This window comes from Oryzias latipes, chromosome 20, assembly GCF_053564925.1.
Source record: "Oryzias latipes strain Hd-rR chromosome 20, Olatipes_Hd-rR_3.1".
Classification (NCBI taxonomy): Eukaryota; Metazoa; Chordata; class Actinopteri; order Beloniformes; family Adrianichthyidae; genus Oryzias; species Oryzias latipes.
The window spans coordinates 14513442-15064622 of record NC_136256.1 but is presented as its reverse complement, the minus strand read 5'-3'; the positions used below and the strand labels follow the sequence as shown (position 1 = coordinate 15064622).

At 40.1% G+C, this 551181-nt stretch overlaps 19 protein-coding genes and 1 non-coding gene across 53 annotated transcripts; 6 read left to right on the top strand and 14 right to left on the bottom strand.

The window, feature by feature from the left end:
• Positions 1 to 79870: 79870 nt before the first annotated feature.
• On the top strand, positions 79871 to 103852 carry tecrl2a (trans-2,3-enoyl-CoA reductase-like 2a). Of its 3 annotated transcripts, XM_078938414.1 has the most exons (14): positions 79871 to 80084; positions 83676 to 83726; positions 83819 to 83870; positions 85009 to 85053; positions 94456 to 94559; positions 97441 to 97556; positions 98228 to 98333; positions 98762 to 98834; positions 100305 to 100348; positions 100418 to 100475; positions 100629 to 100717; positions 100799 to 100844; positions 100925 to 101054; positions 103714 to 103852. In XM_078938414.1, the coding sequence occupies exons 1-13, from the start codon at positions 80010 to 80012 to the stop codon at positions 101050 to 101052; spliced, it is 987 nt and encodes a 328-aa protein (XP_078794540.1). In that variant the 5' UTR covers positions 79871 to 80009; the 3' UTR covers positions 101053 to 101054; positions 103714 to 103852. The 3 variants fall into 3 exon arrangements, with proteins under 3 accessions (XP_078794540.1, XP_020568337.1, XP_011487075.1); XM_020712678.2 differs by lacking the exon at positions 103714 to 103852 and having other exon boundaries at positions 100925 to 101193; XM_011488773.4 differs by lacking the exons at positions 79871 to 80084; positions 103714 to 103852 and adding an exon at positions 83470 to 83563 and having other exon boundaries at positions 100925 to 101193.
• abca4a (ATP-binding cassette, sub-family A (ABC1), member 4a) lies at positions 102351 to 147410 on the bottom strand. 4 transcript variants are annotated; one of them, XM_023950290.2, is made up of 51 exons: positions 147298 to 147410; positions 146829 to 146941; positions 145586 to 145679; positions 145302 to 145443; positions 145090 to 145229; positions 144002 to 144129; positions 141222 to 141419; positions 139090 to 139179; positions 136375 to 136609; positions 135581 to 135720; positions 132105 to 132221; positions 131455 to 131652; positions 128370 to 128575; positions 128111 to 128287; positions 127752 to 127974; positions 127177 to 127398; positions 125940 to 126144; positions 125782 to 125859; positions 125521 to 125685; positions 124410 to 124590; positions 124055 to 124186; positions 123794 to 123933; positions 123560 to 123697; positions 123240 to 123418; positions 122845 to 122947; positions 122270 to 122475; positions 122135 to 122183; positions 121889 to 121969; positions 119897 to 120054; positions 119640 to 119764; positions 119199 to 119297; positions 118927 to 119116; positions 118729 to 118823; positions 118560 to 118592; positions 117960 to 118065; positions 117776 to 117850; positions 116549 to 116718; positions 116267 to 116444; positions 116046 to 116161; positions 113359 to 113506; positions 113149 to 113272; positions 109975 to 110104; positions 109739 to 109859; positions 109574 to 109636; positions 109351 to 109457; positions 107489 to 107630; positions 105331 to 105465; positions 105138 to 105241; positions 104970 to 105062; positions 104651 to 104900; positions 102351 to 104501 (listed from the first exon to the last, which is right to left on the bottom strand). In XM_023950290.2, the coding sequence occupies exons 2-51, from the start codon at positions 146892 to 146894 to the stop codon at positions 104382 to 104384; spliced, it is 6915 nt and encodes a 2304-aa protein (XP_023806058.1). In that variant the 5' UTR covers positions 146895 to 146941; positions 147298 to 147410; the 3' UTR covers positions 102351 to 104381. The 4 variants fall into 4 exon arrangements, with proteins under 4 accessions (XP_023806058.1, XP_023806059.1, XP_023806060.1 ...); XM_023950291.2 differs by having other exon boundaries at positions 124410 to 124587; XM_023950292.2 differs by lacking the exon at positions 121889 to 121969.
• A 1680-nt stretch (positions 147411 to 149090) lies between these two features.
• Positions 149091 to 187678, bottom strand: arhgap29a (Rho GTPase activating protein 29a). Of its 6 annotated transcripts, none has more exons than XM_023950014.2 (23): positions 187359 to 187678; positions 186340 to 186700; positions 168297 to 168440; positions 164421 to 164517; positions 163075 to 163147; positions 162680 to 162740; positions 162180 to 162326; positions 161824 to 161888; positions 161606 to 161716; positions 161426 to 161506; positions 161147 to 161326; positions 160905 to 161042; positions 160573 to 160763; positions 157057 to 157220; positions 156479 to 156604; positions 155854 to 155952; positions 155568 to 155725; positions 154651 to 154839; positions 152805 to 152942; positions 152425 to 152660; positions 151146 to 151437; positions 150971 to 151058; positions 149091 to 150873 (listed from the first exon to the last, which is right to left on the bottom strand). In XM_023950014.2, exons 2-23 carry the CDS (start codon positions 186617 to 186619, stop codon positions 149969 to 149971), a joined length of 3963 nt encoding a protein of 1320 aa, XP_023805782.1. In that variant the 5' UTR covers positions 186620 to 186700; positions 187359 to 187678; the 3' UTR covers positions 149091 to 149968. The 6 variants fall into 6 exon arrangements, with proteins under 6 accessions (XP_023805782.1, XP_023805781.1, XP_078794538.1 ...); XM_023950013.2 differs by having other exon boundaries at positions 150956 to 151058; positions 187359 to 187671; XM_078938412.1 differs by lacking the exons at positions 186340 to 186700; positions 187359 to 187678 and having other exon boundaries at positions 150956 to 151058; positions 164421 to 164542; positions 168297 to 168435.
• Positions 187679 to 190319: 2641 nt separating this feature from the next.
• Positions 190320 to 239647, top strand: prkdc (protein kinase, DNA-activated, catalytic subunit). Its single transcript, XM_011488768.4, has 85 exons — positions 190320 to 190660; positions 191705 to 191781; positions 191868 to 191972; positions 192061 to 192135; positions 193370 to 193478; positions 193563 to 193675; positions 194494 to 194593; positions 195732 to 195787; positions 195856 to 195886; positions 195973 to 196130; positions 196218 to 196364; positions 196453 to 196617; positions 196690 to 196858; positions 197402 to 197451; positions 197578 to 197679; positions 197891 to 198037; positions 198585 to 198694; positions 199888 to 200047; positions 200197 to 200283; positions 200375 to 200494; positions 200786 to 200945; positions 201030 to 201139; positions 202860 to 202947; positions 203030 to 203193; positions 203274 to 203426; positions 204386 to 204493; positions 204584 to 204810; positions 204892 to 204986; positions 205665 to 205767; positions 207455 to 207588; positions 207731 to 207961; positions 208551 to 208777; positions 208863 to 209071; positions 209730 to 209862; positions 209969 to 210127; positions 212192 to 212395; positions 212466 to 212654; positions 213672 to 213776; positions 213860 to 214027; positions 214109 to 214236; positions 215114 to 215321; positions 215413 to 215591; positions 215863 to 216031; positions 216619 to 216684; positions 216761 to 216824; positions 216966 to 217114; positions 217246 to 217386; positions 217487 to 217606; positions 217715 to 217858; positions 218817 to 218968; positions 222335 to 222466; positions 223073 to 223184; positions 223289 to 223413; positions 223510 to 223659; positions 223755 to 223928; positions 224038 to 224136; positions 225430 to 225640; positions 225724 to 225901; positions 225993 to 226196; positions 227042 to 227157; positions 227248 to 227379; positions 227461 to 227640; positions 228873 to 229081; positions 229556 to 229694; positions 229769 to 229957; positions 230036 to 230260; positions 230344 to 230452; positions 230538 to 230640; positions 230712 to 230874; positions 230956 to 231130; positions 231211 to 231404; positions 232443 to 232626; positions 233029 to 233189; positions 233970 to 234181; positions 234256 to 234343; positions 234414 to 234557; positions 235378 to 235653; positions 235723 to 235943; positions 236053 to 236145; positions 236980 to 237066; positions 237137 to 237208; positions 237279 to 237480; positions 238587 to 238775; positions 239027 to 239166; positions 239289 to 239647. The coding sequence occupies exons 1-85, from the start codon at positions 190489 to 190491 to the stop codon at positions 239491 to 239493; spliced, it is 12333 nt and encodes a 4110-aa protein (XP_011487070.1). The 5' UTR covers positions 190320 to 190488; the 3' UTR covers positions 239494 to 239647.
• Positions 239648 to 241394: 1747 nt separating this feature from the next.
• garem (GRB2 associated, regulator of MAPK1) lies at positions 241395 to 253148 on the bottom strand. 2 transcript variants are annotated; one of them, XM_004080927.5, is made up of 6 exons: positions 252754 to 253148; positions 251916 to 252056; positions 251594 to 251724; positions 248777 to 249979; positions 244932 to 245092; positions 241395 to 244853 (listed from the first exon to the last, which is right to left on the bottom strand). In XM_004080927.5, exons 1-6 carry the CDS (start codon positions 252872 to 252874, stop codon positions 244025 to 244027), a joined length of 2586 nt encoding a protein of 861 aa, XP_004080975.2. In that variant the 5' UTR covers positions 252875 to 253148; the 3' UTR covers positions 241395 to 244024. The 2 variants fall into 2 exon arrangements, with proteins under 2 accessions (XP_004080975.2, XP_023805717.1); XM_023949949.2 differs by having other exon boundaries at positions 241395 to 244850; positions 252754 to 253146.
• A 1295-nt stretch (positions 253149 to 254443) lies between these two features.
• Positions 254444 to 261552, top strand: ncf2 (neutrophil cytosolic factor 2). The gene is made up of 15 exons (XM_004080939.5): positions 254444 to 254730; positions 254921 to 255003; positions 255147 to 255255; positions 255368 to 255502; positions 255867 to 255974; positions 256075 to 256134; positions 257043 to 257086; positions 257278 to 257419; positions 257536 to 257601; positions 258796 to 258850; positions 258932 to 258975; positions 259056 to 259195; positions 259285 to 259390; positions 260807 to 260915; positions 261004 to 261552. The coding sequence occupies exons 1-15, from the start codon at positions 254557 to 254559 to the stop codon at positions 261072 to 261074; spliced, it is 1446 nt and encodes a 481-aa protein (XP_004080987.1). The 5' UTR covers positions 254444 to 254556; the 3' UTR covers positions 261075 to 261552.
• On the bottom strand, positions 261171 to 264850 carry dph2 (diphthamide biosynthesis 2). Its single transcript, XM_004080926.5, has 7 exons — positions 264620 to 264850; positions 264273 to 264440; positions 264040 to 264152; positions 263662 to 263882; positions 262392 to 263075; positions 261573 to 261755; positions 261171 to 261411 (listed from the first exon to the last, which is right to left on the bottom strand). The coding sequence occupies exons 2-7, from the start codon at positions 264420 to 264422 to the stop codon at positions 261284 to 261286; spliced, it is 1479 nt and encodes a 492-aa protein (XP_004080974.1). The 5' UTR covers positions 264423 to 264440; positions 264620 to 264850; the 3' UTR covers positions 261171 to 261283.
• A 127-nt stretch (positions 264851 to 264977) lies between these two features.
• mcur1 (mitochondrial calcium uniporter regulator 1) lies at positions 264978 to 270517 on the bottom strand. Its single transcript, XM_004080925.5, has 9 exons — positions 270098 to 270517; positions 268749 to 268865; positions 268535 to 268638; positions 268084 to 268185; positions 266898 to 266939; positions 266671 to 266742; positions 265992 to 266045; positions 265707 to 265821; positions 264978 to 265470 (listed from the first exon to the last, which is right to left on the bottom strand). The coding sequence occupies exons 1-9, from the start codon at positions 270366 to 270368 to the stop codon at positions 265415 to 265417; spliced, it is 933 nt and encodes a 310-aa protein (XP_004080973.2). The 5' UTR covers positions 270369 to 270517; the 3' UTR covers positions 264978 to 265414.
• Positions 270518 to 271447: 930 nt separating this feature from the next.
• On the bottom strand, positions 271448 to 275162 carry rgs9bp (regulator of G protein signaling 9 binding protein). The gene is made up of 3 exons (XM_011488765.4): positions 274676 to 275162; positions 273137 to 273443; positions 271448 to 272410 (listed from the first exon to the last, which is right to left on the bottom strand). Exons 1-3 carry the CDS (start codon positions 274769 to 274771, stop codon positions 272028 to 272030), a joined length of 786 nt encoding a protein of 261 aa, XP_011487067.1. The 5' UTR covers positions 274772 to 275162; the 3' UTR covers positions 271448 to 272027.
• A 972-nt stretch (positions 275163 to 276134) lies between these two features.
• On the bottom strand, positions 276135 to 284328 carry zgc:56231 (kinesin-like protein KIF20A). Of its 2 annotated transcripts, none has more exons than XM_011488764.3 (18): positions 284056 to 284328; positions 283878 to 283976; positions 281379 to 281498; positions 281168 to 281306; positions 280913 to 281097; positions 280740 to 280827; positions 280262 to 280423; positions 280076 to 280187; positions 279305 to 279367; positions 279090 to 279236; positions 278246 to 278411; positions 278003 to 278182; positions 277765 to 277904; positions 277291 to 277456; positions 276996 to 277113; positions 276822 to 276889; positions 276635 to 276754; positions 276135 to 276557 (listed from the first exon to the last, which is right to left on the bottom strand). In XM_011488764.3, the coding sequence occupies exons 1-18, from the start codon at positions 284158 to 284160 to the stop codon at positions 276342 to 276344; spliced, it is 2394 nt and encodes a 797-aa protein (XP_011487066.1). In that variant the 5' UTR covers positions 284161 to 284328; the 3' UTR covers positions 276135 to 276341. The 2 variants fall into 2 exon arrangements, with proteins under 2 accessions (XP_011487066.1, XP_004080985.1); XM_004080937.3 differs by having other exon boundaries at positions 277008 to 277113.
• Positions 284329 to 285280: 952 nt separating this feature from the next.
• rps20 (ribosomal protein S20) lies at positions 285281 to 286634 on the bottom strand. The gene is made up of 4 exons (XM_023949936.2): positions 286476 to 286634; positions 285855 to 285954; positions 285596 to 285669; positions 285281 to 285495 (listed from the first exon to the last, which is right to left on the bottom strand). The coding sequence occupies exons 1-4, from the start codon at positions 286476 to 286478 to the stop codon at positions 285313 to 285315; spliced, it is 360 nt and encodes a 119-aa protein (XP_023805704.1). The 5' UTR covers positions 286479 to 286634; the 3' UTR covers positions 285281 to 285312.
• On the bottom strand, positions 285739 to 285805 carry LOC111946704 (small nucleolar RNA U54). The gene has a single exon (XR_002872433.1). It is a non-coding gene; the product is annotated as a small nucleolar RNA U54 (small nucleolar RNA).
• An 801-nt stretch (positions 286635 to 287435) lies between the features above and the next one.
• anks6 (ankyrin repeat and sterile alpha motif domain containing 6) lies at positions 287436 to 298646 on the top strand. Its single transcript, XM_011488763.4, has 18 exons — positions 287436 to 288071; positions 289382 to 289594; positions 289680 to 289875; positions 290512 to 290662; positions 291707 to 291751; positions 291831 to 292035; positions 292156 to 292262; positions 293243 to 293394; positions 294965 to 295202; positions 295302 to 295351; positions 295511 to 295705; positions 295784 to 295946; positions 296047 to 296246; positions 297264 to 297456; positions 297592 to 297659; positions 297769 to 297885; positions 298015 to 298111; positions 298187 to 298646. The coding sequence occupies exons 1-18, from the start codon at positions 287743 to 287745 to the stop codon at positions 298234 to 298236; spliced, it is 2769 nt and encodes a 922-aa protein (XP_011487065.1). The 5' UTR covers positions 287436 to 287742; the 3' UTR covers positions 298237 to 298646.
• A 3266-nt stretch (positions 298647 to 301912) lies between these two features.
• Positions 301913 to 308934, top strand: LOC144988234 (uncharacterized). Its single transcript, XM_078938395.1, has 2 exons — positions 301913 to 302045; positions 302344 to 308934. The coding sequence occupies exon 2, from the start codon at positions 302548 to 302550 to the stop codon at positions 308311 to 308313; it is 5766 nt and encodes a 1921-aa protein (XP_078794521.1). The 5' UTR covers positions 301913 to 302045; positions 302344 to 302547; the 3' UTR covers positions 308314 to 308934.
• Positions 308935 to 315408: 6474 nt separating this feature from the next.
• ahrra (aryl-hydrocarbon receptor repressor a) lies at positions 315409 to 386286 on the top strand. Of its 2 annotated transcripts, none has more exons than XM_020712571.3 (9): positions 315409 to 315751; positions 316094 to 316186; positions 317332 to 317513; positions 369367 to 369485; positions 373797 to 373886; positions 377881 to 378022; positions 379123 to 379256; positions 381193 to 381395; positions 382655 to 386286. In XM_020712571.3, exons 2-9 carry the CDS (start codon positions 316125 to 316127, stop codon positions 383793 to 383795), a joined length of 2073 nt encoding a protein of 690 aa, XP_020568230.1. In that variant the 5' UTR covers positions 315409 to 315751; positions 316094 to 316124; the 3' UTR covers positions 383796 to 386286. The 2 variants fall into 2 exon arrangements, with proteins under 2 accessions (XP_020568230.1, XP_011487064.2); XM_011488762.4 differs by having other exon boundaries at positions 315412 to 315735; positions 382655 to 385878.
• Positions 386287 to 395159: 8873 nt separating this feature from the next.
• Positions 395160 to 401754, bottom strand: pigm (phosphatidylinositol glycan anchor biosynthesis, class M). The gene is made up of 8 exons (XM_004080921.5): positions 400194 to 401754; positions 399781 to 399954; positions 398677 to 398797; positions 398325 to 398574; positions 397867 to 397970; positions 397638 to 397792; positions 396952 to 397053; positions 395160 to 395853 (listed from the first exon to the last, which is right to left on the bottom strand). The coding sequence occupies exons 1-8, from the start codon at positions 400368 to 400370 to the stop codon at positions 395686 to 395688; spliced, it is 1251 nt and encodes a 416-aa protein (XP_004080969.1). The 5' UTR covers positions 400371 to 401754; the 3' UTR covers positions 395160 to 395685.
• Positions 401755 to 401767: 13 nt separating this feature from the next.
• LOC111946616 (leukocyte elastase inhibitor-like) lies at positions 401768 to 435021 on the bottom strand. Of its 4 annotated transcripts, XM_023950111.2 has the most exons (11): positions 434592 to 434731; positions 425565 to 425632; positions 410094 to 410276; positions 407665 to 407796; positions 406611 to 406751; positions 406310 to 406427; positions 406004 to 406146; positions 404821 to 404898; positions 402766 to 402855; positions 402507 to 402687; positions 401768 to 402417 (listed from the first exon to the last, which is right to left on the bottom strand). In XM_023950111.2, exons 3-11 carry the CDS (start codon positions 410268 to 410270, stop codon positions 402185 to 402187), a joined length of 1293 nt encoding a protein of 430 aa, XP_023805879.1. In that variant the 5' UTR covers positions 410271 to 410276; positions 425565 to 425632; positions 434592 to 434731; the 3' UTR covers positions 401768 to 402184. The 4 variants fall into 4 exon arrangements, with proteins under 4 accessions (XP_023805879.1, XP_078794528.1, XP_023805877.1 ...); XM_078938402.1 differs by lacking the exons at positions 425565 to 425632; positions 434592 to 434731 and adding an exon at positions 434946 to 435021; XM_023950109.2 differs by lacking the exon at positions 425565 to 425632 and having other exon boundaries at positions 434592 to 434971.
• Positions 435022 to 437483: 2462 nt separating this feature from the next.
• LOC101155254 (leukocyte elastase inhibitor-like) lies at positions 437484 to 470414 on the bottom strand. Of its 6 annotated transcripts, XM_078938406.1 has the most exons (12): positions 470223 to 470390; positions 470032 to 470103; positions 459897 to 459964; positions 445786 to 445968; positions 443385 to 443516; positions 442336 to 442476; positions 442035 to 442152; positions 441729 to 441871; positions 440563 to 440640; positions 438481 to 438570; positions 438222 to 438402; positions 437484 to 438132 (listed from the first exon to the last, which is right to left on the bottom strand). In XM_078938406.1, exons 4-12 carry the CDS (start codon positions 445960 to 445962, stop codon positions 437903 to 437905), a joined length of 1290 nt encoding a protein of 429 aa, XP_078794532.1. In that variant the 5' UTR covers positions 445963 to 445968; positions 459897 to 459964; positions 470032 to 470103; positions 470223 to 470390; the 3' UTR covers positions 437484 to 437902. The 6 variants fall into 6 exon arrangements, with proteins under 6 accessions (XP_078794532.1, XP_078794529.1, XP_078794530.1 ...); XM_078938403.1 differs by lacking the exon at positions 459897 to 459964 and having other exon boundaries at positions 437484 to 437957; positions 438027 to 438132; positions 470032 to 470400; XM_078938404.1 differs by lacking the exon at positions 459897 to 459964.
• Positions 470415 to 476443: 6029 nt separating this feature from the next.
• Positions 476444 to 512968, bottom strand: LOC111946699 (leukocyte elastase inhibitor-like). Of its 10 annotated transcripts, XM_078938398.1 has the most exons (13): positions 512571 to 512710; positions 503542 to 503609; positions 488069 to 488251; positions 485639 to 485776; positions 484731 to 484913; positions 482792 to 482938; positions 481265 to 481405; positions 480964 to 481081; positions 480658 to 480800; positions 479521 to 479598; positions 477436 to 477525; positions 477177 to 477357; positions 476444 to 477087 (listed from the first exon to the last, which is right to left on the bottom strand). In XM_078938398.1, the coding sequence occupies exons 3-13, from the start codon at positions 488243 to 488245 to the stop codon at positions 476861 to 476863; spliced, it is 1623 nt and encodes a 540-aa protein (XP_078794524.1). In that variant the 5' UTR covers positions 488246 to 488251; positions 503542 to 503609; positions 512571 to 512710; the 3' UTR covers positions 476444 to 476860. The 10 variants fall into 10 exon arrangements, with proteins under 10 accessions (XP_078794524.1, XP_078794522.1, XP_023806205.1 ...); XM_078938396.1 differs by lacking the exon at positions 503542 to 503609 and having other exon boundaries at positions 512571 to 512949; XM_023950437.2 differs by lacking the exon at positions 485639 to 485776 and having other exon boundaries at positions 512571 to 512945.
• Positions 512969 to 515456: 2488 nt separating this feature from the next.
• LOC144988238 (leukocyte elastase inhibitor-like) lies at positions 515457 to 550628 on the bottom strand. 4 transcript variants are annotated; one of them, XM_078938408.1, is made up of 11 exons: positions 550245 to 550613; positions 530451 to 530633; positions 528049 to 528180; positions 520311 to 520451; positions 520010 to 520127; positions 519704 to 519846; positions 518538 to 518615; positions 516454 to 516543; positions 516195 to 516375; positions 516000 to 516105; positions 515457 to 515930 (listed from the first exon to the last, which is right to left on the bottom strand). In XM_078938408.1, exons 1-11 carry the CDS (start codon positions 550410 to 550412, stop codon positions 515876 to 515878), a joined length of 1395 nt encoding a protein of 464 aa, XP_078794534.1. In that variant the 5' UTR covers positions 550413 to 550613; the 3' UTR covers positions 515457 to 515875. The 4 variants fall into 4 exon arrangements, with proteins under 4 accessions (XP_078794534.1, XP_078794536.1, XP_078794533.1 ...); XM_078938410.1 differs by adding an exon at positions 544556 to 544623 and having other exon boundaries at positions 515457 to 516105; positions 550245 to 550384; XM_078938407.1 differs by having other exon boundaries at positions 515457 to 516105.
• Between the last annotated feature and the right edge of the window lie 553 nt (positions 550629 to 551181).

Sequence of the window (551181 nt, the reverse complement as noted above, 5' to 3'; positions counted from 1 at the left end):
AGGTCATTATACTTGGTCCTAAAAACCTCAGAGATACTCTGTCTGCTCAGATAGTCTCCCTGGATGGCACAAGTATAGCCCCCAATTCCACAGTTAGAAACCTTGGGGTTTTACTTGACCAGGATTTATCATTTAAGGCTCACATATCTCAGGCGTGCAGAACTGCCTTTTTTCACCTGCGGAATATTGCTAAGATCAGAAATATACTTTCTAAGAGTGATGCTGAAAAACTCATCCATGCATTTGTTACGTCGAGGCTGGATTACTGTAACTCCTTGTTAGCAGCGTGTCCTAAGAGTTCCTTAAGAAGTCTCCAGCTTGTTCAGAACGCAGCAGCTAGATTGTTAGCTGGAACTAGCAGAAGAGATCACATCACTCCTGTGTTAGTTTCGCTCCATTGACTCCCAGTTGATTCCAAAATCAAGTTCAAGATCATCCTGTTAACCTATAAGGCCTTACATGGAATGGCCCCGTCCTATATTAAGGACCTCATAGTCCCTTACCATCCAATGAGAACACTTCGCTCGCAAAATGCAGGACTGCTTGTGGTTCCTAGAATTAGTAAAAGTACGGTTGGAGGTAAAGCGTTTAGTCACCAAGCCCCTGTCTTATGGAATAAACTCCCAGCTCATGTAAGAGAGGCCGACTCAGTTTCTACATTCAAAGTTAGACTGAAAACATTCCTCTTTGGACAGGCTTATTGTCAGACTAGTTAGTATTCAGAGATTATTTAACTTAATGTTAATTTGTTTAAATTAAACTTAATAATAACTATTTCTTTTAAAAGGCTGCTAGAAGTTGAAGCTGGGGTAACTATGGTGCACTGGGGTTCTGTCCTCTTTCCTGTTTTTACTTCTACCCTTCCTCTCCTCTATTCTTGATCATTATTCATCATTTAGTTCTCCATGCCTCTGTTTGGTGCAGTGCGATTCATGTATTGTCCCTCTTTTCCTCTCCCCTCCTGGGGAGTGGGAGTGCTTCCAGACTCCAGTTGGCTCATCCGTGCTCCAGTTCCTGACCGTTTACCTCGCCTTTGCTCCTGCTCCTACACCTGGCTGTGGATCCTGCCTCTGGCTCATCTCTGGCTCGTCTCTGCTCTGTACCTGACCGAGTACCTCGCCTCTGCTCCTGCTCCTACACCTGGCTGTGGTTCCTGTCTCCGGCTCGACTCGCGCCTTTGACTGTCCCCACAACCACGGCTGGATGAAGCTCGTCTGCTGGACTTTTATATATGTAGTTGTAGATTTAGATAAGTTAATTCTTCTCTAAGATTTCTGGTAAATCGCCTGTCCGTCCTGGGGGAGGATCCCTCCTTCATGTGGGCACCCCTGAGGTTTCTTCGTTTTTTCCGGAATCCGGTTTTTTGGGAGTTTTTCCTTACCGCGAAGGGGGGTCTAAGTGCAGGGATGCCAGTATAGCTTAGTCAGTTTGTTAGTTCATTTTAGTATTTTTCTATTGAACTCTTTGTATTCGTGATCCTTTTGATTTCATGTTTTACTTCGAAGCCCATCGAGACGACTGTTGTTGTGATTTTGGGCTATACAAATAAAATTGAATTGAATTGAATTGAATTCTACAACTTACAACACCAAATCCCCTTAATCTTCCTTTTATTTTAATTTTTTCCCCAAGGGCTTCTCTTAGGAGGCTTTCAGTCTCCTGATTACAGCATTTTCTACATATTTTTTTTAATGTGATTATTTACAATACAGTAAAGCATACTAAAGTCCTTAGAAACTTTGTTAGTTAAACTGAGTGAGGATGCAGTTGTTTAATAACCCCTTTTTTTAAGCCAATAAAAAAAGGGCAGGGAACACCTGCCACGTCTCGTTTAAGTTCCTGCAGTGAAATGGGACCTCCATCTTGGCTGACATTTCAATGGCAAAAGCCTTCTTTGGTAAATTCTAATTGTATTGTGAAATCCCACCCCCTATCTCCCTCAAGCCCTGATCCAATATCCATGTTATGAGAGATATCCATAGTTGCCGGAGCAAAGTGAGAGGCTTGGTGCCGTGGAGGGGCTGAAATCAAATGCAATTTTTTTATCGTGTGAATTGCTTTCTGCTTTCCCTTTGCTCACAACTGTAGGGTTACACTGCTTCGAAGATGGCTGCAAAATGACCCACCATGGCAGTGATGACCCCACAACAATGTTGGTTGCCCTGCATATTTATCTCCACCTCTGTGTAACATTACAGAACTTGCCATAACTTGTGACAGAGCAGAATTATTACCATATTTTTTGCACTATGGGGCACACCAGATTATACCGCGACCGTATTTTCGAAATGATGACAAAGGTGGGTAGCTCGGTTGAAAGGTGATGGGTTACCATCCAGGAATCCAGGGTTCGATTCCCGGAGGGGGATAAACAATGGTAACAATGGTAATGGGGCAATTACCATATCAATAGCGAGCAATGAACATCACTAAGTGAGGGCCCCATTGCGTCACATTAACGCTGAATGTGATGGTCCGAGGGGCCGTAGGTGTGAACTGTTAGCCACACCTCTGTTCAGTCTACCCCAGGGCAGCTGTGGCTACAACCGTAGCTTACTGTCACCAAGTATGAATGAGGAGTGAATGCACACAATGGTAGCGCTATGAGCGTCTTGAAAAGCGCAGATAAATCCAATGCATTATTGTTCTATAAGACGCACAGGACCATAAGACACATTAGGCAAGACAAAAGAGTCAGAGTCATAAGTTCATCTGTCAGTCAGAATTTATTGACTGGGTCACAATCCCTGACATACATAGCTTTGTGTTGATCTGCTTTTGTGTCAATAGGTCTTTTATTCTGTTTGATACAAATTTAACGCAGTCAACAGTCCAGACCTCAGTCCGCAGTTTTTTCCTTGCTTGCATACTCGTCAGTGCATGAACGTTGTCAATTTGGTGAAATGGAACCACTCAAAACCAAATATATATGTACACAGTAACTTTAGAAGTTGTTTTTAACACTACACATTAGCCACGTTAGCGCAAAAAAAATAGGTCTACCACCGCTACACGTTAGCCGTGCTAGCGTAATAATATAAACAACCAACCTTGTTTGCAAACTGTGTTTATTAGCCATGCCAGGATCTCTTTTCACAAAAGTCTAACTCAAACATCTAACACTTTTAAGGTTTTTAAAAAAATTCAAATACGTGAGTTCCTAAGTGGTACAAATTTCGCTAAGCTTTTTCTTTCACAGCTCTATTTCGATTTATGAAAGACTTGGTGTCATAAAATTCCGTCCACAAACAAAACACAATTTCTAATTACTCTCTCATAATCAATTTTCAAATGCTTAGCTTTTCTGTAAATTAAAAAGCACGCCATCCATACATCACTACTAACTCCGTGTCCCTGATTGGTCAAAGTTCCACTTGGTTTAACTTTCATTATGCGTTCAATGGACACACATTTTGTACGTAAAGCTCGAAAATGTTTGTAGACACTTGGACAGTGAGGCGTGAACGCAAGAGTTTTGAAGGTGGAAGCATGAAACACAAATTTAACCTCGTTTACAACGTAACACAAGGAATCCATGTCCTCGCGAATGGCATAGGGTTTTTCAATCAAGTACATTTGCTACACAGAAGCAAATGACCTCATATCCAATATGTGGCATCCATTAGGGAACAGAAGATTATGAAGCCCATTGAGACGATATTGTTGTAAAATCGGGTTATATAAATATAATTGAATTGAAATTATGTTTTTTAACTTACTGCCAAAGATATTTTTAAACAAAGCGATTGCTTACTTGTCTGGTACCTTTATTCTCCTTGAGAATAAACAAGTGACAATTAATTCTGTGACAATGTCATTAGTCACAGAATTAATTCTTTTTGCTATGCTCCAATGAGAAAGAAAAAAGATGCATTTTCCGTCTTTTCTTCTTTTAGGGAAGAACATCCTTTGAATCCCTTTAAAAGGGAGAAATATAAGCAGGAACATCACTTTAAGCATGGCACACTGTGTTCTGTTTGCTGCTGCACAGCTGAACAAACAAAGCAACACGATGGAACACGTTTCTGCCTTTCATCATTTCTCGTCTCCCTGCTAAAGTCAAAGCACGGCAGAAGCAATCGCAGCCTCCGATCATCACCGAGGTTTATTTGTCAGTTGATGTTACAAGTTAAAGCTCTCGTGCTGATGAGTCGAACAAGAGTTGTTCACACTCCTAACATTGTTTTATCGTGTACATCCCGTGTTCTTTGGAGATTAGACTTGAATACATGATGCCGTGCTCTCTGGTGGCACGGGAATGCTTTACGTCAAACAGATTGTGATAAGACTGAGAAGTAACACTTTCTGATGATTTCTTTGGTATAAATGATAGAGGAAAACAAATTGACAGCTTTATGTTAACTAAGAAAGCTGCAAATCCAAAGTAAATGTGGACAAACATTTAGTGTTATGCCTTAAGCTACATTCACACTGCCTTTCAAGCAGCCATTTCCAGTAAAAAAAAAAAAAAAGTAAATGTAATTAATCGTTTCAGGCTTCCGCATTTAAAAATCTTGCGTTCATGCGCAAGGGCACCATACGACAGAATCACGTCATGCTTGCACATGTAACTACCATAATCCTTACAAATACTTCACGATTCACTTCACATGCAGAACAATTATACTTTCCATTTTTACAAGCCAAAAGAGACCAAAAAACAAACCTAAGGCCCCCTATAGATGCAGCTGCCCCTGTTTACCACCCTTCACGGGCCCGGGCAACCCAAAAACCTGTAGCTCTCCAGCGGGTCAACCCCCGTACATGTGCATGTGACTAAGGCATTGAATAGTAACAATGTACAAAAGAAAAATGAAATGCACCATTTAAAATTCATGAATGTCAAGGTACAGTAGGGGCTGTTCATGAACGCTGGGATATCAATCAGATGACAAAGATTGCACCTGAGGTGCAGTCAGGACAGTAGAGTAAGTAAAAAATGCAGGAAAAAAAAATAAGGAGTGGGGTCACAGAAATTGCAGAAAAGATGCTAGATTTGTCCTGTAGGGATGAGAATGATAGGAAAAAAATGTGTGCCACCGACTGCACTTTAAGTTGGACAGTTTTTTTTCTTTATTTGTTTTAGTAAACATACTACACTGATGTGATGCTGCTGTTCTGAGATGTGGAGACAGCACAGATTTAAGATCTATTTTTAAGGAATTTTTATGGTTTTGCCCTATGATCAGCTTTGTCTTTATTGCTATTTTGAAACGTTTAAAGCAGGTCTGACACTAAGGTCCTAAGGTACAGCAAAGCTGCTTTGGTTACAAAAAAATCCCTGAAAACGCTAAGCATCATGCTAGAATTGTTTTCTATCTCACACCTGTCACCCGGTATTAAGGAATTTGTGCGTCTTCAAAACTGATTTGTAACTGGAGAAAAAAAGGTGTCCGTCCACAAAAATACTAACAAGTTCAATGATCTACGATGACAAAACCAAAGGAACAAGTGCAAATTATTTGTCTCTCAATAAATCAACCAATCAGCAGCAGTTCACTGTTCACAAATGATGGACTGCTTAAAGCAGCCCATTGGATACATGATATTCATGTTTGGAAAAAAAATAAAATATACTCTTTAATCTACACAAAGGAGACTGACGAAAAATGGTGGAAAATATCAGAATTTCCTGAAAAACAATAATGGTTGACCCATTATTTTAGTTGCAATATCGTAATGAGATACATCAATTACCATATTTCATGTATCTTCTGACATTTTTTGTCTTAGATATCAAGCATATAATTGGCTGGTCCAAGCAGCTGAGTACCGAATGATAGTTAAAGCCTCCTAATTGGTTAATTTATTGAGAAGCAAGAGAATCGTACTTGGGTTTTGTCATTGTAGATCAATATCTACAATGTGATAAATATCTGGCTCTTTTCAAGGCCACATCTGGCTCGCAGACAAATCTTTAATTTAAAAAAAAACAAAAGTTTCATAAGACCAGTCCTTCTCGGGCGTGATGCAATGCCAGTTTGTAATGTATGGTGTCAATTCAGCGCCTAATGTATTGCACAGTAAAACCGTAAAACCGCGCATCACAACCCCAAATCTGTAACGGCTTGAAACCTTTGAATTGCCATCCCAGCAGATGTGCGCTCCCTTCTTTGAAAAGGGGAGGGGTAGTGGGCGCAGGCAGCAAGGTGAAAGGCGCACTGATTAGAACATGCTGCCCGTCACATACCACACTGCAGCGTGTGAGTATTGCTGTACTGACGATGTTTGGCTCCACGTCTGCATGTGAGCAGTCTTTCTCACATCTAAAGAACATTAAGACCAACCTGCGATCACATTTAACGGATGGAAGTCTCAACGCCTGCATGAAGCTTAAACTCATCACGTATCAACCAGACTACACCATCAGTAAAACAACCATGCAGCACCAGAAGTCACATTAATGCTAAGAAAAACTCATCATTTATTAACAACAGCATAATGTAGCGTCCCTTTCCCACACTAAGGCACAGAGACTTAACCTCTTTTAAGGTTCTTTATTCTGGTTACTGCAGGCCATAACCAACCCCGTACAACTTATTCAGCAACTTCTGAATCTGTCCCGCCGAGAGTGCTCCCCCCACTTTATATTCCCCCGCTGCACCAGCCTTCCTATTTACCTTATTCGGCCCACAGCTGAACCCCATTGGTCGAAACACCCCAACGACAGGCTGAGCGACAGAACTGAGGGCCAATCAGCATCTCTGCTTGATGCGTTCAATGAACTCCGGATCTTAGAACGCGACCCAACAGCCACCCAATTCAAGTGCTCTACAATCACAATGATTAAAAAAGAATCCACAGACTTATTGTTCTTTAAAAGTGTTAAAATTATATAAAATACACACATTCACTTGTATTTTAGTTTTAAACATATTGTATGGCGCTCACAAAATTACATTTAAAAATATGTGGTGTTTATGGCTCTCTCGGCCAAAAAGGTTCCCGACTCCTGTCGTACATCATTGCGCTCATATGTGCATGTGACGTTTCACACACGGATAAAGCATTTTTATGGACAGGCAATTTTTTCCACAGATACAGAACAAATTTTGCAAACTAATATTTTTTTTTCTTCAAGTACAAAATCTTTTTACAAGCTTCTGGAATCCTCCGTGTAGGACTGGACCATGGGAAATCAGGGTTTAGTCTAGGTCCCCCTGTACTGGCTCCCAGCTCAAATAAAATACAGGGTTGTGTCAGGAATCCAGCGTAAAAAACCTCTGCCAAACAACCTGTGCAAATCAGTGAAAGCTGATTCACTGTGCCGACCCCTGAAGGAAAATGCCGAATGGTTAAGAAGTACAAAGCCTTTTGGCCATATGGACTGTACAATCAATCCATTCATACCACTGTCTCCACAACATGGCTGCAAAACATGGCAACGACATAACGATGCAAGACTTTAGCTGCCTGAAATTTTGTTCTAATGCCAAGCATAGACAGACTTTGAAATGCAGGTCATGTTTAGAAAAACTTCCAGTCTTGCAAAAATTCTCTGTATTTTTTTCTGTATTTTTTTACTTTTATTCAACACATTAAACAAATATTAACCAGTTTGAGAAAAGGATTATAATCACTCTGTCCTTCTGTCTTTATAGCCGGCTCAGCGATGCTGATGCATGCTTTCATTTCTGGTTGTACTAATTATTGTAAAGCTCTGCTATTTGGTCTTCTACCAAAAAAAGAGAAGAGAAATTCCAAACCAACAGTCAATTCATCTCCATGTGTGCTCACCAGTAACAAATAACAGGTTCTAATCTAATCTCATCATCATTTTTTCGAGTCCTCATAGGTTTAATGGTTGATTTTCAATGTTGGTTTTGTACTTTACTGGTTTCATCCCTTTAAATTGACTTAACTTTCCAATAACAGCATGTCCAGATCATCATTCTGATACCCAGAACTGGTCTGCTGGTTCTTTTCAGACCCGCTTCCTGCAATCAACAGTATTTTCCCAGGGCTTGTTTCCAAAATAATTCAAGATCAGGCCAAATTTGGGAAAGTGACCCAAAACATTTAATGAACATGTGCAATTTGCATTTATAATCAATTTTAGAAATGTGGTTTGGTCAGAAACTAAAGAATGGCGAATGTCGTATGCTAATATATTCATATACATATGTTAATGATGACCAAACGACTTGTACTGGCTGCACAGGGGGTGCAGTGGTTAGCACTCTTAGCTTACAGTGAGAAGGCTTCAAAAACATGCTTCATAGGTTGATTGGTGACCCTTAATTGCCCTAGGTATGAATTTGAGTGTATGTGGGTGTGATTTTGTGGCCCTGCGACTGGCTAGAGACCTGTCCAGGTTGCAACCGGTAGCTGGGAACGGTTCTGGCAATTCTGTGACCACAGAAGGGACCAACCAGCTAAGGTAGAGTGTTCACCCGGAGACGGAAAGGATAAAAAATTCAAATCCAAGGCCGAGATATCAAAGACTCTAAAAATGTCTTAGTGTCAAGCCTCCCTGCACTCAGTATTAAGGGGTTGGATTTGGGGGGTTAAACCACCACATAGTCCTTAAGCGCGGCTGTATCAGCTGCTCCCCCAGGGGAGAACAAATTTCACACTCCTAGTTGACAGCTAAAGGTACTTGAAGGATTAAGGGGTTAAGAAAATGAATGGATGAAAGGCACCAACCTATAACCACCATGAGTAATGGAGATCAGTGTCTTGTCCAAAGACACTTCAACACATCGGTGGGCAAGGTGGGAACCAAACCCATAAACTTCCAACCAGAGGTTGATCGCCATACCTCTCCACCACGGCAGAATGCCACACTAAATGCCCAATTATAAATAGAATATTTCGATTTGAAAGCTTTATCTGTGTTGTTACAACAAAGAAATGATCTCCTGTGTGTTTTACATTAATTATGGATTAGTTATTGTGTCCTAAACAAAGAATTCCCTTCAGTGTTCCAAAGGCAAGAACATTGCTCATGTTCTCATAAATTTTGGAAACCGTCTGCATTTTCCCTCTCACACAACTTTTAAATATGTATCTTTAAAATTAGAAAGGAATAATGCTTATTCAAATCTACTTATTTGCATTCAAAAGAATGCATCCTCAAAGAAGTTCCAATAAGGAAAGATGATTCTGTCTGATTAGCCTCATTAATTTACACGGTCCCTTGACTCTGATGGAAAAAAGTCTCCAAAGAATGTTAAATACATTTCTCAGCGCTCTCTTTTTGAAAATGAGATGTGAACTTCGTAAAAAAAAGTGACACTAATTTTTGGTGCTGTCACATTCCACACAAAGTAACCTTGAATGTGCAGAGCAAATGTTATTTTGGAGTGTTTGAACATGATTCTGTGCACTTAGAGGTGGGTGGAGGTGAACTGGAGAAAGCCACAGTGTCTAGAAACGTTTAAAATAATTTCAGTGCCACTTTGTGACGACTATTTTTCCTCTTACTTTCCATTTTCTTAAGTACTTGACATTTTCGCTCTGGGTGATGGGGTCCTAAAGTATGTAGTGAAGTTGAGGGAAAAATATAGCTATAAAACTGCACAATGACTCTAAAACTTTGTTTCCACTTAGCAGTACGGTCCTGTATTTTGAGCATTTCCATTATAAAATGAACCCATTAAGCCGGACTGAACCGTACCAGTTTTGGGCCCCCGTTGGTTGTAGGAGAGAAAAAAAATGAAATGCACCTGTTAGGGCGGAGCTACTATCTACACTTGATAAAATCCAATGTATTCCTTTTCGCTGCCCGCAGTCTCCTCTAAAACATTAAATGACTTGTATATACGAAGTACCAAAAGCAAAGCCAACTTTGACTGGAAAAGCTTACCTGAATCTCCTGGACCATTCTAAACCAGACTGGACCATAGCGCTCGATGTACCAAACAAGGCTTAATTTGCACAACCTCAATTAGTCAAACTAAAAATGGGGTTTGACCTGAATGGGTGCTGCAAGTTTTGGGGTTGTCCGGACCAGCAGGTGCGTCTTGCAGTTCCCTCAAGGCTCGTGCGGTCACCTTAACCCTTGTGCTATCCTAGGCACTTTAACATTGGGAGTGGGGTCATCTTGACCCAACAAGACAGTGAGCTGAACCTATTTTCTTCAATGATTTGTGATCTTCACTGGTGTCCATGGATTACATGAAATCCTCTTCAGCTTTATCCACCTTTGTCATGGGATTGCATGTCAATGGTAGAATCAGGTGGACCCCATAAGATAGCACAAGGGTTATGGGGCGTCATGAAAATGGAACGTACCGTTGTCGTGAGCGTGGTAAGTGTATCGTGAAGTATTTCTAAGGACAATGATGGCATTGCACTTGTGATGTATTGGTGATGCTGTTGTACCACTTGCTCAATCTTCTTTAATGTACATTGTCTTTTATTTCCTCCTAGCATCAATAAAGCATGTCTGAATTGAAAGTGACAGGAAATAGATTTACATTTGTTCAGAATGATGCAGCAAAGCTTTAATTCATTGTATAATTGTTGTACAGTGTTGCTCTCCTGTTCTGCTCACTGTGCTACCAGACTGTGAGCAGACTTTTATATTAACTGCTTTGACCTCACCTGCAGTTGGCCTGATCGAGTGATGAATGGCTTTCATATCTTCTTAGCAGCAGAGGAAGATGAATTGCAGAAAATCCTGTCCATTGTTTTTGGAGTCAAAGGAGAAAAGTGATTAACAAAAGTGACGATGAACACCAATCACAGTGAGCACAGGCTGTGTCATCTTTTTGGCCATTTTCATAGCGTTCTTAGTGGTCCTTTATTCATTATTATCAAAAGTCCTGTGTCGTTTTCTAGGACATAGTTGCTACAGAGCAGAAATTCACCTTTGAGTTGGGGGGCCGGACTGGTCGCCTGGAGCAATCCCACCCACCTTTCCTTCCCTATTAATGAGAGCTCTCTGTTTTCACTCCAGTGTATCCTTTCAACCTAACATCACCGGTGCAACAAAACTGGTGAGTGATATTGGATTTATCCAGCCGTACAGTTTTGAGCCAGATGCCAAAACAAGAAAATCAAAGACGTTCATGGATCTATTTGTCTACAAGTGGATGCATCAGAATAGAGCAGAGCAGGGAGCTTCTGATCCAGCCAGCGTATTTTCCATGTTACAAATGCGATCTTTTTTCAACACATTGATATACATTATTATATATACAGTATATAAACACAGTCCAGATCAAATCAAAATTATGAATTAACACATGTGGAATTATATCCATAACAAAAAAGTGTGAATCTACAATTTTCATAGTCATGAAAATAAAGAAAACTCTATGTATGTATGTATGTATGGATGGATGGATGGATGGATGGATGGATGGATGGATGGATGGATGGATGAGTCATCAGGAAACTGCTTTAGGAACATGTTTTTAAGGGATAAACTTTTTTGTACCTTGTGTGCAGTGTTGGGTCTTTGTTTGTCACAATGCTCCTTGACAATAAATCATATCATTAGAAAACCCTTGTTTTTCGTTGTTTTATTTTTAATTTCTTTTTGACAGTGGCACGTTTCTAAGGTACACGTCTTTTCCCAAATAAAGCACAACTTTTATTTCTGGTAATTCTTGTCTGGAGCTTCTGGCCCCTCTGAAGCTGTGTCTTCAGCTTCCTCTGTTGAGTAACCACCAGCCAAGGATTCAAATTTCAGACTTGACAGTTATTGTGTCTTTGGGGAAAAGCACTCAGCTCCACATTGATCTTAATTTACAAAACAAAACAAAAACAAAAGCACTATGAATAAAAGTGTTTGCTAAAAGACTGAATGTATGTAAATGTGCTCCAAGCTTAGGAGCATGTGTGAGTGAGGGTGCCACTGGAGTTGTCAGTAGTTGTCTGTTCCAAATATTTGCATGGAGTACACCAAAGTGAACCCTGGACCCGGATCAGGAACCACTCTCTGACCCATCTTTGGAGGTGGTCTCGGTTCATTTCCAATCAAACTGAGCTTTGGTTTGATCTGATTCTCCTCGGTCTGAATAGGCTCCATGCAACTGGACCAAAAAGTAGCCGGGCATTATAAGATGTAAACAGAGTAGGAAGGAAGCAATCATGAGCCCCGGGCAAACGTGAAGCAATAACGATATACAGCAACTTATTGAAATGTGGTCGGATGAATGCAGGCTCATTAAAACAACTTTGAACATGATGCACATTGCTATCTATAAACATTTATCAGCGTACCTTCTTAGCCAACCCCTCCTCAGTAACCGCCTTTGCAGCATACCTCTTCCGTACCAAAGCAGCAAAAGTATCAACATCTGACATTGATACAAACGTTCAAAATTGGTCAGTGAAATATAAGGTTTGAATCAGTGAACAATCCCAACAAGTATGGGAACGAGCGGGACTTCTTTCTCTCATTGCTTTGCCCCACCCTCATAATTCATAGCCAATGACAGATAACAGAAATATCCTAACCGTTTGGTCAGAATACACACCAAACGCAAGGTTCAGGACTCGATCCAGACCAAACTAAGTGGACTTGATCGAAATCAACAGACATTTTCAATCTAAATACAACCATAAGGCCATCATTTTTTCAAAGACTGTTCTGGCAGATGAAGCTGTCATCCTCACATATTCCATCGTCCTCACCGCAGCTTTCAAAACCAGGCAGCACAGGGCCCACATCTAATCTTCTTTGGCCTTTTTGTCACTGGTGCCACAGTAGACGGTCTGGCATACCTTGCAGGGTTGTTCTTTGTGTTCCTGTCTTCTAACCTGCCTTTTTATATATTAATACTTTTTAATAAGTCGAGTTATCTAAATATTTAATGAAACTCTATTCATTACATGGCTTATTTTAGCTGAAATGTGTGGCTCAATTTACCTAAACACATTAAGGTGAAGTGGGCATTTTACCAAAAAAGCTTTTTCATAAAAAATATATATATAATTTAGTAAAACATTAACATTAATTTTGATGGTAGCCATCAGCAAAAGTATTTAACATCATTATTTTTACACATATCTGCTTTTTATTGACTTGTTAATCTTATCAGGGACAGGTATGATTATGTCAGGGCACTTAGCGTGAAGTTTTCTGGTGGAGTCTTATTATATGAGGTTTGGCCCCCCTCACCATGGCAACCATAAACCAATCAAATCAATTGTTATATGTCAGGTACTGTCGTGGCAACAGTTTGAATTTATTTGCATTCATTGACTGTAAACTTTTAAGGAGCTGAGATCCTCTAACCTTATGTGGCCCATTTTACCTGATGGCCCAATTTAGCTGATGTCACTATATGTAACATGATTGTTGTATAGGATTTATTTTAATCACTTAGATTTCTATTCAGTATTCTCCTTAAAATTAACAAAAACTGTTTTTTTCCCCTTTCTATCTCTTTGCTTCTTTTGTATTGCAACACGTGTGGCTCCGTTATGCTAGCGAACAGGATTGACTGCCAGAAAATCATTGCAAAAAATAAAAAACCTTTATGTAACATGGTTGTTGTGAACATAATGTGTGACTTTGATGAGCCTTAAATGCATTTCAAAAATGAATACAATCAAGGCAGACTGCCTTCACTTGTGACTAGGTCTTTCATGTGCTGCTCTTTTATTTAGTCAAGTTAAACAATGTGAATAAAAGCAATTGATATGCGAGCCTTTGACAACACAAAGACAACTGGAGGCATTAAGCAGGAGCTGCGAGGCTGCCTGAATCATTACGGGGTTTCGCTTTGAGGCTTTTGCAAAAAATAAAAAAGGGCCTAATGAGACATAGCTGGGGATTCAGCTGTCACTGTATTATATTCCTACAATTCAAATCCATAAAGAATGCAAGACTGTCACTAAACAATGCTGATTTATTCCCGCAGGTGGTGAGACAGAAAGCGGTTCTTTGTGGCAAACTGCCAGAAATTAACTCTAGTACATCAATATGTCCCATATAGAGACATCCGTATTGGATTTCTTCTATCTTTGCTGCCTCAGCTATGGCTCTGCTTCTGTTACATTCATTTCTGTCAACTTTATGGAGGAGGCGGCTTCCCGGCACTATCAATGTCACTTACTTAACTCTGCCAAAGCTGGTTCTTCTTCACTGTACCAACACGCTGAAATGACAGACTGATAAAAACGAGTTTTTAGGGCAAAATAAGAAAAAATAATGATCTTATTGAGGTCCGATTTTTACAGTAAACCCAAAAAGACATGCTGATTGAGATCTAGTTTTCATACTTTGAATTTTTACTAAAGGTAGTATCATCAATTAAAGTATCCAGGTTACTTCTAGGTGTATTTGGGGAACCCCGGTAGTGCAATTTAGTTGCATCAGGTGTCTGTAACAGCCGCCAAATAATATGTTATCCAGGTAAAATTTAGAAATAAGCATGCTATTACAGGGAAACACAAAAAGGGAGACAATGTGTGCTCTTTCCTTTTCTGTGTTTCCAATCCACGTGTGCAAAACTTTATCAAAATTCTGGAAATGTCGCAAAAGCAATTTCGCAATTACACTGTTTCCATCAAATTCTAATTATACGAATAAACACAAACCAACTTACGTGATAAGTTATTTAAAAACATGGATGTGAACAATACTTGGATTTACAGGAGATGCATTCAAAGTACTGCCCTGGCACTAGCGCTCATCACCATCTCTCAAAGAGGACGCGTCTTATTCATACCGTGGAGTGGCGAGCTTTCAACAATTCTGCATGACACGCTCAACTGTTGATGAGCTGTGTGATGCCATGGGACCCCTTGAGGTGTCCAAGGGCTTTCTACTTCCTGTCAGCTAAGCGTGGTGGTATCTGATTGTTGGTCACACGACTAATGTAATTAAAAAAAAAGTGTTTCCATTGCAGTTTTGCGAACCATGTCCATCGTTGTCCTTCTATTAGGAGAATTTATTTTTGCAAATCCAATTAGCAAAATTTTACAGTCAATTGAAGCGCAGCTACTGTTTTTGTCGTGTTTGTTCTCAGAATGTGGGGCAGGTTGTTCTCCTTGTGTATGTTTGGGGTTTTTTCTTCGGACACTCCAGTTTCCTCCCACAATCCAAAAACAGGCTTCATACATGAAATGAAGATTCTACATGTAAATTGTCCATAGGTCTGCATAGTGTGTGTGTATGTCCCTGCGTGACCTGTGAACCCTAAAGGGATTGGGCAGGTTCTGAAGATGGATGGATAGATAGATGGATTGATGGATTGTGGCAGGTTGTTGTTGAAAATAGGTTTACATCTTACAAAAACACAATGACCCATTTGGAACATGATAACTCCCACTCTGATCATCGTTTGATCTTTATTTTTTTTAGTTGTCCCAGTGGTCTATTAATTATAATTATGAGGCTTTTAGCCAAAAATCTGTGTCTTTTCTAGGATATAGTTTCCACAGAGCGGCAGTTCCCCTACAGAAAAGTTATCCCTGAGATGCGAGCGGGATGGTTGTCGTGGAGTAAGCTCAACCTTCCTTCCCATTATCAATCTGTTTACACTCTCCCACAACCCCAACCTAATATTGAGGCTATCCAGCTGAACAGATTTTATCCAGATTCCAGCTGAGATGAGGAAAACAAAGACGTTCATGGATCTAGTCGTTTACAAGTGGATGCATCAGAAGGGAGCTTGTGGGCCGCCTACTGTAGTTTCTACATGGTAGCAACAAGATTTTTTTAAACTGCATTCTAGTCTGCTCCAGTTTCACAACAATTAAAGAAAAGAAATACTCAGAAATGCAATTTCAGGTTATATTTCTTTACATATGTAATTCATCACGAGAGAAAAAGCCATAAAGACATGTTAAAAGCATCATTTTTAATGGGACAATTGTTACCTAAGCACAACAATGTCAATCTTTACTTTATGTGATATTATTAAAATCTGTTTGACATTCTGTTAATAATGTGTTTGTTTATTTCAATGCTAATCTAATATTGAGTTACACTTTAGAGAGGAATGCAGAAGAATTTCCAAAATGACCAAACATGTTTAGCAGAGAGATTTTAAATTATTGATAGCATTTTCTAATCATTCTGGTTTTACGCAGCAAAAAGCTTTCCCTGGTACAGAGCAAATTTTTAAAATTAAACATCTGTAAGGGTCAACATGAAGAGAAAGATCAAAGAAGCCCCAACAGTTACCAAAAACTGAAAATGTTGCTATCGGAAGATACTTTTGTCTCTTCAAACTGGAAATTTGCTGCATATAGAATAGATGGCATTGCACTTACCCATAAGGATGTCTGGTGGAATCTGACATTCCTGAAGGACTCTATTTTCACCTTCACTTTGAGGATTCCCTCGATGCAAGATGATATAGCTGCATATATCATCCCAGGAAATTAGAAACTGAAGGCTCAAAAGCTTTAAAATCGCCGGGTCTAGTTCCCATAGACGAGAAAGCTGTTGTCAGTCATGAAATTCTGCTGCATGATTGACATTTAAATTGTGGGGGGGAATGAAATAAAACCCAGAGGAGCCTCGTGGAGAGGACCGGCGGTAACAGGAACATTTGAAAAGCTTCGACAACTGAGAAATGGGCAAAGGATTCCTAAAAAAAACTACTTTATTTGTATATTTATTCAACTTTGTAAACTTAGAACTTTCTAAACATATTACAATATGTTCTTACTGAACTCATTTTCTAATCCTAAGGAAAAGAGAATTTAGCTTCTTCTTTAAGGATGTGTCACACAGCGACTACTTACATTTTGTGCAATTTCCACATATAAAATTTTGGTCTTTCATGACACATTTGTACTACATTCGTAGTATACGTACTTCATACGTGTTTCTTCATGCGTCAATGTGTGCAGATGTCTGTCTAGGGTTCTGTCTAGGTTTCGGGTCTTTACGTGTATTCGGTTTTGCTCAGTTGATGCATTTATTATCAATTAAGATGAACTTTATTAAGTTAACTTTGTTATTATGTAGTTCTTATGCATACGGCAGTTTATGGCTTTTCATGAGCAATCCATGTATGTCCACGTATGTCTAATGGAATTTTCACGCATGTACCACCGATGTTTAACTTTCATATCACGTATATGGTGCACATGCATGATTAAAATTATGCAATTGACGCATTAATTACTAATGAACTGCATAGAAACAGTGCAATAATCACACACAGTTCACATTCTATGTTGATTTACTTGTTCTCTACATGGTTTATTCGTATTTCTTCTGTGGTTTTTAACGTAGTTCATTTAAGATACATCTGTTAAAATTTCACGTAAAGACCAAAACTTTTTTCACTTGTTCCACGTATATTTCACGTATGACCAATTTTCTTCTAATATGTGTAAAATGTATGTTGTGGCTCTGTGACACTGCCTTTAGCAAATGCAATACTGAGGTGCCTATAAATTCTTTCAGATGGAATATAATTAATGTGAAAGTTAGATTTTCATGCGTCTTTGTGTTCATAGATGAGTCACCTTCATTATGTAGCTCGATGTGATGCTTCTGATTATAGAGTTACTCTTTATGGAGATGTGAGAAACACCGAAAGGATCTGTGATATGTCAGCAAAACGTCTGCATAACCTTGTAAGTCAATAAAGACAGAAACTTTCTTAGGAAAGAAAGTTCAGCCTGTCACATTAGCTTCAGCTGAATTTGAAGGAGCCAAAAGACACAAATCCCTTTGCATTTGTAAAGACAGCACAGAAAGAAAGAGGCATCTGAAAACTGGGACAATGTTTTTCCAGAACTGCAAGTGGGAAATTATACACTTAGACACAAGGTTGACTCAGATGACAGAAATTTTGAATCATGTTAAAAAAAATTTAAAAAAAAAACAGAAAATAACATATGTAAAGCCAGGAACCTGCACTGGAAAAAATGTCCTATTCAAAACAAGTTAGGATATGTAGAATACAAGAATTGTTTTTCTCTTGTTTTCAGGGACAAAATCTGCCAACAGATCTAGTAGAATTTGTTTCAGTACAATTTCTTCATATTTGTTGCAATGGCCTGCTAAATGTCAAAATTACTGCAAACAATCATTTTTATGTCTGTTGGAATTAAAATACATTGCTCAAAAAGCATTTTTATTTTATAAAGACCCCAATCGTATTTTTGGTTAGTAACATGTTATAGTGGCATTTTTCTCAAATATTAAGAAAATGAAGCTTAAAATGACATTTCTAGGTGTTGTCTTACTCAAATCATTATGAATCAGGGGCAGTCGTCAAAAATGTTGTTTTAAGAATATCGTATTTGTGACGTAGAAAATAGGCAGGGCGGGCCACAATCCATTCTGATGTCAACTAATTCATGTACGTCTCTGCAGAAACTATGTCCTAGAAGATGACAAGTTGTTTGATTTTGGCTTAAAATGGCATAACACAATAAAACTAAATAAATGATACCGGTAAGAGAACATTTTTACATTAGATCAAAGGAGGATCAGAGAAGAACTTTAAAGTAATACTTTTCCCCAATATATCTTTTATTAAGCTCTAGAACAGTCTAACTATCCTTTGCTGTCGACATAATCATCTTTAAAAAAAAATGGAACTCACACATGTTAGGGTCTTTTTTTTTTAAATTATGTGTAAATCTTTAGTCAAATTTTAAAATCAAGCATGTTTCCTGAAATATTTACCATCCAAAAATAAAACAGCAGTTTAATAATGTTATAAATAATAATAAAAAAAATGTTTCATCAGAGATTTTGTTTGAAAAAAGTAGTTGTCAACATGAAAAGACTTGATAAAATTCAAGATTTATTCTCTTAATGCAAATCAGTGCATCTTACTAAAAAGTTATATCTAATGCATATATAAATTAGAAACTCTAGAAACACAAAATATCAGTAGTATTTTTGTCCAGTGTAAATTTACAGAGAATTTAATTTTAGACACTAACTACTTTAGCAAAAAGTAACCCAAGTTGGGTTGTTTTTAACCCAACTCTGAGGTTAAACTCTGGGTTTTCTTAACTCGGGAAAACAAAAAACTCAAGAATTGGGTGAAATAAATGACCCAAATAGTCTTATAGTAATATTTTATCATAAATCACAGCACAAAAGACAGCTACAGAATTATTAGACGCAGCAGGAAACTATTTGCTGGGGGTATCAAAGGGCTTTTGTTAGGCAAAATCAACATTTGGAGCTTGTAAGTGTATTATAATGTTCATTTCTCCCAAAAAAAGAACCTTAAAGTGGTGTTTTTGATCCGTTCACGCAATTCTGAGTATTCCTCTGAAAACCTGAGCACCAGCACCCAATCCCAATCCACCAAAACGAGGGGGTTTTCACATTGTGACATCATAAAGTGAGGGACAGCCTTCCAGGAAGAGTCTGCGCTGCCAGCACAACCTCCACAACACACACTTTCTCCACGGAGATAGCGGTGATTGCCTATTCACTACTACCACATCCATCTTCGCAACAGTTCTGATGTAACATGTTTCCATGGAAGAAGCGCAGACATGCTGCAGAGGCCGGCTCTAGGATGACGTCATGAAATAGGCGGTACCCACACGGAAAAAAAGCCGGTGCCTAGGAGATCGAGTCGTTTTACTTCTGGGTAGGAAAAGAACTCAGGAAAATAACAAATTTTCGATATAAATTTCTTCTTTAGTGTGCCAAAGATTAATATATGATCATATACATGGATATAGTTTGCGCTGAATGGCTTAAGAAAAGCAGAATATAGGCACTTTAAAACTTTTTCAGGACAAAAAAAAAAGTAAAAACCATCAGTTTAAGTGTCCGCGCCATCATTTAGCAACAATGGGTTCGAAGGTAAAGCAGGGCTGAGGAGCAGTAGAGAAGTTCAGCAACCTTGTGGCTCATCGTTATCACACTCGTAAAAACAGAGGAGAGAGTAATTCCCTTCATAATGAAATCTGACTCCGTATATTCACCTCCCCGCTTGTCATTCTGCACACAATCTGCTCACAGTGTCCATTTTTTTCCGGTTGTGAATTAATCATTCCAGCTGTTATTTACATCCTGCACGTCCACCATTGTATTGGCCAAATTGTTGCAATAAATCTTACTCATTCCGTTTTCGCCTCAAACAAGTGATGTCCGCTCGTGAACTTGACCTCATCAAAACTTTGAGTCGAAAGATGTTTCCCACTCTTCCTTTCGTTTGCATTGACAAGCAGCCACAGTGAAGTTTTACACGAGTTTAATGAGCCTTTTCTTACCAAGAAATATCCCCGATGATTAAGCGCACTGCACCAAACAAGCTTTTAGAAACACTATAAATGCAAATTTGTGGGGCTGCAATGTAAATGGCATTTCATTTGCATGGAGAAAGCCATATCCTTACTAATTTATATCTTAATTAAAATGGATGCCTGATATTGCTATCTTATAATTGACAAAGGAAAACAAAAGGTAAAAGTCTAAAAACCCAAAGAAACATCCTGCTCTCTCCCCCTGCTTCCACCAACAGCAACGAGCTCCACACAAGCTCAAGGTTTATGGTCCAATGCCAATCCTCAGCTTGCTTGTATTTTCAAAATAATATTACTAGAATACAAAAGCAGCATAGACTTTTATGCAATCAATTGATTCATTTAGTATTCGTTGGAATTGACTACTGCAGCATTTAATGCCTTAATGCACTCATACAGGGGTTGAGCTGTACGGGTAATGCGAGTTTTTGGGATGTCCGGGTCAGTAGAGGGTCATAGTGAGGTGCGGACCGATCTTAAGGGGAGTTCGGGTGAGTATTGCAGTTTCTGTGATGCCACCTTGGGGGATATCATGAAAATACAGTAGAACGTACAATTATTGATCATTTGGTTAATGTTAAGGCTATTGTAAGTTACATGCACTTACAAAGTACTGGTGATGATGTCGAACGGTGCCCTTACGCTAAATTCTAGTCATTAGGCAGATGTACGTCCTGGATCTTGATTGTACACCAATATCTGCTTATGTCACCCTTACTTACCCTCAGGTGTTGTTAAAGTATTCTCTATGACCTGTCGCCCACAGTATAATCATAGTAAAAAATGTGCACATACATTTTCACTCTGCAGGCTCTTTGAGTGGTCGAAGACCTTTAAAATTTCAGGTTTGCCCATTTTTCGCAAACAGACAGCTCGTATTCACCCATAAGGGCAGTTGTGACAATGGCCTAAGCTTAGCATACCAAGAAGAACAATATTTGACCACGTCAGTGCAGTATTTTTTGCACTATAAGGGGCACCTGAGCCTTGATAAAGCCTCATATATGGATTCATTGTGGTTGTGTTTACTGATGTGACAGAGGTACACGACACTCTGTCCAAACATTCGGTTGGGTGTTTTTGTGAATATGCTTATATAGCTAACTTGTAGCGGGCTGTGCTTTTTTTCTATAGTACTAAGAAAGTTGGGAGTCAGCGTTGTCACAGTAATGTCTGCTTTAGCAGTATCAGTCTGTTTTTTGTGTGTCTAAACAAGGTTTGAAGTCACAGGTTTAGTAAGGCTTGGCGAATTTGTAGCGTGTTACAAACAAGTAACAGAGTTACTGTGAACGCTGCTGCTGAGTTCTGACTGACTGATGGACTTATCCCTGACCTTTGTCTCGCTTAATGGGCCTTATATATGACATAAGTTCAAGAATAGAGCATTCATTGACAGTGTGCCCTTAAGTGTGGAAAATAACCTATAAAGAATGAAAAAGTAGGGTGATGATGAATGGGTTTTGTAACGATAAAGAGGTTTAATTTTTATTGATTTGCAGTTTGTTTTTTAACTTAAAAACTACAATGTCATGGCTTTCAATGCAATGAAGTGCTGATCCTTGAAACAGCTCCTGGTGGAGGATACCATTAGTATGGAAGGAAAAACACTGAAAGTTGGGAATTACAATAATGTAATGCATAATAACAAGACACACCGCAGCGACAGCAATGCACATACTCCGGGCAGAGAGCTGTGCCTGAGAGCTGAATGTTAACACTAGCATGAAAAAGCCACCGTCACAAACAGACCCTGATGGGAATTCCATAAAGTGTCGATTATTAAATGGTATTCAGTTGTGTTTATTTTCACCAGCACTAGTTTCCTGAAAGGGTTATCTTCAGGATCATGAAAATAAAAATTGAAAAAATGCAAATTACAGGAAAATTATTTCTTTGCAGATAAAAAAAAAACAAGATTCAACAAATAATTGATTTGACTATTTAAAAATAAAAAAATACCTTTTTTTAAACTAATGATCCACTGCATAGGTCAAGAAGAAATGCCCCAGATCAAAGATTAAAAAACTAGACTTCCTTCTTGTTTTGTTTAATGTTTAGTGTTTTACTTTTTTATAACATGTGTAATGGGTCAGAGAGGGTCAAAATGCAGGGGATCTTAAAGCAGATTGATGAAAACAAATACGGTAATCATTTGTCAAATAAATAAAATAATAATAAAACAGTTTGAAAACAATGCTTTCATTCAAGCTTTACGCTAAATTTTTGCAGCTGCACAGCTGAGTTCGGTGCAGGAAGTCACGTAACTGATAATGTCAGAACCAATTACTGCTTAGGTCGACTGGGTAAATCACTTGAAAACAGATTATATGCGGCTTTGTTGAATCTTCATTCCATTTACATGAACACATTCTGACATACTGGCACCTTAATCCCCAGTTTTTCCCCATCATATCTTTCAATTTTAAAGAATTAACTCAGTAATATTTTAAATAAAATGCGTTGCTGCATTTGTAATGTAGTGGAGAATTCTTAAAACAGTTGGTTGTGGGTCTGATTCTAGGTTGCGTTACACTTTATGCCAAGTCCTCTAAGCAGTGAGAATTCTCTGCTCAGTTTTAAATAAAGATCCTGTCATTCATGAGTAAAAAAACACATTTTTGGAGCACTAGACATGGACATTTGTGTATATTTAAAGTACTGTACTTAAGAATTATTCATATCAAAGTTGATACACACATTTCTGAGACTCCAATCTCATTAGCATGATCCAAACTTCCTTTTAAAGCCCATTGAATGTAACTTGGTCCAAGTTTTCTGCCTTGTAGTTCATCTTCCTCCCACTAGGGGCAGTAGAAGGGCTTTTCCTGCACATTTCAAAATTTCTGCCAACATGAAATTTAAACACATTTTAAAAACTTTTTGGTAAGTATAATGTAACTACTGTTGTTCATTTTTTAAATGACGACTTTTAGGGAGTTGTTCAGGGCTTGTCCCACTGGGCGGACGCCCTGGGGAAAACCCAAGACACGCTGGAGTGATTATGTCTCTTGGCTGGGCTGGTAACGTCTTGGGTCCCCCTAGAGGAGCTAAAGGAAGTGGCCGGAGCGAGGGAAGTCTGGGCATATTTGCCAAGGCTGCAGTCCCTGCGACCCGGCCGCGGAAGAGCATTGATGGATGGATGGATGGATGGATGGATGGATGGATGGATGGATGGATTTCTGTATTGAAAGCATAAAAAATTAGTTGATCATGAGTTCATATTACAGTTAAAACCATGTTAAAAATGCGAGGATCAAATTTGAGGTTCTTTTTATTCCCTAAACACTCGTGTCAATATTTTAAACTAACATTGTTGTGAGAATACTTACTAAATCGGCCAACATATTTTAGTATATTATAGTATACATAGTTTAGCTGTCTTTATTTCACTACTTGAAGTCATAAAAAACAAGTGTTTAAAAGACGCACAAAGTACAAAGTAGTTTGACACGTTTTTTGTTTTTTTTTTCACATCAAACCTGAAACACGATGAAGAAAATCCTACAAATTTTGCAAGCTTAAGAAGGAAATAAATAAAGATGCTCAAAGATGACGTGCAGATGATCGGACCTGAGGCACCTTGAACTATGGACTAGCATATACTGAAGAAGTAATAACCAAAACAATATCAACTAGTGAGATTGCTAACATGACAAGAGGCCTGGAGCAGGAGCAGAAAGATGAACAACTTGAAAAAAGAAATCATACAAGACAAGTGAGAATAAATGAAAATTATGAAAGAAGAAATTAAGGTTTCAGTGCAAAGTCATCTTCACTCAAAAGATTGTTTATATAAATTATCATTTATAAATCATTAGATATGTAACACTCACACCAGCAGGGTGTTCCCTCTAGGCAGCCAGGGAGGGGCTTCTTCATCTTCCTATTTTTCTAATGTTTACTAGCGCAAGTCTACCACTTACAGTTGGAAGAGGCCTGGATTGAAATGTCAAAGCGGTTCAAATCTCATGAATCTTGCTCCAGGTTTTTTCTTTCACAGCTCTATTCCGATACATGATGGACTTGGTGTCATAGAATTCCAGCAGGGCACAAACCACAAATATTAATTTCTCCCTCTGAGAATGAAAGGGGACGTCATCCATGGGTCTCTACCAAATCAGAGTCCCTGATTGGTCAAAGTTCGACCTGGTTTAACTTTCAACATGTGTTGAATGTCTGCATTTTGGATGTAGAGCCTGAAAATTGACTTGAAAATGTGCGTAGCTACTCATGACCACAACAGTTTTGAACGTGAAAACCCGAAAGGCGCATAACCGCGCATGTTTATAGACTTTGTATGTGGAGATTTTAACATTGACCTCTTAAATCCTCATAAGATTAAAGCAGTTGAAGAATTTATTAATACCGTGTACAGCATTTGCTTATTTCCAAGAATTACAAAACCAAGTAGGATTACTGCAAGTTGTGCAACATTAATTGATAACATTTTCTCCAATGACACTGAAAATAAAACAGTTAATGGGTTGCTAATTAATGAAATCAGTGACCATCTTCCAGTCTTCACAGTATATGATAGTAGTTATGTCAACCACAGGTTGCATTTCTCAATGGGGTACAGAAGAATTAAAACAGAAACCTCCATCAAGGCATTTAAAGCTGAGCTACTTGAGCATAATTGGGATGTGATTTATCAAAAAGAAACTGTCGATGAGGCTTATGAATATTTTTTGCGGATATTTGGTTCGATGATAAACATTGTCCAGTTAAAAAGTTCAAGGAAAAATTAAGTATTTCCATTGTCCATGGATTACAAAAGGATTGCAGAATGCATGTAAGAAAAAGAATACTCTTTACAAAAACTGCTTAAAAAAGAGAACAAAAGAGGCAGAAATTAAATATAAAAAATACAAAAGTAAGCTAAAGCAGATCATAAGAACATGCAAGAAGGAATATTATGGAAAACTTTTAGAGGAAAACAAAAGTAATATCAAAAAACATGGGGCATACTTAATACTATTCTAAGAAGGGGTAACAAGGAAGACTCCTATCCAAAGTACTTCATTAGTAAGGGTAAAGAAATAGATCAAAGGGAAGATATTGCTAAAAGATTTAATGATTTTTTTGTAAACGTGGGACCTGAATTAGAAAAGCAAATCCCGGATTCAGGAACATTTAGAAAGCATGTGCAAATATTAATTGACAGAAATTCCAGTTCAATGGTTCTTAACCCAGTAACTGAAAATGAAATATTAAAGACCGTGAGAGGAATGAAGGGTAAACTCTCTACTGATGTTAATGGCATTGATATGGCATTGGGGAAAACAGTAATCAGTGGAATTCTGAAACCATTAGAATATATTTTTAATTTATCATTCCAAACAGGTTCATTTCCTAATCAAATGAAAATTGCAAAAGTTATACCATTGTACAAAACCGGGAACAAGCATCACTTCACAAACTATAGGCCAGTTTCTATGTTACCGCAGTTATCAAAGATATTGGAAAAAATGTTCATAACCAGATTAAACTCTTTCATCGAAAAGCACAAGATACTGGACGAAGGACAGTATGGGTTCAGGTCAAATCGATCAACATCACTGGCCCTGATGAATGTAATAGAAAATATAACAAATGCTATTGATAATAAAAAACATGTAATCGGGGTATTTATTGATTTAAAAAAAGCTTTTGACACAATTAACCACGGTATGTTAATTAATAAATTGGAACGTATGGCATTAGGGGGTTAGTGCTAGACTGGATCAGAAGCTATTTGAGCAACAGAAAGCAGTTTGTAAAGGTTGAAGGTGCTTGTTCCCAATGTTTGGACATTGTTTGTGGTATCCCTCAGGGGTCGGTTCTGGGACCAATATTGTTTATTTTATATATAAATGATTTATTTCAGGTTTCTAACAAATTACGGCTAGTTCTATTTGCTGATGATACAAATGTGTTTTGTGATGGGGATGATCTGCAGCAACTCATTGAAATTGTTAAGAAGGAGATGAAAAAACTGAAGCTGTGGTTTGATGTAAATAGGCTTTCACTAAATTTAAGTAAAACAAAAATGATGTTATTTGGTCACCATAAGGGTAAAAATAGTAACATTGACATGCACATAAATGGGGTGAAGCTTGAAAGAATTTATGAAAATAAATTTCTTGGGGTCATAATTGATGACAAACTTACCTGGAAAGCACATATTAGCTACATACAAGCTAAACTATCCAGAAGTATTTATGTCTTAAAAAAAGCTAAACTGGTTCTGGACCACAAATCACTCCGCATGTTATACTGTACATTAGTTTTACCATATTTTTCTTATTGTGTAGAGGTTTGGGGGAACAACTATAAAACAACGTTACATTCACTTTCAATACTTCAGAAGAGAGCAATACGAATCATACACAAAGTCAGTTACCTTGAGCACACAAATAAATTATTCATAGAATCAAAATTACTCAAATTTTACGATATAGTAGAGTATTGTACCACTCAAATAATATTCAAGGCCAAAAACAATTTATTACCGACGAATATCCAAAGGTTATTTATCACAAGAGAGGAAAAATACAATTTATGGAATAAATTTGTCATACATAAAGCACGTACAAATAAAAAGAGATTCTGTGTTTCAATTTGTGGAGTTAAGTTGTGGAACAGAACCAGTAAATGCTTGAAACAATGTCCAAACATAAAAGAATTTAAATATAGATACAGAAAGATGATCATGGATAAATATGAGCAAATACAAAAAAATACAGAATGTCAGCATTTATAAATCTGCATACTTTGACAATACGTTTTGTTATTCATTTGCATGTTGTTTGGAAATGAAAATTACATGTATATATGTACATATACACTTGGGTAGGGCACTGGACTTTGATGGTGGGAAAGTAAGGGCTTAAGGTAAAGGGGGGTGAGAGTTTATAAGATTTTTCTTCTTCTCACTCCCTTTTGGACTGGTGTTTATACAATTTTGTTTTGTTTTGTTTTATATAATTTACTTGTCTTTTTCTTGTTTTTTTTTGCAAGTTTAGTCTTGTTTTTGTCTTATTTTGTTATTTTACACTTGTTTCACTAGTCCAAAATAAAAAAAGACGAAACGAAACGAAACTTTTGATTGAAAATGTTGCTTGAACGTTTTTTTCCAAGGGCAGTTTGAACGTAGCTTAAGAAATCAGTTGGTAAAATCATTGCTTTTAGTAAATCCACATGCTGTGATAGCGTCCTTTCTTTTACATAAGTGGTGAAGGATTTAAGTTGTTCTGCAGTTTTGAAGCACTTATGCACATTTTATGAAGGTAGCACTGTGACCTTTTCATACTTTCAGAGGAGAATTGTTAGGGGATTTTTTTTTTCTCCACATTAATGTGGATTTCAAGGACACCTTCACAGACACTCATCTGCCCAATTGTAATCTTCCTCCCACATGTGATTTGGACGTTCTTTAGCAGGAGGGTTCCAGCAATCCAGATATTAGTCCGAACACTGGACGATGGAGTTGTCAAAATATTCCCTGTTTATAAAAAATATATGCATCAGAATGTAATTTCCCTTTAATTACCCATCTTGACATCAAAACATTTTAACCTATCTTACTCATTGTAAAATTATGCTTTTTTTCCTTAATACTGGTCTAGTCATTAAGTTATTTTATTTATTTATTTATTTATTTTTCATTTTTAGTCAGCGTGTTGGTTTGTTTACTGCCAAACAAAAAGTAGCCCAAAAAGACTCTTATTTTTGATTAAAAACAAGTTTCTCACTTAATTTTAACTAGGCATTTCCAATGTCTCTAGTCTTTACAATTTTTTCTTCAAATAAAAAACAATTAACTGTAATATTCATTCATTTTTAGTACTCTGAACTTAGTTTTTTTATTTTGTCCTAACAGCTACCCAATTTTAAAAGTTGTACTTTTTTTCTTCATTTATTTTGATTGTCTTTTTTTAGATATGGGGGAAAATTCATTAAGAAAAAAAACTTTATTAGCATGGCAGAAAAGGCACAAATCAAAAAAAAAAAATTTTTTTGAAAAGTATGTGTATAAATACTTTTTAGTCTGTTTATTTGCGGTGCTTTTTATATCTTTACTCTGCTACACATTTTTGACATTTATTTACATTTCACACAAATGATAAAGAGTCACACAAAACCTCACTGTCTTGCTGTAAAGATAGGATAATACTGTGTCCACTGCTTCAATTCTGCTTGTGTGCTTCTCATGCAGATTAAAGCTAAATGGTGCAGAAACAGACAACCAGGGGCTCAAACCTCTGGCTCAGTGTTGGATTAGGAGGAGTAGCCTGATGGTAACATTTTATTTTATTTTTATTCACTGAGCTACTTATAGCTCAACTCAACACAGGATTATTAAAATACATGATAATATACAAGTCATGATAAAATACATGACTTGCTGCCAAAATCGGCCAACTTCTTGCTGAGGTTGTTGACACCACTGTTCTGCAGGAGCTCTGCAGGCTGTCAGGAGAGTGTAAAAAAATAAAATAATAATCTACACCTTCCTGTGTCTTTTGTCTCTCACTGAGAACTCCTGTTCACACTGTTAATCCTCACTTTTAGTGTTTAGTGCAATCTTTTTTAATATTTCGTCATTCAGTACCACGAGAATAGAAATAAGTCATTGAGTCCTTAGCAGCATTGTGATATTCATTTATGTTTTTGTTTTGTAGCTCAAAACCGAAAGAAAAGTGCAAAGTAGACTCGGGAAGGTCTATTGTACGGTCTAAAATGTCTTCAAGGTGTAAAAATGTTAGTGGGCAGAGCTAAATGTTGTGGTTTAGTATTTACATAAACAAATTCGTCCCTAACTTGTCATGATCAGCAGAGCAGCAACGTTAGCATCACTTCCGATTTATCATAACATGTTGCACAAAGTCATTTGTATGTTAGCTCTGCATCAGTGGTAGATTTAGCGATTTGGGGAGCCCGAGGTGAAAAAAGGCACAAAGCCCTCTGCAGCTGTTGTTTTAAATCTTTTTCAGTGCTGCCTATTACTTCTTTCTGGTCCAGTTGTCAGAGTGCAATGATGTCCAGAAATCAGATGCCTGGAAAAACACATTTCCCAGTTTTAAATTCATTTTCCAAACCATCTTGTTATTTAAACACAAACATATTTTTCATACATCAATGATTTTTTTTTTTTAATTTGAGGTCTTTGTCTTTTGTCTCAGTCTGTCTTTTTTTACTACATGATGCAATAGATAAGAAATGCAACAGAGACAGAATTCATAGCAAAAGAACAACTTCCTGTCCTTTTATGTAGTTTCTTCCTAGCATTCTGTAATTCCGCTGTTAAGCTTTTTGTCCTTAAACAGCTCTGTTTATTTATTTTTTACTTACAGTTCAAATTTGTTTTACTGTCAAAAGCAAATGGGAAAAAATCAATAATCTATGAGCAGAAGCTGGGTAAAAAAAAGAACTCATACAAAGAGCCACAAAGAAAACCCAAACAACACTCTGACTCTCCAGCTGAAGAACAAACTAGAACACAAAAGGAAGTGTCATTTATGAAATATAGCATAAGTCTTGTAGGAAAACTACCATCAGAGAAGCAGGATGTAAAGGAGCACAAAAATGAATCTGCGAAGGACACAACAGATATCAAGTCACTGCAAAATGAACCATGCCATGATGAACTGGGACAAAACTTGGATCCAAGAAGCCCATAGAAATGAAGATGAGTATAAAACAATCCCATAAATTGAGATGAGGGGGCGTACCCACTGTCACCCACTTGGGATGCTCTTCGTCAAGGACCAAAACCAGACAGAAGGGGCCATGGTCTCTTGGATACACCTGACAGGTTTGTCTGGTGGGCCACGTCCATCACAAGCAGCTGATAGGGACACATCATGAGGGGAGCTAAAACTAACGAAAAATGAGATGCTGACCAGATTTACTATCAATTTGCCTAAGAAAAACAATACGCTCTACATATCTAATGTCTTAGTCACAACTACCCTTACTGCGAGTAAAAAATGGGCAAACCTGTATGGGGCATGCAGGTGGCCCGCATGAAATCTTAAGATCGTAGACGACTCTGTGAACAAGTGAAGTGAAAATGTTTATGCGCATTTTCTTCTATGGGTGACAGGTCGTAGTGAACAGTTAACACTAGTGATGGGTCCGGCAACACCGACGCATCGGCTCACATGTCAAGCTCATAAAGTAAAACCCGTGTCGGTGCGCGTATCACTTCAGGAGAAGTCGATACAGCCTCTGTGTCGGTGTGTCACAGAGGAGTCAAACAAGGAAGTGTGTCTATTAGCAGTGTTGTCATGTTATGCGGTTTTCCACCCAATAGGGTGGATTCGATTTTGATTTTTTCGAAGAAAATTTGATTTGGGCGGTTTTCGCATCAATTTTGCGGGATTTAGTTAGTTTTGTTTACGTTTTATTTTACTGAATCTTAACTTAATGTGTTGAATGTGGTGGTTTAATGATGTTTCTGGAATTATTTAGTAGTTTTAATAGTGTTTTTAGCTTTCTGTTTCTCCTGTTCCTCTCAGTTTCCGCATGATCTAGCACAGGGGTCGGCAACCCATGGCTCCGGAGCCACATGTGGCTCTTTTCATCCTTCTGTTGTGGCTCCCTGTTATAATGAGTATTTTATAATAATTAAATTTTATTTTAGTTTTTTCATATTTCATGGCATTTCAAAGGCACTGCTGGTACGAAGCGCGTGCCACGTACGAATCAGCTTCCTTGATGAGCTCGTATTTATCGGGCGAGACCTGGAGAGCTGGTAGCAGGAGGAGACACGCAGGGCGGCGAGATGTGAGATGAAAGCGAATCTGCAGCAAGAGTGAAGGAGAACAGGAAATTGGAGTTGTCCTTAACATTCAATTTAGTTTTAATATTCCTCTCTCCCTCAGTATGATCTGTGTTATTATATATTTTATGATTATTTTAATGTTTTGTGATGTATGTAGCCTTTTTTAATGAATTGGTATTTTAAAGTATTTTAATTAATCACTCCACTACAAAAACCATCAGGACACATGTCCCATAATGCATTGTTTTGTAGTCTGTAGGGCAGCTTTCAGTCAGTTCAGTTTCCAGCTGTGTCCGGGTAGGTTTGCCCCTTGCTCCCACCCCTTTCTCGCGATATTTTTGTGATGATTGACAGGTGATGTTGGAGCAAAAACAAAAATATATGTCACACACCAGGTGATCTGCGCAGCGTTGAGTTCACCTGGGTGATCTCAAACACGCTTATTGTGCATCTTGGCTGCACCTATTTGGTGTCACAAAGATAAATTTCCATCCGTTTTCTTTACTTATTTGTACTGTCATGACAGCGATGCTGCTGTCAGTTTACCTTGTTGCATCTTCAAAAGTGCAGAATAAAATGTGACACTGAATTTGAAACAGCACATTGTAATTCCTGCATCTATTATTAAAGTATTTATTAGTAATACAGTGGAAATGAGTAGATTTGGTTAGAATGTTGATTTACGGTATGCGCCCCTAAATTTTCTGGTTGTGCCCCTAAAATTTTCAGTTAGGGGCCACTGTGCCCCTACTGAAAAAAGTTAGTCTGGAGCCCTGTCATATGTTTGTAAATCTGACTGATGACGTCAGTGCCTCACCAGCCATTAACTACGGTGGCCGAGAGGTGCAAGACAGGCTTACATTTAAGATACAGCAACAGCAAATCCCAGTACAAATGAACAAATCACGAAACACAACAGCAAATCACGAAACACAACAGCAAATCACGAAACACAACAGCAAATCACGAAACACAAAAGCAAATACTGAAACACAACAGCAAATACTGAAACACAACAGCAAATCACGAAACACAACGTCAAATACGGAAACACAACAGCAAATCATGAAACACAACAGCAAATCATGAAACACAACAGCAAATCACGAAACACAACAGCAAATCACGAAACACAACAGTAAATACTGAAACACAACAGCAAATCACGAAACACAACAGCAAATACTGAAACACAACAGCAAATCATGAAACACAACAGCAAATACTGAAACACAACAGCAAATCATGAAACACAACAGCAAATACTGAAACACAACAGCAAATCATGAAACACAACAACAAATCATGAAACACAACTGCAAATCACGAAACACAACAGCAAATCACAAAACACAACAGCAAATACTGAAACACAACTGCAAATCACGAAACACAACAGCAAATCACGCAACACCACAGCAAATACTGAAACACAACTGCAAATCACGAAACACAACAGCAAAAACTGAAACACAACAGCAAATCATGAAACACTATAGCAAATACTGAAACACAACAGCAAATCATGAAACAAAATAGCAAATACTGAAACACAACAGTAAATCATGAAATCTATGGTGGCCGGGAGGTGCAAGACACATTTATATTTAGGACACAACCAACAATAAATCCCAAACTAATAAATCACAAAGCACTAATAACAATCTCGGAACAAATGAACAAATACTGAAACACAACAGCAAACCACGGAACAAATGACAGAATCCTGGAACATAAAAGCAATTTTGGGTGAAAACTAACAAATACCGAATTACAAAAACAATCTCGATACAAATGAACAAATCCAGAAACACAACATGGAAAGCGGAGAAACGCTGTCTAACTGAAACGGAACGTACTGAATCCCGGAAGTGACATAATATAAAACTAATTGTGTATTATTTTTTACATTTCCTTATTACTGTCTTTTTTATGTGGACATTTTCAATACATGAGACAGTCCAAAAGCATTTCTTCAATTGTATTACTACAATAAAAATTACAACAATGTTTATCAAGGTAAAGTTTTTGCTTTTCCGGTATTAAGGGTATTCCCTCTCCGTTAAGACCACTCTAGCAAGAATGCTTCAGGACTGTTTCATGTATTTAAAATGTCCACATAAAGAAAACTGTAATTAATAACATTTAAAAAATCATACACAATTAGTTTTATATAACGTCCATTTCTGTTAGAAGCCATGTCTCCGCTTTCATTGTTGTGTTTCTGGTTTTGGTCATTTGTAACAGGGTTATTTTTTTGTAATTCGGTATTTGTTTCAGCACTGTAATTTTCATGATTTGCTGTTGTGTTTCGTGATTTGCTGTTGTGTTTCGTGATTTGCTGTTGTGTTTCATGATTTGATGTTGTCTTTCCGTATTTGCTGTTGTGTTTCATGATTTGCTGTTGTGTTTCATGATTTGCTGTTGTGTTTCAGTATTTGCAGTTGTGTTTCGTGATTTGCTGTTGTGTTTCGTGATTTGCTGTTGTGTTTCATGATTTGCTGTTGTGCTTCATGATTTGCTGTTGTGTTTCCGTATTTGACGTTGTGTTTCGTGATTTGCTGTTGTGTTTCAGTATTTGCAGTTGTGTTTCGTGATTTGCTGTTGTGTTTCGTGATTTGCTGTTGTGTTTCGTGATTTGCTGTTGTGTTTCATGATTTGCTGTTGTGTTTCCGTATTTGACGTTGTGTTTCGTGATTTGCTGTTGTGTTTCATTATTTGCTGTTGTGTTTCAGTATTTGCTTTTGTGTTTCGTGATTTGCTGTTGTGTTTCGTGATTTGCTGTTGTGTTTCGTGATTTGCTGTTGTGTTTCGTGATTTGCTGTTGTGTTTCGTGATTTGCTGTTGTGTTTCGTGATTTGCTGTTGTGTTTCATGATTTGCTGTTGTGTTTCCATATTTGCTGTTGTGTTTCATGATTTGCTGTTGTGTTTCCGTATTTGCTGTTGTGTTTCGTGATTTGCTGTTGTGTTTCAGTATTTGCTGTTGTGTTTTAGTATTTACTGTTGTGTTTCGTGATTTGTTCATTTGTACTGGGATTTGCTGTTGCTGTATCTTAAATGTAAGCGTGTCTTGCACCTCTCGGCCACCATAATTAACCTCACCGCACGTCACTGCTCTACACATGCCTTTCACAGCAGAGTGTGGATCAACCTCAGTTAGTCCAAAATGCTGCGGCCAGACTCCTAACCAAAACCAGAATGAGATATCATATCACTCCAGTTTTAGCGTCTCGGCACTAGCTCCCAGTCCGTTTTACAATAAATTTTAAGATTTCAATGATTGCTTTTAAAGCCCTCTGTGGTCACGCCCCTAAATATATAGCTGATCTCTATGGAGGGATATTTCCACCACTATGTTGCACACAAAACTTTCTAAGTTGCAAATGAAAATATTATTTATTTGCTTTTAAATTATCTTTCATTTTGCTTTCAAATTTTTTTTTTTTTGCTTTCAATTCTTTTTTTTTGCATTCAAAAACTTTTTTTTGCTTACAAAAATGGTTTTTGCGTTTACAAAACACGTTTTCCCATGCGTTTTGTGTCATCTCATTTTTTCATATCTTTGATTTTGCTGCGTTAAGTTTCAGTTTGACGGGACAAAGCTGCCATCAAACAGCCTGTGTAAGGGGAACCGTACAATAGCATTACCTGTACGTCATGAGTAACTTACATAAGCATTACAAATACTTTACGATACACTTACCACACGCACAACAATGGTTCATTCCATTTTAATGACGTCACTCATGGTGGCTACAAGAGCTTTAAGGGTACTTCAAGGCACACCTGTACTCCCTATAAGACGGCGCCGCACCTCTCTACAACCCTCCATGGGCCCGGACAACCCAAAAACCAGCAGAACCTTCAGATACAGGTGCATGTGACTAAGTCACATCAACTTTGCCTTTTCTAGATTTTATCTATCCTCCCTCATTTACTAAGTAAAGACATCCAGAAATATCATTGAAGATTTTATCTCATTGAATCTGTACAGACAAATCTGTATGGTTTTTCGGCCAATATGCTTAACCATCCTCAAGCATAACCTAATATGGTACTCAGTGAATATTGTCATTATCCTTTTGTTGATTATTTTTAAAATCAGCAACTAGTACCACCCACACTTTAAACCACAAACAGTCATGTCAGTAATGTCATCTTCTGGATTTTTAATGTTGTCCTGATTGCTTTCTAAATTCAATTCAAAGCAAATAAAATCACTTAACAAATCCTGCAGACCTTTTCTGAACTCCAAACTGTGTTTTTCCAAATGTATTTCCTCTGCAGGATAAACAGAGCTTGAATTGAGTCGTCTCAGTGCTGTAGATTTCTCAAAGGACCTCGACTAAGACAGCATCTCTATGAAAAAAGCAACAACAGCTAAATGTCTATTTAATGAGTTTTTACAAACCAGAGACATCTCACTCAGCTCAGAAACTGGGTTTTTTACACCACATCCTCTGAAGAATAAACTCAGCTTGAACTGAGTTGCTACAGTGTTGTCGTTTTCTCACAGGACTCAGTCAATTATTTTATCACTGTGAAAAAAATGATAAAAAATGTTTCTGTACTGAGTTTTTACAAATCAGAAACAACTTCCACAAATCAACAACTTTGTGTTATTGAATATTCAGCCTCTGGAAACAGTCTAAAGACAGTTTCAACCTGATTTTATGCTGGAGATTTTGTGTTGGACCTATTTTGATGTGATAAATAGATTTCTCCTTAATTTTTCCCTTAAGTGCCAAATTGGATGTTCAAGAAAATTGGACGCCGACTTCAGCTTTGTACTTTATAAAATGATGCCAAAGGCTTCTACAATTCTATATATTATTTTTGAGATCCCCTAGTCTTTCTGCTAGAATGACTTCGCTTTGCAAATATGTTATTTCTTTCATGACGGTAATAACATTTTCTGTGTCTCGGCATATCAATTCATTAAAATGAACATACTTTTACCTTTAACGACCTACATTCTTTTTTTTCTTTCTTTTTTGCCCATTTTTTATGATAACAAGAGACCATCACGAGATAACAAAAAATATATTTTTTTCCAGCAAAACAAAGTAGTTTGTCAGAGAAAATGTTGAACGCCAGAAAAAATGATCAATCTGCAATTGATTACTTTAATCTGAGTAGCATTGTGCTGATGTTGTTGGTCATAAAGAAAGCATCCAAATCAGCCATCGTCATTTGAGGAGAAGGTTGGCTGCGGCTCTGGCTCCGGCTGCAGCTGCACAGGCAACTTCAAAACCAACTAAACCACAGAATCGTCACAAAAGGGCAGATCCCATATGCCCAAACACAAAGCAACACTTGGGAGGAACAAAACAGAAGCTTGATTTCAATGACCAAATGGGGGGCACAAGGCCGTCTACATGGTTACACAACGACGCATTTTATTTATTTATATATATTTTTTTGTGTGTGTCTACAAGCAGATGTGCCAAAAACTGAATTACTCTTTCTTAGTCACGTTATCACGAGACAAAAACTTGTTTTCCTGTGATATTAGATATCGTTATCACAAGAAAATGGGACAAAAACAAGGTGGGCTTCCGAAGTTTTTATATTCAAAATTTGATCTTTAAAGTTAGTTTATTCTAGTTTAAAATCAAACTTTAAAAATTTCATTTTATGGGCTTATAATTAATATTAAATATACAATATATAATTGATAGTTGATAATTGTGTTCAGTTTGTGACATTTGTTCTGTCATACGAGATACCTTTTCCAGTTCTTTTATAAATGTTTCCCCTGTAACAAGGAAATGTGAAAACCACTTATTTTGTTCCAGTTCCAAATTACATCTTGCAGTTCGTTTTTTTTTTTCTTCTTTTTTTTTGTCAAAATGTGGTTGTTAGTGGCAACTGGCATGATAGCTTTGACCTCAATTATTGTTGTGCCAACCAGGGTCAACGGTGTGGCTCAAACTATACTACACTGCTACAACAAGCTGAAAATAAAGAAAGCTGTGGAATATTAGACATTAAACAGAGATTTCATTGTTTCATTTGAACACCTTTCTGTTTGTAAAATTGGGTTGTTGTTGCTCTTTCAACCAAAAGGGGAAATATTAGCCTAAGCAGAATTCTTTTACTTATTTCTTTTGTATTAAGCTCTTAACAGGACAATGAATAACAACTGAAAACTCTATTGATACTAATTTGCATGAAAACAATGACAAGTTTTGAAATATTTCTGGAATAACCTTTAGTACTTGTGCAAAGTTAAATATTTAAATGTCTAGTTTAAATAATTGCACTGAAAAGGGACAGAGCATCTACTAAAAATTTCCAAAATAATGCAAATGCTAACTAGGGCATAGTTATTTGTAGTATTGGAGAAAAAAATTCCTTTTCTAATTTCAGGTTGTTGTTTTTTTTTTTTTTTGCGCTTTGTGTACTCATGCCTCATAGCAGCTTTGGTTTACTAAAGAGCTTAGGCAGCAGACACAAAGAACAAACATAATAATAAAGAGGGGAAAGACATTTGTTTTTTTTCTATTGGAGATCAGTTTGATTATTGCTGAAAACTTGTATTTAAAGGATATACTAAAAAAAAAAAAAGTAGTATTTGAGGTTTGGCTGGTCATGTGAAAGATCTATCAAAGGATGGTTCAGTCATTCTTTTGCCTTTTAGAATCTCCTGTTTTACTCTCATATAAATTTAGCTTGTTAAAGTAGTTCATAAAAACATGCATGTTTTGCTACATTGAACACTGTTGTGCGTTTGTGTTGCTGCTAAATGAAAAATGTATATTGATTAATAACATAAAATTTACAACATGGAATATGGATGACATTTATTGTTATATAAACCTCAGAAAATCCAACTGACTCCAGGCTCCAAAAGCCGCATTTCCTTTCAACTTCAAAGTTTTTTATTCAACTCTTTGCTTCAAATATTCCTCAATTCATGTTTTATCATCTATTTATTCAATCAATAACTCACCAAGTAATGAGAAATGAAGTGTGTGCTGAAGGCTAACAGGGTGCAACAACTCACCTGGAAAATCTACTGGCCGAGGGTAATAATGTGGATTCAGCATGGTGGAGCTGTGTGCTGAATGAAGATGGATCCTTGTTGTTATATCAGCGGCATTTGTAGACCGTGAGTAATCAAGGCAGGAGTTTCCACCTCCCCATAAAACCACTGATGGTGCTATTGTATTTTGGATGTTTTAGCAACTGAATCATATTACAAAATCGTATATTTATGTCTTTTTTTTATTAAGTAAGTACAAGTGGGTAATTTCATCCATTAAAGCCCCACTCTGATTATCTTTTGATTTATTTTCAAAGTGTTCCCAGAGGTCTTTTAAATATGATTATGCTATTTTTAGCCAAAATCTAAAAATGTGTTGTTTTCTAGGACATAGATTCTGCAGAGCGGCAGGAGATCATTTGAAATTCAACTCTGAGGTATGGGTGGGACTGTGGGCATGGAGTAAGCCCGCCCCTATTTCCCATCATCTATCTATTTACATGCTCTCTCCCGCTTGCTCACAGCCCCTCACAACCCCAATCTTACTTTAGCGGTACAACAAAATGGCGAGCAATATCAGAGCTATCCAGCCGTACAGTTTTGAACCAGATGCCAACTCGGACGAGGAAAACAAAGACGAACAAGGATCTGTTTGTCTACAAGAATCAGAATAAGGCCTGCACAATAAATCGCAAATTTACCGTTATCGCATTATCAAGCTGTGCAATATGCATATCGCAAAAGACGGCGAAAATCACAATAAATGGTTACCTTAAATATGCTTGAAGTATTCAACGAAACAAACGAATCCCTTTATGCATTTGACCAATCGAATGGACTCCTTTACATTGTAGACCAATCGGATGCAGCCCTTTTATGTTAGATGTTCGTCACCTTTGTAGATGTGGGTCATTTGGAATGTAATTTTTAAACTGTTGCAGTGAAATGGAAATTATGTTTTTGGTTGTTTTGCCATATATTCATGTACCGCAAGTTATATCGTCATCGCAAAATTAATTACTAATATAGCATATTGCAAGTTTTCCTCATATCCTGCTGCCCTAATCAGAATGGAGCAGAGCAGGGAGCTTGTGACTCACCTTTTGTATTCACACCATAAAAACAATCTTTTTCCAAAGGCATTGTCTGCTCCTGATTCACATAAATGTAAAAAAAGGAAAGACACTATTTATGGGGGTAAAGACATCCATCCATCCATTTGACACATACTAAGGTGCCACTTTGATTTGAAATGATATAAAGAGCTTAGTTGACTTATTAGGATGTTCTTTATGCTATGGTTATCTGAATAATTGTGCATATGTTGCGGTGACATACAAGATTCCTCCTATGTTTTATGAAGCTAAATAAGCATCACTGTGTTATGGTAGTGAAGTGTGCATGTAGTCAGTCTATTATGGTTGTCTACACCGTTTTTATGATTTGCCTGTCAAGATGAAATATCTGTTCTTGGTATTTTGTGGAATTAATTTCTTCCAAAAGTGCGACTTATACTACAGATTTTTTCCTCTTTATTATGCACCTTTTACTGCTGCGACTTATACTCCAGTGCGACTTATAATCCAGATATTTTTCTTTTTTATTATGCATTTTTTGCTGCTGCGACTTGTACTCCAAAAAATATGACATTCAGAAATGCAATCTTAAGGTTAATTTTCTTCATTTACATCTGCCATCATCAGAAAATGCCACAAAAACATGTTAAAAACACCAAAAACATGATTTTTATCAGTGGGTCTTTAAAGATTAGCAATCAAGTGGCCCAACTTGCAGATCATATCACACATCACATTTGCATGATGCCCTAATTTAGAAGCAAAATTAAATCAGCTGCATGTTATGTTTGCTGGATTATCCCTTTAATACAGTACATTTTAGAGTCTCATTAAAGTTTGAGCAGCCGGAACTTTTTTAGGGCGGCGGTTTACTCTTTCAAAGTCACAAAAGAATAAGAGGAGCACCAGTGGGTTGCATGGAAAAGACCATCCCCATCTACTTTGACAGAAAAAAATAAAAGCAAAAACATTTCGGTGTACAAATGCCAGCAGACCTTTGTGGGGGACAACAGCGAAAGCCCCTCTTGCTGTCACATTTCTCATCCAATATTACCACGAAACCACCCAGGCATGATGATCCCGGGTCAGTGGAAAGCAGGGAGGGCTTATTGGGGATTCAGGCAGCACTACACAGGTGCTGTGCTATACAAGGTTAGTTTCAACATTCAAAAGAATTGTTTGACCCACTCCTGTCAACAGGAAAAAAATCCCCGTCTGGTTTGGGGCATCCACCTCCATATCCTTTCATCAGTGTAACCAGATCATAGGGTTTCTCCTAGGCAGAGAATATCAGAGTGAGGTGGTTAAAAGAGAATCCAGCCAACACTATCAGAGTCTGCTATATACATTCCTAAACTTAATTTCCAATAAGGCTATTTTATATTTTTTTCCTGCATTTTTTTCCTGCATTTCTGTGGAAAACAGTTACATATATATATATATATATATATATATATATATATATATATATATATATATATATATATATATATATATATATATATATATATATATATATATATATATATATATATATATATATATATAACTATATAACTATATAACTATATAACTATATATATATATATATATATATAACTATATAACTATATATATATATATATATATATATATATATATATATAAGCCAGAAGTTTAGCTCGATTAGTCAAATTAAAAGACAGTTGTTGTCTTTGACATTTTACATTCTTCAAGGAGACTTGTGTAATATTTGTAGCAGTGCAAGTCAAGGGCAATACAATCTCATTTAATCCAAGTAAATGGGAAAAGACACTTATTTATATTTTATGTTGCAGTTTTCTGTTAAGTTTCTTCATTTTACCTGCCATTAATCTTAGTTTGTGGTCGGAGATCAGAAAAGACTTTGTGGGAAAAGGCACTTGGATTTAAAAAAATGTTTCTCAGAAACTATTTAGAAAATACATGAGAAAGTTGAAATAAAACTCTATAAGAGTTATGTAATCTGCATACAAACTAGTTAGTATCATAGAATTAGGAATATCATGTTTAAAATGCTCTCAGTGGTGTGCTTGAAAACAAGCAGTCTGACTTAATGCTAAGTTTGCAAACTCTCACTCTGTGTTTGTAGCAATGCAGAACTTAGGAGCAGAACTTTAAGGTAGTATGGGGGCATGTAAAGGACAAAGGTAACCTTAACAAATAAAAGCTCAGTGCAGTGCCCCTGCAGATGTAGGAATTTACATCTGCCGGAGCAGAGGTAATCCTAATAATAATAATAAAAAAGGCTGTGAGTAAAAAAAAAAAAGAAGACTGATAGGTCTGGTGGGATCATCCAAGACGTGGTTTAAGGTAAAAAAAAAAAAAAAAAAACAGAAAAGATGAGATATATGAATCTTTTGTTATTCATTTTCTTAAATGACTACTTCTATCGAAAGAATGCAACATTTGTTGATAGTTAATTCTTTATAATACAGTTTATAATACAGTAATGCTGTCATTTCTACAATTTGAGACATTGGGTAAATAAGTTGCTTTTTTCCTGAACACGCATGTTAATATTTTTGCATCCTAAACTAACATTGCTGTGAGGAGAAATGTATTATTCCCCAACATATAGTAATTGATATTATGTGCATTTCATTTAAAAAATTATATTTCCCAATGTACTTTTTGTCTGTGGATTTCATCAAAGCGTTTAAAAAATATCCTAATTTTCAGTTATCTTTCTGTTTTTTATATCTTTTTGCAAGGTACAAACAAGTTTGGATGGTGTTGTAAATACACTAATGCGGCTTATGTGAAGAGATGTTAGACTGTTTTTGATTTTTTCCTTTTTTCTAACTTGTCCTGTCCAACAGCTGAGCAAACAGGTGAGAGCTGAAGGTGTCTTGTGTTGGACATATTTTACTTTAACAACAGGGTCATGAATCTTCTGACAAACCAGAGGTATGTCTGAATAAACCCCTTTTGTAATCGAGGCCAAACTTGATTTATTTTAATCACATTTGAAAAATATTTTGTGTTGGACCGGACGGAAAAGGAAAGGAGGGAGGAAGAGAGAGGGATGTTAGAGTTGGGGGGGATAGGAGGGTGATTATAGAAGGGGGAGGGGGTTAAAACCATGAAGAAGCATAAAGCAACGAGTTGCTGGATGGTTATAATCATTACTGTCAGGTTCAGATGTAATACAAGTCTGTAAAGGCCCGTACACACCGGGACGAATATTCGCCAGGCGTTATTCGCCAGCGTTTTTCGCCACGTTTTTTGTGTTCACACCCAGGCGATTTTCGCTGACGGTGAGCCGAGCGAACATGCAATTTCATTCCCTGACATTAGATGGCGCTTAATGTAAACAGAAATACTCCTGTACACAAGGTGGCGCTGCGCAACTTTACGCTTCTTAAAGTTGCTTTTCACTCAGAAGAAGATAGCAAGTATTTACGTGCTTGTCAGAATAATACAAAGAAAACATGAATATTTCAAGCATCAGTAGCTCCAACTGGTACTTGGTAAGGGGATATTTAAGAATGTCCGTCATTATTTCTTTGCGGCAGTGTAGACGCTACTTGGCGTCTAACTTCTTCGCTGGTATGTGTGCTCAGCAAGGCAGTTTTGTGTTTGAGCGCCCCCAAGTTGTGTTTTACTGTAACTTCAGAAGCTCCAGACACGTGTGCAAAAGCGCCATTCTCATTGGTCGAATAGATTTCGACGCGACGCGTCGAAAAAAAAAAACGAACCCGAGGCGTTTTTTTTTTTTGACGCTTTGTCGCGTGGCGTTTTTTCGCGTCGGTGTGCACACTCTCATTGGTGCCCTTTGTTTAGTCACGAGACGTTAAACGTCGGCGAAAATCGCCGGCGAAATTCGTCCCGGTGTGAACAGGCCTTAAGGGTGGGGCCTCTCCACACACACACTTAAATGTTATAAACACACCTGTTGGCTCCAAAAATGTTGATTTGTCAACAATTACACAATAATAAAGTAATGTTCACACACCCATACTTATGCATTCAAACCAACTAGTGTGAAATATTTCATTCAATCACGCAAACTATTTGTGCAAAGGTGAGCTAACACCTGTGCTCAAGTGAGCGTTTATGTTTTTCTAAAGTGAATAATGGAATTTAAAAAGGAGGGAGAGTGCCCAACCATCCCGACACCAAGACCCCGCCACAGCAGCAGTGGATCCCCCCCAAAACTGCACGGAAGCAGATAGATAACAACTGCCCTCCGGGCGATTACATCCGCCACCAAGGCCAGGGCCAGCAGGAACCCCACAGGGGCCCCCAAAGCCAGAGAGCAGGGAGGCATCGGGGGACAGAGAGTGCAAGCTCCAGCCCAACCAGAAGAGCAGCCAGCCCGCCGATCAGGAGGGTCCAACGCGGGGCCCCGCCCCAAAAGAGTGCCCACAGTCCCAGACAAGCACCCCACCATCAAAGGAGTTCTGGGCATCCCCCCACCCCAACCCCAGGCACGAGCCAGGGCCTCGCAAGGGAGACCCGCGCCACGTTCCAGGCAGCCACCCACCCGGCCCACGGTTGGTCCAGGAGAGAGCAAGGCAGGGGCTGGCCACCCCCGCCCAGGGTGTCCTTCTCCTGGGCGGGTGGCCCACCCTAGACTGTGTTTTTTATGTGTTGCAAACAATGTTGGTGAATATATACAATGACAAAAAAGATAGTTTTGTGAAAAATGCCAGTGTCGGGTCTCGAACCAGCGAGCTTCTGAATCAAGGATTCCCCATGTATTTCAATGGAGGCAAAACTCCCGGAAATCCTGGAATATTTTGAAAAGTTCAAGGATTTGAAGAACCAAAAGTCATAGCTGGAAAAAAGCTGAAAGAACTGAACATTTTAAAATAGCTGAATGGTTAAAATAGCTGAAAAACTGTAGGAGTTAAGTGCCAAAAAAATTGTGGAAGATACTATGATAAAGAAAGAAATAAAGAGAAACAGGAAAACAATGTGTTGAATGCTTTATAGCATTAAACCAACTATTGTTCATATTAATGACAAAATAAGCGATTGTGAATAAACTGGTGCTATGATGACCAAATCATACATCAACAAGAGCCAGTTTCTTCCTGGGAACCGTTTTTTTAACTGTCCTTCACTCTATTTCTACTTTTTATCTGTAAACAGCTCATAGTTGATCAATACATGTTTGCAAAGTCTTAATGCGTTTTACTCCGCCCACGTTGAGGCGGTCAGCAGACTGCAGCCAGGGGCTTCTCCCCATAACAGACTCTGGTCCGCGTTCCCAGCCGCAGACAAGCCCCCTCCACGCGTTCACGCTGCTCTCTTACTTCTGCCCCCTCGCGCATCCCGAGGGTGTTAAAGGCACTGCGACAATCATAGAACACGATAGTTATTTTACAAAACCTCAGAGAGCTGCAGTACAGGAATGAAAGAGCCACATACGGGTCCAGAGTCGCAGGTTTTCGACCCCCGATCACTAGAAAAGTGGATTTTTTTTATTGTACATTTTTGTACTTTTTGTGAATATTACATTTTTTGGAAATTCCTTTTCTCATGCATGTCTGCACTGAACAGTGATCGGCTCTCATTTCACTGTATGCGCATGTAATGCGAATTGGACATGTGTATAGTGACAATAAAGGTATTCTATTATATTCTATTAGCCTGGGGGTGGTGCTGACAGCACAAAGTCTTCCTGGAAGGGGCAGTTCCTCATTTTGTGACTTCAAAATGTGAGAACCCGGTTGTTTTTGTGGTGCTCAGATGCTCAGAGAGTAGGGTTTTAGAGGAATACTCAGAAATGCGTGAATGAATTAAATATACCCCTTTGCAGTTGTTTTTCATGAGGAATTAACATCATAATGCAGTTAAAAGCTTAAAGTTCAATTTTAAGGATATAGGCCCTTTAATATTGAAGTGTAAGTTTGAGCAATCACTCCATAAAATTATGATTTTTTATTTTACCAATCTCTTCTTACTAATTATGATAACCAATAAAATGATAATAATGGCTTAAAAAACAATGTTCAGAATGAAAGTGACCTTCAACAGGTGGAGTTTATCTGTTTGTAGCACCGACTATCAGACAAAGATCCAAACCAAACTTCGCCTTTGCCAAATCACAGTTCTTTGATGGCTGCTCCATGAAGCTAGCAGCTGGCGTCAGTATGATTACAACTCTTACCATTTTGAAAGCGTCTTCAGGGTTTCAGCTGCTCACATTTTTTAGCCGATCAGAAACTCGGGTGCCTTTTTTGGCTCAACATGACCTAAAGCACACGCTTTGTCCATCTCTCTTTTTAGGCGGCAGCTTTTTCTTGGACATCCTGCTGGCTGCTCATCAAACTCTGGACCCACTTGCTAACTCGTCGGCAGATTTTCTCCACCAGTAACAATAAATAACCTGCATCTACCTACATCTGTGCTGCATCAGATTGTATTTATTTATTTGGTCATCTCCAGGCTGAATTTTTTCCTTTTGTTCTTGTCTGTTCTGCTCATTTTCCATTTTGCTGTTTAATTCTTATTTCATAGTATGTTCTCGGTTATACTTGGTGTTTTCTTCATGGCATTTTCCAAACGGTCTGTCAATGAAATTTTATTATGGTGTTTCAGAGTTTAGGATAGATTCTAAAATCAATCTCTGCTACAATGATTGTATTGATTCAGGATTATTTGCTAATCTCCATAGCATCACTAGAGTTTTACAGAAAGCAGCTGGAGCTCATATTATTTTCACAGAATATGTTTACAGAGCCTAATTTAGGTTTTAGTGCTCAGTTCTGTATTGAAACAGCACTTGTGAAGCTTACCGATAATCTCCTGATGCCCTCAGAACATGTATTGTTATGAATTTACTGACCTTAGACTGGTTCATAAACTATTTTACTAGTTACGTTTTTTTTGTTTTTTTTAAAAAAATGATGACTTATCCTAAAGTATTCTTAGAGTTTCCAAGTATAGGAAGGGATGAAGTTGCGTTTAAACAGAGTGTGATTTGCGCGTCAGGGATGTCCCATTTCATTGTGAAGTTAGTGTTGATTGGAGGTCCTATGGCGCAATTGAGCGTCAGGTCAGATGATCAGGCAGCAGCGCGTTTTGGGGAATTGCCCCTTTTGGGTATCATGCTGCAGTAAGTCCACAGTTGAAATAGCTAAACTTTGGTGAAGAAGACGCCTCACATCAACCAATCAGGAACATCTTTGGCCCGTGACGTGTTGATAATGTCATCAGCAGGTAGAGTCCAAAACCAACATGTAGGAGAATCTGATCGTTCTCCTGAACTTTATGATATTTTTCTTATTTGTATGCAGCCAATGATAAAAAGGAGAGGCGGAATTACCGTCATTCAGATACAGTTCCTGCAGTAGATGGTGAACCTCACCATGCCGGGAGAGTCTCTGCATAATTAAATGAACTCAGACATACAGACATGACTACCATCGTTTTTGTAGAGCTCTTCCATATAAAGAAACCTAATTACTCAACATCATCCTTGTTCCATGGATTGTAAATTATATATACAGCCAATGCCTCCATGTAGTAACGGGGCTAAAAACGTTCAACACCAATTTGACGTGGAAATGGCGTTTGGTGTGAACACAGCAAAAGAGCTTTCATCCATCATTCTTGACACTTCCACTGTTTCAAGATTAGAGATTAAACATCTCCGCTAGTTTATAAATTAGCCTCGGTCACTGCTATGAGAAAAAATAAATGACAGAAAGACCACTGGGAGCTGAACCGAGCAATCACCATAGACTCCTATTTTAAAGAAATTAAATTTTACATCAAAACGTCTGTGCCTGGTGTCAAAACCTTTTTCAATGTTTATGGATTTTGTCTTTTTAATGATAAATGTGAGGAGGTTTCTCTTTTAAATAGTTGTTTTCAAAGCTCAAGTCTATGTAGCATTTAATGTTTTTGGTGTTTGACCTTGACCACTTGATTGAAAGTGATCTTGAGTTGTGAAAGTTTTGTTAAATGTGTAAACACTTGGGTTTTAGTTTTGATGTCTTATCATGCAGCATGACTGATGTGGAGATATGAGGGTATCCATCAGCTCTTTGATCTCAGTCATGGTTATGCTATGCATAGTAATTCAAGTCTTCCCCAACATTTCTCAAAATAACTCAAGTTCCAGAAAGTTGTATTTTTTTCTTTTAATTAGAGCTAAACACAGAAAAGATGAAAAGCTGCAAATGTCACGCTGTGCACTTTAAATCTGTAACTACACCTCGACATATTATGGATGCTTTTATGTAGGGCAGCCATTTCCTTTTACCTGTGGGGCTTTTCAGCTGGTAGTGATTTGCTGATCAGCAGGCAGAATCGGTGGTTGTTGAAACGCACCACTACCTTTGGAGTTAGGCCTTGATTGAAAATCAAAGTTGATGAGGTCTGGGAAAGTGGCGGTACTTTAAAAAACCTGGTCTTCGTTTTATAGCTCTTGAAATATCCCCCCCCCCCCCCCCCCCAAAAAAAAAATCTGAAAATAAATCTTTTGTAGAGCTCCCCTCACGCAAAAGATTTTAAAAAAGTAAAAACTTTGCCTTATCCTGGTATCATACCTTTGCTGGTGGTTTAGAGACTTTTTGTGAAACTGCTATGTTCTTGACAAAAACTTGTTTTAGCAAAGATCAGAGAAAACTCTCTGAAAAATAAAGCTAAACAACCACATTTAGACATGAAGGTAGGACAGCCTAATGTACAACTATATTAGGTATATAGGAACTAAACCAAAAATCTACGAGAATAAGGTTGTAGAATTATTGTCATGACTCTAGCGAGGCTAACAGACCCAGACGCTGGAACCCGGAAGGAGGACAGGAGAAGAGTGAAAGTAGTAAATGGATTTAATGTTTCAGGGAAATGAGCAGTCCTGTTGTGGCAGGGGATGGCGAGATCGACGACCCGTCTGCGATCTTGAAGACGAGTCTAGGAATCCTGTGACGGCTCCGGGCGAACCTTGGACGAGGCGGGTGATTCGGCTGTGGCCTGTGGCGTGGCTGGAGGTTCGGCTGTGGCTTGAGCTGAGGCCTGGAGTTCAGACGGCGTGCTGGAAGGAGGTAGGTTTTCTGGGGGTATCTTCCGCTTGGATGGAAGTAGATTTGGGCGTCCACTCGTGGGTTTAGATGATCCTGAAGACAAGACAAAGGTTCGTGAGGCGAGAGCAATGACATAGAGCGAGAAACTATGATGACCAGACTAAGCACCATCAGGGGCAACGAACTGGCGATGAATGATGATCCTGGAGCTCCTTAAGTAGGTCTGGCAGGGTGATGAGTAGAGTGGACGCAGCTGGGAGCAATCAGAGGCCAAGCAGAGAGGAGAGGGGGAGGAGTCCGCCAGAGGCATCATGACAGTACCCCCCCCCTCAACGACCGCCTCCAGGCGGTCCAGGACGGCGATCAGGATGAGCCCGGAAAAAATCCTCAACGAGGGACGGGTCCAGAATGAGAGAGCGGGATATCCATGACCGCTCCTCAGGACCATAACCCTCCCAATCAACCAGGAACTGGTGCCCGCGACCCCGCTGCCGGATGTCCAGGACGCGGCTGACAGTGTAGGCAGGGGCGCCGTCGATGACCCGGGCGGGTGGTGGGGAAGCGGACGGCGGGCACAGAGGACTGTCCTGAACGGGCTTGATTTGAGAAACGTGAAACGAGGGGTGTACCTTGAGGGCTCGTGGGAGGCGTAGACGGACACAGGTGGGATTGATAATCCTCTCAATCGTGTAAGGACCAATGAAGCGAGGAGCCAGTTTCCGGGAGGTGGCCTGGATGGGGATATTTCGGGCGGAGAGCCATACCTTCTGTCCGGGCTGATAAACGGGTCCCACCACCCTGTGACGATTGGCGATGCGACAGTTGCTCTCCTTGGTGCGGAGGAGAGCCTCTGTGGTCTGGCGCCAGACTCGTTGACAACGCCGGAGGTGTTGTTGGACCGAGGGCACCGCCAAATCTAATTCCTGGGACGGAAACAGAGGTGGTGAGTACCCGAGAGCAGCCTCAAACGGTGACACCCCAGTAGCAGAAGATGCGTGAGTATTGTGGGCGTATTCGATCCATACTATATACTGGGACCAGTCCTCATTGTTTTGTGCCGCCAGGCAGCGCAAGGCTGCCTCCAGTTCCTGGTTGGCCCTCTCTGCCTGACCGTTGGACTGGGGGTGATAGCCGGAAGTGAGACTGACCGTGCCCCCCAGGGCGGAGCAAAAAGCCTTCCAGACTTGGGAGACAAACTGGGGACCACGGTCAGACACAATGTCCAAGGGGATGCCATGGTGACGGAACACCTGGTCTACCAGGACTTGAGTGGTTTCAGTGGCGGAAGGTAACTGGGCTAGAGGGACGAAATGAGCCATCTTGGAGAAACGGTCAATGATGGTGAGTATGACGGTGTTGCCCTGTGAGGGAGGCAACCCGGTGACAAAGTCCAAGGCGATGTGAGACCATGGCCGGCTGGGGGTGAGAAGTGGTTGTAACAGACCAGCAGGAGCAGAATTGGAGGTCTTGGAGCGGGCGCAGGTGGTACACGCCGCCACATATTCGCGGACGTCCTTATCCATAGACGGCCAATAGAACCTCCTATGGAGGAGATGGAGAGTGCGCTGGACGCCGCCATGGCAGGACAGCCGGGAGGAATGACCCCAGGAGATAACGTCCGCCCTGAGGGAGGTGGGAACATAAAGAGTGCCTTGAGGACATGGGGCATGACCAGGTTCCTCACCTTGGGCTTGGAGAACTCGATTTTCGATGTCCCAGGTGAGAGCCCCGATTATGCACGTGGAGGGGACTATGGTGTTGGTGATGGTGTTTTCTGTGGTGCTGTACTTGCGGGATAATGCGTCTGGTTTGACGTTCCGGGTTCCTGGACGGTAGGTGATGGTGAACCGGAACCTGTCAAAAAACAGACACCACCGGGCCTGGCGGGAGTTGAGTCTCTTGGCGGTCCTAAGGTATGCGAGATTTTTATGGTCTGTCCAGACGATAAACGGGTGCTCCGCCCCCTCCAGCCAGTGCCGCCACTCCTCCAGGGCCAATTTTATAGCCAGAAGTTCACGATTTCCCACGTCGTAGTTTTGTTCCGCCGTCGATAGCTTCTTGGAAAAGAAAGCACAGGGTTTGAGTTTTCCAGACGTGAGTTCCTTCTGGGACAGGACGGCGCCGACCCCCGAATCCGAGGCGTCGACTTCCACGATGAATTGTCGTGAGGGATCCGGCTGAATGAGAATGGGAGCGGTGACAAATAGTTTCTTTAGACGGTCAAAGGCCTGTTGGGCTTCTGGGGTCCATTGAAATCTTTGATGGGTGGATGTGAGGCGAGTGAGGGGAGCAGCAATGCTACTATAGTTGCGGATAAAGCGTCTATAGAAATTAGCGAAACCCAGAAATTGTTGGAGTTTCTTGCGGTTGATAGGGGGTTCCCAGGCGGATACGGCCTCGATTTTGGAGGGATCTGGTTTAATACGGCCTGCTTCAATGATATAGCCCAAGAACTGTACAGAATTGACATGAAATTCGCATTTCTCCGCCTTAACAAACAGCTGGTTTTCTAAGAGATGAGTGAGGACTTGACGGACGTGTTGTTCATGCTGGGTGAGATTGTCAGAGTAAACGAGGATATCATCCAGATATACAAAAACGAAGCGATTAAGAAAATCCCTGAGCACGTCGTTGACCAGCCTTTGAAAGACTGCTGGGGCATTAGTCAACCCAAAAGGCATAACCAGATATTCGTAATGCCCTAGGGGTGTATTGAAAGCGGTCTTCCATTCATCCCCCTCCTTGACCCGAACCAGATGGTAGGCATTACGAAGGTCCAGTTTCGAGAAAACATGAGCTCCTTGGACGGAGTCGAAAACAGAGGAGATTAGAGGCAGAGAATATTTATCCTTTATAGTAATTAGGTTGAGTTCCCGGTAGTCAATGCAGGGGCGAAGAGATTTATCTTTCTTTTCAACAAAGAAAAAACCGGCCCCTACAGGGGATGACGAGGGACGAATGTGACCCAAGGCTAACGCTTCCTGAATATAGCTTTCCATCGATATTTTCTCTGGCCCAGATAGATTGTAAAGGTGACCCTTAGGTAGCGTAGAACCTGGTAGCAGCTTGATTTCACAATCATAGGGGCGATGGGAAGGTAGGGCGCTAGCCTTAGATTTGCAAAAAACGTCACGGAGATCATGATAACATGAGGGGATCTTATCCAGATTTATTTTACTGGGAGAGTCAACAGCGTGATGAAGCGTGGAAGGTAAAGCAGACGAGAGACAGTTAGCAGAACAATAAGGACTCCAGTTAATGATGTGTCCCAAACTCCAGTTAAATTGCGGGTTATGCAGTTTTAACCAAGAGTAACCTAGTACTATGGGGGTCTGAGTAGATTGAGTAATGAAGAATTGTATTACTTCCCTGTGGTTGCCAGAGGTGAGCAGTTGTACTGGTTTGGTTCGATGTGTAATCCTGGAGAGGTGCTGTCCTCCTAAGCCTGAGGCCTCGACAGGAGCTTCCAAAAGTTCTATGGGTAAACCAAGTTTAGATACCAGTCCATGATCAATCAGACTCTGTTCTGCTCCTGAGTCAATAAGGGCCCTAGAAGCATGAGTTTGCGTTTTCCAGCATAACCTGACAGGAATGTACAGGAAGCTTTGCTTCTCCTGAGAGTTGACGTTGCCCCCCCGCGACCTGTCCCTTAGCGGGGGGTTCGGAAGTTTAAACGCCGAGCGCACTGTGAAACAAAGTGTCCTTGACCACCACAATAAAAGCACGAACATTCCTCTTTGCGCTTCTGTCGTTCTTCCGCAGAGAGTTTGGAGTGGCCAATCTGCATAGGTTCCTCCGATGGTTTGGGGCTGGTGAGAAAATCCATTCTGTGAGGTGGCAGCGCAGTGATGGTTGAAAGGCCTGGACTGTTGAGGTTTTTCTTTGGGGCCTGTTGGCGATCATGATGCCTTTCTCTGAGGCGAATGTCTGAACGGAGGGCCGCTGTAACGAGATCTTCGAAGGAGTTAGCTTCAGGCTGAGTACAGAGATGATCTTTTATAGTTTCGTTCAATGATTGATAAAATATGCCTTTTAGAGCCAGATCGGGCCAGCCTGCTTCAACCGCCAGGATGCGGAGGTCAATAACGTGTTCGCTAACCGTTCGGTTGCGTTGTTTAAGATTCAGAAGTTTTCGTGTAGCTTCCTCCCGTTTACGGGGCTGATCAAAAATTAGACGGAATTCATTCAGGAAGTGTTCGTAGCGGAGATGCGTGATAGGGTTGGCAGACACTAAAGCCTGAGCCCACTGTAAAGCTTTGTTCCGGAGTGAGTTAATTATAAGGGTGATTTTACTGTGATCGGAGTGATAGTACCTGCCACTAATTTTAAGACTTTGTTTTTTTTAATTACTACTTTTTCCCCGAACTATTACGAATTTGCTCTCGTATCTGTTTAACCTAATTTTAAGATTGTTATCAATCAATCAAACTTTATTTATAAAGCACTTTTCTTATAAAAGCATAACTCAAAGTGCTTTACATTTAAACAAAAGAATATAAAAACAAGCATGAAAATTAAATCAAACAAGCAGAAAAATAAAAAAAATAGGGCCCCCCTCCCCTTTCCCACATCCCACCCCCTAACTGATGGGGAAAGACAATGAGAAATGAGACATAGGTTGAGCACGAAAACAAGATGTTGGAAACGCTAGTAGTTGGAAGTTGGAACCTCCCCTTCTGTGAACAGCCGCATAACCAGCCAAATGCAGCATCACAGGCGGGGGCCGCTCCACCACAGCTAAGTGGTGAGGCAGGTTCCCTTCTAGAGCTGCAGCGGCTGAACAGCAGCCGACCCAGAGGGAGAGGTTCCAACTGAGAAAGCATTGGATACAAAAATGAAAATGTAAACATAAAGATAAATGCAATAAACAATAAAAAATTGAAATAAGGTAAATAAAAATAACACGTCAAAAACCTAGTTTAAGTTAATAAAACAAGATTAAGTGAATAAATAAATAAATAACTAAATAAACAAATACATATAAATGAATAACTAAATAAGTAAATAAAAGTAGTAAAAAAAATCAGCTAAAAGCCAGGTTTAAATGATGGGTCTTGAGCCTTTTCTTAAAAGCATCAATGCTCTCTGCAGCTCTCAGCCTCTGGGAGACTGTTCCATAAACGGGGGCCATAGTGCTGAAACGCAGCCTCTCCATAGGTTTTGGTTTTTACAATCAGTGGCTGGCCATCTGCGATCCCACTTCTGACACCATGATTGTCGTGGGTCCCTCCGGGAAATAATGCAGAGGAGCCAAGGTGAGTTCTTTATTCAAGAACAACGAGCACCACAATTGCTTCACGCAGGGCACAACAGTTCATGACACCTCCGTCTCTCTCTCCATTTTCACTTCCTGTGACACTTCCTTTTAACCCATAAGCCCCTCCTACTGGGCGTTGATCTCCATTAGTCCACAGGTAAGGTCACAGGAAACAGTTACTTATGCAAAAAAAATAAACAAACGATGTGGGCCCCACCACCAGCTGACGGTGCCACACCGTCACCGAATGGTTAGAAGAACAGTGCCAGAGGATCTCAGGGTCTGCGAGGGTTCGTACTGTACTAAAAGATCTGATAAATAAGAAGGCAAAAGATTCTTAAGACATTTAAAATTGGGGAGCCAATGCAGGGGTTTTAAAATTGGAGTGACGTGCGCCCATCTCCTGGTCTTGGTGAGAACTTCTGCAGCAGAGTTCTGGTGAAGCTGAAGGTTCTTAATGATAGTTTTGGAAAATCCAGCAAGCAGGGCATTACAATAATTAATTTTACTCAAGATGAAAGCATGCATTAGCATGTCCACATTAGCAAGAGAGAGTAGTGGGTGGACCTAATCAGATTTCTAAGATGATTAAAAACAGTTATAACCACCTGTTTTATATGGGGGATAAAAGTTAACTTAGAGTTGAAAATAAACGCTCAGGTTTCTGACTGTTGCTTCAGAAACGGTTTCTCTCTCTTGGCTTCAGGACCGATGACTAAAATTTCAATTTTTCTTGGTTGAGCTAAAGAAAATTATTTGGCATCCATAATTTCACATCTAAAATACAGTTAAATTGTGCTTCTATTGGTCTTGTGTCATCAGGAGACATAGCTATGTACAGCTGGGTATCATCAGCGAAGCTATGAAAATCATCAGCATAGCTATGAAAATGTTATGACAATGTTTTTTTCATACTTTTGCATCTTCATTCTTGTAAAATTACTACTTTTTTGTCATTATTTTACGACTTCATTTTGTTTTATTCGTACGACTTAATCCTTGTTAAACTAAGATGTACAATTTTATAACTTTAATATTGCAAAATTTTGAGAAAACAGTCATTCTAGGAAAGTTTATTTGATTTTACGTAAACAAAGTCATAAAAGTTTTATTCTCGTAAAATTACAATGTTTTTCTCATAATTTTACAACTTTATTTTCGTAAAATAAAATCATTTTTTCATTTTTATTTTTCCAGCAACACCATTTAATCCGGTGGTGTAAATGAACATCATCCTCTTTATCCATCATAATGGAATTTTCTTTCTTCAATAAAATTACCTATACAATTATACAAACTTGTTTTGTTGTTTTGGAGGGAGATACATTAGGCTTCACTTTTGATTACCCATGAGAATTTATATTAAGGTTAACAGAGTTCAGGAAAACAAAATAAATAGAAAAAAAATGCAATATTTCTATTAGCAAACTCTGTCAGCTGATAAAAGGAGTCATAAAGTTGTTAAATAAATTGTTTCCGTGCTGCATTCAAAGCAAGTTGTGATTGGAAATTGAATATTTGCAGATTCAATATACCTTATCCCAAATATGTAATATCCAACTATGGTAAGTTAATTAGGAAAGCATGTTTACATGTCTGTTTAAAAAAAAAAGCTTTATAAACACAGGAGTGTGGTTACATCTGAACCTTTTTTAGACTTTGCAATCACACATAAACACATAACTCACCTCAGTAAAGCATCAGTTTCCTCCGCAGCTCTGCAAGTGAGTCCAAGAGTTTATCTGCTTTGTGTTTCTGTTTCAATGTTGAAGTTTTAATTCCAAGTTTTTATCATTTAATACCAAAGTAAAAAAACTCTAGCATCTTAGCGTGGGTAGCACGCCACCAACAAACAACACTCTGGTTGCCTAATTTCTTATAGTAAGGGTGTTGCCTGTGTCTCACCTACGTACTTCACCCTTGCCCTCAGTGTTTATAACATTGTATGGCCACATGAAAATTGTCCCTCTACAGGTTCACCAATCGGTCTACAACCTTGATATTTCATGTAGCCCACCTGCGTCCCCCCACAGGTTTGGCCATTATCCCTATTACCCCTATCTACATGTAAGGGCAGTTGTTACTAAGGCCAAATATTGCAAGGAGAGTAGTCAATACCATGTGCGTGCATCTTGAATAACAGCTTCTAAAGAGTTCTTAAAGTGGACACTGGCGTGAATGTGCTGAACTTTAGAGTCTGCTGCAAGTGATTCAAGTCATTAGCAGCAGCGAACTGAAGAGAGGAGCGACCAAAAGAGGTGCTGGCTGTTGGAATGATTGATGAAATTGCTGGAACAAAGGCTGTGACGAGAGTTGTGGATTTTAGCAGGTATTGCAGCTGTGAAGTGTTTTTTTTTCACTAAGCCTTTTGTAAATGAATAAATGCCAATGAATTTGTCTACAGGAATGGAAAGAGGCCCAGTTTAATAGAGTAGAAATGGCAGTGGAGGGTATTAAAGGAGACCCTAGTCGCAAAGCAGATGGCAGAGTGATGAATGACATGCAATTTATGGAGGAGGTTTTTAGAGGCTGGTCTGTAAATAATATCACCATAATCAAAAATAAGAAGGACTATAAGTTTAACCAGGAGTTGCGTAGCAGAGTGTAAATAAAGATTTGTTGTCATGGAGAAAACCATTTATGTATATGTGTTTTAAAAAAGAGGGAGCTTTCCAGTACGGAGCCCTGGACAAGACATAAAAAATAATAATAAATTGTACTCTTAAATTAATAATCTATTTGCACTAATTAGAATTTTGTAGGCAAAAACGACAAAGATCATTGCTCTCAAATAAATAATTAGGTGCGTTCAAATAAGCATTTTGTTTGCTCAAATGAGCTTTCTGTGGACAAAAAAAAAGCATTTTGTTGGAAGGGATTAGGAGTTTGTGCACACTAATCAGCATTTTGTGGGCAAAAATTATTCACAAATAATAATTTGTCTGCACAAATAAGCATTTTATGGGCAGGAATTAGCATTTTGTGTCATTTTTGCACATAAAATAATAATTTTTTGCACACCAAATCCCAATTACTGGCCACAAAATGCTAACACCTGTGCAGCACATGCGAATTGGTATTAAATTAGCTTTTTTATTTTGCACAAATAATTAATTTGAGTGCAGTAATTTTTGTAATTTTAGCCCACAAAATGCCTTTTTGGCAGGGATTAGCAAACTAGTATTTTGTGGGGGGGGAGATGACAATTGAAATAAAATTAATTCACTCAAATGAATAATTTGTGCACACAAATAAACAGTTTGTTCACTCAACTTAGCATTTTCTGGGCAAAAATGACACAAAATAATCATCACAAATTAAAAATGAGTATTCACAAATGTGCGCAAATTAGAATTTTCGGTTCACAAATTTAGATTTTGTGGCCATGAATTGTCCCTTTGAGTTAGTATTTAGTAGGCACAGACAGGAATTTTCGTGGCAGAAAATTAATATTTTGCAGCCAGAAATTAATAGTACGAATTGATTATTATTGATTAAAATACTCATTTGAGCACACAAAATGCTAACTTGTGGCTACAAAATACTAAATTGATGACAAAAATTTCAATTTAATGTGCACATAATACTTGTTTGTGACCAAATTGAGGCAATGTTTTACTTTTTAATTTCATATTGGTTGTTTTGTAGTCCAGCAAGATGGCTAAGTGTTCTCAATAGTCCACAAAGTGGATCCCAGAATCAGGCAGGGAGAAGCCGTGGGTCAGATCCTGCCAAAAACGTAGACGCAACAAAAATAGTAAACCGCTTTAAATGTGGAAAAAGGAATTAAGCATAAAAAAATACTCTAAAACCAAACAGCGAGAGGAACTAAACCAGACTTTTCATTCATCACATGTAGGGAAGCATGGTCCAAATAAATTGGAGATTAATAAGATTGTGAGGGGAATTATTAATCACTGCATGCCAGGAATTAATTGGCAAACCTTTAAAATTTAAGGTCAGACCATTTATTTTCAGCTTCAGCTAAAGCTTTGTTATCCCAGCCTGTCTTAATGCTCACTTACAAGCAGAGCAACCCATTTTAGGTGTTAATAGATATAAAGAAACACATAAATTGTGATGCATTTATGGTGTCAAATGCCAAGGACTTGCTGTCCCTTATCATCTTGTTGAATGAAATATAAAAACACTGTCAAGTTTGCAAATGACCAAGGCACTCCACTGTAAATAAGGTAACTAGAAATGACATTAGTACCCACCGCACCTTCACTATGTCTCCTCTATGAATGCTCAGTTTGTACATAACCATGTATTGCAAGCAAAGTCCCTGGAGTCAAAAGAGAAAAAAAATGAAGCGGTTGTGCAAATCTGCATGCAACATTTAAAGTACAGAGCTCGTGGTGGAGAATGAGCATAATGGGACAAAGCAGGGAGAGCTAAAAGGCAGGGGGCGGGGTTAAAACTGTTAATCGAGTTGACATGAACGTTATCTGAAAGTGCCACTCACTTCCTTCAATGCGAATCCGCCCCTCCCGGATCGTTATGGAGAACGATAAGGACAAAAGACTTCTCTCAGTAAGAAAATCTATATGGTCAGGAATTAAGGGACTAAGAGATTCTTGGGCTGCAGTGACATTTTTAAGGGTCAACCATAAAAGACATGAAACATTTCAGATGAAGGAAAATCATTTCTCTCCTGGTTTATACCTGCTTATCATGCCAGAGCAGCCCTCTGGCGTGGAAAGAGAAAAACGTTTTGAGACAGGAAGAGAAGACGAAGATTTGTGTGTTTTTATGCATGTCAGGAGTTGAGGCTGCAACTCTGCTCATTTCTTCTGCTTTTGGAGACGAATGAAAACCAAAAACCAGAATACATACAGCGGAAGAAAACAAAAATATGTATACAAACACAAACAACTGGAGGGAATTCTTAACATTAAAGATTGAAAATTGGAATCTGAGCATTTTTGGACACAGACGTGATGTTTGAAATCAAACACGTCTTCGTAATGAAATGTATGAAGCTGCGTTCACACCACCCTCACTAACGCACAACCACTTCCAATGAAGTCTATGTAAACACACATATGTGCGGTTTGACACAAGTTCCACGACTGTTTTCGGTCAGCGAGGAGAAATTATCATTTGGCCTTTTGTCTGGTTGGAGTTCTACGGCATCAAGTCGTTCATATATCGGAATCGAGCTGTGAAAGAAATAGCATGGAGCAAAAATTCAAGAGATTTGCTCTTCAACATTTCACTCTGAGCCTTTTTGAACTGTAGGTGGCGGACACGCGCTTGTAAGCAATAAGAAAAAGAAGAACCCCTCCCTGCTTGTCCAGTGTAAACACCTTGGAAATGCTAAATGTGTCCCACGCCTGGTGTATCCATAGCTAAAAGCCTGATTTACACTGACAGTAAGTCTGTGTTGTGTTGACACAAAAATAGAAGGCTCATTGATAAACCTGAGGGTTTACATCGCCTCTGTCATGTCTGCGTCTGACGGCCGTCCCTCCACAATGCAATGCAAGCCTTGCAAGAGTCGTATTTCTTCTCCCGGGCAGGAAAAACAGTAATTCGGTTTGTGTTTCAAAATAAAAACTTCAATTGCACTTTCAAAATAACAATTGATAAAAATTGTATTTTATATTTAAGGTGACATGCCCACATGATGATGCTCATCAACACGACGGATGATAACATCATACATTTTGGCCATGGATGACAAAAGAAGAAAAACATGACATTTACAAAACAAAACATGCATTTTACAAGGGCTCCGTGAGGTTAAGACGCAGCTACAGCTACAACAAGCAGCTGGACTAGTATTTCCTAAATATTCAACACTTGTGCTATCTTGTGGGGTCCAGATGACCCCACCCTTACATTGACGTGTTCTCCCTACCATGACAAAGGTGGATAAAGGTGAAGAGGATTTCATGTAATCCATGGACACCAGTGAAGATCACAAATCATTGAAGAAAAAATGTTCAGCGCACTGTCTAGTGGGGTCTAGGTGACCCCACTCCCAATTTTAAAGTGCCTAGGATAGCACAAGGGCTAAACTCGTTAGCTTTGTCCAAGATCTAAGTCTTTGGTAAAGCCAACAGCAGGTGAAAATTTTCTGTAAATATGTGTGCTTTTGAGGGTTTTCTTTTTTGACCATTTGACTGCTTTTTTCTGATCGCAAGTCTAAGTTGAATTTCCCTTTTTTTCAGAAGATTTTGGGCCTGATTGCCAAAGTTTTGGATGTTGCCGATAGTAAAATGTTCTGAATTGTCCTAACCACTCCTTTATGAAGCCAGGGGGGAGTCAGATCGGAGATGGACTTTCCATACAACGCAAGGAAAAATGCGGCACAGATGGACAAGTGTATATCAGGTATTCGAGTCCTGATAATACAACTGACGATCTTCAAAAAAGCCATTTCTAATATAGTCAAAATTTCAAAGTTAAAGTATGAACATTTAAAGTAACTTCTGTCCTTTTTTTTCTTTTTTGTCTCCTAACTTTCCACATCTGACAATCCTTAGAAGTTGGAAAGGGGGAAAAAATGTTTCTCACAGAATCAATATCTGTGCAAAAACACAGCAGGTTAGTTATATCGGTGATAAAACATAAAAAGTCATGATTATAATGGCATGCCAAAACCGAGTGTTGCATCATTATGGATTCAGGGTTCTGCAGCTCCCCGTTTGCAGCAAAGCTCCAAGTGGAATTTGAGATTGGCTGCGGCTGTGTTTGCAATCTATTTCTTGCTACACCCCTCTCATTAGCTGCCCATTCCAGTGCAGAGATGGATGGCAAAAGACACTGCAGAAGAGTGTTCATTTGTAAGACTCGTGTTTGCTGCTACTGTGGTTAGTGGCTCAGCTTTGAAAATTCATGTCAAATGATGGTTCATCTGCAGGTTCCTCTCACTGCTGGATAACAATCACTTTTGGGATGCGCACAGATCATTTGGCTCCAGGCTAGGTCACCCCCATTCCACATACATAAAGCTTTAATCCGACTTCAGTGGGAGAACAATAGCCTTCATTTCACCTTTGCTGTCAGACTCGCTTTACTTCTTGGTAGGGGTTTGTTTGATGAAACATCAAAGTATGTTCACTTTTAAATATTTAGGGAGCTCTGAAAACACCATTAAAACTTGTCAAGCGAGTTAAAATCAGTCTAAAAGGCATGCTCTTTAAGGCTTCAAAGAGCCACACAAGGGTGGAAACTTCAAATAAAGTAAAATGCTTCACTATAGCAGTTAAACGTTTTTGTTTTTTTCAGGTTACTACTCTCACAGCACATGAAGATGGTCTTACAAAGGTTAAAGCTCTCACCAAACTGTAGTTTTTTTTACCATGTCGTCCGTTAATTTCAGATGATAGATGACTCTTCTGGCATTGGGGATATCCAAACCAATCATGTAATCGGAAATCCCACAGTTTCTGACTCGATGGGAATCGGCTGTTGCATCCCGATCAGGAATCGAATATTTATTTTATTTTTATTATCCGCTTTATGTTTCGAACCTGTTATATAAATTAGATAAATTATCTACTGGAAGTCTGCATACTGTGAATGAATAACGATATTTTATTATCATTAAGAATATGAGACAAGTCTGAGCAGGAGGAGCATAAAATGTCTGGACTCAATAACTCAATAACAGTTTATTAAACTCAATAAAATTTATTTTATTATTTTTATTTTTAGCTAATTCAACTAACTCTTAACCCTTGTGCTTTCTTAGATGACCCCACCCTTACATTGACGTGTTCTCCCTACCATGACAAAGGTGGATAAAGGTGGAAAGATTTCATGTAGTCCATGGACACCAGTGAAGATCACAAATCATTGAAGAAAAAAGGTTCAGTGCACTGTCTAGTGGGTCTAGATGACCCAACTCCCAATGTTAAAGTTCCTAGGATAGCACAAGGGTTACAGCGAACCCACACTTCCATGAAATGGAATGAGGGGGGCTTCCTGCTCTCTCACACCTGGAGCAACATCCTCCAGCAGCAAACGGACATCAAGGGGCGGAGTCACCTGTCAAAGTTTGAGAGGTGGCCCCGCCTCTTTCACAATCATCTGGTTTGATATATGTCACATCACTACTATTGGACGACTCTGACGAAAACGGTAGACATCCGTTGAAACATGTAAGGTATGTGAAAAAACACAATAGTCTGATAATAGAGGAACCTAAGATGTCAGTTATCGTCACAGACACCATGACCTTTTCGAACTAACTCTTAAAAATGTTTTAAGCTGACAGCAGGTGTCGATAGTGGTTTGTCTCAACGCAAACGACCTACAAAAGTAAAAAGATTGTTGTTTTTTGTTTCTTAGGAAGAATTAAGTGGAGAGATGGCAGTGAGACGGCTACAAAGTGATTAAAAGAAAAAAATCACATTGAAGAGACAAGACAAGACAAAAGCTTGTCAATGTATGATATAAAGTTCATTATAATTTTTAATGGACATATAAATCACATATGATAAGTCAGGTTCAATATTTCTGAGGATACTTAAGCTACTTTTTCACATCACTATATATCACCTATTTTTTCTGGTTAATTATATGTTGTAGCTGATACTTTCTTTCGCCTGATTTTTGAGGCTTCTTTGCTTTGTTGAAGTGCAAATTTATAAAAGAATGGTAATAAAATAGAAACTATGGGAAAAGCTGGATCTGTAAATTAGATTTGTTTATTTTATTTATTTTTTGTTTCTAAAATATCAGATAGTACTCAGTATCAGTGGAGACGCAAATGACTCAGAATAGGATCGTGGCTAAAAACACCTGATCCCTGTCGAGTATTATACCTTACCTCTGGGGAAGTCAATGTATCTCACACCAAGTGTAAGAAGTTAACTGCACAAGAAAATAGGTTTGGTAAGATTTACGAAGTTTACAGTTGATGCTAAATTACTTCATATGGGTGGAAGAAAATACTTGTGTGTGATAATAAAATTACAGGTTTAAAAATGCAATTAACTTGCTGTGGCACTTCATTACACTAAGGTAATTAAGGCCTTGTGGTTGAGTGTCCAGCTTGAAACTGGAAGCTCGGGAGCTCAAATCCACAGTTGAGTCATGCCAGAGACTAAAAATAAGACCCTATGCCTCCCTGGTTCGACATTCAGAAGGAATAGGGTCGATTGGTGGGTTGGGTCAAATGCAGAGGACAGAATTCAAACACTTAAGTGCATGAAAACTAATAGGACTTTTTACACAAATCTCAATTATCTTTGTTCAATTTTTTCTCCCAAAAGCGTTTGAGCATTTATTTCTGCTTTCTGCTTCATAGAACAACTCATGGGTAATTTTTCACTGCCTCAGTGCACTCAGAAAATATTTTAAAATGAGTTGCCATGTTTAAAAAAATATCCTCCCCCTTTTTTAAATCGCATAGACTGATTTTTCCCCAAGATATGAATCAGTGCTTTCCCAACATGTTCATGATAGTCTTTAAAAGGAGTCACTAAGGTAAAATAAGACCCATTTGTTTACTGCGTCCGGGTGGATTCCAAGAAACCACTCGTGCATGAAGCATTTGTTTCCAGCCCATCAGAAGTCTTTTATTATTGTTGCCAGCAATTTTTTGGATTCGACTTCTCTTGTTGGCCTTTATTTACCTACAATTCTGCCAGGATGAATAAAAAAAAAGTCAGATGTTGAACTTGATATAAGCTCCAGAGCCTTAGTTTCCAATCTGACAATGTCCTGTCTGTCTTAAAATATGTTCTGACAGAAAGATCCAAACGTGCTGCGGTACTTGTGACACTGATTAGAAATGTGTTGTGCCAAACAGTCTTCTCTGGCATGGTCTCTTGAAGCGCTGCCCAACACTTCCCACTGCAGCTGCACAAAACTTTAAGCCATCCAACTGTATTCCCCAGCCAGTCCCAGGTGTTATCTGTCAGATGTTTAGCGCTACAGGTGATGTATCTGATATTAAAGATCTTCTCCTGTAATTGAACTGTAGAAGCGTTTTAGGTTAAATAAAAATCGTAATCATCAGAAAAACTAATTTTAAATGTTTTGGCAATTCCCTACTTGAGCAGTTCTTGGATAGCAGCCCTGGCAGTCAGCAGCACAAGCGTTTTTGTAACTAAAATGCGGTTAACAATGATATAATGCTTTCTTTGCTTGTTGTCGTTTTCAAAAAAGGGTGATGAAATGCAGAGAAATCTTCAGAGACGTGCCTACAAAGACTGCTGGATAGTTTTTCTTTCACTTTTATTTATTTTTTATTAATTTTTTAAAAATCAAAAGTACTTTTGAAGTTGCTGATGAGAACACCAGGGAAACAATGTTGATCTACGAACAAGACAGTAGATAATACGTACAAGTATATTGTTCCATTTCATCACAGAAACGATTGGGGTTTTCTGCGGCGAGGGGTGTTAGGGGTGTTTTATGGCTTAAAAAATAATTTCAAGTGTTGCATGTTGTAAAGACTGCGAAATCTATCTGTTCAAGATACTGACTTGTCTATGTCTTAAGTGGGCATGTGATAAATGTTCAAGAATGCGCATTTAGCCCATGGTGTTAACACTGGAAAGCAGGGAGGGGCTTCCTATTTTTCTTTTTCTATTGTTTACTAGCCCTCATTCATAGTTGGAAGAGGCTTGGTGTGAAATGTTGAAGTGGTGCAAATCTCGCTCCAGGCTTTTGTCTTTTACAGGTCTTTTCCGATAAATGAAAGACTTAGGCTGAATCTGAATAATTCCCCTACCCCTCCGGCTTCTCCCTATCCCTCCAGTTGTAGGGGCATTTTGGAGAGATAGGGGTGTCCGAAATAGTTTTGTGAATGGGCTCTGTATCCCTCCGCCTTGAGGGTGAGGAGAAACGCATTTCTTCACGTGGATGTGCTCTGAAGCATAGAGGTTTACATGTAAATGTAAGTAATTAAGTATTGTTTTATCATGACTTCTTAAAGTTATAAAACTGATGTTATGTATTTTCTGAGCGCTGGCAGCTCAACGGTCACGTAGATGACCTGCAACTATTAGTGACATCATCGAGTGGGAGTAACCTTATAATTAAAAGAATTAGAAGACTGCAATTATAAATTTTTCTCCTCCATGATCAATTTTCAAACGTTTGAAACTTCCATGTTTTAAAGGGGACGCCATTCATACGTCACTACCAAAACTGAGTCCCTGATTGGTCAAGGTTTGTCCTTATTTCACTTTCAATGCACATTAGATACGTTTTGTACGTAGCCCCAAAAACTGTTGTAGAAACTTGCACAGCTAGCATGAACACAAGAGTTTATTTACGTAGACTTTGCATTGGAAGTGGCTGCTTGAGCGCATGTTGGCGATGGCCGTGTGATCGCTTATAATATTGTCTCAATAACGTTTTTGAAAAACAGTCTTTACCTTTAAACAAAGACCCAATAATCAAAGCACCATTTGCTGTGTTTTGTCATGAAATTGTGTTTCAATAAAATCAATAAAATTACCGGTGACTACATCAACTTAATTCAAAGATGACAAAGCAACACTAATAGAACTTTGAACAATGAGGGAGAAATTGGTGATTATTTGAAGCATCTTAAAAAGACAAACCAGAATTCTGACTTTTAAAATAGATTTTTAATTGGCTGCCAGTAAGCAGCTCAGTTCAGAACACTTGAGAATGGAAGATAATTTGCCCAAAAGTCAAAAACAAACCAAGAAAACAAAACTGAAACAGGAACCAATCCTCATATTAACAAAAGCAACTTTTGTTAGATAAAACTTTAAATCACAAGAGTCAAGACTGTGAATTAAGATTGACTGTAATCACAGAGATCTCCAGACTGTAGCCTGTTCTGCTTTTTTTATAGTAGATTTTTCTTTTTTATTTGTTTGATGGTGAAACTGTTTTTTTGTGTAGTAATTTAGCAAATCAAGACAAACAAAGAAATGATTAATACTTTAAATCACCACCAATTTCTCTTACAGTCTAAGAAAACCACACATTTTCATCGTATGACTATATTTATAACTTTTTCCAAATACCAAAAATTTTGAAAGTAGAGTAAATTAAACTAACTGTTAAATGTTATGACAGAGAGAAAAGATAAATTAAAGTTGCTTATTTGTCATCAAGGATAAGACACAAAACCAAATGAGCAAATAGATGCTGTAGTGGGACCAAGATATTTACTGGAATAGGAAGTACATTGAGATGTTTTTGGCCATGTCTGAGAGCTGCAAAACAGTGATGTAGGTCTGACAGGACTTCAAGGAGGAGGTGGGACTCCACCAATGTTTAGCTTTGAGCTCCTTCTTGTTTGTTGTGGTGACTGACAGTTGGGGTTACACAACAAGCTCTGTGGATCATGATCTCTGCAGATGACACTGTGATCTATTGTGAGAACAGGATGCAGGTGGAGGAACACCTAGAGAGGTGGAGATTTTTTCTGAAAAGAAGGAATGAAGGTCAGCCGCTGCAAGATAGAGTATCTGTGTGTAAATGAGTAGATGTCAAGTGGAACAATGAGGTTACAGGAATCAGAGGTGAAGAAGGTAGAGGACTTTTAAGCACTTTGGGTAAACAGTCCAAAACAATGGAGATAGAGGTAAAGAGGTGTGTGCACATAGGTTGGACCAGGTGGAAGAAGGTCTCAGGTGTGATGTGTGACAAAAGAGTGTCTGCGGGAATAAAAGGAAAGACGTAGCAGACTGTGATGAGAGTCTATTGTTGGTTTAGATACTCTGAGAAAGAGACAGGCAGAGATGAAGATGTTGAGGTTCTCTTTGGAAGTGACCATGATGGATAAGATGGATGGAAGGATAGGGAAGTTGTTGTTGTGAGTGAGGAAGATGTAGAGAATAGGATTAGATGGTGGAGGAGGATTTGCTGCCCTACATGGAGCACCTGAAAGACAAAGACGAATCTGGAACCTGCCACTCTTCCTACTAGTATGAAGTTTATGTGGTTTGGTCTAATCAGGCTACACTTATATATTAACACTACATTTTCTAATCATGATGAAATTTCCATTTGGCAAGTGCTCAGCATTTATATTCGATTTTATTCTTGGTCTTTAATTATGTAAAAAGGCCATCTGTGTTTGCGGTGAGACACACAAATGCCTTCATTGATCACAAAACATAACAGAAGAATGATTAGTGAAAGAATTTGAAATGGGGCCTAGAATAGATTATCCAGTTTCATCAACTTATATTCTAAGCTTATTAAATCAGACAAGGAATTTCTCACCTTGAATGAAAGCTAATAGTGAAGAGAAGCCTTGCAGAAAGTTAATAGAATGGCAGAAATATATGCTCATCATGGCAACTAATGGAGGAGTCAGACGACGGTCTGGACTTTTATTGTTTTAGTCTGTAAAGCCCATCACATCAGGGAATAGAAAGGAAAATCTTTTTTCTAAAAGGTTTTTTAAACCCATTGATGAAATTCACCAAAAGAAGTCAATATATTGGTATAAAATATGATACTTTGGGTGATTTGGTAAGTTTTTGCTCACAACAATGTTACTTAAAGATGCAAAAATATTGACATGATTGTTCAGGGAACAAAAGCACCTTATTCACCCACTGTCTAAAATTTGATTCACACAATTGTAACATGGTGTAATTTTATTATAGAGAATTATTTATCAACGACATTTTCATTCTTTCAATACAGCAAATAGTAAATTTAAAAAAGGAATGACAATAGATGAGTTATTCTCAAATAGTTTTGAAAACTAGCAAAACTTTTCCCGCCAAAAGTGTCATGGAAGCAGCCATATTAAAATGAGCAAGAAAATCCCTCTACCTGCCCCTAGTGGAATGAATATGAACTGCAGGGCAGAAAACATGAACCAAGTTGTACACAATGGTTTTTTAGGGAAAGTTTTGATTATGTTAATAAGAAAGCGGTCTCAGAAATGTGTGTATCAAATATGATATGAATGGTTATATAGGGTTAAATCATTAAAAACAAATTTTGAAATAAGAAGGCAATGCAGGACAAATATGAAAGAAATATTTTTTTAAAAATTTGCCAACAAACTTATCTTTTTATAAAGATTGTAGTCATGTGCCACATTTTATTTAAATGATAATTTGATTGGAAAAACGGAGGAGACTGGCATTAATGTTGTATGCATCTATGGATGGATGTCTTCATCTTAGAAAAATAACCGAAATTAGACAGAAACAATAAAACATTGCTCGTTATCATCATTAAAACCCAAAGTAAAAATGTATGGTAAAAAACACTTTTTTCTGTGTAATTAGGCCTTGTGAGATTTGAAAACACGAAGCACAAAAGATTAAAGTCACACAATTCCCAGAACAAGCTGTGAAAATGCATGTCCAACAGTTTTTCCAGGGATATATGAGTGAAGAGGGACCACAGAACTCACAGCCCAGTAGCCCAGGGCTCTGACGGAGAACGGTTAGAAACCTAAATACTGTGTGTGCGTGTGTGGGGGGGGTTGTAACTTTGTCTGAGAGAAACACTTTAGCCTGATATGTGAGCTGTGTCAGACTACTTGACTCACATTTATTTTTAAATTACAGCGGGACGGGGGGAGATACCTTAGAGTTGTCTCTGGCAGAAAAAAAAAGATTCATCTTAGCATGGTAAAATTCAACATGAAAGAGTCCGTGTTTATCACTGCAGCAAACGTGGCACTGCTGAAAGCTTTGTGAGGTCACACAGGGAACCATCTGCTCAAACAGCTTCAACTCAAACAAAGACACAAGCAGCTGGCAGGTTTGAACAGTTTTTTTTTTTTGTGTGTAAGTCATCCCTTATTATAGCAAATACAAAAAAATATATATAAAAGTGGAAGCATAATGCTTTTTTGTTTTTCCACACTGCCTGATTATAAGGCATATTAGGGCATATATCAGACAAAAGATTCAGAGATAAGTCTGTCAGTTAGTCAGTCAGTCAGGCTATGTTAACTGCGTTCACAGTAATTGTAGACCTAGTTCAGGGGTCGGTAACCCACGGCTCAGGAGCCGCATGCGGCTCTTTAGCGCCGCCCTAGTGGCTCCCTGGAGCATTTTCAAAAATGTTTGAAAATGTAAAAAGATGGGGGAGAGAAATATAGTGTAGCGACCTGGGGGTTAACCACTAGAGCTCATGGGAAGTGGGAAGTTTTAGGGTGAAACCTTGAGTCAGAGAGATGTGAACTGAAGTGATGTCCATGCTGTTGGGGCTGTTTGTGTGCAAGAATAAACGGTCTTGTTGTTCAAAAGGAGACATTGCCTCTGTTCTTGATTATTCCTTCCTGAAACTGTCTGGGGTCATGCAGTGTATGGGGCACGAACAGCTCTCACATGAAGCCTCTTCATGAGCAGTTTCACTGTGGCTACCCTGTCAAAGTGACGTCCCGGCTGGGTCGTTATAATATTCTAAGGTTTTAACATGGTTTGTGTAAGAGGAAAAACATGACACAAACATTCTTAACGTTTTCCAATGCTGTAAGAATGTGTAGAAAAAAATATTGTAACGCCCAGCAGGTACGTCACTTACATTGCCGTGCATTGCTTGATGAAGTTCAAAGCGAATATTCTGATCTCCTGCTACACAACACAGTCCGATGGCTGTCCAGGGGTGAGGTGTTGCGTCACTTTGTCGTCTGTTTAGAACACGTGAAAACATTCCTGAAAAGCAAAACCTGAACTACCCGCAACTGGAAGTGCCACTCAACTGGAACTGAGTGGCTCGAAAAGCTACACTTTTTGGTGGATGTGACTGTGACAAGCCACCTAAACGAGCTGAATGAAAGTCTCCAGGCGCCGCAAATGCTTGAAGCTGATCTGTCATTCGAGCGTAAGCTGACTGTCATGGGTCAGGCACGTTCCATTTAATTGCTTTTTGTTCAAATCCTCAAAATAAAAATGACATCAAAAATCGGATTTCTTAATTGCATTTCTTTAATTTTATCAAAGCAATGAAACATGATTCATTGATATTGTAATGAAGTTAAGCTTGCACAACAGAGCATTCACGTGACGCGTCGTTCTCCGCAGAATGCACTGCAGGGCAAACAAACATTTAATCGTTAATAATGCTCATTATGTATTTGTAACAACTTAGTCATTTTGATAGTAGGCTAATATAGCTAATATAGATACATACTGCATGTGTTGCCTTCATTATAAGGCTTAAATAGGGCTTTTAATATTTTGCGGCCCCAGACATATTTGTTTTTTGTTTTTTTTGTCCAATTTGGCTCTTTCAACATTTTGGGTTGCCAACCACTGACCTAGTTTGTTACCTACTATATGTTAGCAACTTAAGAAGCTTTAGCTGCGTTAGAGTATTTACAATACCGGTAACTCCCAACCTTGTTTGCAACATGTAAAAAAACAGACTAATACCACTAAAACACACATTACCATGAATCCGGTAACTCCCAAATTTGTTAGTAACATGAAAAACACCACGGTCTGACACCACTACACGTTATCCAAATTAGCCTATTCACAATACCACCCATCTAAGTATTTTGACAGAGTGCCACGTACTTCTCAAACACTTCAACATCAGTAAACACAACCAGAATTAATCCATATATAAAGTGCTTTGGATGATAAGATTACCAGTCGTTTTTGGGGAAAAATTGTACTTTTAATTGGACCTTATGGTGCGGGAAAATAATTTTTTTTTAACCTTTTTTCGTTTTCTTCTTTTTCTTTTTTTACCAAAAAAAAGGTAAAACTACGAGATTTAAAGGCATGAATTTACGAGACTTAAAGTAAAAGATTTACACGTTTTTTTCTTGTAAATTTGCAACGTTTTTCGTGTAATTTAACAGTAGTGACTTTTTTTATAAACTGGCCCTAAAACTCAATTGTACTTTTTGCTGCCTATAAGCAGTGTTAGCACTTTTATCTCTACTTAACTTTTATCGATCTTTATCTTGAAATGGTCTTTTTCAAATTCATTGCCCATGTTCTTTGTCTTGTCTTCCTTTTTTGCCCCTAATAGAATTCCAAACGTATCCAATAAGGTGCTCTTGTTTTCTTACTTCCTATCTGATGTCCGTCTCTCTGACTTCACTTGTTCCTCACTCGTTACAAATTTGTAGCCATAGACAACTTGCCATTTCCTTTCAGCATTCTGCCATCTCTCTGCCTGTGTGACGTAATCCAAGTCATTCAGTTTCCATTCTCTGAGTAGGTCAGAATACTCAGTGCCGGTGGCTTTTACTTTTCCATCCACTTCCTCAGTTGTTCCGCCTTCCTGCACCTCTGTTTTTGACCTTTACCACACATTGTTGGTTATTACCTAGAAGGTCATTTCCATTTCCTCAATTTAACTCAGGGCTTTTCACCTGCAGTTCACCTGCTAGATTTTCTTCCAGCCGGCTCTTAGTTAACAAGGCAGTCAGAGGAGTAAAACATCTCATTGCCCGCTAACATGCACAATAACCCCTGGAGGTCAAGTTCTTGGAATTTATTTTTTTTCCCCAATACCCATTGAGGATTGTGAAGCATTTTACTTGATGCCTAAAACGTTCCTGTCTCTTTGTTATTTTTTCTGATTAATAATTTTATCAACTTGAGGAACCTTAGCAAATGTACACAAGTGGGCCCCGCCCTGATGAGAGTCTGAGAGTTTGAATTTTGGGTCAGAAAGTGTGACATCCTGTAAATACGAATGCATTACTATTTATTTTCTGTGTTGACACAAAAACACCATGACAAATTAAAATGTAAACATTTTTAACAAGAATGAGTTGAAATATAATTTTTGTATGTTGAATTGTTAATTAAAAAATGCATTTTTATTTGAATTATGGTACCAAAAGCCCATGATAATTCAAAATGCAATTGATTTTGCTTTTATTTATAGTTTTATTTTTAAACTTGAGTTTTGTTGTTTGTATTAAATTTTATATTTTTTCATATTAAATTCTAAATTGCAAATTGCATATATAACTTTAAATTACGAGTGGAAAAGAAACTTACGTAGAAACGTCACAGATTTCCCAGTTTTCCTAAATGCCAAATTTCCCATTTTATCCTTAAAAACAACAATTATTTCATTTCATTGAAATAATTAGTAATATTGTGTGACAAATTCCAGTCATCCTGCATTATCAAACCTGGTATGGAAGTATGTGTCTCATATTTCAAAATAAAAGTCTATACCAGAATGCTTTTTCATTTTTACAATAAAGCTGCGTTTGTTGACTCAAAAATAAAATAATGCAGTATATGTTTACATACCAGGTTAACGCCAGACTTATACACTTATACAAATACAATGTTTCCATTTTTCTTTTTCTTTGCCATTTTTTTGGCTTTATGATGTAATGTTTATCAATGCATTATCTATATTTGCTTCATCATAAGTGACGTGGGTCATTGGAGGATAACCTAGCAGTCATATGGTGAAGAGCGGGTACAGCTTCTCCTAGTACATGAGTTATTATCCATAGACAACAACACAGTTAAACCAAAGGCTAATGCAGAGTCACCCATTAACTCCTAGACACGCTTTTGTAAAGGTGCATTAGTGGAAAAACAACACAAGAATAAACCTGGTTGCAAACTCAGTGCAGTCCACCCTGTGACACCTGCAGTCAGACGCTAAGTCAGGGCAAAACAAATCGACAGAGCCAGAGCATCCAAGGATTTTCTGCTTCACTAAGTGTTTTTGGAACAGATTCACTTCAAAAGACTGATAACAGCAATGAGGCCATGCTGATTTATTCACAATCCATTTTTCTGGGGGGGAAAAAAAAATCTTTTTACTAAAGCAAAATGTTTGATCAATCAAGTTTTTAACATTTTTATTAAAGTTATTTTGCTGCAGTGGGATTCTGCTTTGTTTTCATGTACCATATCTATAGGATAATAAGCCACACCATGAATGAGTGACCTTTTTTAAACGTATATGTCATATATAAGACGCGCTGAACTTTAAGGTGCATTAAGCGAGATAGAAGAGTCAAAGATAGGTCAGTCAGACTCTGCTTCACCGTAGTCACGTCAGTCATGTTACCATATTTACAATACCTGTAATTTTCAATCTGGTATGCAATATATTAAAAAAAAATACAGCAAACACCCAACCACACATTATGACGGAGCACCGTGTACCTCCTAAAATTGCTTTGACAACAGTAAACACACTTGGTGACAGACTGGTGACCTGTCCAGGGCGTATCCCCGCCTTCGCCCAATAGTAGGCGGGACAGACTCCGCCAACCCTGTGACCCCGAAAGGGATTTAGCAGGTTAAGAAAATAGATGGATGGATCAGTAAGCAGAGTACTCCAGTTTATAAAGTGCACTGTGATCAGTTGAGGCTGTTTTTAAAATGTGCTATAAACTACCTGATCGATTGATGGATTGTTTCAGAGGGAGTAGATACAATAGAAGGTTTATTCATTTGGTTTATTCATTTGGTGCACCCGCTAAACCCTAAGTGGTTAACCTAAAGCACCAAATGAATAAATGGATGAGGAATTGTGTGATAGACATATTCATTTAAAAAAGATGTTTTATTACATTTCTTGGAATCTTACAGTTAAGCTGCTTGTTCATTCCTTTATACTCTTCAATTATCATGCCTGCTCAGGGTCACATGGGGGAGCTGGAAGCTGTTGTGTTTATCATAAAACGACATGTGGGCGCACCTTGAACATGTTTACATCACTACAAAAAGGCTAGTCCACTACCCAGCAGCCTCCACTCTGTGAAATCACACATTCACAGACCAGGGATTACAAAACAATGAAAAAGAGGAACAATGTAAGCCGAACACTCGTTTCTGTTTGCATTTTGAATGTAAATTAGAAAAAAAAAACATGAATGCAAAGTTGAGGGAAACAACCCTCACACAAATGTGAATATGATTAACTATTGCAGCATCATGAAGGATGAATCACTACAAGCATCTGCAGGTAAGGTTTGTCACCTCTACAGGTACCAGCCTGTTAAGATAATGAAGAGAATGAAAGCCATCCGTCACCTAATGACTTTAGTGCTGCTAGCACAAGGTCCCTTAAAGGTGCAACACAAACAGAAAATGGATTTGTGTTCATTTGGAACGTACTACTACATAAATCATCTACAAGAATGTTCTGAGCAGAAGTATCATAATGTAAAACACTTTTTTTCCTTGCTGCTAAAAGCCTTTTGGTAAAATAAGCCTCATAGGACAATACGATTCTGATCAACTTGGCATTGATTTTGACTTTATTTCATGCAGACTGGACTAAAGGAGGACGAGGCAACTTCATGCATGGTGCTACGGTGTTAAATCCACTTGCTGTTTGAAGAATACAACAAAGGAAAACTCATGTGAAGTACAATGAAGCTACTTCTTTAATTCAGAGAAGTAACACTTGATCAGTTTCAATTCATACCTACCTCCTTTTTCTAAAACAGCTATGCTGCAGAATAGACTTTCAGGTTTAACACTGTTAAAGTGATTATGACTGTATATATTTTCAGTTTTGGTCATAATAGAAGTTCCAGAGCCTCTTCTCTTAACCCTAAAGTACTTTCACCTGTGGATTTTTACCCGGCCAAAACTATTCTATTCATCACTATTCATTTCAATATGTCGCGTGTCAAGGAGTCTGTGCGTTCGCCATGAAGTCTCACCTGTTCCAGGAATGGGTGGACCTATCACAGCTGAAAACAAAAGAAAACCCCTCTAATTTATCATGTGTTGTAATGTTTGGATCTATTTTTTATGACGAGTACTTTTTGTTGGGGAAAAATTACCCCGCAAAAGTGATGGCAGTGTAACTTTTTCCAGTGAAAGTGTTCTAGGGTTAATAAACAAAAATGCATGACAGTTATTGAAGCAACAATTTTGACACACCAGGATGTTGACCTGTCAGACTTTTCCAATTTTGCTTAAACTTCATAATTGAAGAAACATTTGTTCGCAGGACCAGATTGTTTTGTGAGCTTTTGCCCCTGCCACATGCTCAAAACCTCACAAAAAATTACATGCACCTAGTGTCTGGTGAAAATACATTTTTGATTTAGTGAATGCCCCCCACTTCCCCCCACCCCCCCAAAAATTGATGACATCACAGCGTGAGTAACTGTCAAAAAATGAACGGAGAAAAATAATAAATGAATGGAGCCGAGATCTCTTATGAGGCTCAAAAAATATATTTCAAGATCTACTGACAAGATGAAAACACAGATGTCGGGGGTTTCCAAAGGACATTTAGAAATTATTATCGGATGGCCACAGGACTTATAGCTTGGTGGCCATTTTGTGGCAAAGTGTGAACTTTGATGATTTCCACGTTTTCCCACAATATGAGAAAAAGAAAACTTTTCTTTGAGCAATCTTTACAAAATTTCACACACATGCCACCATAAGCCTACAACCACAAGTGTAGTTTAGCCTTTGACCTCAGGAAGATAATCTTGAATTAAAAAAATAAAAAAATAGCGAACGAGTTCGCCTTTCAGGCAGCCAAAACTCTGCAGTCTCTTCCCCCCCCAGGGCGGTTGTTAATTAACTCACCTGTTCAGCGTTCTATTTAAGTCCAGGTGTGCAGCCGTTCATTCTCTTTCTTACCCCAGCGCTGCATTCGTCGCCCCACCCTCCTCCCCGGCTTCCACCTGTGGGCTCCGTTCGGGGTTTATGGAAATTATCTCATGGAATTGTACGGAGCCTTATGCCAATCAAAGTTTGTTAATGCCAACTAAGATGTAAATTAAGTATGTGAAAATAAATGTATTCTACTGCAAGAGTTTTGTCTGACTGAAATCCTGTTTATTACGTACTACAAATTTAAACTCCTCCTAGCGATTTCGATCTATCACCTTGAGCATCATTGGGAAGCTTCCTGAGAAAAAATGTTGGAATTAGAAGTTGTAGATTTTTAGTGTTAGTGTGGCAAGCTTACAAAAGTGGCGTTCCTATCTTGCTTGTACATTTTTTACCAGACTATTGCAAAAATTTTAAACATGAGTCGAATGTGGGTGTGGCTAATAAAAAACCTCAGTTGCCAAGAAAGAAAAAAAAAAAAGTTTATTGTTAATTTTTCTAAAAATTACAAAGACATGAACATCAACCCCAGACAATCAATAAGTAAAACGGTTACTATGGATGACATCACACCCACTAGACCCAGCTCTCTCATACAGTCAATAGTTCAAACAGGATATCATACGTAGCCTTATGGATGGGTGTCAGTCAGATTTAACTCAGATCCAGAGGTGAAATTCAAAATATATACTTAAGCTCAACTAATAAAACAAAACAAAAAAGATTTGGAACGTTTAAAATTGGAGTTCCTAAACACACAAAAACAAAATAATCAACAAAAATGTGCAGGAAAAAAATCTTTCTACCAGAGGTGGAATTCTGGGAATTATTTTTTTTACGCAAGAGAAAACATTGCTGCTGCAATTTTGTTAAATTAATTGCTTCCTTGCAATGCCAACCAATTAAACAAATACATTAGTCAAATAAGAAAAATTATGGAAGAATCCATTTGATGAAGTATTTAGAAGAGAATAGGCATCAGAGGAGCATAAGTAGCCAAACATTCAGTGGGAAATAAGAACATTTGATCACCAGTGTGAAAAAGAGAGATCTACCGTAGAACTCTCTCAATAGGGCTCTTCCTGAGGCAGCACCCATGGGTGTGGGCGTGACAAGAAATGTATTTTCAAAAAAGAGCCAAACAAAATGGTTGAAAAAGAAAATTAGAACATTTTTTATGAACTGAAGAAACTGATTATTGTTCCTTTAAGACAATCATAGGTTAGTATCATAAAACAAACCCTTCTTTATGGCAAAACAGAAGGGAAGTTAGGCTCATTGTGCATTAGTGTCTATGTGTTTCTGTTTCAATACAACACACCTATGAAAATGATTGAAACAATACAGTGCAGCCAAGTCTGAGACACACCTTCCTGGATCACTATCTCCCCCTGCTGGAGAAACTTTATCCATACCTTAAGACTAAATCAAAGAACGAGCAGCCAACCATGTTATGCTAATACATAATCTCTACCCTGTAGATTAGTTTATAGATTGCGATTTACAGCCGGCTGCACTGTGAAAGGGAGTGCAGCTGCCGAACTACAAAATTAATAAACAAATAACTTCAGTGCGCCAGCTTTCATGCAACTGCTTCATCTCAGGAGCTGGCTCCTTTATTTAAATTCCACTCCATGCGTCTATAACCCTTCAAGCACTGACTCAAGAGACTCCCATGGGGTCCGCTTGGAAGAACTGCTGCAGGGCCTCCCGCCTTCCTTTGTCACTAAGAGGCGCACTGTATTTCAGTTTTAGAAAAGGGATCCTGTGTGGAGTGAACATTGCTTCCTGGGAATATGAAGTTATCACAAAACCTGCCCACCCCCTTTTTTTTTGTTCTCACTTCTGGTGGCTGTGTTGTTGGATTCCAGACCACTCGTGTTCTAATTTGGAAAGATGATTAATGGTATGTCTACTAATGAAATTTGGATTTTTTTTTCTTTTTTACAGAAACGGTGGCATACAATTAAATGTTCTTCCTTCCTCCATCTTTTAATTATGAAATTTGAGAAGTGTGAAGCGTTTGAGAGGACATGCGGGGTCATGACCTCAGATCTTTGCAAGGAGGGTGATTTCCTGCCTGCCACCATCCTGCCCCTTTCAACCTGCAGTGAGCCAATTACATTCAGCTGTGTCCTCTTGTCCCTTTACATCAAACCAGTCGAATCAGTGAAAAAAATAAAACTAAAAAATACACCAACCGGCTGTCTCAGAGGTTAGATGGTGGCCCAGCTGGATCGAAAAATCACCAATGACCCTCGGGGTCAACATGCAACGAGGCCTACAACTGCTAATCATTAAGGGAAACTGCTAAGACGGAGTTTGCAACAGATTTTTACAAACAGCGGTTTCTAAATAGAAAAACGATTGTAAAAAAAAAGAGTTACTTAGAGAGAGAAGAGGAAATTCCTTAAAGCTGAAAACGAAAAAAAAACAAAGTCATTTCTTCCAGTGCAGTCATACTTGCTGGTGAAAACACAGGATGTACGGCGTTCCCTCACTGGATTATAGTGGTTCACCTTTATTGGTATCACTATTTGTTTTTTTGAGTGTTATTTTGCATCCTCTTTTTTTTTTTAACAGCTCTCTGCGTCCCCAATTGGCTATTATCTATTATCGCCAATCAATCTCCTCCGTGCTCTGTCTCCTGTCCAGGCTGTGTTCAGTTCACCAAATCTACATCAATCTTTGATTGCGATCATATTTTTCAATTCATTTCTATTCACTCATTCATTCATTCAGATTCATTCTATAACAATGGATTGATTTTTCAATGAAGCTTTTAACTTTGAGAGTTTAAACAACAGAGAAAAGTGTACAAATTCTCAAAAGTGCAGAAAGTGTGTAGTGTAGGGTTTACAGCCTTAGCACATCTGTTATTCTACTTCACAGATTTCCCCAATCACGGGTTACAGACCACTGGATCTTATCCTTAACTATTTCAGTCAATTGTTGCTTACAGACTCTACATCCCTGTAGTTTGCACTGCCTCGTGTGCTGTGAATCAACAACAAATGACTATCTCAGCATAAACTGGAACATACCAACAAAGGCTTATTTCTTTAAAAAACTGTCAGACGGATCTTCTGTTAATAGTTTTCCTTTAACCCTTGTGCTATCTTAGATGACCCCACCCTCACATTGACGTGTTCTCCCTACCATGACAAAGGTGGATAAAGGTGGAAAGATTTCATGTAATCCATGGACACCAGTGAAGATCACAAATCATTGAAGAAAAAAGGTTAAGAGCACTGTCTAGTGGGTCTAGATGACCCAACTCCCAATGTCAAAGTGCCTTGGATAGCACAAGGGTTACACAAAGCCTGATACCATTGAGTGTAGATAAGACCTGGACCAATTGACTGTCACATCATCTCATCCGGCTCCAACGAAATGAAGCTAAGTTAGATGCCATTTTTGGCATGTCAGACATCGCCATGATGGAGCCTGATGGCATCAGTAAGCGGTGATTGGTCCGAGTCCCACTGGACGTGGGACCCAGCAGGAACCACATACCTTTGAGACATCTGATTGGTCAGTTTAAAACTTAAATAACTTACACTACAGAAAAAAATAGCCTGAAAAAATTGTTTCAGCAAGAATATATTTTTAAAAATGTATCAGAGCAAGAGTGGTTACTCTGATCAATAGAATGACAGACTGATTAGCTGATTATTTCTCTAAAGAATTTTGGCTTCTAGGAACCAGCCGGTACTTCCTGTTTGGAACGCAAGGGTGAAAGGGTCACTTAGTCCAGTCCTCAAATACAAATTTAAAAAAAAAAGAAATGACTAAGATAAAAATCCTTAAATTTGATTTAAAAAAAAAACCTTACTTGACACAGCATTTGATCAAATCCAAAAAGGTTACAAACAAACAAGTGTTAAATACAGAATCAGGGCTGATCATTTGTCGGCATCATTAAAATTGTCAATATATTTCCGGACCCCTTTGTGCACAAGATAATAGAGAGATCATCTCATGGCTTGGTAAATGTATTGACAGCTTGCGTAAACAAGATGTCACACGAGGAGAAATTTGATATTTGCATTAGTTTGACAAAACGAAGAGACAGAAAAAATGAGTCAGCGACAGAAACGGTGTGCAAAACAAAAGATGTGAGTTACTTGCTGCTGTTGTTGACCCTGTCAGCAGCGATTGCTGGCTCTCATTAGATCTGACGTTTGTCACAGAAAGGTTGAACAGCCATCCACGATTAATTAGCATGTTCCCATTACTCATAAAGCATAAAGCAATTAGGGAATCACCAGGGAGGCAGCTCTGAGGTAAAAACGGAACTGGGTCTGAAGCTATGTTTACACCAGACGTGAATGCGCTAAATGGACATTCTTGAACGTGAGTTGCCCATTGGATTTAGACTGGGCAAGCAAAGAGAGGTCTCTCTTCTTTATTTTTTTACTGGTTACCAGCGCATGTCCGCCACTTACAGTTGGAAGAGGCTTGGTGTGAAATGTCAGTTTATTTGTCCCTAACAAATCCGAGTCCCTAATTGGTCAAAATTTGATGTGGTTTAACCTTCAACTTGCGTTCATTAGAGCCCGAAACATTGTGAAAACTTGCCTAGCTACACGTGAACGTGAGACTTTAAGAAGGCGGAAGCCCAAACGGCGCATTTAAATAGACTTTTCATTGGAAGTGGCCGCTTGAACACGTGTTGCCGTGGTGAGAGCGCAGCACAAAGCACACCGGGCATGTGTGGCACATTCAAGAACGTGCTAAACGCAGGTTTTTGAATGGACTTTAAACTTCTGGTATTCAAACAGGTCTGTCGCTACCTGATGCTAGCACATCTACTCATAGTTGCAAGAAGCTTGTCAAAATATTTAAGGGGTGCAACTGTACAGGCTTTTTCTTTCACAGCTTTTATTCATATATGAAAGACTTGGTGTCATAAAAGTCCGAGAGGAAACAAAATGATTAATTTCTACTCCATGATCAATCTTCAAACGGTTGTTACTTCCGTGGAATAAAAGCAAAACACTTTACTTTTTCTTCTGTACACGTGTTGTCTATTAAAAAGTGGGTCACATGATCTTCTCCTCTTCTTGTCTTTTCCAAACCACGTTGTCGCCATCGATCAGCAGTCTCCATTTCTGCTTGATGAGCCAGGTCAGGCTCTGAAAGATGACGAATAAGAAAAGGCAACAAAAAAAAAAGAGAAGCAGAAAGGTTTCTGCCTTGACTGAAATGGGAAGGAGAGGGAGCGGGTCAGTCCAGAAATTGTCCTGGAAAGGAGAGGAGCTTCTGTGTGAGAAAGAGCAGGGAGCATATCTGCTCTGTTTGCTTTGGACTGATGGTTACCATCTTCCTTCCCCCTGTTCCACCGAGGAGACAGGCTTCCCCTATGAGCCGCACCATCTTCTTTGAGGTAAGTCACTGAAAAGTGAAACTTGAATTTGATCACATTTAGCTGCCTCTTTAGAAAGTTTATTGACAAAATAGAGTTTCTTTTGGTTTCAGATCTTTTTAGTGCTAGAAAGTCAGATAAACTTCAACCAAAATCTAAATTTGAGAATGCGCTTCTTTCATTTATTTTTATTAAGCCTTAGAAAAGTTTCTACAGTTCCTGAACATCTCAAACTGAAGCCCTGTTGTGAGTTCTCTCTTGACTTCAGCCTCGTCTCACAAGATTTGAGTTGGGCTAATAAAGTAGACAAGTAATTTGCTGTAAGTGCAGCAGGCCTGAGAGCTGGAGCTGATTGCAGCCTGCTCTGGGCTGTGTGCCATGCTTTTTGTGGCTGCAACAGCAAAACTGTGAGATTAATTGGCAAATATTTAAATGATTCATGTAGATGTTTGTTTACTCCCAAGAACATGAACTCATAACAACTACCATGATAGATTTAAATCTAAATGAGCTCCTACACAGAATATTAGCCCATATAAAATAGACACATAGATATTAGGTAAATGTTGTTTTATCAATGTAGTGGTGCAACATTAAACAAATGTTGAAAGTTGCCATGAATCTGTTATCTTGATTTGTTATTTCACTGTTTTCCAACCTTTTGTTGTTAAACCAAGGTATAATTTTTCCTTGCCAAAAATCCTGCTGCACAACAGCAACCAAAAATGAAAAAAAGAGAAACTCTGTAGTCTGTATTGATCTACAGTCCCTCAACAATCTCACAAGGATTTTCTTGTAAGATTTGAGGCACAAAATATTTGAATTTGCAGCTGTTTTTCCTAAATGTTGCAATGGTTTTTAATAATTTTCAACTACATTTGTCCAAGTTTGCCCCATATTACCTTTGGTTTTTGTGATCTCACAAAAACCAAAGACATTCTTTCTAAATGGTAATTCACTTTTCAATATTTTTTTTAATGCTGGTGCAAGAGCAACCGTACTTTTTGAAAAATACCTAAACACAGCGTGTTTGAGACATTTTACACAAAAAAGATTCATGTTCATAGGTAGACAAAAAGTGAACACGCTCAAAGTTTATTAGTTTTTCTTTTGTCTGATTCAAAAATGTAACTAACAAATTTTTTTTTCTTTTTGACTTATTGAATATTTTTAGTTTAGTGTGTCTGTTGGCCACTTCACCTTAATGATTTTTCTTTTACTTTGTTATTAATCATATTTAAACTTAAATTTTTAGTTTTTTAAAAGTGAAAGTATAGCCTGAAATTGAATTTGTCCTTCAAACATACAGTACATTATTAGAAAACCTTTTTTCCTTTTTTAAAGATGACTTTGGACCAAACATCTGGATCTTTGACTTTAATTCCTTTGTTCTCCAACAAAACGCTTAAAGGAAAACTTAAAAGTTTATCTCTGATTTCATGAAGACGATTTGGAGACTGTTAGAACAGATGTTTGCCTTTTTTTGTGCTTCAAAACAGTTAAGAGCAGCACAGTAAGAGACACCATCACATTAACCCAATGCATCATGGCAGTTGTTGTGAAATGCAGTAGTGCTGATGCCACACAGACTTACGTCACTCAGAGCTTCATTATTTTATTCACTTCTTGCACGGTCCGACACTGGATCCCACGGGAAGCTGCTATAGGGGCACGGACGATTTGTGATTCGCACGGATCACTAGCCCCGGTTCTGCACAGACATGTGCCACGGATTGCCTCCCTCACTCCCTTGGTGCACTTCATTTAAATCAATTGTCTGTTTACATTAAACGTTTACATCAAATTTGCGTCCTCCATGCATCAAAGTTGCTGCTCGACGCTTGTCCAGAAGTGTCTTTAGTGTGAACGCAGTTTTACTTACCCGTATACGTTATTGAGGTGTTCTCTTTGACCTGCAGCATGCCTTTGCCCAAATACACTTAAACATTTTTGCTAATGGGCTTACCTTTTACAGGTTTGCCTATTTTACATCAGCAGACACAGTCAGTATCTCCCCTTTACAATAAGAGATAACTTGTAACTGGAAGCATGAAAAGAGCCAATTAAGTGATTAATGGAGTGCTTTATTCGGAGAAAAGTGACTGTGAAAGTAAAGGGATGATAGCTTAGAAAAGTAAGTCTCAATCCCACTTTGTTCTGTGTGCATAGCAATGGTCTTCTGGTTTAACATAAGTCATTATATTTGTTATCTCCCAAATTATGAGCACATTTATGGCTGGGAGACTACTTTGTTCAACAGATAGCTGAGCTCTAAATATTTTATCGAAGCTTCCTCTTTATAAACTACATGGCAACAGCGGGGCTGCTACTTTCCCTAATGTGAGATACTCCCATTAAGTAGAATACGATATGTCAGAGGAAAAAAACGTTTTTACAGCTTTAAGAGAGGATTTTGTTTTCCCTTGTATTTTACTGTTCTGTAGAAGATCTACATCAGCATATATTAGCTGAAATAATGACTAAATGGTTTTATTGTCAAAGCAGATTCACCAATGTATTTCTTCCAAACATGCTGACAACATAGAGCCCATTGGCTTTAAGAGATGACTAGACTGACTAAGTGTGGTGTCATCCAAAGAAAATGAATTATTTCTGGCTCCAACGACATGAAATCATTTCAGTCACCATTTTTCGCGATACAGATGCCATAATGTTGGATCCAGACAACGTCAGTAAGTGTTAATTGGTCCTAGTTGGTATGAGTCGATGTTTCTATGACACCACTCTTGCCAATCCGGAATGCGCTTGTTGTAAGTCCACACCCCTACCACTTAAAAGCAGGTAAAAGAAAATGTTTCAATCAAACGTTTGGAGCGTGGGAACCAGCAGAAACCACAAACTTTCATTAAGGTATCGGATTGATTAGTTCATACCTTTAATAATGTGCAAACAATATCATGAAAAAAGATAGTATGAACAACAGCCTGTTAATAAAAGGTATCAGAGCTAGAATGGTTATTCTGGCAAATAGAATTACTGACTAGCTGTTTATTTCTCTATAGACGTCTGAGGGATTTTGGCTTCTTGGAATGAGAAGGTACTTCCTGTTTAGGCCACCAGAGGGGAGGGGTCATTCAGTCCAGTTCACAATTAAAGTCCATGATAGAGCTAAATGCCAAATCTATCTGGCATTTAGTGTTTGATTTGGTTCACAAAGACTATTTAGTTTTGATGCAAAGCATTTGGTGTGACTGTTCTTCATTTTCAGTCTCTCCTTCATTACTCTACACTCATATCTTTAGGTATCCATTAGCAGGTTATTACGCTGTCCAGTAGGCTGGGACAGCTCTGCTGAGCGCTGCAGTCCAAAGTGCTTTCGGGGCAAATTGTGGCCCCCTCCTTGTAGATGTTGTACATTATCACTGACATGGTCTAATTAAGATGGAAAAGGAAAATGTGTACTGGAAGAGAAGCACACCCTTGCTGTTTATCCAGACACGCTGAAAAGTGCCGACGAATTCATGGATCTCCACTTGAAAGTAAACCTGCGAGACTTTTTGAAGAAAAAAAATGGAAAAATGATGCTCTTATGTGACGTGTTTGCATCATCGCGTCCTTTTCAGAGCTGTTTTAATTTTTATTCTTCTGTAGGTGGAGGTTCTGGACGCCAAAACAAGGGAGCAGCTTTGTTTTTTAGATAAGGTACGATCAAACATCCATTCTGTCATCTCTTATTTGAAAATTATTGACTTTATAGCAAACATCAGGTTCACATGTCCTTGTGTTCTGATCAGGTGGAGCCTCATTCAACAATAGGAGACATAAAGAGCCTTTTTTACAAATTGTGTAAGTGCTACTTAAATCCCTAAATTTTGAATGTTTAGGTAGATTGATTTAACCTTTTCATTGTTTTTACTGCTATCATTTGACTGAAATCTTGTATCGCAGATTGTTGTGCATGTGTGAAATCATTACTTTGCCTCATTTACTAACCTTGTGAAGCCCAGTACCTCAAAAAATTATTGACAGAAAAGTGTAATTTTTTTTAAAATTGAGATGTTTTTAAAACCCTTTGAAATCCACAAAATAACAGAAACATGATTTTTATGAGATGTAGATATAGTATCAATTGAGTTACGTCGGGTGATTTGGTAATTTTTTGCTCTCAACAGTGTTAATATACTAAAACATTGACAGGAAAAGCAACTTATTTATCCACTGTTTTTAATTTGATCCAAACATTTTTAACATGGTGTAATTGTAATATAAAGAAATAATTATCAACACATTTATCATTTTTTTCAATACAATAAGTAGTTATTTAAAATAATGAATAACTATAGATGAGTTATTCTCACCATAAAGGTATTAAAATTAGCAAAATGTTTTCCCGCCAAAAGTGTTGTTGAGATTTTATAGAGGCAGGCATTTTGAAATGAGCAGGAAAAGCCCTTCTACTGCCCCTAGTGGAATGATGATGAACTACAGAGCAGAAGTCATGGACCAAATTGTATACAATAGATTACTAAGGAAAGTTTTTAACATGCTAATGAGACAGGGGTCTCAGAAATGCATGTATGTGTATGGTTACACTATAGAGTTAACAAAATGTTTGTAATGATGTACATTATTTGTAATGTAACTGAAGCTGTTTCATGTAATTCATAGATTTTGGTGATGATGAATATACTTCCGGAGTTGAAGTAACTCCTCCTGCAGCTCCTCATATTGCATCAGTTCTTTATTAAAAAACGTTTCTTATTATCTTGCGTTGGTTTCTGTCGTAAGCTTTTCTGCTTTTAGAGAGGCTCCTGAATGTGGGCCAAGCCTGAGGCTGCCAGTACCCATCAGTGTAGCACAACTCAACTTGATTCCATTACGGTCAATTATTATAAGGCTTGATGCCAAAAACAAAACTTTACAACTGTGAACAGGCAGTTTTTGTATGTCAGTGTAAAGAGTGTGTTTGTTTTGATCTGCTCAGATCCTCGCTGGTATCCAGCAAGACAGTCACTGACACTTGATCCAAGTAAGTGTCAACGCAAAAGTTGCATTATGCACTCTTCCTAAATATTTCAGCTGTTTTTTAACACTTTTTTTAATTGCTTTTTTTTTTACACAGAGTTATTTTGTTTTAAGATTGTTTTACCTTTTTTTGTTGTAATTTGTATTTTAAGTAAAAAATGGTTAAACAGTTAAACTTCTAACAGATTCCTTGGAAAATTCCAAAACTTCTTCTTGCTTTCAGTGGTTGCTAAAATAAAAGCATAATGATCAATAAAAACAATTCTTTCAATGCAAATATTTTTAGCTAAAAAAAATGTTTGACCAACATAGAAGATGAATCAATTGAATATTTCAGAAAGCTTAACGGCAGCTTATCTTTAAAGAAAAAGTTATTTCTATTTAAACAGGGCAGAGAGGGATCGAGATGAGGAAATTTCCCAATCAAATATAAAAAAACAACACAAATCCTGTTAAAGTGGGACACAAAGAATGAGAGAATGGGCAAACAAAAAGAAACAAATGATTTTAAAAAAAGACATAACTATTGAGACATTACAAAATATTTATGAAATCATGGAGAAAATCCAGCAATATTCAAATAAATATTGGGATTTACCTAAATATGACCTATGGGAAAATGAACTTACAAAAAATTAAACTAAAAGTAAAAGTAAAAACATGGTTTAGAGAAAAAATCAAATCACAAAAGATGAATGGGTTGTAGATTCTTTCATTTGATCAAAGTGACTTTTATTCACTTAAAACAGTGGAGGCAAATGCAAAAATACTGGCTTAGTAAAAACAAAGTGTTACTACGCATTAGTTTAGAAAACTTGGACATACTGCTTTAGTCTCGTATAAAATATAATGAAAAAATCCGTTGTCTGACGACTACTTTTTGAAAGTTGTTAAATATTATGCTGTGGCAATGATGAGGAGACACGTCTTGACCATAATACGTAAAGCTTTATTCAATCATATGCCAACAACTGAAATAAGGCGGGCAAATCATCATATACATAAACACAGAATCAGACCACGCCCATAGCAACTGCAAAGCCTGATGGGTGTGAAGCCCCCACCCCACCCCCACCCGAACACCCAGAAAGGAACTCAACCTTCAACACCCATTCTGCGTGGGCGTTTAATGAGTCTGCCAAAACGGCTATGCTGACCTGCAGCCTGGGGAGCCAACCGTGGGACGATGTCTGTAGAACGTGGGAGATCTGGGGGTCTGGAAGGAGGATGCCCACGGCGAGGAACTTGAGCTGGCTGCACAGCATCGTCTGTCAACACAAATGCTGGTTTAAATCAAATTAAATCAAATCAAATCAAATCAACCTTTATTTATATAGCACTTTTTCAACAACATATGTCACTCAAAGTGCTGTGCATAAAAGACAATAAAATTTGAAAACAAGATGACAAGACAAACAATGCGACAACCCCCCCCCCCCCCCCCCGCAAAAACACACACACACACACACACACATCAATCAATAAATAAATAAATGAATAAATAAATAAAAAAGTGATAAAATGATAGAATGTAGAGACCAGGCTTTGTCCTGACGTGGGGAAACGATATTTTGGGGATATGTCCACACCAGCGACCCCCCAACCCAAATTCACGGAGAACACTACCACAGAACCCCCCAGATCCGATCAAAAGAGTCAGACCCAGGAGATCCCACTGCAGCGTCCCCGCTCACTGAGAAGGGTCAGTCACTGATGTGGAGGATCCCTCAGAGGAAAACACTGGAGTGTAATAAAATGTAAAAGGAATAAAATTAAAATATGTATAAAACATGGACAAAAAACAAATAATTACATAAACCTTAATAGGCATATGAAATAGTAAGAGCGACTTAAAAATTAATAGAATAAATAAATAAATAAATGTATTTACATACACATATAAAACTAGTTAAAAGAAAAATAAATAAATAAATAAATAAATAATTAAAATATTTTAAAAATAATAATAAATAAATAAATAAATAATAATAATAAGAAAAAAAATTAAAAATCCTAAAATTCAACTAAAAGCTAAATTAAAAAGGTAGGTCTTAAGCCTTCCTTTAAAAACATGAACAGTCTCTGCGGCCCTGAGGCTCTCTGGGAGGCTGTTCCACAGGCGAGGTCCGTAAAAACTGAATGAGGCCTCGCCGTATGTCTTTGTTCTTACTTTTGGAATAACCAAAAGGCCTGTATCAGAGGACCTCAGGGTCCGCGAGGGCTCATACTTTAAAATCATGTCAGATAAATATGAAGGCCCGAGACCATAAAAACATTTGTAAACCAATAAAAGAACTTTAAACCGATTACTGAATTGCACAGGGAGCCAATGCAGCGATCTTAAAACTGGTGTAATGTGTTCCCGCCCCCTGGTCCTCGTCAGAACGCGTGCTGCTGAATTTTGCAGCAGTTGAAGATTTGCTATTCTTGTTCTGGGAAGACCAGAGAGCAGGGCATTACAATAATCTAATCTGCTGGTAATAAAAGCATGCATTAGCACCTCTGTACTGGCAAGAGAGAGAAACGGGCGGACTCTGGCTATATTTTTTAGATGATTAAAATCCTGTTTTTGTGATATTTTTAATTTGTGGGATAAAATTCATCTCAGAGTCAAAAATGACACCCAGGTTTCTCACACACTGAGAAGTTTTGTAATTCTTTAGTTTAGATAAAACTCTCTCTCTCTTGTCTTCAGAACCGATTACTAAAACCTCTGTTTTGTCCTGGTTTAGCTGTAGGAAGTTCTCTGCCATCCATGACTCAATGTCTAAAATGCATTTTAAGAGTGTGTTGACCGACTCTTCATCATCAGGAGACACAGCGATGTAGAGTTGAGTGTCATCAGCATAGCTGTGGAAACAAACGCCATGCCTCCTGATGACGTCCCCCAGTGGCAACATATATAGATTAAAAAGTAGTGGGCCTAAAATTGAACCTTGGGGGACCCCACAGTTGATGTCGAAGACCCTTGAGGAGCAAGTATCCATACTTACGTAAAAACTTCGATCTGCGAGATAGGAATAAAACCACTTTAGTACGGTACCAGATATGCCCAAACCTCTCAGTCTGTCGAGTAAAATACTGTGATCTACAGTGTCGAAAGCAGCACTGAGATCCAGTAGTACCAGAACTGAGAGTTTCTGACAATCCAGGTTACATCTAATATCATTTACTATTTTAACAAGGGCCGTCTCTGTGCTGTGGTTTGTCCTAAAACCAGATTGATATTTTTCAAATATGTTATTTCTATTTAAAAACTCATTAAATTTGATTAAAACAGTTTTTTCAATCATTTTACTTAAAAATGGCAAGTTGGATACTGGACGATAATTGTTATAGTTGTTTGGATCTAAATTACTCTTCTTCAGAAGAGGCCTCACCACTGCCGTTTTAAAGGCAGCAGGGAAGACACCTGTCTGAAGAGAGTAATTTACTATATTTAAAAGCTCAGACTCAAAGAAGTCATAAAATGTTTTCAACAACGATGTGGGGATTGGGTCTAAAAGGCAGGTGGTTGGCTTTAACTGGGAGAAAACCTGACCAAGTCCCACAGTATCAACCAGGACAAAACTTTCCAGTGTTTCCTCTGATAAATACAATGCTATAGATTCATTAAAAGCAACACCTTTTTGAATTAAAAGAGTAGATCTAATAGCATTGATTTTACTCCTGAAGTGGTCTGCAAAACTCTCACATACAGCATCTGAGGCTGCTATGGAGGACCTTTGAGAGTCTCTTTTAGTTAAACTGTCTATTGTTTTAAAGAGAACTCTAGGATCGTTTTTGTTTTGTAAAATTAAGTTTGAGAAGTGGAGGGTTCTGGCTTTTTTTATTGCAGGACTGTACCTCATTTGCTGTTCTTTAAAAATTTCGCAATGTACAGTTAACTTCGTTTTTCTCCACTTCCTCTCCGCTCTCCTGCATTCAAGTTTCAAGGCTCTGATTGGTTCGTTCTTCCACGGTGCTGTAGCTTTAGTTTTCAACGTTTTAGTTTTAAGTGGAGCTACAGCATCAATGGCTGACTGTAGTTTGTTGTTAAAATGTTCAACCATAAAATCACATGATGCAGGTAAAATATGAGCGGGAGTTTGATGTAGAATATTGATAAAATTTGCAGCCACATCAGGAGTTATGTATCGTTTCCTCACAGCTCTCGCTGGAGCTTCCTGTCGAGTAAAACTGGTGATATTAAAAAATATACAATAGTGATCTGACACAGCCATGTCAACAACAGAGGACACACTGCAGGACAGGCCATAGGTTATCACCAAGTCTAGAGTGTGCCCCCTGCCGTGAGTAGGCTGTGTGACATGCTGTGTGAAATCCATACAATGCAAGAGGTTAAGAAACTCCTTTGCATGAGCATCACTATCTTTATCAACATGTAGGTTAAAATCACCAGTTATTAAAACTCTACTATATTTGGAGTGTATTACTGATAAAAATTCAGAAAATTCTTGAATAAAACAGGAGGGAGGCTTTGGTGGTCTGTAAACAGTAACACATAAGATAGATGGGCTGTTAAAAGAAAATGCATGATGCTCAAATGAGGAGTAGCTATGTAGCGTGATTGTTTTGGTTGCAAATGAGCCACGAGCAATCGATGCAGTGCCACCGCCTTTTTTTATCTCCCCTGGTAGAAAATAAAAAGTTTAAATTTAGTGGGGAAGCTTCAGTGGGAACAACAGGAGCATCAGTACCCAGCCAGGTCTCTGTTAAAAGAAGGCAATCTAAATTGTTGTCTAAAATGAGCTCATTCATGATAAAAGATTTGTTTAAAAGAGAGTGAATGTTTAAAACAGCAAAGTTCAAAACGGTGTGTGTGTGCAACTGGATTGATTTATCTTTTTTGTCCGGTAATGTGTGAATGTGATGGAGATATCTAATTGTGGATCTGGTGGATCTGATCTGGGGATGTTTGTGAGATCTGCTTGTTATGTGAACTGGAATTTGTTGTGTGATAACCGTGGTTTTAACTGAGGATGGATGCCGGTGGTCCAGTCAGTCAGAGAGCAGTTTAGCAGAGCGGAGTGTGAGTTCAATGTTCATGGATAGAAGTTGAGATCCTGTTTGGTTTGGGTGGATGCCGTCTGGTTTAAAGAGATTTGGTCTATTGAAGAAGGTGGTGAAATTATCAACATATGGAATATTATTAGAAAGGCAGTGTCCTTTAAGCCAGATGTGAAGTTGTCGCAGACGGCTGAATTTAATGTCTCCAAAGCGGGGAGATGGAAGCGGACCGGAGATGATGCACTGTTTGTCCAGCTGCTTGATGGAGTGGATGAGAGTGATGAAGTCCTTCTTGAGGGTCTCAGATTGCTGAAGCTTTAGGTCATTCACTCCTGCGTGGACTATTATTGTGTGTGTGGAGGGGTTACGAAGGGAGAGCTGGTGGGCAGAGTTGGTGATGTCTCGTACGAGGGCGCCTGGGTGACAGAAGGTGCGGCTCCCGTTAACGCGAACATGCCTGACCATAGAGGTTCCTACGACGAAGGAACCAGGGGGGTCCCCGCGGCCGCGAGATCTTGCCGCCGAAGTGAGCGGGCCGGTCGCAGCAGGAGGGCAAGCGGGAGTTGGCGTTACACCTGTTGCGCGAGCCGGGGAAGCAGCCGATGAGGGGGGCGAGCCGCCAGGAAGAGGAGAGGTGGCGGCGGTCACCGCGACACCTGCCGCAGGGGGAGACGCAGCAGACTTTGAACCAGACGCCCCGGTCGCGACCGCAGATGGATACCCCGCATTATTTGCTGATCCCACGAGGACGTGGGTTAGGTTCGGGCGGCGGCGGCTGTCAGGGCGTCTACTCACTGCGTCTCTCAGAAGCTGTCGGCGTTTGGCGGACGATGAACCTCCAGAGGCAGATGCCGGGCGGCTTTCGTTCTCGGGCCGAGAAGCAGCGACAGGGCGAGGGTTTTCTCCGCTGAGTGGAGGAGCAGCTTCCAGAACGTCGTCAGATGTTGGACCCGACAGAACATCATAGCGGTTGTAGAGAAGGAGCCCATCATGGTCCAAGGGTCTTTTCCTGCGGCACACCACCTCAGACCAAAGTGGTTTTGGTGTGGAGCTCGAGGAAGGCCGCGGCGAGGTGTCAGGATCCCAGTGAACCGTGTCTTCCACAGCCGCTTTCAGGGAGGCAATGTGCATGGACTGTTGATGCGCCAGGTCCAGCAAAGAGTTCAACAGATCATTCTTGGACTTCAACTCATCAGAGAGTTTCTGGATGTCCTTTTTGAGGTTAGTGATCTGTCTGTCAGGGTTTGTTGGTGCAGACACGGCAGTGGAGGTGGACGCAGACGTAGCGGCGGCAGCCATCTTGTCTCTCCTACCTCGATTAAGCCGGTCCACTGTCACAAAGTCTCTGCGCCCGCCAATGTCTAGAACAAAACATTTGTCCCCCTTCTTCAGGACACAGAACGGACTATCATAGGGTGGATGAAGGGGGCGAGTGGTGGGCGTCATGTCGGACAAAAACAATCTGGGCCAACTGGAGCGATGCAGGCATTCATGACTGTGGGACGCAGTGGTGCACTTGGCCAGGAGCTAACGGTAATCGGCGACCCGGGGCAGACGACTCTAACAAAAACTCCCCTGGAATTTGGAGCGGCTGTCCAAACACTAACTCAGCAGAGGACGCGTTTAGGTCTGTCTTAAGAGCTGAGCGTAGCTCTAGTAGGACCCACGGCAAACGAACCAACCAACAGTCATCTGTGAGTGCTGCGCGGAGGGAAGCCTTTCGAGAACGGTGGAAACTCTCACACAACCCGTTTGCTTGAGGGTGATAAGCCGCAGTATGGTGCACCTGCACCCCTAAAGATCGCGCCATTCCCGACCAAAGTTGTGAAGTGAACTGGGGGCCCCTGCCTGAAGTGATGTCTTAGGGTGGACCAAAAAGGGGCAACCCAGGCAGAGAGAAAAGCACTGACCACGTCAGCAGATGTAGTGGAGGACAGAAGAACTACCTCAGGCCACCTGGTGGTCCGATCCCCCATTGTTAACAAATGTGTGAAACCCTTTGAGGGAGGCAGTGGGCCAACCAAGTCCAAGTGAACGTGGTCAAAACGCTTGGCCGGGATCGGGAAGGGTTCTAGGGGGGCTTTTGCGTGCCGGTGAACTTTGGCATGCTGAAATGCAGCGCAAGCCGCGGCCCATCCCTTCACATCCTTACCCAACCCAGGCCAGACAAAACGGGAACTAACCAGCTTCACTGCCGCACGTACACCTGGGTGCGAGAGGGAATGGACAGATTCAAAAATGCGTTGCCGCCATCTCGCAGGAACTATAGGCCGAGGCCGTCCTGTGGAAACGTCACACAGGAGAGTTAGACCGCCATCTTGCCACACAACCTCCTCAAGCTTGAGGCCTGAACTACCGGAGCGGAGGGCAACAATGTTTGCATCACCAGGCTGCTCGACGGCCATAGCAGAAATATCAGTTCCAACAATCACCGGGGAGACGAGTACACATAAGAGGCAGTCTGCAACGGTGTTGGGGTTTCCGGCTACGTGACGTATGTCAGTCGTAAACTCTGAAATGGCTGTCAGATGGCGCTGTTGGCGCGCAGACCAAGGTTCACTCACCTTAGCCATGGCAAACTTAAGTGGTTTATGATCCACATAGGCAACGAAAGAACGAGCTTCAAGCAAAATACGGAAATGTCGAGTTGCAAAATAGAGAGAAAGCAACTCGCGGTCAAAAACACTATACTTGCGTTCCCGAGTCTGCAACTTGCTGCCAAGCGTCTGCCACTCGCTGCTCTACCACAGCACCAACTGCTATGTCTGAAGCGTTGGTAGTCAGCGCAATCTCAGCATCTGGGTCTAGGTGCGCGAGGAGAGCAGCCTTTGCTATGACTGACTTAGCTCAGTCAAGTGCAGCAATGCGGTTTGGTGTCCAATCCACAGGGTCTGTGGCTTTCTTGGAATGCAAGCCATCATAAAGCGGTTGTTACAGGTGGGCAGCGTGGGGAATGAACCTGTTCACCATTCCCAAGTTCACCATCCCCAAGAACTCCTGTAGGGACTTAACCACTACAGGATGGGGAAAATTTGCCACGGCCTGGACTTTGGTGGGCAGAGGGACCGCACCCTGCGCCGAAATTCAATGACCCAAAAAATCAATGGCTGACAAACCAAACTAGCATTTAGCTGGGTTAACATTCAAGCCATGGGTTTCCAACCGCTGGAAAACTGCCTTTAGGTGCACGAGATGCTCTTCAGGGGAGGGGCTGGCCACCAAAATTTCATCTAGGTAGACGAACACGTACTCGATAACGCAGAGCACCGAGTCCATCAAACTTTGAAAAGTTTGGGCTGCACCTTTAAGACCACAGGGCATGCGCAGGAACTCAAAAATTCCAAAAGGAGTGATCACCGCAGTCTTGGGCACGTCTTCGGCCCGCACTGGAACCTGATGGTAACCGCGCACCAGGTCCACTTTAGGAAAAATTGAGGCGCCGCACAAACGAACCGAGAAATCTTGAATGTGGGGAATGGGATAACAGTCAGGTGTCGTCATTAATCACGTCGCGGTCACCAATGTGGCAATGATGAGGAGACACGTCTTGACTATAATACGTGAAACTGTATTCAATCATATGCCAACAACTGAAATAAGGCAGGCAAATCATCTTATATATAAACACAGAATCAGACCACACCCATAGCAACTGCAAAGCCTGTCGGGTGTGAAGCCCAAAGGCAAGGGTAACACCACAATGCCAAATATTATGCCAAATAGTCGGTGCAGTAAAAACAAAATATTTAAGTCCATTTTCATCAGAAATGTGAAGAAAGAACATTTCTGACTGATTTTTTTAATCATCTATTAGTTGATAATAAAAAAACATTTAGCAAACAAAAGAAATTGTAATTCGTTAAAAAAAGAGGTATAAGGAATTTAGATGCAAACATTCCAAACTGACAGTGTCTTTTAAAAAAAAAAGAGAGAAAAGGAACCAAATTTTAGGCAATTATATATCTGATCACAGACTGTAGAAAATAATAGTTTAGTTTACTATTTAAACAAAATTTGACAAAGTAAGCTATAAATGTAACTTAATGGAAAGAATTTTATTCTGTTTGTTTTTAAGACATATTAGATCAACCAGTTTTTAACCTATGGAAGATTTTGAGCACCCCTTAAATTGGTGTATTTGGGTCAGTTAGTTAATAGGACATTCCAAAAATAATCTATTACTAGTTCAGCCCATTATCTGTGACTCTGGTACCATGAATCTTCAGGCAGAGATAATATGTGAAACATCAGTTTAAACAATAACACCTGATACCAAATGAATATGCCTGAACGATTGCTCTTTTACTGGAATTCCACAAAAGTCTTCATGGTGAGCTAAAAGAAGCTCTGTGACAAATCTGAGGGTGTTAAAGAGGTTTTTTTTCCTTTCTTTCAGAGGGAAAATTCCTCAGGGATGAAGAAATATTGCAGAGTCTACCAGTGGGAACCACTGCCACCATGTACTTTAAAGACCTGGGTCCTCAGTTAGGCTGGACTACAGTAAGAAAAGCACATTTTAGCTTTACATGTGAATTTTATATTTGTTTCAACTGATAGCTTAGCTCTAAATATTTTAACAAAGCCTCCTCTATATAAACTACATGGCAACAGTGGGGCTGCTATTTAACCCTAAGGTGTCATGGAGGCTCAGGTTGCTCTTAACCCTTGTGCTATCTTGTGGGGTCCAGATGACCCCCACCCTTACATTGACGTGTTTTCCCTACTATGACAAAGGTGGATAAAGGTGAAGAGGATTTCATGTAATTCATGGACACCAGTGAAGATCACAAATCATTGCAGAAAAAAGGTTCAGCGCACTGTCTTGTGGGGTCTAGATGACCCCACTCCTAAAGTTAAAGTGCCTTGGATAGCACAAGGGTTAAAGCAGCTTTCAGTATCTGCATTGTTTGGTCTGTCTAAACAACGCATCAACTCACGTGCTCTAAACCACATAATCCTTGAGCAATGTAGACCAAGTGAGTTTAATGTCCAGTGAATCCCACCCAGAATGGGTGTGGGCACGTCCCAAGTCCTATCAAAAACTGAGATCAATGTGTCTGAAATGTAAAAACTGCTTAAGGACGCAGCACTGACACCAGACCAGATGAAACACCAGATATGGACAAACACCAAGATATGATAAGGATGCTCTAACCTCAAGCAGAGTCCACTCCCTCTAGACTCAGAAAGGTGTTTTTCTTTTTATAAGAAGAAATTTACCTCAAAATATACTTTACTTTGGAAAGAGAACATTGGAACATTGGACAAGAAAACAGTTTTTTGTTTTTTTTCTGATGTAGTTGTTTGGGCATCCCTTTGTGTGGTGGCCCTGGAAGCTCCAACTCCTGCAACACTCGCTCTCTAGGATTCTCTGACAAACTTTTGAAAAGATATTTTGAATAAATGCATGTTTTACTTCCTTAAGAATCTTTTTTATCTACCTCATTTTTTTCCCTTCACTGTCAACAATCTAAGCATATGTTTGGATACAGCACTCTGTGAACAGCCACCTTGTTTAGCAAATATATTTCTGGTCTTGATACATGGTGTCAACACGTAACACTTCTGCCAAATCCACACATCTGTGAATTGAATGGCCCACAACCCCACCTATAGACCATTTAAAGGCCAAAAACCGTAGCAGGTGCTCTAAATTAAATATCAAACTGGATTGTAGCATCCTATAGGGATATGATGAGTCTCCAGCATTTTTATATCTACATTTCCAATGAAATGACTATTTAAAGTTTCATGAAAAAAATTTAAAAGAATGAATGTCGTAGTACATTGGGCTAACATAAAACTTTAAAGCTACGTTCACAACGCACTCAGCAACGTTCCTTCACAAAGGGACCAGGCTGCAGACAAGATCGCGCCTGACATCAACAACCGAAAGCAGAAATTACCTTAACCTTAACCTTAATCCTAACCCTAATCCAAACAGTTACCCTATCTGTGACCCTCAAGTGTTCAGAATTGTAGAAAAAACTTTTATTAAAGCTTAAAACAGGAAAACTGTAACTGTTTAGTTCACCAGTTAAAACAAAGTATTTTCTTTGAAGTATGTGGAAGAACTTCTGGTTCAGGACGTTGTTGTCTACAGCCAGGTTGTCTTGCACATTCAAGCGACTACTTCCAATTGATTTCAATGTAATTATGCAGAAAACGTGAAATGCATATAGACACATATTTCAGGCTTTCGTGTTCAAAATTCTCGTGTTCAGCTATGCAAGTTTTTACAACCTTGTACAAACACATGGCCTCTGAACACACAAAAGTTAAAGTTAAACCAGATCAAACTCTGACCAATCAGGGACTCAGATTTAGTAGCAACGAGCGGATGGTCTCCCTTTTGATTTAAGGTTGTACCAACCATTTAAAAAATTGATCATGGGGGAGAAATTAATAATTATGGTTTTTACCTGGCTGGAATTCTATGACACCAAGTCTTGAAATGTATCAGAACAGAGATAGAAGGAAAAAGCCTGGAACAAGATTCCCAAGATTTATTCTGCTTCAACATTTCGCACCAACCTTCTTCAAACTGTAGGTGAGGGGCATGCGCTAGTATCTGGAAGCGACAATACAGCGTGAACATCATATGCTAAACATGCGTTCAAGAACAGTTTTTAGCGTGTTCTTGAATGCGTGTCATATGGATGGTCTGAAATAATTGTTTCTATCCGATACCTATATTTCCCCGGCAACTGTGTCTGATGGCCGATGTTTGCTGATGCCGACACTGAAGTGTCTACACTGTAGACTCTACAGTAACACAAAGTTTAGATTTCCTTTAGTTTCTTTATTAGAAATGCACAACTTGTCTTTTACTGAACAATCACATTGTTCTTGACCTTTTTAACATACAGCAAAGGATCTCATGAGAACAAGTATCACTGTAGTATCACCATAAGCACCCCTTTGCCAAGGATCTATTAGAAACAACATGTATCTCTATCAAAATTAACATTTACCCAAAAGCAGTCAATTACTGACTATGACTGTAAACATAATCTTCCCAATCTAATAGGAACAAGCTTACTTTTAAAAACTAAAGTGTTTCTGAAAGCAGGCAGAAGAATATCAGTAGATTTTTTAATACTGGACCGATACTGATAAACTCAAATTATGCGGATATCGGCTGATACCGACACTGGACCGATATATTGCCCATCCCTAGCTCGTATCGCGAATATAGATGAATGAGTTCAACTTTATAACGATTGATTTAAACAACTAAGTTTAGGATTAAAATAGAAAAAGTTTTGAAAAAAAGTACTTTTTTGTTTATAAAAAAATATTTTAAATACTTTGCATAGATAATGTGTCTATTAGATCTAATTTGACAGGATCTAAGGCCCAACTTATTGTTCTTTCTCAGGTATTTTTTGCAGAGAACATTGGGCCCCTTCTCATCTACCTCCTCTTCTACTTCCGAGTACCCTACATTTACTCTGACAGATGCGCATTTACCTCCAGCCCCCACAAAGTTGTCACGTAAGTTAATGAATATAAAAGCCAGCCGCAGCGCAGATTCCTGACACACAACAAGCCCACGACAGGTTTTTAACTTGTTAAGAGCCTACAAAGCATTTCCTGTCAGGCTATTCAGCATGAGATGGATTTATTGTTGAGATGAATACATTTCTTTTCTTGGTTGGAGTAATGCCACCTCACATATAGAGTGACGCACACTTGGCAAAAAAAAGAGGTTATATTAAATCAGGACAGACAACTGCATTTCTCATGTCTGTGAACCACCCTGAAATTAAATTTTTACATGAAAGATCTTCACCATACCTTGCTTTGACAGCATATTAAGGAGAGTCCTTTTGTTGCATTCATTTTTGGTGCGTCATTTCCCTGTTTTGGCTTTAATGCTGCTGATTCTCCATCAGCTTATGACAAATTCTCCTTCAGCATCTGGAGCTTTTACTCGATTTACTACAGAATACATTTCCCTTTGATGCATATTCGTGAAGTTATCATGCACAGAAAATCGACATGCTTTATGCTCCAATTACAGTTAAAGTTAATATGCACCTTAAGATCACAGAAAGCTGAATTTACAGTTTGCACCTGAGAATCAGTACCAAATCTATGATTTGTAAAGCAACAATTCTAAGAGTGTACACAATGTTCTGACCAGATCCCTGCTTGTCTCTCAGGATGGCCTGTGTCTGTCATACCTTCCACTATTTGAAGAGGCTAATTGAGACTATCTTTGTGCATCGTTTCTCCCACGGCTCCATGCCTCTCAGGACTATAGTCAAGGTGAGGTCATGATCATCTCTGAAATGAATAGTGTGTTGGGTCGAATATGGGGCGCCAAATGTTAAAATTTACCTCATCAAAATTATTTGATGCTTACATGTGGATCTACATTTGGATTTAACGTTTAAGTTTTGGATTTAGACATATTTAGACCAGTGTTTGTTTGTTTTTTTATAAGTTAATGCCATTTTTAGCCAAAAAAAAAAAAAAACGAGTCGTTTTCTAGGACATAGTCTCTGAAGAACTGCTAGAAATTTAACTCTGAGTTGTGGGCGGGACTGTTGCCGCAGTAAGCCTGCGCCATTTCCCATCATTCAGCTGTTTACATGCTTTCCTTCTAGTCTGGGGAGGGTCTCACCAGGGTCTCTAATTGAGGGTAGAACTGCAACTGGTTATAGTAGTTAAAACTTTACTTTGTTTTTTTCCAGAATTGCTTGTATTACTGGGGTTTCTCAGCATGGTTGGCCTACTATATCAACCATCCTCTTTATACGCCTCCATGTAAGTCGTTTTACTTTCATCCATCCTTGGCTTGTAGGTGCATTTAAGTACTACCAAGGGAAAAGAAGATTTTATTTATTAAGGTTTTGTTGTTAAGTAAATATATTTTGGAGGAGTGTTTGAAAATATTTTCTTACTTAATATGTTTTTTAAAAATCTCCTTTTTGTCGCAACAACTTTATGCATCATTTTCATTGGTCCCTAAGGAGGAATCTTGTGTCACAATTTATTTTAATTTTTTTTACCTTATACAGACACTGGTCTTTAAATTTCCACCAGTATTGTGCAAACAGGCTGAGATCCTCAGGGCAATGAGTTAATGGTCTACTCATTCGTTTGAAGATGCCTCAATCCATTACCTAGAAAGAAGACCCAAATCATTATCCTTCCACCTCTGTGCTTGATCAATTTTAAATAAGGCATTGTTTCATGCCTTCATCACAACTGTCTTTACGGTTGGATATGGACTATCTGCAGGAGAAAAATGGGTAAACCGAGATGAGTGGCCTGTAAGAAATTTTGAGACCGCTCCATGGGCCCATAGAGCAAAAATGTTAATGAAATATTTTCTAAGGGCATGCTTTGGGTAAAGTACGGGTAAATAAGGGGGAAATAATGGAGATGCAACCATGTCATATGGACTTTTTTCTTTTTTTAACCCCCTCTGAAACCTTCACACTGTGCAAAAAGACTCGCCTGGTGATGCTAAAGTGAAAAGTGCTCCTTGTGCGCCCATTGTTTGCTTCTTGCGTGTAGAAATTAGGAAATTAGACAATCAAAGCATATTCACATAGGGGTCCTACGGACACTTATGTATCACCTGCAACACCCGGTGCAGGTATCACCTTACAAACGACTGGAGTGTGGCGTCAGGGACCTGTACGACAGCATCAGATAAACATACATCAACCTCACAAATACTTTATAATACACTTACCTCACGCAAGACAATGGTACGTTCCATTTTCATGACGTCCCTTAAGGTGGCCATGAGAGCCTCAAGAGAACTGCAAGACACACCCACAATTCCTTCAAGATGAAGCCGATCCAGTCTATGACCCTCTACAGGCAGGACAACCTGAAAACCACCAGAGCCCGTACGGGTCATGTGACTAAAGCATTAGTGACCTGCAACGTGGTTAGTTTAAAACTGATTTTCATATATTTTTAACAAACCACCTAAAAGAGATTGGGGTAAAGAAAGATTAAAATATGACAATTCAAAACTAAAGAAATCCCATCTGTATAACTCCCCATCCCCCAAATCTAACTGGTACATGGTACGGCCTAACAAGCTGGTTTCAATGTTTATGGCTACGCACAATAACAGATATAAGAATTTAAAGCCCATGTTGATTAATGTGGGTAATTATATAAAACTAAATGAATTTTGATGCATGTGATATAAGGATCCATAATCACAGCTATACTGAGACTCACATCCAGTATTTTGTCATCTTCTCTTCACAGCATATGGAGAGGTTCAGGTCCATTATGCAATGGTTATATTTGCGGTACGTATATAGACGTTCGTCCCGCTCTAATGCAACCTCCTGCCTCTCATCAGCCGGTTTCTGCTTCAGATCTGTGAAATGGGTAACTTTTCCATTCACCTGAGTCTCAGTCACCTCAGAGGAGACAGTGAGTGAGCCTATCTTCCTGCACATGCTTTGATGCAAATGTATGGACACATTTCGTCAGCTTGAAATGGTTGTGTATCTTCTTTTTTTTTGCATCTTCACCTTCTTTATGTTAGAATAATAAAAAGTGTCTGTTTTGGAAATTGAACGTCAGGATCCAGAGGCAGAAGGTTTCCTGCGCCGTCTAAGAATCCGTTCACCTGGCTGTTTTTTTTCGTGTCCTGTCCAAACCACACGTACGAGGTAAAGACTGCCGCAACTTCCTGTGAGAACAGAAAAGGTTGTGTAAAACCTGTTTACTTTAATTCTTGAACCCTACTTTAGGTTGGGACTTGGGTGAGCTTCTCCATCATGACACAGTGCCTGCCAGGTACATTGTGAGTCACGCATATGGTAAATGTCAGTAGATGTGGCTACAGGCATGTGATGGGACACATTTTTTTCTTGCAGTGGCAGTATTCACGGTACTGGGCTTCATTCAGATGACCGTCTGGGCCAAAGGGAAGCACAGAGCCTACGTCAGAGAGTTTAAAGACTATCCTGCTGTTCGAGTAGCCATCATCCCCCTGATTCTCTGATAGTGGGTGGAGCTTTGAACTTGTGCAGCATGCATTGACTGTATATGAGGACTGGACAGAGTGAGTGTGACATCACACATAGAAATTGGCTTACTTCTGGCTCCAACAAAATGAAGACAAGTCAGTTGCCCTTTTTTTCTTTACAATACAGGAATCGCCTTATTGGAGCCAGAAATCATCAGTAGGGAGTGATTGGTTCGAGTTGTGCTAATTCACGTTTCTGTGGCAACCCTACCACAAACCTATCAAACGTTGGACATGGAGGACAGTGGTCGCCATATACTTTTATTGAGACCATTGATTGGTCAGTTTATAACTTGAATAACTTACACTAGAAACCTCAACCCTTGTGCTATCCTAGGCACTTTAACATTGGGAGTTGGGTCATCTAGACCCACTAGACAGTTCGCTGAACCTTTTTTCTTCAATGATTTGTGATCTTCACTGGTGTCCATGGATTACATGAAATCTTTCCACCTTTATCCACCTTTGTCATGGTAGGGAGAACACGTCAATGTAAGGCTAGAGTCATATAAGATAGCACAAGGGTTACGTGTCATGATGGGTGTTTATTCTGACAAATAGACTGAGTAACAGCTGTTTATTTCTCTATAGAAGTCTACGGGATTTTGACCTGTTGGAACCAACGGGTACTTCCTGTTTGCAATGCCAGGTGAAGGAGTCACTCAGTCCAGTTCTCATATACAGTCAATGGCAGCATGTTAAGAGTTTTGCACTTTGCAACTTTAAGTTGAACTTTAAAAAATTTAAAATAAAAAGCTAAATGGATCAGGAATCAGTAAATATGCAAATTACTTTGTCTGTACACGACTGTACTGTACTGGAAATCCTTTCTTTGATATACAAGTTTATAGAACTTTAGTAGAATATATCTTACGTGCTTTTATAAATTCTTGTGTGCTGCTCCTCCAGAATTTAAAAGACGTTCTCAAACCTGCAGTGATTTTCTACAGCGGGCTGGCTTTAAAGCAAACATGTTTTCACTTGCATTGGTCATGATAGCAATAAAAAGAAAAGGGTTCAATCTTTAAGTGCCTAATGAGGAAAAACGCAACAACTCAGCTATGTTTGCTAAAGTAGATGTAAGGTCACTGTCAAGCTCTCAGGAGTCATGGGAATGTGGAAGACAATTTCATGTTATGACATTTGACATCAAAGTGTATGTTAGATTTCTCACCAGGAAGTTGTTAACAGCTGCTTTTGAAACTCGTCGTTTTAAAACTCAGGTTTGCTTTTTCCCAATAAAATGAACAAATTGTTGAATAAAAGCTCAAACATTAATGGAAAATGTTACTTTATTGGAAATTTGACTTCTCTTAGAAACATTTTTTTCATTGTAATCTTCCACTTCTGACACCAGGTGCAGGTGGAATGCAGAAAAGTCACCAAAGTGCAAAGATTGGACAAAATTGAAGACATAGAAACAAAAACATCACACAGTATCAATGTTAACAGCTGCAACAAGATTCTGTAACTGTCAGGTGTATTGCACTAAAAAAACTTGCTGGTGCAAACTGCGTAATAAATAAAGTGCTAAAACTATGGCTCCTTGGCTGCTTTTTGACTTGACCAAAAGGCAACTAAAGACAAACTTGCATGGCATTGGAAGCAATAAGACAGAAGACCTTTGCTTTCTCCAAACTTGATGAAAAACCTTTCTTTTTTTTTGTTTGAATGAAAGTCATTCTATAGTTTTATTTGCAAGGCCTACAAGGTGAGCAGAACATGGAGCATGCAGCAGGCACTTCCTAACTTTAAAGCTCACTAACCTCATGTGCTGAAAACAGTTCAATAAAGCAATTCAAGTGAACTCTCTTGCAGTTGCATGATCAGAAGGTCAAATGCATACAGTATATTTTCTGGATTTAACGCACTATAAGGCGCACTGAAAAACCTCATTTCATTTTAAGAACGACAGTGAGTACCTTTTTTATTGATTAATTCTGGTCGTGTTTAAAGCGATTTTGAGGCGCTGTTTAAATGTCAGTCTGTTTTCTTTTTGAGTGTTGCAAACAAGGTTGGGTTTTTGTAAATACACTAACAGGGCTAACATGTAGCAGTGTCAGAAGGTGTACCTTACGTGTTAATAGCAATGTTGGGTTCTAGTGTAGAAATAGAATTGGATAGACTAGACTTTATTGTCATTATGACGTGTTACACGCACAATGACATTCCAGTCACCGTACTAGTAGTAGTATCAGTCTGTTGTTTTTACCGGTTGGGAGTTAGCGTAGACATAGTAGCATTTGTTTTAGCGGTATTCTGTTTTTTACGTGTTGCAAACAAGCACGGGAGGTTTAGATATTCTTAATCAATGAGTTATATAGGTTAGAGTCACTACGCTGGCTTGCTGCAGACGCAAAGTTGGATGTGGATAGGTCCAGGTGCTGGCTCACCAGTGTGCTACAATTGCACAAACATAGCTGGACAAACAAGGATGTGACTTTTCACAGGTATTACTGTAAGCTAATAAAGGAGAACTTATAGAAAACGTTTGAGAAAGATCTGAGTGACTTTATTCTCAGAGTAGTGAACGTTTAGGCTGATCTTGTAGGCCTTTCAAAGTCAATGGTAGCTGTAGACTTTGTACTATGTACTATGTCTTCTGACAGGACCAACTTTTGTTTTTGTTTTTTGGAGGACAACCCATTGAATTGAAGCATACTATGAAGCGGAGGAAAAAGAACAAACCAGGATTCCATCGGTAGAGGCAAGCAAAGACCAGGGGGTGTATATCCCCTGCAGCGATGTGTCGCGACTGGCTTCGGCTCGACAAGCTGCGGCGGGCGTGTGCTTTACAGCGAACACTGGGCGGACCTCACCGCACCAGGGGTGCCCCCACTGCGACCTCATTCCTGTCTGCGGGGCCCCCCGGACAGGCACAACTCTCGACAAGTTGCACTGTTCTCAGTCCGCTCCGCTGGACCGGTCCATACACAACGGGCGCAAGCAGTCTACAAAAACATGAATACCACGGCCTGGGTCTTATTTTTGTCATGAGTTTTTTTTCTTATAAAAATCTGACCAAAATTATTCAAATCTCCTGTGTTTACTGCCCTATCCAATATGGCGTTGTTCTTTAGGAATCTTGGACAATGGCAACAGGCTAGAGTAGCGTCTCTAGCATTTTAAATCATTGTTCTCAAAACTCTAACGTGGCTAACATTATAACATTTGTATTTTATCACCACGAGCTAATGGATCTTATCATACATTTGAATCTTTTAGGTTCTGTTTTTATGTAAGCAGTTCTTTAAAGTGCAAAAGTAAAAACCAGCTCTTGTTTTATTGAGGTGACTGAGGCGTCTTCACTTCCTGGAGGATTTGATTGGTATGGTTTCAATGTAACGTTGCACTCCTGCTGCTTTTGGATGCAACACAATTGCGTCATCCTCTCTTGACTGCTGCTTGGCAAAATTCACAAACACCTACAAGGGCAAGGAACAAAAGGAATTGTAAATGAAGCAAAGTCAGATAGAAAAAGTACCATTTTTGGAGTGAATCAAAAAGTAACAATTGTATAATATAACAGAAAAAGTGAATAAATTGAACAACTTGAGTGTGTTTTTGAACTGACCTGGTCGAGCGTGGTCTGTGACACAGAGTAGTCCTCTATGTTGAGTTTGTCCTTGTTGACGAGGACCATTTGAAAGATTCTGGCCAGAGAGGAGGAGGAGATCTTGTACTGCAAAGTGTTGTAGTGTTTTTCTGTTTGGATACAACCAGGGAAGGTGCTCTCCATAAAAGCTTCAGCGCGACTCAAGTCTGGGTTGCAGCCAGGGTTTGCTGTCCTGATCTTCATGGTCACAATGTAACCGTCGCCATATCTGGATTAGGATTAAATCTTTAGTGGCGGCCCTTTTATCAAGAATATGACATAAAGTGTGAAAACGAACTTGTATTTGAGGTGTTGAATCGTTCCCAGACACTTGAAGGAACCATTGACCATGATGGCTAAGCGGGTGCATAAAGCCTCACACTCTTCCATACTGTCAATGCAAAAATCATCGAAGTTGAAAGCATCGAAGTTGTACAAACATGCTTGTATCCTTAAAAATGTTTACCTGTGTGAGGTGAGCACCACAGCTCGTCCGTCCTGGATAACGCTCATGATGGAGTTCCAGAGAAAGCGTCTGGAGAGAGGGTCCATTCCTGTGGTAGGTTCATCCTACAAATACAAAAACAGCAAACATGCTTTTGGTTTGTACAACTTGAAAACAGGTGAAAACTCCCCAAAAAAAAAAAATTAGTTTTTACCAGCAGGACCAGAGCAGGACAACCTATCATGGCGATAGCGGTTGAAAGTTTTCTTCTGTTGCCTCCACTGTAAGTTCCTGCAGTTCTGCTGGCATACTCTGAGAGACCAAGCTTCTGGATGGCCCAGTCTGCAACCTGAAGGTAGGAGGAGCAACTGCATTCAGTAATATGTTTCAAACTAACTATTCGAAATTTAAAGCCAACACAGAAATGTTGCAGTTCCCCAAATGACCACTGGGGGTTGGTTTCAGAAAAGAGATGATTGATGACAATCAGTAGAAATGATTGTCATCAATTTTTTTATTTCAATTTTATTTGATCCTAAACTTGTTTAATATTATGTGCAAGTTGCTGTGATTAACAGGTAGGTGGACAAAATAAAATGTTTGTTTTTTTACTTTTTTTTGCTTTTTTTTTAACCAAACTTTGTAACATTATTAATATAATAATAAACACGAAAACAGTTAACCATTATTCTAAATCCTCTAAATCCTGATGGACATTGACAACATAGGGAAAGCAGGTCCATGGTTGTATTTTTTAAGATCATTTGCAATCTCGTTGCCATACAAAAAAATTAAGGGGACCGCATTTCTGAAAAGTTGGGTTTTATAATATTTGAATCTACATTTGTAGTTAATAGAACATTTGTTGATTAAAGCCACTTTGCTGAAGGTTAAATGCCCTGGAGTGGATGAAAAAAAACAAATGTACATGAGGTGTACATGAGTTAAGGATCCGATGGAGACAGGTGGGATGTGTTAGTTGGTGGTTTTGGAGGTGACACATAGATCTCGGCTGACGGTGCTGTAGCAAGATTTGAAAAGCCCTGGATTGCCATGCTATATTTGAGGCTTCCTGCTTCATACCCTTGCATCTTCTAAGAGGCCGAATCCTGACTGCTGATACTGATGTCAGCAGTGGATAGAGGAAAGAGATAAGGAAAACACATAATGGTACCAGCCATTGAGCCCTAATAATATCCACATCTGCCTTAGGGGGATAAAAAAGAAGGTACAGCTCCGGAAATCCGTGTTCCTGCTTTTGAATCCAAGATGGTCTAAACTTGCAGGCTGGGATAATCCACTGTTCTTCTATTTCAAGATGTCCTTTCCTCCCCTACACAGTGTAGTGTTTAAAGCTAATTTTCAAAAACATACTATTCACATCTAGGCTGGTTTAATAAGATTCAAAACGTGCTTTATTCAGCAAACAATCAGCTGACAGGCATCAAACTGTCTAGTATTTCCTTATGTCTTTTGGTTTTTGTTACTATTGCTAAACAGGTATTTACCCAGCATTTCTCACCCTAAGTGCAGGTATGACTATTTTTAAATCTGGTTTTATTCTAGTTAAGGTAATCAAACTAGAATGTGTTGTGTTTTAATCGGAGTACAAGTTTAACGCTATATAATTGTTCATATTACATTTGATACATGCATTTCTGAGACTCTTAATCTCATTAGCATGATCCAAACTTTCCTTAAAAAACGCATTGTGTTTAACTTGGTTCATTTTTTCTGCCCTGTAGTTCATCTTCACTCCGCTAGGGGTAGTAGAGAGCTTTTCCTGCTCATTTTAAAACGGCTGCCTCCCTGAAATCTAAAAAATACTTTTGGCAGGAAAAAGTTTTTTTAGCTAATTTTCAAGACTTTCTGGTGTGAATAACTTGAATATTGTTAATAATTTTTAAATGACTAGTTGCTTTTTTGAAAGAATGAAAGTGTTATTGATAATTGCTTGATGATCAATTCTTTATAACACAGTTACAGCTTGTTAAAAATGTCTGGATCAAACTTGAGCCAGTGGGGAAATTAGGTGCTTTTTTCCTGAACACTCATGTTAATATTTCTTGTCTGTTCACATTGTTGTGAGAAAAGAAAAATTACTAAATCCCCCAACGTATCTTATTGATACTATAAATCTCATTAAAAAATGAAAAAGCAAGCAATTTTTTTTACCTTTCAATAAAAAGCTTAAAAATTGTCAAATACAATTGACTTCTCTTTTCATTCCTTGATGTAGAAGGCTTTACATAGATAATACTGGAAAAATGGTGTGGACATCAATCTAGTGGACAGCTTGGATCTTTATATCTTATTCATTACATCCCAGACTCTAACTTAAAAGGTTGGGGTGATGACAGAAACCTTCTCACCCTGCTGATCTGGGACTCTGGAACTCCACGGAGCCGGGCATAAAGATGCAAATGTTCTCTGCCTGTTAGCAGCTCATCTATGGCATCAAACTGCGGGCAGTAACCCATGTTCTGATGGACATCCAGGATGTTGGTCAAAATGCTGCAATGGAAACAAAAAGCATCAAGAAGGAGATTTGTAAGGCTATGTTCACACCTATGTGTTCTGAGTTCTTCACACTGAACTGTCGCTACCCAATGCTAGTGCATGTACCTACAGCTTGAAGAGTTCGGATGCAAAATGTCAAAACGGCGGAAATCTCGTCATACATGAAAGACTTGGTGTCATAGAATTATGGCCAGTCACAAACCACGACTTTAATAATAATGATAATAATAGTAATAATACATTTTATCTGTATGGCGACTTTCTTGACACTCAAAGTCGCCTCACAGTACATAAGATAAATACAAGCATAAAAACCCAACAATTACACAATGTGTTACACATTTGTAACAGCAGTTTAAATGTCATGTGCTGAATGCACGATGAAAAAGGTACGTTTTAAGATGTTTGAAGGAACTGAGAAAGTGAGTCCATATTTCGTAGATCAGCTCCAGAGTTGCGAATGCTCTGCCCCGCAACTCTGGAACTGCTAGCATGGAAATGAGACGTGATCGTGGAGCATCCAGTCAAAGGGAGGAAGAGATCTGAGGGAACGAGTGGGAGTAGCAACAGTCAGGCGCTCTGAAAGAGACGGAGTGGCGAAGTTGTGGAAAGCTTTGAAGGTTAAAATAAGGATTGTTTAAGTGATCCAGTGAGGTTACTGGTAACTAATGAAGCTGCTGTAAGACAGGTGTAATATGGTGAATGGAAGGGGTTTGGGTTATTATTTGAGCAGCTGAGATTTGACCCAGTTGAAACTTATGGAGTTCCAGAAAGAAGGGAGTTACGGAAGTTGATAAGGGAGGTGATGAGACTGTGGACTAGGACAGCTGTGCAGTGAGGAGTGAGAGAGGGATGGAGACGACAAATGTTGCGAAGATGGCAGTAAGCGGAGCGGGTGATGTTATTGATGTGGGCAGTGAAGGAGGCAGTGAAGGAGAGAGTGCTGTCAAGGTTGACACCCAGACTCTTAGCCTGAGTGGAGGGAAATATGGAGGTGTTGTCGAAGGAAAGAGAGAAATTACAGAGTATAGTAAGGGTGGACTTAGTGCCAACAACGAGAAGTTCAGTTTTATTGCAATTTAATTTAAGAAAGTTTGTGGTGAAGCAGGATTTGACGTCAAGAAGACAATTGGAGAGGGAAAAATATAGAAAAGTGGAGCCAGGTTTGGAGAAAATGTAAAGCTGGGTGTCATCCGCATAGCAGTGAAAATGGTGTTATGTTTCCGAAAAATGTAACCGAGGGAGAGAAGGTAAATGATGAAGAGCAGGGGCCCCAGGACAGAGCCCTGGAATGGAGCCCAAAAATGAACGTAGCTACACCTCAGTGGGAGAGTTTTGAATGCCAAAAGACGCACATGGGTGCGTTTACATAGACTTTTTATACAAAGTGGTCGCTAGAACGTGCGTTGATGTGAATATAGCATTGACATGCCACCCAACGTATGATTTAAATGGTGGCGATTTTTACATTAGACAATAGATCAAGTTTTCATTCGTCTTTCCTGCTTAACTAATGAAGAAAACACAAATTCTGACAAACATCCATCTGAAATTATTTGTAATGTATACCATATATTAACTGGATATCCGGAACTAAATTTAGTATTTACAATTTCAAGGTAAAACCTAATAGAAATTTGGACTACCCATGTGTTTTGAACTTAATATTTTGTCATAATTTAACTCCAACATATTCTAACTTTATGAAACAAACCTGTGACCAGCCACTGAAGCATCTCCTGAAGTCACGTCAATGTCACCTGTTAGCATCTTAAATGTTGTGGTCTTCCCTGCTCCGTTCACCCCCACCAGACCAAAACACTGAATTTGAAACAAACAAAAAGCAAAACAAATTTTAAAAAAAACAACACAAAACTACCAAACTTCCAGCTTGTGCAGGTCAGTATTTAAGGTCTGTAAGGCAAAATTGCACCAACTTCTCCAGGTAACACTCCAACACAGATGCGGTCCACTGCAGGAATGATTGTTCCTGTGTACGTCTGGGAAAATAAGGATAAATAAATGCAAACAAACTTGTTTTTTGAAAAAAAGTTATTACTCTTTCAATTCTCAGAATTCATTATTATGAAGGAAAGTTTCACCTTGGACAGGTCTTTTATGCGTAAAATGTCATTTGTGTTTCCGCTCTGCTGGATCCGCTTTCTCTCCTCAGCAACATCCACGTCTTCCTCCAAAATGTGGGGCTTTGGGCCATCTGGAATCCTGCCAGTGGGGGTGTGGGAGGGGTGGGGTGGGGATGGCTATTTAGCGGATCAGCCTTCACTCTAGAGGGTCTCATCAAATCATAGATTGTGTTATGAAGCTCTGCTGCACTTGCCAGTGATCCATGAAGAAGCGGTACTGGATGAGAATGTTAATGATGAAATACACAAATCCCTCGGCAGCCATGCAAAACAAGTTCCTTCCGATGAAGACCCAGCTAAAGGGATCAGGACTATAGTCCTCACCTGCAAAAAACAGGTTTGTCACAACTGCGCCGATAGGTGGATACGGGCTAGCTTTCATGTTTTTCCAACCTCCCAAACCCAGTGCAAGGAGCCTGTTAGTGCTCTTCTTTTGATAAGTGTGCACTCCTTGCCCACATCCTGGCTGTTAAAAATGAGCAAATTCGACGATCAGAGTGTAGTTTCTGTGGACATTCAATAGGTCACCTATGAGCACTTGGATATCAGCTTCACATGCGTGCAGCATTTCCGCACGGTCAGAAAGGTCCCAAGATGCATATGTTACTAGTGCCTGGAGCAGGGGTGTCAGAATCCAGGCCTCGAGGGCCGGTGTTCAACATGTTTTCCAACCAATCTGCCACTGGCCAAACACACCTGATCCAGGTAACCAACAGCAGGTTAGGCAGGATTTCTGGGAAAACCAGCTGGAGGCCGGCCCTCGAGGTCTGGATTTTGACACCCCTGGCCTAGAGCAAAGGTGGGCACAGAAGGCTGCATTTTCCAGCATACCCTTCTCTGCTGTGTCCTTATTGGTTGAACACACCTGATCCAGGTAATCAGTATTAGTAGGGCACAGATATCTGGAAATCATGCAGACATTAGGGTTTTGAGTTGCCCACGTCGTGGACTAGTCTGTGGCATAAGACAGCATGACTTGTATGTCAACTGACATTATCCCTACAAATACTCCATGATACACTCACCACAATAGTTCCATTTTTATGATGTCTCCTTAAGGTGACTATACGAGCTGTAAGACATACCTGCACTCCCCTTAGGATGCGGCCGCTCCTCTTTAGGACCCTCCACAGGCCTGGACAACCCAAAAACCCACAGCAACCATACGGGTTCATGTGACTAAGTCATTAGAAGTGCACACAGCTTGATCACCTACTGTAATCAAGGGTTTAACAGGCCTGCTGTTTTCCCAAGAAACTCAAAGAACAGTTGCAGTTCTGAGTCGGGGTTCATAACCCTCACTATGAAAAACACGGACTAGACAAGAATGGTTGTAGGACCTCTCAAAATTAATAGGAAAACATTCTCAGAACTGGAGAAATGCTTATCTAAGTTTATCTGGCATGGGAAGAAACCTAGATTGAAAATTAGGACTTTACAACTGCCATATGAGAGGGGGGGTCAGGCTCTTCCTAATTTTTTATTTTATTACTGGGCTTGTCATGCGCGAATAGTGTCGGGGTGGTTGCACGCTTTTTTACATCAGGGTGAGTAAGCTGTGGACAGTTGGTGTTGTGACCTGTTGTCACCTCTCAGTCTCTTATTCACAGATGTAGTTGGACTCCCAGTTGAGGTTAAGAACAATAATGTTATGCTCACTACAATTAAGGTGTGGCATGACATTGTGACTTTTTGTGGACGAAGGAAGTTTTCTAGTGCAATGCAACCTATAATTAAAAATAAAGCTTTCCCACCAGGTATAAGCTTTAGTATATATGACCAATGGTACACTAAGGGCTTAAGATTTGTAAGTAACCTTTTTGAAAAAGGTGTTTTTATGTCTTTTAGACAAATTCAAAGTAAATATAATATCCCACAGAAACACTTTTTTGGCTTTCTCCAAGTGAGACACTTTGTAAAATCATCTCTCACCTTTCCGGCTGATCAACCTATATTGAATTCCCTTGAAAACTTCCTTCTTAAATTTAATGACGATGCCACAACCAAAAGGAACTTTATTTCACTTTTTCACGAACAATTAATGCTGTTAAACCCCCTCTCAACTGGAGGAACTAGGATTCTTTGGAGCCGGGATCTGGGAGTGGAGCTCAGTAGTAAAACGTGGTCTAAAGCTTTTGTATCTGCCAAGACAGTATTCACATGCAACAGACTTAGAGAGAATCAATATAGAATTCTGCACAGACTTCAATACACTCCACAGCTTCTGCATAGATTTAATCCTCAATGTTCCCCTCTTTGTATAAAATGTAAAACTGGTTTAGGAACATACTATCACTGCATCTGGCAATGTCCTTTGATCATTAGATTCTGGAAAAATATTGTAACAGAAGTCAGTTGTATTTTTCACAAAACAATCCCTCTGAACCCAGCGTTATTTCTTCTTGGCGTGTCAGTGGAGAGACCACCTCTATCTGGTCAGGAGATGGTTTTATTACAGAAGCTTTTACACCTGGCGAGACGATGCATACTGCTGCAGTGGATTCAGGAACAACCTCCTTCTGTCACACAGTGGTATAGAGAGGCATTCAAAGTTCTTCCTATGGAACGCCTCAGTGCCCTCTTACAGGGCAACTCTGATGCTTTTTATAAATTATGTAGGCCTCTGCTTGATCATCTTCCTGGTGATCTAGTCAACATTCTTTATAAAGGCAGTCCAAATGTTGTCCTCTGATTGAACCTAATGATGACTAGGTTCCCCATGACATAATCCATGTAATGTACTAGTTGTATGTAACTAGCTGATGTGTTGCCTCCGTGCTGTGACTTTGTTGTGCTGGAAATGTTCTTGTTTTTATGTTTTTTTCTTCTTCTACTGTTTCTGTTTGTTTTTCTCAAAATAACAATAAAAAATGTTAATACTAAAGAATGGTTGTAGGATTTAATGCTGTCAGATGAAAACTTGAGGCAACAAGTCCAAAAGTGACTCGGTAACATTTTAAAGCCTCTAAAGTTAGCCGTGTATTGCAGACGTGCCTTCAAACTTGCAAATATTTCAGGATACACTCACTGCACGCGCAACAATTGTGCCTCAAGGTGGCCACACGAACCTCAAGGAAACTGCAACTGATGCAGCTGCTCAGGACAATGACCCTCCACGGGCCCAGACAACCCAAGAACCTGCAGCACCAACACGGGTCAACCCCCATGTGGCTCAAACCTCTGAACCTCCAATGGGTGCATTGCTACTAGTGTTTCACTGAAGAGTTGCAGCAGGTTTAGACCTGAACAATAAGTTCAGGCTACCGACTATCTGATGCATAGAAAGAGTCAACATTCAGGTGTGGAGATGGTGGATGGAAGCTAAACATGTGTGCATGCTGTGCTGTCAAAAACGGCTTAGTGCTTACCAAAGCGAGCGTAGACATCAGTCACAGCCTGGTTCATGGCCATGTCTATAAGCCCTCGCCCCAGGCAATAATGAGGAAAGATAAGAAGTGCTGTCTTAAGGAGCTGGTTGAATCCATATAAAGCCTAGAAAGACATCCCAAAGAAGAGATTAACAATGGAATGGAGGGCACAAAAATCAAGTCTGGAAAAGCAAGACAAGCAGGACTTACAGAGGTGTTCTCAAAAAGGTCCAGGATGAAGGTGATGGCACTGCTGTTGATGCCAATGAAGAGGTTGATGCATGACAGAGAGACGTAGGCTGTGCTCGGGACACTGAACACGTAGGACATGGGGTACATCATGGGTGTCACAGACCAGCTGGAACAACAACAGTCAGTCAGACAATGTTAGGGACTATGGTTCCAATCATCTGACTTTTGCTTTTAAAACTCAATTTACTGACATTTAAACATCAATTTTTCTATATTATATCAGATCAATAATGCCATCCATCTTGTAATCCTGTTGAATCCCTTTTGGGGTCACTGGGTTGCTGGAGCCTATCTCAACAACTGTTGGGCAAAGGTAAGACACATCCTGAACAGGTTTCCAGTCTGTTGCAGGGCTCACCGAACCACATGCATGACTAGGGGCAATTTAGAGACACCAATTGAACTTTGAAGCAGGTTTTGACCCAGTGGGAGGAAATCGGAGTTCCCAGGCAAAACCTGGACACACACGAAGAGAACAGGCTAACTACACACAGAAAGGACCCAGCTGGGATTGGACCATGGAATTCTTGCTACAATTCTAACCATTGCGCCATCATGGAGCCTAAGACTGTTCAGTAAATATAACCATTGTGCTATCCTAGATGACCCCACCCTTACATTGACGTGTTCTCCCTACCATGACAAAGGTGGATAAAGGTGGAAAGATTTCATGTTATCCATGGACACCAGTCAGGTTCACAAATCATTGCAGAAAAAAGGTTCAGCGCACTGTTTAGTGGGTCTAGATGACCCAAATCCCAATGTTAAACTGCCTAGGATAGCACAAGGGATAAATCAAATGATGATTTAGAATTTTTGGCATTTTTCTGTCTAATAAAGAGGTATATCAGTGGTTATAAACAAGCAGCACTATTTTGAGTTTAAAACTAAACCTTATGTTACACCATTAAAGCGAAACGTGGCGAAAGTAAATTCATTCCTACTAGACTGCAAGGTTTTCTTTCATTGTTTCTCACTTTTTAGCAACCTATAAAAAGGATTTTTCCAAATGTATAGTATTTTTTTTTGCCTCCCTGTTATTTACACACCACACTCGGCATGTTTGTTACAGCATTGGTTTAGAAAACATGTGTTGCTTAACAGTCTGTATAGAGAAGTGGGCTGTTTTTGCTTTTTCTCAACAACAAAAAAAAGTTTGTGGACATAGAATACCAAAATAAGACAGACGAAAAATGTTCTAATTATTACTTATTATAGTTTTATTCTAAAGTATTTATATTTTAAAAAAATGTTACAAGTGGATTTACAATCTCTAACTTTCCAGCTACATGACAGAAAGTAAAAATTAGCAATAAAATAAAATAAATATATACAAAGCTCAGTTTAGACACAGTACAAAGTCTAAAGTTGTACCTTTCAGCTTCAGAATAAACTACTTCAGCCTTTGTTGTTGCTATGGATGGTCCCTTAAATCAGTGGATTAGAGGCCGCTTCATCTCACAGAAATATTTAACAGTCAGCAGAAGACAGAGAATCTTTGTGTATCCAAAGAGCTCCCATAGGGGATTTGCAGCAAAGTGCAACGCCACATAATCAATAAAATATGAGCAGTGTGAGACAGCGGCTGGCTCTTTTTGGAAGTTCCAACGGTATCCTTAATTCCCCTTTGGGGATCAAGGTAGCACCTGTGAGCTTCCGATTACTTTATTAAACATGAGGTTTTTTTGAGCTGGACATGTTTTCTGCAAAGTTTCAAAACACTTCAATAACTTTTTGTTTTAGCAGAGACAAATAAAAAAACTGGAGCCAGTTTCTGCCGACAGCTGAAACAGCTACAGCTCAGCCAACAAATATTACTTCATTCTCTAAAGTTCCAAACTATTTCTTTCAGTCCCAACGACAATGGTCATTGTAGGGCTTAAAATTTGCACAAAAATGAGCATTTTAGTATTTTCAATTCCTACTACCATTTTGATGACACAAAAGAATTAATTTGTGGCCACAAAACCCTCATTTGTGCCAACAGAATGTTAAATTGTGCCTTCCTACTACCAAAAAAATACTAATTTGTGCAAAGAAAATGCTTATTCGTGCACAAAAAGTACCAAATTGTGAGCACCGAATCCCAATTTGTAATCATAAAATACAAATTTGGCCCCACAAAATGTTAATTTGGGACAGAAAATACTATTTTGTGCCCAAAGGAAATGGTATTTTATGCCTACAAAGTACCAATTTGTAACCACAAATCACTATGTGGCCCCAAAACTCTAATATGTACCCATAAAAGGCTAATTTGTGCAAACAAAAAATTAGTTCATATGCACAAAATGTTCATTTGTGGCCCCCAAGTTTGAAATTGTGGCAGCAAAATGCTAGTTTGTGCACAACAAACACTAATTCGTGGTAAGAAATTGTTAATTTGGGTAAACAATTTTTTTGTCATGTCCAGTGCTCCGTAAATGATGCTTGTTAAGCGTAATTAAAATTTAAGTGGAGCTATATAAACCTTAAGAATTTCAGGAAAAATCCTTTAAAAAGTAGTTTAGTTTTAAGATTTTTAGCTGTTGTATTTAGGAAAATCTTCCACACGAATCCTCCTTTCAACAGAAATTCCAGTTGTGGGTAATAATGCATAAAACATGAAGGTTTCCCGTACATTTCAAACTAAAATGACAACTGACCCGTAAAGCATGAGCAAAGCGATCAGTGCTTGCACGTTGGTTGCAGATGTGTAACACTTCTTGTCAAAAAAGAGGAATATTTGCACCACCATTGCTGCACTGATGGAGTAGTTCACCTGCAGAGGGGCAGAGAAAACAGCCATTGATATAATTACATGGCCTAGATTGCACCAACAGCTCACATGCAAGTGTGTCCTGAAAAAGTAAAGGGGTCACTGTACCATGTCCCACAGAAAGTTGGCCATCCAGTACACCAGTGGACTGACGCCACTGACAAACTGCAGGTGTTTGGCTTGAGTGACCCGCTCTTGGATGAGATAAAGGACAAAGCTGGCTGGGACGAAGGACATGGCGAAAATGACACACATGGCCACCACTGCGTCCACGGACGTGCTCAGTCTGGTGAGAGGGCAGAGAAACATAGACTTCGTTAGGTCAGGTCGGTTCTTCTACGGGGGCCTAAAGGCGGTTTAAAAGGCAGAGGGACCGGGCGAATCCCTCACACAGTGATCTCAGACAGCTGCTCTTTGGTGAGGTTCAGAGGATGGTTGATGACGGTGATTCCAAATTCATCCAGGTTGGCTCTTTCGGGCAGGTGTGCGCGAAGGATGGCGTTATTGGCGACATTCATGAAAGACACCATGGCGTGCCAGCCCTTGTTGTTGTACCACACCTGGTAAAAGCAATGAACAGAGATGTTATGCCTTAGTCAAGACTGCTCTTTATGAGTGGATATGGGCAATCTGCAAGCATTTTTAGATCGTAGACTACTTTGTCAGCCCGTAGAGTGCAAATATTTGTGAACCTTTTTTTAACAGGCATGCTGCAGGGAACAAGTGGTAACGGACACTTAACACATATAAGTAAGGGAGAATTAGGTGAGATGCAAGAGTGTTGTACTATTTTTTTCAACTTCACCAAACCTTGCAGACTTAGTGCATTTCAAGTGATAAGTGCAAGCTCCTTGCCTGGTTGTTAAGGTACGTACACAAATTTAATTTGACGCGCATTTAAAAACTTTCACACTGGACAAGCAGAAAGCAGCTTCTTCTTCTTCTTTTTCTATTGAGACTGTTTACTGCACTTGGAAGAGGCCTGTGTAAATCTCATGAAGTAAAGGAGACACGCTGTAGTTCTGTTCATTAGCAAGCGTCCTTGCAATGGCAGATATGGATTACCATCATGTCTAAACTATGGAATCGTCTTCCCCTGTCAGTGAGATCTGCCAGATCCTTAAATGATTTTAAATCTCTGCTAAAAACGCATCTTTTTACATTGGCTTTTAACAACAGAGAGAATGATAATTAGACAGCTTTTTAGTGTTTTCTTTTATTGATGATTTTATTATCATTTTACTGTGCTTCTTTGAACTTTACCTATGGTTTTAGTGTAATTATACGTGTGCAGCACTTTGGATGTCTGGCAGATGTGAAAGTGCTATATAAATAAAGATTTGATTGATTGATGTCAGGAGAGTGGCTTAGCTTCATCTTTATTTGAAAAACAAACAGTATGTCTGGCTTTGAGAGAGTGTTTTTAAATTTCAGTTTTCTAAATTGACACGTTTTGTGTGTGCCCGAAAACTGGCATAAACCTGCGTAGCTACATGTAATCCAGTACAGGTGCATGTGACTAAAGCCTCATATTGACCGGTATACACATTATGGGACCAGTTTGTGAGTTTCATGTACCAAGAACAATGTGTTTCATCCAACCGTTCATGAACTGACCTTGACATTGTTTGGAGTCTCCAGATACCTGAGGAATGTTCCTATGTCTCTGAGAGTTTGTTTGGAGTATTTGCCCTTGGAATGAAAACATAAATGTCCATTATATGACATTTAAAAAGAGACTCAGAGGAGATTTATACACTGTTGTCCATCATATACAGAAAGTTTTAATTTAAAGCCATACTCCTGTCACATTGAGAAGTTGCCCGAGCTGAGATGCCAAATCCTGGATTGCATTAGGTTGAAGAGATAAAACAGGAAGCTGTCCTCCCACTGATATGCCACCATACCTAAACATCACAGAGCAAAACACCTGTTTGACTTCTCTCCTATTTTGCAGTACAGTAAAATGACCACTAGAGGGAGAAGCACACCACTACATAGACTCCTGTAAAAGATACTTAGAATAGAATAGAATAGAATAGAATAGAATAGAATAGAATAGAATAGAATAGAATAGAATAGAATAGAATAATAAACTTTATTTATCCCACAATGGGGAAATTTTCTTGTCATCCACTCTACGTGGATGTAACATCCATACTTTCAAATCAAATCAATCTCTTTATTTATTTTGCACTTTTTAAATGTAATATTACACAAAATATTAGATTTAAAATATAAACAACAAATAGAGAAACAAGGGCAATCATGTAGAAAAAGAACCCCCCATCTCTCCCCCTCTGCAGACACACACGCAACCAACAACCCAATCACTGATGGAGAAAAACATTTAAAAACAGGCTGAGCACGCTCTGCTTTAAATGAACAGAATATGACTTACCTTTGTTCATTCACCCAATATTTGCTTTTCAGGCTGGAAAACAAATCACAAGTGTGGCAAGTTTACAACAAAAGAAAAAAAACCTCATGATTGAAATATGTTGGCCTTAAATCTCTTTTTGTGTGTCTACTTGTGTTTGATGGCCTCAAAAGTTTATCAGAACCATTACCTGGTTCTGATAAGTTTAGGGTAAGTCTTAACCAGGTAGTCAGAGATGTTTCTACCAGTTAGGTCCATCAGAACGTCGCCTGTTGACTGGATCCTCTAATGAATAAAAAAAAAAGCATGCAGTGTACATGTTGAATGAGAAGATCAGAGGTTTATGGTACATACTAGTTCACATCCTGCCATCAGGAAGCGAGCCTACCTGAGGAGGAGGGAGGCCTCCAGCTCCTTCTGGACACACAGGGAGCATGGTGAGTTTCTTGGCTGTGCTGCACTGACATTCTGGAGAAGGTCTGAGGGAATCCCAGCGCGGGCTCTCCAGCATTTCTATAAGGGCAGGGTTAACCAATGGCATCTCCCATTCTGTTGTGATGTTGTTGCATGGGAAATCTCTGGCAACAAAGACGTTATTTTATATTTAAGGAAATACTCCATGGAACAAATTACGAACAAATCAAAGCGATGATGACGTACTCCAACGGTTCATCCACCATGCAGCGAGTCCCAAAGCCTGGCTTATCCAGCAGCACATTGCCAAAGTATCTCATCGCGGCATCCGTGGGGCGCTCATTGCTGCAATGGATAAACAAAAATACAAATTTGTGTTCAGACGTTTCTCAAGTCACAAACAGAATTTGGCTCATCTACTGTGAGCATAGTGTCCTAATTACTTTTAAAATTCAGGACACTATATCGTTTTTTTAGTGGTTAGGGAGCAGATTCAGACAGCTCTTCAAGATGGCGAGCACACCATATAGTGCACTGAGTAGCGAGTAGTGAAGGAATTTGTACACAACTGAATGTGCACTTCAGACCAGTGAGGCAAACTGATGACGTCATCATTAAAGGACACCTAAAAGTCCTGGGAAAACTGCTTTAAAACTGGTTTAAATTAATGACAGAAAAGGTGCGAACCTGAAAAAGGTGTACTGGCGCCCATACATCCACGGACTAAGCGTCAGACTTGGGTATTCTCCAAATGGTGGCACAATCAGATTAAACATCAGTGAGAAGAACACAAAGCTGGCAGGAAGCACAATCTACCAAAGATCAAAGACCAAAGCAAGAAAGATTTTAGAAAAAGTACAAAAAAACATTAACACAAATTTTAAACAAATATGAAAATAAATGATACGGCACATTAGGATTACAATTATCGTTAAAAATGTGACCTGTGCTACGAAGTCTTTGTAGGAGCGAGTGGCATGGTGCAGTCTCTTGATGAGCAGAGCTAAGAACTGCTTGACGGTCAGGCAGACGCCTCTGACCCGGTATGACCCCCGGCCTGCACTGCCCTCCTTGATCTGGCTTGGGTCCTGGCCATTGGACTCTGCGAGAAGAAGCCCGGTTAAGTAGGCAGGGAGTAACATGTGCCACTGCTGTGCCAAACGTTAATCAAGAAAAGCTAACTAGCTGCCCAAGCAAAGCCGATTTTAACCCAAGGGTGGAACCGGTAAACTTTCGGGACGTCATGAAACAATTAGCAGTTCGTGAACTAGCTGGGAAGGCCAAGCTTTTGCTCTTTGTACTGTGCTGTTGTCAGGAAAAGCTGTCGCTGAAGTTGCTTTGATGCAGAGCTACTTTAATATTGCAATAAATATCATAATGTATTTCAGGGGCGATTGCATTTTTCCACTTATCAAACTTAGTAAACCCTTAGCAAAAAGTAGTCCCCTTAAAGATTCTTTTATAAAGTATACTTCAGTATAAGTATACAAGTGTACTATAGACCAAGTATGTTTAGTGTAAGAAGTAAACTAACTAATATTTTAAGTTTACAATATAAAGATAGTATATAAAAGTAAACTTCAAATATACTGCCTAAATATACCTGTAGAACTTTTTTCCTAGAGAAACACAAAAAAATCATGTCTAAAGAAAATATACTAAATTTTATTTGTATAGCGCTTTAAATGGCACACAAAGACGCTTAATACCAAAGACAAAGTTCTGTTCAGGTCACGCACTGGATGTGAAAAAAAATTGCAATAAGAAATCCTTATCAATCGTTAGAAACTGTGATTATAACATATTTTCCTATTCTTTCAGTAAAATAATTTTTCTTTTCCTTTTTAGATTTTCTACTAAATTTCCCAAATACACGATTTTTGGTGCTTTTTTTAAGCTCAATTTCCCATTGACAAAAAAAAAAATACACTCACTGACCACTTTATTAGGCACACCTGTCCGGCTGCTCGTTAACATAAATTTCTAATCAGCCAATCACATGACAGCAACTCAATGAATTCAGTCATGTAGACATGGTAAAGATAATCTGCTGCAGTTCAAATTGAATATCAGAATGGGGGAAAATGGTGATATAGGTGACTTTTAATGTGCCATGGTTGTTGCTACCAGACGGCCTCCTCTAAGTATTTCAGTATCTGCTGTTCTACTGGGATTTTCCCCCACTACCATCTCTAGGGTTTACAGAGAATGGTCAGAAAAAGAAAATATCCAGTGAACTGCAGTTCTGTGGACGGTAATGCCTTGTTGATGCCAGAGGTCAGAGGACAATGGTCAGACTGGTTCCAGCTGATAGAAAGACAACATGAACTGAAGTAACCACTGCTCAACCTTAGGCAGGAGGGCTACAGCAGCAGAGGACCACACCAGGGGCCACTCCTGTCAGCTAAGAACAGGAAACCGATGCTAAAATTCACACAAGTTTACCAAACCTGGACAATAGAAGATTGGAAAAACGTTGCCTGGTCTGATAAGGCTGAATTTCTGCTGCAACGTTCAGATGGTAGGGTCAGAATTTGGCATCAACAACATGAAAGCATGAATCCATCCTGCCTTGTATCAACAGTTCAGGGTGGTGGTAGTGGTGGTGTACTGGTGTGGGGATCTCAACCCAATAGAGAACCTTTGGGATGTGTTGCAATGGGAGATTGGCATCATGGATGTGCAGCTGACAAATCAACTGTGTGATGCTTTCATGTCAATATGGACCAAACTCTCTGAGGAATGTTTCCACAACCTTGTTGAATCTATGCCAACAAGGATTAAGGCAGTTCTGAAGGCAAAAGGGGTCCAACCCGGTAGCAGTTTGAACCTCATAAAGTGGCCGGTGAGTGAAGTTATATAGATGTATAAAATGTTTGCTTGTTCCACAACAACAGCAGGTACACCTGGAGCTGCAAGCTGAAAGCCAACTTCACCTTTTTGTCCTTCCACATCAACAGCCACTCTGTTGAATCCACACACACTAGCTTGAGACATCTGTCGCAATGATATTTTATCTGAGGCAGTTAGACAAACAACTGAGTTAATAGTGGATTTAAAGGACAAACACACAGTACACGTAAGTATGGGTGAAACATGAGATGCAAATACAAATTCACTAAAAATGGGGAGAATAGAAAGCTTACTATGACATCTCTCAGTACTCTAAAGTACTTGCTTACCTGGAATGCACTTCCTGTTGGTTCCATCTGCAGTGACCTTTAGAAAGATCTACAAGAAAACAGAGCTTTTAACTGGCATCACTACTGTTTTGACTTGGTCGACTTGATTTTTGTTGTTGTCTGTTGTTCCCTCACCTCCTCCAGAGATGTGTCTGACACACCAAAGCTACTGAGACCGATGTCCACCAGCGTCTCCTCCAGCTCCCGGAAGAGGCTGGCGTACGCTCTGGGCTGGAAGTTTTGGTTCGGGAGCAGAAACGTTAGCTCTTGACCTATGGTCTCTATGAGTCGAGCCTGCGGTACATGGTGATGAACTAAGGCCATGATGCTTTCAATGTTACCTGTAGATAAGAAAGCAGTTTTTGAGTTTGAAGATACAGCTCTTGCCTTCTTCCATAGGTAACATCTGTGCTTCTGTTATGTTTAGCCGCCTACTATTTCACACTTGTTGGGTGTGAATCTAAGGATTTTTTGCTGCATTTAACCCTACTAAAATACTAACGGGTATTTATGGTAGTATAGGATAGTGAAAAGAGATTATCTGAATTAGTACCTTGACAACAAACAGACTACAGCAGGGGTGTCCAGCATTGATTTTATGAAAGGAGTCTGCGGGCTGCACTTTGGACATGCACTGACTACATCGTAGTTGAGTGATTTGTAAAAATAAAAATGTGTTGTTTTTTGGGCAGAAGTGATAAAAAACCTACCGTCCATCTGTCTGTCAGAGGTTTTGGTCTCTTCATGGTTGGCTTTAAACTTGGAACACTTTGAACATTTGCAGGAACAATCCTGTGTGCAATCACAGCTGGGCTGCAGCATAAAGAGACACCAAACGGTTCATTGAAAAGAAAAGAAAAATCTTTTTGTTCCACTTCATCTTTTAAGCATTTAGCTAAACAAAATGTTGAGCTAAATGCTCAGCATTTTGTCCAAAAACCACATTTTTTAATTTTATTTCAAATCAACACATCACATTTATTATAAGTTGGAGAACTAACATAAAACCACTGGTACCCTAAAATAGCCATTTCACTCAAAGCTTCGGCTTTCTGTGTCATGCAAAGACAAATGCACAAAAACACACTGGTGGCTTCCTCCCCACCTTTGGCGGATCGTTTTTCATCCGACGCACAAGAGTGAGGTAGAAGCCTGCGCCAAAACAGTTCTTGAGGAAGATGGGGGATCCGCAGCAGTAGAGGCGACCCTGAGAGAGGATGGCCACCCGGTCACTGAGAAGGTCGGCCTCATCCATGTGGTGGGTGGACATGATCACCGTACGGCCTGTATGTTGACAGTAAAAAGTGTTTGAAAAATAGTTGGGATGAAGGAAAATACACTTTTATATTAAATTAGAAGACATTACATGTGAACATTGACGTTGGACAAAAGATATTTGTGCATCCTTCAGGCTGACAGAGTTACCTGTGCGATATTTGAGCAGCAGGTCCCAAATGGAGCGTCTGGAGTACGGATCCACCCCAGATGTGGGCTCATCCAGGACCACCACCTTGGCCCCACCCACAAAGGCCAGCGCAACTGACAACTTCCTCTGCATCCCCCCTAGATCAGAGCCACGAGATGTCACTGATGCACACACCAATCACTGTGGTTGAATGATTTGCCTAAACGTTTTCAGATAGTTGATTCCACGCAAACCTGACAGATTCTGGATCAATTCGTCTCGTTTGTGAGGAAGACCCAAATCCTGAAGCATGTTTTCCACCTCCTCCTCAGCCTCTGCTATTGGACAGCCTTTCAGCAATGAAAAGAAGAGGATATGCTCCGCCACCGTCATGCTGAGAAGCAAGAGATGCAGAGAAAGTTGATCATCCACTTACAGCACAGCAGCCTGTTACCACACTACTGGTCATTTTTCACATGAATCACTCATGGATGGAGGATTTAGGAGTTACATACTGCTGAAAGAGGATGTTATGTTGAGGGCACATTCCCAGAGACAGACGAATGCTGTCCATGTCTGTGCGGATGTCTTTGCCATAAATGGTGGCTGTCCCACATGTGGGAGGGAACAAGCCCGTCAAGATTGACCTGATAGAAAAGCGGGAAAAAAGCATTATATATAGAATTTCAGCCTTAACCCATAAGAACCCATAGTGACATCAGTGTAATGGAAAAATATCTGAAATGTGTTCTGTGGGCCACATGGTCGTTGATATTTTCAAAATAACTGTGTTTTAAAGAATAAGTGAGTCTGGATTCTTATGGGTCAAGCAGAATTAGCCATGTTTTGGGTACAGTTTGAATGACCCACATGGTGGTGGTCTTTCCAGCTCCATTGTGGCCCAAAAGAGAAGTAATGTGGCCCTCGTAGAAGCTGATGGTAAGGCCATCGATGGCTGGCCGCACGCAGCTGCTGAACACTTTGACCAGGTTCTCGATGCAAACTCCCTTCACCAGATTATCTGGCTCTGCTTCAAAGAACGACTGATCTGCTGACAAAAAAACAAGAACAGTCCGTTGTGTTGCACATGTGATCATACTTTTGTGAATATGGCAGAAAAAATATTTTTAAGAACAGATGAGGTTTATGAAACCAGTGAACTGGAAAGTCATCCGATTCTAAAAAAAATAACAACCTAAAACAAAAGTTTCTATCACTTATTGATCAAATATCAAACAGATTAGACAGGTGCAAACACAGGCAAGGACACTGAGTTCCCACAGTCTAAACTCAGTCCCATTGACTGTATGTGACAACTTGACTGCGTGACCCCTCCCCCGTCATGTTCCAAACAGGAAGTACCCCCCTGGTTCCAAGAAGCCAAAATCCCATAGACTTCTATAAAGAAATAAACAGCTATTACTCAGTCATTCTATTTGTCAAAATAACCATATCTTGTTCTGACACCTTTTCTAAAATCTTCTTTAAAATCCTCTTTTTCCTATTTTTTTCTGTAGTCAAGTCATTCAAGCTATAAAATGACCAAACAGATGCTTTATTAAAAGTAGGTGATCTTGCGTTGATTGTTTGAAACGTTTATTTGACAAATTCTTCTGGTGCTGTTTTTTTGTTTTTCGCCTTCATGATCCATTTTCAAACGGTTGGCACTTTCGTTCCATTTAAAGGGATGCCATCCGTACGTCACTCCCAAATCTGAGTCCCTGATTTGTCAAAGTTTTACCTGGACGTGAATTTTGTACGTAGAGCACAAAAAATTAGTTTTGAACGCCAAAGCCCTAAATGCGCAAATGCACTCGCCGAAGATAGTGTTAAAGTTGTCTCAGACCAGTTACTAGTTACTGACAATTTCTGGTTCTAACACAGCAGTGTCCGTATCACAAACTCAGTCCTGCTCTCATTTACAGTCAGAGCTCAGACCTAAGATTGAATGTTTGTCTGTGTTGAATAGTTCCAGGGATACCCTCTTTCTCTTGGTTCTCCTCGCGTTGATGCTGGTGTTCACATGAGGGAACATCTTCCTTAGACTTGGCTTGATCGCCGTTTTCCTTCTCTCCTCTCATTGGCAGCTTTCCTTGCTCCTTGACCACAAGGTTATCAAAGCTTTTTCTATTTATTTTGACGTTGTCTTTTGGGGAAAACAGCTTCCATTAGTATCTTTGTATGGCAAATAAAAGTGACTTTCTCTAGTTTTGGAAAACACAAAAATAATAATAATGAGTACCTGTAACTGGAGCCACACTGTTGAGCCAGTAGCAGGGTAGCAAAGGAAAGTAAAAGGGGCGGCCAATTCCATACTGTCCTGTGATGGAAATGAAGTTCAACACAGTATTGTCATTTTTGTTATGTGCTCTTTGCTTATTTTCTGTGTGGTGTACTGACCAGGGAAAACGTTATCCAGGTACCAGGCCAGCACGGAGTACAGAACCGTGTCCAGAACCATCATACAGATGGAGGTGAGGAAGGAGAATTCGTCTCCCTCCAGAGGACTTGTCTGGATGTTATCCCACTGCAAACCCATCCCTTGCTCCTCATAGCGGGACAAATATTCTGTGCCAAAGCCAAATGCTACCTGTGACAGCAGACTCTGCATGAAAAGGTAAAAACACATTTGTTTCACAGACTTTTAAAACACTTGAATGCAAGGTGGCTTACAGATTGGTTTACATTTGAGGGAACACTAGGGGGGGATTTGAACCCCTAAACTACTTAGTGGCAAGCAGAAAAAAGATGCAAGCTTCATGACAGTTTTATCCAACTAAACATTGAAAAAATAAGGTATGAACAGGACAATCAAATGAGCTTTTAGAATAAAATTGGGCCCTCTAATTAGATCATATCCACACAAAATGGCTTTTTCTAACATGTTTTTCAGTCTATAGCAGAAATGTGGCCACCTTGTTACAGGTCAAACAATGAATTTATAAAGTTAAGATTAAACTGTCTAGGTTAAAGTCTTAATCACAACGTGGCCTGGAGATAATATCAAAGTTGTCGTCAACCCCTCGGTGAGTCCGTACATCGATAATCTTCACGCACATTTTTCTATGGACATTCTGAGGGTGACAGGTTGTAGTGAGTAAGGGTAAAGTAGGTGAGACGCAGGCACATCGTACGAATTTTTCATTTTTCAAGCCTGTACAAGGAGCTCATTAGTGCTGTTCACATGATAGGTGCACGCTCCTTTTGCGCAGCTTGACTCTCAAGCTACGTCTACACCACCCTTGGTAATGTGTCTTCAAGAGACCACTTCAAATAAAAAGTCTATGTAAACATGTGTATATGCACATTGCAGGGTTCCATGTTCAAAACTGTCACGTTCCTATGTAGCGACACAGATTTTTAAGCCTATTTTCTGGCTTTACATGCAAAACACGTGACCACTGAAAGCGTGTTGCAACAGATTCACAACATTTGCACCGCGTAAAAATTTCAGTAGCAAAAGAAAAAGAAGAGGAAGCCCCATCCTGCTTGTCCAGTGTGAACACTATGGGCTAAACGCACAAGCATGTGACTAAGGCATTAGACAGGTAATAGGTACTGAGTAAAAGGTAGTTTTGCATGAAATGTGTCCTTTCCTCATTCTGGAATGTAAATGTCTTTAGTTGCAGACACCCACCAGCAGGATCTTCATGTCTTTGGTGATCCGATCTTGCCATGCGATGCAGAAGACATGCGGGAGGTAAAGTGTGAAGTAAATGATGCCGCAACAGGCAGCTGCAAGTTTGGCCTGATTGAAGAAGACACTCAGCAGGAAGCACTGCATGATGGTTGCAGTGGTGAAGGTGAGCAGGAAGAGGAAAAGAATAAAGGGGTTGCTGTAGTTCAAAACTCTCCCTCCCTGGAAAGGAAACACATAACAGAGGAACTTTACGATTCCTATTTAGTTGCTGGGCAAAACTCTGGCAGATTTCACACAGTTGATGTTTTTATGTACAAATGCTTGTACAAAACGTTTCCACTTGAGGTCACCACTGCCCACTCTGTGGTATTGCAGTGTTTTCAGTGCTTTCAGTAGTTAATCAGTAAGGAGCCCAAGAAACTCCTGCTGGATCCTGCTGTTGACATTCTCACGACGTAATAGTTTCAGCTGTTTTTTTTTTTGTAATGATTCACAGGTCAACTCAATGACCTCACAATTCAACATTTCAAAGAAACAAATGGATTCGCTGTTGAAACAGAAAAGTAAGTCACCATAATGATGGCTGTCAGAAGAGCAGTGCTGGTCCCCATCATGATAAAGCTGTCAATGAACCACGTGGACCAAATGACACCATTGGTGACCCCCATGGTCTTCAGTGTCTCCTTCAAGCGGAGCTCCTTCTCCAGGACGATACTCTTCACTACCATGGACACAGAGTAGACCCAAGCCAGAACCATGAAGACGGGGAAACATCGATTTAGTGTCAGCGTGAAGCTGGACAGAAAGAGAAAAGCAGGAATGAGATAAGGAGGCACTTTGGCATTTGGAGACAGATATACGGTTAGCAAAGGAAGAACAGAAATGAAAGAGGTGTAGTCAAAGTGTCCATAAAATCTATGGTTTGACTCACAGATCATCCACATAGCAAGGGTACGGCATCTGCTGTAGGTAAACCCCAAGAGGCCACTCCTTTCCTGTATGAGTCCTGATTATCCCATGCTCTATGATGTCTTGAAAATATGCAAAGCCCCCCCAGACATAACGGAGGTCCTCCATGGGATCAGCTCTGGGACCTGGGTCCCAATACCTGAGAAAATAATACATTTAGCCTTCGAGGTGTGTCGACATGATGCTGAGTAGCTCACTTCCGATGTATAGTGGATTCCTACCTGTCTTTGACTTTATTGGTACGCTCCACAATATCAATATCCATCCGGATCTTGAACTTAATGTGAGGCGGGACGCTGGTGGTCCAGGGGTGCATGTTCACAAAGATGAGACCTGCCCAGAATTTGCCATCCTCCAGCAGGTTCAAAGCCCGATACGTGACGGCATCTTCATCAGGCAGGGCCACGAATTTGTCAAGGACAACACACTGGGGGTAAAAAGAGGAATTTCATCAAATTTCAATCATGTTTTTGTGTGACTGGAAAGCAAATTTCACACACCTAACTTCGCTTCAACTCAGAAGAGTTTAATACTTAATCGAACCAGTCCAAAAACATCAAAAAAGTACTAACTAATCTCAATTTTTTTTCTCGTAATGGATCACAAATATTCGAATTCAATGGTTTATAGTAGGGGTGTAACGATTAATCGACTTAATCAATGAATCTATTTATAATCCTACAATCCAACCAGATCAATCTACTTGAGGCCAGTTGTTATTTGAATTGAACTATACCATTTTATAACATTGTTTAAAGAAAACATATCGTTTATGTTCATACTGGAAAACACCATACCAATGCCATACAAAAAACAGTAGTTGGCTGAATTGAATCGATATTAACTATGAAATGTATCGTCAACAAATTATGATATGAATGAAATTGTTGGTAAAATTAATCATTACACCCCTAATTTGTAGTATTGCAGTTGTTGAGTTGTATTTATAAGAAACAAAAAGCAAGCCAATGTTGCAATCCTTTAGCTTTGTTACCTAGAAAGGGCATGAAAAATCCTCAATGTTGGCCCAGAACTCAATGAGCCTTACGCAATTACAAAAGTGCTTGTCTCTTCTACTAAAACTGTGACTAATATAGCCTATTCACTGGAGGCTAATGCAAATAAGAAGGGAAAACAAACTTCAAACATTTTAAGAACAGGCTAAACTGAACATTAGAGGAAAAAAAATCCAAATTCAGCTGTGCATCCAAAATATTAATCTATGTGTGCTTTAAATACACAACGTGTGGTTCATAACCCCATAAACATTCTTCTATTCCACAAAGCTTTCAGTCATATAAACATGCTGTCCTACTGTGGTGCGATATGCATGCTTGCCACCATCGAGAGGCAGCCAGCCATTAAGTTCACGGTCATTGTTGGCTCTTTATAAAGGACGGTGGACGGACTGACAGCTGTATCTAATCGGCCACAGTCGATCCAACTCTTCCTGTGGCTCTCAAGTGCTGTACGCTTCAACTTGGACAAAAACAAGGAGCACTACCCATCTACTGAGCCTTGCCCCAGGTACGGCCCCATGTCAGCCCTTTCAGTGCCTCTGCACAGAATGGATTAACTTAGTTGTGAATGCACTGGTGCCCACAAGTGGAGGGCCTACACAGGAGATGGTATGCCATGTTTTTTTTTAAGCCAAATTTGTAAATAAAAGAGACTGTTATAGTCTGTTACTGTAGTTTAGGCCCACCTGCGTGGTAAAAGTTGGACAGGAGAACAAAGTTCAGAAACAAAATCTGAGTCTCCTGGCCTTTCAAAGAGTGTTGCTCCACGAGCTCACTGTGGAATGCTAGGTTCACACCTGGCTCTGAAAAGTGGCCCCTTCCAATGAAAAATACTTAAACTGGTGTGGGTACATGTGCGTTTCAGGCTTCTGTGTTCAAAACTCTCAAGCTACCTTCACACCTTGCGTTTTGGTGGCCACTTTCAATGAAATGTCTATCTAAAAGCGTGTTAACCTGAATTTTAGGTTTCTGTGTTCTGAACGTTCGCTTTCACGCATCGCTACACACGCTTTTAAGTCCGGCCCCAGACACTACACACAAAATGGACGTTTATTGATCGCGCGCTGACAGTTCAACCAGTTGAACTTCTTGACTGCTAATCGCAACAACGCTGTACTGTGACCAATGAGGGACTCATATTTGGTAGTGACGTGCAGATAACGCCCTTTTCAAAACATGGAAATGCCAACCATTGTAAACATGATCATAAATGAGAAATGAATAATTGCAGTTTGTGCCCAGCTGGAATTACTGCATATGACATCAAGTCTTTCTTATATCGGAGTGGAGTTGGGAAAGAAAAAGCTTGGAGTAAGTTTTGTGACTTTTGCACCGCTTTAACATTTCACGTCAAGCCTCATCCCACAGTAGGTGCTGGACAGGCACTAGTTAACAGTAAAAAACTGAGGAAGAAGAAGCCCCTCCCTGCCACTACCTGCATGTCTGCTGTATGAACATCACCAGTTGGATGCGCGTTCATGAAACTGCCTATAGTGTGTTCTTGAATGCGCCACCCACAGCCACTGTGTAGGTACCTTCACGTTTACATATTGCTCTGCAGGTTTCTAGGTCAGTTTTTAGGCTCTACGTCCAAAACGCATTGAAAGTTAAACCAGGTCAAACTTTGACCAACCAGGGACTTGAATTTGGTCGTGACACAGTTTGTAAATTGATCATGAAGGAGAAATGAATAACAGCAGTTTGTGTCCGGTCATAATTAAACGGCACCAAGTCTTTTATATATCAGAATAGAGCTGTGAAAGAAAAGGCCTGGAGCAAAATTCATGAGATTTGCACCTCTTTGACATTTCACCGAGCCTCTTCCAACTGAGTACATTCGTTGGTATCGGGTAGCGAAAGTCAAATGTGGACACCTAATGCCGAAGCCGGGTTCAGAAATTCCCATTTAGCATGTTCTTGAACATGCCCAGTATGTAAGTGGCAGAATAGAGATCAGCAAGTGACTGGGCCTGTGCTAAATTGGATTATTTCATTAAGTGAGCTCCACCAAAACTTCACATTCCAAGTGAACTGAGGACGAAACATAGCTCACATTCTAAATGTTCAAGTGAACCTTTTCAATAGTGGACATGACACTTGATACTCATTTGGAAATCTTGTCAAAAGTTGTTTTTCTGTGAATACATGAACAGTTTTATTGTATAAATGTGTAATAAATGTCATAGCCAAACTTTAAAGCTAAAATACACAGAGAAGAGATAAAAAAAAAATGAACTAGAATGCGGGTTGAGTGAGGGACCTTTGGGCCCAGGCATTGTTTACTCACATCCCCATATTGGTTGAGCATCCGAATGACCCTGTCAATCATCTTAAAGACGTCCCGCCAGTCAAAATTAGGCACGTCGTACGGACGATCCTCCAGTGGTTCGTTGCGCAGGAAGTTGAGGATGTGTTTGGAGGAAAATGGTGCATCCTCCAGACTTTTGTCAATGAAATCCATGACAGATGGATTACGAATGATGTCCTGAAACAACCAAGAAGTAGAGTTACACCATTAAAACATTTATGGGTTTTATGTAGAAATCAGCAAAAAACACAAAAAATACACAAGACTATATTCATAAAAAAGAGAGGCGATGAAGAAGACATATAGCTAGTCTGATAGTAAAAACAACAAAGGATCAAAGTTAGCATATGTTACAAACAAGAGCAAGTGGAAAAGGGAAAGACATTGTATATTATGGTTAGATAAGGTTTCACATTCAAGCAGGAAATTCGTGAGACCTCTGCAAAATGATTCAGGAAAATGTTCAGCACAAAATAACAACATCATTTATCAGGTCGATTGTTGGGCCTTGAAAATAGCAACAATGGGAGAGATCACAATCGAGCACAGTCTAGGTATCAAAGATAGGTATACATTTTGAGAACTTGCAACCATTTCTTCGTTATGTAACAAAACCTCGCCTGTCCTACCCGGATCATTTCGACTTGGATTCCATCTTGGAAAAAAGCCCAGATCTGAGGAGCCACCTCCTCCCAGGCTTTCCCCATCGTCCTCAGTCTCTCCAGCTCCTCAAACGTGGTGTTTGCCTGTAATGGACGTCAATACACATCAAAAACCAAATATTTTGTCAAGATCTGCTAAAAAAAAAAAAAACCTAACTAAGTGGGTAACAATCTGCACAAATATTAAGCCCTTAAACACACACAAACAGTGTCACAGACCTCCTAATCTTCTCTACATACCATTCCCACATCCAACTCTGTGAAAGCGGCCCCATTCAAAATCGCATTCTCATACAGAGAATTCCTGCGGGCATTAACAGATAACCACTGACAAATGCACTCAGTGCCAAATCGTCAAATATTTACTGCACGCTTATCGTTCAAACGCTGGATGTGTACAGTGCTTTGTGCAGCACATATTCAAGGCCGGCTACTTCTGCATTCAGTCATGTGCAGTGGGGGGTGAAAGCACTGAAGAGTACACCCAATTAAACGCCTTCCTCTTCTGTGCGTCTGATTTTGGGTGACAATGGGGACAATGGAGATGGGGTGACAATGGGAGCCGTTGGTGACAACTGGCTGAAAGCAGTGAATCCCAGTTCCCACAAGGGAGAGCTTCCTCATTCACTGAGACAGTTCCAAACGGGAGAAGAAGGAGAGGAGGGAAAACTGGGATTCCTTAAAGGTAATTTTTTTTTCTTTTGTCAAAAAGAGGAATCTAAGTGTTAGTGTCCTCTTCTGAGATCCTGAGTTGGCATACTCACACCGGACGATCAACAAACAGAAAGATTTTGTGCCAAACGTATTAAGCCTTAATAGCCAAGACTTAAAAGCTAAAGTGTTTGTCTTTACAGATAACACAGACATACCTCATTATTCCACAAGAGCAGCCCCGTCAACACAGAAACCTTTTAAAAACATGCCTCTGCACTCAAACGCATCACATGAGAGCGCAACAACAAAGAACCTATGTTTTTAGCTTTGCAAAGGCACAGATCACCTCCATGTTCTGCACTTTCTTAAAGCAATTAAGATCCCATGCGAAGGAAAAGGGAAACAAAGAGGTCAAGAAAGGTCGGATGAGAGGAAAAACACTGGGTTTCTGTGTGTGTGTGTGTGTTATCGCACGTCCACGGACAGACTTGAGCGCAGGTACAACAGTGAAAAAGCCACGGCGCCACTGGACTGTGCAGCAGTCACCACATCCGATCAGCTTGTGCTCTTCCATTGCAATCAAGCCATCCATGACTGCTGCCCCCCCCTCCCCATGCAGGCTTTGACCAATGCTTATCTACATCTAGATACAAAGAGCTGAACATGACATGGGGAAACCTCATACCCTCTTTTTTTTGGTACCACATACATTGTTCAGCGCATTAGACTCACTCATTTTTCAGAAAAACAAGCGCGCCTTTGACAGAAAGAAAGGATCTATGAATGATCCGTAGTGATGGATCTATTCTAGTCGTATAAATATCACCCTGTTGATATTTTTTGATGGCAGGTCTCTAAAATTATAGTTAGATGTGTACCCAAACACAAGTTCGCACAAGAGAAAATTTACAGTAAATTAACCATTTGAAGTATGGCCCGCAGGCGACTCCCACCTCTGCCCTGGCAGCTCACCCTTGCCCTTGTCACCCCAACATCAACCCTTTCTACCTCCCCTCAGTGGCTGAGGTGATGCTTAAGGGCCCTTACTCTCTCCCTCTGCAATCCTGGTCAGACCTGCATGTAACAAATTCAATAAAAAAACACTTTCTTCAAAATGGCGGCTTTTCTGTTGATTTTATCTCCATAGCAACCATTCAATGTTTTGGTCACCTGGGAGTGACAAACAGGTCTATGTAATTTTTAGAAGAATTGCCAAAAGTTACCCATTGGATTTCCTTGGCAACTGAGGTTTTTTGCTTACCACGGCCACTTTCCTATTATAGTCATATCGTATGTTATATCATTTTGATCAGCTCAAGCCAGGGATTTGTGTCTTTAATTTGCGGCAGTGGCTCGTCGGCGGTAGAGCGGGTCGTTCAATGATTGAAGGGTTGGCGGTTTGATCCCCGCTCCCCCCCAGCCAGCTGTCGTTGTGTCCTTGGGCAAGAAACTCCACCCTCCCTGCCTCCAGTGCAGCTCCGCTGGTGTGTGAATGTGTATGAATGTCCCGAAGATGGTCAGAGGGGCCAGTTTTTAATTCAAGATGGCTGCCTCTTTCCGAGGTGAAAGGTCAATAAAACTGTGGCGGTGCTTCTAAACATAAGGTGTGTCATGTCTCGTCAGTCTCATGTTATGTCCTGAGTTGTGGACTTTTGGTCAATGTCTGCCACCTGTGTTGTCTTGTGTTGCACATCCTGTTTTATTTTGAAACACTAAGGTTGTGTCTGAATTCCCACCCTAGCCACTAAAAAAACTATATAGTGCAGCACTATGTAGTGTCGTGAATTTTAAAAGCAATTTGGACACCATTCTCACTACCTTTTTTTTTTAACGGCAGAAATTATCAATTATCAATTTCACAAAGTTAAAATCTAATTATTATGAGCGTTTTGCGACGATTATTTATGAGTCCACTGTCTTCTAAAGATAAAAACGTTGATCCTTTAATAAAAATAAAAAAAACACATTTTAATAAATTTTGTGGGCAAACATTGTTCCGGTGCAATGCATTGTGGTCTATATTCGCCGATCTAGTGAGCATCAACGCACACTGGTTTTTTGCAGAGACTACTGGGAAATTTCTAGGGCACTCGATTTGGGAATTGTAGATTCGGACAGCACTACAAAATGGCGAATGCTCTATATCGTGCACTATATAGGGGTTAGGGTGGGAATTCAGACAAACACTATTCTCCTCTCGTTTCAGGCCTTGTTACTTTCTGCCCTGGCGTGTTTCCCTACAGGTGTGACTGTCTAATCCACCCTGATTGTTTCCACCTGTGATTCCCTCCCTCATGTCTTCTCCCTTTGTCATGTGACAGTGTGTTTGGTCTCATCCTGTACCGCAGCCATAGACATTGGCCGAGATTAAAGCTCTAAACTCTTCATCTGAGTCCAGCCATGAGTTCTGTCCTGGCAGGTGACATTGTGGGATGTTTTTGTGGGATGTTTTGTGAAAATCTGTTGAACTATTTTCATTTTCACAGCTGAGTTTTTAAGTATGTGGCAGGGGTCAAATTCTGGCTTAATGTTGCAGTAAGAAAGAAGAAGAAGAAATTAGAAAAAACAAATGCAATATAGACGATTGAGTGTGTCTTTGTGTGTGTTTTTTTGTACCACACACTGGCAATGTCTGTGTGGACATTTTCGTTCTTTCGGGACTTTTGAGGACTTTTTGGACCTTCTGACATTTTCAGCGAAAACAATAACCCATAACGGGGAGGATGAGTTTTGGTAGCCTGATTAACATGACTTTTATGTTTTCATTTCGTGTTTAGGGTGCAGCTTACATTTTTTATGACCCGCCTGACGGCTGGTGAGTCTGGAGCGTAGAGGATGCGCCCCATCAGCATCGGCTTCACAGAGTTCCACATCACCCTGGTGGCTGGGTTTGACTCCAGTTCTCTCATTAAGTCATTGCAGAAAGGAGCTGCAAGCAGAAGATTAAATATTGGAATGAAGGACAATGAAAGAGAAATGATAAGATACCATTGACTGTATAAGAGTACTGGACCGAGTGAGTTTGACATCACCCATGGACTTATTTCCGGTTAAACGAAATGAAATAAATTCAGTCACCTTTTCTTTTCTTTTTTTTGCTACACGGCCGCAGCTATGTTGGAACAGCATTAGTCAGAATCAGTATTTCTATGGCAACCCCTCTTACCAATCAAGAATGAGCTTATTAAAGTCAAAACCTCTACCGCTGAAAGCAGGCTACAGAAAATCTGTTCAAATGTTTTGAACATTTGACATGAGACCACATACTTTTATTGAGGCTTTTTGGAGCCTGCAGGTACTTCTTGTTTGGAATGCAAGGAGGGAGGGGTCACTCAGTCCAGTTATCATATACAGTCAATGGGAGAAACCAACTTGATGACCAATTGCACAACAATTGGGTTGTTGTTGTTTTTTAAATTATGACGTTTATGGTCAATAAGTTGCAAACCAGAATGGACTTTAGCAAAGTTATGATCAGAAGACTTCAGGGATGTAAAGGAACTAAACAAAAGAAAATGCTCTGAAATGCTGACAAAATTGTTGGTTTCAAGAACTCTGCTTTTATGAAGCTGAATTGACTCACTGGTGCTGTTGTCGTACGTGTAGTCATCCTTCGCTCGGCTCCTGCCGATGCCCAAGAAAGCTTTGTAGTTATTGTCCTCATACCAATTGAAGGAGGTGACTCTGGAGAAAGCCCCCTCGGTGTAACCACATACGAGGCTGGAGGCAGCAGCCATTACATCCCTAAAGGACAGATTTTTCTGGAAGAAAGGGGTCACGACGTGGATGAACTCCTGGGAGCTACTCCTGTAGAACAGCTGTGAGGAGACAAGACAACAGAGCAAGTAAGAACACGTGCGTTTAAAAGCGCATCTTCATTTTTGACTAAGAGGAAGATCCCAAACTGGTTTCTTATGTTTCTTGTTGGAGTTCTGTTTCAATTGTTTTCACCAATAAGCCCAAAATCATCATTCCTCCACCACCGTGCCTCATAATTACTTCTAAAAAAATTTTGGTTTTGACTAAACGTCATATAAAAACTTATAGGCAAAAATCTCTTTATTCAAAAACGTTCATCTATTTCCACGACTGTAATTAACCTCTAAGATGTCTACTCTTGGAAGGATTTCCACCTTTGATTAAAAAGAGGTAGAAACTTTTGCAAACAAGCATGATTGACAAATCTTTAGCTTTAGTTTGTGGAGATTCCTGCCTTTCTGAGTCATAGGAAGAAGTTGCACTTAATCTTCCGCATTGGGCATGTGCCGTCTCCAGAGACAAGTGTCTCGCCAACAGGATGTCAGAGTGTCAACTAGAAATAATAACCCATGGATGTATCTGCAGGAAAAACATCAGTGTTTCCACTCAGTCATAAATCCTCATGGGCTGCAATGGAAGTGACTAATACAGAATGTAACCCTAAATTTTCTTGATTACTGATGCTAATCCACCACATTCAGTGTGATTAAGATGTCTTTGCAAAAATATTTCATTGTATTACAAGTAATACTGAGTAAATACTCAGAAAGACAATTTTGAGCTTTCCGCACTAAAAGCCTTTTTTTTTTGTTTTAATAAAAACGGCATCCGTGGCACTTTGTGAATTAATTCTGGCTGTTCTTACTGATGTCGAAGCAATTTTGAGAGCTGCTCTGTCAAAATGTTTGGTTGGGTGTTGTTGTAAATATAGTAACGTGGCAGTGTGACTAACAAGGTTAGGAGTTAGCCTAGTCACAGTAAAAACGTTTATTAGCGGTATTAGTCTGTTTTTTGGGGCGTTGCAAACAAGGTTGGGAGTTACTAGTGAAACCTTAATCTAAGTCTGCAGACATTACATCGAAGAGAACTTGTAAACTCTGTTAAAACCAGAAGGATGGCTATCAATCAGCAGGAGATGGAATACCAACCCTGGACAATGCTCAGAATACGGACCCTTTCATTTCATAGCAACACCTTATAATGATTGTAGTAGGTTTAGGGGATGTCATCTGGACTTGGTTTTAAAACCAAGTCCAGATGACATCCCCTAAACCTACTACAATGGAACCAACCTGGATGAATGAGAGTCTTCATAGACACCTTATAATGATAAAATTGCTTAATTAATTATTGAAGGTGGTTAAAATGATCGATCTCTAATTATAACACTTTGATTTGTGATTTTTTCTAATGAAAAATAATTTGCACATATTTTTAACTTTTGATACTTGATCAATATATACTATGAAGATTTTTGAAACAGTTTTATGTCCATTTTTTCCTGATATAGTGCCATTTGTAATCATAGTCATGATTTTTCTAATGAATATAATCTGCATATATTTTAGATAACTGATCTGCATTTGCAATGTTGATTTCTAAAATAGTTACATATATTTTTACATAATAATTAAGTAGTTCATCTTTTTCATGTGGTTTATTGATACTAAAGGATTCTTAATTATGTCTGATTGACGTTATGAACCGGATAATGATAAATCATGTAATAAGATGGTAGAACAGGGGTAGGATTATATAATTTCACTTCCTTCCACTCCCTTTCAAGCAATCTTTAATTTAGTGTCTAATTATCCTAAGTTTGACATGTCTATGTATGAATGTATAACTGCTGATTATATTGTTTTGTGCATTATACTTGCTTTGATTGCTTGAAATAAACCATTTCAAATAAAAAAATCAAATCAAAAATCTGCTAATGCAGCTAACATGTAGTGTGTTACAAACAAGTTCTAGAGTTCCTGTAAAAGCAGTTAATAAAGTCTGAGTGATACACCTATCTCTGACTCTTGTAAGGCTTGATGGGCCTTATAATTAATTCCACTTTATATATGACATAAGTTTGAAAATAGACCATTTATTGACATTGCACCTTATAATCCAATATACCCTACGGTGAGGAAAATATATGCCCTCCATCACTAGAAGAATGCCGTGAGAACATGTAAAAAGATGATTTTCATCGAAGTGGGTTTCAAAGAGATTTCTATGCACACCTGCACAGAAAACGCCGCTGTGTGGTTTTATACGTCACACTGACACAACATTGACCTGAGGGTTCACTTGCCATTGAAGTCTTTTTGTGCCACAGCCATTGTGATGTGTTATCTATCTCGAGGATAAATGAGCCTGATCTGGATTTAGCCTTCCTAATTCACTGTTGTGAGATTCCTCCCCCCACCTCACACTGTCTGTTTGCGTAAAACTGAGGCAGAAGGAAACAACTGCTTCCTGACAGCTAAAAATAAGAAGCTGTGAACTTTGGAATGGGAGCCATGCTGCAGCTAAACAGGTCCTTTACCTTTCTCAGTGTCTCTGAGACAGACGACACAATCCGGACCCAGAAGTTAATGTTGATTCCATCCGAGTAGTTATCCAGAACTCGAGGAAGCTGAAAAAGAAATAATATTCACATTGTGAACACAGTTAAGATTTAAATTAAAAAAAAAATTATTTTGAAATTTTAAGAACAGTTTTGACGTTTGTATTTCTTTCTTCTGAAAATAAATCTAAGTCTGACAGAGTCGACAATGTGGTGAATTTTATTTTTAATCTGCTTGTTTTCCCAGAGAGCTTCCAGAAACATCTCAACACAATAGACGGAATATCCAGGAAGCAGAAGAAAGCCAAGACATTGCACGGCCATCAAAAACATCCTTCCTTTTCTATCTCCGAGCACGACAAGGAGAAATAACAAGGGGGGGGGGGGGTCTTCTTTTTCTTTTATTTTTTTTGGGCCATGCCTGGTTTTGGCGGGGGAAACATTGCAAAGCACTGAATCACACAAACTATAAAGAAAAATTAGGTCTGAGGACAGAAAGAGCTCTGAGACGCAGCACTGCCGGCTCAGAAACACAAACAGACGGTCAGGAAAAGCCCTCTTGGCACAACATCATGGGATTGTGTCTGGATGAGGGCGACTCAGACAGAAATCTTTGTTGTTGTCCGTCTTAATGCGGTTCGTGTTTACTTTCGACTTGTACTGATTGGCAAACACAACGGTGTATCTCCAGTACAATAAGAATCAGAATGTGTGCCCCATGTGTTTGGCAGTTTTTTGTTTCTTTATGAGCAGCAACAGCTTTAAATGAATCTAGTTTTTTTGCATAATTAAGTCCTTGCAGGTAAAAATTATATTTGTATTGTCTTATCTTGTCTTGCATTAGATTACATTACATTATATTATATAATGTTACATTACATTATATTATGTTAAAATAATATAGCAAGACTATCATAATCTATTTAAATGTATTAAAAAAATAAAACAATTATATATAGTTTTCTATGAAACTGAATCTTAAGAAAGCAAAAAGACTTTTGTTTCAAGATAATTTTCTTTTTCTGTCCTGCATGAAAAATAATGTTAAGCCAAGCACCGGTCTACTTAAAAAACCTTTTGCAGCCGTACAATCCCAGCATGTCCCTGAGGTCATGTGACAAGGTTTCGCTGGTTGTTAAGAGAACTCGGTTAAAAACTAAAGGTGACAGAGTCTTTGCAGCAGTGGCCCCATCCCTCTGGAACTCCCTTCCTCTCAGCCTCAGATCTGCAGACTCAGTGTTTTCTTTTAAAAAGCTGTTTTATTGTGTTTTATTGTGTTTTACTGTGAAGCACTTTGGGATTTTTATCTTGAAAGGTGCTATACAAATAAAGTTTATTATTATTAATATTATTATTAAAGTCTTTCCATAGCAAAATAATCTTAGAATATCAAATTCTAATCAAAGAATTTTTTCTTAAAAGAAAAGGTTTTGGTAAGACCATTTTTTTTTACCTACTGGCAGATTGTTTTTTTTCTTTTTTTTTTTTTTTTCTTATTTAAAGAAAATCTTCCAATGGGGTAATAATGGGGCCTGTTTTTAGAGTTCTGCTGCTTTACTGCATCAAAGGACTTTCAGGTTTGTGGCTTTTAAATTTGGATATAGATGTAGAGAATCAGCTGCAAATTCCTGCGGAAAAGCCTTTGGTATCTACTTAATTATGGTCAGTACTAAAGGAAATGTAAAGCAAAATAACAATGCAGGTTTATATGAGTATTTAAACTACTACTATAGCTCGGCCAGCTGGTACCAACGTGATCTTTCAGTAAATGCAGCTGGATGAGTGATGGCTTAAAGTTGCAATTCTTTTTTGGTTGACTGACTACTGTTAGGCAACTCAGCTAACCGCCAACTCCTCAATAACTCTACCTTCAGGTCATTTGGAGAGCACTCAGCTCAAACATGTTTGGTTTGTTTTTTCACAAGTGATCTCATCAAATTGGAAAGCTTCCAAATTGGAGCTGGCCAAATTCTGGCATTTTTCCCTGGAAACATAACAAGTTTCCTCAGCTGCAATATCTAACCTTAAAATGTCTCTTGGTACAAAGACACTGAGGATATTCTGTTTAATTTAAAATGAAAGGAAAAACTGAGCAAACAGGACCCACTGACCAGGCGGAAGAGTTTAAAGAAGTCGACATTGGCGTAGAATTTGTCCTCGATGATCTGCAGGCGCTGTGGAGTCAGGATGCACATGGCATTCCGAACGGCATGGAGGCCTCTGCGGCTGGGAAATATCAGGAATCGCTCCAGCAGGTTCAGGCTGCAGGCGATGTCCTTTAAATGTAAGTCAGGGACCCCAAAGGCAAACTTGAAGAGAATAGAAGTGAAGCAGGAGGGTTAGATGAGGAAAACAAAGGCAGACGTGTGGTAGTGTGTTTAGTTTTATTGTGCTGAAGTGCCTGAGGTCTGTTAACTGTTTATTGATGGACAAACAAGACCTTAGACAGAGGAAGTTTTCAAAAAAAGAGGAAAGTCTTTTTAGCAAAATGTGTAGGATCCTCTTTGACCCAATCCTAAAAGCAGGATGCTTCAGTGTTTTGAGTGGCCATCCTTTGCCATCTATTAACTGATTATTTTTGCTCCCAAATTATTTCATTTGAAAATATTCATAACTTAAAGAAAAATCTCTGCAAGTCAATGTGTGATGTGAAAGTGATTGCTGTTTACACATGTTTTGGAACAGTAAGGGAAGCTAAACTGGATGCTGCAATCCAGCTACAGTATAATCAAGTCATCACGACCTGTTTGTCTGCATGTCTAAGAGCTTGTTCCTACATGTTTGGGCTGCAAATAGCTGTTTTTAGGTCAAAACATGGGAGGAAAAAATACTTTTGTAAATAATGCGATAAATGTAAAGATATAAAGATGCTGTAAACGTTTTGTTTATGTTTTTCATTGTCATGAAAAAAAAGGGTGTACTCAGACTGGAAAAATCCTTTGTTCCGGATCGAGTCCGCTTAATTTGGTCCGGATTACGGGTTGAGTCCTGAACGTGTTTGGTCTATATTCTGACCAAAGCTAGTAAACAAAACCACGTGAAAAAAAAAAAATCTCTTCATTCATTGGTCAGGAATTACGAGGGCAGAGCAAAGCAACTATAGAGACAGAAATATGGAAGTTCTGCGCTTTGCAGTCTTTGTCAGGATAGTTTACAATTTTAAACGCCTGTCTCAATGTCAGCTACAACACTTTTTACTGTTACTTTGGTACAGCGAAGACATGCTGAGGGGAGGACGGCTATGAACTACACTGGTAAGTGTTTATGACATATAAATTGTCGATGATACAGTGAGAAGCAATCTGGATCATGTTAAAAATTGTTCTGATGAGCCTGCATTCATCCGACCACATTTTAATAAATTTCTGTGTCTCATTGTTGTGGTGTTATGAGATTGTTTTTTCAGAATTACAAGGTAGCTTCTAGGATGACTTCACAGCGGCGCAACAAGACACAGAAAAGCATGTAAGAAGCATTTTCAATTTCAAATTAGCGTATTAACAAATAAACAGTTGAACACTTTTTTCTGTTTGATAAAAACAATCTTTGCTTCATATTTGTCCGCAGCTCATCTGTTGCATTATTCCTACTCTGTTGACATCACGTTAACACGGTTTTGGCTGTTTTGGTTCAGTTGCTCCGCTCCCAGGACAGATTGTATTCAGACTAAGCAATCTCAGAGCCAATTAAAGCGCAGTCCGATCAGAAACCTACAGATACCACCTCCAAAGATGGGTCCGAGAGCGGTTTCTGGTTCCGGAGCAGCGTCTGCTAGGGTGTATTCAGACTGAAAATGTGTCCAGTCTGAATACACCGTAAGAGGGTTCAGAGCTAAGCCTATTGTAACCATGATTGGTCACTTTTACTTCATAACTTCTTTCAAAAAATGGTTTAATTTTCCAAAATCTTTGGACACTTAAAATGGGAGTACTTATTGAAGGAATTTGGAACAGCTAAGCTTCACAACCAGGCTTTGTGATCTATAGATACCTGTTAATAAATTCTTATCAAAACAGATTTTTTAATCTGGTTTTGGCGGAAGACTTTGAAAGGGAGGAAAATGAGAACAGCAGTGAGCTTTTGTTGTTGCTTTTGTTATTTTTATAATGTTTAAATGAGCTTGTGTTGATGATTTCTAAGCTTTTGTCATGAAAAATGCTTATATCGACTCAGAAATTGGGGCAAGTGGGAGGAAAAAAGCTTTTTGCTGGGAGTGCAGTTGCCCCCCTGTAGCTCCGCCCCTGACTCTAAGGTTTTGTTCACTTCGCCTTCTGTAATGTGCATTTAAGCCGCCCCTTCCACGGGCTTCCATGTTTTCAGGTCAAACATACATTGAACTTGTGTCGCAAGTTAAACCAGGTCGAACCTTGACCAATCAAGGACTTGGATTTGGTGGTGACGTATGGATGGCGTCCCGTTTAATTCAGGTAAGTGCCAACTGTTGAAAATTGATCATGAAGGAGAAATTATTAAGCCTCTTCCAACTGTAGGTGGCAGACATGCACTGGTACACAGTAGAAAAAAGGAGAAGAAGCCCCTCCCTGCTTGTCCAGTGTGAACACCAAGTGTTCTAGAACCTGCGTTTAGCCACATGTCCGGTATGTCGTTGACAATAAAGAACAATGTTTTAAAGCAGGATTTAGAAAAATCTTGTTTGAAACTGTACAACAAACTTTCAGAATGTGTGTTTTAATATCTATACAGCGAGTAAAATCAAGAGCGGGAGACCAGCCCAGGGCTCTGTCTGGTGGAACACCCAGTCTACACTGCTGAAACTGATATAGCGAGTTAATTAGATGTTCTTGTAATGATCTGCGACTCCTACAGGGTTGTTATGTGATTTCTATGTGTGCTTTTGTGTTTGCACGTGTGTAAGTCGGGTCCCTGGTACCTGTTCAGGCCTGATTTGGGCATGAACAAGATGATACACCACAGACTCAGTCAGAGGAACGTCTCTTAAAAGGAATGCCGTCAGAGTTTCGTCATCCTTCAGGATAGTCTCCACCATCACTCCTCGACCTGCAGTGAGAAAAACCATGTGGTGGAAAGGCCAAATGTATTGTTTTAAAAGTCTTTTTTTAACGATCCGTTGGCTGGTAACTATGCTGTTTTGCAATGAAAAATAAAATAAAATAAACAAGCTGAATTGGAAAAACCTAGTTTCTCCTGAGCACATTTTATTAGCAAGTTGCAACAAGTGTGGTGTTTTTAATTAGAATGAAAACAGGAAGGTGAGTTTCTGTCTCTTCCACCTTCAAACTGTCACATAACTTCCAGTCCCCTGCTTGCCTGTACTTGAACAGAGTTTGCTTTGCAAGACAAAGTGCAACTTGGCCGTTATACAATTGTAGCCCTAATGAACTGATCTTGTGATGCACCAAGTGGGAAAAACACGCTGTAATAAAACAGCGATAGTAAGAAGAATACATTGATCTCTGACGTGAGGAGAAACACAGAAGAGTATCTTTTTCTTGGCATGTCATCACAAATCACAATTAAATGTGAGCAATTAGGAGCAAAAATTCTGTTATGCAACTTTTCTCTCATAATAAGTCAGTTTTCCTTCTGGATGTTCATGGGAACTTCACAGGAATGTGAATGTGTATCTCTGCTAGTCCGTCCACATGCTTCTCCATGAGAGTGTTGGCATGCACGGCGGCCGATCATTCACCGCCTGGAATGCACGCTGCTCCACCCTCATCCCGATAGTCTGTTTTTTGGGTCTGTTTTTTGAGAATTTACAAAATAGCAACCATGTAAACCTGAGCAAAAACATGAAACCAAGCAAATGTTTTGACCTGCATCATCTGAGCAAACAACACGCTCGTGGCATGTTGTACAAACCATGTAGTAAAATGGTATTACAATATCAGGACAGACAGAGAAATGGGTAAGTACGTGAGGTGTGACACACAGGTAATATTTTGCCTTTTTTTTGTACTGACTGTACTTTTGAATGGGGATATCTGAAGCGCTGACCTGAGACCTCCTCAGGACGAGAGCGCAAGGTGTCCATAAAGTTACTCATGGCATTGAGTTCCCTCCAGAGGCGTCCCACTTCCAGGAAATCAGGATCACTGAAGAGAAGCGCTTCAGCATCCGAGTACAACCGTGCCAGTCTGAAGAGAGAAGAAAAAATGACCTTTTAATTTTAAAATATCATCCACTATAAAGTTGTGGGTGAGACTTACATAGAGTTGTTATAGTTGGACACCAAGCCAGGGGATTCACCACGGGTGGGGTGCTGAAAACACGGGTTGTTGGCATTGCAGAAGATCCCCTGGATCCATGGCAGGACACCAGCTGAAGGCATGGCTTTGTTTGGAAAGTGGCCTAAAGGGGAGAGGAGAGGCTGTTGGACTCCTCACATGTCTGTCCAGATTGGGGGGGGGGGGCTGTATGGAAATCAGCCCAGCCCTGGTTTAGAGCCAGTGTACTGTTATGAATTTACTAATTTTTTTTTGTTTTGACTCACATTCATGTTGGCGGTAGAGTGGATTCACTCTTCTGAGCCACACCAGTCCAATGAAGAGCATAACAGGCCACATGATCTCCACAAAGAAACGCATCTGGAGGAAGTAGAAGACATCTTTTTTTCTTATTTTTAATATGCTAGATTAAACCAAATTTTCTTTATTAAAAAAAAAGTTTTCTGGCCATTACTGTATGTACAGCTTAAAGAACCACTCAGATCATATTTTCTTTTGAAAACTTATGTTGTAAAAGCTTTCCAAGAGGTCTTTTGATTATGATTATGCAGTTTTTTGTCATGGTTTGAGTTTGTTTTGTCTTGGTTTTTGCTTTAGTTCGTGTTCTGTCTTATTTGGTTCTGTTTCCTGTTTTATTTTGAAAGGGTTCCTGTTGTGTCATATTTTTGAGTTTTACTTCCTTGGTCCCCATCTGCCCTGATCGTGTTCACCTGTGTCTTGTCTGCCCTGTCTGTATATAAGTCTTGTCTCTGCCTTCCTCTTGTGCTGGTCCATTAACGTCTTCATGTGTCTTCGTCCCTTCATGCCATGTTCCATGTTCCTCGCCACGCCACAGTAAGCTTTGTTTTGTTTTGATTCCTGCTCTGCAGCGCCTTTTGTTTGTTTAATAAACCCTCTAGCCTTGGAACCGTTTGCCTCCCGTCTCTGCATCTGGGTCCTACCTGCTCTCGAGCCCCCCCCACCCTGACATTTTTAGCCAAAATAAAAACAAAAAAAACTTTTATTGGACATAGTTTCTGCAGAGCAGCAGTAGTTCATTAGAAATTCACCTCTGAGTTGTGGATAGAACTGTTGGTGTGACGCTGCCCCTACTTTCCCTCCCCGTTACTAAGAGTTCTGTGTTTACATTTTCATGGATCGTGCATGGATGTAGTTGTCTACAAGTGAATGCTTCAGAATTGGGCGGAGCAGCGAGCTTGTGCCCCGCCCATCGTATTTTTGGTCTTTTTCAAACTGCATTTTTTTCGTCCTGCTCCTGATTTAAAGCAATTTGAATAAAAATAAAATTCTCAGAAAGGCAATTTTAAGCTTAGTTTTGTTAACATGTCCTCTTAAAAATGTTAAAAACATCCGAGTGTCTTAACGTCCCAACAGTATAAGATAAATCAACAGAATTCAAAACTCCACACACAACTAGAAAAAGAAGTGTTTAATTTAATTTTTTAAGGTTTTGGTGGGCAAAAACTGCGTAGCTAAATATATAGAAAGAATTTGAGAGAAAATATGTACCCTTTGTCTCCTACGGATGGTCCAGTTCTTCCACAACAGGAGCCTGACCTGTCCTCCTGACCCCATGGTGCCCTCACGACACCCCCACAGGGGCTGGCTCCACCAAAAGAAACCTGCATTCAACCAGTCTGAGATCATCGTCATCGACGGCAAAATCTCTTTTGTTCTACTAAAACATTGGAGCTTTTAGCGCTGTGGTGACACGCGTCCATCTGGTGAAAGCCCCATGCGAACGCTCGCAATAGCTCACTAATGAGGATAATGAGCTCAAGACACTTTTGAAGACACAGTAACAGTTTTACCACTTTAAATATTCTCCCATTTATATAGAACATCACCAACAAAAAGAGTCAAGAGATTTTAGGTTGTTGTTTCTTTTTTAAACCACCAGAAAATGTTATGGGTAATAAAATAACACAACGGTTATATTTATACAAATGATGAAGCAGAACCTGACATTATGACTTACCTCAGAGGAACCCCGACAACATCTATGGCTGATCCTGATCAAATGAACAAACATAACAGCACATTTTCTCTCAGAGTTTGCCTCCCACTTGCTAACACAGCTCCTTCCCAGACCTTGTGAACAGTTAAGCAGATTGATATAATCTCCTTCCTCTGTTCTGGGAGACGTCTAACACCTCTCTCCATTTGTAGAGGCCCTTCATGACCTAAACTGCATGGCCTTCATTCTCTTACATAATCCAACAACTTCTACAATACTACTGCCATCGTAGGAAACATACCCAGAAACACATTTTCATTGTTTTAAATAACATTTATTGGCATTGATTTAACCCTTAGAAGCCCACCCCATCAAATGTAAAAAAAACAAAAACATTTTTGGACATTGTAAAACCCTTGGAATTAATCCACAGAAAACGTATAGCAATATAATTTCTATTATTAGGCTGCACGGTGGCGCAGTGGTTAGCGCTCTTGCCACACAGCAAGAAGGCCCCCGGTTCAAGTCCTGGCTGGGGGACCTGAAACAGAACAACCTTTTCTGTGTGGACTTTGCCTGTTCTCCCCGTGCATGCGTGGGTTTTCTCCAGGGTCTCTGGCTTTGTTCTGGCACTGTCCAAAAACATGCATAACGTTGGTTAATTGGCAACTCTAAATAGTCCATAGGTGTGAGTGTGATTGGGTGTGTGATTGCGACAGACAGACTGCGACAGACTGGCAACCTGTTCAGGGTGTCCCCTGCTTTCGCCCAAAGGGGCCGGGATAGGCTCCGACAGCCCCGTGACCCAGAAAGGGATAAACGGAAGAAGATGAATGAATTTCTTTTATTAAATATAAATTGTACCAATTAAGTTACGTTGGGTGATTTGGTAAGTTTATGCACATAAACGATTTTAGTTTAAGGTGCAAATTCAAATGAATGAGAAGGTGTGTCCAAACTTTTGATCTGTACTGTACATTTAAAAATATATATTTAAAAAAGAATCCAATTACCGATTACTATTTAGTCAACAAGATTGAAAGAGATATTTATGGATGGGTTTGACACTTTTAAACCTAAATTGCCCAATCAGAGCAAGCCAGCACAGGAGAAATCTCAAGGTTTTGTCTGATTTCCTTCACTACTCACTACCTGGAGCTCTGTTTTCGGTGTTCACAATTTTCTAGAGCTGAATGAATCTATAATTCCAAAACGCAGTTCTCTAGCAGTTTCCCAGAAGTCTCTGTGAAAAAGAAAAAAAAAAGTGCACGTTGATGCTCACTAGACTGGTGACTTTAGACCACAATGCTTTGTTTGGGAAATTTTTGTGGAATTTCTTTTTGGAATAAAATTCTGAAATAAACCATCCACATTTTTACCATCGGAACACAGTGAATCATAAGCAGCCTTCGTAAAATGTTGGTATTTTTTAGATTTCTACTTAATGAAATCTGTGACGTCATATTTGCCATAATAAAAGAAAAAATTAGTGAGCATTGAATTCCAATTGATTAATCCAGGGCACTAGATAGTTCCACACTATATTGTTTTTTGAGAAGTTAAGGAGTAAGGAGGTAATTTGGACTTATCCCAAGACAAGCAAAACAAAAACTAGAAGTTTTGCTAATATTGCCTAGAAACATTCACTATTTTTTAGCACCATAATTTATAAGAATGTGTCTATTTTTTTGCAAATACAGATCAAAAACAACCACTTATTCATAGCAGATAAACAAGTTTTTAAAAGTTCTCATTTATTAACCTCCTTTTGAACAGTTTGGGAAAGTAGAAATGTAAAAAAAAAAACAGACACATACATTTTCAGATATATTTTAATAAGTTACAAAAGGATGTTTGCTTTCATGTACCTGTTTTCTTACTTACAGTGAACCTTTCAATTCTCTGCCAACCGTGTACATTCCCACAAAAAACCCCAGCTTCCATCCAAATAAAACTTCCTATCACTTGCACAGACTGTAAGATTTCGATTAGTCTCATCAATAGGCTAACTTTGGCTATCACAGTAATATAAATGTTAAAGTAAAATGCATCAATAGGAAGGCCAGCACAGACACCAGTGGCATTTGTGAAAGCTTTGAAGCAAAGTGGACACATCTATCTTCAGCAATATAAAAACTAGTTTTTTTAAAATGGTATACAAGGCCTGATATAGCTTTATAGACAAGCTAATGCGATGATCCTACATGTAACAGTTGAAACTTTAAAACACTCAGTCGGGACAAACACAGCCTTGACAAAAATGTGTAGACAGACTTCAAAATAAGTGCGTCAAATCCTTTTCTTTTTTTTTTTCAGCTGCGACTATAATATACACACTAATGTAACAACTCAAACGTGATATTTTTTTGGTATATAAAATGAAGATAGTGACACTGTAGGAACTTGGTACAAAATTAAAAAAACAAAATTGTAATTGCACAGTTTGAATAAAAAAACTTTATAAATATTGGTAAGAGGTGCTCAGTGTAGTGAAGATGAGTGGTAAGGATTTGTGTGTTGAAAGCGTTTAGTGGTTGAAGTGCATCTCGCACAAATGAATATATTTTTGGATGCTGCATCAATCAGCTGATCGTTTGTTAACAATCCAGATGCTTCTTAGAAATCTTTTCTTAAATGTCATGGCACACACATCGCTCACACTCCATCTGTGTTTCTTATGACCGCCCATGGCTCACACAAAATGAGCCTCCCTGTGTTCAACCTCTTGGAGACGACTGGGTCTGAGTCTCTGGTACACCGGTTTAGTCTGGTTTTGACCCAGTTCTTCGGGGCTAGAGCTGGGCGGCTCCTCATCAACGTCCTCCTCAAGAGGCTCATCGACCGACACCTCTATCTCGATCCCCAGCTCCTCCTCCTCCTCCTCGTCTTCATCGTCGTCGTCCTCTGCGCTGTTTGCTGACGCACAGTTCTGCAGCGCTTTGGATTTGCTCCCCGTGGGAGGCTTGTAGAAAGTCCCTGGGGGAGGCTGGAGGGTCCTTGGAGCCCTAAAAGCTGTTGAGACGGTGCTGTACTTGGTGATGTTGTCCTCCCTTTTAAAATTCCGGCTGGGCCGCACCGCTACCGTGTACGGTCTGTTTGGGTAGACGGTGTTGATGGTGTTCCCTGTAGTTCCCAGGGATAAGTTTGATGGCACTGAGGTTGATAAGCTGCTGGGATCCAGCGTCGAGTTCTCAGAGGGTGAACTGGAAACCAGCCTAGATGCTCTGGAAGCAGCATCCTGGTTGTACTGTTTGTCCCACGTTCTACGCAACGTTTGCGTGTCAATAAATGTAGTCCGGAAATGCGTGCCAAGGCGTAACCTCGCGGTCTCCGTCTCGTCGACCTCTTTGATGGACTGGCAGCTGCCTGCCTTGCCGTCAGTGTGGTCCGTGCTGTTCAAGGCGTTGTTCTCTTCCACGCTTTCCTGGCTGGGCAGCCGCTCGGGGGGCATGCTCACCGGCCGGGAGGAGAGCTTCCCGCGAGGGTATCTGAGCTGAACCCTGGCGACTGTGACGTGCTGAGAGCGGCTGAGTCCTCTCTCGCTCGGCTTTGGTACGTCAACATTTCCGTTGAGATTGTCGGAGTCCACGTCGCCGTCTTTTCCCATTAAAAAGACAAGAAAATGAGCGTTAGGATTATTTTTTAGGGCAGAAAATGTGCTTTTTTTGACAATACCAACCAGTATCAAATTCACTTTTGTTTGGCACGTTTTCCTGAACCTCTGCTAGTAAGTGCGATGAAGGAATTATGGAGGAACATCTTTTATACGCCTTGGAGCTTTGCTGTAAGGGTAACGCACAAAGGGATCAGAAACAGACTAATATATATCTGCTGTGCAAATAATAAAAAAAAAAAACATCAACAGCTACCTCCTTAATGTCTCCTAGTGACTTGGAGTGCCTGCTCAGCTGCTGCTCTTTCTCCTGGCGGGTGAAGCCGGTATCCGCCTCTGTGGGCGGGCCAAGAGGACTGAGAGGCGTGTCGAAGACCATCTGATAGTGTCTGATCAGGAGCTCCACAATGAGCGCCTGATAGGGGTAATCGACCAGCGAGGAAAGAGAAACGTCGGCATCCGCCTGCCTTGGCTTGAGCAGAGTTGGGCCAAAGATGATCCCCAGGTTGCTGGCTGTCATCTTATTTTCTTCTGAACACTCGGTCACCCTTTGGAGAAGAAAACGAGATCAATTAAAACCCCGAGCAGCATTGTATGAGCCACAGGCGCAACCAGCCACGCCCCCACTGGATGCTACATGGCCCTCACTCTCCCTAACTTCCTCTGCCCCCCTGGTCAGATCTGCACATGAAATTCATTAAAAAATATTTTAAAAACACTTTTTTTTCTGTTGGTTTCATCTCCATAGCAACGATTTTAGTCCTTGGTCACCTCGGGGTGACAAACAGGTCTACGTAATTTTTTAGCAGAATATGCAAAAGTAAACTTTTGGATTTCCTTGGCAACAGAGGCTTTTTTGTTAACCACGCCCACATTCCTAACATGTTCATGTCATACTGTTTAGTTCAGCTTGAGCCAACGATTCATGCATGACATTTTCTCACGATTCTGGTAATATGCGAGCGACAAAAGAACGCTAAATTTGCAAGATCGCCATGCTAATGCCATTCAACATCTAAAACCCACGTTTTCCTCAAGAAGCCTCCCAATGATGCTCAAGTAGTAAGGAGATGATAGATAAAAATCCTTAGGAGACGTTTATATATCTTTTCTTTTTCATTCAAGATGATGGCCTCTTCCGGAGATTAAAGATCAACAAAACTTCGGTTGTGGGTTTAGACTTAACCTGTCGGTGAAATTCTGTGAAGATTGCTTGAACTAATTTTTTTCTTTACAATATTGTGGGAAAATGTGAAAAAAAAAAAATCACCAAATTTCCCACTTTGTCACAAAGCAGTCACCAAGTTATAGGTCCTGTGACCATATCATAACAATGAATGTGATGTCATCATTTATTTGGAGGTGGGGTCGTTCACTATACGTAAAATTCATCTTCCCCTGGGTACGAGGTGCAAACACATTTTGAGCACGTGGCAGGGGCAAAACTTTTGCTCAGTAAGACGGAGAAATTGCAAAAACAATCTGGTCCTTGCAAGTCGATTGGGTTTCTAGTTCTGCCTCCGCGCCCTACTGACCTGTGAAGATGCTCTATGAGGAACTGCAGGGTCTTGTAGTGAGCTGGGGGCAAATGTCGCAGCAGATCCTTCATTTTGAAGAGGACTCGGTTCAGGTCCACGCTGACCTGGGCCGGGGTCACGGGGTTGGTGTTGAGCCGCAGAGCTTCTAGGTCCTCCACAATGATACTCTGACTTTCCTTGGCCAAACCGATGAAGTCGTTGTAGTAGCGGAACAGGATGAGCGGCTCAGGAAGCTGGAGCGTAAAAGCAGGGCATAAACAAACGATGCAGCAAAACAAACAGTAAGGGCGCACAGGATCAATAAAGAAGAGAAAACACAGAAAAATGAAGATGAATCAGTATTTTCCTTTCATTTTCTCGATGTCTCTTCAGCCCACCTGTCTCAAGTAGAGTTTGAGCACGTTGCTAATGTCGTGGGGGTAGAGCTCAGAGAGCTCCACCAGGTGCTTGCCGTTCTCAAAAGCTTGGCACAACTTCTCCACACGAGACTTGGCACCATTCACGCGGTAGATCCCCTTCAGAGCACAACAAACAAAACAAAAAAACAGGAAACCTAAATGCAACTTTTCAACTCTCAGCTGTGCAGACAGCAACAAAATGAGAAACAATGGAAACATCACTCCACAGCCAAAAAAAGCTAAATCTCTAAGATCTTTTATGACAATACATAAAGACTGCTTGCCGGCCTTTTCCAGTCACAGGCTCATTTAAGACCCACTGTGGTGAAAACTTTGTTTTTGGTGTTTTTAACATGGTATATTTCTGATGACAAAATGAAGCTTAAAATTGAATTTCAGAGTATTTCTTTTTCATATGGTTGTGAATCTGGAGCTGATGAAAAAGGACGTTTGATGTTGTTGTTTCTCTTTCGGCTTTTGCCCATCAGGGGTCGCCACAGCGAACAAGTCGCATGGTAAACTTGGCAATGTTTTACGCCGGATGCCCTTCCTGACGCAACCTTCTCAAAGCAACCGGGCTTGGGACCGGCATAGAAGTAGAGAAGGGAACAGGGAGCAGCCCGGAGTCGAACCCTGGTTTCACGGACGGAAGGCGCCGCAAACCAGCACGAGCGGCGAAAAAGGACGTTTGATAAAGCGCATTTTAGTGACGTAGAAAATACGCTGAGCGGGCCACAAGCTTCCTGTTCTGTTCTATTCTGATGCATCCACTTGTAGACAAATAGATCCACGGAATTCTTTGTTTTCCTCATCTGAGCTGGAATCTGGAAACTGTACGGCTGGATAGCTACGATATTAGTAACATTTTTGTTGCACCAGTAATGTGGGGTTGAGGTTGGGAGGGGCTGTAAGCGGTGGGATAGCATGTAAACCAAGAGCTCTCAACTACAGGAAGGGATTGGCAGTCCTACCCACAACTCAGAGCCGGATTTCAAATGAACTATCATCACTGCAGAGACTATATCCAAGAAAACGATGTTTTTAATTTTTTTTGGGCTATAAACGTGATAATCATTATTTAAAGGACCACTGGGAATGCTTTTACAATAGATCAAAGGATAGTTGGAGTGAGTCTTTAATGCTTTTCTTGACACTTTTCTTTCTAGTGAACAGGCTGATATGCATACAAAATGAAATAACTGCATCATTCCGATCCCATCACTCCAATAACACAGTGTTTAGCTTCTTATTTTGGTACTTGAGTACGATTTGTGAAAATACGTTTCTCATAGATGCAAAAAAAAATGCATAATAAATAAGAAAATAATCGTGTTTAAGTTGCATTGGAGTAACAAGAACGACATTTCTTCCTAAAAGTAAATTATAAATAACAGAATAACTGTTTACACGCTTCACTATCATAACACATTGACGCTTATTTAGGAGGACTCTGGTCTATTAGTGCAACTTACGAACATCTATTCCAATATCCACAGCATAAAGAACATAAAGAAGTCATTTAAACCGTTTATGTCACTTCAGATCTGTTGAATTCTTCATCCCATGTGTTGCTTTGAACAACTCCGCTGAGCCCAGTGTAAGACTGGGCGCTGCTTCTTCTTCTATGTTACTGTCAGTAGCAAACACTGATATAAACATCTACGGTGCCCTCTAGTGGTTGTTTCCTTTTTTTAATCACATAAGTTGCACCCCTGACCAAACTATGCAAAAAACAAAAAAAAAACACAACTTATCCTCAAACTATAAAGGTTTTTAACCAGCAAGAGCGGTGAACCTCTTCACGGACCGCGGTCAGTAGGAGTACCTTGATGTTTAGCGCTCTGTTCTCGATCTCCGACGTGCACTTCCGTATAATGAAGGGGATCCCGTCGGGACTGTTCTTAGCCGCCTGCGAGAAATCGATGCCAAACAGGTGAAGCTTTCCCTGAAGCTTCTTGTGTCCGCACTGGATGGCCAGAGTTTCCAGGCACTTCTTGTGACAGGCCAGTGAACACTGCAAAACACACAGCCAATGACAGCTCTTAGTCGCTGAACAAGCACAGATTATGAGTTCCAACATAAAAGCAGGAAATGGCAAAGAAACCCAGGATGACCTGCAAGATAAATAACAAATTTAAGCAGGTCTTTTTTTAGTGGGTTTTGTCTTTTTTTTTTTTTGGTAAACGAGTAATGTTTAACTCGAAGATAAAGTTTCGTGGGAACTTTTACTGAGGCCTAAAAGAGAAGTGAGCTCTTAAAATACGCGGTGCTGAGTGATTCCAGCGCACAGCAGCGACTTCCATTTGCATGTCAGTTTGCCTGTCAACAGAAATTACATAATCCATTTTCCATTGTTACCGTCTTGTTCAGTGTGTCTAATAAATATGGACAGAAACTTGATCTAAAGTCAATAGTTGAGGGAGAGCGTGCAGGGATGAAGGAGAGGATTCTTCAGCAGACAAACAAAGGCTCTTCAGTTTTCCCTGCCCGTTCCCCTGACTGAGAGCAGCCGGTGTCTGAGGACAGACGCTTGCCAGTTTCAACTTTTCCTTTCTTCCGCCTTCTTTCAGCGCTGTGATGAGGGGAGAGGTGGCTTTTGTCTTTTGTTTTAGTTTGGGTTTTTGCTTGCCATGTCTGATAAAGAAGCTGCTGTGAGGCTTTGGCACCCTCAGCCGGAGTAATGTGGGTGTTCAAATGAGGGAAAACAGTTCGGTTTTTAAACCTGAACATAAAGGGAATTACCTCCTCACACTCTGCTCCGTGAAACACCACCAGGCTGTCGCACTCTCTGCACTTGGAAGGAGCTCGCAGCTTCCTCAGCTTGTGGGTTTGGGCAGCCTTGGACATCTGGGTGTTTCTAAAGGGTCCTGGAGAGCTGGCGGTCTCTATGTCATTTAAGCCTAAAGAGTAGAGGAGAAGTGAAATAGCTTCTTTTTTTTTTGTTAAATCAAATTTTTACTTACAATTGGGCAAATTTGTAGCAAAAACTCTCAATCCAAAACATACACAAAAAAGCAGATGAACTCACTGTTATCAGAAGGTGAAGGGGGCTCCCTGTCGTCCAGGTCATCAGCAGAGGACATAGTCCCTGTGGAAGGAGTTCTGGGTAACCTCCTCTTGAAGTCACCTGAGCAACAAGGCACGACACAGAAGTAAGCCCACATCTTTACAATCATACTGAGTTTCTTCTTGCTGTGTCTGATTATCCTGTGGGAAACACTGCGGGGCCCAAACTGAAGAGGATGTCGAGGATCTGGTGAATTTGATGAATTTAAGGTGTGGCTGTTGAACCAGTAGAGGTAATGTAAGTGATTGGTGGTGATTTACATTTATATGGACTTATCAGCTGATGCCTGCTGATCTTGTTTTATTCTCTGTTATTGTTTTCATGATGAGGCCTTTAATGAAGTTAATCAGGGATAAACTCCTAAATCGTTCACACTTGAGGGGGATGAATCCAATAACATGCCTCCAAAGCAAAAGTCAACCATGCTACCCCTTCATGGAGCAATGGTTATACTAAACTGACCACATAGTGGAGTAGAGTGGGTCTTAAACGCAACTGCTGTTCAAAAATCCCTTTTTTCAGTCAGTTCCATCAAGTTGTCAGGTGCACAATCTGAATGTAAAATGCAGCTCCCGGTGTTTTTTACCTGGACTAGCAGTGGGGGAGTCCATGGAGCGGGACTCGCTGCTGCCTCCTGCACTTTCTGAGTCGCTGCACATTCCCCCTCCCTGACTGGTGGAGCTCCATTGTCGAAACGGGCCCTGGATCCGGCCTGCACAAACATAAAAACAATTTAAAATAATTTATGGGTTGTTCTTGTACAAGAAAGAACATAGAGAGCCGGTTCTAAAGATACCGTCTACGTGTTTTTGAAACTCCTGCCTGTTCCCGGGAAGTCAGTGGGTGCCACAAACCCTGGCATGCATTCTCATGACAACATTTCCATGTATTTTAGCGTGAACTTAGCTTATTACTGAATGCAGCCCAGAACTTTCTGTTCATTGTCTAAGGGAGATCCAGCTTCTTCTTACGAACTTAAAGTTCTACCTCATCCTGCTTTCATTACCAGCAGACACATCAGTGATGTAAACAGTCTCCTTTATAATGTCACAGAAAATCAAAACACAACATAACAAATGGGAATTGAACTGAATAAAGTGACCTTATCAGGGAGTGTGACTTGGACAAATGTACACAAGGAGTGGCTCAATATAAGTTGCATACCGTGGAAATCGGTGCTTCCGTTGGAGCGTCTCTCTGCAACCTTGGCATGATGGGTACTGGCCGAGCCTTCCACCTCGTCTCCAGCTTCAGAAGCCACAGATGGCTGCGTCAGGATGCTGTGAGAGGAGTGGCTGCTGCTTAGCGAGCGCTTCTTGGAGTGAACCCTAAACCGGAAAATAAAAATATAAAATCTCAGATTGTTGAGAGAGTGACGAGCACTTTTACAGAAATGTGCAATCTCCACACTTTTAATATCCTAATTCAAGGAGAGATTTTAGCTGCTGAGAAAAAGCTTCCAAACTTCAACAGATTCTGACAGAATTTAATAATGCAACCATTGACTATATAAAAACAGGACGGAGTGACTCCTCCCCCCTTGTGTTCCAAACAGGAAGTACCTGCTGGTTCCAAGAAGCCAAAATCCCATAGACTTCAATAGAAAGAACAGCTATTACTCAGTCATTCTAACATTTTCTTGCTAATCGGAAATGTTTTTCATGACATTTTTTCTTTAGGGCAAGTTATTCATGTTAACTGATGCCTTAATAAAATTATGTGGTCTCACATCAAACGTTTGACAGATCCTATTGTCAAGTGGTAGGGGTGTGGATATGAGGAAAACCTACGATGTGCGGCATCAGTGATCAATATTGGGATCAATATGGGGATTACTATATGAATTGCAATTCATGAACAAATAACAAAACAAAGCTAACACAATGTATCATTTCAACTTCACTGCAACAATTTAATTACATAAAAGTCAACCTAAAGTTTACAGCAAGTTAGTAGTACTTAACGGCATAAAACTAAAGAATTAAGAACAATGTAAGTAGCGTGCACTTGAATTTTCTTTTTTGAACATAATGGTTTCTCTGTCTATACATGTGTGTAAACATTTAAGGTAACCATTTATTGTGGTTTACGCCATCTTTTGCGTTAGGCGTATTGCACAAGCAGGTATCGCGATGCCTAGTGTGGACTTCCAACAAGCTCATAACTAATTGGTTGACTTGGGCCAATCACTTCTTACTGATGATTTCTCCAACATGGCGGCATCTGTATCTCGACTAAATTAACTTCAATTTGTTCGAACTGTAAGGAAGCCCTTTTCTATGTGTGACATCACACTCAGTCCAGTTCTCATATACAGTCGATTAACTATTTCCACGGGTTCCATAATATTTCCTATGATCTTTTCATTATGCATTACAGGGGTTCTATTATATTTTCTATGTTCTTGTTCTTATGCATTTAATGGATTCTATACATGCATGTATATTGTATTGCAGAAATATGCTTGATTCCTGCCCTCAGTAGCAGATAATATGTGCCGAGGTCACCAATAGGCCTGTTTTTGACTTTTGGCCTCCATTTTCTTTCTGTACTGGAGTGTTTATGGAGCCACCACACCTGCATTGCAGACTAGACAAAAACACACCAGTCTAATGATGTATTTTGTATGTTTTCATCTTCCCTTACTGAATAATAAAAAAAAACCTTTTTGCCTTGAGGACAGAGACAGCAGACAGCCACAAAGCCTAACAGGTCATGTTTCTCCAGATCTCCCTTTTTACAAAAGGTTTGAAAATTCATGCAGACTCTTGTGTGTCTTTTCATTTCCCAAATGCACATTTCATTTTTGGACGTCCTGAACCATCCGAATCCGCGAAGGTCGGACGAGACGGCAACACCACATATACAAATGAGCTTCTGCTGTAGGGAATTGTTAATTACGATTTTAAAGCCCATTAAAACACAACATAACTACACGAGTTTCATAAAAACACCAATTAATTTAAAAACAATACAGTTGAACTGACTCTCGACGGTGGACAGACGATGCCCTCCAATGTTTACCAAAAAATTCCCACAGTACACAAAAAAGTAGGTCAGTGGTCTATATTTAAGATGTTGGGGAGCAGTGCAGTGGGCGTATGTGAACGTGGGTGTGTCATTTCCTCTCTCCCAAGCTAAATTCTTTTGATCAGTGGGATCAGAGCGTGGGGGAGGTGGGGGAGCGGAGGGAGAAAACTAAGTGAGAACAAAGCACTCTCTTATTCCCGCCTGTCTGGAATGTGCGTGTGACCACAAACCTGTGTCAACACAACCCAATCGAAAGAAGTTTTCAACCGCATCCTAGCTTACAAAAGCTGCTCTCCAGAAATGCCCAAATTGGACAGTTGGGTTTTTTGTTTTGTTTACATTTTTATATGAAATTTGGGAGTTCCTGAGTCATTAGTGCTTAACCCCCCTCGACACCCAGCTCTTCTGTTAGCTGACTACAGTCATTTCCACAGGAAGTCCAGACCAACCCAACTGTTAAAGACTTTCCAAAACAAACTCCCCCACTCTGGCACTCCCCCTCTCACCAACGAGGCCTGCCATCTCACAGAACAACACCAATTATATTCTATCCAAATCTAATCGTTATGCTCACTCAGAATCTCTTGATAGTCGCACTACGCTGGTAAGTCTGTTTAGGGACATTCCTTCAAAAGGAAAGCTAGAGATTGCAGATAAATAAAGTTGTTTAAGTGAGAAAAACAAAGACGGTGTCCAAATTCAGTCACTGCTCCCCGGTTAGTGCACTATGTAGGGCCACTGACTGTATATGAGAGCTGGACAGAGTGAGTGTGAATGAAGTCATTTCAGTCGCCATTTTTGGCGACATGGATGTTGCCATGTTGGAGCCAGGCGACATCAGTGAGCAGTGATTGGTCTGAGTCATGGTTTCCGTGACAACCTCTCTCACCAATCAGGACTGGAGGAGGCTTGTTAGAACTCCACACCCCTCCCGCTGAAAGCGAGCTCATGAGAATCTGTCAATCAAACGTTGAAGAATCTGATTGGTCAGTTTGTAACTTGAATAACTTGGAATAAAGAAAAAATATAAAAAAAATCTTGTTAAGCAAAAACATGTTAAATAGAGGTAGAATGGTTATTAAAAAATAAATAAATGACTAATAGCTGTCAATTTGTCAATAGAAGTCTATGGGACTTCCCATTTGGAATGCAAGGGGGGAGGGGTCACCCAGTCCAGTTCTCATATACAGTCAATGCATAAAGCATTTGTCCTATTGTCGGGGTGTCCCAAACTAGAATTCCAAAATCCAGTGTCTTGGAAATTTTCCAGAAGTCTCTTACATAACCTAGAGCGCATCACACTAGATTGGCGAATATAGACAATAATAAATTGTGTTTGAATGATTTGTTGTTTGAAAATTTTGATTCTTTTTTAATCATCCAAGTTGTCATCACCAGAAAACAGTGGATTCATAAATAGTCTTCGTAAAATGTTTATGTTTATGAGGTTTTTTCACTTCAGCAAATGGGTGATGTCATATTCTAAAAAAAGAAAAGTAGTGAGCATGTGAGCAAATAGCATCAAAATCCATGGTTCTAGATTTTCCTGCAACATTTAGTCTTTGGGGGTTAGGGACTAGTGAGGGAATGTGAACAGCTAAAGTGTGGGCAGTAAATAGGAACTGGATTATAGCAGACCTGCCCCCTTACCCTGCGCTTTTTGTTGTAGGTTCATCAATTGAGTGGCACTCCAGGCGAGGAGCATCTGCAGGCAAACTCCGGACAAACTCAATGTAGCGCTGGCCGGGCTCGTACAGCTTGGCGTTTTCGCACAGACTCTGGTGGTTGACCGGCAGAGAGACGACCTGAGCCTGCTGGAGCTGGAACCAGTTCACGGTCACCTGAAACACAAACGGCCGTCATAATCCTCCACTTAACAATCGTCAACTCATTTCTGCTTTTCTATTGAAGCATGCTTTTCATTCCCTTATACAAGTCACCTGAGAAAGGATTATTCTTGCAAATGAAATGTGCAAGCTTACTGCTTTGAGGGTGAGGTCACACTGGGAGACCATCTCTCGGATTTGAGTGATGATCTCACTCTTGGCGTTTGCCAGATCGACTCTCTTCACTCCAACGTCGAGCTGACAGGCCTTACAGTGCTCCCTAGCTTCTTCAGCCTTCAGAGGAAAACCATTTTTACCTTACTGGCATCCATACTCAACATTAAAGTAATCAAAAACCACATGCAAGCATAAACTGTCTCTGAAAGGAGTTGTCATACCTTCTGCAAGGCCTCCTCCTCCAGCCTGCGTCTCTTCTCCAGCTGCTTGGCAGCGGCTGGACCCCCACCTGCATTCTGTTCCTCCTCCAGGCGACTGGTGGCCACCTTGGCTTTCTCGTATTCCTCCTGCCGCTGGGTCTGCAGCAGCCGAGCCTTCTTTAGAGCGTTGTCTGCTTCGTGCTGAAGGGGCAAACAAAAACTTTCAGGTGTCTGCATCTCTTGCATTATAGGAGCTGCAGAGTAATGGTCCAAATTTGTCGTTTTGGAGAATCCACTTACCATTTTCTTCTGCTCTCTCTGCCACTGCTCTTTGACCTCTTTCCTTCGCCTGTCCAGCTCATTTTTTCGGGCCAGAAGAGGCTGAATAGAAGCAAACAGTTACTAATAACTCTCACTTCTGTTGCTCAACTCTAGACAAAGTTTAACTTCAGCTTTACAGCAGGTGTTGGGACTAGTTACCTGCATGAACTTGTTGCTTTGGAGAATGGCTGCAGTGTTTAGTACCAGTTGACTGTATTCGTTGTCATTTTTGAAAGCCGTCATGTAGATCTCACGGAACGGCATGAACTCCTAGAAGGGAAATTAGAATGTCTTGGCATCCATCCAGTCCATCAGCAAAAAAAAAAAAAAAAAAAAAAATGACGCAACAGGTGGAATTAGCTGCAGTGTTTGCTTACCTGCTGACTTGCAAGCCCCTTTGCAGTTTCAGCCATTTTGGCGTAAGTCTTTGCACACTCTATGTCTGCAAAGGGAAGACAACAACAGCTTAAAAAAATGAATCATTTACTGTAGAGTTGGATTAAAAATTAAACTAGTCATTTATGATAAAGAAAGGAAAATAATGAATAATCAGATATAAAGCTGTAAGCAGTATGACCCGCAGGTGCCCGTTGTCAACATATCAACTTTCTAGTAACATATAACAAGCAAAGCTGCAATCATGACTAAGCAAAATGTAGAAAAATGGTAGATTGTTGTCATTCAACTTCATGTTTAGACAGCACCCCATCATTCTACAGGTGTCTTAACTCACCCATATTGAGCCGCTTCTCCACCCAAGTCAGAAGCTCCTTGGTGTACTTGGACCACGCTTTAGCATAGAGCAGCGCCGAATCGACTCCGCTGTCCTGCCGCTGCAGCGCTCGGTCCACCTCCTCTGGGCGAACCGGCTGAGAGGGCCCTTCGATGACAGGGAAATCGTTTGGGGACTTGGACGAGATGGGCTTTAACATTTCTAGCTACAAATGCAACATGCCTGGCACTACATTTGCCTAGCAACAGGTGTGTGAGGGAGTGGGTAAAACCTAGCTGCCCTAGAGTGACGGTAATATGGGTCAATTCCCTCTGAAGCCACGTAAAGCTGACAGACATTTCAATAGAGTAATTGTTTATCACCCCGTGAAAGCCCACAAAAATATTAAAAACAATAACAAAATCAAAGCCTAAATAAAAACCCTCACCCAACCTGGGAAAATTAGCTTTTCTCCCAAAACAGAACCAGACCACAGAAACAGTAGGTTTAATCTGTCCTACCTGGTGGATCATCTTTCTCAGGACCGGATCCTCCAATTTCCACAGAAATGTTCTCAAATGACTGGAAATAAAAGACATTTTTTGAAGTTTTACTTTTTTAAATGAGACTGGAGGGGCAGCATTTCCGAACTGAACCATGGAACGCTCTGCAAACAGTTTTTAAATAGTCCTTATCAGAGCTTTGGCTTCCTATGTACAGCCACTACATGGAAAAAAACAACACTATAGCATTAATTCATCATTGATGAAGGGCAACCTTGTTAACCACACTAAACTTGTAGTGAAAAACTGAGTTTTATACCTTTTACCAGGATAAATGTGAGCAGTGGCATATGGGTTTATGATGAAAAAAACTTCACAAATGGATGGAAAAAGGATATGCAAAACCTTCTTACCCTACTTCTTTTCGTTAGGGGCAGCCCCAACACCGATCCATTCTCTACATCTCCCATAAGGAAGTCAGACACTCTAAAGAAAAACAGGAGCAACAAAATACCAATAAGACAAAGGGGGGAAAAAACTGCACAAGTTCCAACTGCTTTATTCCTTCTGTCGGTAAACCAGAAAAGATATGTTAAATATGCTTCCAATGCCTGGTTTCAGTGTTCTGTTAAACTGCTTCTCGATCTACTGCGCAGGAGATCAGTTACAGAATAGAAAAGTTAAGACCCACTCCGATAAAGATTGTGTTTTTAATATGCTCTTGCTGCCTTTTTCTGATGGAGGACTTATTGCATTTCTAAGCACCTTTTTATTCAAATCAAGCATCAGGAGCAGACAAAAAAAATGCTGTTTGGTGATGTAGAAAATACGCTAGACGAGCTACAAGCTCCCTGCTCCGTTCCATTCTGACAAATGCCTCCATGTACGTCTTTGCCTTCCTCGTCTGAGCTGACATCTGGTTGATAGCTCCAATATTTTTGTTGCACCTACAATATCAGATTGGGAGTGTCAGGAGGGGATGGAATCTAGCAGGAGAGCATGTAAACAGAGAGCTCTCAGCTACAGGGAGGGGAAAGGAGGGCCAGGTGGCTCTGTTCAGACGGTCCCCGGTGAATTCTCGATTCTGATTGGCTGCTGGGCTTGCATTGAAAATTGATAACGCACAGGGATAATGCACACCTAAAAAAGAAGTTCCGGTCACATCGCTTAAATGTTCTATATCACGGTGCTAGCTTCTTTAAAACAATCATTAGCTTCATCTGGACAAAAACAAGCAGTAAAGAGGCGAACTTTTTCTCTGAACTGATGCTTTATTTAACATATCGTGATGATCAGCATATATATATAGCTTTTCTTTGCCGCTGCAGTCGAGGTCCGCGGCTTAGCAGAAGCTTCACGGAAGCACTATCCTTTGCTTCGCGTTGGATGGTTCAGGCTTCCACGGCATGAGTCAATTCCTGATAACACACACTTCATCGGCTATTAACCCTACATGACCTACTGCTGCTCTGCATAAACTATGTACGTTTTTTATTTTGGCTAAACATTGTATAATCAGAATTAAAAGACCACTGGAAACCCTTTGAAAAATTTTTAAAAAAAATAATCGGAGTGGGTCTTTAAAAAGAAAAATTGGTCCTTTAAATGCATCAACTTTTTTCAAGACAATATTTTTTGGCTGCTGTAAGTCTCTAGCTTGTATTTGACATGAATATCCATCCTAATAACACTGCAAGAAAAATCACAAACAGAAAGAGAGCTGCATAAACAGCAGCTCCAACAACGTCGTCACACTTACACATTGCCAAACGTGAACGCCAAGGTGTCAATAGCTGTGTAGACGTCTCCAAAAAGCTCCTGTTTGTTCTCGCCGTTCACCTCCTTGAAGTTCACGCCTATCGAATCATGCAGAAAGGTTTGCTTAAAAAAAGAAAAATACATGGGGGTTTTTTTTTGCAAACCCCTTTAGTCCAGAGACATTCATTTCATCTATGATTCATCATCCTGTTCGTGACGTCAAGGATGCAGTCAAGGAAAATCCTTTTGAGTCATGCTCTTGTCCCAAAGAGTTCGGGATCCGCTCACGCACTGGAATTTGAAAGACACAAAAAAAAAAAAAAAAAAAAAAAAATAGCCATCCAAAAACAACCAAGGTAAATCAGTGAAGATAAGCAGAAACAGCAAGTGTGTACATTTGGCTGTAATCTGGCCGCACAGTAGTTTCCTGCTTTAAGTCTAAACAGTGCTGACCGAGGACAGAGTGGAGAGAAAAAAAAAACAACACCAGTGTATATGGGGCTGTAATTAGTCTTAACAATAAACTTCCCGTACTGACCAAGAAGAATGAAAACCAAACTACAGGAGAGATGCTTCAAAATAAGAATAAACATGCAGCAATAAATAAAGTGACATCCCCAAGCCTAAAAGGTTTAACGTTGAATCAGGTTTCAAGCTTTGACCAAAGAACATAGAAACGAGTCCCTTCTTGATGAGAGGATAAAGAACAGAGGGAAAATTCAGAAACACCAATTACCTACCTGAAAGCAAGCTTCCCTATAATCCACTTGAACATCAACCGCTTTTGGTAAAAAACCCGATTGTAACCCAGCAACATAAAATGTCCACGAAGGAGGACAGAAAGTTGCTAAAAACAGATCCAATTTGTCCTTTAAATGGCAAAACGCAAAGGTTTTGCCACATTAGTTAAAAAAGAGAAAACCAAGCCGGTAACATGTTGCCATGTTCATGGGAAAACATTTTTATCCTCTGTGGAGCTTCTGCTATTACCAATCAAAGCCCACGACTTCTGTGCTGCTGCATCTCCTCCTCGTCTGTCCAATGACCCCCCACCCCCCACCCAAAAAAAAAAAAAAAAAAAAAAAACTCCTGACAGGACATCCTGAGGTTTTCTGGAATACAATGCCACTACTTGCTCTGGCCCACAGCAACGGTTCAAAAGTGGAAGTTACATCATCAGTGAGAAATGGTATTGTTTCATAAGAAAAGCACAACACTCTCCAAACACTCACGAAGAGTTCTGCTTTCGGGGATCGAAGAGTGCAGTTGGACGTGACAGTTAACACAAAGTCAAATTCAACGCAGTGTTTGTACTTTTGACAATGGAGAAATTCAATTGCAGTTTTTTCCTGAAAGTTTCATGTTATTAGAAACCATCAGTGTACATAGATGACATATAAGATTAATATATGCAGTAGAATGTCATCCATAGAGGCTTATTATTGTGTCATTTCAGTAGCTTTTAGACTTTGTGTTGGGGAACAAAAGTACACAGCTGTCTCAGGGAGGGTCAAGATGTGACCTTTTCTGGCCACCTAGTGGCAAAAAGGACATTGAAGTACTACACATGCAATAAACATAAAATGATTAAATGATGCTTTGATTTATTAAAGACACGTAGGAAGATAAAATCTGATTGCAAAAATAAACAAAAAGCACAGCTGGAATTGAAAATATATCCACTCCTGACAAACTTACTGCAACAAATTTAAGAGAACAATATGCTTACTGTATTTTCCACACTACAAGACATATTTTAAAGCCTTATTTCCTTTTATTATTATTATTGCGACAGTGTGGCTCATAATCTGAAAACCCTTCTATATATATAGATTAATTATGGTTCATTTAGAGAGGTGCACTGTCCTCCAGCAAAATGTCCATTATTTTTTTTTAATAGATTCAAACAAGTTTGGGTGTTTTGGAAATACGCTAACATGGCTAACGTGTAGTGGTGTTGGACTGCCCCTTTTTTTATGTTACTACTAAGGTGGGAGTTGCCATAGTGATTGAAACATTTGTTTTAGCTGTATCAAGGCCCGTACACACCGGGACGAATATTCGCCAGGCGTTATTCGCCAGCGTCATTCGCCAGCGTTTTTCGCCACGTTTTTTGTGTTCACGCCCAGGCGATTTTCGCTGACGATGAGCCGAGCGAACATGCAATTTCATTCCCTGACATTAGATGGCGCTTAATGTAAAACAGAAATACTCCAGTACACAAGGTGGCGCTGCACAACTTTACGCTTCTTAAAGTCGCTTTTCACTCAGAAGAAGAGAGCAAGTATTTACGCGTTTGTCAGAATCAAACAAAAAAAACATGAATATTTCAAGCACCGGTAGCTCCAACTGGTGCTTGGTTTGGGGATATTTTAGAATGTTCGTCATTATTTCTTCGCGGCAGTGTAGATGCAACTCGGCGTCTATCTTCTTCGCTGGTATGTGTGCTCAGCAAGGCAGTTTTGTGTTTGAGCGCCCCCAAGTTGCGTTTTACTGTAATTTCAGAGGCTCCAGACACGTGTGCAAAAGCGCATTTCTTATTGGTCGAATAGATTTCGACGCAACGCGTCAAAAAAAAAAAAAAAAACGAACCCGAGGCGTTTTTTTTTTTTTGACGCTTTGACGCGTGGCGTTTTTTCGCATCGGTGTGCACACTCTCATTGGTGCCCTTTGTTTAGTCACGAGGCGTTAAACGTCTGCGAAAATCGCGCGCGAAATTCGTCCCGGTGTGTATGGGCCTTCAGTCTGTTTTTTTTCCCGCAACTTGCAAACAAGGTTCGGTGATAAATAACCTAATGCGACTAACGTGTAGCGTTATTGGAATTTAGTTTTTTTTTACGTGTTTTTACTACTAACTAGGCTGGGGTTTAGCATAATAACAGTAATGTTTGTTTAAGCTGTATCTGTTTATTTTTTTTTAAGTGTAGCAAACAAGGTTGGGAGTTATAGGGATTGTGAATATGCTCACGTGTAGTGTGTAACAATCAAATTCTAGAATTTCTGTGAATGCAGTTATTAAAGTCTGATTGACAGACTTATCTCTGATTCTTTTGTCTTGTTTAATGTGGCTTATAGTTTGTTGCACATTATAGTGTGGAAAACGCAGTACATACAAAAATTTTTTTTTTTTAATATCACAGTTTTTGTGTATATCTTTTGGATATTAAATGCCAAACAGTGACACTCCTGCCTGAAAGACTTGCAACAACTTCATAATTGGCTGTGGCACATGCACACCCAGTAGCATGGACGCCTTCCAAAAAATGTTATTGAAGCCGAGCCCCATTCACATGCAAAGAGCCATCGCTGGCTTTGTTCACCCCATCATGTCAACACTTTTCTATCAAGAGGAGCCTTTTTGTAAAAAAAAAAAAAAAAAGGACATGCAGCTCCTCTGCGATGCAAATTAAGATGAGGAGTACCCAAGGAGATTGCTGTGTGGCACCCGTGCTTCAGTAAAAATGGACGTACATGATGGATTATAATCTCAGAGATTGGAGAGGAATTTTTTCAGCATGGCTTCCTTTGTGTACTAGTGGTATGCTGCACCTTTCACATCTCACACTTTTAAATCTTTGATTGTAAATACAAGTGTCGGTACAGTAAAAACTCACAAAGCCAAAGGAAACCGTATTAGGAAAGCCCTCTGGAGAGCTTTTTCAAAACAGATTTTTAGACTGTGAGCGAGACAAGACGCAGACACAGACAAAGTTCAGGGCAGAAGACTGCCGAAGGGGAAGGGCGGATGAGATAGGTAGAGACAGAAAACAGGCCAAAGGAGAATTTTGAGGAGTAGCTGGTGTGTTTTACAGAAAAGCCGCCAACTTCGGTGTGTGTGTTTACAAGTTTAAGGGAGAGCCCGGTAATCTCGGCTCACCTTTGACCGTGGCGATGACGGTTCCAGCTGTACTGAGGATATCCACAGAGTTGAGACTCTGGTGTTTGTTGATAATAGCCTTCAGAACTCGCAGCAGCTCGCCCAGGCGCTCATGAACCGCATGATGCAGGCAGTCCTGGTGCTCTGGGGAATGAAAACACACACAATAATTGTAACCATTTCCGCCTATGTAAAAAATGTAACAACAACAAAATAACATCAAGAATTGCTTATAGCAGTCAATACTTTTAAGTACAGGTACGTACTTTTCTACAAAAGTCTTTGATACATCTAAGTTTTTACTAAAAACATCAGTAATGGACTACAGGTATACAACAACTGTAGAGTGGAAAACTGGTGGGAGTTCTAAACAAAGTTCAAAGTTTATTTCTCTTTTTTTATGGCCAGATTAAACTTTGCCTTCTAAATTTATGTAATGCAAACTTCTTAAAACCATGGTGTTTTAATTTACAGTTAGGACCATAAATATTTGGACAGAGACACATTTTTTTCTAATTTTGTGTCTGTACATTACCACAGTGAATTTTAAATAAAACAACTCAGATGCCATTGAAGTGCAGACTTTCAGCTTTTATTCCATGTGTTGAACAAAAAGATTGCATAAAACTGTGAAAAACTAAAGCATTTTTTAAACACAATCCCTTCATTTCATGGGCTTGTAAGTAATTGGACCATTGACTTCCATGCTATTGCATGGGCAGGTATGGGCAATTGCCATGTTATGTCATTATGAGTGAGGCAGATAAAAGGCCTGGAGTTGATTAGAGGACTCGTGCTTGCATTTTGAAGATTTTGCTGTGAACAGACAACATGCGGTCAAAGGAGCTCTCCATGCAGGTGAAAGGAGCCATCATTAAGATCAACAGTGTGGTGCATCCTGAGAAAGAAAGAAAGCACTGGTGAACTCAGCAACGCAAAAAGACCTGGACGTCCAGAGAAGACAACAGTGGTGGATGATCGCAGAATCATTTCCATGGTGAAGAGGAACCCGTTCACAACAGCCAAATAAGTGAACAACACTCTCCAGGAGGTAGGCGTATCAATATCCAAGTCTACCATAAAAAGAAGACTGCATGGAAGTAGATACAGAGGGTACACTGCAAGATGCAAGCCACTCATAAGCCTCAAGAATAGGAAGGCTAGATTGGACTTTGCTAAAAAGCATCTAAAAAAGCCAGCACAGTTCTGGAAAAACATTCTTTGGACAGATGAAACCAAAATCAACCTCTACCAGAATGATGGTAAGAGAAAAGTATGGAGAAGCTCATGATCCAAAGCACACTACATCATCAGTAAAACACTGTGGAGGCAGTGTGATGGTCTGGGCGTGCGTGGCTGCTAGTGGCACTGGGACACTAGTGTTTATTGATGACGTGACACAGGACAGAAGCAGCCCAATGAATTCTGAGGTGTTCAGAGACAGACTGACCGAGCAAATCCAGCTGAATGCAGCCAAACTGATTGGGCGGCGTTTCATATTACAGATGGACAACGACCCAAAACATACAGCCAAAGCAACTCAGGAGTTTATTAAAGCAAAGAAGTGGACTATTCTTGAATCAGTCACCTGATCTTAACTCAATTGAGCAGCATTTCACTTGTTGAAGACTAAACTTCAGACAGAAAGGCCCACAAACAAACAGCAACTGAAAGCCGCTGCAGTAAAGGCCTGGCAGAGAATTCAGAAGGAGAAAACCCAGCATCTGGGGATGTCCATGAGCTCAAGACTTCAAGCTTTCATTGCCAACAAAGGGTTTTCAACCAAATATCAGTAATGACCATTTTGTTTTCAGTTATTTCATTTGTCCAATTACTTACGAGCCCATGAAATGAAGGGATTGTGTTTAAGAAATGCTTTAGTTTTTCACATTTATATGCAATTGTTTTGTTCAACCCATGGAATAAAAGCTGAAAGTCTGCACTTCAATGGCATCTGAGTTGCATTATTTAAAATTCACTGTGGTAATGTACTATAACTAAATTAGAAAAATGGTGTCTCTGTCCAAATATTTATGGTCCTGGCAGTATATTTGTAATCCAGGGTCATAGCTTTTAAGTGGTTGATCATCAATATAGAAACATCATCTCGATCACACCTTTTGACTGTATAAGGCTGATAACCCTGGATCTGTTATCTGGGACTTCCGTTATCCAGTTCCTTTAAGGAACTATAGACGTAAAACCTGGACCCTACTTGTATCCAGGTTATCAACAAATGCGACTTTACTAAATGACACATATCAAGCTGTATAGTACTTTTCAAGATAACATTTTAAAACTTTTTATTAGTCATTTTCAGTTTCTCTTGTATATATTGATTAGTCGGCCAGGGTTATATAGATAAGTTATATTGTTAGGCTTTATGGGTGGATATGGGCTGTCTGCAGGCAAAAGAAAAGGGCAAACCTGATTGGTGATTAAACATTCTTGACATTTTTTTTTAACGTACCTAACTTCACTTCCAATTTTTTTCACATCACAGCAACACACAAGATTATTTGAACAACAGTTGCTGCATTATCTACATGTAACAGGGCAAATAAAGAGGCAGTAATCTTTGTTCGGGCAATATACTTTAAGGCTCTGTGCTTTGCTGGGAATTGTGTCACCCAACACTTAGCTGATAAATGTAATTGGGTGTTTTGCAGTAAACACCAAACAAGCTGAAGCAACAGCCCAGCTATTAAATAAAAGCCCGGTTGCAATGATGCTCATTAACTGGCTGAAGGGTCACCGCGGAACTGTCAACCTTTATCAGTTTAAATTGCGACTGTAATGGTCACGTATGATTTGGGCCAATCATTCACAGCAATGGAAGACTGCAGGAGTTAATATCTAGTCCAGGCAGAAAAGCTGCAAGGGCAGAGACAGCAGAAGTTCTGTACAGGACAGAACCTTTAGGAGTGTACATAGAAGCACCTACACTTGCCTCCTGGTGAATAGATATCTGGTTGCTCACTAATGACAGCATGGAATCTGAAGCATGCAGGTCCATGTACTGGATGTGTCTTTACCAAGAGTGAGTCAACGCCACTTGTAAAGGGACAAAATGCACTTTGTTATCGACTAACCTTGAGAATGTGCCTTAGGTGTGCCTGAAAAATGACGTCATATGAAAAAAAACTAAAGGAGCAAATGAGTAATATTTGAGTAACATTTGTACAGATGAATAGGAACAAAAAAATTTAGAAACAAAAGTTGGATATTTTGTCTCTTCCGTCTGGAAGAGCCCGCATTATCGTCGCTAGGACGGATCTACATTCCACTTCAAGGCTATAATCAAAGTTATCCAGGTTGTATTTGTGATACTTTTTCAACATGTTTTTCTTGGTGTTTAGTGGTTTTTATTTAATGGCGGTTTCTTGGGTCAGACCTCTTTGCAAAACACATTCAGGATGCACACAAGCAGGCTATAATTTGTGCTGACGATCGCCCCTGGATTAACCCCGTTTGGAAAAAGGGATCAGAGAGACTTTAGCCGTCACTCGTTTTGTCTTTTTATTTGTTAGCCCTCTTTTTCGGAGCGGGACAAACAGTGCAACCAGAGAGGCTAATAATGCCGGGCCTTTGGGGCCACCACGACAATATTAGCAGAGGCCAGGGCTGCAAATGCAGCCAACTGACTGGAGTGCCAAAAAGGTGACAGTGAAGTGTGCTTATTGACAGTCAAAATAAGAAAAATAGAAGGGCGTACTCATCGTAAATATATAATCTTAAAAAATCATTCCCATTCAGGACTAGATTTTAGTACGAAATAGTGCAAACTGCATTCCTGCTTGGAGCCTTTTCATTGAGTTTGTATTTGCAAAACATGTATACATTTTTCTATCTTTTAAAACCATGTTTTTACTATTTAATCCCCTTTGGTTCATAATTTTTCTAATAATGCCGGGCCTTTGGGGCCACCACGACAATATTAGCAGAGGCCAGGGCCAAAAAGGTGACAGTGAAGTGTGCTTATTGACAGTCAAAATAAGAAAAATAGAAGGGCGTACTCATCGTAAATATATAATCTTAAAAAATAGAAAAACTTTAAACCTTTGGCTAGGTTATAAACTCTACAGATTATTGACTGAGAGTGAAAAATCTAGTTAAAAGAAAAACTAAACAATGAATTTAGGTACTCAATGTCTTACATTTCAGATAATTTTCAACAATTGAGTATGATTTATTTCCAATACTATTCTTAATTTTTCTACCAAAACAGGCAACAAGAAATGTCAACAAGTTGTCATACAACCTTTATAGCTAGTCATTCCCATTCAGGACTAGATTTTAGTACGAAATAGTGCAAACTGCATTCCTGCTTGGAGCCTTTTCATTGAGTTTGTATTTGCAAAACATGTATACATTTTTCTATCTTTTAAAACCATGTTTTTACTATTTAATCCCCTTTGGTTCATAATTTTTTTTTTGGTACCAAGCGTTGACTGTATTTGAGAACTGGAGAAAGGAAGTGTGATGACACCCTTGGTAAATAGCTCCAACCAAATGTAGTCAATTATGTCGCCATTTTTATTGCGATACACATGTGGCCATGTTGGAGCCAGACGACATCAGTAAGAAGTGATTGGTCCAAATTGTTGTTTCTATGGCAACCACTCTCTCCAATCAGGAGTGGGCTTATTGGAAGTCCACACTCCTAAACTTTAAAAGCGGGATATGCAAAATCTATCAAACGTTTTGAACGTTTAAAGTGAGACCACGTACTTTTATTTAGGCATCTGATTGGTCAGTTTATAACTTGAATAACTCGCACTACAGAAAAAAATATAAAAATAAAGGGATTAGGAAGAACATGATAAAAAGGTAGATCAGCATGGTTATTTTGAAAATATAATAAATGAGCTGTATATTTCTCACTAGAAGTCTATGGGATTTTGGCTTCTTGAAATCAGCAGTTTGAAACGCAAGGGGGAGGGGTCACTCCGTCCAGTTCTTATAGTTTATAGTACCAAAATAAAAATTTCTTTGTTTTTTTTTTTTTAAAACCCTTAGATAAATTAATAGACTACGTTCACACAGACCATGGCAATGTGCGTTCAAGCAGTCAATTCCAGGAAAAGTCTTTGTAATTACGCGTGAATGGATGTTCCAGGTTTCCGTGGCATTTAGCATCAAAACTGAAGTTTTTCGGCCCTTTTTTGAGGCTCTACGCACAAAACTTATGGCCATTGACTGTGAAAGTCAAACCAGTTGAACTTTGACCAATCAGAGACTCAGATTTGATAGTGATGTATGGGTAGTGCCCTTTTTAAGTCTCTTAAGTGCAAACTGTTTGAAATTGTTAATGGAGGATGAATTAATTATTGCGGTTTGTGCCCGGCTGGAACATATATAACACTGAGTCAGTCATATATTGGAATAGAACTGTCAAAGAAAAGATTTACACCGCTTTGATATGTCACACCAACCTCTCCCAAGTGTTGGTACATGCGCTAGGATTGGGTAGTGACAGTTCAGTGTAAACAACATTTGCTAAAAGACAGTTCAAGAAGCTGCGTTTAGTGCATTCTGAAACGTGCAACACATGCAGTAGCATTAAACTGAGTGTCCAGCTTTAGACTTTGGATCATTCTATTAAAGCCAAAAAATATATATATATTTTACAAAAAGATTGAGGAAAATTAAAGATAGATTTCATGTTTAAGCAGCAAACTGACCAAAAACAACCAAAAGATTTTGTTTAGATATAAAAAAAACAAAAACAAAGGTGGTAACAGAAAATTAAAGCTAAATATTTTTGTAATAGGAAGAGTTACAATTCCAGTAGGAAAAAAATGAGGCTGTATTATCCAAAGGATTTACATACAGCATCATTCACCAACCTACAGAACTCCATGCCAACAAACCTGCTTGTTAAAAACCTCTCAAAACGTCTCCACAGGAGGCGAGGAGTTCAGTTTTGTCCATAGCAACCACCCTCATTCATCTTCATTCATTTTCTTTTTTTTTGATTGCTGGGAACATGGTGGGGTCTCGATCCCATCAACCTCACGTTCTTTTCATTTCCACGGAAATACCTGTAGTGTATGAAATAGTCTAGCGATGGGGATCTGGGACTATTGGACACAAATTAAATGAGCCCACTTATAGGTAAACATCTGAGATCAGGTTCCCACAGCAAGAAAATAGTTGGAGGTCCTTTATACTTTTCATAGCAGAGATGGTAAATGTATAACATGACTTTACTTGATTTCCCCCCAAAAGAACTTGGATCCATTGTTGTAAACAGAGCCCCCTGTCTCCCCAAAGACATCTTATATGAAGAACATTCTGGGTTAGACAAGCATTCAAGCTTACAAGGAGGTGCTTCAAATCCATAAGCTTTTAATAGGCCATTTTCATTTTTAGATCCCATTTATGGATATTATCCTTTGAATGATAAACTCCCAAAAAGCCTAATCATCCCCACACAGCCTAAATATCCCATTCATCTCACCAGTAACTAAATCCTGAAACCTGAGGGCATCCCGCTTGAACAAGCTATAGATTAACGTCGTACTCAACCATGAAAGCACCAACAGACAGAGCAAAGCTTCAATCATCAATGGCTGTTGTGTAGACCATTGGAAATCCTGAAAAGCAGGCTAATTAGCACAACATTATGGCGGCATCCACCAGCACAGCAGGACACAGGATAATGTACAGAGACTGATTATTTTAACCCCTTTACTGCCATGCTGGCTGTAGCACAAAGAGAGGAACACCGATTCCCTGCTGGGGAGAGCCCATAAAAAGAAGTTATTTTGGTGATTTCCCAGTAAAAATTAGTCAATCTGAGAGAAATGTCTGCAAAAACTTTGAAAGGGAATTGAATTTGGGAGTCTGAGAAAATAGTGAGGGGGTAAGAGTTTTTTCCTTTTTTGGAGGTAGTACTCTCTCTTGGGATTTGTCCCAAATTTACCCCTAAACCCCCACAGCCCTGCTTGGAGAGGGGGTTACGAGAGCGAGAGACATTCCTGTGCATAATAAGCCGTGGTGAATGAAGGCTACATGGGGATCAGACTCCAATTCTGATGAGAAGGAGGCTGCAGATCAGGGAGCTGCTCACAGACTGCCAGCAACACATTGCCAGGTTTTTACTTCATCAGTGTCATGGAAACGCAACATTCCAGACTGTGTTTTTTTTTTTTTTTGAGAAGGTGGCTCATACAAGAACAGAGATGGAGCAGTACTCATAATGAAACTGAACTTTTCAAAAAGAAATCTTAGTAGTAAAGACTTTGAGCTGACACTGTTGAAAGACATTAAAAAAGTTTAATCTAGAAGGGGGGGACGGTTCATTTGTTCTAGGCGTCACCCAAACTGACACTGATAGAGTAGACCTATCACAATGCAATAGGAACTGCAAATCTTATTTTGGAATCAAATCTATTCTTTCTTCTGAGGCTCAGTGTCCCCTCAGGCCCGACATAAAATGACTTGGCAGCATTCCTTTGGCTGTGATCTAGGCTATGTGCAGTCATGCACTAGTACAAATCATGGAAGCAATCCATTATTTGTGCATCAAAACATCTGAAAACACGGAGGCGCTTATGGCCTTGACGCAGTATGAAGGGGGAAAAAAATAAAAAATAAAGAAATCACCAAACATGTTTCAAGTCCCCTGTGATCGCTGTTCTCAGTGGTCTTTATGACTATGCTGGTTTCATCCAAAACCAAAAAACAGTGTCGTCTTCTTGGACACAACTTCAGTAGTTTATCAGAAATTCACCTCTGACTTGTGGGCGGGACTGCTGGTGCAGATAAAGCCCGCCCCCACTTCCCATCACAGGCTTACCTCCGGCTCCAACCAAATGAAATAGATTTGATCGCCTTTTTTTCAAGGTATACGAACGTCGCCATGTTGGAGACAGTAAGCAGTGATTGATCCAAATGGGTAAAAGTCAACGTTTCTATGGCAACCACTCTCACCAATCAGGAGTGAGCTTGTTGGAGGTCCAGACCACTACCATTCTATCTCTCAGTCCAGTTCTCTTATGCCGTCACTAATCAGAATGAAGCGGTCCAGGGAGTTTGTGGCCCGCCCATTGTAGCCTCTACGTCAACACAACTACGATCTTTTTCAAGCAGTATATTTCTGTCTCCTCCTGATTCACATCGTTTTGAATAAAGAAATACTCAGAAATGCAATTTTGAGATTAATTTTCTATATAATTGACCTCAATCATCAGGAAAATGCCACAAGAACAAAAACACAATTTGTGGGTCTTTAAAGGAACTCCTGACACAGAGGACTAAAGGGACGGAAGCAATGACTGATGTCAGTTAAAAGAAACCCTCATCTTTAGTCCTGCTGAATCAGGTCCCAGCTGGTAAACCCTTTTACTCACTCGTAAACTGGCTCTCTATTAGAATCTGGTTAAGTGCTGCTTTTCCAAAAAGCTTCAAGAAACTCCTTTGAGAGGAGATCCAAAAGTTCATCTCGCTCCAAGACTGGATCGCCTTTGTTTCAAACAGATTCTTTTTGAATAGGCTAGGGTGAAATGTCACATTCTTTAAAAGTGGCATCCCACAGCTAAAATTCAATCCAGTTTTTTAGCTCTTTGTATGTGGTCTTGACAGAAAAGGTCCACTTAACCTTTTAACACCTCGTGGGGTCAGTGCAATGGGTGGCATCTCCTGATACGCTCCACCCCGGCATACTTCCTGCGGTCTCTGGTCCTGTCAGGGAACCACCCTGCAGTTCACAGATTAGCAGATTACATGCAGCGGCTAAAAGGCCGGCCAACTTTGCCTTCCCAGTTCTGTGTGCGCCTAGTAAAGTAGTCCCCGTCGCCCAACCTTTGAAGCCATTTTTCCCATGACTGCCTGCACAAAGGGTGAGCGTTTGAAGAAAAGGACCCCAAGGATAGACACACAGCACCTTCCACCTATGCAGGGGGCTTTTTTTTTGTTCTCTCACTGCAAGCCACTGCCTTTCTAAGCCTTGTTAACTTTTTTGGAGTAAAAATGAAAAAAAAAAGCTGCTGAAAATAAGAAACAACTGAAAGTTGTTGGTTTTTTTGGGGGTTTCAGTCAAAACATTTCCTTGCAAATGACACATTTAGCATCAATCAAGACTTCTTTCTGGTCAGACATATTTGGACAAAGATATTTCCAGAGTTCTTTGCATATGAATGTGGTGGAGTGTGGAGTGAAGAACCCCTCCCAACACACTCCTTCATTTCTCTTTGGAGCTGTCTGTCAACGTGAGCAAAGACAGCCAATGTTTTTCTCTTGATACCCCCCCCCCCCCCCCCCCCCCACACACACACACACACACCCCACACACCCCACACACACACACTGCAGCAGCAGCCACCACCTCCACCACCCGCTGTTGATGCAAAGATCTGAAAGCTGGCATTCCAGCTATCCTTTCTTCAGGAGAGACTGCAGACCCCCGCCGCCACCACCAACCACCACCACGGTGGAACGTCAAGCTGAAAACTGAGACTCTAGTTTATCCAAAAGTTATGTAAAGTTTTGGAATTCTGGGGGGTTTCAGTGAATGTAAAGATGAGCTCCTTTTATAGGTCTGTCAGAAAACAGGACTAAGCTTTGGGGAGTGAAGATGGGGGGCAAATGTGTTAAGATGGGGGGCAAATGTGTTTGAAACAAGTGGGCAAGGTTTTGCTTTACTAGTATCCTAGATATGGAAAGGTAGGCTTGGTACTCTTAAAAGTTGAAAAAAAATATTTTTGACTTGATTCATGTTGTGTGAGTGGTGCTTTATTTTATTTATTTTAGCTTTTTACCTACTTCTAAGCAACATTTAACAGCTTAAGCAGACACACCCACACACAAACAAGTCGTGTTTGTTGATCTCTACTCCAACTCAACAATAATACACTCAAATGATCACGTCAGGGTTTTTTGTGACGAAACACATTTACTGTTCACAATAACAAGTCATCATCCAAACCAAATAAAGTATTAAGAAATATAATCCAGTGGAAAAAAAGATGCTTAGCTGCAACTAAAGTTAAAAAAAATAAGAAATCTAAGAGGCCATCTAGATGATTTTGCTTCACAAAAATATGCTTCAAACTAAAATGTTTTTGTGTGGTACGACAATAGATAAATACAGTTTTGCCCTCATTCTGGCATAGCAGTTAGACAAAGGTAATGAGAGAACAGGGTGTTGTAGTTCAATGCTGCAAGCAAAAACAAATGACCTTCCAGAGATTATGATATTACCAAAACTAGAGCTCCACTGCCAGAGGGTTATAGGATAAATACCATTTTCTTCCACTATGCATGTCTGCGTTTTTTTGTTTGTCTTTCTGTCTAACAAGAACAATTTCAACATACCCAGGACAAAGTCATACACCTTTGTGACACAAAAAAACAAAACTCCACGCAAGTTGCCTCACTGAAATCCTTGGCTTTGTACGAAAGCCTCACTACTCCCAAAGGAATATATAGTGGGGGACTATCCAGTCCCTAGATTTTAACGCAACTCGAACACATGCACAATACTTTTTGAATCCACTGTGTTCGGATTTTAAAATATAGATTTCTTAAAATGACAAATCGTTCAAATGCAATGCCTTGTGATCTAGATTTGCCAATTTAGTAAGCACTGATGCACAGTGGTTTTTCGCAGAGAAAAACAACCCATGTTCCAAATTTCTAGGGCACTGGATTTTGGAACTTTAGATTCCGACACCCTGAAAAAAAATGGCGAATGTCCTAAATAGTGCACCAAGTAGTGAGGAAATTCCAACAAAAACCTGTTTTACATTAAAGACCCTAAAATGGGTTAAAAAAAAAAAAGAGATTCTTATTTCCACAGAGATTGTTGCACTTCCTCAACTTCTCAAAAACCTATTTATTCTGTGGCGAGTGAAACAAATGGCATAATTTCCTATTTCACACCAAAAAGTTCAACTTGTTCAAAACATAAGTGGTAAGCTTATCAAGCAAAGCTCCCTGACTAGATCCCACAATCTGCTCATGAGCAGTGCTGAGCTTAAAGTTAGTGTGTGGCAGCCATCGGCAGCCCCCCCTCTGGAACAAAGCTGCCCCCGCAAAAGCAGCAGTCATAAATATAAATCTTCCCAAAGCCAAGGACAAGAGGGAGCTCCCTTGGGTTCCAGCAGGAACACAACATGCAAATCTCCCAGCTCAGACGGGCTGTTAGACCTGACGTGAACGTGGTCTTGCCATCTGTGTGCCAACATGACCACCACTGCATACATTGTGCAATACCAAATAATGGGTTTTAACTACATTAATAAATTGTTTTGTGCTTTTTTTCCACCTCTTCTCAGACAGAAGGGCCTAACGGAGCTGCCATATGTCACAATACTCTTACACTGCACTTTAATCCTGGGGTTGAGGGGGTACCCGACGACCAAGCGTAGCCCATGCACTAATGCCAAGACAATATCTCTTAAACAAGGATGACCTAGAACAATTAAGCTAATGTAATAAATCCGCAAAAGGCAGCTTAATTGGGAAGATAAGTGTTCAGTATGATTAAATAAAGATCTGGTTTGTGAGCAGTCTTTTGAAGCTGGGAATGTTATGGGATTTTCAGGAAACAACCGAAGCTCGTTGTCTTGTACTTGGGACAATTTACAGTGACTTCAAAATAGGGGGACACAATAAGGACCATAAAAGGAGCTTTTTGGAGGCAAGGCAAAGTCTTGCGGTGCTTTACAGCGGATTCCAGGCTCAATGGGATAGACTGTCCAAACAAAGTGTACTTACAGCCATTAAGTAGGCCTGGAACGGTTCGTCAAAAGCCTGAGCACGGCTAATTTTAGGGCTGGTATTTCACAAGGGAGGACATTTGGAATAAGACGGACAAAAATAGCAAAAAGAAAAATGCTTTTCTCTGAGACCAGAAACTTTTTTCCCACACAGTAGAAACCGTTTATTTTTCCCTTGATCTCCACTATTGAATCGGAGAGATAACAACACATGACATCAGTGTACCAACTGCACCATCTTTTTTTAATGATTCCACATACAACATCCAGAAATATTATGTTTTTTACTCCCTCGGTGGCCAGGAGTACAACTGTGTGTTGTGGCATGTTACATAATAATTTGGGAACATTTTTAGCAAGTACCTGTTAATCATTGAAGCACAGAATGACGCAGTGACTGTAAGAAGAAAGACTTCACATCCCGTACTGATTAACGGAAGACACTGAAGCTGAAGGTACAGCTGACATAAAGGAGCATCCAAGTAATCCATTAACCCTGACATGACTTGGCCATGGTGATGGCATGCTTTTGTTGACGCGATTCCTCGAAAGAATCCAAGACATCAATACCTGTGTGACAATATGTTTGTCTTAAGGAGGCCTTCAAGTTTTAACACATATAATAAGGCCTTGATCTGTCCCAGTTTGTCGTTATCCCATACAAAGTTTTAGAAACTTACTGAGCAGTTATGGGTTTTTTTATCCTTTATCCATTCACAGTTCAGTGAGTGTTCACCATCGGCTAACCACCATACGTTCATGCCTGTCTGGTTTTAGTTTGAGTTACAGCTTGTACATTATAGGCTGTATCTGTTTTAGTCCTTAGTCACAACTGCTCTTATGAGTATTTACGGGCTGTCTGCGGGAAAAAAATGGGCAACTTGTATGGGGGATGCAGGTGGCCCACACGAAATATCATAGTTGAAGATCACAAGGTGATCCTATAGAGCGCGAATGTTCATCCACATTTTTTGGAATAAGGTCATATCGGACGCTTAAAGAACTCATAAGGGTGAGGTGCAGGTATGTTGTACAGAGTTTTTGGTTTTTCTAACCTTCCAAAACTCTGCACACTGCACAAGGGGCCAGTTAGCGTTGTTTAAATGTAAAGTGTGCACTCCGTGCTGCACCCTGACTGCTAGAATTTAGGAAGTTAGGGAATCACAGCGTAGTTTGTGTGGACATAATTGTGCGTGTGATTGAGGCATTAAACATGTAATTATTTGACCGAGGTTAACTGTTTTTATTTTATCTAGACTCAATAGATTTGAAACTGACCTGAAAAACCTAAAAAAAAAAAAAAAACTAGCAAAGAAAGTCAGTGCAAGTGGAGCGGAAATAAAGGCATTTAGGACTAAAACTAAGAAAAAAAAACAAATACAATAATTAACTAATAAAAACGAAGACCATGTACAAATTATCTTTTGAATCTATTTTCTTCATTCTGCATGATCATAGCTTTTCTGTGAGTTTTCAAGTAAACATCTATTGTTTGGTTCAAAAATCACTGAAGTGAAAAAAAGCTTTTTTGTTACAAAAATAGCAATTTTAAAGTGACAAATCAATCACTATTTGGCCAGAAAAAAAACTTATTTTGCTTATTTTCTGTGATATCTTGCCCTGTCTAGGACCATTTTGTTAAAAATATAACAAAAAAAAATGTTGGGAACATTTTAAAATTTTCTATTTGTCCATGTTGATTTTTTACTTTTTCATATGTTACAGACATTTTGAAGATTTATGGGCATCCTTGGAGGTAAACGATGAAGTGTTTTTTTAATGTTATTATTTTGTAGGCAAAAGAAAACCAGCAATTTTCAACCTGAACTAAATGCCATATATCCAGATTTGCAAAGAAAGCATACACCGTCAAAGCTTTTCAAAGGAAAATACTAATTTTAGAGTTTGCATGTGAAGCATAGTGCTTTGAAATGAACACCCGGAAACACCCTTTTTCCCCCTGAACTGTTGTGCTTGTTTAATTGCTCATCATATAAATTGTCCAGCTGCTGACACATCTAAATGGCGCGCATAAAACCGTTCTTCTAAGCACACAAGACGGTCAACAACACCAGCACGCTCCTCGGTCCTGAAACAGATCGGAGGAGTGACCTGCTGCTGAAAAAGCTCAGCATCTAAACTCTAAAGAGATGAAGACATGCGAGCGTCAGATGTTTACCATTCTTAGATGCCCATTCAACCACAAACACAAAGAGGCCACCTCCACAGCTCAACAGGTCTCCAAACGTCCTCCATGGCCTCCTTTAAGACCAAAAAGACCTTCAAAATAATAATCTCATCAATTATCAACATATTCTCCTCAAGTGGCCACTAGACGAGGTCAGGACCCCAACCAACAAGAATAGAAATGCTTGTGGCATGGTGACGAAGACACGTCCTCCACGTCTTCTCAGGCGCGAGCAAACAACAAAACTCGGTCATGCATCACCGACTCATACCACAACTCAAAGGTGTCTGTGTAGTAATACCCATTTAAGGATGACATGTGTTGCTGGACAAATAAAAGCCTGTGGGGATCAAACTTGCATTGCACAGCTATTCCTGACTTTGGAAAGACACGTTTCTGCAAAAGAAGGAGGCAGATAGCAGAGAGCATGCCATTCTGGAGATGCCTCTCAGGACAATGGATGTTCGTCGCACATCACTGGCTGTGAAAGCAGCCACTGTTCCGAGGGGTACAGGCTTCGAAGTTGACCATTATCTCTGGGTAGTTGGGGTGGGGGGGGGGGGGGGTGCCTTTGGGGTAATGAGAGGTTTGAACTATTGTGATGTGCATCAGTGACAACATAGCTATAAATTAGAGGGGGTATTTATATCCCAGCCCATAGCCACAAACTTTGCAGGCTCAATTAAGGCTGCTCGATATAAGGACACAACTTGCGTTGTGCGAAATTAGTGATCAATACTGTAATGATGACATGACTTGCGATACATGATCAAATAGTAAAACAAATAAGAAGTTAACATAACTTAAACCATACTCTGAAATGACACTCGTCTACATAAAAGGGCTCCATTGACAATGTGAATAGGTCCATCCCTTCAGTCAAATGTTTATAGGGCTGCGTTTGATTCATTAAATACTTCAAGGTGCCGTGATATTGTTTTAGCATGTGTTTATTTAATTCCTTTAAGGTATCTATTACCACAGTTTAGGTTGTCTTTTGCGATACACATATTGCACATTTTGATTTTTCAATGACTATAAATTTCAAGTTTATTGTGCAGATAAGGCCTGCACAATATACCGCAAATTTATCGTTATCCCAATATCCAGCTCTGCAATAGGCATATCGCAAAAGACGGCGAATATCGCAATTAATCGTAAACCCAAAATGTGTTAAAACAATCTTATGGCAGCTCGACGCTTTTAACGAATCAAATAAATCCCTTTATGCTTTGACCAATCAGATGGAGGCCTATTATGTTAGATGTTTGTCACCTATGTCGAAGGTCATTTGGAGTATAATTTAAACTGTTTCTAATGAAATGGGAATGATGTTTTTGGCATTTTTCTATTTTTTTATATACCGCAAATTATATCGTTATCGCAATATTAATCTCTAATATCGCATATCGCAAGTTTTCCTCATATCGTGCAGCCCTAGTGCAGATCTACCCTGAATGATGTGTGTCACTCACTACTCGATCTGTACCAGAAACCCGATGAGTACACTACATCCGTAAATCTTACATCACTTCCACTTCCAACTTTGAGACAATTTGGCATTTTGAGTTACATTAGGTAGTTCTCCCTGCTTTACAACTGTCTGAGACATTTAAAAAATAGATACCTCCGTTTTCCCACAAATGTACGCTTTCTTTAACAATGGAGAGCTTCAGCGCCCTGAAATAAAAGAATGGCACCTAAATCCAACACTGTATAGTGTCATTACAGACAATAATAATCTCAGCAATGCACGCCATTCTTCTCTTTGTTAGATTGTTTTAATTTTTAACAGGATATGTTAATGGAAAAAAAAGGGAAGGGCATTATACTCTAAGGAGATGCCCCTGGGCTACTGCAGCCTTTTTTTTTAAAAGCCAAATTTCCTGTTAATAATGTGTCTGTGTTAACGGAGTTAATGTGTACGTTAAGTGGAGGTAACCTCATACACTACAGAAGAAAAGGTCATTAAACTAAACAAAAGCAGAAAAAACATACGTGCACATGCGCTGTACGGATCTTGCAGTCCCAATAAGTAACTTTACTTTTTCTTTTTGTCAACATTAAAATAAAATAAATGCGCTCATTATTATGGGAGAATTTATCAATCAGATGTTTTGAATGTTCAACTACAGACCACATACTTTTACTGAGCTCTGATTGGTCATTTTCTAACTAGATAAACATGCAATACAGAAAAAAATATGATGTAAAAATAGGCTTATCAAGAACGGGGTAATAGCAGGTATCGGGGCAAGAATGGTTATGGTTATGGTGACTTTAGTTCTCTATAGAAGTCTATGGGATTTTGGCTTCTTGGAGCCAGGGGGTACTTCCTGTTTGAAACAAGAAATGGGAGGGGTCAATCTGTCCAGTTCTTATATACAGAGAGTGTTCATAGAAGGCAAAAAAAAAAAAAATGTAGCTGTGATTCCACAAAAGCAGCAGCATCTGATAGCATCTCTTCAAAATAAATAAATAAATAAATAACATGGATTCAAAGTTAAACAGAGTTCGTGGAATTTGCTGCAATGTGATCCTGCCTCTAACAATTCCTTTTTCTCCAATGCACCCAACTTACAGCTGCCTCCTTCTGCAATTAGACAAAACAAGCCATCTTTTGGGAATGCCCTGCTTTTCAGAGAGCCTGCCCTCACCAAACCCATAAGTTAGACAGTTGCATCAACTGGAAAATCGACCAAAACACAGTAAATGGCTCAAATGTAGGGTGTGCAATGAACAGTAATTACAACTGAGGTGAAGATAAACCGGTTTCTCAACAATGAGCAGATAGGCCAAAGTAAATGATAGAAATGCAGCTGTGTGGTAAAGTAAGAACCTGTGCTTACATGCTGTGTTGATATTTAATCTGTGTCGAAAAGTACAAAAAAAGATTGCGTCTGCATCTGATTTTGCTCCAGGCAGACTGGGGGGGTTGGAGAGGGAACTGTCGAAACTAGAGGTGTACGTCTCAAACTGCGGCCTCCTTCTGCCTCGTGAATCTGCAAGCCCAAATCTCCAGCGCATGAGGATTTACAGCTTTGATCTGCGAGCCGGCTGACAGGTCGCTGAAAAGTCGCCGTGGCTGCTCTCGGTGATGCTGAGCAGCCAGGTCAAGCACCTTTACTGACCCCTCTACACACACACACACACACACACACACACACACACAAAAACGTGGATTCCTTTTTCCAGAGCTGTGGGAGTCATGGCAGTACCAATGTAGAAAAAAAAAGAGAGGTTGCACAACCGCATGTACCGTAACATTATCTCATCTACAGCCCTTCTCACCAGGATTAGCAAATCTAGACTCAGAAGCTAACGGCAAACATACCAAAGCGTGAATCAGGCCCTCAAACTTATATTTATGCAGACTCTTTACGCCTCAGTCTTAGCTCCTATCACTAAAGAAACCAGGTTTTTCCTCACTTTTAAAGCGAAACTGATTTGTTAGGATGGCAAAATGTGAAACCTCTTATTCTGCATCGCCAAATGGCTGTCACCTTTAAAGAACAGACCTGAAACTTTCATCGCGTTCTGCTTCAAACGGATCAAACCAAACAAAAAATAAATACAATTTAGATAAGACGAGTTGACTGACCGTGCAGCCAAGGCCACGGCACAACAAAACAGGTCCACAGGCCTGTCAGTGTGTGCACACTGAGGTGAAAGCTTACAGTGTGTACACTGAAGTGGAGCGGCAGCGACATTCCCTTACAAATCCCATTCTAGCTGCACTAACGCCGCTTCAGCATTCCTGGTTCCCTTCCCCACAGCCACAAGCTCTGTGGAAGATCTGTGAAGGGGAAGTGTTCTGCTTGTTTGGAGGCCAAATAAACTGAAAAAGGCAGCACAAAAGGCAGGCATTGTTTTCGGCGGGGACAATGATCCAGGATGCCTCCGCTCTCATGTGAAACTTAACACACCTGAGTCACTGCAAAGCCCACATCCACAATGGTCAACTGTTGTGGCAACAAATCATTAACAGGTTACTTCCAAAGAAATTTAATTAGCAGAAATATCTTTAATACTAATAATAAACTGCTGGATTGCGCTAAATCATAAGGAAATAGCAAAAAATGGTGATAAGCAGACGTCTTTTTTTAAAATAGATGTCGTTTGTGCCTACCTTTAGAGTTGAAGACCTCTTTGAGCTGCAGAAGCACATCAGCAAACTTGCGCACATCGCTCACCAGCTGCATGATGTAGTTTGGGTCCGAGATGGACGCATCTGGACTGTCCGAGCCGTCCGAACCGCTTTTGATGAGCCTGGAGGAACTGCCCGAACCCAAGCTGGAGCTGGATAGCCGAGTGATGCCCAGCGAAAGCTTGGCTCCACTGCCTCCACTACCACCACCACCACCTCCCGATCCTCCGCCAGAGCTCTGGCGCAGCATGGCTGCGAGCATGCCCTGCTCGGTCCTGTGTCCTGAAATCCTGGGATGTGTCCGCTCAGTCCAAAGAATGTGTCACCGTAGAGACGAGGAGCGCTGTCAGACAGAAATGAGATTATCCATTATATATGAGGATTATAATCATGGCATAAGCAACATTTTACCATTTAGTAGTTTCCTGACAAGGAAAAAAGTGTCAGCCTTGACACCTTTTCCTAAGCTATAACAATTTTAACATAAAAACGGTGACCTTTATCCTCAAAAAAGACAACAGCTAGCATGTGCTGTGTGGGTGGACAGCTCCATCATGGCTGGACCTGTCATTTTTGTCACATATTTACAAAGTAGACGGCCATTCTACAACAAAGTAGTTGTGTTGACACAATAGGATGGTGACATAATGTACAAGCTGAAACATATTTTCACTTGTTGATGGACCGTTGAAGGTACATTTACGTCACTCATAAATCCCACTGACGGAATTTAGACGTTTTTAGCTTTTTATAAACATTTAAGCTAAAAGCTAGCTTATCGTCAACTTCGACGAAACAAGTTGGGGGGAAACTATTTAATTTAGTTGAATTTTGCTTAATATAACAAAAAATAACTGTGATTTCGTAAAATATAAATGTAAAAATTGGCTAAAAGTTGGGTATTTTAAGTTTCGTTGAGCGAAAAATCCTAGAGTGTTATTATATTTGCTAGCAAATTTTACTTTAACAAAATATGTACATAAGAAAACGGGATGACATACTTGCTGTTGGATTCCTTAACATTTCAGGGTAGCAACAAAGTGAGGTGAATTTAAAAACAAAGAATGATAGTAAAACAAAAATAATACAATCCGATGAAGGAAACACAGAAAGATGGATTAATCCGCGGACAAAACTATCCCCGTCAGTCGTAAAAACTTCTCTCTTGTTCAGCACAGCCTCACTAAGTTGAATCGAGCCGTCGCTCCATGTGATCCAGACTGTAACTTGTGATTGGTGAGTCTGCGCTCGTGTGTGAATGCGCGCTGAACAGCTTTGTGTGGTTTGCTCCGTGATCAACAGGTGTCTGCCGTCTACTTCCGTCAAGCCTTTCAGAATAAAACAACTAATTTCCTGTGGTTCATTCCAAAATATATACTTGATTCAGTTGATTATAAAAATCTTGAATGAATGCTTCAGTTCATACATTAATAGGATTTTTAGCTATTAAAGTTCTACTGTAAGGTTCCTAATCTATTTTTGTTGCTTGTAACCTGATTTTATATAATTAATACCTTAATAAAAAATTTAAGGATTATAATTGTAATTCACTATTGTTAAGAAGAAAACTAAAAGTTTTTTTTCTTATGTTTCTTATGTTTACGTTGACTTCTTTCCTGCTTTGGAAAAGACAAAACATCAGCGTGAATGGGTCTGTAACAAAAGGGCGACATCTGTTGGTAGGTCTTGTGTACTGCAGTTCTATAATCCTAATCATCATCTCTGAAAAGCAGAAAAACATTTTTTTAAACTATAATATTGTAAGTGACTGAATTTTGATTATACATTTATCATTTTTGCTGAGGTTTTCTTTGCCAGAATAACCACTATTATGCTCTGAAGTATAAATCAGGTAGAGACATTTTAATTTTCGCATCAACAGACATGCACTTTTTTCTTCATGTGTTCTATTACTCTCCATATTCTCTTCCAGTCTCTACCTGTGTATGTTCACAAGCATTGCTAAAGCCCACTCTAACTACATAAGGGATTTGTCCAACTGAAACTCAGGGCAGGTCACTGGTCCACGCACAGACACAAATACACCTAAAATTGAGTCACTGATTAACTTACTAAGTATATTTTTGGACTGTGGCTGTAGTGCCTGAGAAATAAAACTATGCATGCACAGCAAGAACCTCCAAACTCAGCATTTTTATATAATGCTCTTTATAAAAAAATAGCATTTTAATTGTACTTGTACATGTTGCATTGACAATAAAAACAATTTCTTGAAAGCAGGGTCTTTTTTCTGTCAGGAAGTAGTGCTGATCATCAATTATAGTGGGCACATGTGAAATTGTTTTCTTTATTTATTCAAAAACACTTTATTTGTGGGTTGTTTTTTTATTTATTTATTTTTTTTACCAAGTTTGTCTTACAAATACATTAATGACATAAAAAATATAAATTTAATGGTAACTTTGTCATTAATTTGTAACTATTACATTTGCACCCTAATTTAATTTCTTTTAAAATTAAACAATGTCAAAAAATAAGTTATAGATTACCAATTGTCCTTTTTCTACTCTGTCATTATATTATACAAGATTCATATACAGAACAAAAGGCCTATAAATATTAAAACTGCAGAGATTGAAGCTAAGATCTCAGTAGCTCACACTCGCCACTAGAGGGCAGTACATTCAATTATAGAATTCAACGTGATGGGAAAAGACAGGAACAAGTCAAACCAAAATTTGCTTTATTTGTTTATTTGTTGGTATAAGTTTAAGTTACAAGAGTTTGTTAACTCATAAACACAATAAAATAGATGGAGGAAAGCAAAACAAACTGCTTTGGCTAAAAGAAGTAAGAGAAGCTCCAGGATCCATACCTAACTGCTGACTGTCATGACTTTTTCTGAAACCGGTTAACCTACCGGTACATTGTGAATGTTTGCAATAGTCTGTGGGGTTTAAAATAAAACAAGAGAAATAAAAGCATGAATAATCAAAATACACACATACAAAATAAATACATGCATACATTAATACATAGACGGATATATGATTGGACAAGTAAACTTTTTTTTTACTTTACTAACTGTAACTGTACATACAGAAAATAATATAATGACACGCTATGCCTTGTGCAAATTTGTTGGAAGTAACAAAGTAAGAACACAAGTCAATAATCCTAAATTATGAAACTTGCCAGGGGGTTAAATAACCAAAAACCTAATAATAGCTATAATAAGGTAATAAAATTGGAAACAAAAAAACATAGAATAAAGGCACCTCTAAACTTTCAAAAGAGTCCAAGGTTTCAGTGTTTTAACAGTGTTTTTGTTTGGATTTAATACGTTGTGCATACAGTGTCATTTTTTCTGAAACTATGAAATGCTGGATTTTGTTGGCATATTCACACATATGTGATATTCAGCCATGATTACAAGTAAATTAACTACATACATTTTCTTTGGGTTAAATAAAAGCTAAATGTTCATAGAATTATTCGTAATCTTCACACAGATGGGTTGTTATAAATTGAGTCAAATCTTTCCAAAATGTCTGAGTGAATGTGCAAATACAACAACAGATGTGAAGAATGGCAAAATGAGCACTCTATGTCCAGATCCTTTTTTTAAATTCAGTTGGACACATGAATACCTTTTCCCCCCAATAAACTTTATTGCACATTTTTTAAATTTACAGAGATTGACAATTAGCTATGCAATAAAGGAACAGTTGCACATATCAAACACACTTACAAAACTAACCAACAATAACAACAACAGGGGGTTGGACAACATATTACAGACACAAATCTGATTGGTTTTTGCTTCTCAGAACTATTAATATACAGATTGAACTCAGAAGAGAATACAATGAGACATGATTTTCGTCCATAGTTTTTACATTTGTAGATATGAAATAAGAAAAATAGACACATCATTCTTTTTTAAAAGGTGCACTATCAGGGACTTTTATTTTGAAACCCACAGAGAATGGTTTCCGGTCTCGTCGCTCGAAGGCGGGATTTCAGACAGAATGACTGAGCATCAGCAGCAGCTTGACATGCTGTTGTTATTGTCCCCGTGCAGCCAGGAACGGCTCCACCACACATGACTTGCTAGCTAAAGTATCGAGTTTGCGGTTCTTTAGGAAAAGCTTCAGTGAAGCAGCAGCCATGGTGTCGAGCCAGAGCAGCAGCAGCAGCGCTTCGGGCGTTCACGGTCTGCTGCTGAAACTTCACCAATCTCTTTCAGACGAAGACCCGCGAGCTTTAGCTTTGAAATGTCACGACGTTTTCGGGGTTTTGGGGCAAGAGTGCATGCTAACATCCACCGAGAATGAACTTGGTAAGAAGAAGAAGAGGAACTTTTATTTCAACAAAAACTTCTATTTTTTTAAATGTCAGAATAAAATAATTGGTTAGGGTTACCAATTTGCACGTTTTTACATTTACAATACTACTACTGTTCACATGTAGTATTTTTTTCCTATAGTTACAGCGTTTTACACGCATTAGTTCGCTTTTTAGCAGTTCGGCATACATAAACCACACAGATGACGTTTTATTATGGTATATCTTATTTGGCACTTCCGGTAGAAATACCCATGGTGTTGATTCCTCTGCTGGGTGAACAAGCGGAGCACAAAAACACGTGACTCTTGTATTTGGAATATGCCAACCTGAACAGAGATGCTGCAGATTTACTCTGTCTGTGCGAAGTAAACTTTTTTTTTTATATCAAAATAAGTCTGCAAATACAATTCTAATTACATTTTCTGACACCTTCTTAAAGTGACAGATATGAAATAGCCACATCATGATGCCGCCACCACTGTACTTTACTATTGCAATGCTGCTTTTCCAATGCAAACATAGGTCGATTAGTGAATCTGTCATATGCTGAGCCAAATAAATAGCTGCAGTTTAAATGCCCACTCTGATTCTCTTTTTATGTCTTTTTATGATTATACTGTTTTTACCCACAAAAAAGTGTGTTGTTTTTAGGACATAGTTTCTTTTAGGGTGGCAGTAGTTCATTTAAAATTTGCCCCTATGTTGTGGGGTCGACCACTGGGGCAAAGCAACCCCGGCCCCTTCTCCCCTCCCCATTGGTGAGGGCAGGGAGCTTGTGGCCCGTCCAGCAAACACACTCACTCATTCAAACTGTATTTTACATCAGCTCCTGATTCACAACAATTTGAATAAAGTAATACCCAGAAATGCAATTTTAACCATAATCCTCTTTACATTTGTCCTCCATTATTACAAAAAAGCCAAAAGAACATGTTAAAAACACAGTTTTCATCGTAGTGGAACTTTAAATGAGCTACTTCCGTTTGGCCAATAGACATTAAAGTAAGGTTAACAATAACGTTGCCATCTGATTCAGCTTTACAGGCGTCCTTGTTGTTCTCTAAGGACCATGGATTGCTCAGCTTCCTGAGAAAATCGTTGGTATTTCAAGAGGTAAATAACCGGTATTTGTAGAAATATATATATATATATTTTTTTATTTTACATCAAAAGTTAATGTGAACGCAAATGTTTTCCAGCTGAGGGACACACGAGTGGAGATTTTGGTGTTTTTGGAAAAGTTTCTGGACAAAATTTCACAGAAGGTTAGAGGCTGGGAAAAAGCATATGCCACTGATATTAGAGTAAGTGTTTTAGATTTTTTCTTCTAAGCAATATGGAATTTCTGTTGAAATGAATGTAACTTCTACCATCATGTTTGTGTGTTTGTAGGACATGTGCTTGGCTGTGTACACAAAGGAGAAATTTGCCAAATGTAGAACTGCGGTCCTTGAACTTCTTATAAAGGTTGGTAAGATATGAGAAAAACTACAAACACACCGGGCGCAACATGCAAGAACACGCTAAATGTGCAGTCTTGAACACGCACTTGACAACCAGGTTGGGGCTTCTTCTTCTACTGTTTACAAGATGTTTACTGCACCTACAGTTGGAAATCTCACGAATCTTGTTCCAGGCTTTTTCTTCCCATGATCAATTTTCAAACAGTTGGTTTAAAATGGAAGCCGTCCATACGTCACTACCAATAGCTGTGTCCCTGAGTGGACAAAGTTCAACTGGTTTAACCGGCAACGTCAGCTCAATGGCCGCACGTTGTATGTGTAGAGCCCGAAAAACCTCGTAGAAACCTGCGTATCTATGCGTGAACGCCAGAGGTTTGAACGCGAAAGCCTGAAATGCGCATTTACGTGCATTTAAATAGATTTGTCATTGGTAGGGGGCTCCTGAATGGGCGTTGTGGAGGGCAGTGTGAACAGAGCTAATAACTTGCAAAGTGTGATATTAGTGATCAATATTGCGATGACGATATGACTTGTGATACATGAACAAAAAGTAAAACAACTATTACATATTTTCCATTTGACTGCAACGTTGTTGCTCATAGTTTTCTCTGATTTAATTCCGTTTTACTGATTCGACATGTGGTTTTGCAGAGAGTTTTTATTTGTTAATTTTTTATGGCTGATGCCCTTCCTGGCACAACTCTGTACTTTCAAGAGGGGATTTAGCTCGTTGCACATCCTGAGATGTGAACCCAGGTTTCTCGCGTGACAGTCCTACCCCCGACCAACCCCCGAGTTTTATTCAAATAAAATCTTTCCAAGTGACCCAGAAAAACACAGGAGGCAGGCATCTAACATAAAACATTAAACGTAACAGGTTATCACAGTTTTAGCTGTCTTTTGCGATACACGCATCGCACAGGCTGATATTGCAACAACGATGAAGTTTTGTTTTTTTGTGCAGGCCGCATCGCTACGCAATCTGTACTGGAAACCTGATCAGTACCCCACAAGCGCTAATCTTACGTCACTTCCTCTTGTTGACAGCATTGCCACTGACATCACTAATATCGCGATGATTTGATTCATTTTGTTGACCTTCTTGGTAACATTAACCAGGAATGTTTGGGCTCAGATAAAAGGGGTCTACTTGATGACGACGTGATATGACCAATAACTGAAATGTTGCTTTCTGATCAAGTTGCTCACCTTTATAATCAGCACGGATGTTTCTGCAGGTTCTTCAAACAACAAAAGCTTCCAGTGTTTCTGCAGACTTTAGAATCAGTGACATTTTCAACAAATTTTACAGCGAGCTTTGTCAGAAGTCTAAACTACCCGATTCAGGTGAGTGTGAGCTCAGCTTTGCCATTGAACGGTTTCAAAAAAATGTCATTTGTGTCCGTTTTTCTGCTCTTTTTTTTGCATTAGTTCTCGGTAAAATCTATGAGTTGCTGGGAGTTCTTTCAGAAGTTCATCCCAGCGAGATGGTCTACCATTCAGACAAACTCTTCAAGGCCATCCTTGGCGAGCTGAAGGAGCAGGTTTGCGAAGCAGACGACAGATTTTCTCCAGGGCTGGGTTGATCAAATTAATCTGAATCGATCCAAAATGAATAAATCGATCTTTCATGCCTTTCCTTTTCTGGTGACCTAACGCATAACAGCAGTAAACCCAGAGTCTGCTAGCTTGATGCTAACGTATAATGGAATTTCCCATAGGACGGCTAATGCTAATGCTCATTGAACCTAAACATACATTGCTGACTAAATGAACAGGCAGGAATTTTTCAAACTCTTTTAAGGAAACTTTTTTTTTTAAAGTAACAATATGTGGGCTAAGGCACAGATTTTTGCTAAAATCTTCTAGAATAAAGTGTAAAGCTACAGCGTGAGCTCCACCTAGAGGATAAACTGAAACGCCCTCCAGGAGAGGCGGAGCTTAATAATCTGCACATTTTAGGTGGCGCTTCTCCTTTTAAGAAACCATGTAGCACTGTATGGTGCTAACAATCTCAATGGTTTATTATTTCAACAATAACTTTTACAGTGTGTGAACTGCATCAGATTAATCAGAATTACTTTATTCATCCCACAGGTGGGAAATTTGTTCGTTCCCATAGCCAAGGACAGTGTTGTAAACATAAGAAGAAAAAAGAATAATATAAAAAAAAACATGAATACGTTCAAACTATAGTCAGATTATTATTGTATTTCTACACAAATATGTCTAAATATGTAAACCGTGTGAATTAAAAATTGAATCAATTCTGGAAGTGATTGGTGATACCCAGCCCTAATTTTCTCTAAAGATTGATTATTGTTGGACTCGTACAGGAAGTGATGTTTTGTTTTCTGCACAGATGACGTCTGCAACGAGGGAACCCAAGCTTTTTGTAGTTGCTGGATGTTTAAGGGGAATCACAGCTCTTATGGTCAACTTCACTAAAACCGCAAAAGAGGGTAGGTGGAGAAAAGATGGAGCAGTGTGCAAAACCTTTAACAGCAAAAGTCGATTTTTAAAATTAGGAAGTAACACATTTTTTTCTTGTATTCCTGTTGCTGCTTGTCCAATGCTGCCTGTCAGTCAATCAGTCAGCTTTGCTTGTACGACACTGCCATACATATCATATTTCCATAAACACACATGTGCGCAAAAGCTCATACATTTATGTACACCATGTTTGAAATATAAACATTAACAAAGTAAATTAAAATAAAAAATAAAAGCACCAAAAGAAATATGGTAACTAATTTAATGAGGTTGGATTAGTGAAACACTGAAGGAAAAATCAAAATAAATTCATAAGTAATACAAATTCAAAATTGGTAAGAAACAAAATGATCCTATATAATGAACTAAAAATATCCCTCAGTTATTAGAAGTTTCTGAAAATAACCTATGATTGGTGAAATCCACAAAGTAGTTGTCTTTATTTTTTAGAATAATTCTAGATGTTTTAAGTCTGTAAACCGCCTCACTACACACCTTTTACACTTTTCTCAGGCAGATAAGTCCTTCATAGAAATATTAGTCCAATATTATAGAATGAAAACAACATTCTGTAAAGGAGACACAGCAAAGAGGAGACTGATTGACCCGGCCAATCGGGTCACAGAACACAACGGTCCCGCCAAAACTTAGAGGGCAATTTCTAAGGAACTTCTGCCGCTCTGGAGAAACTATGTGCTGGAAATCAACGCAGATTTTTGGGGATTTTGGCTAAAAGTTGCCCAATCATAATTATAAGACCAGCGGGAATGCTTTTTGAAAAGATCAAAAGATGATCAGAGTGGGACTTTAAACACAAAACCATGAGGTAAGGAAAATATATTTATAGGAAAACTTTTTTTCCTCTGAAGTTCTCTGCTGGATAGTTATATTAGAACAATGGCTTTTAAATGATGTGAAGCTTAAAGGTTTTCACTCTTTCAAGATATTTACTATTTAGAAATTTTGCAGTTAGTACTGCAAGTGTTGCTGTTTTTCCCTATTTGGCGTTTTCCCATCAGTCAGCTTCCTTCAGGCCTGGGTTCTCTCTACTCAATTATTGCTTTTTGCTGTCAAAAAATAATACAAGTGTTTGTTTCTGATACGCAGACCTGGAAACATCCAAGGAAATTTTCCAGTATGCCTTGAAGGCCATCAGTCCACAGGTACGTTTTCAGGTTTTCTGTTTGTTAAAATGGCCACACAGAGTGACGCACCGTTGTTTCTGCTGCAGATGGAAATGACCCGCTATGCCGTGACCTTTGGTAAAGTGCTCTTTTGCTGCTTTTCTTTTGGGTAACGTCAGAAAGTTTCAGAAGGATCAGTGTGTTTCTTGCTGCTTCTCAAACAGCGGGGCTCAGGCTGATTGGCAGACATGCAGCCCAGTTCAGCAGCTGCCTCATGGAGCACCACCGAGCTTTGTTTGACACCATGTGCAAGCTGTGTGGTCACATCAACGGCGAGATGAAGAAGACCAGCTACTATGCTCTGGAAGCCTTTCTCAAACAGGTAGAGCTTTTTTCAAATCCTCCATTCTGTATTCTTGATTTCTTTTGCCTCTGAATGCTCTCCCCCTACTTTGCGTCTTTCTTCCAGGTTGCAATTTTGGTGGCTGATAATATAGAAGAGCACAAAAGCAAGTTGAAGTTCTTCATGCAGAAGTTCTGCGGCATCATCAAAACCATGGAGTCCACACACAAAGAGCTGTCCATTGCCATACGGGGATATGGATTCTTTGCAGGGGTGCGTTTCCTCGCCTTCTCTCGTCACTTTCTAGTCCAAGTTCTGCATCACATTTTTCTGATTACACCTGTTTGTTTTCCTCCTGCAGCCATGCAAGAAAGTGTGCCCACAAGATGTGGACCTGATGTACACGGAGCTCATCCAGCGCTGCAAGCAGATGTACCTGACGGAGTCTGACGGGGAGGACGACAGCTTCTACCAACTGCCTAGCTTCCTGGACTCCATAGCCAGTGTCATAATCCACCTGGACAAGGTAACAGACCCATCATTATGGAGGGATTTGGGACCACACATGATGTGTAACGCCTCCTGTGCCCAATTTTAGATTCCAGAGGTGTATACTCCTCTGCTGGAGCGGCTGCTTGTTGTGCAGATTGACAGCTTCCCTCAGTACAGCGAGAGGATGCAGGTAACCTGCAGCAGGTCCATCATTAAGGTGCTGGTGGCCATGGCCTCCAAAGGGCCTGTTCTGTGGAGTTTCATCAGCTCTGTGGGTACGTGCATGGGGATTATTGTGATTTTTGATCTGAATTGTGCATAAAGAATAAGCATTTTTATGTTTGAAGGTTGTGTTTATTTGCTTGTAATAGTAGCGAAAAACCACAGATAAGCTGTTTAATTAAGCTATTTAATCTCACATGGGTTTCTAGAAGCCATGTGAGATTAGAATTTACTGGATTTCTCAGCTCAGCTGAACTGCAGAATAATAAGAATGAGTTTTTTTGTAAATATTTATAATAAAATGAACTGTATAGAATAAAGATAAATATTTATTTTATAATATTTATGCTGTGAAAGAAACAAAGTTTGAATATAACAGCCAAATTCCTAATTTTCTCCATTCCAAAACTGACTTTGCTTAGTTTTTAAAGAGTTTTTATATAAATAATAATAAAATAAATGTAGCAACACAGGATCTGCACCAAACAGGATGCCCAAAACTACTAATTCCTTTTTTCTTCTGTGTTTGACAGCTTTTGTTTGATCTTATTCTGCATAAAATCTGTGATTCACTTTTTTATTTTTTCTCATTTTAGTGCATCAGGGCTTGATTCGAGTCTGTTCCAAGCCTGTGGTCGTTTCTGAGGTCAGTTGCCTTTTGAATAAAATGCCACAATTTTTTATTTTTTTTGGAAATGGACTTCCCTCGTACACAAAACAGAGACAAAACAAATACAGAAAACTCTTCTTTTTGGTCTCTTTCTCTTTGCAGGATGCTGAGTCTTCCCAAGTTAGAACTGGAAACTGGAAAATCCCATTAAGTCAAAACTATCTGCCTCTTTACAAAGGGCTCTTAGACTGTGATCAGTTAAAGGTGCTGTTCCTTTTTTCTTTTTTCATTCTTATTCTTTTTGTTGCTTGCACATATTTATACAGTTGAAAGACCTTTTACCTTACTTTTAGCAGCTTTTTTTTTTTAATTAGCTATTTTTTAAAAACATCAGTTTTATTGGTAGAAATGGGTCAGTAAAACTAAATCTGTCACTAGTTTGATGCAGTTTCTCTTTTCTTGTGTTGCTCTGCAGGATTCTGGGTTTTTGGAAGGAGCTTTTGAAAGTCAGAACGCTGCTCTGGGGTCTTTGAGCCGCCTATTGTACGACGAGCTGGTGAAGTCCATTCTTCGTATTGTGGAGAAGCTGGACCTGTCTGTGCAGAAATTACATGGGGAGGAGGTGAGACGTCTGTCTGCATGTACCAGGTTTATGCTGAATAAAAAATTAGAGTTTTTGTAGTTGTTACACCTGTAGGCTGTGTGGAATTAATTCTCTGGATTTAATACATTTAAGTAAAACAGTAAAAGCTTTATTATATACATAATAGCACTTTTATATATCTTGTTTTAAAGCCCAAAGCGCTTTACAGTCCCTACCACCCACACACATTCATACATGGCAGCTCTGCTGTCTTACACTGACACCAACTTATAACCACCAGGCACGAACTGGTACGATGAGGAGTGAATGAATAATGGACACATTGTAAGCGCTTTGAGCCAATCCATTATTATTTTATCAACAAAAACTAAAGGGTGACCAGAGCTGCAGGTTTATGTCAAACACCCTCCACAGGGTAACAAAAAAGATGTACATTTTGAATAAACTTTGTTCTCAACCATCAGTTTCCTACAAAATGGACATTATTTATGTACATCTGAATGTCAGTGGCCTTATTGGTTAAAAAGAAAAAAGAAAGTGAGGAAACCTGCTCTGTTGTTCTCAGAAACCAGACGACGCTCCCCACATCCTGCCTTCCTCTGACCCCACAGCTCACCTCCTGCCCAACAAAGTCAAAGACTTCACTGCCTTCATCAACCTGGTGGACTTTTGCAGGTACTTTCTTCCTCGGAAGTGGCACATCATAGCTGGAGGGTTTGGATTTTTCCTTCTTGTGTGATGCTTGCAGAGCATGTCCAGTCTGAAAACGCCAGCAGATCATAGAATGCGCATTTAGTGTATGGTGTTCACACTGGAGTGTCGCTACCCGATACTAGCGCATGTCCACCACGTACAGTTGGAAGAGGCTTGGTGTGAAATGTCATAGCGGTGCAAATCTGGTGAATTTTGCTCCAGGCTTTGTCTTTCACACCTTCTATTCTGATAAATGAAAGACTTGGTGTCATAGAACTCCAGCCAGACACAAACTGGAATTATTCATTTCTCCTCCATGATCATTTTTCAAATCGATCATGGACACCATCCATTCGTCGCTACCAAATCCAAATCCCTGGTGTGTGAATGTGTGTGAATGTTGCAGTGGTGGTCAGAGGGACCGTAGGCGCGAACTGGCAGCCACGTCACCAAGTATGAATGAGGAGTGAATGAATAATGGACACATTATAAGCGCTTTGAGCATCTGGAAAAGCGCAGATAAATCTAATCTATTATTATTATTGTTTGACCTGGTTTAACTTTCTTTGTGAGTTCAGTGGCTGCACGTTTTGTACGTTGAGCCCATCAATGGTCGTAAAATCTTGTGCAGCTACACACAAACGCGAGAGTTTTGAACGTGGAAGCTCGAAATGCACATTTATGTTTTTTTACACAACGCATCAAGGTCATAAATCATTCTGTGAAGCAGTAGAGCGAGTTCATCCACAGTTGTTTCTACAGGCATATTGTAAGCGACAGGTCGTGGCGAATACTAAAAACAACATTCTAGGTTAAGTAAAGTCAAAGTAAGTGAGATGCAGGCCTGTCATACCGACTTTTCATTTTTTTAACCGGAGTGATAAGTGCACGGACATGGCAGCCGAACTATTAGAAATTATAAAATGAGACAAACGGAACGTAGCCTCTGTGATCATCCTATGGGCACGTACCCCAGGCACCACAATGGTACATTCCATTTTTACCACAGTCTTGTGCTTACCTTAGGATACAGCCACTCTTCTCTATGAACCAAAAATAATAGATTTTCTTCAATTCAGTTTTATACTAAAGCCCATTATTACAACGATGGTCGTCTCAATGAGCGTCGTACCTGTAATGGGATAATAAACATGAAGGACTTTCTCCCTCTGCAGTGATCTGCTGCTGAATAAACACATGGAGTATTTCCATTCCTGGGTGTTTCCTTTGAGCCACGAGCTTATCCTTCACTCCATCCGAAATCCTCTCATCAGTGGCTTTTACAAGTTGCTCTCTGTGACCATGAAAATCACCAAGAGAATCAAGTACTTTCAGGTAAAACTGCAATATCCGTTCAGTAAATCCTACACTTGAATGCGTTTGTTTCCTTTACTTTAGGTCTAAATGTTGTCTGTTTGCAGAGCTATTCAAGCCTTAATATGAGGCATATGCAGTGGAATTTGAATTTTTTTCTTCTTCTGCAGGGAGTTGGCCTGACATCGACCTCAGGCTCTCAGAATGATCCAGTGAAAAGCGCTTGTTTTGCTCTCTTCTCGAAGTTCGGAAAAGAGGTTCCCTCTCGTTTGTGAAGTTGCTTGTTTGACAGAATAAATGGAAGAAGTGTTTTGGACTGAGAACATTTGCTTTTTTCCCCCTCTCCAGGTGTGTGTCAGAATGAAGCAGTACAAAGACGAGCTGCTGGCGTCCTGCTTGTCCTTTGTGCTTTCCCTGCACCACAGTATCGTGGCTCTGGACATAAAGGCCTACTGTCCCGCCCTGGAGGTGGGGTTCCTCCACTCACACGGATGTTTGTTACATTTATTCATATCTATTTTTATGTGAATAACCTAAAATCCAGATGATTGAAACCATTTTTTAGCCATGTAGAACATCTTGTTTTGATGATGAAAATCAGAAATATTGAGTCTGACTCGGCTTTAATACGAAAACTGTAATTTGTTCATGTTATTTGAGGATTCTGGCTAAATTTATACGATTTTAAGTCATTTCGTTTGAGTTATAAAAGCATTTTAGTTGGATGTTTAAAGGGGCAATTGTGATTTTTGTGTATAGACGGCTTTGAAGTTAGGTTTAAGCCACGCCCCCCTGGCCAGTGCAGCGATCGACGCTCTTGAGGACTGGTCCTTGGGTCTTCCGCTGGAGACGATGCAGCCCGTCTACACTAACGTCCTGCCTCTCCTGGACTGGTACCTGAAAACTTCCTCCACCGACAGTAAGATGGAGAAATTCCTCCTGTCAGCTTTGCGTTTTTTCTTCTTCCTGATCCCAGCCAAACTAAATACGCCGTTCACTTTAGATCAAGATGAGAACAAATGGGAGGTGATGTCATCCCTCTCCTCAAGAAGTGACAGAGGATACAGCAAAGTGATGACAAGGCTCCTGAAGAAATCCAGCCAGCTGTCTGTGGTAATAATGCACACATTTTAGTAAATGTATCATGATGTCCCACCTAAAAGCAGATTGTTTAAATAATAGAATAGAATACAAATTACTTGGATTTACCTTGTTAGCATAGCTCAACTAAAATCAGCAGATAGATAATAAACAACAACATTAATTATTGTCTAGTGTCTATGTCTATATTGTGGAGGCTGATAGCTGACAGGAAGAAAGATCTTCCTTCAGCGAGTTGCTAGTCTGACTGAAGGAGCTCCTCAGTGCAGCCTCAGTCTCATGCAGATGATGATGATGAAGAGGATTGTCCATGATTGATTACAGTTTCTATAACATCCTCCTCTCACCCTCCACATTCACAGACTCTAGGGCAGTCATATCCTATCCCCCAGGCCGCAGAGAAATAGAATACAACCTACATTTCTTTCTGTTTTATTTGTAATCTGATCCTGAAGTAAGTCTTATTTTGGAAAACTACCGGGTTCTTTCCACCACTTCCCACTTATTCTAAACACGTGTCAAGTCACTCGGTCTTGTGTTTGGGGTCGGCTGCTCCGACCACGAAATTGAAACCCCCAAAGCTAGCAAAGTTAACAAAAAACAATCTTATTTGGAAAGTTTCCTTTGCCAAAAAAAGTGCCAAAGATGAAACAGAAGAAGAGCGTTGAACTTCAAAATAAAAGAAATCTGCATTTAAAATGCAAAAACCCGGAGTCTTCACTCTCATTATGCACTGATTTTGACATATGTTCCCACACATCATAATAATGCATAATATTCAGCAACTGGATCTCTAATGTTATGAGGATGCTGCCAATAAAGTTGTTTAAATGGTGGATTCACGTTTATGATTACATTTAGAAAATACAGTTTTTCTGGTTTTGTTTTTGTCCGTTGCACCTTAAAAGTCAGATGAGGCTGAAGTTGGCGTCTGAGTGTACAGATGAAGTTTAAAGCACCTGCACATATTTTTGATGAGGATAAAGATAAACTTTCCCCTCAAAAGTTAAGGGAAGCTTGAGGGAAATATTGTGAAAATATTGTCTGGCATTAAACCGGCCCGTGGCCTGAAAAAGGCTGGAGGCCATCGCTCTAGTGGACAGACCAGAGCTGGAGTTTGTCGATCCTGTTCCTGTCAGTGCAACCGCCCCCTCAGCAGCTCACCTCCATGAAGAGGGCAGGTGCAACAACACTAACATAAATAATAGCTTTAAGAGTCCTGCAAACTCTGACTCTAGTCTCTTCAGCCTATCCTGCGATCTCAGGTTGCATCTTCTCCGACATTCTGTTGTTGCCAAGCAAAAACGGCGTATTATGTTAACGATGCACCCTCAGGCTGCTTCAAACCCAGAAGTGGTGGAAAACAGTCTAAAAAGGAATAGCAGGCATGCTACCGCCCGCGCTCTTAAAAAAAAAAGCTGCCATAGCTAAGACGGAGCTATGATAAAAGACAGCCTACCATGGCATTTTTGGGGAAATAAATAAATAAATGGTTTGAACTTAAAAACAGCAGAATCAGAAACAAAATCTCTGATTACGGTAGTTTCTTTGTAACATTAATCTAAGGGAAAGAATTAACTCCACTTCCTGTATGCTTCTTCTCTAAACTTTTACATTCACTTTTGCTGCAGCTGTTTCCTACAGAAACCCTGAGTCGTAAATTTCTAAGGTGGATGCTTTCAAAACATGTAGACCTTGAATTACAAGTGCTTGACCTTTTGTCCGCTTGCAGGAAGATGCTCCCCTCACTAAGGTTAGACTCCGGGTGGTGAAGCTGCTCGGCCATCTGGGAGGGAAGTTTAACCGGAACCTTGTGACGGGTATGTCTCTATACAAAGACCGGATCTGCAGGATTTGTCAACACTTTAGAGAAATGCGATGCATCTTATGATCGGTCTGCAGTTGTCTCCTCTGAAGAAAAGATGAAGAAGTTTGTCGCCTGGGACTCTGAGAAAAGACTCAGCTTTGCGGTTCCTTTCACCGATATGAAGCCGGTCATCTACCTTGATCCATTTCTGCCTCGCATCAGCGAGCTGGCCCTGTCAACCAGCGATCGACAGACCAAAGTATGTCAGTCAGATGCCACCTTTATAGCTGTCCTCGTCCCCGCGGTTCAGGAACTTGTCCAATGTTCTTGTCTCAACAGGTAGCAGCCTGTGAGCTGCTCCACAGCTTGGTGGTCTACATGGTTGGAAAGAGCGCTCAGATGGTTGAAGGAGAGAACAAACTACCGCCAATGTACAAGCTGCACAAAAGACTCTTCCCTGTGCTGCTGCGCCTGGCTTGCGACGTTGATCAGGTCCGTCCATCAAACTGACCAAACTCCCACAGGGCCCTAAACGTTTCAGACTAAATCAGACTTAAGAGGAATTTCATCATCATTTAGAAGCAGAAGAAAACTTTCAATTAGCTTTCATTTTCTCCCTTTCCAATGAAAAGCATCTATCTGCTTAGAAATAGCAGTTTAAGAGTATATTGCAGTTATTTCAGGAACAATGCAACCGCCCCTGTCTAAACACATCTTAAATTGAACTAAATATGGAACACATGTTCTGCAAATACCTTACTCTGGTAATCATTAAGACCTTTGTGATTCGGATTCACAAATGAACACATTTTAAATCAACACTGAATGAAAAAGAGAAAAAAACTAAATTCCTGATATCAAACAAACCTGAAAGAAGAGCTGTTTTCTGCCTCAAAAATGCAACAAAAAAATGGCATCAGAGGAAAACTAGTCGATGGAGTTTATTAATTGATGTTGCATCTTAGTAAAAATCAATTAAAATTGATAAAACAGTATTTTTTCAAAAACAGGCTGCTTAGATATAAGTCAAAAAAATTTTCCCCATTGGCAGATTTTCTTAAAATAAACTAAAACATTTGCCAATGGAGTAAGAAAAGAATTATTTTTTTTAGAAAAACTTTCTAGTTTTCTCAAACTAAGATTATTTTGCTGTTTAAATTTTTTCTTGGGAAGATTATTTTTCTTGCAAGACGGAAAACAATACTTTTTTTTTCTTTTTTACATTTTTTTCTGCTTTCTGAAGTTTCTGTTTTTGCAGTGCTGTTCTAAAAAGAGCTAAAAATTATCCCAATCTTTGAGCACATCCTCCTGAACTACTTTTTTTTTTCTGATGGATAATTTAGTGGCTTCAAAATGACTTGCGTTGGGCCAACAAGCCTGACGGATGTTAAAATCTGCCCAGTCATGCTATAAAACAGTTGAGCTGATGGTTTCCTGAATTTCTCTTCCAGGTAACCAGGCAGCTTTTTGAACCTCTGGTCATGCAGCTGATTCACTGGTTCACCAACAACAAGAAGTTTGAGAGTCAAGACACAGTAGCTGTTTTGGAGGCCATTGTGGTGGGTGATGATGCTCTATGACCATCTCAGTTGCCCCACCAGCATGTTTATAAGCTTCATTTGAACCCTTTTTTTTTTTTAATTGTTCAGGATGGCGTGGTTGACCCCATGGACAGCACGCTGAGAGACTTTTGCGCCCGCTGCATCGAAGAGTTCGTCAAATGGTCGATCAAACAGACCACCCCCAAGCAGCAAGAGAAGAGTCCTACTAACATGAAGTCCTTGTTTAAGCGCATCTACAGCCTGGCGCTCCACCCCAGTGGGTTCAAAAGGCTTGGGGCTTCTTTAGCATTCAACAGTATCTACAGACAGTTCAGGTCTGTCGTTGCTTTTATTTCAGTTTAAGTTCAGTTTACCTACACATTGCTGGCTTAACTGGACTGTTTTTGATGTCACAGGGAGGAAAACTCGCTGGTGGAACAGTTTATTTTTGAGGTTCTGGTTGTTTTTGTGGAAAGTTTGGCTCTGGCTCACTCGGACGAACGATCTCTGGGTAAATGTTCTTTCAAATCTGCTATTCAGATCTAACATTCAGGTTTACTTTCAGCTGTAAATGTTATCCTGTCATAAAGCTAGAGAAAGTAAATGAACAACAATAGATGCACAGTAATAATCAAATGCACTCTCTTTACTTAATGTCAGGAATTTAGATAATTGCAGTAAATAGACTAAGCCACCTCGGTAATGCCCTTAGGCAGTGTGGAAACGCACACTTTGGGCTTCCGCGTTAAAAACTGTCCTGCTCATGCGACCATTTTTGGGCTTTACCTATATATCGCACGTTGAAAGTTAAAATCAGGCTGAACCAATCAGGGACTCTGATTTGGTAGCGACGTATGGATGGCGTCCCTTTTAATTTATTAGTGCCAACTGTTAGACAGTTGGTCATGGAGAAGAAATGAATAGTTGTGGTTTGTGCTCGGCCGGAATTATGACACGAAGTCGTTCCTATATCAGAATGGAGCTGAGAAAGAAAACGCCTTTTCCACCTGGTGGCAGACATGTGCTAGTAAACAGTAGTAAATATAAAAGAAGTCCCTCCCAGCTCGTCCAGTGTGAACACTGTTCTGAAACTGCATTCAGAATTGATTGCCTTCTTGAGCGCACGTCACATTCCCACAGTGAACGTATCATATCGCTGATAATCTTACAGCTGCTTTCTGAACTGCAGGCACTCTGCAGCAGTGTGGCAGTGCCATCGACCATCTGAAGAGAATCATCAAACAAAAGGCCCCCAGTCTCAATCAGCACAATGCAAAGCGACGCATCCCAAGGTTGGTAAAAATTTTGAGATTTTTGTAGTTGGCCTGACATCGACCTAGTTTTTCCAATAAACAAGTTTAAGAGGGTTTTTTTCTGAGCCCTTTTAGATTCTTTTATTTCTTTTAAATTAATTTAACCTCTAAGGATGATGATGAAGCAGCAGCGAATAAAGACTGTTTATTCTTTGGTATAAAAGGGATTTAAGAAAAGTTTCAGGTAAACATTAATAAATATATAAAGAGTATAAAAATAGTCATTTTAATTTAAGAGTTTCTTTTTTCAGCCATAATTAAAGGAAATAATTTCAGTCATGACTTTCATCCGTTTTTTATGCCCTCAGAAGCAACTTTTTGAAATGCTCTTAGGTTCATTAAGGTTTTTGCAAAACTTTTTGTGTATGGACTACCACCGGGAATGTTCGATTGTCGTTTTTGTGGGGAAGTGTTTGTAAGGAAAATGTAAGCTAAATACATTTCTGACGTACAGTGATGCTGTCAGATGGTGCCATACGCCACACTATAGTCCAGGGGGGGGGCAAACTATGCCCCGGTCGGCATTTGTTAAACTATTTAACGTGGCCCATCAAACTGGAATAACTTATGTTGATAGCCCATATCATTGTTTGATTTTTGTCTGTGACTCTGGTGTCTCCCCATAGACGGTCCTCTACAAGTAAACTGAACTTTTAGGTGCAGAAAGTTATGTGGTGTTGGAAGATTTGTTGTTTTTCTGACATTCGTGTGTGTTTTCCGAGTTGGACGGTCACGTTTCCGATCATTCCAACACCGCATGAACGCAGCATTTCCCTATGTTTGTCGTTTCCCCTGAGGAACATCAACCTATCGGTGCAATTGGCACTAAAATGAGAACAAAAAGTCACACATTTTGAAATAAAAAAATAAAATAATTTTCTGTTTTAAAATATATATGTTTATTTTATTGAATTTTGGCCCAGATTCCATGTTATTTCTTTCTCTGAAACACTCCATGCATCTGCTCCTGGTCCGGCCCTTCTGTTAAATTTTGGAGCCCTTTGTGGTAAAAGAGTTTGCCCACCCCTGCTCTAGTCATTAGTGAGATGCATGCACTGGCTTCTTACTGACCAAGCCCAAATGCTGCACGCACGGGTGTGCAGGTAATACACAAGTGCCAATAGGTTCTCCACACAAACTACTCTCTGATTGTCTAATTTGCTCATTTCTAACAGACAGACTACAAGCACGGAGTGCACATTCATCCCTTGAACTGCGCAAACAGGCCCCTCGCGCAGTGTCTGCATTTCCATACCTCACCCTTACTTACCCCTACGTGTCGTTTAAATGTTCTCTATGACCTGCTGCTTGCAGCATTCCTGTAAAAAAATGATAGGGACATTTCTGCCTTATGAGTCCACCCAGTGATCTATGATCTTAAAATTTAATGCGGGCCACGGGTGGATACAGCCCATATCCACCCGTACAGATGCTTGTGACTAAGGAACAAGACTTCCACCTACTCCAATATGCAGGGGAACTCCTAGACATGGACACATCAAAGAGATGTGTCAGTGTCTCTACAAGGGCTTCATAGATCCAGATGTCAGGCTGTGAGGCCTGAATGGTCATCTTAACAGGCCTCCACCAAGATGAGAAAGAGACGGAAAGAAAACAGTGATCCATAGGAAGTCTGCATGTAACATTACGATCTTGTTCCTTTCAGGGGTTTTCCCGCGGACGTAAAGCTGTGTCTGTCAGACATGGTGGTATGGCTTCTGGAACAATGCGGTCGACCCCAAACTGAGTGTCGCCACAAATGCATGGAGCTCCTCTACGAATTTATTCCCCTTCTTCCAGGTCAGAACGCATCTAAGAAACCTAAATTTGGTCAATTTGATCAAATACAGTACAAGTCGAAGAGTGACCATTGATATTTCCTTTTTGTTGTCTGTGGAACACATTTTACTGTCTGATGGCGTTTCTGTTGTTTTGGGCTCAGAAAAGAGATCCCCGCCTCAGTGGCTGGACGGCATGCTGAAGGATCGGGGAAATGACCTTCTAGTCTTGTGTTTTGAGGGTGGTGGCCTCCTCTCCCAGCCCACTCTCAGGGATGTGACGAGTCCTTTCAGTGTCCGAGCCACCCTGCAGTGGATGGACATGTTGCTGGCCGTTTTGGATTGCTACAACACCTTCATCAGCTTACACATCATCAAACCTCAGCATATTCTCAGTAAGTTCTGTCTAGAATGTATTTCCTCACCACAGTGTCAAATCATCTTCTGATCTACTGTAAAAAAAAAAAAGTCCCAGGGGTCCTTTAATTATAATTACCGAATGCCGTTTTTAGCCATAATCAAAAAACCTGTTGTGCAGAGCAACGCCGCCGCCCTTCCTGTCACCCATAACTGAAGGTTTTTTGTGCCTCTAGCTTTAACAACAGCGGTAGAACAAAAATGGCAACCCAAATTGAAGCTATCCAGCTGTACAGTTTTGAAGGAGACGCCAGATCGGATGAGGAGACGTAGATCAATTCGTCTACAAGTGGAGACATCATAAAGGCACAGAGCAGGGAGCTTGTGGCCTGTCCAGTGTATTTTCTAGGCCACAAATACTCTATTTCAAACTGAATTTCTTTCGTCTGCTCCTGATTCAAAACAGTTTGAATAAAGAAATTCTCAAAAATGCAGTTTTAATCAAAATTTTATTTAGATATGTCCATCATGAAAAAAATGCTACAAGACTGTGTTAAAAACGCCAAAAAAAACCAAACATTTTCATCAGAGTCGGATATAAAAGCCCTTTTTTGCTTTGTTTTCTAGGCTGTAAGGATAAGTCGAGCTTCCTGAAAGCAACACATTTCTTTCTAACTGAGCTTGCGACCCGGGAGCTTGCCGCAGCAGAGAGCTGCTTCCTTTTCGGAGAGAGAACCTCTCATTTCAGTCCAAGGGAGGTGGATCAGTACAACTACAGCAAGTGTACCATCATTGTCCGGCTGCTGGAGTTTGCCTCCATGATCCTTGTCAAAGGAGATCAAGAGTTTTGGCAGGTATCTACCCATTACAGACAAACAGTAGAGACAAACCTCCTTTGAAAGTTTTATATTCCTAATCTCTTCTAAACGTTCTACGCAGCTTCTGGAGCCAGAGATTTTTTGTGCGATTTTCTTTGAGCTGACTGCTGCAGTGGTGTGTGAGCCTTCCTCTGTCGGCTTCAACATTGCCGATGTGGAGGTGATGAAAAACCTCCCGGAGGTGTGCGTTCCTCTGCTTAAGGTCTTGCTGGCGTCCCCCTTCCGCAGTCGTCTGGAAAGCAGCTTACGGATGAAAATTTCCCGCAAAAGGTGTGAACTCTAGCTTAGCTTTCCTTCTGACCTTACTTAACTACATATAACCATTCGTGTCATATATGATGACCCCTATCTCAATACCATGATAAAAACAGTCCTTAAAAACCTATTGTAATGAATTTGTTCCATGTTTTCTTCCCTGTGGTTCATCATCATTCCACTGGGGGCAGTAGAGGGGCTTTTCCTGTGATTTAAAAATGGCTGCCTCCGTGAAATTTAAAGAACACTTTGGGCGGGAAACGTTTAATTTGTAAAACTTTATGATGAGAATAACCCGTCTATTGTTAATTTTATAAATGACTACTTGTATTGAAAAAAGCCTAAATGTGTTTCTAATTAATTCTTTATAACAGTAAAATGTGTGTATCAAATTTGAGACATTAGGTAAAAAAGGTCAATTTTCCCTGAAAAATCGTGTTAAATATTTTTTCATCCTAAACTAGTATTGTTGTGATCAAAAACTGACCAAATCAGTGAACGGATCATATTTTATACTACTTTAATGTTATTACAAAAATGATTCTGCAAATTCTTTTGTGGATTTCATCAAAGGGTTTCAAAAACATCCTAATTCCAAAAATATTGTATTTTCTTAGCGTTATGGGCTTTACACTTTCCTTTTTCTACGATTTATTTCCGATTTTTGGTACAGTGTGGAGGACCTGTGTGCTGTAGACCTGTATCATTCAGACACTCCGAGTCGCCACGGCCAAATGGAAATGGTGCTTTCTTCCTGTAAACAGATGCACAAAGCAGGATTCCTCAGCTCGATTCTGCACAGCCAGGTGTGAGCTTTAAGTCCACGGTTTGATGTCACATCACAACACTTTTCTGCATTTTTCCTACTCAATACATGATCATGTTTGTGTCCTTATCTTTTTCTTCTTTAAGGATTCGGAATATGCCAAATCCCTTGCATCCCAGCTTCTCATGACGGTGTATAAGGGCATCGCTCCAGGAGAAGAAAGGAAAGCTCTCCCATCTTTGGATGTTAACACCAAAAGAATAGCAGATAGTTTGCTTCAGCTCTCATTTTCTTTCAGCCAGCAGGTAAGCAGACATTCTTAACCCCTTGTGCTATCTTAGATGACCCCACCCTTACATTGATGTGTTCTCCCTACCATGACAAAGGTGGATAAAGGTGGAAAGATTTCATGTAATCAATGGACACCAGTGAAGATCACAAATCATTGAAGAAAAAAGGTTCAGAGAACTGTCTGGTGGGTCTAGATCAGTGTTTTTCAACCAGTGTGCCGCGGCACACTAGTGTGCCGTGGGAGATGGTCAAGTGTGCCGTGGAAAATTGCCCCCATTAACTGATCTAAAAACATTTCCCATCAGGAAATCAGCTCTTTGTTCATCCAAACAGGTCCTGATAAAACACTGAGTAGTTAGGAATATGAAAGATCATAAAATACTTTTTTCTTTGTGTTTATTTGATTCTATTAAAGACATTTTGATAAGAATGATGGTAACGCGATTTAGCTGCAGCTATAACTGTTTTCTGAAAAGTCCTGCAGCTTTTACCGTCTCCACGACTCCACCAATCATTCTTGAAGGCTTAATCACATGTCATCAGTCTGACCAATCAGAAGTGTTTAAAGTATTCACTTCCTTGTTCCAATTTAGCTCATAACTCACTCAGTTCCAACAAAAACACCAGCTAAAGCTCGTCTTTAGCGGTGTAGCTTTCCACAGAATCCGGTATCAGACCGTGGAACAAGTGAACAAAACCATGAAGCTCAGAGAGGAGAGTCTTTCTGCCGTTTTCGGCAACGAACATACAGTTTGTATGTAACTTAACTTTTATTACATCTTTTAGAAAAAAACATCTGCAACTTCCTGCTTTTTCTGCCACAATTATCACAAAAATGCACGTCAGATTGCCGGGGGCGGGGGCTGTAGATCAAAACAGACTATGAGTTTCTGCTTTTTTTTTTTTTTTTTGGGATGCTGGTGTGCCGCGGGATTTTTGTCAAGGTTAAAGTGTGCCGTGGCTCAAAAATGGTTGAAAAACACTGGTCTAGATGACCCAACTCCCAATGTTAAAGTGCCTAGGATAGCACAATGGTTACAGATGCATTCACACCTAACACGATTCGGGCAGCGGGGAGGGCCACTTTCAATGATAAGTCAGTGTACAGACGCACCAGGAGCGATGCGCTGATCGGGCGCATCAATCATTGGTCAAGACAGATCACGTTATCCAATCAGAGCTTTGGCCCATGACGTGTTGATAATGTCATCAGCGGGTGGAGTCCAAAACCAACACGGAGGAGAATCTGATCGTCCTCCTCTGGTACTTTGATCATTTCTTTTTTGCGTTGAGACAATGAATTTTTTTTTTTGTTCCTCGGACTATTGCTGGACGGCAAACTGGGTCACAGAGGCAGGAAGAGAAAGTCCCAGTAAAAGTGGCTGTCATGCAGTAGATGGTGAATCTCACCACACTGGGAGAGTCTCTCTCATGAATCCAGATCTTAACAAAATAAATAAACCTTATCTGTCTGCGTCATTCATGTCTTCTATGCATTGTTAAAGAGATATACGGTCAATGCTTCCATTTAGCGATGAGGCTAAAAACCTTAGTCTACAACAGTCAGGATTTAGAACACAGTGCACATAAAATAAAAGGCACGCAAAATGTGTTGAAAAAATCTGCGAATCAGCAAGACAGCAAAAGTTGAACCACGATATAGCGAGGGACCACCTTACTTCCTAAAACACAACAATCTGAGTCGGATTCTGATATCAAGTCTTCTAATGCATTTTGGTGGGGACTGAGAATCTTCAGCAGCTGGGTAGCTCGGTTGGTAAGGTGAAAGGCTACCACGCAGAAATGCAGGGTTTGATTCCCGGAGGGGAATGAAGAAATGAACAATGGTAATGGGGCAAATACCATATCAAGCCCCTTAACGCTACTGCCTCCCGAGCTCACCGCGGAGAATATTCTGCAGGATTTATATCATTCTGATGTTTATCTGTCTGAGTTGGTGGAAACTTGAGTGTATGATTAGAAAAACTGTGTCTATAGAAAGGCTCTGATCTAGGACGTCTGCTGTGACTGTCGTGGGGTTAACTTCCTTTTTTGTCGTGAATGCTGTTCTTGTGCAGAGTGAGCAGCTGGTGGATTTGCTCCTCAACACCATCATGCTGTCTGTACCGATTTCTGGCGGCCGAAGCAACAACTTCCTGAGCTTCTCACACGGCGAGTACTTCTACAGCCTCTTCCAGGCCACCATCAATGCAGAGCTGCTGAAGAGTCTGGAGTCCACCGTCCCGCGTCTGATGAAGGCCTCCACTCAAAACCTCACCATGGTAGTTCAGCATCGGTGGAAGCATTTCGGCTTTAGACGTCCCGGTTTTGAGGTGGGCATTCTGTCTTCAGGTGAGCATGCTGCTGAACGGCATGCTGGACCACAGCTTCAGAGAGCGCTCTGTGAGGAAGACTCAGGGGAAAAAGCTGGTTGAAGAGGTGCTGAGAAGGTGGATCAGCCTGCAGCCATGGTGGGAGGGATCTTCATCCACACCGGAGAGCAAGACTGCCACTCTGCTCCTGCTCTCCAAGCTGCTGCAGGTCCAGTATTGAGGAGACAAATAATCAATTAAGACTCAGAGAAAGCTAAAAATATTACAAGATTTTGTTTTTGCTCTAATTTATTTCAAAATCTGGAATGAATAGGACTTAAATCTGCTATTTTGTAGATTCAGTTTTTTTTGGGGTTGCAATACAATTTTGACTTAATAATTAGACGTTTATTTTTTAAACAGGAACATACAATCTAAAATTTCAAAAGAAACCTATATTCTCCATTTGTTCTCTCAATAAAGACTCACACCGATCATCTTTTGATCTATTTCTAAAGCGTTACCATAGCTTCTGCTGAGCGGCAGGAGTTTATTAGGTTGTGGGCAGCACCATTGGTGCGGAGCAACCTTGACCCCTTTCCTCTCCACATTCCTGAGAGCTCTCTGTTTACATGCTCTCCCACTAGCTTACAGCCCCTCACACCCCCAAGCTAACATAATCGACACTACGAAAAATGGCGAGCAATATTGGAGCTATCTAGTAGTAACGTTTTCTACGTAACAAATGCGTCTTTTTTTTAAAACTGCCTTTTTTCGTCTGCTCCTGATTCACAATGATTTGAATAGAGAAATAATTACAATTGTAAGCTTAATTTTCTTTATATATGTTCTCTATTACCAGATAAATGCCATGTTAAAAACACCAAAAACACAATTTTCATCAGAGTGGGTCTTTAATACTTGAATATTGTGAGATTTTTTGTGTAAATCTGACTATTTAAGTCTTGTTGGAATAATTATTTGTCATTGACTGTGATTTTCAAATGGTAATTATGAAGGGAAACCTTACTATTTTTGGTAAAATCCTTTATCCTGAGTCTTTTGGATCTTTTTAGTTGTATGATAAATGTAAATATTTAACTATCTCAAGATATAAAACTTATCTGTTGGTTTTTATTTTCTTTAGTCCAAAAAAATGCAGTTTTAGAGAAAATAAATCACTTATTTTTAACAACTTTTATTTACAACATTGATTTACCCTCAGTTTTTTTTGTTCTCGTTGCAGATTGATTCTTCTGTGTGCTCTGACATTAACCATGAAGCATTCAGGCTGGTGTTCTCCACCTTTACCACGCTGCTGGTAGACACGAGTCTGCCTCTCAACCTTAAGGTAACGAGGCCCTGATGCTGTTTTTTGAGTCTGCGTGTGGGACGTCTTTCCTACGTCATGCTTTGGCTGCATCTCTTGCTCAGAGTCAGGCCCTGCTCGTGCTGCCGTTCTTCACCACGCTGCCAGAGAAACCCCTGGATGAGCTGCAGAGAGCCCTCGACTCTCTGGTGGCGTCTCACTTCCCAATGCAGTCCGACGAGTTTGCCAAAGGCTCGCTACATAGGAACAACTACATGGACTGCATCCGCAAGGTAAGGATAAAACTGGCCTGACAGACTGAATTTAAACAGTTCCTTCAGTTCCCTGACCATCTGGCTGGATCTGGCTTTCAGCTGCTGGATGCTCTGGAGCTCTCCCAGAGCCCGCTCCTGCTCAGGCTGCTTGCTCTGATTCTGTGTCGAGACAGTAAACACATCATGGAAGAGCAGTTTCAGACCTGTTTCCAAAGGGTCGCAAAGAGGTTGGTGAAAATTCTTCATCTGCAGGGGTAATTAGATTCAACCTTTTGCCTACAGCCGTAGAGCCCACCTTATGTCGTCTATGAGAGACTCCACTCATTTTTCCAACCAGAACGATTCCTGCAAAGTTCTTTGCACCGATTGATGGTTCACATTGCGAGAGTAGCACGTAATGTCTTATTTTGTTTGGATTTGCACTTGATGGCTTCAAGATCAACTGTTTTTGGTAACCATAGAGGCTAAGCTAAAATAGATCATCTCTATTTAACTTTCAAAACAGAGTTTTATGTGCAACAAAATAATTTTCCCTAAGACCCACTCTGATCATTTTTTGATCTATTGTAAAAGCTTTCCCAGTGGTCTCTAAAGTAGGATTATGCAGTTTTTAGTCAAAGTAAGAAAAACTTGAATGTTGGTGCAGAGCAACCCCGCCCCCTATTCCCCTCCCCGTTGCAGAGCAGAGTGGAGCAGGGAGCTTGCTGCCTGCCCAGCCTTCTTTCTACATCACAAATAGACTCTTTTTCAAACAGCATGTTTAACATCTACTGATTCACTACGATTTAAATCAAAAATACTCAGAAATGGAATTTGAAGCATAATTTTCTTTATATGTCCTCCATGAAAAAATGCCACAAGAGAATGTTAGATATAAAAATCTGTAGTTGTTTATGACATAGCAGAAGTAGACATTTCATATTTACCTTTTAAGATAGGAGCAAAGCACTGAAACTTTGGGCGTTTTCTGACCACTTTCATAAATAGATTTGGGAAGAAGTTCAGAAAGGTATTTAGGATTTTTCGCAGCAATAGCAGTGAATTATGAGGCTTGTGCTGCTGCTTTAAATAATGTCCTCGCTCTGCTTCTCTTTGTTGGGACAGGTCTAGCAGTGATCGGCAGCTCCAGCTGCTTTGTGGGGTGTACGATGTGATCCAGCGGGGTGACGTTCCCATCAGCTCCATGCTGCAGGCCATGATGGAGCGAGTTCTGCTGCCTCTGGCCTCCAACTGCGGCTCTAAGGCCCTGACTGATTTCTTTGTGGCAAATGTCTTTGATATAATCGCTCTTCTGCTCAGCCGTTTCACCAAGGTTTGAATCTCAACACACAAAATACAATTTTCTAACATGGTGTATGAAGGTAATTTTTTCCGTTTTTTTCTTTTACTAATGATTGTTTCAGTCAAGCGATTCGGCTTTTGAGGTGCAGTTACTAAAAAAAACGGGATGCTTCAAGCTCATGGAGCTCCTGTATTCCCGGCTTTCCAAAGATGAGCTGTACTCCAAAGAGTCCCGCATTAACCAAGGTTACTGCCGCGTCGACCAGACAGAGGGGAAGGAGATGTCCAAGACTTTAATCAAGTGAGTTTGCACAAATATATATATTTTTTTTATACATATTTTGGAGCCAATTTAGTGAGTCTGCCAGGCAAGAGGTCTACAGGAAGTCTAGAGAAAGACCAAAGAGGAGGTTTATGGATGCAGTGCACCAAGACATGAAGGTAGCTGGTGTTAGAGGGGAGGACGTAGAAGGCGGGGCTAGATGGAGGACGCTGTGGCGACGCCTGAAGGGAAAAGCCAAAAGGAAAAGAAGAGGATTTAGTGAGTCTGGATTTTGTTTCACGTCTCTCAGGTCGAGTTTTGAGGCCTTCACTGAAAACATGGCGGGCGAGACTCAGCTGCTTCCACTCAGGAGGATTTATCACTGTGCTGCTTATAACTGCGCCGTCGCTGTCATCACCTGCTGCTTCAATGAACCCAAATTCTACCAGGGCTTCCTCTTCAGTGAGAAACCTGAGAAGGTACATCCCTGCATTAGCAAGATTCCTTTTTACATTCCAGCATTTTCTCATTTAAAATATATTTTAACTCTCTTCTTTAGCTGAGAGCACTAAACATTAATATTTTTTATTTGAAACTATATTCATATCTTAAAGTTGGCATCAGTAACCCTATAATACCAAATGTACTTTTATTTTCTTATTGTGTCATTTAAAAAAACAATGCACTCACAATTTTTTTGACAAATCTAGACGGATGCATGAAGTATTGCACTAAAAAAATGTAAATATAAAATAAAAAGATGTATTTTTCTTTTAGCATAAGCAGATGTGTAAATTATCCTTTCTATTTGCAGGTTTACAATTTGAATTAATTTGAATGTTGCAAATGTATCTCTTTTTACATTTATTCTGTAATTCTTTAATATTTTCTTACTTATTTTTAAACAATCATATACAATTTCACAAATTAGCATTTTGTTTCCAACCTTCAGGCTTTTCTAAATACATTTTTTTATTGTGTTGCTTAATTTTGTTGGGGGGGGAAAAATGCTGTTTGTGATTGAACAAAACTTTTGTTAACATCTTTTGTGTGTCTTTTGGTTTAGAATCAGTTCATTCTGGAAAACATCATTGATGTTGAAAGGGCGTACAGCTTCCCCATTGAAATTGAGGTATTAAAAAAGCTTTTGTTTTTGCTTGTTAAATCTTAGGAATTATCATTCCTCTTATTATTTTTTTTTTTTTTAGGTCCCACTTGAACGGAAGAAGAAATACATCATGATTCGAAAAGAAGTCAGTGAGGAGAACGGAGGTCAGAGCTTAATAAAATAGTTTATTTTCTTCATTGTTATTTTAGCCAATAATCTTATGTAATGTCCAACGTGATGAATGTCTACACAGGTCACTGTAATAAATATCTGATGAGTCGTGTTTTTTGGGGGGGTTTCCATAGAGGCGCCTGTCTATCTGTCCTCACAGTCTTACATGGCGGACAGCAGCCTCAGCGAGGAGATGAGCCAGTTCGACTTCTCCACGGGGGTCCAGAGCTTTTCACTCAGCTCCCAGAACCCTGAGGGGAAGACGCGCACCGTTGCTAAAAGAGTTGGTTGTTTTTCGATCAGAACCTATTTGAATTTTTTGCAAAAAAAGCCATTTTTTTGCGTGGAAAAATGACTATTTAACTTTTTTTTTTTAACACCTTGATGTCTCTATGAATTTGTGCCTGAGTTTAGGAGACTGAGGAGACTCAGGCCTCCCAGGATTCACTGGTGGATCTGGAAATGGACGAGCTAAACCAGCATGAATGCATGGCCACCATGGTTGCTTTGATTGGACACATGCAAAGGAACAGCATAACCCCCCAAATCCAACAGGTCACAGATCACAAAAGACTATTTTATTCTTGAATACTGTAATGACTTCAGTGCTGTTTGCATGCAGGAATTTTCAGAAATTCTTCTCTTTTTAACACAGGGAAGTCTTCCTCATGAGCTTCCGCCATGGATGAAATTCCTGCACGGAAAACTGTTGAAGTCGTCAACTCCCCTCAACATTCGACTTTTCATCTCCAAGCTGATCATCAACACTGAAGAGGTGGATGACCCAATGTGTACTTTTTTGTTTTATTCTAATAACTGTAAATGTTTTGCTGCCCTCCTGCACTTGTTGAAGAATCTCATATTTGGGCTTCATCTTTTGCAGGTTTTTCGACCGTACGCCAAACACTGGCTCGGGCCGCTCCTGCAGCTGGTCGTCTGTGGAAACAATGGCGGCGCGGGAATCCATTTCATGGTGGTGGACATCGTGGTGACGGCGCTGTCATGGACGAGCCTTGCAACCCCAAAGGTCGATCATTATACTTTGAAGATGGAACTCATAGATTTAATCAGATTAAACAGAAGTTAGTTTGAAATCGTTTGTTCTCTAAAAAATAAAGTGAAAAATTGCATGACCTCTGCCCCCCACTCTTGCCCTTCCCTACCCGCCCTTATTGGCTGAGCAGCCGCCACACGCCCATCACTCTCTGCCTCTGCCAGCCTGGTCAGAGCTGCTTGAGAAAATTTCATTTTAAAAAAAAATACCTTTTTTCCAAAATGGCTGCTTTTCTGTTGGCTTTTTCTCCATAGCAACCATTACCTTTTTTGGTCGCCTGGGGGTGACGAACTGATCTATGTAATTTTTAGAAGAATCTGCTAAAGTAAACTTTTGGATTTCCTTTGTAACAGCAGTCTATACTAACCACATTCCTTATACATTAGTACTGGATGTCATATCGTTTTGTTCAGCCTGAGCCAACGATTCATGTATTACGTATTCACAATGATATGGTTAAAAAAATGTGCAATCAACAGGGAACTGACACTTTTGCGAGCTCGCCACACTAAATCTGAAACCCAAATTTGAGGTTTCTCAGGGATTGAAATCCCTAGGAGTTTAAATTCCAAGGTCAGCAACATTTTTTATGTGGTTGTAGACCGAACCTGGTGACGTGTGTGAGTTTTCGTGAAGATTGCTCAAACAAAAGTTTTCTTTTCCCATATTGTGCAAAAATGGGAAAATTGCCAAGTTTCACATGTTGCCACAATATGACCGCCAAACCATAGGTCCTGCAGCCATCCCATAATAATTTCAAAGCTTCCCTTTGGATATCCTGGAGATGTGTTTTAGTTTCATTAGTGGAGTTTGATTTTTTTTTTTGCCCTACAGGAGATTTTTGGATTAATGTTTTGGGACGGTTTCACCTGCTGTGATGTCAGCGTTTTTTGGTGGGGGGTTGTTGATCAGTATGCCATTTTCATTTCAGGGAAACCCCAGAGATGAAGTTCTCGCCAACCGACTGCTGGAGTTTCTGATGAAGAACAGCTTTCACCCCAAACGGGCCGTTTTCCGCCACAACCTGGAGATCATCCGCACTCTGGTGGAGTGCTGGAAAGAGATGCTGCTCGTGCCTTACAGGTGGCGCCAACACTCTTTTAACAGTTCCAAGGCACATGTTTGTCGTACATCACAGAGTAACAGACGAAGAATTCTTTTGAAGAAACAAAAAGGGTTTACAGCTTTTTGTTGATAAAATCCTGATTGTACTCCAGTGCCAAGCTCATTTCTGCCTACCTGAATGAAAAGCTTGGAAATATACGCTGCCCGGCTAAAAAGAAAAAGTCGCCACCCGGATTTAACTGAGCAAACAGATGTAAGCCTCCTATTTCTGCAAGGGCGCTTGTATTTCTGCTATCACCAAGTTATTGAACCCCAACTGGTGCAATGAGTCCCTTCTCAAACCCTAAACAACCACGTTTAAAACTCATCCCTTGGTCCTGTTTGAGACGGGTCAAATTATTGGCAGTGAAACCATCTAAGGAGGATGCAGACATGACTGAAATTGGGTTAAGAACCGTCCAGCGCGTTATTTAAAGCTTGAAGGACAGTGGGGGCCCATCGTCTTTGGAGAAGATCATAACACAATCTAACAGTTGATGCTTTAAACGGGAAGGGAGAAGCAAACCTATTCAATCCCTCCCCTAATATTGGACTGTGTTTCATAAGGAAAGTAAAAACAGTTCCACTTGCACTATGTGAAGTGGAACTTGAGACTGAACTGCTGTGTAGCCTGAAGAAAACCAGTCATCCGTGAGGCTAATGAGAAAAAAGGCTTCAGTTGGCTAGATTGGACGCTGGAGCAGTGCGGTTTGATGGGCCCAGATCATTGAATGTATATGAGAATTGGAGCGCGTGAGTGTGACATCACCCATAGAAAGCAACTTACTTTTGGCGCCAACAACGTAAAGTCACATCTGTCGCCATTTTTACGGATGTCGCTGTGTTGGAGCCAGAAATTATCAGTAAGTAGTGATTAGTCTGAGTGGACAGACTAGTCGACTCTCACCAATCAGGACTGAGCTTGTTGGAATTCCACACCCCCTACCACTTGAGAGTGGGCTACACAAAATCTGTCAAACATTTCAAAGCATTCGACAAGGAGACCCCATACTTTTACTGAGTTTTCTGATTGGTCAGTTTCTAACTTGAATAACTTTTACTACAGAAAAAATATCTTGAAATGTTAGAACAAGTTTAAAAAAAAAAGGTATCAGAAGAAGAATGGTTATTCTGACAATGTAGTGACTGGGTTTATTTCTCTATAGAAGTCTATGGGATTTTGGCTTCTTAAAGCCAGCAGGCACTTCCTGTTAGAAACACCAAGGGGGAGGGGTCACTCAGTCCCGTTCTCAATGGTCAATAAGCCAGATTTACCTTGTACCAGACTGATGGGGACATTAGGGTAAGAAGAGAGAGATGAAGTCCCTACTGTTCAAGCCTGTGGAGGCAATGTTATGAGCAGTTGGTTCAACAAGTTCAACAACAGGGTGTGCTTAAAGAATGAGGTCAGGGACAACCCGAATAGGGCAAGGCAAGTTTATTTGTATAGCACAATTCGTACACAAAGTAATTCAAGGTGCTTCACAAAACAGAAAAATGCATTAAAATCACAATACATCATAGAAATAATCAACCTAAAATTTACTTAAAAAGAAAAGAAAAAATTTGAAAATTGATTTAAAAATAAAGGAAGGAAAGGAAAGAAAAGTGCAGATAGGATCTTTCAGTCATATACACGGCTAAACAGAAATATTTTAAGTCTAGATTTGAACATGAACACAGAAGACGCCTGTCTTACGACTTCAGGGAGGCTGTTCCAGATTTTAGCTGCAGAATATTGAAACGCTGATTCCCCTTGTTTAGTTCTGACTCTGGGTATCAACAGGAGGCCGGTCCCTGAGGTCCTCAAAGTACGAGATGGTTCATATGGCACTAACATGTCAGAGATGTACTTTGGTGCGTGGCCATGCAGAGACTTGTACACAAGCAAAACTGCTTTGAAGTCTATTCTTTCTGGTACAGGGAGCCAGTGCAGAGACCTGAGCACAGGACTAATGTGATCATACTTCCTGGTTCTGGTCAGGACTCGAGCAGCAGCATTCTGGATGTACTGAAGCTGTTTTACAGCTCGTTTGGAGAGGCCGGTGAGCAGGCCGTTACAGTAGTCTAACCTGCTGGAGACAAATGCATGGATAAGTATCTCCAGGTCTGGCTTTGACATTATGTTTTTGATTTTGGCAATGTTTCTCAGATGGTAAAATGCTGCTGATGTTACTGACTTGATATGGCTGTTAAAGTTCAGGTCAGAGTCCATGATTACCCCTAGATTTCTGACTTGATTTGAGGGTTTAAGAGACAGAGAAGGAAGGTAGCTGCTGACACTTTCTCTTTGTTTCTGTGGGCCAAAAATAATAACTTCGGTTTTGTCTGAGTTTAGCTGGAGAAAGTTGTTCTGCATCCACGCACTGATCTGTTGGAGGCAGTGGCTGAGTGAATCCACCGGCCCATATTCACCTGTTGTCAGTGACACATAGATCTGAGTATCATCTGCATAGATGTTATTACTGCGTATTAACTGCCCTAGTGGCAGCATGTAGAGGTTGAACAGAAGGGGTCCCAGGATCGATCCCTGGGGCACACCACTAGTCAAGGCCATGTAGTCTGAGACACAACTCCCAATTTCAACAAAATATTTCCTGTCTTCTAGATAAGACTTGAGCCAACTTAGGGCAGATCCAGAGATGCCAACCCAGTCTTGGAATCTGTGCAAAAGGATCCCATGATCAACAGTATCAAAGGCAGCACTCAGGTCTAGCAGGATTAAGACAGAGACTTTGCCAACATCAGTGTTCAGGCGGATGTCGTTGGTTACCTTGATAAGATGGAACCGGGATATTCCATCAATGGATTTTTTTCTTCCCTGATGGCACAGGTTCATCCCAAAATGACAATGTTAGGTTTCATCAAGCTCAAATTGTGATTGATCACCAAAGATTCCAAACCTTAACCCCATCGAGAATCTTTGGGATGTGCTGGACAAGTCAGTGCAGCGGTCAGACTCTACCATCACCAGTGGATGGAAACAAGTCTGGGGGCATTTCAGAAGCTTATTGGCCACAATGATTGTGTGACTGTGCTGTAATCAAAGCCAAAGGCGGTCCAAAAAAATATTTGTGTGGGATATTTTTATACAGATGGCTACTTTTTTGATGTACATGTCTTACCTAGTATATTAACATTAACCCATTTTATTTTTAAAAAATGCAACTTTTTTGCCTATTTATGTAACAGAAAATGAAACATCTCTGATTGATAGTGTTCATTTAGAACACTTGTGTCTTTAGGTTATGATTGTTAATAGAAACTAACTTCTCATGCCACTCATTCAAAGTAAGGAACCATAACAAATCAAAGGATTTTTAAAGCTTTCTCTTCTCTCTGTAGTTTGATATACGAGCGATTTTGTGGCACCGACCAGAACAGCAAAGACAACTCTGTGGGGCTCCAGCTGCTGGGAATCATCCTGGCCAACAACCTCCCCGCCTACGAGGCTTCATGTGGAATCGAATACGACAGGTAGAAAATAGTAAAGGGGGGCTTTCTACTGTAGAACCTTTAAGCTACCATCACACCACCCTCAGCAACCACGTTAATGTGCGTTTCCTGCTTCTGCATTAAAAACTGTTGCATTCCTGCTTAGTTACACAAGTTTGTACAACAGTTTGACAGCTCTACGCACTAAAAGAGTGGCCAATGAACCAGCATTAAAGGTTAAATCAGGTCAAACTTTGACCAATCGGGGACTCCGATTTGGTAGTCACATATGGATGGTGCACCTTTTAATTCACAGAAGTGCCAACTTTTTGAAAAGATTGATCATGAAGGAGGAATTAATGGATGGAGTTACACTGTATGACACCAATTCTTTCATATATAGAGGTGTAAAAGGAAAAGCCCAGAGCAAGATTTACAAGATTCCAACTGTAGGTGGTGGACATGCGCAAGGAAACAGTAGTAGAAGAAGAAGCCCCTCCCTGATTGTCCAGTGTGAACACCATGGGCTAAACACGCGTTCAAGAACCTGTGTTTATTGTGCATCAAATGCCTGGTGTGTCCATAGCTTTACTTTATTCTAGAACACGGTTGCCGCTAATAGTTCCTTTGTGCTTCTGTGTGTCTCAGGTACATCCAGTCTCTGACGCAGAACTTGTCCTTCGTGAGATACAAAGACGTTTACTCAGCGGCTGCAGAAATCATTGGCCTCACTCTGAAGAACATGTCTACAATGGGCAATGTACACACTTTTATTTTTTTTTAAGCACTCTTCAAAGGGGTTTTAAACATTTAAGTACATGACCTGAATAAAAAAAATACACTATTTTTGCTTCAATGTTTCAGGAGCAACAAGAGCTTCTCAACCTGGCTGCAAGTAAAATAACTCATCTGAAGAAGAAGGATTTGGATGACAAGTTCATCATCTGCTTGAATAAAGTCTCCAAACACTTTCCCCCGTTCATGGATCGGTGGGTTTACTGGTTAACAATTTGAGCACTGCTTTTATCCCAAATATGACTTGTTTTGTCAGTAGTGAGGTCCACTTTTGTCTGATTGTGTCTCAGGTTCATCAATCACGTGTTCTCCCTGCTGCCGAAGTTGCACGGCCTCCTGAAGACCAGCTGTTTGGAGTGCGTGCTGAGCCGGGCCGACGTCATTCCAGACATCTTTCTGCAGCTGAAAACCAGCGGCTTTATTCAGACGCTGGGCCGCAGGTGAGTCTGACCACACTTCCTGTTTGTGCGTGATTGGTCCAGCTCCCCCTTCTGTTAGCCTAAAAAACATAACCCTCATTTCTTTCTTTTGCCAGAGATGAAGCAACACAGAGAGTCTGTCTGGACATCATCCACAAAGTTACGGCTCGCCTTTCGCCCCCTGAGCTACAGGAGCTTCTGGGCGCCGTGGCGGCTTTCGTTTCTCATCCTTCACCCGTTTGCAGGGAGAGGATGTACGACATCCTCATGTGGATTCTGGACAACTACAGGTCAGTCTTTTACTACTAGTTTACTTGTTATTGTTTTTACCATTTCAGTAGCAGCATACAGTTTCAGACAAGATATATGTTCGCGTGTTGGTGTCACGTCTTTCTGCAGTGATGAAGAGAGCATGCAAGATGACACCTCTGTGGAGGTTTTGAAAGCTGCCAAAGAAACTCTGCTGCAGGGATTGTCAGAAGAAAACCAAGGCCTTCAGTAAGATCCAAACATGTCTAGTTTTCCCACAGGAGGTATTTGTGAAATCAGAATTATTTCTGTATGGTGGCAATTATGACTTTTTTTAACAATTTTTTTAATATCTGATTTATTCAATGCATTGATATTAGCCAAGAAGTTCATGCGTTTTGATGAGAATTCAAAAAATATTTGACAACTGTAAATTATTCAGGCAAAATTTGGGACTTTTTCTTGGATTAAAACAAAACGGAGACAGTTTTCAATTTAAAAAACTTCAAAAATGTTGTGTTTTAGATTACAAAAAGCATGGAGGGAGCGTGCTGATGCTAGGAGTTTCTATTGAATTATTACAAGAAATGTTTACAAGTTACAATTAGGCTTAATTAGTTAAAAATTACTAAATTGGGCTCTGATGGAAACAGAAGCCGCAAATCTGCAAATAAACTGGAACAGTAACACAATGAAGGACAACAAAAGGCAGTCAAATTATTATTAATAATTGTTATATTAAAAGCTCTACATTTCCACTCAAGTCAAAGCTGCTTTTTGATCATAGTTTTTTTTTTATTATTTCGTTTTTAGCTGACTTAAGAGAAAACAGGATAAAATGAGCTGATGCTACAAAAAAAGAGGGTAAAAGAAAAAAAATGATACAATTTGTACTCTGATCAACTACAAATCATGACAACCAAAGAAAAATAACTTTTTGTTTGATTTTCGTTCAGGAAACCTACATTACAGCTCCCGTTTAGTCACTCTAGAGTTTTTCTTCAACATTTCCTCTTTGCATGAGATAAATGAAGCTTTCATGCGTAAATGTATCCAATCAAAATCAGCTTTTACTTATATTCATATTGGGGGTTTTAGTTGCTAATATTTAAGTTGGACACACATTAATCTGGTATACAGTGGCCCCTTTATGGTGGGAATAAATGAAATCCACCAAGTAGTCATTTTTTATTTAACAACAATTATAGATGTTTTATAGTTTTAACCCCACTTACTTTAACACTTTCCTTAGACAGACATGAACATTTTCTCTAGTTTAAACTCTCAAAGTTCAGAATATCGTTAAAAAAAGGCCCATATATTTTTATTGTGATCAAAGATTGATGTAAATTTTGCAAGGTTGATTCACAATGATCCACAGCCAATCAGGAAGCAGGACCAATCTGCTGTGAAAAAACAAAAAAAAACTTTAAAAACCCACTAAATATTTTATAAGAATCTCCAAACTCTTCCAGTTTGATCTAAGCAGATTGTATTCAGGATGTTTTTTCTTTTGGTTACAAAGTCTGTTCATGTTTTCAGGCTTTATGTCCGTAACTTCTGGAGTCAGGAGAAGCGCCTTCCCACTGCGACCATTGAGCGAATGCTGATGGTGCTTCGATCTCTGTACTCCCGACAAATAGAAAGGTGCTTTCTGAGTCTGGCCACAAACCTGCTTCTGGAGATGACCAGCCAGAGTCCCGACTTCAAACGAAACATGTTTGAGTACCCTCTGTCGGAGTGCACTTTCCAGGTTGATTGCCTTTATTTAAAGCATAACGAAGAACAAAGAAGTCATACACCTAACTGATTTTCTTTTTCTTGTCTTTTTGGCAGGACTACGTGATTGATTCCAACTGGCGCTTCAGAAACACAGTCATGACACCCATGTTTGTTGAAACCCAAAGCACTCAGGGCCCAGAGGGCGTGGTTTCAGCCTCCATGTCTGAAGCCATGAGGGGGAAGCTCAGGGCCACTCAGACCTCCCTGGAGTTTTCTCAAACCCAAGCACCAGGTGTGAAAACAACAAAAAATCTCTAGAAAAATACATTTTTCTTTCTTTAAAGTTTAATATTTCTGGGTTTGCAAATGTCTTTTAAAACCAGGTCGACGTACTGCATATAACTGGATGACGGGCAGCAGCGTGGACACGCTAGCCGATTATTCCCTTAGCTCTGAGTCTCTGTCTTCGTTGCTGGTATTTGAGAAGAAAGCAGAGAGGCGAACAGTGACCAGGAAGCCAGTGGGAGAAGGTTTCGGTCTGAGGCGCCTGACTGCATCAACAGATGAAGTGGACAGCCGCACAAAAGGTCAGTCTAACGCCAAATTATCCACCTAAAGAAAAAAACACACGACCTTGTTTTAATTGGAAAGAGGTAACTTAGTGTTTAAAGCATGGAAAAGGACGGCCTGGAGACCATATTAAACTGTTTTATCTGGCCCGCCAAACTGGAATCAATTGTATTGATAATCCTTATTCATGTTTTTTTCCCCATCTATGTTTCCCCATAGATGAAGCAGTACAGATATATGAACATTTGTTTAGGTGCTGAAAGTTATTGTGCAGTCATGTGGTGTTAGAAAATGTTGTTTGTCTGACATTTGTGTGTGTTTACCGAGCCGAACAATCATTTTTCCGATCATTCCAACACCACATGAACGCTGCATATCTCTAAGTTTGTTTTATTCCCAGGGGAACATCAACCCATTGGTGCAATTGGCACTAAAATGAGAACAAAAGCCAGTTTTGAAATAAAATCTCCAATATGTTCTGTTTTGAGAGAGAGACAGAGGTTATTTTTTTAGAGTTTTAAAATACCTTTAATGACCAGTCATAATTACACAAAGAAAATATTCACATCACAAAGTAAAGAAAACACAAAATCAATAAAACAAACTCAAAAAATTCAGCACTAGAGTCATCCTTTACAGAACAGAGAGAGAGAGAGAGATTCAATCAAAATGAAAGTATATTACTGTCCACATTCTATTTTATTTCTTTCTCTTTTGAAGTGGATTACCAAAACACCCCACACATACTGCCTTATTTTAGAACCCTTTGTGGTCCACAAGTAAAAACGTTTCCTCATCCATGATTTAAGGTGTTCAAATGATGTCTTTGCTGAAATAAGGTTTATTTTTTATTTATTGTTAGCTGAAAATGAGCAGCGCAGTAACATCCTAAGACTGAGGCGCCGTTTTCTCAAGGACCAGGACAAAGTCAGCTTGAGTTTCGCACAAAAAGAGATTCAACAGCAGCGTCAGAAGAAGGTAATTAACTGGCGAAAATAAATCATTCTCTGCTCCATTTATTTTGAACTCGATTCATCTATGATCCTTTAAAATGGGTTCACCCAACAGGAGGATAAAGCTGATCAGAGGCTGCGAAAAGAAGCTCAGGTGACTTTGTATCGTAACTACAGAGTAGGTGACTTCCCAGACATCCAGATCCCGTACAGCAGCCTCATCACTCCACTTCAAGCTCTTGCACAGGTGATTCTTTTTGTTTGAATGCCTACACAAATGCAGACTCAAAATCCAAATGTTCAAATCCATCTCTTTTATCTCATATAGAGAGACCCAATTTTAGCCAAAAATCTCTTCAGCTCCCTGTTTGCTGGCATCCTCAAAGAAATGGAAAAACAGCGCGATCCTGACGAGAGGAGGAGGATCAAAGAGGAGCTGCTAAGCAACATGAACTCCTTCCTGAGCGAGAGTACTCTCTGCTTCCCTCCGTTCATAGCATGTGTGCAGGTGAGAGGCTCCTTGAAAGTCTCCTCCCAAGGTTTAAGGAGTTTTGAGTCAATAATCATAGCGGTCATGACCTGGCTCAAGGGATGGCAAAAGAACTGAATATCAAACAGTGTAGTAAATGCTAAGTACACAGCGAGCGTTTAGTGCATTCCTGAAGTTCTGTGTGTTCACTCTTAATTGTTCGTACCTGGTACTAGCACGTGTCAGTTGGAATCTTGCTCCAGGCTTTTTCTATCGCAGCTCTATTCCGATATATGAAAGACTTGATGTCATAGAATTCCATGGTGACGGGCACAACCGCAATTATCCATATCTCCTACATGATCAATTTTAAAACGGTTGGAACTTGAATCAAGAGGGACGCCATCCATACGTCATTATCAAATCCAAGGCCCTGATTGGTCAAATTTCAATCTGGTTTAACTTGCAACGTGCAATTAATACGTAAATGGCGTATACTTGTAAAGAGCTTTTCTACCTTCCTCGAAGGCCCAAAGCGCTTTACAGTCTCTGGTGGCGGCTCTGCTGCCGAAGACTGGTGCCAGCCTTCCACCACAGGCAAAGTGGGGTTCAGTGTCTTGCCTAAAGACACTTCGACACATGGGCGTGCAAGGTGGGAATCGAACCTGCAATCTTTCAATCAGAAGTCGACCGCCCTACCACTGCACCACGGCTGCACTAGTACATAGAGCCTGAAAACAGTCGTAGAAACGTGCGTAGCAATGCGTGAACACAAGAGTTTTGAGCTCACAAGCCCAAAACGTGCATTTAAATAAAGTTTTCATTGAAGTCTGCCACTTGAACACGCAAAGCTTAAAAAAAACAATTGTATGATGGAAAAACTGTGTAATCATAAGCAGCAAGGAAGATGCAGATAATAAGAAGGCTTTCACCTCCACCCTAATGGAGAATCACCTCCAAAAACCAACAAAAAAAGAAATGTTTCTTTACTAAAGGATGAGGAAACTGAACCCTGAAGATCTAATAATGTTAGCAGTTTAATGTCAGACTCTGATGAAAATATTGTTTTTAACATGTTCTTGTGGCCTTTTTCTTATGATGGAGAACGTAGATAAAGAAAATTACGCTTAAAATTGCATATCTGAGTATTTCTTTATTCAAATCCTAAATCAGTAGTAGATAAAAAAAATTGTTTGGGGTTGTGAGGGTCTTAAATAGCCGGAGAGCATGTGAACAGAGTTTACAGCCGATTTTCTTCTTATTTTTATTAGGAAATGTGTTATCAGCACAAAGAGCTGCAGCACATCAACCCGTCAGCCATCAGCACCACGTGCCTCATGAGTCTCCAGCAGCCATCAGGCATCCTGCTACTGGAGGAGGGCTTGCTGCACGCCGATGGGCCGGACGAGCGTCCCGCCAAACGCTCACGAGGCCGCAGAGAAATCCCTCCAGACACCAACAAATGGATCCAACTTGCAAGGTGGAAACTCAAAACATTAGGGTGTTCAGACTTCCCTTCAGGTCTGTGGTTGTTCTTCTCTAAATAACCAGGATTTCCTGCTCCTAGCATCACGTTAGCATGTTAAATAAAGTACATACACTTTTTAAAAAAAAGAACGTTTACTGGGGCTGCTTCTGCTGCCGGAGCAAAATGGAGCCAGGCTCCACTGTGACCACGACGGAGCTCCCTTCTGCACATGTGAATGTTTGGCATTCAGCCATGGATTGGGGATGCGAGCAGCACTAACCGCCTTCAAGCTGAGTTTTTTCATGACAGAATTTGGACTGCAGTCTTAAATTTGATCACTTTTAGCCTTTTGGGTTGAACACCACTGATCTGATCTTTTAAAAGCATGAAAATGCAGCTCATTTTAAGCACAGCGCTACCACTGAAACCTTTTATTGGACAGCTCTTTTTTGTTGCATCGTTAATGGTAGGTTGGGGTTGTTACAGGCTGTACCGCTCTCTGGAGGATTATGACGTTGTTCGCGGCATCTTCGGTGGAAAGGTTGGGACCAAATCAATTACCTGCTCTGCACTCCAAGCCGAGGCTAACACGGACTTTGCAGAAGCTGTGAAGCTTTATAACGAGGTGGGCGGCTCTAGTGGGGCGGGCACCAAGTCTCATTTAGACTGCAATTCTAATCTGTGCTTCCTCTCCGACAGGCTTTAAACACAGAAGACTGGCCGGACGGGGAACCCACCGACTCCGAAAAGGACTTCTGGGAAATAGCTGCCATGGAGGCCTACAATCAGCTGACTGAGTGGAAGTCACTGCAGTACTGCTCCACTGTTTCCATAGATGAAAACACTCCGCCCAACCTGGAGAGGATGTGGTCAGAGCCTCTCTATCAGGTACCAGCATTTGAAAGATTGCATTGTCCTGCACACCTGCTGTATTTATTATTATTATTTAAACTATGTTTTGGTTAGGACATGTATCTGCAGCACATGATTCGAAGCATGCTGAAGCAGCTGCAGCTGGGTGAGAGGAACCAAACCCTTCTCACCTTCATCGACCAAGCCATGAGGGTGGAGGAGCGCAAGAAGCTGCTGGAGAGCCGCTACAGCCAGGAGCTCAGCCTGCTCTACATCCTGCAGGAGGACTACGACCGCTCCAAATACTACACCAACTTCAGCATGCAGCTGTTTATGGAGGCACGATCCGCTCTTTCCCCCCCATGACCAGTTCTCTCTTAAATCAACACATTTTTACTCATTGAAATATTTCTTCCCTGCAGAGTTACTCCAGTGTGGACACACTGCTGACGCAGAGTCGGCTCACCGTCCTGCAGTCGGTGCAGGCTCTGACTGAGATCCAGGACTTTCTGATGTTTGTGAAAGGAGAAGGTGTCTTCATCTTGCATCTCAGACAAAAGATATAGCAAATCAGAGATCAGTACTTTTACCAAAAAATACATTTTCACTGTTTTAGTGTCTGTGGGCTCCATTAAGCGGCTCGTCAGATCATGGACCGACCGCTACCCTGACGCAAAAGTGGACCCAGTGAATGTGTGGGATGACATCATCACATCTCGGTAAGTAAAAAAACAAATGCTTTACGAGTCTTAAGAACCCTCACGCCTTCAGTTTCAGTCTTTTGGTTCAGGTGTTTCTTCTTAGACAAAATCATGGAGAAGCTGAGAGGCCACACCTCCAGTGACAGCATGGAGGTGGGCGACTCGCAAGAACCGGCGAGCGACATCGAGGCCGTGGTCAGCGAGTGCAAGTTCAGCATGAAGCTACACATGGCGGATAGCGCATGGAAGCAGGTGAACACCTGAGGGGTTCTGGGTAGACCTTCTGTTCTGGTGGACCTTCTCAGCTTCATTGTGTGCTGCAAACCTTTCTAGAAAAACTTCCCAGTTGCCACGAAGCTTCTGAAGGAGCTTCACAAAGAAGCCAAAGCGAACAGGAGCTGGCTGCTGCAGTGGGTCCACTGTTTCAGCAGCTTCAGCCACAAACGCAGCCAGACTCAGGGTCCCGTGGAGCAGATCAGTACCATGCTGAAGACCATCCCGCTCCTCGGTAAGAAGGAAGGCTTTATAAAAGGCTCCCACTGAGGGAAATGAGCTGAAAGGTGTCCTATCACTTCTCTCTCTCACCAGAGGACATTGAGTCTGACTGTCAGAGTGCAGCAGCTAAAGTGTTAAGATACCAGAAGATACTCCAGGGAACGTCTTTCCACATCTTGGCTGCAGCTGTAGGCAGAAGTCCGTCAGTCCTTGACGCTCTGGAAGCTGAAAAATCAGAGAAAGTTGTTTGGCTTTCAGGAAGTACTTCCTCGCCGGTGCGTCCAAAGGTACACCAGTTTTGTGTTTGGTAAAGCTTCACAGAATTTCCCAATAGTTTAGTTATAGGACAAAGATGAGAAATGGTAATGTGTTTATAATCATTTATAAGAACATATCAGACATTAAAAAAGCAGTTTCTTAGCATTTATAAGACATGAATTAGCATAAGTAATGTATTTGTAATCCTTTATAGGGCATTTAGAACACATTTATTAGCATTTATAGATGTCTTACAAATGCATTATATGTTTTAATCAATTGCATATAAGCGATTAATTATAATAACTGCATCTTTCTTAATAGTTTGATTGTTTTGCAGCCCCTTATCTAGAGCGTGACCAATGTATTTATCTTTACAAGGCCTATTTATTTACCCCTTTATAACTGTCTTAATACCATCTTTAAGGTATTAGTGATATACCTGCAAATGCTGAAAAATGTCTCATATACTTTTATAAGCAGCAAATTAACACTTATAAGACAACTATAAATGCTATTTATTATAAATGTTGTATAGAGACTCATAAACACATAACTACTCCTTGTTCATGTCTATTTTAGTCTTTTAAGGGATCCTATTATTTAGTGTTTTACAGTTTTTTCACTTTTAATAAACATTGAGCTAAGAATTGTATTTGTATCTTTTATTGCAGAATTTAAAATTTAAATAATAATAAACATGAACAATATGTGGTGATTTCTTTTCTTTTTTTCAGAGAAGATGGACAAAAGATTTGGTCACATGACCCATCAGTATTTTAAAGAGGATTTAAGGCGTTTTTTACATTTCTGCTTGGGGTTAAAATTAAAATAAGTGTTGGATTAAAATTGTCTCCCGAAACAAATTTTAACAAACATTTTCAATGTGAATCAACCCATAAGTGTGTATATTTTTGTTTAAAATGTTGATAATTTTTACACAAATGCAAGCAGACTGATTTGCAGCCTCCTGTGGATACTTGATGTTCCACATTTATTCCTTCATTCCTAGAGCCGAGGTGTTTTAGATTGACTCGAACGTCTGCATGTGTGGCATTTCCCTGCAGGAGGTGGAGGTGGCTTTGCAGCTGAAAGCCCTGCAGCTGCTGCGGGAAGCATCCAGAAAGGCCGACGAGGAGCAGCAGTCTTACTCGCAGGACTTTGTGGACAGCAGCAGCGTCACAGACACGTACATGACCTTGGCTAACTTCTGCGACAAACTGCTGAGGGAAGAAGAGCAGAGCGGCAACGGTGAAGAACACAATTCATTTAGTACATTTATCAAAGAACTTTGCAGGCATCGAGCCATTTATGAAGCAAAAATACATTTTCTGACATTGCTTTTGGATCCTGAGATCTTCAGAACCGCTGGAGTCAACCCAGCCACTGTTGGATGAAGATGGGATGGATCCTAAGAAGTTTAAATCATTTCTAGCAGGCATTTGCTGCAGTTAGTGCTATGAAGATGTCAGTGTCTATCTATTTGCTGTATGTGTGACCATATAAGTATTATTAAATTAAATTTTATTTATAAAGCAAATAGGTATTATTGGGCTTTGGTGTGTAGGGGGAGGGAATGTGTAACAATTAAATGGGTCAAAGGAGACCCTTTGGAGGAAGGGTCCTGACTCTGTTTGTCTGCTTGTCTTGCAGTAAGCGAGTTCCCAGCCCTTCTGGATCTGCCGGTCCATGTCGTGGAGAGCACGCTGAAAGCCCTGAGGCTGAGCTCTGAGGAGGCTCGCCTCCGGTTCCCACGCCTGCTGCAGATCATCGAGCTGTATCGCTCCGAGACGCTGGACCTCATGACCAAAGAGGTCGGCACCGATGATTTGGTTTGATTGTTTTGAACTTTAACTGTCATTTTACTTGAAATACATACTTTCAATCTACTTTACCATTTATAGCTGCATCAAAATGTAACAGTTAGTCAGACTTATAATGTTGTTTTTTAGAGCAGTGGTCCCAACCCCCCCCCAAGCGGTGGACCGCTACCCGTCCGTGAGACAGTTGGTATCGGGCCGCAGAGGGAAAAAAAATAAAAACACAACTTACATTTTTCCGTTTCATTTCTAATCTGATTCTGAAGAAAGTTTTATTTTGAAAAAACTACTGGATTCTCTCCACCAGATCCGACTCGTTCTTGACTCGTGTCGAGTCGGTCGTGTCCAAAATCCATCTGCTTCTTAATTAAAGCGGCTGCAGCGACCACTGGATTGGAAAACCCCCAAAGGAAACAAAAAACAACATATTTGGAAATGTACTTTTAGCAGAAAAAAAGCCCGCGAGGAAACAGAAGAAGAGCCTTCGACTTCAAAATAAAAGCAAGCTGCATTTAACAGACCAGAAGTTTATTCTCCAAATATGGATTTATTGCTACAGTTGTTCCCACAGACCTTAGTGATAATGCATAATTTCAGCAATGTCACAAGGATGCTGCTAATGAGGTCAACCTCCTCATTCCAATGAAAATAACTGCTGTATGAGTCCTAAATGTTTGGGGGTTATTCATTTATTTCTTTTTCTTTTTGGCATGCAACGTTACTCCAGGATGGACCCGATCCAGCATTCTGTTACGTCTGAGCTTTCCTTTGCAGATGGCGTCCGTTCCGTGCTGGATGCTGATCTGCTGGATCAGTCAGATGGTCGCTCTCCTGGACAAGTTGGAGTCTGTGGCTGTGCAGCACTGCATCAAGCAGTTGGCAGAGAGCTACCCCCAGGCTTTAGTCTACGCCCTCATGATCAGCAGTGAGAGTTTCCACTTCGAGGAGTCCGCTGCAGGTCACCAGCAGCAGGAATTTGTCAACCGGTAGCTCATCCCAGGTTTTATCAGAACCACTCATCATCAAGCCAGCATTCATTCTTCTGCTTTTGCCTCCAAAGGCTCAGGGACACTCTGGATAAAGGAGGAGCGGCGAAGAACTTGGTGGACGCTCTGCAACAGCTGACAAACCCTGACATGATTTTTAGGGTAAGTGATAGAGTTTGTCCATCTGCAGTCTTTCTTTGGAGCTTTCAGCGCTGATGTTTAACTCATGCAGGACTGGTGGGAAGGTGTGAGAAATGAACTGGAGAAGCCAACCTTCACCAAGAAGAAGATGAGAAGCATGTATGAGGAGATGCACTCTGCGCTGTGCAGCCATAACACTAAGGGCCACGGAGGGTTTCGCAAGAAGTTCATCCAGGTCTGTTTGGGCTTTGCTTTTTGCTTTTTCTGCACATACATTTGGAATTTTTAGGTGTGTCGACTCTTTAATAAGTTTAGCCATAATATAAAATAATGTATATTCTTTCATCTGTTTGTGGAACCCCATTGCAGATCAAATGGGAAAACCCCTTTTTTCATGACGAACAGTTCAAAGTAGTTTTTAGAAGATTCTGCAAAAGTACATTTTTGTGTTTCCTAATTTCCTTCCTTTTGGGTTCTATCAATTCGTTCAGTTTGAACCAGGAAGTCATTTATTACACTTTCACAATAATCCCTTAAAAAAGTGTGGGCAACAGGGGAATGCCAGTTTTGGAAGCTCGCCACGTTAACGCCGTTCAAAATCTACACCTTCCACGATTTTTTCCCCAAGTAGCTTCCCAATGATGCTCGAGGAGTTAAGAGGTGATAGATCGAAACCCCTATAGGAGTTCAAATGTGTAGGTGGGCCTGTTTGTGGAAACCTCAAGGTCAAAGGTCAAGGAAACTTTGGCTGTGGCCTCAGACTTAAGCTGACGGCGAGTATGAATAAAAGGCTTCTATTACCATATTGTAAGAAAATGTAATGTTAGTTTCGATAGTGGGTTTGGAAATTATTTTGGAGCCCATAAAAAATCTTTTTGATGATGTCGCCTATTGTGATGTCATCATTTATTCGGAGGGGGGGGGGGGGTGTTAAATAATGATTTTTTTTTCTCCAGGGACTACGTAAAAGTGCATAGCGGAGGCAACAATTTTGCTGAAAAAAATTGCATAAATCTGGTCCTTGCAGGATGTTATAATTATAATTCTATTTTCAGAAATTCTCCAAAAAAGTGGAGGAGCTGTTTGGACCTGGTGGCAGCAAGCTGTTCGAGAAGAGGGGAGACCCAGGCTTTATGAAACAGGTGGAGAATCTGGTGGCAGACATGCGTGGATTTCCGAAGGCCCCGGGGAACCTGAAGGAGTACTCCCCCTGGCTGAGTGGGTTCAAAGCTGACTCCTTCAGCAATGAGCTGGAGGTCCCGGGTCAGTACGACGGCAGATCCAAACCTCTACCCGAGTATCACGCCAAGATCACGGGCTTCGATGAAAGGGTACGTTTGTAACCGTTCGTACAAGAAGACGCGGTCCGGACGCTTAAGTGACCAAACCGTGTCGTCTAGGTGATGGTGATGTCGTCCATGCGCCATCCCAAACGCCTGATCATCCGTGGGGATGACGAGCGAGACCACCCCTTTCTGGTGAAAGGGGGGGAGGACCTGCGGCAGGACCAGCGCATCGAGCAGCTTTTCTCCATCATGAACATTGTGCTGAGCAACGACACGGCGTGCGTGCAGCGAGGCTTGCAGCTGCACACCTATCAGGTCATTCCTTTAACCACCAGGTACACCGGTCTGTTTAGCAACCAAATAAAAGATAATTAACCTGTTTTTTATTCATTTGCTTTTACAAACAAACAGGCGTAGACTCCTTTATGTACATTTTTTTTCCAGGGTTGGTCTTATTGAATGGATGGAAAACACTTGTACTCTGAAGGACTTTGTATACAAGACAATGACAGAGGAAGAGAACAAGACGAGGAACAAGTAAGTAGAGGACAGATTTCTATATTTGCATCCATTTTTCTTTAAAGCAAAATTCAAAAAGTTCGTTTATCTTTTAGAATCTTTTAGATACTACAATTTTGTTTCACAGAATTGTGAAGCTTTTAACCCGAGAACACTTTTTTTTTTCTACAAAACACTACACCATCACTTTTGCCGGGTAGTTTTTACCCAACAAAAAGTACTTATCATAAAAAATAGATTTATTTTCAACTATGGTAGGTGTAACAAAATGATAAAGAAAAACAAAGGAAGTTCCTAAAAAACAAAATCCTCAAAAATGACAGAAAAATTAGGAATTTGAGAACAAAAAATTCCTAACCTAAAAAATAATAAAATGATGCCAGAACCTTGGTCTGTGTTCCACCCATTCCTGGGACATGTGGGACTTCCCTGGTGATCGCACAGAGACTCCTTCACAAATTGAAGTTCATGCAAATCATTTTTTTGGGGGGTAAAATCACCCAGCGAAAGTGCTCTTGGGTTAATATTAAATTCCAAAAAACGTTATTGATCCTTAAAGACCCACTCTGATGGTGTTTTTACGTGTTCTTGTAATTTTCTGACGGAGGACATATATAAAGAAACTTAAAATAGCATTTCTGAGTATTTCTTGATTAAAACCTGTGAATCAGACTAAAATAAATACTGTTTGAGAAAGATCTTATATACTACTAGGAATGCATTTACTAAAGATGAAAAGGTGATTAAAATGGGACTTTAATGGGAAGATTAAAGTTCCATCGATGTTTTTTTTAATGTTTTAAGGCAATACATATATATATGTTTTGTTTGTTCTTTCTTTTCCTCTTTCAGACCTGTTGAAATCTACACATCTTGGCTCTCTACCTTTAAATCAGGACCAGATGGACATCCTAATAAACTCTATTCACTTGCATACAAGTAAGTTTGTGCGACGTGTTGTGTTTTTGATTTTTATTTTGGACTCTAAGAGGTTTTAACGTTTAAACAGGAGAGCCAAGCGTGCCGACGCCGTGAACAACTTCCTGAAGGTGCTGCAGCACGTGCCGGCGGACCTGCTGAAGTAAGTCCTGTCTGCAGAACACGCGTGTGGACGGAGAACCCAAAGTCACCCTGTTGTTTCCACTCTGCAGGAGGTCGTTCCTGAGGATGTGCAACAGCCCTGAGGCCTTCCTGTCCCTGCGATCCCACTTCATCAGCTCTCATGCTCTGCTGTGTGTCAGTCACTGGATTCTTGGCATCGGAGACCGCCACCTCTCCAACTTCATGGTCAATGTGGAAACTGGAGGCATGATTGGCATCGACTTCGGTCATGCTTTTGGTTCTGCCACACAGGTGAGTTCATTTGAAACATGCCGGGATTTCAACTCAATCTGGAGAAATCCTTTTTATATTTCTTTAGGCCGCAAATATGACGTCACCCATTATCCGTAGTAAAACCATAATAAATGTGAACATTTTACAAAAATTCATCCACTGTTTTCTGAAAGTAATAAAAAAAAAAAACATTTACACACACTTTTTTTCAAATGAAAAATCGTTCAAACCCAATGCATTGTGGTCTATATTTGCCCATCGATGCCCACTGGTTTTTTGCAGGGACTTCTGGGAAATGTGGAATTGTTGATTTAACACGGCGATAAAACAGCAAATGCCCTATAGAGTGTACTAACCAGGGAGTAGTGAGGGAATTCATACACAGCCTTACCTTCCACACTAGCCACGCCCACTTTACATTTCTGACCAATCATATCAAAGTCCCTGCACAAAACGGGGACCCATCTTAAAGCCAACCCATCTTACCTTCCACATTCTAATAAACGTTTAACCTTGGACCCACAGGGTCAATTTGACTGATCTGAAAAACGTTTTTTTTTTTATTCGAACTTTTTTCATTTTTTTTGGCCGTTATTAATTGTTGCCACCCTTAATTGAACAAACAATCAAAAATAAATGGACTTTTAAAGCTCAGAAAAAAATGGCTCATGGGTTCTCCAGGGTTAATCATCACACTTACCTGAGCACAGGTGCTGACTCCACTCTTGCAACAACACAGGTTTGTATACGTTTGTGTCTTCATTATGTGTGTGATGTGTGTGTTTTGGCTCAAAAATCAGCCCCTTGGTAAATATGTACATGTTTGATCGCTGGAAAGAAATCTTCAGCCAATTTTGTTGTTGTTTTTCTTCTTCTTTTCTTTTTTTGGAGTAACTAAGAATTTTTGGACAAATTTGTTTCAATATTTTGTTCGTTTTATATAGCTTCTTCTTGAACTCTCATGTTTTTGTCCAAAAGTTTTTCTTTTTTCTTTGTAGAAAAATTCAATTCTGTTCAGTTAAGTTCAGTCTCTTCTTCAGTTAAGACAGGAAATGATCCTTCCAGTTTATAGTTCCAGAAGAACCATGTGGGCCGTAACTGACCACCTGCTGTTCTCTCCTCAGTTCCTCCCCGTACCCGAGCTCATGCCGTTCCGGCTGACTCAGCAGTTTGTCAATCTGATGCAGCCCTTGAAGGAGTCCGGATTGATCCAGAGCATCATGGTCCACTCCCTCCGAGCCTACCGGGCCGAGCCTGACCTTCTGCTTAACACCATGGACGTGTTCATTAAGGAACCCTGTTTGGACTGGAAGGTAACCAAACGCCTCTCCTTAAGTTGGATTTGTCATTACAGTATTTTTAAATAAAGTTTCATGGCCTTTCCCTCCCTTAAATGTTAATAAAATGTGCACTTTTGGAGCTTTTGCACTCTATGCCACCTTTTTCCAAAAGTCCAGAACAACATTCACGCAGAGGGAAGGCCAACGATCCCTGTGTCGCATCATTCCCCCTTAAAGAAATAACCTGTTTGTTAAAGCTGCTGCTAAATGTTTATCTGACACAGAACTTTGAGGTGAAACAGCTGAGGAAAGGAGGCACGTGGACCGACAGCGTCAACACCAAAGAGGTCAACTGGTACCCGCTGCAGAAGGTCAACTTCGCCAGGAGAAAACTGGAAGGGGCAAATCCGGCTGCTATAACCTCGTATGATAAAACCAAACTGTAGCACTTTGCTATTCAATTCTTATTGCCTTTGTTGTGCTGTTACAGTTGTGTTTAGTTTGAAAAATGTTTTTTTGTGTGTCTTATGACGTTTCTTTCATCAGTGAGGAGCTGAAGCTGGGTTTCGAGAAGGATGCCTCCTTCGCGGGGATGCAGGCGGTAGCTCTGGGGTCGGAGGAGCACAACGTTCGAGCGAAGCTTCCAGCCTCAGGTTTGTCCGTGGAGAAGCAGGTGGAGTGCCTCCTGGATCACGCCACGGATCCAAATGTTCTCGGCAGAGTTTATGTCGGGTGGGAACCCTGGATCTAATACACATCTAACCTTTTCTCCTCTGGTTGTTGTAGTCAAAAAACTCATGCTTGGGTCCAAAATATGATGAATTCTAGAAAAAATGACTTGATTTGAATACAGATTTGTTCGTTTGTCAAAAAGTCAAATAAAGGTAAAGATGTTCTCTTTTGTAGCCGTGTTTAGATTCTTTATTTTATACATAAACTTGAATCCTTTCAACAAGTGTTTTTGTCATTTTAAATAATCTTAACTTCAAACCAGCTAACTCTTTTAAATGGACAATATAATGTCAGCTAATTTACAAAAATTTACTTTTTGTCTTATTTTGACATTAAAAACACTCATCTAATTTCACAAATCTTTCTCAATACTACAAAACTAAACTTTCTCAGATTAAAGAAAAAATCTCCCTTTAAATGTAAAGGTGACCCCACAATTGTCCCCATTCAGTGGGAAATATTCAGATGCACTATCTCTGTTGCCACTAGATGGCACTGTTTTTCCATCACTCCTGTCATTTGATTAATTTTTAAGCCAGATCCAATAAAAACAAATTTCAAAACTACAAACCTTTTATAGCTCTAAGGAAAAAGTAGCATTGATTAAAAAAAACTACCACATCATGATATAGACCCTTTAAATTGCTGGTTGACCTTTTAAAAGGCCCACCTGATGTCTGAAGGCCAAATGTTTGACAAGACAAAAGATTAATAAAAAATAAAAGATTTGGTTTTATTTTAAGTTCTAACTTTTGGCAACATTTTGCTATTATGAGTCATACAAATAATGTAAGTGTTACTTTATCAAAATATAGTAATCAGCTTTCATCAATAAATAGTAAATAGAAATTAAAGAAACCCTCACAATAATTTTTACATATTGTTTACGCAGTCGGAAACATTTTTGCGTCTTTTAACCCTTTTGCTATCTTAGATGACCCCACCCTTACATTGGCGTGTTCTCCCTACCATGATAAAGGTGGAAAGATTTCATGTAATCCATGGACACCAGTGAAGATCACAAATCATTGAAGAAAAAAGGTTCAGAGCACTGTCTAGTGGGTCTAGATGACCCAACTCCCAATTTAAAAAAAATAAAAAACAAAGTACCTTTAGTACTAATTACAATCGTCACGTAATTTCTTACAATTTACTAACAAAACCAGCAACACTCGTCTGGGATATCCAAAGGAAGTTTTGAAATCATTATGGGATGGCAACATGACCTAAGGTTTGGCGGCTGTTTGTGCCAAAATCTGAGATTTAGCGATTTCTGCGTTTTTCCAAAAGATTTTCCTAACATTTCACACATGTGCCGCTAGCTTAAGTCTAAAACAACCCCTGGGGTTTTGTCGACCTTTGACCTAAGAAAGAGGCTTTTTAAAAAAAAAAAATTTAAAAGCACCTCTAGTACCAGATACAAATAAAAACTTGTCCTAGGTGGTCGCGCCTTCTGATCATACGCCGCTCACGGCTTTAATCATATATTTTTTTTATATAAAAGTAGTTCTTTAACCCTTGTACTATCTTAGATGATCCCACCCTTACATTGACGTGTTCTCCCTACCATGACAAAGGTGGATAAAGGTGGAAAGATTTCATGTAATCCATGGACACCAGTGAAGATCACAAATCAGTTTTGGTAAATATTTGTGTTTGTGTATTGGCATAAACAAAATAAATCAATATAGGGCAAGTAATGGTCATGTTATTGAATCTTTAAATTATCTAACATTTTAATCTTTAACCTCTAACAAATCCCACACTGTACTCTAATTACATTTCAAAATAAAAGTTTTGTTTGTTTTTTTATTAAAAACAAACTTTCTTATAGAAAAATTACTAATCTAAATGTGTTTGAATATTATTTAATTTTATAATATCTTTTTGTGATCCAACTGCTCATAAATGACACACACACTGGTTAATACATTTTACTTATCAAAAACAGGGAAACAAAATAAACTAAAATGGCAAAATATTAAATAAATGCATTTTCTCAGTAATGCTGTTGAACCAAATGTAACAGGAATTTCCAGACAGTTTTAATAGTCCTGAACGCAACTGAACCAGCTTTTTTAAGGTGTAGAGTTAAAAACATGCTGGAAATCATTCAAGGTTTCATTCTAAAAGAATTTTACTTTATTACTTTGATTATTAATTTGCTTTGAAACGGATGCCTTCATTTGTAATTTCCAAACGTTAGTAGATTTTTACAAAAAACAGGGTATAAAACAATCAAAGGGCTTCTTTTACTTAAAAAAAATAACATTAGTAATCAAAGAAAAATCACATAAAAAAACTTTTTTTTTTTAGAAATGTCAAGTAAAATATGTAACAAACCCTTAAAACCTGTGCATATTCTGCATTCTGTCAATAACGAATCAAGAAATCACTGCACCAAAAAGAAAAAGGGCCAAAAAATGACTTTGTTAATAAATATTCGTTTTAGCTAAAATGATCTCAGGTTGAAATAAGTTAAACCTGTTTTTCTTTGCACATCCACGAATTCTTTCAAAACAGTTACCATGACGAGTTTATTATTATTTAAGGGCTGTGGAAAAGCCACTGCCATTGAGAACACCTGGTAAGACATAAACGTACCGTTGTATTTTCACCAAAAATAAAACCTCAGCGGCTCGGCTCTGCACAAAGATCAGTTAAAGTAACAGCGTTCGGAAGAAGAAGACATTGGTTTGAAAACGTAGTGTTAAATTGCATTTTTTTGGGTGTCGTTTGAACACGTTTGTTCATTGAATCAAATTAGCAGCAAATGTAGCTTTTTTGCTGCATGTTCTCATCCCGTGTAGCAGGTTTGGTAAAAGGCACATCATGATGAAAAAAAAACATGAAAAAAAGAAATTGTAATTTAGTGTTCAGATGGATTATTTTGCAGCAAAAAAACAGGCTTTTTGAAGCAAACTATGCTAAAAACAAACTAACCTCGTAGATCACTGCACACTGATCCTTTAAGGTTCCTAATTCAGAGAAATCGGCCAAAGTGCACGATGCGTACTTCGAGTTCAAACGACATTGTGGAGGATTGGTTCTGCCTGGACAAAAGTAAAAAGTGGAAAGTTATGTTTACCTACAACTTTTTCACCTTTAGAACCAAAAAACTAACGGTTCCTTTACATCATGAAGGACTCACATGAAGTCCCGGATTCAGGAGTTTTCAGGCTCCACCCGTTGATTGTAAATGAGACGTGGACCCAGTGAGAGTGGCGTCGCCCATAGTAACCACTTTACTTCGATCCAGTTCTCATATGCCGTCAATGGGAAACAATCGTTTGGAGATTCACTGCTGTTAGAAGAGTGTTTGTCAATAAAGCTTTCATCCAAAGCCACCATCTTTCCATCCATCCATTGTTTCGCTGCTCTATCATACCATTTCAGGAACTGAAGTCAAGTTACTTTCAAGTGCAAAGTGAAGCGTTACTTGTACGGATTGGTTTAAGCCCTTAAAAGAAAAAACCACAAATATTTTACTGACATTTTTGAGGCCTGAAAGCAAAGAGGACACCAGCAGAACGGTGTTTTTATGCGCCCCTGGCTCCACAAAGAAACAAATACTGTCACGTCCATCCTTTGGACTCCACTGTACAATAGCACTTTTACTACTATGTGTTCTCCATTTCACATGTTAAAATGCTCATGTTTCAGCAACACGTCAAGAAACATTTGGGCGATTAGCAGGGATGCACTTCAAGTCAGACCCAGATTTTAAAGACCCACTCCGACAAAAAGGGGGTTTCTGGTTTTAGCCATTTTAAAGGAAATTAAGATTAAAATTGCACTTCTGATTATTTCTTCATTCAAATCGTTGTGAATCAGGAGTAGAAGAAAAAATGCAGTTTGATAAGGATATTTGGCGGGCCACAAGCTCCCTGCTCCGCCCCCTTTTGCTGCATCCACTTGCAGACCAATAGATTCATGAACGTCCTTGTTTTCCTCGTCTGAGCTGGAAGCTGGATCTGCATTTTTGTTGCACCACTAATGTTAGGTTGGGGGGTGTGAGGGGCTGTAAGCTAGCGGGGGAGAGCATGTGAACAGAGAGCTGTCAGCAATAGGGAGGGGAAGAGGGGCGGGGTTGCTCCATGTCAACATTTTGCTCTCAGCTTAGAGGGGAATTAGTAATGAACGCTGCTCTGCTGCTCTGCAGAAACTATGTCCTGTAGAAAACAACACAGGTTTTTAGATTTGGGCTAAAAAAAACAACACTCATAGTTAAAAGACTGCTGGGAAACAGTTTGAAAACCGATCAAAAGTTGATCGGAGTGGGTCTTTAACAAAAAAAAACAATAGTTTGTTCTTCGCATCTTTGCAGATTCGAACACATTTGTTGACTTTGTTTCATGGCAGGAACACTTGAAGGCTGACAATTCAAACAAAAAATGAACAGAAAGTACTCAGAGGATTTAAAAATGTCTTCATAAAAGTGCCAAATCCATTTGTTGAAAAGTTACCCCCCGAAATAAAGTAACAAAAAGAGCTTTTTTGTGGCCTGGTGTGCATAGCGTATCTACTTTACATTATTCAGAGCCGTGGCCTTAAATCTTGGGTCTCCAGCCGTTGATGAACTGCAGCAGTTTCTTCACCTGCAGTTTGCTTAGCTTGAAGTCCTCCGCTAAGATCTCCTCTGTGAGCTGCAGGAGCAGGTTCCCGTCGATCTTTTCGGACCCAAAAAGAGCCACCACCTCGTCTGGGAGGCCGATGAACCTCAGACATTTGGACACCTCCTCGATGGAAATGCCAGCCAAGGAGGAAGGAGGCTGCCACTGAGCAGCGGGGGGAAAGGACTGGCAGCTCCCGACTAATGAGTCTGAGATGGAGACAAGCTCTTCGTTTTTTACCGGTGAGGAGGTTTCTAGCTTAGCATCACACGTCGACTCTGTGGGTGAGTCCGCACACTTCACTGTGGGGGTGGGTTTGGGCGTCCTTGGTGGTAGGATGGGGCAGGAGAGGCTCTGCTTGCTGTTCGATTCCTCTATTGGTTTGCCTCTGTACGCTTCTGAACTGAAGCTGGAAGATTTGGTGTGAGCCTGACTCAGAAGGCCTTTCTGCGAGTCCTTACTGCTGCGTGGCTGCCGCTGGAAGTCCACCAGGCTGGAGGTACACACCTTTGGGGTGCTCGGGGTTCTCTTCCTGGGGTAGCTGTAGTAACTCCTGCAGTCGGCTGGGAGAAACTCCTCCAGGCAGTGGGACTCTCCTCCGCTGAAGTTGTTCGGCCAAGACAGACGAGACGACGGCGCGTCCGACGGCAGACTGCCGACGGTTGACGTGGCGCTCTGCTCCGTCATGGATCTACTCCAGTTACACGGGTAGCAGGCGAGGCTTTGCTCTTGTGGATCCGCCCCCTCAGCTTCACTTTGCCCGCTTCTAATGGAAGGGGGAGACATGAGGTTAAATCCAAATTGTAAAGAAAGCATAAAGTAACGTGTGAGCGCCGGTTCTTACACGCTGTGGAGACCTGAAGAATAATAGGAGAGGGTTGGACTTGGAGAGCGGGTTTCCTGCTGCCGCGGCTTGGACAGGATGGTCGCGGGCGGCGGCGGCGGCTGCTTCAGGCTACGTGGGGGGATCGGGGGAGCATTCAGAAGACGGCACTCCTCCTTCACCTGGAATGACACCGACAGACTTTATCAGCTACAAGCAGCACAAATGAACCCTTTACTACAGGAGATGACACCCAAAAAAGAATTAATACACAAACCGTAAAACTCCACCTGTGTACACAATCGGCCAATTCTGACGCAGAATATCGGCTTTGTACCGTTATGCAACACATTGCTAACGTAAAGTGTCGTATAACGCAGCAAAGAAGACTCTGCTCTGTTTTCTATGAGACAGAATCTGCTGATTTACAGTGACTGCGCAAACGGTTGAAGAGTTACATTGATCGAAGCTCCAGGGGTCAAAGGTTAAAGTGTAGGGGTCAAATGTCAAATCAGGATCAGCTTAAAGTGAAGGAAAAACCAGATTGTAAATTTGACAAAAAGTTTGAAAACAGTTTTAAACTCCAACGTCAACAATTTAAATTTTACGAATATGACAAATAAAATTGTAAATTTGAAAATTTATATTTTAAAACTTGAAAGAAATGTGGAAAATTTGGAGAGAGAAACAAAGTAAAAATCCATCATTCAGCTTTACTTATAAGGGCACTTTTCAAAAGCCAAAGCAACCAAAGTGCTGAAAGTGAGAAACAATAACAATAAAAGATAAAAACAGTCAAATACAAATCATAGAAACAGAAGAAAACAAAGAAGGGATTTAAATCATCCATGGACCTGGTGACATAAATAATAATGTTTATCAGTAACAGCTGCTGGTTTGTATTTTTAACTTTTTCCGTCCCTCCTTCACTGTCAGTCCTCACAGTTTCAATCAATGATTCCCATTTTTCTGAGATGAGCCTAAATGTACGTTGGTGGGCGGGACTTTGAGGCCATTGGCCCCCGGGACACGATTGACATCGGTGACACGTGATAGTGATGGGATCTCCGCTCAAACGGTGGGAAAGCGTTATCACTACTGTGCGCCACACAGACGCTGAGATGCCGTCACCAAAACCTTCCTCACCTGATGTCAATCTGGACCTGGTAGGCTGGTTTTTCCCTCACTTTAAGCTGATCCGGATCTGACCTCACAGCAATGATTACTAAATCAAGCTAGTAGAAGGTCACAAAGAGATCAAACGTCATCAACATCAGCTAAAGGCTGTTGTAACCTTCACACCACGGTCACCCCCTCGTCAGACATTACAGATGAAGTTAGACAAGGACAAACAAATGAGCAACCTACAAATTTGTTTTGTTAAAACACTTAAAAACCCTCTGACTGACTTTCAGGAAGTCACAAATGATTGCTGCGATGCTACGTCTATTTGTCACAAATGCTTAAACCCTTCTGGCTAAATTTGGCTTTTGCTCTGAAAACAAAAAGCGGAACAAAGGAAGCAGGTGACAAAGAGAATGATCAAACTCTTGGGTAAGACTCTGCTCTGTTTGCAGAACTGCTTAAGGCATTAAAGTACATTCTAAATACTTTTATACTGAAACGTTTTTTGGAACGAAGCTGATCTGCAGTCGCGGTGGCTTCCACTAAGTGCACTTTAACAGACGGCACAACCCATGTATGTTTTAAAAGCTACGGCAAGCATCTACAAATCAATGCAAACACAGATGCTACAGCGTCTGGCTCTGCCTGGGAAAAACAAACAAGTTCTACGCTTTAAAATGATTCACAAGCTAAGTTAGCACCTAAATCTGCTCGCAGAGAAAGAATATCAAAAATGCAAACCTGTTTGTTGGATACGATAAACCGTACAAAAACAACACAAACTGCATTTGGACTTTGGTTTGTTCAAACAAACAGTGTCTTCTTTAAAGAATCACTCTTATCATATTTTGATCTATTTTAAAAGTGTTCCCAGTGGTATTTTAAGTATGGTTATGACGCTTTTTGTAAAAATAAAAAACCTGGTGTCGTTTTCAAGAACACAGTTTCTGCAGAGCAGCAGGAGTTCATTAGAAAGTCGGTAGTGGGTGAGGCCGTTAGCGCCGCACAACCCCTGCCCCTCTTTCTGTCACCCATCTGTTCATTGATCCCCTACTGGCTTAAAGCCCCTCGGACCCCCAACTCAACATTATCAGTGCAGCAGAAAAATGACAAGCCATATCAGAGCAATCCAGACGTACGGTTTTGATCCAGATTCCAGCTCAGACGAGGAAAACAAAGACGTCCGTGGATCAGAATGGGGCGGGGCCCAGCGTATCTTCTATGTCACAAATACGATCTTTTTTAAACTGCATTTTTCCCGTCTGCTCCTGATTCACAATGATTGGAAAAAAGAAATACTCAAATATGCAACACGGTCTGGAGTGGGTCTTTAAAGTGCAGAGAATGTTGCACAACTTCTAAAATATTTTTAAAAAACATTTTATTCTCTTAGACAGAAAAGCATCCCCTTTGTTTTTTAGAGAGTTAACACTAAATTGATGTTTCAGTAATAAAACACAATATTGTTTGTGTTCTGATAAGGAGCTGCCACCTAACTAACTGCTGGCGGAGAAAACCATTTGTGCGGCGAAAACTTGCATTCTGAGAACAACGTTCCAGTCATTTCTTTAGGCATGAATGGGACTGTGTGTTTCTCCTTCGCTAATTTGCTTTATTCTTTACAAATGTTCTGAGTGAAAAACCTGTTCCCCAGCCTGGAGCTGTCGGCGGGTGATCATCGCATCAAGCTGAGCGTCAAACACTCCCAGTCGGATTGATGAGTGTCACAACCTAAAAATGTCACTCATCGTCTCCAACAGACAGACGTGCTGTTCTTATGCATCTGTGACACTACAGAAGCAGATTTCCTTTATTGGGAAGTGTTTTTTTTAAATAAAGTTTTTTGAAACAGATCCTTTAAAGACGGTTTTACTCGTACATTGATTGCATTTCCAACAGTCAATTTCAGGCGCTCCGGGGAGTTTATTTTTATTTTTTTAAATAACAAAATTTCTGATGGCTCCTTCTGAAAAATGATGACAGATCCAGTCAGATATAAATATTTAAATCTTAATCATTTCAACACAATCTGCTCCTATGACCTTCCTTCCACAACTGACTCTGGAGTTTCCAGATATTGTCATTGGTGAGTCTTGGTCATTCAGGCGGTGAGTCGTACAAGTTTCATTATAGAGTTTGAACATCTAGACCACACAGGGATCTAAGGTGGTATAAAGGACATGTTTCCTGTTTGGATCTGTTTTCCCACGTTTCTTGTAGGAGTTATGTTCTAAAAATTGCGATAAGTAAAATCCACAAAGTAGTCGTCTTAATTTTAATTTTCCAGACGGCACCCCTGACTACACACTTTTCTCAGCCAGAAATGAACATTTTCACACTTTTCTTTATTGTTTAAACTCTCAAATTTCAAACCTTTGTAGAATAATAGGTCCAGTATTATAAATTGAAAACAAAGATCTGATTGCGATGCATTATTTCTGTAGATTTGGTGAACTGAACACATTCTGTTCAGGAGACACGACACAGTGGAGATTGATTAACAATGGTTCCCGTATTTTGTTAGATAAATTTCTCCTAAAAGTGTGACTTATACTTCAGTACGACTCGTATAGGATTTTGTATTTTTCGGCTGCTGAGGCTTATACTCCGGAGCAACTTATGGTCTGAAAAATTCGTACATAAAAGAACTTTCTGATGGACGTGTTTTAAAAACGCGTGGATTTTTTCTTTGACGTGGCCTGTAAGAACTAGAACTTGAAGTAGGAACATAAAATACTCACGGCTTCAGACTTGGGTGGGACAGGAGGTGGAGTAAGAGGCACATCTAAACTGGCTATAGGACAGACGGGACAAGAGACTGGGAAGGACAGTGGAGCTGCGACAGGACAGCCGTTGTTGACACCTCGTATTCCTTCACTTGAGGAGGGTTTAGGCGTCTGTCCTCTTAAGTGATCCAACCACAGCTCCTCATACGGACCGTCCAGCTTGTTGAAGGTCGGCTGTTGGGTCGTGCTATCCAGCAGCTCAGGGAAAAGGTGCTCGTTTTCTCCCGATTCAGAGTACTGGCCGTCAGAGGGCAGAAGAGTCCAATCTCCACATAGCGCCATGCATCCCTGCAGGTTAACTTCACTGTTTCCGTGCAGGTTGCTTCCGTAAACGCACACAGACAGTCGATGAAAGGACTGGGTGAGTTCATCGCGGGCGTACGTTAAGGAGTTGGGGATCTGTATGTGGCTGCTGCAACCGTTGGAACCGCCGTTGCCTCCACTGCTTCCGGAGCAGGTGCCATTCCCACTGCCTTTGTTGGGACTTTTTACGTCGTCGCTCCAGTCTGTCCGCACATCCCGGACGGCCCGGGAGTAATCGTCTATGTCAAACTGCTCCTGGCAGAAGGAGAACCAGCGATGCACCATTGTCTCCAGCCACAGCTCCCCTTGCAAAAGCTCCTCTGGGACGATGAACCTCGGCATGGCCATATGAAAGGGAAAATGGAAGGGAATGATTTTGTTGTTCCGCAGAATGCAGCACACAACCACCGTCTTTGTCTGGATGTTGACCAGCTTATAGCGGTGACCCTCCCGGACGAGGTGAAGGTCATACTGGTTCCGGGGTGGACTGCTGGGCACGATGACATTGACGGGGAGTCTGGTTTTTTCCACGATGTTTCTGATGGTGTGCTCGCCGTCCTGCATCTGAAGCTCCAGCGGGCTGCAGGTGCTAAACCTGCCTTTGCACTGAAACGGGAGACTGATGCTCTCGTTTGTGCGATGGTTCATGCAGATCAAGCACGGCATCTTGCCCCGGCCGATCTTGCTGATGGAGTGAAGCTTCCCGATCTTCTTAAAAATAGTGTTTAGTCGTGATTTTTCTTTGGAGCTTTTGGCGTAGAGGATCTCTGCCTGGCCCATTAATGTGAGCTCATCACCGGTGCTCAGCGTAATGTTGTAAACTTCTGTCTCTTCATTGCATTCCCCTGAAGCCATCTAGGACAGAAAAACAATTATAGAACATTAACCTAAACTAGTTAACAGCTTCTTTCTATTGAGCAATCAACCAAAAAAAAGACACAGACTATGAAATGCCTGTTTAAAACCACTTTTTAAAAAGTTGTTTCTGTGTTTTTCATGACTGGTTTTTCTCTGAGGGCTTTTACTCCAGGTGCATTGTGGTATTGATAAGGAAGTCATGGAATGCAAGCTGGCAGCTGTTAAGGGCGGTCTGACTTTCACATTTGGTGGTTTAATTAAAACAACTTTAGCAGAAAACAACAACCAGTTCCCCCTTCAGTAAGACGAAGGAAATGGAGGATTGTGCTTCAGAGTTGCCAAACTACCACGTTTCCCAACATCTGGCCACACCAAGTTAAAACATTCATGGCATCAGTTCCACCAACTTCCATTGAACTCTAAGAGAATCAGGTCTAAGTGATTTTTGGTAGAAGTCTCTACAATAAAAGAAACGTGATACACATCATTTCATAGTAATGCCTATTAAAAAAAAGAGATGAACATTTTATGAACATAGACGTGCTATAGCATGTCCTGCTGCTGGAAAAAACTGGAAATGCCTCCTAATTAGGGATGTGGATCATTTCTTAGATCAACGATTCACAGATCAAACCACAATTCTTTCCATTTAATATATTATGAATGAATGGTCGCCTCATGTACGTGTTTTTGTTGGATCTATAAACATCATTTACACATTTGTTCAGAACAGGATACAAGAATCAGCAAAACATAAATAAAAGCTCAAATATTTTAAAAGAAAGAAAAGGTATTTGTCACTTTAAATAATGTCACACTTGTGTAAGTTTTTCTGTAACCTTCCTGGTCAAATTCAGTAGTGTACAAAACATAATCGTCACTGTTGCTTTGGATCGTTTAACATCCAGTCCTGGAAGTGTTCTCCACAGTTTTTCCATCTTCAGAGTTTGGCTGACTAAAGTTCCAGTAGATGGATGATAAGAAAACAATAAATGAAGACACAGCAACACCTCAATAAAAGTGACTCTGTAATAAATAGGAACTGTTCTTTAATCTAAACTAACAGCAGAGTTTCCAGCAAACATATTTTATTAACTCACTGTTTTCATCTTTAGTGGAAAACACAAAAAACCTCCACACTTTAGATGAATATTTTGCAGACATGTTCTGGTACGTCACATAACTGAACAGAAGATTTTAATAATATTTTAAAATGTCCTATTCATTCTAATTTTTCTTTAAATTATCAACTACTTTTTAAATAAAATGTTTTTTTCAGAATTTATTTCAAAATTTTACTCCCATTTTTTGTATCTGAGAAAACACTTGATAGCTTTACTTTGAAAACGAGAACCTTCTCTGACACTTTACTCTGAAAATTTGTTTACTTCCTGTGACAGAAGTCCATTCAGTTTGTTTAGTTTTTAAACTTAAAATCCAACATTTTTCTGTATTTTACAGTGATAATTTATTTTTTATATATATTCCACTATATTTCCACGTCACAAATATTGGTACAGTTTTCTGGAAAAGATGGCGTATATCTGAGTATTCGGATGCTCATCTCGGTCCTATTCATCAAAATGATCACTTTGGAAGGGGAAAGTGTACCTTAACATTAAACGTGATGTCCTCCATGACGTACACTCTTTCGGGGAAGGCTTTGGCCACCTCCTCCACACTGTTGAAGTATTGCACGGGCTCCTTGACATCTCTGTCCTGTTCCAGCAACTTGAACTGGCCTAAGCAGAACACGAATGATTAGTGCTGATATTTTCCATCGCTTCTGCCATCACATGAGAAGTAAGCAGTTGGTGGTTCATCAGTTTCTCAAAATAATCACTCAGAAAACTTTTGAAAGCATACACGATGAATAATTTAGATAAGAAAGAGCCATTTCAAAGGAAGCACCATCTTCATGGCGGCTCCTTACCTTCATAATGAACTGGGATCTCTATTTTAGGCCCAATCACATAATGTCCCTCCTCTAGACTGTGAGCAGTTATAGTTGTCCACTGACGGCAGGAATGAATCAAGAGGTAGTCGTTTTCTCTGAGGCCCTCAACCAACTGAGCTGCAGAAAGGAAGTTTAACAATCAACCAAAGTACACAAAGAGTTTATGATACAATCAGGTCTGGATGAAGCTTTTAATAATATAGTCTATCCAGTGAGTTGCTTCCTGAAAAGGAAAATATTAAGATTTGAATAAATAAATGTGTCAGAAATTACACATAAAAATGTATGTTCAACTTACAAATAAAGTTTTTTAAAAATGAATCAAGTACTGGACACGAGCCTTTTTACTTCAAAACATTACATTATGGATAACCATCACCTGCTAAAAGAGACATTTTAAAAGGTAATTTAAAATCCATTAGACATAATCCCACACAATTTCTGCATGTTTTATACATTTAAATTATGAAATGAAAAACACAAATTTAACTAAGTAGATGTTAACTTTTGTCAAAGACACTTTCTAGTTAAATAAAGTGTAGACATACTAGGGGACTCATGATGTTGTGAAGGCAATGTTGTTGTTTTTTTACACCTTCAGCGTTTTCCTTTGATTAGCAAAATAGCCTTTTCGTTTTTACTTCATGACCTAAATTCTTATTCATTACCATCAAGGTTGCTTTTATATCAATCAGTTTATAGCATTATTGCACTAAAGCGAATCTTTGTTTTTCATTAGCTTAGACTAGAGCTGATAAGCAGAAGCCTTAACTGGCTAGCATGGTAGCTATAAAACTTGAAGTAAGTTACTAACCGTTATCCAGCATGACAATTTGTGGCAACTTGTACGCACTGACCAGCTGGTCTAGCGGCAGAGACGTCGTGCTCCACGTTACATCCTTTAAGTTATTGTACAACATCGTTCCAAGGTCCATTTTGCTAGCTTAAGTTAGTTAGCCACTTTTTGAGCTAACTGGTGCAAAACACGGTCACAAAAAAGCTTTCCCGAGCAAACTAGCTACACAATTATAGCTGCTCTTCATCTATGCAGTTGTGTCATGCACATGACGTTCCCAAGTCGTAGCTGCATAGTTCCCTCTAAGTTTCCCTACGTATCCAAAAGGTTCGTTGTTAGAAAAAGTAGCCAAGCCATGTTTGTTTAGTAGCGACGGCAGTATCAAGCTAACTATTCTAACGGAAATACGTCACTTTCTACAATTTTATTTTTATTAAATAAAAGCCTTTCCCTTTTCCCCCTCCAATTAAAATTGATGAATAACAAGATTTAAATCCCGGAACAACAACTCAAATTATAACAAAATTATACAAGTACATAGCAGGTGATAAAACATTAACAAAAGAAGGGAAAAGGCCAAATAAAGTGCATTCTTTAGGCTTTTCCATTAGGTTTAATTTTTTATAACCACTTCAATAATTTCACTGCGTTTTCTTTTGTTTGTTTTTTTGCTTATTTTTATTTATTTTTTACTTCTCACAAACAATTGAACTCCTTCTGATAAAATAGTCTGGATTACAAATTAAAAATCTATTTTAGTAAATAAAATATATTCCAAAAATTGTGAAGTTTCGTATCATTTCGTAATAACCAATCGATACATTTTCTAACTTTATGGCTTAGCTATTTTATATCTTATCTAATTTTACATCTTAGCTTTTGAAATAAAAGTGTTTGTTCCAACAGATGTAGAAATTGGATTTTAATGGAATGGAAGAAGTATTTACTATTTACTACATACTAAAGAAAATGCATTTAATTAATTCAAGATAAGTACCAGAAAGTATATTTTTGTCTCGCTAAAAGGTTGGGGAAATAAGAAAAATTTTAAAGAGTGTTGGCCAACAATTCAACAATTTTAAGGACAAGAGAAAAAAAATCAAAACTCTAAAATAATTTATTTTCTTATAACTTTGTTAATGTTTACACTAATCTATATAACTTAAAGAAAAAGTCTATTAAAACCTGAGATGTAACCTTTTTTTTTTGTTTGTTTTTTCATTCTATTTTGTTTTGCAGACTGTAATGCCAGATTTAAGCCTCAAACTTTGCTAAATAATGTTAAAATAATGTTTTAATTACTCATAAGTTTTCATTTATCTCTTAAGGCACATAAAATAAAAGAATAAATTTAAAAAACATTGAGGTAATAAAATAACCTGTTCTTTTGTTTTGGCTAAATATATGGGTTCACACAATTTTTATTAATTCATTTTTAATCAGTGAAGTTTTGGAAAATCTTAACTTAAGGTAGACTTTGTGATGAGTAAATGAAAAAAAATGAAAAAAATACGGTATTGCTAATACAAATCCATGTAAATCATAAAATTAACCAAAGATAATGATGAGGTGGGGAGTACTACTATTGCACTTTACTTCATTATTTACTCTTAAAATACTACAGTAAATATTTAAACACCCATAATTTTTTCAGATCAACGATTCACAGATCAAACCACGATTCTTACTATATTGACTTGGACTCAAGAGCACATGGCGTTGATGCAAATTCATTGAACGTTGTCATCAACTTCCTGTTTTTCATGGCATAAATCAGAGAAACTTCCTCAATTCAGTCACTGTGTCTCAGCGGCAGCCAAAATGTCTTTTGTGGACACTCTGCGACAGTGGGATGACGGCGTAACCTGTGCTGACAAACAGGATTTTTCGGAAGCTCTCCGGATTCTCTTGGCCATTCCTGAGCCAAACTCCAAGATTTGTTTCAACATCGGCTGTCTGCATCTGCTTAACCAGAACTTGGATGATGCTGAAAAGGTAAAGTCAAGCATTTCTCAACTATTAATTTGCTCCTAAAATAGAAAACTAGAAATCTGAAAACATCAGTTATCTGGATGCAACCGGTGAGGCAGAGATTGAATTCGATTGTAGTGTAAGTGCGAGTCGCAGTGAAACAAGAAGTGGTGCTGAAAGCGTTTTTGTAAAGGAAGTTGCTGCTGTTTCATAGGCGTTCGATTGCAGCATTCGCAAGGATGAGCATTTGGCAGTGGCTTTCTTTCAAAGAGGAATCACCTTTTATAAGAAGATGAGGTAAGACACACCGGCTTTTTACAAACAACGACCAATTTCCTTCCATTTCATTCCAAATTCAGAACACCTGTTAAGTATTTGCACCTAAACCACAAGTTTTCACTGATTTGTTATGCAATTTATTTGATCACACATCTGTAAAGGTACGAAGAGAGCATTGGTGACTTCCAGAGAGCCTTCAAAACGCTAAGAGGAAACAACCTGATCGATTACAAGGCCCTTGGTCTCAGATATATTCTATATGCATGTGAGGTAGGTGTTTTCAACCTTAGGCACAATCTACTACATCATCACTAAATCATAACACCTTCCAATTCTGCTGTTTGCATGAGAAAAGCTCTAAATAAAATCTCTCCTTTCAAAGGTTCTCCACAACATGGCCCTGGCTGAGGCTCAGCTGGGAAACTGGGAAAAGGCTGAGCAAAACCTCAGGAAGGCGCTTGACTACAAAACAGACGCCAAGCTCAGTGTCATCGAAAAAGCTCAGCAGGCAGTCCTGGTTAGCATTGATCTGATGAAAAACGAGGGTTTCTCTTAAAGTGCCCAATTTACATGGAGGGGGGGGGATCTAAAAAGTAATTTTAACAGTCGACTGGGATAGGCTCCAGCAGCCCTGTGACCCCTATAAGGGATTCAGCAGGAATATAAATAAATATTTTAAAATGTTAATCCACACATTTAAAAACTATTAAACAAAACACATCTGCAGTTTCATCTCTGCTAAGGATCTCGTCAGAGTAAATAATGTCTTTATTTGTCCAGTAAGTTCAGGTCCAACCGTGCCTCCATGGAAAGTTTAGGGACAGAATGCGGTTTTGAAATGTCAGATTTAGGACATCTTTTTGATGCGATTTCATTGACAGAAGGAGAAGCTGTTCAAACTAGTGGAGTTCCCATCAAAAATGATGTTTAAACCAAATAAACATTACGTTGCAGAGCTGGAGAAGAAAGACTACCTGGGCAAAGCCAAAGTAAGAATAAATCTTTTTCATTGAAATAAATCATCTTACATGATTTGGGAAATCTTGAGGGTGAACTTAACAATCTGTGTATTGTTTGTTTGATGATCAGGTTGTTGCCTCTGTCAATCCACAAGACGATTTTTCTGGATTTGCTCCTCTGCAGCCACAGGTGACGGAGATTCGTATTTTTCGTTGCTAAATGCTGTGATGAGGCAACAAAAAATTCTGAAAAATTGTGAAATGTCCACGCAACCTTCCAGCTTGAAAATGAGCCTTAGAAGCATGCGATGTTTGTTTCTCCCTCCTACATTTTTTATTGACACTAAGCTAAAAGCAGTGACAAGTGTAGTACAACTTGTCGGGATCGAAAAAGTATCCATTCATCCATCCGTCCGTATCTCAATCACTTTTCAGAATAACCTGTAAGCAGAAAGTCAGCACATCTGCTATTCAAGCTGTTTAAAAGACAGAGAAGGTCACAAGTCCCTTTTTTCCAAGTCCAAATCAACTCTGAAGTCTCAAGTCTGTCATTTCAAGTCTCAAATTTGAATTTTAATGAAGAGTCTACTAACACAAATTGTCATCACATTTTTGTGGACATTAAAACAGACAGTTTATGTTTCGGCAAAGCTTCTTAAAGATAATTTTTTAACAAACATTATTTATTCACAAGTCCCAAACCTGGAGGTTAAATTCAAATATTTGCATGTGAGACTTTGGTCCAAGTCAAGTCCAAGTCACAAATACAAGTCCCTATCTGTCATTCCATCAGAACCAGAACATCAGGAGGTTGAGTCATGGTTTAAACACAGTCAGTAAACAAAATCTTATTTGTGGCAGGCTGTTGTGAAAAAATTCTTGAATCTTTGGATGTGCATTTAAACATTGCCCATGTATAAAAGATTTTATGCCTTTTAATTTTATATTTAATTTGAAATTAGGATTACCTTTTGTGAGTTTTGTGTGTACATCCCGTATACTAGACAGGACTGGGGAAAACACTGGAGCCCTCAAGAACCAGTATGACTCAGTAAATCAGGGACTGACTGGATAATCTCCTTCTTAATCACTAAACAGGTTGAAGATGGTCCACTTTCTCCAAGAGAACCAGAAGTTTTAAGGTACATCCCAAGTTTTTTTAAAAATCTATCAAGTAGAAATTGATAAAATGTTTTTTAATATCTTTTTGCTGAATGTCTTTGTCCTTTCGTGTAAAAGGGTTTTCTAATTTTCATCAAATTAAACGTCATCTTCCTTCAATGACAAAAAGACACGTGTGTTACGATACCCTTTGTGTGTCTATTCTTCATAGAGCCTTGGAAGGTGAACCCCACACTGTACTGTTTGAGTTTGTTCCTGAAACCTGCGACGAGCTGGCCGTGAAGCCCGGCAACATGGTGTTCGTGCTGCAGAAAGGGGCAGACAACTGGGCCTATGTCATCTTCAATGGAAGAGTAAGAATGCCGTATGCACAATCTGTGATACTTCTTGAGAGTGTGTGCATCATTTTTTTCCCCCAGATTGTGTGTTTAGTAGAGAACTGAGTGCTTATTCGTGGTTATGATTACAGACGGGACTCGTACCGTACAATTACCTGGAGCGTCAGGAGATCTCTCTGGCTTTAAAACAGAAAAAGGTATTGGTACTAGGGATGCAACGATTCACTTTCTCCACGATTTAGCACAAATTTTGATTTTTTTTTGGGTCACAGTTTTGTGTCATTTTGATATAAGATTTGTTTATAAAATGACAAAAAACAAAAAATTTGGACAAATCCTTTTTTTTAATTTGGTAATCAGCGAGTTACAATGAAGTGAAAGACTTCACTTGGCTCATACTTGGGGTTGGGGTAATGTAACAAAACAATAAATACTAGGATGTATTCAGACTGGAGAAGTTAGTTGGTCTAGACCCAGTTTGCCTAATTTGGTCTGGATCAAGTCCTGAACCTTGCATTTGGTCTGTACTCAGATGGCTTTTCAGCTGGAGATTTGTTTCGAACCAAAGCTTGTAAACAAAAGCATGTGATTGAAAATCTCTGCAACCATTGGCAGGACACAGCAAGGAGATAAATAATGAAAGTCCTACAATCCATGTCGGATTATCCAAACTTTATATTTTGCTGAACAATTTTGAACGTCTGTGTCGGAGGCTGCAAGATAACTGTTTATGACACAGATTGTCGGGAAACACTGTGAAAACAATGTGTATCACGTTAAAAGTTATTTTAATGAGCTAAAGAGTTGCTCATTAAATTTAATGAGTTGCTGCGTCTCATCGTCGCTCCACAATTCTCTGCGGCTCATCCGTTTACATCCTGTAAAGATGAGGTAGCCGTTTAGGTTCAGTTGTTCTGCTCTGAATATGGAGTCTATTCAGACTGAGAAAAACTCCAGAAATGAGTCTGATTGGAAATGAACTGAAACCACCTCGAAAGACGGATCAGAGAGCGGTTCCTGGTCCAGGATCAGGGTCTGCTTGCCAGGGTCCTCAGAATGAAACTTGAAATGAACTCTGGTTCTCTTCAAGTTGAGCAAATGTTTCCAATCTGAATACAGCCTGAATGCTTTTTAAATTTAGCACACTTGTTGAACACTTTTAACCTAAAACACTGGTATGCCGTGTTCAACGATTCACTTTAATGGTTTAACATACGGTTTGGTTTCTGATCAACACTTGTGGCATCCCTAATTGATACACAATATTTATATTTTTTATTAAAAGCTCAACTTTGACATGTGGAGTAGTTTCAATCTTTAAGTATCCTGATTTCCTCTCAAATTTTTGCGTGTTGTTGAAAATTGCCTTTAATGGGAATAACTGTCACCAGGGTTTGGTTCCAACTTCAAGTCGAGAAGCACCGAATATACCGGAGAGGACTCGAGGTAGATTTTATGACACACAGGCTTTAAAACATTCTCGTTTCCTCCGTTTCTCCATGTTTGATCTGGTCTGTTGCCGTTCAGGTCTCAGTTCTGGGAACGACAGCAATGGAAATGAAGAGCAGACGGTACGCTGAGACAAACCCAACAGTCAGTGGTCCTCATCATAAACGCCTCGTTGATCATTCGGTTTCCTTTCAAATCCAAGGTTCCAGACAGTTTATACATCGTCAAAGTTCACTTCACATTCACCTTTGCTGTCTCAATACCACGTGAGTCTTCCTATGAAGTGCTGATAAGAAAAATAAGCAAGAAGGTGAAGCTCCCGTCAGACAACATCTCCTTAAGGTAGAGCCATCATTTTAACCCCAAAACTGACACCTTCCATTGATCCTCATCTTTGTATGACAAAAGTTACCGTCGTATTTTGGCTTCAGCTTAGATTCAAGCGGACAACGTGCGATTGATGCAAACACAGACATGGAAACGGTGTGGAGCCAGGTCCGTGCCGGGCGCATCACTTTGTGGTGCAAAGAAAAGAAGGTAAGGAAGTGGTGGCGGCGCACAAACCAGGCGTTTCTGTCAACATCACCATTAAGCAACGAGATGCAACTGAAAGGAAGTTTGGACATCATATTCCTGTTTACTGAGAACTTTTGCTTCATCAGTGTGAATGAGTTCACATGTATGGGGAGGCCGTGGTGCAGCGGTAGGGCGGTCGACCCATGATCGTAAGATTGCAGGTTCGATTCCCGCCTTGCACGCCCACGTGTCGAAGTGTCCTTGGGCAAGACACTGAACCCTAACTTGCCTCTGGTGGGAGGTTGGCGCCAGTGTTTGGCAGCGGAGCCGCCATCAGTGTGTGAATGTGTGTGTGCATGGGTGAATGGGACTGTGACTGTAAAGCGCTTTGGGCTTTCGTAAGAAGGTAGAAAGCGCTATATAAGTATACGCCATTTACCATTTACCATTCTCCAGTTGCCTCCAACGGTCCAAAAGCATGCTTCGGTGACTCTAAATTGCCCGTAGGTGAGCGTTTGTGGCCCTGCGACAGACTGGCGTATACCTTGCCTTCACCCTACAGTAGCTGGGTTGGCTAAGACAACTCCATGACCCCGAAAGGGGGACAGTGGGTGCTGATAATAGATGAATATTGTAAATAACATTACTCCAAAAACTGCATTGCATTCTGAAACCTAGAAGAATTGGTAAAATATTGGTAACTTTTGAGAAATATTTAAAAAAAAATGATAATTTCAGTAATCAGTTCCACTTCTGTGTTTCCCTTTAGAGTGATAAATAAAACCACTTAAACCTCACAAATTAAGTTTGGTTTTGGCATTCGTGCACTAAAGCAGTGTTACCAACCCTGGTCCTTGGGGAACACTGTCCTGCATGTTTTGCACGTTGCCCTGCTTATGCAAACCTGATTCAGCTCAATATCAGACTTTGCAGAAGTCTGACAGTGACAGTCATCAAAGGCAGATGTGTTTGAGCGAGGTAGGATTCAAAGAAATGCAGGAACCTGTTCCCCGAGGACCACGGTTGGGAAACGCTGCACTAAAGTGAACAAATAACATGCAGGTAGAGAAAATGACCTGAATTCAGGTCATTTTCTCTACCTGTTTATCATTGAAAGCAGAAAACATAAATGGCTTTTACTAAAAGAATGTTTCCTGACGATATTCATGTCAACCTAAAACTTATATTAAAAGGTGTGTTTTAAAATGTTATTTTACCTGAAGGATAAATATTTGATCAGGTTGTGTAGAACTACATGTACTTTTAGTGTTTGGGGTTTTCCTGTTGCAGATCAACGACATTTTTATTTGCCTCCACAGGACTATGAAAGTTAAACTGACTGGACCAAATATTAGTTATTATTTTCTTTGCCGAAAAAACACTTATGGATTTGAAAGCTCTAATCTGAACTCACCCCCTTATATTTTGGGATTCCAGCAGGAGGAGGGGGAGGAAACTCACAAAGTGGCGCTTCACTCATACCAGTCTGCAAATCCAGAAGATCTGAACTTTAAGGAAGGGGATGAAATCACAGTCCTTGCAAGAAGTATAAACCGTTTAAGCCATAACAACAACCTTTTTAAACCATTTTAATTGTACACAAATTGAAACAACAGTTTCTTCTTTTTCCACAGTTAACCAGGACTGGCTGGAAGGACGGTGTAATGGGAGTACTGGGATATTTCCTGCATCTTTTGTGAAATAAGTTCCTGTGAATGGCCAGTAATTTGTGCTAATATTTTTTGCACATAATTTCCCACAGTCGTAAAAAAAGATTGGAATGATAGCAGCAGAATCATAGTTATTGTGTAAATAGATTTATTGTAAAAACATTTAGCAGGTACATCTCTTGAAGAATTACTTTAATCCATTTGCATGATTTGTCCACGAACAATGGAGGAGCTCTGCTGGTGATTATGAAGAAGATCCTTCCTCCTCGTAGGCTATAGCGATGCCTCTCCGGCCCTCCACTGCCTTCACCACAGGCGTCTCTCCCAGCTTCTGCTCCAAACCACGCCAGCTCCGACTCGCCAAAAAGGATGCTGAAGAAAATGAAAGAAACACTTCAGTTTTGAGTTTTTTTCATCCTTTGAATTCTTTAAAACCAGATTAACCATTTTGTGCTTCTGTAATATTCCTGTGATAACAAAAACCAAACAATAAACCGTTCTTAGAAACGTGTAGCTGGGATTCCAATGCGTACCAGCGGAGTTGGTGTTGGCTACGGTCATCGTCTGGTTCCTAAGAACCACAGAGGATCCATACGGGCTCTCCGCAGGCTCGCCGTTCGCCACGCTTGAGCTTCGCAGAGCTCCAGTGATCAAAGAAACGTCCGTCTCGTCATCTTCTTCCTGCCTCTCTGCGAAAAGCACATGACTGGGTCCTCCTGTTTGAGGGATAAACAAACTTATGATGCAATGAACACCATTACATCTAGTACGATTAGACAAATACAATTCAGTGATAATTATTATGACAAGTACTTTAAATTGGTCAATACTTTTAATGAGGTATTTATAAAAAGATTGAAGAAATGCATATGCTGATCATCTTTTGATCCATTGTAAAATGTGTTCCCTGTGGTCTTTTAATTATTATCATTTTTATACTATACTATTATATATAATAATGTTTTAATCCTAAATTAAACAAAAAAAACAGTCTCGTTTTCTAGGACATGGTTTCTGTAGAGCAGCAGTAGTTCGTTAAAAATTAACGGCCAAGTTGTGAACGGTACTGTTGTTGTAGAGCAAACTAAAAATGAGAATATATCCAACTGACATGCTTGATATACTAAGTCACTTGATGGTTATTTGGTGAACTGACCCGGTTCCTTTCGTTTTCAAGTGTGCTTCAACCCTGAAGTCAAAGGATTGCAGCGTTTTCCTTTGTCACATCAAATCTTTACAAATCACTTCTATGGATTTATATATATGTGATTATTTTACAAAACTACATCAGATTTAATGTGGTTTCTACTGTATTACTGAGGGGGGGAAAATGAGTAAAAAAGCAATCAAACCTGGCAGGAGATGTCGAAAGTCGGTGACGTACTCCTCTGACCATTCCCTTTTCCTATTGCAGGCCACCTCCATCTCAAACGGCGTCACCACAGGTTTATAGAACTCACTCGAGTCCAGAAGCGAGTTCTCGGGACACGCGATAAGGACAAATATGTCGATTTCAAGAAAGTTTGCCAGCTTAGGAACATTCAGCTTCCCCATAGCAAACACGTAGCTCTTCTTGCCAGCTCTGTGGATGTTCTCCTTCAGCTGCTGGATGATGGTGAGGTAGTCGGCCACCCCCAGGGTGCCCACCAGGATGCCGACCACACTGGCATCCTTGGCTCTTTCTATGGCGTAATACCGCTTCATAAGTGCTCGGTTGATACTTATTGACTCAACTCTTCCCTTCCTCTTCTCTGGGTCAAAAGAGCAAAAAGAGCATCGATTCCAGGTCATCATGAAGTTTCGCAGCGTCGCTCCTTCCTGACCGACGTAGAACATACTGTAATCTGTTATTGTTAAGCCTGTTTTGAGGCAGAACTGCCTTCCAAACTGGTAGACGAGCTGCTTTTCATCATGATCAGAAAGTAAAGAACTCAGTTGATCTGTCCGGTCGTGACTAAAGCACTGCTCGCTTTCTACGACGAGTTTGGATGCAAGAAGGTTTGGATACTCTGGAGACAGAATCCTCACAAGATCATCTAAAAATTAAAGAAAAAAAAAAGCACAAGTTATATTTTTGAGTAACTGTATTAACAGAAGTATTTTTTTCTGTTTTTAAAGACCCACTCCGATTATCTTTTGATCTACTGTAAAACTGTTCCCAGTGGTTCTTTTAATTGTGATTTATGTTTTAAGCCCATCTCGTAAAACCGGTTTTATTTTCTAGGAGAGCGGCAGTAGCTAATTAGAAATTCACCAGAGATAGAGCGGTGTGTTTGCGCCACACTTCCCATCATCCTTCTGTTTACACTCCCTCTTACCCTTCACACCCCCAGGCTTAATATTACCATTGCAACAAAAATAGTGAGCAATGTTAAAGCTATCCAGCTGTGCAGTTTAGATCCGGATTACAGCTCAGACGAGGAAAACACAGACGTACATGGATCTAGTGGATGCATCAGAATAGGGTGGAGCATGGAGCTCGTGGCGCCCCCAGCGTATTTTGTCATAACTATAAGGTTTTTCCAACTGCATTATTAAGCTTAATTTTCTTGGAAAATGCTACAAAAACACGTAAAATTTTGATCGGAGTGGGTCTTTTAGGGGTTTTGTGGGAAATCTTACCGATAGCGTGATCATAGTTGACATCGTAAAGGAGAACTACATGGCTCTGTTTGTCCGGGTAAAGCTCTCGGAAGGAGCAAGCACACATCTCCACATCTAGTTGTCTTTTTTCAAAAATGTACATTAGAGGGAGCCTTTTTGAGGGACTGAGGCAAGCACTGCCGTAGTGCACGATGCAGTCCGCCCCGACGTGCTCGGCAGCCACTTCATCCACGCAGCAGCTGCATGAAAGAGTTTAGCAAACGGTGCTCATGGTTTATATATTCTATACACCGATCAGGAAAAGAAAGCACATTCTTGCGTGTCCTTAAGTAAAAAAAATGACTTAAAAAAATAAAAAAACATAAATCAGTTCTTAGTTTTATTAGTCTATATCACCTGCCATAAGAAGTGTCTCCCAAAATGAATGTTTTGACATTGCAGTTTTTCTCAATCTCCTCTGCTACTGCCACGGAATCTCTCAGCAGCTCATCAGGAAACTGCAGAGCAACCTGTAAATACAAAGCATGGTAGCTGCATTACAGAGTTTGGAAAAAACACATTTTTTCTGTTCCTGTTGATACATTCATTGGAACACAACAATATGGCAATATTTGAAGTAATTTCCTCACCTTTTGGAAATGATGGTCTGTAATGAACTTACAACACTTCTTTATCTCATACAAGTCATCTAGTTTCTCTGCAGGTGTGTTTGCCTTCGAAATTACTTCCAGCACCCGCTGAATTACAGTTTCCGAGCTGCTACTGAATGCATCAGCCATGATGGCAGGAAAATGCACCTGAAGAAATGTAAATAAATCATTTAAGAGCGTAAATTTGTAAATTTTTGATACAGCTATTCAAAGGTCCCAACCAAATATTAAACAGTAATATCTCAACCTTTTAAAAGCCCTCAAAGCAAAGTTATTAAAATCTTATGTTGACTTTAGTCTTTAATAAAATGTTAAATGCTACTCACCTTAACTTGCGTTAGCTTCAATGCTAACCTTTTAGCCAGTATTAGACCATGAACACGGACGTTTCAGTTTAGCACGTGCGACTATGTACGTAAAATACTCTGTATCTAAATTTTTAATATCACTGCATTAAACTGCTCGACATGTCAAAACATCTGGGAAGGTTTGGCACGTGTCTCCTGATCACAAATGAAGCCGCACGCAATCACTTCCGGTTCAAGTACTTTCAAAATAAAGGCAGCGCACTCGTCGATTGTTTTTTTAATGGTGTCCTTCAGTAAATTTAAAACGAGCAAATGAATATTTTAACATTGTTAAGTGCAGTTTTCTTCTATTTTGCGTATAAAAAACAGCACAGAGTATTTTTTAAAGAGTATTTATTGATTCAAAATATTTTTCCATTCAATTAAAAAACAAATAAATGTAAAAATCTATTCTGAAAGCATGTAGGAAAAATACTCAAGTATTACGTTTATGTGTTTCTTTTTCATGCAGTAAAGAAACTAATCCATTTCAGTTTCATACAGCTTTACCCAAGGCAAAGATTCTTCAATAAACATGTCAAAATATTGAAAAATTATCAAATAAAAGTTTGTTTTTACTGATAAGCAATGCATAGCACTTATGTTTGTAAAAGATAGCAAAATATATTTAAAACCTGCCTAACGTTTTATTTAATTTTGGCCTTTAGGCAGCTGCTATAACCCTTTGAGGAAAAAAAAACAAAATTTACTCTGAATACTTTTGAACTTGAAGGTTTCAAAGAAAAGGTCATAAAAAAGTTACACAGGACACTTTTACATCCAAACTCTGTAGAAACCCAAGACCACAGTGAGACCCGTGAATACTGAACCTGAAAAATAGAAAAGGAAAAAAAATACAAATAAAGCCACGGGCTTTAGTGAATTTTTTAAAACTTATTTTATTCTTTTTTTTAAATGTTTTATAAACAGTTTTCCACAATCCTTCCTCTCATTCAAATGTAATAAATCTGAACTCCTCCTAAAGCTGATTTTACACACTTTCTTAAAAAAAAACCACACAATTGTAAACAATTGTTTTTTTTGTTCTCAAAGGGCCACTTCTCACCTGCAAGATATTTGATTGTATCCAGTTTGTGAGACTCCAGCATGGTTTTCAGACCAGCAACTTCAGTGTCAATTTTCATGTTTGTCTCAGTGAAATGCCGGTCCTGCTCTGCTGTCTGTGAAAAGACCCAAAACAAAAGCCTGATCAGACCCTGCAGACTAAAGACAAAACAAAGAAGGAAAACAATGAACAGACTCTGAATAAAAGGAATCATCGCCGCAACAACATTTTGACTGGAACAGGGGAAAAAAGGATTATTTAGAGGAGTTTGGGACGTCTACAAACCATTTCCATGATCTCAGTCCGAGTCTCTAAAAGCTGCTTGTCGTGCTCTGCTTTCTGAAATCACAAAATCATATTTTGACATTCGCGACTTCTTTATCATAAACTGTCCTCCGGCATAAACAGATGAGCAAAATCACATCAGCTGCTCAGAACCTGAAAATGGTTTGGAATTGATTAAAGTCACCCTTTAGTCCAGAGTTTAGTTTCCTGTTTTAGTGTTTGAATTTCTTTATTTTTATTTCTGAGTAAAATCTAGAAGAAGAAAAAGGATGATTAAAGTGCAGCCTAAAAGAGCGGAATGTGTTTTCCTTATTAGGACCTGGACTAAATATGTTTGTTTTATATCTTAATATCTTCAAATGTAATTTAGTTATTTTTAGTGGAATTTTTATAGATGCAGCACTATATTACTTTGAGATGTTCTGTTTTATATTAAAAAATAAAAAACTTTTGAGATACTTGATGATCATTGATGACTAAAACAAGTTTGATCCGTCCTGAAGCTTGCATCCTTTTCTAAACTTTAAAAAAAAAAAAATTATTAGTAAATGTCTGTGAAAATGTTTATTATTTATCACAAACTTTTCTGGTTAATTTGGATGACTTTTGTTTTCCCTCTTTAAATTATATAAAGCCCACAGAGTCAATTCAGAACACTGATTATGCCACAAATACTTACTAGTTCTTTTACGCGGCTTTTCTCCAAATTCATGTCCAACATATTGTCAGAGTGAACCTTTTTGATCACATCCTGCAACCAAAGAGAAGAAAACCAAAATAAAGTCCTAAAATAAGGCAGTCTTTTTAAATTCTCTGAAGAAACACCGACCTTTTATGCTTTCCTATGGTAAAATGTCAAGAAAGATAATATGATACAGAAAATTTTGAGATTTAAATGGAACTCACAGCAAGTTGCTCATTGAGTTCTAACAACTGGATCTTTAGTTTCTGGAAGAAAAAAACACATACAGAACAATAAAGATGCTTACATAAAAGTACTGTGATAAATGTATTTTTCTGAAAAATCTCACTAAGTTATATTGACAATCCATAAAAACAACGTCACCCTCTCCTGTATTTCACAAACATTCTGCTGAAGTTAAACTGCAGCATAAAGTAAACAGTTTTCATCACAATTTAGACAATTTCCCATATTTTATTTAAAAATGTTTATTCTCATTTTCTATTAAAATACAGAAAAACACGCTAAACGTAATATTGTATAGTACTTTTTAATGTTATTTATGATCTGTTGTCTTTAATAGAGCCGTGGTAACAAGTGACTGTCCCCTTTGTGTGATTAATAAAGTTTTATTCTACTCTTTCAGTTACCTCTGGCCTGTGGCTGAGAAATGTGTATATTGGGTTTACATTTTGACAGATGACGGCATTTTTAACCATTTAAACGTAATTATTGACACATCACACGTTGAACTTAGTCTGGCTTTACATTAATTGGATTTTAAGATCAGGCTAACCCAATACACGAGTGTAATCCTAGACAGAGGTGGGGGTTTTTTTTTACTACATAAGTAAACATGGTCACTCATTGCACCCTGGTGTTTGAGAACACAGCAGTTGATTTTATTTTTTTAAACTGTTCATAAAGTCAAATTGAATGAGCTTTCTGGAGGTGCAACATGTTCATGTGGCCTTTTTTAAAGACTCACTGAAAGAAAACTGTGTTTTGGTTAATTAAACATGTTCTTGTGTCATTTTTCTGATGATGGAGGACATTTATTGAGAAAATGAAGCTCAAAATTGCATTTCTGAGGATTTCTTTATTTGTCATGAATCTGGAGCAGACGAATAAAGCGTCAAGCTTCCTGCTCCGCTCCATTCTGATGCATCCTCTTTTAGACGACTAGATCCACGCACATTTTGCTTTCCTCATCTGAGCTGGCATTTGGCTTTTTTGTGGCTAAAAACGGCGCAATCATCATTAAAGGACCACTGCGAAAACTTTTACAGTGGATCAAAAGATAATTCTAAAAGAAAAACCAGCTAAGCTTGAACCTTTCAGATACTAAAGACAGATGGGAGGACAGCAGCGTGGACATTTTCATCAACCCTGAAAGTGTCCGTCTTTTACCTCGTTCTCTGCCAGCAGAGCAGAGAACTCGCTCTTCTCCAGGATAATCATGTCCTTCTTCACTGCTGCAATTTGGGACATCACTCGCTGCAGCATGATCTCCTGTCAAACCGTGAAAACAGTGAAAAACAGTCCTGCTAAAGTCCCAGAGACCAGGCCATGTGTGACATCCCAACATCATGGATGCCACTTTCACAGTGGTCCATGGAAGATGAATTATCATGGAATACATTTATTCTTACATCACTTTCACATTCAAAACTCACTTTTAAATAGCCAATTATTGTTAAAAACAGTCAATAAGGAACAATTGGATATCATTTTTTTTCAAAATTATGTAAATATCTGTCACAAATGTTTCAAATAGTACTTTAAAAATGTCATTTGTCTTAACAATGTGGCTAGAGTGCGATCCATGTTTCACAAGAGGCAAAGTGGGCCTGAGGATCACCTGATGCACCTTGGTGACCATGTCACTATAAACCACATCCATATTTGAGTTTGTGGTCCTCATCAGCACGTTCACCATCACTTCAGCTTGTTGAGTGGAGAACCCTGTCGATGCGGGAAAAAGACAAGAATGCTAAACAATTCTTAAGGAGTCCGTCAGCGTCGAGGGGACAAAATGAGGTGAAGATGCTGGAAAAAAAAAAAAAAAAGCCAACCGTTCTCTTCAAAGAGCCGAACTACTGCGTGGGTGTCAAAAAAGAGCTTCCGGCCCTGAGCCTTGGGTATGTCCGGTTTCATGTCGTACTGGAGGGTTCTGGTGGAGGTACTGAGCTCTGAAATGAATGGATACACAGCTGAGTGGAAAAACAAAAAGGTCCCCGAGAAATAACTACAGAGGAAAAACTTTTCTAGAAAAAACACAAGGACCTTAAAGTTTTTTTTTTCTTTCTTATATTTGACAAACTTGGTCCAATTTACAATAGCGGTTATGTTGCTGGGAACTGCATTATCAGAACATGTGTTTCTGGAAAAACATCCATTTTTTCACAAAAGTGTAAATAGTATACATTTCTAATAATGAATAGATAGTTGGATAGATACAGTACTTAAAAGCAAAGCAGATGGAATATATTCTGTTATTTCATTTGTGAATAAATATATCATAAACTGCATTAAAGACCCACTTTGATCATCTTTTGATATATTTTAAAAGCATTGAGGGTGGTCTTTTAATTATGATTATACTGTTTAGTGTTTATGGCCAAATTTGTCTTCGAAAACTGTTGTTTTCGAGGACATAGTTTCTGCAGAGTGGCAGTAGTTCATAAGAAGTTCTCTTCTGAGTTGTGGGAGAGACTGCAAGCCCGACCCCTCTTCCTGTCACCCATCTGTTTACACGCTCTCCCACTAGTTCACAGCCCTAACATAACCTTACCGGTGCAGTAAAAATGCTGCACAGTTTTGATCCTGACTCCAGCTCAGACGAGGAAAACACAGACGTACATGGATCTAGTCGACTAAAAGTGAATGCATCAGAATGGAGCAGAGTTTGTGATCCACTTTCTATGTCACAAATGCGCTCTTTTTATAACAGCTTTATTTAGTCTGCTCCTGATTCACTTCAACTTGAATAAAGAAATATTTAGGAAAGTAATTTTGCGGTTTATTTCCTTTAAATATTCCCTCCATCATTGGAAAAATTCCACTAGAAAATGTTAAAAAACCAAGAACACAATTTTCATTCATTGCAGTGGGCCTTAAGGCTATGTCAAATTAACCAATGTTGCTTATTGCTAATCAGAATCCATCAGTTTCTTGTGATTATTTATAAACATAGTATAAGGTTACAAAGTAAGTAAATGTAAAGATGAGAAAATACATATATGCAAATCCAGCTTCAGGTTAACACGAATTTTATTTTGAAAATCCAGAAACCATTGTGATCCCGAGTTATTGAGGTTACAATGTCACAATGCCCCAGTTAAAGAAAACTCTTTGTTGATGTACTAAAGTCTGAATAAAGTCACAAAAGTCAAACTTAAGTGTTGAGTTTATGATCTTTTACCTCGTACTGAGAAACGTGACGGAGACAGCTGATTTCTCCTCGCGCGTCTTCCTCCTGAAGGAAACTGAACAAAGTTGCTTGGAAATGTGATGACGGCTCGTTGGAAGCCTGCTAATTCGTCGACATCTGTTACTATTCTCCACCTGTCTAGTGATGCAGGTAAAAAACGATCAACTTTGTCCTGAACTGCTGCAGTCGACTCATACCACTTTCCAGGATAGCTAACAACACCAGAACGTTTAATTGGCGTTTGACACAGTTTAAACACCATCGTGTTAAAACGTCCGTCTTTCAGGAATTAAACTGGAATTGTCAATTTGAGCCAATCACAATGGCATCGTTAGTAGCTTTTCACCCAGTTCCCGCTGTAAATGAAGTTAGCGGATCAACACACTTACGAGCATGCTTTTCAAAATAAAATACACAGATCTTGATTTCACCCAGTTTCCGCTTTCCTATTTAAAGGACCCAACAACTTCCGGCCATAGCTTTCAAATTAAAACACGGCATAGATTTAGGCCGAGATTCACGCAGTTAAGATCAGCAATTTCTCTGACAAGGCAAAAAATCTTGTTTGGTTTTATTCATTATGATAACAAACTATCCTCGCAATTGTTTGTTTATTGTTTCAAAGTTGTGGTTGTTACAAAGTTTCAAAAACAAATACTTTAATCAGAAATTACTACAATATAAAATATGTAGTTTTGGTTAAAGATGGAAGCATTATGGTGTAAAAGGATTTTTCTGGACCTAACTGCCAAAATTCTGACAGTAAATATTTTTTCTCTTTTTTATCTATTTGTTTGCAGGTTAAAAAAAAACCAAACTACAAAAATGCTTTACACAAGCAATAATTCAGAAAAAAATTGACAAAAAATTAAGTGCTTTTCAAATTTAATGTTTAATTTAATATTATTGTTATCACTGTTGTTAGCATAAAGCAAGTAAATGTAAAAAAAATGGCTGAGAAGTTTCATCCTCTACCAAAAAAGCAGTATATTTACATCGCTGCAGTTGGTCTCAAAGTGATACCATGACATAAAAACCACAATTCTGTAATCTCAGATTTAAATTAAATAAATGCTCAAGTGTTTACTTGCATTTAGGGATTAACTTCCTACTGCATCCATCTATATATATGACTTACATTTATTTACTGTCATGGAGCAAATTGTTTACATGAGCGTATCTGTCTCTGGATTTTCTGGCACTTTTGGAAACATAAAATTAATTCTCAACTGTACAATTCAGCATTGAAAGCCCTAAAATCAACAGGTTTCCTCTGATATCTTACCTGAGAATTAGAATCCACATCTACTTTTCGCATATGAAATAAATAGTTGTACTGTTGCTGTTCTCTCAGTAATTTATTGCTTTACCAATGTGCTAGTAAAACAATGGAAAACAATGTCATATCAAAGTTGATACTTTTATGATGCAATGTTTACTATGCAGTTTGATACTCATACAGACCAGATTATGTACAAATTACAAATCTAAAAACCAACTACAAAGCATTGTCCAGCACCTATTGCCTCACGGTGGCAATAAAAAGAAAAATTTGCAAGATTTTTTTTTTAATCAAATGCAAATTTACTTCTTTCAGTGAGGAATATGTGTATGAAATAGTTGCATTGTTGTCATTGTTTCTAAAGGGAAAAGGGTCAAATGGTTCCCTTTTTCTTTAATCAATACATTTTAAGCAATTTATTTCTTGTCCTTGATGTCATCAAAAGCATATGGCAGCTTTGGATTCACTGCAGAAAAGTGACCATTGAAACACAAACTTAACCCTAAAACTCCTTCAGAAAACAAGTCATGACCATAAACCAAATAAGGACTAAATTAAAAATCGAACATTTTTACAATGTTATCGAGAATAATCTGAGGTTGTATGGAGAAAACAGGGTTGAATATGTTAAGGTTGTATTCATGAGAAAAGAAAAATACAGATAAATAAAGTGACTTGCATTAAAACAACAGCAAGCAGCAGTGAGAGCGCAAGGATGCAGCGGTGCTGGTGTGGAATCTGGGGCGCAGGGCCGGGCTGCTCTTCATCTACAGAGAACAGAGCTAAGGAGGTGCTGTCGACGCTGCTGAGCGGGTCTGCGTACTGCGGCCCATGGGGCTCCACCATCCACCGCAACACGTTGACTTTCATCTCCATGTCATCGATCATGTGGTCGATGCGAGTGATCTCCTGCTCCAACGTGCACTGCTCCTCATTCTCCAGGCAGGCAGGGGGGCTTGGTGCCTGGGCTTGGTTCAAGTCAGGTAAACTGAGCGCTCGGGCTGCTACCTCACTGCCTCCTCCTGTATAACCAAAACCAATATTAATTTTTTCCTTGAGTGGATTTAACAATGGCCAGGAACTGTTATGCTACGTTCACACTCCGGCTGCTTTCAATGAAAACTCAATGCAAACATGCAAATATGTATGTTTTTGGGCTTCTTGTATTAAAAACTCTCACATTCATAAGTCGCTACGCAAGTTTTTGAATCCATTTTTGGGCTCTGCGTATAAAACACGCAGCCATTGAAAACATATTAAAAGTTAAACCAGTTGAACTTTGACCTGTCAGGGACTCGTGGATTTGGTAGTGACGTATGGATTGCGTCCTCTTTCATTCACAGAATATGGAGAAATGAATTAAAGGAGAAAGGAATAACTGCAGTTTGTGTCCAGCTGAAATTAAATCATTAACTTATTTATTAACTCATTTTCATGCCTTCCTCTTGCTTAACTTCTGACATGCATTAATTACTAAATCTACAGCTTTCAGTCAATTATAGTTGCACACTAAAAACTGAATCTTAAGAAAGTTAAAAGACGCTTGTCTCCAGAAAAATAGTCTTTTCAAGAGAATTAAACATGTCTTAGTGACTAGAATTATTTTCTTAAAATAAGATTTCCAGGTAAAACTCTTTTTTCATACCGGACAGGCTGATTGTTTTGCTTATTTGAAGAAAATCTATCAATGGGGTAAGAATTTTTGACTTATTTCTGAGGGGCCTGTTTTTGCAGTGACTTTTCCTTACCTTGAACACCAGTTTGCACCAGCGATGTTTTGTTAGCCACTAAGAAAATGTCACTGATGTTGTGAACCTTGCACATGTCAACATGCAGAAGCTCTAGACTGGAGGAGAAGGCCACCCAGAGGAGCTCCATCTCCTTGCGCTGCTCCTCGGGCAGGCTCTTGTCACGCAGACGTGAGGTCAAGTGATGGCAGATGGTCTCTGCCAGCTTTTGGGCCTTTTCTCGCGTTTGTCGGAGCTCATCCCGCAGCTGTAAGCTGTCTGTGCATCCACCAACACACGAAGCCAAATGCCGGTAGCAGGCTACCACCTGTGTTTGGAGAGTGACAGATTTTTAAATTATTAGTAGAACAGGAAAGATGTATTGCATTTCTTTGAGATTAAAAGAAAGATTTTGTACTTTTCACATTAGCAGGAGCCGTGTTTACTTCTAGGTATCGATATGTCCTTGAAGTCTGCATCACCTGATCAAGAATTTACTGGACCACTAATCTTAATTAGAATTGAGCATCTATTAACTGTCTGAGTTGCTATCCGCTACCAAACAACTCAGCTAAATACATGCGCTAACAGAAAACTCTAACACAGAAACAAACACGAGTATATGGGTCATCAAACATCTAAAACTCATTAAAACATGTTTCAAGAAACCAAAAAATGCAGCTGCAGATGTGGTTATGTGTTCATAATCATGTGATCACTATGTTGTATTAACAGCGTCAGGCTTATCTGGGTGGATTAGCAGGTGTGGTTTCATTTATTAAAAATAATATATGTAATCCCATTATCAAAGGTCTATTTCTGGATAAGCCAAAACAACCTTGTGCACTCAAGAGTGCGAGTGGCCCATTTTCATGCTGGTAATACTCTGCACAGCCCATTAGGTATCATTTTATATGGATAAATATGATCTGTAAACATTTTTTTTTAATATTTTAACAAAAAAATGTATTGTTTCACTTTTATTTGTTAGGATCTAGAGATTTGTTTTGTGTAATCTGTCACCAAATGCTGCATGTCTCCTCAGGAAATCTGTTTTCTTCAACATTTTTTCCACAAATACAAGTTCCACTAAGTATCTATAATTAAAGTTTTGTCTCCCAAGATGGCAAATTAAAAACAAACAAACAGTAATTTATGTATTGTGTATAAAAATATCCTCTATTTTTTTCAATTGGGCAACATCAAGCAAAATAGCTTAAAAAGACACTCTTTTTATACAGATATGAAGAAAGCTGTGATGCGTGTTAGTGGTACGATCCACTGCAGCATCACTAGGATGCAGTGGACCGCTAAATTCTTTTCAATGAGAGTGCTTTTTTGCCGCAGGGAGAAACTATTTTCCGTCTTGTTTTTGTGTTTATTCAGTCTGTAAAACTAGAAAAATATTCCACATTTAATTAAATGGTTTTCAATTTTTAAATGTACCATAAAATGTTGATGCAAATCTTTTATTTTGGTGCTCTAATGTGGGGTTTTTCAAACCACATTAAATGTTGTCCAAACAAGCCATTGCAAAGTAAATGAAGAAAGTCGTTTTACCTTGATCAAAGAGTCCACCAACGCTTTTCCATCTGACAGAGCTTTGTCGTTGCCAACTGTGGAATCATCCCCAACTTTGTTATTTACAAGTGGCATGAGGATGACTCGTCCGGAGTCTCAGACTCTGCCACAGCAGGCAAGATGTTGGCCCAACAGCACTGCGCTTCCCTGGCTGCTTCAGCTCCTCTCGTCCTCCCTGGAAGATGCTTCATTCAGCAGCTGAAGGTGGAGAAAGCCTCATTCCCGGGGCAGTTTGTTGCATTACCATATTTCCCTTTGGCAACGGTTTTCCAATCAAACAGAGACATTCTTTGGAAGCCGTGAAAGCAATAAAGAAAAAGTATGATAAACTGATGTAACTCTTAAGCAAGGTGCTAATCCAGTGATTGACCCCTTTGCACTGACGCAGACAAACTGCTAATCTCATTAACCATCGCTGAGACCCGGAGGTGCAGGAGCTGGCTATACTGCAGCGACCCTTCCACCAGATGAGGCTGGGCTCTGTTACCTTAAGTGCTCTGCAAGGACCACCCCTCTATAAAGGGTCAAAATGCTCCTTAAGATGTCCCACCAGCCCAAGGCAGATCTTTTTCCATGCCCTGCTCTGCCTGACGTGGATCATTCCAAGCATAAATACAGACCATAATGCTAATAGTGCAAAACAAATGCGTGGCCTTATTGTCATGGAGTTTCAGAAGATCTGCAGCTTTTCAGCTCTGTCAGGCAGGAGAAAAATACGTGGCCTCAGTTGACCTCAATTAAAAGATAAATTATGTTAAGATTTTAAAAGTAAAACACTTTTTGCTTCGTGACTGCTAACCAGTGTTTGGATTAAGAGCAGGGGTGTACAAACCTTTTGCAAAGAGGGGCAGATTCAGTGAGGTTGGTGTGAAGCTGCATTCACACCGCATCTGACAGACAGTGTGCATTCAAGAAACCACTTTTAATGAAAAGTCCATTTATATGTGTCTAAATGCCCATTAAAAAAAAAAAAAAAGTTTCTACGACAATTTGCACCAAGCTTCTTCTAACTGTAGGTCATGGATATAAGCTAGTAAACAGAAGAAAAAGGAGCCCCTCCCTGCTAATCTAGTGTGAACGTGACACGTTAAGCGAATACCATCTAGAACGTGGGTTGCATGTATTATGTGAACATACCAGGTGCACATTCAATTCTACATTCTTTTAATCACTTTAAGAACATTAAAATGAACTATTTATCTGCACTGGCATACTTTCTTTCCATAGAACACAAATAGTTCGACCAAAATTGCTGTCAATTTATTTGCACCATTCATTCACTGTTAGCTTGTTGTAGATACTATAGCATGTCTTGTCTGGTTGTGTCTCTTCATGGTGAACTTGCGGACCATTGGAAAGTTGTCCCACAGACCAGGCTTTGGACATGCCTCATTTAGAAGAAGCTCAAAGCTGTTAAGAGAATAAATTATCAAATAAATTATGCATGAATTGGAGTACATTTTATTTACAAAAAAAAAAAACACTACACTGCAGCAATGGGACACACAAGAAAAACAAGAAATAATTACTTCCAATGAAAAGAAAAGAAAAAGAATTTGTAAAAACTGTTCTCCAAAATATGGAAAAGGTTAAGCATTAAAAACAAGCTTCAATCTCTACAATTTAGTTCTGTAAAAGCGGTTCTTTAAGGCTTTGTAGCCTGAACAGTTTTTCTCAAACTTCGGCTACTGGCTCCCTTTCGGGGGGATGTCACCGCTTCCTTGATGTTGGCCAGCAGGCCTCTCTTGGTTTTGACCGGCACCGGGGATTTTTGGGAGACTTTGGCGAGCTCAGCCTTCAAGCACGCAATCTCTCTGTCTTTTTCGGCATTCATCCGTAAAGCATCCTGAATGGTTTTGGCCTATTTGGGGGACAAGCGGGAAAACAAAGTTTTAACAAAAAGGTTTGACACTTTAAATTTGTTTTCAGCCATCTCACCTGATCGTCAGATTTCCTATGCTGAGCCTCCAGATCAGTTGACTTCTCCAAGAATTTCTCTGTGACATTCTTCAGAGTCTTGTTGAGCTCCATCAGTCTTTTCTCTAAGGACAAAATTAACTGAGAAACAAAAATTATGAGCAAGAATGTGCAATAAAGTCAAAGCTACATATGAACTCCCAGTTACCTGCTGCTTCTCTTCACACATCTTCTCCATGACACATTTCTCTTTGTACAATCGCTTGCTTCTTTCATCTGCAGAAATATTAAAAAATTAAATACTTTTTTAAATGTTGTCACTCAAAATCAAAGGTGGAAGATTTTAATGAATGATCCCAAAAAGTGGGAAAAAGATATACACCGTTTTCCAGACCTTGAAATGTTTCAGTCTGGCAGGAACGCTCTGCTCTTGGATTCGGAGAATCCCCTTCTCCACTGGACAACAAGCTCTCCAGTTCTGACACTTTCTGTCTGAGGGCCTGCATTGTTTTGCAGAGTAATGTAACACTCTCAAAATAGAAATAATTAGGATTCACACACATCAATGTGTGTGCAAAACAATTGTTTTTTGTTTTAAACTTTGGCTATTTTTAGGAGATTGTGTCAACTTTTTGGCGAAATGTTAAATTCTTGTGAACATAACACATATGGTGTACCTCAACCTTCTCCTGCTCAGCAGTGAACTCATCAAGTGGTACGTAGTCATCCTCCAGATTGTTCATCGCACACTGATAGGCGTGCTCTTTGATGGCCTCTTTGTAGACTTCGAAAGTGTCCTCCAGCTTTTCTTCATAGCTTTCTTTCAGCTCTTCCAGCTGTCGACTTAAAATTCCATATGATCTTAATATTTTACCGCTCACTTTATAAAAGATTATGCTTGATGAAAACATTCTGTAGAAATTCTTTAAAGGGGATAAAAAGTGGGTAAAATAATAAGTCAAAAGTTTTCTTTAACACCATGATGCCCATTAATGCAAATACCCACCAAACCAATTTCCCCAAAAATAATCTACTTGAAAGCAAAAACATACGTTGTTTTTTTTGCATCTTTGGAAAAAACAGTTAAGTAATGTCAATTAAGAGGAGTTTCTTTTTGCACAAATTTTCTCAAAATGTTGAGGGGAACATACACGCGCAGCTCTTCGCTTTCCATGAGCTGTTCCAACATGGCGTCTCCCATTTCCTTGCGTATTTCCATTTCCTGCACCAAGTTTTTCCGTCGCTCAGCCAACAGCTTCGTTCTTAGATTGTCAATTATATTCAGAAGCTCCTAAGAAAGCCACAGCCAAATCCTTATAAATACAACAAATTTTTTAAAAAAAATTATGAGCTAAAGAAGAAAAATGTAAACTTATCGAGATATTTTACATTCTGTGGAAGCAAAGAAACATCAGCCTCCTCCGTCTCGTCTAGCCGCTCCTCTTCAGTTAAGAAGCTCTCCAGAGTGAGGTCGTCGACAGCGGCCTTCCGCACGAGAAGTTTCCCATCTCGTCCGACTAGACAAGGTGCCAGAGAGTCTGCAGGTCTGTCAGGGACCACCTGCACCACCTGAACAGAAGTGCTGATGAGACTGAACCTTCAGCCATTCCTACTGAATGAGCTCAAACAAACCTCTTTGGCAATTGCAGAGAATTTCATAACGTGCAGCGTCTCATCGTAAGTGGATGCACACTGGTTAATGTTGACGATCATAGAGGCTTTGCCTTTCCCGCAGAAAAAAGTCTGAAAGAGCTTGGTGAGCTTGCTTTCTCGGAAGGGAATGTAACTAGCCTTTGCCCTTAAAGACAAAAAAAACAAACAAAAAAACAGAAATTTATGGACTGTAGAACAAATTTTATGTCTGGAGAACTTGCTTTAAAGTCCCACTCTGATCATCTTTTGAGCCATCATGACAGCATTCCCAGTGGTCCTTTAATTATATTTATGGCATTTTGTTTTAGCAAAAGTCAATTTGTTGTGAGCGGGACAGTTGGTGCGGAGCAACCCCGCTCCCCCTTTTCCTCTTCTGTTGCTGAAAGTACCTCTTCTACACACTCTCCTGCTGGCCAACAACCCCTCACAATCCCAACCCAACATTAGGGGTGCAGCAAAAATGGCGATTAATACTGGATCCATCCAGTCGTACGGCTTTGAGTCAGATGCTTCAGACGAGGAAATCAAAGACGTACACGGATCTATTTGTCTGCAAGTGGATGCATAGGAATGGAGCTTGTGGCCCGCCCATCCGTATTTTCTACATCACAAATACGATCTTTTTCAAACTGCATTCGTTTCTTCTGCCCCTGATTCACAACTTGAATAAAAAAAATACTATCAAAAGCTTAATTTTCTTAACATAGGCCCTCCATCTTCTAAAAAAGGCCACAAGAACATGTTAAAAACACAATTTCCATTAGACTGGGTCTTTAAAAAAGGCAAAAGTTTGAAAGGTTTTCCAGATCAAAGATGCATGTACTTGTCAGTCTGATTGTTGCGTAGAGCAGAAATGCACTTCCCCAGGATAAGAAGAGAGTTGTTTATGTTTCCAGCTTCTTTCAGCCTCTCTCCAAAAGTCCGCGTCTTGTTGCATCTTTCAGAGCCCGCCAGGTCACACAGAGAAAACCTGAGAGACGCAACTTAACTCATTGGTGTGGATTCATTGTTAAAAGGTTAGTCCAGGTAGATACTCACTCTGAGACCCTTTTAACTTCACCTCCATCAATCTTCAGTAACTTCATGGTGAATATGCCATGGCTGTTAAAAAGAGCTGAGATAAGTACAAAAACATAACACACCTAAAGACCCACTCTGAACATAATCTGCTTTATTTTAAAAGCATTTCCAGTGGTTTAATTAGGATTGTGCCGTTTTTTTAACAGCCAAAAATCAATTTTCTAGGACATAGTATCTGCAGAGCAGCAGTAGTTCATTAAAAATTCACTTCTCAGCTGTAGTGTGTGGAGCAACACCTCTCCCCCAGCAGTAGCTCCTTTAAACATAACGCCTGAGTTTTTGGTGGTACTGTTGGCGCAGAGCAACCCCGCCCCCTCATCCCCTTCCTGTTGCTGAGAGCTCTCTGGTTACACGCTCTCCTGCTAGCTTACAGCCCTTCACAGTCCCAATCTATTATTAGGGGTGCAACAAAAACATTGCGCGATCATGGAGCTGTCCAGCCGTAGAGTTTGGAGCCAGATCCCAGCTCGGACGAGGAAAACGAAGAAGTTAATGGATCTTATTGTCTACAAATGGATGATTCAGCATATTTTCTACATCTATTTTACATAACATTTGTCTGCTTTTGATTCACAACAATTTGAAAAAAAAAAAATACTCAAAAATGCCATTTTAAGCTTAGATTTTCAACATCCTCCATCAGAGAAATATTACAAGAACATGTGAACACAGTTTTCTTCAGAGTAAGTCTCTTAAAAAAAGTCTCAATAAAACCACAAAGCTGCTTGCCTTCTGCTGGATGACTGGTTCATCTTTGTGGCTGCAGCGGTTCTGTTCTTATTTCCAAACTGGATCAGTTTGAAGGCTTCACTCAGACTGTGGACATTGATCCACCTGATATCTGGAAGAAAAACAAAAGTGGAAGGAGACTTACTGTTTCCTCCACCCTATTCCTTTGTTTTTAGACGTTGGCACCTTTGACGTAAGCATTTCCAGCTCCATCATCGCAGACCCGCAGAGAAGGCCGCTTCTTGGAGAAGGAAGGCTGCAGAAGGTCGTACACGCACTCGTTGTAGATTTCAAAAAATGAAACCCATAAAGCAAACGTCTCGCCGTTGGCCGAGCGGCTGGGAGTCGCTGAATTAGGAAGAGCCAAAAAGAACAGGATTTTAAAATCATTTTATTTTTTTTAATTGTCTCAAACATGACATTAAACTATTTTAGAATCGAAACAGTTCGATAACATTTTACTATATTAAAGTGTATATATTGCAACCATTTAAAAAAATCTGTATAATAAACTTTCTGAAGTAATCAATTCATTCAAGTCATCTTTAAGGTTTCTCTGACCAAACAATCACAGGTCATTAGTTCCAGATGTCATAAAATTATTGGAAAATTTACATGGACAACTGAGTGAAAGTATGTGGGTACGTGTAGCAAATGGCCATACCTGTCTGACTGCTGAAAGGAGGAGGGGATGCCAGACTGTGGTCAGAAGAGGACTCCGAACCGCTGCTGCTCCTGAGACGATCACATTCCTGGAGAGGAAAGATGGATCTCAGCGCCACCATCCGAGAAAACGGTAATAAAAATTTCTAACGTTTTCCTTTTTTTCTCTCTTACTTCCTTAACCAAAGTGAAAATAGCAGCTTTAGCAGTTCTCTCCTTCTTGACTTGGTCAGCATCCAGACACTGCACCCCACTCCTCAGGTGAGGTTTCAGATCCATCCCATCATACAGATGCCCTTGGATGTGATGGAAAGTGGCCTCCATCACTCTAGGAAGAATTCCGGGTTCCTTCGTCGTGCCTAACAAAGTTCAATGCCATATTTCAGAGGGACTTCAGGACCAGGAAATCAATTGTACTACCAGGTTTACCTTGGATTGTGAAGGTTTTTCCAGCATTTGTGACACCGTAACTGAATATCAGAGCGTTCTTCCCATCCAAGAAATCCACCAACTGACTTCTGACCGTGTCCTCGAACAGCTCAGCTTGTGTCGTTTCTGGTCCAAAGATCTGGGGGCCGACAGAAAGATCAATATCTGCACTTTTCAAAAAAGTAACTGTACGGAATCAGCTCTCACTAACCTGAGAAAAGGAAAACTTAAAGATGGACATGCCAACTCCTTTCTCACTGCTCTTCATGGTGGCTGAACCTTTAGGTGCGTATAATGTCACCAACTGTCTGTTCTCAATCACGACACAGTCCTGAAGAGAATCAGTTGAATAGATATTAAAAGAAATGAATAAATCAATTTGATGAATTGTTTTGTATTCCTAAGTTTTTTTTTTAACATTTTTTGTCCTATTCTTTTCAAAAAAAAAATCAATAAAAGCTGCTCTAACCACAAGCACTTATTGATCCAAAAGTCCAATGGCTGCGTTCAGATCAGTCTCAATAGCACAGTCTGAATTATCCTGAAGAGAGGTTCTAGAGCAGGGAACGGCCTCCAGGGCCGGTGTGTCTCCATGATTTCCAAACATCCTCGCCCTACTCATAGCTGATTAATTAGAACATGCAAGAGCAGGCCTTGTTGAAAAACATACAGGTATAAAGCCCTCGGTGCCCACCTCTGTTCTAGAGAGACCAAGCTGGACTACAGGAGGACGCCTGAAGACCAGAGAGCCTTTGGGTCCCACTTGGTATGACCCGATTGAGGATATGAACCCACGTCCAACAACCCATTATACTAAACTGGGTGCAATAACACGTCCCATACAGAGAACCGGCATCTTTACGCTGATCTGCAACTGTTCTCTGACCACATCTCCCATGTCTGTCTGTAACCCTTGTGCTATCCTAGGCACTTTAACGTTGGGAGTTGGGTCATCTAGACCCACTAGACAGTGAGCTGAACCTTTTTTTCTTCAATGATTTGTGATCTTCACTGGTGTCCATGGATTACATGAAATCTTTCCACCTTTATCCACCTTTGTCATGGTATGGAGAACACATCATCTAAGATAGCACAAGGGTTAAAGCACAGAAAGTGCTTTAAAATAATGATTTTAACATCTCCAAGTTTTGACTCACAAATTTGTTGAAAAGGATTAAAGAGTCATAAGTGATGTCATGCTGTCCCACCTATAGCTGCAGGGGAGCTACACCAATGTGCCCTTTGTGGATCACAGCTCAGCTTTTTAAAACCCGTTCTACTTTACAAAACAGTGGAGAAACGACAATACAGGTTTCCACGCTTGTATCTGTTTGTATGTTGACAGATCACAGCAAAAGGATCAAAATTGTGCATCACACCCACAAACCTCAGTCACATGGCTGGGTGCTGAGCCCCCGCTCTACCAACACACAGCCACCCTTCCTCCCCGCCATCCACTATAACACCATTGTGAAGTATGTGGACGACACCACAGTGGTAGGACCTTTTACTGATGGGGAATGAGGAGGAGCAGGATGGTGTTGGGAAAACAACCTGTTCCCCAACACCACAAAGACAAAAGGAAGAAACCTTTCCACACCTTTAACAATGAGCACTGTGATCTGAGAGTGGCTGACCTCAGGCTCCTGGAAGTCCAGATAGAGGAAGGTCTACCTGGTGCTCAAACATGTCTGAGCTGCTGATAAATACCCAGCAGAGACTCAGCGGAGAAGAACAGAATCACTTTCTGCTGCTCTGCTCCATTCCTGATGCATCTACTTGTAGACAAATAGATCCATGCACGTCTTTGTTTTCCTCACCTGAGCTGGAATCTTGATCTAAACTGTAAATCTAGATAGCTCCAATATTGGTTGGCCATTTTTGTTGTACTGCCAATGTTGGGTTGGGGGTGTGAGAGGGTTGTAAGCTAGCGGAAGAGCTGTAAACAGAGAGCTCTCAGTTATGGGTGACAGGGAGGAGGGGGATGAGCTTGCTCAACACCAACAGTCCCGCCCACGGCTAGGGTAAATCATTTATGAACTACTGCTGCTTTGCAGACACTGTCTTAAAAAAAAGGCATGTTCATGATTGAAAGACCACTGGAGATGCTTTTTAAAATAAATCAAAAGATGATCAGAGAGGGACTTTAAAAACAAGACAATGACAACAAAAGTCCTTTCCATTCAATAATTTGTTGATGGAAAAGATACAAGTTTAAAAAGAAAAAGAAAAAAAGAGAATCATAGAAAGTTGTGTTTTGAAGAGTTTTCAAGCTTATCAGGTAACGTCACCTTTGAAGGAACGAACAGGGCAAAGATCACTTTAAAAATTTGCCCCATGCAATTATCTGTTAAACTTTCCACAAGAGCAGGGTCAACAGAGTTCTAGTAACCAAGAAAGTTTACTTTGTTACAGTACTCAAGCACACTTCCTAAATAGATTTGACTCATGACTATAGAAGTACATTTTAGAGATAATTATTTAGTCAAATGTGTTTTCTTTAAAACTACGCAGAAAGTAGACACGCCCTATTTAAGATGGCTCCTTGGAGGACTGACTGTTTGCCTGATGATGGACTGAGCACCAAACATTGAAAAGTTTTCTTTTTTTTTGTGTGACACACTGGATGATGTACAGGACTTTTTTTTGTTTTGTTAATGTTAACCCTGATGCTTGTCTATAAGGACTTAGGGTGAGTGCTGTACTGTACCTGATCCTCCTCATCAGAAAGCTCCTCCTTGAAAAAAGGTCGGACTCTGAGGTAAACTCTCATCAGCTGCTGCTGCTCAGGACCACCAGACAATCCGGACTAGCAAAAGCAAACCACAGCAGTAAATGGAAATCCTGAATGTGCATCCTGATGAATTTTAATGTTAAAGAATGGTGACCTGCTGCAACAAAATGCTGCCAGAAGAAGCGTTACACTCCAGATCCATGTCAACGGGCTGCATGCACCCACTCTTCTCTCTGGTCAGGTCAATGACTGGACTCATTATGAAGTATCTAAAACTGCTCCTCAATAATCAAAACTGCACTTTGCTTGCAAAAATCCTTAACTTCTGTATTAAATCCAGAAACCTCGCTAGAAAATGTCTCCTTGAAGCTGCAAATTTTTTTCCCCCACTGAGAAACAATGGAGAATCTTGTCATCACTCTTTATTGGATGCAGGTGTGACCTCAGGTTAGTGATCAAAACAACCACTCAGAGCTCTTCTCTGATGTTGACCAAGTTTTACTCTTTACGATTGATCAATTAGCACATAAGAAAATACGCAAATCATTTATCTGTTTCTGAGTTTTTTCTTAAATTTAAAATAATCATAATTAAAGGGAAAAATTAGCAAGTTTATGCATCCTGGATCCCAATTCTTTTCAATGGTATTTTGTGAAAAGCTGCACTAAAATAATTGGCATGAACCTATATTTTAAAATATATATTACAAGAGGGCTGCATGGTGGTGCAGTGGTTAGTGCTCTTGCCTCACAGCAAGAAGGCGCTGGGTTCAAGTCCTGGATGGGGGACCTGAACCGGAACACCAACACCACCTTTCTATGTGGAGTTTACATGTTCTACCTGTGCATGTGTGGGTTTTCTCTGGCTTCCTCTCACTGTCTGAAGAAATGCTTCATAGGTTACTTGATTACTCCAAATTGTCCCTCGGTGTGAATGTGAGATTTGTGGCCTACCAGTCCAGCATGTCCCCTGCCTTTGCCCACAAGTGATAGGCTCCAGCAGCCCCGTGACACCAAAAGGTGACAAACGGATTAGAAGATTAATATATTACAAGAACTTCCACTTACTTGGAAACAAGTTTTAGCTCTCTGACCCAACATAATCCAATGGTTTATATAGCTTTCAAACTAAGTGTACCAATTTGTCAATCAATTTGTTTATCAATTTGTCAACGTAAACACCAAAGTTTTTACTGCTCTTCTGCAACACAAATCCTGTATTGCTTCCTGATCCTTTGTAGCAGCTGATGGACTATTTCAGGACGGGACAACTATTGGATGCTTTCATAATCAGATAAATAAAATCTATTTCTTAAGTTTGATTCGTTATTCAGCCGCTCATGTTTTCAACTTTATTATTCCAAACAAACAACACACTCGTTCAGGTTAGTCTTTTATTGAAAATATGCAGTTTATGCATCTGCAATGGTGACTTCCACCTCAACACCGGGTTCGATGCTGATGGAGGTGATCTGCTTGACAATTTCGGATGGACTGTGCAGGTCAATCAGGCGCTTGTGGATCCTCATTTGGAAGCGATCCCAGGTTTTGGATCCTTCACCGCATGGAGTCTTTCTGGTTGTAATGCGCAGAGTCTACAGGCAGCAAAATAAAAAAATTAACACAAGCTAAATAAATAAAAGATATGTTATAATCCCAGTTTTTCACTATCAAAAGATCGGCGGCCTTTATTACCTTAGTTGGCATGCGGACAGGTCCTTTCACCTTCAGGCTCTTCTCCTTAGCACCACGGATCAGGTCTGCACAGACTACACCACAAAGCAGATTCATTACACACAAACCGATCAAAAAATATATTTTGTAGCTTCTACTGAAAGCCTAAGCTCAGAATAGCGTATACAAGCATCATGGTTTATCATGGTTAAATTCTTATCCTCATTGCTCAGGTTCAAACTAAAACAAAGAAATCAAATGAATCAAATAGATGAATTACCTTTCTCCAGAGATTTAACATTGCGGCTGGTGAGGGTGATGCGGATGCGATGGATGGCAACTTCTGACTCAACAGGTGCTTTGCCAGTGTCCTTGAAAGCCTGCAAACCAATTGACACGTAAACACAGCGAACAACTGGCTTCAATCAAAGCATGAAGCATAAAACGAAATCATAAGGAGGCATGTGATGTCTTGGTGTTTCTAGTATAGTTTTATGGCTATAATAATTTAAATTAATACATTTACCTTAGAATATACAAAATGAAAGTTAAACGCTAACGTAGTTTTGCTTTTACACAAATGTCGTTTACTGCTCAACAAGGGACCAACTATAAGAATTAAGCGTAGGTACGTTGACCTCAAAATAATTATTCAAAAATGTTCATGTGCTCCAGAGACAAAATAACTGTACATGATCTGTAGATAGATAAAATATTAATTGTCTTCATATTTGCTATGTTTAAGTTTAAGGACTAACGATGATGAGCCTGAAAAAGGCGCTCCTGGCTTATGCTAGCAGTTTGGGTTTTTAAAAAACTAATTTAATTCCAACTATCATCATTATAGAAACCAATCTGCATTAAAATACGTCTTTATTAAATGAAACGTAAACGGACGCACCATTTTATGTATTCCTGACCGACTTATTCGGAAGAAATTCAAGCGAACAGCGGTGAGCCAGGAACAGACACCAACAACGTGGTTAGCTTCGAGGGAAAAGGGCGAATTCGAACTAGTTTCCGGTTGATGTACCCTGCATCCGGGTCCTCTGTTTCTTATTCGTCTGTAGTTTTAGAACTCCCAAAACTCAAGGGCGACATCTAGTGTCGAAACATGGCCTTTAAATCACAAGGTTGTTGGATTTACCACAAGAGGGAACCAGAGCGACTACAAGTGCAGGGATGCGCAAACAAAAAAACTGAAATTGTTTATATACCCGCGTATCACACTATTTAATATTATTATGATTTAAAAAAGGATATAACAGCTAATAATTTAGATACTTCTGCAAATATTTTAGTATCTTAAATGTCTTAAATTTGACAAGGCTTTCCCCGGTTAAATGGCTTAATTTTTTAAGGGTTTGATTTTTAAACAAATGAAAACGTCTTGTAGTTAACTTTAAAAAATAACAAGTAACAAGGGAAAATTAGGTTAAAAAGAAGTTATTTAAAATAAATATATGACAAGGAAATCGCATGAATTCCATTGTAAGGATACAATTATTAGCCGTGCTAAAACATCTCTAAATAGAAAAAATTATTCGTCTTTAATATTTATTTACAAGTATGTTTATCAATTTTTATAACAAAATACATAAAGACATTTGAAGAAAAAAATAATACACTTCCGTTTGTTCTTTTCAAAATAATATAAACTTTTTGTGCTTTTTAAAAATGTATTATGCTCAATTTTGGAAGGGAGGATGAGTTAAATGATTGCTTTTACAAAATATTTAACAAAAATATTGATATTGTTATAGGTAATTCTTTTGCAAGCAGCCAGAAAGGGGTAAAATATGAGATTTTTGAATAGAAGCGTTTATGTATCTTTATTTTGAAAGCGGAAGTCAAGTTTATGTTGTGAAAGTTTTTATAGGAGTAAGAATCTTAAGCAAGAAGTAACGGAACCGGGCAGTACCAGACCGGTGGGTTTTAAGAAAGTCGTTTTGGATTAAGATGTTGGCAGCGGTTAAAAAGAAATTAGTCAAAGTAACTTTTGGGGCGAAAACAAGAGATTTTTACAATAAAGTTAACTCACAGCAGTAAAGTTAGCTGTGAGTCAAGATTTCTAAAATAAGGCCAAGTAACGGGGACGTTTTGCATCGTATTGTCGCTTATGAAACAATTTGAAGTTAATTTGAGGCGGAATAACATCAAGGACAGGCATGAATTTCGGCGTCCCCGCTCATTCTCTGCTTCTCTTTCGTGCCTGTGATGATGGGGACTATGAAACGGCTCGGAGTATCCTGGAACCCGGAGCCTCCAAGGAGTCCGGGCGGCAGAGCAGGCTGCGGTCGGAAGCGGGGTCGGAGTGTGCCGCTGCGGACATGTTGTCTCTGGTACCGGTGGACTGCACGGACGAGGAGGGGAACACCGCCCTGCAGTTCGCGGCGGCCAGCGGCCACGAAAACCTAGTCCGGTTCTTGCTGCGGAAGGGCGCTTCAGTGGACAGCCGCAACAACTACGGCTGGACGCCGCTGATGCAGGCGGCGAGGTGAGGAGAGACGAACCCGAGTCCCCGCTTCATGTCATCCTACATTTTCAATGAGGACTTTCCCAGAATCCTCTGCGACCTAAACGTCTGATTTGTTTATTATCTGATAAAAGCATGTAATCAGTTTTATTCTAACTCAAATGTTCTTTTTATTTTTTACTTATAAAACAAAAGTAATTATAATTAAAAAAAAGAATCTGAAGAAAAAAATCACTGTTTACTTCTCAGTTTTTGCATAAAAGATAAACACAGAGATTACAATCAAATCAATCAAAATCAAGTATTTTCAAAATGAAATGTCCGTCTTCAATACTTCAATAACATGGGGCAGGTCCTGCATCTCCATCCAGATCCTCAGCAGAAGAGAATCATATCAAGTCCTATAGAACATTCTGATAATCTGCTGCAGGAATTGAAGAAAACAGAGTTTACCAACACCAGTGCATTGTATTCGTACCTGACATCATGACTAACTGTGGAGATTTTACACTGGACCTCAAGCATATAGGGTTCTGCTCTTCATCAGTCTTCCTCCACTTAGCCAACTAAGTCAACAGTCCAGTTCTTCTTCTCTTTGGCCCAGTTGGGATGTTTCCTCTGTTTGCACGGGCTCAGAAGGGGTTTGACCCGAGGAACCCGACAGTTGTAACCCGTCTGTTGATGCATCTGAAGGTGGTGTTTTTTGAAGCTGTTCTTCCACCTCATTCCAGTCTTTTTAAACGTATTCACCCCAATAATCTTGTCCCTTTGATAATCGGCTGAAGCCCGAGGTTGTCTTTGTTTGCATTCTCTCCTCTCACATTTTGTCCTTGGATTGGACTTTCCATTGATCTGCTTGGACACGGACCTCTGTGAACAGCCAGCCTCCCTAAACTAGGAACGTTTGAGGCTTACCCAGACTATGGAGTGGATCAAATATGGCCTTCTGGCTAGTTATCAAGTCTTCTCCCCCATCGAACCAAACTGAACCAATTTAATGACCTGTGGGAAACCTGTGTGGGAGAAACTCGCTTTAAAGCATTCATGCTCTGAAAAATCAGGACAGATTTCTCCACAGTATTCTCATTTGTTTGTCTGGGGTTTATGAGCTGGAACCCCAATTTATGTAAAGACAAACAAACAAATACTTGAAACCAATTAAACCTGAAAATACATTCTATAAAAGTTTTTTTTTTTTAAATAGAATTATAGAAATTAATAAATTATTCCATGATATTCTAAATTATTTGAAAAGCTCTGTATAAATAGAAATATTTTGTTTCTTTGCTTGAATCCACATTAGATGGTTAGATTGCTTGTTTCTCTCACAGGTTTGGTCACCTGCCTGTGGCCCACATTCTGCTGGAAAACGGGGCAGAGATCAACGGGCGGAACCGGCTGGGAGCCAGTGTTCTGACCATGGCGGCCCGCGGGGGCCACGTTCATGTGGTCAAACTGCTCCTGGAAAGCGGCGCCTTCGTTGATGACTATGATCACCTCGCTCCTGTGGCAGACGAAGCCTCCAACGGCAACAACAACAACAGGTCCCTCTTTGTTTCGTTGAAGCTTTTTGGAAGCGGTGTGCTTTCTGTTGCTTTGTTTCACCTTTGGGTGCCCATCTCCCTGCAGCACGGTGAGCTTCGGAGCTGGGGAGGGCTGTCCTGGAGGTGGCAGAGAGTTCATGGACATCACAGCGCTGATGGTGGCGTCGCAGCACGGCCACGAAGCCACTGTGCATTTGCTGCTAGAATTTGGCTCTGATGTCAACTTTTCCCAGAAGGCAACGGGCTGGGGGCCACTGATGTTAGCCACGTTGAGTGGAAAGGTGAAGCCAGAGGATGCATGGTTGTTAAAGACACACTCCGATCTTTATTTAATCTATTATAAAACTGATCCTATTGGTCTTTTAATTACGATTCTGCCCTTTTTAGACAAAACCCCCAAATCTGTGTCGATTTCTAGGACATAGTTTCTGCAGAGCAGTGGGAGTTCATTTGAAATTCACCTCTGATTGGTGGGCAGGACTGTTGCCACAGAGCACTCCCGCCCCTTCTTCCCGTCATCCAGAGCTGAGAGCTCCGTTACACCTCCCGCTAGCTTACAGCCCCTCACAACCACAGTCTAGCTTTAGCGGTGCAGCAATTGGGGCTATCCAGCCATACTGTTTGTTATTTGTCTACAAGGGGATTCATTAGAATGGAGTGGAGCAGGAAGCTTGTGCCCCCACATCACAAAGATGTTCTTTTACAAATTGCATTTTTTTTGTCAATTCACAAGGATTTAAATAAAGAAAACCCCCAAAATGTTATTTTAAGCTTAATTTTCTTTATATACGTCAGGAAAATGCCACAAGAACATGTTAAAAACCCCAGAAGAAAAATGTCATTGGAGTGGGCCTTTAAAATCAGGTTCTGGTGATTGGGGTACATTGTAAAAAGACGTGCTGCTGTGTGTTCTGAAGGTGGCTGTGGCTCAGCAGCTGGTGGAGCACGGAGCCGACCCGGACCGGATCAACGTTCTGTCCAAGACTGCCTTTGAGCTCGCCATGCAGTTAAAACAGAGGGACATCAAGGCCTATCTGGACTCCATCACCACTGTCAGACCTCAGACAGGTGCAGGTTCCTCTCAACTGTTTTTAAAGCACAGATTCAAGAATATCCCTCCTAACAGGTTTTTAACTCAATATCTTAATCTAAATTAACTTTCCTAAAGCTCAAAAAAGCGGATTTTGAAGTTTTCTGCATCAAAAAGCTTGAAAAACAACAATTACTCAGTTATTCTATTTGTTAGAATAACCATTCTGGCACAGCTACCTTCATTTAATTTGTTCTTTATAATCCTAGTTTTTTATTATGATGCCTTTTCTTTATTGCAAGTTCTATAAGTTAGAAACTGACCAATCAGATGCCTCGATATACGTTTGTGGTCTCACTTTGAATGTTGGAAACGATTGATTGACAGACTCTTCCGAGCCCACTTTCAAATGCTAGGGGGTGTGGCCTTCCAACAAGCTCACTCCTAATTGTTGAGAGTAGTTGCCATAGAAACAATGATTCACACCGACTTGGACCAATCATTGCTTGCTAATGTTGTCTGGCTCCACCATGTTGGGGTCTGTATCGCCAAAACATGGCAACTGAATAAACAATATGTAGTTGGAGCTGAAGTGAGCCATTTTTTTTATGGGTGACGTCACTCAGTCCAGTTCTCTCATACAGTCAGCGGCTGCAGAGCAGTGCAGACACCTGAAACAGGAACTTTGGACTAAAGTTTCTCATAAAACTACAATTTCTAGCATCATCCTTTCAGATTAGTAAATAAAAAGAAGTTTTCCAACGTTTCATAAATGCACATTTAACCATTTCAAATTCACAAATATGATTCTGAGGAAGTTTTCGATCAGCCGGCACATGACGTTCAGGTGAAGCGTGCTTGTATGGAAATGCCAGTTATCCCTCAGTAAGTGCTGTGGGAACGGGTTGACACCTCCTGTCTGTCTGAAGATGGTGATGAGGAATCTCTTTGATGTTTTTACAGCTTTTCTTACCATTGCTGTCAAATCACAATGCCTACAAAGTTTCTTTCTGGAGCTTTTTCTAGCGTGTTGATTCCTGCCCAAACGGACTCATATCAGGTTCTTGCCTGTGTCTCCACAGACGACTTGCGGAGGAGACCCGATGTGTTCAACGCTCTCAAGCTGGGTGAGCTCCGTCTGTACGCTCCGTAAAAATGGGTGGTGCTCTCATCAGTGCCTCATCTGGATTTTTAACCTTCTCTCAGGAAACTCCCAGCTTGTGAAAGAGATCCTGGAGGAGGACCCGGCTCAGGTGAACTCCTCTAACCAGGAGGGAGCGACGCCGCTCATGATAGCTGCAGTGAGCGGTCAGCTGGAGGTGGTGCAGCTGATGGTGGAGAAGAACGCTGACATAGACAAACAGGACGGCGTTCATGGGTGGACCGCCTTAATGCAGGCCACCTACCACGGGTGAGCTGGAGTTTCGGGGTCTGGTAGTTCATTTGAATGAAAACTGGAGCTCTTATGTGATACTAGCACTGATATTTGGCAACATAAAGCTCCAAAGCACAGAGGCTTTTTTTCTTCCAGCAACAAAGAGGTGGTGAAGTACCTGCTGAGTCAAGGCGCTGACGTCAACCTTCGAGCCAAGAATGGATACACAGCCTTTGATCTGGTTATGCTGCTCAATGATCCGGGTAGGCTTCCTCCTTTCTGATCGTCTTTCCAACCTGCTGTAATGAATAAAACAGCAAACAAGATTCTTAACAGTCTGTTAATATTTACTTAAAGGACTCAATGCTTAATAGTTAAATCATCATTTGATTTATTACGTTTTTAGAGATTAAAATACTGAGATGAGCAGCAAAATGTCTTCCTAATGAAACTTTACAGTCCTGGTGACTTAAGAAAAGTAAAGTAAAATGAAGATAAATATGGATTTAAAGCACATATAGTGCAGTTACAGGGCAGTAGAGGCCCTATTTTACCCTCATTCATGAAGCCTGTCATGAATGAGAATCTTTTAAATACAGTAATTTCAAAGTACATGCCACTTTTTTGGGGCATTGTTTGGCCGGCTGTGGGTGTGACTTATGTGAAAAATGTAAAAAGCAAAGACCACTAGAGGGCACTGTAGGTGTGTATATCAAATTTTGCTACTGACAGCAACACAGAGGGAGAAGCGCAGAAGCTCAGTCTTAAGTTGCATTCTTTGCAACACCTGTTGACGCGACAAATCCACTGAAAAGTCTATGTAAACATGTGTGAACGCATGTTTACGGCTTCTGCATTCAAAACTCGCGTGCTTACACGTAGCTACGGAAGTTTCTCTGACCGTTTTCGGTCTCTACTTCCTGAAAGTACTGCCATTGAATGCGGGTTTCAGTTCAACCAGGTTGAACTTTGACCAATCAGGGAACAACCATTCAAAATTTGATCATATGTGTCTGGCCAGAATTCAGTGACCCCAAGTCCTTTTTTATATATCGTAATCAATAGATCTGTGAAAGAAAAAGCCTGGAGCAAGATTTCAGTCTACTATTGCTATGACTTGTCTGAAAAATGACAGTAGTGTTGTTATTTCATGAAAATGTCTTAAAACATTTGAACTTGTTATCAGTTTGTGTCCATGTTTCACTATGACTCATTTGTTGGCCCCTCCTCCCGATTCTCACAGACACTGAGCTGGTCCGCCTCCTAGCGTCGGTGTGCATGCAGGTTGACAAGGACAAGTCGAAGCAGCGCGGTAAGGCGCTCATTGCGATCTCTAAAAGCAGACAGCCTTTTGCCTCCATCCCTGCGCCCCCTGATGACAAGGGGGGCCTTAAGGTAAAGAAGATTTGAAGGTTTACTGTTACCTGAGGTTGAAATTGTACCAGAAAAGCAGAACTGTTGTGTTCTTTAAAGACCCACTCTGATCTTCTTTTGAAACTTTTAAGTGTTCCAAGTGTTTTTTTTTATTATGACTATGCTGTTTTTAGCCCAAATCCAAAAGCCCGTGTGGTTTTTTTTTGCTGATATTTTCTGGATAGCAGCAGTAATTCATCAGAACTTTAACTCTGAGTTGTGGTCGGGACTGTTGGCGCCACCCCGTTTCCCCTCCTCAGAGCCCCGAACAGGGAGTTTAGGACCACGCCCGCTGTATTCTCTCAACACACTTTTTTTTCCAACTGCGTTTTTTCATCTGCTCCTGCTTTACCACAATTTAAATACATTTTACTCAAAAAACAAATTTGAGTTTAATTTCTTTATATATCAACAGAAAAAGGTCACAATAACACAATTTTCATCAGAATGGGTCTTTAATGGCCGTAGGTCTGAGTTTTTCCCCCTTTAGAAAGTCATCTCAATTTATCCTCTGCTATTGTTATAATTATTTATAGTAAATAAGATAACCTTTTTGCAGATGACACCCAGATTTATTTCACTCTTTCTTAAAACAATTTTTTTTCAATTTATTTGATTTGCAACTAAAGCAAATAAATACTTAGATTCTCCCAAACTTCTTGCAGAAGAATAAAGCAAAATGTATTTTACAAAAAAAGTGATAATAAAAAATTGTTTTATTCAAGATAAAAAGTGAAAAACAGACAAACTTGAAGACTTAAGTCGTCTTAGACAGAGAATCAGAAAACAAGATCAGTTAACAAGATCCAGAAAAGTGTACAAGTGTCCCACTAGGCCCGATGCCCCGCCCCTTTTCCTGATCTCCTGAATCAACCTAATCCCTAATACGGAGTTAAAATGCTTTGATCTACTATAATAACAGTAAAGAAGCACCAACTCTTTCTGCTTTTACAGTGAAGATGAAAATAGTTTTCCTTGTGTGTTTGAAAAGTAAAATAGTGCCTCTACTGCCCTGTAACTGCACTATATGTGCTTTAAATTCATAGTTATCTACATTTTACTATACTTTCTTTTTTCTTTTTCCACATCCATCTTAAAATCATTTTAACTCAGCAGGGAAAACAACTGTTATTTCAAAATAAGAGACTCCTGCTTTGACAACTTGCTGGCAGATTTGCCCCCAGGCATGACACTTAACCCCGCGCTGCCCCCATAATGTGTTCAGTGATGTGCGAGTGTAAAAGAAGCACTTCACTAAAAAGGGAAACACTCTATAGACTAAGAAAGAGCAGCATGCATATGACAAGGGTTGCAAGACTTGAAGGATTAGAAAATAAAATGTCATCTTTTTATTATATTTGATTATTTGTATTCTAATTTTAGCTGAATCCATTTTTTAGGTTTTATTGTCAATCATTTTTATGATCTGATATATTTATTTTATTTTGAAAGGCCTGTTTGCTCTAAATGGGCGGTTATAATTTACTAAAGAAAACAAAAACCTACAGGGATTTCATTTTGTTATTCTGTCTTTGGTTGAAACCTCTTGCAGTCCTGGTGGAGCAGGATGTCCAATCGCTTCCGGCGGCTGAAGCTGACTCACACTTTGAGGAGCGGCCTTTCTGGCGGCCGCCTGGCTCTGTTCGCCGATGACGCAGAGGCTGCGTTGGATGCCACCATGAAGGCGGATGCAAAGGCTGCGGCTGGCTCTAACGGTGTGGTGACGCCTCCTTCTCCGCTGGGAGCAAACGAGGCCGGCGGCGTCTGGGCTGTCAAGACCAAAGATGCTCGTGAGCTTTGCCATTTTTGACTACACAAATAAAATATTTCTGGTTAAGAGTAATATGGAAAAATGCGAATTTTTTTTATTTGTATTCTCCTTTATGCAGCTCATTGCAGAGCATCTTCAGAAAAGGAAGACCCTCTAATAACCACAATGGTACCTGTTAACGTTTTTTGATAAGCAGATTTTATTTTGAAATGTTCTATCTATGTTAATCTCACGTTTTCTGTTCTGATCTTTTATGTGATGTGGTCCCAAGTGGGTTTAAGTTCAAATTAAAATGACTATTTCCTAACAGTTACCTCTTTCTGACAGCTCAGAAGCGGTGCGCCACTAACCCGACTGCCGAATGACAAACTGAAAGCCGTCATTCCTCCTTTTCTGCCTCCGTCCAACTTTGAACCGTGGAACTCGGACCGCCCGCGCCTTCTTAGAGAGGGGAAGAGCGAAGCGCCTCGCCTGCCCATGCCGCCGCAGAGGAAACTCACCAGCAGCGGGAACTCTGACATTGTGAGTGCTGGTTTGGGTGTCAGCAGGTCACATTTGGTGCTTTTTTTTCACGCTCCTCTTCCCTCTTTGATTTAACAGACATCCATCAGTCGTGTGGTGAACAGGTCTTTTAAGTTTCCCAGCATCTCCAAAGGTCCCTCCTCCTCTTCTCCCTCCAACTCTGGTCACTACCACTCCCCCCACTCCTCTGGAGGCTCTAATGGAGTCGCGGGGCTCAACCGGGACTCTCACAACCGCTCAGGTTCTCACCGACACAAAAGAGTTAGCTGAAATAAGAACGCTGAGGTATTTTTATAAAAGGTAATATGTCACTACATGCACCTTTGTCTTTTTGCCACCAGGGGGCAGCGCAGACAATGTTCTGTCCCAGATAGCAGCTCAGCGCAAAAAAGCAGCAGGCCTGATGGAGGGGAAGACCCAAACTGCAGAGAAACAGCCCAGTCAGAGCCAACCTCCTCCACCCACCTCCGTCCCTGACATCAGCCTGCCCGACATCCCCGCAAACCCCAGCCTGGTTGCTTCTGACATCCACTCCCGGAGGGTCTGGGCTTTCTTGTCTGCCATTTTTTTTCTTAATTTAACAGTGGCTGTATATGAGAACTGGACTGAGTGAGTGTGACGTCACTCATAGAAGTTGGTTTACTTCAACGAAATGAAGTCAATTCAGTCGCCATTTTTTGCTATATGGACGCAACCATGTTAACAGTATTTGGTCTGAGTCAGTATATGTCATTGTTTCTATGGCAACCACTCTCGCCAAACCCCTGCCGCCTGTAAGGCGTCTCAGGAGAATCTGTCAAATGTTTTGAACACTTGACATGAGACCAAATACTTTTATTGAGGCGTCTGAGTTTATAACTTGCTTTATAACTTGCTTTTAAAACTTGCTCTGTAAAAAAAATATATACTGAAAATTTAATTGGGATGATTTTAAAGAGGTAGCAAAGCAAAAATAGGTAATCAGACTAATATATTGCCTAAGCAACAGCTGTTTAGTTGTCAATAGAAGTTAATGGGATTTTGGCTTCTTGGAGCCAGCAGGGACTTCATGTTTGGAACTTGAGGAGGGAGGGGTCACTCAATCCAGTTCTCTCAAGCTTTGTTCACACCACCCTCGCGGAAACCTTCAAAGAAAAGTCTATGTAAACGTATGTAAATGCTATTTTAAAGCTTCCGCGATCCAAACTCTTTTGTTCACATGTTGCGTCGCACATTTTCACTCCATTTTTGAGCTCTGCGTATAAAATTAAACCAGGTCGAACTTTAACCAATCAAGGACTTGGATTTGGTAGTGAGGTATGGTCGACGTCCCATTTAAACAATGTTAGTGCTAACCGTTTGATAATTAACGTTGGAGGAGAAATTAATCATTTCAGTTTGTGCCTGGCCGAAATTCTACGAAACCAAGTCTTTCATATATTTAAATAGATCTGTGGAAGAAAAAGCCTGGAAAAAAAAATCATGAAATTTCACATCCCTTTGCATTTCGCACCAAAAAAGTTCTATCACATCCAGAGTACCAAAGCTTTGGACCTTCTTTAACATTTCTCTTCTGTAGAAGATGGATCTGAAAAAGAGACCTCAGTCTGGAAATTCCTCAACTTCTAAGAGCACATCGCCCACTTTGACGCCGTGTCCCTCCCCGACCCCCAAGATTCACGCCGGCCCGGGGGACTCGCTGTCCTCAACCTCCTCCCACCCACGCTCCAAGAGCAGCGGCGGCTCGAGCAGTGGAACCATCACAGACGAAGGTGATACCGCGCTTGTTTTAAAACCCCTGTTTGTGGATAAACTATGACTTCTGAAGTTAAATGTTTCAAAAATTAACAAACTAAGAGTTAACCGATTTACACCTGAATCCTCCTGTTTGCTGATTTGTTCTGCAGATGAACTGTCCAGTATTTTAAAGAAACTGTCCCTAGAGAAATATCAGCCTATTTTTGAGGAGCAAGAGGTATTCAACTTTAAAAAAAATAAATAAATCATGTGTCTGCAACTATAAAATAGTATTTTTTTATGAGATGTTTTCCTTAACATGTCTCCATCGATGGTTTTTCTTGTAGGTCGACATGGAGGCGTTTCTGACTCTAACAGACGGGGACCTGAAGGAGCTCGGCATCAAAACAGACGGTCCCAGACAACAGATCCTAGCAGCTATATCAGAGCTCAACGCTGGAAAGGTTGATTGAACACACTTCTAACACAGCTGTACATCCAACAAGAGAAAAACTCTAAAGAGTCATTGTATGGGATTTGCTAGCAAGATTTGTTAATATTGTTCCTGTAAAATGTTTGCTGTCTGTCTTTAGGGCAGAGAAAGGCAGATTCTTCAAGAAACGATCCACAACTTCCAGTCCTCCTTTGGTAGCAGCGCTAGCAACCCCAGGAAGCCAGGACAACCCCGCTGTGAGTGGCAAAAACTGCCTTTACAATGCGCTTTTGCCCCAAAAGTTCACGCTCCGCATTTCTTTCTTCTCTCAGCACCGACAACCTGGATGAGACAGCAGGTGGGCTCCTCCAGCAAGAGGTGACCTGGCAAGGGAAGTTCAGCAAAGGTACCACAAGAAAGAGGATTCCTTCCAAAGACTCTGACTGAGGGAAGATGGGAGACTGAGCTGTCAAATGTTGGCACCCTGATCCCTCCACTATGTCGTGAGGCAAACTACGTTTGTGTCATATGAAGGGAGCCGTCACATGTAATGCCAAGCGCTGGGAGTGTGAGGTGTTGACAGGCCTCCTCCTGGGAGAAGAGACTGAGATTTTCTGTCAACAAGCTGCATCCGATTTCACATAAAAAACAGATTTTGTTAATAATCTTATGTAAAGTCATATTCTGTCCTATACTTTTGATCCATTGTAAAAAAATCTTTCCAGTGGTCTTTTAATTATGATTATTCTGTTTTGAACCCAAATAAAAGAAAATCTGTGTTGTTTTCTAGGACATAGTTTCTGCAGAGCGGTAGTAGTTCATTAGACATTGATCACAGATGACGTAAATTATTGAGAAATGTTATTAAATGGCGATTAGAACACCTTTGCGATGATATTGGGTAACTGGATTTAAAGCATTTATTTGGCTTTAGAGACATGAATGGATTGAGCAAAACTTTCCACTCAGCATTTTCTTTTTCTTCTTTGGCTTCACTCTGTTGATTATTTTAACAAAGTTTAAAGCAAGACAAAACTGATTTTTCGTTCTCTGTGATCCTGTGGGTCTCATAAACAATAGCATTTATTTTGTTAGATTTCCAAAAAAAGGGAAAACACAAAAATTGTAAGTTTGTGGTTTCATTTTTGCTTTTAGATGGAAATGAGCATTTTTCCTACTGCAATGATAATAAGAAAATGATTTAGAAATTAAAAACAGTTAAATGTAAAAATACTCCGAGGCACATCAAACTTTAAATGTGTAAAGAAATGAGGAAAACATCATGGATACGAAGCTTAAAGCATCATTTCCAACAAGGATTGAAGCTGTGCATCCAATCAGAAGTGCTACAATCAACTAGTTATCTTAAAAGTTGCTTAATTATTTCAAAAGATGCCAAAATCTTCCGCTTTTCAAACTTTCTACAGTAGATTTAATCAATGTCAGTACATTTTCCTTCCACAAGAGGGCAGTGATGTTTTGTTTTTGCAGGAAATATGCAGCATTCATATTCTTCCCTGTAGTAATCTTGTGCATGACACATCCTACTATGTTAATTTTGTTTTTTAAGGTTCTGAAGTCAGCGGCTCATAACCATCCGACTGCTGTCCATGTTTGTGTAAATATGGTTCAAAGGATCCCATAGAAACTTTAGCACATCTTAAATAATGTCAGTAATTGCCACTGACGACAGCTTTCTTCTAAAAATCAGGAAAATGTGAGTCACATAATTATGAAACTGAGTATTTTTGGCCATGACCGGATGCAGCTCGAGGTCCCAAACACTAGTGAAGCTAACTTCCCACCAGGCGCGCGCTAAACACACATTCTTTCAATATATAGCATTCACACTGGACTAGCAGGGAGGGACTTCTTCTACTGTTTCCTAGCGCATGTCCGCCTCCTACAGTTGGAAGAGGCTTAGTGCGAAATGTGGAAGGGGTGCAAATTTTGAGGGCACAAACCGCAATTATTAAATTCGCCTTCATGATCAATTTTCAAACAATTTGTGAATGAAAAGAGATGCCATCATACGTCACTACCAAATCAGAGTCCCTGATTGGTCAAAAATCAACTTTAAATGAAGTTTCAATGTGTGTTCAGTGACAGCACATTTTGTACGCAGAGCCCAAAAGCGGTTGTAGAAACTTGTGTAGCGATGCGGGAACACGAGAGGTTTGAACGCGGAAGCCTGAAACGTGGATTTACACCAGATCACATAGACATTTCATTGGAATGTGGGTTTCTGAAGGTGCTGTGAACGTAGCTTCAGAGAAAACCTTCTGCAGCTTAGTCCTATGTCCAAAATGTTTCATGTGAAACCAACATGGTTGATGAAAGACTGACGGCATGTTTCAGGTGTATCCAGTCAACGGACCAATGGGGTTAACCCTTGTGCTATCCTAGGCACTTTAACATTGGGAGTTGGGTCATCTAGACCCACTAGACAGTGCTCTGAACCTTTTTTCTTCAATGATTTGTGATCTTCACTGGTGTCCATGGATTACATGAAATCTTTCCACCTTAATCACCTTTGTCATAGTATGGATAACACGTCAATGGAAGGGTGGGGTCATAGGATAGAACAAGGGTTTAGGCAATTCTTTACTAAATAAAACAGGTGCAAAAAAGTACAGACATGAAAAAAAGTGTTTTATTACTACAGCGCTTCAATAATATAAGATATTAAAGCATGTGCTGGTGGTTAGTGCTCTGCATTTACGCTGACATTATGAAACAAATTAGCTGCTTTTTTAATGAAAAAGGCCCTCAGCCACATTTTCCAAAGTTCAAAACCAAAAAGAAAAAAAAAGCTTTACCAGTCGCGATCCGCTGGCAACCTTCAGCCGTTGCTGTCATAGTTCTGGATATTGACTGGCCCGACGGGCCGGCTACAGGGCTCCTTTAATGAAGAGCATCGCTCATGGTGGAACGGCCTGCCTATCCTGAACGCGCAGATGTTTGGTCATATGTGGGCTGCTGGGATCTGGAAGAGATAGAGGGGAACATTTGGAGCATATTTGGACGGCTCTGGCATGCAGGCAGCAAATGAAGTGACTCATTCAATTTCCATGTTTTCCCTTTTTCTTACCCCCCTCTTCTCGCATATGGCTCCGATTGCACTGAATATCATTAATAATGGTCCGTGTAGCTGTCAGTGTACAGTAGTAGCGCCTCGTTTCAGAACAACAAACGAATTTGTGACTCAAATTGAAATAAATGTTTCTTAAATTGTTCACAAAACCAACAATTAAGATGTATTTTTATTATTATGCAAGACCCGCTCAGATGAAATTGATGTTCTTGGTATTTCTAACACGTTTTTGAGGCATTTTTCCTCACAATGGAGGACAAATACAACATTAAACAACATTAAGATTAAAATTGCATTTCTTAGAATTTTTTAATTCAAATTCTTGTGAATCAGGAGCAGACGAAAAAATGCTGTTTTAAAAGGGTCATATTTGTGACTTAAAAAGCACATTGGGTGGGCGACAAACTACCTGCTCCACTCAAAACTGTCCGTCTGGATAGCTCCATTATTCCTCGCCATTTTTGTTGCGCCGGCAGTGTTAGGTTGGGGTTGTGAGGGGCTGTAAGATAGCAGGAGAGCATCTAAACAGAAAGCTCTCAGCAAAAGGGAGAAGGGGAGGGCAGGCTTGCTCCACACCGATAGTCCCAACCACGACTTAGAGGTGAATTTCTAACGATCTCCTGCCACTCTACAGAAACTATGTCCTAAAAAAATGACACCGATTTTTGGTTTTGGCTGAAACCCCCCCCCCCGGGATAATCTTAATGACTTAAATGACCACTGCAACCTTACGATCATGGGTCGACCGCCCTACTGCTGCACCACGGCCGCCCCTCATAGATCAGAAGATGATTGGAGTGAGACTTTAAGAACTCAATATACGTATACACATCATAGGAACATTTTGAATGAGTCTTAAGTAACAAATACGCATTACAATGTGTTGTGAAGGCTCAGCCCATTGTTGATGACATCACAGGAAGTGATGCCGAGTTCCTTTTCTTCTTCGGTGGTTTTTCTGGATTTGTTGAGCTAGTTCCTGCTTCCATGTGCTCTGGACCAGCAGCAGAGAGAGAGACTTAAGTTGCCAAAAAACCTTGTCTAACACCACAGTTCATTCCAGTTGCTGTATTTCAATATTAAGTAACTGAGAAAACGTAAGTGTTTGAATCCATTGTTTTATATGCTTCGCTCGTTTTATTCGTGCAGTTATTTTTCTCGGCCGCTAGGTGTCACTGTTGTAACTGTTTCTATGAGGTTTAAAGCAAATCTGATTATATATTTATATATTTTGCCTATTCTGGAGGTTGCCAATTTACCTATCATTTTGCCTATTTGGAGTTTATTTCATAATGACATACTGAGTCAGTTTTCTTGTTTTATGTAATTTATGTATTTACAGCAGGGCTATTTGTGTTATTTATTTAGTGATGAGAGGATTTTTGTTGTTTACAGACTAAATTGGAATATTCAGCAAAGGAATAAATGCAGAACGTCTGACAAGTGGAGTCACCTCTCCTTTTTCCTCCTCCCTGTGTCCTGACCGACACCCCATCTTGTTTACGGTTAAACTCCTAACCCGAATCAGCAATACAGTCCTCCTTCCTCACAGTCCTCCCCAACATTCTGGTCCTTCGAGCCGGAATAACAGTACTCAAGATGGATCTCGCAGAAGAGATGCACCCTGATGTAAGGCCCAAGAGACAGTTTCGACGTCCTGTCAGACTTCAAGATTATGAAGTAGATTATGTGGGATATCAGCCAAGAGATCTACCACAGTGGAGCTCACCACCGCCACTGAGGACTCTCGCCCCCCTGCAAGAGGACCCAGCCCAGATGAGTTTCTTCCAACCACCTCAAGCTCCCTCAGGAAGCTTCATGGAGAATGCTGCTCACTCCGAGACGCCTCAGCTAGCCCCAAGCTGCTTCCAGAGGAGAAATAGGGGATGGGAAACGCTGTCTGCACCCACACGCTCATACCAGGCTGGACCACACCACGGCCCCCACTTCTCTGCAGAGATCAGAGCTATTCAAGAGGAGAATGCCAAGCTGCTTCAGTCACAACAGTGGATCCAGTCGGGCTTAAAGGACCTGCACGAAGCTCGAAGCGAGATCAAAGAGCTAATCAATGTCGCTCGGACACTGAAATCAGAAATTGCTCAGTCCCACAGTCCAGCTCAACATCTCAGAGTTGAAGTTCCCCAGATATCCTTTCCTAAGCTAGAACCTCAGGAGGAGAGTGATTGGCCTGATCCTCCCCCCTGGCCTGAACCTGAAGAAGACCTGCAGCAGGATATGAAGCAGCTAAAGATTGAAGGGGCAAGTAACCAAGCATATTACTCTTTTAGAGACTCTGATAATTCCCCCCAGTGGCCTCCTCCTCCTCCACCACATATACCACTGGCTGCAGCCTCTGTAAATACAAAGCAGTCATTCTTTCAGCCAACTCAGCCCCCATCTCCAGCTATGAGGGCAGCACCACGCATTCAGCCTGCTAACCCCCACATGCCACCTGCAGTACCTGAACAGCTCTATAGAGGTCCTCAACCTACCATTCCTAAGTTCACAAATCCAGACCCCAGTGAGTTTGCCAGGCTCCGCATAGCCCTAGAGAACCTGCTTCCTGCTAACACCACCGAACTGTTCAGATACCAAGTATTAGTAGACCACCTTAAGCTGGAAGAAGCCAGGCTTATAGCGGATGCTTATCTGAACTCTCCAACCCCCTACACCGACACACTGGCAGCTCTCCATGATAAGTTTGGCCAACCCCATCAACTTGCCCTCAGAAAGATAGCCAGTGTTCTCGATGCACCGGAAGTGAAGCGTGGAGATATTGCTGCATTTCAGAAGTTTGCCCTCCAAATACAGTCTCTGGTGGGGCTGCTGCAAACCTTGGGCCCTGAAGGTGAAGTTGAACTGAACTGTGGATCACACGTTGCACGTCTCCTCAGCAAGCTTCCACCTGAACAGCGTGCTGATTTCCGCAGACACCAGTTTAAGCAGGCAGGAACCAGCCACACCTTAATTGACCTGTCAGAGTGGTTACGCTATGAGTCCTGGTGTCAAGGGTTTGACAACCAAACCACTCCAAAGACTTCCAGAGACAGGCCGAGCATGAAGAACGAGACTCGTACAGCCAAACAAAGTGTGATGGTCCTCCATGGCGCTGGTGAGTCAAAACCAACCTTGTCATCTAAAGCTGGTTACATGAAAGAGAAGTTTAAGAGTAAAGTGTACTGCGCCTATTGTGACAGCAATGAACATTATCTCAGTCAGTGTGGTGAAGTTGCCAAACTCTCCAAAGAGCAGCTAAAAGACTGGATTCAAGTCAATAGGCGTTGCTGGCGTTGTGCACGAACCCACCTTGCTGCTCAGTGCACATTAAAGAAACCTTGCAGCTTGTGCAATGGAAAGCATCTCCTGCCCCTTCATGAGATTAATGCAAAGACTGAAAGAGTTTCTCATGAAGTAGCCAAACAAGAAAGCTGCTTAACCAGCTCTGCCTCCAACACCCTCTACTTAGATCGACCAGGAGCAGGAAGCCGAGTCATGCTGAAGGTGGTTCCCATCCTCATCCATTATGGTGGACGGACCCTGAGCGCATTTGCAATTCTGGATGATGGGTCTGAAAGGTCCATGCTGCTACCAACAGCAGCCAAAGCTCTGGGCATTAAGGGGACACCTGAAGATCTTCCTCTCCGCACAGTCAGACAGGATATTCAGGTCCTGCATGGATATGCTGTGACCTTCCACATCTCCTCAGTGGCTCGGCCTCACACCAGCTACAAGATTGAGGGTGCCTTTACAGCTAACCGTCTCAGCCTAGCCCAGCACACCTATCCCATTGAACGCCTGCAGAAGAAGTTCAGCCACCTACGTGGTCTTCCTATCCCTGCTCTTAGAGATGCAGAACCGTTCCTCCTTATCGGTTCTGACCAGCCTCACCTCATCACACCAATTGAGCCAGTCAGACTCGGTCCCCCCGGCAGCCCAGCAGCAGTTCACACAAGACTAGGGTGGACCCTCCAAGGCCCAGTTCACCTGACGGGGCGGCCTACCAATGCAGTGCAGTGCCTGTTTACCTCATCCCCACCAAAGTTTGAAGAGCTTTACAAGCATGTGGAGAGGCTCTGGCAAATGGACACCGTGCCGTACCGACCTGAAAAGGAAGTTGTTCGCTCCAAACAGGACCAACAGGCTGTGGACATGCTCGAAGCCAATACAATCCGCACAGAGGTGAACGGCATCAACAGATATGCCACCCCATTACTGCGCCACCCAGACATGCCACTGCTAGCTGCACCCAAGGACTCTGTCTTGGCTCTGCTGCGCAGCACAGAGAGACGCCTTCTGAGGAACCCAGAACAAGCTGAGGTGTACAAGAAAGAAATAAAGAAACTCATAGATGCAGGTGCTGTGAAGGAAGTCCCTCAAGAAACCTTTCACCAAGAGGAGTGGTACATTCCCCATCATCTTGTTAGCCACAATGGGAAATCCCGGCTGGTTTTCAACTGCTCTCATGAGTACCATGGACAGTCCCTGAATCAGTTCCTCCTACCGGGCCCCACCCTCGGGGCTTCATTGCTTGGAGTCCTGTTAAGATTTCGAGAGCACCCCATTGCAGTTAGTGGTGACATCAAAGGGATGTTCCACCAGGTCCGCCTCCTTCCTGGCGATCGCCCCCTCCTCAAGTTCCTGTGGCGGGACCTACGAGTGGATGAACCTCCGAGAGTTTTTGAGTGGCAGGTCCTTCCCTTTGGAACAACATGCAGCCCCTGCTGTGCCACTTATGCTCTTCAACGCCTCGTCGCAGATCAGAGCCATCCCATTGAGGACCTGAAGTTTTCAGTGGAAAATTGCTTCTACGTTGATAACTGCTTACAGAGTCTGGACTCATCAGAGGAAGCCAAGTCCCTCGTGGATCGTCTAAGAGCCCTCCTAGCATCAGCAGGCTTTGATTTACGCCAGTGGGCCTGCAACGATGCAAGTGTACTCAGCCACTTACCTCAAGATGCCAGATCTGAGAGCCTGGAGCTGTGGCTCGCACAAGATAAGTCAGATCCACAAGAATCTACCCTTGGCCTCAGTTGGAACTGGGAGACAGACACCCTGGGCTACAAACATAGGTCCGTGACCTATGAGAAACCAACTCTCAGGAACATCTACAAAGTCCTAGCATCACAGTATGATCCCTTAGGTTATCTGTTGCCCTACACCACCCGCGCAAAGCTCATCATTCGGCAGTTATGGGACAAGAAACGTGGTTGGGACGACTCCAACCTGCCCTCAGAACTACTTCAAGCCTGGACCAGTTGGGAGGCAGAGCTTCAGTTTCTACCTCTGCTGTCTCTCCCACGGCCTTATGTGCCTGTAAGTACAACCTCAGGAGAAACCACGCACCAAGTCCACATTTTTGCGGATGCCTCTGAGCAAGCCTACGGAGCAGTGGCCTACCTGCGAACTCAAGACAGCAACGGTGAGGTACACCTGTCCTTCATTCTTGCACGATCACGAGTGGCTCCTAAGCGCGTCCAATCGATTCCCCGTCTGGAACTCTGCGCTGCCCTCACAGCTGCCCAACTAGCTCATGTCCTGGAGAAAGAACTCACCAGGACAGTGAATCAGATGGTGTTATGGTCCGACTCCACAACAGTTTTAACCTGGCTGCAATCACAATCCTGTCGCTATAAGGTCTTTGTCGGAGGAAGAGTAGCCGAGATCCAAGAGCTCACAAAGAATGGTACCTGGCGCTATGTGGATTCAGTCAACAATCCGGCGGATGACCTGACCAGAGGGAAACCCCTGAGAGCCCTCACAGAGCATAATAGGTGGTCACAAGGACCTCCTTTTCTTCTCCAAGACCCAGACACCTGGCCAGAGAGACCTAGCACAGAGCCACAGGAAGACTCTACAGAGCTTCGGAAAACTGCCTACTGTGGTTTAGCAGTTACTTCACCAAGCAGCCAAAATGCTACTGTTTACAAGACCTGGCAGGAGTGCATCGAGGCTAAAGTCCATGCCCTCCATGCATCGAGCCCGTCAGATTCTCCTCCGATCGCCGAAGAGTATCGCCAAGCGGAGAAACTTGTCATACAGCAGGCACAACAAGAGTCTTTCCCAGAGGACTACAAACTGTTAGCAGCAGGGAAGTCAGTCTCATCTAGCAGCCGCTTACTTACCCTCTCTCCTGAGCTGGACCAGTCATCAGGCCTAATAAGAGTAGGTGGTCGGCTGCGTCGGTTAGAGGGCCTTAGTGACTTAACGTTGCACCCGATCGTCCTAGATCCGACACATCCAGTTACGCTGCTGCTGATTAAAAGGTACGACCAAGACCTCCACCATCCAGGTCCAGAGCGGGTCTTTGCGGAGTTGCGGAGATCATTCTGGATATTACGTGGCAGGGAGGCCATCCGCAAATACCAACACACCTGTGTGGAATGCCGGCGCTGGAGGGCCAGACCAGCCATCCCTAAAATGGCAGACCTGCCAGCTGCTCGCCTAAGAATATTCAAGCCAGCTTTTTACTCCACTGGTGTGGATTGTTTCGGTCCAATGCTGGTTAAAGTGGCTAGACGCCATGAAAAGCGTTGGGGAATAATCTTCAAGTGTCTGACAACCAGAGCAGTGCACCTGGATCTCCTGAGAAGCATGGACGTGGACGCCTACCTCATGGCCCTAAGAAGATTCATCGCCAGACGTGGGACACCAGCGGAGATTTGGTCTGATCGGGGGACCAACTTCAAAGGTGGAGAACGTGAACTCAAGGAGGCCTTTACAAGCATGGAACCTGCCCTACAGCAACAGCTTGCTCAGCAGAAAATTAGGTTTCACTTCAACCCACCAGCAGCTCCACATTTTGGTGGTGTGTGGGAGCGGGAAATTCGTTCTGTGAAGACGGCCCTATACACATCTGCTGGAGCCCAACCAGTCTACGAGGAAGTGCTTCTTACTGTGCTCTTGGAGGTGGAGATGATCCTTAACTCTAAACCTCTGGGCTACGTCTCTGCGGACGTGGCAGACATTGACCCTGTGACACCTAACAGTCTCCTGATGGGGCGGCCTGACGGATCGCTGCCTCAGGTGGTCTATCCAGACACTGAGATCCTGAGTCAGAGACGTTGGCGGCACTCACAGGTGCTCGCCGACCACTTTTGGGCAAGATTCCTTCGGGAATACCTCCCCACCTTGCAGACCAGGCAGAAATGGCATTCAGCCACCCCAGAACTCTACATGGGTGCAGTGATCATGTTAGTTGATTCTCAGCTGCCCCGAGCTTCCTGGCCCATAGGAAGAGTTGTTAAGATTCATCAGAGTGATGATGGACACATCCGGTCGGCTGATGTTGAGATAAATGGACATGTGTACACCCGACCCGTTGCTCGTTTAGTTTTGTTACCTGCATTGCCATCTGGGGAAGATTAGTTTCAGTTTGCACTTTATGTTTATTTGAAGCAAATGTGCCTTGCACATTTGGGGGCGGCTGTTGTGAAGGCTCAGCCCATTGTTGATGACATCACAGGAAGTGATGCCGAGTTCCTTTTCTTCTTCGGTGGTTTTTCTGGATTTGTTGAGCTAGTTCCTGCTTCCATGTGCTCTGGACCAGCAGCAGAGAGAGAGACTTAAGTTGCCAAAAAACCTTGTCTAACACCACAGTTCATTCCAGTTGCTGTATTTCAATATTAAGTAACTGAGAAAACGTAAGTGTTTGAATCCATTGTTTTATATGCTTCGCTCGTTTTATTCGTGCAGTTATTTTTCTCGGCCGCTAGGTGTCACTGTTGTAACTGTTTCTATGAGGTTTAAAGCAAATCTGATTATATATTTATATATTTTGCCTATTCTGGAGGTTGCCAATTTACCTATCATTTTGCCTATTTGGAGTTTATTTCATAATGACATACTGAGTCAGTTTTCTTGTTTTATGTAATTTATGTATTTACAGCAGGGCTATTTGTGTTATTTATTTAGTGATGAGAGGATTTTTGTTGTTTACAGACTAAATTGGAATATTCAGCAAAGGAATAAATGCAGAACGTCTGACAAGTGGAGTCACCTCTCCTTTTTCCTCCTCCCTGTGTCCTGACCGACACCCCATCTTGTTTACGGTTAAACTCCTAACCCGAATCAGCAATACAGTCCTCCTTCCTCACAGTCCTCCCCAACAACAATGTTTCCAGGTTAGCTAATGTAATATTCTTTAAAAAAATCATTTAGTTTATTAACCATCAGATCACATCCATAAGCCCAAGGATCTAAATCTTTATAAGGAGAATCACTAAAATCTTTAAACATTTATTTAAGGAAGCCCAACCTTGCTGGAGAACCAGGTTGACTGGACACATCAGTCAACAGTGAGAAGGCCCTGGTTCAAATCCTGGCTGGTGTGTGCAGATTGTATGTTCTCCTTGTACATGCGTGGGTTTTCTCCAGTTTCCTCCCACAGTCCCAAAGCATGCTTAAAAGGGTAATTAGTGATTCTACATCGTTTCTAGGTGTGAATTTGATTGATGATTGGGGACCTGTTGCACCCAACAGTAGCTGGGATAGGCACCAGCAGCCCCTAAAGACACTAAGCAGGTTTAGAAGATGGATGGATGGAGTTCTAGGACCAGGGTGGGGCAGCACTTTGTTTAAGACACGGTAAGTACATTTAGCAGAATTCTGAACAAACTAAAAAACACTTGTAGTATTGTATTACACAGAATAAAGAAGTTTAACCAAATAATACAAGGTAAAAGAGGGATGTTTTAAAATGAAAACTCCTTTGTCTGCAGGGAAATGTTAGAAAAATATGTCAAAATTATGGAACACAGGATAGGACAACACGGATTCTTTAATTGATAATTATAGGATTTGGGCAGTGAGGGTTAGATTAAAGAAATAATAATAAAAAGTCTATTTTTAGATGCACTGGTCCTAATAAGTCCAAAAGCTCAGTCCAAGTTTAATTTTTGTGGTTTTTGTCATTTGCACAAACGCTCTTTCAATGCCGACAAGAGTTTCATCAAATGTTAATGAAATGCTTGGGACATACTTTTGTAAAAGAAAGCCAAAATTGAATGAAAAAGTTATGGTAAATATAATTTTTACTACACATCACTTCATTTTCTGCTTGGTATTTCTATTTAAATCCTTACATCAGTTCAGCTAATGTTAAATTATGGAAACATGAGAGTAAATTGTTTTTTTTTTCTTTAAAATTAATAAAACAACAAAAAGACACACAGATAAAAACTCCTTTAATCATTTTTGTGGTGTGATGTATAAACAGAGGTCAGTGGAATATGGTGTCAAAATAGAGCCTATAGTGGAAGGTCTTAGATGAATCCCAGATCCAAAAAGAAAATAGGACGCAAAAGAAATTCTCCAGAGTCTTTACTGAACTTAATATAAAAGACAAACATCATTATGGAAATCTTTGGTTTGCCCACAGCCTAACTTAGCTGTACAAGTCACTGTGGTTTCAAAGATGTGATTCACCAAAGGCATTGTGTTTGTGTGTGTGCTGCCCATGCATCTCTGCAATAATGCGGCCAGCAGTGATTGTCAGCCCTGTGACCTCATATGTCAGCCTTTCTTTTCTGATTAATTTCACTCAAGCAGCTTCCTGCGCTGATTTCCTTGTTGTCTCTGAAGGTTGTCCAGTTCAAAACAAATGAAGACAGGCCGATGTGCATCCAGTAATCAACATACCAGTTACGTCAGAGCAAAATGCGCTATTGTTTCCTCCCTGAAAATGACCTAAAAGTGAGAGCAAACCCCTAAAATGAATGTTTGGGCTGTAACAGCCTGTGATGCCGAACCTGCAAAACCATGGGAACAATGTTGACAGAGGCTTTGAACTCACCTTAGAAACAACAAACGATTGTTTAAATCAGTGTTTTCAACCTTTTTTGAGCCATGGCACACTTTATAGTGTGCATCCGAAAATTTTAAAAAAAGGACAAACTCATAGTCTACATTGATCTACAGCCCCTCTGCAATCTCACATGCATTTTTGTGATAATTGTGGCAGAAAAAGCTGGAAGTTGCAGCTGTTTTTTCTAAAAGATATCATAAAAATTAAGTTAGAAGATTTAAAAACTGTTTGATGTGTGTTCGTTGTGGTTTCAAGACGTTTAACAAGGAAGACTCATTGTACGCTGAGACGGTGTCACTTTAACCCAATGCATCATGGGAGATGTAGTGCAAATAGCCGCCAAATGCAGAAAGACAAGCGTCTCTGAGCTTCATTGTTTTTTTCACTTTTTCCACGGTCTGACACCGGATTCTGTGGAAAGCTACACCACTAAAGACGAGCTTTAGCTGGTATTTTTGTTAGAACTGAGTGACTATGAGCAGAATCTGAGCAAGGAAGTGAAGACTTGAACCCCTTCTGATTGGTCAGACTGATGACGTGTGATTGAGCCTCCAAGAATGATTGGCAGAGACAGTTAAAGGGACGGGACTTTTCCTAATACAGTTATAGCTGCGGCTAAATCGCAGTATCAACATTCTTATCAAAATGTCTTTAATAGAATCAAATAAACACAAAGAAAAAAGAATTTTATGATCTTTCATATTCTTAACTACTCTGTGTTTTATCTGGGCCTGTTTGGATGACCAAAGAGCTGATTTCCTGGAGATGGGAAATGTTATTAAATCAGTTAACGAGGGCAATTTTCCACGGCACACATGACCATCTCCCACAGCACACTAGTGTGCCGCGGCACACTGGTTGAAAAACACTGGTTTAAAGAACCACTCCAATGACAATTGTGATTTGGGTGTTTTTAACATGTTCTTGTAGCATTTTTCTGATGATAGAGGACATATGTTATGAAGATTAAACTTAAAATTGCTTTTTTGAGTATTTCTTTATTCAGATTGTTGTGAATCAGGAGCTGATGAAAAAAATGCTGTTTGAAAAGATCGTATTTGTCATGTAGAAGCTACAATCTGCGGGCCACAAGCTCCCTGCTCCTCTCTATCTCTCTATTCCGATGCATCCACTTGCAGACAAATAGATCCATGTACGTCTTTGTTTTCCTCGTCTGAGCTGGAATCTGGCTCTAAACTCTACGGCTGGTAAGCTCCAAAATTGCTTGCCATTTATGTTGCACCAGTAATGTTAGGTTGGCGATTTGAGGTTCTGTAAGCTAGCGGGAGAGCAGGTAAAGAAATGGTTGACAGAAGGGTGAGTGGAAATTCTCAGCGCCAAGATGAAAGGTAAATTTCAAAAGAACAACTGCAGAAATTATATCCTAGAAAACGACACAAGGAACACTTTTAAAATACTAAAGGAGTGGGACTTTAAATCCACTAAAAAGCCCCACACTTTCACCATTGGTATCATTGAGAAGCCCCAAATGTTCTCTAGAAATAAAAAGGAGTTAATTCGTTAGTATGCAGTGATTGTCAGATGTTTCGGTTTAGAAAGGACCTCTACAGAGCATAAAACTACATTGCAGGTAGTCAGGAGAATATGCTGTTGGTGCATGCCCACATGATGATACAACCTCCACTGTGTGGATTTATTTTTCAGTTTTTGTTTTTAATAGCATGTGTTACTGTACTTCACTGTGGCATTTAAATCCTTGAAGAATGTTACTTTGGCGTCTTTTGTACGTAAGTCCCAGTTTGTGCAAACGTGGAGTTGCTTCTCTTTCAGGTTTGATGTCTTCATAAATTTCCTCTTGTAAGAAACCTGACAGTTTTTAAGGCTGATAAACCTTGACTAAATAAAAGTCTCCTTTTTCTTTACTTCTTTCTCCAAAAATTCAGCTTGTCTTCATTTGAAAATCTAATGAAAAAAACAACATAGTTGTGTTTTTGTCTTAATCTGGCAAATAGCTTTCTAACTGAGCGGTCATGTGGCAGATAATGGAACTGAGCTCGCTCCAAATGACAGTGACAGAGGAGCAGCGAGTGTATGTTTACTACTTTCCAATATTGACCCCGCCATCAATAATAAATGTCCATTACAGTCCGACTTGTCATATCGCCTCTCCTGGAATCCCTCTGTGGCGCAGAGGCCTCTTCATCAATTAAAGCACGACTATTGCATTTGCCAGTTGCCGTTTTTTCCTACTGAGTGTGCGTTTTGCCTACGTACACGGGCTCGCCGCGCTCGTACATAAGCAGTGACGTGCAAAGGTCAGCCTCGGCAGGGTTAGCAGAGCATTAGGCTCAGGCTAATCTGAAGGGCAGCTTGGATAATGTTGCCAGTGGATTTGCATCGATACCAATGCTCTCTGTAGCTTTAATGGCAGCTGCTGACAGTCTTAACAAGACCTCGACAGAATCCCCAACTCCACCTGTCACAACAAATAAAAACGTCTCTCCTGACTCTGCTGGTCCTGCAATCTGACTGTTGTGCGCTAATGATTACAGCGTCTGGACAGTAGGAAAATGACAAGGCCGGATAACAAGTGTATCGGGTTTCTTTGTCACAGAAACCTCAAGCGCGAGGCCATTGTTCTGCATGTTCTTTCATGCACCGCATGCTGTTCTATATGTGGGCACGAGATGTCGGTTACATAGAAACTTTGAGCTTGTGATTATGGAAAACATTCACTGGATTTACTATAGGCAAGTTATTAAGGCTTGAATTTAAGACCCTTCGCTGATTTCATTATATTAATCTTATGTCCTCTGATGTTTCATTAACTCTGGTATCAAACAGTCAACTCATTTTGGAAAAGGATGAGTAGATGCTTAAAAAGCTTTAAAGTCCTACCCCAATCATCTTTCGTAAAAGTGTTCTCAGTGGTCTTTTAATTATGGTTATGCCATTTTTAGCCAAAATCAACAATTCTGTGTCGTTTTCTAGGACATAGTTTCTGCAGAGCTACAGTAGTTGTGGGTGGGGACTGTCAATTTCCATGCGGGAACCTCCCAAATGGATGAATAAAGTTGTCTATCTATCTAACCTGGAGTAAGACTGATAACCTGGAGTAAGACAATCCCCTTCCCATCAGCCATCTGTTTACATGCTCTCCCTCTATCTTATAGCCCCTCACAACCACAACCTAACATTACTGGTGGAATATTGGAGCTATCCAGCCGTACAGTTTAGTGCCAGGTCAGAAGAGGAAAACTAAGATGAACATAAATCTAGTTATCTGCAAGTGGATGCATCAGAATGACATGGAGCAGGAAGGTTGATGCCCGCACAGCATCACAAATATGATCCTTATCTGACGACAATTTTGCATCTGCTCCTGGTTCATAACGATTAGAATAAACAAATACTCAAATACAATCTCGATCTTAATTTTCTTTATAAATGTCCTTCATCATGAAAAAAATGCCACAAGAACAGGTTACAAACACAGAAAACAGCATTTTCATTGGAGTGAGTATTTAAAACTATAGTGCTTATAACTTTTAACATTTTAACAAACACTGGGCTCATACTCATTTTTTAAATATAATACCCAGAGGTCCTTGTGTGCAATCATTATAGCGTCACATCAAGTTTTCATTATGGTGTAGTTATTATTTCTAAACTTTTTCGTTTCATTGAGTAAACATTTGCTCAGCCTTTTTTTAAAAATCGATTTTGATTTATTTTCAAATAAATATTTTCTGATAATTTTGTTTAAGGATCTTAAGTTTATACATACAAACATTACATTTTTTAAATTGTATAATCATGGATTATTTAAGTAAATCTCATGTTATGCTAAAACAATTTTTTAATGAGTTACGTTTACTCAACATGTAACATTTTTCTGAAGCGGCACAAGTACTTCCGGTTGAAATAACATTACGTTGAACGATTTATTTACGAAAACCTGATCCTTTAATTTAGTACCACAAAATTTTCTTTGAATTGAAGATACATGTCAGAAATGCGCCTCGATTTACAATAAAAAAATAATTTCAAGACATGCTTTTGTTTTGAAGATATCAACTTAGTCTCTGAATCGCAATCGACGACGAGGTGGTGATACGGTCCAAAACAGCGGTTTCTGCAAGATTCTCCCTTGACTAAACAAGCTACGATTATTATTCATTTTTGTCATAATCAGACGCACAACTGTACTAAAAAAACGCGGCATTGCAGAGAAGTTTCTCCAAAATCGTTTAATACAAGAAAGCAGACTCCCATCGAGCCGCACGGCTACAGTCTGCGACGGTCTGAATCGACTGTTAGCGCAGCTGCAGCTCTGATCTTATGATCCCTCCCCTTGAGGCGTTCAAGTACACCTCGTAATTTTGAAACTATTATCAAACCATGTTATTACTTCTATAATTCCTGTGACCCAAATAAGTTATGGTTTGAAAGTAAAATAATAGAAAGTGCCCTCTGACCCGAAACACTTTAAATCATATATAATCATATATGTCTGGCATTGGAAGGAATATATCTGTCATTACACATATTTAAAAGGCTAAGTCGCCACAAAACCGTTATGAGTGCGCTCAGAGTGAACATATCTATGCACGGACAGCACTTGAAGGCACCGTAAGCCTGCCGCGTGTGTGTGTGCGTGTTTCTGTGTGTGTGTGCTGGCGCTGTGTTTGTGAGGCAGAGAGTTGCGTGCGAAGAGCTCGACATGTCATTCAGAGGAATCCGCCACCTGAAACGCGAGGAAGTGAAGGCGACTCAATTGGGTATAAAGAATCAACCAACATCTGCCTCGAGCAGTGCAAAGCTGATGAAAACATCAGCTCAGAGCTCATGCGCGACCTCAACGATTTTATTTGATTTCCTTTGGACCTATCGCTGGAGTCGGTGCACCCTGGGAGACCCATCTTTTATTTTTATTTTTTCTATTTTGTTTTTTATTTTGCTGCACGTTGAAGCGAATGCGACTCATCTACCAAAACTATTGGAAATAACTGAAGATATTATAGGTTAGTCATTTAATATGTGAGTACTTTAACAGTAATTTGTCTCTTTAATCCATTAGTTTATTTTTATAAATTGAGCAGGTTGATGCTTTTAAGCTCAAATGTGTTTGTGTTTATTTGATTTAATTTCCAAAATAATAAAACACTTTATAATCATATTTATAATTAAGCATATCCATATCTATAAGACTTAATTAATCAACTATTTTTTTACACATTAATTGATTCATTAAATATTTGATGAGCTTTTTGTGCGTAAATCTGCAGTAGCATGCCTAAACTTGCAGCTTTTTAAAGCTCGTTTGGAAGTTTTCTCCAGCTCTGCGTGACGGAGCTGACGTTGCTGCGTCTTTATCCACAGCGCACCTGTTACCTCCACGGAGCGCGAGATCATGATCCCGCCGGGGGACTGCATGTATGCGGGCAGAAAGAGGAGGAAGCCCATCCAGAAACAGTTAAGCAACACCTAAAAATATATATACTTATAAACTTTTTATTATTGAAAATCTGCATGAAGTATTGTTTGCAGTTTGTAGATTTGTAATGCTCCGTTTCCAGTTTTAGAAGCTAAACCATCAGCAAAAGTGGTTTTATCTGTTTTTATTTTTTATAATTTATGCTTTTAATATTTATATTCTAATCCATATAATAAAAAAATTTAAAACATGTGCTTACATAATAAACCTTGAAGCAGAGCCTCTATTTTTAACCCTACGCTCATGCCATTAAACTCAAATTATGCAATATTTTTATATATATAAATATATATATATAAATGTAAATGCTGTTTTAGGACTTTCTCTTTTGCTGATGCCATGAATTGAGGCAAGCAAGTTATATAAGTTACTAAAGATGGAAGTGGTAAATGAACTAGACCTGTGGTGCATAAAGTTTTCATGATTTGCTGAGCCAGAGCTCCGGATTTCACAGGAAACCCAGACCACAGAAAACATGGCATGTGTGTGCTGAAGGACTCGTGGCAGATTTTTAAGTCAATTTTTGTGACTTTGGGATTATTTTAGAGAAACCTGATTAGACTTAGGGAGGGAAGGCAGAAGTGTTTCTAGAAAAATTGGAGAGCGGCTGCACAAGCTTGAGGATCCGTTTGTGATCCACACCATGCTGGGACATCAGGATCGTGTCGTCTGTCCACCACTTCTCAGGTTGAGAGTTTCTAAGAAGATTCAAGCCAGGCTGTGAGGAGAAAACTTTTCTGGATAAAACAAAAGTTTAGTTTGTCTAATTTGATTTATTTAGTGTTTTTACTGCTATTTGTGGTTGTATGATGTAGTCTGGTGACATATTTCCAAACATCCATTAAATAAAATCCTTCATTTCTTCGTTGCTAATATCTTAAACTTACTGACATACCAAAAACCACCCAGAAGCAAACATGTCAGGGTGGAAAGTAGAATGGAGTCTCAAAAATGTGTCAATCAGTAGAAAAAATAAATGCCTGAACTTGAGTTGTTTCTAAAGAAGCACATTAAAACAGTTTAAAGAAAGCCGGAGACACTGTCCCTGTTTTTTCTGCTGTTTGTCCGCACGCGCCCATCAGCGTCTGCTCAGCCTCACCTCTCTGCTGCGTCTCATTGTCAGGAAGCCTTCCTCTGCCAATGAGAAAACCAACCCATCCAAGCGACACCGGGACAGGCTGAACGCTGAACTTGACCGACTGGCCAGCCTCCTGCCATTCCCCCCCGATGTCATCTCCAAACTGGACAAGCTGTCCGTGCTGCGACTCGCAGTTTCCTACCTCCGTGTGAAAAGTTTCTTCCAAGGTAAATCCAAACTTTTTTCTTTTTTTTTTTTAACAAAAAGCTGCTTTATAAATTGAATCTCCCAAAAGTTTGTGAACTTTTTAAACGACTCACCAAATCACTGAAGGTTTTTTCTTGTACTAATTTTTTAATGCTTAAAGACAAACTCTGATCATCTTTTGCTCTATTTAAAAAATTCTTTATGACGTTTTTAACAAAAAAAAAAAAAACATAGTTGGGGGTGGAGCAATCCCGCCCACTTCCCCTCCACATTTATACTCTCTCCCACTAGCTTACAGCCCCTCACAACCACAACCTAACATTACCTGTGCAGCACTAATGGCGACCAATATTGCAGCTATCCAGCTGTTCTGTTCTGATCCAGAAACCAGCTCAGACGAGGAAAACAAAAACGTTCATGGATCTATTAGACTGAAAGTGGACGCATCAGAACAGAGGAAAAGAAGGAGCTTCTGACCCATCCATTGTATTAACAAATGCAATATGTTTTGTCTCCTGATTCACAGCCATTTGAAAAAAAAAATACTCAGAAATCCAATTTTAATTTTTTTTTGGATTTACATCAGATAAATGCCACATGAACAAAAAAAATACCCCAAAAACATCTGAAAATTTTCGATTTGATCATTTATGAGACAAAGTCTAATATTGAAATTTTCAAAGTGGGAAAAGTGCAGTTTTAACCAAAATCAACCACTCATATATCTGCAAAACTTATGCTTACTACTCCTGCATCTAAAAAAATAGCTGTTTGCAATTTTGGACCTTTTTTTTCTGCCTCAAATTCGCCCCTTTGTGTAGTGTAGTCACATGAAAGTAAAATGTAGGTTAAACCGAGCCCAAGTCTTGTTTTTTTCGTGCTTCCGCCGTCGACTGAATGCCTCCTCTCTCCTTGTGTTGCTCCTTGGTTTCCGTCAAATTTTCATGTGCCTCATAAGAACGTATTTTGTTGCCAGTGGCCTTGGCAGCTGCTGTATCAACACATGGGCTACTGGCACAGCTGGATGTGCCAGCTCCAAACGGGAAAAAAAAGCTCTCTTTTAGAAAAAGAAAAGATGAAGAATGAGCATCTTTCCTCTGGTCTTCAAGGGTACATTCATGTGATGAAGCATAAGGAGGATAAGGGGTAAAAGGAAGGGCAGTGGAGAGGAAGCTGCAGAGGTCCTGTGAGGTTCACTGCACTCGCTGTCCTGGAGGCAAAAAAAAGTTCATTTTTAAAAATTCATTTAGTTGGTTTCACCTATAAGCTTTGCTGCCGTTTCCTGTCTTTGACCTCTCATCATTACCTTACCCATAATCTAACCATGCCTGGGTTTTGGCGTCTTACAGGTTGACGTAATCCAACTTTCACACACATGCTGGTTGACCCCTGACAGTGAATCTACTGTAGCTTAGCCAGCACGCAAAGTTGCAGGAAGGGATGCGATCGGTATGTTTGATGGGTATAGGATGTGTAAAAGATGGCCTCCTGCTGCTTCTTCAGTGAAATTCAAAAGCAGGAGCTGCATAGGATGGACGTTTGGACCAAAAATCAAAAGTATAGGAAGAAAACGGGAGGATTTCTTGATGTCATGCAGTTTAGACTGTAAATTTCTGCTGTGATTGTAGACATGTCTCCAAGCTGAGACCTGCTATCATCTCTGGCGTTTGTGCGTAAACATGGCGAGCCTCTGTTTGTTTGCTCCTCCTCTGCTGGGAGCCGTCTCCTCTTTGGTTGTAGTGGACAGCTCATTGGTCTTTTGATGCTTCACAAATGAGATTACTTGAAGTGGAACACAAGGGATGTGTTTGTGTGTACATCTGTAGCCCCAACACCCCCCCCCCCCACCACCACCACCTTTTCATGGTCAGCTCTGATGACCCACATAATGACATGGAGCCAGGCCAAAGCATCTAACTACGAATGTAAAATAAGAAATGAGCAACAAGTGCACATCCTTCCTGTGGTTTGGACCAATAGAAGTGTATGAGAGTCACCGCTAGAAAGTATGACATGAAACCGTGAAGCCTGCAGCTTTGAGTTTCGTTCGTACTTATGAAGTTTCAGACGGCAGAGGCTTTTCATGATGCAGTTACCTGGTTTGTCCAGCAGGGGGACTGTTCCAAAGTGCGGCATTCAGTCAGTTGTAATGAGGTGGAACCGCTGAATATAACCAGCATGATTTGCTCTTTCTATGTAAAACATGTATTGTTTAAGTGTACTACAAGTGTACTTTGTCTAATATTGTGGCAGTGTACTTGAACTTTTTTAAATGATAAAACAGTCCAGTTTAGCCTGAATAAGTTTGTATACTTCCTACATAATGTGTACATGGTCTGGAGTATACTTCCTATGCTTATACTCTGGTACACTTTGTTAATTAAAGCCCACTACATCGAAGAATTGACAGAAAATTCAATTTTTGGGGAATTAACATGTTTTTTAAACACTTTGAGAAAATACACAAAAATGTTGCATTATCATTTTTAATGTTACAACAATAGAATCAGTTATGATGTATCGGGTGATTTAGTAAGTTTATTGCAAACAATAATGTTAGTTTAAGATGTAAAAATAGTGTTCAGGAAAAAAATCACATTATTTACCCACTGTCTCAAATTTGAGACGTTTTTAACTCTATCATAAATAATTAATTATTACGATATTATATTAAACACATTTTGCATTTTTGTCATTACAGCAATTAGTCATTTTAAATAATGGATAAAAATAGACCAAGTAGCTAAACTTTTCCTGCCAAAAGTGTTTTTGAGACATCACGGAAGCAGCCATTTTGAAATGAGCAGGAAAAGCCCCGTCTACTGCCCCTAGTGGAATGATGATGCACTACAAAACGTTGACCAAATTCTTAACAATGGTTTTTAAGGAAAGATTTGATCATGCTAATGAAATAGTGGTCTCAGAAATGTATGTAACAAATATGATAGGAATGGTTATAAATAAAATAAACTTAAGGATTAGCCTTTTGAAATGCTTTCTAATATTAACAGTACTGGCAGACTTGCTAATTATGGGAAGTCTTTTTGGGAAATCCCTGCCCTGCTGTCAGTTGTCTGTTATGTGAATAGTCAAAGGCGGAGCTCGCCGTACATTATGTTCTCATGCCTTCTCATGCAAATATACACCTAGGCCGCGTGTTTATCTACCTGTGGATCTCATGTTACCAGTAGCTGATATTATTTTAAGGTTTTAGTACTAGGTTTATTTTAATGTCAATTTGCATAGAGCTGTTAATCAAAACCTAATTGTGGACTTTTCATTTGTTGTGTGACCGGACATTGCAAAAAAATCTAATTTTATTATATTACTAGAAAAAATGCAGGTTAAAAAAGATGATGACTTCTATTTTAAGGGGCAGTCAGGTCTGTGTTGACAGTCGGCATGCTGTAATTTTCTCCTCCGCCAGGTTAGGTCTGTGACGACTTTGTAAGTGCTAAGCTTGTTAAATATTTACCCTCAGAATTAACTATCCCTCCTTGTTTGCGTTTCTGCTCCAATTGCCCGTCTATTTCACCTCTGGGGTACACGCGTTCTGACATTCTCTACTGCTTGGACTGGAGTCTGATTGTGTTTGACAGCTTTTAATGCAATCATTTGACAAAAATATGCCTTATCTTCAAACTTCAAAGAAAAAAGAACACATTTCATAATTATAAAAGCAGACAGATCCATCACTGTGATAAGACTTTTCATTGTCCCCATTCATATTGTGAATTTGAGTACAAATCAAATTTGGAAGCTTTTAACATGGTAACAGAGATTTCTGTTAAGATTTTAAATAGGGCTTTTTATCATTGAGAACCTGAAGAGCTCATAATAATAAAGAGCAAACCCTCCTCTCTAATGCACGGCCTAATAACACTAATGAAATCTACCGCCACAAGCTTGAGATCAGTTGATGTAATTCGCGCTAATGCCTTAATATTTGCCACTGGCAAGGCATGCATCTCCAAAACTGTCAAACATCATCGTGGTGCTTTTTAGGGCTTCGTGTACTTGTGACGTGCACGCTCTTGCACACTGCAGTATAGCATGTAGCATGTTTTTTTTTGTCTTATTCTCTGTGTTGTGTGTCTCACATAAAGTTTCTAAACATGACTGTGGAGCTCATGTCCTCCAGAAAGATTTTCAACTGGCATTCAGCCTCCTTGAGAAAAATTTGCCCTTAAGCAAGGCACTGGACTGCCACAATAACTTACTGCCAACCTATAGGAGGCAATTTCTTTTTTTATGGGAGAATCTAACACATTAGATGTATTTCCATTTATTTAAGCAATAAACCCTGACAGCTACAGTTGGGATATTTTAGGTCTGTGTAAGCCGAGGTGGTGTTTTCCTTTAGTTCTTGCTTCGTGAGGCGCAACAGAATTTTATTTTGATCAGCACGTCACCGCCATCCGGAGCCCTGACACCGATCCTCATATTTTTCTTTCACTCTGGTGAGAAAAAAGTTTTAGGAAAAGTATTTTTTATAACAATTTCCTATCTTTGCACAGAGCTAGTATTGATTTGTTGATAGCAGGTGTTGCTGTATGAACAACAAAAACTGCTCTATGTTTTCTGGCTTCTTTGTGTTTTTTTTGCTTCACATTTAAAGAAAAATAGAAACAGAAGACAGATTGTACTTTTGCCTGTCATCAGCTCAGGGAAGTGGTGGGAACTTTCAGTGGTATTACTTAACACTACAGTTTACTAGGACCACTATGATGCAATATCAGATAAAAATCTATCGTGAGCAGTAAATAAATGTAAAAATGTTTCTTCAGCTTTTTTGGATAATCAAACAAAAGCTGACTCAGTTTGGTTTCATTTTTAGTTTTACGTTTTTTTGCTTCTATTAACTTAGTCTGTTGTTTCTTAATAGTTTAATAGTAAACAGTTTCTATTCGTTGCATTTTGGTGATTCCTTCTTGGGGTTTTTTAAAGTAATGATCTGGAGAATTAAACTCTGATGGAAGAGAGTACATTTTTGGTCAAATCCAGTTATCTGTTTTCTACTTCGCAGTTTTTTTTAGGGGTTATAGATTTTGCAGGTTTGCAAAAATTTGCGAATCTGGTTAAGTCAGATTAAGCTGAAGGTGCGGGTCTCACAATAACGCGCAGACAGCAGATGTGGGCAAATCTGAAGCGGGCCTGAATCTAGGCATGGGCAAGGAGAGGCAATGCCCCCCCAAATGCCACGATGGCCCCCCAAACATGACGTCACGCAAACAGTCCAAATTTCAAAAATATTTAAAGAAAAACAGAGCGCTCTCTGTTCTTTCTGGCTCTCGTTTAATGTAGCTGCAGGTGCTGATTGGTAGATGCAAGGGAGGGCGTGGCCTCTCACTTCACTCCTGTTCCTCGTCTCACAGTCCCAGCAGACACAGCCGCTGTTCTGAGTTTTCGTCTGCTGTTTGTCGCTAAAATTATTTGATCACTCGTCATTTTAACTCATTCTATCTATTGCTTTCTTTGTTGTGGTTTGGAGTAAACCAAGAAACGGGTTTACTATGCACAGGTTTTAAAAATCTTTCAAAAATCTTGCATAGCTATGCAAGTTTTTACACCCGTTTTCAGGCTTTACGCACAAAAAGCATTGCTATTGAACGCGGGTTGAAAGGTAAACCGGGTCGAACTTTGACCAATCAGGGACTTGGATTTAGTAGAGACGTATAGATTTGGTTAATCTGATGAACCCAGACACGATGGCGTGTGTTTGGTGCGACATTTCACACCAAGCCTCCTCCAACTGTAGGTGATGGACTTGCGCTAGTAAATCGTCCAAAAGAAGAAGAAGCCCCTCCCTGCTTGTCCAGTGTGAATACCATGGGTTAAACCAGGCATTTGATGCATTTTAACATCTGATCAGCTATTTAGGTGAATACGACACAAGACTTAACTAAAAAAATATTTCTCACTCTTTTATCTGCTATAACTCATCATAACAAATCTTAACAAAAGCCTGATTGTAAATGTGTCCACATCACAATAAGTTAAATTTTTGAGTGTCTGGAAAAACTCAGTCTTAACTCCACCTTTGGTCGTAGCCGTTGGGCGAGTCAAGGTGTTGACATCTCTGAATGACACTGCCAGACATAAACAAATGAGAAAAAAAAACAAATTAGTGATGTGATGATAGACTTCAGGGCCGCTGCGTCTGTTAAAGCCAGCAGCCATTTGTGTGCTCTTCATGACCAAAAAGTGCGTCTTTCCTGCTAACTGTGAAAAGCGTGCGCTTCGGTTTCAGTATGTGTGTCACCGAACTCTGCTGGCTGAGCTATAATAAAAGAGGAAGAGAAAGGCCACAGAACCTGCAGCCTCACGCCAGGCAAACACGATATGTGACGTCAGCAAGCAGACAGGAGACAGTTTTGTAACTGAACCACCAATAGAGGAAGGATGGAGCGAGACAAAACAATCCGCTTAATTCCTTCTTCTGTTGTCCGCTAATTTTGAAAGAATTCTACAGAGGTAAGCCTCGGCTTTGCTGCGATTGGCCTTTATTTACAAGTCTCTATCAGCATTTTGATTTCCCAAAGCGGAGAGTGCAGCAGCGTGACATCTGCTTCTGAATGGAGTCTCTTTGCTCAGGGGTGAAAATGTGTATCAGCACAGATCATAGGCAGACTTTTGTGTTTGCTAAACTCTCTGTGACCCCACACTTTTTCCTTCCGTAGTACTCGGACAGCGTGATCTGGCGAAAGATGGGACACATCTGCAAGATGGTCAATGAGCTCCAACAATGTCACCATGACTCTTGGAAACTGTATTTTGTATTGAAATCTGGACCTTAGTTAAAGATTTATTTCTTCTCAAATGTTCAAATATTAGCCCTGAAATCCTGACATGGGACCCCTCTGTAAAAAAAAAAAAACCAGAGAACCTAAAAAATAAAAGTAATAATTTTACTGGACACAGAACTTTGTTTCTTCTGTGCAAAAATATCCCAAATGCCTAAAATCTGCAGTTTTGTCATACAAACTTTTCAGAATAAAATAGTTTTTATTTTTTTTTGTCATTATCAGTTAACTAACAGCAAAGTTTTAAACCGTATTAACAATTTAACAATTAAAATATGCGATTAAATCTGCAAATTCTCATTAATTTTACTCTAAAAAAATAAAACAAATATTAAAATGCACATTTTAAGTGTTAAAAACTGTTGTTAAAGATTTTTAAAATTATTTTTTTATAAACTGCCACTGTTTAAAACATATTTAAATTAATAAGGAAATTACTGGATTTTTTCACATCCTATTTTCATTTTGAAGTCAAGCCTAATTAAAGATGCGTAACTCACAAATAAACGTTTTATACATCTAATGTCATATTTGACATAGAAATAAGCAAGTTCAAAAAGTGTATAAAGTTAACCAACATGTGCACAAATTGAAAAAGTCAAAGTAAATCAAATATATAAAACATATACGAACACATTGCATAACTTCCAAAAAATGTATTTACATAATGGTTCCTAAAATAATTATTTGTTCATTAAAAAAATTCACCTCAATAGTATGCATTGTAACCCTGATTGGCGATGACAAGTCAAACATTGTCTTTTTATGTGGGCATTCCTTTGTTGCCATGGTGATGTGTTATGTTGGAAGACCCAGTCATGTTTCATGGTCAATGCTCTCACCAATGACAGAGTCTCAACATACGTGGCCCCATTCATCCTTTCGTCACACAGGCGTCCTCTGCCCTTTGCTGTAAAACAGCCCCAAACCATGATGTTTCCACCTCCATGCTTTACAGTATGTGTTATGTTCTTAGCATTATTCCTCCATGTGGCATTCTCTCAGTCCTCATCTGGAGAACTTTACACAGCCCTGGATATTTGCTGGAGATCTTTCAATTTTGACACATGCAAGTGAGTGTCATCCTAAAGAGCGAATTCTCCAACTGTGCCAGAACGTTGAGCATGTTTGCTAGCTTCAAAGCCCAGCTTTGCTGCCATACCTCCTCACATAGGTGCTTTCATGACTACAACTCACTAATCCTGTCATTTCATGAGAATCAGGTTAAATGTAATTGTTTTTGTGAATATACCCAGTGTGTTGTGCGGCATCCCATCCTCCCGTGGGCTGGGACTAAATCCTGAATGTGTGGCTGTCCAGCTCGTTAGCGCATTTGTTACTTGTGTCCGTCGCTTCTTCAGCGAACCTTTTAAGCTTCTGAGGGGTCAACGCCTTTGACCTTTCAAATTTGTGCCGGCCGTTTGATCCAATTATAGCCTTACAAGGGTCAAAAAGATAAGGATCGGTTAGTGAAATGTCTTCGGTAGCGAACACCAAGTCAACTGGCTGTGAATCCTAAAACATACAGCCTCATTTTTTAGTTGTGGTGGACACCACTAGAGTGAGGGTGTTAGTCTATGAGGTTAAAAAAAAATCATCAGCTCATTGTAGTGTTGATGCACATTATGTCTAAATCTTTCATAATCTGTTGCATTACAACACTTTCTAAGATCAAAAAAGGTGATGCAGGAGATTTCCTCAAAAAATGTAAATGACACAGAATAAACGGGCTACAGCCGATAGGTCATACTCTTAGATTCTGCTCCTAACGTTTGATCAGATGATTAGATGTGAATCTTTTCATCAGTTTTCATATTCTGCCTGTGGGGTTGTATTGATTACAAGTTCGCTGAGACAGCGGACCACATTCCCTGTTTATACCCTCTTGCACCAAAAGAGGAGTTGTCCTCTGTTCAGGTCTTTTATCGCAAACATTTTCCCTTTTCACTCTTCCTTTTAGACCAGAACTACAGTAACTCCCTCCTTTTCCCCTCTTCACCTCTCATCTTCTTGTGCTTTGTCAAGAGTGCGTGATCAGGCTAAATGCTGTTAAGGCTTTTCTTCTTCCTCTTTCCTCCACATGTGATGTCTGAATTTTTGTTCAGTCAGTTCTTACATTGGTTTGTTTAAGACATGGCTGCCTGGACTCTTTCTGCAAAAACTTAACCGTATCGTCGTTTTTAGGAGTCACCAGTTGGTCATTTTACATTGTTGGTTTGATTTTAGTACAAATGCAATTTTCTGATGATGGAGGACATATTCAAATTGTTGTGAATCAGGAGTTCGCAATTGTGACGTACAAAATACACTAGGTGGGCCACCAGCCCCTCGCTCTGCTTCATTCTGATTTGTAGACGACTTGTAGACGACTATATCCATGTATGTCTTTGTTTTCCTTGTCTGAGCTGGCATCTGGATGAAAACTGTACCGCTGGATAACTCCAATATTGTTGCACCGGCAATGTTAGGTGGGGGTATAAGTTAGCGGAAGAACTTGTAAACAGAGACAGTTATGGGTGGCAGTAAGGGACCATTGGCGCTTTGCGCTTTGCGCCAATGGTCCCACCCACCACTTAGAGGTGAATTTCTAATGAACTACTGCTAACCTGCAGAAACTATGTCCTACAAAAAAACGCAGGTTTTCTTTATTTGGGCTAAAAGAGACATAATCATACATTTAATGCCACTGAGAACACTTTAAAAATGGATCCAACGCTGATCATTTTAACGCAGGAGATGTTGCCAGCGGCACATAAATAACACGAACTCTTTGACCGACCGTAACTCTTCAACCGTTCAACATGATCAACATGAATCAACTGATTCTGTTGCGGAGAAAATCGGTTATTCGTACCGGATGTGCAAAGCTGCTTTTCTCTGCAGCAGAATCAGCTGATTAACGTTGATTAAGACTGGCACATTGGAAATCAGGGTTAACTTCCCAGAGAGCGTAATGAGATTGATCCAGTGTGGGTCTCTGGACAAGACCCTTTGTGCTACTGCAGCCACAAGGGGGTCCAGGTGTTGGTCTCCCTGTGCCGGTCCCCAGCCTGGATAAAATACAGGGTAGTGTCAGGAAGAGCATCCGGCGTAAACATATCTAGCAAACCGGCGACCCCTGAAGGGAAATGCCGAAAGGTGAACAACAACAACTAATGAAAATAAGAAAGAACAAAACTTTGTTCCATTTACGGCTCTTCACCACACAAATATTTTCTGGTCCTGAGGTTTGTTTGGTACAGTGTAACATTCACTGCTAGAATCCCATTCATCACACTGTTTAGGTGACTCACCCACACCACTGATCCCACTTTAAATAAGACATCAGTTGCAGTCAGAGCCACTCTCCCACCCTCACGTATGTGTGTGTTTACCCCTCTCCGGTAATCGCACTCTAATTGTCAGCTAGTGGGACAGATGAGCCATGCTAATCTCTTGTGTATGTTGTGGACCAATAGAAAAGAAGGCGTCGTATGCGTTTGGGATCCTCGCGGCTCTCATTAGTCCCTCCAACCCATGCAAGACACTGGCTTTGTTCCTGCCTGACCTCCCATGCCACACACACTGAACTCGCATGAGTGGAGTTGGGACTCTGCAGGCCTTATGTGGGTGGGGGGAAGAGGGGGTGGGAGTTCACAAAGGCCATAAGTGAATTACTCAAATCAGCGCAGAGAGAGGGGGAGGGGCCCCCCATTAGACGCTAATGGTAACAGCGGCCTCACAGCAGTGGGTGGCGTGTTTGTGTGCAAACAGTCATGTAGAGTGTGTGTTTGAGTTTGAGCGAGTGTGAATAGACCGCCTGGACTCATGTAGTGGGAGCAGAAGCCTTTGTTGGCCCAACACTATTGTTGGAAGCTGTCTGGCGTAATTACTGTCACGGCTACTGCTTAAGCGCGCCGCTCTGCCTCAGCCGAGGAGGCGCGGAGGGGATAAGGAGGGGAGCAACAAGCACACTAAAGCCCCTGGAGATTAAGTTGATAATTACTTTATGGGGAACACTTTAAGGATGCGGCGACGCCACCAACATGCTGACATTTCCCAGCTGTTGTTTTAAATTGTTTACAGTATTATGTCAATGAGATTAGAAATGGGACACGCTTCTTTAAAGGCGAGCACGTTTGATCACTGCGAGTGCATGCTGCAGTTATTATTACGGCAAATACTTGTGGTGCTCTCAGTAACAGACACTTTAAATCACTTTAGATCATTTCAGGGGGGAAAAAGATTTCTGCTCATTTCTTTTTCAAGCAACCAAACAAATATGTTCTGTTGGTTTCCACACAAACAGGCAAGCCTTGTTTACAGATTTAGCTGTGCCTAAAGCCACATGTTGAAAGCTTACATTGATAAATCATTAAAGTCCCACTCTGATCTTCTTTTGATCTAATGTAAAACGTTCCCAGAGGTCTTGTAATTATGATTAGGCTGTTTTTAGTCTTACCATCACCCATAACTGAGAGATTATATTTTACATGCTGATATTAGTGGTGCAACGAAAATCTGATGGAGCTATCCAGACGTCCAGTTTTGATCCAGATTCCAGCTCAGCAAAGACATACAAGGATCTATTTGTCTGCAAGTGGACGCATCGGAATGGAGCGGAGCGGGAAGCTTTTCTACCTGACAAATACGATCCTTTTTTCCGACTACATTTTATCGTCTGCTCCTGATTCACAACAATTTGAATTAAGAAATACTCAGAGATGGGATTTCAATCTTAAATTATCTAATTAATATCCTCCACCATCAGAAAAATGCCACCAGAACACGTAAAAAACGCAAAACACCATTTTCATTAGTGTGTCTTTAAACTTCGCCTTTAAAAAAAAAAAGATTTGACATGTGTGCTCTCAAAAGAGATGCCATTTATTTGGAGTTTGGAGAGGCTTTGTAAAGCTTTGCTGTGGGCATTGTTGAATTTAGGAACACTGATTGCGCCTCACCACAAGCACCATCATTTTGCAGATGAAAACAGAGAGGCTGATGAAAGTTTACAGAGGAATGCTAAAAGTGTTGGTCATCCTCGGGGTTCAAATGATTAATGGGCTTTTGCCCCCCCCCTGAAGCCTGGTGGCTGCAGCACATCAGCAGAAACACCAGCAGAACCAGTTGAGGGTGTTTGTAATGCGATATGTTGACGACTCTGTAAATGAAGGCCATGGGCACATGAAAAACATGAAACAAGCACTGCAAAACCAGGGATCTTAAGATTAACCCTTGTGCTATCCTATGACCCCACCCTCACATTGACATGTTCTCCCTACCATGACAAAGGTGGAGAGGATTTCATGTAATCCATGGACACCAGTGAAGATCACAAATCATACTCCCAATGTTAAAGTGCCTAGGATAGCACAAGGGTTAAAATAATTAGTAACATGATCTGTTGATGCAGCAAGTCTTTTTCACTAAACGATAGTACAATATTAAAATCTAGAAACAAGGAGTTCCACACAAGCATTTAAAAAGGGTAAAATAATCTAAAGAGGCTAACTGTTAGATTACTTATCTTCATACAGCCCAATAATTAGTATGTTTTGATAGTTCTAAATTTGTTTTTTTTATGTACCTTACTGTTGATTACAATGACTAAAACTTAGTGTAATAAGTGGAAAAGACTCATTTTAAAACAAAATATGAACATAATGAGAATTAGAACAAATAGGCCCATCTTAATAAATCTGCTTAATGTCATAACTCTGATGTACATCGAGCTATTTTGCTGTCAGCTCCATTTATCTTGATTGAGGTGTGCTTCTATGTGCAGCCGCAGCCGGGCTCAGCCTCTGCTGATGTTTCCGAATGTAAATCGATATGTTTCCATGCGGCCGGAAAGATCGCTAACCAAAGCTGGCATCTGACTCAATACGGCTCGATGTGTTAACTACTGTCAGCCAGATGATGCCCCCTTTCATCAGTGTTTGAAATGGGGAAACAGGCGCATAGAAGTTGCTCTGGTAAGAAATCTCCCCAGTGCATGTCATCTAAAGTTAGGATTATGGGCAAAGCTCCAGGGACCATAAGTACATTAAAGATTCACAATACAGTTTGACTGAATATTAATGCTCTTAATCTCCATCTAAAGACAATTTAAGGGAGGAAAAAAAGTGGACTGAATTTGGTTGAGAAAGTTTTGTAGGATTTTTGTTGCCTGGCGGGGACGCTGGCGCACTCGGAGCAGTCTGAACTCTGCGTGAACTCCCGCTCTCCATCAAATTATGATCGAATGAGTGAGCCTGACAAAGTATTTTTGTGGTGAAAAGAGATGCAAACAGATGGTTTATGAAGCGGGGAAAAGACAATCCATTTCAATCCTCCTTTATCGCGCGCACACGTGTTCCGCAAGCGGCGGGACTCATGTTTCACTCAAGCGTTGTTAAAAGAGGAGCAGCTCTGCAGGAGCAAATGTCTCAACCAGACAGACAGGTGTACAGTCAGTCAGAATAAAGGTGTGCACATCTGTGTGTGTGTGTGTGTGCGTAGAGGTGGAGGGAGGCAGTTGCGTGACTTTTGCTTGTCTCAGTCCTCCCGCCTCCAGGCATCAGTTGTTATCCTGCAGAGAGGAAAGCATATCCTAAGTGTTCAGCAGTAAACACAGCTGTTGTGGGTACCTTATGCTTCCTAGTATTTGTTTACAGTATCCTCCATGTTGGCGTGTGCTGGTAAAGAGTGTGTGTACACATGCAGGGGGTTTCATTTATCAACTGTCTAAAATCGATCCAGGACATCTTTAGCCAAAAATTCAACCCGTGTGACTCAGACATAAATATACAGAACAGAGCAGGTGAAGTTTTCCAGTTTCCTTGTATTTCTTGCAAGATAATCAAGTCTAAATTAAATATGTGTATGAGCAAGAATAAATGGCAAATCCATTCACATTTTAGTTACCGTAAGTCCGGTTTACTGTGGTTTTTTCATACCAAATTAATACAAGCGTTAGTGGTTGACCAATCAAATTGGCTGTTGGCCAATCGAATGGAGCGCTTTTACGTTACACCTGCTACCCATGCAGGTTTGGGTCATTTAGAGTTTTATTTAAGAAAATTGTTGCGGTGAAATGAAAAGGATGTTTTTTATTTTGCTTTTTGTTCATGTATTGCAAATCATATCGTCACCGTTATTATCGACCAACGCAGGTTTTCCTTATATCGTGTAGTCCTGATCCATACATGCAGCAACAATTCTGTTCTGTAAGAACTTTGCCTCTGAACAGCAACTGGACACTATTCTGCAGCAGAAGATAAGAATGTGTGCTTTAAGCTATTTCTAATAATAAACCCCTCTGACAGCAGATTAAAGCTTTCACCATCACTTTGTTTAATTATCTGACATGTTAAAAACCTAAACCTAAATGACAAAACTTACATAACTAAAACAAATGAACCAAAACTACAAATCTATGATATATTTGGCCTTTCTTTAAAGCCAAAGAGCTGCAATTGACCCATTAGCTTCTATAGAGTTGATTGAAAGTTGGTCAGTTTTTGTTTATTTTACCATCTTAACCCTTGTGCTATCTTAGATGACCCAACCCTTACATTGACGTGTTTTCCCTACCATGACAAAGGTGGATAAAGGTGGAAAGATTTCATGTAATCCATGGACACCAGTGAAGATCACGAATCATTGAAGAAAAAAGGTTCAGAGCACTGCCTCGTGGGTCTAGATGACCCAACTCCCAATGTTAAAGTGCCTAGGATAGCACAAGGGTTAAAGAGGCAACAAGTTTGAGAGTTTTACAATAAAGCTAAGAAGTTGTCCACCTATTGGCCAAAAAGGTTTGTTTGCATGCAACTTTGATGTCAAATATAGCACCAAAAAAAAGTTATTAAGTTGAATCCTCCTGCATGTCAACAAAAAGACTTGCTTTTGTTTTTAACTAGCCCCCTTGAGGTCGCTCCATGAAGTGATGTGGCTCTAGTCATCTTTACTTTTAAATGTACTTCAATTTGGAAGTTCTGGTAGTACTTTAGTGAAAGGTAGAACCAAAAAAGAAAAAGCTGCTTTTTTGATGCAATTACTTAAAACGGATATCCTTTCATTGAAACCATCGATTATTCCTTCATTTTTCTGTCATTAGAAATCTTTCTGATGATCTTTCTTGTTGTATAGCTGGAAAGTGTAATCTCACCTTCTTCCAGAGATGCACTGCCAATGATTATGCATGTCTGAAGTACATTTGTAAACATTATTAGTGATATTCATTAATAGACTTTGTGTTTATTCTCCAGTCTTTTCATCTTTTCTCATTCAGATTTGCCTGCTGCCGTTGCTTACATTCAGGCTGACTCCTTTAATCCTTTCAGGTCTCAGATCTTTCCTTTCGAGCCAAAACAAACCCTCTTCCTCATCTCCGCTTTTGTTCACACACCGTTTACTACAGCTGCTCCCAGCGCTCGCACTTCAGCCGACAACTCGGCTGCCATGAGTTTTTTTAGCCCCAGCGACCGGGATGACACATGCTACTTTTGCTGACTTTCACTCTGACTGACACTTCTGGCACATCCGCATCAACGCTCCACCCTGCACCGCAATTTAATTGTCATCAAGGACCACGGCAGCGCTTGTTTCTTGTCATGGTGGTTTCTGTGGGTCTGTGACCTTATTAGAGAAGAAGCTGCGGGCTGCGAGCGCCTGGACCCCACAGTGGCGACGCTGCTGCTTTGTCGTGACCTTTGACAGATGGTGCGTGGCAGAACGCACAGGGATCAAGTCAGATCATCATATCAGGTGCATGAACTCATCAAGGCAGTTGCAGAGAAAGGCGGATAAAAAAAAAGATGTTTAAAATAGAAACCGCACAAGTACACATGACAAAATCAAGATGAACACGGAAAGGAACAGGAAAATGAAATGTTACGGGGGAGGTGTCACATTCCGTTTCTGTCCCAGAGGATCAGAATTGGCACGTTGCAGGGACAGCGCTGTTAGACTGAATTTAAACAGCTGCCGGCTTCACCCACAGCAGCACTTCCAGCCTCCCGCGCTCTCCTACACACACTCACACACTTCAGCCCTCCCCTGCTCTAGCTTTGCGTGCGAAGCGCCGAAATTCTCCGTCCTAATGTGCCAGGATTTGTTTTCATCATCAAATTGCAAATGTTTTAAATATGCATCACATGAGCACACACATTATCCGGCCGGAGCACTGACAGAGTAATCCTTGTTTTCATCCAGTGTCATTGATCAGATGTAGAAGTGGATTCGGCTTTTGTTTGTTTTTTCCCTCTTTCATTTGCTCTGTCATGTTTGATGTCTTTCTCAGTGTAAAAGATGGAAACCATGTGTGACAACATATACTTTGAGAACAGGAAGATGAATGGAAGTGCTGTGTCAGCATCTTTTACATTTTGATTTCTTCAGGAAAACTCAATTAAACTGTCGAGCTACATTCTCACTGCCCTCGACAACATGCGTTCAAGTGACCACTTCCAATAAAAAGTCTGTTAAATGAGCTTCTCAAGTTTCTTCGGGCTTTTGCGTTCAAAACTCTCGCATTGGCACTTTTTTGAGACCATTTTCGGGCTCTACGTACAAAACGTGCGACTGTTGAAAGCAGGTTTAGCCGTTAAACCAGGTCAAACCAATCAGGGAATTGGATTTGGTAGTGATGTGCGGGTTTGGTTCATCTGGTGAACCTAGATACGGCGACGAGGCTGATGACGTCTGCGTTTGTTTTTCAAACAAAAATAAACCGGGCCACTCTCTGACATGACGGTAATCAATATCTGACATTGCAAGGACGCTAGCTAATGAACAGAAACGCTTCAATTTTGTGCCCAAATCGCAAGATTTGCACCACTTTAACATTTTGCACCAAGCCTGTTTTAATTCCAGGTAGTGGACATGTGCTGGTAAACAGTAGACAAAGAAAAAGAAGAAGCCCCTCCCTTCTTGTCCAGTGTGATCACATAGGCATCCTTGAACGGGAGTCATTTGCTCGGTGTGTCCGTAGCTTCACAGTGATTTAGAGGGATTTGGACTTTGATTTAGAAATTAAAATCCCCCTCAAAGTCACAGCACTTCCTGAGCCTTCAAACTCACAAGATGCACCGGGGTCGCCCAGAATGCTGCTGTGCTGTCTGACAAATTAGGTGTTGTTCTGAGGTGTAACCCAGTTTTGGGCTGTCAGACATTGACTGGTCCAGCAGCAATTTCTACCAATAAAAAGGTGTTGATATGACAGCCTGCAGTGACGTTGAAAGCCCGGGTAAATATAGAAGCTGAATCAAAGCTCAGTCAAATCCATCCGTAGCTGCCACTCCATATCCGACTAATGAAAGCCCCAAAAAGCCTTTTCAGCACATAGTTTTTTTTAAGTGTCCTAACACATCTTTGTGTTAACTTTTCCTAGGATGAATTTTGCCCGACTGACAACAATGGGAAAAAATAAAAAAAGGCACTTCAGAGTTGTGAAGTCCGTGTGCCTTAGATCGGTCGCTTTTATTTTGAAAGGTAAAGGATGTCTCCTGACTTGTCTTCATACAACAAATCAAAGCAAGAATTGAGTGAGAACAGTTAATATCTGGAGTCTCTTTGTGTCTTATGAGCAACAAAAAAGGAAATTCAGGCAGAAACTTTGGCAAGGAGGTGGGGAGGGGACCATAATAACATCATTGTGGCTGTTTGAAGTCGCATCAGGCCCGGTTCCCACATACAGTAAGTACAGGCTGTCTGCATGTCTACTGGCCTCTCACCACTCAAAGGCCACATTCATGGAGGCACTGCCGCCCTCACAGAGGGCAATTGGATCCACCAGATTCCCTTCCCTTGTCACGCAATATTGTGTAAACCCGGGGGAAAATGACCTCAATATGTCCCTAAACAAGTTAAGGGTGAAGATGTCTGCTCACATGTCTCTCCGGCATGATAATACGGCGCTTTCAGAAATGTTTGCGCCGTGGCAGGAGGCACCGATTGTCTTATGTCTGTCGGCCTTCTTGCTTTAGCTGGTATTGCTTTTGGATTTCCGTGGAACGCTTAACAGATCATCCTCACCATCTGTTCAGCATACAATCCTTTGTTTTGCATGCCAGTGCAAATTAAAGTTATTAGTTGACTCAGAAGACAAAATACATGTTAAAGAAAAAATCCACCTTTTATTACCGTATTTTCCGGACTATAAGTCGCCCTTTTTTTCATAGTTTGGCAAGGGGTGCGACTTATACTCCGCAGCGACTTATATTAGAACTAAATTGAAATAAATACATTGTTAACCCTCCTGTTATGTTCATTTGTGAGGAACAGAGATGATGTTCCTGGGTCAATTTGATGTATGAGGTATGTTAAGTGTTAAGAGTATGTTAAGTGACTCAGAGAATCAGCAAACTTTTTTTTACAGTTAGATCTTGAAGGCTAAAAACAAAATATTCTATTTTCCAATGATTTCATAGATTCAGAAATGCAATAAAAATGACAACTGTTTCTACAAATACAGGATGAAAACAGAGTATTAGTTGGCCAATGATGCTTCATGAAAAGAATAAATAAATAAGTTTGAGAAAAAATTACTGTGAAATTATTAGATAAACAGTCTGCTATGATTGTGTCATATAAGGTTGTGAAAGTTAAAATGCGACTTATAGTCCAGTGCGACTTATCTGTGTTTTTTTCTACTTTATAATGCATTTTTGGGCTGGTGCGACTTATACTCCGGTGCGACTTATAGTCCGGAAAATACGGTAGTTATATTTCCAGTAAAAAGAAAAAGTTGAACGACAACGGAACACACTTTCATTATAAAACTGCAGCTCTTTCAGCTTGCAGCTATTTTTCTGCCTTAAATGGAACTCCAAATGAGTGAAATTTGCATTATGCTTCAAAAAATGCACAATGTGCACCAAAAAGTGGCCTTTTTGCTTTAATTTATGTCTTTTTTTCCATTTTAAATCTGCCTAAAATGAGTTTAATTAAGCTTAAGCTAACAAGAGGCCTATGCAACCTCATCCCCCTTACCACTTCCTCCAACTTTACTGTTCTTTTTTATCTCTTCATTGCAATTTGAAGCCTTAATTACTTACCACCTCTTATGATACAGAGAATGACTTATTCATGCTTCTGACCAGGCTGGAAGACCCCTGCAACCAGGTCAACATGTCACGCAATACTTAACACCACAAAGGATTTGAGCGCAGCAGCGTGCTCTCGAGAGGTCGACGTTGGGGGGGTTGCAGGTTAAAGAGAGGTCGCTGGAAATAAAAGCAGATATGAAGAGAGCGGAACTGCTTTGCATTATTCATTGGACCATCACAACACCAATTCTCCATTCATCCATCGTTGGCCCAACATCGTTATGAAAATGTCAGATGGGCCAGCTCAAGTAGAAAACACTTAAGCTTGACCTAATTGGCTGATGATTGCTGACGGGGTTGAGGCTGCTGAGGGACTCAATTAACTGTCTTTCAGAGTTTACAGAAAATAAAATAAGAAAACTTGTGTCATTTGCTGAAAGATTGCATCTGTTTGTTTACTTATTCATAAACAACCAGTCAAATAATTCAACGTTTGATGCTTAAGTATTTATGTTGACATTACTGCAATGTCACAAAGTCTCTCAGAGAGATCTTAGGCCACTAAGACAAGATTTGTTTTCAAATGTAAGGTCTTAAAATACCTCCGCTGTCACATTTTGACCTGCACGAATGCATGATCTTATCCTTTTTTCAAATTCTCCGTAGAAAAATAATGAGCTGTCAGTGTGCAGAAATGAGTGAAAGCATCTAGAGCGGAAGATTGTTGAGATCACAGCCTATCTGTGCAGCTAATGGGCTTTCTTGTAACACCTCCCTTGAGTTTGGTCAGCAGCTGGATGGATAGCAGAGACAAAACACCTGCCAAAAGTCTTCAGGGCTTTTGGCAAGTCTGTCCTCCCTGCTACTTCAAATCCTCCGCCTTCTCATGCGAGTTCTCCTGACGAAATTCTCTGTCAATTTCCAGGCCATATTGAGGCTGGTTTCGTGGCCTCTGCTCCCCTTGCAGGTGATGTCATGACAAAAAAACACAAACTGAGACTTGATGAGCTGGAAAATCTCATTCCAGCTTGTAAAGAATTATTGTCGACAATGTGTAATGTAAGTGTCAAGCTGTCGTTTTCGATTATACAACAAAGGGGCTGGTAATAATACTTGAATTTAACAAGGTTTGTGTGGATTTGCACTTGGACGCTTGCTTTGACCATTGAACACACAACAGGACTGCAAAAACGATGGAGTTCTGAAGTTTTAACTCAGCAGCTCACCGTGTTCTTATAGGAGAATTTAGACCTACAATTGGTGTCATGGTTTTTTTAGAGCCAAAAATTGAAAAAAACAATGCAAAAAATGCAGATTACGATTGTTTGTGCTAGCTAGATTCTTAATAGGAAGTCTAGTGCTAACATTAGACAGGATTGACATTTTAAATAGGATTGTGGATCCGTTGCAAGGCTTGCCTTGTGTGGCTAAAACAGGAAAGCTGAAAATAAATGAAGGCCAACTAATCAGATCCCTTAGTTCATTACGTATTTAATCTCATGACTGATTGTCAGAACCTCAGGCATGTTCACCTAGAGGTCAGAGGTCATCAACTTTTCTTGTCTTAACTCTATCCCCCAGGACAGTTGCCATTTCATGTAGCCAAAAATAGGTTTTTGTATGTGTTTGGACTTTTTCTTCTTCTTTTTTCTTAGAAATGAATGGTAACTGCCTTGCTGGTGTGACCAGCCCCCTAGTGGTTACTTGGTGTAGTGGCATATTTTCACTTATTTCTGTTCATGCTTCAACATAGAAATAAAAGGGTTGCCCTATTTTATAGCTTTTTTGCACGTAATTCTGCATAAAAATGGTCAAATTTTGCTAATTTGTTTCACAATAATTTGTCATCTGACTGTTAAAACACAAACATTTACTCACCTGTATAACAATTTTATTCTGGGGAGGAAAACAAAAGCGTTTGTATATATATGGCTTTTGAAAACACTTCAGGTGACTTTAAACCTACATGTGATTCATTTTTGATCACATTTTATTTAGCTTTGCTATTCTATCGGCTCCCAGACAGCTAAAAAATTTTGTTTAAAAAAAACCCCAGAAGACTTTTGTGAGAGTAATTTACAAGTCCTGCGATTTGAATGAGTCTTTTGTTTCTCTGTCTGTTCAGTTGCTGGCATAAGCTTCCTCTTTGCCCCTCGGTCTCCTTTTCTGGCTCCCTGTCATCCCCAGTTACTGTATTTTCCTCCGTCGGCCATTCTGCCTGTGCAGAGGTGATGAGAGGATGTAGAGGTGTAGGGAAAGACGGCTTGGTATCCGTTGATGTGTATCCTGCTGTCTTCTAATCTCTGTATTTTGTTGTTGTTTTTTTGTGGTAAAATTGACTGTACAACCCCTCCCCACACACAGCAGGAACCTCTTATCCATATGTGGTTTATGAGGTGAAGAAGGTGTGAACTAACACTCGCCACATCAATCCAGTTTTTCTGAATGATTCCCCCCAAAGGAGACAATCGGAGGAGCATGATCTCTATAATGAATTTATTGTGTACTTGTTTCGCGTAGAGACAGAAAAAAAAATGGCATGTCTCTTTTAGTGCTCTGAAAGCAGTGTTTAATTATTTAGAATGAGTGAAGTCAGAGGTTAAATCACACTGGTGTTGTGTTTCCACACTGCCGCCACAGGTTACATGTGTGTTTTCCAGCAGCTGAGGAACGCTTTAAGCACGAGAGCCAAAAATAGACACGCTGACCCTTAAAAGTCTGTAACATGTTGTGGCTGCCGGGAGAAAGAGGCATTCTGTCTCTTTAAGACGGCGTGCACTGTAGTGGAGCGTAGTCCCGGCGTGGTACAGTGTGTGTGGAAGTGTTTTGTGTGTGTTAAAGCTGACTGAGCGATGCAAGAGGTTGCGTGACTACTGCAGACGAAGCTTTGACCTCAGAAAAGTGGTTATGAAAACGATCCGTGGAAGCCAGCGGAGGGAGAGACAGTGAATGAGAAACACAGGGAGAGAATCGGGGAAGGTCTGCACATAGGCTTGTGTGTGCTGCCACTGAGTCGTCCTGTAGAGATGCGATGTAGGTATTTCTGAAGGGGCAAATGCACTAAGTGAACTGTCAGGCATTGAACACAGTGTGTGGTCCACTTTGTGATGTCGTCTGTACTTAGAGCGTTTCAGCAGAGTTGTCTGAGGGCGCGACACTAAAGGTCAGTTCTCACCAGGGAGCTGAGAAGAGACCCAAACAGAAGTAACACAAAAAGGGTAAAAGGTAAAAGCCCAAGCAAGAAGAAATTTTCTTTAGGAAAAGAGGAAAAATAGCATTTTTTTGCAGTAAAGAAACCTTAATATTTTAATAATTTTTTCTTCCCTCAAATGAATCATTTGTGGCCATAAATTAAATTGGCCACTTAAATTAGTATTTTGTGACCGCAATTTTGTATTTTGTGTGTACAAATTAGTGTTTTTTGGGCACAACTTTGCCTTTCATTAGCATTTTGTGGGCACAGATGATTTTGTGGGCAGCAATTAGCATTGCCAATTTCTGCCCATTTATTTGTGTATTTTAGTGTCTTCAAATTCTACCATCAATTTGAGGCCACAAATTCTAATATGTGCACACGAAATGCTGATTTGTGCCCACAAATTGTTATTTTAAATGAACAATTTGTTGTGTTTTGTTGGATTTTCATGTCCAGTACTTTGTAATTATTTCTATTTTCATTTTTACTTCATATTTTTACGAAAAAGAATTTTGACTGACGTCATAAAAGCAATTATTAATTTAGATTAATTCATGGCCCCTTGACTTAAAGACATTTCTGAAAGCTTTTCCCTATAGAAATCATATTTATAGTCGAGCTGGAAAACTCACTTCTTTTCCCTTCAGCGGTTTTTTATTATTTAAAGCTTTGGGCTGTTGGCTTGACCTGTTACTGTGCTGGTGTCACTTTGACATCAGACCCCACATAATGAATTTTTTACTAACCAGGCTGCTTTTAGTGAAGTTCAAAAGGTTGTTTGAATCATGCACAAGCCATAAAAGTTTGTGCTTTAGATGTTCTTTCAAAGGTTGCTCAAAACTATTACTATAGTTTTGTATCTCTCACTGAACTTCACGCTTTAAACTTGCCAGGTGAGCTTCAAACCTAAAAACACAAATGTTGTTTTGGAATAAAATTGTAATTTGCTTCAAAAGAGTTGAAATAAGTAGGTAGAAGTTTAAAAAACAGCACAAATCACAAGATTTTGATGTTTTTTTTTACATCTAAATTGGAATTCCAAGTAATCTGTCATTAAAAATAAAGATTTACTTTGTAAATTCAACTTTTTTTTGCATAAATTCATGTTTTATTAGCAATTTAGGGTTTAATGTAAAACATAAAAAATTTATAAAACATGTATTTGGTTTTTCCTATTAGAGGTTCAGGTAAACATAAAAATAAAGCAGTGGGATGTCATTCTTTATCACAACATACTGCAAATTATAATAAGTGTGCTAGAGCATGTGTTTGAACTGTGCAAACACACTTGGATCCTAGGAAGTGTTTTGTACCTTAAAATGGTCTCATAACATTAACCACAGCACAGAAAGTGAAGGAAGTCGTTTTTGTTTATTAAAATGAGAAATCGGCATCCACCCTGCTTTCAATGTAAGTTAAAACATCACTGAAAACGTATGCAAAATTTGTGAACAGCATATGTAATAGAAGTTAGACATAACCGGAGAGGACAAACACATGATGGTGTGGTGGAGATTGCGTGTGACCAGTAATACTGGCCTTCAAAGAGCACAGAGGAGCACATTGTATCCCTGCATGAGTCGCTCAACAAGGACAGCAGCGGGAAGGGGAAGAGGTGGAGGGGGTTGGAAAGGGCTGAGAGAGAGGGTGATGGAGATGTGGGGTGGAGGGGAAAGGGTGCATGAGTCTGCATCATGACAATTGTGATCTTTGTTTTGAATAGGGTTGCCAGCTCCCAGGATTTTTGACACAAAACACACGTGAGGCTCATTTTTGGCACAGCCAAAAAGAACTGGCAACGAGCAAATCATATTTATGATTAGCTTAGAGGTAATATTTACCACGACTCCTGTTTTTTTCATCTTCACAATGGAAGATTAATAAGAAAAAGGTTAAAAACTAATTTTAAAATACTTAAACTGTACAGATTATCCGGCACACAGTCGTTTCTTGTCGCTTTTAAGTGCATTTTATAGTGCGGAAAATATGGTAAATACCTTTTTATCACAAAAAAAAAGAAACAAGCAAAAATGGTTAGAAGCTTGTAAATATACAAAATAAATAAATATTCTAGCTTGAAATTCTTTAAAATACCATTAGTAATTTGTGGTGATTGAAATCCTTTAGGAGCCCTATTTGAACCCAACCGTTGCTTGTCGTCTCACCAGCCATCTGCCTGCTCCAGTCTGTTCAAACATGGCTGCTCCTTCACCTGACTCATCTCTTAGTGTTTATTTATTTATTTAAGTTTTAATTGGCTGGTCCTCCTGTTCCTGCTACTCTTACAAGCACCACATTAACTGCCTCCGACCAAGCTTAGGTGTTACCCAACAAGAGGAATGGGACAAAAAGATGCCCCCACCTGAGAATTTAACAGCAACACTTTGTTTGCTGAAGAGCAAAGTTGTTTGCTACTTCCTGTCCATGCTGGGAGTTCACGATCAACTTGTATTTATTACAAATCCAGGGATATGGCAAAGCATAGACGCTTTTAAATGTAGCTGGAGTGAAATACATCTTCAGAATGCAAGTTTGACTTTCTCCCATCAGAAATCTGGAAATTCTTTGTAAGAACAGTAGCTGAGAGCTGAGTGATTCATGGCTGGTAAAGGCAGGCGATAGCACATGTCTGTGCCAAACTTTCAGAAGTGATTGCCCTCCTAATCTTTGACGTCTAAAACTACCGATCGGGTTGCTGCTGTTGCAGAAGTGCATTCCAAAGAGTCTGAGGGTGGCTCCGTTTCAGGCCTGTTCCTACAGCCGTGAAGTCCAAGGGGTCAAAAAGTTATCTGATGTGAGGGCTTGATGTCTGGAGGATTATCTCTCTTGACTGGCTGCTGCATCTTCATAAACAGTTTACATTAAAGGGTCAGGAGAAGCATTCAACATCAACATCGCTGATGTAAGATTCTTATTAGAGATGCAGAGGGGTGGAAAGTGCCTCAGGCCTGTCAGCAATAATGAATCCTGATTTTCATGGCATTTATTTGAAAAAGACGTCACGTGGAACGTTACAGACACAGAAAGGGCATGGAGAATTTGTCCTGCAGTTCTAGACCTTATCATTGCAACAGCGGTGATGTTCTCTGAACAGAATTAATAGCTTCTTTCCTCTTCCAGACAAAGACGGCAAACTCTACTGTGTGTGTTTGTTTGTGTGTGGGGTATCGTTTCCCTGCTGGTGCAGCATGACTGTTTTGCCCTCCTCTGCAGGGTCAATATTTACAGTTCATCCTCTTCCGCAAAGCCCTTCTGTCACAGCGACTCAGCGTCTCCCCCTGCCTCTTTCCTCTCCCGCTTCTCCCCTCTGCGTGCTGGTTGTCACAATGACTGTACGTCTCAATGGATGAGTGGGATCAAGGCCAATTGTGGCTTGTTTTGAGCGCGCGGGGGCATCCTGTAGTAGCAGAGAGAGTCACCCATTCCGTAGATGCATCCTCTCGCAATCGCTTGTGCAAATACTTCATGCAGTTATTCTTTCTCTAAACAGGATCCACTTGAAAGGGGATGTTTCATCCTGTCTCATCTCTTAACATTTTGTACTTTTCCAAGTTCATCCAATGAGTACTTAGCACTGGACATAACTTTATAAAAAGCTAATTGTTCCCTCAAAATCATTTGTGACTCCAAATTAGTATTTTGTTGCAACAAAATGGCATTTTGTTTTTTTATGAGGCAGTGTAGATTAAAATCTGGATCTTTTTCAGGACGTGTCAACTGATTCTATTATTATCTATTAACTAATTATTCCCTCAAGTTAATAATTTAAAGCAACAAATTTGTATTTTTTTACGTATAAATTTGCAACTTTTGGCCACAAATTTGCAATTTGTATTTCGTCACCATAAATGATTATTTATTAGCAATTTGTGGTCACAAATTAGTGTTCTGTGGCCGCAAATTAGCATTTTGTGTGAATAAATTAGCCCTTTGTGGCCACAATTTAGCGTTTCGTCACCACAAAATATAATTTTATTAGATATATGTATGAACAACTAGTATTTTGTTGCAACAAATTAGCATTTGATAAAATTCTGTGTGCACAAATTAGCAGTTTGTGTCTATAAATTAGAATTTTTAGGCAAAAAGTAGCATTTTATTGGCATTTTGTGCACTCACATTGGTATTAGCACAAGTTAGTAGTATAAATCATATGAATTGAAGATACCAGAATACTAGTTTGTGCGCACACGAAATATTTATATGTAGCCACAAAATATTGATTAAAGGGAAGAATTTATTTCTATTATTTAAATCACTGCAGATGTATGTTTTTGCAATTCTGATTTATAGATTATTCAGAAAAAAAAGAAACAAAATTTTTACTTTAAGACTACAATAAACCTTATATTACTTTTTCACCAGACCCAAGAAGTCATGATAAACTGATTTCTTTTATCTCTTGTGCTGTCCTATGACCCCACCCTTACATTGACGTGTTCTCCCTACCATGACAAAGGTGGATAAAGGTGAAGAGGATTTCATGTAATCCATAGACACCAGTGAAGATCACAAATCATTGAAGAAAAAAGGTTCAGGGCATTGTCTAGTGGGTCTAGATGACCCAACTCCCAATGGTAAAGTGCCTTGGATAGCACAAGAGTTACAAACGTTCTCAAAAATGTTCTTTGAGGCAGCGTAGGCTAAAACCTGGATCCCTTTCAGGACATGTCAACTGATGTTAATATCATTTTTAAATTAGTCATTCCAAAATGCTCGTGTCACGTTCCAACAAACCTATCCAGGTCAAACATAAGTCAGTGATGCCAGGAGTTTTGGATTTAAAAGCAAGGAAACTGGCTGGTGTTTCCCATTCTGCTTTCACTTAAAGTGAACATAAAATGTTCATTTTTAATAGTTTTTTTCCCAATAAAAATATGAGAAAGAGCTGAGCATGTGTTGACGCTCAGTTACATTTATGTATATTATCCTTGTATTACATTTATTTTATTTTGAATTTATTCATATTGAAAGCTGTGCTTCAATTACTGTTTATGTTATGATTATGTATTGCCCTCTGGGTTTTTTGTAACTGAAAAAACCTATATATTAATATTAATGTTTTTATGATGTCGGAAATGATCATATTTAGATGTATATGTATGTACCCCATTTTTTCAAATTTATTTCTAATTTGTAGGTCAATGTTCTAGGTTTATCAAAACTTGTGTTTAGGATACTACTTATAGAAATGCACTTTGACATTGTTTTATTTATGATAGAATTAGATAATTAGCATGAATTCATGCAAACACTATGCTAAATTAAAAAAAGTTATAATAGATTTATATCAGGAGTTAGTCAAATGCTTTTTTCCAGACCTTTTAAATCAACTGTCTGTTTTTTGTGCATCAAATAATGTACAGGTTTGGATCTGCAACCATTTCCATAAGTGATCATTTAACCAGTTCTCTTGATGCCTACATCAATTTATCTTGAAGTTATTTCATTGTTTCATGTGTTTTTGTGTGTGCTGATGTTCTTTTAACCAAATGTCATCATTTTAACTCTAAAAGTGCCCTAATAGACTTTTAAATCTTGGTATTTACTTTACAATTACAATGGTATGCAAGTCTGACAATTCAGTAGGAAAGCTGTTTTCTTTCCCTCCATGTTCGATTTAAAAGACTGAACATGGATGAGACAGGAGGTGGGAAGGTTTCAACACACCATCACACAATGGGATGGTTTCCCTTTGCTCCTCAACAGGATGCTGTCTATTTATGCACACAAATGGAACAATCAGACACACAAAAATACTCAGATCAGCCGATTCAAGCCTCCTGCACTGATTTCATTTGCCACTGTTGGCTTTTCTCTTGTAGAATAATGAATTCAATGCTGAAAAAGATTTCCGATTAACTGTGATTTACTGATGCAGAACAGAGCTGTGCTGCATTTAATTTTTCTCATTAAATCCATTTTTTTCTGCAGAAATCTTCATATAAAGAAATAATATTTAAACCCGAATTTACTAAAAACCACAATTTCTGCATAATATTGTTGCTTTTTTCTTTGAAATTGACTATATTTCTTCAGCTTACAATAATTAAATATTTGATACAACTACCAGACCGATTAAATTAAGATCTTCTTTACCTAGTTTAGTATAACCAAATAATATCAAAACGTTTTCAGCATGAAAAAAATGCTTTTAGTCTACTTTCCCAGACGGTAACCCCATACCAACAAATATTTTTCCTTGGTGCCCGAGTTTGCAGAACTTTGTTTGACTTGTTTATTCACAATGTCTCTTTTTGAAGATTTAGTCATGCTCAAGGCTGATCTGCACCAAAACAGTGTAAACAGTGTTTCTAGGTAAGGATACTTTTGTCAGCGAGGAGTGTATCTGCAGAGCAGCCCAGTGTCTGGCTGCCAGCCACTCGAATGTGGAAGTGATTTATGGAAATTGCACTAAACAGATTGCCTATAAGAAGCAGTCACATGTTTCTTATCAAACAGTGGACTGCTGCACTGCATTATTTCAACTTGATTGGCCATCACCGGGCTATCATCACATCTATTGGTCTAAGATCTTATATCTGGTTATTTCTCTTCTTCTCGCTCTCTGATCGTTTAGGATCTATTTAGGATCTCAAAGTGTGTCGGGAGAAACTCAGTGGCATGATGCTGAGCTATGATCCTGACCGTTTCCCTACAGTGCTGCATAAATGCTCCTTTGGGGTTACAGAAAGAAGGAGAGATAGAAAAAAAAGGAAGAAAGCTCGACTTTACAGTGAATAATACGACTTCGTTCCCATTGCGTGCCACGGTTTGTTTTCCATGCTGGCCACATGTTTGGCCTTTGCATAACTGCTCAGATGTGGTTTGTAAATCATGGAGAATTTTGTGCAGAGGTGTTGCTGAGTGCTGGTTTGAGTCCTTTGACATGTACCTTCAGGCCAACTGCCCTATTTTATTAAAAATAAAATGCTCGTATTAATACCTAGATCTCAGAAATGCCTAAGAAGTTTTTAAAATTCTACAGTAAATATGCAAAAAAAACCTTTCTGTAGTCATTTCACATCTGGATGAGGGTCTCCTACTGTCCTAAATGTGGGGGCTGCGCCTTAATTAAAGTCTAATTAAAGGGCCAGTCCATGAAAACAGGGAAGTCTTTGTACTGCTGTTTGCACAGGTGGTGTGCATCACATGTTGTGCTGGTGTCAAGTTTATACATCAAGGCTGCACACACGAACGTTTTGCTTATGTACTGTACACTCACTTTCCTTCTACAGCAAGTTTGGCTAGAGGTTCTTGCTTATATCTGTTCTTTCTCCTTTGCTGTATTTATTTTGTTGCGTTGAAAATAGACTGTTGAACCGTTAAGCTGCTTGCATAGTGAAACAACTGCCTTTTTTAGTGGAGGGGGTGGGTATATCTGCCAGGAGGAACCTTTATTAAGTCACATTTTTGGCACCAACTGGTATTGTGTTTTCAAAGACACAATGAGTTACATCTAAAGGTTTGTGGTCAGGTATGTTTGGGAGAACGGTCACTTTCGGTAGCTTACATCGCTAAGCTCTTTCTTTAGCTGCTTTAGCCTATCAATCCTTAAATGAAACTCTGGGATTGTTAGGAAAAAAGAGTTTTTATAAAAAATGTACAACATAAAGCAAAGATCATTGATGGACTGACAGGTCTGATAAAGTGTAAAATTACTTTGGGTGCGGCAAAGCTGACCAAGAACTAATGGATAGAAACATTCATAGTACCATTTTCCGCACTATAGGGTGCTCCATAAGGCGGACCATCAATGAATAGTATAGTTTTGAATTTATGTTGTATTTAGGGCGCATTGAGTGAGACAATAGAGTCAGAGATAAATCTGTGAGTCAGACTTTATGAACTGTTCACAGTAACTCTAGAACTCGTTTGTAACACGCAACACGTTATCCACAGTAGAAGTGTTATCCATGTTAGTGTATTTATGACGCATGTCACTCCCAACCTTGTTAGTAACACGTGGAAATCACAGTTTGGTTTTGCACCGTGACACATTGAATAGGTGTATTCAAAACAGCACCCAAACAGTACTAGGACAAGTTTTAAAAACCTAGTAAGACAAAACTAGGACAGAAATATCTTTACTTACCGTATTTTCTGCACTATAGGGCCCATCGGAATATAAGGCACACCATCATTGAGTGGTCAATTTTCAAATTACCGCTAAAACAAATGTTACTGTGACTACGCCCAACCTCATTGCTAACATGTAAAAAAAACTGTCGGACACCACTCCACATTAGCCTGCTCACAATACCACCCAACCACACATTTTGACACAGCGCTGTGTACTTCTCAAAACCCTTCGATATCAGTAAGAACAACCCAAATCAATCCACACATAAGAGAGAGAGAGTCTGGAATCTAAGGTAAACTGCCGTTATTGTGAAAAAGAATTAAAACTGTTAAGTGGACCTCATAGTGTGGAAAACACGGTAGATTTCTTAATCCCTGTAACATGAGGTGATTGAAATCTTTTTGAGGCATTTTTTCATCAGAGCTATGGTCACCTTTATCCAAAATAAATCCCAAACAGCTGAAGACATATTGCACCCTTATTCAAAATTTGCAGCTCAGTTCATATCATGACAAATCAGTTTGGATCGGTAATGGTCAATTTAAAAACATGTTGTAGAATATGTCTCAAAAACAGAACAAAAACCTTGGTGCCATTGTTTGTCATTTTTACTACATAAAACATTTACCATACTTAGTTTGGCTGCTAATCTTGAGCTGTAGATGCTAGCGGTAGCTGCATACTCTGCATTAATCCTTTAAGAGCGTAGATGTCCTCACCGACAGCTAAATAGCACACGCTCTTTGATCTATCGTAACTCTTTGACCGTTTTACATGATCGACATGGATCAGCTGGTTCTGACACTAAGAAAATCGGCTTTGCATATCGCCTTTGCAACGTTATGTAAGCCTTAACGCTTGGAAAGTGGCAGAATCACAATGTTTACGTTGATTGCTTAAACACTTCACTAGCTTAAAGCTGCTTTTCTCCGCTGCAGAAAGCGCGGGGGTCAAAGGGTAATGTTAGCACACTAAGGCAGCTCCAGCTCCAGTAAATAAACATTTTTTGCTAGCTAGTTATTTAGGATGTATTTGGAATGATGCAAAAAGAGACTCGGTGGTACCCTAAATGTGTACTATGAATTAGGGGATAGTAATTTGCTTATTGCAGTTGCAGATGGCAAATTGTTGATAGCCGTTATTGTTAACTAGCTGTTTTGATATTTAAAATATCTGTTTTCCTGCTCAAAAGGATGATTTTCAGTGAAAACAGTTTAGTAATGGAACTCCAACCCTGCTGAAGCATCAGGTTGCTTTTTTTAGTGCTGGAAACCACAACACACACACAAACAGGGTTCACTCTTGTTTTTCCTGTTTGAGCTCCGCTCTGTTACAGACTGACCACCCACACGGTAAGCAGATCATCCTCAACATATGAGTTTCATCAGCCGAACCTGATTTTTCACTTCAAAAGCACATTAGTCTTCAGGCCATGACAAAATTACAAGAACATCAACCACAGTGTTGCATGTTGCTGTGAAGACATTCATGTTGGATCTCCTGTTTACATGCAGTAAGTATGATTCTGTGTCTCAACATGGGCTGCAGAGGGAATACAGGCAGCCTGTATTTTCTCCTGACACACACCATGTGGAGAATGCCGGATTGATCTTAACCAGATGAGGGTGGGTTTAGCAAGTTCTCATGTGGTCATGGCAGGAGCAGGCACAGACTTCATTGGGATGACAAGTGAAATAAATGGTTGAAATCCATTAACCCTTCCATGATACGTGCTGAAAACTTTCACTTAATTGTGTACGGCCTCCGTTGTTTGCTTTACTTAAGTTTTTATCAGATGTAGGTGTGCGCAAATACTTGACTTAACTCAAAAGACCTAAAAAGCTGCTGGCAATACCTGGGATTTTTGAGGATTTACTGGCAGACGTTGGGCGGCATTACATTTCTCTTCCTTCCATGTTGGTGTTCACATGCCTACACTCCCATGCCTTATAATAATCCAGGAAATATTCCAGGAAACGTATATTTCTGCATAACATATTTACATATGTTATACTACAGAAGTTATTGGGGAAAACTGTTTTCTGGTAACAACTTTCATCCTTTGATACTTTGTAATACTAATTTAACTTCTCTTGCAATGCTTTTTATGAAGTTTCTGCTTGAATGTTTTTAATTTTGGAATTCTCGTCAGTTACTGTAAATTGCAGCATTACGAATAAAAAACTGACAAATAAACAAATAAACAAATACAAAACAAACCAATAAATAAATAAATACATAAAAAGTGATGTGATTCAGGTGAAAAACTTACGGTGGCCCAAAAGTGCAAGTCACACCAACAAATCACTTAACATTTTAAAAAATTACGACAACAATAAAAAGAAGCTAACAAATAATTAAAAAAAAACTACGTCATATTTTGAAAATCAAAACAACATTTCAGCAACCACAGCACAATCCCAAAAACATGGAAAATTTCGGATAACAAAAGTAATTCTTATAACTTGTGTCTCATGTAACAATTAAACCAGAAATCAAATTCCACAGTGGAGAACCCAAATTATTTCATTGTTCATGGGAGCGCTGATAAAATTATACCTCTCATATATCAAAGTCTGTTTGATGTGATTTTGGTGAACCCTGTCATATACAAATTGTGTCCTAAACAAAATGTTCAACTGTCTGGAAGAGGAAATTCAAATTTTGACAAAGTGAAAAGGAACTAATCCATGTTGAATATATTATGGACTAGTACTGTTAGGTTGGGGTTGTTAGGGGCTTTAAGGTAGTGGGAGAGCGTGTAAATACATGGAAGGCAGGCAGTTGCTCCACACCAATAGTACCGCCCCGCAACTCAGAGGTGAATTTTTGATGAAAAACTGCCGCTTTTTCATTTTAGTTAAATGGCACAATCAGAAGTCCACGGGGACGGCGTTTACAATAGATCAAAAGATCAACGGAGTGGGACTTTAATGTTGTTTTCTTTTAATTATTGTTCTTGTTTCCTGTTTCCACATTGGGTGATGTCATTCCCGTCTTTTGTTAAAGCTACTTTTAGCATCAAAAAAACGTTTTCTAGTTACAGAATTGTCATAGCTTTGTAATTTATGATATTTCCATCAGAGCAGCAAAAGCTTAGATTACACACAATTTTTGTGTTTGCAGAAAACAGATATTTGCACAAACTATCTATTCTTTATCATTTCTTTTTATCTGATCAGTTCCTGTCTCTACACTTCTCCTTGTTTCGTCACAATTGGTAGCTGAATTGTTGTATTGGAATATTTACAATACTTTCTGTATTTGAATATAGATTACCTTTCTGCTGTAATCTATTTTAAAGTAGAACTGTAAATGACATAACTGATCATACAAGTAGAACTTGCTGAGCTAAAAGGCAGACATCATGGAATTTATTTTAAAAAGTCATAACAATCAGGATTTTCCCAAACCTAAAGCTTTTTACTAAAATGAATTGTTTCTTGTTGAAGTTAAAACTTATGACATTCAGGTTTCCTCATAAAGCACAGCAGTTTTTTAGATGGGAGGTACTTTTTGACACTCGGGGGTAACAGACTTTTGGAAGTTGACTTTTGAAGTGTGCAGCATTGGGTTGAAAAGATGAATGTCATTTTTGAACTTTTGTAACTTTGTATTGTACTAAAAAATCTACACATTTGACACAAATGTTACTGCTAAAGAGCTGTAGGGTGGTGTAGTGGTTAACACTCTTGCCTCACAGTGAGAAGGTCCTGGTTTGAATTCCATGAGGGTCTTTTCTGTTTGGAGTTTTGTGCATGTGTGGATTTTCTCCGGGCACTATAGTCCACAAACATGTTTCATAGGTTAATTGATGACTCTAAATTGCCTCTAGATGTGAATGCAAGTTTGTGTGGTTTGTCGCCCTGAGACAGACCTGTTCATGGTGTACCCGCCTTCACCTGACAGTAGCTGGGATAGGCTCCAGCAACCATGTGACTCCGAAAGGGATTCAGAAAAAGGATGGATGGATGGATGGATGGATAGATTGGTGTTACTGTTCAAAAGGCACAAACCAGGACTGTTAAAAACACAACATTTAATTATTTGTTATCCTACAACAACAAAATCAAACTTAAAACATGTTTTTCAGCTAAATTCAGGCATTTTTACCTAAAAAAAAAAATCGTATTTTGTTTAACACGGCTACAATTTATGGGAGGATAAGGAGAGTGAAAAATAGGCATTATTACACAGTTACTTTAATTTGACCTTTTACCAGGAAAATGAGAGAGTATTTAAAAAAAAACATAGGGATGGCTTGTTGGTCACCATATCTGAGTCATTTAAAATAAGACTTTAGTTTTTAATAGACATTTTCAACAAAAATTAACTGCTATTCATGTAATTAATTTTTTTAATTTACATTTATTTTTCATTTTGCCACTCTACATTGCAAGGAAATACCACTGTGAGTGATGGAAAATTTAACACAAGGCTATGGTAATACTTCAAGAAGGGAATTGTTTTACCTAAAGACATAGAAAAATGTTTTGTAAACAGAACTTTTTTTTTTAGTTTCCATAAAATAAAAAACAACATGAAAGTTGCCCAAATGACTTGTAAATACTCTTTTCCATCATGCATGCACATTGCATACACAGAGCGTCCAAATCAGATTTGGCAGCTGTGGACAAACGTGTTGGAAGAAATTTAAACTAATCTGTTCTCTGGGTGTTGTGTTCATTTTTTAATGAAGTTGTGTAATCAAAGCTACATGTATCACTGATATGTTCACATATGGTTAGGAAAAAACAAAACAAAACCAATGTGCCAGACTGCTTTGGGTGCAGAACTAAATCCCAGGTCTGCAAGATCCACTAAACATCACAGTGAAATCCGAGGCATGTTTGAGAAACATCTGGAATTCTCTCAGATTCTCCTTCACAGCTAAAGCCGGGGAGGCTTACTCCTTCCTCCCAACACATACTTGTTCATGTTTTACTGTCTGACGGGGGAAAAAAGACTTTCATTCTTTGTTCTTTTTAATGACAGTTCCCACTCCGAGCTGTCTTAACTGTTTCCTTTTATCGAACTTTTTTGGCCCCATAAAAGAAATCTGTTTTTTTCCCCTCCATTTGGTAGTATAGTTGGAAATACAGCTTTAACACACTTTTTAGTTCCTGACATATTTGGTTTCCAGTCAAGAGATGCTTTTCTTAAAAGTCACTTAAAAGTATTTTCATTTCATTAAAACAAATATACTGATATTATTGCAAATGTGTGTTGTTGAAGTTTTGTATCATTTCAACACCAACTTTTAAATTTCGTTAAACAGTATAACAGTTGGTGGACTTTGCACTGATGAGCAGTGCGGTGTGTACGATCAGGCTGGAAAAATGTGTCAAAAATTAGTGCCGTCATTAGATCCTTTTTTTTGAGCCATTAATTAATCACGGCCTGTTATTATTTAATATTATTAATCTAACTTAATAATTGCTGGGAAAAGCCTAATTTTGAGGTATTTTCACTTGAATTTGTGACATTGTGGCCCAGAAAAAGATCAAAATACCACTGTAGCCGTTACCATGACAAGGGGTTGCACCACGTATCAGACAGTGATTTAAAAATAACTAAAGAGGAAATTACTAATAATTGATTGAATGTTTCTTTCTTTCCTAAGTGACCATTGTATAAGTGGAATAATGAGATGAGCATTATGATGTGATATGATTGAACTTCAAGGAAGCAATCGTCCGACGTGACCAGGCCTCTGCTTCATCCTTTCGTCAGGAATCATCCCCTAAATAACACAAAGTAGTTTTAGATGAAAAAAAACATGCACATTTTTTTGTGATTAATTAATCATGGTTAATGTGATCATTTGACATACTTATCCAAAATATATTAGATATTTACTACAGTAAAGCCCCCCCCCCCCCCCCCCCCCCCAGGCCGCGGACCGACACTGGTCCATGGCGCAGTTGGTAAAGAGAATTAAAAAAACAGACGACTTATATTTTTTCCGTTTTATTATATTTAGAATCTGATTCTGAAAGAAATCATATTTTTCTCCGCCACATCTGAGTCATTCTTGACGCATTCGTTAAACCGAAAAGCTAGCAAAGTTAACCAAAAACTAACGTATTTGGCAGGAAACAAAAGAAAAGCCTCCAACTTCAAAATAATAGAAAACTGCATTTAACAGACAAAAACAAAAGAGTCTTTACTTCAAATATGAATTTATTTCAACAGTTGTTCCCACAGACCATAATATGCAGAATATTCAGCAACTGTCTAATGTTGCAAGAATGCTGCTGATAAAGTTGTTCAAACAATATAATCATTTTTATTATTATATTTAGAAAATACCAGTTTTATTGACTTTTTTTTATGGATTTAACTTTCGCACCCTTAAAAGTGGGATGAGGCTGAAGTTAGTGTCTGATTTTCTTTTTAAAATTCCACTTTTAATTGTTACCACAAAAAATCTTGAGTGCAAATAACGTTTAATCTAGCTGCAGATATTTTACAGAGTATGAAGATAAAATTTAACTTCAAAAGTTGAAGGCAACTGGAAGCTTAAAAAAAAAAAAAAATTAAACATCCACTTCAGCCTCACACAGGCCGGTCTGTGGCCTGAAAAAAGTTGGGGACTGCTGCCATAGAGTTCATCCATAAAAGCAGACCTTGAAGTCTAGTCTGCACAGCGTGGTATGAAGTTTTCTCTGAATGGACAGATCACTTCTTGCTATTTCGGGATGAGAGTCTGCCGTAGAAACAAAGAGTGACTAACCAGACCACATGCACCATCTCGAAAGGCTGAAGCGCCGTCTGTGTGTGCCAAAATCTCCCAGCGATCGTTGTTTGGTTAAAGCAGGCGTGCATATTTATGATCTGTCACTGATAAGGTGGTGTTAAGTTGTAAAATTATCTTAAAAATGTCATTCTCTAGAGACACAGATATCATCAGATTTTTGTAAACATCTACAAAGACAGTAGTGTAATGAGTTGTCTGTCTGAACTTTGGTTTGTTGCAGCCTCTTTGTGGCCTTTCTTAAAAAGAATTCAGGAGTCATTGCGGAAATGGACTCATTTGAGTCCTCTGTCTTTTGTAACAAGTACTTGTAACCTGTTGCACCAGATAAAGGGAATTTTCTTTTTCCTGTCCTGCTTGACTGTGAAGCGCACAAACTTGGCACAACCAGAATTTGTTGATTGTGGGCTGCTGATGTGACCCATCTGGGATTGAAACATTGCATTAGGTCTTCGCACGCTATTTCCCCGCCACTCCCTCTTGCTCGGCAACTCCACCTCCCCCCTCCACTGTCACATGAGACACAGTTGCAGCGCTGTTGTTGGGTGAGGAGGATGTGGGTATCTGCTGAGGATGACATGCTGAAACTGGATCGAGGTTAAAATCCGCTCTGCAGGTTGCACGGGTGGAGGCTGCTCCACAATTTTCGATTTACTTGTGTATTTAAATTGTGTCACAAGCTGTCATTAGCTTCACACCAGTTTCCATTTAAAGAAACTGAATCCTCATAGTCTGACAGCAAATCCAAAGAAAAAGACAATTCTTCAAAGCGTCCCGGTTCTGTTTGTTGTTCCTGGGGAACTGGGCTTTTAAAACAGCTGATACTTCCTCAATCAGAGATGCTGCTCTTACTGTGGAAACATCCTGAAGCGATTGCACAGGAATTTCTGCCGTCTTGCTCATAAATCAGACTCCAGCTGAAAAGTCAAGCCTGGCTTGCAGGATGGTGCTCGGTGCGGCGCAAACTTCACCGCACTGACCTGCTGTAGAGACATCTGTTCCTCACATGCATCTCATTTTCTGAATCTTTTTGGATTTTTCTCTGGCCACTTAAATTTAAAGGAAAGTAATAGGATCAGGTGTTTAAAAAAAGTAAAGTAAATATTTCCTCATACGGTTTCATTTGACTAGTCATGGTTGAAGCAATTCATTTGGAGAAGTGTGCTGTAAAGCTTTCAGCCAGTTAACCACATTGTTGTATTTTTCAAGAGTCATTAGTCACAGATACCGTCTCACTAATAGAACTTTGTAGTTTTTAGGAAAAAGAACTGGTTTTCAAAAAATATTTAAAAAATAGAGAAAAGGAGAGAATTGTTAGTTCTCGTAGAATGAAACGCTATGATGGAGTACTAAAACCATCAAAGAAATAAAAAAAAGTTGCAAGAATAAAATCATAAAACTATGAGAAAGAAGTCCTAATTTTACAAGAATAAAGTCGTTATGAAAAAAAGTTATTATTTTATGCAACAAATTTGTAAAATTAAGAGAAAAAAGTCGTAACTTTACAAAAATGATGTTGTGAAAAAAATCATAATTTCTGGGATAAAATCAAAAGATGATGAGGAAAAAAGTTCAAATTTTACAAGAGTAAACTCATAGAACTATGAATAGAAGTATAAATTGAGAATTTACAACATACTACTAAGAAAAATATAAACAACAACCAAAAAAGATGGTGTTTAAGTAGCGATGTAGAGCACATTGTAAGCAGTTGCTTTAGCATTGGTCCCACAAATATGGGAATGCATATAAGTATAAAGACATTAAAAAGACTTTGTAGGAAAATTGGCTGTTCTAGATGAAGATTCTTGACCCACAAGGAGTGGATTTCCAGCGGTAAATTTATTTATTCTTTTTTTTTTTATGGTGGCCCAAATGCTCTATCGTAAAAAGCAAAGTAACACAACATTTTTTATTTTATTTTTTGCAATATTTATCTATCTCACTCAATTTCAGTTTTCTGCTTTACATTTTGTGGAGTTTAAAGCTCAAATAGGTGAAGTAGAATCTTCCAACTCAAAGTGTGAAAAAGCTACATATGTCGGTGGACATAGAAATGAGCACGTCTTGCTGCCAAAAGGTTTAGCTGTGGGGTGCCAACGGAGTCGAAGTGAAAGTTAATAGGCTGTTGAGCATAAATGGTGGTTTACAAACACAGAGTGCAATCTGAGGCTGATTAGTGCGCAGGCGATAATTGAAGTGGTTGCTAGAAAAGCGTGCCACACATTAGGTCCTGATTTTTATCATGAAAGTTTTAAAGGAATTCCGCTTCAAACTTTCAGCCCCTTCCTAACTTCCACATTTGGATTGTTTTGGTTCTTAAATAGATTTTTAACTACATTTATTAGACTTCATTTATTTAGACTTCAACATCCAAACTGACATCAAATGTCAGCTTCACATGATCTCATCTGGCATTGCTTCCAGCAGATGTCTTTATAACTGACATCAATCTAAATACATTTAATAGAAATGTGATTTTATCTGCTATTCACACTGATCTGATTAGCCTGCCACATTCTTCTCATTTTCATTATTGTGTCCTTTAATCATTAACTGCGGATTACAGGTAAAATCAGGATTGCATATGCATGCTTTAGAATTATAATATAAAAGAAATGACTTCAACTTGAATCTGTGATTTCAGTATGGTTTTTCTTGTTATTATTATTAAGTAGCGACAGCAGAAGTGGTGTAGTGGTAGGGACTGTCGCCTAATGGTGCATATCTACTGGTTCAAATCGCGGCTGAGTCCTCTTTATGTGGAGTTTGTTTGTTCTCCCGACTGTGTCTGGGCACTCCAGCTTCCTCCTACAGTCCAAAAACATGGTTCATCGGTTGATTCATATTCTAAAAAAGTGTCCCTTACATGTAAAGGTGAGTGTGTCTCTGTTGTTGTGTGGCCCTGTCCAGGGTACACCCCAACAGTAACTAGGATAGGCTCCAGTAACCATGTGACCCCCCCAAAGGGTTTAACCCTTGTGCTATCTTAGGCACTTTAAGATTGGGAGTTGGGTCATCTAGACCCACTAGACAGTGCGCTGAACCTTTTTTCGTCAGTGATCTTCACTGGTGTCCATGGATTACATGAAATCTTTCCACCTATATCCACCTTTGTCATGGTAGGGAGAACACGTCAATTGTCACCTTGACCCCATAGTATATCACACGGGTTAAGCATGTGTAGAAAATTGGATGAATGGTATTTTTTTATTCCTTTTTAAAACATGTTGAGTCATAATAATATCTTCAATATTTGTTATGATTATTACTATTATAAATATTGCATAGATGAAAATTCCTTAATCCATTCACCGGAAATGTACAGATTTTTACCATTAATTAATGCATGAAACTTCCTGCAAAAATATGCTGAATTAGCTCTTATCATACATTTTAGCTGTGCCTTTATTACGCCTCCAATGTGGCCACAGAGCCGAGTAAGAGGCAGAGCAAATAAGATGAATGATATAATTAGTTTGCAATGATGCTTTGTCATAAAATATAGCATGTTCAAATATAATAAGCAATCATAGACAATATTTTCTAATAGATCTGTTGCAAATTGAACAGTGGCGTTTGTAGAAAAGGGTTTTTTTCCTGACGAAATGATACATATCTGGCTGTAATGATTTTTTTTTTAATATTTATGTTCATTTTAGAGGTTTAACATTATTACAATTATGGGCTTCTTAGAGAATATTGTTATGTGATGCAGCAAACAGACATAAAACAAGTCCAAACTCAAACTTTAGAGCTATTCACCCGTGTTTTTCTTTACACTATCATGGACTAACAAAAACGTATAGTTTAACTGCCTCTGGTGTTGTCCGTTGTCAGTGATTGTAGCACAGACGACAAAACAACACAATACTATCCTATATTCTGGGTTATTAAGTTGAAGTGTCCCACAAATGTAAACATACAGTACTTACAGCTTCTTTTTCTGAAGTATTTCTGACTGTTGTTTAACTTCTACATGTAATGATCTTGTGGGGTCTCAGTGGTTACACTGCTTTCGGTTCCAAAGTGACATAACTCAATGTGAACATGTACACAAGGATGGCATTCATCCACCATCGAGAGGCTGTGTGAACCGACATCAGGAAAGTCACGGCGGAAGAAAGACGGGCCTCGCTTGCGCCTTTGCCGTTGTGTGAATGAAGCCGTTGTTTTCTCTGGTCTTTAGCGACACTTTGACCTTTGACCAACCTGTCTGGAGAGGTGAGCTCTCTGTGCCAAGCAGACAAAGAACGAGAGGATGAATGTTTTACTTAGGACAATCATTGTTAAGAGCTTAATCCTGCATGTATGGAAGATGGGATTTATGACATAAAGTTGAATTGTTGTTGGGTCAAAAGGCAAAAACAGTTCGTGTCTTAGAATGTTTTCATTGTAGTTTACTAATCTTTGTTCTATCTTTTTGAAAATGTGACGCAGTATCATCTGTGTAACTTATTTTTCTATACTGTTTTAAATAAAGTTATAGTTAGAAACTGAGTGGAACTCAGGAACAGCCAATCGAAGTTTTGACCTTCCTGAACTCTTCATAATTGTTCACATCAATTCCTCTTTTCCCTCAATCCAAATGTGACTTCCCACTGCTTTCAGTTTGAATCATTTTCTGTCAATGACAGTGTTACTTTAGAGGACATGGACATTTATCTGCATAATGATGGTTTCATCTATGGGCCATACGTGCACACAAAAACCCAGTACGTGAAACACAAGACACAACTTAAACTTTAAAAGAATGGGATTTAGATGATCTACATGTTAAAGACCCAGTCTTCTTGTGGCATTTGTCTGATGATGAAAGGCATATATAAATAAGCTGATATTCAGGAGCAAAAATGCAGTTTAAAAGACCTGATGGATGATGGGAAGGGGCGGTAGGCTTACTCAGCAACAACAGTCCCACACCACTCAGAGGCTAACTTCTAATTATCTCCAGCTGCTTTGCAGAAAGTATCTCCTAGAAAACGACAGTTAAAAAAAATTGGCTACAAACAGTATAATCATAATTAAAAGACCACTGGGAACACTTGGAATAGATCAAAAGTGGAACTTTTAGAAATAAATATCCAATCTCTTTTCCTTTTACCTGTTTAAAGCTGTAAATCAGAGGAATTATTCAGTTATGTCCATTTCAAAAGTAAGTTATGATTGATTTTAATCACCCACCAACTTAGTAAGGCTTAAGCAAATAACACAATTTGTCCAATATAAATAACTATGGGGGGAAACGTCAGTAAAGAGAAGAAACATAATTGTAGTAATAATTAAGAACTTTAGTAAAGTCATAGAAGCAGACATTTCTGCTATGTTTCATCAGACTGAGGTAAATTTGACTTAAAGCGGTTTCGTCTGTCAGCTTCACTTAGCAGAAGTGGCTTGCATTTCACACCAGCAATGTATCACCCACATTTTTAGTGGTAATGAGCTCTTTTAAGAAAATGTCAACGCATAAGTGAGCTGATTATCTATCACCCCAACACCTCGTCAGCATGTGGCACGAACACGGCATGCTCATTTGTAAAAAGTGTTATCATCTGCTTTGATCTACACAAAAAAATGTCTAAAATCACAAACCTTTATAGTAATTAAAAGATCTCCCCAACTGTGATACCAGCACTTACAAAATGTAAATTAATTAATAGTAATTTAGAATTTAAATGCATATATTTCCAATTAACTTACGGTATTTGGGTTGCAAGATTTTGGAGCCACAATATGATATTATTGGAATAATTTATGATGGTAAATAAACCTATAAATAAACCTTTTTGGAATAAACTAATGCAGTCATCTCTGGACAAAAAATGAAATAAATTTGTAGCAAATCATAATCAAAAATGTAAAAAGGCTGAATATTAAATGGTTATATTACGATTTAATGCACCTTACAGGTAATTGATTTTGCATAACATAGCACTACACAGCTTTTACATTTTTTCATTTGCAAAGAAATCTTTATCCAAATCCACAAATTAGGTTAAACTTTTATGTTAAATACATTGACTACACCTCTCCATCTGGGCTCTTAGCATGTCAATACCACCTTTGAGTGACTCTTCTTCCAACGCAACATGTGTTCCCTCTGATCACTTCATTTGGCACAGGGAGGGAGGCCGCTCTCGCCCGGCGGGCAACACGTGTGCCGGTCAGGGTTATGTGTGATATATGTAATGTGTGCGTGTGTCTGACCGCAGATCATAAGGGGTCAGAGGGCTCGGTAGAGAATGATGGTGGGATCACGCAAGCATGCTAAAAGAGGCAAAGTGAGGAGAGATGCCAGATGCCGCTCGGTCGCCACTCCAATTTCTGGCATCTGGTATTAGCGTGATGCTCCGAGTGTATACGTGCATGTTTATGCTATATTTAATTCCCAACCAACTAAAGAGATTTTTACTTAGGGTAAACAAACACAAACAATCGTCTGACCTCTTTACACAAGCCGCCACTCTGAATGGGAAGATTATTTTTCTCACTTCATGTGCAAAGCTGCCAAGTGCATTTAAAAAACTGCCTCTAGAGGAAACATAGTGAGATGAAGAAATCAGAGAAGAGAAGCTAGGCAGGTTCAACAAATCATGCTTACTTTAAACCTTAAATGTAATTAAAAGGAGACGTGTTTCGTCCCCCAAATGTATAAAAAAAACTGAGGATAACTCTGTGGGGAGTTTTGGAAACTAGGAATCCGTTCCATGCCACACAGTTCATTCATTTTTCCTTGTAGCTTCTAGGAAACGTTGCAGACTGAGATTGCAACTTGAGATTGCACCTAGTTTTTGTGTTTTATTATTCATGACTAGGCGCTCATCCCTGATTACAGAAGCATTGTTTATGACCACAACTGCTCAATTCTTTGGGAATTTTGGAGCAAAGGAACCACTCCGATCATGGTTCGATCTATTTTAAAAGCATTTCCTGTGGTCTTGTAATTATGATTTATTATTATTATTATGATTTTTAGCCAAAATCTGAAAACGTGTCCTTTTCTAGGACATACTTTCTGCAGTCCAACAATAGTTCATCAGAATTTCACTTCAGAGTTGTGGTGCTGAGCAACCCTGCCCCCTTTCTGTCACCCTTAAGTGAGAGCTCTCTATTTACTGTCTCTCCCTCTAGCTTATAATGCCTCACACTCCCAACCTGACATTACTGGTGCAACAAAAATGGCAAGCAATACTGGAGTTATCCAGCCGTACAGTTTTGAGCCACATTCCAGCTCCTACGGGGAAAACAAAGATGTACATGGATCTATTTGTCTACAAGTGGATGCATCAGAATGGAGCAGAGAAGGAAGCTTGTGACCCGCCCAGCTTGTTATCTACGTCACAAAAACGATCTTTTTCAAACATAATTTTATCATCTGCGCCTGATTCACAACGATTTGGATAAAGAAATATTCAGAAATGCAATTTGAAGCTGAATTTTCTTTAACTTTTTCCTCCATCATCAGTAAATGCTACAGGAATGTCTTAAATACACCAAAAACCAATTTTCATTGGTCTTTAAGGTTTGTTCTTTCAACTTTGTAGAGAGACACTCCAAAACAGCAAAAAGTTCTGTACACAAGCGAGGCGACAGCATTAAATAACACAACACAAGTGCTTATTGACATTATATATAACTTACATAAAGCATGATAGCATCACAGCTATCATGCCATCTCCTGCCTTTAGAAAACACTACGTCTACATCAGTGTTTTTTTCAATATTAAATATCTCGGCTTAAGATAAGATAAGATAACCCTTATATTCATCCCACAAAAAGGAAATTAGAAATATATTGTGTGAAAATACAACGACACAGCTAAAACTAAGAAGCTATTTTTTATTTCCTATGAGAAGTAAGTGTTTCTAAGACATGTTTGACAGTTAAAAGTAGAAAAAGTGCATCCATTGTGTTTTTACACTGTTTTCTTTCAATGCTAGCAATTCTAACCTTTTGCCAATTGGCATGTTCATTAACCTTAAACTAAAATTAATTGATCTTTTTGCCTCAAATGAACAGTTTTCTGAACTCGCTCCTTTTTCCTTTAAACTCTGCCTCTATCAGGCCAACTTGAAAGAATCAGCACAATTCGATGAAGTCATAAATTCTCCTTTCTGCCTCTTGTAGTGGTTAGCACTCGTTTAGCATTGCGTGCAAGAGCAGCATTAGCATACTTTCCATCCCATGTAAATTCAGCTTGAGCGACCATCTGCCCATTATTATTTGCTTCAATGGGCCGAAACTGTACTGCAATCGTTTAACTGGTTACTTCGTGCTTTGAGGATTTAAAGAAAAAACTTATTAAAAAGTTCTCTGTAGATTTTCATTTGTGTATGCCTAAATAAACAAAAAAATGAACTGTCTATGCAGCAGCAAGGAATACTTCACATGTACAGGACAGTATAAGGAAAAGGATTCCAGCTTCACAGAGATTCCCTGTGAGAGTAAAAAGCCTGTTCTTTATTGTGGCCCGGTGGGGTTCCTGAATGAAATGTTTATTAACCACCAGCTCCTTGAAAGAGAAAAAGGCCACAGACATGCTCAACAAAACAAGAATTCGAGGAAAAGCTATTTTTAGAGGCAGCAAGCAGACAAACCCCGACACGCAAGCATCAATTATAGCAATAATGAGGGTCTTGTGGATGTTGTGTTCTCCTGTATGCATGCCATCCAGACATGGTTGCATCTGAGAAAAAGTGGGAGTAGTACTATATATAAGTCTCAAGACAGTTCCATAAAAATCAGCTTTTTGTGTTTGTTTTTGACAATGTTCTTGTGGCATTTTTCTGATGATGGAGGAGATCTGTATAGAAAAATTAAGCTTAATATAGCATTTCTGAGTATTTCTTTTTTCAAATCACTGTGTATAAGGAGCAGCCAAAAAAATGCTGTTGGAAAAACCTACAACAGAACCTACAACGTCAGCCCACAAACTCCCTGCTCCGCTCCATTCTGATGCATCCACTTGTAGACAAACATGAACATCTTTGTTTTCCTCAGCCAAGTTGGCATCTGGTTCAAAACTGTACAGCTGGATTGCTCCAATATTAATCACCATTTTGTTTTGTAATGTTATGTTGGGGTTGTGAGGGGCTTTAAGCTAGAGGGAGAGTGTAAAGCAGATGGATGATGGGAAAGGGGGTGGGCTTAATCTGCACTAAAAGTCTCAGAGGTTAATTACATTAATAAACTACTGCCGCTCTGCAGAAACTATGTCCTAGAAAACAACAAAGATTTTTTTCATTTTGGCTAAAAATGGCATAATCATAATTAAATGATCACTGGAAACGCTTTTAAAGTAGATTAAAATATGATCAGGGTGGGACCTTCACAAAAAACAAGAAGTCTGGACAAAGAGGGGCCTTGTTGTGGAGTTCATACAGAAATATAAAAACACAAGTGTGCAGACAATCGTCATCTACTGACCTTTTTATTTCAGTCTTCTACCAGGAAGTCCGCTTTCACTGTCTATTTGTCACTGGACATAGAGTGAGGGCACATGTGCTGTCATTCTGCCTCCCAACACCGTCATTTCTGGAATAAATATGACTCATGAAAGATTTTGTATCTGGATTCTAACCCCCGTGAGTAAGCTAAGGGGCCATGGTCAAGGTTGTGGCTGGTGAGACGCGTCACATCCCCAGTAAAGACAGAAAAAGTAGAGTTTCTCATTCCTTCTATACTTACCAGACACTCATTTGGGTTCAGTCAAATGAAAAAAAAAAAGTTCTCACATAACAGGCTCATCTCACGCAACATGGCTCAGATGCAACCTGTAAGTCTGAGAGGAGAGCCTCCAGCTGTTAGCATTTTGTTATTTTTTGTTAATTGTCTGTGTAAGTATTGCAACACATTTGGCTTAGGTCGTGGTTCATTTTCCCAAAGCTTGACAGGGCAAATTAAAGAGTGTTTAGACAGCATTTCAGCTGGCGCAACTCGTGTTTAGCTCTTTTGGTGGCTCCATCAGAGAAGCACTTTTGCCTAACAGACAAACATCATGCTCACATTAAGCTACGTTCAAGTACGCGCTGAACGCAGGTTCTTGAACATCCATTTTGAATACGGTGTTCACACTGGATTGTCGCTACCCAATACTAGCACATGTAGTACCAACAGTTGGAAGAGGTTTGATGTAAAATGTTGAAGTGGTATGAATCTTGCTCCAGGCTTTTTCTTTCACAGCTCTTTTCCGATTATATGGCAGACTTGGTGTCATAGAATTCTGCTCGGGCACAAATTACAGTTATTATTTTCCACTCTATGATCAGTTTTAAAAACGTTTTGTATGTAGAGCCTAAAAACAGACTTAAAAACTTGCGTAGCGACGCGTAAAGACTGGAGATTTGAACGCGGAAGCCCGAAACAAACATTTACAGAAACTTTTCATTGGAATAGGCCGCTTGAACGCGCGTTACCGAGGCGGGTGTGAACGCAGCTTTAGAAGGTTCATGCCAGAATCAATTATAGAGGCTATTTATAGAAGCAAGTGGATCTCTTCTAGGTTACAACACCAGTAATAGTTTGCCATGAAAACTGCAGTTTTATGTTGCAGTCAAGCCACATACAGTAGCAGCCCAGAAGAAAGGCTGCCATTCAAGTCTGTTTTGCCTGAGGCCTGGTGTGTGTTGGCGTCGGCTCGCCAACTAAAACAAAAAGGTGGAAACAATTGAGCTCAGATCTTGATCTTCGTCTCGTATGATCCTGTTTGCTTTGTGAAAACAACACCTCCCTTTCACCTCCGTATGTAAATGTGCAAGCAGGGCTTTTGTTTATGTTCTGTTCAGGAATCAAATTTTCTGCTGCTTCAGAGATTAGGCTTCCCCTGTGTGTGTGCACACACACACTCCCCCCCCCCACCCTCAAACATCACTCACTCACTGCATAATCCTCTCTGAAAGATGAATATTTGTAATTCCAGCAATCCCTCCCACAAAAGTACTTTACGTGGATGTTGTTTTGTCAACAAAGCGGTTCGACTTTTGACATGTAATCATGACAAAAGGGAAATATTGGCATCCAAAACAATATGGAAAAAGATTGGAATTGGAAACTGAACAAAAACATGAGCATTTAGTGTGTAGTGGAAATGTCTGAACCGGTTTGACTTCAGAAAATTATTGGAAAAAAATCCCTTTTTACTGTAAATCTATTTTTCTAGGAAAAACAAAAGTCAAAGTGGTCTGGAATGGAGATCCGGACATTTAATCTGGCATAACAAAGTATTAACTACCATTACAGCGCAAGCTTAACCTTTTCTGCAGAACTCCATTGAGCGCCTGCCAGCAGTCATCAATATTTAACAGCTGTTGCTATTATGAAATTCTTAATGGGTTAATGTGGCTCGGCGGCTTGCACGCAAGGCCCTGGCTGCTCGCCATCAGCCTGTCAGGAGGAAGGGGGGGGAGATTGACAGACGGCTCGCTCGCGTGACAACCAGCCTTTGATCGTCCTGCTCCTCTCTCTCTTTCTGTGTGTTGGTATTGGTCTCTCTTCTGTGGATTTTTTCTGTGCCGGCGGAGAGAAACAGAGACATGCACACCCACAGAAGAAGAGCTCTGAGGGAAGGGGCGGGACCAGGCAAAGGAGGTGGCGGCCAGCCAGCCTAAACCCATTGCACACACACACACACACACACACACAAAGACACACAGAGTTTTCTCTACTCACGCAAGCCCTGTAGGAGGGGAGGGACCATTGTGGTGCTCAGCCACTCCATGTCCAGGTCTGCTTTACAACTTGAAATCAGCTGCCAAGAGATGGCACCATGCTGCTGAAGAGAGCCAGGAACCCAGATAATGGCTGGCTGTGTTTGGGTGGAATTTAATTGCCTAATAAAGATCAAGATTTACTTTGCAATTTACTCTGTGCACACAGAAAAGTATTTGGTTGCAGTAAATGAATAGATAAACAAATACAAAATAAGATTAAAAAGGCGTATAATGTAAAAAAAAAATACTGCATTGTTGGGACTATAAGTCACTCTGGAGTATATGCCGCAGCAGCCAAAAAAAAAAGTATAATAAAGAAGAAAAACTTATGTACAAGCCACTTTGGGGACAATTGTATTTAACAAAATGTGGGACCAGAAACAGATTTCATCTTGAAAGGCAAATCGTGATATTGGCAAAGACGTAATCTATGCACGCTTCATGAGGCATAGGAGGAATCTAGTATAATGGCACAACATATGACCAATTATTCAGATAACCATAGCTAATAAAGAACATGCTAACAACTCAACTCTTCATATCAGAGGCTGACTCTAGGTTGATGGCAGGAAATGGGCGGCACCCACAAGGAGCAAAAACTGGTGTCTCAGAGATCCAGTCGTCTTACTCCCGGGTAGGAACATAGGCTGCAAAATTAACTCATATTTCATTAAAAATGTGTTCTTTAGTGTGCAAAAGATAATATATTATCATATAAATGGATATGGTTTACTCTGAAAGGCTTAATAATAGCATGATATAGACCCTATAATAAAAAAATAAATAGAAAATTTAAAAAAGAGTTTGACAGGTAGGCTACCTCCTTTTACGGGGTTTTTATTATTATTATTTTTTTCTTCAAAAAGTTTTAAAATAATATATAATTGCTGATAATTTTGCTTACAATTATCTCTGGGTTCTGGAATATACATCATTAGGATATGTATCTTTTTGGAAAAAAAAAATATTTGGTTTCTGGTTTTTAATGCTAAAAAAAGATGGAAAAATAATCAAAAACAAGGTTTCCCAAAATAGTGACTCATCTTGAATGTTTCTTTTTTAAACCAGTTTAAATCTCGACTCAGATGATGCTCAGATTGTAAAATTTAAGGTCTTGAGATTTTTATAATTGAAAAACCTGGAAGCTAAAAAGGAACTGGACTTCAGCAGCACCTTTTGGCCTCATCCACATCCTCCTGCTCAACCCTTTTTTTACCTCACACCCCTCACACACACACACAAACACACACACACAGCAAAAGCGCACCTCGCCGTTCTTTCGTTTCCTTATTGGATCAGAAATGTAAAAAATAGAGGCAAAGAAAAGCAAACCTGACGACGCGAACGGCATTGAATAAAAGCCTGTATTGTTGGGGTAGAAAAGGCCGGGCCCGATGATTAATCATCCAGTGTGTTTGTCTTTCCTGACGCCTTATCCTCTCCAGAAGCTGCAGTGCGAGAGAAAACAAAAATACGTTTGGTGTTGAAGGACGACAATAAAGACGGTTATTAGATTCATTTTCCCTTCCAAATGGCGTCCATTTGATACTGTGGTGATTGAATGAATGGATTTTATTTGTGCGTGGTGGTCTGTAGCAGATGTGAGGACAAAAAAGTTCAAATGATGCTGGCTTTGGTGCCTTTTGAGGATGCTGCAACCCCCTCAAACAAGTAATTATTGTCATTTTATGGGGGGATCCTCATGAAACTTGTTATCAAACTAGTGGCAAGAGGAAAAAGGTTAATTAAGGAGGAGCGATGGACAGAGGGCAGTAAAAGGTCAAAGGGTGAAGAATTGGTCACCGTAATGAGGTTATTCAGTGGAGGGGGGGGTTAGCGTCAGGCGATGCTCGCACACAGATCATAGCTTTTTTTCCTAATGAAGTTGTGGCTCGGGCGCTTGTGTGTATGTGCTTTGCGTGACTAATCTGTGATTGCTACAATAAGTGATGGAGCAAAGGGGCTGATCTCTGAGTGACCCACATGACCCTGGCAGCACACCCACGGGACGATCACGCAAACATGCCGCATACGTGCAACATGACAAAGAACATGTATAAGACTGACCAGATAGATCATTTGACATTTTATCTAACAGAAAACAACCTGAATCAAAGCCACACAGTGCCTTTGCTTTGACTGGACGTCACCAGGACGCTGAAAAATGTTTTAGTCCCCACTTTGTCTTTGAGCGGTTCCTGATTTTATATAATGTTGTCCGTTTTTCCTTGGCAGGTTGATATTTGCTCTGCATTTTTTGTAATTAAGATGTTTTTAAACCCCTTGATGAAATCCACAAAAAATGTTGCAATATATTTTATATACTTTACATATAGGTTGGGCCATTTTTACTCACAACAAAATTAGTTTGAAGGATTGACATGTGTTTAAGGAAAAAAAGCACCTTTTTTATTCACAATCTCAAATTTGATCCACACATTTTTAACACAGTGCAACAGTATTATAAGGAACTAATTATCAACAAAATTTCAGTCATCATTTTTAATAATACATGAGGTTTTTCTCACCATAAAGTCTTGAAAATCAGCAAAACCTTTCCCACCAAAAGCAGCCAATTCGAATCGAGCAGGAGAAGCTCCTCTACTGCCCCTAGTGGAATGAAGATGAACTTACAAGGCAGGAAACATGGACCAAGTTCTACAAGTTCTATACAATATGATAGAATTCTCAGAAATATATATTTTACAGTTGGAAATAAATTAATGCAGATCAGCTGATGTCAAGGAACTGCAAGAAAAGCTAATTCACTATAATCAGTTATTATTCAAACAATATTTTATATTACATTTTGTCACGATTTTATTACAGATTATATTATTTGCTTTTAAAGTGAAGTAAATGACAAACAAGTTTTTTGTGTTTTGTTTTTAGGTCTCCATTTGCACTTTTTAATTCCTTTATTATAGTTATTATAATTGGGTCATACTGCCATAATTCATTTAATACTTTTGGAATTATTAATTTAAATTATTGTGTGGTCAAAATAATTTGATAAAATTTAAACCAAAAATCAAGTTTGTTTAATAAAAAAAACTTTGACTGTTTTTACTTTTTTATTTTGGTTTAAAGGGAATAAGTGTGAAAGATTTTCTTTTTAATTTAAAATGGAAAAAAAGGAAAACAATTTTTATTTTATTTTATTCAACTGAAAATTTTTATCCATTCTGTTTTATTGTTGTGTTTTCAGATTGTATCACGTCATAAGTACTTACGTTGAGTTTGCAATCAAAAACATGAATTGGTCCAGATTGTCGATTTTACTAAACCAAGTTTTCTTTTGTATTATTTTGCAGCGAGTCAAGAGAAGACCTCCAGAAAGCAGATGATTGGCTCAGCGTCCTCCAACCCCAACCCCAGGAAAGAGAGCGTCTCTCTAGACGCCACCATCAGCGAGAGCAACCTCCTCTTGGAGGTAAGAAGTTCTATTGTCATTTTGCATGCGCCTCTCTCTTTGGCAAACGTAAACGACACTGGTTTGTCGAAGTTGTAGTTTCCTGCTCCCTGCATGTCAGTGAAGTAGTCTGCAGTTGGCAAACAGAGCTGTAAGAAGATTTGTCTGTGTGTTGCCCTTTGGCGTGACCTCTTGCGTGACACAGTAGCTAGACGGCAGCATTAGAGCTGACGGAGGCGGATGGGACTCCGGCACGCCGGCGGCCCGTGCAGCCGGTGAAGTGGGTGTGTGTCCATGTGGGAGCATCTCTGTCTGAATGCATGTGCTCCTGTGTGAAAGTGAGCAGAAGGGAGTGAGAAGAGCACACTAAGCCTGTCAGGACTCATCAGAGGAGCGAGCTGATTTGTTTCTCAGTCACTTGACCTGAGACCTTTAATGAGGTTTAGAATGGATTCATAAAGAAGAGCTTTTCTTTCGTCTGCTTTTGGAGAACCAACAGCATGTGACGAGCACTTTCTTGTTATTTTGAGACATCAGGACACCTGGGCTTTAATCTTTAATGCTTCGTGCACGGGAGTAACGTCACGTTCGGACAGTTATGGCAGCAGGCGGCCTCGTGGGAGCTGCTGAGGCATCAGATCTTCATTTCACTTTCCACACTCCATCGACTTTGCAAAGAAACAAACTGACACTGTTGTTCAACATCGATGCGTTCAGACAAAAACTCACAACCGATGCGCCTGTTAACATTTTATAGCTCTCAATGGGGCCGAGAAGAAACGGTTAGATTGACCGTGATGATGTTGTGTGACTCGTCCTCCTCTGCGGCCTCGTGAAAAGCTTTGTGAAGAAATCCAAACAGACAAAAAGCAGATTTTTGAACCTGGTGGTTTAATATATACATAACTTTACCCTCTATCTGACGTGGCAATTCACACAAGTATATCAATACTCAGCAGTGCATTGTTTAGAATAGAGTGTAGCTGCATTAAACAGTGATTTTTCCTGTTTTTAATGTTTATTTTCCTTAATTTAAATCAATAGTAAATTAAAAAGTGGACCAATATGAACAAAACATATCTTTGATTGATAATTGCAAATAATTTAAATGCTTATAACTTATTTAAACTTTTAAAAAAATAATCAAGGCAATGTATTGTATTGCCATGCATAAGTTTGTCCCTAAATTTGCATTGAAAAAAGCAAATTTTTTGTGCAGTTTTACAATTTTACTGGGACTAGGTGAATAGAAGAATAATGACGATAAAAATATTGAAAAGCTTAAAACTCAGAAAAAGGAAACTGATTATTTAAATAAAAACATTTGGGTGAAAAATTAGGATTTTTACTTTTAATTTTCAAATATGAAAACATTGAAATTCAAATGGATTGGATCTAACAACAGTCAGAAAAAGCAAAGACTCATGCAGAAGTGACAGTTCAATTCATGCAAGCAGTTGAAGACCAGAAAACATGATGTGAATGTCTTAAGTTAATGTTTTTGGTCATTTAGATTTTGCATCTGATGTGTACTTACAAGAAAGTTGGGCTCTTGTTAAAACGATGGAAAGTCTAAAACGCCTAAACGTTCTAAACAATAACATCCTACAAAGATTATACATTTAATTTTTTGTGTGTGTGTGTGTGCAAAAAAACAAGTAAATAACACTGCACATGCTTTTATTTTGTTAGATTTAACGACAATAACAAAAAAAAAACTGTAAAAATAATGACATAAAAAAACATATATAATAAAAAAACAGTTTTCAAAATTTAAAATATTTTCTAATTATTTTTTTATTTTAAATAGTTTGCACTTTTTTGGGGGGATTCGTGCAAGAAAAGATAGATCCTGTAAAATGTTTATCCACTCTTCAGCTTGAGCGTGGAAAAAGCTAAAGGGTCAAAAAAATGACGCCCAGAACAAGCCGCCCTAGTACCCCTCTCCTACCACATGTTGATCCCCCCCCTCCACATCCAAATCTATAATATTTTTATGACTATGGAATTTGCGTGCAAAGCGCCTTTTAAGTTTTGGAGGTTAGTGTCCCGTGGGCCATTTTGAGAGTCAAGGTTGCAGATTTTTCATGGGGAGGGCCAACAGCAGGTGCCTGTTTCCATTACCTAAAGGCTTTAGTATGTGTCAGAAATGAGGATGAGAAGAAAGAAAGAAAACAAAACATGAAATCGTAGAGAGAGAATGCAATAGCAGGGCTGTTTATCTTCTTTGTATTTATGGATCTTTTCTGTTTGGTTAATGAAAATACAATAATAAATACTACAGCAGAGTATTTCTTCTTTCTTTCCATTGTACTTTCCAACCATGCAGTGGTAAAATAAATTAGAGTAGCTACATGGTTGTCGGGTGTGGCTACATGTATTGTCCCTGTAATGTTTCTGGACATGTTATAAAGCGAACGCGTGATCTGTCCTAAATTAGCCTGCTATTTTATTTTTTGAAAACTAATATATTCAGCTCCCATAATAAACTGCGTTTGCCTGTGTGGATTTTTTATTTTTTTCTTCGTGTGGAGGGTCAAAAGTCTCAAGCGTATTTGTTCCAGAAGAGTAAAACTGTCAAAGTCCAGCAGGAATTTATTGTGGCATCTCAGCAACTTGGAAGGCGAGTCGGGAAAAGGCAAGATGGCTAAATAAACCTGCGCGAACCCGACGCGCAAATTCTGGCCCTTTTCTGGGCTTGTGGGAAATCATAAAACCAAGTTAACATATTTTTTATATTTAGGATTTTTTTCATGGGTTTTCCTGGGCTCTAAATGGACAGAACTACTCTTTAGAAGGAGAAATGTGCAATTTGGATTGGGTTTTTCAAAGTAAAAGACATTTTGGGTGGTGTTGCTTGTAGGCTGGTGTTGGCAGTTATTTAGACTTTTTCATAAAGGCTTTAGGTTTTTGCATTTATAGGAGTAAAAATTGCTGGAGTACTCCTCTCATGTCTGTGCGTGTGTGTTTTTGTGGCGGTGTGTGTGCTGGGGTCACCTGGGGGGCATGTGCCAGTTGAACTTGTCAAACATTGTCTCCATCAACAGCACCCATTACCTCCCCCTCATCCTTCCTTTCTTTACCATCCCTTCTTCTGCTTTTGTTTTCTTCATTCGATCACATTGTCATTATTTATTATTACATGCTTCAAAAATACAAACACACTAAATTCTCCAGAGTTAAAAATAACCTAAGTTAGGTTGTTTTTAACCCAACTCCAAAGTTAAAGAGGGACTCAATTTTTTTAAGGTAATTTTAACGAAGGAAAAAAACCTAAATTGGTTTAAAATTAAATCACTACAACTCAAAAAATTAGTATTGCTCCCAAAAATAGTATCCCAACAGGATTAATCCGAGAACTGGGTTGAAGAATGACCCAATAGTGTAAAACCCAGCTGACCTTCGCATCTCCAAACCGCAGATTATCTGAGTTTGTCATCCGGGTGGGCTCAGGTGGAGCGTGGTGCGGTGGCCAGGGCGAGACGTTTACCCACGGGGCCACTCAGGTCATCGCAAGGTGGGGGGAAAAGTGGGAATCAGGAGGTTGGGGGGGGCAGAGTTTGAGGCCATATTGATGTACACCGTGTTGAATAAACTGACACGCTCACACATCAGGAAAGACCTGCACAGTCTCGCTGTGAAGGGAAGTGACAGACTCTGGCAGCAGAAGAGTGGCCTTGCCGTTGTCACGCTATCACAGCACATGCATAAACATTCACACTCTCTCAAAGGCCTCCTTCCTCTGTGCCTTTTTCTTCCTTCCTTGTTTTAATTTCTGGCCATCTGTCCATCTCTCCTCATTTGATTGAAGCCTTACGGTGCACTTTATAAAAGGAAAAAAATAGTTCAACAAAAAAATCACTGATAATAATTATTCGTTCAGTAATGCAAAAAAATAAATAAGAAAAAAACAGACTTTGACAGAAAAAAAGCCTTATTCTTAATACCCATATTACTTTGCCCCATCAAAAAATATAACAGATTATATTGATGATGATTGATAAATAAATACCTATAAAGTCTAAAAACAAAAGCTAATTTTGTATCACAAATTTAAAAAAATGTATTAATTGCTTTTTATGTCCAAAATGCTCCAAATTTTTGTAATTTTGGTCATTTGCTGTTAAATGTGTGTTTTGCAACATAATGTCATTAGATGAATGTCAACTTGCACTCAAATTCAACAGTAACCAGAATTCTTCAAACATAAAAGACAGCTGGACTTTAACATGTTCCTGTCATCAAAAGTTGGATTGACAAGAAAATGTCTATTCCTTTCACAAACTGCAGTGACTCGGTCCATAAATCTCTTGTTTTTGTGTGTGTGTTTAGTCTTTGACAGGCTTTGCCTTGGTGGTGAGCAGCGATGGAATGGTTTTTTATGCTTCTTCAACTATTGTGGACTACTTAGGATTTCATCAGGTGAGTCCAGGATTTAAATCATACACATTTTGTGTTTTATTTTGTAATGAATCTGAATATGCTGTGACAATTGTGACAAAATAGTTTGCTTAGTTCCTCTTTTTTTGTTCTCACTATGAAAAGGTGACTCATATCCAAATCATGCACCGACTTAATCACAATTTATACACAAGAGTTCATATTTTTAGCTTGTAAACATTCAGGAACTGTGATTTTACAAAAGGTAGACGCCGAGATAAACAGTTGTTCCTGTTGACAGTTTGGTCACACAAAGGCAGCAAAAACCTATTTCCTTTTCTCCTGGTCCCATCCAGTCTCACCATTATAGTTCAGCTTTCATTGATCAACCAGGAGCACATCTGCATGCCTGTAACAATATTCTGAACTATCAAAGATGGTCAAGAAACTCTTAAAATGTATCAATCACTCGACATAAGGGAAACTTTATTTTCATCATTAAAGAACAAAAGATGAAATATTAGATATTTTTAATACCCATGTTTGAATATATCCTGTTGCAACAAATCCAATTTTTTCTACATATTTGTGAAAGTCCTGTTAGTTCCGAATAGTGTGTAAATAAGATGATATTAATTTTTTAATAGTTAATTTATCATTTAATGTCAAATTTTCAAAAACGTACACATAAAATTTTGAATCTACATTTCATACTGTTAATCTACTTTAAAAAGTTTTTTATTTTATTTTTTATTTAATTACCAATAATTTTTCTTTTAATCTTTTTCCCACTGACTGGAAGTTTACTATTATCTATTGATCTACTAATAAAATGTGTTTATTTAGAAACATTTTATGTGAGTTAAATGTTGACTGAAAAACAATCACAAAAAATAAGGTTAACCAAACTACATGGATATTAAACAGATTCTGATCAGGAATCTAAAAGTTAAATGTATTTTCCCTTCATATTTAATTTAATTGTGTGTGTTTTAGTGAAGTTTAGTGTCGTATTAAATATTAACATTATTAACATGGTTACTATTTTTGTGTGTAAAATAACTTATTTTAAAAAGTGCAAATGATTGCTGAGTACTTGCTTTTACATTTTTCATTTTAACGTATAATTAATTAACCCCTTCACGCTGAATGTTGCTTATTTGTAACGTAATGTTGACTCCAGGACTTTTTGTAATTTAGCATCACCTTGAAAAGAAAACCCACAAAAGAGAATTTCTTTATACAATAAAAAATAGACTCAGACATGAAGGGGTTAAAAAATTAATAATTTGAATCAATTAAATTAATTTTAATCAATGATTAACCAAATAATTATTAATTGAACTTTATTTTCCTTAATTAATCATGCAGTTTGCAGTTTTCTAATCAAAATGTCATGTATTTTTACGAAAAAAATGTACACGATGAGCATAAAAACTAAGACTCTAATAAACAAAAAGTTACAATTTTGGCCAATAAAAGTATGAACGCTCTTAATGACTATTTTTTTTAGTTTGATGAAGACGTTTTCCTTTTAATTACCAATTTGAAAAACTGTGCCAAAGTTAGTCGGGTATGTTATCTTCCAGCTACATAAAAGCAGAGATTCGTGTCATAAAACTAGAATCTCAAAAGCAAATCTCTTCCTCTTGGATGAGCAGCTAATGAACCAGAATAAACGGCCTCTTTTATTCGTCCACTCTGCCGCCCGATTTCTCCATAGAAAATTAGAGAGTCCACCAAGTTCCAGCTGAGGGTGTGCAGAGGGCCCAAGACCTTTGCTTTACCTCGACGTCCACTCTGTGGGTGTCCACTTATGAGTGTGTGAATCTGTGTGCGCACAAATAGCTAACGATTTTTCGTTTCCAGCGGTAATACGTGCGTTAATTATGAATGACATCAACACGAGCTCGCCTGCCCTGCGAGACCAAAACCACAGCTTTCCTTCAAAACCCTGAATTAAGTGCTTTTCTGTGTTAAAGCGCCCCTTTTGCCCTCGTGTGCAGCCTCACACACCTCCATGAACTCACGGGGGCTGAAGTTCTGCTCACACTCACACAAGACTACAAACTGATATTAAAACCAAAGTGGCCTGAGAAACCTCTGTGTGTGCGCACAGGGCAGTCATGAATGAATGGCAAAGGAAAATAAGATGAACAATATTTTATTTTGAAATGTTTTTCATGCAACCTATATTTCAGTGTAAAGGTCACAGGGGCAATTAACAGGCCGTCATCCATTTCTAATTAGGTAAAGTTGAGATTAATTACAGAAAGCGAGGCTTGTTTTTGCACAGGAAAAACCGTGGCTTCACAAATTTTAAGTTTTTAATAGTTTTTAATAAGGAATAAATGAACTTAAGGATTTTATTTCAAGACATTTTTTGCCAAACCTGCAAACTATGCAACAGTTGTGTCATCAGGAAATCATGGGACAGAAAGGGATTCATAACATTTAATGACATTTTCCTAGAAACCAACACAAAATTTCCTTTAGGGTGTAATTTAATTGCAGTATTTCATTATTTTTTCACATTAAGTTTTTAAGATTCTCTGTATTTAAATTGGATGTAGTTCCTGTCAACTTTTATCCTTTTATTTTTTATTAAAGATATCTTACATTTTGATCACTCATGGTTTAATTTAAAAGCTTCCTGATCAATATTTTTTTTAATTATCAAGCATTTAACTTCAAATGCTGGGAATATTATTGAGTCAGATGTTATAGATGTTATAGAGTTTTTAATAATTTTTTTTTTTGCTCCTCCAGGGACGTTGCATGTGGGCGCTTAACTCTAGGAGAAACATCATTAAGAATTCACACTGTGGAATTGAGCAGAACCAGATTTTGACAAAAAAGAAAGAGTGCCTGCCCCTAAATTTCATTTGAAACAAGCAACTGGACGTAAATGTCTATGCATGTTGACACATTAGTGTTTTTTTTAAACATATTTTCTATGAAAATCCACAGACTTTGTTTCCAGAAGAACCAATCGTTCTTTGTTTTTGCAAAACTTAGTATGAAAGACGAGTGAAAAAGTCATTTAGCTTTGAGAAATGTTAAAATGTGTGCATATTTATAGAAAACAAAATGTTGCATGATCTGGACTGTTTCTGTTCTTCCGCTGTTCGGTGAGCTGTTTTTATGTTGTGCTTGAACTTGACAAGGCACTGACAACACGTTTCAGCATTATGAGCCCACAATTATACCTAGAAAAGACGTTTAATATGCTGCAAAGAGAAAAAAAAAAAGAAAATGACAAGATTTAAGCGAGCTGAACTTAAAAAAAACTGCAAAGGAGCAGAAACTTCCACGTTTTGGATGCAGTTTGTTGCTGGAGCTGTGCCTTTGAAGGTCAGCATGAAAGTCACAAATTCTGCCCCCCGCCCCCTCTTAATTTTTTTACAGTATCAACAATGGGCACATGCTCAGTCTGTCTGCGGTTAGGGAGCCACGCTGCAGGATGAAAACTCACTGAAGACAGTGGGAAGGGATCGTGTTTTCCCAGGCAGGCGATCAAAAACCCTCGCGTGCCACCAGTGTGGAAATTCTGGAGAGAAGGTGGAGGAGGAGGGAGGGGAAGGCTGAACCTTACAGTGAGGAATTTGTCAGAGAGTGACAGAAAGCAAAAGCTCTAGCTGGAAAAGGGAGGCCGAGGCATGACGACTGCCGACTGGAACCCGATTCACTCTGTGTGCGAGTCTGGTCGACGGGTGGGGCGGGTGGGTGGACTGCTGTTCGGGAGCTGGTGTCACGCAATGTTTGACAAACACAGCTGCCCTCGCTGGCCTCTTAACTGCCCTTTGACTGTTGTTGAACCGTGCAAATCCCCCCGAGGACCCTAAACAAAATTCAATGTAAATGACCGTCAATGTTGTTCAAAGAAATAATCAACTTTCCACGGATCACTAATTTTAATAGTTGACTTTTGCTATCTACAGTAAATCAGCACCTACTTCTGCAAAGTGCAGACAATAATAAAACTAACCAAACATTTTTTTCTTCAACAAACTAATCCGAAATGTCCTGCCTGCAGACTGACGTGATGCACCAAAATGTCTTTGACTACATCCACATAGACGACCGCCAGGAGTTCAGGCGCCAGCTCCACTGGGCTATGTGTCCTCCACAGCACCAGGGGGCGCCTGCACAAGAAAACCAACAAGCATCAGGAGCTGGTGTGTGGCTTTATGATGACTTCAGCGACTTGCATACTTTTGATTTTGACTGAAATGTATACAATAGATATGTAAAATGAATAGTTTTTGTATTGTTTATAAAATGTGAAAATCAAACATTACATGTTATCTCTTTGAGGGCCTTTATCATGCTGATCATAAACTATATCCATACCTTTGTTAATATATTACTTTTGGTGCACTAAGGAACCCATTTTTTATAAAGTAGGAGTTTTTTTTACAGTTCCAATTCATACCTGGAAGTAAGACCGCTCGATCTCTGAATCACAAAAACAAAAAAGCATCGATACTTTGGCAAAGATGGATGTGCATATTGTGTATATAAAGGGAAAGCTTTTAGATGGTCACTAGCTACGTGGAGATAGTAGGTGTGTGTGTTAGCCGGGGGGCGGTTCTGGCAGTGCAGTGTCTTCCTGGAAGGGGCTGTTCCTCACTTTGGGATGTCACAACCCGCTCGTTTTTGTGGGTTGGGAGGGGCTGGTGCTCAGAGAGGTGGTTTTTAGCTCAGAATACTCAGAAATGGGTGAATGGATCAAAATACCGCTTTGGGGTTACTTTTCATGAGGAATGAACACTATAATTGACTTAAAAGTTTAAAAAGGGGACTTTGTATGGTATAGGCCATTTAAACCATTTTCTATGGATGATGTCACACTCACTCCATTCAGTTCTCATAAACAGTAAATTGGCTCTACAGACAGAACACACATGTTGCAGGTGAAACGGGGTCAAACTTTGATCAATCGGGGACTTGGATTTGGTAGTGACGCATGGATGGCGCCCCCGTTTTATTCATGGAAATGCCAACTGCTATTAAATGTTGCACCAAGCCTCTTCCAACGGTAGGTAGCAGACATGAGCTAATAAATAGTAAAAAGAGGGGAAAAGCCCCTCCCTGCTTGTTCAGTGTGAACACCGCAAGTTAAATCCACGTTCACACGCCGGCATTTAGCGGATTCCTCAACATGTGTCAAACGCCCGGTGTGTCCGCAGTTAAAGTTACTTCTTTTTTTGTGGCAATGTTTCTTAAAAATGCCTCTACCAGTACTAAATCTCTGCTTTTTTGTGCACTGTTGCAGGTGAGGACTTTGTAGTGAGCAGCCTGTTCAACTCCCCGGAGGCGGGAGAAATCCCCCCCGAGCTCTCCTGCTTTCTCAACAGATGCTTTTTAGCCAGAGTCCGATGCCTCTTGGACAGCACCTCTGGGTTCTTGGTGAGTGGTCTGAGGCCGCACATCTCAACGCTAACACAAGTTTATAGATTATTTAAGTGTAAGAACAATTTTTGAAACAGATGTCCAGCTCACAGGGAGAAGATTCAGCCCAGTAAACACTGTGATGACCTCTTTAGTGCATGAAATATTAATAAATGTAGGTCATACCCCTATTTATATGATTCTTTTGATATATTTGGGATCCTATACAGCAAAGGAACAGATTTTTAGTCATGATTGCTTTGGTTTTGAGAGCAGCAAAAAAAACACATAAGCGCATGCATTTGTTTTTTAAAGTTGGGCAAACTTTCTCTAAAAGCACAGCAGGAATGATAAATCTCTAAAAAAAATACTTGTATTCTGTGGACTTTTCCTGTCACTTCAAAATGACTAACGCTACATTTAGGATATGATTAGGTTATAAATTTAAGCTTAGGCAACTTTTGGCACAGTCATGACTAAACGATCTATGCCGATTGTAGTTTAGGAGTAAGACTCAAGTCTTATTAAGTATTTTGACATTTTTATAGGCTGATAAACTTTTCCAAATACTAATTCTAATAAAATGTGGTTGTATTTTCCCAGCGACATTAATTCTGAGCCAGTCAAGGCCAACGTTGCTTCACGTTTGGTCCAAACACTCTTCAGTTCATCTCTCCTTTCCACTAAAAATCCAACTGTGTCAGCCTGCTTGTGGCTTCATGTGTTTTTTTGGAGTTTTATTCCACAGGCATTAAAAATTGAACAGAATAATTAAAATATTTTCAGATCAGAGACCCACTCCGATCATCTTTTGATCTATTGTAAAAGCGTTCCCAGTTGTCATTTAATTACATTTATGTTGTTTTTAGTCAAAAATTTAAAACCTTTGTCATTTTCTAGGACATGGTTTCTGCAGAGCGGCAGTGGTTTATCAAAAATTCCCTTCTGAGTTGTGGGCGGGACCGTTGTATCCCATGTACATAAAAAGGTAGACAGTGGCGAGCACAACAGAGAGAGAGGGAGAGACAGAGTTTGTCAGAAATAAATGATTTACTCTCTGATTGTTACTCTCAGTACTATATCAATTTTTCTAAATGTATCTCTATCTACAAATCCTTAGTTTTAGCAAAAAGCTACATTCACACCGGGCATTTGAGACGCATTCAAAATGCACTAAACAGAATAATTCTTGTTAATATTTCTTATTTTGACAAAAAGAAACAACTCCTTCCACTTTCCTGTTTTAAACCTGCAAATAGCCCATGGAGTTCACTCTGGACAAGCAGACAGGGGTTTCTTTCTCTTTTTCTACTGTTTACTCGCGCATGTTTGCCACCTACAGTTAGAAGAGCTTTGGTGTGAAATGTCCAAGCGGTGAAAATCTCATAAATCTTGCTCCAGGCTTTTTCTTCCACAGCTCCATTCCAATACATGAAAGACTTGGTGTCATATAATTTCAGCTGTGAACAAACCTCAATTATTAATTTCTTCTCCATGATCAATTTTCAAACGATTGCCAATTTAGTGGGAAAAAAATAGATGCCATCCATACCTCACTACCAAGTCCCTGATTGGTTGACTCAGTTTAACTTTCATTGTGCGTTCAGTGGCTAATTCCTTTTATGTGGAGCCTGAAAAAGTCTTGAAAATAAGCGTAGCTTCGCGTGAATGCGAGAGTTTTGAATGCGGAAGCCCGAAATGCGCATTTAGTGAAAGTGAAAGTGGTCACTTGAATGGGCGCTGTGAACGTAGCTTCAGTTTCAAGACTTGAGACAAAGCAGGACTTGAGAGCATCTGTGCCGATCAGACGTTACAGCCTCCTCTTTTGCAGTGAAAAGCCATAAAGGAGCAGGTCAAACATTCGGGTTATCAGTAAACCAACAGAACGCTAACAAAGCAAGAAAAGCATCTGCACATGATCACATGCAGTCCTGTGTTCTCTTCTCTGCTCCAGACCATGCAGTTCCAGGGTCGGTTAAAGTTTCTCCATGGTCAGAAAAAGAAGACAGCCTCTGGCGTGTTAGTGCCTCCCCAGCTGGCTCTGTTCTGCATCGCTGTACCTCTTTTGCTGCCCCCCATCTCTGAGATGAAAGTGAAAAACATTTTAATGCGGGGAAAGAACAAGGGAGGAGGGGTTATCTCTGCAATGGATCAAAGGTAAGAGCAAAACCAAGCTGATTGGTTGAAGTCCTCCACCTTCTTCACATCATTCATCTGCTTGCTTGGCTGCTGTACAGGAAAAGTTAAAAAATATGTTCTAAAAAAAGAAAAATCCTTAACAAAGATAGGTGTAGGAAGTCGGTGAAGTGCTACACAAATAAAATCTCACATTTTTTTCATAACAAATTTGATTCTTTCCCCTCCTTCCCTTTACTCTCTTTTTAAAAAAAACTTTATTTTAACATCTCCTTTGGGAGTTGACATGAACTCAAAGTGCAACTAGATGCAAGCTTTAAAAATGTTTGTGAAACAGTGCAGCAGGTGTTTTGTGAGATAGCATCTGGTAGACAGCAGCACTTCTTCCACCTCTGTTTCAGGTGTTAGAACAAATTCATCGTTCTCCCACTTTTGGTAGCAACAGCCTTCAAACAGGTTTTGCGGCTTGTTGAGCCAAGTCGGAAGTTGGAAAACCAAAACAGCTCAGTACAACTGAAGAAATTGTTATTTTTTTGGGAACAAGCTCCCTTTAGCCAGCTGCCCCCCCCCCCCACACACACACAAACACACACACACTAACTAAAGAACAAAAAAAGAACAAAATACAAAAGAAAAATGGGGGGGGGGGGATAGACAGAAATAAAATAGATTAAAAAAAAACAAGGATGAACGGACAGATAGATGGACAATTAGGTAGACGAACATACAAATAAAAAAATAAATGCAGTCTCAACAGGGCAGAAACGAGTGTCCTGCTTTCGCCTGTCCCAAGCCTGGTAAATGCAGAGGAAGAGCATTCAACATAAAACCTATAATACATATGAAATAAATCAAAGGAAAAGACAAATATATGGATGGATGAGCTGATAGGATATGATAGTCTACCTGCACCCCATAGTGGAGTTGGCTAAATCCAGCTGGCTTTAAAAGGGGAGCAGGATCCTGAGGGGACAAAACACATTTTCTCAAAAATAAATCTTAATTAGATGCCCAGCCTTTGATATAAATGAACTTGAATATCCTTAAAGAATTTTTTCAACTTATTTCTAAATCTAAGATATGCTGAAGACAAATGAAACATGTAGGAGTTGAGATATTTAGGGTTACTGTATAGAAAAGTTTCAAGTCTATTTACCTGAGTAATTCATCTGTCATGGACGTTAGGACAGTGGGGTTTTGATAGCACTGTCCCAATAAACACATTTTTATTTGTTTTGTAACTTAATGGTCTTTTTTTCTTTCTCCTACCCCATCTACAGTCCTCACAGTGACCGTGGAGAGCACCTGCGGAGGCACTCCTTAAACGGAGGGATGGGTGACATTTCTGACCCTGTTCTCCTCTCCTGTCCCAATATGGGGGCTAGCCAGCGAGGCCACCATGCTTCCTGGAATGCCGTCTGCAAAGACAATCACAAATACCACCCTGATGGCTACCTTAACCAGGAGGAGCCCCTCAACTACTGCAAGTCCTCCATGGCGGCTCATAAAGGTCTCCATGCCGGTATGGGTGGAGGCTGGCCCTTGCAGCAGAACTCTGGTCCTCTAAGAGGGGCTCAGGGCTGCATCCCCACGAACCGCTTGAACAGGGCCAGTCAGTATGGGAGGCCTTATCGTTATTCTCCGAGCTGTCACAACGGTAGAAGCAACGAGGTCTTCATCTCCAAGCTCTACGAGAATGTCCAGCTCCCGACAGATCCAGACGCCTTCTGCGTAGACCTGGTGAAGAGCGAGGGCGACTACGCAGAGTGCTACGACCAACATCTGATGCCTGCAATGCAGCCCATCAAGGTGGAGCAGGACTCAGACTCTGAGAACGGATGCGATGTTTATGGGCAAACCTGGGCAACCCGCGACCAAGTACCCATTGACCGGCGCTATGGCAACGGCTTTTATGACCCAAACTCTGGCTTGCAACTTAAATCAGAAGCAGATTACTATGACCAGCAGTATTCGCCGTGTCAGCGGGGAAAAGTGGGAATCAGCCCTCCGTACAACCACAGCAATTATCCAAACTATGCAGTCAACAATGGCGGCGGCACAGCTGCACGCCTCTTAAAATCTGACAAAGACTTGAGTGACTCCAGCCACTTCAGTCCCCAAAGACTCTCCCACTCAGATTCTCTATGCAACAACCAATCAGTCAACCACATGGACCCCCACATCTACCCACAAAACCCCAACAAGAGCTACATGCACCCAGACTACAACAAGCACGGCACCTATGAGTTCAAAGGTCATGGTCGGATCCATTCAATCAAGCGGGAGCCCATGGACTCTCCGCCGTGGTCTGACAGCGGTCCTGACATAAACCACTCCATCATGGTTGGAGCAAGGAACGTTATGCCGTGTGTGATGAGCACGGGGCACCAGCGGTCCAGCCCCTACATGTACATGCCATAGGAGCAATCAGACAACACACAGCCGATGCTTCTCTGCATGGGGTCAAAGCGGACAAGGCTTTAACTGACTTGGCATCTGTCGTGTTTTCGTCGTTCTCAGTTTGCATATCTGGAATAATCCATGTTTCAACACTTGTTTTTATTTACAGTTTTCATCACTCTGCCTATAACTCTTCAACACTCTTCTATCTCATGGAGGACAAAAGCAAGAATACAAGAGCTCTTATTTTTCTGTCAATGGCTTTAGCAAACTGACCAGCAACCTTATTTGTGTGTGTTCACACACGTGTACCAACATCAGCTTCTACGAGACATTGTTTTTTTCTTATTTTATTTAACCCTTTGACGTCCATATAATGTAATTTAAAGTGTGACTTTCTTGGTAACATACTTAGAAAAGCAGTTTGTGTTTTTTTTTCTTTAAAAAGGTTTTTTAAGATTGTCTATGGACAAAGAATACAGAGTTTAAAAAAAACGTTTTTATAAAGATAAATCTTTATTTAAAAAATCCAGTATTAATTGGCTCATGAAGTTAATTAAATGTCCTACAATTGTCAGTTCTTTAATCGATTTGACAAAAAAATGCTTTTCTCTTGTTTTCAATGTAAGATCACTGATTTAACTAATACAATCTTCACCTTTAAAAACACTAGTTTTGTGAAAACCCGCCATGACAATCAAGAAAAGTTGGTTTTGGGAGGGAGAGGGGAGAATTGGAGGATGTTGAATTCAGTCATGAATGGATTCAATTAAATATAGTTAAAATAGCTGTTTTTTATTTTTTAATCTAAAGAGATTTTTTAATTCTCTCCTTTTAAAGGGCAACACCCCTTACAATACCTTAAGGTAACAATAAAGTTACCTTACCCCAAGGAATGCATCACCTTTTTATCTCCCCGTCACACATGTTCGATATACAAACAAATCAATGTGCATTAAAATGCTTTGTCCCATCATTTTCACATGCATAAACGGATAAAAGCTTTTGATCGGGACGTTTCCCAGGATTTTCAAGACCAAGAAAATGTTTCCCCGAGGCTCAGGTTCAGATGTTGTTCTTCTGACAATCAGAAATACTACATATTGTCCGGTTTATGGATAAGATTTATTTTTTCACGGTACGCAGAATTAGATTATTGCAAGCACTTTTGGGTTTGTCTACCAGCACGGTGTTTAATTAGCTTTCAGTTAAAGATTAGGCAGACTTTCATGGGGTAATAACATTGTAGGAAGTGACTTATTCACCAATTTGAGCTTTTTTTTATGCACATGGCAGTCAATGTTAGCAAAATTAGATTAGCTTCCAAAAATAACACTTCCACGTCTAAGAGAACAAATTCCTTTTAAAATGTTATTGACTGTTAAATGACTAAAAAGACGACAAGAGGACTTCGAAGGAAGCAAAAAAAATTGTGACACTTCTTAAAAGATAAAACAATCAAATATTCCACACTCAAGAGTAATTTGTTACCTAGAAACTCTATTAAAAAATCTCTTATTTAACCTTGGCCTTAATCAAAGATAATGTGAATTAAATATATATTATCTTATCAAACACCAATGCGTTCCATAGCATCAGTGAGTAGGGGGGACAAAGTATATTATGAGTTTAGTTGAGTGTTAGCTCCACCCACCTGCTAATAAATGAAATGCCTCCAGTAAATCAAACTATTAACCCCCTCTCCCCCATGTCTGTTGTAAATTGAAAACAATAAACATCAAAACTGTTTTTGTAAGCGATCAGATCATAAATTCAGCTTTTTAGCATCAGCATTAAAGGCAAATGTCTCAAACCAGCCCCCCAGTGGCCATTTGAGGAACTGCAAAATTTGGGAATTCCAGGTTAGTTTTAAAGAATGTGCGTTAATCTCATGGTAATAAATAATTAAAAAGGTTTTAAAAAAGAGCTATTGTTCAGATAAATAAAAAATAAAATAAAATCTAGCATTAAACATTGTAAATCTGAAGTTAAAAACCAGTAACAAAAAATGAAACTTCTTTAAATAACTGACTTTTTAAATGAAGTCTATTGTTTCATTATTTAAATGAGGCTAAAACTAAAATAAACCAATTACATAAAAAAATACATACAAAATATATCCTTCAACACATAAAAAATCAATTTTTGAATTAAAGGAGGGGTTTTATATTTATGTTGGTAACAACAGTTTTACATTTCACTTCCGAAAACTACTGCTGCAACAATGTTCACACTTGAAATTATCTTTTTATAAAATTTGCAACTACAATTCAATAATAAACAAGCCAACATTTTTCAAAATGTACAAGTTTTAATGTTATTTAAATTGTTTTTCGGTTTTATAAACCCCATTTATGGTTGCTCTTATTTCTGTATACCTCTTAGATCACATGACATTTCAGAAAATATTTTTTAAACCTTAAGTTTTCTACATGCTGCCTGAAAATTGCATGTCTATGTACGTTCTAAATGAACATGTTTGCAAAGAATTAAAACGTATTTGTTAAGCGCACCGCAGATTTTGATCAACAATAGGTCAATTTTGATACCTAATTATTTTTGAAGACGTCTTTTTTTTTTTGGCCTTTCTTTCTGACAAACAAATTTACTACGATATTAATCAAAAAAAAGAGAACTGATAGTGTTTATGTGGTTTTTTTACACCCTTACCTGCTTCCCAAGATTTTCCAAGTGTGGTCCTTCAATCTAAAGAAAATATTTGAAGGAGTGAAAAAAACGCTGTCACTCACTTCCAAGACTTACTTTTTCTTCACCTATCAAAACAATTTGGGTTTTGTTGTTTAGAAATCGGATTTCCCAGAATGAGGTTTTACTGAGAGGTTGTGTCAACTCCTGGTGTAAATAGAGATCCTTTTAACTTTTATTCAAACTGGTGCAGATTAGATTATGGGCAGATCAATGTGATAAAGGAAGTGCCTCCTCTTTTAAGTCCAAGGCAAATATAACAGAAAACACATGGCATATTATACCATGTCATTATTTCTGCAAAGTTATAACCTAGAAGTAGGAAGGTTCTAGACAGTGGTGGAGCGAAAGCATTTCATATGGAGGGGCAGAAGACTTTGGATGGGTGGCAAACAAGAGTGGAAGGTCATTACAAATTATTCATTCATTTATTTTCTAAATCCGTTTGAACCCTTACAGGGTCACACGGCTGCCGATAGGTAGGCTCCTGGTGAGTGAAGGCAGGGAAGGGGGGGGGGCAAGCTTTGTGCAGGGTGGGCAGCAGCTCCCCCTGTAGCTCCGCCCCTGGTTTTGGACCAAAGTGAATGACAGCAGGTTGTGACAATCAAAAGCATAAAATGGACAGATCGTCAGCAAATGTGAGATCTTTTGCTTTATGTTTTGATGGTTTTGGGTCTCAGGCATTTAAGGGTTTACGGAGAAAGAAGTCAGTTCTGGGCTTTGACTCAACGTTCAAAAACACAGAAGTCGGTTGGTCTTTTTTTCCCCGACTTTTCAGATGTTTGACTACAGTAACAGTCTTTTTTTCTGTGAAAAACAAAGGCATTTCAGCACAAAGGCCTTCTTTCATTTGGGAGGCATGGTGGTGGTAGGTTAATGATTTGGAATTGCGTTACATTCACAGATTAAGCAAAAATAAAGAGGTCAGTCATTTATGATGATTGCTCACTACTTTTTTTTTTTCCAAACAGAAAATATCACGTCAATGATTTCATGAAGTGAAAATCTAATCACTACGAGCATTTTACAACTATTAATTCAACTGTGTTCTGATGGTAAAAATGTTGATGGTTAATTAAAAAAAAAATTAAGCACATTTTTTGGCAAAAGTTGTTCAAAAGCAATGCATTGTGGTCTATATTCGCCAATCTAGTGAGCAGCAATGCACACTGGATTTTTTTTCAGAGACTTCTGGGAAATTTGTAGGGCACTGGATTTTGAAATAATAGATTGTGACAGCACTACAAAATGGCGAACGCACTATATAGTGCACTATGTAGTGAGTAGTGAAGGAATTCGGACACAGCCAATGAGGCTATACCTCAAATAGATTCAACTAGAACTTTATTAACTTGTAAACAAATTTAAAAATGAATGACATTTCTGCACAACAATACAAAATAAAAAGTTTTACAGTCATATAGTCAGTTATACAAGCTGACGATTTTTTGTTTAACTGCCCTGCAACAAACAAAATGTCAGGAAGTTGGATCTTCCCTTTTTTTATTGTTCACCTTTCATTTTCCTAACCGTTTTTCCCTTTCGGGGTCACGGGGCTGCCGGAGCCTATCCCGGCCACTTTTGGGCGAAGGCCAAAAACTCATTGTTTTTGAAGATTTTTATGCATGAGACAATTTTCTGTAAACTTACAAAACTCCAGGAAAAAGTCTGCCTTTTTTGTTGTTGTTTTACCGTTCAAAAATGTAATTTCTGAAGATTTGTCAACTCAGAACTTTGCTTATCAAAACCCTTGTTCAAACAGATCATTTTAATTTTTATTCTTTGTGATTTTTTACTGATTCAATTATGGCACAAGACCAGATCAATCCATCTCAGTTCAAGCACAGCCTCACCACATTTCTTTTGAATTAAACCTCCACTTCTCATGTGTTTAACACTTTTTGTCTTTTCGTCAGTATTTTTGCACATGAGTTGAAAGCACAGAAAAGTCTTGGTTCTGTGAAGCCACTGTTGTAGCTTCTAAATTGCACTACTGGGAACAGTTCAGTTGAAGATCTTTGGCTTAGTACCCAGAAAGGCTTCAACACGCACAACTGTACAGTGTCACTGTTCTAGATTTGTCTTTTTTGTGTGTTTGTGCTCAAGTCGGTAAATGTTTATTTGTATTTATTATAAAAGGCAAAAGGTGTCTAATTTAAAAAGTACAGTTTTTAAGGCTTCTCTGTTTTACTAACAAATATAAATGGCTTTTTTCCCTCCTCAATATCTTTTTAATAAAGTTGAACTCATGAAGGAAGATAGCAAACACAGTGTAAATAAGCGGCGTCTTCCAATGTTTCTACTTGTTTTTCTTTTGCAAATGGGACTTATCTATTAAAGACCTTCTTTATATGTTGGATCTGAGTGTAGTATTGATCTTTTGTCAACAGAAATGCATCCGTGCACGGTCAGTCCCTGGAGAAAAAGACCTTCTGCTCTCTAAGATCCAACAGGACTCAGTCTTTATTGTTCCTTTTAGAAGCTGTTGAATTTTTCGCATTTACCAAACGCAGATTCATCCTATCAGATTGGTCTCAGTTAATAATACATAAGCAGAACAGGATCCGGAGTGTCTACGGCCACATTCCCTGTATGATTAATGTGCTGCCATGCCGGCATGACAGCTCTTTCACACGATCCGGGAAACTTGACGCACATCCCTCACTGCCATCTGGGACAGTGGACACGGCCAGGGGAGCGCTGGTATGTGTAAGAAATGCAGTGGCCATCGAGGACGCAGAAGGAGGAAGACATGGAAGCTAAAAGCTGTGGTGAGATTCTCTGGAGACCTTAAGGTCTGCCTTACCCTGGCAGTCAGATAATGTTCACTTAGCAGGTGTGGTTTGAAGCCGCTCCTGAACATTTAATTACACGACAGCTATGCCTGGTTCTCATCTTTGGTGTAACTTTAATTTGCGGTGGCTGTTCTATATGAGGCCAGAACAGTCTCATAATTCAGAATTGCACACACTCCGAGTCACAAATGCACACACGTTCTAAAAGTTGCCATTGTTGTTGACCACCACTGTTTAAAAATTGTGTGACCATAAAAATTTCAGTGACAAACAACTCATGTGACAGTGTAATGCTAAAAGAAAAAAAAAATAGTGCTGGCAGAAATTGTTGAACTTGATGCATTTGCTAATAGTATTATGATTATGCCATTTTTAGCCAAAAAAACAAAAATATTTTTGTCATTTTCTAGGACATAGTTTCTGCAGAGCGGCAGTAGTCCACTGGAAATTTTTCTCTGAGTTATGGGTGGCCGAGACCGTTGGCAAGGAGCAACCCCACCCGCACTTCCCCTCCTTAATGCTGATAGCTCTATTTATGTGTTTCCTGCTAGTTTACAGCCCCTCACACCCCCAAAAGAATATTACCAGTGCAACAAAAATGGCGAGCAATATCGGAGCTATCCAGCTGTAAAGTTTTGAGCCAGATGCCAGCTCAGACGAGGAAAACACAGACGTACCTAGTTGTCTCATGAGTGGAACGGAGCAGGGTGTCAGGACAGAACTCAGGGCTGGACTCAGATGCAGCGTTTAGAGCTTTTAGGCTCACATAAAGGTTTTTTTCTGTGGCGAGGGATAAGACCAAGACACTGGGACGGGACAAAGGGAGACTCAGACTATTTAAGACATGAGGGAGGGAATCACAGGTGGAAACAATCAGGGAGGATTAGACAGTCACACCTGTAGGGAAACACACCAGGGCAGGAAGTAACAAGGCCTGAGATGAGAGGAGAGTTAGTGTTTCAAAATAAAACAGGAAGTGCAACACAAGAAAACACAAGTGGCAGACATTGACCTAAAGTGTCCAACTCAGGACAAAACATAAGACTGACGAGACATGACACAGGGAACATATCTCTATGTTACAAATAAGCTGTTTTTCCAATATTTTTTCATCTGCTCCTGATTCACTACAATTTGAATAAATGCCCACTAATGCTATTTTAATCTTCATTTTCTCTATATATGTCCTCCATGATCAAAAAAATGCCACAAGAATAAAAACACAATTTTCATCAGAGTGGATCTTTAAGACGAAAGTGGCTGAAGCTGTCAGGTAGACTTTTCAAGACATTGTAAATGTTGCCAGTCTTTGCCAGAATTTGTTTAAAAGGTTTGGAGGATGTTTCGGGTTCCTTAATGCCCTGACTGTCCACAAGACTGTTCATCCAGCCAGGAGGCCTGCCATTATTCCGGCCCCATTATCCAATGGGGCTGTTGTCATCAAGTTACTGGGAGAGGAAACATGTGGAGGAGCTAATTTCTTTCCATGGCAATGTGGCTGTAGGTTCAAACAAACAAAGAATGTCAGATTTTTTGATGCATCAACAGGTGGAAGCTGTGGTTGTGTTTTGTGGTGCTTCTTTTGGAGAACAAAAATACACTTTTCTCAATTATAGTTTAAAGACTGAGATGAGATTTTCTCAGCAGTTTGGATCCAGATTCCAGCTCAAAACAGGATAACAAAGACATTCATGGATCTATTCGTCTTCAAGTGGATGGATGGAATGGAGCGGAGCGGAAAGGAGAGCTAGCGGCATGTTGTTGTGGATCCTGCCAAATCTTCACACTGTTTCAAACTGTATTTTTGTCTGCTCCTAATTCACAATGATTTGAATGAAGGAAAACTAAAAAATGCCATTTTTAGCCGAATTTTCTTTAGATATATCTTCCATCCTCCATTTTCAGAAAAATACTGCAAGAACATGACCAAATTTTCTTTGGAGTGGCTGTTTTAAAGCTTCTCTACAGGATTTCCAGAGAATGCAAAGAAAAGAGCAAATAAATAATATTTCAAAGTCAAATTGTTTCAATTAAATTTTATCTAAAGTTTAACTAAGCCACTTGTTTTTCATTCCTTAAAAGCAGTTTGCCTGTGGACATTTGCCTAAAATCAATTCACCATTGAACAGTTATTTTCAGAATATACATTCCTAAAAATCTTTTGTTTGAGTAAAACACACTGCAAAGATTTAATTTTAAGACAGCGAAGAGAACTTTTGTTTAAAGAAAATTGACTTATTTTCCGTCATGCTAGAAAAATAATATTAATAAAGTTTTTCAATAGTAAAATAATGTTAGTTTGAAAAACATTTCTCCGTAAGTAGAATTTCTGTAATATGAATTATCGGTGAGACCATTTTCTGACCCCATTTGCAGATTTTTTTTTGTGTAGTAAAAGAAAATCAACCAATGGAGTAAGAATTTTTGACCTATGTCAAATGGACTCCTTTTGCAGTGCATTAATCCAAAACTCCACAGTCTGCGGCACGTTTTCTTAAACCGTTTTAATCTAGTTCTGTCTGTTTACAAGAGGCAGGAAAGATTGATCACATTTGGCTTTCCCGCTTGAAAATCCTATTTCCTTGAGCAGATTTCTTACACTTAAACCCAACTCCTGTTCATGGACCCCCTGTTAACCCCCTGCATGAACCCCTTCAAGCCAGACTTTATCATGTGAGAAATTATTCGTCATTGTTTTTTTCTTTCAAGGTGATGCCAAATTAAGTGAAGTCCTGGATTAACTGGTACGTTGCAAATTGGCACAGATGCCGTGAAGGGGTTAAACTTGGGTCGTGATCAGCATTTTTTTTAAACATATACAACTACCATATATGATGTAAAAAATGTGTTTAATTTCAAAATGAAAAGGCTTCAAAAGACAAAATATGTGTTGATTCAGCAAACAGATTTGTGAAAAACTCATTAAAATCATTTAGTTTTATTTTAAATGAAATGTTTTAACTTCATTTGTATCTTTTTTTTCTCTGTGTATTTTTCTAGTAAGACATTAAGATGCTTTTGTGCTGCTGATACTTTGGTTGAGCTGAACTCTGACCTTTGCCTGCCCTCTTTAAGAACGAAAAAGATCCCTGGCTTTGCACCGCAAATACTCCATACATCCACACAGCCATCAGCTTTAATATAGAGGAATAAGTCTGTCGCCGACTGCCAGCTCCACTCTCATCACTTCTTCCTCTAATCCCTCCCAGAAGTCTGTTTTTGTTTCGCTGCACTTAGCGTGTAGCTTACAGGGCATTACTGGCTGTGCGAGGATCAGTTAGTGCAGGGATTTGACTAATTAAGATTATTGCAAGTGTTTACGTACATTTGTCCACGTGCATGTGAGGTCTCATATATCAAGTTAACACCAAATGGAGCTAATGTTAGTCAAAGTCATGGGACGTTCTGCAGTCAAATAGGCAAAAGAATAGGAAAAAAAAACATGAATGGAGATTTATTGTAAATTTAAAATAAAATGCATATTTTCTTATATTACGATTGGATTACAGATTTAAATCGGAGGATTTGGGTTCAAATTGTATATCAGGAATGACACTGCTTAGTCTGCACATCAGGTACCAGCATTTAAAAACCCTAATGACCATTTATTAGTATTGACAACAAACATTTTCCCAAATTGTTATCAACCTTAAGTTACTGTACTAAATTCTGTTGTTATGAAGTCCTTTATCAAATGACTATATTTTGACTCTGAAACAGAAAAAATCCTTCTTAAATTAAATTTTGATCAATTCTTGACATAAAAAGATGACTTTTCTAGTTTAGCTAGATTTTCTGCACCTTCATTTATGGTTAAGACACTGCATTTAAACCTGCAGGGGTAAAAGGTGTGATTAATTTGAATTTGTGCAATATGTACACCTCCTCATTTAGTAAACTTTTTAGACTTTTTATTACATAGAAAGAAGCCAATCATGTCGTGCTTTCTTTGTAACATGCAAAATGCACGCACCGCTCGTCATTAACACTTTCTCTGGACCAGAAAGAGAGCATCTGCATGCATGAACATGTGATCATGCATATGCACAACTTTATTTGACCTTTTCTTTGTTTTTATGTTTGCCTTATTTTAACCTCCCCTTTGGGAAGCATTTAATTTCAGGTTTTTGTATGTGTGAGGATATTTTGCCTAGTTTTTGAGAAATTTGATCATCTCTAGAATGTTTTTAAAACAATTTACAGGAGTTTTTTTGTTGCTCCAGGGTCGGGTCAGCCTGAGGTTCCAGAGGAGCATGTGGCTCTTTGACCTCTCTATTTTGGCTCTGTAGTTCAAGAAAATTAATTTTTATCTTTTGAAACTACGGTAAATGCAAATTAAAAAGTAATGAAGATCGTAAAGTGAAAAACAAACAAACAAAAACACATCGCTCTGCAAGACTCCTGACCACAGTATCCATAATGTTTCAACAATCCATCAAAGGTTTCGGTTCATCGTCTAACAAATCCAGACTAAAATGTTTTGTCAGATTTTTGAGCGCCGTGTACCACCACCACTACCACCAGTTGGAGATGAATAAGCACAATCAGGATACCTACTAAAGGCACACCGTATTGTAAGGCAGATTTTCTATTTTTGAACAGATTCAAGGATTTCAGGAGCACCTTATGGTTAAAAAATATCATACAGGTCATTAAATGTAATTTTAGTTGGTTAGATTAATGTATTTCTGGCTGAGATGCATATATAATTTTTTTTCTTCACTTCTGACATCACACTACCTACAGTATTACATTTTTTGCATTGAGATGATCCTACATGACACAGGTGTATTTTATTTTGAAAGGAAGTCAGGAGAAGATATAAACTTTTATACACATGGTTTCTTTTTTGGAAAAAGGTCATTTTTCTCTATGTTTATGTTTTATTTTTATTTATGCCAAAAAAAACAATAGTCAATTAATCATATTAGCAACACTAACATAAAAACAAATTAGTGTCTTATTTTTTCTATAGGGTGAACTAAGACTTTGTGGCTCCTACTGGGTCATCATCAGTAAAAATGTATCCAAATGGCCTGTAAATGGTAAAGGATGCAGCCCCCGCCCTAATCCAAAAAGAAAATAAATCAAAATACATGTTTTTAACTGTAAAACATCTTTGAATAATCCAAACATATGGCACCACATTTTGTACTTTCTGGTCATATGACAGTAAATAAATAGCATCAATACTTGATTTCTTCCACATCTATATCAAATGATGTCGATATTAATAGTTCTGCCATAAGAAAACAAGTGAACAACACTATTGTACCATTCCACATCTTCCTCATCATTTCTGCTCCTGCAGATTTTACAGCTAATCTTGTGAATGTGGTGAAATCCACAGCAGTGTTGGCTTATGTTTGTCCCTGAGGGAAACTAACCGTCTGAAAGGTTAGGAACTCAGTGATTCATAAACTGGCTCTTTAGGCCACGGCTAACGGTGAATCATGCACTCACGCCGTTTGAGGTTGACAGAAAATCCATGTTCACCTACAGCGCGCCTTCAGTTTGCAAAACAAACCCTTCAGACGCTGCGCACTTCCATGTAATCCAGCAAGATCAGACCGCTAGACTGAAATGAACGCTCTAATAATTTCCACGAGATTAGGGACAGAAAGAAGTGAGATTATAAGGAACCTCTGGTTTCTCTCATTTGCTTTGGATTGTGTTTTGTGGTCCAGTTGGCTGGTTAATCTGGGAGGGTTACGCGAGGGCACAGACTGGAACTGCTGCCGTCTGCTGATGGATGCTTCATTCTGCTGGTCGCAGGCACACACTGCAAGCCGCAAGCGAGTTGTAGCTTTGATTGGAAAAGTTCAAATGCACTGGAACCGTTGGGATTACATGTATTTAACCGATTAATGAGATTACACTGTGGTTTTAAAAAAAAGTCTTTTTTTTTATTGAGAAACGAGATACAGCTACCTTCACAACTCACAAACATGATACCCGCTCAAAAAAAACCTCAACACTGAAACAGTTCATAGTTGGCTGGAAGTGCTTCAGCAGAACTGCAGGGAAGCTGCGATTTTGGTGCTGAAATTGGGAACATCTGCTTCATTGTGCCTGTCGACCACAGGTGATGCACGCTTCACACTTTCCATCTCCAAGAGGAAAAAATGAAAAGATATTAATGCAACAGCAGTTTTTTGCTGCACTAGTGCTGCTGTGGATTTAAGTGCTCTGACCTGCGATGACAAGCATTTAATCTGTGGGTTTAACTCAGGATAACTGTTAATCCAAACGAGGCATGTGTCTCGCTAAAGCGGCTGATCTGACGAGTGCTGCCGATTTTACAACCCAGGAAAGCAAGACAGTCGGAAACGGAGACTATCAGGTTCTTGGGGAGACGATTCTTTTGGTCTTCAAGGTGAAACTGGGAGATTTAAATCCCTGAAAAAGGGTCACTCCGCCTTCTGCCGCTCCAGAGACTTTCTGGATCTGTAGTGAGCTATGATCTGAACTAGGATGAAGGAGTTGATGACCAAGAAGAATAATCCAGCCAACCAGATCAGGAAGAATGTGTTGTAGCCCTCAAACTCTAGGAAGTAAGCTGGAGCCAACCAGACAGCCTGCAGGGGGGAGATGGCATTAAATAAGTGGAATGGAATCAGTTTTTACCCAAAAAATACAGAAGATGATTCATCCTATCAACTGATTTATCTCTGTGGCCATTATTGCTATAAATTACAACATTAAAGGCAGTAGGAACACAGGAATAACTATACAAAAACTACATTTAAATATTCAAGAATTATTATTTTACACCTAATTTAATAATAAAAAATGAAAATTCAAAAAGGCTGGAACCTAAAAGTATCAATTTAAATTCTAAAACATTCATTTTTTCACAGGAAATCTCTTTTTTTATACATGTCTGCAGCTGCTGCTTTCATCAGGACCGCAGAAAAACACGTCAGATGAAGAATTATGAAAGCTGTTTCTCACAAAGTTTAGATTTTACTTTTTTTTAATATACCGGTAATGATGAAAAAACTTCTAAAATTGTTATCATTTAAATTATTAAGATGTAAAATATATTCACACACTGTAAGCTGCTTTCAACGAGACAACAAATGTAAAACAATTAACATTCTGACTCCTGTAATGAGTTCTGTAATGTCTGCAACTGAAAATCCACTCTTTTCTATTTATATTTTATAAATTTGAAAAAATATATTAATATCCTCCAAGAATATCAAATTCAACCTTGGAGAACCCACAGTCAAATTAGGAGAGTTTTTTATTTCATTTTCTTTTTTGTTTTGTATCTCTTCAAATTTTCCTTTTTTCAATATATATTTATGTCTAATTATGTCTAATTTTTTAAATTTTATTCTATTTTGTTTTACAATTTTTTTAACTTAATATTTTTCCATTTTTTATTTTTTAAATATTTTTAATTCAATTTTATTTTATTTTTTTAAAATTATATATTTTGTTATAAAATAATTACCCCACCCCCATTTTCTTAATTTTCTTTATTTGTTTTGTTTTGGCTGATTTTGATTGCTAATTCTCTGAATGATCAACAAGAAAAGGTCAAATAAAGTTGAAAAGCACAGAAGAAAGTTGCCCTTGGGCTCTCCAGGGTTAAACTGGAGGCAGACTCGAACAAGACATCAAGGATTAACAACATTTAGTTGTGATGATCAAAGAAGACAAAGTACCTGTCCAGCAAACCAGAGCAGCAGCAGACCCAGACCCTGTTTCACTGACAGAGTCAGGTGTGGGATGACCAGAGGAAGTAGGGACAGATACCACAGGAAGTACTGCAGAGATTAAAGGAAATTGTTGAAATCTGCATAGAAAAAAGGTACTTTTCTTCATTCTGGCTGCAAATGTTACATTAATGTCTCTTTTTTTTCTGGCAGCAGCATCTTCATCCATCTTCCTGTGCACAAGCATCTGCCCTAAGTGACCCACCAACCTCCCATCCTACCTCAGCTGTGCTGCTGATGTTGTCATTTCTAGTTCTGCTCTAAACGTTCTTCAGCGCGTTTCTCTCAGCTGCTTCCTGCCTGTTCATTCATGTCATTGCCAGTTTCATAAAAACTGCATCTCACATACAGAAAAATGTCTCCACATCCAAACGGTGACGATGTTCACAGTGATTCTGATTTGACACAAACATGTGGAGGAGCCATGACATCATTACTTATGCCCATTTCAATTTAATTTTCTTTTAAATCTCTTCTTAATTGTATCACAATACATGTTTAAAAATAAATATTTTTTTAAGAGATTTGATTTCTTTTAGAAGTTCAGGAGGAAATGAATTGATGAGGTCACAATCTTTGTAAAAATAAAATAAAAAACAGAAGTAAAATAAAATAACCTTTTGGTGGCAACACACCTGAGAAGTACAGACTTTGTTGAAGGAGACAAATACGGCTGTGTGTAGGAAACAGGTGAAGGCCAGGTCTGGATGAAAAGTCCACGATGAGACCAACAGCAGGATCAGCTGGGGGAGGAAAGCTGCCAGGCCGAGCGACTGGCTCCATCTGCTGTCTGCAGCCGGAGACAACAGACGGGTTTTAACGTCTATCTACAGCTGTAGTGTCAAACATGATGAGTTGGAATACCTGCAGTGAGGTAGAGCATGTAGAAGTACGGGGAGAAGTTGTGTCTGATGTCTCTTCTGGTCAGATGGTAGAAGTACGTTTCATGGAGAAACACCCAACCATACCTGATCAAACGACAAAAGGGGCGGTTGTTAGACCTTCATGCACTTTTTATGTACAAAAAGAAGAAATCTGTTAATTTGTTAAAATACAGAAAAGATAAGGATGTGTTTATTAGAACAAAGGTAGTAGGAGTCATACTGAATCCGAAGGGTTTAAAGACCCACTGTAATGAAAATTGTGTTTTTGGTGTTTTAACATGTTGTTGTGGTGTTTTTCTGATGATAGAGAACATATATGAAGAACATTAAGCCTATTGGTATTTCTTTATTCTAACTGTTGTAAAAAAACACTGGGAAAATAGATGAAAAGATGATCGGAGTGTCTCTTTGAGTTGTGTGTTTGCGTTTTTTACTGACATGTAGTAGAAGAGCGCTGTCAGAGTGAAAAAAACTCCTCCCGCCACACTTGCAAAGAGGATCAGCTTGGAATTCAAAAAGCTTCCAACAAAGGCGACAGGCGTCCTCCAGGTCCAGCTCTGCGTGGTTCCATTCGTCTCCGTGTGCGACGAGCGCAGACTCAGCGCGATGGGCAGAGCATACGTGACGGGGTAGATCTTCATGTGAACGGACAGGCCGTACAGCGCGGCAGCCCAGGCCAGGCGCCTGACTGAGAGACAGGATCAAACCACGTGTTGATGAAGTCACTTCAAACCTTTATTTAGAATTCAAAAAGAGTTGAAAAGGGTAAACATTAAAACTGAGTGCTTGCCTTCCATACAGAGTAAAGTCCCCAGCACCAGAGCGGACAGGATCGACTCGGCGTTCCCTCGACTCGACACCCCCATAGGCAGCGGGTTGAGAAGCCACAATGAAGAAACATAGCGTGCAGTCTGACAATAGAAAACAATAAAAACAGGGTTTTATTCCCACCTATTTGAAAACAATGGGAACATCTTTGGTAAAATATTCCCAAATAATAAAATGTTTTAGAATCAGAGCTTGTGACGCTCTGAGGGATCCATAATGGCTGTCAGAATCAGCACCAACCAATGTGCAAAAACCATGAATTGATCTAGCTCTTTAACTATGAATGAAGAAAATAAAAATAAAAATAAAAGCCACAGAGAGCATGGAGTCACCTAAGGTCATGAGAATGTATACAACTGTCAACACACATCTATAGCTGACTGCTGCTGCCTTTAACAATGTGGTAGTCAAATGTGGTATACAGTTCTGCCAATTGTCCCTTTTGGGTCATTTTATCAGCTGTTATTGTATGACGACAATCCAACTTATTGTTTAAACCTGCAAGGAAAGTCAGATTTTACATTTGATGTACAAACAACTCCGGATTTGTTATTGGGTCAATACTGATTTTGAATGATTTTTATCGCCCCTAGATAGATTGTGTGCTTTCCTGGTGCAATAACAACAGGCACAAAACTCAGGCATGATGCATTTTGGGGAGTTTGAAGCCCTGAATTATATTAAGACAACCCATGATGGGCGTACGCTACAGCTATAATGCCCTGGACAGGCAAGACCTCGCCTGAATTGAATTGAGCATTGCAACAAGTGCAAGGAGAAGTTCTGATCTCGGAAGCAAAGCAGGGTCGGTTCTGCTTAATCTTTGGATTAAAAACCGCCTGGAACTACCAGATGCTCTAACTGTAGCCACATGACACGAGGACACTAGCCACCGTTTCCATGTATCTTTCCTGAGTCCGGGTAAAAGGGGGTTTTTGGGTCAGGAGCGCAAAAAAAAAAAAAAATTGTACAAATTTTGGAAACTTCTAAGATGCCTGCTTTAAAAATGACAGCGACTCTCCACTGCATCACGTGATCACAGCTGTCTTTCAGGAGTGGGACAGACCTGACAGCCGACCCCCCGCAGGCACAGGAGCTTGTAGATGAGGAGCCCGGACAGCACATCACACACTATGAAGAGGAGCTTTCCAAATACAACGGTGAGGTAGATGTTTGGGGTGAGGAGCCAAGCCAGGAGGGGAGTGTAGCGGTAAGTTGACCTGTTGTATGGAGACTGACCCTGTGGATGAAATACATCTTACATGTGAGCCGTGTAACTTTCAGTTAGTTAATAAAATGTTTCGTTTTTATTAGGGCAAAAGAAAAAGTATTCAATTAATAAAACAAATATAAAATAATATTAATAATTAAAAATTATAATAAAAACCTATGATTGAGCTTAATCATGCAAATCTCGCGATAAAAAATGCTCATTCACAATAATGTGGTGACGTCAGGAAACAGGAAGGCTAACGTTACCTCGGTGATGAACCTTGCAGCATCAGTGAACACGTGGTAGTCGATGTCTGTATACTTCACCACCATGTTCCTGTCCTGATAGTCTCCATAAACGACCAGCGCTAGCCGTACAACAAAGGAGACCGGGAAGAGGACTCGCTTCTCGGTCAGCGCAGACAGAAGTCTCTCCATCATCATGGAGCGCGCAGCTAACAAACCTGCTTAGCAGGTTGAACCGCCAGCCAGATGGTTAGTCAAGGATTCATTTCCGCAGACTGTCCTTCCCTCCTTGGAAATTTATATTTTGCTGAGCTTAAGAGTTGTTTTAGATAGTTTTAAAAGTTTAAAAACATTTTAGTAGCACATCGTTGGAGTTCAAACATTATTTCCGGAAGTTGTCTTCTTCTTCAAAGCTGCATCTTCGCATTTGTTGTGTCGTTACCACCACCTTGTGGCGTAGTGTGGGTACTGCAATATAAGTTACCTAAAAGTCAAGATCTTTGAGCTCCGGAAACCAAAAAAGACTAATAGAAACAAACATATTTGCTCCTTCTTTCCAAAGATTTATATAATAAGCACTTTTAATTCAGAGTAACTTTAAAAGAAACAACAATATCTAGTGAAGGCTGGATCCAGGGACGTGCACAATTCCAGGGGATCAGGGGCTAAAAGCAGGAAAGGGCGTAGACACCTTTTTTTCTGGTTCTTTACACAATATTATTATTGTATATTGACCAGAAAAAAGAAATGTGCAAAATCAAATAGAATATGGGAAATAACTTAGAGACACCCTCTAGTAAATTGTGTTCTGGTGTTTTTAACATGTTCTTTTAGTGCTTATCTCATGATGGAGGACAAAGATAATTCAGATTAAAAGTGCATTTTTAAGTAATTCTTTATTCAAATCATGAATCCAAAGCAGATGAAAAATGTCATTTGAAGAAGCTTGTAGTTGTCATGTAGAAGCTACAATCAGCGGGCCACATGCTCCACATTTCAATCCATCTACTTGCAGACAAATAGACCCACGTACGTCTTTGTGTTCTTCATCCAAGGCTGGATAGTTCCACAGTGTTGCTTGCCATCTTTGTTGGGTAAAGAATCCAAGAAAAGCCTTTGTGGTGGATTGAGTTAATTTCAGAAAGAAGGAACATGAGAAACTGCAGAAATACCAGGGGCACAGAGAAGAAATGGAGAAAGCTTTGAAATTGAAGGTAACAGTGGTGTCGGTTATGTTGGAGAACTCGGGGTGGTAACCGCTAAACTGGAGGAGTGGCTGCAGCACAAAGACCTCAGACCTCTCAGTCCAGAAAAGCGCAGTTCTAAGAACAGCTAAGATACTGCAGGACCCTCAAGCTCCCAATGATTAAAAAAACTGGCCTTTACAAAAGTGGCCTTTACAAAAGTGTTTCATAACTAGCATTAATTTCTATCTTGTTTGCCCACACACTAAAACCAGATTCAATCCCACATTTAATCTTCCATCTCACTGGTGGTTTTGCCATCAGAAACAGTTCACACTGTCACGGGGTAAGAAAGATTTCACCTTCATTTCTCACTCAAAATATTAAGCCCAAAAAGCAAAAAACAAGACATTTCAGCAAACCACACACTTTAATTTCAGGTGTAAAAGAGTACATGACAGTGACACGGCAGCTGGCAAAAGTCTTTGCATACATTCATGTTTTTAATCCAGTTTATGATGCATGACGGTTCCAAGGAATTGCATAAAAGAGGCGTTTGTCATGTAATTCTGTGGTTTGGGTTGAGCAGAACAGTGCAAAGGATTATTATAGATGTGTGTAAAATGCAATAATCTTGACTAGATATAAGGAGATTAGGGTAGAAGAAAGCAGCAGGGATAATGATTCATCTTTACAATGAGACAGTGCAAAACATCGATCTGTAGAAAGGCACAGAACCAAACTGGAGTGTTAAAGGATTCCTTCAACGTCACTAAGGCTCATACTCTGACGGATGGAAAATGAAGATGTGGTTTGCTCAAGGGAACTTTACTGAGGGGAGCAGTAACGGCCCGCAAACAGAATGCTCATGGAGCTGTTGTGTCTGATGAAGAAGAGGAAGGGGTGGTCAGCGATGAAGACGTCAGTGGAAAAATTCTTTGCACAGCCAAGCATCATGAGCGCGGCGGTGGCGGCAGCCGCCTCTGTTCCCTCCTCGTTGACCTCCACAAAAGCCTTGTGGAAGACTTCTGACAGCACCAGGTCATTGGCTGGAGACATGCCTGAGGAAAAGGGCAGAAGATTCCCAGAGGATGAGCTTAAGGTACATATCAAGTTCCATCTGAGGTTCAGTGAAGCTCCAGCTACCCACCAGAGAAATCACACTTTGACATGTCGAAAGCGTCCGCCATGCCCATGCTGACCAGGACTTTCTTCATGTCATACTTCTGCTCCATCTTGAAGCGAGGGAAGCCCACCCTGACCTCCACCTTTTTCATCATGTCTGGGCGAGTCCACTCCATAAAGTTCTCGTAGGTCAGGGCCTTCTCCAGCTAGAAGGCAAACATCTGCTTTGTGCATGTTTTGCTGGGTTCTTGGTGAGTCCATGTGCAAATGCAGGCCAATCCTACCTTCTCCAGGCCGGTGGTGCTGTCCTCGATGTCAGTGGGCAGGAAGACCAGCATGCTTAGCTCCTTGTCTTTGTAGGGCATCTCAAGGATCTATTAAAAAGAGGGAAGAATTCCTGTAAGACATGTATTTAACTGAACTCAATGAAGCGGCAAGAAAGTCTAATCTTTTTATTTTTTTGAGACCCACTCCAATAAAAATTGTGTTTAACAAGTTCCTTTGGAATTGTTTTCATGATGGAGGACATATATTAAGAAAAGTAAGATTGAAGTTGCATCTCTGAGTATTTCTTCATTAAAATTGTTGTGAATAAGGTGCAGAGGAATTTCTGCAGTCTGAAAAAGATCGTATGTGTGACATTGAAAATATACCGGGCCGCCAGCTCCCTGCTCCGCTCCATTCTGATGCATCCACTTGCAAATAGATCCATGTTCATCGTTGTCTGAGCTGGAATCTGGATCTAAACTGTACGGCTGGATTTACAGATCCAGTATTTCTGTTGCACCGGTAATGTTGGATTGGAGGTGTGAGGGGCTGTAAGCTAGTGGGAGAGCGTAGAAACAGATGGATGATGGGAAGTAGGAGCAGGCATACTCTGTACCGCCAACAACTCAGAGGTGAATTTCTAATGAGATCCTGCTGCTCTTCAGAAACTATGTCTTAGAAAACAACTCTAGCAAAGTTTATAGAGTAAAATTGCTTTTGTTGAAAGATCAAAGCAGCAGTGATATGACTACAACGGAGTTTTAGGGCCACGGTGAGGAAAAAAAGTTTCGAGAAAAAACTCGTCGTCGAAAAGTCGAAATGAAGTTTCAAGATTAAAGTCGAAATGTTGCGCGAGAGAAGTGAAGCTGAGTCTTTCAGGAGTATTCAGTGTTATGGCTAATGTTAGTGAGCTAGCGGCTTTGTACTTCAGAGTTTACGACAGAGTTTTATGGCCACCAAAAAAAAAGTAAATTTAAGAGATTTTATCTCGTAAATTTATGAGAAAAAATTCATCGATTAACAAGTGGAAAACACCGAAGTTGTCTGTTTATTGGAGCTTGAAGATGAAATATGTGGAGCCTTTTGTGAAGCTTTATTTCCGGATTATTATAGGTTTAAAACAAAGAGATTCTGAACCTTTTGGTGAGTCAAAATCAGATTATTTTCACTGGAGCCGGCTTTCCGAGGTTCAGTGTCAGTAAAGCGGAGTTTTATATGTAAAATAAGGAGCTCAGAGATACGTTTGGGTGTAGAGGACTGCTGCAGCCTTTATTTTCCTTTTCATTCACACAACCTGAAGTTCCTCTGTCACCTTATGTCATGAACCTGTCATCCGAACACCAATGCGGAAGTAAACAGTTACCTACGCCCCCTCCTGCAGATGAAGCGTCCCGCTTCATCATTAAAAAACAAAGATGAGTGAAAATAGTCTTTTATATTAGCATTAGAATGTCGAAAAAGGCAAAAAGGGCTCCTCAGACGGAAGCATCACACAAACAGAGAGATCTTGTCTTTGGTGGAGGAAGAAAAGATTCAAGCGAACAGCTGCAGGGACACCCGATGGCTTCATCGGGCTGCAAACCAACCATCAATAAAAAAAACTTTAATAAATTGTAAATCAAACAAATGAGCTTCCAGACATTTGGAACGTTATCAATAAACATTTAGCTGACCTGTTCAACAAAGTTTAGTCGGTCTGATCTGCTGCTGCGCGGCGTTCACCTGCTGCTCTGGATGCTCACTTCCACTTTAATCTCGTAAATTTAAGAGATTTTTTCTCATAAATTTACGAGATAAAATCTCTCTCGCGCAACATTGCAACTTTAATCTCGAAACTTTATTTCGCCTCTTATCTCGAAACGAGTTTTTTCTCGAAACTTTGTGTCGAGAAAAAACTCGACACGTTGGCCAGAATTTTTTTCCTCACCGTGGCCCTAAAACTCTGTCGTATATGACACACAAAGGGCAGAAGAAAAGAAAAAAAGGAAGGCCTCTAATAATTAAAACAGTTTGAGTCGATGTAATACGTCCTTCTGACTGAAAAACTATAAGATTCTACATGACAGGGTTACCTGGCAGTTGATTTCAGGGATGTAGGTCAGAGGAAACTTGGATGTCCGGTACATCATTTTTACTGTCTTTTTAGCATTCTGAAAGCAAAAGAGGGAAACACAATGAAAACAGGCCCGATTAAGGGGTTTGGACCCACACCACCTTTCAATAAAAAAGAGGTCAAAGGTTTCTGAAATGAAAGTAGTGGCTAAATGTGAAGGATAAAACAAACAGGATATGATCTAAGAAAATATGATAATGTTAAGTGTTGCTGTAAATTAGAGACTTGGGTTATCTTTAAGCATTTGCTAAGAATCAGATCATAAAGTTCCATACATTCTGTCACATACTGGGTCTTTTCTTCAATAGGAAATAACTTTTTTACTCAGAGTCCAACATTCTCACAATTTACCCACTGAATGTTAATAGGAGACATCTGTATTCAAATGAATTGTAGCGTTAAAAACAGTGTCTTTGTTAAGGTTCTTTATTTAAACTAAAGACTATTTTCATAATACATTGTTCACCTGTGAATGATCGTCCTATTTATAAAGCCAGACATAAAACCTTTCCTCTGGTCTAGTTTGGTTAAATATGTGTTTTAAAAAAAATGTTCTTACGGTCTTTTCCATTTTCACTAATTTTGTTATCATTACTCTTTTGCACCTATACATTCTCCTAAGATTTAAAAAGAGATGGAACTCAGATTTATTTCAATATTACCTTCAGTTCTGTCCACACTGCTCTATTAAATCAATTTATGCAGACAACTGGTTGACTATAAGAAAGAATTTGATAATAGAGCAAACAAAGCTAAAGGTTGGTCAGTACAAGCTTTAACCAAACAAAACTCAGAATATGTGTAATACAAATAATGTATTTAAAATTGTTTTTACCAAGATAGCTACTTAAAGCCTCAAACCCTAAGAATCTGGGTTTTGTATTGCAGTTTTCCTGCTTTTTTTATGTCCACATAATACTACTTTGAGTGGACAGGATGATAATTTGTGCACAAACTTGTGCGCTCAAGATGCTGGTAAATTGCTCATTTGTGACCAACAAATACTTGTTTGTGGGCATAAATGATTATTTTGAGGGAAACATTTTTATTTGCTTATTTATTTTTTGAATGTCACATTCAGGGCTCCGTAGATTTTAAAACCACTCAGCTCCTCGTCAGTCTCCTGTCAGCTGCAGAGTTACCTTGTTCAGTCGGAAGTCAGCGTCACGAGTATTCTGCGCATCAAACTTCTTGTTCCAGTTGCCTTTGAAATAGATGGCATTGACCAGCACAAGTCTGGTCAGGTTGTTCAAGGAACCCTCGGCGAGGATGTCTCTGATTTTACCTGAAAAACAAAACAAGTTAAGGCAAAGACACGGTTAGATCTGTATCAGATCTAATCAGATTACACTGCAGATCACTTCAAATGAGGATCATTTATGAAACTAAATGGACTTTGGAGTTGAGTGAAGTGTGTTTGTTCAGATGTTTTTAGGTTTGTAGACCACCTTGTGTCTGTTTCTCCACCCAGGTGTTGATGTTGAGCCTGGCAGCTTCAGAACCCTGCATGAAGTTCACCTTCTCCAGCTCTGCTTTGTAGTGCTTCCTGCTGTTTCCCAGGAACTCCTAAACAATAAAAGCCTTTGCGCTTTATTTTGTAGCTTTGCATTCTTTGAAAGAAAATTTCTATCAGTAACGCTGTGACCTCGTAAAGGATTAAATGGGATGGATGACAAGACAAGGTTTTCATTCATCACATTTTCTCCTCTGCTTCTACTGTTTACAAAAAAGCCAGTTTGTCAAACACACCTCGACGAACTGGTAGGTCTGCTCTCCAAAAAGCCTGTTAGCTACACTCAGAGCGTAACTGGCCTTAGGCTTGTTGAGCTGGCCCAGCAGCTCAGCAAAGCTAGCATGGACCTGATCCTGGGAATCCCGGAGTTTCAGGCTCTGTGGAGATAAATAAACCACAGATGTGAGAAAATCTGTTCTGATGGACTTTCTCTGCAGGTTAGATTTTAGTCCAGAAATCTTTAAACAAGGAAGAAAAAAAATGTTAGTAATTCATTTGGTCAAAAATGGGAAGACAATTCATGAAACTTGAGTTGTTTGTTTTTACAAATCATATAAAACACTTAACACAAAAACATACATCATATAAAAGCAGGAAAAAGAAATCCATAAACCAAACCTGTGTGGTCAACTTTTACAGAAGCTGACCCACAGGCTGTCCCTCCACCACGCTGTTAGCACGTATAAAAAAAAAGAGTTTATCTTTTTAAATGACATCATTGTGTTGCAGAACTAAAATGTTTTGTTGACAGAATTAAAAAAAGAAAGTTTGAGAGAGTTCCCTGCAGGTTTCATCAAGTGTCAAAAGGTCAGAAAGTGTGAGCAACACATTCCTGTGGTTTGTGAAATCCTGTGTGACTTACAGGTGGACGCCACAGATAACGCTATCTAAAAAAATCCTAATATATCTTAGATATAATTTTACTAATATAAGGCCTTATAAAGGATTCAATTGTCTCAATGGGTTAAAACTCCTGTCAGGATTTCCAGGATGCGTCTTAAGGCTGGTCGTAAATCGCTTTAACCTCTGCTAGCTATGTTGTGGGAAAATGGGAAAGTGCTAATTCATAAAGAAATTGTTGGAAAATTGCAATTATTCACAGCGGTTAAAGCTGGTTAGTGGAAATGGCTATGAAGCCATTTTCAGAAAACTAAACAGTTTGCTGAAAATTATTTCAACTTGACGCGACAGGGATCAAGGAGGTCAAATCTCATGTGCAGACTAAAAAATGGCAGACTGCAGATGTTTTGTTTCATTTTTGCGCCCCCGTTAGCGTTCAGTTTCTGCCACCTTCACTTGAGCTGGCAGACTGGCCTGGCCCTTCTGCTGCATCTGCATCATCTGCTGCGCTCCTTTAGCCTGCTGCTGCTGCCGCTGCTGCTGTTGCTGCTGCTGCTTCCCTGCCTTTGAGAAGCAGAGAACCTGGGGGGTGCAGTTTACAGCCACCTGAATTAAACATTTCTTCCTTTCTTTGCTCCAAGAATCGGGTTGTGTGTATTTTATTTTAAAATCTATTTAATGTCTATGATGCAAATATGCATCAAACCAATTTTTTTACTTATATAACCTTAATGTAGAATCAATTTGAAAGAAAAAAAAGGTGAAATAAATTCAGGCATCGAGGGGTTAAAAGTACCAAACTAAAACCAACTTTGGAACTTTCCCTTCATTATTTCTGTATTTTTTAGCCATTCAGCCTGAGAAAGGCTTTTTCCATTATACCGGCACCCTGCAGGATAACAAAGCAGTGATGATGAGGAGGAATGGGTGAGCCGTCATTGATGCAGCCGGTAGTGAGGTCAGTTTACAGACAAAGTTTCTATTTATAACCTGACATACAGGAAAAAGCAAAACAAAAAACCTGCTTTACTGAAGTAGTTTACCTGGTTGAAGCAGAGAGACTGTGGGAAACTTTGATCAGACGCACACAGTCAGACATTTACACAAAAATGTCAACAACAAAAATCTATAAAACTATAAAACTATATTTCTACAAGACCCCAAAAGAAGAAAGATACCCAATATTTTAATGCAAACATTTAATTAAACTAATTTATAATTTCTATTTTCTATTGCACATTTTGCACCTTTGTAAAATTTTTGGTACTTGGTATATTGTATTCTTCAGTTTTGTGAAATTATTTTATTATTTCTGTGAAATTATTAACAATGCATGTCAGCACTGAATAGTGAGTGGCTTTTTTCATTTCATTGTTTACGCCTATGATGCAAATTGTACATGTGCACAGTGACAATAAAGGCATTCTATTCTATTCTATTCTAAAATGCTATACTAGATTAAACATTAGTTGATTGCACAGAAGGCAAAAAGGTGGAGCCTAAAATGAGAGTGGAACCTTTTTATTTGGACACAAAACCACAAAAATAGAAACTGGATCCTAAGATTTTTAGAGCAAATATTTGGAAAAACAAGTGCAAACGTTGTAGCACCTCTGCTGTTCATGGATGCAGATCCAGATTTTTAAAGTTCTCTCAGAAAACCCCTCCCTGCCAAGGCTTCTGCTGAGTAGCAGTTTATCAATTCAGCATTTATTGACAATTATTGCGGTGGCGCAGTGGTTAGCGCTCTTGCCTCACAGCAAGAAGGCCCCCGGTTCAAGTCTCGGCTGGGGGACATGAAAAACAGAACATCAATGGGGGACCTTTCTGTGTGGAGTTTGCATGTTCTCCCCGTGCATGCGTGGGTTTTCTCCGGGATCCCCGGCTTCCTCCCACTGTCCAAAAACATGGGTTCATTGGCAACTCTAAATTGTCCATAGGTGTGAGTGTGAGAGTAAATGAATGTGTAATTGAGGATATTCTACCCTGCAACAGACTGGCGACCAGTCCAGGGCATCCCTTGCCTACGCCCAAGTGGCCGGGATAGGCTCCGTCAACCCCGTGACCCCGAAAGGGAATAAACGGTTAAGAAGATGAATGATGAATATTATCAATCAGTTTGCAAATCCCCATTACAATTTATTTCAATATTTCTTTCTTTTTTATTAATTTATTTTAAATGTAAGGGCGTTTCTTACAGAATCAGAGAGGATTGTGGGTGTGGCACAAATCTCTTCCAAACAGTCGAAGCTGTTGAAAACATTGGATCAAATCCTGAATGCTCTCAGGTCAACTTTGATCTCAACAGCCGTTCTTAGAAACTCCTGTTTTATGGCTGCCATTAGCTTAACGACCAACGGAAACAAAAGTCATTTGTTGAGGACCTTTAGATTGAAAAATCACCCATAAATCCTCCATAAGTACTGCTTTAACAAAGCACAAAGGAGACAACTCTGCCAAATGGGTTCTGTTCTTTTCCTTAAAATCAGGGTTAATAGTTTAAATAAAAAGGACGGCCAATCTGGAGGCATTCGATGAGTCAACTTTGAAACGGCTTATGGGGAAGTCGGGCTGCAGCCAGGTCTGGTACACATAACTGATAACATACACAGAATATGTCAGTGTAAGCAGCTTTTTATGGCTCGCCCTGTTTTGCAATCTGGATCATGTTCCTGTAATAACCAACACAGAGAATGCATCATAAGAAATGCTGAGCGAGTGAATGCTCGCACTCCACTCACAGTTGACGTGGCATTATGATGCTTTGACGCCCAGCTAAGCTGCAGAGGCATGTAATATAAGTAAATGCATCACCAAGGGGTTTGGAAACCAAAATGTGTGGGGGGGGGGGGGGGGGGGGGGGGGGCAGTGCGTGATACCTTAGTCATCTGTGAGGCTGTGGTTCCTCTGGCTCCCAGCATCACCATGGCTAGAGCGGAAGAGATGCTGAACGGAGAGTAGAACACGTTTGCCATTTTGTCTTCGTTACTCAGCTGTTTGAACAAGTCCAGAGAGAACTTGGTGTTGGCTTTGGAAAGAGTGTTCAGGGAGGCCATGATTTCCTGCAAAAAGGACGAAAAATAGACAGTTTACATCTTTTTTTCAATGTTTTTTAATGTTTGCTACAAAAACGTTTTAAACCCAATTCTGCTATATTGCTGGGATTGTTTACACCTCACACATTAGATTCTGATAGTAAAAAAAGATCAATTACATTTTTTAAATAGATTTGTCCTCTTAGAGGTGTTAGAAAGTAAAGGTTCTTAGACCTCCAAGCACTGACTTTAATGTAACATTTACGACACAAATGAACCAAATACAAAAATGATTTTAAAATCTAATGTCTGAGACAATCACAAAATATTTATTAAAAAATTCAAGCTAAATAAACATCTGAGAAATAGATGTAATAAAAAATTATAACTGAAGTTTAAAAAAGGAACTCGTCTGTCAAAAAAACAATAAAAAAATTCAATCATCCAGTTAATTTAATCTTTATTTATAAAGCACTTTTCATGCCTGGCAACACCACGTGCTGCACGTCAGAATAAATATTCAAAAGCAATGGCGCACAGGTAAGAAAAACTGATTTCAAGAATAATTTGTCTCCATTCTACCTTCTGCACATCCTTTTGTGTGTTTGTAATCAGATGAGGTAAATGTCCGATCAAAGTGAAGAATGTGTTCACAGACACAAACATCTGATGACTGGGAGGAATCGGAAAACCACTATCTGTTTATGTCAACTCTAGAAATCCTGTAACAAGTTTTTTTGTTTTTGTTTGTTTTACAAGATAAAATGTCAGTAAAAAGGTAAGGATTAAAGGCTAATGGTTGCTGATATCTACTTTATTAACATTTTGTGCAAAAGCATGTAACCTATTTTTTATTAAATTTTTTAACTTGTCTTGTCCAACAGCTGGGCAGACAGATGAAAGCTGACGGCCTCTTGTGTTGGACATATTTTACTTTAACAAGAGGGGTTATTAATCTTCAGACAAACCAGAGGTATGTCTGAATAAACCCTTTTTGTAATTGAGGCCAAACTTTATTAATTTCAATCATGTTTGAAAATCTTTGGTGTTGGACCGGATGGAAAAGGAAAGGAGGGAAAAAGAGAGAGGGATGTTAGAGAGAGGAGGGGATAGGAGGGTGATAATAGGAGGGGGGGGGGGGGTAAGACCATGAAGCAGCATAAAGCAACAAGTTTACTGGATGTTTATCATTACGATAAGGTTCAAATGTAGTACAAATCTCACAGGGCGGGGCCTGTCCACACACACACTCAAATGTTATCAACACACCTGCTAGCTGCAAAAATGTCCACATGTCAACATGTACACAAAACACAGTGTTCACACACACATACTTATGCCCTCAAACTAGTGTGAAATATTTCATTCATTCAATCATGCAAACTATTAGTGCAAAGGTGAGCTAACACCCGTGCTCAGGTGAGTGTTTATGTTCCTCTAAAATGGATGGTGGAATGTGAAAAGAAGGAAGGAGAGTGCCCAGCCATCCCCACACCAAGACCCCTGCCGAAGCAGCAGCGGCAGCCAGAACCCCCCAACGCCACACGGCAGCAGGCAGAGAACAACCGCCCCCCGGGCGACCACATCCGCCACCCAGGCCAGGGCCAGCAGGACCGCCGCGAGGCCCTCAGAGCAAGAGAGCAGGGAGGCACGGAGGGAAAGAGAGCGCCGCCCCAGCCCAACCAGGAGAGCAGCCCCCCCGCCGCGCCGTGAGGGCCCAACGCAGGGCCCCACCCGAGAAGGGCACCCACAGCTCCAGACGAGCACCCATCACCACCTAGGAGCTCTAGGCATCCCCCTGCCCCAACCCCAGGTACGAGCCAGGACCCCCCAAGGGAGACCCGTTCCGCACTCCAGGCAGCCACCCACCCGGCCCACGGTTGGTCCAAGAAGGAGCAAGGCAGGGGCCAGCCGCCCCCACCCAGGAGGGGAGCACCCCGGGGGGTGTTTTAAACATGGCCTGACCAGGCTCGGCCACAGTTGGAAATTTGGCCGGGCCCAGCGCTCAGGGGCAAGGACCAGAACCCACCCCACAGGGATACGGACACCCCCGGCTCAGGTGTAATGTGAACCCTCTCCCCGCACGGAGAAGGCACTGCCGGGCCCAGGAAACCGGCACCCAGGGGACACGGCCGCCGTTGCCAAGGGCCCAGTACCCCCCACCAGGGATGGGGTAGGGGACAGATGGTCCTAGGTCCCACCTTCCTTGCAAAATGTGTGTGCGTGTGTTTGTGAGGGTGTGTGTGTGCATGTGTGTGTGTTTATGTTTGAATGTATATTTTGAGGAGTAAAGTGTGTGTGTACTAGGGGGGTTCAGTTAAAATTGGCGGGTAGGGCACTGAGGGGACATCTCCTGATTACTCACAGTGATGTCCCCTCACCCTCCCCACCAAGGGGCCGTAAATATCTAAGGTGAGGTTAGAATTGGCGGGTAGGGTGCTAAGAGGACATCTGCTGCTTACTGGCAGTGATGTCCAAGCACCCCCCTTACCTACCCTACATGTCTAAGGTGCAAATAAAACCGAGAGAGGGGGGGCCCACTCCATACGGCAACCATGGGAGGGGGACCACTACCAAGTAGCCCCCCCCCCCCCAAGGTGCATCGCAGGCTAAACCCCCCTCCCCCTATAATGAGATTATATGAGGAAGGGGGTAAGTTGGGGACAGCTGGTAGACTGTCCCCTGGTGGTCAAACAGCGGTCCCCCAGCCCCCCAGAGCAGGGCCCCCCGCCACCCCCCCCCCCCCCCCAGCACAGGCAAAGGGACCCCCCCCCCAGGCCGAGCCAGACCACCACTCCACCCCCCCCCCCACCACCACCACCACACACCCAAGCCCAGAAGACCGCGCAGCGCCCCAGCCCGCCCCACCCAGGTACTGGACCCGACCCCCCGACCAACGGAGCCCTCATCGCCCCCCACCGGGCACCGGAGGCCCCAACCCCCACCCCAAACCATGGCAGTAAGGCAAGGAGCAGCGACGACCAGGCCCCCCACCCCCTAAGTCATGGAGTTAGCTATGGGAGCCCAGAGAGACTGAATTCTTTCAAAGTTTCTTGAACTTTGGGCTGACATTTTTTCCAAGCTGATATGATCAAGCAGCAGATTTCTGTGTTGACTTATATTTATATTTTTCTTGTTTTTCCAATTTATTAAAATATTTTTTAGCAATACAAATAGTTATGAAAATGATAGATACTAATCCTCCTTCTACATCGATGGCACTCATGTCACCAAGCACACAAAGTGACGGTGAAGCTGTGATGGAAACCTTAAGCCAGACTGATAGATCGGCACATACCTGCTGCCAGAGAGCCTGGACAGGCGTGCAGAACCACAGTGCATGCATGTAACTGTTGGGTAGATTACTATCACAGTGCTAACAAATGTCTGAGTTACTGAGACCCATCTTGAACATCCTCTGTCCAGTGTAGTAAATTCTGTGTAGAGTTTTGAAATGGATTAGCGGCAGATTTGGACTTTTTGTCAGTTTAAAGGTGTTTAGACAAAGTTCTGACCAGAAGCTTTCATCTGTGCTGATGCTCAAATCTGCATCCCATTTTGTTGTCGGAAGTGAAATATTATTATCTAAATTACATAAAAGTTTGTATATTTTGGAGAGAGTTTTATTCATTGAAAAATTAATGAGAGAGGTAACTGCTTCTGGTAGCTTTAAATCAATGTCTTTGTATGTAAACATTTTAGTAATAATTGATTTAAGTTGCTGATATTCCAAGAAGTTATGTATTCCATGTTTGTCTTGTAGTTCTTGGGGAGTTATGAATCTTCTATCAATAATTACGTGCTCTAGTTGTTTTACGCCCCCTGCTTGCCAAGCTGGGAAGTGTATCATTTTTTTGTTTATAAGGATGTCCGGGTTTTTCCAGATGGGTGTCATTTTGCACGGTTGAATTGAGGATTTTGATATTTTGAGAAATTCCCACCAGGCTGTTAAAGTAGCGTTTATATTAATACTTTGAAAACAAGCCTGTTTTTTAACTGTTTGGCTAATAAATGGTAGATCTGACAGGTTGATCTTTTCACATAGCGCCTGTTCCAAGTCTAACCATGAGTTGGTTTCTGAATTATTTTTTAACCATTTTAAGATGTATTGTAATCTATTTGCAAGAAAGTATTTGTGGAAGTTAGGTAATTCTAAGCCTCTACAGATTTTTGCAGATTTTAAAGTTTTTAGACTAATTCTTGCAGATTTATTGTTCCATAAAAAGCTTGATATGGATGAGTCTAATGTTTTGAACCATTTTAGTGGCGGTTGTGTGGGAATGATTGAGAATAGATAATTAACTTTAGGTAAGATTTTCATTTTAACCGTGGCTACCTTGCCCATAAGGGACAGAGGCAAGTTGGTCCAGCGTGTTAAATCGTCCTGTATGTTTTTCAGTAATGGGGTGTGGTTAAGCTGCACCAGTTCTGATAGTTTGGGGGGAAAATAGATACCTAGATATTTGATATTTGCTGATTTGACTGGTATCGTGAGTCTTTGCTCCGCATTAATGTTCAGTGGTAATAAAACAGACTTATTCTAATTAATGGAGTAGTCTGATATGGAGGAGAATTGAATTGAAATGATTGTTGCTGTGTTGTTTACAGACTTCCTGTGACGTCATTTCTGGGTGAGCTATTCCCAGTGCTAGTCTTGTGTGACTGCTGTCCTCTTGTTTGGCATTAGCCTGACTACTATTGCTTACTCTAAGGGTTATCTGGGTTAATATTCACATCTAGTACCTTTTATTAGCGAATACACCACTGTTAAACCGCTTGCTGTTCACTTTCTCATTTTGCTAAATAGACCACTTCTCTTTACCTAAACACCGCTAGCCTTAGCTTAGAACCTAGCATGGCCACCTCTCTTTCTGTCTCTCCTCCTTTCTCCTGCCCCATGTGCCATATGTTTAGTGATGACCCTGCCTCCTTTAGTGAAAATAGCGGTAGGTGTGTTAAGTGTAGTCTTGTGTTAGACTTGGAGGCCAGACTGGAGGAAGCTAAGCCGGCTAGCCAGGTCGTTACTCGCGGGTCGCGCTACCAGGGCTAACTTAATTAGCACCCCAGCGCCCTCCCAACAGCCGGGAGACAGTCAGGGGTTTGTACCGGTTGGGAGGAAACATAGTGCTAAACGCAAAGACTTAGAGCACCCGAGACTCCACGTTAGTAATAGGTTCTCCCCCCTCAGCGACACACCCGCTGAACACTCAACTCTGGTTATAGGCTCTTCTGAAGTTAGAAAAGTGGAGCTACCAGCGGCTACAGTCAGGTGTTATCCGGGGGCCAGAGTTGGTGACATCGAGGGGAACCTTAGGATGTTAGCTCAGAGTAAGTCCAGGTTCCGTCGAGTCGTGATTCACGCAGGCGGTAATGATGCCCGACGGAGACAGTCAGAGGTGGTTAAGTTAAACGTAACTTCGGGGTGTAAACTGGCTAAGACGATGTCCGACACTGTAATTTTCTCTGGTCCCCTGCCGAACTTAGTCAGTGATGAAATGTACAGCCGCTTTTCATCATTTAACCGCTGGCTTTCTAGATGGTGCCCAGAAAACGGCGTTGGTTTTGTGGACAACTGGAGCGCGTTTTGGGGGAAGCCCGGTCTCATGCGGAGAGACGGCGTCCATCCCACCCGGGACGGTGCCGCTCTTCTTTCTAGAAACATTTCTGCTAGCCTTAGTCTGTTAACCTGACAATCCAGAGATGAGACCCGGGCGCAGAGCAGCAGTGTAAAACGCTCCTCTGAGCCTCCCTTAGGGTTAGTGTCGGTGCAAAACCCATGCAGGGAAAGTCAAGCAGGTTCAAGCTTTAGCTTATGTGCTGAAAGACAAATGAAAGGAGCGCGTCATAGAAACCTTAAAGTGACAGACAGCAGTTCTCACAAGCAGAATTATGATGTCATTAAATGCGGTTTATTAAACATTCGATCCATTTCCTCCAAGTCCCTCTTAGTCAATGAGTTAATCATTGATAACAACCTTAATCTTTTAGCCTTAACAGAAACTTGGCTCCAACAGGATGACTATGTTAGATTGAATGAAGCAACCCCCCCCCCACTTATGCTAACTATCAGAAATCCAGGATTTCAGGGAAAGGAGGTGGTTTGGCAGTAATATCACAGTCTAGCTTACTTCTCAGCCCTAAAGTTAAAAATGCTTATAACTCCTTTGAAAGCATCATATTGTCTATAAGTCACCCAAACAGGAAAACTCGAAAACCTGTTTTACTCATAATTATTTATCGCCCCCCCTGCCCATATTCAGAATTTTTAACTGAGTTTTCCGACTTCCTATCGACTATTGTCTTAGATTCTGATCAAATTATAATATTAGGGGATTTTAATATTCATGTTGATGACCCCAGTGATTGCCTAGGAAAGGCTTTTGCAGCTTTATTGGATGATGTTGGTTTCACGCAAAGTGTGAATGAACCCACTCACTGTCATAAGCACACCCTGGATCTTATTCTAACCCATGGGATAGAGATCAGCCAGCTGAGTGTCCTTCCTCTTAACCCCATCATTTCTGATCACTTTCTGATTATCTTCCAGTTTACACTGGAACATCCTTCTGCCCCAGTGAATAAGAAACAGCTTAGAAGAACCTTAACTGACCGTTCTGTGTCTGAGTTTAAACACACAGTTCAGCCAGTACTTAGTAATATTCTGAGAAAATACTCTGAGACCAGCTCCCATAGCATCAGTCCTAGTATAAATGACCACTTTGTTAATGATGCCTTACAAGCCCTCAGGAGTACACTCGATGTTGTTGCCCCCTTGAAACCTAAGTTCGTCAGACAAAACCGAGTAGCACCGTGGTTTAACGCTGAAACTCGTTCTCTTAAACAAGAAACCCGTAAGTTGGAAAGAGAATGGCGCCGCTCCGGTTCAGAGCAGTCTCTGGATATCTGGAAACATAGCCTATTAAATTATAAAAAAGCTCTGCGTAGAGCTAGAAGCCAGTACTATTCAACCTTAATATCAGAGAATGGAAATAATCCAAGATTTCTTTTTAGCACTATTGCTAAATTAACTCGCAGTCAGAGCTCAGTAGAACCACATGTTCCTGTTTCTCTCAGCTCCGATGATTTTCTTACATTTTTCGATAGTAAAATCTCAAATATTAGACATAAGTTAAATCAAGTTATTCCTACTATCAGCCCAGAACAGGCTGAAGTGGTAGAAATGGAGGCATCCATAGAAACCTCTGTAACATTAGACTGCTTCACTGCTGTGGATCAAGCGGAAATAACATCAATTATTACGTCCTCCAAATCCTCAACGTGTCTGTTAGACCCAATTCCCACTAGACTTTTTAAAGAAACTTTTCCCCTAATTAATGATCCCATATTAACAATGATAAATGCCTCTCTGGAAACGGGATACGTACCACAGTCTTTTAAATATGCAGTTCTTAAACCTCTTCTGAAAAAGCCCAGTTTGGATCCTAGCATCTTGGCCAACTATAGACCGATATCAAACCTGCCCTTTATTTCTAAAATCCTAGAAAGAGTTGTAGTTAAGCAGCTTTACTGCCACCTACAGGACAACGGGGTTTAGACCTCACCACAGTACGGAAACTGCACTAGTTAGAGTCTCTAATGACTTGTTATTGGCCTCAGAAAAGGGACTACTTTCTATTCTGGTCCTGTTGGACCTCAGTGCAGCCTTTGACACTATCGACCACGGTATTTTACTCCATAGATTAGAGCAGGACATAGGGATCAGAGGATCTGCTCTCCAGTGGTTTAAATCCTATCTGTCCGATAGGTATCAGTTCATTAATGTAAATGGACATTCCTCTCAGTGCACTCGAGTCAACTATGGAGTCCCACAGGGCTCAGTCTTGGGACCGATCCTGTTTACGCTTTATATGCTACCCCTAGGAAACATAATCAGGAAACACAGCATTAATTTTCATTGTTATGCCGACGATACGCAGTTGTATTTATCCATGAAGCCTGACCAGAATGACCAGATAGAGAAACTGAACGCCTGCATCAGTGACATCAAGACCTGGATGACAATTAATTACCTCCTCTTGAACCCAGAAAAAACCGAGGTCATTATACTTGGTCCTAAAAACCTCAGAGATGCTCTGTCTGCTCAGATAGTCTCCCTGGATGGCATAAGTATAGCCCCCAATTCCACAGTTAGAAACTTTGGGGTTTTACTTGACCAGGATTTATCATTTAAGGCTCACATATCTCAGGCGTGTAGAACTGCCTTTTTTCACCTGCGGAATATTGCTAAGATCAGAAATATACTTTCTAAGAGTGATGCTGAAAAACTCATCCATGCATTTGTTACGTCGAGGCTGGATTACTGCAACTCCTTGTTAGCAGCGTGTCCTAAGAGTTCCTTAAGAAGTCTCCAGCTTGTTCAGAACGCAGCAGCAAGATTGTTAGCTGGAACTAGCAGAAGAGATCACATCACTCCTGTGTTAGTTTCACTCCATTGGCTCCCAGTTGATTCCAGAATCAATTTCAAGATCCTCCTGTTAACCTATAAGGCCTTACATGGAATGGCCCCGTCCTATATTAAGGACCTCATAGTCCCTTACCATCCAATGAGAACACTTCGCTCGCAAAATGCAGGACTGCTTGTGGTTCCTAGAATTAGTAAAAGTACGGTTGAAGGTAGAGCGTTTAGCCACCAAGCCCCTGTCTTATGGAATAAGCTCCCAGCTCATGTAAGAGAGGCCGACTCAGTTTCTACATTCAAAGTTAGACTGAAAACATTCCTCTTTGGACAGGCTTATTGTCAGACTAGTTAGTATTCAGAGATTATTTAACTTAATGTTAATTTGTTTAAATTAAACTTAATAATAATTATTTCTTTTAAAAGGCTGCTAGAAGTTGAAGCTGGGGAAACTATGGTGCACTGGGGTTCTGTCCTCTTTTCTCTTCTACTTCTACCCTTCCTCTCCTCTATTCTTGATCATAATTTATCATTTAGTTCTCCATGCCTCTGTTTGGTGCAGTGCGATTCATGTATTGTCCCTCTTTTCCTCTCCCCCCCTGGGGAGTGGGAGTGCTTCCAGACTCCAGTTGTTTCATCCGTGCTCCAGTTCCTGACCGTCTACCTCGCTTTTGCTCCCGCTCCTACACCTGGCTGGGGATCCTGCCTCTGGCTCATCTCTGGCTCGTCTCTGCTCTGTACCTGACCGAGTACCTCGTCTCTGCTCCTGCTTCTTCACCTGGCTGTGGCTCCTGTCTCCGGCTCGACTCGCGCCTTTGACTGTCCCCACAACCACGACTGGATGAAGCTTGTCTGCTGGACTTTATATATGTAGTTGTAGATTTAGATAAGTTCATTCTTCTCTAAGAGTTCTGGTAAATCGTCTGTCCGTCCTGGGGGAGGATCCCTCCTTCATGTGGGCACCCCTGAGGTTTCTTCGTTTTTCCTTACCGCGAAGGGGGGTCTGAGGGCAGGGATGCCAGTATAGCTTAGTCAGTTTGTTAGTTCATTTTAGTATTTCCCTATTGAACTCTTTGTATTCGTGATCCTTTTGATTTCATGTTTTACTTCGAAGCCCATCGAGACGACTGTTGTTGTGATTTTGGGCTATATAAATAAAATTGAATTGAATTGTTTCATTTACAGAATGTAAATTACTTAAAAACAGTAATATATCATCTGCATAGAGACTAATTTTATGATGGCTGTGTTTGGTTTTAATTCCTTTAATGCTCTAATTCTGTCTTATTGCTGAAGCTAGAGGCTCAATAAATATAGCAAAAAGAGAAGGAGAGGGGGGCAACCCTGTCCGGTTCCTCTTCCGAGAAAATACCTGTTGGAAGTCTGTTTATTAGTTCTAACTGATGCATTGGGGTTGTGATATAATATTTTAATCCAATTGATGAATGATTCTCCAAAACCAAACTTATGGAGGGCAGCAATAAGGAACTCCCAATTTACTCTGTCAAAAGCTTTTTCAGCATCCAGCGATAGTATGGTCATTTCCTGGTTTTTAATGGTGGCAAAGTCTATTATATTAACAAGTCTTCGGAGATTGTCATCCGAGTGTCTGCCTTTGATGAATCCAGTTTGGTCAAAGTGAATTATGTGAGGAGTGATTTTTTTCTATTCTCTGTGCTAGTGCTTTGCAGATAATTTTTACATCTGCATTGATTAGAGAAATGGGGCGATAGCTTGAAGGACTAGTTGGATCTTTATCTGGTTTTAGAATAAGGATTATGTTGGCTGAGTTCATGTTAGGTGGTAGTGATTGGCTTTCATTGATAAATGTGACCGTTTTATAAAACGTTGGTGCCAGCTGTTCCCAGAATTCTTTATAAAACTCAGCAGGAAAGCTGTCAGGCCCTGATGCTTTACCATTAGGCATAAGTAACAGAGCTTCATGAAGTTCAGACAACAAGAGTGGAGAGTCTAAGTTTGCTATTTGATCCTCATTTAACCTGGGTAGGTTTACATTATTAAGAAATGAGTCAATACTTCGCTCTGGCAGATTGATCTGTGATGTATACAAGTTTTAAAAAAATTTTTCAAATGCGTTATTAATTTTGACCGGGTCGTGAGTGACATTTCCTGTTTGGTCCATAATAGAAGTGATTGTTGATTTTTCTCTATTAATTTTAAGGTGATAAGCCAGAAATTTGCCAGATTTATTAGAGTTTTCAAATCCTTCAAGTCGTAGGCTTTGTATTTGAAGCTTTAAATTTTTCAGATCTCCCAGAATGTGTTCCTGTGTAGAAGCAGCACAAGCAGTCTCCAGGGTTTTGATTTTATTTTGTAGTTCTAATAAATCTGCTTTCTCTTTGCGTTTTTTATGCGTTGAATAAGAAATGATTTTTCCTCTCATCACTGCTTTTGCTGTTTCCCAAAGAAGACGTGGTGAGATATCGGGAGTATTGTTGAATTCTAAGAAGGTTGCTCACTCTTTTTTAAAGAATTCAATAAATTCCTGGTACAACACCCTCAGGTACAACCTCCAGGTTGTACCTGAGGGTGTGGACATTTCCCTAGAAATATTTACAGAAACTGGTGCGTGATCACTGATAATAATTGGATGAATGTTGGAACTTTTAATTTCTTTTAGAAGAGATTTACTGATTAATAAATAGTCTAAACGGGAGTGTGAATGGTGAACTGGAGAAAAAAAGGTGAACCTCTTAGTGTTTGGGTGACATGAGCACCAAGCGTCGCAGAGACCCAGATCATTCATGTACTGCTTTAGTATACTTGCAGACCGCCATGTATGCTGGTTTGCTGCTGTGCTGAGTCTGTCAAGTTCAGGATTCAGAATCAGATTGGCGTCTCCTCCTATAATGATTGTGGAGTCAGAGTGAACCGCGAGTGAGGTGAAGAATCTGACAAAGAAGGAAGAGTCGTCAACATTCGGGCCATAGACACTGGCTATGCAATAGTCCTTATTCTGAATGGATATATTAATAATTACAAATCTGCCTTTTGAGTCAGTAACTGTATCCTTGAGTGAATGTGATGTTTTTATTAATCAAAACAGCAACTCCTCTTTGTTTGGAGTTGTAACTAGAAGAATACATGACTGGAAATCGTAAGCAGCACAGGAGATGATCAGCTGATTTTGATAAATGGGTCTCCTGCAGTAAGGCTATATCTGCTTTAAGATCATTCAGGTGAGTTAACACTGTCAAACTTTTTGGCCCAGAGCCAAGTCCACGCACATTCCAGCTAACGATGTTAAGACTATTCATAGCTGCTCTGACCAAGAGAGTGTAAGGCTAAATAGAGCGTGTGCCGGTCCGTGTGCGCGTGCCCGTAGATCGATGAAGGAACGCTGTGCGTTTGTTTGCGTTTCTGACTGTGTGGGCTGCATGTTGCGTGTGTCCTATGTGGGCTTTTGTGAGGTGTTTGCGGGATGTCCGCGAGTGTGAGCTGGTTCGTGTGCGCGCTTGTTGTCGCGCACGTGCCCGTTCCGTGCATAAATGAATACCAACTTACCGAGGGACGTGTTGCCTTTGGATAATTTACATATGGGGAGGGGGGGAGAGAGGGGGAAACTAAAATGAAGAAAGAAGTAAAGAAAAACAGAAAGAAACAAACATAACAAGAAAAACAACAGAACCATGAGAGGCGAGAAAAATTAAACTGCTTCAACGAGATGGAGGTGGGATGATTGATAAGCCGGTTTCATTCATTTAACACGTTTAGCCACTGTTTTTAGCGCAGCATGGATGTCAGATCTTCGGCAAAGCCAGGGGGTGATCTCCGGGTCTCGGAAGAGCCGGCCATCCACGAACAGTTTATCCACAGAAACCACAGCTCTGGACCCATTGGCAATGTGTTTTTTCCTCAGAGGAAAAAGGATCTTTCTGCGCCGCAGAATCTCAACCGGAATCTGGTCGTTCACGCTAAAGTGCGTTCCCTTCAGCTTCCGGCCGCGGCTCTTCACCAGCACCTTCTGCTTAAAGTGGTCAAATTTGGCTACAATCTGTCTCGGACGCTGGTTGTCGGACCTTCTTCCTCCGAGCCGGTGCACCCTCTGGAACGCGATCTTCTGCACCTCCTCCTTTGGGAGCTTCAGAAGGACTTCACCGTGGCCTCCGGGTCCTCTCCTGCCTCCTCTGGAATCCCCGAGATCACCAGGTTGTCCCTCATGCTCCTCGACTGAAGATCCAGGAGGGTTTCTTCGATCGAGCTTTTTTCCTCAGAAAGGCGAGCGGTGTCACTGCTCAGGGTCTTGACAGTTTCTCTGAGGGCCTGATTCTCCGCTGCAAGCTCCCGAACCTGCTGCTGGCTGAACTCTAAAGACTCCCGCAGGCCTTGGAACTCTCTATGGAGGACCTCTAGCAGATTCAAGCGGCAATCAAGGCTGGGGAGCTTTTTATCTATGGAATCTAAAGTGTCACTGATTCCGCTGCCTGGAGAGGAGGCAGCTCAAGAATGTTCTGGACGGATGCGTTTGGGGGAAGGAGGGGTGGTGTTGGTCTTCCCCATAACAAAGGTATTGTAGCAGCCGTCTATAATTTTCCAGGTCCTCCAGGCTGTCAAAAGGCTTATTGAACTTTTACAGATGTTAGTTTTACAGCTAATTTGATATGGCGGTAAAGTGATATAATACAGAAATGTTTGTTCAGCTACTTACGCACCGCCAAGTTGAGTTGCCACACCGGTCTCGTTGAGTCTCACGATACTACAGCATCAGCTCCCCCTACTACAGCATCCCTCCAGTCCATGTAACCTATTTTGCAGACCTATTATCTCTGCAAGACAACTCCAAATCTGCATGCATGGCCAACTTTAATAATGCTAGACTACCAGTAAATGTTTTTTTTTTTAAATACACATTACAGACGGTTTAAGTCTGAAGTGTCACATGGATTGTGACTTAAATCTGATAATCAAGTGAGGAAAACATTTGAATATTGTTTTTGTAGTCATCAGATTTCTACAATACATGTAAATGCAATTCATTTGTCATTTTGTCTGATTATTTCTAAAGACTGAGGTCTTTTAAACAGTCATTATCACCTGGATTATTCCCCTGACATGATCACGTGATCACCACAATCGTTTTTCCCATACTATTACTCGTGCTTCTTATTTTTTAAAAGTTTTATATGTTACGGAACCCGTGTCCTGACAATAAAATATTAAAATATATCTTGTTCCCACAGATTAATATCTTGTTCGCACTAAATACTACTCCGTTCCCTCAAAATGATTAATTCGTTCGAACGCAATAATTAATCCGTTCGAACTCAATAATTATTCACGACGCAAGTCATTCACACGGATATGCTCTCCTTATGGCCGCAAAAGCTACTTTCAGCGGTAACTTCCGTGTCTCTGTGACCCACATTCGTTCAAGAAAGGAACATGAAAAACAAGAATGATCACTTTATTACTGTCTCAATGAATATTAGAAAAATATAAGATTTATATTCATAAGATTTTTATAAAAATTCAAGGATTAAAAGAAAGAGACGACTAGAAGATCCGAGATGTCATAATTGGAATCCTGACCCAGATCGCTCCAGATTGGAAAGAGAAGAAGGACATGATGGTGGATACAGTTCGGTTGGGGAGAAAAGAGGAGGAGGGCAGACACCGACAGGTCATCATACAATTTGTTATGAGGCACCGCAGAGACGCCATCTGGAGAAAAACCAAGAACTGTTCAACCTGTAAGAATCTGGGAATCGTCTTCAAGGAGGATTTCTCCAAAGCTGACAGAGAAGCTCGAGCAGCGGCCTGGCCGAAGATGGAAGAAGCCCGAGCAGCAGGGAAACATGTGTTAAGGGGGGTGGTTGATGGTGAAAGGCAGTAAGAAGATTGAATATGGAATGAAAAGATGAAATTGAATTATTGCAGGTTAGAGGGACGATCTGGGTGAGAACACACGAGCCACCAAAGAGGAACCGGGTATTTTTGGCCACAAAAACAATTTATTAATCCTAAAACCTGACTGGCCAATAAGATGGTAAAAAAACTATAAAATACATAAAACAGCTCTAAAAAGTATAAAATACAATAAGATGCAGAAACAGGGTAAAAACTACTACAAAGCAATACTAAAAGTCCGGGGGACAGTCGACAAAAGCAGCTTTGGGAGACAGCATATCCGGAATCCAGGGGACGTCCTCCACCCGCCAGACTTGACCCATGATGTCCTTTCTCCATGACCAGGGAAGTCCTCGGGTCACACGCACCAGGACCTGCAGGCAAACACATCTGCCAGCACCAGAAGCAACCACGGTTGCCTTAGGCCATCCTGAGGAGTGTGGCTACGCTTTCCCATACTAACAGGGCAGGCAGAGTTCCCCTCTGCCTCTGCGCGTATTCAGCCTCACACACTCCTCCCCGTGTCATGTCGCTTCTGGCTGGCCTTCCGGGACATCTTGTGTGTTTCTACCAGTCTGCTAAGTCACGTCGGGCTACTTACAACACAGGCAGGGTCCCTGCCCTGCCTCTGCGTGTTGACGGCATGGCAGAACTGGCGGTCCCAGCGGTCCAATTGCCCCCGGTGCGTGCGCCCTCCTGACTCCATTGGTGCATCTGATGAGTGGTCTGGCGGTCCAAATGCGTCCCATGTGCATACAGGCCCGATGGTTCCCGGTGTGTATGCCATGCTCCCAGGGTGCGCAGGACCAAGCGCCCCTGGGGTATGCGCCCTCCTGGCCGTGCAGGAACTTTTCCCAGAGTCTGCTACATTCTGGAGCGCACGTCTGCTTCTCTGTTCCACTCCTATATAGTCTCTCAATTAAGAGCAGGTGCTTCTAATTAAGGGGCGTGTCCACATGCACCATGCAAGGGGTGTAAAAACACAACAAACATGCAAAAAACCATCCAATCATGCATTTAGTTTGTCCCACCTGCTCACACGTGTACTACAGAGGACCGGTGGGCTACATCAATGGTATCAGGGTTCGTGTGGACTGAGCTGGTTCAATAAAACAGTTCAAAGAAGGAAAAGGATGGAGAAAAAAAAGAAAAAAAAGGTTATTTATAGGTTTTTCATGCTAGTTAATGCTAATTCACATCTACTGTAATGGTTCTGACAAAATTTATCTTGGGGTTAAAATCTCGGTCCTCAAAGATTATACAGTTTTAGGGGCATATTCAACGCTTGTAGTTCCAGCTTCTTTAGCTTTATCTTTTTGTGTTATTTGTATTTTTTTTTTTTTATGTCTTTGTCACAGTCATTATGTTCTTATGTTACACTAGATGCTAGGGGTCTGAGATATTCTGTCAAAAGAAAATCTGTGTTTTTGTTTTGTAAGAATCAAAGAGCTCAGTGTTTCCTTCTGCAGGAAACTCATTCCAGTGAAAGTGATGAAAAATTCTGGTCTAATCTGTGGGGCGATAAAATCTACCTTAGTTATGACAGTAATAGGTCAGCAGGGGTCGCTACACTACTGAATAACTTTCCAGGGAAATTGTTAACAGTGAAGAGGGATGATTCAGGTCAGTGGATTATTTGCATTTTTTATCTTGATGGATGTTTTTTAGCTCTAGGTAATGTTTATGGCTAAAATTGTAATGCTCAAAATAAATTAACGTTTCCCCATTTAAAGACCTTAGACAGAGATATCCAATTCAAATACGAATAATCGGTGGTGATTTTAACATGGTGGAAGATGATTGGCTGGACAGATCTCCATCTGCATTTCTGAATCACCATCATAATCCAACACTCCTTCATTTCTGCACAGAGCTGCACCTAATAGATGTATGGCATAGAGATTTCCCTGATGCTTAAGCCTTTACCGGGTTTAAACCAGATGGTACAGCCAAATCTAGACTAGACTTTTGGCTAATCTCAGATGATCATCAGAGTTTCATCCCGAAAATAAACATTTCAGCTGCTCCGTTAACAGATCACAGTGTGGTCAGACTTTCCGTCCAACTTCAGTGTTTTCAGTCTAGAAACAAAGGCTATTGGAAATTTCACTCCAATCTTCTTAATGATGAAACATATTGTCAAAACATTATTTATAAAATTAATAAAATTAATAGGGAGGCTCACTTCACATCTTATAGAGATAGATGGGAGTTTTTAAAATATAAAGTGAGACAAATTTCCATATCTAGAGGTAAGCAGATTAGTAAGCAGTATAAAATCAAGAAAGAAGAAATTATCAAAGAAATAAACTCAATATGTCACAATTTGGACTCAGATGAAAATCATAAACAGCAAATGATTATCTTGCAATCCTCCTTGGATAAAATGTACATAAAGAAGGTCAAAGGTGCATATATCAGATCAAGAGCAAGACGGATTGAGGAAGGGGAAAAAAGTTCTGCATATTTTTGTAGACTGGAAAAAAGAAGGCAAGAGCGAGACCAATGAGTTCTATCGCTAGAGGAGACGTCACGTGGTTCCTCATGGGAGGAGAGCACCGCCATCTTGGTGAGGTCAAGTTACTGCTGCAGTGCATGCATGTGATCAAATCGTTTGCATATTACCAGTTCATTGTTTGGGTTTCAACTGCCAAAATCAGATAAATGAGTCCATGAAGGAGGAAGGTATATCATTTCACAGGTAAGTATTTTAATTTTTTCTTTTAATGCTGCAGGGGCTTCATTAATAGTACACATGTTGACATGCATGATGCTGCAGGGCTGTTCTCAACATGCTGCATGATGTACGGATAATTTGCTGTCGACATAAATGTACATTTTATTTTGCTAAACCTGTATACAGCATACTAAGCTATTATAGTAATATAGATTTATACATTTCTGACTCAGTGACTGAACTTTTCTTGCAGGTTTCCAATGGATTCAGACTTAGGGAAAAAGTGGGCCTTAGCTATCAAAAGAGTTAACCCAGATGGATCACTGTGGTTAACAACTAGTAATACAGTCTGACTGTTCAAAACATTTGTGTAAACAAATTTTGATGAGAGGCCAGACTGTTTGCTTGAAACCCGACACAGTACCATCTGTGTCGGGTTTCAAGCAAACATTATTATTATTATTATTATTAATAGACTTGTTTTTTATTATTTATTGACTTATTATTTATTTATTGTTATTATTTACTGTTTGTATTGACTTACTATTAATTTATTATAATTGTTATTATTGACTTATTGTTGGGTTTTTATTACATTACATGTCAAAGAGGTTTAAAACTTCTAAATGTTTAGAAATTATATTTAAAAATTCTTTGTAATAATTTTTTTATTTGTAAGAAGTTCTGCAACAATGCCTTTTCATTAAAGTTTGAGCTTTTAAGGCTGACTGTTTCTCTTCTTTAACGACAACAAATGATGTATCTATATATATATTATATATAAATATAATATATTTACATATATGTATAAATATATATAAATGTAAAAATATATATAGCTTATAAAAGCTACTTAGACACCACTAAGCAATAGAAATCATTGTCATGTGGGCGTCGTCGACCTCACCAAGATGGCGTCGCGCTCCGCCACCGTCGGCCAGGCTTCTAAAGCGGGCGTGTCTCCTCTAGCGATATAACTCATTGAGCGAAACAGTGTAAAAACTTTGTTAATAAAAGATGTGGAGTGCACAGCTCCTACAACAATTACAAAAGAAAATTTTCAGTTCTACAGTGAGTTATACGCGTCCTCATACTCCCTCCATGATGCTGAAGCCTTTTTAAAACAAATCAAACATTTGGTCCCTAAAATAGATGATGGCTGCAGAGAGCTTTGTGAGGCAGAGATCACCATGTCAGAGGTAGAAGATGCTATAAGATGCTTAGCTTTGGACAAATCTCCAGGTTCAGATGTGCGGACTGTTAATTTTTATAGACATTTCTGGGAACATGTGAAAGACCTGCTTTATTTGACACTGAAGGAAATAACTAACACGTAAACTCTACCAACAACTATGAAGCAAGGCATCAGAACTCTCATACCTAAATCTGGCAAAGATCCTCGACTGATTTATAATCTGAGACCAATTATCGAATTACATAAATGCCAAAAATTGAAAGGGCGTAAAGACAACTAAGCGGGCGTATTTAGAAACTGAGTGAGTGAACCTTAAAACTGTGATGGCGCAATTCTAACCAAGCGACCCCGTATTTTACAACTGAACGGCTGAAATCCTAACTGAGCAGTGATCCTGCTCAGTCAATTCTCATTTGCGCCCTCACCTGGATTTACGCTCAGTGTTAAGGGGGCGTTTTTGTCACTTGGGGGCGGCATTCAGGGGTGTGTTTGTCACTTAGGGGCAGGAACCTTTCTGGTTGATCTGATTGGCTGAAATTTGCATGCCAAGCAGCGGGGCGGGACTTTCATTTTGGGGCTTTAATAGAAAAGGAACGGCGGCTGTAACGTGGATTAAAAGCATTAAAACTGTAACAAATACAGTGAATTTCACATGAGAAAAAATTACAGCACAAAAAACCCGCTCCACTTTCTTACCTTAGTTTTGGGTTGTTGGTAAATGTTTTAATCCACGTTACATCCGCGTTTTTTTTTCTATGATTGCCTCTAACAGGGGGGACAAACAAGTTTGACACAAAGAGCCGACATCTCTAACTGTGATAGTCAAAGAGCCACACCACACACTGACCTGCCAGACAGGCACACAATTAAAGCCATGTTATTTCTCATAACCCTCTCCTCTCCTCACAACAGCACTGGATTAAGCGGGGCCGTTTAGTGTTTTTTCTGTATACGTAAACACACATACCGGTGAAACGTGCACACTGGTGTGTGTTTAAAAAAGGCAGCGAGCGCAAAACTGAGTTGGTTGTGATTTATTTTTTCAGTCATCAATCAGCATTTATAATCCATCAAAGTCCTCATCTTCTGCATCTGAAACAGCTGGGCTACATTTCTATCAAACACGCCGGCTTCCCTTTCCTCATCAGAGTCCGTCTCTTTGCCATGCGGCTCCAAAGAACAATGAAAGCAGACTCCTCAGGCCAAGTTTAAGTCCTGCAGTCCCAAAGTAACTTGCCGGCGCTGCGTCCCGGTAAGGGGGGAGGAGGATGGCTCTTCTCACGGTCATCTGCTGGAAGTAGCAGCGCTGAGCCTCGAGCCGATCTTCCAACACAGGCCTTTCCTTTTTCGCGGAAACTCAGCTGCTGCTGCGTCTTCTTGTCTTGTCGGAGTTGGTTTTCCAGCGTCCTCTCTTCCGAACCATGGATTCATTATTTTAAATTCTCTGGCAGCTGAGGTTCGATAAGTTAGAAAGATCTTCACAGATTCAGATTTCCTGCTTCAATAACTCTTCTGATCAACGTTCAAATGTGTCAGCAAGTATCTCAATACTTTCGTATTAACACAGAGAGTGAACCACAAATGCATTTCTGAAGAAAATAGATCGTTTTTTGCCTTTTAATCAGAATTGTTCGCTTTAAACTGTGAATGCAGACATGCAGCAGCCGGCTGCTAAGGGACCGTCAACAAAGTGCAACCTCTGTGAACTGTGAAACACCACTGTGTAAAAATCAATAATCTTACAAAAAGATCATAAAATTATTATAAAGCATATTCTTGTTACAATACATATTTTGTAGGAAAGTCCATCTTCATTTTATCTTGTTGCATATACTTTTTCAAATTTTAATAAATATGAATCATGACTAAAGTTATCAGTAACTTGACATGACCTTATTGTCATACTAAAATAAAGAATGTCAATAGTTCACTTTGTTTATTTATAGGAATTTTTCATATTTACAAATGGATCAGATGTGGTCAAAAATCCTCAATAGCTCTGAAGATGCCAGAATTTTTTTTTTTTTTTGCATAATCTTTATTTTAGTAGGAAAATATAATATAATAAAATAAAATAAGGTCATGATTAGTCAGTACAGGAAGTTTTGTGTCAGTAACTACAGCATCTTCAAAGCCATTCAGCATTTTTGACCAAATCTGATCAATATTTTAATATGAAAATTTCCTAACAATAAACAACGTGAATTATGACATAATCTTTGTTGCAGTAGGACAATAAGGTCATGATTAGTCAGTAGAGGAGGTTTGGTGACAGAAGCTTTAGTATCTTCAGAGCTATAGTGCATTTATGTTGTGATTCATATCTCTATTAAATTTTAACTTTGACTTTCTAACAAAATTTAGTATAATAAATAATAATGTAGCATGACTATGCTGACGAGTCTTCATTACCAGTTCATATAAATATAGACATTCACTTTTTAAAAGTTCACTGATTTTTACAGAATGCTGTTTCACAGAGGTTGCACTTTGTTGACGGTCCCTTGGCAGCCGGCTCGCTGCTCTGTTTGCATTCACAGCTTGAAACGAACAATTCTGATTAAAAGGCCATAAAAACGAACTTTTTTCTTTAAAAATGCTTTTGTGGTTCACTCTCTGTGTTAATACAAAATGAGTGAGATACTTGCTGACACATTTGAACGTTTATCAGAAGAGTCATTGAAGCAGGAAGTCCGAATCTGTGAAGATCTAATTTAACCGAACTGCAGCTGCTCTATTCCCGTGTTCCTCCGCGTAGCTGATAGCTGCAGTTTAAACTATGCCTCATAATCGTGTCTCTTTGCCTTTCCAGGGTTTCCAAACGAAGTTGTTCTGCATTATTCACATATCTGCTCCTTTGTACTATGGGGGGGGGGGGGGGGGGGTCTTCTTTCACGGCCTTATGGTTGTGAAAGTACTGAATATAGAAAATATAATAAAAGGCAGAGAGCCGCACGCAGCTCAAGAGCCGCCTGTTAACCCCCCCCCCCGCACTGAAAAATGAAGGTCCCGCCCCTCTGCCTCGCCGATAAGCCATGCGAATTTCAGCCAATCAGATCAACCAGAAAGGTTCCTGCCCCAAAAGTGACAAAAACGCCCCCTTAACACTGAGCGTAAATCCACATGAGCGCGCAAAAAGGAATTGACCGCGCAAGATCACTTCAGGGTTAGAATTGCGCCTGCGCGGTTTTAAGGTTTACTCACTCAGTTCCTAAATACGCCCGCTTAGTTGTCTTTACGCCCTTTCAGTTTATGGCAGATTTGTAATTCCATACCAATTACCTTACTTAATAACGACTATAAAATCTTAACTCACATATTTGCCTATAGAATGAAAACTGGGATGTCCCAGATTATTTCTGACACTCAGTCTGGCTTTCTGATAAGCCGATCCATTCATAATAACATCCGCCTCATACTGGACCTGTTAGATTACAATTATCTGATAGAAGACGAAGGCTTCATTTTGTTCCTTGATTTTTTAAAGCCTTTGACAGTCCAACATCAATTCATGTTTCAAACTTTAGATTTATTTGGCTTTGGACCCAACTTTATCAATCTCACCAAAACACTTTATGGAGATACGAATAGTGTCATTTCTTTGCCACATGGGACCTCGCCGAGATTCTCCATTAACATTTGAGAAACTTAATGCTTTAGGCCAGCAAATAGCAATCACTCAGTTCGCTGACAATACAGCTATTTTTATGAAGGACAGCAGTCAGATTTCTGTGGTTTTACAATTAATAAATGTTTTCTCCAGAGCTTCTGGTCTGAAACTCAATCTAAATCAATGTGAATTATTGCCAATTAAAGATCCCACTTTAACAACAATTCAAAAAATTCCTGTTAAATCCCAAGTAAAATATCTGGGTATTCACCAAACCAAAGACTCCAAATCATTGGACTTTTGGAAAACTCTAGATAATTGTAAATTAAACCTAAATTTGTGGTCCAACCGAGATATTCCTATTCTGGGCAGAGTTTTTCTAGTAAAGATGGAATCTCTGTCAAGATTAATCTACCCTGCATATTCTTTATCCTTCCCTAAATCTGCAATTAAAGATATAAATCAAATTCATTTTAAGTTCATTTAGAAATACAAAACTCATTATATTAAAAAAAGTGTGATGTTAACAGATTATGAGGAGGGAGGACTTATAGCTATTGATGTTGAGTGTTAAGACGGGACGATTAAAATCAACTGGCTGAGATCCTTCTTAAAGTACGAAAAAGGTTTCTGGTATCAATTCCCCTCTAAAATATTAAGGGATGTAGTTGGAATTAACGTTCTACTTAAATGTGACTATGATCTAAAGAAAACTGCCAATCAAACTTTCTGCCTTTCATCAACAAGTTTTATTGCACTGGAAACTGATTTATAAGCATAACTTTAGTCTGCACACCACGCCTCTTTGGAACTGCTGTTATGTGTTACGGAGAAACAAATCCTTGTTTTACAATAACTGGCTGACTAAAGGGATATGGTCTGTTCTGCATCTACTGGATCATTCTGGAAACATTTTGACGCTTGAACATTTTAGTTCTAAATTTCAGTTATTTGATCGGAAACAATATGATGCTGTGATCAAAGCTCCTCCTCGGTCATTGATACAATTATCACAAAATCTACTGTTAAACAAATTTCAATTAAAACTTTATTCACTCTTATTGGATGGGCAGCCGATTACAAAGACAGAATTACCTAACAGCTTCATGCGCAGATTGTTTGTTAAATGACTCTTCCAAACACATCTCATCAGAAGAAAAGCATTTCTAAACACTTCTCTAAAGAAGAGGTATTTGAATTAAGGTTGAATTACTTAAAATTCTGTATTTTACCAAAAGTAAAAGACAGTTCTACAGTGGGTCAGGTGGTAGAGCGGGTCGTCCAATGACCGAAGGGTTGGCGGTTCGATCTCCGCTCCCACCAGCCAAAATGTCGTCGTGTCCTTGGGCAAGACATTTCACCCTCCTTGCCTCCAGTGTGGCTCCACTGGTGTGTGGATGTGCATGAATGATCCCAGTGATGATCAGAAGGGCCGTAGGCGCGAAATGGCAGCTGTCAGTCTGCCCCAGGGCAGCTGTGGCTACAACCGTAGCTTACCATCACCAAGTATGAATGAGGAGTGAATGAATAATGGACACAATGTAAGCGCTTTTAGTGACTTGAAAAACGCAGATAAATCCAATCCATTATTATTATTCATTTTAAAACAATTAGTGATGTTTATCCATCCAAGGAATTTTTTGAGACTTCGTTTTGGGTTTGAAGAGAATGACTGCAGTTTTTATTTAAAGGACATTGAGACTGTGGATCATTTATTCTTTAACTGTGGAATTATAAAAACATTCTGGGAAGATTTATATGGAGTCCTATAATGTTCATAATCAAATAAATAAATATTTAATTAAATAGATAAATATGACCTAATGCAAATACACAATCAACCAATAAATATCTCATAAATATATAAAAAGATCATGAAATGGTGAAAAACCTGCACACTGATTTTAAATTAGCCATTCAATATTTTTCATTTTGCTTTAAAAACCTGTTCATTATTTTTAAACAGCATTTTAAAATATTCATTTTAATCATGTGGAATATTATTACAATTCTACGTCTTTTTTCAGAACCTTGGATTTCAAAATCAATATTTTCCAAAGTAGCTTTGTTTTTATTGCACGTTGCTGTTTTTCCACAATGGACGATTTATTTCACGAAGAGCTTTATCAGGAGAATACAAGGAAAGTTTTATATACACAAAAATAAATATTTGGAGACCAAACCACTTTTTATCACATTTCATAAAGAGCTCTGTTTTTACTTTCAATCACTTCATTATATGAAAAAGAAGGATGGCTTGAAATTGCTTAGTTTTGTTCAGAAATACAAACTTCACAAGTACCCCTAACCAGTATTAGACTATTTAGATTGGTTCTATGTTCTTTTATTTTATTTTTATTTAACTTATTTGTTTTTATTTATTTGTGTGTAATGTTCATTGATTTTTTATTTTTTTCCCTCTATTCTTTATTTTCTATGTTAATATGTTATTTGGCAATGGTGATGGATCTTCGAAGTTATGTTGATTACATGGTTATTGTTCGTTAATGACGATACAATAAATAACGGTTATTTACCTCAATTGTCTATAAAGTAAAAAAAAAAAAAAACCTTACCTCGTTGATCATGAACCTCGCAGCATCATTGAACATGTCGTAATCGTCGTCTGTGTACACTATGTTCCTGTACTGATAGTGATAGTTTCCATAAACGACCAACACTAGACATACAAAAAAGGAGACCAGGAAGAGGACTCGCTTCTCCGCTGACAGTCTCTCCATCATCCTGGAGCGCACAGCTAACAAACCTGCTTAGCAGGTTGAACCGCCGGCCAAATGGTTAGTCAAGGATTCTTTTCCGCAGACTGTTCGTCCCTCCTTGAAAATTTGTATTTTGCTGAGCTTAAGAGTTGCTTTAGATATATTTAAAAGTTTAAATGCATATTGATAGCAGTTCGTTGGAGTTCAAACCTTATTTCCGGAAGTTGTCTTCTTCTTCAACGCTGTATCTTCGTATTCGTTGTCTCGTTTCTGCTGCCTTGTGGCGTAGTCTAGGTACTGCAACAGATATGACCTAAAAGGCAAAGCTGGCTCTTTGAGCTCCAAAGACCAAAAAAGACTAATAGAAATAAATATCTTTGTTCTTTCTTACCAAAGATTTATATAATTAGCACTTTTAATTAAGAGTAACTTTAAAATAAACAACAATAGCTACTGAAGGGCTGGATCCAGGGACGTCCACATGATTCCAGGGGGTCAGGGGCTAAAACCCGGAAAGGGGATGGACACTTTTTTTTTCTGGTTCTTTACACAATATTATTATTGTAAATTGAACAGTTAAATGTAAAATTTGAAAAAAATTGTGACTAAAAATTGTGTTTTGGTGTTTTTCCATCTCACAATGGAGGACAAAGTGTGTTTTTAAGTAATTCTTTATTAAAATCATGAATCAGAAGCAGATGAAAAATGTAATTTGAAAAAGCTTGTAGTTGCCATGTAGAAGCTACAATCAGCGGGCCACATGCTCCATATTTCAATCCATCTACTTGCAGACAAATAGACCCACATACATCTTTGTGGCTGGATAGTTTGTGTTCTTCATCCAAAGCTGGATAGTTCCAGAGTGTTGCTCACCAACTTTGTTGGGTAAAGAATCGGAGGAAAGCCTTTGTGGTGGATTGAGTTAATATCAGAAAGAAGGAACATGAGAAACTGGAGAAATACCAGGGGCACAGAGAAGAAATGGAGAAAGCTTTGAAATTGAAGGTGACTGGTGCACGTTATGTTGGTGAACTCGGGGTGGTAACCGCTAAACTGGAGGAGTGGCTGCAGCACAAAGACCTCAGACCTCTCAGTCCAGAAAAGCGCAGTTCTAAGAACAGCTAAGATACTGCAGGACCCTCAAAGTCAAGTTAAAGTCCCACCATCTGTCACACACCTAGGTGTGCAAAATTTGCATTTGACCTAGGCCTGGGCGATAAACTGATTGAATGAATTAATTCACATTTTTTGTTACAGCCGATTTCAAAAATACTAAATCGAGTTTTTGTGTAATGCCGCATTTTTGGCTCCCCAGAGCTTCCGTAGCGTTAGTTTCACATGGCCTTATGGCACGCAACAAACAACAACATCATAGCACACACAAAACAGCAAGCGACAGCATGGCTACCGGTGAGAGTGGGGAGTTTGTTCCCAAGAAAGGAATCAAATCCTCTGTTGTTTGGAACTGGTATGGGTTTGCTGCCACAGACGTGGAGGAAGAGAACCCACGCTGCAACATTTGCCTAAAGCCCATCGCAGTCAAAGGCTCTGGCGTGGCACATGATCATTCCTCTTACACATGCAGCGCCAAGACACACATACACATACCAGTACTCTTTCTACAATGCCTATATAGTTAGTTCATTAGTTAGTTAGTTGTCACTGTTATTTGTTAATAAAGAATACTGCGATGTAATTATTACTTTTACCGGTATAACAAGGAGGCACGTGTTATACCGTAAACCGGTTTATTAATTTAATTAAAACCTTAGACCCCAGATATGAGCTGTATTTTTAATCCTTTAGAAAATGGTGCTACTCTCAAACTGAATGTTTGTCTCCTTTTAGTCTAGACTACAAAGTGTGACTTAAAACACAGCTGGGACTTTAAGTAAGTAACCTTTTTATTTTGGACAAGTGAAAACAAGTGTAGAAAATCAAAATAAGGAAAAAACAAGCCAAAATTTATATAAGACAAAATTTTATAAACAACACAGGTCCAAAAGGGAGTGAGAAGGAGAAAAATCTTATACTTAACTTTGATTCCAAGAATGTGTTCATTTATTTATTATGCATCCCAGAGACTGGGGTTACATTTGTCTTGCGTTTGATTAAATAAAAGCAAATTTTGCTTTAAGTTATCTGCTGTTTTTACTTATTGCTTTCCTTAAGTAGGGCGGGGGGGGGGGGGGGGGGGGGGGGGGGGCAGAAATAATAAAAAAAAAAAAATTCGGAGATTTTAATCTTAGGCCATATCGCCCAGCCCTAATTTGACCCATCACCTGTGGGAGCGGTGAGCTGCAGACACAGCCGCGCTCAGGAACTGTTTGGTGATTTAACCCCCCAACCAAGCTTGATAGTCTTCGGTATGACTCGGCCTGGATTTGAACTCACAACCTTCTAGTCACTGGGCGGACACTCAACCACAAGGCCGCTCAAGCTCCAAAGTATTCAAAAAACTGGTGAACTCTCTTCTGTGGAAATGAGCCACAAGTAACTTATGTGACATCATTTAGCAATCGTTAAGCAACAGCGGCCTTTACAAAAACAGCTAGGCTGTTTCATAACTAGCATTAATTTCTATCTTGTTTGCCCACACACTAAAACCAGATTCAATCCCACATTTAATCTTCCATCTCACTGGTGGTTTTGCCATCAGAAACAGTTCACACTGTCACGGGGTAAGAAAGATTTCACCTTCATTTCTCACTCAAAATATTAAGCCCAAAAAGCAAAAAACAAAAGACATTTCAGCAAACCACACACTTTAATTTCAGGTGTAAAAGAGTACATGACAGTGACACGGCAGCTGGCAAAAGTCTTTGCATACATTCATGTTTTTAATCCAGTTTACGATGCATGACGGTTCCAAGGAATTGCATAAAAGAGGCGTTTGTCATATTTCATTCTTTGGTTTGGGTTGAGCAGGACAGTGCAAAGGAGCATCATAGATGTGTGTAAAATGCAATAATCTTGACTAGATATAAGGAGATTAGGGTAAAAGAAAGCAGCAGGAATAATGATTCATCTTTAGAATGAGACAGTGCAAAACATCAATCTGTAGAAAGGCACAGAACCAAACTGGAGTGTTAAAGGATTCCTTCAACGTCACTAAGCCTCATACTCTGACGGATGGAAAATGAAGATGTGGTTTGCTCAAGGGAACTTTACTGAGGGGAGCAGTAACGGCCCGCAAACAGAATGCTCATGGATCTGTTGTGTCTGATGAAGAAGAGGAAGGGGTGGTCAGCGATGAAGACGTCAGTGGAAAAATTCAGCATAAAGCCATACTTGATGAACGCGGTGGCAGCAGCCGCCTCTGTTCCCTCCTCGTTGACCTCCACAAAAGCCTTGTGGAAGACTTCTGACAGCACCAGGTCATTGGCTGGAGACATGCCTGAGGAAAAGGGCAGAAGATTCCCAGAGGATGAGCTTAAGGTACATATCAAGTTCCATCTAAGGTTCAATGAAGCTCCAGCTACCCACCAGAGAAATCACACTTTGACATGTCGAAAGCGTCCGCCATGCCCATGCTGACCAGGACTTTCTTCATGTCATACTTCTGCTCCATCTTGAAGCGAGGGAAGCCCACCCTGACCTCCACCTCGTTCATCATGTCTGGGCGAGTCCACTCCATAAAGTTCTCGTAGGTCAGGGCCTTCTCCAGCTAGAAGGCAAACATCTGCTTTGTGCATGTTTTGCTGGGTTCTTGGTGAGTCCATGTGCAAATGCAGGCCAATCCTACCTTCTCCAGGCCGGTGGTGCTGTCCTCGATGTCAGTGGGCAGGAAGACCAGCATGCTTAGCTCCTTGTCTTTGTAGGGCATCTCAAGGATCTATTAAAAAGAGGGAAGAATTCCTGTAAGACATGTATTTCACTGAACTCAATAAAAGGGCAAGAAAGTCTAATTGTTTTATTTTTTTGAGACCCACTCCAATAAAAATTGTGTTTAACAAGTTCCTTTGGAATTGTTTTCATGATGGAGGACATTTATAAAGAAAAGTAAGATTGAAGTTGCATTTCTGAGTATTTCTTCATTAAAATTGTTGTGAATAAGGTGCAGAGGAATTTCTGCAGTCTGAAAAAGATCGTATGTGTGACATTGAAAATATACCGGGCCGCCAGCTCCCTGCTCCGCTCCATTCTGATGCATCCACTTGCAAATAGATCCATGTTCATCGTTGTCTGAGCTGGAATCTGGATCTAAACTGTACGGCTGGATTTACAGATCCAGTATTTCTGTTGCACCGGTAATGTTGGATTGGAGGTGTGAGGGGCTGTAAGCTAGTGGGAGAGCGTGGAAACAGATGGATGATGGGAAGTAGGAGCAGGCATACTCTGTACCGCCAACAACTCAGAGGTGAATTTCTAATGAGATCCTGCTGCTCTTCAGAAACTATGTCTTAGAAAACAACTCTAGCAAAGTTTATAGAGTAAAATTGCTTTTGTTGAAAGATAAAAGCAGCGGTGATATGACTACAACGGAGTTTTAGGGCCACGGTTAGGAAAAAAAGTTTCGAGAAAAAACTCGTCGTGTCGAGATAAAAGTCGAAATGAAGTTTCAAGATTAAAGTCGAAATGTTGCGCGAGAGAAGTGAAGCTGAGTCTTTCAGGAGTATTCAGTGTTATGGCTAATGTTAGTGAGCTAGCGGCTTTGTACTTCAGAGTTTACGACAGAGTTTTATGGCCACCAAAAAAAAAGTAAATTTAAGAGATTTTATCTCGTAAATTTATGAGAAAAAATTCATCGATTAACAAGTGGAAAACACCGAAGTTGTCTGTTTATTGGAGCTTGAAGATGAAATATGTGGAGCCTTTTGTGAAGCTTTATTTCCGGATTATTATAGGTTTAAAACAAAGAGATTCTGAACCTTTTGGTGAGTCAAAATCAGATTATTTTCACTGGAGCCGGCTTTCCGAGGTTCAGTGTCAGTAAAGCGGAGTTTTATATGTAAAATAAGGAGCTCAGAGATACGTTTGGGTGTAGAGGACTGCTGCAGCCTTTATTTTCCTTTTCATTCACACAACCTGAAGTTCCTCTGTCACCTTATGTCATGAACCTGTCATCCGAACACCAATGCGGAAGTAAACAGTTACCTACGCCCCCTCCTGCAGATGAAGCGTCCCGCTTCATCATTAAAAAACAAAGATGAGTGAAAATAGTCTTTTATATTAGCATTAGAATGTCGAAAAAGGCAAAAAGGGCTCCTCAGACGGAAGCATCACACAAACAGAGATCTTGTCTTTGGTGGAGGAAGAAAAGATTCAAGCGAACAGCTGCAGGGACACCCGATGGCTTCATCGGGCTGCAAACCAACCATCAATAAAAAAAACTTTAATAAATTGTAAATCAAACAAATGAGCTTCCAGACATTTGGAACGTTATCAATAAACATTTAGCTGACCTGTTCAACAAAGTTTAGTCGGTCTGATCTGCTGCTGCGCGGCGTTCACCTGCTGCTCTGGATGCTCACTTCCACTTTAATCTCATAAATTTAAGAGATTTTTTCTCATAAATTTACGAGTTTTTATCTCCTAAATTTACGAGATAAAATCTCTCTCGCGCAACATTGCAACTTTAATCTCGAAACTTTATTTCGCCTCTTATCTCGAAACGAGTTTTTTCTCGAAACTTTGTGACGAGAAAAAACTCGACACGTTGGCCAGAATTTTTTTCCTCACCGTGGCCCTAAAACTCTGTAGTATATGACACACAAAGGGCAGAAGAAAAGAAAAAAAGGAAGGTCTCTAATAATTTAAACAGTTTGAGTCGATGTAATACGTCCTTCTGACTGAAAAACTATAAGATTCTACATGACAGGGTTACCTGGCAGTTGATTTCAGGGATGTAGGTCAGAGGAAACTTGGATGTCCGGTACATCATTTTTACTGTCTTTTTAGCATTCTGAAAGCAAAAGAGGGAAACACAATGAAAACAGGCCCGATTAAGGGGTTTGGACCCACACCACCTTTCAATAAAAAAGAAGTCAAAGGTTTCTGAAATGAAAGTAGTGGCTAAATGTGGAGGATAAAACAAACAGGATATGATCTAAGAAAATATGATAATGTTAAGTGTTACTGTAAATTAGAGACTTGGGCTAAGAATCAGATCATAAAAGTTCCATACATTCTGTCACATACTGGGTCTTTTCTTCAATAGGAAATAACTTTTTTACTCAGAGTCCAACATTCTCACAATTTACCCACTGAATGTTAATAGGAGACATCTGTATTCAAATGAATTGTAGCGTTAAAAACAGTGTCTTTGTTAGGTTCTTTATTTAAACTAAAGACTATTTTCATAATACATTGTTCACCTGTGAATGATCGTCCTATTTATAAAGCCAGACATAAAACCTTTCCTCTGGTCTAGTTTGGGTAAATATGTGTTTTAAAAAAAATGTTCTTACGGTCTTTTCCATTTTCACTAATTTTGTTATCATTACTCTTTTGCACCTATACATTCTCCTAAGATTTAAAAAGAGATGGAACTCAGATTTATTTCAATATTACCTTCAGTTCTGTCCACACTGCTCTATTAAATCAATTTATGCAGACAACTGGTTGACTATAAGAAAGAATTTGATAATAGAGCAAACAAAGCTAAAGGTTGGTCAGTACAAGCTTTAACCAAACAAAACTCAGAATATGTGTAATATAAATAATGTTTTTAAAATTGTTTTTACCAAGATAGCTACTTAAAACCTCAAACCCTAAGAATCTGGGTTTTGTATTGCAGTTTTCCTGCTTTTTTTATGTCCACATAATACTACTTTGAGTGGAAAGGATGATAATTTGTGCACAAACTTGTGCGCTCAAGATGCTGGTAAATTGCTCATTTGTGACCAACAAATACTTGTTTGTGGGCATAAATGATTAATTTGAGGGAAACATTTTTATTTGCTTATTTATTTTTTGAATGTCACATCCAGGGCTCCGTAGTTTTCTCATCCACTCAGCTCCTCGTTGGTCTCCTGTCAGCTGCAGAGTTACCTTGTTCAGTCGGAAGTCAGCGTCACGAGTATTCTGCGCATCAAACTTCTTGTTCCAGTTGCCTTTGAAATAGATGGCATTGACCAGCACAAGTCTGGTCAGGTTGTTCAAGGAACCCTCGGCGAGGATGTCTCTGATTTTACCTGAAAAACAAAACAAGTTAAGGCAAAGACACGGTTAGATCTGTATCAGATCTAATCAGATTACACTGCAGATCACTTCAAATGAGGATCATTTATGAAACTAAATGGACTTTGGAGTTGAGTGAAGTGTGTTTGTTCAGATGTTTTTAGGTTTGTAGACCACCTTGTGTCTGTTTCTCCACCCAGGTGTTGATGTTGAGCCTGGCAGCTTCAGAACCCTGCATGAAGTTCACCTTCTCCAGCTCTGCTTTGTAGTGCTTCCTGCTGTTTCCCAGGAACTCCTAAACAATAAAAGCCTTTGCGCTTTATTTTGTAGCTTTGCATTCTTTGAAAGAAAATTTCTATCAGTAACGCTGTGACCTCGTAAAGGATTAAATGGGATGGATGACAAGACAAGGTTTTCATTCATCACATTTTCTCCTCTGCTTCTACTGTTTACAAAAAAGCCAGTTTGTCTCACACACCTCGACGAACTGGTAGGTCTGCTCTCCAAAAAGCCTGTTAGCTACACTCAGAGCGTAACTGGCCTTAGGCTTGTTGAGCTGGCCCAGCAGCTCAGCAAAGCTAGCATGGACCTGATCCTGGGAATCCCGGAGTTTCAGGCTCTGTGGAGATAAATAAACCACAGATGTGAGAAAATCTGTTCTGATGGACTTTCTCTGCAGGTTAGATTTTAGTCCAGAAATCTTTAAACAAGGAAGAAAAAAAATGTTAGTAATTCATTTGGTCAAAAATGGGAAGACAATTCATGAAACTTGAGGTGTTTGTTTTTACAAATCATATAAAACACTTAACACAAAAACATACATCATATAAAAGCAGGAAAAAGAAATCCATAAACCAAACCTGTGTGGTCAACTTTTACAGAAGCTGACCCACAGGCTGTCCCTCCACCACGCTGTTAGCACGTATATAAAAAAAAAAGAGTTTATCTTTTTAAATGACATCATTGTGTTGCAGAACTAAAATGCTGTGTGGACAGAATTTAAAAAAGAAAGTTTGAGAGAGTTCCCTGCAGGTTTCATCAAGTGTCAAAAGGTCAGAAAGTGTGAGCAACACATTCCTGTGGTTTGTGAAATCCTGTGTGACTTACAGGTGGACGCCACAGATAACGCTATTTAAAAAAATCCTAATATATCTTAGATATAATTTTACTAATATAAGGCCTTATAAAGCATTCAATTGTCTCAATGGGTCTTAAACTCCTGTCAGGATTTCCAGGATGCGTCTTAAGGCTGGTCGTAAATCGCTTTAACCTCTGCTAGCTATGTTGTGGGAAAATGGGAAAGTGCTAATTCATAAAGAAATTGTTGGAAAATTCATGGCGCTTAAAGCTGGTTAGTGGAAATGGCTATGAAGCCATTTTCAGAAAACTAAACAGTTTGCTGAAAATTATTTCAACTTGACGCGACAGGGATCAAGGAGGTCAAATCTCATGTGCAGACTAAAAAATGGCAGACTGCAGATGTTTTGTTTCATTTTTGCGCCCCCGTTAGCGTTCAGTTTCTGCCACCTTCACTTGAGCTGGCAGACTGGCCTTGCCCTGCTGCTGCATCTGCATCATCTGCTGCGCTCCTTTAGCCTGCTGCTGCTGCTGCTGCTGCCGTTGCTGCTGCTGCTTCCCTGCCTTTGAGAAGCAGAGAACCTGGGGGGTGCAGTTTACAGCCACCTGAATTAAACATTTCTTCCTTTCTTTGCTCCAAGAATCAGGTTGTGTGTATTTTATTTTAAAATCTATTTAATGTCTATGATGCAAATATGCATCAAACCAATTTTTTTACTTATATAACCTTAATGTAGAATCAATTTGAAAGAAAAAAAAGGTGAAATAAATTCAGGCATCGAGGGGTTAAAAGTATCAAACTAAAACCAACTTTGGAACTTTCCCTTCATTATTTCTGTTTTTTTTAGCCATTCAGCCTGAGAAAGGCTTTTTCCATTATACCGGCACCCTGCAGGATAACAAAGCAGTGATGATGAGGAGGAATGGGTGAGCCGTCATTGATGCAGCTGGTAGTGAGGTCAGTTTATAGACAAAGTTTCTATTTATAACCTGACATACAGGAAAAAGCAAAACAAAAAACCTGCTTTACTGAAGTAGTTTACCTGGTTGAAGCAGAGAGACTGTGGGAAACTTTGATCAGACGCACACAGTCAGACATTTACACAAAAATGTCAACAACAAAAATCTATAAAACTATAAAACTATATTTCTACAAGACCCCAAAAGAAGAAAGATACCCAATATTTTAATGCAAACATTTAATTAAACTAATTTATAATTTCTATTTTCTATTGCACATTTTGCACCTTTGTAAAATTTTTGGTACTTGGTATATTGTATTCTTCAGTTTTGTGAAATTATTTTATTATTTCTGTGAAATTATTTTCTATGCATGTCAGCACTGAATAGTGAGTGGCTTTTTTCATTTCATTGTTTACGCCTATGATGCAAATTGTACATGTGCACAGTGACAATAAAGGCATTCTATTCTATTCTAAAATGCTATACTAGATTAAACATTAGTTGATTGCACAGAAGGCAAAAAGGTGGAGCCTAAAATGAGAGTGGAACCTTTTTATTTGGACACAAAACCACAAAAACAGAAACTGGATCCTAAGATTATTAGAGCAAATATTTGGAAAAACAAGTGCAAACGTTGTAGCACCTCTGCTGTTCATGGATGCAGATCCAGATTTTTAAAGTTCTCTCAGAAAACCCCTCCCTGCCAAGGCTTCTGCTGAGCAGCAGTTTATCAATTCAGCATTTATCGACAATTATTGCGGTGGCGCAGTGGTTAGCGCTCTTGCCTCACAGCAAGAAGGCCCCCGGTTCAAGTCTCGGCTGGGGGACATGAAAAACAGAACATCAATGGGGGACCTTTCTGTGTGGAGTTTGCATGTTCTCCCCGTGTATGCGTGGGTTTTCTCCGGGATCCCCGGCTTCCTCCTACTGTCCAAAAACATGGGTTGATTGGCAACTCTAAATTGTCCATAGGTGTGAGTGTGAGAGTAAATGAATGTGTAATTGAGGATATTCTACCCTGCAACAGACTGGCGACCAGTCCAGGGCATCCCTTGCCTACGCCCAAGTGGCCGGGATAGGCTCCGTCAACCCCGTGACCCCGAAAGGGAATAAACGGTTAAGAAAATGAACGATGAATATTATCAATCAGTTTGCAAATCCCCATTACAATTTATTTCAATATTTCTTTCTTTTTATTAATTTATTTTAAATGTAAGGGCGTTTCTTACAGAATCAGAGAGGATTGTGGGCGTGGCACAAATCTCTTCCAAACAGTCGAAGCTGTTGAAAACATTGGATCAAATCCTGAATGCTCTCAGGTCAACTTTGATCTCAACAGCCGTTCTTAGAAACTCCTGTTTTATGGCTGCCATTAGCTTAACCACCAACGGAAACAAATGTCATTTGTTGAGGACCTTTAGATTGAAAAATCACCCATAAATCCTCCATAAGTACTGCTTTAACAAAGCACAAAGGAGACAACTCTGCCAAATGGGTTCTGTTCTTTTCCCTAAAATCAGGGTTAATAGTTTAAATAAATAGGACTGCCGATCTGGAGGCATTCGATGAGTCAACTTTGAAACGGCTTATGGGGAAGTCGGGCTGCAGCCAGGTCTGCTACACATAACTGATAACATACACAGAATATGTCAGTGTAAGCAGCTTTTTATGGCTCACCCTGTTTTGCAATACGCATCATAAAAAATGCTGAGCGAGTGAATGCTAGCACTCCACTCACAGTTGACACGGCATTGGGAAACTTTGACGCCCAGGTAAGCTGCAGAGGCATGTAATATAAGTAAATGCATCACCAAGGTGTTTGGAAACCAAAATGTGAGCTAATGGAAGCAAAAAATAGGGGGGGATGGGGGGGGGCAGTGCGTGATACCTCAGTCATCTGTGAGGCTGTGGTTCCTCTGGCTCCCAGCATCACCATGGCTAGAGCGGAAGAGATGCTGAACGGAGAGTAGAACACGTTTGCCATTTTGTCTTCGTTACTCAGCTGTTTGAACAAGTCCAGAGAGAACTTGGTGTTGGCGCTGGAAACAGTGTTCAGGGAGGCCATGATTTCCTGCAAAAAGGACGAAAAATAGACAGTTTACATCTTTTTTTCAATGTTTTTTAATGTTTGCTACAAAAACGTTTTAAACCCAATTCTGCTATATTGCTGGGATTGTTTACACCTCACACATTAGATTCTGATAGTAAAAAAAGATCAATTACATTTTTTAAATTGATTTGTCCTCTTAGAGGTGTTAGAAAGTAAAGGTTCTTAGACCTCCAAGCACTGACTTTAATGTAACATTTACGACACAAATGAACCAAATACAAAAATGATTTTAAAATCTAATGTCTGAGACAATCACAAAATATTTATTAAAAAATTCAAGCTAAATAAACATCTGAGAAATAGATGTAATAATAAATTATAACTGAAGTTTAAAAAAGGAACTCGTCTGTCAAAAAAACAATAAAAAAATTCAATCATCCAGTTAATTTAATCTTTATTTATAAAGCACTTTTCATGCCTGGCAACACCACGTGCTGCACGTCAGAATAAATATTCAAAAGCAATGGCGCACAGGTAAGAAAAACTGATTTCAAGAATAATTTGTCTCCATTCTACCTTCTGCACATCCTTTTGTGTGTTTGTAATCAGATGAGGTAAATGTCCGATCAAAGTGAAAAATGTGTTCACAGACACAAACATCTGATGACTGGGAGGAATCTGAAAACCACTATCTGTTTATGTCAACTTTAGAAATCCTGTAACAAGTTTTTTTGTTTTTGTTTGTTTTACAAGATAAAATGTCAGTAAAAAGGTAAGGATTAAAGGCTAATGGTTGCTGATATCTACTTTATTAACATTTTGTGCAAAAGCATGTAACCTATTTTTTATTAAATTTTTTAACTTGTCTTGTCCAACAGCTGGGCAGACAGATGAGAGCTGACGGCCTCTTGTGTTGGACATATTTTACTTTAACAAGAGGGGTTATTAATCTTCAGACAAACCAGAGGTATGTCTGAATAAACCCCTTTTGTAATTGAGGCCAAACTTTATTAATTTCAATCATGTTTGAAAATCTTTGGTGTTGGACCGGACGGAAAGGAAAGGAGGGAAAAAGAGAGAGGGATGTTAGAGAGAGGAGGGGATAGGAGGGTGATAATAGGAGGGGGGGGGGGGGGGGGGTAAGACCATGAAGCAGCATAAAGCAACAAGTTTACTGGATGTTTATCATTACGATAAGGTTCAAATGTAGTACAAATCTCACAGGGCGGGGCCTGTCCACACACACACTCAAATGTTATCAACACACCTGCTAGCTGCAAAAATGTCCACATGTCAACATGTACACAAAACACAGTGTTCACACACACATACTTATGCCTTCAAACCAACTAGTTTGAAATATTTCATTCATTCAATCATGCAAACTATTAGTGCAAAGGTGAGCTAACACCTGTGCTCAGGTGAGTGCTTATGTTCTTCTAAAATGGATGGTGGAATGTGAAAAGAAGGACGGAGAGTGCCCAGCCATCCCCACACCAAGACCCCTGCCGAAGCAGCAGCGGCAGCCAGAACCCCCCAACGCCACACGGCAGCAGGCAGAGAACAACCGCCCCCCGGGCGACCACATCCGCCACCCAGGCCAGGGCCAGCAGGACCGCCGCGAGGCCCTCAGAGCAAGAGAGCAGGGAGGCACGGAGGGAAAGAGAGCGCCGCCCCAGCCCAACCAGGAGAGCAGCCCCCCCGCCGCGCCGTGAGGGCCCAACTTAGGGCCCCACCCGAGAAGGGGCACCCACAGCTCCAGACGAGCACCCACCACCACCCAGGAGCTCTAGGCATCCCCCTGCCCCAACCCCAGGTACGAGCCAGGACCCCCCAAGGGAGACCCGTTCCGCACTCCAGGCAGCCACCCACCCGGCCCACGGTTGGTCCAAGAAGGAGCAAGGCAGGGGCCAGCCGCCCCCACCCAGGAGGGGAGCACCCCGGGGGGTGTTTTAAACATGGCCTGACCAGGCTCGGCCACAGTTTGAAATTTTGCCGGGCCCAGCGCTCAGGGGCAAGGACCAGAACCCACCCCACAGGGATACGGACACCCCCGGCTCAGGTGTAATGTGAACCCTCTCCCCACGCGGAGAAGGCACTGCCGGGCCCAGGAAACCGGCACCCAGGGGACACAGCCGCCGTTGCCAAGGGCCCAGTACCCCCCACCAGGGATGGGGTAGGGGACAGACGGTCCTAGGTCCCACCTTCCTTGCAAAATGTGTGTGCGTGTGTTTGTGAGGGTGTGTGTGTATGTGTGTGTGTTTATGTTTGATTGTATATTTTGAGGAGTAAAGTGTGTGTGTACTAGGGGGTTTCAGTTAAAATTGGCGGGTAGGGCACTGAGGGGACATCTCCTGATTACTCACAGTGATGTCCCCTCACCCTCCCCACCAAGGGGCCGTAAATATCTAAAGTGAGGTTAGAATTGGCGGGTAGGGTGCTAAGAGGACATCTGCTGCTTACTGGCAGTGATGTCCAAGCACCCCCCCTACCTACCCTACATGTGTAAAGTGCAAATAAAACCGAGAGAGGGGGGGCCCACTCCATACGGCAACCATGGGAGGGAGACCACTACCAAGTAGCCCCCCCCCCCCCCCCCCCAAGGTGCATCGCAGGCTAAACCCCCCTCCCCCTATAATGAGATTATATGCCAACCCCCCCCCCCCCCAGCACAGGCAAAGGGACCCCCCCCCCCAGGCCGAGCCAGACCACCACTCCACACACCCCCCCCCACCACCACCACACACCCAAGCCCAGAAGACCGCGCAACGCCCCAGCCCGCCCCACCCAGGTACTGGACCCGACCCCCCGACCAACGGAGCCCTCATCGCCCCCCACCGGGCACCGGAGGCCCCAACCCCCACCCCAAACTATGGCAGTAAGGCAAGGAGCAGCGACGACCAGGCCCCCCACCCCCTAAGTCATGGAGTTAGCTATGGGAGACCAGAGAGACTGAATTCTTTCAAAGTTTCTTGAACTTTGGGCTGACATTTTTTCCAAGCTGATATGATCAAGCAGCAGATTTCTGTGTTGACTTATATTTATATTTTTCTTGTTTTTCCAATTTATTAAAATATTTTTTAGCAATACAAATAGTTATGAAAATGATAGATACTAATCCTCCTTCTACATCGATGGCACTCATGTCACCAAGCACACAAAGTGACGGTGAAGCTGTGATTGAAACCTTAAGCCAGACTGATAGATCGGCACATACCTGCTGCCAGAGAGCCTGGACAGGCGTGCAGAACCACAGTGCATGCATGTAACTGTTGGGTAGATTACTATCACAGTGCTAACAAATATCTGAGTTACTGAGACCCATCTTGAACATCCTCTGTCCAGTGTAGTAAATTCTGTGTAGAGTTTTGAAATGGATTAGCGGCAGATTTGGACTTTTTGTCAGTTTAAAGGTGTTTAGACAAAGTTCTGACCAGAAGCTTTCATCTGTGCTGATGCTCAAATCTGCATCCCATTTTGTTGTCAGAAGTGAAATATTATTATCTAAATTACATAAAAGTTTGTATATTTTGGAGAGAGTTTTATTCATTGAAAAATTAATGAGAGAGTTAACTGCTTCTGGTAGCTTTAAATCAATGTCTTTGTATGTAAACATTTTAGTAATAATTGATTTAAGTTGCTGATATTCCAAGAAGTTATGTATTCCATGTTTGTCTTGTAGTTCTTGGGGAGTTATGAATCTTCTATCAATAATTACGTGCTCTAGTTGTTTTACGCCCCCTGCTTGCCAAGCTGGGAAGTGTATCATTTTTTTGTTTATAAGGATGTCCGGGTTTTTCCAGATGGGTGTCATTTTGCACGGTTGAATTGAGGATTTTGATATTTTGAGAAATTCCCACCAGGCTGTTAAAGTAGCGTTTATATTAATACTTTGAAAACAAGCCTGTTTTTTAACTGTTTGGCTAATAAATGGTAGATCTGACAGGTTGATCTTTTCACATAGCGCCTGTTCCAAGTCTAACCATGAGTTGGTTTCTGAATTATTTTTTAACCATTTTAAGATGTATTGTAATCTATTTGCAAGAAAGTATTTGTGGAAGTTAGGTAATTCTAAGCCTCTACAGATTTTTGCAGATTTTAAAGTTTTTAGACTAATTCTTGCAGATTTATTGTTCCATAAAAAGCTTGATATGGATGAGTCTAATGTTTTGAACCATTTTAGTGGCTGTTGTGTGGGAATGATTGAGAATAGATAATTAACTTTAGGTAAGATTTTCATTTTAACCGTGGCTACCTTGCCCATAAGGGACAGAGGCAAGTTGGTCCAGCGTGTTAAATCGTCCTGTATGTTTTTCAGTAATGGGGTGTAGTTAAGCTGCACCAGTTCTGATAGTTTGGGGGGAAAATAGATACCTAGATATTTGATATTTGCTGATTTGACTGGTATCGTGAGTCTTTGCTCCGCATTAATGTTCAGTGGTAATAAAACAGACTTATTCTAATTAATGGAGTAGTCTGATATGGAGGAGAATTGAATTGAAATGATTGTTGCTGTGTTGTTTACAGACTTCCTGTGACGTCATTTCTGAGTAAGCTATTCCCAGTGCTAGTCTTGTGTGACTGCTGTCCTCTTGTTTGGCATTAGCCTGACTACTATTGCTTACTCTAAGGGTTATCTGGGTTAATATTCACATCTAGTACCTTTTATTAGCGAATACACCACTGTTAAACCGCTTGCTGTTCACTTTCTCATTTTGCTAAATAGACCACTTCTCTTTACCTAAACACCGCTAGCCTTAGCTTAGAACCTAGCATGGCCACCTCTCTTTCTGCCTCTCCTCCTTTCTCCTGCCCCATGTGCCATATGTTTAGTGATGACCCTGCCTCCTTTAGTGAAAATAGCGGTATGTGTGTTAAGTGTAGTCTTGTGTTAGACTTGGAGGCCAGACTGGAGGAAGCTAAGCCGGCTAGCCAGGTCGTTACTCGCGGGTCGCGCTACCAGGGCTAACTTAATTAGCACCCCAGCGCCCTCCCAACAGCCGGGAGACAGTCAGGGGTTTGTACCGGTTGGGAGGAAACATAGTGCTAAACGCAAAGACTTAGAGCACCCGAGACTCCACGTTAGTAATAGGTTCTCCCCCCTCAGCGACACACCCGCTGAACACTCAACTCTGGTTATAGGCTCTTCTGAAGTTAGAAAAGTGGAGCTACCAGCGGCTACAGTCAGGTGTTATCCAGGGGCCAGAGTTGGTGACATCGAGGGGAACCTTAGGATGTTAGCTCAGAGTAAGTACAGGTTCCGTCGAGTCGTGATTCACGCAGGCGGTAATGATGCCCGACGGAGACAGTCAGAGGTGGTTAAGTTAAACGTAACTTCGGTGTGTAAACTGGCTAAGACGATGTCCGACACTGTAATTTTCTCTGGTCCCCTGCCGAACTTAGTCAGTGATGAAATGTACAGCCGCTTTTCATCACTTAACCGCTGGCTTTCTAGATGGTGCCCAGAAAACGGCGTTGGTTTTGTGGATAACTGGAGCGCGTTTTGGGGGAAGCCCGGTCTCATGCGGAGAGACGGCGTCCATCCCACCCGGGACGGTGCCGCTCTTCTTTCTAGAAACATTTCTGCTAGCCTTAGTCTGTTAACCTGACAATCCAGAGACGAGACCCGGGCGCAGAGCAGCAGTGTAAAACGCTCCTCTGAGCCTCCCTTAGGGTTAGTGCCGGTGCAAAACCCATGCAGGGAAAGTCAAGCAGGTTCGAGCTTTAGCTTATGTGCTGAAAGACAAATGAAAGGAGCGCGTCATAGAAACCTTAAAGTGACAGACAGCAGTTCTCACAAGCAGAATTATGATGTCATTAAATGCGGTTTATTAAACATTCGATCCATTTCCTCCAAGTCCCTCTTAGTCAATGAGTTAATCATTGATAACAACCTTAATCTTTTAGCCTTAACAGAAACTTGGCTCCAACAGGATGACTATGTTAGATTGAATGAAGCAACCCCCCCCCACTTATGCTAACTATCAGAAATCCAGGATTTCAGGGAAAGGAGGTGGTTTGGCAGTAATATCACAGTCTAGCTTACTTCTCAGCCCTAAAGTTAAAAATGCTTATAACTCCTTTGAAAGCATCATATTGTCTATAAGTCACCCAAACAGGAAAACTCGAAAACCTGTTTTACTCATAATTATTTATCGCCCCACCGGCCCATATTCAGAATTTTTAACTGAGTTTTCCGACTTCCTATCGACTATTGTCTTAGATTCTGATCAAATTATAATATTAGGGGATTTTAATATTCATGTTGATGACCCTAGTGATTGCCTAGGAAAGGCTTTTGCAGCTTTATTGGATGATGTTGGTTTCACCCAAAGTGTGAATGAACCCACTCACTGTCATAAGCACACCCTTATTCTAACCCATGGGATAGAGATCAGCCAGCTGAGTGTCCTTCCTCTTAACCCCATCATTTCTGATCACTTTATGATTATCTTCCAGTTTACACTGGAACATCCTTCTGCCCCAGTGAATAAGAAACAGCTTAGAAGAACCTTAACTGACCGTTCTGTGTCTGAGTTTAAACACACAGTTCAGCCAGTACTTAGTAATATTCTGAGAAAATACTCTGAGACCAGCTCCCATAGTATCAGTCCTAGTATAAATGACCACTTTGTTAATGATGCCTTACAAGCCCTCAGGAGTACACTCGATGTTGTTGCCCCCTTGAAACCTAAATTCGTCAGACAAAACCGAGTAGCACCGTGGTTTAACGCTGAAACTCGTTCTCTTAAACAAGAAACCCGTAAGTTGGAAAGAGAATGGCGCCGCTCCGGTTCAGAGCAGTCTCTGGATATCTGGAAACATAACCTATTAAATTATAAAAAAGCTCTGCGTAGAGCTAGAAGCCAGTACTATTCAACCTTAACATCAGAGAATGGAAATAATCCAAGATTTCTTTTTAGCACTATTGCTAAATTAACTCGCAGTCAGAGCTCAGTAGAACCACATGTTCCTGTTTCTCTCAGCTCCGATGATTTTCTTACATTTTTCGATAGTAAAATCTCAAATATTAGACATAAGTTAAATCAAGTTATTCCTACTATCAGCCCAGAACAGGCTGAAGTGGTAGAAATGGAGGCATCCATAGAAACCTCTGTAACATTAGACTGCTTCACTGCTGTGGATCAAGCGGAAATAACATCAATTATTACGTCCTCCAAATCCTCAACGTGTCTGTTAGACCCAATTCCCACTAGACTTTTTAAAGAAACTTTTCCCCTAATTAATGATCCCATATTAACAATGATAAATGCCTCTCTGGAAACGGGATACGTACCACAGTCTTTTAAATATGCAGTTGTTAAACCTCTTCTGAAAAAGCCCAGTTTGGATCCTAGCATCTTGGCCAACTATAGACCGATATCAAACCTGCCCTTTATTTCTAAAATCCTAGAAAGAGTTGTAGTTAAGCAGCTTTACTGCCACCTACAGGACAACAGCCACTTTGAAGACTTTCAGTCGGGGTTTAGACCTCACCACAGTACGGAAACTGCACTAGTTAGAGTCTCTAATGACTTGTTATTGGCCTCAGAAAAGGGACTACTTTCTATTCTGGTCCTGTTGGACCTCAGTGCAGCCTTTGACACTATCGACCACGGTATTTTACTCCATAGATTAGAGCAGGACATAGGGATCAGAGGATCTGCTCTCCAGTGGTTTAAATCCTATCTGTCCGATAGGTATCAGTTCATTAATGTAAATGGACATTCCTCTCAGTGCACTCGAGTCAACTATGGAGTCCCACAGGGCTCAGTCTTGGGACCGATCCTGTTTACGCTTTATATGCTACCCCTAGGAAACATAATCAGGAAACACAGCATTAATTTTCATTGTTATGCCGACGATACGCAGTTGTATTTATCCATGAAGCCTGACCAGAATGACCAGATAGAGAAACTGAACGCCTGCATCAGTGACATCAAGACCTGGATGACAATTAATTACCTCCTCTTGAACCCAGAAAAAACCGAGGTCATTATACTTGGTCCTAAAAACCTCAGAGATGCTCTGTCTGCTCAGATAGTCTCCCTGGATGGCATAAGTATAGCCCCCAATTCCACAGTTAGAAACTTTGGGGTTTTACTTGACCAGGATTTATCATTTAAGGCTCACATATCTCAGGCGTGTAGAACTGCCTTTTTTCACCTGCGGAATATTGCTAAGATCAGAAATATACTTTCTAAGAGTGATGCTGAAAAACTCATCCATGCATTTGTTACGTCGAGGCTGGATTACTGTAACTCCTTGTTAGCAGCGTGTCCTAAGAGTTCCTTAAGAAGTCTCCAGCTTGTTCAGAACGCAGCAGCTAGATTGTTAGCTGGAACTAGCAGAAGAGATCACATCACTCCTGTGTTAGTTTCACTCCATTGGCTCCCAGTTGATTCCAGAATCAAGTTCAAGATCCTCCTGTTAACCTATAAGGCCTTACATGGAATGGCCCCGTCCTATATTAAGGACCTCATAGTCCCTTACCATCCAATGAGAACATTTCGCTCGCAAAATGCAGGACTGCTTGTGGTTCCTAGAATTAGTAAAAGTACGGTTGAAGGTAGAGCGTTTAGCCACCAAGCCCCTGTCTTATGGAATAAGCTCCCAGCTCATGTAAGAGAGGCCGACTCAGTTTCTACATTCAAAGTTAGACTGAAAACATTCCTCTTTGGACAGGCTTATTGTCAGACTAGTTAGTATTCAGAGATTATTTAACTTAATGTTAATTTGTTTAAATTAAACTTAATAATAACTATTTCTTTTAAAAGGCTGCTAGAAGTTGAAGCTGGGGAAACTATGGTGCACTGGGGTTCTGTCCTCTTTTCTCTTCTACTTCTACCCTTCCTCTCCTCTATTCTTGATCATAATTTATCATTTAGTTCTCCATGCCTCTGTTTGGTGCAGTGCGATTCATGTATTGTCCCTCTTTTCCTCTCCCCCCCTGGGGAGTGGGAGTGTTTCCAGATTCCAGTTGTTTCATCCGTGCTCCAGTTCCTGACAGTCTACCTCGCTTTTGCTCCCGCTCCTACACCTGGCTGTGGCTCCTGTCTCCGGCTCGACTCGCGCCTTTGACTGTCCCCACAACCACGAATGGATGAAGCTCGTCTGCTGGACTTTATATATGTAGTTGTAGATTTAGATAAGTTCATTCTTCTCTAAGAGTTCTGGTAAATCGTCTGTCCGTCCTGGGGGAGGATCCCTCCTTCATGTGGGCACCCCTGAGGTTTCTTCGTTTTTTCCGGAATCCGTTTTTTTGGGAGTTTTTCCTTACCGCGAAGGGGGGTCTAAGGGCAGGGATGCCAGTATAGCTTAGTCAGTTTGTTAGTTCATTTTAGTATTTCCCTATTGAACTCTTTGTATTCGTGATCCTTTTGATTTCATGTTTTACTTCGAAGCCCATCGAGACGACTGTTGTTGTGATTTTGGGCTATACAAATAAAATTGAATTGAATTGTTTCATTTACAGAATGTAAATTACTTAAAAACAGTAATATGTCCACACCCTCAGGTTGTACCTGAGGGTGTGGACATTTCCCTAGAAATATTTACAGAAACTGGTGCGTGATCACTGATAATAATTGGATGAATGTTGGAACTTTTAATTTCTTTTAGAAGAGATTTACTGATTAATAAATATTCTAAACGGGAGTGTGAATGGTGAACTGGAGAAAAAAAGGTGAACCTCTTAGTGTTTGGGTGACATGAGCACCAAGCGTCGCAGAGACCCAGATCATTCATGTACTGCTTTAGTATACTTGCAGACCGCCATGTATGCTGGTTTGCTGCTGTGCTGAGTCTGTCAAGTTCAGGATTCAGAATCAGATTGGCGTCTCCTCCTAAAATGATTGTGGAGTCAGAGTGAACCGCGAGTGAGGTGAAGAATCTGAGAAAGAAGGAAGAGTCGTCAACATTCGGGCCATAGACACTGGCTATGCAATAGTCCTTATTCTGAATGGATATATTAATAATTACAAATCTGCCTTTTGAGTCAGTAACTGTATGCTTGAGTGAATGTGATGTTTTTATTAATCAAAACAGCAACTCCTCTTTGTTTGGAGTTGTAACTAGAAGAATACATGACTGGAAATCGTAAGCAGCACAGGAGATGATCAGCTGATTTTGATAAATGGGTCTCCTGCAGTAAGGCTATATCTGCTTTAAGATCATTCAGGTGAGTTAACACTGTCAATTTTTTTGGCCCAGAGCCAAGTCCACGCACATTCCAGCTAACGATGTTAAGACTATTCATAGCTGCTCTGACCAAGAGAGTGTAAGGCTAAATAGAGCGTGTGCCGGTCCGTGTGCGCGTGCCCGCTGATCGATGAAGGAACGCTGTGCGTTTGTTTGCGTTTCTGACTGTGTGGGCTGCATGTTGCGTGTCCTATGTGGGCTTTTGTGAGGTGTTTGCGGGATGTCCGCGAGTGTGAGCTGGTTCGTGTGCGCGCTTGTTGTCGCGCACGTGCCCGTTCCGTGCATAAATGAATACCAACTTACCGAGGGACGTGTTGCCTTTGGATAATTTACATATGGGGAGGGGGGAGAGAGGGGGAAACTAAAATGAAGAAAGAAGTAAAGAAAAACAGAAAGAAACAAACATAACAAGAAAAACAACAGAACCATGAGAGGCGAGAAAAATTAAACTGCTTCAACGAGATGGAGGTGGGATGATTGATGAGCCGGTTTCATTCATTTAACACGTTTAGCCACTGTTTTTAGCGCAGCATGGATGTCAGATCTTCGGCAAAGCCAGGGGGTGATCTCCGGGTCTCGGAAGAGCCGGCCATCCACGAACAGTTTATCCACAGAAACCACAGCTCTGGACCCATTGGCAATGTGTTTTTTCCTCAGAGGAAAAAGGATCTTTCTGCGCCGCAGAATCTCAACCGGAATCTGGTCGTTCACGCTAAAGTGCGTTCCCTTCAGCTTCCGGCCGCGGCTCTTCACCAGCTCCTTCTGCTTAAAGTGGTCAAATTTGGCTACAATCTGTCTCGGACGCTGGTTGTCGGACCTTCTTCCTCCGAGCCGGTGCACCCTCTGGAACGCGATCTTCTGCACCTCCTCCTTGGGGAGCTTCAGAAGGGCTTCACCGTGGCCTCCGGGTCCTCTCCTGCCTCGTCTGGAATCCCCGAGATCACCAGGTTGTCCCTCATGCTCCTCGACTGAAGATCCAGGAGGGTTTCTTCGATCGAGCGGTTTTCCTCAGAAAGGCGAGCGGTGTCACTGCTCAGGGTCTTGACAGTTTCTCTGAGGGCCTGATTCTCCGCTGCAAGCTCCCGCACCTGCTGCTGGCTGAACTCTAAAGACTCCTGCAGGCCTTGGAACTCTCTATGGAGGATCTCTAGCAGATTCAAGCGGCAATCAAGGCTGGGGAGCTTTTTATCTATGGAATCTAAAGTGTCACTGATTCCGCTGCCTGGAGAGGAGGCAGCTCAAGAATGTTCTGGACGGATGCGTTTGGGGGAAGGAGTGGTGGTGTTGGTCTTCCCCATAACAAAGGTATTGTAGCAGCCGTCTATAATTTTCCAGGTCCTCCAGGCTGTCAAAAAGCTTATTGAACTTTTACAGATGTTAGTTTTACAGCTAATTTGATATGGCGGTAAAGTGATATAATACAGAAATGTTTGTTCAGCTACTTACGCACCGCCAAGTTGAGTTGCCACACCGGTCTCGTTGAGTCTCACGATACTACAGCATCAGCTCCCCCTACTACAGCATCCCTCCAGTCCATGTAACCTATTTTGCAGACCTATTATCTCTGCAAGACAACTCCAAATCTGCATGCATGGCCAACTTTAATAATGCTAGACTACCAGTAAATGTTTTTTTTTTTTAAATACACATTACAGACGGTTTAAGTCTGAAGTGTCACATGGATTGTGACTTAAATCTGATAATCAAGTGAGGAAAACATTTGAATATTTTTTTTGTAGTCATCAGATTTCTACAATACATGTAAATGCAATTCATTTGTCAGTTTGTCTGATTATTTCTAAAGACTGAGGTCTTTTAAACAGTCATTATCACCTGGATTATTCCCCTGACATGATCACGTGATCACCACAATCGTTTTTCCCATACTATAACTCGTGCTTCTTATTTTTTAAAAGTTTTATATGTTACGGAACCCGTGTCCTGACACTAAAATATTAAAATATATCTTGTTCCAACAGATTAATATCTCGTTCGCAAGAAATACTACTCCGTTCCCTCAAAATGATTAATTTGTTCGAACGCAATAATTAATCCATTCGAACTCAATAATTATTCACGACGTAAGTCATTCACACGGATATGCTCTCCTTATGGCCGCAAAAGCCGCTTTCAGCGGTAACTTCCGTGTCCCTGTGACCCACATTCGTTCAAGAAAGGAACATGAAAAACAAGAATGATCACTTTATTACTGTCTCAATGAATATTAGAAAAATGTAAGATTTATAGTCATAAGATTTTTATAAAAATTCAAGGATTAAAAGAAAGAGACGACGAGAAGATCCGAGATATCATTGGAATCCTGACCCAGATCGCTCCGGATTGGAAAGAGAAGAAGGACATGATGGTGGATACAGTTCGGTTGGGGAGAAAAGAGGAGGAGGGCAGACACCGAGAGGTCATCATACAATTTGTTATGAGGCACCACAGAAACGCCATCTGGAGAAAAACCAGGAACTGTTCAACCTGTAAGAATCTGGGAATCGTCTTCAAGGAGGATTTCTCCAAAGCTGACAGAGAAGCTCGAGCAGCGGCCTGGCCGAAGATGGAAGAAGCCCGAGCAGCAGGGAAACATGTGTTAAGGGGGTGGTTGATGGTGAAAGGCAGTAAGAAGTTTGAATATGGAATGAAAAGATGAAATTGAATTATTGCAGGTTAGAGGGACGATCTGGGTGAGAACACACGAGCCACCAAAGAGGAACCGGGTATTTTTGGCCACAAAAACAATTAATCCTAAAAACTGACTGGCCAATGAGATGGTAAAAAAAACTATAAAATACATATAACAGCTCTAAAAAGTATAAAATACAATAAGATGCAGAAACAGGGTAAAAACTACTACAAAGCAATACTAAAAGTCCGGGGGACAGTCGACAAAAGCAGCTTTGGGAGACAGCAAATCCGGAATCCAGGGAACGTCCTCCACCCGCCAGACTTGACCCATGATGTCCTTTCTCCATGACCAGGGAAGTCCTCGGGTCACACGCACCAGGACCTGCAGGCAAACACATCTGCCAGCACCAGAAGCAACCACGGTTGCCTTAGGCCAACCACGGTTGCCTGAGGAGTGTGGCTACGCTTTCCCATACTAACAGGGCAGACAGAGTTCCCCTCTGCCTCTGCGTGTATTCAGCCTCACACACTCCTCCCCGTGTCATGTCGCTTCTGGCTGGCCTTCCGGTACGCTGGGACTCCTGTGTGGAAACACACAAGCGGCAGCACCAAAGGTACTCCAACATCCATGCTGGACCCAGCCATCTTGTGTGTTTCTACCAGTCTGCTAAGTCACGTCGGGCTACTTACAACACAGGCAGGGTCCCTGCCCGGCCCCTGCGTGTTGACGGTATGGCAGAACTGGTGGTCCCAGCGGTCCAATTGCCCCCGGTGTGTGCGCCCTCCTCACTCCATTGGTGCATTTAATGAGTGGTCTGGCGGTCCAAATGCGTCCCGTGTATACAGGCCCGATGGTTCCCGGTGTGTATGCCATGCTCCCAGGGTGCGCAGGACCAAGCGCCCCTGGGGTATGCGCCCTCCTGGCCGTGCAGGAACTTTTCCCAGAGTCTGCTACATTCTGGAGCGCACGTCTGCTTCTCTGTTCCACTCCTATATAGTCTCTCAATTAAGAGCAGGTGCTTCTAATTAAGGGGCGTGTCCACATGCAGCATGCAAGGGGTGTAAAAACACAACAAACATGCAAAAAACCATCCAATCATGCATTTAGTTTGTCCCACCTGCTCACACGTGTACTACAGAGGACCGGTGGGCTACATCAATGGTATCAGGGTTCGTGTGGACTGAGCTGGTTCAATAAAACAGTTCAAAGAAGGAAAAGGATGGAGAAAAAAAAGAAAAAAAAGGTTATTTATAGGTTTTTCATGCTAGTTAATGCTAATTCACATCTACTGTAATGGTTCTGACAAAATTTATCTTGGGGTTAAAATCTCGGTCCTCAAAGATTATACAGTTTTAGGGGCATATTCAACGCTTGTAGTTCCAGCTTCTTTAGCTTTATCTTTTTGTGTTATTCGTATTTTTTTTATTTTTATGTCTTTGTCACAGTCATTATGTTCTTATGTTACACTAGATGCTAGGGGTCTGAGATATTCTGTCAAAAGAAAATCTGTGTTTTTGTTTTGTAAGAATCAAAGAGCTCAGTGTTTCCTTCTGCAGGAAACTCATTCCAGTGAAAGTGATGAAAAATTCTGGTCTAATCTGTGGGGCGATAAAATCTACCTTAGTTATGACAGTAATAGGTCAGCAGGGGTCGCTACACTACTGAATAACTTTCCAGGGAAATTGTTAACAGTGAAGAGGGATGATTCAGGTCAGTGGATTATTTGCATTTTTTATCTTGATGGATGTTTTTTAGCTCTAGGTAATGTTTATGGCTAAAATTGTAATGCTCAAAATAAATTAACGTTTCCCCATTTAAAGACCTTAGATAGAGATATCCAATTCAAATACGAATAATCGGTGGGGATTTTAACATGGTGGAAGATGATTGGCTGGACAGATCTCCATCTGCATTTCTGAATCACCATCATAATCCAACACTCCTTCATTTCTGCACAGAGCTGCACCTAATAGATGTATGGCATAGAGATTTCCCTGATGCTTAAGCCTTTACCGGGTTTAAACCAGATGGTACAGCCAAATCTAGACTAGACTTTTGGCTAATCTCAGATGATCATCAGAGTTTCATCCCGAAAGTAAACATTTCAGCTGCTCCATTAACAGATCACAGTGTGGTCAGACTTTCCGTCCAACTTCAGAGTTCTCAGTCTAGAAACAAAGGCTATTGGAAATTTCACTCCAATCTTCTTAATGATGAAACATATTGTCAAAACATTATTTATAAAATTAATAAAATTAATAGGGAGGCTCACTTCACGTCTTATAGAGATAGATGGGAGTTTTTTAAATATAAAGTGAGACAAATTTCCATATCTAGAGGTAAGCAGATGAGTAAGCAGTATAAATCAAGAAAGAAGAAATTATCAAAGAAATAAACTCAATATGTCACAATTTGGACTCAGATGAAAATCATAAACAGCAAATGATTATCTTGCAATCCTCCTTGGATAAAATGTACATAAAGAAGGTCAAAGGTGCATATATCAGATCGAGAGCAAGATGGATTGAGGAAGGGGAAAAAAGTTCTGCATATTTTTGTTGACTGGAAAAAAGAAGGCAAGAGCGAGACCAATGAGTTCTATCGCTAGAGGAGACGTCACATGGTTCCTCATGGGAGGAGAGCACCGCCATCTTGGTGAGGTCAAGTTACTGCTGCAGTGCATGCATGTGATCAAATCGTTTGCATATTACCAGTTCATTGTTTGGGTTTCAACTGCCAAAATCAGATAAATGAGTCCATGAAGGAGGAAGGTATATCATTTCACAGGTAAGTATTTTAATTTTTTCTTTTAATGCTGCAGGGGCTTTATTAATAGTACACATGTTGACATGCATGATGCTGCAGGGCTATTATCAACATGCTGCATGATGTACGGATAATTTGCTGTCGACATAAATGTACATTTTATTTTGCTAAACCTGTATACAGCATACTAGGCTATTATAGTAATATAGATTTATACATTTCTGACTCAGTGACTGAACTTTTCTTGCAGGTTTCCAATGGATTCAGACTTAGGGAAAAAGTGGATCTTAGCTATCAAAAGAGCTAACCCAGATGGATCACTGTAGTACCAACTAGCAATACAGTCTGGCTATGTTCAAAAGATTTGTGGAAACACATTTAGATAAGAGGCCAGACTGTTTGCTTGAAACCCGACACCATACCATCTGTGTTATACTCACATGAATCAATATAAATCTATTGTTTTTCTTTGTTGTTGTTGTTTTTTTTAGGGTAAATCTATTGTTCACTTTTGGACTTCTTTTGAATATTTATTATTATTATTATTATTATTATTATTAATAGACTTGTTTTTTATTATTTATTGACTTATTATTTATTTATTGTTATTATTTACTGTTTGTATTGACTTACTATTGATTTATTATAATTGTTATTATTGACTTATTGTTGGGTTTTTCTAAATAATTTAAATTACATGTCAAAGAGGTTTAAAACTTCTAAATGTTTAGAAATTATATTTAAAAATTCTTTGTAATAATCTTTTTATTTGTAAGTTCTGCAACAATGCATTTTCATTAAAGTTTGAGCTTTTAAGGCTGACTGTTTCTCTTCTTTAACGACAACAAATGATGTATCTATATATATATTATATATAAATATAATATATTTACATATATGTATAAATATATATAAATGTAAAAATATATATAGCTTATAAAAGCTACTTAGACACCACTAAGCAATAGAAATCATTGTCATGTGGGCGTCGTCGACCTCACCAAGATGGCGTCGCGCTCCGCCACCGTCGGCCAGGCTTCTAAAGCGGGCGTGTCTCCTCTAGCGATATAACTCATTGAGCGAAACAGTGTAAAAACTTTGTTAATAAAAGATGTGGAGTGCACAGCTCCTACAACAATTACAAAAGAAAATTTTCAGTTCTACAGTGAGTTATACGCGTCCTCATACTCCCTCCATGATGCTGAAGCCTTTTTAAAACAAATCAAACATTTGGTCCCTAAAATAGATGATGGCTGCAGAGAGCTTTGTGAGGCAAAGATCACCATGTCAGAGGTAGAAGATGCTTTAAGATGCTTAGCTTTGGACAAATCTCCAGGTTCAGATGTGCGGACTGTTAATTTTTATAGACATTTCTGGGAACATGTGAAAGACCTGCTTTATTTGACACTGAAGGAAATAACTAACACGTAAACTCTACCAACAACTATGAAGCAAGGCATCAGAACTCTCATACCTAAATCTGGCAAAGATCCTCGACTGATTTATAATCTGAGACCAATTACCTTACTTAATAACGACTATAAAATCTTAACTCACATATTTGCCTATAGAATGAAAACTGGGATGTCCCAGATTATTTCTGACACTCAGTCTGGCTTTCTGATAAGCCGATCCATTCATAATAACATCCGCCTCATACTGGACCTGTTAGATTACAATTATCTGATAGAAGACGAAGGCTTCATTTTGTTCCTTGATTTTTTAAAGCCTTTGACAGTCCAACATCAATTCATGTTTCAAACTTTAGATTTATTTGGCTTTGGACCCAACTTTATCAATCTCACCAAAACACTTTATGGAGATACGAATAGTGTCATTTCTTTGCCACATGGGACCTCGCCGAGATTCTCCATTAACATTTGAGAAACTTAATGCTTTAGGCCAGCAAATAGCAATCACTCAGTTCGCTGACAATACAGCTATTTTTATGAAGGACAGCAGTCAGATTTCTGTGATTTTACAATTAATAAATGTTTTCTCCAGAGCTTCTGGTCTGAAATTCAATCTAAATCAATGTGAATTATTGCCAATTAAAGATCCCACTTTAACAACAATTCAAAAAATTCCTGTTAAATCCCAAGTAAAATATCTGGGTATTCACCAAACCAAAGACTCCAAATCATTGGACTTTTGGAAAACTCTAGATAATTGTAAATTAAACCTAAATTTGTGGTCCAACCGAGATATTCCTATTCTGGGCAGAGTTTTTCTAGTAAAGATGGAATCTCTGTCAAGATTAATCTACCCTGCATATTCTTTATCCTTCCCTAAATCTGCAATTAAAGATATAAATATAATTCATTTTAAGTTCATTTAGAAATACAAAACTCATTATATTAAAAAAAGTGTGATGTTAACAGATTATGAGGAGGGAGGACTTATAGCTATTGATGTTGAGTGTTTAGACGGGACGATTAAAATCAACTGGCTGAGATCCTTCTTAAAGTACGAAAAAGGTTTCTGGTATCAATTCCCCTCTAAAATATTAAGGGATGTAGTTGGAATTAACGTTCTGCTTAAATGTGACTATGATCTAAAGAAAACTGCCAATCAAACTTTCTGCCTTTCATCAACAAGTTTTATTGCACTGGAAACTGATTTATAAGCATAACTTTAGTCTGCACACCACGCCTCTTTGGAACTGCTGTTATGTGTTACGGAGAAACAAATCCTTGTTTTACAATAACTGGCTGACTAAAGGGATATGGTCTGTTCTGCATCTACTGGATCATTCTGGAAACATTTTGACGCTTGAACATTTTAGTTCTAAATTTCAGTTATTTGATCGGAAACAATATGATGCTGTGATCAAAGCTCCTCCTCGGTCATTGATACAATTAGTGAAACGAAGATTAATTAAAACTTCATTCACTCTAATTGGATGGGCAGCAAAGACAGAATTACCTAACAGCTTCATGCGCAGATTGTTTGTTAAATGACTCTTCCAAACACATCTCATCAGAAGAAAAGCATTTCTAAACACTTCTCTTAAGAAGAGGTATTTGAATTAAGGTTGAATTACTTAAAATTCTGTATTTTACCAAAGGTAAAAGACATCCATGTAAAACAATTAGTGATGTTTATCCATCCAAGGAATTTTTTGAGACTTCGTTTTGGGTTTGAAGAGAATGACTGCAGTTTTTATTTAAAGGACATTGAGACTGTGGATCATTTATACTTTAACTGTGGAGTTATAAAAACAATCTGGGAAGATTTATATGGAGTCTTATAATGTTCATAATCAAATAAATAAATATTTAATTAAATAGATAAATATGACCTCATGAAAATACACAATCAACCAATAAATCTCTCATAAATATATAAAAAGATCATGAAATGGTGAAAAACCTGCACACTGATTTTAAATTAGCCATTATATTATTCAATATTTTTCATTTTGCTTTAAAAACCTGTTCATTATTTTTAAACAGCATTTTAAAATATTCATTTTAATCATGTGGAATATTATTACAATTCTACGTCTTTTTTCAGAACCTTGGATTTCAAAATCAATATTTTCCAAAGTAGCTTTGTTTTTATTGCACGTTGCTGTTTTTCCACAATGGACGATTTATTTCACGAAGAGCTTTTTCAGGAGAATACAAGGAAAGTTTTATATACACTGTACACAAAAATAAATATTTGGAGACCAAACCACTTTTTATCACATTTCATAATGAGCTCTGTTTTTACTTTCAATCACTTCATTATATGAAAAAGAAGGATGGCTTGAAATTGCTTAGTTTTGTTCAGAAATACAAACTTCACAAGTACCCCTAACCAGTATTAGACTATTTAGATTGGTTCTGTTATTTTATTTTATTTTTATTTATTTGTGTGTAATGTTCATTGATTTTTTTCTCTCTATTCTTTATTTTCTATGTTAATATGTTATTTGGCAATGGTGATGGATCTTCGAAGTTATGTTGATTACATGGTTATTCTTCTTCTTTCTCTTTCGGCTTTTCCCATCAGGGGTCGCCACAGCGAATCATCCTTTTCCACCTCGCTCTATCATGAACATCTTCTACCCTAACATTAGCCAACTTCATGTCCTCTGTTAAGACATCCATGTATCTCCTATTTGGCCGTCCTCTTGCCCTCCTGCCAGGCAGCTCCATCTCCAACATCCTTCTACCAATATATCCACTATCCCTCCTCTGAACGTGTCCAAACCATCTCAGTCTGGCTTCTCTGACTTTGTCGCTAACACAGGCAACATGAGCCGTCCCTCTGATGTACTCGTTCCTTATCCTGTCTAACCTGGTCACTCCTAAGGAGAACCTCAACATCTTCATCTCTGCTACCTCCATCTCAGCCTCTTGTCTCTGTCTCACTGCTACCGTCTCTAACCCATAGAGCAGAGCTGGTCTCACCACTGTCTTGTACACCTTTCCTTTGAGTCTTGCTGACACTCTTCTGTCACACAACACTCCTGACACTTTCCTCCACCCGCTCCAACCTGCCTGCACTCGCCTCTTCACCTCTTTTCCACACTCCCCATCACACTGAACTGTTGACCCCAAGTACTTAAACTCCTGCACCTTCTTCACCTCAGCCCCCTGTAACCTAACGCTTCTACCTTGATCCCTCTCGTTCAGACACATGTATTCTGTCTTACTACGACTGACCTTCATGCCTCTTCTTTCCAGAGCAAACCTCCACCTCTCTAGCTCAGTGATGAAAGTCAGGCAAGGAAAAAATCCCTGAACCTTTCTTTGAGCGATATGGCGGGCACAGAGCGAAATTTTGGAAAAATACGTGGTCTTAGATGCATTCTGGTGCATTCTGGCAACTAGTTATTCACTTCTTTATCAAGAAACTAAGACTAATTGGAGCATCATGATTTGTCATTCAAACCCCTAGTTTGACTCTCCATTAAGGACTTGCTGGTCCTAAAAAAGAATTTGGAAAATTGCTCAAAGTAACACAATCCTACAATCTACGCTTTTCCTTAAAGCTGCAAAACATACAATTGCTAAAATATAGTAACATCAAAGCCCCAAATGGCAAAAAGAACACCAGTAACTATGATATTCTATGAAAATACCTCAGTTATTTATACATTATTTCTGCTTTAGAAATGACTGATGTACAACATCCACTTGCACTGTTTTCTCAAACTATAATTACATCAAAATATGGGATCTGCTTTAAACTATAATACTATAACATAATACATCAATTCTTTAACACCAATACTAAGTAATCTGGGAAATATCAAAACAAACATACAAACTAAATTAAACATTGTAAACATTATTTTTTAAGGGAGTGCGGGTCCAAACCATCAAATACTTATAATTAATGTCAACTATACTGAACTAAATCATGGGAATTAGGAAATACAAATAAATTAGATAAAGAAATGTATTCAAAATAAAAACTGAAACTCAAAACTAAAATTGAAATTATTTCAAAATGTGGTTTTGAGATTATTTTACACAAAAAAGTATTTGACCTACACTACCTTAAAAATCTTTTTTTTCCAGCCAAGACCACTTCAATTTGTTTTTTATCGTCTTCTCACAACTGAGGTCGTGACCACGCTCAATAATGACGATGCCTGCCATTATTTTAACACAAATTTGATCGCAAACTCTTCAGATGTGTTTGTGAAAGTTTAGCGTGGGTCCGCCAGTTTTGGTCTCTAGGGAAGCGAGTCACCCTGACCACGTGGTGCAGACAGAGCCAATCAGACCCGTCGACGCATCCGAAAGCAACTAAAACGTCCCGTCATTGGTCAATTAGGCCGGGAAGACGAGAGATGGCCACGACCATAGAGGAAGCGATCTGCGGAGAAATATAGAAAATAAAGCTAAAATTAGCTGATTTCAGACCATTTTTTAATCCGGAAAGCGATTTGTCCGTAGAGATCAGGTCTTTATTTCCCGGAAAGTACGTTCGGTTTGCTCAAAAACCCGGATTTCCGGGAATTCCCGGAAGACTTTCATCACTGCTAGCTGTTCCTCCACCTGCTCTCTACTCTCACTGCAAATTACAATGTCATCCGCAAACATCATTGTCCAGGGAGATTCCTGTCTTACCTCGTCTGTCATCCTGTCCATCAGCATAGCAAACAAAAAAGGACTCAAAGCTGATCCTTGGTGTAGTCCCACCTCCACCTTGAACTCCTCTGTCTGACCTACAGCACATCTCACCACCGTCATACTTCTCTCATACATGTCCTGAACTACTCTGACATACTTCTCTGCCACTCCAGACGACCTCATACAGTACCACAGCTCCTCCCTCGGCACCCTGTCATACGCCTTCTCTAAATCTACGAACACACAATGCAGCTCCTTCTGACCTTCTCTGTACTTTTCCATCAACATTCTCAAAGCAAAAATGGCATCAGTGGTGCTCTTACGGGGCATGAAACCATACTGCTGCTCACAAATCTCCACCTCTTTCCTAAGCCTGGCTTCCACTACTCTTTCCCACAGCTTCATTGTGTGGCTCATCAACTTTATTCCTCTATAGTTGCTGCAGTTCTGCGTGTCACCCTTGTTCTTAAAGATCGGAACCAGAACGCTTCTCCTCCATTCCTCAGGCATCTTCTCACTCTCTAGAATCCTATTGAAAAAACTCGTTAGAAATTCCACTGCTGTCTCTCCTAAGCACTTCCATACCTCCACAGGTACGTCATCAGGACCAACGGCCTTTCCGCTCTTCATCCTTTTCAGAGCCTTCCTAACCTCCTCCTTTCCAATCTCTGCTACTTCCTGCTCCACAACAACCACATCTTCCTCCCTTCTTTCCCTGTCATTTTCCACGTTCATCAGCTCCTCAAAATACTCCTTCCATCTTTTCTGTACACTCTCCTGGGTTGTTAGCACCTTTCCGTCTCTATCCTTAATCACCCTTATCTGTTGCACGTCCTTCCCATCTCTGTCTCTCTGTCTGGCTAGCCTGTACAAGTCCTTTTCTCCTTCCTTTGTGTCTAACCTGTCATATAGCTCATCGTAAGCTTTCTGTTTGGCCTTTGCCACCTCTCTCTTCACTCTACGCTGCGCTTCCTTGTACTCCTGTCTACCTTCCTCAGTCCTTTCTACATCCCACTTCCTTTTAGCCAACCTCTTCCTCTGGACGCATTCCTGTACTTCCTCATTCCACCACCAAGTCTCTTTACCGTCTTTCCTCTTTCCAGATGACACACCTAGCACTTTCCTACCTGTTTCCCTGATAATCTCTGCTGTAGTTTCCCAGTCATCTGGAAGCTCATCCTGACCACCCAGGACCTGTCTCAACTTCTGCCTAAATTCCTCACAAGTTTCTTCATTCTGTAGCTTCCACCACTTGGTCTTCTTTTCTGTTTTCCCTCTCTTCTTCTTCCTGACCTCCAGAGTCATCTTACACACCACCATGCGGTGCTGTCTGGCTACACTCTCTCCTACCACCACTTTGCAGTCATTAACCTCTCTCAAATGACCTCGTCTACACAGGATGTAGTCCACCTGAGTACTCTTACCTCCACTTCTGTATGTCACTCTATGTTCCTCTCTCTTCTGGAAGTAAGTGTTGACTACAGCCATTTCCATCCTCTTCGCAAAGTCCACCACCATCTGTCCCTCCAGATTCCTTTCCTTCACACCAAACCTGCCCATCACCTCCTCATCACCTCTATTGCCCTCACCAACATGGCCATTAAAGTCTGCTCCAATAACAACTCTCTCTCCTCTGGGGATACCCTCTATGACCTCATCCAACTCACTCCAGAATCTCTCCTTCACTTCTAACTCACAGCCAACCTGTGGCGCATACCCACTGACTACATTCACCATCACCCCTTCAATTTCTAACTTTAGGCTCATCATCCTGTCTGAGACTCTTTTCACCTCTAGAACACTGTTTACAAACTCCCCCTTCAGAATCACACCTACCCCGTTTCTCTTCCTATCAACACCATGATAGAACATTTTGTATCCTCCTCCAATACTACGTGCCTTGCTGCCCTTCCACCTTGTCTCCTGCACACACAGTACATCTACCTTCCTTCTCTCCATCATGTCTGCCAGCTCTCTGCCTTTCCCTGTCATTGTGCCAACGTTAAGAGTCCCTATTCTCAAACTTATGTTCCTGCCTTTTCCCTTCTCTCTCTGGCCACGGACCCTTCTGCCTCCCCTCTTTCTTCTACCAACAGTAGTCAAATTTCCACCGACACCCTGTAGGTTAACAGCATCGGTGGCGGTCGTTGTTAACCCGGGCCTCGACCGATCCGGTATGTCAAAAGTGTTGTGGATGATTCGCATGGTTATTTTGGCAATTTTTACGCCGGATGCCCTTCCTGACGCAACCCTCTCTATTTATCCGGGCTTGGGACCGGCACAGAGGCAACTGGCTTGCAACCCCTGTGGCTAGATTGATTACATGGTTATTATTGTTCGTTAATAACGATACAATAAATAACGGTTATTTACCTCAATTGTCTATAAAGTAAAAAAAAAAAAAAACGTTACCTCGTTGATAATGAACTTCGCAGCATCATTGAACACGTCGTAATCGTCGTCTGTGTACACTATGTTCCTGTACTGATAGTGATAGTTTCCATAAACGACCAACACTAGACATACAAAAAAGGAGACCAGGAAGAGGACTCGCTTCTCCGCTGACAGTCTCTCCATCATCCTGGAGCGCACAGCTAACAAACCTGCTTAGCAGGTTGAACCGCCGGCCAGATGGTTAGTCAAGGATTCTTTTCCGCAGACTGTTCGTCCCTCCTTGAAAATTTGTATTTTGCTGAGCTTAAGAGTTGCTTGAGATATTTTAAAAGTTTAAATGCATACAGATAACAGTTCGTTGGAGTTTAAACATTATTTCCGGAAGTTGTCTTCTTCTTCAATGCTGCATCTTCGTATTCGTTGTCTCGTTTCTGCCGCCTTGTGGCGTAGTCTAGGTACTGCAACAGATATGACCTAAAACAGTGTTTTTCAACCAGTGTGCCGTGGGAAATTATGGAAGCGATTATGTAGCATAAATAAAAAGCAAAGTCAAAACCAGAAATGCTTTTTCATTTTCAAAATGAAAAAGCATTTTTGACTCAAAAATATAATGAAAAAGCAATCCACCAAAATGCTTTTTCATTTCCTTCCTCAACACAGCTTATTCTGTCACTTAATTAAAATTAAAATTAAAATGGTATTTGACATTTCATTTTCAAGACGTTCTCTGGTAAATGTGTAGCATAATTCATTTAAAATTGTCTAAAACGACATTTAAAATGGATTAATAGAAATGCTTTTTAATTTTCAAAATTAAGCTGCATTTTTTGACTCAAAATTAAAAAGAAAAAGCAATACTTCAAAATGCTTTTTCATTTCCTTCCTCAACCCAGCTTTTTCTGTCACTTAATTAAAATGATAAATAAAATGGTATTTGACATTTCATTTTCAAAAAGGTCCCTGGTAAATGTGTAGCATAATTCATTTAGAAATGTCTAATTTGACAATTAAAATGGATTAACAGAAATGCTTTTTAATTTTCAAAATGTAACTGCATTTTTTGACTCAAAATTAAAAAGAAAAAGCAATATTTCAAAATGCTTTTTCATTTTATACTTAAAACCGCTTATTCTGTGTCATAATTAAAACGAAAATGCAAAGAGGGGATTGCATTTGCATTTTAACATCCACCCTGCGCACCGTGTCACAATATTCATTTCGAAAAAGCATTAGCAGAGGGGAGGCGGGGCGATGACGTCACTGCTTTCTCCGTGTGTCCGGCTGCTGACTGACGCACACACACGCACCAGGAGCAGACTTTGTTAGCGGCAGAGAAGAGGGTTTTGTGATGGTTGTGAACTTCTGATGAGTTTCCACAGCTTCTCAGGACTAAGTAGCTGCATGTCCGCCTTCTGCGGTCCTCCTCCTGACGCACCGCGGAAAAGCTTTTTTCTGCGGACCGCCAGCTGCCTTCGCACAGCGGAGCGTGAAGCTCCCGACGATCGCTGAAGGCGGAAATGCTGCTGCGATCTGAGAAACCATCATATGAATTTGTGTTTCCAGTGGTGTCCAGAACAAAATAAAGACTGATGTAATTCCCAGATATTTACACATTTATCTGCAGCTTCACGGTGAATTTGCTGTTTGATTTATTAAGATCCAGGAATCCATGTTTGAGCAGGCCAGGTCCAGCGGTTTTTGAACAGGACCCGGTTTTACGTAATCTTAATGTGAAAAATGCAGCGGAATGTTCCTTTAGTGCCCTCGTGAATCAGAAGCTGTGAATCGCAACCCAACTTCAGCGTCGTCTGACCGCACGGATTTAAAAACATATGATCGAGCAGAGCAGGCCGCAAAATATTGCATTACTGTAATAAAAGCACATTATGAAGATAGTCTCCTGCAGCTTCGCGCTGAGTGAGTGTTTTTGGTCCAACCAGCAACGTTTAGCATCGAGAAATCTGCTGTCTGTGGATGGGGCTCCAGCTGTCATCAAACAGCAAATTCATCGCGAAGCTGCAGATAAATGTGTAAATATCTGGGAATTACATCAGTCTTTATTTTGTTCTGGACACCACTGGAAACACAAATTCATATGATGGTTTCTCAGATCGCAGCAGCATTTCCGCCTTCAGCGATCGTCGGGAGCTTCACGCTCCGCTGTGCGAAGGCAGCTGGCGGTCCGCAGAAAAAAGCTTTTCCGCGGTGCGTCAGGAGGAGGACCGCAGAAGGCGGACATGCTGCTATGTAGTCCTGAGAAGCTGTGGAAACTCATCAGAAGTTCACAACCATCACAAAACCCTCGTCTCTGCCGCTAACACAGTCTGCTCCTGGTGCATGTGTGTGTCGCTCAGCGGCCGGACACACGGAGAAAGCAGTGACGTCATCGCCCCGCCTCCCCTCTGCTAATGCTTTTTCGAAATGAATATTGTGACACGGTGGATGTGAAAATGCAAATGCAATCCCCTCTTTGCATTTTCGTTTTAATTATGACACAGAATAAGCGGTTTTAAGTATAAAATGAAAAAGCATTTTGAAATATTGCTTTTTCTTTTTAATTTTGAGTCAAAAAATGCAGCTACATTTTGAAAATTAAAAAGCATTTCTGTTAATCCATTTTAATTGTCAAATTAGACATTTCTAAATGAATTATGCTACACATTTACCAGAGAACGTCTTGAAAATGAAATGTCAAATACCATTTTAATTTTAATTAAGTGACAGAATAAGCTGTGTTGAGGAAGGAAATGAAAAAGCATTTTGGTGGATTGCTTTTTCATTATATTTTTGAGTCAAAAAATGCTTTTTCATTTTGAAAATGAAAAAGCATTTCTGGTTTTGACTTTGCTTTTTATTTATTCTACATAATCGCTTCCACAGAAAATTGCCCTCATTAACTGATTTAACTACATTTTCCATCTCCAGGATTTCAGTTCTTTGTTCATCCCTACCGGCCCTGATAAAACACTAAGAAATTGGGAATATGAAACGTAAAATACTTTGTTCTTTGTGTTTATTTGATTCTATTAAATACATTTTGATAAGAATGACGGTACCACGATTTAGCCGCAGCTTCAGCTTTAATGTAGGGCCACAAAATGATATTTCAGGAGAGCCGCAAAATCGTCTAGAACAGTGTTTTTCAACCAGTGTGTGCTGCGGGAGATGGTCAGGTGTACCATGGGAAATTACCCATTAACTGATCTAAAAACATTTACCATCTCCAGGATATCAGCTCTTTGTTCATCCAAACAGGCCCTGATAAAACACTGAGTAGTTAGGAATATGAAAGATCTTAAAATAATTATTTCTTTTTATTTGATTCTATTAAATACATTTTGATAAGAATGACGGTACCACGATTTAGCCGCAGCTTCAGCTGCGTTAGGAAAAGTTCCGCCCATTCAACTGTCTCCACCAATCATTCTTGGGATCTTAATCACATGTCATCAGTCTGACCAATAAGAAGTGGTTAAAGTTTCCCTTCCTTGTTCTGAATTCTGCTGAAAAAGTCGCTCAGTTCTAAGAAAAATACCAGCTAAAGCTCGTCTTTAGCGGTGTAGTTTTCCACAGAATCCGGTGTCGGACCGTGGAACAAGTGAACAAAACAATGAAGCTCAGAGACGTTAGTCTTTCTGCGTTCGGCGGATATTTAACTACATCTCCCATGATGCATCGGGTTAAAAGTGACAAAGTGAGCGTGTCGGTGCACAACGAGTCTCTCCTTTTAAAGTCTTGAAACAACAGCGAACACAAATCAAAAAGTTTTTAAATCTTCTAACTTAGCTTTTATTACATCTATTAGAAAAAACAGCTGAAACTTCCAGCTTTTTCTGCCACAATTATCACAAAAATGCATGTAAGATCATGGAGGGACTGTGGATAAATACAGACTGTTTTTATCCTTTTTTTTTTTTTTGAATGCTGGTGTGCCGCTGGATTTTTGTCAAGGTTAAAGTGTGCCGTGGCTCAAAAAAGGTTGAAAAACACTGACCTAAAAGGCAAAGCTGGCTCTTTGAGCTACAAAGACCAAAAAAGACAAATAGAAATAAATATCTTTGTTCTTTCTTACCAAAGATTTATATAATTAGCACTTTTAATTAAGAGTAACTTTAAAATAAACAATAGCTACTGAAGGGTTGGATCCAGGGACGTGCACGTGATTCCAGGGGGTCAGAGGCTAAAACCCGGAAAGGGGATGGACACCTTTTTTTCTGGTTCTTTACACAATATTATTATTGTACATTGAACAATTAAATGTAAAATTTGAAAAAAATGTGCAAAAACAAAAAGAATATGGGAAATAACTTAAACAAATTACTAAAAATTGTGTTTTGGTGTTTTTCCATCTCACAATGGAGGACAAAGTGCATTTTGAAGTAATTCTTTATTAAAATCATGAATCAGAAGCAGATGAAAAATGTAATTTGAAGAAGCTTGTAGTCGTCATGTAGAAGCTACAATCAGCGGGCCACATGCTCCACATTTCAATCCATCTACTTGCAGACAAATAGACCCACGTACATCTTTGTGGCTGGATAGTTCCAGAGTGTTGCTCGCCAACTTTGTTGGGTAAAGAATCGGAGGAAAGCCTTTGTGGTGGATTGAGTTAATATCAGAAAGAAGGAACATGAGAAACTGGAAAAATACCAGGGGGACAGAGAAAAAATGGAGAAAGCTTTGAAATTGAAGGTGACTGGTGCACGTTATGTTGGAGAACTCGGGGTGGTAACCGCTAAACTGCAGCACAAAGACCTCAGACCTCTCAGTCCAGAAAAGCGCAGTGCTTTGATACTGCAGGACCCTCAAAGTCAAGTTAAAGTCCCACCATCTGTCACACACCTAAGTGTGCAAAATTTGCATTTGAGCTAAGCCTGGACGATAAACCGATTGAATGAATTATTTTCACATTTTTTGTTACGGCCGATTTCAAAAATACTAAATCGAGTTTTTGTGTGATGGCGCATTTTTGGCTCCCCAGAGCTTCCGTAGCGTTAGTTTCACACGGCCTTATGGCACGCAACAAACAACAACATCATAGCACACACAAAACAGCAAGCGACAGCATGGCTACCGGTGAGAGTGGGGAGTTTGTTCCCAAGAAAGGAATCAAATCCTTTGTTGTTTGGAACTGGTATGGGTTTGCTGCCACAGACGTGGAGGAAGAGAACCCACGCTGCAACATTTGCCTCAATCCTATCGCAGTCAAAGGCTCTCACTCGCGTGGCACGCGCTCATTCCTCTTACACACGCAGTGCCAAGACACACATACACATACCAGTACTCTTTCTACAATGCCTATATAGTAAGTTCATTAATTAGTTAATTATCACTGTTATTTGTCAATAAAGAATACTGCGATGTAATTATTACTTTTACCGATATTACACGAGGCACGTGTTATACCGGTAATACCAAAAACCGGTTTATTAATTTAATTAAAACCTTAGACCCCAGATATGAGCTGTATTTTTAATCCTTTAGAAAATGGTGCTACTCTCAAACTGAATATTTGTCTCCTTTTAGTCTAGACTACAAAGTGTGACTTAAAACACAGCTGGGACTTTAAGTAAGTAACCTTTTTATTTTGGACAAGTGAAAACAAGTGTAGAAAATCAAAATAAGAAAAAAAACAAGCCAAAATTTATATAAGACAAAATTATATAAACAACACAAGTCCAAAAGGGAGTGAGAAGGAGAAGAATCTTATACTTAACTTTGATTCCAAGAATGTGTTCATTTATTTATTATTCATCCCAGAAACGGGGGTTACATTTGTCTTGCCTTTGATTAAATAAAAGCAAATTTTGCTTTAAGTTATCTGCTGTTTGTACTTATTGCTTTCCTTAAGTAGGGCGGGGGGAGGGGGGGGGGTCGGGGAAAAATCAGAAATCAAATAAAAAAAAAAAAACGCAGATTTTAATTTTAGGCCATATCGCCCAGCCCTAATTTGACCTATTACCTGTGGGAGCGGTGAGCTGCAGACCCAGCCGCGCTCAGGAACCGTTTGGTAATTTAACCGCCCAACCAAGCTCGATAGTCTTTGGTATGACTCGGCCTGGATTTGAACTCACAACCTTCTAGTCACTGGGTGGACACTCCACCACAAGGCCGCTCAAGCTCCAAAGTATTCAAAAAAACTGGTGAACTTCTCTCTTCTTTGGAAATGAGCCACAAGTAACTTATGTGACATCATTTAGCAATCGTTAAGCAACAGTGGCCTTTACAAAAACAGCTAGGCTGTTTCATAACTAGCATTAATTTCTATCTTGTTTGCCCACACACTAAAACCAGATTCAATCCCACATTTAATCTTCCATCTCACTGGTGGTTTTGCCATCAGAAACAGTTCACACTGTCACGGGGTAAGAAAGATTTCACCTTCATTTCTCACTCAAAATATTAAGCCCATAAGGCAAAAAACAAGACATTTCAGCAAACCACACACTTTAATTTCAGGTGTAAAAGAGTACATGACAGTGACACGGCAGCTGGCAAAAGTCTTTGCATACATTCATGTTTTTAATCCAGTTTACGATGCATGACGGTTCCAAGGAATTGCATAAAAGAGGCGTTTGTCATGTAATTCTGTGGTTTGGGTTGAGCAGAACAGTGCAAAGGATTATTATAGATGTGTGTAAAATGCAATAATCTTGACTAGATATAAGGAGATTAGGGTAGAAGAAAGCAGCAGGAATAATGATTCATCTTTACAATGAGACAGTGCAAAACATCAATCTGTAGTAAGGCACACAACAAAACTGGAGTGTTAAAGGATTCCTTCAACGTCACTAAGCCTCATACTCTGACGGTTGGAAAATGAAGATGTGGGTTGCTCAAGGGAACTTTACTGAGGGGAGCAGTAACGGCCCGCAAACAGAATGCTCATGGAGCTGTTGTGTCTGATGAAGAAGAGGAAGGGGTGGTCAGCGATGAAGGCAGCTGGCATCAGTGCACAGCGCAGCATCATGACCGCTGCGGTGGCAGCAGCCGCCTCTGTTCCCTCCTCGTTGACCTCCACAAAAGCCTTGTGGAAGACTTCTGACAGCACCAGGTCATTGGCTGGAGACATGCCTGAGGAAAAGGGCAGAAGATTCTCAGAGGATGAGCTTAAGGTACATATCAAGTTCCATCTCAGGTTCAGTGAAGCTCCAGCTACCCACCAGAGAAATCACACTTTGACATGTCGAAAGCGTCCGCCATGCCCATGCTGACCAGGACTTTCTTCATGTCATACTTCTGCTCCATCTTGAAGCGAGGGAAGCCCACCCTGACCTCCACCTCGTTCATCATGTCTGGGCGAGTCCACTCCATAAAGTTCTCGTAGGTCAGGGCCTTCTCCAGCTAGAAGGCAAACATCTGCTTTGTGCATGTTTTGCTGGGTTCTTGGTGAGTCCATGTGCAAATGCAGGCCAATCCTACCTTCTCCAGGCCGGTGGTGCTGTCCTCGATGTCAGTGGGCAGGAAGACCAGCATGCTTAGCTCCTTGTCTTTGTAGGGCATCTCAAGGATCTATTAAAAAGAGGGAAGAATTCCTGTAAGACATGTATTTAACTGAACTCAATGAAGCGGCAAGAAAGTCTAATCTTTTTATTTTTTTGAGACCCACTCCAATAAAAATTGTGTTTAACAAGTTCCTTTGGAATTGTTTTCATGATGGAGGACATATATTAAGAAAAGTAAGATTGAAGTTGCATCTCTGAGTATTTCTTCATTAAAATTGTTGTGAATAAGGTGCAGAGGAATTTCTGCAGTCTGAAAAAGATCGTATGTGTGACATTGAAAATATACCGGGCCGCCAGCTCCCTGCTCCGCTCCATTCTGATGCATCCACTTGCAAATAGATCCATGTTCATCGTTGTCTGAGCTGGAATCTGGATCTAAACTGTACGGCTGGATTTACAGATCCAGTATTTCTGTTGCACCGGTAATGTTGGATTGGAGGTGTGAGGGGCTGTAAGCTAGTGGGAGAGCGTGGAAACAGATGGATGATGGGAAGTAGGAGCAGGCATACTCTGTACCGCCAACAACTCAGAGGTGAATTTCTAATGAGATCCTGCTGCTCTTCAGAAACTATGTCTAAGAAAACAACTCTAGCAAAGTTTATAGAGTAAAATTGCTTTTGTTGAAAGTTCAAAGCAGCGGTGATATGACTACAACGGAGTTTTAGGGCCACGGTTAGGAAAAAAAGTTTCGAGAAAAAACTCGTCGTGTCGAGATAAAAGTCGAAATGAAGTTTCAAGATTAAAGTCGAAATGTTGCGCGAGAGAAGTGAAGCTGAGTCTTTCAGGAGTATTCAGTGTTATGGCTAATGTTAGTGAGCTAGTGGCTTTGTACTTCAGAGTTTACGACAGAGTTTTATGGCCACCAAAAAAAAAGTAAATTTAAGAGATTTTATCTCGTAAATTTATGAGAAAAAAATTCATCGATTAACAAGTGGAAAACACCGAAGTTGTCTGTTTATTGGAGCTTGAAGATGAAATATGTGGAGCCTTTTGTGAAGCTTTATTTCCGGATTATTATAGGTTTAAAACAAAGAGATTCTGAACCTTTTGGTGAGTCAAAATCAGATTATTTTCACTGGAGCCGGCTTTCCAGGGTTCAGTGTCAGTAAAGCGGAGTTTTATATGTAAAATAAGGAGCTCAGAGATACGTTTGGGTGTAGAGGACTGCTGCAGCCTTTATTTTCCTTTTCATTCACACAACCTGAAGTTCCTCTGTCACCTTATGTCATGAACCTGTCATCCGAACACCAATGCGGAAGTAAACAGTTACCTACGCCCCCTCCTGCAGATGAAGCGTCCCGCTTCATCATTAAAAAACAAAGATGAGTGAAAATAGTCTTTTATATTAGCATTAGAATGTCGAAAAAGGCAAAAAGGGCTCCTCAGACGGAAGCATCACACAAACAGAGAGATCTTGTCTTTGGTGGAGGAAGAAAAGATTCAAGCGAACAGCTGCAGGGACACCCGATGGCTTCATCGGGCTGCAAACCAACCATCAATAAAAAAAACTTTAATAAATTGTAAATCAAACAAATGAGCTTCCAGACATTTGGAACGTTATCAATAAACATTTAGCTGACCTGTTCAACAAAGTTTAGTCGGTCTGATCTGCTGCTGCGCGGCGTTCACCTGCTGCTCTGGATGCTCACTTCCACTTTAATCTCGTAAATTTAAGAGATTTTTTCTCATAAATTTACGAGTTTTTATCTCCTAAATTTACGAGATAAAATCTCTCTCGCGCAACATTGCAACTTTAATCTCGAAACTTTATTTCGCCTCTTATCTCGAAACGAGTTTTTTCTCGAAACTTTGTGACGAGAAAAAACTCGACACGTTGGCCAGAATTTTTTTCCTCACCGTGGCCCTAAAACTCTGTCGTATATGACACACAAAGGGCAGAAGAAAAGAAAAAAAGGAAGGTCTCTAATAATTTAAACAGTTTGAGTCGATGTAATACGTCCTTCTGACTGAAAAACAATAAGATTCTACATGACAGGGTTACCTGGCAGTTGATTTCAGGGATGTAGGTCAGAGGAAACTTGGATGTCCGGTACATCATTTTTACTGTCTTTTTAGCATTCTGAAAGCAAAAGAGAGAAACACAATGAAAACAGGCCCAATTAAGGGGTTTGGACCCACACCACCTTTCAATAAAAAAGAAGTCAAAGGTTTCTGAAATGAAAGTAGTGGCTAAATGTGGAGGATAAAACAAACAGGATATGATCTAAGAAAATATGATAATCTTAAGTGTTACTGTAAATTAGAGACTTGGGCTAAGAATCAGATCATAAAAGTTCCATACATTCTGTCACATACTGGGTCTTTTCTTCAATAGGAAATAACTTTTTTACTCAGAGTCCAATATTCTCACAATTTACCCACTGAATGTTAATAGGAGACACATCTGTATTCAAATGAATTGTAGCAGGAAAAACAGTGTCTTTGTCAGGCTCTTTATTTAAACTGAAGACTATTTTCATAATACATTGTTCACCTGTGAATGATCATCTTATTTAAAAAGCCAGAGATAAACCCTTTCCTCTGGTCTAGTTTGGGTAAATGTGTTTAAAAATGTTTTTAAACATTTTCACTAATTTTGTTATCATTACTCTTTTGCACCTATACATTCTCCTAAGATTTAAAAAGAGATGGAACTCAGATTTATTTCAATATTACCTTCAGTTCTGTCCACACTGCTCAATTAAATCAATTTATGCAGACAACTGGTTGACTATAAGAAAGAATTTGATAATAGAGCAAACAAAGCTAAAGGTTGGTCAGTACAAGCTTCAACCAAACAAAACTCAGAATATGTGTATATATGAATACTTGTAACTTTTTTTTCACCAAGATAGCTACTGAAACCCTAAGAATCTGGGTTTTGTATTGTAGTATTCCTGCTTTATGTCCACATAATACTTTGAGTGGACAGGATGATAATTTGTGCACAAACTTGTGCGCTCAAGATGCTGGTAAATTGCTCATTTGTGACCAACAAATACTTGTTTGTGGGCATAAATGATTAATTTGAGGGAAACATTTTTATTTGCTTATTTATTTTTTGAATGTCACATTCAGGGCTCCGTAGATTTTAAAACCACTCAGCTCCTCGTCAGTCTCCTGTCAGCTGCAGAGTTACCTTGTTCAGTCGGAAGTCAGCGTCACGAGTTTCCTGCGCATCAAACTTTTTGTTCCAGTTGCCTTTGAAATAGATGGCATTGACCAGCACAAGTCTGGTCAGGTTGTTCAAGGAACCCTCGGCGAGGATGTCTTTGATTTTACCTGAAAAACAAAACAGGTTAAGGCAGAGACACGGTTAGATCTGTATCAGATCTAATCAGATTACACTGCAGATCACTTCAAATGAGGATCATTTATGAAACTAAATGGACTTTGGAGTTGAGTGAAGCGTGTTTGTTCAGATGTTTTTAGGGTTGTAGACCACCTTGTGTCTGTTTCTCCACCCAGGTGTTGATGTTGAGCCTGGCAGCTTCAGAACCCTGCATGAAGTTCACCTTCTCCAGCTCTGCTTTGTAGTGCTTCCTGCTGTTTCCCAGGAACTCCTAAACAATAAAAGCCTTTGCGCTTTATTTTGTAGCTTTGCATTCTTTGAAAGAAAATTTCTATCAGTAACGCTGTGACCTGGTAAATTATTTAACAGGATGGATGACAAGACAAGGTTTTCATTCATCACATTTTCTCCTCTGCTTCTACTGTTTACAAAAAAGCCAGTTTGTCAAACACACCTCGACGAACTGGTAGGTCTGCTCTCCAAAAAGCCTGTTAGCTACACTCAGAGCGTAACTGGCCTTAGGCTTGTTGAGCTGGCCCAGCAGCTCAGCAAAGCTAGCATGGACCTGATCCTGGGAATCCCGGAGTTTCAGGCTCTGTGGAGATAAATAAACCACAGATGTGAGAAAATCTGTTCTGATGGACTTTCACTGCAGGTTAGATTTTAGTCCAGAAATCTTTAAACAAGGAAGAAAAAAAATGTTAGTAATTCATTTGGTCAAAAATGGGAAGACAATTCATGAAACTTGAGGTGTTTGTTTTTACAAATCATATAAAACACTTAACACAAAAACATACATCATATAAAAGCAGGAAAAAGAAATCCATAAACCAAACCTGTGTGGTCAACTTTTACAGAAGCTGACCCACAGGCTGTCCCTCCACCACGCTGTTAGTACGTATATAAAAAAAAAAGAGTTCATCTTTTTAAATGACATCATTGTGTTGCAGAACTAAAATGTTTTGTTGACAGAATTAAAAAAATAAAAATGAGAGAGTTCCCTGCAGGTTTCAGGTTTCATCAAGTGTCAAAAGGTTAAAAAAAAATTCAGCAACACATTCCTCTGGTTTGTGAAATCCTGTGTGACTTACAGGTGGACGCCACAGATAACGCTATCTAAAAAATCCTAATATATCTTAGATATAATTTTACTAATATAAGGCCTTATAAAGCATTCAATTGTCTCAATGAGTTAAAACTCCTGTCAGGATTTCCAGGATGCGTCATAAGGCTGGTCGTAAATCGCTTTAACCTCTGCTAGCTATGTTGTGGGAAAATGGGAAAGTGCTAATTCATAAAGAAATTGTTGGAAAATTGCAATCATTCATTGCGGTTAAAGCCGGTTCGTGGAACTGGTTATGAAGCAAACAGTTTGCTGAAAATCATTTAAACTTGGCGCGATGGGGATCAAAGAGGTCAAATCTCATGTGCAAACTAAAACATGGCAGACTGCAGATGTTTTGTTTCATTTTCTTTGTCCAATCATCTGGGGGCAAAAAAAAAAATCATTTAATGAAATTAAGATAAGCAGATCCTGATGTGACCCATAAGTACGGTCTTCCATTAGATTTGAGGCGTTCTTAAAAAATCCTTAAATGATGTTTTCCTATCGCCATTTTCCCTCATGGGTTGCCACAGCTTTCACTGATTCACACAGATTTGTAAGCAGGATGCCCTTCCTGACACAACCCTGCATTTTATCCAGGCTGGGGACCAGCACAGGGAGGCCTAGACTTGGGCTTCCCTTGTCGCTTCATAGTCAGGCAGTAGCACTAAGGGTCTTGCTTAAAGACCCACGCTGCATGAACTTCATCGAGCTGTAAATCTGAAAACAAAAGCTGCATCCATTTTTGTAATATAATACGAAATAGAAGCAAAACAGAAAAACGTCAAGTTCATTATCTCCACAGAACCCGGCACCGCCACCAGCCACACCACGAGTTAGTTCCACGCGCCCCCGTTAGCGTTTACTTTCTGCCACCTTCACTTGAGCTGGCAGACTGGCCTGGCCCTTCTGCTGCATCTGCATCATCTGCTGCGCTCCTTTAGCCTGCTGCTGCTGCTGCGGCTGCTGCTGCTGCTGCTGCCGTTGCTGCTGCTGCTTCCCTGCCTTTGAGAAGCAGAGAACCTGGGGGGTGCAGTTTACAGCCACCTGAATTAAACATTTCTTCCTTTCTTTGCTCCAAGAATCAGGTTGTGTGTATTTTATTTTAAAATCTATTTGATGTCTATGTTGCAAATATGCATAAAACCAATTTTTCTACTAATATAACCTTAATGTAGAATCAATATGGAAGAAAAAAAAGGTGAAATAAATTCAGGCATCGAGGGGTTAAAAGTACCAAACTAAAACCAACTTTGGAACTTTCCCTTCATTATTTCTGTTTTTTTAGCCATTCAGCCTGAGAAAAGCTTTTTCCATTATACCGGCACCCTGCAGGATAACAAAGCAGTGATGATGAGGAGGAATGGGTGAGCCGTCATTGATGCAGCCGGTAGTGAGGTCAGTTTATAGACAAAGTTTCTATTTATAACCTGACATACAGGAAAAAGCAAAACAAAAAACCTGCTTTACTGAAGTAGTTTACCTGGTTGAAGCAGAGAGACTGTGGGAAACTTTGATCAGACGCACACAGTCAGACATTTACACAAAAATGTCAACAACAAAAATCTATAAAACTATAAAACTATATTTCTACAAGACCCCAAAAGAAAACATACCCTATATTTTAATGCAAAAATTGAATAAAACAAATTTATAAAATGCTATTCTAGATCAAACATTAGTTTATTAAACAGTAGGCAGGTAGGTAGGTGGAGCCTCAAGTGAGAGTGGAACCTTTTCATTTGGACACAAAACCACAAAAACAGAAACTGGATCCTAAGATTATTAGAGCAAATATTTGGAAAAACAAGTGCAAACGTTGTAGCACCTCTGCTGTTCATGGATGCAGATCCAGATTTTTAAAGTTCTCTCAGAAAACCCCTCCCTGCCAAGGCTTCTGCTGAGCAGCACTTTATCAATTCAGCATTTATCGACAATTATTATCAATCATTTTACAGAAAAAATAAGAAAACTGGTATGAAAAATCAAAAGGTAACGTTTTTTTATAGTTTGCAAATCCCCATTACAATTTCTTTCATTATTTCTATCTTTTTATTAATTTATTTTAAATGTAAGGGCGTTTCTTACAGAATCAGAGAGGATTGTGGGTGTGGCACAAATCTCTTCCAAACAGTCGAACCCGACAGTTTGACTAAGCCAGGCGTGGCCTCACTTTGGCAAACATTGGATCAAATCCTGAATGCTCTCAGGTCAACTTTGATCTCAACAGCCGTTCTTAGAAACTCCTGTTTTATGGCTGCCATTAGCTTAACGACCAACGGAAACAAATGTCATTTGTTGAGGACCTTTAGATTGAAAAATCACCCATAAATCCTCCATAAGTACTGCTTTAACAAAGCCCAAAGGAGACAACTCTGCCAAATGGGTTCTGTTCTTTTCCCTAAAATCAGGGTTAATAGTTTAAATAAATAGGACTGCCGATCTGGAGGCATTCGATGAGTCAACTTTGAAACGGCTTATGGGGAAGTCGGGCTGCAGCCAGGTCTGCTACACATAACTGATAACATACACAGAATATGTCAGTGTAAGCAGCTTTTTATGGCTCACCCTGTTTTGCAATCTGGATCATGTTCCTGTAATAACCAACACAGAGAACGCATCATAAAAAATGCTGAGCGAGTGAACGCTCGCACTCCACTCACAGTTGACGTGGCATTATGATGCTTTGACGCCCAGCTAAGCTGCAGAGGCATGTAACATAAGTAAATGCATCACCAAGGGGTTTGGAAACCAAAATGTGAGCTAATGGAAGCAAAAAATAAGGGGGGGGGGGGGGGGGGGCAGTGCGTGATACCTCAGTCATCTGTGAGGCTGTGGTTCCTCTGGCTCCCAGCATCACCATGGCTAGAGCGGAAGAGATGCTGAACGGAGAGTAGAACACGTTTGCCGTTTTGTCTTTGTTACTCAGCTGTTTGAACAAGTCCAGAGAGAAGTTGGTGTTGGCGCTGGAAACAGTGTTCAGGGAGGCCATGATTTCCTGCAAAAGAGACGAAAAAAAAAAAGTTTACCTCTTTTTTTAATCCTTTGAAACCGTTTTTGTTTATAGTTCGCTATAAGTTTGCTACAAAGGTTTTAAACCCAATTCTGCTATATTGCTGGGATTATTTACACCTCACCCGTTAGATTCTAATAGTAAAAAAAGATCAATTATATTATTTTATGTATTTTAAATAGATTTGTCCTCTTAGAGGCGTTAGAAACTAAAGGTTCTTAGACATCAAAGCACTGACTTTAATGTAACATTTACGACACAAATGAACCAAATACAAAAATGATTTTAAAATCTAATGTCTGAGACAATCACAAAATATTTATTAAAAAATTCAAGCTAAACAAACATCTGAGAAATAGATGTAAAAAAATAATAATAACTGAAGTTTAAAAAAAGGAAATAGTTTGTCAAAAAACAATAAAGAATAGTCAATCATCCAGTCAAATCCAAATAATCTTTATTTATGAAGCACTTTTCATGCCTTGCAACACCACGTGCTGCACGTCAGAATAAATATTCAAAAGCTAACCCTAACCCTAACCCTAACCCTATGAAGCCATTTTCAGAAAACTAAACAGTTTGCTGAAAATTATTTCAACTTGACGCGACAGGGATCAAGGAGGTCAAATCTCATGTGCAGACTAAAAAATGGCAGACTGCAGATGTTTTGTTTCATTTTTGCGCCCCCGTTAGCGTTCAGTTTCTGCCACCTTCACTTGAGCTGGCAGACTGGCCTGGCCCTTCTGCTGCATCTGCATCATCTGCTGCGCTCCTTTAGCCTGCTGCTGCTGCTGCTGCCGCTGCTGCTGTTGCTGCTGCTGCTTCCCTGCCTTTGAGAAGCAGAGAACCTGGGGGGTGCAGTTTACAGCCACCTGAATTAAACATTTCTTCCTTTCTTTGCTCCAAGAATCGGGTTGTGTGTATTTTATTTTAAAATCTATTTAATGTCTATGATGCAAATATGCATCAAACCAATTTTTTTACTTATATAACCTTAATGTAGAATCAATTTGAAAGAAAAAAAAGGTGAAATAAATTCAGGCATCGAGGGGTTAAAAGTACCAAACTAAAACCAACTTTGGAACTTTCCCTTCATTATTTCTGTATTTTTTAGCCATTCAGCCTGAGAAAGGCTTTTTCCATTATACCGGCACCCTGCAGGATAACAAAGCAGTGATGATGAGGAGGAATGGGTGAGCCGTCATTGATGCAGCCGGTAGTGAGGTCAGTTTACAGACAAAGTTTCTATTTATAACCTGACATACAGGAAAAAGCAAAACAAAAAACCTGCTTTACTGAAGTAGTTTACCTGGTTGAAGCAGAGAGACTGTGGGAAACTTTGATCAGACGCACACAGTCAGACATTTACACAAAAATGTCAACAACAAAAATCTATAAAACTATAAAACTATATTTCTACAAGACCCCAAAAGAAGAAAGATACCCAATATTTTAATGCAAACATTTAATTAAACTAATTTATAATTTCTATTTTCTATTGCACATTTTGCACCTTTGTAAAATTTTTGGTACTTGGTATATTGTATTCTTCAGTTTTGTGAAATTATTTTATTATTTCTGTGAAATTATTAACAATGCATGTCAGCACTGAATAGTGAGTGGCTTTTTTCATTTCATTGTTTACGCCTATGATGCAAATTGTACATGTGCACAGTGACAATAAAGGCATTCTATTCTATTCTATTCTAAAATGCTATACTAGATTAAACATTAGTTGATTGCACAGAAGGCAAAAAGGTGGAGCCTAAAATGAGAGTGGAACCTTTTTATTTGGACACAAAACCACAAAAATAGAAACTGGATCCTAAGATTTTTAGAGCAAATATTTGGAAAAACAAGTGCAAACGTTGTAGCACCTCTGCTGTTCATGGATGCAGATCCAGATTTTTAAAGTTCTCTCAGAAAACCCCTCCCTGCCAAGGCTTCTGCTGAGTAGCAGTTTATCAATTCAGCATTTATTGACAATTATTGCGGTGGCGCAGTGGTTAGCGCTCTTGCCTCACAGCAAGAAGGCCCCCGGTTCAAGTCTCGGCTGGGGGACATGAAAAACAGAACATCAATGGGGGACCTTTCTGTGTGGAGTTTGCATGTTCTCCCCGTGCATGCGTGGGTTTTCTCCGGGATCCCCGGCTTCCTCCCACTGTCCAAAAACATGGGTTCATTGGCAACTCTAAATTGTCCATAGGTGTGAGTGTGAGAGTAAATGAATGTGTAATTGAGGATATTCTACCCTGCAACAGACTGGCGACCAGTCCAGGGCATCCCTTGCCTACGCCCAAGTGGCCGGGATAGGCTCCGTCAACCCCGTGACCCCGAAAGGGAATAAACGGTTAAGAAGATGAATGATGAATATTATCAATCAGTTTGCAAATCCCCATTACAATTTATTTCAATATTTCTTTCTTTTTTATTAATTTATTTTAAATGTAAGGGCGTTTCTTACAGAATCAGAGAGGATTGTGGGTGTGGCACAAATCTCTTCCAAACAGTCGAAGCTGTTGAAAACATTGGATCAAATCCTGAATGCTCTCAGGTCAACTTTGATCTCAACAGCCGTTCTTAGAAACTCCTGTTTTATGGCTGCCATTAGCTTAACGACCAACGGAAACAAAAGTCATTTGTTGAGGACCTTTAGATTGAAAAATCACCCATAAATCCTCCATAAGTACTGCTTTAACAAAGCACAAAGGAGACAACTCTGCCAAATGGGTTCTGTTCTTTTCCTTAAAATCAGGGTTAATAGTTTAAATAAAAAGGACGGCCAATCTGGAGGCATTCGATGAGTCAACTTTGAAACGGCTTATGGGGAAGTCGGGCTGCAGCCAGGTCTGGTACACATAACTGATAACATACACAGAATATGTCAGTGTAAGCAGCTTTTTATGGCTCGCCCTGTTTTGCAATCTGGATCATGTTCCTGTAATAACCAACACAGAGAATGCATCATAAGAAATGCTGAGCGAGTGAATGCTCGCACTCCACTCACAGTTGACGTGGCATTATGATGCTTTGACGCCCAGCTAAGCTGCAGAGGCATGTAATATAAGTAAATGCATCACCAAGGGGTTTGGAAACCAAAATGTGTGGGGGGGGGGGGGGGGGGGGGCAGTGCGTGATACCTTAGTCATCTGTGAGGCTGTGGTTCCTCTGGCTCCCAGCATCACCATGGCTAGAGCGGAAGAGATGCTGAACGGAGAGTAGAACACGTTTGCCATTTTGTCTTCGTTACTCAGCTGTTTGAACAAGTCCAGAGAGAACTTGGTGTTGGCTTTGGAAAGAGTGTTCAGGGAGGCCATGATTTCCTGCAAAAAGGACGAAAAATAGACAGTTTACATCTTTTTTTCAATGTTTTTTAATGTTTGCTACAAAAACGTTTTAAACCCAATTCTGCTATATTGCTGGGATTGTTTACACCTCACACATTAGATTCTGATAGTAAAAAAAGATCAATTACATTTTTTAAATAGATTTGTCCTCTTAGAGGTGTTAGAAAGTAAAGGTTCTTAGACCTCCAAGCACTGACTTTAATGTAACATTTACGACACAAATGAACCAAATACAAAAATGATTTTAAAATCTAATGTCTGAGACAATCACAAAATATTTATTAAAAAATTCAAGCTAAATAAACATCTGAGAAATAGATGTAATAAAAAATTATAACTGAAGTTTAAAAAAGGAACTCGTCTGTCAAAAAAACAATAAAAAAATTCAATCATCCAGTTAATTTAATCTTTATTTATAAAGCACTTTTCATGCCTGGCAACACCACGTGCTGCACGTCAGAATAAATATTCAAAAGCAATGGCGCACAGGTAAGAAAAACTGATTTCAAGAATAATTTGTCTCCATTCTACCTTCTGCACATCCTTTTGTGTGTTTGTAATCAGATGAGGTAAATGTCCGATCAAAGTGAAGAATGTGTTCACAGACACAAACATCTGATGACTGGGAGGAATCGGAAAACCACTATCTGTTTATGTCAACTCTAGAAATCCTGTAACAAGTTTTTTTGTTTTTGTTTGTTTTACAAGATAAAATGTCAGTAAAAAGGTAAGGATTAAAGGCTAATGGTTGCTGATATCTACTTTATTAACATTTTGTGCAAAAGCATGTAACCTATTTTTTATTAAATTTTTTAACTTGTCTTGTCCAACAGCTGGGCAGACAGATGAAAGCTGACGGCCTCTTGTGTTGGACATATTTTACTTTAACAAGAGGGGTTATTAATCTTCAGACAAACCAGAGGTATGTCTGAATAAACCCTTTTTGTAATTGAGGCCAAACTTTATTAATTTCAATCATGTTTGAAAATCTTTGGTGTTGGACCGGATGGAAAAGGAAAGGAGGGAAAAAGAGAGAGGGATGTTAGAGAGAGGAGGGGATAGGAGGGTGATAATAGGAGGGGGGGGGGGGGGGGGTAAGACCATGAAGCAGCATAAAGCAACAAGTTTACTGGATGTTTATCATTACGATAAGGTTCAAATGTAGTACAAATCTCACAGGGCGGGGCCTGTCCACACACACACTCAAATGTTATCAACACACCTGCTAGCTGCAAAAATGTCCACATGTCAACATGTACACAAAACACAGTGTTCACACACACATACTTATGCCCTCAAACTAGTGTGAAATATTTCATTCATTCAATCATGCAAACTATTAGTGCAAAGGTGAGCTAACACCTGTGCTCAGGTGAGTGTTTATGTTCCTCTAAAATGGATGGTGGAATGTGAAAAGAAGGAAGGAGAGTGCCCAGCCATCCCCACACCAAGACCCCTGCCGAAGCAGCAGCGGCAGCCAGAACCCCCCAACGCCACACGGCAGCAGGCAGAGAACAACCGCCCCCCGGGCGACCACATCCGCCACCCAGGCCAGGGCCAGCAGGACCGCCGCGAGGCCCTCAGAGCAAGAGAGCAGGGAGGCACGGAGGGAAAGAGAGCGCCGCCCCAGCCCAACCAGGAGAGCAGCCCCCCCGCCGCGCCGTGAGGGCCCAACGCAGGGCCCCACCCGAGAAGGGCACCCACAGCTCCAGACGAGCACCCATCACCACCTAGGAGCTCTAGGCATCCCCCTGCCCCAACCCCAGGTACGAGCCAGGACCCCCCAAGGGAGACCTGTTCCGCACTCCAGGCAGCCACCCACCCGGCCCACGGTTGGTCCAAGAAGGAGCAAGGCAGGGGCCAGCCGCCCCCACCCAGGAGGGGAGCACCCCGGGGGGTGTTTTAAACATGGCCTGACCAGGCTCGGCCACAGTTGGAAATTTGGCCGGGCCCAGCGCTCAGGGGCAAGGACCAGAACCCACCCCACAGGGATACGGACACCCCCGGCTCAGGTGTAATGTGAACCCTCTCCCCGCACGGAGAAGGCACTGCCGGGCCCAGGAAACCGGCACCCAGGGGACACGGCCGCCGTTGCCAAGGGCCCAGTACCCCCCACCAGGGATGGGGTAGGGGACAGATGGTCCTAGGTCCCACCTTCCTTGCAAAATGTGTGTGCGTGTGTTTGTGAGGGTGTGTGTGTGCATGTGTGTGTGTTTATGTTTGAATGTATATTTTGAGGAGTAAAGTGTGTGTGTACTAGGGGGGTTCAGTTAAAATTGGCGGGTAGGGCACTGAGGGGACATCTCCTGATTACTCACAGTGATGTCCCCTCACCCTCCCCACCAAGGGGCCGTAAATATCTAAGGTGAGGTTAGAATTGGCGGGTAGGGTGCTAAGAGGACATCTGCTGCTTACTGGCAGTGATGTCCAAGCACCCCCCTTACCTACCCTACATGTCTAAGGTGCAAATAAAACCGAGAGAGGGGGGGCCCACTCCATACGGCAACCATGGGAGGGGGACCACTACCAAGTAGCCCCCCCCCCCCCAAGGTGCATCGCAGGCTAAACCCCCCTCCCCCTATAATGAGATTATATGAGGAAGGGGGTAAGTTGGGGACAGCTGGTAGACTGTCCCCTGGTGGTCAAACAGCGGTCCCCCAGCCCCCCAGAGCAGGGCCCCCCGCCACCCCCCCCCCCCAGCACAGGCAAAGGGACCCCCCCCCCAGGCCGAGCCAGACCACCACTCCACCCCCCCCCCCCCACCACCACCACCACACACCCAAGCCCAGAAGACCGCGCAGCGCCCCAGCCCGCCCCACCCAGGTACTGGACCCGACCCCCCGACCAACGGAGCCCTCATCGCCCCCCACCGGGCACCGGAGGCCCCAACCCCCACCCCAAACCATGGCAGTAAGGCAAGGAGCAGCGACGACCAGGCCCCCCACCCCCTAAGTCATGGAGTTAGCTATGGGAGCCCAGAGAGACTGAATTCTTTCAAAGTTTCTTGAACTTTGGGCTGACATTTTTTCCAAGCTGATATGATCAAGCAGCAGATTTCTGTGTTGACTTATATTTATATTTTTCTTGTTTTTCCAATTTATTAAAATATTTTTTAGCAATACAAATAGTTATGAAAATGATAGATACTAATCCTCCTTCTACATCGATGGCACTCATGTCACCAAGCACACAAAGTGACGGTGAAGCTGTGATGGAAACCTTAAGCCAGACTGATAGATCGGCACATACCTGCTGCCAGAGAGCCTGGACAGGCGTGCAGAACCACAGTGCATGCATGTAACTGTTGGGTAGATTACTATCACAGTGCTAACAAATGTCTGAGTTACTGAGACCCATCTTGAACATCCTCTGTCCAGTGTAGTAAATTCTGTGTAGAGTTTTGAAATGGATTAGCGGCAGATTTGGACTTTTTGTCAGTTTAAAGGTGTTTAGACAAAGTTCTGACCAGAAGCTTTCATCTGTGCTGATGCTCAAATCTGCATCCCATTTTGTTGTCGGAAGTGAAATATTATTATCTAAATTACATAAAAGTTTGTATATTTTGGAGAGAGTTTTATTCATTGAAAAATTAATGAGAGAGGTAACTGCTTCTGGTAGCTTTAAATCAATGTCTTTGTATGTAAACATTTTAGTAATAATTGATTTAAGTTGCTGATATTCCAAGAAGTTATGTATTCCATGTTTGTCTTGTAGTTCTTGGGGAGTTATGAATCTTCTATCAATAATTACGTGCTCTAGTTGTTTTACGCCCCCTGCTTGCCAAGCTGGGAAGTGTATCATTTTTTTGTTTATAAGGATGTCCGGGTTTTTCCAGATGGGTGTCATTTTGCACGGTTGAATTGAGGATTTTGATATTTTGAGAAATTCCCACCAGGCTGTTAAAGTAGCGTTTATATTAATACTTTGAAAACAAGCCTGTTTTTTAACTGTTTGGCTAATAAATGGTAGATCTGACAGGTTGATCTTTTCACATAGCGCCTGTTCCAAGTCTAACCATGAGTTGGTTTCTGAATTATTTTTTAACCATTTTAAGATGTATTGTAATCTATTTGCAAGAAAGTATTTGTGGAAGTTAGGTAATTCTAAGCCTCTACAGATTTTTGCAGATTTTAAAGTTTTTAGACTAATTCTTGCAGATTTATTGTTCCATAAAAAGCTTGATATGGATGAGTCTAATGTTTTGAACCATTTTAGTGGCGGTTGTGTGGGAATGATTGAGAATAGATAATTAACTTTAGGTAAGATTTTCATTTTAACCGTGGCTACCTTGCCCATAAGGGACAGAGGCAAGTTGGTCCAGCGTGTTAAATCGTCCTGTATGTTTTTCAGTAATGGGGTGTGGTTAAGCTGCACCAGTTCTGATAGTTTGGGGGGAAAATAGATACCTAGATATTTGATATTTGCTGATTTGACTGGTATCGTGAGTCTTTGCTCCGCATTAATGTTCAGTGGTAATAAAACAGACTTATTCTAATTAATGGAGTAGTCTGATATGGAGGAGAATTGAATTGAAATGATTGTTGCTGTGTTGTTTACAGACTTCCTGTGACGTCATTTCTGGGTGAGCTATTCCCAGTGCTAGTCTTGTGTGACTGCTGTCCTCTTGTTTGGCATTAGCCTGACTACTATTGCTTACTCTAAGGGTTATCTGGGTTAATATTCACATCTAGTACCTTTTATTAGCGAATACACCACTGTTAAACCGCTTGCTGTTCACTTTCTCATTTTGCTAAATAGACCACTTCTCTTTACCTAAACACCGCTAGCCTTAGCTTAGAACCTAGCATGGCCACCTCTCTTTCTGTCTCTCCTCCTTTCTCCTGCCCCATGTGCCATATGTTTAGTGATGACCCTGCCTCCTTTAGTGAAAATAGCGGTAGGTGTGTTAAGTGTAGTCTTGTGTTAGACTTGGAGGCCAGACTGGAGGAAGCTAAGCCGGCTAGCCAGGTCGTTACTCGCGGGTCGCGCTACCAGGGCTAACTTAATTAGCACCCCAGCGCCCTCCCAACAGCCGGGAGACAGTCAGGGGTTTGTACCGGTTGGGAGGAAACATAGTGCTAAACGCAAAGACTTAGAGCACCCGAGACTCCACGTTAGTAATAGGTTCTCCCCCCTCAGCGACACACCCGCTGAACACTCAACTCTGGTTATAGGCTCTTCTGAAGTTAGAAAAGTGGAGCTACCAGCGGCTACAGTCAGGTGTTATCCGGGGGCCAGAGTTGGTGACATCGAGGGGAACCTTAGGATGTTAGCTCAGAGTAAGTCCAGGTTCCGTCGAGTCGTGATTCACGCAGGCGGTAATGATGCCCGACGGAGACAGTCAGAGGTGGTTAAGTTAAACGTAACTTCGGTGTGTAAACTGGCTAAGACGATGTCCGACACTGTAATTTTCTCTGGTCCCCTGCCGAACTTAGTCAGTGATGAAATGTACAGCCGCTTTTCATCATTTAACCGCTGGCTTTCTAGATGGTGCCCAGAAAACGGCGTTGGTTTTGTGGACAACTGGAGCGCGTTTTGGGGGAAGCCCGGTCTCATGCGGAGAGACGGCGTCCATCCCACCCGGGACGGTGCCGCTCTTCTTTCTAGAAACATTTCTGCTAGCCTTAGTCTGTTAACCTGACAATCCAGAGATGAGACCCGGGCGCAGAGCAGCAGTGTAAAACGCTCCTCTGAGCCTCCCTTAGGGTTAGTGTCGGTGCAAAACCCATGCAGGGAAAGTCAAGCAGGTTCAAGCTTTAGCTTATGTGCTGAAAGACAAATGAAAGGAGCGCGTCATAGAAACCTTAAAGTGACAGACAGCAGTTCTCACAAGCAGAATTATGATGTCATTAAATGCGGTTTATTAAACATTCGATCCATTTCCTCCAAGTCCCTCTTAGTCAATGAGTTAATCATTGATAACAACCTTAATCTTTTAGCCTTAACAGAAACTTGGCTCCAACAGGATGACTATGTTAGATTGAATGAAGCAACCCCCCCCCCACTTATGCTAACTATCAGAAATCCAGGATTTCAGGGAAAGGAGGTGGTTTGGCAGTAATATCACAGTCTAGCTTACTTCTCAGCCCTAAAGTTAAAAATGCTTATAACTCCTTTGAAAGCATCATATTGTCTATAAGTCACCCAAACAGGAAAACTCGAAAACCTGTTTTACTCATAATTATTTATCGCCCCCCCTGCCCATATTCAGAATTTTTAACTGAGTTTTCCGACTTCCTATCGACTATTGTCTTAGATTCTGATCAAATTATAATATTAGGGGATTTTAATATTCATGTTGATGACCCCAGTGATTGCCTAGGAAAGGCTTTTGCAGCTTTATTGGATGATGTTGGTTTCACGCAAAGTGTGAATGAACCCACTCACTGTCATAAGCACACCCTGGATCTTATTCTAACCCATGGGATAGAGATCAGCCAGCTGAGTGTCCTTCCTCTTAACCCCATCATTTCTGATCACTTTCTGATTATCTTCCAGTTTACACTGGAACATCCTTCTGCCCCAGTGAATAAGAAACAGCTTAGAAGAACCTTAACTGACCGTTCTGTGTCTGAGTTTAAACACACAGTTCAGCCAGTACTTAGTAATATTCTGAGAAAATACTCTGAGACCAGCTCCCATAGCATCAGTCCTAGTATAAATGACCACTTTGTTAATGATGCCTTACAAGCCCTCAGGAGTACACTCGATGTTGTTGCCCCCTTGAAACCTAAGTTCGTCAGACAAAACCGAGTAGCACCGTGGTTTAACGCTGAAACTCGTTCTCTTAAACAAGAAACCCGTAAGTTGGAAAGAGAATGGCGCCGCTCCGGTTCAGAGCAGTCTCTGGATATCTGGAAACATAGCCTATTAAATTATAAAAAAGCTCTGCGTAGAGCTAGAAGCCAGTACTATTCAACCTTAATATCAGAGAATGGAAATAATCCAAGATTTCTTTTTAGCACTATTGCTAAATTAACTCGCAGTCAGAGCTCAGTAGAACCACATGTTCCTGTTTCTCTCAGCTCCGATGATTTTCTTACATTTTTCGATAGTAAAATCTCAAATATTAGACATAAGTTAAATCAAGTTATTCCTACTATCAGCCCAGAACAGGCTGAAGTGGTAGAAATGGAGGCATCCATAGAAACCTCTGTAACATTAGACTGCTTCACTGCTGTGGATCAAGCGGAAATAACATCAATTATTACGTCCTCCAAATCCTCAACGTGTCTGTTAGACCCAATTCCCACTAGACTTTTTAAAGAAACTTTTCCCCTAATTAATGATCCCATATTAACAATGATAAATGCCTCTCTGGAAACGGGATACGTACCACAGTCTTTTAAATATGCAGTTGTTAAACCTCTTCTGAAAAAGCCCAGTTTGGATCCTAGCATCTTGGCCAACTATAGACCGATATCAAACCTGCCCTTTATTTCTAAAATCCTAGAAAGAGTTGTAGTTAAGCAGCTTTACTGCCACCTACAGGACAACGGGGTTTAGACCTCACCACAGTACGGAAACTGCACTAGTTAGAGTCTCTAATGACTTGTTATTGGCCTCAGAAAAGGGACTACTTTCTATTCTGGTCCTGTTGGACCTCAGTGCAGCCTTTGACACTATCGACCACGGTATTTTACTCCATAGATTAGAGCAGGACATAGGGATCAGAGGATCTGCTCTCCAGTGGTTTAAATCCTATCTGTCCGATAGGTATCAGTTCATTAATGTAAATGGACATTCCTCTCAGTGCACTCGAGTCAACTATGGAGTCCCACAGGGCTCAGTCTTGGGACCGATCCTGTTTACGCTTTATATGCTACCCCTAGGAAACATAATCAGGAAACACAGCATTAATTTTCATTGTTATGCCGACGATACGCAGTTGTATTTATCCATGAAGCCTGACCAGAATGACCAGATAGAGAAACTGAACGCCTGCATCAGTGACATCAAGACCTGGATGACAATTAATTACCTCCTCTTGAACCCAGAAAAAACCGAGGTCATTATACTTGGTCCTAAAAACCTCAGAGATGCTCTGTCTGCTCAGATAGTCTCCCTGGATGGCATAAGTATAGCCCCCAATTCCACAGTTAGAAACTTTGGGGTTTTACTTGACCAGGATTTATCATTTAAGGCTCACATATCTCAGGCGTGTAGAACTGCCTTTTTTCACCTGCGGAATATTGCTAAGATCAGAAATATACTTTCTAAGAGTGATGCTGAAAAACTCATCCATGCATTTGTTACGTCGAGGCTGGATTACTGCAACTCCTTGTTAGCAGCGTGTCCTAAGAGTTCCTTAAGAAGTCTCCAGCTTGTTCAGAACGCAGCAGCAAGATTGTTAGCTGGAACTAGCAGAAGAGATCACATCACTCCTGTGTTAGTTTCACTCCATTGGCTCCCAGTTGATTCCAGAATCAATTTCAAGATCCTCCTGTTAACCTATAAGGCCTTACATGGAATGGCCCCGTCCTATATTAAGGACCTCATAGTCCCTTACCATCCAATGAGAACACTTCGCTCGCAAAATGCAGGACTGCTTGTGGTTCCTAGAATTAGTAAAAGTACGGTTGAAGGTAGAGCGTTTAGCCACCAAGCCCCTGTCTTATGGAATAAGCTCCCAGCTCATGTAAGAGAGGCCGACTCAGTTTCTACATTCAAAGTTAGACTGAAAACATTCCTCTTTGGACAGGCTTATTGTCAGACTAGTTAGTATTCAGAGATTATTTAACTTAATGTTAATTTGTTTAAATTAAACTTAATAATAACTATTTCTTTTAAAAGGCTGCTAGAAGTTGAAGCTGGGGAAACTATGGTGCACTGGGGTTCTGTCCTCTTTTCTCTTCTACTTCTACCCTTCCTCTCCTCTATTCTTGATCATAATTTATCATTTAGTTCTCCATGCCTCTGTTTGGTGCAGTGCGATTCATGTATTGTCCCTCTTTTCCTCTCCCCCCCTGGGGAGTGGGAGTGCTTCCAGACTCCAGTTGTTTCATCCGTGCTCCAGTTCCTGACCGTCTACCTCGCTTTTGCTCCCGCTCCTACACCTGGCTGGGGATCCTGCCTCTGGCTCATCTCTGGCTCGTCTCTGCTCTGTACCTGACCGAGTACCTCGTCTCTGCTCCTGCTTCTTCACCTGGCTGTGGCTCCTGTCTCCGGCTCGACTCGCGCCTTTGACTGTCCCCACAACCACGACTGGATGAAGCTTGTCTGCTGGACTTTATATATGTAGTTGTAGATTTAGATAAGTTCATTCTTCTCTAAGAGTTCTGGTAAATCGTCTGTCCGTCCTGGGGGAGGATCCCTCCTTCATGTGGGCACCCCTGAGGTTTCTTCGTTTTTCCTTACCGCGAAGGGGGGTCTGAGGGCAGGGATGCCAGTATAGCTTAGTCAGTTTGTTAGTTCATTTTAGTATTTCCCTATTGAACTCTTTGTATTCGTGATCCTTTTGATTTCATGTTTTACTTCGAAGCCCATCGAGACGACTGTTGTTGTGATTTTGGGCTATATAAATAAAATTGAATTGAATTGTTTCATTTACAGAATGTAAATTACTTAAAAACAGTAATATATCATCTGCATAGAGACTCATTTTATGATGGCTGTGTTTGGTTTTAATTCCTTTAATGCTCTAATTCTGTCTTATTGCTGAAGCTAGAGGCTCAATAAATATAGCAAAAAGAGAAGGAGAGGGGGGCAACCCTGTCCGGTTCCTCTTCCGAGAAAATACCTGTTGGAAGTCTGTTTATTAGTTCTAACTGATGCATTGGGGTTGTGATATAATATTTTAATCCAATTGATGAATGATTCTCCAAAACCAAACTTATGGAGGGCAGCAATAAGGAACTCCCAATTTACTCTGTCAAAAGCTTTTTCAGCATCCAGCGATAGTATGGTCATTTCCTGGTTTTTAATGGTGGCAAAGTCTATTATATTAACAAGTCTTCGGAGATTGTCATCCGAGTGTCTGCCTTTGATGAATCCAGTTTGGTCAAAGTGAATTATGTGAGGAGTGATTTTTTTCTATTCTCTGTGCTAGTGCTTTGCAGATAATTTTTACATCTGCATTGATTAGAGAAATGGGGCGATAGCTTGAAGGACTAGTTGGATCTTTATCTGGTTTTAGAATAAGGATTATGTTGGCTGAGTTCATGTTAGGTGGTAGTGATTGGCTTTCATTGATAAATGTGACCGTTTTATAAAACGTTGGTGCCAGCTGTTCCCAGAATTCTTTATAAAACTCAGCAGGAAAGCTGTCAGGCCCTGATGCTTTACCATTAGGCATAAGTAACAGAGCTTCATGAAGTTCAGACAACAAGAGTGGAGAGTCTAAGTTTGCTATTTGATCCTCATTTAACCTGGGTAGGTTTACATTATTAAGAAATGAGTCAATACTTCGCTCTGGCAGATTGATCTGTGATGTATACAAGTTTTAAAAAAAATTTTCAAATGCGTTATTAATTTTGACCGGGTCGTGAGTGACATTTCCTGTTTGGTCCATAATAGAAGTGATTGTTGATTTTTCTCTATTAATTTTAAGGTGATAAGCCAGAAATTTGCCAGATTTATTAGAGTTTTCAAATCCTTCAAGTCGTAGGCTTTGTATTTGAAGCTTTAAATTTTTCAGATCTCCCAGAATGTGTTCCTGTGTAGAAGCAGCACAAGCAGTCTCCAGGGTTTTGATTTTATTTTGTAGTTCTAATAAATCTGCTTTCTCTTTGCGTTTTTTATGCGTTGAATAAGAAATGATTTTTCCTCTCATCACTGCTTTTGCTGTTTCCCAAAGAAGACGTGGTGAGATATCGGGAGTATTGTTGAATTCTAAGAAGGTTGCTCACTCTTTTTTAAAGAATTCAATAAATTCCTGGTACAACACCCTCAGGTACAACCTCCAGGTTGTACCTGAGGGTGTGGACATTTCCCTAGAAATATTTACAGAAACTGGTGCGTGATCACTGATAATAATTGGATGAATGTTGGAACTTTTAATTTCTTTTAGAAGAGATTTACTGATTAATAAATAGTCTAAACGGGAGTGTGAATGGTGAACTGGAGAAAAAAAGGTGAACCTCTTAGTGTTTGGGTGACATGAGCACCAAGCGTCGCAGAGACCCAGATCATTCATGTACTGCTTTAGTATACTTGCAGACCGCCATGTATGCTGGTTTGCTGCTGTGCTGAGTCTGTCAAGTTCAGGATTCAGAATCAGATTGGCGTCTCCTCCTATAATGATTGTGGAGTCAGAGTGAACCGCGAGTGAGGTGAAGAATCTGACAAAGAAGGAAGAGTCGTCAACATTCGGGCCATAGACACTGGCTATGCAATAGTCCTTATTCTGAATGGATATATTAATAATTACAAATCTGCCTTTTGAGTCAGTAACTGTATCCTTGAGTGAATGTGATGTTTTTATTAATCAAAACAGCAACTCCTCTTTGTTTGGAGTTGTAACTAGAAGAATACATGACTGGAAATCGTAAGCAGCACAGGAGATGATCAGCTGATTTTGATAAATGGGTCTCCTGCAGTAAGGCTATATCTGCTTTAAGATCATTCAGGTGAGTTAACACTGTCAAACTTTTTGGCCCAGAGCCAAGTCCACGCACATTCCAGCTAACGATGTTAAGACTTTTCATAGCTGCTCTGACCAAGAGAGTGTAAGGCTAAATAGAGCGTGTGCCGGTCCGTGTGCGCGTGCCCGTAGATCGATGAAGGAACGCTGTGCGTTTGTTTGCGTTTCTGACTGTGTGGGCTGCATGTTGCGTGTGTCCTATGTGGGCTTTTGTGAGGTGTTTGCGGGATGTCCGCGAGTGTGAGCTGGTTCGTGTGCGCGCTTGTTGTCGCGCACGTGCCCGTTCCGTGCATAAATGAATACCAACTTACCGAGGGACGTGTTGCCTTTGGATAATTTACATATGGGGAGGGGGGGAGAGAGGGGGAAACTAAAATGAAGAAAGAAGTAAAGAAAAACAGAAAGAAACAAACATAACAAGAAAAACAACAGAACCATGAGAGGCGAGAAAAATTAAACTGCTTCAACGAGATGGAGGTGGGATGATTGATAAGCCGGTTTCATTCATTTAACACGTTTAGCCACTGTTTTTAGCGCAGCATGGATGTCAGATCTTCGGCAAAGCCAGGGGGTGATCTCCGGGTCTCGGAAGAGCCGGCCATCCACGAACAGTTTATCCACAGAAACCACAGCTCTGGACCCATTGGCAATGTGTTTTTTCCTCAGAGGAAAAAGGATCTTTCTGCGCCGCAGAATCTCAACCGGAATCTGGTCGTTCACGCTAAAGTGCGTTCCCTTCAGCTTCCGGCCGCGGCTCTTCACCAGCACCTTCTGCTTAAAGTGGTCAAATTTGGCTACAATCTGTCTCGGACGCTGGTTGTCGGACCTTCTTCCTCCGAGCCGGTGCACCCTCTGGAACGCGATCTTCTGCACCTCCTCCTTTGGGAGCTTCAGAAGGACTTCACCGTGGCCTCCGGGTCCTCTCCTGCCTCCTCTGGAATCCCCGAGATCACCAGGTTGTCCCTCATGCTCCTCGACTGAAGATCCAGGAGGGTTTCTTCGATCGAGCTTTTTTCCTCAGAAAGGCGAGCGGTGTCACTGCTCAGGGTCTTGACAGTTTCTCTGAGGGCCTGATTCTCCGCTGCAAGCTCCCGAACCTGCTGCTGGCTGAACTCTAAAGACTCCCGCAGGCCTTGGAACTCTCTATGGAGGACCTCTAGCAGATTCAAGCGGCAATCAAGGCTGGGGAGCTTTTTATCTATGGAATCTAAAGTGTCACTGATTCCGCTGCCTGGAGAGGAGGCAGCTCAAGAATGTTCTGGACGGATGCGTTTGGGGGAAGGAGGGGTGGTGTTGGTCTTCCCCATAACAAAGGTATTGTAGCAGCCGTCTATAATTTTCCAGGTCCTCCAGGCTGTCAAAAGGCTTATTGAACTTTTACAGATGTTAGTTTTACAGCTAATTTGATATGGCGGTAAAGTGATATAATACAGAAATGTTTGTTCAGCTACTTACGCACCGCCAAGTTGAGTTGCCACACCGGTCTCGTTGAGTCTCACGATACTACAGCATCAGCTCCCCCTACTACAGCATCCCTCCAGTCCATGTAACCTATTTTGCAGACCTATTATCTCTGCAAGACAACTCCAAATCTGCATGCATGGCCAACTTTAATAATGCTAGACTACCAGTAAATGTTTTTTTTTTTAAATACACATTACAGACGGTTTAAGTCTGAAGTGTCACATGGATTGTGACTTAAATCTGATAATCAAGTGAGGAAAACATTTGAATATTGTTTTTGTAGTCATCAGATTTCTACAATACATGTAAATGCAATTCATTTGTCATTTTGTCTGATTATTTCTAAAGACTGAGGTCTTTTAAACAGTCATTATCACCTGGATTATTCCCCTGACATGATCACGTGATCACCACAATCGTTTTTCCCATACTATAACTCGTGCTTCTTATTTTTTAAAAGTTTTATATGTTACGGAACCCGTGTCCTGACAATAAAATATTAAAATATATCTTGTTCCCACAGATTAATATCTTGTTCGCACTAAATACTACTCCGTTCCCTCAAAATGATTAATTCGTTCGAACGCAATAATTAATCCGTTCGAACTCAATAATTATTCACGACGCAAGTCATTCACACGGATATGCTCTCCTTACGGCCGCAAAAGCTACTTTCAGCGGTAACTTCCGTGTCTCTGTGACCCACATTCGTTCAAGAAAGGAACATGAAAAACAAGAATGATCACTTTATTACTGTCTCAATGAATATTAGAAAAATATAAGATTTATATTCATAAGATTTTTATAAAAATTCAAGGATTAAAAGAAAGAGACGACTAGAAGATCCGAGATGTCATAATTGGAATCCTGACCCAGATCGCTCCAGATTGGAAAGAGAAGAAGGACATGATGGTGGATACAGTTCGGTTGGGGAGAAAAGAGGAGGAGGGCAGACACCGACAGGTCATCATACAATTTGTTATGAGGCACCGCAGAGACGCCATCTGGAGAAAAACCAAGAACTGTTCAACCTGTAAGAATCTGGGAATCGTCTTCAAGGAGGATTTCTCCAAAGCTGACAGAGAAGCTCGAGCAGCGGCCTGGCCGAAGATGGAAGAAGCCCGAGCAGCAGGGAAACATGTGTTAAGGGGGGTGGTTGATGGTGAAAGGCAGTAAGAAGATTGAATATGGAATGAAAAGATGAAATTGAATTATTGCAGGTTAGAGGGACGATCTGGGTGAGAACACACGAGCCACCAAAGAGGAACCGGGTATTTTTGGCCACAAAAACAATTTATTAATCCTAAAACCTGACTGGCCAATAAGATGGTAAAAAAACTATAAAATACATAAAACAGCTCTAAAAAGTATAAAATACAATAAGATGCAGAAACAGGGTAAAAACTACTACAAAGCAATACTAAAAGTCCGGGGGACAGTCGACAAAAGCAGCTTTGGGAGACAGCATATCCGGAATCCAGGGGACGTCCTCCACCCGCCAGACTTGACCCATGATGTCCTTTCTCCATGACCAGGGAAGTCCTCGGGTCACACGCACCAGGACCTGCAGGCAAACACATCTGCCAGCACCAGAAGCAACCACGGTTGCCTTAGGCCATCCTGAGGAGTGTGGCTACGCTTTCCCATACTAACAGGGCAGGCAGAGTTCCCCTCTGCCTCTGCGCGTATTCAGCCTCACACACTCCTCCCCGTGTCATGTCGCTTCTGGCTGGCCTTCCGGGACATCTTGTGTGTTTCTACCAGTCTGCTAAGTCACGTCGGGCTACTTACAACACAGGCAGGGTCCCTGCCCTGCCTCTGCGTGTTGACGGCATGGCAGAACTGGCGGTCCCAGCGGTCCAATTGCCCCCGGTGCGTGCGCCCTCCTGACTCCATTGGTGCATCTGATGAGTGGTCTGGCGGTCCAAATGCGTCCCATGTGCATACAGGCCCGATGGTTCCCGGTGTGTATGCCATGCTCCCAGGGTGCGCAGGACCAAGCGCCCCTGGGGTATGCGCCCTCCTGGCCGTGCAGGAATTTTTCCCAGAGTCTGCTACATTCTGGAGCGCACGTCTGCTTCTCTGTTCCACTCTTATATAGTCTCTCAATTAAGAGCAGGTGCTTCTAATTAAGGGGCGTGTCCACATGCACCATGCAAGGGGTGTAAAAACACAACAAACATGCAAAAAACCATCCAATCATGCATTTAGTTTGTCCCACCTGCTCACACGTGTACTACAGAGGACCGGTGGGCTACATCAATGGTATCAGGGTTCGTGTGGACTGAGCTGGTTCAATAAAACAGTTCAAAGAAGGAAAAGGATGGAGAAAAAAAAGAAAAAAAAGGTTATTTATAGGTTTTTCATGCTAGTTAATGCTAATTCACATCTACTGTAATGGTTCTGACAAAATTTATCTTGGGGTTAAAATCTCGGTCCTCAAAGATTATACAGTTTTAGGGGCATATTCAACGCTTGTAGTTCCAGCTTCTTTAGCTTTATCTTTTTGTGTTATTTGTATTTTTTTTTTTTATGTCTTTGTCACAGTCATTATGTTCTTATGTTACACTAGATGCTAGGGGTCTGAGATATTCTGTCAAAAGAAAATCTGTGTTTTTGTTTTGTAAGAATCAAAGAGCTCAGTGTTTCCTTCTGCAGGAAACTCATTCCAGTGAAAGTGATGAAAAATTCTGGTCTAATCTGTGGGGCGATAAAATCTACCTTAGTTATGACAGTAATAGGTCAGCAGGGGTCGCTACACTACTGAATAACTTTCCAGGGAAATTGTTAACAGTGAAGAGGGATGATTCAGGTCAGTGGATTATTTGCATTTTTTATCTTGATGGATGTTTTTTGGCTCTAGGTAATGTTTATGGCTAAAATTGTAATGCTCAAAATAAATTAACGTTTCCCCATTTAAAGACCTTAGACAGAGATATCCAATTCAAATACGAATAATCGGTGGTGATTTTAACATGGTGGAAGATGATTGGCTGGACAGATCTCCATCTGCATTTCTGAATCACCATCATAATCCAACACTCCTTCATTTCTGCACAGAGCTGCACCTAATAGATGTATGGCATAGAGATTTCCCTGATGCTTAAGCCTTTACCGGGTTTAAACCAGATGGTACAGCCAAATCTAGACTAGACTTTTGGCTAATCTCAGATGATCATCAGAGTTTCATCCCGAAAGTAAACATTTCAGCTGCTCCATTAACAGATCACAGTGTGGTCAGACTTTCCGTCCAACTTCAGTGTTTTCAGTCTAGAAACAAAGGCTATTGGAAATTTCACTCCAATCTTCTTAATGATGAAACATATTGTCAAAACATTATTTATAAAATTAATAAAATTAATAGGGAGGCTCACTTCACATCTTATAGAGATAGATGGGAGTTTTTTAAATATAAAGTGAGACAAATTTCCATATCTAGAGGTAAGCAGATTAGTAAGCAGTATAAAATCAAGAAAGAAGAAATTATCAAAGAAATAAACTCAATATGTCACAATTTGGACTCAGATGAAAATCATAAACAGCAAATGATTATCTTGCAATCCTCCTTGGATAAAATGTACATAAAGAAGGTCAAAGGTGCATATATCAGATCAAGAGCAAGACGGATTGAGGAAGGGGAAAAAAGTTCTGCATATTTTTGTAGACTGGAAAAAAGAAGGCAAGAGCGAGACCAATGAGTTCTATCGCTAGAGGAGACGTCACGTGGTTCCTCATGGGAGGAGAGCACCGCCATCTTGGTGAGGTCAAGTTACTGCTGCAGTGCATGCATGTGATCAAATCGTTTGCATATTACCAGTTCATTGTTTGGGTTTCAACTGCCAAAATCAGATAAATGAGTCCATGAAGGAGGAAGGTATATCATTTCACAGGTAAGTATTTTAATTTTTTCTTTTAATGCTGCAGGGGCTTCATTAATAGTACACATGTTGACATGCATGATGCTGCAGGGCTGTTCTCAACATGCTGCATGATGTACGGATAATTTGCTGTCGACATAAATGTACATTTTATTTTGCTAAACCTGTATACAGCATACTAAGCTATTATAGTAATATAGATTTATACATTTCTGACTCAGTGACTGAACTTTTCTTGCAGGTTTCCAATGGATTCAGACTTAGGGAAAAAGTGGGCCTTAGCTATCAAAAGAGTTAACCCAGATGGATCACTGTGGTTAACAACTAGTAATACAGTCTGACTGTTCAAAACATTTGTGTAAACACATTTTGATGAGAGGCCAGACTGTTTGCTTGAAACCCGACACAGTACCATCTGTGTCGGGTTTCAAGCAAACATTATTATTATTATTATTATTAATAGACTTGTTTTTTATTATTTATTGACTTATTATTTATTTATTGTTATTATTTACTGTTTGTATTGACTTACTATTAATTTATTATAATTGTTATTATTGACTTATTGTTGGGTTTTTATTACATTACATGTCAAAGAGGTTTAAAACTTCTAAATGTTTAGAAATTATATTTAAAAATTCTTTGTAATAATTTTTTTATTTGTAAGAAGTTCTGCAACAATGCCTTTTCATTAAAGTTTGAGCTTTTAAGGCTGACTGTTTCTCTTCTTTAACGACAACAAATGATGTATCTATATATATATTATATATAAATATAATATATTTACATATATGTATAAATATATATAAATGTAAAAATATATATAGCTTATAAAAGCTACTTAGACACCACTAAGCAATAGAAATCATTGTCATGTGGGCGTCGTCGACCTCACCAAGATGGCGTCGCGCTCCGCCACCGTCGGCCAGGCTTCTAAAGCGGGCGTGTCTCCTCTAGCGATATAACTCATTGAGCGAAACAGTGTAAAAACTTTGTTAATAAAAGATGTGGAGTGCACAGCTCCTACAACAATTACAAAAGAAAATTTTCAGTTCTACAGTGAGTTATACGCGTCCTCATACTCCCTCCATGATGCTGAAGCCTTTTTAAAACAAATCAAACATTTGGTCCCTAAAATAGATGATGGCTGCAGAGAGCTTTGTGAGGCAGAGATCACCATGTCAGAGGTAGAAGATGCTATAAGATGCTTAGCTTTGGACAAATCTCCAGGTTCAGATGTGCGGACTGTTAATTTTTATAGACATTTCTGGGAACATGTGAAAGACCTGCTTTATTTGACACTGAAGGAAATAACTAACACGTAAACTCTACCAACAACTATGAAGCAAGGCATCAGAACTCTCATACCTAAATCTGGCAAAGATCCTCGACTGATTGATAATCTGAGACCAATTATCGAATTACATAAATGCCAAAAATTGAAAGGGCGTAAAGACAACTAAGCGGGCGTATTTAGAAACTGAGTGAGTGAACCTTAAAACTGTGATGGCGCAATTCTAACCAAGCGACCCCGTATTTTACAACTGAACGGCTGAAATCCTAACTGAGCAGTGATCCTGCTCAGTCAATTCTCATTTGCGCCCTCACCTGGATTTACGCTCAGTGTTAAGGGGGCGTTTTTGTCACTTGGGGGCGGCATTCAGGGGTGTGTTTGTCACTTAGGGGCAGGAACCTTTCTGGTTGATCTGATTGGCTGAAATTTGCATGCCAAGCAGCGGGGCGGGACTTTCATTTTGGGGCTTTAATAGAAAAGGAACGGCGGCTGTAACGTGGATTAAAAGCATTAAAACTGTAACAAATACAGTGAATTTCACATGAGAAAAAATTACAGCACAAAAAACCCGCTGCACTTTCTTACCTTAGTTTTGGGTTGTTGGTAAATGTTTTAATCCACGTTACATCCGCGTTTTTTTTTCTATGATTGCCTCTAACAGGGGGGACAAACAAGTTTGACACAAAGAGCCGACATCTCTAACTGTGATAGTCAAAGAGCCACACCACACACTGACCTGCCAGACAGGCACACAATTAAAGCCATGTTATTTCTCATAACCCTCTCCTCTCCTCACAACAGCACTGGATTAAGCGGGGCCGTTTAGTGTTTTTTCTGTATACGTAAACACACATACCGGTGAAACGTGCACACTGGTGTGTGTTTAAAAAAGGCAGCGAGCGCAAAACTGAGTTGGTTGTGATTTATTTTTTCAGTCATCAATCAGCATTTATAATCCATCAAAGTCCTCATCTTCTGCATCTGAAACAGCTGGGCTACATTTCTATCAAACACGCCGGCTTCCCTTTCCTCATCAGAGTCCGTCTCTTTGCCATGCGGCTCCAAAGAACAATGAAAGCAGACTCCTCAGGCCAAGTTTAAGTCCTGCAGTCCCAAAGTAACTTGCCGGCGCTGCGTCCCGGTAAGGGGGGAGGAGGATGGCTCTTCTCACGGTCATCTGCTGGAAGTAGCAGCGCTGAGCCTCGAGCCGATCTTCCAACACAGGCCTTTCCTTTTTCGCGGAAACTCAGCTGCTGCTGCGTCTTCTTGTCTTGTCGGAGTTGGTTTTCCAGCGTCCTCTCTTCCGAACCATGGATTCATTATTTTAAATTCTCTGGCAGCTGAGGTTCGATAAGTTAGAAAGATCTTCACAGATTCAGATTTCCTGCTTCAATAACTCTTCTGATCAACGTTCAAATGTGTCAGCAAGTATCTCAATACTTTCGTATTAACACAGAGAGTGAACCACAAATGCATTTCTGAAGAAAATAGATCGTTTTTTGCCTTTTAATCAGAATTGTTCGCTTTAAACTGTGAATGCAGACATGCAGCAGCCGGCTGCTAAGGGACCGTCAACAAAGTGCAACCTCTGTGAACTGTGAAACACCACTGTGTAAAAATCAATAATCTTACAAAAAGATCATAAAATTATTATAAAGCATATTCTTGTTACAATACATATTTTGTAGGAAAGTCCATCTTCATTTTATCTTGTTGCATATACTTTTTCAAATTTTAATAAATATGAATCATGACTAAAGTTATCAGTAACTTGACATGACCTTATTGTCATACTAAAATAAAGAATGTCAATAGTTCACTTTGTTTATTTATAGGAATTTTTCATATTTACAAATGGATCAGATGTGGTCAAAAATCCTCAATAGCTCTGAAGATGCCAGAATTTTATTTTTTTTTTGCATAATCTTTATTTTAGTAGGAAAATATAATATAATAAAATAAAATAAGGTCATGATTAGTCAGTACAGGAAGTTTTGTGTCAGTAACTACAGCATCTTCAAAGCCATTCAGCATTTTTGACCAAATCTGATCAATATTTTAATATGAAAATTTCCTAACAATAAACAACGTGAATTATGACATAATCTTTGTTGCAGTAGGACAATAAGGTCATGATTAGTCAGTAGAGGAGGTTTGGTGACAGAAGCTTTAGTATCTTCAGAGCTATAGTGCATTTATGTTGTGATTCATATCTCTATTAAATTTTAACTTTGACTTTCTAACAAAATTTAGTATAATAAATAATAATGTAGCATGACTATGCTGACGAGTCTTCATTACCAGTTCATATAAATATAGACATTCACTTTTTAAAAGTTCACTGATTTTTACAGAATGCTGTTTCACAGAGGTTGCACTTTGTTGACGGTCCCTTGGCAGCCGGCTCGCTGCTCTGTTTGCATTCACAGCTTGAAACGAACAATTCTGATTAAAAGGCCATAAAAACGAACTTTTTTCTTTAAAAATGCTTTTGTGGTTCACTCTCTGTGTTAATACAAAATGAGTGAGATACTTGCTGACACATTTGAACGTTTATCAGAAGAGTCATTGAAGCAGGAAGTCCGAATCTGTGAAGATCTAATTTAACCGAACTGCAGCTGCTCTATTCCCGTGTTCCTCCGCGTAGCTGATAGCTGCAGTTTAAACTATGCCTCATAATCGTGTCTCTTTGCCTTTCCAGGGTTTCCAAACGAAGTTGTTCTGCATTATTCACATATCTGCTCCTTTGTACTATGGGGGGGGGGGGGGGTCTTCTTTCACGGCCTTATGGTTGTGAAAGTACTGAATATAGAAAATATAATAAAAGGCAGAGAGCCGCACGCAGCTCAAGAGCCGCCTGTTAACCCCCCCCCCGCACTGAAAAATGAAGGTCCCGCCCCTCTGCCTCGCCGATAAGCCATGCGAATTTCAGCCAATCAGATCAACCAGAAAGGTTCCTGCCCCAAAAGTGACAAAAACGCCCCCTTAACACTGAGCGTAAATCCACATGAGCGCGCAAAAAGGAATTGACCGCGCAAGATCACTTCAGGGTTAGAATTGCGCCTGCGCGGTTTTAAGGTTTACTCACTCAGTTCCTAAATACGCCCGCTTAGTTGTCTTTACGCCCTTTCAGTTTATGGCAGATTTGTAATTCCATACCAATTACCTTACTTAATAACGACTATAAAATCTTAACTCACATATTTGCCTATAGAATGAAAACTGGGATGTCCCAGATTATTTCTGACACTCAGTCTGGCTTTCTGATAAGCCGATCCATTCATAATAACATCCGCCTCATACTGGACCTGTTAGATTACAATTATCTGATAGAAGACGAAGGCTTCATTTTGTTCCTTGATTTTTTAAAGCCTTTGACAGTCCAACATCAATTCATGTTTCAAACTTTAGATTTATTTGGCTTTGGACCCAACTTTATCAATCTCACCAAAACACTTTATGGAGATACGAATAGTGTCATTTCTTTGCCACATGGGACCTCGCCGAGATTCTCCATTAACATTTGAGAAACTTAATGCTTTAGGCCAGCAAATAGCAATCACTCAGTTCGCTGACAATACAGCTATTTTTATGAAGGACAGCAGTCAGATTTCTGTGGTTTTACAATTAATAAATGTTTTCTCCAGAGCTTCTGGTCTGAAACTCAATCTAAATCAATGTGAATTATTGCCAATTAAAGATCCCACTTTAACAACAATTCAAAAAATTCCTGTTAAATCCCAAGTAAAATATCTGGGTATTCACCAAACCAAAGACTCCAAATCATTGGACTTTTGGAAAACTCTAGATAATTGTAAATTAAACCTAAATTTGTGGTCCAACCGAGATATTCCTATTCTGGGCAGAGTTTTTCTAGTAAAGATGGAATCTCTGTCAAGATTAATCTACCCTGCATATTCTTTATCCTTCCCTAAATCTGCAATTAAAGATATAAATATAATTCATTTTAAGTTCATTTAGAAATACAAAACTCATTATATTAAAAAAAGTGTGATGTTAACAGATTATGAGGAGGGAGGACTTATAGCTATTGATGTTGAGTGTTAAGACGGGACGATTAAAATCAACTGGCTGAGATCCTTCTTAAAGTACGAAAAAGGTTTCTGGTATCAATTCCCCTCTAAAATATTAAGGGATGTAGTTGGAATTAACGTTCTACTTAAATGTGACTATGATCTAAAGAAAACTGCCAATCAAACTTTCTGCCTTTCATCAACAAGTTTTATTGCACTGGAAACTGATTTATAAGCATAACTTTAGTCTGCACACCACGCCTCTTTGGAACTGCTGTTATGTGTTACGGAGAAACAAATCCTTGTTTTACAATAACTGGCTGACTAAAGGGATATGGTCTGTTCTGCATCTACTGGATCATTCTGGAAACATTTTGACGCTTGAACATTTTAGTTCTAAATTTCAGTTATTTGATCGGAAACAATATGATGCTGTGATCAAAGCTCCTCCTCGGTCATTGATACAATTATCACAAAATCTACTGTTAAACAAATTTCAATTAAAACTTTATTCACTCTTATTGGATGGGCAGCCGATTACAAAGACAGAATTACCTAACAGCTTCATGCGCAGATTGTTTGTTAAATGACTCTTCCAAACACATCTCATCAGAAGAAAAGCATTTCTAAACACTTCTCTAAAGAAGAGGTATTTGAATTAAGGTTGAATTACTTAAAATTCTGTATTTTACCAAAAGTAAAAGACAGTTCTACAGTGGGTCAGGTGGTAGAGCGGGTCGTCCAATGACCGAAGGGTTGGCGGTTCGATCTCCGCTCCCACCAGCCAAAATGTCGTCGTGTCCTTGGGCAAGACATTTCACCCTCCTTGCCTCCAGTGTGGCTCCACTGGTGTGTGGATGTGCATGAATGATCCCAGTGATGATCAGAAGGGCCGTAGGCGCGAAATGGCAGCTGTCAGTCTGCCCCAGGGCAGCTGTGGCTACAACCGTAGCTTACCATCACCAAGTATGAATGAGGAGTGAATGAATAATGGACACAATGTAAGCGCTTTGAGTGACTTGAAAAACGCAGATAAATCCAATCCATTATTATTATTCATTTTAAAACAATTAGTGATGTTTATCCATCCAAGGAATTTTTTGAGACTTCGTTTTGGGTTTGAAGAGAATGACTGCAGTTTTTATTTAAAGGACATTGAGACTGTGGATCATTTATTCTTTAACTGTGGAATTATAAAAACATTCTGGGAAGATTTATATGGAGTCCTATAATGTTCATAATCAAATAAATAAATATTTAATTAAATAGATAAATATGACCTAATGCAAATACACAATCAACCAATAAATATCTCATAAATATATAAAAAGATCATGAAATGGTGAAAAACCTGCACACTGATTTTAAATTAGCCATTATATTATTCAATATTTTTCATTTTGCTTTAAAAACCTGTTCATTATTTTTAAACAGCATTTTAAAATATTCATTTTAATCATGTGGAATATTATTACAATTCTACGTCTTTTTTCAGAACCTTGGATTTCAAAATCAATATTTTCCAAAGTAGCTTTGTTTTTATTGCACGTTGCTGTTTTTCCACAATGGACGATTTATTTCACGAAGAGCTTTATCAGGAGAATACAAGGAAAGTTTTATATACACAAAAATAAATATTTGGAGACCAAACCACTTTTTATCACATTTCATAAAGAGCTCTGTTTTTACTTTCAATCACTTCATTATATGAAAAAGAAGGATGGCTTGAAATTGCTTAGTTTTGTTCAGAAATACAAACTTCACAAGTACCCCTAACCAGTATTAGACTATTTAGATTGGTTCTATGTTCTTTTATTTTATTTTTATTTAACTTATTTGTTTTTATTTATTTGTGTGTAATGTTCATTGATTTTTTATTTTTTTCCCTCTATTCTTTATTTTCTATGTTAATATGTTATTTGGCAATGGTGATGGATCTTCGAAGTTATGTTGATTACATGGTTATTGTTCGTTAATGACGATACAATAAATAACGGTTATTTACCTCAATTGTCTATAAAGTAAAAAAAAAAAAAAACCTTACCTCGTTGATCATGAACCTCGCAGCATCATTGAACATGTCGTAATCGTCGTCTGTGTACACTATGTTCCTGTACTGATAGTGATAGTTTCCATAAACGACCAACACTAGACATACAAAAAAGGAGACCAGGAAGAGGACTCGCTTCTCCGCTGACAGTCTCTCCATCATCCTGGAGCGCACAGCTAACAAACCTGCTTAGCAGGTTGAACCGCCGGCCAAATGGTTAGTCAAGGATTCTTTTCCGCAGACTGTTCGTCCCTCCTTGAAAATTTGTATTTTGCTGAGCTTAAGAGTTGCTTTAGATATATTTAAAAGTTTAAATGCATATTGATAGCAGTTCGTTGGAGTTCAAACCTTATTTCCGGAAGTTGTCTTCTTCTTCAACGCTGTATCTTCGTATTCGTTGTCTCGTTTCTGCTGCCTTGTGGCGTAGTCTAGGTACTGCAACAGATATGACCTAAAAGGCAAAGCTGGCTCTTTGAGCTCCAAAGACCAAAAAAGACTAATAGAAATAAATATCTTTGTTCTTTCTTACCAAAGATTTATATAATTAGCACTTTTAATTAAGAGTAACTTTAAAATAAACAACAATAGCTACTGAAGGGCTGGATCCAGGGACGTCCACATGATTCCAGGGGGTCAGGGGCTAAAACCCGGAAAGGGGATGGACACTTTTTTTTTCTGGTTCTTTACACAATATTATTATTGTAAATTGAACAGTTAAATGTAAAATTTGAAAAAAATTGTGACTAAAAATTGTGTTTTGGTGTTTTTCCATCTCACAATGGAGGACAAAGTGTGTTTTTAAGTAATTCTTTATTAAAATCATGAATCAGAAGCAGATGAAAAATGTAATTTGAAAAAGCTTGTAGTTGCCATGTAGAAGCTACAATCAGCGGGCCACATGCTCCATATTTCAATCCATCTACTTGCAGACAAATAGACCCACATACATCTTTGTGGCTGGATAGTTTGTGTTCTTCATCCAAAGCTGGATAGTTCCAGAGTGTTGCTCACCAACTTTGTTGGGTAAAGAATCGGAGGAAAGCCTTTGTGGTGGATTGAGTTAATATCAGAAAGAAGGAACATGAGAAACTGGAGAAATACCAGGGGCACAGAGAAGAAATGGAGAAAGCTTTGAAATTGAAGGTGACTGGTGCACGTTATGTTGGTGAACTCGGGGTGGTAACCGCTAAACTGGAGGAGTGGCTGCAGCACAAAGACCTCAGACCTCTCAGTCCAGAAAAGCGCAGTTCTAAGAACAGCTAAGATACTGCAGGACCCTCAAAGTCAAGTTAAAGTCCCACCATCTGTCACACACCTAGGTGTGCAAAATTTGCATTTGACCTAGGCCTGGGCGATAAACTGATTGAATGAATTAATTCACATTTTTTGTTACAGCCGATTTCAAAAATACTAAATCGAGTTTTTGTGTAATGCCGCATTTTTGGCTCCCCAGAACTTCCGTAGCGTTAGTTTCACATGGCCTTATGGCACGCAACAAACAACAACATCATAGCACACACAAAACAGCAAGCGACAGCATGGCTACCGGTGAGAGTGGGGAGTTTGTTCCCAAGAAAGGAATCAAATCCTCTGTTGTTTGGAACTGGTATGGGTTTGCTGCCACAGACGTGGAGGAAGAGAACCCACGCTGCAACATTTGCCTAAAGCCCATCGCAGTCAAAGGCTCTGGCGTGGCACATGATCATTCCTCTTACACATGCAGCGCCAAGACACACATACACATACCAGTACTCTTTCTACAATGCCTATATAGTTAGTTCATTAGTTAGTTAGTTGTCACTGTTATTTGTTAATAAAGAATACTGCGATGTAATTATTACTTTTACCGGTATAACAAGGAGGCACGTGTTATACCGTAAACCGGTTTATTAATTTAATTAAAACCTTAGACCCCAGATATGAGCTGTATTTTTAATCCTTTAGAAAATGGTGCTACTCTCAAACTGAATGTTTGTCTCCTTTTAGTCTAGACTACAAAGTGTGACTTAAAACACAGCTGGGACTTTAAGTAAGTAACCTTTTTATTTTGGACAAGTGAAAACAAGTGTAGAAAATCAAAATAAGGAAAAAACAAGCCAAAATTTATATAAGACAAAATTTTATAAACAACACAGGTCCAAAAGGGAGTGAGAAGGAGAAAAATCTTATACTTAACTTTGATTCCAAGAATGTGTTCATTTATTTATTATGCATCCCAGAGACTGGGGTTACATTTGTCTTGCGTTTGATTAAATAAAAGCAAATTTTGCTTTAAGTTATCTGCTGTTTTTACTTATTGCTTTCCTTAAGTAGGGCGGGGGGGGGGGGGGGGGGGGGGGCAGAAATAATAAAAAAAAAAAATTCGGAGATTTTAATCTTAGGCCATATCGCCCAGCCCTAATTTGACCCATCACCTGTGGGAGCGGTGAGCTGCAGACACAGTCGCGCTCAGGAACTGTTTGGTGATTTAACCCCCCAACCAAGCTTGATAGTCTTCGGTATGACTCGGCCTGGATTTGAACTCACAACCTTCTAGTCACTGGGCGGACACTCAACCACAAGGCCGCTCAAGCTCCAAAGTATTCAAAAAACTGGTGAACTCTCTTCTGTGGAAATGAGCCACAAGTAACTTATGTGACATCATTTAGCAATCGTTAAGCAACAGCGGCCTTTACAAAAACAGCTAGGCTGTTTCATAACTAGCATTAATTTCTATCTTGTTTGCCCACACACTAAAACCAGATTCAATCCCACATTTAATCTTCCATCTCACTGGTGGTTTTGCCATCAGAAACAGTTCACACTGTCACGGGGTAAGAAAGATTTCACCTTCATTTCTCACTCAAAATATTAAGCCCAAAAAGCAAAAAACAAAAGACATTTCAGCAAACCACACACTTTAATTTCAGGTGTAAAAGAGTACATGACAGTGACACGGCAGCTGGCAAAAGTCTTTGCATACATTCATGTTTTTAATCCAGTTTACGATGCATGACGGTTCCAAGGAATTGCATAAAAGAGGCGTTTGTCATATTTCATTCTTTGGTTTGGGTTGAGCAGGACAGTGCAAAGGAGCATCATAGATGTGTGTAAAATGCAATAATCTTGACTAGATATAAGGAGATTAGGGTAAAAGAAAGCAGCAGGAATAATGATTCATCTTTAGAATGAGACAGTGCAAAACATCAATCTGTAGAAAGGCACAGAACCAAACTGGAGTGTTAAAGGATTCCTTCAACGTCACTAAGCCTCATACTCTGACGGATGGAAAATGAAGATGTGGTTTGCTCAAGGGAACTTTACTGAGGGGAGCAGTAACGGCCCGCAAACAGAATGCTCATGGATCTGTTGTGTCTGATGAAGAAGAGGAAGGGGTGGTCAGCGATGAAGACGTCAGTGGAAAAATTCAGCATAAAGCCATACTTGATGAACGCGGTGGCAGCAGCCGCCTCTGTTCCCTCCTCGTTGACCTCCACAAAAGCCTTGTGGAAGACTTCTGACAGCACCAGGTCATTGGCTGGAGACATGCCTGAGGAAAAGGGCAGAAGATTCTCAGAGGATGAGCTTAAGGTACATATCAAGTTCCATCTCAGGTTCAGTGAAGCTCCAGCTACCCACCAGAGAAATCACACTTTGACATGTCGAAAGCGTCCGCCATGCCCATGCTGACCAGGACTTTCTTCATGTCATACTTCTGCTCCATCTTGAAGCGAGGGAAGCCCACCCTGACCTCCACCTCGTTCATCATGTCTGGGCGAGTCCACTCCATAAAGTTCTCGTAGGTCAGGGCCTTCTCCAGCTAGAAGGCAAACATCTGCTTTGTGCATGTTTTGCTGGGTTCTTGGTGAGTCCATGTGCAAATGCAGGCCAATCCTACCTTCTCCAGGCCGGTGGTGCTGTCCTCGATGTCAGTGGGCAGGAAGACCAGCATGCTTAGCTCCTTGTCTTTGTAGGGCATCTCAAGGATCTATTACAAAGAGGGAAGAATTCCTGTAAGACATGTATTTCACTGAACTCAATAAAAGGGCAAGAAAGTCTAATTGTTTTATTTTTTTGAGACCCACTCCAATAAAAATTGTGTTTAACAAGTTCCTTTGGAATTGTTTTCATGATGGAGGACATTTATAAAGAAAAGTAAGATTGAAGTTGCATTTCTGAGTATTTCTTCATTAAAATTGTTGTGAATAAGGTGCAGAGGAATTTCTGCAGTCTGAAAAAGATCGTATGTGTGACATTGAAAATATACCGGGCCGCCAGCTCCCTGCTCCGCTCCATTCTGATGCATCCACTTGCAAATAGATCCATGTTCATCGTTGTCTGAGCTGGAATCTGGATCTAAACTGTACGGCTGGATTTACAGATCCAGTATTTCTGTTGCACCGGTAATGTTGGATTGGAGGTGTGAGGGGCTGTAAGCTAGTGGGAGAGCGTGGAAACAGATGGATGATGGGAAGTAGGAGCAGGCATACTCTGTACCGCCAACAACTCAGAGGTGAATTTCTAATGAGATCCTGCTGCTCTTCAGAAACTATGTCTTAGAAAACAACTCTAGCAAAGTTTATAGAGTAAAATTGCTTTTGTTGAAAGATAAAAGCAGCGGTGATATGACTACAACGGAGTTTTAGGGCCACGGTTAGGAAAAAAAGTTTCGAGAAAAAACTCGTCGTGTCGAGATAAAAGTCGAAATGAAGTTTCAAGATTAAAGTCGAAATGTTGCGCGAGAGAAGTGAAGCTGAGTCTTTCAGGAGTATTCAGTGTTATGGCTAATGTTAGTGAGCTAGCGGCTTTGTACTTCAGAGTTTACGACAGAGTTTTATGGCCACCAAAAAAAAAGTAAATTTAAGAGATTTTATCTCGTAAATTTATGAGAAAAAATTCATCGATTAACAAGTGGAAAACACCGAAGTTGTCTGTTTATTGGAGCTTGAAGATGAAATATGTGGAGCCTTTTGTGAAGCTTTATTTCCGGATTATTATAGGTTTAAAACAAAGAGATTCTGAACCTTTTGGTGAGTCAAAATCAGATTATTTTCACTGGAGCCGGCTTTCCGAGGTTCAGTGTCAGTAAAGCGGAGTTTTATATGTAAAATAAGGAGCTCAGAGATACGTTTGGGTGTAGAGGACTGCTGCAGCCTTTATTTTCCTTTTCATTCACACAACCTGAAGTTCCTCTGTCACCTTATGTCATGAACCTGTCATCCGAACACCAATGCGGAAGTAAACAGTTACCTACGCCCCCTCCTGCAGATGAAGCGTCCCGCTTCATCATTAAAAAACAAAGATGAGTGAAAATAGTCTTTTATATTAGCATTAGAATGTCGAAAAAGGCAAAAAGGGCTCCTCAGACGGAAGCATCACACAAACAGAGAGATCTTGTCTTTGGTGGAGGAAGAAAAGATTCAAGCGAACAGCTGCAGGGACACCCGATGGCTTCATCGGGCTGCAAACCAACCATCAATAAAAAAAACTTTAATAAATTGTAAATCAAACAAATGAGCTTCCAGACATTTGGAACGTTATCAATAAACATTTAGCTGACCTGTTCAACAAAGTTTAGTCGGTCTGATCTGCTGCTGCGCGGTGTTCACCTGCTGCTCTGGATGCTCACTTCCACTTTAATCTCATAAATTTAAGAGATTTTTTCTCATAAATTTACGAGTTTTTATCTCCTAAATTTACGAGATAAAATCTCTCTCGCGCAACATTGCAACTTTAATCTCGAAACTTTATTTCGCCTCTTATCTCGAAACGAGTTTTTTCTCGAAACTTTGTGACGAGAAAAAACTCGACACGTTGGCCAGAATTTTTTTCCTCACCGTGGCCCTAAAACTCTGTCGTATATGACACACAAAGGGCAGAAGAAAAGAAAAAAAGGAAGGTCTCTAATAATTTAAACAGTTTGAGTCGATGTAATACGTCCTTCTGACTGAAAAACTATAAGATTCTACATGACAGGGTTACCTGGCAGTTGATTTCAGGGATGTAGGTCAGAGGAAACTTGGATGTCCGGTACATCATTTTTACTGTCTTTTTAGCATTCTGAAAGCAAAAGAGGGAAACACAATGAAAACAGGCCCGATTAAGGGGTTTGGACCCACACCACCTTTCAATAAAAAAGAAGTCAAAGGTTTCTGAAATGAAAGTAGTGGCTAAATGTGGAGGATAAAACAAACAGGATATGATCTAAGAAAATATGATAATGTTAAGTGTTACTGTAAATTAGAGACTTGGGCTAAGAATCAGATCATAAAAGTTCCATACATTCTGTCACATACTGGGTCTTTTCTTCAATAGGAAATAACTTTTTTACTCAGAGTCCAACATTCTCACAATTTACCCACTGAATGTTAATAGGAGACATCTGTATTCAAATGAATTGTAGCGTTAAAAACAGTGTCTTTGTTAGGTTCTTTATTTAAACTAAAGACTATTTTCATAATACATTGTTCACCTGTGAATGATCGTCCTATTTATAAAGCCAGACATAAAACCTTTCCTCTGGTCTAGTTTGGGTAAATATGTGTTTTAAAAAAAATGTTCTTACGGTCTTTTCCATTTTCACTAATTTTGTTATCATTACTCTTTTGCACCTATACATTCTCCTAAGATTTAAAAAGAGATGGAACTCAGATTTATTTCAATATTACCTTCAGTTCTGTCCACACTGCTCTATTAAATCAATTTATGCAGACAACTGGTTGACTATAAGAAAGAATTTGATAATAGAGCAAACAAAGCTAAAGGTTGGTCAGTACAAGCTTTAACCAAACAAAACTCAGAATATGTGTAATATAAATAATGTTTTTAAAATTGTTTTTACCAAGATAGCTACTTAAAACCTCAAACCCTAAGAATCTGGGTTTTGTATTGCAGTTTTCCTGCTTTTTTTATGTCCACATAATACTACTTTGAGTGGAAAGGATGATAATTTGTGCACAAACTTGTGCGCTCAAGATGCTGGTAAATTGCTCATTTGTGACCAACAAATACTTGTTTGTGGGCATAAATGATTAATTTGAGGGAAACATTTTTATTTGCTTATTTATTTTTTGAATGTCACATCCAGGGCTCCGTAGTTTTCTCATCCACTCAGCTCCTCGTTGGTCTCCTGTCAGCTGCAGAGTTACCTTGTTCAGTCGGAAGTCAGCGTCACGAGTATTCTGCGCATCAAACTTCTTGTTCCAGTTGCCTTTGAAATAGATGGCATTGACCAGCACAAGTCTGGTCAGGTTGTTCAAGGAACCCTCGGCGAGGATGTCTCTGATTTTACCTGAAAAACAAAACAAGTTAAGGCAAAGACACGGTTAGATCTGTATCAGATCTAATCAGATTACACTGCAGATCACTTCAAATGAGGATCATTTATGAAACTAAATGGACTTTGGAGTTGAGTGAAGTGTGTTTGTTCAGATGTTTTTAGGTTTGTAGACCACCTTGTGTCTGTTTCTCCACCCAGGTGTTGATGTTGAGCCTGGCAGCTTCAGAACCCTGCATGAAGTTCACCTTCTCCAGCTCTGCTTTGTAGTGCTTCCTGCTGTTTCCCAGGAACTCCTAAACAATAAAAGCCTTTGCGCTTTATTTTGTAGCTTTGCATTCTTTGAAAGAAAATTTCTATCAGTAACGCTGTGACCTCGTAAAGGATTAAATGGGATGGATGACAAGACAAGGTTTTCATTCATCACATTTTCTCCTCTGCTTCTACTGTTTACAAAAAAGCCAGTTTGTCTCACACACCTCGACGAACTGGTAGGTCTGCTCTCCAAAAAGCCTGTTAGCTACACTCAGAGCGTAACTGGCCTTAGGCTTGTTGAGCTGGCCCAGCAGCTCAGCAAAGCTAGCATGGACCTGATCCTGGGAATCCCGGAGTTTCAGGCTCTGTGGAGATAAATAAACCACAGATGTGAGAAAATCTGTTCTGATGGACTTTCTCTGCAGGTTAGATTTTAGTCCAGAAATCTTTAAACAAGGAAGAAAAAAAATGTTAGTAATTCATTTGGTCAAAAATGGGAAGACAATTCATGAAACTTGAGGTGTTTGTTTTTACAAATCATATAAAACACTTAACACAAAAACATACATCATATAAAAGCAGGAAAAAGAAATCCATAAACCAAACCTGTGTGGTCAACTTTTACAGAAGCTGACCCACAGGCTGTCCCTCCACCACGCTGTTAGCACGTATATAAAAAAAAAAGAGTTTATCTTTTTAAATGACATCATTGTGTTGCAGAACTAAAATGCTGTGTGGACAGAATTTAAAAAAGAAAGTTTGAGAGAGTTCCCTGCAGGTTTCATCAAGTGTCAAAAGGTCAGAAAGTGTGAGCAACACATTCCTGTGGTTTGTGAAATCCTGTGTGACTTACAGGTGGACGCCACAGATAACGCTATTTAAAAAAATCCTAATATATCTTAGATATAATTTTACTAATATAAGGCCTTATAAAGCATTCAATTGTCTCAATGGGTGTCAGATAAATGCATCTAGACATTAAAGAAAAACACAATTATAAACAACAAACCACAACAAGAATCAAGTTTCTCATGCACGAGGGAGAGGAGCAAATGTGTTGGAAAAGGTCCACCACGTTTCTCTTCTCAAAGGTCTGCCCCTCCCTGTGCTGCTTTTATTAAGAACACAAGTGGGAGGTAACAATTCAAGACAAAGACAAAAAGTTCATTAGGGGGTGTCATACAATGACCCCTTTGGTGGATTCTAACTTCAAACAGTATCACTTATCAGCTGAGGACAGTGTGTCGTAAAACCCCCCTGTTCCTGGCTGGGCATGAGAAGCAGATGACCAAAACACACAGAACTGTTTTCAGAAGAGGTAAAAAGGTCAATCTGAGTTAACATTTAAAGAAATACATTTAAACAATGATAATAATAAAACAAATTCCTTCACATACTCCCTCCTGTTTATCATTGATAAATGTTAAAATCACACATCCAATATCACATCCCTTTTCAGTTTTCTGTGACATCTTCATTTTCATAACACTTTCAATTTACACTCAGATGAGAAGTTCTTTTTTTTTTTTTTTCAAGTTCTTACAGTTTCAAAATCATTACAGTCATCTTGGTCTCCCTTTAATAACAAGTTGTATTCTTGACTCAGAAGAACACTTTGTACTCCACCATTCACTGCTCTGGAAATCATAGATTGAATACAAGGAAAAATGCACATAGTGAACACACAACATATGATCAGTACCATAAGAATAGGTGTCACTATTTTTAACAAAAGTTGCCACCAGGAACCAAAAGCAAACCAGGAGAAGAAATCCCAAGATTGGGATTTCCTGTCATCCTGCATTGCCTGCTGAACCTTTTCAAGTTGATGTAATGCTTCAGTGACGCTGTGACCTTCATCGGTGTTGTCAGGAATAAATTTACAACAGGTATCATTTAACATTTTACAAACACCTCCCTCCTGAGCAACCAATAAGTCCAAAACCAATCTGTTCTGTAGAACCATAAGTCTCATGCTTGACATTTCGTCATTATAGCCTTTAAATGCTTTAATTGTAGCGGTCAAAAATAATCAAAAATAAACTTAATCGATAATCAATGGTCTCAATTCTGAGAGCGTTCTTAGCAGTTCCTACCCAGGGAAACAATGCCATAGTTACCTTTTGCCCCGTATTCCAGAGTTTATGGTCTCCAGGTACATCTGATCCCCAAATGGAATCATGTGGCTTGACATCAATAAGGTTACGTCTGTGGCGCAGGTGAGGCTCATGGACTGCAGAAACTATGAAAGTGTGATCTGTGACCTTTACGGGAGCACAAATCCCACTCCAGTCTCTAGGCAGACTGAGGTAGAGGGCCTGCCCACATAACCAAAACATTTGATGAACCACATAAGTACCATTGTTACCTGGAATTAAATCTGGATTAGATCCAACACAACATCCTCTGGGGCAGGGAACAGCATAACCATGGGAAACTCTGTCATTGATTATCTGGACTGTGAAGGGAACAAGAAGTTCATGACACATCTTTGTCGGCAAAGTTCCTAAAAACTCTGTGCCATTGTTAGTTACGCAATGTGGAAACACAGTTCCTGGTTCCACACTAGCATATGGAGCTAATGATTTTGTCAATTTCAGTTTTTTAAACTGATACAAACTCTTGCAACTTGGTCTTACAAGAGTACCATTTGAAGTGGTGACGGCTCCAGTACTAATATACCCTCTGGTACTATATTCAATAACACAGTCGCTTTTCCACTCAGAAAATTGCTTTGCCTGCAAATTAGGATGTAGGGATGAAGCTGGAATTACAGAACAAACATAGCAATCAGATCTATTCCTTTCTTTAGCCAGTAACATAACATACCTATACCAAGAATTTGTCATATACAGGTGAGTTATGTTCATTTTTGGACTATTCAAAACATCATGTTCATCAATACTCAGCCATCGTCGAGAAACATTTAGTCTTTCCTCGTTGGTGGTTCTTCTTGCAGGTGGATAATGATTCCAAAAGAACCAAATCCATGTGGTGGCTCCTGTCAGGAATAGCAGGAACAGTAAACAAAATAAACTGTCTCTTAGCCCAGTTGGACACGCCATGGTGGATATGTACCTATCTTCGGGAGGGAGAGGTTACTAGCACATCACCTCCTCAAGTCCTCTAACAGTGTAGGATCCGTGTAGTGCAAAAGAGATCTGGTGTGCTTTCTTCCCTAAGACTAGGTGGATGTCTCGGCTTCGCTGACGTTGAGACAAGCAGCATCTATACAGCTGCCTCCCTTTGTAGTCAGACTTCCCCACCTAGCAGTTGGAATTAGCCTCACCCAGATGCTTTTTCTTGCAGTGTGACAGGTGGATCCAAAACGTCCTTTCAGCAATCTTTACAGCTGTTGGTGTAGTCAGCAGGACTTGGAATGGGCCTTCCCGCCGTGGGCTGGACCAACACTTCCTTTTTATGGCCTTCACAAACACCCAGTCACCAACCTGCACTGGTGAAGTGTCCTGTGGAGATAAGAAGGAATCTGGCACTTGATTTGTCCTTTGCACATCTTTAGTGGTAAACATTCTTCTCAAATAATCCACTAAATTTGCATCATCATCTGGAGAATGTTGCTGTGTAGGATCAAGGTCTGGTAACCTATAAGAACGTCCATACAACATTTCAAAAGGCGTTAAAGGTTGACCTGCTGTGCGTGTGATACGCATGCTTAGCTGAACTAAGTCTATGCAGTCAGGCCACTGTCTGTTTGTCTCTTCCATGCATTTCTTTAACTTTGATTTGATAGTGCCATTAGTTCTCTCAACTAATCCTGCACTCTGTGGGTGATAACTACAATGTCTCTTTAGATCAATGCAAAGATGTTGAACCATTTTGTCTATCACTTGATTTACAAAATGTGTACCATTATCACTTCTTATCACTTGTGGTATGCCAAAAGTTGGGATTATTCTTTTACAAATACCTTTAGCTACTGTAATAGCGTCTTGTGTTGCACATGGAAAAATTTCAACCCATTTGGAAAATGCATTAATAATCACTAAACAATATTTCAATTTTTTTTTGCTTTTATTTAATTTAATAAAATCCATAAGGATTGTATGGAAAGGAAAAGGTGGTTCAGAAAATCTTCCTCTCTTAAATTTAACATTGCCTTGGGGATTATGATGCATACATGTAACACATTGTTCACAAAAAGTTTTTTGAATAGAGAATAAATCCATAAGTTGTATAATATCTCTCTAATAAATTCATCCTCCCCCCTGTTGAATCATGGCAAAGCCCATGACTCAAAATTGCTGCCCATTTGTACATGGATTCTGGTAAAATAGGTTTACCTTCTGTGCTGATATAAAGACCTTGTTCAACTTTGCTCCCTTTTTCAACCATATTTTTTTTCTTGTTTCGGTGCGCTGTGTTGCATTTCTTTTTAAAACATCAGCGGGTGCATCTGCAGTCACATTCTCATTTGTGCATATTTCTACATCTTTTGTTGCAGCTTGCTTTTCTGTTGCATCTGCAAAGGCATTTCCTTAAGAATTATGATCTGTTCTTCGTGTGTGTCCCTCACATTTACATATTGCCACTTTAGATGGTAACATTACAGCAGTCAATAATTCTTTCAGTAAGTCTACATGCATTATTGGTTTTCCTGTTGACGTTTTAAACCCTCTGTTCTTCCACTGTTGACAAAATAAAATGCACTATAGCAAACGCATATTGGCTATCAGTATAGATCGTAACTGGCTTATCTTTAAACAGTTTGCATGCTTCAGTTAAGGCTGTCAACTCTGCTGATTGTGCTGAGTAATTTCCCAGGCAGGGGTCCTGCCTTCAAAACCTTATCTTGAGTTACAACAGCAAAACCCACTTTGTTTCTGCCTGTCTCATCTTTCTTCGCTGACCCATCAACAAAAACTATTTCTCTTTCAGTGAGATCTAAAAATTCATCACTAATTGGTTGAATTTCTAGTTCTGATTCATATTTTATCTTGTTATTTCTTTTACCATCTAATCAATCTGATTTCTTCCTTTCAGGACAATCTCTCTCTCCCAATGATCTCTCTGTCCACAAATCCAACATCCATCATCAACTTGCTCTGACCCTCTGTTGCTACTTCCTCTAGACCTTCCTCTAAAATTTTCTTTAAAATTTCCTTTTCCACGACCACAATTTCTTCCTCTGTTCACATTCCTTCCAAAAAACACATCACTACTTTCCTCCTGCCAAAATGTATGTTCACTTTGATTCCTAAATTTCTTTTTATTCACCATCACTTTTTCTGCATGAACAGCAAAATTCCTAAACTGTTGTAGTGCTCCTGTAGGCAGATCTATGTAAAGTGTCCTTATCTAGCCTGCAATCTCTGGTCTCATAGCTTGCAGTAAAGCTTGTTTCAGCTGCTGTCTATAGGGACTTTCATCATTATCATCATCTCTGAGTCCACTATTAGCTTTAAAACTTCTTCAAATCTGACTCTAAAATCAAACACTAATTCTCCATCTTTTTGCTTAGTTTGACCAATCTTTCCATAATCAGGTCTCATTGGAAAGGCTTCTCTAATTCTTTGTCCTAAAAGTGTAAGACTTTGAATCAACTCTTAAACTGTTATGTGGAAGAGGTCTGGGTGGATCGTCATCATTCATAGGATTCCTTTACTTTTGCCCAGTCTGCTTTCATAGCAGTCATCCATGCTTGTTGACATTCAATGCCATTCAGATGATAAGCTCTCTGAACTTCCATCATTTGCTCATGAAAATCCTGTGGATTTTCCCTGTGAGAGATAACTCCCCTCACTGCCTTCCTAACATCCTCTAATGTCCAGGTGCTAAACAAAAGAAGTGTAGGCCTCTGGCCATCTTCTCCAGCTCTGGGATTGGACACTTCAATCATTGGGTTCAGATGACTCTCCAGCTTCTTCCAAACCAACCCCCATAGTTTTACTCCATTCAAGTTTTTTCCCTTTTCCTCCTAACATTATTTTTTCTTTTTCTGGTTTATTTAAATCAGTCACTGGTGGGTAAAAACCCGTCAACAGAGGAGCATTTGTCCCCTGGTAGGGAGGAGGTGAGAAATCAGCTGGTTTCTGCTCTCCCCCCTTTCATCCTGCTCCTGCTCGGTCTGCAGCCTGCTGCAGCCAGCTGTTGCAGGGGTCTGAGTCTCACATCTGATTTATCTCTAGTTTTACTTTTCTGAATGCCATTCTTTATTTTTCGTTGCTTCATTTAAGCACAGTTTTGCACAAATTAATTCTTCACTATTTTTTTTTGTTTCTTTTTTAGGTTTTATTCTGGTTTGAATTGGTAACTGTTGAACTAATTCTGTACATTAGTGTACTCCAAGATTCCCCTTAAAATTGTAGTTTTTATCCCATTTTACCAAGAATGTAGTTGAACCTGGATGAACCTCTTTCTATATATTTTTAATCTCATGGTAATTCAACTTTTTTATTTGAATTCCCCCATTTTTTATATTTTTTCTATTTTTTTACATTTACGTTAGTCACAGAGTGTGATCAGAACCAACAGAGAATTTCTCTCAGGACCGAATTTCACTCCCCGTGCAACAAGCTTCTAGGTCAGACCTGTTGTCTGATCCGGTCACACGTTTAGGGTCCTCCCAGGAGCAAAACACGTTTTAGACTCTGGGTTCTTTTCACCTAAAGCCTAATGAGATGAAATCTTGTTCTACTCCAACAAGCAGCCTTGTGTTCAAGCAGCCTTGTGTTAACACCGCAAGGTTTCCAGCTGCTCACTGCTTCGAACAAGTTCACTCCTTTCACACATGCACACACATTCACACCAAAAAAAAACCTTTTTTTATTTTATTTTTGTTGTTATTCTAGGCCTTTTAGGGACTTGAACCCTCTTACGCGTTTTAGGCTGCAGGACTCGAACCTACACCTTTATTTAGAATTCTGGACTTTTCCGGGACTCCAAACCCACACGTGTTTTAGGCAACAGGACTTGAACCTGTCCCTCAGAATTCTGGGCCACTTCGGGGACTCGAACCCCTGAAAAAGCGCTGTACTTGCCTTGTCGTTGTGGTCTGACTGGTTAACGAATAACGTCAATCCGGACCCAGGGATCAGACCAGTCGATTGGCCGGCGTAGAATTCACTACGACGGACTTTCCTCCGGAGACCTAGTCTCACGGGCTGTGCACAGACTTCAATCGGCATGATCCTCCCCCAAGGACGCAGATATGTTGTCATCCGGCTCGAATGGACCAAAGAATGTCAGATAAATGCATCTAGACATTAAAGAAAAACACAATTATAAACAACAAACCACAACAAGAATCAAGTTTCTCATGCACGAGGGAGAGGAGCAAATGTGTTGGAAAAGGTCCACCACGTTTCTCTTCTCAAAGGTCTGCCCCTCCCTGTGCTGCTTTTATTAAGAACACAAGTGGGAGGTAACAATTCAAGACAAAGACAAAAAGTTCATTAGGGGGTGTCATACAATGACCCCTTTGGTGGATTCTAACTTCAAACAGTATCACTTATCAGCTGAGGACAGTGTGTCGTAAAACCCCCCTGTTCCTGGCTGGGCATGAGAAGCAGATGACCAAAACACACAGAACTGTTTTCAGAAGAGGTAAAAAGGTCAATCTGAGTTAACATTTAAAGAAATACATTTAAACAATGATAATAATAAAACAAATTCCTTCACAATGGGTCTTAAACTCCTGTCAGGATTTCCAGGATGCGTCTTAAGGCTGGTCGTAAATCGCTTTAACCTCTGCTAGCTATGTTGTGGGAAAATGGGAAAGTGCTAATTCATAAAGAAATTGTTGGAAAATTCATGGCGCTTAAAGCTGGTTAGTGGAAATGGCTATGAAGCCATTTTCAGAAAACTAAACAGTTTGCTGAAAATTATTTCAACTTGACGCGACAGGGATCAAGGAGGTCAAATCTCATGTGCAGACTAAAAAATGGCAGACTGCAGATGTTTTGTTTCATTTTTGCGCCCCCGTTAGCGTTCAGTTTCTGCCACCTTCACTTGAGCTGGCAGACTGGCCTTGCCCTGCTGCTGCATCTGCATCATCTGCTGCGCTCCTTTAGCCTGCTGCTGCTGCTGCTGCTGCCGTTGCTGCTGCTGCTTCCCTGCCTTTGAGAAGCAGAGAACCTGGGGGGTGCAGTTTACAGCCACCTGAATTAAACATTTCTTCCTTTCTTTGCTCCAAGAATCAGGTTGTGTGTATTTTATTTTAAAATCTATTTAATGTCTATGATGCAAATATGCATCAAACCAATTTTTTTACTTATATAACCTTAATGTAGAATCAATTTGAAAGAAAAAAAAGGTGAAATAAATTCAGGCATCGAGGGGTTAAAAGTATCAAACTAAAACCAACTTTGGAACTTTCCCTTCATTATTTCTGTTTTTTTTAGCCATTCAGCCTGAGAAAGGCTTTTTCCATTATACCGGCACCCTGCAGGATAACAAAGCAGTGATGATGAGGAGGAATGGGTGAGCCGTCATTGATGCAGCTGGTAGTGAGGTCAGTTTATAGACAAAGTTTCTATTTATAACCTGACATACAGGAAAAAGCAAAACAAAAAACCTGCTTTACTGAAGTAGTTTACCTGGTTGAAGCAGAGAGACTGTGGGAAACTTTGATCAGACGCACACAGTCAGACATTTACACAAAAATGTCAACAACAAAAATCTATAAAACTATAAAACTATATTTCTACAAGACCCCAAAAGAAGAAAGATACCCAATATTTTAATGCAAACATTTAATTAAACTAATTTATAATTTCTATTTTCTATTGCACATTTTGCACCTTTGTAAAATTTTTGGTACTTGGTATATTGTATTCTTCAGTTTTGTGAAATTATTTTATTATTTCTGTGAAATTATTTTCTATGCATGTCAGCACTGAATAGTGAGTGGCTTTTTTCATTTCATTGTTTACGCCTATGATGCAAATTGTACATGTGCACAGTGACAATAAAGGCATTCTATTCTATTCTAAAATGCTATACTAGATTAAACATTAGTTGATTGCACAGAAGGCAAAAAGGTGGAGCCTAAAATGAGAGTGGAACCTTTTTATTTGGACACAAAACCACAAAAACAGAAACTGGATCCTAAGATTATTAGAGCAAATATTTGGAAAAACAAGTGCAAACGTTGTAGCACCTCTGCTGTTCATGGATGCAGATCCAGATTTTTAAAGTTCTCTCAGAAAACCCCTCCCTGCCAAGGCTTCTGCTGAGCAGCAGTTTATCAATTCAGCATTTATCGACAATTATTGCGGTGGCGCAGTGGTTAGCGCTCTTGCCTCACAGCAAGAAGGCCCCCGGTTCAAGTCTCGGCTGGGGGACATGAAAAACAGAACATCAATGGGGGACCTTTCTGTGTGGAGTTTGCATGTTCTCCCCGTGTATGCGTGGGTTTTCTCCGGGATCCCCGGCTTCCTCCTACTGTCCAAAAACATGGGTTGATTGGCAACTCTAAATTGTCCATAGGTGTGAGTGTGAGAGTAAATGAATGTGTAATTGAGGATATTCTACCCTGCAACAGACTGGCGACCAGTCCAGGGCATCCCTTGCCTACGCCCAAGTGGCCGGGATAGGCTCCGTCAACCCCGTGACCCCGAAAGGGAATAAACGGTTAAGAAAATGAACGATGAATATTATCAATCAGTTTGCAAATCCCCATTACAATTTATTTCAATATTTCTTTCTTTTTATTAATTTATTTTAAATGTAAGGGCGTTTCTTACAGAATCAGAGAGGATTGTGGGCGTGGCACAAATCTCTTCCAAACAGTCGAAGCTGTTGAAAACATTGGATCAAATCCTGAATGCTCTCAGGTCAACTTTGATCTCAACAGCCGTTCTTAGAAACTCCTGTTTTATGGCTGCCATTAGCTTAACCACCAACGGAAACAAATGTCATTTGTTGAGGACCTTTAGATTGAAAAATCACCCATAAATCCTCCATAAGTACTGCTTTAACAAAGCACAAAGGAGACAACTCTGCCAAATGGGTTCTGTTCTTTTCCCTAAAATCAGGGTTAATAGTTTAAATAAATAGGACTGCCGATCTGGAGGCATTCGATGAGTCAACTTTGAAACGGCTTATGGGGAAGTCGGGCTGCAGCCAGGTCTGCTACACATAACTGATAACATACACAGAATATGTCAGTGTAAGCAGCTTTTTATGGCTCACCCTGTTTTGCAATACGCATCATAAAAAATGCTGAGCGAGTGAATGCTAGCACTCCACTCACAGTTGACACGGCATTGGGAAACTTTGACGCCCAGGTAAGCTGCAGAGGCATGTAATATAAGTAAATGCATCACCAAGGTGTTTGGAAACCAAAATGTGAGCTAATGGAAGCAAAAAATAGGGGGGGATGGGGGGGGGGCAGTGCGTGATACCTCAGTCATCTGTGAGGCTGTGGTTCCTCTGGCTCCCAGCATCACCATGGCTAGAGCGGAAGAGATGCTGAACGGAGAGTAGAACACGTTTGCCATTTTGTCTTCGTTACTCAGCTGTTTGAACAAGTCCAGAGAGAACTTGGTGTTGGCGCTGGAAACAGTGTTCAGGGAGGCCATGATTTCCTGCAAAAAGGACGAAAAATAGACAGTTTACATCTTTTTTTCAATGTTTTTTAATGTTTGCTACAAAAACGTTTTAAACCCAATTCTGCTATATTGCTGGGATTGTTTACACCTCACACATTAGATTCTGATAGTAAAAAAAGATCAATTACATTTTTTAAATTGATTTGTCCTCTTAGAGGTGTTAGAAAGTAAAGGTTCTTAGACCTCCAAGCACTGACTTTAATGTAACATTTACGACACAAATGAACCAAATACAAAAATGATTTTAAAATCTAATGTCTGAGACAATCACAAAATATTTATTAAAAAATTCAAGCTAAATAAACATCTGAGAAATAGATGTAATAAAAAATTATAACTGAAGTTTAAAAAAGGAACTCGTCTGTCAAAAAAACAATAAAAAAATTCAATCATCCAGTTAATTTAATCTTTATTTATAAAGCACTTTTCATGCCTGGCAACACCACGTGCTGCACGTCAGAATAAATATTCAAAAGCAATGGCGCACAGGTAAGAAAAACTGATTTCAAGAATAATTTGTCTCCATTCTACCTTCTGCACATCCTTTTGTGTGTTTGTAATCAGATGAGGTAAATGTCCGATCAAAGTGAAAAATGTGTTCACAGACACAAACATCTGATGACTGGGAGGAATCTGAAAACCACTATCTGTTTATGTCAACTTTAGAAATCCTGTAACAAGTTTTTTTGTTTTTGTTTGTTTTACAAGATAAAATGTCAGTAAAAAGGTAAGGATTAAAGGCTAATGGTTGCTGATATCTACTTTATTAACATTTTGTGCAAAAGCATGTAACCTATTTTTTATTAAATTTTTTAACTTGTCTTGTCCAACAGCTGGGCAGACAGATGAGAGCTGACGACCTCTTGTGTTGGACATATTTTACTTTAACAAGAGGGGTTATTAATCTTCAGACAAACCAGAGGTATGTCTGAATAAACCCCTTTTGTAATTGAGGCCAAACTTTATTAATTTCAATCATGTTTGAAAATCTTTGGTGTTGGACCGGACGGAAAAGGAAAGGAGGGAAAAAGAGAGAGGGATGTTAGAGAGAGGAGGGGATAGGAGGGTGATAATAGGAGGGGGGGGGGGGGGGGTAAGACCATGAAGCAGCATAAAGCAACAAGTTTACTGGATGTTTATCATTACGATAAGGTTCAAATGTAGTACAAATCTCACAGGGCGGGGCCTGTCCACACACACACTCAAATGTTATCAACACACCTGCTAGCTGCAAAAATGTCCACATGTCAACATGTACACAAAACACAGTGTTCACACACACATACTTATGCCTTCAAACCAACTAGTTTGAAATATTTCATTCATTCAATCATGCAAACTATTAGTGCAAAGGTGAGCTAACACCTGTGCTCAGGTGAGTGCTTATGTTCTTCTAAAATGGATGGTGGAATGTGAAAAGAAGGACGGAGAGTGCCCAGCCATCCCCACACCAAGACCCCTGCCGAAGCAGCAGCGGCAGCCAGAACCCCCCAACGCCACACGGCAGCAGGCAGAGAACAACCGCCCCCCGGGCGACCACATCCGCCACCCAGGCCAGGGCCAGCAGGACCGCCGCGAGGCCCTCAGAGCAAGAGAGCAGGGAGGCACGGAGGGAAAGAGAGCGCCGCCCCAGCCCAACCAGGAGAGCAGCCCCCCCGCCGCGCCGTGAGGGCCCAACGCAGGGCCCCACCCGAGAAGGGGCACCCACAGCTCCAGACGAGCACCCACCACCACCCAGGAGCTCTAGGCATCCCCCTGCCCCAACCCCAGGTACGAGCCAGGACCCCCCAAGGGAGACCCGTTCCGCACTCCAGGCAGCCACCCACCCGGCCCACGGTTGGTCCAAGAAGGAGCAAGGCAGGGGCCAGCCGCCCCCACCCAGGAGGGGAGCACCCCGGGGGGTGTTTTAAACATGGCCTGACCAGGCTCGGCCACAGTTTGAAATTTTGCCGGGCCCAGCGCTCAGGGGCAAGGACCAGAACCCACCCCACAGGGATACGGACACCCCCGGCTCAGGTGTAATGTGAACCCTCTCCCCACGCGGAGAAGGCACTGCCGGGCCCAGGAAACCGGCACCCAGGGGACACAGCCGCCGTTGCCAAGGGCCCAGTACCCCCCACCAGGGATGGGGTAGGGGACAGACGGTCCTAGGTCCCACCTTCCTTGCAAAATGTGTGTGCGTGTGTTTGTGAGGGTGTGTGTGTATGTGTGTGTGTTTATGTTTGATTGTATATTTTGAGGAGTAAAGTGTGTGTGTACTAGGGGGTTTCAGTTAAAATTGGCGGGTAGGGCACTGAGGGGACATCTCCTGATTACTCACAGTGATGTCCCCTCACCCTCCCCACCAAGGGGCCGTAAATATCTAAAGTGAGGTTAGAATTGGCGGGTAGGGTGCTAAGAGGACATCTGCTGCTTACTGGCAGTGATGTCCAAGCACCCCCCCTACCTACCCTACATGTGTAAAGTGCAAATAAAACCGAGAGAGGGGGGGCCCACTCCATACGGCAACCATGGGAGGGAGACCACTACCAAGTAGCCCCCCCCCCCCCCCCCAAGGTGCATCGCAGGCTAAACCCCCCTCCCCCTATAATGAGATTATATGCCAACCCCCCCCCCCCCCCAGCACAGGCAAAGGGACCCCCCCCCCCAGGCCGAGCCAGACCACCACTCCACACACCCCCCCCCACCACCACCACACACCCAAGCCCAGAAGACCGCGCAACGCCCCAGCCCGCCCCACCCAGGTACTGGACCCGACCCCCCGACCAACGGAGCCCTCATCGCCCCCCACCGGGCACCGGAGGCCCCAACCCCCACCCCAAACTATGGCAGTAAGGCAAGGAGCAGCGACGACCAGGCCCCCCACCCCCTAAGTCATGGAGTTAGCTATGGGAGACCAGAGAGACTGAATTCTTTCAAAGTTTCTTGAACTTTGGGCTGACATTTTTTCCAAGCTGATATGATCAAGCAGCAGATTTCTGTGTTGACTTATATTTATATTTTTCTTGTTTTTCCAATTTATTAAAATATTTTTTAGCAATACAAATAGTTATGAAAATGATAGATACTAATCCTCCTTCTACATCGATGGCACTCATGTCACCAAGCACACAAAGTGACGGTGAAGCTGTGATTGAAACCTTAAGCCAGACTGATAGATCGGCACATACCTGCTGCCAGAGAGCCTGGACAGGCGTGCAGAACCACAGTGCATGCATGTAACTGTTGGGTAGATTACTATCACAGTGCTAACAAATATCTGAGTTACTGAGACCCATCTTGAACATCCTCTGTCCAGTGTAGTAAATTCTGTGTAGAGTTTTGAAATGGATTAGCGGCAGATTTGGACTTTTTGTCAGTTTAAAGGTGTTTAGACAAAGTTCTGACCAGAAGCTTTCATCTGTGCTGATGCTCAAATCTGCATCCCATTTTGTTGTCAGAAGTGAAATATTATTATCTAAATTACATAAAAGTTTGTATATTTTGGAGAGAGTTTTATTCATTGAAAAATTAATGAGAGAGTTAACTGCTTCTGGTAGCTTTAAATCAATGTCTTTGTATGTAAACATTTTAGTAATAATTGATTTAAGTTGCTGATATTCCAAGAAGTTATGTATTCCATGTTTGTCTTGTAGTTCTTGGGGAGTTATGAATCTTCTATCAATAATTACGTGCTCTAGTTGTTTTACGCCCCCTGCTTGCCAAGCTGGGAAGTGTATCATTTTTTTGTTTATAAGGATGTCCGGGTTTTTCCAGATGGGTGTCATTTTGCACGGTTGAATTGAGGATTTTGATATTTTGAGAAATTCCCACCAGGCTGTTAAAGTAGCGTTTATATTAATACTTTGAAAACAAGCCTGTTTTTTAACTGTTTGGCTAATAAATGGTAGATCTGACAGGTTGATCTTTTCACATAGCGCCTGTTCCAAGTCTAACCATGAGTTGGTTTCTGAATTATTTTTTAACCATTTTAAGATGTATTGTAATCTATTTGCAAGAAAGTATTTGTGGAAGTTAGGTAATTCTAAGCCTCTACAGATTTTTGCAGATTTTAAAGTTTTTAGACTAATTCTTGCAGATTTATTGTTCCATAAAAAGCTTGATATGGATGAGTCTAATGTTTTGAACCATTTTAGTGGCTGTTGTGTGGGAATGATTGAGAATAGATAATTAACTTTAGGTAAGATTTTCATTTTAACCGTGGCTACCTTGCCCATAAGGGACAGAGGCAAGTTGGTCCAGCGTGTTAAATCGTCCTGTATGTTTTTCAGTAATGGGGTGTAGTTAAGCTGCACCAGTTCTGATAGTTTGGGGGGAAAATAGATACCTAGATATTTGATATTTGCTGATTTGACTGGTATCGTGAGTCTTTGCTCCGCATTAATGTTCAGTGGTAATAAAACAGACTTATTCTAATTAATGGAGTAGTCTGATATGGAGGAGAATTGAATTGAAATGATTGTTGCTGTGTTGTTTACAGACTTCCTGTGACGTCATTTCTGAGTAAGCTATTCCCAGTGCTAGTCTTGTGTGACTGCTGTCCTCTTGTTTGGCATTAGCCTGACTACTATTGCTTACTCTAAGGGTTATCTGGGTTAATATTCACATCTAGTACCTTTTATTAGCGAATACACCACTGTTAAACCGCTTGCTGTTCACTTTCTCATTTTGCTAAATAGACCACTTCTCTTTACCTAAACACCGCTAGCCTTAGCTTAGAACCTAGCATGGCCACCTCTCTTTCTGCCTCTCCTCCTTTCTCCTGCCCCATGTGCCATATGTTTAGTGATGACCCTGCCTCCTTTAGTGAAAATAGCGGTATGTGTGTTAAGTGTAGTCTTGTGTTAGACTTGGAGGCCAGACTGGAGGAAGCTAAGCCGGCTAGCCAGGTCGTTACTCGCGGGTCGCGCTACCAGGGCTAACTTAATTAGCACCCCAGCGCCCTCCCAACAGCCGGGAGACAGTCAGGGGTTTGTACCGGTTGGGAGGAAACATAGTGCTAAACGCAAAGACTTAGAGCACCCGAGACTCCACGTTAGTAATAGGTTCTCCCCCCTCAGCGACACACCCGCTGAACACTCAACTCTGGTTATAGGCTCTTCTGAAGTTAGAAAAGTGGAGCTACCAGCGGCTACAGTCAGGTGTTATCCAGGGGCCAGAGTTGGTGACATCGAGGGGAACCTTAGGATGTTAGCTCAGAGTAAGTACAGGTTCCGTCGAGTCGTGATTCACGCAGGCGGTAATGATGCCCGACGGAGACAGTCAGAGGTGGTTAAGTTAAACGTAACTTCGGTGTGTAAACTGGCTAAGACGATGTCCGACACTGTAATTTTCTCTGGTCCCCTGCCGAACTTAGTCAGTGATGAAATGTACAGCCGCTTTTCATCACTTAACCGCTGGCTTTCTAGATGGTGCCCAGAAAACGGCGTTGGTTTTGTGGATAACTGGAGCGCGTTTTGGGGGAAGCCCGGTCTCATGCGGAGAGACGGCGTCCATCCCACCCGGGACGGTGCCGCTCTTCTTTCTAGAAACATTTCTGCTAGCCTTAGTCTGTTAACCTGACAATCCAGAGACGAGACCCGGGCGCAGAGCAGCAGTGTAAAACGCTCCTCTGAGCCTCCCTTAGGGTTAGTGCCGGTGCAAAACCCATGCAGGGAAAGTCAAGCAGGTTCGAGCTTTAGCTTATGTGCTGAAAGACAAATGAAAGGAGCGCGTCATAGAAACCTTAAAGTGACAGACAGCAGTTCTCACAAGCAGAATTATGATGTCATTAAATGCGGTTTATTAAACATTCGATCCATTTCCTCCAAGTCCCTCTTAGTCAATGAGTTAATCATTGATAACAACCTTAATCTTTTAGCCTTAACAGAAACTTGGCTCCAACAGGATGACTATGTTAGATTGAATGAAGCAACCCCCCCCCACTTATGCTAACTATCAGAAATCCAGGATTTCAGGGAAAGGAGGTGGTTTGGCAGTAATATCACAGTCTAGCTTACTTCTCAGCCCTAAAGTTAAAAATGCTTATAACTCCTTTGAAAGCATCATATTGTCTATAAGTCACCCAAACAGGAAAACTCGAAAACCTGTTTTACTCATAATTATTTATCGCCCCACCGGCCCATATTCAGAATTTTTAACTGAGTTTTCCGACTTCCTATCGACTATTGTCTTAGATTCTGATCAAATTATAATATTAGGGGATTTTAATATTCATGTTGATGACCCTAGTGATTGCCTAGGAAAGGCTTTTGCAGCTTTATTGGATGATGTTGGTTTCACCCAAAGTGTGAATGAACCCACTCACTGTCATAAGCACACCCTTATTCTAACCCATGGGATAGAGATCAGCCAGCTGAGTGTCCTTCCTCTTAACCCCATCATTTCTGATCACTTTATGATTATCTTCCAGTTTACACTGGAACATCCTTCTGCCCCAGTGAATAAGAAACAGCTTAGAAGAACCTTAACTGACCGTTCTGTGTCTGAGTTTAAACACACAGTTCAGCCAGTACTTAGTAATATTCTGAGAAAATACTCTGAGACCAGCTCCCATAGTATCAGTCCTAGTATAAATGACCACTTTGTTAATGATGCCTTACAAGCCCTCAGGAGTACACTCGATGTTGTTGCCCCCTTGAAACCTAAATTCGTCAGACAAAACCGAGTAGCACCGTGGTTTAACGCTGAAACTCGTTCTCTTAAACAAGAAACCCGTAAGTTGGAAAGAGAATGGCGCCGCTCCGGTTCAGAGCAGTCTCTGGATATCTGGAAACATAACCTATTAAATTATAAAAAAGCTCTGCGTAGAGCTAGAAGCCAGTACTATTCAACCTTAACATCAGAGAATGGAAATAATCCAAGATTTCTTTTTAGCACTATTGCTAAATTAACTCGCAGTCAGAGCTCAGTAGAACCACATGTTCCTGTTTCTCTCAGCTCCGATGATTTTCTTACATTTTTCGATAGTAAAATCTCAAATATTAGACATAAGTTAAATCAAGTTATTCCTACTATCAGCCCAGAACAGGCTGAAGTGGTAGAAATGGAGGCATCCATAGAAACCTCTGTAACATTAGACTGCTTCACTGCTGTGGATCAAGCGGAAATAACATCAATTATTACGTCCTCCAAATCCTCAACGTGTCTGTTAGACCCAATTCCCACTAGACTTTTTAAAGAAACTTTTCCCCTAATTAATGATCCCATATTAACAATGATAAATGCCTCTCTGGAAACGGGATACGTACCACAGTCTTTTAAATATGCAGTTGTTAAACCTCTTCTGAAAAAGCCCAGTTTGGATCCTAGCATCTTGGCCAACTATAGACCGATATCAAACCTGCCCTTTATTTCTAAAATCCTAGAAAGAGTTGTAGTTAAGCAGCTTTACTGCCACCTACAGGACAACAGCCACTTTGAAGACTTTCAGTCGGGGTTTAGACCTCACCACAGTACGGAAACTGCACTAGTTAGAGTCTCTAATGACTTGTTATTGGCCTCAGAAAAGGGACTACTTTCTATTCTGGTCCTGTTGGACCTCAGTGCAGCCTTTGACACTATCGACCACGGTATTTTACTCCATAGATTAGAGCAGGACATAGGGATCAGAGGATCTGCTCTCCAGTGGTTTAAATCCTATCTGTCCGATAGGTATCAGTTCATTAATGTAAATGGACATTCCTCTCAGTGCACTCGAGTCAACTATGGAGTCCCACAGGGCTCAGTCTTGGGACCGATCCTGTTTACGCTTTATATGCTACCCCTAGGAAACATAATCAGGAAACACAGCATTAATTTTCATTGTTATGCCGACGATACGCAGTTGTATTTATCCATGAAGCCTGACCAGAATGACCAGATAGAGAAACTGAACGCCTGCATCAGTGACATCAAGACCTGGATGACAATTAATTACCTCCTCTTGAACCCAGAAAAAACCGAGGTCATTATACTTGGTCCTAAAAACCTCAGAGATGCTCTGTCTGCTCAGATAGTCTCCCTGGATGGCATAAGTATAGCCCCCAATTCCACAGTTAGAAACTTTGGGGTTTTACTTGACCAGGATTTATCATTTAAGGCTCACATATCTCAGGCGTGTAGAACTGCCTTTTTTCACCTGCGGAATATTGCTAAGATCAGAAATATACTTTCTAAGAGTGATGCTGAAAAACTCATCCATGCATTTGTTACGTCGAGGCTGGATTACTGTAACTCCTTGTTAGCAGCGTGTCCTAAGAGTTCCTTAAGAAGTCTCCAGCTTGTTCAGAACGCAGCAGCTAGATTGTTAGCTGGAACTAGCAGAAGAGATCACATCACTCCTGTGTTAGTTTCACTCCATTGGCTCCCAGTTGATTCCAGAATCAAGTTCAAGATCCTCCTGTTAACCTATAAGGCCTTACATGGAATGGCCCCGTCCTATATTAAGGACCTCATAGTCCCTTACCATCCAATGAGAACATTTCGCTCGCAAAATGCAGGACTGCTTGTGGTTCCTAGAATTAGTAAAAGTACGGTTGAAGGTAGAGCGTTTAGCCACCAAGCCCCTGTCTTATGGAATAAGCTCCCAGCTCATGTAAGAGAGGCCGACTCAGTTTCTACATTCAAAGTTAGACTGAAAACATTCCTCTTTGGACAGGCTTATTGTCAGACTAGTTAGTATTCAGAGATTATTTAACTTAATGTTAGTTTAAATTAAACTTAATAATAACTATTTCTTTTAAAAGGCTGCTAGAAGTTGAAGCTGGGGAAACTATGGTGCACTGGGGTTCTGTCCTCTTTTCTCTTCTACTTCTACCCTTCCTCTCCTCTATTCTTGATCATAATTTATCATTTAGTTCTCCATGCCTCTGTTTGGTGCAGTGCGATTCATGTATTGTCCCTCTTTTCCTCTCCCCCCCTGGGGAGTGGGAGTGTTTCCAGATTCCAGTTGTTTCATCCGTGCTCCAGTTCCTGACAGTCTACCTCGCTTTTGCTCCCGCTCCTACACCTGGCTGTGGCTCCTGTCTCCGGCTCGACTCGCGCCTTTGACTGTCCCCACAACCACGAATGGATGAAGCTCGTCTGCTGGACTTTATATATGTAGTTGTAGATTTAGATAAGTTCATTCTTCTCTAAGAGTTCTGGTAAATCGTCTGTCCGTCCTGGGGGAGGATCCCTCCTTCATGTGGGCACCCCTGAGGTTTCTTCGTTTTTTCCGGAATCCGTTTTTTTGGGAGTTTTTCCTTACCGCGAAGGGGGGTCTAAGGGCAGGGATGCCAGTATAGCTTAGTCAGTTTGTTAGTTCATTTTAGTATTTCCCTATTGAACTCTTTGTATTCGTGATCCTTTTGATTTCATGTTTTACTTCGAAGCCCATCGAGACGACTGTTGTTGTGATTTTGGGCTATACAAATAAAATTGAATTGAATTGTTTCATTTACAGAATGTAAATTACTTAAAAACAGTAATATGTCCACACCCTCAGGTTGTACCTGAGGGTGTGGACATTTCCCTAGAAATATTTACAGAAACTGGTGCGTGATCACTGATAATAATTGGATGAATGTTGGAACTTTTAATTTCTTTTAGAAGAGATTTACTGATTAATAAATATTCTAAACGGGAGTGTGAATGGTGAACTGGAGAAAAAAAGGTGAACCTCTTAGTGTTTGGGTGACATGAGCACCAAGCGTCGCAGAGACCCAGATCATTCATGTACTGCTTTAGTATACTTGCAGACCGCCATGTATGCTGGTTTGCTGCTGTGCTGAGTCTGTCAAGTTCAGGATTCAGAATCAGATTGGCGTCTCCTCCTAAAATGATTGTGGAGTCAGAGTGAACCGCGAGTGAGGTGAAGAATCTGAGAAAGAAGGAAGAGTCGTCAACATTCGGGCCATAGACACTGGCTATGCAATAGTCCTTATTCTGAATGGATATATTAATAATTACAAATCTGCCTTTTGAGTCAGTAACTGTATGCTTGAGTGAATGTGATGTTTTTATTAATCAAAACAGCAACTCCTCTTTGTTTGGAGTTGTAACTAGAAGAATACATGACTGGAAATCGTAAGCAGCACAGGAGATGATCAGCTGATTTTGATAAATGGGTCTCCTGCAGTAAGGCTATATCTGCTTTAAGATCATTCAGGTGAGTTAACACTGTCAATTTTTTTGGCCCAGAGCCAAGTCCACGCACATTCCAGCTAACGATGTTAAGACTATTCATAGCTGCTCTGACCAAGAGAGTGTAAGGCTAAATAGAGCGTGTGCCGGTCCGTGTGCGCGTGCCCGCTGATCGATGAAGGAACGCTGTGCGTTTGTTTGCGTTTCTGACTGTGTGGGCTGCATGTTGCGTGTCCTATGTGGGCTTTTGTGAAGTGTTTGCGGGATGTCCGCGAGTGTGAGCTGGTTCGTGTGCGCGCTTGTTGTCGCGCACGTGCCCGTTCCGTGCATAAATGAATACCAACTTACCGAGGGACGTGTTGCCTTTGGATAATTTACATATGGGGAGGGGGGAGAGAGGGGGAAACTAAAATGAAGAAAGAAGTAAAGAAAAACAGAAAGAAACAAACATAACAAGAAAAACAACAGAACCATGAGAGGCGAGAAAAATTAAACTGCTTCAACGAGATGGAGGTGGGATGATTGATGAGCCGGTTTCATTCATTTAACACGTTTAGCCACTGTTTTTAGCGCAGCATGGATGTCAGATCTTCGGCAAAGCCAGGGGGTGATCTCCGGGTCTCGGAAGAGCCGGCCATCCACGAACAGTTTATCCACAGAAACCACAGCTCTGGACCCATTGGCAATGTGTTTTTTCCTCAGAGGAAAAAGGATCTTTCTGCGCCGCAGAATCTCAACCGGAATCTGGTCGTTCACGCTAAAGTGCGTTCCCTTCAGCTTCCGGCCGCGGCTCTTCACCAGCTCCTTCTGCTTAAAGTGGTCAAATTTGGCTACAATCTGTCTCGGACGCTGGTTGTCGGACCTTCTTCCTCCGAGCCGGTGCACCCTCTGGAACGCGATCTTCTGCACCTCCTCCTTGGGGAGCTTCAGAAGGGCTTCACCGTGGCCTCCGGGTCCTCTCCTGCCTCGTCTGGAATCCCCGAGATCACCAGGTTGTCCCTCATGCTCCTCGACTGAAGATCCAGGAGGGTTTCTTCGATCGAGCGGTTTTCCTCAGAAAGGCGAGCGGTGTCACTGCTCAGGGTCTTGACAGTTTCTCTGAGGGCCTGATTCTCCGCTGCAAGCTCCCGCACCTGCTGCTGGCTGAACTCTAAAGACTCCTGCAGGCCTTGGAACTCTCTATGGAGGATCTCTAGCAGATTCAAGCGGCAATCAAGGCTGGGGAGCTTTTTATCTATGGAATCTAAAGTGTCACTGATTCCGCTGCCTGGAGAGGAGGCAGCTCAAGAATGTTCTGGACGGATGCGTTTGGGGGAAGGAGTGGTGGTGTTGGTCTTCCCCATAACAAAGGTATTGTAGCAGCCGTCTATAATTTTCCAGGTCCTCCAGGCTGTCAAAAAGCTTATTGAACTTTTACAGATGTTAGTTTTACAGCTAATTTGATATGGCGGTAAAGTGATATAATACAGAAATGTTTGTTCAGCTACTTACGCACCGCCAAGTTGAGTTGCCACACCGGTCTCGTTGAGTCTCACGATACTACAGCATCAGCTCCCCCTACTACAGCATCCCTCCAGTCCATGTAACCTATTTTGCAGACCTATTATCTCTGCAAGACAACTCCAAATCTGCATGCATGGCCAACTTTAATAATGCTAGACTACCAGTAAATGTTTTTTTTTTTAAATACACATTACAGACGGTTTAAGTCTGAAGTGTCACATGGATTGTGACTTAAATCTGATAATCAAGTGAGGAAAACATTTGAATATTTTTTTTGTAGTCATCAGATTTCTACAATACATGTAAATGCAATTCATTTGTCAGTTTGTCTGATTATTTCTAAAGACTGAGGTCTTTTAAACAGTCATTATCACCTGGATTATTCCCCTGACATGATCACGTGATCACCACAATCGTTTTTCCCATACTATAACTCGTGCTTCTTATTTTTTAAAAGTTTTATATGTTACGGAACCCGTGTCCTGACACTAAAATATTAAAATATATCTTGTTCCAACAGATTAATATCTCGTTCGCAAGAAATACTACTCCGTTCCCTCAAAATGATTAATTTGTTCGAACGCAATAATTAATCCATTCGAACTCAATAATTATTCACGACGTAAGTCATTCACACGGATATGCTCTCCTTATGGCCGCAAAAGCCGCTTTCAGCGGTAACTTCCGTGTCTCTGTGACCCACATTCGTTCAAGAAAGGAACATGAAAAACAAGAATGATCACTTTATTACTGTCTCAATGAATATTAGAAAAATGTAAGATTTATAGTCATAAGATTTTTATAAAAATTCAAGGATTAAAAGAAAGAGACGACGAGAAGATCCGAGATATCATTGGAATCCTGACCCAGATCGCTCCGGATTGGAAAGAGAAGAAGGACATGATGGTGGATACAGTTCGGTTGGGGAGAAAAGAGGAGGAGGGCAGACACCGAGAGGTCATCATACAATTTGTTATGAGGCACCGCAGAGACGCCATCTGGAGAAAAACCAAGAACTGTTCAACCTGTAAGAATCTGGGAATCGTCTTCAAGGAGGATTTCTCCAAAGCTGACAGAGAAGCTCGAGCAGCGGCCTGGCCGAAGATGGAAGAAGCCCGAGCAGCAGGGAAACATGTGTTAAGGGGGTGGTTGATGGTGAAAGGCAGTAAGAAGTTTGAATATGGAATGAAAAGATGAAATTGAATTATTGCAGGTTAGAGGGACGATCTGGGTGAGAACACACGAGCCACCAAAGAGGAACCGGGTATTTTTGGCCACAAAAACAATTAATCCTAAAAACTGACTGGCCAATGAGATGGTAAAAAAAACTATAAAATACATATAACAGCTCTAAAAAGTATAAAATACAATAAGATGCAGAAACAGGGTAAAAACTACTACAAAGCAATACTAAAAGTCCGGGGGACAGTCGACAAAAGCAGCTTTGGGAGACAGCAAATCCGGAATCCAGGGAACGTCCTCCACCCGCCAGACTTGACCCATGATGTCCTTTCTCCATGACCAGGGAAGTCCTCGGGTCACACGCACCAGGACCTGCAGGCAAACACATCTGCCAGCACCAGAAGCAACCACGGTTGCCTTAGGCCAACCACGGTTGCCTGAGGAGTGTGGCTACGCTTTCCCATACTAACAGGGCAGACAGAGTTCCCCTCTGCCTCTGCGTGTATTCAGCCTCACACACTCCTCCCCGTGTCATGTCGCTTCTGGCTGGCCTTCCGGTACGCTGGGACTCCTGTGTGGAAACACACAAGCGGCAGCACCAAAGGTACTCCAACATCCATGCTGGACCCAGCCATCTTGTGTGTTTCTACCAGTCTGCTAAGTCACGTCGGGCTACTTACAACACAGGCAGGGTCCCTGCCCGGCCCCTGCGTGTTGACGGTATGGCAGAACTGGTGGTCCCAGCGGTCCAATTGCCCCCGGTGTGTGCGCCCTCCTCACTCCATTGGTGCATTTAATGAGTGGTCTGGCGGTCCAAATGCGTCCCGTGTATACAGGCCCGTCGGGTTCCCGGTGTGTATGCCATGCTCCCAGGGTGCGCAGGACCAAGCGCCCCTGGGGTATGCGCCCTCCTGGCCGTGCAGGAACTTTTCCCAGAGTCTGCTACATTCTGGAGCGCACGTCTGCTTCTCTGTTCCACTCCTATATAGTCTCTCAATTAAGAGCAGGTGCTTCTAATTAAGGGGCGTGTCCACATGCAGCATGCAAGGGGTGTAAAAACACAACAAACATGCAAAAAACCATCCAATCATGCATTTAGTTTGTCCCACCTGCTCACACGTGTACTACAGAGGACCGGTGGGCTACATCAATGGTATCAGGGTTCGTGTGGACTGAGCTGGTTCAATAAAACAGTTCAAAGAAGGAAAAGGATGGAGAAAAAAAAGAAAAAAAAGGTTATTTATAGGTTTTTCATGCTAGTTAATGCTAATTCACATCTACTGTAATGGTTCTGACAAAATTTATCTTGGGGTTAAAATCTCGGTCCTCAAAGATTATACAGTTTTAGGGGCATATTCAACGCTTGTAGTTCCAGCTTCTTTAGCTTTATCTTTTTGTGTTATTCGTATTTTTTTTATTTTTATGTCTTTGTCACAGTCATTATGTTCTTATGTTACACTAGATGCTAGGGGTCTGAGATATTCTGTCAAAAGAAAATCTGTGTTTTTGTTTTGTAAGAATCAAAGAGCTCAGTGTTTCCTTCTGCAGGAAACTCATTCCAGTGAAAGTGATGAAAAATTCTGGTCTAATCTGTGGGGCGATAAAATCTACCTTAGTTATGACAGTAATAGGTCAGCAGGGGTCGCTACACTACTGAATAACTTTCCAGGGAAATTGTTAACAGTGAAGAGGGATGATTCAGGTCAGTGGATTATTTGCATTTTTTATCTTGATGGATGTTTTTTGGCTCTAGGTAATGTTTATGGCTAAAATTGTAATGCTCAAAATAAATTAACGTTTCCCCATTTAAAGACCTTAGATAGAGATATCCAATTCAAATACGAATAATCGGTGGGGATTTTAACATGGTGGAAGATGATTGGCTGGACAGATCTCCATCTGCATTTCTGAATCACCATCATAATCCAACACTCCTTCATTTCTGCACAGAGCTGCACCTAATAGATGTATGGCATAGAGATTTCCCTGATGCTTAAGCCTTTACCGGGTTTAAACCAGATGGTACAGCCAAATCTAGACTAGACTTTTGGCTAATCTCAGATGATCATCAGAGTTTCATCCCGAAAGTAAACATTTCAGCTGCTCCATTAACAGATCACAGTGTGGTCAGACTTTCCGTCCAACTTCAGAGTTCTCAGTCTAGAAACAAAGGCTATTGGAAATTTCACTCCAATCTTCTTAATGATGAAACATATTGTCAAAACATTATTTATACAATTAATAAAATTAATATGGAGGCTCACTTCACGTCTTATAGAGATAGATGGGAGTTTTTTAAATATAAAGTGAGACAAATTTCCATATCTAGAGGTAAGCAGATGAGTAAGCAGTATAAATCAAGAAAGAAGAAATTATCAAAGAAATAAACTCAATATGTCACAATTTGGACTCAGATGAAAATCATAAACAGCAAATGATTATCTTGCAATCCTCCTTGGATAAAATGTACATAAAGAAGGTCAAAGGTGCATATATCAGATCAAGAGCAAGACGGATTGAGGAAGGGGAAAAAAGTTCTGCATATTTTTGTTGACTGGAAAAAAGAAGGCAAGAGCGAGACCAATGAGTTCTATCGCTAGAGGAGACGTCACATGGTTCCTCATGGGAGGAGAGCACCGCCATCTTGGTGAGGTCAAGTTACTGCTGCAGTGCATGCATGTGATCAAATCGTTTGCATATTACCAGTTCATTGTTTGGGTTTCAACTGCCAAAATCAGATAAATGAGTCCATGAAGGAGGAAGGTATATCATTTCACAGGTAAGTATTTTAATTTTTTCTTTTAATGCTGCAGGGGCTTCATTAATAGTACACATGTTGACATGCATGATGCTGCAGGGCTGTTCTCAACATGCTGCATGATGTACGGATAATTTGCTGTCGACATAAATGTACATTTTATTTTGCTAAACCTGTATACAGCATACTAGGCTATTATAGTAATATAGATTTATACATTTCTGACTCAGAGACTGAACTTTTCTTGCAGGTTTCCAATGGATTCAGACTTAGGGAAAAAGTGGATCTTAGCTATCAAAAGAGCTAACCCAGATGGATCACTGTAGTACCAACTAGCAATACAGTCTGGCTATGTTCAAAAGATTTGTGGAAACACATTTAGATAAGAGGCCAGACTGTTTGCTTGAAACCCGACACCATACCATCTGTGTTATACTCACATGAATCAATATAAATCTATTGTTTTTCTTTGTTGTTGTTGTTTTTTTTAGGGTAAATCTATTGTTCACTTTTGGACTTCTTTTGAATATTTATTATTATTATTATTATTATTATTATTAATAGACTTGTTTTTTATTATTTATTGACTTATTATTTATTTATTGTTATTATTTACTGTTTGTATTGACTTACTATTGATTTATTATAATTGTTATTATTGACTTATTGTTGGGTTTTTCTAAATAATTTAAATTACATGTCAAAGAGGTTTAAAACTTCTAAATGTTTAGAAATTATATTTAAAAATTCTTTGTAATAATCTTTTTATTTGTAAGTTCTGCAACAATGCATTTTCATTAAAGTTTGAGCTTTTAAGGCTGACTGTTTCTCTTCTTTAACGACAACAAATGATGTATCTATATATATATTATATATAAATATAATATATTTACATATATGTATAAATATATATAAATGTAAAAATATATATAGCTTATAAAAGCTACTTAGACACCACTAAGCAATAGAAATCATTGTCATGTGGGCGTCGTCGACCTCACCAAGATGGCGTCGCGCTCCGCCACCGTCGGCCAGGCTTCTAAAGCGGGCGTGTCTCCTCTAGCGATATAACTCATTGAGCGAAACAGTGTAAAAACTTTGTTAATAAAAGATGTGGAGTGCACAGCTCCTACAACAATTACAAAAGAAAATTTTCAGTTCTACAGTGAGTTATACGCGTCCTCATACTCCCTCCATGATGCTGAAGCCTTTTTAAAACAAATCAAACATTTGGTCCCTAAAATAGATGATGGCTGCAGAGAGCTTTGTGAGGCAAAGATCACCATGTCAGAGGTAGAAGATGCTTTAAGATGCTTAGCTTTGGACAAATCTCCAGGTTCAGATGTGCGGACTGTTAATTTTTATAGACATTTCTGGGAACATGTGAAAGACCTGCTTTATTTGACACTGAAGGAAATAACTAACACGTAAACTCTACCAACAACTATGAAGCAAGGCATCAGAACTCTCATACCTAAATCTGGCAAAGATCCTCGACTGATTTATAATCTGAGACCAATTACCTTACTTAATAACGACTATAAAATCTTAACTCACATATTTGCCTATAGAATGAAAACTGGGATGTCCCAGATTATTTCTGACACTCAGTCTGGCTTTCTGATAAGCCGATCCATTCATAATAACATCCGCCTCATACTGGACCTGTTAGATTACAATTATCTGATAGAAGACGAAGGCTTCATTTTGTTCCTTGATTTTTTAAAGCCTTTGACAGTCCAACATCAATTCATGTTTCAAACTTTAGATTTATTTGGCTTTGGACCCAACTTTATCAATCTCACCAAAACACTTTATGGAGATACGAATAGTGTCATTTCTTTGCCACATGGGACCTCGCCGAGATTCTCCATTAACATTTGAGAAACTTAATGCTTTAGGCCAGCAAATAGCAATCACTCAGTTCGCTGACAATACAGCTATTTTTATGAAGGACAGCAGTCAGATTTCTGTGGTTTTACAATTAATAAATGTTTTCTCCAGAGCTTCTGGTCTGAAATTCAATCTAAATCAATGTGAATTATTGCCAATTAAAGATCCCACTTTAACAACAATTCAAAAAATTCCTGTTAAATCCCAAGTAAAATATCTGGGTATTCACCAAACCAAAGACTCCAAATCATTGGACTTTTGGAAAACTCTAGATAATTGTAAATTAAACCTAAATTTGTGGTCCAACCGAGATATTCCTATTCTGGGCAGAGTTTTTCTAGTAAAGATGGAATCTCTGTCAAGATTAATCTACCCTGCATATTCTTTATCCTTCCCTAAATCTGCAATTAAAGATATAAATATAATTCATTTTAAGTTCATTTAGAAATACAAAACTCATTATATTAAAAAAAGTGTGATGTTAACAGATTATGAGGAGGGAGGACTTATAGCTATTGATGTTGAGTGTTTAGACGGGACGATTAAAATCAACTGGCTGAGATCCTTCTTAAAGTACGAAAAAGGTTTCTGGTATCAATTCCCCTCTAAAATATTAAGGGATGTAGTTGGAATTAACGTTCTGCTTAAATGTGACTATGATCTAAAGAAAACTGCCAATCAAACTTTCTGCCTTTCATCAACAAGTTTTATTGCACTGGAAACTGATTTATAAGCATAACTTTAGTCTGCACACCACGCCTCTTTGGAACTGCTGTTATGTGTTACGGAGAAACAAATCCTTGTTTTACAATAACTGGCTGACTAAAGGGATATGGTCTGTTCTGCATCTACTGGATCATTCTGGAAACATTTTGACGCTTGAACATTTTAGTTCTAAATTTCAGTTATTTGATCGGAAACAATATGATGCTGTGATCAAAGCTCCTCCTCGGTCATTGATACAATTAGTGAAACGAAGATTAATTAAAACTTCATTCACTCTAATTGGATGGGCAGCAAAGACAGAATTACCTAACAGCTTCATGCGCAGATTGTTTGTTAAATGACTCTTCCAAACACATCTCATCAGAAGAAAAGCATTTCTAAACACTTCTCTAAAGAAGAGGTATTTGAATTAAGGTTGAATTACTTAAAATTCTGTATTTTACCAAAGGTAAAAGACATCCATGTAAAACAATTAGTGATGTTTATCCATCCAAGGAATTTTTTGAGACTTCGTTTTGGGTTTGAAGAGAATGACTGCAGTTTTTATTTAAAGGACATTGAGACTGTGGATCATTTATACTTTAACTGTGGAGTTATAAAAACAATCTGGGAAGATTTCTATGGAGTCTTATAATGTTCATAATCAAATAAATAAATATTTAATTAAATAGATAAATATGACCTCATGAAAATACACAATCAACCAATAAATCTCTCATAAATATATAAAAAGATCATGAAATGGTGAAAAACCTGCACACTGATTTTAAATTAGCCATTATATTATTCAATATTTTTCATTTTGCTTTAAAAACCTGTTCATTATTTTTAAACAGCATTTTAAAATATTCATTTTAATCATGTGGAATATTATTACAATTCTACGTCTTTTTTCAGAACCTTGGATTTCAAAATCAATATTTTCCAAAGTAGCTTTGTTTTTATTGCACGTTGCTGTTTTTCCACAATGGACGATTTATTTCACGAAGAGCTTTTTCAGGAGAATACAAGGAAAGTTTTATATACACAAAAATAAATATTTGGAGACCAAACCACTTTTTATCACATTTCATAATGAGCTCTGTTTTTACTTTCAATCACTTCATTATATGAAAAAGAAGGATGGCTTGAAATTGCTTAGTTTTGTTCAGAAATACAAACTTCACAAGTACCCCTAACCAGTATTAGACTATTTAGATTGGTTCTGTTATTTTATTTTATTTTTATTTATTTGTGTGTAATGTTCATTGATTTTTTTCTCTCTATTCTTTATTTTCTATGTTAATATGTTATTTGGCAATGGTGATGGATCTTCGAAGTTATGTTGATTACATGGTTATTATTGTTCGTTAATAACGATACAATAAATAACGGTTATTTACCTCAATTGTCTATAAAGTAAAAAAAAAAAAAAACCTTACCTCGTTGATCATGAACCTCGCAGCATCATTGAACATGTCGTAATCGTCGTCTGTGTACACTATGTTCCTGTACTGATAGTGATAGTTTCCATAAACGACCAACACTAGACATACAAAAAAGGAGACCAGGAAGAGGACTCGCTTCTCCGCTGACAGTCTCTCCATCATCCTGGAGCGCACAGCTAACAAACCTGCTTAGCAGGTTGAACCGCCGGCCAGATGGTTAGTCAAGGATTCTTTTCCGCAGACTGTTCGTCCCTCCTTGAAAATTTGTATTTTGCTGAGCTTAAGAGTTGCTTGAGATATTTTAAAAGTTTAAATGCATACAGATAACAGTTCGTTGGAGTTTAAACATTATTTCCGGAAGTTGTCTTCTTCTTCAACGCTGCATCTTCGTATTCGTTGTCTCGTTTCTGCCGCCTTGTGGCGTAGTCTAGGTACTGCAACAGATATGACCTAAAACAGTGTTTTTCAACCAGTGTGCCGTGGGAAATTATGGAAGCGATTATGTAGCATAAATAAAAAGCAAAGTCAAAACCAGAAATGCTTTTTCATTTTCAAAATGAAAAAGCATTTTTGACTCAAAAATATAATGAAAAAGCAATCCACCAAAATGCTTTTTCATTTCCTTCCTCAACACAGCTTATTCTGTCACTTAATTAAAATTAAAATTAAAATGGTATTTGACATTTCATTTTCAAGACGTTCTCTGGTAAATGTGTAGCATAATTCATTTAAAATTGTCTAAAACGACATTTAAAATGGATTAATAGAAATGCTTTTTAATTTTCAAAATTAAGCTGCATTTTTTGACTCAAAATTAAAAAGAAAAAGCAATACTTCAAAATGCTTTTTCATTTCCTTCCTCAACCCAGCTTTTTCTGTCACTTAATTAAAATGATAAATAAAATGGTATTTGACATTTCATTTTCAAAAA

Excerpts from the sequence above, each read along its gene's own strand:
- tecrl2a (XM_078938414.1), top strand. The coding sequence starts at position 80,010 with ATGGTTACCATCTTCCTTCCCCCTGTTCCACCGAGGAGACAGGCTTCC. Across the intron at positions 97,557-98,227 it reads AGCCCCCACAAAGTTGTCAC|GATGGCCTGTGTCTGTCATA; the intron begins GTAAGTTAATGA and ends CTTGTCTCTCAG. Across the intron at positions 100,476-100,628 it reads CAGTCACCTCAGAGGAGACA|GATCCAGAGGCAGAAGGTTT; the intron begins GTGAGTGAGCCT and ends ATTGAACGTCAG.
- pigm (XM_004080921.5), bottom strand. The coding sequence starts at position 400,370 with ATGATGATGGAGAGACTTCTGTCTGCGCTGACCGAGAAGCGAGTCCTC. Across the intron at positions 398,798-399,780 it reads TGCGGGGGGTCGGCTGTCAG|ACTGCACGCTATGTTTCTTC; the intron begins GTCTGTCCCACT and ends TTCTATTGTCAG. Across the intron at positions 397,971-398,324 it reads ACAGCGCTCTTCTACTACAT|GTATGGTTGGGTGTTTCTCC; the intron begins GTCAGTAAAAAA and ends TCGTTTGATCAG.
- anks6 (XM_011488763.4), top strand. The coding sequence starts at position 287,743 with ATGAATTTCGGCGTCCCCGCTCATTCTCTGCTTCTCTTTCGTGCCTGT. Across the intron at positions 297,886-298,014 it reads CAGAGCTCAACGCTGGAAAG|GGCAGAGAAAGGCAGATTCT; the intron begins GTTGATTGAACA and ends GTCTGTCTTTAG. Across the intron at positions 298,112-298,186 it reads GAAGCCAGGACAACCCCGCT|CACCGACAACCTGGATGAGA; the intron begins GTGAGTGGCAAA and ends TTCTTCTCTCAG.
- ahrra (XM_020712571.3), top strand. The coding sequence starts at position 316,125 with ATGATCCCGCCGGGGGACTGCATGTATGCGGGCAGAAAGAGGAGGAAG. Across the intron at positions 316,187-317,331 it reads AGGAAGCCCATCCAGAAACA|GAAGCCTTCCTCTGCCAATG; the intron begins GTTAAGCAACAC and ends TCTCATTGTCAG. Across the intron at positions 369,486-373,796 it reads AGAGCAACCTCCTCTTGGAG|TCTTTGACAGGCTTTGCCTT; the intron begins GTAAGAAGTTCT and ends GTGTGTGTTTAG.
- ncf2 (XM_004080939.5), top strand. The coding sequence starts at position 254,557 with ATGTCTTTTGTGGACACTCTGCGACAGTGGGATGACGGCGTAACCTGT. Across the intron at positions 255,503-255,866 it reads AAGCTCAGCAGGCAGTCCTG|AAGGAGAAGCTGTTCAAACT; the intron begins GTTAGCATTGAT and ends TTTCATTGACAG. Across the intron at positions 256,135-257,042 it reads TTGCTCCTCTGCAGCCACAG|GTTGAAGATGGTCCACTTTC; the intron begins GTGACGGAGATT and ends ATCACTAAACAG.
- rps20 (XM_023949936.2), bottom strand. Across the intron at positions 285,670-285,854 it reads TGTTAAATCTCTGGAGAAAG|TCTGTGCAGACCTGATCCGT; the intron begins GTAATTCATCTA and ends TTTGTGGTGTAG. Across the intron at positions 285,496-285,595 it reads CTGTCCGCATGCCAACTAAG|ACTCTGCGCATTACAACCAG; the intron begins GTAATAAAGGCC and ends TGCTGCCTGTAG.
- LOC111946616 (XM_023950109.2), bottom strand. The coding sequence starts at position 434,759 with ATGATGGAGAGACTGTCAGCGGAGAAGCGAGTCCTCTTCCTGGTCTCC. Across the intron at positions 410,277-434,591 it reads CGAGGTTCATGATCAACGAG|GAAATCATGGCCTCCCTGAA; the intron begins GTAAGGTTTTTT and ends TCCTTTTTGCAG. Across the intron at positions 402,418-402,506 it reads GTCAAAGTGTGATTTCTCTG|GCATGTCTCCAGCCAATGAC; the intron begins GTGGGTAGCTGG and ends CCTTTTCCTCAG.
- mcur1 (XM_004080925.5), bottom strand. The coding sequence starts at position 270,368 with ATGGTGTTTAAACTGTGTCAAACGCCAATTAAACGTTCTGGTGTTGTT. Across the intron at positions 266,743-266,897 it reads AACTCAATGAGCAACTTGCT|GATGTGATCAAAAAGGTTCA; the intron begins GTGAGTTCCATT and ends CTTTGGTTGCAG. Across the intron at positions 265,822-265,991 it reads GGACTGAGATCATGGAAATG|ACAGCAGAGCAGGACCGGCA; the intron begins GTTTGTAGACGT and ends GTCTTTTCACAG.
- LOC111946699 (XM_078938396.1), bottom strand. The coding sequence starts at position 512,738 with ATGATGGAGAGACTGTCAGCGGAGAAGCGAGTCCTCTTCCTGGTCTCC. Across the intron at positions 485,777-488,068 it reads CAGCCTCACAGATGACTAAG|GTTCTCTGCTTCTCAAAGGC; the intron begins GTATCACGCACT and ends TGCACCCCCCAG. Across the intron at positions 479,599-480,657 it reads CTGACTTCCGACTGAACAAG|AATGCTAAAAAGACAGTAAA; the intron begins GTAACTCTGCAG and ends TTTTGCTTTCAG.
- arhgap29a (XM_023950013.2), bottom strand. The coding sequence starts at position 186,619 with ATGCTCGCAGCCATGCTGCGCCAGAGCTCTGGCGGAGGATCGGGAGGT. Across the intron at positions 164,518-168,296 it reads CGTCATCGCCACGGTCAAAG|GCGTGAACTTCAAGGAGGTG; the intron begins GTGAGCCGAGAT and ends ATGATTCGATAG. Across the intron at positions 161,507-161,605 it reads AAAGCAACAAGTTCATGCAG|CCTCTTCTGGCCCGAAAAAA; the intron begins GTAACTAGTCCC and ends GCTTCTATTCAG.
- garem (XM_004080927.5), bottom strand. The coding sequence starts at position 252,874 with ATGGACCTTGGAACGATGTTGTACAATAACTTAAAGGATGTAACGTGG. Across the intron at positions 251,725-251,915 it reads GATCCCAGTTCATTATGAAG|GCCAGTTCAAGTTGCTGGAA; the intron begins GTAAGGAGCCGC and ends TGTTCTGCTTAG. Across the intron at positions 245,093-248,776 it reads TCCCACCCAAGTCTGAAGCC|GTGAAGGAGGAGTGCCGTCT; the intron begins GTGAGTATTTTA and ends GTGTCATTCCAG.
- LOC144988238 (XM_078938407.1), bottom strand. The coding sequence starts at position 550,412 with ATGATGGAGAGACTGTCAGCGGAGAAGCGAGTCCTCTTCCTGGTCTCC. Across the intron at positions 519,847-520,009 it reads GGTGGAGAAACAGACACAAG|GTAAAATCAGAGACATCCTC; the intron begins GTGGTCTACAAA and ends TTTGTTTTTCAG. Across the intron at positions 516,106-516,194 it reads GTCAAAGTGTGATTTCTCTG|GCATGTCTCCAGCCAATGAC; the intron begins GTGGGTAGCTGG and ends CCTTTTCCTCAG.
- LOC101155254 (XM_023950441.2), bottom strand. The coding sequence starts at position 470,199 with ATGATGGAGAGACTGTCAGCGGAGAAGCGAGTCCTCTTCCTGGTCTCC. Across the intron at positions 445,969-470,031 it reads CGAAGTTCATTATCAACGAG|GAAATCATGGCCTCCCTGAA; the intron begins GTAACGTTTTTT and ends TCCTTTTTGCAG. Across the intron at positions 438,403-438,480 it reads GCACCACCGGCCTGGAGAAG|CTGGAGAAGGCCCTGACCTA; the intron begins GTAGGATTGGCC and ends TTTGCCTTCTAG.
- abca4a (XM_023950290.2), bottom strand. The coding sequence starts at position 146,894 with ATGGGGTCAGGAGGACAGGTCAGGCTCCTGTTGTGGAAGAACTGGACC. Across the intron at positions 126,145-127,176 it reads AAGACATGAAGATCCTGCTG|AGTCTGCTGTCACAGGTAGC; the intron begins GTGGGTGTCTGC and ends CTTTTCATGCAG. Across the intron at positions 104,901-104,969 it reads ATTCAACACCTCAAATACAA|ATATGGCGACGGTTACATTG; the intron begins GTTCGTTTTCAC and ends ATCCTAATCCAG.
- dph2 (XM_004080926.5), bottom strand. The coding sequence starts at position 264,422 with ATGGCTGATGCATTCAGTAGCAGCTCGGAAACTGTAATTCAGCGGGTG. Across the intron at positions 264,153-264,272 it reads CAGACCATCATTTCCAAAAG|GTTGCTCTGCAGTTTCCTGA; the intron begins GTGAGGAAATTA and ends TTGTATTTACAG. Across the intron at positions 263,076-263,661 it reads CAACTATGATCACGCTATCG|ATGATCTTGTGAGGATTCTG; the intron begins GTAAGATTTCCC and ends TTTAATTTTTAG.
- LOC144988234 (XM_078938395.1), top strand. The coding sequence starts at position 302,548 with ATGGATCTCGCAGAAGAGATGCACCCTGATGTAAGGCCCAAGAGACAG.
- prkdc (XM_011488768.4), top strand. The coding sequence starts at position 190,489 with ATGGTGTCGAGCCAGAGCAGCAGCAGCAGCGCTTCGGGCGTTCACGGT. Across the intron at positions 214,237-215,113 it reads TTCCAAAGGGTCGCAAAGAG|GTCTAGCAGTGATCGGCAGC; the intron begins GTTGGTGAAAAT and ends TTGTTGGGACAG. Across the intron at positions 217,859-218,816 it reads CGAGCCTTGCAACCCCAAAG|GGAAACCCCAGAGATGAAGT; the intron begins GTCGATCATTAT and ends TTTTCATTTCAG.
- rgs9bp (XM_011488765.4), bottom strand. The coding sequence starts at position 274,771 with ATGCCACTTGTAAATAACAAAGTTGGGGATGATTCCACAGTTGGCAAC. Across the intron at positions 273,444-274,675 it reads TGGTGGACTCTTTGATCAAG|GTGGTAGCCTGCTACCGGCA; the intron begins GTAAAACGACTT and ends CTCCAAACACAG. Across the intron at positions 272,411-273,136 it reads GGTGCAAACTGGTGTTCAAG|GAGGAGGCAGTGAGGTAGCA; the intron begins GTAAGGAAAAGT and ends TTGGTTATACAG.
- zgc:56231 (XM_011488764.3), bottom strand. The coding sequence starts at position 284,160 with ATGAGTCCAGTCATTGACCTGACCAGAGAGAAGAGTGGGTGCATGCAG. Across the intron at positions 281,499-283,877 it reads TTTCTGATGAGGAGGATCAG|GACTGTGTCGTGATTGAGAA; the intron begins GTACAGTACAGC and ends GATTCTCTTCAG. Across the intron at positions 276,755-276,821 it reads TGTGTGAAGAGAAGCAGCAG|TTAATTTTGTCCTTAGAGAA; the intron begins GTAACTGGGAGT and ends TTTGTTTCTCAG.